Genomic DNA, 506082 nt, shown 5'->3' on the forward strand with positions numbered 1-506082 from the left:
ATTAATTTATCAATCATGGCCTGTTTTTGAAAGTCTAAATGATTTATGCAAATTTTGAACTTTTCTTCAAGTATGTCTTCATTGAAGTTTATTAAATTATCATATTTAATCTCTTTAGAGACTATATCTACTTTGTCTGTTTCCTTGGAAACTATTTCACTTCTTTTTATAGGTAATTTCTGCGTAATTTTTAAGTTTTCGTTTTGAACTAGGTAAAATTCTTTTATACAATCAAGACCCACTAAAAAATCATAATCGAAATTTTCCTTGTCTATTACGAAAACATTCATTTTTTTTTCCACATCAAAGATGGCTATATCAAGTGTTATTACTCCATTTGCCTTTTTAACGCCATTAATCGTTTTTAAATTAGTATTGTTGCAATGACTGGTTTCCTTATTTTTTATTTTTAACAATTTAGAATTTATTAACGAAACGTTAGACCCAGAGTCATAGATTCCAGACACTTCAACATTTTTATTCAGTACTAATTTCACTTTGATCAATGGCGGTACTATTAGTTTTTTGGATCTTCACACTGCAATTCACATTCCAATTCTGAATTATTAACGAGCTTTACTTGCTTTTTATCTTTTTCAGTATTTGAATTTGTTTTAAACCAGCAAGAATCTTCTGAATGATAGCGTACGCCTTTATTTAATTTTTCACAAATGCTACATTTTTTTTTGTCGTTTTATAAGATTTTTTCTTGTATTCTTTTTATTAGGACGACACAGTTAATGAAACACAATTGAGTTTCTCTGTAAAAAGAGATTTATATGTTTAATTTTACAATAAGAAAGAATAAAATAAAATTTTGTATTTACCTATATAATTATTAATTATTACATACATTCTTATAAATAAAACTATAGACACAAAACATACACATAGTATCTAAAAAATAAATATCGGTCTATACTATCTATAGAAAAACATGAATAATAAATAATATATGTCCTGAGAACTGCGGGCTTTCTGAGAATATGTGCTCACGTAGGCGAGTCTTAAAAGTAAATTAGAGGTAGCATTTCTAATATGTCCAGGTACTTTGTTCAATTAGCACACAGCTCGAACATATAATGTAGTGGTTTTCCTTCGCGAATGTCTCGCCGCGTCCGAAATCGGTCAGAACGTCATCATCATGATTATAAATATATTATATCAACAAGTCAACAAATATATTAGATATCAAAAGATTAAAATCCGTTTATCTATTAAGATCGTATGTACTTGTAATTGATTTGTGTAGAGATGCCCGCAAATTATCAATGTTCGTACTCACGTGCCTAATATTTAGAGGAAATGGCGTTTGATAATTTGCAACTATTTACAATTGAAAAGCTAAGTTGTTTTGAAAATTTCCAAATATCGATCATGGTTTTGGTTAATATATTTTTTTATTTTATTAACTTGTTTTTAAAATGTAAGTCAAAAAACATAACGGATTATTAGAAAATTCGGCATTTTTTTAATGTTATGGGTTAAGATCTTAGGTCTTGCTTACTTTAGTCCAGATTGAAAGTTATAATAATTATAATTAATGTAATAAAACTATTACTATCGAAAAAAAAAACATTTATTTTTAAGTTTATCTTAAGGCAAGTATTTAATTTTATCAATATAATTAACACATAATTACGATATAAATGACGTATATCAGATAGATAAATATGTAGCGAGGTTACTTTAAAAGCAGTAATATTTATAATTTTAATAATAACAATATAATTTCAATATATTCGTCTAAATTTCATACAACTTTACAGGAATTTAAGTTAAATTGCAATTTCCTAACAGGAAATAATTTAATTATTCAATGTAGCAACACAAGAATGCGTCAGGACGCCTCGCGAAATGTTCGGTTCATTCTTTAACAGTTTGTGAAAATCATACTGTAATAAAATACATAAATACATATGTACCAAAATACATAATCTAATATTCAATTTTGAGAAAATATTATAATTATTTTTTTAAATTGTATGTCATTGAAACTATGTTGACAATAACCCTTACACAGATTAAATAAGCAACAAAGATAACATCAAACATAAACCATTATATACATTTTATTTAATTTGAAAATATATTTAGTATTTAAGTTTAAAAACAAACTGTAGTCCTTATTAATGATTTTATATTACAATAATAAATTTTACAATTGCAACACACAATTGTTAATGTATTCTTACACATATCAATGGCAACATTTTTTTTATAGTTTATATGTAGGCAAATAAATTACCAACTAAGAAATGTGACGTCATAGCACTATTTAAAAATAATGCGTTTGCTGTATGCTGTATGGCTGTAATTTTATACATTGGCTCAATCAAGTTCAGCCATGATACCGGTTTAGAGGTCAAGGCAATTATAAGTATCGCTTTATGGTGGTAGAATAACTCATTACACCACATTGATTTGATTTTTGAGTACTTATTGCATTTTAATTTGTGTCTGAAGTAAAACTTCTTAGGGGGCGATTTGATAATCGTAGGGTAGATGAGAAATGAGATTTATTTTTTTGGATGCATCACGCTTAGACGCTTCAGTGCATAGAAGACGAGAAGACAGACAATGACGATTCGGTGTGAAAGCGAGCTATATAATTAAAAAGTTTCACTTCTCTCACGCGCACGCGCAATTTGTTTACCATATTAATGAATTTTAAATTTCGAACGGCTACGTAAACAGACATAAATAGTTTCAACATTAATTACAAAAAAGTAATTAAAATCACTTTAATTGAATCGTCTAAAATAGTGGATTTTTCAATGAATTAATAAACAGAATTTCTACCATTCTAAGGGCTAAATATCTATCTTTGGACACTACTGACTATACTTACAACAACATAAGTGTATTTACATATATATTATATACCTATAAGATATTAGGTGACCTCAAAGGGATCTGTGAACCCGTGGTATGGGTAGATACCCCCGAGGATGTACTTGTAGTTCCCGTAGTGGTGCAGCCTGTACGTGCCCGGGGGAGTCCCCGCGGGGATTTCCCATTCGATGTCAGCGTAACTGGTACCAAGGATCTTCGAATTTCGGCGCCAGGTGAACCTAAATGATATATTTATCATTGAATCAAATTAAATTACAGACTCTTTTAATGACGATTTAGGAATCTGTCAGGACATGATTTCGTCGAAATAACTACCGTTACCCGTAGCCTCGGTAGTTAATTTTTTTTTTATTTATATAGAATATATTTATATAGTATTTATCAGTGAACTGAATAAATTATTTTAATTATTTAATTAGCATGGGGCGATAACTCATTGACATTGTTGAAAAGTGCACGTCCTAAGCCAGGGTGCAGGCGGTGCAAAGAGGTGGCGCACCTGGTGTCCCAGTCGGCGTCGCTGGCCACGACCTGCCAGGCGTCGTCGTGGGCCGCCAGCTGGCGCTCCACGGCCGCGAACCAGCGCCCGTGCCGCGCGCTGTTGCGCGGGTGCCCCGACACCTGCGGGCCGGCCGTGTTACGTCTGCGAGAGTTCTACTCACATAGAACTCATCTTATAATGGCGAGTATCGAAAATTGTAGATCTAAGGTATAAATGTAGCAATGCAAAGTCTGGTCTTCCTTTCAACTTAGAACTCCATCATTTATCAACAGATTTGATTGTTTTATAAATCCCGTTTTATTTTATATTAATGTAAATATACGTACGATATTCCTTAGTAAGTTCAATTTAGTACGCTGGTTACAATACACACAAAATATTGACCATAAAACAAAGTCGTCTTACAAAAGAAGCTGTGACGACGTCATTATAGCTGTAGTACTTCTGCGGCTGCTTGACGCAGTCCCCGAACTCGTGTCCCCACGGGGCGGAATCCCACAGCACGGGTGGCACCAGAGTTATGAGCTGATCGCTGAAATCCGGTGGCGAAGGACCAGGTTCTAATGTCGTCCCCTATGAGTTATTAAATACAAAATCACAATCATACCTCCATTACTGTCTAATAGATAAACAATATTTTAAACTTGTAATTGATGAAAAGAAAAACCGAATACTTTTTTTTTAATAAGAACAATATATAATACAAAAAATGTTGCCATATTTTATAAGTACTTCGAGCGTAGCATACACTTGTATTAAATCTATTTTTTTTTCTCAAACCCCTTTTTGTTTATTTAACATTTACTAATACATTCAATTCAAACTAGAAACAAGGTTATATTAAAAAGGTAATAATGTCAGGTCAAAGACCATCATAAAACCCAATCTAATACAATACATTATGAACCTTAGCACCACAACATACGTTACATTTTCTAATTTCGTAAAACGAATTAAATGTGGGTTTACACGCTTTCACTTTGAGAAGAAAACTGGATCCTATGCAAATTGTACATTGTTTCTCAGTACAATATACGAGCGAGGGAAAGAGACAACAGATAATTGTTATACATACAAGGTTGTAAGTTGTTCTGACTACATATCATTAACGAATTCAACATTTAACAACACATAGAGAAGGGACCAAACATTTCTATACAAAATTCTTCATAATTTCAAATAAATTAACTTTGAATAATGACTATAATGACTCGCACGTGTCCGCGACAGTCCAAACGCGATAGCGCTTTTGCAGATAGACGGGTATCTCCTCTTAAATCAATCTATCTATTAAAAAAACCGCATCGAAATCTGTTATGCAACTTTAAAGATCAAAGCACACACAGGGACAGACGGCGGTTAGCGACTTTGTTTTATACTATGTAATGATTAGAATTTATTACGTTTGCGTAAAGATCATTTTCACATAAGAAATTAATAATCATTGATGGTTTTGAAGACGCACTTAATTCCGATGTGATCGATTTTACGAACTTTGGCGAAGCTACGTGAAAGTTTAAAAGAAGAAACATTAGTAATTAAAATAATTGTTACTAACTATATGAAATGGCCCGAAATAAATGATTATTATTATTAATTTTAAATGTTCTAGGCTAAGTAAATAAAAATATATTGTTTTTTTAATCAAAATACACTTTTTTTTAATTGTAAAAGCTAAATACATAACGAAAGTTGTGAAAATTTAATTAATATGCACGATAAAATGTATACTTTTAAAAGATAAGTCATATTACAGTTAAAATTAAACTATTTTTTTAAACCAAACTTTCAAAAATTCATCATAATTGTCCGTTTGCCAAATAAATAAATAAATTAGGAGTTTATTTAAGGACTATATGCGCGTGTATTACATCAAAGTTGCCATAGTTGCGTGCTGTCGGTCTATCTTGATGTATGTTTTCAATGAAATAAAGAGCACTCTTTGTGTTCGCAACCGATGTCAACTTTTAAAAACATGGTGACTATATTTAGTTTCTACTGACCCAAACCGAATAACAAATCGTTAAACGAACGTACGTAAATGCGTTTCTCGGTATTCGTTTCATGTTTAGCATTTATAACGGAAGTCTAAATAAACAGAAACGTGATGATTAACTTTGGTTAAAAATTTTTAAAGACAACAAATTATGTATAAAAACGTTTAAAATTGACTTGACCACAATTTGTATATTCATAATATAAAGATAGGGTCACCTGCACGAGCGCATCGGCGAGCTCGGCGTACTTGTGCAGGTAGATGTCCAGCGTGTGCGGCCCGAAGATGGTGGACGCCGCCTCGTAGCGCTGCGCCTGCGCATACTTCATACTTAGTGACTAATCGGACATAAGGGAAAATATGCCATCCTAGCTACATCTTCCACGAAATTTTTATCAAAAAAATGAGACATTGCCATATACACGACCAGAAAAAGTTAAAAGTAAAGTAACAAGATTAAAATGTCCCACTACTGGACAAAAGATTTCAGATTGAAGATTTACGTTTGCAAGTTACATCACCTCTGCTCCAATGCGAGTAGGATACAAATTTGGCTGAATTTCATCCGACACGCGTATAATTCCCTCCGATTTATAATTTCATGAAAATATCCCCCAAATGAAAACTTAATGAGTCGTGCCCAACTTGTATCCACAATTTTCGGTCGAACTCACTCGTTCTAGCCTCACAGTAATCGACTCTCTAAAACTTTACAGCATTTCCGAACCTCGTTTTGTTTGGGTACTGTCTACTGTACCTGGTATTCCTCGGGTGTAGCGATGTAGTCGGCGTAGACGTTTGATAGTCCCGCCAGCACCACTCTCTTGGCTCCCGAGGCCTTCGCCACGACCTGCCTGAGCCGTCTACCGGACATGGTCGTGAACTCCCCGGGAACGGCTGCCACGAAGAGTCCTCCTAGACGCACTACCGAACACGAGACTATTTGTGGTTGCCATTCATATGGGAATTTCGCCTGCAATCGGAAAACGAAATGTTTCAGATACTTCCGGGTAAAAATATCATTAGTCACGTGCATTAAATTAAAATAGAAGGCGAGTAATGACTCGGAATGTAAATTCTTCAGAACAGGGCCGACCGGCGAGTCGGCAGGACCGGAACACTCACGCGGCCCGTGGCCAGCAGGATGGGCTTGGGGCGGTGGCAGCGCACGTCGAGCGCGGAGGGCGCGGCGATGAAGTCCCGCACGGCGTTCCACAGCGGGTTGGACGACGTGGTGCCCTGCGAGAAGTCGAAGGCGCCCGGCCCGTCCGTCGTGCCGGCCGCGAAGCTGTAGCCCATGGCCGGCACGCAGCCGCCCACGCGAGCGCTCTGCGGACGGATCGCTCGATATTCTTTCCGTGCAATAGAACATTTGTTGTAAAAACTAATCAATCGATTACAACGCTGATCACTTACATCGTTAAAAGTTTGCGTGACTGGGTCGTACGGAGGCACTTCCTGCTTCGGCATTTCGACGAACTGATGGATGATCCCGAGAGGACCCGTCAGATCTTCGCCCTTCTGATTGAGGACTTTCTGAAAAAATGAAGTTCGGAATTACCAGACGATGTTGAAATCCTAGTGCGGTCCAAAAATTTTTTCGTCCAGACATTCTCCATAGCAGTTCCATGTCTGGAACTTGGTTACGTTTAAATCACCAATTTCTAGAATGCTCTTCAAACTTGATCCTGAACCTGAACATCAACAATAAAAGAATAGGGCCTTTGCAAACAAAAAAATCTTCAGCTGATTAGAATGATACCGGCCGATATCGGTAAGGATCGTTTGTTTTGACACAATTATCTTTCATAACTTATTAATTTCTGCAACCAATAAATAACACGCTTTATGATTTTATCAAGTCTTAAGTCTTACCACCGCTGTGTCGAACATCTTAGTGGCAATAATCTTAGTGCTCTCGAACATGTCCCTTCCAGGGCCTGAAGCGAAGCACCTTTCTTTGGGCAAATCACATAGTAGCGACTCCTGGTCGCAGACTTTTCCGGAAAACTCACAGCGAGGACCTCTTGTATTGGGGGATACATCGCCAAGGTTTGTAGATGCAAAGGCACATACGATTCGACCCTGGAAATTTCAAATGTTGAATAGATGCTTCGATCAAGAAATTCTAGTAATCTTTTTTTGTAACTTAACAATAATTAAAAGAAAGTTATAACATACATATGGACGTTACGTGAAAAAAATAGTCTAACTTTGTAAAATAATGAACGTCTTCTACCAATATGACAAAAATAAATTCGAAGATAATTCTTACCTTTCCTGGCAAAGTATTGTTTCCGTTCAACGCTTTCTCCATAAGTATGGACGCGTAACCAACATTATCTGATGAGATGAGCCGGTTGGTGTTGTTCATACTGGTAGGATGGACAGCGAACCAGTTAATCACCCCTATAACCTTCTTCGAAGGGGTGACGAATCGTACTTGAGCTAGGGTTTTGTCGACATCGTATTTGTATCTGAAATTATTTTTTGTCGGTTTGAATTTTGGGGGTCAATGTATCCAATAAACTTCCTTTTTGTGTATGTACACTGCTGTGCAGACATCTTATTATTATGATATAGCGTGTCTTTTTTTAATATATTTTTCTAGAACAGTATTTATCACAAATAATTAACAGTTATTTCAATTTCAATGATAATATACAAACTTCGCTCTTTCTTCAGCTGGGTTCCGTAGATAGGACGTTGGCGACCTGTTGATGTTCGCGTCCAATAATTCCGCTTCGCCATATTCCATGCGGGCTGGTGTAAGAGTGTTGTGAGCTATTATTATACTCTGGAACAAAATAAATATTATTTTTAACCGAAAAACTTATAACCAATAGTTACAGTCAAACAAATAGGTCAATACAAAAATCTTTAGCATACTTGATTGCTGTCACCAGTAACATAGTGCTCACAAATTTAACCTAGACGATTATTTTGGAACCCTGTTTAAAATTCTGCTGCAAGATTGGATCCAAACATACTAACAGGTAGAGGACGATACAAGATATAAAATTACAAATCTACATTTCTTATCAAAGCGGAACGGAACTTTGGAACCTACGATTTCATTAACTCATTGACAATTTCATGCTTGCTGTTAAAAAAAATATATTAATTACTTGAATTAAATTAATTTTTGTACAAAAAACTAAGACAAAAGTGAAAAAGTTATTTTAACATTTTTCTTCTGCTAAGGATTTAAAATTCTGCACAATGACCACTTACTTTAATTATACCTGTTATGTAGGCAACATATGTCTCCTTGACGAAGCCTAGTATAGGCAAGTCGAAGAGGAAGTCGAGAAGGAAGCCGCCAGGAGTGGAGTGCGTGTGAGTCCCGCTCAGTATCACGTTACCTTCATTGTAAAGATCTCCGTAACGTTTTTGTAAACGTTTCAGTACCTGAAATATATTTTAATTAATATATACGATGTTATTGAAGAGAAACTTCTTTGGATAAAATGAGCTAAAATTAAAAGTCAAATTTTACATTTATATATTATGATTAGTTTCTTCTCACAATTTTCCCCATTGCGGGTCTGTAGAGGATGTATACCACATTTTAATGTCTGTTCGTACTGCTGCTAATCCTACTTCAGAACTAGCCAAAACTTATGTATAATATAGGTAAACATAACATAAATAAGCGAAACTAGATAACATAGAACAAATAATCTAAATATAAGAATACTTGTGTAATCTACCAGAGCGACATAATCACCCAAGTGACTCAACTCTTAAAATGAAAATTGAAAAACCAAAAGTAAGTTTTTCTTATTTCTTCACGTATTCACATAATGTGCTTAAGATTAGATACATAGTTTGACACAAACAGACGTTTACTTTCTTTATGGTACTGATACTTCTATCTAGAAATTCCACATTATCCAACTAAAACTAACTTACTTAAATTTTATATTTTTGCAAGTTGAATATAAAAGTTAGATAGCATGATTAACAACATTTTGGTTACCCTCCCAATTTATACGAACAAGTGACCAATTGTACGAATGAGTTCTTGATATTTAAAAAGAAAATGTTGTACAAAAAACCGCGTAATCATACTATTAACAACCATTATACATTTGCGGCCTTTACTTCATTTTGTGATGAAATTTCATTTGTTAAATTACCTCTTTTCTAACAGCATGTCCCATCATAGCAGCATCCACGGACACGAACACGAGGCGAGTCGAGTTATTGTCATCTGCGAGGACGAACGCCCGAGAGAACTGTCTCAAGTGTATGCCATGGCCTGATTGCTCCAAGTTGGCGTAACCCATCTGGAAATAGAATGCCGATATTTATGATCGTTCATTGACATTTTTTTTGAGCCGAGATGGCCCAGTGGTTGGAACGCGTGCATCTTAACCGATGATTTCGGGTTCAAACCCAGGCAGGCACCACTGAATTTTCATGTGCTTAATTTGTGTTTATAATTCATCTCGTGTTCGGCGGTGAAGGAAAACAGCGTGAGGAAACCTGCATGTGTCTAATTTCAATGAAATTCTGCCACACGTGGATTCCACCAACCCGCATTGGAGCAGCGTAGTGGAATAGGCTCCAAATCTTCTCCTCAAAGGGAGAGGAGGCTTCAGCCCAGCAGTGGGAACTTTACAGGCTGCTAATGTATTGACATTTTGGGTAAGCGTTGAATACTTTTTTTTCAAATTATATCTTGGTGCCGTTTTCATTTGAAGCACTTAGACTTTGAACTATTGTAACATCATTTGCACAACATATAACAGCCCGTCCTAATGCATCCACTGGTGACAGAGGAAAAATCAAATTTTCGATTTAAATGGAAGATACTGATAGCCATCTTCATGCGGTCAAGATTTTTTTATTTTTTTTTTTATTTTAGGTTTATATCAAATTATTTAAAATGATTAAATTATCCTTATGTACATAAATGTTGGCAAATTTTTAATCCAGCTTTCGATGCTGCAATATGTAAATTAAATACTGTAAACGGTGGTTTTACTAGCGTTTAGATTGCTTTTGCCATTCACTTACGGAACCCTAATAGCCGGTCTTTCCTTGCACAACTTAGCCAGTGAGATTTAAAATATTTCTCAAGGTATTTTGATGTTTAGATTAAATATTATACACAAATGGGTATGATGATAATTTTATTGCCAAATAGATACAAAGTAGGCGGCAATAGCATTGTGTTAAGCCTTTAGTGCGGTTTTTTTATTAGTGAAACAGGGTATAATGCATTGGATATTCTTATTCGAAGACAATTAAAATGGCGTTTTAATTGCGTTAAAAATGTCGAGATGTATTTGTATTTTTCCATTATGACGTGTCTGTCGTTAACGATTTTAGGAAACGATATCACGCGATATATATTCATTTATATATCGTTAGATATAATGAAAAAAGGCCTTTTGCGACTCTAATGAAGTAAATATCAAGCGATTTTGAGTTTAAAATGTATAGAATTTCGATTAAAATATGTTGAGAATTTTTAAGAGCTGGCAGGTTTGTGTTCAGACGTTTTCCTGTAAATAAAATAAATGTACACAATCATGTGTTTATTTTATAAAAAAAAAAAAATATTAATTTAACGTAGAGTCGCCTTCGTGAGTGAATAGATCTTAGTGAAATTGGACGTATGCCAGATTTTCCTAGATATAAATAAATATGTACATACATTGACACTAAATGATAATTTAACAAGAAATATTTGTAGGTTTACTAGGTATAATAACTCGGTCGACATCGAGCGTTACTGTAAACACATTCGTCCTTGACACTTAAACACTACACTGTTGTAATGTTTACAGAACTAAATTGAACCGAACATCGACGTCCATAAACAATCCAATCAACTCTAAACCTTATAGTAAGAACTGTATTTTTTATTTATTTAAAATAGGCTAGCAAATGGACCACATAATGATAAGCGGTCCATACCGAACATAGTACCTAGTTCTTAGATAAAATGGTCATTGATTTTAGCCTCGGCTTAACCTTTATGTATCCTGTGTCGAAGCACGTAATATAATTACGTTTCGCATCACTTCACTCAGTGTAACTAACCAAGATTTAACCACTTTATTACTGTCGTATCGATTTGAAAGTCTGCAAGTGTTGATGATGATGTCCTTTTGACGCTGATTCTATATCTCAGAAGACGAGCCTCAGAAGACGCAGAACATATTGGACGTGCTTTCATAATCCGATAGCATAGGAAAACCGACACGACGGGAAGACATACAGACGCAGGACGGGAGTATAAATACAGCCTTCCAGACTCCAGGCTGAAAATTTCTGACAGGAATCTAACTCTTTATAACTTGCCCAGAACAGCCCAAACCGGGGCTTGAACGTAGGACTTCGGGTTCTACAGCTTTATCAGCTAGCCTAGCCTAATCTAGCTATATTACATCACAATCGGATTATTACCAATCCTTGGTAAGGTAGTAGAAAAACTTATTGTGGGCAGGCTTACTCCCCACTTTGCACCCGAGCCAGTACGGATTTATGCCCCAGCGAGGAACCGAACACGACCTAATCGACTATATTCAGGAAGAAGTAAGATCAAAGAAATTAGTACTTCTGGTATCACTCGATATAGAGAGCCCTTTTGACAATGCATGGTGGCCAGCCTTTAAGAATCAGATGGTACGCAAACATTGCCCACACAACTTGTATGCCTTGGAGGCATCCTCAGCCTGGATTCGCTATTACAAAAAATGGCAACAATGGGGATTCGCAGACGATGTTGTCCTTGTTTTCTCCAATCACCATACCAGCGGGTTGCAGACTATAGTTGAATCCACCTTAGCGGCCGTACAGGAGTGGGGCGACGAAAACAAACTGAGTTTCGCAGCGCACAAAACCAACGCGATGCTTATCACCAAGAAGCTCAAATTCGACGCTCCAGTGATCCATATGTCCGGTACCCAGCTGAGTCTAGTAACCGAGATCAAGCTGCTGGGTCTCATAATAGACTCCAAACTCACCTTTAACGCACATGTGGCCGCTACCTGTAAAAAAGCGGCAGAAATTTACAAGCAACTAGCACGTGCAGCAAAGGTGACATGGGGTCTCAATGGAGAAATCGTCGGAACCATCTACGTGGCGGTTATAGAGCCTATCGCCCTGTACGCGGCTAGCGTATGGTCTGCCGCAGCAGAGAAGTTGACGCTAAGGAATAATTTAAACTCGCTGCAAAGAGGTTTCGCCCTAAAGATTTGCAAGGCGTTCAGGACAGTATCTCTCACATCGGCACTAGCCCTAGCAGGACTACTCCCCCTTGACCTCCGCGTCCGAGAGGCTGCCACCCTATTCAAGATAAAAAAAGACTACAGCGTGGATGTCCTACCACATGGACGTGAACTAGAGCGCAGGGTGGGTCCTCTGCAAAACCCCCACCCATCGTTACTCGAAACAACTGAGTATGTGCGCCTAGAGAGCCTGGATTCACAAGCCCTTGAAGAACACCATATAGTCGGCCCCCTTATATTCACCGACGGCAGCAAGATAGAAGGGAAAGTCGATGCTGCCCTAACATGGTGGGTTCAAGGAAGAGAATCCAGATACTCCACGTTCCGTCTGGAACCGCACAACACAATCTTCCAATCGGAAATGTATGCACTCTTCAGAGCAATCAAAATGGTCAAGAAATCGAAGCAACGCTCTACTAACATCTTGAGCGACTCAAGATCCTCGTTTGACCTACTAAGGTGTCTATTGATAACTCATCCTTTGGCCCTTGAGATGAAGGAATACATACGAGAAATCCAAGAGGAGGGAAGAACTGTGCGGTTTTTCTAGTTACGGGCCCACGTAGGAACGCCGGGCGGAACGCAGAGCGGACGAGCTAGCCAAAAAAGCAGCTCTCACAAAAAAGACGGCTCCTGACTACGACAAAGTCCCAATATCGTATGTTAGGGGGCAGATACGAGAGGAAACTGTCAAAAGGTGGCAGTTACGCTACGACTCCTCACAAACCGGGTCAGTCACTAAATTATTCTTACCAGACATAAAGAAAGCCAAAAAACTGGTAAGAACATCGGTACTAACACCAACCGACACTCAAATTCTGACCGGCCATGGGGGGTTCCCAGGCCCAAGCCCCAAAGTGCTGTCGAGACAGACGGCCGAGCCCTGGACCTGCAGTGACGGCGGTGACGTGTTTAATCCGCGATCTGGTATCTCCGAAGAACAAGACGTCGCACTCACCCCAATCAGACCCCGGCCCGTCGGTTTCATCGAACCGACAGGCGCAGTCAATAAGGGAATTCCTGATGGTCAACGACCCGGGAAAGTTCAAAACAACACGCGCCCATCTAACAAGGGTCGATAAGGGTCAAGTAATACCACCAAAGCTGAGACCAGCGTCAAACCCTCGAGACCATGCAGTGAATGCTTTCCTAGAGTTCCGGGTTATTGTGACGGCCACCCGTGAGGTCCACTTAGCCACCTGCAAAAAGATCATGCAGACCTACCGACGCGATAACGAAAAGCTGCTGGAGGTGGAGCTTGAAGAAGCCGAGACGGCCATATACAACAACGACACATCCCAAGTTATCAAAGGGAAAATGTCGGGGCGGTACATGCCTGCTTAAAGCGCTGCAGAAGGATTCGTGGGCCTGGTTGAAGATGAGGGGCGAAAAGACGCATTACCTAGGTTCTTCACACCAACAGGAGACCCAGTGGTAGTAGTGGCCAGATGCACGAGAGTAATGCTAGACGACAGGATACTCGCGATGGCAAAGTCCATCTCAGAAGGTCCGGTGGTCGACGCACCTCTCGTGGGTTGGGAACTGCCACAGATATCGTGGATAAACGAGGTACCAGGATGCAGAAAGACGACTCACATTGTCAGGATTTTCGATGAGGACAAAGAAGTGGTAGTCACCTCCACAATCGAAACCGCCAAAGATCTGAAAGAACAACTTACACACCGATTTGGCGAACAAGCTAAATCAAGGGTACGAACTATGGCATCCGTGCTAGTGACCGGGTTCAACGAGAGCATAAAATGTAACCGTCTTACGGTCGACGAAGCCCTCATGAACCACTTCGGAGCCATAGTAATGGCGGCACAGATGTCCGGAGCTAGCGAGGTGGTCCTCATCGGGGATATCAACCAGTTGCCTTATATCGACAGAGAAAATCTGTTCGAAATGAGGTACTGCCGACCAAGCCTGACAACAAACATCGCCCGTGAGTTATCCTGTAGTTATCCTGTTAATATTAGTTATTAAATTTATATTGTAACATGAGGTCTTAATTTGTGAGGAGAAATAAATACTTTGTTCTCGCTTACAAATGAAAGTTAACGATCAATCCAGGAGCACGTAGTAAGACTGACCTTCGCAACCATTCAAACGTGAACGATAAATTACATAAACGAAGAACAATCCATAAATACCGAAAATAATTTATTAGTTTCTAATCATTTAACTATCAAGTTTTATTTAGTCTGTATTTCCTGCTTCTAATTTTAAGTTTCTTTTTTATAACATCTAAAGGCGGAAGTTAAAATGTGCAAATCCGTTTGAGTAGGTACCACCCACTCATCAGATATTCTACTGCCAAAGATAATATGCGATAGACAGCAATAATTAGTATTGTTGTGTTCCTGTTTGAATGGTGAGTCAGTGTAACTACAGGCACAAGGAACATAACATCTTAGTTCTCAAAGTTTTTTAGCGCATTGGCGATGTAAAGAATGATTGATATTTCTTACGGCGAAGTGTCCCGTTTTCCTAGAGTTACGTCCCAATTTTGCATGCCAATGCTATTTACGCCCCCATAGTCCCCATCCGACAGAGATATTGAGACTGATGACGTGCCTGGTATTCATTAACAGAAGCGTGGTCAACTTGCGGTAGGTTTTCACAGTAGCCGATAAAAGGTCGTATGGACATATAAGTACTTAAGGATCATGATATGTAATACCAAAGTAACTTGCTAGACTAGATCAAGTTGTAAGAGAAACCATTCAAACTGGTTTAATCTTTGTTTAATTAACCTTGAGCTTGAAAAATTTAATAAGGTATTTTTTTTTTTGTTAAATATGATAGAAATAATAAATAATATTATCAATAGAATAAATTGCTGTTGTGAACTGACGTGATTTATTAGAATATTTTGTATGAATTTGGCAAAGACAATATCGGTACGAAAAAACTACAAGTATTTACGACAAATCATAGAAATAGTTAGCTTGTATATGTAAATATAAGTACTTAAACAACAGTACTCAACATTATTGTGTTCCTGTTTGGATGGTGACTGAGCCAGTGTAACTACAGGCACAAGGGACATAACATCTTAATTCCCAAGGTTGGTGGCGCATTGGCAATGTAAGAAATGGTTAATATTTCTTACAGCGCCATTGTCTATGGGCGCTGGTGACTGGTGACACTGATGGTATCAGGTAGCCCATATGCTCGTCCGCCAATCTATGCCATAAAAAAAGAACTTATTTTCCATCGATAGTTCACTTATCTCCAAAACAATTGTGGGATGTTCTGTTTAAATGTTCACTTTATTACCAAGTTTCAAAATATTTTAGATTGATATTAAGACCAAAGTTTCGAGGGACATTCTAATGTAGGGAAATCAATTAGTGTGTGTGTAAGCCGAGGCACACTCTCAAACTTCTAACGTCCACCGCGCTGTTACTAAGAATAGTTTGATGGAAAAGCCAAGAATTTCTTATAGATCTGACCTGAAAATTGTACCCAGAACTTTAGAATCTGCAGCCATATATCGAGGCACTACACCACCATATTAGTTGATGAGATAATATAATACAAGCGCAAGTTTTTTTATTACACGCATAGTCCAATATGAAGGCAATCTGACAAGACCAAAAATATGTGACATTGGACCAACGATTTTATTTACTGCCCAAAGCATCGAAATGAAACACTTAATAACTTCAAGACACTGAGAATTAAACTACATCTATATGCAAGTAGCTACACTATACATGAAAATATTTATTTATATTCTATATAATATATAATTTACATCCTAACAGGTACTTTAAAGAACTATAATTATTAAACTATTCCACTATATAACCATCTCTATAATCGTTATACAAGTATAACCGTGGTCCGTGACAAAAATAAGTAAGCGGGAACTAATTCTATTATTTTTATGAGTACAGTACAATTTCGACCGAACCGCAACTGGATCGTTGTGTTAGTACAGTAAAACGGGAAACGATAACGTGTCGATTCGATTACGATAAAGTGACATTTTTTTAGTAGAATTGACCTCCAGGCTTATTATTCGAATAATACGTAGTTTTATATATTTCCTTGTTAACTATTACTTTAATAAATTACGCAATACGCAATTTACTTTCAATGTCAAATTGTGAAGTATAAGTGTTGCCAGGCATCGTTATGTGTACGATGCCTGGCTATGTATATATATCGTAATATTATGTATAAAAAAATCCCCTAGTAGTTGCTCTGGAAGCTAGATATAAGGCCACAGATCCTGAGATTCTGAGGTTCAAACCCCAGATAGGGCCGATAAAAAATTATTAGGTTTTTCCGAAGAAAATTCTTGAGAGTGTACAAAATTCTTGAGACTTTCCAAACATGTCGAATTTGCCATCGGATTGTGAGAGTGAGGAAATAGAATGTGCACCTGTATTTGCACACACACTGGTCTCTACAATGAGTCCTGCGTTGGCTGGTTTCGAAATCGGTCAGGACGCCGTCATAATATAAAACTGGATGTTGATACATCTGTTTGAGATTAAAACACTTCCGGTACCAATTGACTAATCACCTTAAAATTATCTACTATGTAGAATAGGTATTTTTTTTTCATGGAGATTTTATACCCACTTTGCTGCAACTCGCCGCTAGATGGCGCTACACGTAAACTTCTATATCGCCCAACCGGTCGCCATGACGATTGGTATAGACACAGGTGGAAGAAAGTCTACCGGATTTTTCTAGTATGTAATTAAACGCTACTAAGTCATATGTACGGATTGTCTACTGTCTGAGTGTCCCAACATAATAAAAGTTTACTTTTTTAAGTCTGGCCTTAGAATAGAATAATTAAATTAAATACTATAATCATAATAATCTATTTACTATTATTGTACCGTGTGACTTATGTTCCGAATAGTGTATATTACATCATATGCTAATAGATGGCGCTGAACGTTTTTATATCGGAACAAAACTATTTTTATAAAAATCGTTACGTTAAGATTCTGCTCACACAGTTAAATATTATTTTCTTTAAACGCTGATATCTAACTGAATGGTATGTGGTCTAAGTGAGTTGTACTCGACTGTGATAACAGTGTATAAATACTAAAACTTGTGACGTCAAAACTATAGACAACGTATTATATACCTAAGTTAAGATTACTTAGATCAATACGTAGTAGGTTATACGCTGTATAGAAAAAAAACATGTAATGTTTACTCTAAGACGCATTGAGAGTAACTAAATATACCCGTTCTAGGATACCTGTTCTATACCATTTCATTTAAAATTTCAATAGCTTCGTATACGAAATCATTTTTAATATAAATCCGATCCGATTGTTATAAGAGAATAGTGAGTTGTTCTGCTTAAAACCGGAAAGTTTCCAGCTCCAAAAAAACTGTATTAATATCACTATTGAGTTCTAAGCCTTGTTTAGTTACTATTTAAACTATGTACTGTTTATTACTGCATAGTCACCCGCCATATATCCTGATTAATATTACATATATAAATATACATAAGACAATAAGATATAGACAAAAAAAAATTGAAATTTTTAGTTACATGATATTATATTTCCAACAAAAACCAAGATTTTATGTTGACGATTATTCTATCCGTGCGAAGCCGGGTCGTGTAGCTAGTGAACATAAGTAAACGTAAGACTTCATACAAGCATAATTCCCTCTTACTGGGTAATATTAGCGAGGTCGATGTGTTTTAAGTTTTCATGGCGATCGGTATATCGTATTGCAATTTACTATTATTAGTATGCAATTGTAATTCCTTAATAGAATTTAAGGGCGTTTATGCCGGATTAGTCATTTTCACGAGGCTTTTTAAAGGGATTCTAAGCCAATTGTTTAACAGTTATGTACTTAAAATATATTAAATACTCTACTAAAGTTTAAAAAACTAAAGTTTAGTCTCTTTTTAATAGAATCTATTGAAAAATAAATAATCATTGGAGGTATTTGACAAGTTATTATTTGTTAAAAATGTTTTCAAAAATGACCACATTTCTGTGTAAATTGAAGGCTGTTTTACCCATAAAAATGAGTTGTAAGTTATTTCTGTTAACATTACATAAACGAGCCGATTGCCTTCTTTAGAGTGTATTGATAAAAAAAATGGATTCCTTTATTAATATAGAGTATTTAGTAACTACAAGTTAAACAAGACAAAAATTTGTTAGCGATTTATTTGTCGTCATCATGATAACCTGGATTATGACATTTAATCCCCCTGAACGAATAATGTTTGTAAGAATCACTGGCGCTTAACAATAGCACATTCAGACCATAATGGCTTTGTGTACAATGTTTGTTATTATTCGTTTGGACACCATCCTCGTTACCTCCTGTAAATCGTCGTGAACCTTGATACCTGCAATTAATTTTGCGAATAAATTTGTCACGCAATGCCACGAAGTATTTCTTGGTGGTTGGCTTTGGTCAAGCACGTCTAGGTATACTCTATTACAACCATTACAAGAAAAAAGCCAAAAAAAACATTTGGCAGCAAATTGACGCGATATCATTGGCCGAGAGTTTGATTAATCTACGATATTCACTATGGATTTGCGTTTTGAACGTCGACGTAACTGTAATCGGAAATTTGGAAGTAAAGTTAAAGTGTATATAAGTAGTTGAGTGTAATGGTGTTGTATTATAAATAAATATATATTAATCATAAACTCTTAGTAATTCACAACATAGCTGTTGTTAGCAAATCGCATGAAGTATTTAAATCTAAGGTTTGTTTATCTTTTTTCCTACTTCCATTGGAATAGGCTATACGTACTACCCATCATATATTGCCAAACAGCAGTACTATATATAAGTACTACCTATTACCCGCGGCTTTGCCCGCGTAGAATAAGAATATATTTACAAATTAACTTAAAATATTACGTTAATGTAATACCTCTTTGTATACCACATTGGGGTGTATTTCAGCCCTTAGGGTTGAATATCCAGAAACGCTTAAATGCGAATCAACTCATTTTTAATCGGTAACCCAAAAATAAAATTTCGGGCTTCTAACTACTATATGACGGACTTCCAGACTAACCTGTATACGAAATGTCAACACCTATTTTTCCTTTTAGGCCTAAAATATCAAGAAACGCTTAAATACGTATCTACTCATTTTTAATCAGTAGCTCAAAAATAAAGTTTCATGCTTCTAACTTCAAAAATGACGGTCTTCCAAACTATCCTATATACGAAATGTCAAACTCTATTTCTCCCCTTAGGCGTAAAATATCAAGAAGCGCTTAAATACGTATCACCTCATTTTAATCAGTAGCCCATAAATAAAGTTTTATGCTTCTTACTTCAAAAATGACGGACTTCCAGACTAACCAACATAAAAAATGTCCTACTCCTACGAAACCCCTTAGATGTAGAATATCTAGAAACACTTAAATACGTATTTAATCATTTTTAATCAGTAATGTCATGATATGTTAGTTCATAAGTGTACAGCCTAAAATATAAGTTTTATGCTTCCAGTTCTAAAAATTTCCAAATAAAAAGTAGCCTATGTCCTTTCTCAAGCTCTAGACTATTTGTGTACCAAATTTCATTTAAATCGGTCCAGTAGTTTCGGCGTGAAAGCGAGACAGACAGACAGAGTTACTTTCGCATTTATAATATTAATATGGATTAGTAAATTAGTAATGTATCAGTATGGTTGTGTTTCGGTTTGAACGCTGAGTGAGCTATAGTAACTACAAGCGCGAGGAACATAACATCTTAGTTTCCAAGGTTGGTGGCGCATGAAATGAATAATTAATATTCCATACAGCGTTTATGATGAGAGTTGGTGATCACTTATCATCGGGTGACCGATTTGCTAGTCCGCCTAACTATTCTATTAAATAAAAAAAGAAGTAATCTCTATCCTCAGAGATTTACAACAATCAAAGTGTACCTTCAAAGCAGTTGGTTTACCAGTAGAATATAACTTATGATTCAGTGATTGGAACCCAGGGTTTGCATAGACACAAATTGTACCATCCGTAAATATTGTTTTTAATATTTATTCAACGTAATAAACACACAGAGGTACAAATTATACATATTTTGATCATTTAGTTTATTCCATAACGTACCATTGTAAAATCAATAAAAAAAAAACATTCCATGACTATTAATACTACAGAATTGAATAAGAACTAATAATATATTCATTTGTAAAAGCGGGACAGTTCAAGGTTCGATTACTTACCCATAATTATATATTAATTGTCGATAATTGCAATATTCCTTGTATTTACTTATTTCCCCGCGAAAACATCGTTCAATGATTATATTATTTACTTCATTCGACAAGACTTTTCTATCTACTATAAACAAGTAAAATAATTTCTTGTTAATGAGAAATACAGGATAGGGGTATGTAGGGCAAATTATTTAAGTTTTTTTTTATTGAGAAACTAGCAACCGTACCGGCTTCGCACGGGTACAAAAAGGTTGTATATACACAACTTTAACATTGAAAGACAAACATAAAAGAACAATTCTAGTTTTTTCTCTTCTATAATATCCATGTTTAATACATATAAAATTTACTCTTGAATCACACTGTTTATTGATGACATTTGCATTAAAATCCGTTTTGTAGTTTAAAAGATCTATGCGTAAAAACTGGAAGCGACTGTTTTAAACTATTTAGATATTATCTAAAATATTAAGTGTCTTGATAACAAATCAAAGAGGGTTCTGTATAAGTTTTGTTGAGTTAGGAAATCCATAGACAATTATCTGTTTTCCACTCCATGCACATGAAACCATTGGACCTGAATCTGGTGTATTTATAGGTCATATCGATCTTTGAAAGTGAAGTTCTAAAGAATGGAGAGTTCACAGTGGCGGATTCAAGAGAGGGCTAAGTTGGTGAAGCCGCAAGATCTTAATAATTATTATTCTAAGCATTCCACTAACTAAAGCCAAAACTTGCGTGCATTTTAGTGTTTTATTTGCAAAACTAAACCCTGAAGGTGGTCAAGACCCGAGACAATCCTGAATCCCCACTCGGTGTACACCTGTGTTAGCGTAAATACTTAAGCGCTATAAGTACTTATATTATCTCATGCGCAATTGACTAATAAATAACCGCTATGAACGTAATCGAGCCGTAATCGTTCAGCAGGATATTATCATATCGTCAGTGCAAATTGGTACTTTTGGAAAATGAGATTTAAAATTAAGTTAATAAAAACACTAATTCAAAAACTACCATTTTGGCGCTTCAGTGTTTCTCCCCTTTCACTGCTGATATGCAAATATATACTTTATAATTAATAAATACTGGCACTCAGACTGAATACATACTTTTCAAAAAGAATTATTTTTAGAGAATTAAATGCTATTATGACGTACTTTGTTCACAAGGCGATATTTTTTAACTTTGAACGTCTATTCCCTCACGTAAAATAGTGTTCTATTAATATGTCTAATTAGATTATATACTATAGAATATGTTCCATGATTGACAGATAGTTATTTCAAATAAGCTGATTAGGATTTGTTTAATAAATAATATACTACAAATTTTCGAAATCATTTTATGAATCTAAGGTTTTTAAAATCAATTGATTCAACCAATATAACGTTTCGTACAGTATCTATTTTTAATTTTGATTTGAATATACCTACTTAATAAGTTCCCCGTGACTAAACGAAATATTGTTTACATAACGACAAACATTTTTTTTTTAATTTATTGTTATTAATGCTATACTATATATTACTGTATTATATATGTGTATGTACATATATATTATTGTTATTGTTTAGTTTTAGTTAAAGTAAAGGATGTGCAGATGAGATATCGTCCGAGGAACTGTTTAAACGTGCCATGTTGTAACTGCTATTTGGTACCCGCAGGACTATCTGTATGCAGGTAGATACTTTATGTCATGAAATATATTTTTTGTTATAAATAACAAAGATATGACGTCACCATAAAATATAGCGAACTCGATTCAAAACATATTGAAATATGTTTCGTAAGATCGATTCACTGTTTTGCTTTATATGACATTTGCGTAATTCGTAGTTACTATAAATATAAGTAAGCATAAAACAATACTGTAGTGAAACGACAATCTGTGTCGATTTCATGTAAGGTTTAAATATTCTGTCGTTCAATTGATGATCTTTTAATGTCATTTAGCTGAACTTACAAAACCAATTTCAGCGGGTGGTCCAGTAACGTCAGCGATGCCTACACCCACACGAAGAGCGCCGACTGCGCATACGCAGCCGAGAATGCACCACAGCGATCCGCGCCACAATAACCTTGACATCTGCAAATCAATGACACAATTTATTAGCCTAGTTGACAAATAAGAAACATCTTATTGTAAAAAACAACACATAGATTTTGCATCAAAATTTTAATAATTATGCAATTTGGCTATAATTAATGCGAAAATGTATACATATATTAAATAAACATAAAATAAATCATATCGATTTTATTATTGTTTATTAAAAAAATAATACTATTTATAAGTAGATGATATGGCCCACTTCGTGTATAACGTCCTAAACGAAGATCGCGCTTTCTAATCCGAGATAGACCCACTTTTCACTTGCTTAAATCCTAATTAATCTCGTACCTGACGGTGAAGAAAACTACATAATGTCATTCTGACATTTATACCTGCAGTGTGAACTTACCTTTAGTTAATCTGGTAAAGGTCTCATTATATAAGGTATATTAAAAAGGACACCCGACTTCAGTAGCTGATTGATCCAGCGGAAATATATAATCAATTTATTTATATTAAATACAGACAATGTAATTAGCCTTCTATAGAACACGTTTATTCTATGATGAGTAATAGATAACGTCAGTAGTAAATTTACTTTACTTTTAATTTACTTAAAGCAAAAATGAACTATTCACGTATAATATTGCAACAGTTAAAGATTTTATCAAATTACATTGCAGTTTATTATTCTTCATGGTCATCAGAGTTACTTGCCATTCGACAGATATGATGAAATTTATCCAAACTTTACTAGAATTCCTTCGCTTATACGTTATTGCTTAATCTTATTTTTAAGGTTATTAGTTAATTAATTCGATATTTTATTATTCTGTATAGAGAACGCTTTGTAGCGTGTAATTTAATTAACAATTCATTCGCACTCCTACAAGCGGAAGGATATCAGTACTAGTGTACTAATTATATTAAAGTACTTTTGTTAAAAGTACTTTATGTAATGGTATATGGTATAAAATATATTTTTAAGCGTTAGTCACGAATTGACAAAGAAAAGACGCTGTGTTTTTTTTTCGCCGGTGCTTCTCAAGTCAAGGTATTTTCTTCTCCGTACCGGTGGCATGTGTGGCAGTGTTTAATTTGACAATCAATAAGTATAATTCTTCTATATTTAATAAAGGAATTTGATCTGATTAGCCTAATTTTGAGGCTTAAGTTGTTTAACTTTATTTCACATATTTTACTTAAAACGTTTCTCTCCGTTTACTATTTAATATAAATCTATTTAAATACATTAAAATAGTTAGGCATCACTCAACCAACATTATTTGAACGGCCTGTTATCAACAAGTTTAAAAGATATGGTGAAAAAATATATATGACGCAGCTGTGTCCACACATATGCGAACACATCTTGGGCAAGTAAATCAGTTCTAACATTTTTCGCAAGCAGAAATAATCATTGGGTAGCCCGATGTCATTAAGTCGACAAAAAAAATCCGATTAATATCGAAATAATTAATAAAAAGAACTCAACAGCACTTGACGGGATGATATTTTTTCAACAATAGTTTCTTTCCACGAACATTTTCGATCCTTTTATATTGATTAAAGATTTAATTTAAAACGTACTAACCAGTTTTATAATATCGAATTAATCGTCTGCGTTAACATATTTGGCAATACTTTAATTAGCTGACAATATTTGAGATATAACAATCAATAATCCATTTTTTTTTAAATCAAGTAGGTACGCGACAAGACGAAGCGTGTGATTGGTGACAAGATATATCGATACAAAAAGAGGGAGCAATAACCTCCATCGACTCGCCAATCAAGAATAAATAATCAATTACTTTCCATTTGTCTATTGTTTTCATAATTATTTTTACGTGATATCTGTGCTAAATGCAAAAGCAACTGTCTGTCTGTTGCTCTTCCACGGACAAACCACTGTACCGAATTTGATGAAATTTCATAAGAAGCAACCTTGAACCTTTTTATGCCTAACACCTAACGCCAGTGAAGTCCCGCGGGCGACAATTAATAATATTATATATGAGTCGATAATTCGTACAGTTAAAGGAGCGGCGCATTTAATGGCAGTGACGATGACGCATCGGTACGTCGATTCATGATTCAGCCTGCGCTCTGGCCACTGACATTGAAAATCGACCTCTTCCTACAACGTGATCTGTTTGACACAGAATATTGTAGGAAAGTAGAGTTGTTAGGCACGTTCAATGATTATGCGGAAGACTAATGTTTGATTCCGATACGAATTTTTATATCGATTAAAATATATCGAGTCAAAAAATTATTAAAATTACAATTTAAAAATAATCGTTCATCGAGTAGGCGTTAATAAGTAATTTTACACGCATAGTAACAATAATGTATATGGTGGGGTATCTCTTCCATCCATTATTATATATCTTAACGTAAAATAGTAATATACAGACATATATTCTTGGTGGTAGGGCTTTGTGCAAGCCCGCCTGGGTAGGTACCACCCACTCATCAGATATTCTACCGCCAAATAACAGTACACTGTATTGTTGTGTTCCGGTTAGAAGGGTGAGTGAGCAAGTGTAATCACAGGCACAAGAGACATAACATCTTAGTTCCCAAGGTTGGTGGCGCAAAGGAATGGTTAATATTTCTTACAGCGCCTTTGTCTATGGGCGGTGGTGACCACTTACCATCAGGTGGCCCATAGGCTCGTCCGCCAACCAATGCCATAAAAAAAAAATATATATATTATTGTTCTAGTTTGAGTTTGAATGACAGTGTACAAGCGCAGACTAGAACATAATAGAATTTTAAATTGATTGAAAAAAAATAGCTCATAACTTCTCAGTCAGTCAGTCCCGAACATAGATTATATCAAGAAAAGAACTTAATAAAATTTCAAGTATCCTTTCTAAAAATCAACATACGCTCCCCGTATCGGTCGTAAAATCTTATACAAAATAATAAGCCAAATCAACAAATCATATGAACTTCTTGATAAAAGAATTATTTACAAATAGTACTGATGTTTTTAAAACGAACATTTCACAATGGAATCAGTCAAAGGCACACTTTAGACCTCTCCTTATAAGAAAGTTTTAGGACTCTAGTCGAAAGACAATACACCCGATACAAGTAGGTATCCCAATTATGTATTAAAGTCATGAAAACGCAACGGTGCTAACTCGCGACCTTCGCCTTCAACATACTCAAACTACTGAACCAAGTCGGCTTATACAATGAAACTAAATTTTTATCATTTTAAATAATGATGAGTATTTATTGTAACCAATAAGGCGATTTAATGCTTTAAACTGCAACATCATTGCAATTAAATTTTATCTTGAAAGTGAAGATATCCAAGCGAAGGACATTATAGTATATAGTTTAGGCACACGGTTTAATGTGCTTATTGTATCGTTAAATGTGGGGTGTGTAGACACTGATAATCAGATATCGGACTGCACCCGAGAATTACCCGTCAGTAATCGCAAAAACTTTTCAATTAAACCAGGCATTGAACCCCGAGCCTCGTTAAACCTCGTTAAACTAGAAGCCAATGAGGCAGTCGCTCTAAATCACGCGCAGAAAGCGTCATAAAAATAAAATTTACGACCTAGACATCATTACATGTAAATTGATCGTAAGTGCCTGTCTTAACTTAAATTGTTGTATTTAACTAATGTTATGTACTTATTCAAAAAATAGTATTCCCGCTATATTAATACAATTAAAATGAATAACCCCATTAGTGATATCAATAGATGATGATTGTTTACAAAAAACAATTAAGAAACAATTAAATAACGATAGGCTCCGGCTCAAATGTATTTAATTATTTACTGCGGAATTGTACATATGTATATATATGTGTGTGTCTATTTATAGTAATATTTATATAAAAAACAACTTTATACTTTTTTATTCCAAAAAAAACCGTCATTGAGATTATGCAAATGAAATGCCCACACTTAACATATTAAACCATAAATATTCATAAACAAATAAAGGTTATGATCGAACATATATGCATATATACGTAAATGAATTGAGAACATCCTCCTATTTAAAACTCAGTTAAAAATATTTACACTAATATTATTTATGTAAACATAACTGTGTTTGTCTGTCTGTTGCTCTTTCATCGTCAAATCACTGAACCGAATTTGATGGGTGTCAAGCTTGAACTCCGAGGGAGAACATAGGCTACATTTTTATACCTAACACCTGACGAATCCCTAAAACTCGAGCAAAGCCGCGGGCGCCAAATAAGCGCTTAATATTTTAAATTCAGAACATAGGATTATGTCTAGCAACCTGAAACTAACAATTCTTGTACGAATCACATGTTATATATAGTCCATCGAACGTCACTAAACTTAGTCTTAATCGGACTGAGAGCAGGACTGCAAGAAACCCCAACATAGATTGTTTAAACATCTGACAACCGCGGTACCAAAGTTGACATTGTCCATGGTGCATTGACTTGCACTTCACACGCAAAAACATTCTCATATTTTATTGATTGTTCACCGGAAGAATAGGTAACGTACTCATAGCCATGTAATCATTTTATTGAATGAACATCGTACAAGTACTAATCTGGTAATAGACGACTTAAAAAAGGAGGCGTTTAATTCGGCGTTTTTTTATTTGTATTTTATTGGATATCTTTACGAATTGCTAACCACCAAATACCCAAATAAGCACTAAGCTGTGCTATTTCACTTGAAGAGCACTAAGAAGAGCTTAAAACCTTTAAACCTTTATTCAAAACACTGAATTTTAAATAATTATTTACAAAAAAAAAAGCAATCAAATCAGAGGCTACGAAAATTTACCAAAAGTACCCAAAATAAAATATCTTTGTTTTATCCTATCTTAGAACTTACTAAACAATAAATTTGTATGTATAACTACGATGTATTTTATAGCTAGGATATTTATCATAATAACATTAACCTTATTTTAATATGTTTCGTTTAAAAACTACTTAATCGATGCTCAAGGAAAACCATGAAGGAACTCGAAGGTCAATGAACTTCAGGTCATTGTCGGAACAATATTTTCATTGAGCTAATTGTTGCAATTCCCCGCGCAACTTACAGACGACGAAATTACATGTAGTAAAATGTCTAATTTTTTTTATCTGCAATTAAAGGCTATAAAATTTAAATCAGATTTTTTTGAAAGAATATTTTGACAATATACAATGTGCCCTACATAAATTCTTTTTAGTTATATTTCTTTAATAATCCACAAATAAAATGAGGACAAGGTCAAAAAAACAATTTTACACTTTAAAATATTCAGCACTTCTTACTTTATGATTATGACTGTATATACTTTGTATGTAAATACTTTGTATGTAATTTTATATTTCATGTATTGTACACCTACCACATACACGTTTTAGGTATTGCTAATTTCATCTTCTAACGCCTTAAAGCGCTCCAACAAATATTTATGTACAAACAAAATATCTAGAAAATATCCTTCATTTGCGTGAATTTCCCGCCAAATTTAAAATCTATCAATCAATGAAAGCGCTTAATGATTCAGAAAATAAATCGTAACGCAGATAAAATATATTAGTTTCTCTCGCCTGCATGTTATTGACGGCCTTCGAATGTTAATGGATGAATTTAAAAAAATAATATTCGTTCAAACTTTTTTATACGAAATGTCATCAAAATCGATTAATCGTTAAGCCGTGAAAACGTAACAGACAGATAGATAGATAGACAGACAGAGTTACTTTCGCATTTATAATATTAGCATAGATATTAATATGTACCTACTTGTAATAAATGCAACGAGTTTCACAAGCAGCTTGTACTTTCATTATGGCGTAAAGGCTGCATCATTTTACATTCGACGACAAACCGTATCTTGAGTGTCGACATTTTTATCTCCAGACAACAAAACATTTCAATTTTGCACTCGATAATAATTATTTATACCGATGATCGATAAAATACTCATCCATCATCAACCAACATATCCCAGTTTTATAACACGTGAATATCAACCGAAGATTGTTGTTTCAAACCCGGACCTGCACCACTGATATCCATGTAGTAACATCAGTAAGCTACTGTTTATACGTGGTGGTACTACAGACGTCTGGGTAGATACCAATCACGCAATACTTAGTATCGTTGCGTTCCAGTTTGAAGGCTAAATGAGCCAGTTTAACTACAGTTACAAGCGACACAATATCTCAGTTCCGAGGGTTGGTGGAGCATTGGTGATATAAGGAATTATTAAACATCCCTTTGAGAAGGTTTGAAACTTATTCTGCCAAGCCGTTCCAATACGAGTTATCACAAGATGAATGAACACAAATTAACCACTTGAAAATTCAATGTTGCTTGCTTTTGTTTGAATCCGTAATCATTACTTAAAATGAAATCGTGAATAAGTTCGTATTATAAAATAAAATAAATTGACATAAAAAGAAAAAAAGTTTTAAATAATATATCGACTAAATAATTATTGAATGCAATCGATATCAGTGAAATCACATCACTATTTCAACTGAAGTAAAACCACAGTACTAACTGGTTTCTAGTAGTCAAGTAATAAAATATACAAACTCGTATTAGTGTTTTGTGTATGTTCAGTAATATTACCGGAAAGGTATTTCGAAAGTTTAGTATCAGATAATTATTTATATTTTCAAGATACTTTACCATATTTTCTATCATATTATATGTGTCTAGAAAAGACATGTTTATCTATTCAAGATTTAGCGATGTTTCATTCATATAACACAATTTTAATAATAATCACTGGTACCTAATATTGCAACTCAGTTTCTTTGTATTATACCTATTTGGTAATTATGTAGTTGTGGTATTTTTAGATTTTTTTCGCATTGATTGCTCATATTCACTACTCACCCACCAATAGTAACATTACGTCGGAAGAGGCTTTTAATTAATGGGAAATGTGACCCCCCTAATAAAAAAAACGTGACATAACAATACATTTCCCAATTGACCGGTTTTATCCAGTATTCCTGGAAACTTTGAAACCCCATAATCTATGCATTTAATGGAAAATGTTAGCGTACCCCAATGGAATATAATTAATGTCGACCAAGCGAGCCATACTATAAATATAAATAGTTTCCTTCGCTTTTCGGATAAGTACTCAAACTGCATATTAAACCGTTCAAAACCGTTCCCTACCTAGGTATAGGTGCGTAGGCATAGTTATTTTTACCTTTGCTAATAATTATTAATCAATTTTAGCGAACTGAAAAAAAAACGTTAATAAATAACATTATTTCTAAGTTTTTTATAATATTGTACTTAACATATATCTATTCTATATTTTAAATTATTGTTCCATACGGCAAAAAATAAAGAGATAAAGACTGGACAGAGGATGTTTACAAAATTAAACAATTTAATTGGAATACCGTAATCATCTAAATTATATATCTATACCTATAAAATCAGGCAAAATTATAATTTGCATTTCATTATTACCTAAAAAATATATGTAGTCAGTAATATATGTATAAGCTATTTTTTTTTTCGTATCGGGGTCAAGAGTAAGGCCTTGACTTTTATTTCTTATGTCAGATAAAAGCTAAATATCTCGTTGTAACACACATAATATCGTGAATAATAACGAAAATACTTCACATTAAAATTCATAGACTTGAGATTAATTTGATAAAAAGAAATTAAAAAATAACATGTAATGGTGCCTTCAATTCTGATGTTATTTATACTTTCTAACTTGACAAAGCTCGAATTTAACCCTTATGAAAAGTAAAAGATCACTATGATATATCAAATACAGATAAAGAAAATTCCAAAAATTTTAAGTATGGCTGCCATTATTATTAAATAGTGCTACAAAGTATTAGATGTCAGTGAAGTTATACTCTTCAATCCCTTCTTTATGGCTTACGACACTATTTTCAATATCAATAAGCTGTCTACAAAAGTACAAACTGAATATATATTATCAATTATGTAAGCGATATTTTTTTTGTTATACCTAATTGATATTAGTGCTAATTCTGATCTAGATATCTACATAAAGTTTAAGACGTCTCGTTTAAATATGTGGCGTTCAAAACGATAGCATGAGAAATTCGTTGTATATTATGTTGTATGCAATAACGAGCAATTCAAAACGTTTCAGAATGTTTAGCGAAGATGATTAAACGGCAACTGCACGACGGTGTGTTCTAACGTATGTTGATACTTTTATCAATCAAACAAAATTAATATTTTACTTTACATTTAAGATGTACTTATTTTACTCATTTACGATATGTATTGTCGATACGACTGAAAAAAAAAACGCAATTTTTCTGAAATAAAATTATATACAATTAAATTAATTTACATGCATGGAAATCAACGGATACTAACTGCACTGTTATTAAAAATCTTGCATGTTATTTTTTTTTACTATAGTAAAAAAAGGTTTAATATAAATAGCCAAAACTAGGTTAAAGATAGAATTAATATCATATTATTAAAAACTGTTTTTATATTTTATTAACTGGTAATACAAATTATGAGAATTTGACCATGTAAATCGATTTCGTTTTTTTTTTTAAATACCTTCACAACTAAATAAACATTTAAATTTAGTTAACCACACAATTTATCCATGGTCCAGACTATTAAAATACTTATTATAATAAATATACAATATTTTTTTATGTTATGTTAGTTGAACTATTATAACGAACAATTTATTTATTGTTGAAGTATTACATTCTCGCATATTTAGCTTATCTTCATTTCAAAAATAACAACTATTCCTTTGTGTCGAAAATCGTAAATTGTATAGTAGTAGTTACACTAAACTGAATAGCATTTAACCTTTGTCTCGTGTTATGTGACTTCAGTGAAAAAGTTAAAATTCAAATTTTACAGACTTACAGTATCTACAATGAAGTTTTGAGCGTAACTTTTTAAAGCTCTGTAGAGATCTAATAATTAGAATAAAACCTTGGAAAAATATTGTGTTAAAAATGTATAAATAGAGATTACTGTGTAGTTTTTAACAACGATAAACTAATTCACGTAAGTATGCAATTAAATGTAAAATATATTATTAAATCAAATTCATCCACTGTATATCGTTATGAACTATATTTTTTCACAACCGCTTTCAATTATTTTTTAAAAATGAAATAATATGTATATATATATATATATACGATAGACATACTATCACAATACTGATACTTCTTATTTTCAAAATACTTTAACTCTTACTTTCGCTTTATTAGTTAATAATAAAAAATATAGCCTGTCGTACCTATACAGATCTAATAAAGTCAGAAAACTAAATTTGCATTGTTTATGTTTACCTTGTATTCGCGATCGCTGTTTCAATAACATTAAATTGTTATCGTGACTCCAGTTCAGGTTATTTCATATTTTATCATCCACTACAACCACTGAATACTTATTGTAACTAAAATATACTAAAAATAATACTGATTAGACTAATGAAACTCGCGGTAAAACTACGCGTGTCGCACGACGATGTTCAGAAACAAAGCGGATATTTACGTCCTCTTCTTTAAACGTCTTGTTTCCAACTGGTGTTTTTTTTTCGATCAGCACTATGTATCTGTGTTTGCCTGCCGTTCGGCGGCATTCTGCCGTCTGCGTCAACCATTCATCCCGGTCGTTTTATTGCGTTGGTCAGCGTAGAGTAAGGATCGTTAAGGAAACTAAGCATTTATTGCCTTATAATCAGTACACTTAATAACTGTCCCGTTAGTAATCAGTGTACAGTTATGACATTGTCATATCAATTTGATTCATAGTAAAGGAGATAATCTAGCCTAGTAAATATGCAAGTTCGGTATGAAATCAATGTCTCCAATTGAAACAATTATATTTAAAAAAAAACATTATTAATAAGAGTGTAATATTCAAAAAATAACAAAAAGGATACACACCTGATTCCTGCTTATAGAACTGCGATGACTCAGATATATTATGAATAATTTAATTGCGAATCGCAATTTAAAACTCGCGCCATTTTTTAATAGAAATCGATAGCGTATAGCATGGGTAAAACAGTAAAGGTTAGTAGTGACATCTGCCTATGGGAAAATATTAAATAGAAATGTCACTTAGTTACAATAGATGTCGCTACTTTATAGTATATATCTTGTTTTTCTGTGAAATGATTGAAAGAATGGAATGAATGCTACTTTTCAAACAAGCTTCAAGACAAGAAACTAGTACGCGTAAAAATATTTTTCTCTATACAAGTTAGCATTGAATATTACTTTAAGTAGTATGTAAGCAAACTGTTTGTTTCATCTGTGCATATATTTTGATTCAATTGCGGCAAAAAGTTAGTGTTGAACTTTTATTATTGTGCATTTTAATCAATAGTCGTTTGTTTATTATGTTTGTAAATAAATAAAAGACAGACTTAGTGCTTACAGAATTAGCGCAATGAATTATTTCAAATAAAATTGGAACAGAGCATTGAACTTTATAATTTTGAAGATATATCGCATTATCTTTTATATCTTATCCAATGGTAATGTCCCTTATCAATAGAAAGACAAGACTACACAAATGGCGCAATTTATTATTACACCATCTTTAAAAGTATCAAACTAACAGATTTAGCGTTGCAAAGTTACACAAACGCATTAATAACCGCGTAGGGACAAATAAATAGGCTGAGGAAACAAAATAACGTTTTACTTAAAATCGGTTGTATTTACATTTCGTCCATCGTAGAAAATCAATAGTGTTCAACATCACAAATAAATAAAAATCGTACTAAGGTATTCACATTAGTCGTACATCGTACACATGCGACAGCTCATTCTTACCATAAACGAAAGGAGACACGATATAATTAATATGATTAAATTTTATTTCATTCCAATGTCAATTCTAATCAAAATAAGGTCAAGTATTCGTATCGATTTGAATTTTGCTAAATGTATAATATTATAATCACTCGTCCATCTCACAAGATCGCCGGGTGAAGTAAAAAAATATAGTCATTCACGATTTGTATTTATTGAATCGTCCGGCGCCCGGTATGGGCCGGTGCGAGCTCGAAAGGTGGATAGACGGTGTGATCGGCGTCTCGGTGGATGCACTCTAATCATACATCGCCGCTCCGGCTCTAGTGGGACGGAAGGCGATGTATCGCGTGTATAGAGTGTTTTTCCACGCACACGACGCGTTGCCGTGGCTTGGTGCGGGCCAGGCGCGTCAGACGCGCGGCGGGGTGGAGGGCGCGGGGACCCAAGCCGGCGCGCGGCAAATCGAACGAGGCCACGCGCTCGCGGGAGGGGGACCGACGCCGCTCGCCCTCCCTACCGGCCTCGCTGCGAACTCCCGTCGCGTCCCTTCGTCTAATATAACGTACCAACCTACATACTAATTCTCTTTAACCTAGAAATCTCTTATTCCACACTTCAAACGATGGAATACCGAACTGCGGGGGCTATCCTAATTAACAATATGGACAAAATTACAGGCAGGTTTTAGATGTTAGCGTCGCTATCGCGACGCGACGGCCGTCTCGCTCTCTTTATCAGTCGTTAGGGGAGCGGGCGGCGGGCGCGCGATATGCTCGAGATAATGGCAAAATTGTGATGTTTTTCTAATATTTGCAACGAATATATGTCTTTAGTTTGCGATTGCAGAGTTCAGTGATACACTTCAACGTCGGCCGCCAAACTCCTCAAGTTCTGAATGTTTATGAAAGGGGTGAAAATATTTTTACTATGCGGTAGGAGTGTAAAGAGTCGACGAAGCAGTGGAGATATAGGAAAGGCAAACTGCAATTTATTGAAAATAACAGGAGCATCTGAATGAATGCAATAACCACACTATTTAACATTACTGAGCATAAAACTCTCAGGCTTCCCTTACACTAAATATGTACACACAAACTCTCATCAACAACAGGAAAATGAAGAATTGAGCTTTGTGACTTAATTGCTTATTCTATATTAATAATTAATACAGCCGGGCCGGGTTATTTCTATATTTCAATACAATGTGAATAATTATGCTACTGTAAATAGAAAAATATCACAACTTCACCATTTGGGCTTACAGGTTAACCTAAATACAGATTGGGTTTTCACTTAGAAATAAAGTTTACTTCCGAAAACACATTTGTACATTTCATGACAAAATTCAACAGTATTCTACTAAGTCTTAACTAATTAATTGTTGCAGTGAACTTTAAAAAATTGATACAGCTTCAGTACCGAACTTAAACGATATTTTTTTTATTCTGCATTGAATTAGACTTAATTACGTGTTTTGTCATTCAAATAGAAGTGCACCCGTTTTAGGTGGGAGTGATGTCGGCCACGCGTGTTCCCAACTGCCGCCTGTTGTGTGTTGGGGCTGTCGCTTGCGAGTCAGTTGGGGCGAAGCGCGGCCGCGCCAGTCCGGGGCGTCACATACACTATATTACTTCACTGTGACATTGTCCTTAAAAAGAGGCACGAGACGTATTACGCGTCATCCTCTTCCTCTTCACCTAATAACTCCTCTTCTACTTCTTCATCTGCAACAAATATCTTAGTTTTACTTGAGAGTACCCCATTTAGATATGTATTTAAAAAAAAATCAAATGAATCTTAGATAAAATATTTTATAAATGCCATCATATATTTTTATCTAACTATGTGCCGTAGTTGTAAGGTTTCTCCGCCCTGTTATACACTGAATATAACAATGACAGTAAAAACGTGCCGACTCCGGTTACCGCGACCGTCTTGTCTAGATTTAGAGAAAGGGAAAGCAGTAAGCTGATTATTTATTAGCAGTTGTATTAGTTAACATGTACTTGCTATTTATTATAGAAAAATAAATAAAAGGTGCTATCAGAGAAGCACTGTTTACAATTACTCCTCTATATTTAAAACCTAGTATAATTTAAAAAGTAATAACTGATAATAACCTATTTATGTAAAATAAACGAATTTAGTGCAGTTTTAATTTTCGCGCCAAAATTTGTAGCATAAATTCCTACGGCAGTCGATTTTAAATTTCCCGATAATTATAGTCAAAATTCTTGTGATCGAGTTATGTTCAAAATATGAGTTCACCTTCGAGATCGTCGTCCTCTCCATCCCCTAATTCTTCCTCATCCTCATCGCCTTCTTCACCCTCAACTTCTTCGTCATCGTCCTCTTCACCGTCGCCCTCTTCAAATCCTAATCCTTCCAAATCATCTTCGTCACTGTGAGCTTCGTCTTCCCCACCGCCTCCGTTTTCCTCCTTTCGCGCTTTTTTCGCGTCCGTTGTTTTTTCCTAAACAAAATGTTATATTTAATAGAATCTTATTTCGAAAGCTGAGCAACGTATTTCTATAAATTCCAGTAAATTTAAATGCAGTCAACGTTTTATACAATATTCTGATATATGCTACCTGGCCGTAAGACTTCTGAATCAATTTTCAATTATAGTATAGTACCTCAACACATGAATAATCTAATTTACCATATCTGGCTAATAGCCAGATAATAATTTTCAAAACTACCAAGAACAGAATTGTTAGCGTGTAACAATTTATAAATGCGGTGAACACAGCTTACGTGCAAGATAATGAAACGCAGGTGACAGGGATTCGTAACAATAAAGAAGCGTGGGTTATTAGTATGAGGGAAAGAGACGCTGAATGTGGGGCCGGCGCCATACGGCCTATATTGCTGTGGCACCATTGAGCGGATGGCGGTCAGTGCGCATAACAAGAACGATGACGTAGAACCTTTAAACCGCCAAAACGACAACGAAGCAATACTTGCAATTACTATAAATAATCACGTGGTTGGAATAAAATGTTGACGAACGCATTGAAAGATATTTGTAATCTACTCGGTGAGGTTATGTTTGATACGCGCCCGTTGGCGTAAATTTAGGTTACGCTGAGCGACAGAGACAGTAGATAGACCTTTTCAGATTCTTAATTCCGTCCAAACTATGTAAATATATAAACTACAGTTACCAATATACACTTATTGTAAAAGTATATTATTACCTTATATCTAACCAATGTGGTTAAACAAAGGAAGTATAAATTACATAGAAAACACCTACATGCAAATAAAGCCGGGTCATTGACTACTTCTCTATGTAGAGAAAGGGTAATGAGAATTATTACATCGTAGATATTACATATTAATTACTAAATTTTTACATTATATAAATGTAATGAAAATAGTTTAGAATAAAAATGCTTTGTCTAGGATAATTGTTTGACGTTACAGTATCTAAAGTGACATTCACACGCCGGCCATGTTACTCTACGGTAGCGTCACGCTACTATGAATGTAAACTGGGTAAGATAGGAGGTTAAAAATAGCTAATGCTACGCAATAAAATCAATAATAAATATGCCCCTTAAAGCATTTTTACGAATGTATGTCTATTTCATTTGATTATAGTCTTATAAAACAGACAGCGTAGGTTCTCGCGCCATGTTTTTTTTTCTGCCAAGGTCATGCCTCTGTATCGAAAACGAGTAAACAAAACTTAGAACCGCCAAAGGTAACTGTTTGTCTACATTAAAAACTTATGATATTATAATACGACAGTCATAATGAAACACCAATGCTCTGACTCATCGATTGCCTCACACGCTGCGATGTTAGAACTAGAGTCCAAAAATACGCCGGTTTGAGTGTTTCCTACTTTAGCGGCAAACCAGATATCATGTCAAACACGTGGTTGCATTTGAAACTTAGCGAAGACACATATGTGGCCCATATAATAACGTTCAATAAAATGGCGAGCGTCTAAAACGAATACATACAATTTGACATGTGCACTCACCTCTGCTGCCCTTTTGGCTCCTTTCAGGTCACTTTTAGCGTCCCCAGTCTTCTCATCGCCTACCTTGTCTACTGCCACTTCACTGTTATTTTCATTGGAGCTCATGATTGTTCTGATTTTTGTATTAATTACTAGAAATACTCAAGTAAGGTATACGGCTGCCCTAAACCGACGCGCGACTGACTGATCGAGTGAGCGGGCGGGCGAGATGGAGATGAGTTTGAAAACGAAGATGGCGCGGGCTTCTACACGCCTCGCATTTCATTGGTCGAAAGCAGCGGCCATTTAACAAATAACAGGAAACATGTGGTCAAAAACTTTTAAAATAATAAATTATGTCAGAAATTTAAAATATAGATATTACAAACATTATGTATTTGAAAAACAACTAAAGCATCGTTTTGGAAGATATGAAATATTAGTCAGATTCATATTTAAAGTACAATAAAGTGAACTTGTATTGACTTCCGGTGTATCGAAAGTCTCAGTTAATATTTTTTAACACGACGTGAAGTAATCTGATAATTGGTAACAAAAAGAGCGGGAAAATAAAAACTTGTAACAACTTATTATTTTCTATAGCTATTGTTATTAAAAACAACGGTAAAATTTGAAATATTGTTTGTGTATTAAAGACAACTTTTTTAAAACTATATTATATCTTGTTGTACAAAATTTACTTTATTAAGTGTTGTTCTAAAATATTAAAATATTAACTATTTTTGGTAAATAAAACGAGTATAGAATTTAACATCATTTTACTATTTTTATTAATATTTTACAAATTGCTTCACAATGTTAAAGAACAATGCCTATATTTAGTTAATAAGCTACATTAAAAAAATAGCCTTCTTAGACTCCTGTAACAATGATTGTTCAAATAAAACAATAACTATTGTAATATGCAAGTTTAATTATAGGAAAATTAAATAATCATCTAACATTATTGAAACTAGCCTAAAAACTAAATGATGCACAGTGAACATACAAAAAGGCTTAATTTATCTACACATTCATTTTCACAAATTAAAAACATATCACAGGCATAAGATTTTCCACGTTCATATTCCATGAGTGAATAAAGTTACAATATTTAAAATATAACTCTCATTTTTATAACTTAACGACAATATGAGTATATAACTCAATTTTAATAAAAAGATTTGACCAAGCTTTGTGATTTCGATCACATTAACCATAGATCACTTTATCATAAAGCATGTGATACACTAGCTACAAATATATTACTAATACGGCATGAATTATATATAAGTAACATGCAGATGCATTGGTATATTTTGCTAAGAAATATGCGGGAACTTTGTTAATGACGTGGACTTTATAAATTGTAATTTTGTATCTCTTAGATACATATTTGACATATGAAGCCCCTGAATGATAACTCGCTGTATTAACTAAAATAAACAACCATACTAACGAAAAACCAACTAATGCAGCGTATCATAAACGCAAATAAAATTAACTAAGAAAACTGAAAGATATATAGTTAGCCATTTTAATCAAGTTTTGGATGTTTAACATCCATTTAAGCGGCGCGATGTCCATGTAGAACTAAAACTAGATGATATTTTGAATAGTGTTATTTGGCATCTGTATTAAATGTAGACAGATTTAGAAAATTAAGATATAGACATCAGAATAATGATGAATTCATGAAACAAATTGGTTGTTCCCATGTTAGTAAGACGTAAAGCCGAATGAATATACGGAAGAGAGCAGTCAAAGTAATTATTATAAATATATTTTTAGCTGATTATTGATAAGTTTATTCCTTTTACAATTTATGATTGACTCCTCGAAATCCTAATATGACCTGAAATAACATATCAAAAAGTATTTTGTTTCAATCCTGTCCACCTTCCTGAAATATGAAATGCCTAATCTTTAAATATTAAACATGTTAATATAAACATTAGGCTGCGTCTTGTTTTTGTTTAATGGTTAACTTTTGAATATATGTTGAGACAGAACCGTGCTGTGGTTTAGTGTGTATAGGTTTGGAGACCTCTCTATGGGAAAATAATTGTGATAAATTTTAAGTTTAAATAGATATCAATGATTATTATTTATTGAACGTTATTTTAAAATTATATTCGATAAGTTTTTATGGTTCTGTGTGATATTTACAAATATAAAATGGTAATGTAAATCAATAATGAGAATATAATTATTCTTGTAGCTTTTATGTAAACATCAAATAATTATTTAAATAAAAAAACACAACTGCACATTATTAACAATTAGACTTTCATTGTCTTAACCATAAAACCTCCTGCCAATCAATTATCATCACTTTTATCTATCTATATTAAAACAATGTATTTAAACTTTATGTAATAATTAAATTTAAGTTGGCGCTTATGTCACGCTCATGGTCTGAAACTAAGGTTTAAAAAAAAGAAAAAAAGGTGACTATTTGATCTAAATTCCCAACTATTTAATTCCCAACGACACCAATTTGTTTAGTTTTAATTTAATATGTAGATATAAATTAATTAAACATTTCAAAACATATAGAATATATAAGATACTAATAAATAAATGAAAAAACATGGTTTTCGTCTAAAAAGACAAAATTCTATACTAATATGTATAGACTAGCCGAATATCCGTTTTACTTTTTTTTTTAAACATATCTTAAGAACTAAATTTTGGGTCTAATGGAATCTGGATTATTTCCTTTATGAGAGTGTTTTATTATTTTATTAATCATAATAAATATATAAGTAATTAATTGTGCAGGAGGTTTTTACAAGGCCTAAAAGGCGGTGCAGACATTTCCATCAAATTCAATGTTCCCGCCGTAGTTAGCCGCCGAGTCGTCTTCCGACATGAGCCCGAACTGTCGCCCGCCGTGCCACGTACTATAGAGTGTAGGTAAAAAATCATTGAACAAAGGACTCGGCTCGCTGTTGTCACGTACCACCTGAAATTAATATTATTTTTCATCATCATAATTTTCGACTTGTTTAGACTTGACCCGTCGCAGAATTAACATGTAATTGTTAAGTTGAGAACAATTTTCTTATAAAGTTTTAACTAAGGATGTACATTGTTTCATACCACATCTAAATACATAACATATAATATATTATATAATAAATGCGAAAATAACTCTATGTGTTTGGAACTAATTAACAAAGCTGCTCCAACGCGAGTTTTCAAATTTAGTTGAAATTAGACACATGCAAGTTTCCTCACGACGTTTTTCTTCGCCACCGAGCAGGTGATGAATTATAAACAGAAATTGAGCACAGAGGCAAGCGGTCTAGCCACTGGGTCATGTCGGCACCTGACTTGTCACGAATTACAAGTATAGTATTAAGTACCCGTGAAATTTCGCATAGTATTTTTCAGCTTTAATAGGCCTTATAAAAACCTTATTTATCGTTTTTTATATATTACAAGCGACCCGTCTCGACTTCGTACGTATAAAATAATACAAACAATAAGAACACCATTCCCTTTATTTTATAACGTGAGTTCGTCACGTTATAAAATACATTGTGTTTCAAATTTCAACTTTCTCAGACTCAAGGGGTTTAGCTGTGGCTGACTGACTGGCTATCCTAGTCAGGATGTTTCTCCTTTATTTTGTAAGTATACATAGTAAATTTATATAAATTAACCTTTTCCATTCCCTCGTACGTTGGGTCGGCTTCTCGCTTGGGTATCCATATTTTGACATCTTTATCTAGTCCGCTCGTCGCCATGACGGGGAAGCGGGGATGAGTTTCTATACAATTTACCTGAAAATCATTTATTTAAATGTAGCATAAAACGTTAATATATTTTATTAAAGTATTTAAAGCTTTACAATTAATTCAATACTGTATAAGTAATAAGTAACATGACGATTCAAAAGTGCTTTTATGAGCCTACTTGAATCAAGAATATTTTGATCAGAAATAAATATTTACTGATACGAGAGTGGGTATATATATTTTTATTACGTATCTCTTATTATTACTTTTATGTTATTTATATGTATATGTAAAAGTTTTCAAGGATGTACTTGTAAAGTATTTGAGATCTCACTGTCAATGAAGCAAATGCAGAAATATTAAATATTTTGAAGATAAATGTGCCTTAAGCTTGCAGACTGCCCAAACTTTTCTCCTTAAAAATATATATTTTAATAATATAAACAAATAACTCACTACTCCTTTTTTGTCTCCCTCCATCCATTGCACGATTGCCTCAGACTTCTTCTCCCACATATAAATGTACGAACAGTCTGAACCGGATACGATGTATTCACTCTTGGGTCCAAAGAATGCGACTCCCTTGTACACCGAAAAAAATAATAACAAATTCTATTAGATTTTTATATTCTTTATTTATTTTATAAACGAAAATAAAGTTATTTCATTGCTTTATTTAATATAGTTTCTACTACATAATATAAATCAATGGAAGACATGATATGCGAATGAACTAGCGGAACTCTTAAACAATTATAATTTGAAATTATCCACGGAAAATAATTATTGATGAAAGCTTGACTTAACTTAGCTAAAGTACTAATATTATAAATACACTGCTGAACCAATTTAGATGAAATAAGGAGGGGGGGACTCTCGGGTAAGGATATACGCTACTTTTATTATTTACCCCTCGATAGGGTAAAATGGGGGTTTGTGCACTAAAAACTTTTATAAACTCCAGGAGAGGAATGCCGCAGATTTAGCTTGTTATTAAAGTAAGTAATTTATTGGGCAGTGTCCTGTTGTTCGCAATGACAATCTTGGAACAAATATTGATAAAAAAATCAATTCTAATTATTATTTTTATTATATTATTTATTGTACAGTCTGAATCAAATTTAAAAAAGATTAAATATCAACAAGTTTTTACACTTATATTTTATTCTGTAAAATAATTTGAAAGTATACTTTATTAAAAGATTTTTTTTTTTTAAGCAATATACCATTTTTAATAACAAGAGCAAGAGAGTATACTTTAAAATTGTATTTTAAAATTTGTGTTACCTGTCAAAAAAATATTTAATTTGAATTATAATGGCATAATATTTCAGACTACCTAAGTCTAAATCTGGTCTAGTTTACAAAAAGGTCTAACAATCTGTTTAAACTGATATTTTATTTTAATAAGTGTAAAATATCAACATACACAACAATACAGTTAGTCATTTGGTCTTACGTAAAACAAAAAATGACTATTGGACTGCAAAATACAATCTGAAGTAATTTTAATTTGTGTTCACATAAAAAATAACAAACCTTGAAAGTAGCGCTGTTACAGTGGCCGCTGTATCGATGCGTGTATCCAACTTTATCGTCATTTCCGGAGTGACTGAAATTGAAACGCTATGGTTAATAAAAATAATAACTGCCGCTATTACAGAATTCAAGTACCGGGTCGGAAATTCTCAATAGGTTTAATGGGGCATTTAGTGTGAATTTTTCTAGTTATATTTGATTTTGTTGTATATATGAACGAAACACAAACGCAAAACATGTTTCCTTGAGAGTCCTCCTGTAAGCGTTGAGTGTCCGGTCCCGAGCGTACGTGTGTGTTTGTATTGTGCCTTCGAATCTACGTTTGTGTGGGTGCAGATTTGGTGTGCATGTGTTTATGGGCGTATGTGGATTGTGTGTACATGCGTGACTATGTGTGCGATATTGTTATCAATACTTACTCTTCATACAGATCTTCCTTGGCATCAAACAAATATATATCCTCGTCATTGTAAGAACCTAATATTTCCGTTCCGTCATGGTTGTAAATGGCGCAGGTTAGATGCATCGTAGACCTAAGTTTGCGGGCTGCATCTTTATTCTGAAAATAGTAAATGATCGCATTTAACTAAAATTAAATTTTGAGGTCAGGTAATTGAAATCTCGTCAACGTTTCTCGGTCAAATAAGGGTCAGGTACAAAGCAATTACGGAATGGTAATTACCTGTCCTGTGTTTTGTTTTTATTTCAATATATTTTGCTGGATTCGATTGTTATAAGTTTTATCCTTACGAGATCACATTAATTTTTGTTAAAATTTAATTTAATAACTTTTTGATGTATCATCACAAAATAAATAATGTGTAATATTCGATACGTGAATTCGGTTAATGAGATCGAATATTAAGGCGAGACAGTAGGAGCTCACCGCCTTGTCCTGGAAGTGCCCGGGCCGGTAGCGCGCGAGCGGCAGCGCGGGCTGGCGCGTGTCGTACACGCGCACGAACTTGTCGCGGCCCGCCAGCAGCAGCTCGTGGCGCCGCAGCGGGTGGCCCGCCACGCTGTACAGCGGGATCGAGTTCGTCGACGCGTACTTCACGTGGATCAGTCTGGAATGAGGACGGTTCCCGTTTTAATATAATGTTGCCGCCGTCGATTCCAAGTGGGCCTTTTTCGATGATCGTCATATTTTGACGAATATACATAATGCACAGAGTGTGCTCATTTGTTTGTTCAGGGTGAAAAAGGACGCTCGTTAGATATCGCTGAAACCGGCATAGGACGACGAACTTCTTCACTCGTTCCGAGATTAGGCAAAGATTTAAGCAAATCAGGGGGGAACTAATCGATCAATTTCCTTTTCGAAGCCCAAGAAACTTTTCAGGATCTGACTGATTATGAACTATAGCGATTCGGCTAATTGAGTAGGTGTCCTGATCTGAAGGTGATTTTGGAGGAAAGTAGGTAACCAGTGACCAGTCGCCTGTCTACACTGTCACCTGACGCTGGCAATTCGTATTCGGATATCTGACACCAGTGTGGTGCTTCTGTATATAACTACATATACAGAATTCTGTATATTCTGTATATAATTATATAGGTACACAACTAAAGGGTAAGCCATAAGGAGCCCTCAGTGCCATGACCTTACGACGACCAAAGACAAATACCACTCACGTGGTGAATGCCATACTCGATAACGAGAAATATTGATCGTACTAAAGTATGGAGTTGATTATTCTTTGAGATGTTTGAAGAACAAATCCATCTGGAATCGGATATTAAAATGGATTTTATAAATGTATGTACATGGGCGGACAATCGTACATCAGTCAAAGATTCGGTTGACTGCTGAATGCGCAAACATGGGACTCGATCTTTTGTAGCTTATTTTGTCTTTGGGGAGAGATACAGAACAACAACGCCAGCCAGGGGTGTAAACATTTCGAGTATCCCGTGTCAGGAGACGTTCCGACAATGATGGACAAGTCTTGGAAAACAGATGAGGCACCCAAGAACTCTTAAAAAAAAGAGTGAGGGGAGTTGGTGAGAATTTGCCAGACGATTGCTAGCACTCCGGCGCTTGTTATGCTTAAGATTAGTTAGATTTGGTTTATAAATGGCACATAGGACATAATATCTACGGCTTCCCATGAGCGTATCGGGGCCATCCCAGACGAGGGGGGCACTCACTTGAGCGCCTTGTCGGCGCGCACGTCGGAGCACATGACGACGCCGTCCTCGCCGGCCGACACGACGAGGTGCGGGTCGCCGGGCCACACGTGCAGCTTGTGCGCCGCGCGCGCGTGCGCCGCCAGCCGCCGCGCCTCCCCCGCGCCGCCCGCCGCCGGCAGCGACAGCAGCCGCACCTGCGCGCGCGCGGGTTACTGGCCGAGTCGTTGGCGCGTTGGCGCGTTGGCGTTAATGTTTTTCACAGCGCCAATGTCTATGGGCGGTGGTGACCACCTCCCACCAGGTGGCCGATTAGCCGGCCCAAAAAAAATTCAAAACTATTTTCAATTTATTTCCGAACGTTGAAAAGTTTAAATGAATGACCACCGACCAAAATTAATACAATTAAACCGTTTCAAGCGCAAAAAACAATTTGATTTTAACGAACCTGGCCGTCTCGAGCACAAGTCGCGATATTGAGTTGACTCTGAGCATTGAGATACAAGAATTTGCTCTGGAAAACGTTCGACTTGTGCCCAGTTTTGGTTATCTGCAGTGGAATCTTTTTCGCCCAGTCCCATACCACGACGTTTGTGTCATCAGAACCAGAAGCTAACAGACGTCCTGAAAAAAAAAAACATTTTTTTTTTTGTGTTTCATATAAACTGTTCTTAAAGATATAGTACCAACTTAGACACAAACAATTGGCAAGGCTGAATTTCAAGTACAAACACACTCCTATTTTCACATGGGCTAAACATTGATACATAATCATAATAACATAATCAGCCTGTAAATTTCCCACTGCTGGGCTAAGGCCTCCTCTCCCGTTGAGGAGAAGGTATGGAGCATATTCCACCACGCTGCTCCAATGCGGGTTGGTGGAATACACATGTGGCAGAATTTCGTTGAAATTAGACACATGCAGGTTTCCTCACGATGTTTTCCTTCACCGCCGAGCACGAGATGAATTATAAACACAAATTAAGCACATGAAAATTCAGTGGTGCCTGCCTGGGTTTGAACCCGAAATCATCGGTTAAGATGCACGCGTTCTAACCACTGGGCCATCTCGGCTCATTGATACTGCAATCCAAACAACATTTAAATATATTGGCTGCGGTTGCAAATACTTAACATATAGGCAAGTCCATAAAAAAAAAATGCTGTAAGGGGTTAAAATAACTGTAATATTAACAGTGCAATACAAGAATGCCTATGTTCCATGTACTAGCTATGCATCCCGGATTCGCCCTGGATCGCCCATACAGTACCTTACATTAAATGGTTATACTGTACTATAAATTACTCTATTGGTTTATGTGGTGTACCGGTAAATGTCCCAGTGACCAAGTGTCTATCTGACATTCAATTAACATAAAACCCTAATGAGTTATACACTTCAACCTTCCCCATGAATCACTTCTACCATTGGAGAAAACCAAATGAAAATCCATTTGGTAGTTTTTGAGTTTATCACATTCAGACCACACATTGGGGCGAGTTTGTTTTAAAGTATATAATAAAAATAATTTGTTATAACATAGGACATATATGTATGTATTTAGCTCAAGGGGTAACTATCATTGTATACAACTGCATAATAGTACATTATTCCACAAATTCCACACAACATATTTATAAAAGTATCACTAGTAAATTTATTCATGCATTCATTATTATTAAATTGAATTACCTTCTGGGTGAAAATTTATTGAATTTACACATCCTCTATGTTTCAAAAGGCTATGTAACTTTTCTAGTCTATAAACTGCATGAAGTGATCCATAGAACTTCTGTTCAAACATTACGTCATTCTGTATCGTTTTGCCGCAAGGAAATGTCAGACCGAGCTCACGATTTATAATTTCTGTAAAATAAATCACATTTCATTTACATACATTACTTATGGTATTCATAAGTAATATGAAATACACAACAAGGTGAAGCAGGTTTTCTTTAAACACTGATTTGATCATTTCTCTCTTTGTCATCATTCGACATTAGTAATTAGAAGACACGGCATCATTAAACTAATCATCACAGATATAAGTGCCTTATATCATTATATAATAATTATTAACACTCGTTATAGAGATAAATATCTATCAGGTAATTAAATATAACACCATATTTCACAACATTATAAAAAAAATCACACCATTTTTCTTAACTTTTAATAAACCAAAATTAAATAAACAATTTCTAATAAAGAATTTTGATAGTGAAAAGCACAATCAATCATCGATATAATAAGATTTAATGAAATATAGAACAGTTATATATGTTTGCTAAGGTTATAAATTAATATATTAACAAACTAGCTACACATCTCGTAGTTCAGCTCAGCCTCACAGAGTTACAATAAGGGTTTATATGCAGCTTTTAGATAGAAGAACAAACTTGAAAAAAAAATCTCATTTATTTTATACTATGTAGTATTATGGTGTGTACCAAATCAATTGTATCAAGATTTTTTGAACATTGCATTATTAATACACAAACTAGTATCTTTATTTATAATATACAATTATGTTTATTACCTCTTAAAATCAAGTATGTATGTTTTGGTCGAGTCTTAAAAAGTACAGCTGGTGGTTCACCCTTATTTTCATTATTACGATTATTCCAGAGCCATGAATCATCATCACTGTCTGTATCTAAGTTAGGTGGCGCACCCTCTCCTTCATCGCCTTCAATTTCTAAGCTCTCATTACTTTCTGATGAACTATCAGAACTGCTTCTATATCAATAATAAAGATTTGTTAAATTATATTCTATTGAATATTATTATAAAAGAACTTTATCAAGGAATGTGAGTGTTCTGCATATTTGTTTTACATATAAACGCAAATTAATGTATATTAACTTACACACTGGGTGAACTATTAGTACAATCTGTTGCCGATTCTCCATCTGTTGTTTCTGCTCTACTGGATTCTGGTACTTCTTCAGCTGATAAGTCATCTGAATCTCTAGAAGAGTTATCACTGCCCGAATCTCTGTCAGGAGTTCTTCGTTTTCTGTAGTTCCTCGATCGCCTCGAACGTCTTATGTCAAGAAGAATAGCACCAACATTGCTGCCAGAAGGGGCTGCGTTCACGACTTCGTTAGCCGGTCCCTCTACGGCGGCTACAGCACGATCGTCGCTACTCGTGCTTTCAGATTTGTCAGCTGACACCCCACTATCAACATTCTCGTCTTGTTCATCTTTACTCCCGGAGGCTAGTAAAATACAAAAGGTTTTAATTTATACGTCACAATTACTAATGCAACCAGAAGACCATATTTACCGATTTCTTTGAGACTATCATGCGAACTCCCATCGTTTAATTTAAGCTTTTTACCCCCGAATTTAGGACTCACAGAAGAATCCTTCATTTCGTCATCGTTTGAAAAATTATCTTCCATTTCAACTTACGTTAATATCTTATATTAAGTTATTGATAACGTATTTATATTTCACCTTTACTCCATTAAAAACTAGAACTAGAAATCATAATTAGTTATTAAAATAGTTACTAAGTTTGACAGTGGAATTTTTTTTATATTTTCACGACCTAATGTGTAAATTTATTTAGTTATATATTTTGGCAGGAGCTTTAATTAAGCAGATTGACAGAGACCGAGACAGAAATAATATTTATGTTTCAAAATATTCATCAAGTCATATGTTTCTCAACCCGTAACTGTAAACACTAACAACCAAAAAGAGCGGATGCGTATATAATGTTAGTGATTATCTAAATATTTTTTGACTGATTTTTTACATTTTAATAAAAAGAGTGGTAATAAATATATGTATATTTTTATATATATTATTATTTATATCACAACATTTTGTAATAACCAAACGCAAATAAACAAAATAGTACGTTATGAAGACATTTTATTTTCACTTTAATAACACATGGAATAATTAAACATATATAATGTATGTCTGTGGACAATTCACACACGGTAGAAGTAAAACTTAATATATATAATTTGTATGTTAAATCTTTCCTCTTGCTTTCCTATAATCTATGGGAGTGATTTCGTGAATAAGGACGGAATTGTGTAACAGTAAGCGCGCACTATTTAATTTGACCAATAAGCGCGCACGGTGCTAGAGTTGGCCGTCAGATGGTACCAATCCATTTTCCGAGAGGATAAATATAATGTTGTTAATTACCAGGTGGCAGGTATCATGTCAGATGTTACTCATCTAATGCTAATACTGTAGAGGTATATTTTTAATGGCTATTTATCGTATCACATTTACGTTTCACACAGTTTCGAATCACGACGATTTAAAAAATATATATATTTCAATCTTTTTTTAACAACACATTAAATAATAAATAAAGCAAATAGCTAAATAAAATATTATTTCCTTAAAAGATTTGTGTCTATTTTTAATTGTGCAATAGTTATATAAATATATATATCCAGTCCAATATTAAGATAATTTTTCCTTCATATTTTAAATTTATTTTTCTTTTTTTTTATAATATCAGTTGGCGGATGACCCATTTGCTTGTCTCGATGGTAAGTGATCATCGTCGCCCACAGACAATGGCACTGTAAGAAATATTAACCACTTCTTACATTCCTAATGCGCTACCAACCTTGGGAACTAAGATGTTATGTCCCTTGTGCCTGTAGTTTAGTTACGCTGGCAAACTCACCCTTCACACCGGAATGCAACAATACTGAGTACTGCTGTTTGCCGGTAGAAGCCTGATTAGTGGGTAGCACCTACCCAGACGGGCTTGCACAAAGCCCTACCACCAAGTGAATGTTTAAATTAATACATTAGTACATCAAAAAAATCAAAATATACTATATTCAAGTAGGCTTTTACAACCACTTTAGAATCTATTTTAGAAAACGATATTAAGTGACGCTACCACCACCGATTCGTAATGTAGATTCTATAGAGTAGAGCCGACAAGAAACTCCGTAGTTATTTTTTACCTAAAAAACAAAGTTATCTTCTATGTATCTCTTCCCGGAAGGCCATAGGAAGGAAGCTTCGAAAGAAGCGCTTTGTGCCATACTCGATCGAAGGTCTTCGCTATGTTCGAACTGCCTGCTAATGCCTCAGGCGGAAGCAGTTGAGTCCATGGGGTCAACTGCTTCCATATTAGCTTTGTGTGAATACGGCACACATGCTACATTAATTTCCACTAGGTTTCCTTCTTTTATATACGTTGTGCTCAAGTTTATCAAATACACCTGTAGGTATTCAAAATATAAAAGATTAGTGGTTAAATTAAATAATATATTTCGTACCTTGATATGATTTAAGAATGACCTTGATGCACGTATATTAGAGGAATGCAAAGTATTCATGCGATAACGGAAATGTCACCCTATGTCAAATTGGAGTGAACCCCTTTGTAGAGACGGTATAAAACACACAAAGAGTTTGTCTTTTCTGAAGCTTACTAATGATCTAAATCGTTTGTTATATTACTGGGTCTTTAATACTTCGAATAGCTCGACGTTGGACGGCGGTAAGAACTGAAGTACTCGTATTTAAGGGTACCAGTCTAAAGATGAGGCCAGTAATCCATATTGGGGACGAATCTAGGCTTTTAAAGAAAAAATTATGTTCCGGTGTGAAGTAGCATCCCAAGCATTAGTGAAAAACTAATAGGGATTCTTTTATCTTAAATTCATAAAGTCAAGTTTGTTTACTTATCGAAAGGTAAAAATATAATCCAAAACCTTGTAACAAAACCACTTCTTTATAAAATTATATTACAGTTTTCGAAAAATGTAAAATTCATTCAATATTGACAGGACTGTGGATATTGCAAAATTATTTTTGACATTATGGTCACACTGCTTGTTGATTTGACACTTGACAGTAACTCCCACTCAGGTCTGAAACTTCTGAAAGTATTGATTATTAGATTCAGTTCAGTTTGATTCTGAAATCTGAATTCTGATTGCACAATTGATATCTCTTAAGACAAAGTTCACAGTTTATTTTATCAAATAAATTATATTTATACTTTTTTCTGTTGTTCGGTTATAAAACTGCATTATTTATCGTTTAACGATCGTATGAAACTCTATAGAGTATTCGTTTAATTTTTTTTTCAATATATAATTTAACTTCATAATGAAACCGGCTACAGAAATATTATCCTTTATGGATTTACTTGATTTAGATGAAGACATAATAGATGATAGAGCGAAAAATATAATGGATCGAAATACATTTACGAATGAACATCTATCGAATTTCATTAATTTGCTGCAGTATAAGCAGTTAATCAATACACGTGAAAAAAGTGAGTGTAATAATGATGAGGAATATAATTTTGTCGCAAAACTTATACTCAATGCGAACGAAGATAACGTCGAAATCATTTGTAAAATTATAGAAATGGTATTAATGTTACACCCTAGTAGTATTATAAATAAATCAGAACATCTGTTACATCAAATAGTGGCAGATGTGTATCTACCATCTCCAAAAGTAACATTGACAACTGACAATGAAAATGAAAATCTCCAAACTACACTGGTACAATTAAAAATTTGCGTAAGCATTTTAGATGCAGTCATACTCAGCAATAGCAAGCTTATGTTGCCGTTTCTTGATATTCCTTTAGAAAACATCATTTTTAGTAAAAATGATAAGTTACGAGTATATTTCCTCACACATGCTGTGCCGCAATTTTTTGAGGGCATCACAGGGTACAACATTCTTGACAGAATATGGAACTCTCTGAGACAATTTAAAAAAAATTTAAGTGAGATCGCATTGCAAGTGCTATGTTGCCTATCCAATTATTATCTACCAGTTGCAGATAAATCAAACAAAAACATTATTGAATCTGATGTAATTACACATAGCGAATTTTGGGATTTTGTTATCTCAGGACTATTAAATAAAGATGTAGATAATACACACAGGAAAAAATCAATATATTTAGCTAAAAGAGCAATTGATTGTGCGTTTATTAGCGAAAAAAATATCACCATAAGATCTACAACTACATTTATTTGGGATAGAAAAAATAAAATTACCCTAAAGAATATCTGGGATAATTATTTTATATTAATAGACAGCTTAGAAGAGAAACAGAGCAATATTGTTTTGCCATCTTTGAAATTATTTGATACTGTTAAAGGTATTGGTACTTGTTGGTTGAACTGTGCATTTTACATTGGCTTGCGTCATGATAATGCCCAGGTGCGTTATCAATGTTTACAGTATCGCATGCGATTGAAAATTGCTAGCGAATTGGAAGCTGTGTCGATATTTGATGCTATTAATGATATAAATTTATTTGAAAATTACTCTGATTATGAGACTCTTGAAATGGAATTAAAAAATACTTTAAATGACACTGATTCATTGATAAGTGTACTTAAAGGTGCTCCATTAATAAAATGGTCCCCTGTACCTTTATATAATTTGACGACTACCCTATCTGAAGTCTGTTATGAAGGATTATTAGATATTGATTGTTCAAATCTAATGGAAATGATAATCAATATATTAAAGATACCTTGCAATAATATAGTAATAAGAAAAGCCATTCAAGTAAATATGTCATATTTTATTGGAAATAATTGTTGTCAGTTCACATGGAAGGAGTATATGAATATATATCCACACTTATATTTGGACTTTGCAACAAATAATCCATTAGCCGAGTTCATTAAAAATAAACTTATTATACCTGATATGAAACAGTTTTTGCAACTGCTACCATTTTCACACATGAATATAGATTTTGCTGTGACATACTTCGAAGGTCACGATAATACTGATTTCGTTAAATTGATAAATGGTATAATTAAAAACATAAAGGATATAAACTACAGACAATATTCTAACAAAAATGAATGCTTAAATGATGTAATTTTCATAGTGCAACTTTATCAGAAAGCTATAAAATATAAGTGTGCACTTTATGAAAAATTGGATGACTCTGCACCGGCAACATTAGAAATATTATTACAGTATGTTGCAACTTTACTCATAAACGATATCACATTTGATATTGAAAAGATTACGCTGCTCTTTGAAGGCTTGGATTGTATGAGTTTACATATTAATACCACTAATGAAAATGATTATTTAATTAAATTGTATAAATCTACAATACTGATTCTAAATAGCAACATTTCTGATTTAACCAAGAAATCTTTAAGTATATTTATTCTTAATACATGCTTGAAGGCACGTTTTTTGGTAGAAAATTACGAACAGGAAGTACTGGATGTAGATACATTCATAAACATGGTAAAAGATGTGAAATTCAATGAAAGCATACACAAAGAGAATAGTGGCCGATTACGAAATCTATTTTATGAGAAATCCTGTGAAATAGTCCACTTTCTATTGAGCGACACATACTATAAGATCAATAGTGACGTTTTAGATTATATTTACAATGTATTAGACAGCGGAGGCTATGGATGCCTAAAATGGATACTTAAGATAGTAAACAAAATACTTCCGTCAATAATAAATAACAAAGATATTAAATTCAATGTAACGGAATTTTTGAACACGGTATGGAAAGAAATCGAAGAATTAAAATCTAATGGTCAATATATGAAATGCATTCAAGAATTTGTCATCATAATTACACAGGATGCTTTACTAGTGCGACCAGAATACAACAATGTTGTTATTTTGTATTCTAACAAAATATTGGAGTATGCTGCTATTAAGAATACACCGTTGTATTGCTTAGTAAAGCAAATGAATGAAATTAACGTGTCTGCATATAGTCAAATGATCTATGTGCTGTGTGAAATTCTGGTCTATGGTTTTGTACCAAAGAAAGATCACAGGTGAGTCATTAATATTTTTACTTTTATACATAGATAATCCACGTATACAGGGTTATTGGTAATTTCCGTTAGGAGGGAAGTCACTTCGAGCAAGAATTTTAATTAGGCTAAATTACAAAATGTGTTAATTCTAACTTAGCTACTGAACTGTTTCTGTTTCTAAATTTTATTTTAGTTTTATTTACATTGTGTATTGTTTCTAATAAATTTTATAGGAATTTGAAAGAGCGACTTTTAGTCCGAATTCATTAATGTTCGAATACGAATTTCCACCATTGTCCTTTCTGGTCATTATGTTTCAGTTGCTTTGAAATAAATTCCTATTATATATATATTTTTTGGAAAAATAAGAAAACGATAATGTTTTTAAAATAATCTGCAGAACAGGTTTCATAACGTTTTTTTTTTGTTTTTTAGCATTTCTGTGGAAAAAAAAATCGAAAAATATTGAACTAATATCGTTTTCGGTCTCGCATTTTTAAATTTGGACCGATAATTATTGTTTTAATATTGATAAATACTAGTTATTTATTATATTATGTTTAATCGTTTTTATAAATCTGAATAAAAAAATGATTTAAATTAATACTTTTTTTTAAATAAATTTTTAAGTTGCATTTTGAGTTATTTTGAAAAAAGCTAAAAAATTTATAACTCAGAAATGGTTCACTTTTGCATTGTGCATTGGGGGTTAAAATTATCGCAAATAATTAATTTATTACCAATAACCCTGTATGTTTTTAATAATTTAGTACAAAATATATTAGTAAATGATTATATAGCAAATAAAAAAAAATCTAAAACATAATAGTTTTTAAAGACAACTGCATAAAATTATTAATTATACGTATTATAGAGAAGTTGTTATTTAAAAAAAAAAGTTAGCATTACAATTGCATTATTACAATAAAATAATATTAATTCAATTAAACAAAACAGATCACATAATTTTTCCTAATTGATAATCGTTCAGTGACGTCATAGCCGCGCTAGAACAACGGCCGTCACTAGCTTTAGAGAGCTTTTTCATTTACTAGTCAGAGATAAAAACTTTAATCTATATGAGATGAATTGTACACGAATGTATGCGAGTTTTATTGATTTGCTAAAATATATATAAACGAACAAACTTGAATGGACCAATTTTTTTACTTTTAGCCTAACCCTTTTTTTTAAATCGTCTTTTCAATCGTTATATCTCAGAAACTTTTTGTCCTAAGGGTCACCCACTTTTTATAGATAATCGCATGATCTACAAATTTAGATAAAACTTACCGTTTGAAAAACGCCAATAAAAACCGTATTTGCGAAATTTTACCTTGAATAATACTTTTCACATTTCATTCATAATGGTGTTCCGAACTATCGTAGGGCTATAGATTGCTATAGCCCTATTCGAATTTGCTCTTGAATGTCTATTATGAGCACCTGCAAAAGCAATCCTAAGGCATGGCCTAAGGTGGTCGGTATTAAAAGACTTTCAAATGTTTTTTGTGATGTTAAATATATTGCACCAGTAAATTACGGTTGCATTATTGGGTAGGGTAGTTAGTAAGGGTAGGGCTTTGTGTAAACCTGTCTGGGTAGTTACTGCTTACTCATTACATATTCTTTCGACAAGCAGCAATACTTAGCAATATTGAGTCAGGTACAAGGGACGAAACATCATAGTACCCAAATTTGGTGGCGATGTAGGGGATGGTTGATATCTCTTACAATCACGTCCAGGTATATTTACCAGCCTACCTACCTATTTTTAATAAAAATAAACAAAAGAGCGAATACTGGCGAGTAAGGCAATTTAGTAATTAAATTTATTGTGTAATTAAAAACATTATTATAATATTTCAGAATTGCTGAGAGTGTATCTGTTGAAATATTACAAGACAAAAAATATGGTGTGAATAAAGAGTAAGTACGTTTCTTTTACTTGTGAGAAGATCACAACCAGTTATAATGTGTGTGTGTCTATCTAGTAGTCCGCCTAAATTATGAGAAAACCTAATAAAGAATTATATTTCTAGATATTTGTGAATTTAATTGATTCAATGTTCGTTTTCAGAGGACTCATTTTTAACTCTCATATAAAAGTGCTGGCAGTATCAATACTAAGTAAAATTGACAATCCAGAGATTCTTAACACAGTAACGTGTTTTATTATAAAAAAAGTAGAGGATTTGTTCAAAAATAAGCAACGTTACTACGGCAACTCTCTTCACGATCGATCATTACAAGCAGCCGTACAAAGCTTGATTTTCATCTTTTTTAAATCTAGAAAAGTTAATTTGGATTGTGTTTTGACGTGGGCGCTTAATTTCTTGGGGAAAATACCTCACCAACCACTTGTGAAAACATACTTTGAGTGGTACATTGCTTTGGTTTATTATTATAAGGTAAGGGTATGAATTTTTTTAGATGTGTTTCTGTAAACATTTAATGGCTTGATAAGAATATTCTTTAACTATTTAAGTAATAATGAAGGTAAATAAAAATTTTAGGATATCATCATAAATGGAAATATACTTAACGAATTAAAAGAAAATAACGTGCCCATTCAATCGCAATTTATTATATTGTATTGGGTTTTAACGCACAAATTCAAACTTCGTTGTTGTCGAGACGAGGAATTTGAATGCGTTATGGATTTCTTCCTAGCGAATATAATGGGCCCTATTTATAGTACACGATTGTACGCTCAGTATTTGTCAACCAGACTTTATGAAACGGCTAGTTTGTCGAGTACTACTTTAGATTGCGACAAATATGCATACAGTGTAGATGTTATAACCAAAACTCTACAAGAGGCCGAAAAGGCAAAGGACAAAAGTTATACGAAACTCATTAATGATTATTTCGTTCATATTTTTGATATAGTCGAAGATTTAACGCCATTCGCTATATATTGGGGTGTGCCGCAAATGTACGATGGTTTCAATGATATTATTGAGACCGAGTTCTTGGCAAATTATCTTGGAGACATAAGTGAATGTATAACTGGGGATCCAGATGATAAATTATTCAAAGAATGGAAAGAGAAACATAAGTATAATTGGTTTAAAAAACGATCAAATCGAACTCAAGAACAGAATAGGTTGTATGATAATTTGGAAGAAGCTCAAACGATTCAAAAGAAATATGTGCCATGGAAGAACATGATCGATATAGACGTTTATACTAGTAAGAAAAAAGTAAGTGAGAATGTTTAACTAGTGATTAAAATATTGTGTTTAAATTTAAAAAAAGTAATACCTCACAGGCTCTTCCCATTACTCAAACGAGTAGGTTGGGACCAGTGCATATTTCCAGAACATCCTGTCTTACACAGTGGCTTTTAAATACGCCATAAGTTTTAACTTCTTAAGTTAAGCTTCTAACTAAACGGGTTCTTGACAATGTAAGTCTTCTAATTCTTGTAGTTCTCAATCCATTTTCCGCCATTAAATTACTTTAAAAACATTTGGGTCATGTTAATAACTCATTGCACCTTAGAAATATTGTAGCTATTCTGATGGATATTTCGCTGTTGCGCACTATTTTAATTTTTGGGGGTAATAATTCACTAATTCAGTGAAATCAGCGAAATCTCCTTTGAGGACAGAGTTGGCCGAGTTTAGACACGGTAATTAGAAAATGCATGGCTAGTATACGACGAAGCTGATTATATACACGCTTTTATAAGATTTGCCTATTTGCAAACGGGTGATACGGTTTGTAATTTATAAACACAATATTACTCTAAAGTAGACACGATTTTTAGCTTTTTTATAACCAATTCTAAACTGCTAATTCTAGTGATATCGTAGACTTGTAAGAGTTTTTCTTTAAATAGTTTTGACCTTGCTTTAATGTTCCTGCCATGTATTATAACTATCAGTAAGTTAATTCGATTTTTAGAAAAATAAAAGCGATCTTATTGTGGTGGCTTCGCTTATCGATAAACTACCAAATCTTGGAGGAATGGCTAGAACCAGTGAGGTGTTTGGTGTCCAGACTTATGTAGTGGACAACAAGAGGCATTTGCAAGACAAACAGTTCCAAGGATTGAGGTTAGTATAAAATCTACGAACTTGCGTCTATGAGCTCTGCAGTTTTTCTTTACAAACGATCACGTCAATCTTCGCATTAATTATACACTTTCTCTGCAAGGACGACTGAAATTTCATGTGCCTATTTTGTGTGTGTAATTTTTTTCGATCTCTGTATAGAATAAGTACTAATTTCCATAGGGCGCAAACTGTGGTGTGTGATTTCGTCGTTTTTCTAGTTTTTCTCTGATGGCAGTCAGTGACTTTTATTATCTCGGTTCTTTCGTTCATATGAATTCAGCTTTAGTAGAAGTGGAAAAGAGTAATAATGTGAGGAATTGGGGATAAATCGCAGAAGTTTGTGAACCAATTTCTATGGTATGCGGAGTGATGTCATATTACAAGAAGAGTGTTTGGTGTTAGAAGCTCTAAGGCGGTGTAGAGAAAAGTCTGAACTTGACATGACATCTATAAAACGGAAGTATAACAGGATATAAGGCTTGAATTTATGTGGCAATTAAATTATAGTAACACTTTACGCTTTATTCGTTATTATTATAATCAAGAAATATAAAACTAAATAAGTCAGAAAATGGAAATTGTGAACTGAAGATATCTTTACGAATTTACAATATAGACAAGCTCAAGAATACGCAAGATTAATAAAATGTTTGCTTTAATTACTGGTAGAGAAATAAACAGCGGTGTGAAGATGAACAAATGTAATCGTCATCTCATTCGATACGCCCTTGAATTAAATTATTATTATATAGGTCGAAGAATCTATTCACCTAAAATTCTACCAGCTAAGATCAGGCTGTGACAACACCGATTCCCGCCAAAAACGCAAGCTCACGCAGACACAATGAGTCAAGCTTGGATGCGACCGTTGGAGCGGGCGGCCGGCGAGCAATTGACAAAGAGAGCTCGCACCGAGTGAAGTGTTCGGTTTGGACTTGTTTTTGAATCATCGAATCTTTGTATTGATACTGGCGATACTTTTGTTTTACCTACATGGTTCGTGTTTTTATTGCTCGAGGCTACCCATTCATCGGAACCTCGCGAGGACTTATGCCCACTTCGTCCTACAAATCGGCCTTCTGCGAAATTATGTTTAATGTTACGTATAATTTCTATATTCTGATGTATACTTTGAGTAATTTTGTATACAAATATATGTGATTCGCAGTAATCTCTTAAAGTAAACTAGATAAGAGCAAGCGAATGAAATTATTTTAATTTAAAGAATGCTTTGCCTATAAATGTTGTTTAGGGGGGGATTAGTTTCATAATGCTATGTTATTGTTCTATTGTTTGTGTTTTTGTGTTCTGGTTGAAGTAATTGAACCGTGTAAATACAGACATGAGGGACATAACATTTTAATTCCCAAGGTTGGTGGTGGATTAGTGTTTCTTACTTTACAAATGTCTATGGGCAGTGGTTTCGATTTGCGAGTTCGCCTACTTATGACAAACAAAGTCATATCAATGATAACAGAAAGAGGATTTTCAACGTTTGATAAGGAAGGCCGTCAGATGTTTTATTAACGAATGTTTCAGTGTATCGGCAGAACGATGGATTAACGTTGAAGAAGTGCGTCCCGGGCAGGCTTTGAAGGAATACCTGATGAAGAAGAAGGCTGAAGGCTATTCTATCGTGGCAGCTGAACAGACTTCCAGCAGCACACCATTACAAAACTTTAAATTCCCAAAGAAAACTCTTCTCTTACTTGGGTATGTAGATTTTACTGCCATTTTTTAGCTTGTTTATTCAAAACCTTCCAATGAACAGCGTGGTCGTAACATACTGATGATGACCGATCACGGCGTCCAATCACAGCTTGCTATGCAAACTTGCTGTTACTTTTGCCAAAACTATTTGAACAATTCAGTCGCTGGACTGGCAATAGGGAACTGCCCTAACTATACTCTACTTTACAAATTCAACTTTACATTTCTGACCCTTGAACAAACAACTTTTTTTGTATAAAATAAATAAAATTGTATTAATTTTTTACAGACATGAAAAAGAAGGCATACCATGTGACTTGCTGCCCTTAATGGAGCATTGTGTGGAAATACCGCAGCAAGGAGTGATTCGATCTCTGAATGTGCATGTTACCGCTGCTATATTCGTTTGGGAGTATGCTCGGCAGAATATGTTATAAATTCATATACGAATATCTCTTCGATTCCTTATAAGAATATTATTACCCCTGTATACACCCGTATACCCCTGTATACCCCTGTATAAGTGTCTACAAGGGTTGGTCCAAAAGTGATAATTGGCCAGTGCGAAACTTTGGAATAAGGAGTACTAGAATCTGCTACTGTTTTTACCAAGTCAACATCATCTGCAGCAGTTATTTTTTCGAACACAGATATTTTCAGCCACACTTAAGGGTTTTTAAATCGTTTCATTTCACGGTTGATTGCAATGCCGTCCTTTAACTTTTTAGTTATTGCTTTAATATTTATGTTTAATGGAAAAAAGGCCGCAAATGTTATATTTTATTTAAATAATTATAGCTGTTCAGGTTTATCATTGCATTTAAAGTATCAGTAAAAATAAACTTTTAAATTACTATATAAAAGTTATATCAACTCTTTGTTCAAGAAACGGTTTACCGTAAATGGACCTTTCTTTTTATCTCGCTGGAAAAACGTGTTACGTGTTTTACCCACGTGGAAGTAGTGAAATCCATATACCCCTGTATGTGGGACTCACCGGTGCCCTGGACGCCGAGTGCGCCCCGGTACACCGGAATACCCACTAAAAAACCAGCGGCATCCTCTTCGTCTCTACGGCGGGCGCCAGGGGTCTCTTTTGCGTGGTACCGTGAGGCCCAGACGGTCGGCCCGCCTATGCCTCCAGACTCAGGGGGAATTCCCGGGGTAGCGAAAATGGACCTGGGTGAGCCCAGATAACGTGAAAGTATAGATACAGGTTTGGTAAAACTGAGTCTAAGGTCTTGAAGTCCAGCTGTACGCTAAGCTTCTGGACTAAAAGGATTTTGCATCGATGTCAAGGGCGAGAACATCACTAACCTACGATTTGTTAATAGCATAGTAGTCATGGCTGATATCTTGTAGGATTTCTGTACAATACTCGATGACCTCAGCAGTCTTCCTGCATGTGGGTTTAAAAAACATGGACAAGATGAAAATCATGTCCATGATTTAATGCTAATTAGTTGAATACTCAAAAAACTCTGATTGCGGCAGCTAGTGTCTTTCGTTTCATAATTCCGCCAACTAATATACAAATGAAATATTCCAGAAATTATCACCTATTTAGTAAAAATGATGAATAATTTCTAGCAGTGTCAGTACATCATTCATCAATAACATTACTTTTGGATCACCCCTCTTATTACTCAAATGTCAATGTTAGTGCATGTTTAAATACATAATATACTTAACCATTTAAATGATTAAATGTTATCCGTCATAATGGTTTGTTTTATTTAACTCGCTTGCTTTTTTAAACCCAGTAAACTTAAACCATAGAGTTTTATGACACAATTAATAAGTAAAACTATCGGATAACCTAAAGCTTAAAACATCCTTTTTAGACTGCAAAGTAAACCCTTTCTGAATTCCGTATATATTTTTAATTTTCCCACATAATAATTTAAATCTTTGTTAAAAAAATAAGGGATATCATAGGAGTTTATAATAACTTGATTTTCACGCCGATATTTAAATACGTAGAAAAAAGCAACTTCCGAGTGTCTTGTGGGTTCGAATATATAGAACCTACATTTGGAACTGGTGGGCTTTAGGTTTTAAAAGTTAACAACAGTGCTTTAATATAACGTAGAAAACTGCGATAATTTGTATTACTGTGGCACTGGTGCGAATAAACGTAAAGTACTTAGATACTTCAAAGTATCTAAAGTACTTTATTTCTTTATCGAAATGTAAATAATAACCGTAAATATATATTTAACATTTTATTCAGGTTTACAGAAAAATTTAACCATTTTTGGTAATAAAGTGATTTTGACAGGCTTCACGTCAAATTCTTCTTGATCAATAGCAATGACAACATCGGATTTATTTTCAAGCGGTCGTAATTCGATAGTTCTAGCTTTAATTACCTCTGGTGTGTCACTTTCGCCGTTCAAACGTCGCCAACCTTCAGAAACGAATTCCGTATAAGTGTATTTATTCTTTCCTAATCCTACGCTCAAAGCGGACAAACCGTCGTTAACTTGAGGCTGGATCCTAAAATCAGTTGATTTAAAGCACAATTCATTAATCACAGCACATTCTGGGTTTGTAATACTTTTTGGCTCTAGTTGTGGTGCCGCTTGAGTATTAGGAATGAAAAATGCCCATTTTCTTTTAATCTCTGGTTTTTTCGTGACGCAATTTTCGCATCCATGACAGGGAGGTGAATATTTCAGTGATCCACTGCATTCCCAGCATAAGGAATTTTTGTATCCATTGAATATATAAGAAACATATCCTCGCAGCGGTCCATATATCCAGTATTTATCTTTCTTCGAAAGTGTATCCCGAAAAGCTCCCCATTCTATCGATGTCAAAGCATAGACGGGTTTATTTGGGGTTTCATCTCCAGTATCTATTGGTTCAATCTTCATTACGTCTTTCCATGTCGTATTATTTTCTATTATTGCCATACAAGCTTGTATAAGCTGTTTTACCTTCTCCACACCTTCTCCGCCAGGAAATAGAATGTTACCAAGACTATTGGTACGACCAAGTGGTAAAACACCTAACGGGAATCTATTAGCCTCATCGTTTCTCCGTAGTAAACCTAAAACGATTATTTGAATCAATACTATTGATTTTCTTTAACACAAAAACAAACAAGCAAATTAATAACAATGATGATAAAAATAAAATCAATGGAACTTCACATATAAATGAGGATTTGTCTGATTGTGAATAAATAATCCCGAATAAATAATACGAGTTATTGGTCCCCAGACCAAAAATGTCTCAAGTACCTCCTGCAAAATTCGGTTTCATGAATCCGAATATACTGGGTAGGACCAAACGCATTCTTTATTAGATATTCTAGAACTTGTTATAGAATTAGGAAATCCTTATAGAATTTTTTATTACATAATTGTAAAAATTACCTGTTACTGTCTCAGATAGAGTTCCATCTCCTCCTGCAACTATAATAGCTTCTGTTCCACGCAGGGTCTCAACTACTTCTTTGGCATTACCTTCTGATGTTGTCTGTATAACGTCAACCTGTAATCCAGCTAATAGTAACAAAGGCTCACAGTATTTTTCATAATCTTTTTTAGCCTTACGTTTATTCGCTACAGGATTGAGTATAACAGTGACCAACGTTGGATTTCTGTCTATTGGGATTAAGGCATCACCATATTTAGCAGCTTCTTTGCATGCTGCTCGCATTAAGATATTTATTCTGTAAATAATAAATGAGGTTGTATTTTTTTTTATTTTATATATAATATATTAGGTATTCAAAGATTTAGGATAATACTAGAGTGTTACAATTATGTAGAGATTATGAGCTACAAAAGCCTGTTCCATTTTTAATATACTTTTTGGTTAAATATTTTTTAATACATTGTTACGTATATGACATGATACTGTATAACATTATTGTTTCAAATATGGTGATATTATTGTTTTGATCTTACAATTTCCTATATAGATTTTACATAATCAGTAAAAATACTGTGGAAACAAGTAGTAGTATAAGATTTTATTTAACTATAACCCTAACTAACTGCGGGCCCTATGATATTTCATACACTTTATATTAATGTATTTTGAAAAACTTTTTTTTTTCTTATAAGTTTTAAGTAGTTTAAATTCTATTACTTACTGATATCTTTCTTTAAGTGTTGAGGCGCCATAATAAACCACGAAAGCGCCAAATACTGATTTTTTCCAATTGTTTCTTAACGTTTTTCCAATTTTGATGATTCTCTCCATTATAAGGCTATTGCAACATCAAAAACTCTTAAATATGATACTTATTCACTATTAATGTTTTGTTTTAGGTTATAAATCAGCTGTTTTAAATTTGACAGCAAAGTCCCTTTTTTTTTAATTATTTAGCTGCTCTGGATACAAGTACCACACAGTGATTAAAAAGTTTCGCTTTAGCGAGGTTGTATATTAATATGAAATTATCTAACCATGTTTTCAGCATTTTTTAAAATTATGATTTTAATAAATATATAAAGGGGTGGAACTTCTTTTTATACTGAGTATTTGAAATTAGCCCGTTTTTTTAACCAGTGATGAAAATAGTAAATACCCTTACTCGGAAGTCATAAGTACTTGTTCAGAATGCTTACCAAACTAAAGTGAGAATATTCTCTTTGGTACTTACATAAAAGTTTAACTTCCAAACAATGTTGATGTTGATTGTTGAAGAAGCAACAAAATATGTTTTTGTGCCAGATCAGATAAATGTCATATGTCAGTTGTAAAGTATTTATTTTTAATTGAAACAAGTTTTTTGTTGTGAAGTACTAGTGTTGTTGTTGCTTACATTTTAGAAAATTGACTCGTGAATATGGTTTAAATTCTTCAAAATACAGCTATAGGATTAGTGCTAAATTGTAATAATCAAGATGTCTTGCAGTTCAGTGGAAGATATTCCTGAACAATGTAAAGTGAGTATCGAACTTTACTGATTTAATTTTTATCCTTATTTTGATTTTTATGCACATTGGTTGTTAATACGTTTTTACATATACGAAAGATGTATTTAATGATTCCGGCCTTGATAGTATCAAGTTGTTTATAATTGCGTCATATTACAATGTTTCAAAGACAATGAGATTTACGCTACATCGCAGCTTAGAAAAGTGAGCTGTTTTAGAATATTTATCGAAAAGTAATCAGTTTTTATCGGTTACGATACTTAGTAAAGATTACTCATATTCAACTTTAGAATTCCTATTGGAAATAACTAATGATATAATGTAGTCCTTTCTTTGTTTTATTTCCAAGGCAGTTTAAATTTGTCTCTGACAACAAAATTCCTATATTTATTTTAAAAACATACAATGACAAATGTAAATTAAAATGTAATTTTATTAGAATGAATACATAATTAAAAATGTATTTTTCTCTTAAGTGTAAATATAAAAGACCTTGAAATTTGGCTAATTTATTAAAAACAATGTTTTTTTTTAAATTAATTAATGTCTTTTCATCAAGTAGTCTTTATGCTCACTCCCACAAAAACAAAAGCTTTTGTTTTAATCTAAACTATTAAAATTGTATATACTATCAGGACCTGTTCACTCAAGATGGGGTTCTACTCAAGGCGAGCATTGGTCGTTCAATCAGCGATCTTAATTCAATTGGCATGCTCTGTATTGTTCAAAATAGTGATGGCACAAAATGCATTGAATGGCGTCCGAATGATCTTATAACTATCGACTCTGACACACAAGACCAGGAATGGGCAGTTGTTAACACTATTGGTAATTATTAACAATATTATTTTACTTTTTCGTAAAAAGAATACATAACTGATTATATTATTTAAAATAAATTATTATCCCTAGGTTTAAGTCAACACAGATACTATGTACCTATTAAAAAAGTGCAAAGAAAGAATTGGCAAACTATTAACACAAAACTTTATCATCTGTACCCCCCCCCCCCACTCATCACATATTCTGCTACAAAACAGCACTTTGCATTGTTACTGGTTTGGTAAATAAGGGTGAGTAAGCCAGTGTAAATATAGCCATGAGGATCATAACATCTAATTTAATATTTCTTACAATGCTATTGTTTATGATTGGTAGTGACCACTCACCAAGAGGTGGCCCATTTGCAAATTTATCTACCAATTCTATATAAAAAAAATAACATAAATAATATTGTTTTACATTACCAAAGATAATGTTTTGAGCATAAATAATAATGTTATTTGTGTTTATATTAAAAATTATAATAAAACTACTAGTTGAAACTAGATAGATAAGATAAACATGGTATAGCTTACAGATAAAACCCACTATTTCTTTTTATTCCCTATTTTTAATTGTAGGGTTTTACCTGAAATCGTATTGATTTGCTACATATACACAATCGAAAGTTAACTCTGTGTTGCTAGTATATTATTAAAAAAAAACAATAATTAATTCAGGTCGGCGTCAAAGAACTCTGAGCGGGAACATGACATCAGATTATGCAGCTGCCCGAGCAAGAATCATCCGAATACCACTCGACGAGCTAAAAACATTCAAATGTTCAAGAAACAACCAGCAGATGCAATTTTCAACAAAACAGGGCGTTTGGCAGAACACATTTTACTTTCAACACGGAAACGCTGAAATATTCGTCGCTTATCTAAAAAATCATGTGAAAACGGCTAAAACAAGACACGACAGGAACACGTATGTCGTTGTCGAGCCAAATATCGAGTCTCAGGTATTGAACCGCTCGTTTGCTGAACTCGATATATTCACGGAGAACACAACAGACGTCGTTTGGAACTTGGTTTCGAATTTTAAACAGAGGCCGTATGAAACGACTTTAGAAGCATTCTCTAAACTTACTGATATTGGTAATTTTTCTTTTTTCGTTTTGCGTCGGGAAACGCTTTAAGTTCCTTGACAATTCTTTTGTCAAGAGTAGGACCAAAGGTCTGATTAGTATTAAGTGAGCTTTATCTGTAATTTAATTGCTATGAAAAATGCCAACTATATTTTTAATTAGAAAACTAATAAAATAATTTTTCATCACAAGTTTATTACGGCAACGAAGGTATGAACGGCAAGAGGGACGTATCTGAAGAAGTGGCAGAGCTCCTGACGAAGAGCATGAGCGCGTTGGAGGACACCACCACCGTGACCAGAACTGATGAATACGAAGTCATCAACGTTAAACCAACTTTACCACCGAGGCCTTGTATACCCAGGTATAATTTTATTAGATAACTTTTTTATACTGGGTTTTCGTTCGTAGTTTTTTGAATCCTATTTTACAAATTGATAGATCCAATAATTCACAAATTGAAAATTTTGGCTAATTCTAACACTTTTTCTAAGAGGGTCTATAACACTTTTGTGTCATTGCTTGTAAATGGGGGTATACCCTTTTTGTGCCAATCCATGGACTCCTGCTTTGATTTAGTTACTCAGACTCAAAAATAAGCCATGCTCCTCACCACCCATAATTCGCTCTATAATTGGTGTAGGGTTGGTATTTTTACTTTTGGTATGTCTGACACTGCCTCTTCAGCAACCAGGCGAAGCGATTTTCATGAATTCTCGACCTTGTTTAAATCATATTCTCACTCTCACACCCGCTCTTCTCGACTGAGCTGTCTTCGGGAAGAATGATCTCTCGCATTCATCGTTAATGTACCAACGAACATCCTAAAGGAACTAAAAAATGAAGTGTCGGACATAAAATAATAATTAAATATATAAATTTTGTTCCAGAGGAACTCCTTTGTCGACAGAAAAATGGGAGGGCTTGCAGGACCCAGAAGGTCGAGTGACAGAAATAGATGGTGTCAGACAACTTATTTTTAGAGGCGTAAGTTATTTTTAATTACATTAAAATTAGGTTTTTCTTCAATTGAAATAATCACAAAGTATTTTTTTTGTTTTAAAACCAAAATCACGACTTAAATAGTCGTAACGGAAACTTTTGTGAAATAATTTCTTACCATAAATAATTATTCACAGGGTGTTGCTCATTCGATAAGGAATTCAGTTTGGAAATACCTTCTAGACTACCATCCCTGGAGGATGACTGACGCGGAAATCAAAATTCTCCAGAAGAGAAAAACAGAGGAATATTTCTCCATGAAGCTCCAATGGAGGTCAATGACAGATGGTCAAGAATCGAGGTTTTCGGAATACAGGGACAGAAAGAGTTTGGTCGAGAAGGACGTCAATAGGACGGATAGGACACACCCGTTCTTCGCCGGAGATAATAATCCGAATTTGATGGTTTTGCAAGATATATTAATGACTTATGTCATGTACAACTTCGATTTGGGCTACGTGCAAGGAATGAGCGATATATTGGCGCCATTGTTGTTGTTGTTGGGGAATGAAGTGGATACGTTCTGGTGCTTCGTTGGATTCATGGAGAAAATTGTAAGTTTATTGTTCGTATCGGCTACTAAATTCGTTCTAAAGTAAGCCTAGTCACATGCGTATAAAGTCTTCTTCGTGCGTTGTAGTGTGTAAGTGTGTGCACAAACACAGGTGCGCTGTTTTTCCCCTTGGGCTGCGTATGTAGTAGAGATAGCAGAGTAGCTAGACAGTACGAGGGTAATTCACCAATAGGATCACTTCATTTTCCTAGCATCGCTGAGCGCAACTTGCGGAAAAGGCTAACGGATTTGTACATACAAAAAGCGAAGTATATTTTAGCGTGGAACGTGTGTGAGGATTGGACTACAAGTCAGTCGATATACTAGACGCGTAGTGTACGTGTACCGTTTACTCGCACAGCTGAATACAGTTTATCATGCATTGTCGCACCATAACTTTGTTACGTGTTTTAGTATCGCCTATCTGCTTCGCTCAAGTCAGGTGGCGAAATTCAGACGCATGACCAATAGTTTTGCGACCATCGAAATGAAATAATGTTCTAGAATTGAACGCTTTAGTGCACCTCGGTCTATGCCAGCAGACAACGATAACAATGGTCTGACAATTATGACGAATAATCACATATTATTCATTTCAGATGTGTGCTAGGTGTGTTAGGTATGTCAGGCGTGTGTGTGTGTGTGTAAAGGTATATTTGTCACCAGGCATCAAACTTCGACATGGATCAAGCTGGCATGAAACAGCAGCTAGTTAACTTACAACAGCTACTGACGTTCGCGAGTCCCGAGCTAGCGAAACATCTGGCTTCGAAGGACTCTGGGAATATGTACTTCTGCTTCAGGTGGCTATTGGTTTGGTTCAAGCGGGAGTTTTCACATCGGGATATTATGAGGTGAGGATTATGACTTCGTGATTAAAAAAGACGTTAGATAATATCAGAAGATAGCTGGATAATATGGTCGAGCACCAAGTTGAAATTGGTTATAACTGGCCTGTATGGGAAAATATCGTCCAGTAAATCTTTCTATATTAGATAAAATTCTTCAACAAATTTCACCAACCAATGTGTGCAGACCTACGTACTATTTTGTCAGTTTTTTTTTTAATATCGACTTTCGTTCATTTGCAAACTTGGCATATTCATGGAAAATAATGTTATTTGAATGTCACTTTATTACATGTATTGTTGTGAAATAAACTATCAGAAATAGGTTGATTATGAGTAATCATTTCAGGCTATGGGAGGTGCTATGGACGGGTTTGCCATGTGCGAACTTCCACTTGTTCATCTGTGTTGCCATACTCGACTCCGAGAAAGATGTGTTAATCAGCAAAGACTATGGGTTTACTGAAATATTGAAGGTAATTTACTACTGTTCATTTAGATCAATTAAGAAATCTGTCAGTGTTTTATTTTTTTAGAGAAATATTAATACCATTTATTTAATAATTAATAAATTCAAAATTTATAAATATTATCATTTACGAGAAAATATAGATGATGAACAAAAATGGGCCAAGTTTGAGTAGAACTGAAGTGAGGCACCTCTCCACAAGGTTAAGTTTTCCTGGCCTATATTTTATGAGTATTTATATACTTGTGTAATGTAAACAATGAACAAGGTATTTTTAAACTCAAACTCGAATTCCTTTATTCAATATAAAAGCATTACACTTACTTATTGATAGTCAAATTAAACACTACCACATTTTTTTAAATTAGTAAATAGTGATTTCAGGAGCTTAGGAGATTTATTTAGAGGTCAATTTTAATGATTTTTTTTTTTTAAAATACTCACTTATAGAAAATTTATATTTGCAAGATTCATCTTTGAACTTTTTGGTTTTTATTTTGTTGAAAGTGTGTGATGTAATAAAAAATTTAACATATATAAATCAAAATTAAATTAAATCAATTATATATATAAGCACTTTTGAATTATTATTCACAGTACCATAAATATTGTAAACATGACAAAACAAATATGTTCTAATAATGTGATGTCTCTTAGATATGTTAACCTTTAAGTACCGACGTGCGGTCTCAGAGGCCCCGATAGCTAGTCGACTTGCTAGTTTTGTCCTTTTTCTTCACAATACCGATCCCAGCTTTTCAGTAGCTGCATGGTTAGTGCCCACATTGATGTCGGAAACGGCAATGTTGTCGCCGCGGATGTATTCGGTGTGTAATTACCCTTTGAAATTCCGATGCGGCCTCACAGGTCTCACGTCGGTACTAACGTTACAAAAAATGCACGTCGGTACTTAAAGGTTAACAATATATATTACAGTGTAAATAAATTTAATAATAAAATAAAATAAAATTGTATTTCAGCATGTCAATGACCTCTCAATGTGCTTAGACGTTGACCGGATACTGAGCACAGCGGAGGGTATCTACCACCAGATCATATCGGCACCACACCTCTCGGACCAGATCAGAATTATCCTGGGCATCCCGACAGTTGGTTCTAGACCAGAACCAGAACCTGAGCCAGAACCGCAGACCAGTCAGACCAATGGTAATGTAGAGACAGACCCAGGACAAACGGATATGGAGGAAGTTATGTATCAAATAGGCTTAGATATGAATTTCTAAGGCACGTTATTTCACTACGGTAGATAATTAGAATAGAATATGCTTGTGCCCGATTAGTCAATAATATATTCATTGTTTGTATACCTTTGAGTTTCATATTAATATTTAATATATAACAAATTTGGATATTATTTCATCGTTGCTGTCTGTGTGTGAGTTTCGCTTGTTGTTTATAATATTATCTTTTATAATGTACTTCATAAAGGTAAGTAGGTAGGTAGGTAAGTTAAAAATTTTGTAATTGATCTTGGTTTCAATTTATATGATTTTTGGGTTATTTTCTGGGTAAATTGAAGCTCTAGGGCAGCGTTTCGTTTCCCAAATGATGGATCCGACCAGTATGTGAAATTTAAATGCCAGAGATATTTTTTATCCATCAATCATTGTTTAATTAACTAAAATATTGTTGGTTTTATAAAGGATATCCATCATAAGCAGAGATTATTTATCTATATTATATATGTCACCGTAAGATTACAAACATCGTTAGATTACAATCTATCTCGTCATATTGTAAACTGTCGAAATATTGTGAACTGTGAAATATGATTGCAATTTAACGCATTATTTTTCGCTATATTGTAATCTATCGATGGGAAGCGGGCAAATTGTGAACTGGCGTAGAACGGACTGCATCTCGCGCGTTGATTGGTTGAACGTTATGTGCCCCCCGCCTCCCCGGCATCCGCCATATTATTTCACCATAAAATTGCAAATACCGTTAGATATAATCTATTTTGCGCAATTGTAATAGATTGTGAACGTTTATTCAATTTGCAATAAAACATAAATAATTTCGATAGATCATATCATTTCGGTTAGGTTAGGTTAGAGTTTTTATAATTTAACTGAAATTTTCTTCGATAGATTGTAAGCTATCGAATAATAACAGTGACGTATGATTGGTCGCTCTTACAATAAGGCCAATCAGGGGACAGATTGTAATCTAGCAGTTTGACTTCGACAACAGTTTGATTTCTGACGATTTTTGTAATCTTACGGTGACATATATATATTTTTAATATCCTCTAAGCCATGAAATAACTTCCTTGTGACAGTATTGTTTTGTATGGGGCAGTGAAAGCAAAACAATCTTGTAAATCATTACATTATATTTAAATCAACACTTTAATGATTTGTTTCTGTGTTTCTTTTACTTAAAATGGGTCCATCTGATGGTAAGTGGTCAGCACCGCTCATAGTCATTGGCTCTGTAAGAAATAATACCCATACCTTACATAGTGAATGTGCCATCAACCTCGATGTTATGTTCCTTGGACTGTTTGTGGCAGTTGAATATATGATGAGAGATGCAGAGGGGTTAAAAAAACTTTTCGTAGAAGCAAAAAAAAAAAAAGAAACAGAGTCAAAACGTTTGGGAAACGCTACCTTAGAGCTTGGGTTTTGTATATTTCTTTGTCGGTATATAATAAAATAAAAATTTAATTTTGGTCATAAATATGTTTTATAATCAGAAGTTTTATTATACAGAGAAATTTAAAGTATACCAATGAGTTACGGATTAAAAAGTTTAAAGAGCTAGTGTTTTTGTATTGTAGTAATGTTGCCATAGCAGATACAGGTTAACAGTCTTAGATATCATAAGGTTCATTTTATGCCAACAATTTTGGCAAATTGAATACTTTGTTCAAGTGTATTTGAAAATTAATAACAACAGTTTTTTCTACACATTACTGTACCCCGATAAAACCTTTTGATCTACGTTTGACAGCAATATTGTATGATATTATATGTATCTTTTTATTGTATTTCAACTTCTATCAATTTTTTCCCTCTTATTCAATTAAAAATGTAATAAAATATAACTGATTGATGCTGTTAAAGTAAATTATAATAATGAACAATTCCCTTTAACGCATAAAATAGTATAAGAATATTGTTAGCATAAAAAAGACCTTATTATACATATTGTACAAATTTAAATTTAAGTTTATCTACTCACACTAGCTTGTGTGGATGAAAAATGTTTACATATTTTTTATCGTAGTAAACTTAACCGTTATTGCCATACTTTGCCAAGTTCACCACTTTTTTTTAATAATTAAAAATATAGATGAAATTTAGAATAAAAAATAAGGAAATTAGTACAAAAAAGTTAATTATTAATATTAAAAAAAAAACAATCCATTAATAATTAAATAATGTCTATATAGTTACTTTATGAATTAAACCCTACACTTGAATACTATGATGTAAGTATTATAGATTATCTGCTTATTTTTTTTATATACGGAGCAATTTATATATTATTGTACTTTAATATTAAATTTATTACACACGAAATTCTGCAAGCTTATTCGATGTTTTAATTAATGAACGATTAAATATTGATGTTGAAATCGATATTCGCTATTGTTTTTTTTATATCTAAAATATAGTCATAATCACTATAAAAAATTTAAAGGCAAAATTGTTGTAATAAATCCATGATATTGTTTGTAATAATGACACTTTTAGTTAAACAAAATACGGCAAAGCCATCATTTATATGAAATGTAATATTTTTGAATAACAGTAAATTACAATTGTATATTATTTGAAAAAAAATAACATTGTTAAGTAGTGATGCAAATTTTATAGAATGTTTATTAGTTATGAAACTTCGTTAGAAGTTCTAAGTAGTTTTTGTATAAAATATTTACTTTTCTATATTATTCCTGAATGGGTTGAATATAATAGTTAAATAAAACTGTACAAAATGAATTTCAATAGAATTTTCACTCACATAAACTATACAATTTAAATAGTATTACGTTAATCACTATAGCTGTTTCTACATCTCATCATATTAAAAAAAAAAATATTTTTATTTAAAAACGCCCAAAGCGTTTACAAATGATATCAATATAGGGTCTACTATCTTAAAGCAAAAAAAACTTTTTTGTGTCAAAAAAGTTCGAACTTAAAATACTTCTTTCGTTTAAATTCAAAAAAACAGTTCCTTCACAATATATAATTAAAAAAAATGTTTTATGAAAATTTATTAGTAGGTATCGAATCGGCAATTATTTTTTTACTGACCTTCGTATGGATATGTACATTCTGAAATGTAATGTGTTAATGTTAAAAGTTCATATGGTATATAATTTTACAATTATCCGTTTCATTTTAGACTCAAAATTAGTGATTTAATTTCTAACATGTTTATTGAAACATAATTAAAAATGATTACAGCTTTTCTTAATGTAAATTAAAATTGTAAAAATTCTATTGAAATATACTCACCGTATTTTTTTGCATGTTTGCGTCCTTGCGTTGTTTTTTAAAATGTTACGTTACCAAACTTTCATGAGTTAAAATTAACAGATTGTAAAAATTTGGTTATAATATATATACAGCTTAGAACTTATTGATATTAGAATATTTCAATATTCATTACATAATACAGTGAAGTAAAAAAAGAAAGAAAGTAATATTAAAAAAAAAGTGATGTATAGAAAATTTAAGGTTATTTTTTTATTGCAGGTTACACTCGAATATAATGGACTACAAATTTCTATTGTGACGAAAACTGTTTGGGCGCTTCTAGCGTAGTATTATAAATAAATATATCTATGTATAATAGAGACTGCATGACGAGTGATAATTTTATATTTTTATATAAATAACGCACTAATAATTCAATTTATAAAGATAAATCTATTAAATATCATCTCGGATGAGGATGCATTTGGAAGGCATTTTAATTCTAAATCCTGTATCCTCCATTGTTTTTAAAAAGTTGAAATATTTTCTGCCCAATACAAGGTCTGAATCCGAATAAAAAGCGTTTAATATCGAATCAGTTTTATTTCAATATTAGTATTTATTGATTTTTTTTTTATTTAGATTTTTTTGCAATACAAGGTTCAAAATAAAAGAGTATTTTCTAGCACAGTTAAATGTGCCTAATCAATAATGATGTTTTTATTTGATACAATAGCTTCCTTATGTGTACAAAAAATGTTAATCTTTTGTTTCATTTAACTTTGATAAATTACATTTAATGTTGTTATATTTTCTTTGTTTCATTGTATAAAACAATAAGTTTGTTCTTCTTGTATTTTACTCAATTCGTTATGTAAATTGTTGAAAGGGAACGTCAATTGTTCATAAATCTTCTTTTCTATTTATATTTTCACTGTTAATAAATATTAAAAAATAATTTCTCGTTTTATTTTTAATGTTGTACTCTTTCTCCTCCCAATTGTTATGGCTCATACAGTGTCGTTTCTAATTTAAAAAAAAAACGTACACACTACTTTTACTAAACTAATAGAATTGAATTTCCTAGATTTTAAAGTTAAGTACAAATATTTTATCATAAATTCTAGGGATAGCTTACTTATATATTCCGAAATGGAACACAGTGTTAGTGCATTATTTTTTTGTTTTGTTTTGGCTTTTATTTGTGCCAAGAGGGCACAGATTATTTCGCCAATGTCACGTGCGATATTATTTTTTTTGTTTTAGAAAATGCACTTAGTATAGTGACAGAATTCCCTTCACTATTGAAAATGTTAAACTAAGCATTTGTAATAACAAGCCGGATATTGTATCTCATATTTGCATTGCCAGTATATAAGCAACTTAACAAGAAGTCTAGTGATGTTTTTAATAGTATTTGTAAATTCTTTATTGAAGGAAATGAGAGATATAATATTTAATCTCATTTTATAAAAAGTAACTGTCTGTTGCTCTTTCACCGCCACTGAACCATATTTGATGAAATTTGATATGAAACAAGCTCAAATTCGAAGAAAGAACTTTTAATGCTAAACCCCTTCTAATCAACGATTAAAATGGAGTTATTTTGTTAGGTGTTTCAACTTCAACTTTCTACTTATTCTTTCTCTCAATTTGAAAAGTCACTTTAGTTTTATTAATTCTATCTTGATCACAACTAATAATTCATTAAATAATAAAGATTTGGTTTTATTTGTAGAATAAGAGTTTATTTTTAAATGAAATTGTGATTATGAACACCTAATTCATCTTTATTACAATATTGGTAGTTCAGAAAAAAAGTATAAATAAATTATGATACTAATAAAAGGAAATACTCATTAGATCAATCTTAAAACTAAAATATATGAGATCATTTTAAAAAGTTTTTTTGTACTTTTATTTGTAGGTCAGTCTATTTTTTATAAATGTATTAAACATTTAGAGACATTTGTGTATGAGATTTTAAATGTACATTTAAACCATATCTAGTTTGATATGATTTATTACACATATGGCAGTGGAAATTCTTGACTCCGGTGTGCGTCAAGGAATGTCTCTGTAATTCAGATTTTGAGAAGAATCTTTTTCCACAGTTCTCGCAACCATATTTTTTCTCCTTCAAGTGATTTTTACGAATGTGTGAACTACGTGAACTTGACGATATGAAAGTGGCATTGCAAACTTCGCACTTGTGATTTCGGGTCCTTTTATGATTCCATAATATATGTGAATGTAAACTACCAGGTACTTTAAATTTTTTTGGGCAGAACTTGCAGCTGTAGGCTCTGTCGTTACTATGTGTTAGCATGTGTATTCGGATGTAACCGGGTGGATAAGACTTTCCACATTGATCACACTGCCGTAAAATTCTCTCTGATTTATTTTTATCCTTGTTATCAATATTTGGTTGACAAGAATGACGGTTCAAATCTTCAGTGCTATAGAAACCTTCCCAGCAATTTTCACATATAAATGGTTTTAAATGTAACTTCCTGTGAAGAACTAGGGAGCGGAAGTCTTCGAATTTTTCATTGCAATAGTCACAGTCCCGTCCTACAATAGATTTTACTGGATGATTGTTCACACAATGTTCATTCAGTGATTTTATTGAATGAAATTCTGCCTTACATTCCACACAAAACAATAATTTATTCTCTGTTTCGACTTTCGTCTCTCTTTGGATTCTATTGATGAATCGCCGCCTATCACACGGTTTACGGAATATTTTAATCGGTTTGTGGTCGTCGGAATCAAAGCTAGCGTCATAGTTATCACTGGTAGAATCGACGAGGTTCAAATTTTCAGAAAGGGTTTTCGCGCTTGACTCAATCAGCGTTTTAAAAGAATATGTTACTGTTAATTGATGAATACAATTTATACAAAGATTTTCGGGAAGCGAATCATCTTCTGTGATCTGAAATTGAGCAAGTTTACGTCAGACACAGCAAATATAACAAAATATTTCAATAAAGGTGTATTTTTATTTGTGCTTTTTACCGTGTAGTTATAAAAATTCTGTAATATGTCAGACAAGCGGACATCATCCCCGGCTATCGATAAAACTGTATGAAAATGTCGCATTTCTTTTTCACTGCCTAAGCAAGTTCTACAACGCTCTTTGTAACTCATATTATAAGTCTAAGCAAACTATCTAAAACGACGCTTTGTTCTTATCTAACACCTAATTACTACCGTAACTTAAAGTAAAAAATATTTTCAAAATAGAATATTAATTGTTGTTATGTTTAAATCAAAATGTATGTCAATTTTAAAATGTCATTAGTGATAAGACATACATTCAGGTGGAAGTTTGATAACATCACTAAAAAAATTACGTACATATATGAAAATATTTTGAAATAAGAAACGTTTATTAGTTGTTAATATATTATCAACTAGTTTTTAAATTAAAAATGTGAATGTCCAAATTTAATTTAGAAAGTATAAAAACAGAATAAACTTTCTAAAAAATGTAAATTATATATTGCAAATATAAAATATATTAAATAAAATTTGTTAAATATTTTTTAATACACATTTTTTTATTATGGTGGCCTTGTTACCTGTTACGTTACAAATAATCCACAAAAACATTTTTGGACTTAAAGTTATAGTTAAGTCCAAATTCAAAGCGTACATAATTGCGTGAGCGTTGAATTAGTGAATTTCTGTCTTTAAATTGTCTTATGAAAACTTTTTATAAGTATAAATTGTTTGAAATTATTTACTACCATTAATATAATGAAAGTTTAATTTGTATAATACGTTCTATCTTTATATTAAATTGAGAAGAATTAAACTAATATTAAGAATTTACAATAAAGCTGTTATTTCCTTTTATATAGGTATAAATGTACAGCGCAAACTATTAATATTTAAATATTTGTTGCAGCAATATATCGTTACAGTTTATTTTCTGTTTGACAGATGAGAATAGAATTTGGCATTTAGTAGTCTTGTAGTGTTTCACTGTGACATTTTGACAAAATAGACAACATTTTAAAACAATGTTTTGTCCACCGCCCGAAGAAGAATCACAAATTGTACAAATCGTTGCTCCTAAGAAAAGATCACGAAAAGTCAAAAAGAAAAATAAGAAACATAACAATAAAAAGGAAGCAAAGAAAAGGCATACGAAATTTGCTAACACAATGTCTGCCTGGGCAGAAAATTACGCTGTTGCTGCGACCTGGCAATTGAAACACCAGGTAGCGTATTGGAAAGCGCGGGCAAAAGCGTTAGAATATGAAAACAAAGTCTTACATGATGTCATTCGTAGGAATAAATTTACAGTTCGCTCCACTGCTAACACGGAAAGTGAAACCAGAACAGAAACAGAATTAGATGAATCTGATACAGAAAGTGAATCTGATGAAAATATAGAAGACGATAATGGTTTAGAAGTAAGTGAAGAATTTATTCAATTTTTAACTGCAAATGCAAAGTTCAAAGAAGAAGCGAAACGTGAGCGAGAACGTTTAAAAGCAAAAACCGAGGAAGAAAATGAGATAGATATGCAAGAAGCGCCGCCTGAAACAGTTGAAGAGGCTAGAGAACGAATGAAGGAATTGTATGGCAATAAATGGCAGCGAATATCAGCTTTAGAGATGTCTTTGTTATCTAGTTTTGTACACGAGTCTGATAAGAATAAACCAATGTATTGGCCTAACATACCATTCAATTTTAATAACAGCTGAAAGTTACTGAAACTTTAGAGATTGTTTTTACTACTTTTAGATAGGATGTTGTGTACATAAAAGTAAAGTTTTTGTAAAGAATTTTAGTATGTAATGCTCATGCCTAGAGTGTGTAAAAAAATTTTTTGGTAATCTCAACTTGTTAAACAGACATTATTTGAAATATACAATATACAAGTACTTTTTATTGTTATTTTGCATTTTCATTGTTATATTCTCTCATAAATGTACTCGGAGATGAAGATAGAGTTAACTTTGTGTACGCTTTTATGTATTCTTTTTTACAATCTCCATCAGTGTACATAATATAAAACAGTTCTGATTGATGTCGAAAACAATGGCTGGTATTAAGTCACATAAAATATTTTACTTTTAATTTCTAACATATACATGAAACAGGAACTTAGAACTATACTTAATAACATGTTTGAGAAGAGTGTTGCAACAATGTTGTTATTATTCTAGTTTTATGTAAAAAATGGTTTAAATTTCATACAAGACCAATATCTATCGGCAGTGATGACCACTCAAATATGTCAATTACGATCCACCATAAAAAAAGTGTAGATTACAAGATTCAAGATTTTGTTGTAATAAGCATAATATTATTTTGATACAAGATACTGTTGTTTTTGTCCTGACTGAATTTAGTTAGGGGTTATTATCTGTCATAAAGATATTGTTGCTTTTGTTACTAATGCAATACTAGTATAAAGTTTAGACTATTTTCAAAAGTATTTTTAAGTAGCATGGCAATGAATAGATAGGTATTTGTTCATGTTTAATACTATTTGTACTTACAGACAAGGTATTGTTAAATGTATTTTTAATCTAATTAGTAATTTCATAAGTTTGTACATTTCTATTTGATAAATAAATTCGATCAAATGTTGATTTTTTTTTTATCATGTCTTATTAGTTATAAAAATTTCGTAGTAGTTATTTTGGACTTATTGAGATAGTACCAATCAAAGTTTTTTTTTTTTTAAATAAGTAGGCAGATAGGCAATGGCTCACTTGATTTTTTGCTACCACCACCCATAGATAACTTCGTAACAAATTTTAACTATCCGTTTTACTATGGCATATGTGGTGACTGGATTGGGGACTGGAAGGGTGTAATCGTATTCACTACTGGAGGAGTTTTGGGGCCACGAAGACACACATATTTTTGAAGTATGAACATATCAATTGCAAATAGGTAAATTATTTAATTTAGTGGTAAATAAATGGTATAGCTTGGTAAGCACTTTTACGTTCAAATGAGTACGTACGTGCTGTTCAAATGAGACACGCCGTTTAGAGAAAAATAATTTTCCACCCATAACATTAGTGGTTCTTCTTAAAGGGACTCCTCAAATGATATATTATATTATCTATTTAAGAAAATAGAAATAATAAAACCGTTTTATAATTACCAAAGTTACCGAGGAACATACGAAAAAATTACATACAAAAACTTTTTTGTTTTTGAAGACGACTATAAATACTTTCAAAACAATAAGTTCAAGAATTTGAATGTAAGACGAAACGAAAATTAGTTAACTGCTTAAGTGTATGCTTCTTCAAACCTACATGTAACACAACTCTCCTTTAATTTTGACAAACGATACATGTGTAACATAAATACTAATGCTGAAATTATACAAAAATAATTTTACATAAATTAATAACGAATAAAATAAAACACTAGCATTTGTAACACCCCTAGTTTGAGAGTCTGGGACGATATTATAACCTCTTTTAATGCCGTGATCGGCTAAATACTTAACTAGGAGGATCATAAGTGCAGTCATTATTTACAAGGCTCATTTACTTTATCACGTACATGGTTGAATAACTCAAACATGAGGTCGTTGGTGTGATAATTAGCCTTAATAACGTAAATAGCCGGATTTGAAAACACCACTTCGTATCTATTTAATGGACTTCGAAAAATGGATTCTATGACCCAATTTCTTCGATATAAATGTTTTAGCTGGTATATTCAAGCACGAATATACTTAAAAGATTAAAAATTATACGGTGTAGCAAAATAGAACTAAGAAAATAACATTAATATTTATAAATGCCTGAGAATATTGGACGAAATGTTTTTTTAAGTGTATTATAATTCAATTTCAGTGCTAAAGCAAATATCGGATACTACTGACATACTAATGAAAAAGATGAAGTATGACTTCGCCCGGAATTCCAAAATAAATATTAATATTATAATTGCGAAATAACTTCGTTTGTCTGTCTATCTGTTGCTGTCACGGACAAAGCACTGAGCTGAATTTCATGAAATAAGGTTTGAGGCAAGTTTGAACCCAAAGGGTTAATTTTTTGCACCGGGCGATCAAAACTTACAAAGAGACGAAGCCGCGGGGACAACTAGTTTCATATAAAAGTAATTAAGTGGTCTTTTATAAAAGATAGATAAATTATCGTCACAAGAGACAACAGAAGCCTGTGAATCTATATAAGTATGTATATGTAAAATTACAATGATAGTGTATGACAAATAGGTATGTATTCTCGGGCGGATCTTTTTTATGATGTTGACTATAAGCTAAATCTCAATATATACAATTATAAGAGCCGGATTTAGGGATGGAAACCCAAGGCCACAGCGCCGGGGACACCACAATAAATATTTCTAAAAAAAACAACTCCGACGTTTGCCCAACAACGATTCGGACGAGTATATGGTAAGTAACATATATTTCTTAAAATTGACTATATCTCATAATATGTTCGTTCATTTGTCCGTGGTAAATTAAGACACATAATCACAACTCAGAAAAACTGTATAATTTAGGACCTGGGATTTCCACTCTTTTGTAGCCCTAGTGCCTCCAGACCTGACATAACAATGAAATTATTGATAGTCAAATGTTTATTTTTAGTAAGAATGTGGATAAAAAAAATCTAACCAAATCCGGATACCGTTTTAAGATCATTTATAATATATGTATATATTACTTACTATGAATAGTTTTTATACCGTTCACTCGTATTTTCTTTGTTAGATCAATATAAATTTAAAGCCAATACCTAATACCTAATAAAATAAGTCGAAACGAAAACTAAATCAATATCAAATTATAAATAGGTACCTAACAAAATACATTAAACTAGTTAAAAGACTCGGTTCTGTTGTAACATTTCGCTATAATCGTGATGTTAGTATTAAATTCCATTTTGCCTAAAACATGAATATTTGTGTTCGGTGAGAAGGGACTGTATTTATTTCTTACGATTATGATGAAACGATTAAAATACTTGTTTTTTTATTTAAATATTATTTGAGTAAAAAATATAATAATATAATTATCAACTCGTTTTTTCAAAGTATCCTCCGTCCGAAGAAAAAACGGAAATCTTTACTTAATGTATAAATCGAGTATTCGTTTTTCTTTAAAAACAAATTGGCTTAGGTCTATAACCTAACCAACTAAAACTCTTTATTATATCTGAAATCCAATGAAACACCCAAACGAACATTACAATTTCAACGAGGAAGATGTACCCTACAAGAAGTGACGTTGCGCCTAGGACAGATATATTTTACAGTCTACATAACAAATGTATTAAAATTAAAGGAACATAAATGTAACGTATCGAATGATACGCTTATTTATACAAAATAGAAATCGAAGTGGTTAAATCTATAGTCATAAATAATATTATGTGATAATCGTAAACACAGCTTATATAGTACTATTTATTATAATTGACACAGGAATTATAAAATCCTCTGTACCGCGTAGGGCAAACGACAATTAAGTGTTACTATGTATTAATTGTATTACATTTACATTGAGTGTTAGCAAAGCTGACTTGCTTTATTTCTTTAAATCAACCCGCAATTGATAACGAATCTATAAATTATTGCTCAAAATTCAAAAAGGTAAAGTCGTATCTTTTTTTTATTACATAGGTAGTAGGGCGGGAAAATAGCTGAATCATAAGTGGTCACCACTGCCCATAGTCATTGGCGCCGTGAGCTATTTTAACCATCGCCAGGACCACTAACCTTGAGAACTAAGACGTTAATTCTCCTGTGCCTGTAGTTACAGTGGCTCATTTTCCTTTCAAGAAACTCTGCTCAAGTACTGCTGCTTGACAGTAGAATATATGTATGTGAGTGGTATCTACCCTGATGGAAAAGCAAAAAACTCTACTAAAATGTATTCAATGTATCTTTATATTATATGTATTTGTTTTAATATACTCGTATATGCGAGGAATAGTGTCGGAGTTTACGAATTATGCTGATAAACTATAATAAGTAAGCCCTTTACCCATTACATATGCTTACGTCAAAATTATAGCCGAAATGGCCGAGTGGTTGGAACGCGTGTATCGTCAGCCAAACGCCATTGAATTTCCAAGTGCTTAATTTTTGTTTATACTTTATTTCATGCTCGGCGGTGAAGGAAAATATTGTGAGGATATCAACCACCCCGCACTGAGGTGGCTTTTATTAGCTCCAAAACTTTTCACATCAAAAGGAGAGGAGGCCCAAGCTTAGCAGTGGAACATTTACAATCTGTTACTTTATACGTGACAAAAGAGAGAGAACTCTTATTTTTTTAACAGTACAACAGTTTTATATTAATATTATTCTGCAGATTGCAAAAGAGCATGGCGCTTGTACTCTTTGAATAAACTTAATTGCAATTTTATTTTAAATGTTGCTCTAGGAATCCACAGTCCGAACCAGTGTAGCATCAAGTTTAACTAAATTTTAAAATTACAATTGAAAAGCGTTTAAAACTCTACTGTCTTCTGAATAATGTAAACATTTCTATTAGATTTTTACTTTATTTACGATTAAAAGTTTACTCAAAGCAACGCTCATACGCCTCTTTGATTATATTAAGTTTTCCATTATTTAAGATTATAAAATGATGCTTTGGATAAACTAATGTGTTTTATTTTGACTGCCACGGTGGTCTAAGGCCATAGATTTTGATGTACTAGTTTTAAATCCCAGGTATGGCCGATTTAAAGTAATCGATTTTTTCAGTCGTAAAATTATCTGAAACAGCACGGAGTTTGAAAGTTGGTACACTCCCATGTTTCGGAAAGTACTTAAAGTCGTTGATGCACCTGAACTCTTTCCGGTCAGATTAGCCGTCCCATTGGGTTATGAAAGAGAGGGAATATAAAGTGTTAGTATAAAACATATTATTATTGCACAAGTGTGTGCACAACACACTTGTGCAATAATAATATGTTCTACGTATTTGGATGGTCTCCCTCGATTGGTCGCCGTGACCAAAATTGGGAAGGACAACATTATCATCGTGTGTATTATTTTAAATAATTTTTGAGCTCCAGCCGAGAAAGGTCTCGTATTTTGCTAAATTCGCCTGACTTATTGACAAAGATGCCGTGCTTGGTAGGTTTTCTCGAGGATCAATTTAGCGATTTTTTTTTGTTGGACATAATAATAACTCATTTAAGATTCTGGTATTTTGACTACCTCATTGTTTAGTGTCTCACTTGTAAAGCTGCAAGTTCCGAGGTCTTGGCTATTAAGTTAACAAATAAAAGCGTATAATGATATCTAACCGAGATTGTCCAGTGGTTAGAACACGTGCATCTTAACCTATTATTGCAGTTCAAACCCAAGCATGCACTACTGAATTTTCATGCGCTTATTTTGTGTTTATAATTGATTTTGTGTTCGGCGGTGAAGGAATACTTTGTGAGGAAACCTGCACGTGTCTAATTTCAACGAAATTCTGTCATATTTGTATCCACTAACACGCATTGGAGCAGCGTGGTGGAATATGCTCTAAACCTTCTCCTCAAAGGGAGATGAGGCCTTAGCCCAGCAGTGGGAAATATACAGGCTGTTATTGTAATGATATCGAACACGTAATCATACAAATCTTACCATACATAGCGGCAGAAGAAATAATAAGGTTTGATTTGTGTAAATTATAATACATTATTTTGCATGTAATAATATTTGCTTAACAGACAGTCCTTTTGACATGAATTGACATTTTTGTTTCAACTATAAAACTTACATTGTCATTAGCTCACTAATAATTATTATTATTATCGTTAATAGTGCAATGATTCACGGTCCTTTTAGCAATATAAGAGTTGCAGGTTTGATCTAAGCCCTTGGGCTCTTCTGCTTACTTTAAGCGCAAACAATTCACTTTATTGGGGAGGTTAATTAATATTATTCAATTGAAAACATATATTGTTATTATATATATGTTTGTGTAGGTGTGTACTTTTTTCCAAATTTGAAAAAAATAATGGCCGATTTTTGACTATGGCGGTAAGTCTCAGAGAGTAGCTAATTCTATAGAAGTTATTATATTACACGTGTGCGCCTACACAGGTAAAAATAGAGGGGCGGAAATAGGGGTTGAAAGTTGGTCTGTTTGACTTTGCTCTTTTAAAAATAAAACTATGAAAGTATCTTCGATTTTTGTTAATAATGATACTTGTAATAGAATAAATCTTTTTTTTTTACAATATGTGTAATTAAAATATATATGTATATATATATATATTTCGCGTATTTATAAACACTAATTATAACATTTCCCGTAAACAGCAATCGATTTTTAATGATTTTTTATTTCCTTTATTAGAAACTGTATTTTGTCACGAGATCTTATGCATATTTGATCCAAACTGGTTCAGGGGACAGTTGACCTTGAGTTCGTGTCGGGAGCCTTTTGAATTTTTAATTCACCCTTTTTTGCTAATATCTCAGATACTAAACTTTTATCGTTACATTCTGACTTCATAACGTTAAATAATATTTTTTATCGTCTATACTCAATTATATTTTTATGAAAAACAAATATACCTTTTTCCTACACATATGTATGTTTGAAAAATTATAAAATAAACGAAATTTTTCAAATTTGAAAAAAAAGCAACACACATATACATATGTATATAATGCGTAGCGTAAACTATATAATTGTTAGCCGAGAAGCCATTTGAAAGATAGATAGATAGAAAGATAGATAGAAGAAGCAAAGATTGCTTGCTAACCGATACAAGATGACACTGAAACAAAAAGATTAAAAGTATTTATTTATTGATAATTTTAGTAACTTTTAGTAACCTTTTAGTAACAAATATTTTGAATTTAATTTGTTAAATTTCATTATATGTTAGTACACAGGATCACTAACCCCCTCTCAGATTTAACTGTTTGGCGATAGGACATATAATGAGATAATATTTAAGGCAGGCCTCCATAAAGCCCTATCACAAATTACGTAATTATAATATATATAAAATTATAAACATATATAATTTATCATTATATAATGTTTATATCTCTGTAATTAAATATGAACGAACTTTTTAAAAACAGTTTGATACTGTTTTAGTTCTTGGTTTATAACATTCAAAATGAGACAATTTATTTTTTTATTTAAAGTGAAATTATTGTTTTAAATAACATTATCAATAACCAAAAGTCGTTTTGAAATTGAATTTGAAAATGAAACTAAAATTTTTTGGAGTCACTATTGAGTTTCTTGCCATTTCGTCTCGGTAGAGTCGACATTCCGAAGCGGTGGAAGTCCTTGTTTGAGAAGGCTACGTACTATTTGTAAAAGTATAATTATATAAAAAACTTTTTTTTTTAAATTAATAAACAGTATGTTATCTTGAGAAAATAAAAGACTACGAATATTAATAGTTTTCATGCTAAGTCATGGTAAGTTAATAATGGAATTATAGTATATCTTTTTTAAATCGATAAAATATCAATGATATTCCATAAACTAAATGCTTAAATTATGTTTTTTGTTTATATGTAGCGGTGTTCAACACAGGAATCCATTTAGTAGTTATTGCACCGGTAAAACGAAAATATCACTCGTTGAAGTCTTTTATATGACCAATTATTTTTATCGCAAAATACTGATTTTATTTAGCTCATAATACATTTTGTTTTATTGTTATAACACTTCATTCTTGCATTTAATTGTTAAATACCGAAATTATCAAATTATAGTCACTCATAAAAAAGAGGAATTCGAATTTTGAATTAAAAAAAAAAACGAACAATACGCCACAGAATATAAATAATTGTGTAGGCTTTATCTTTTATCATTACCTTATCCACGGATCAAGTCGAAACGTCGGCGTCCCTATCCAGGGAGCCTCGAAATTGGCGCTCAAAACGGTATGCGAGCGCAACCTGTTATGAGGGGGGCTCCTAGCCCCTGCGGCCCCCTGCGGCCCCTGCCACAGCGTCAGTGCCTTCCGAAGCCTGGCAACGACCGGCTGCACGCGTTCGCCGTAAAAAAACACGTTTCAGTGAAAACTATTACACTCAAACCTCTTTAGTTGTATTTTGTATATTATATTCTAAAGTGTTCCGGATTGCAGTGCTGTGTCTGTGTTAAGTGTTAGATAGTATTTAAAAAAAAAATAACGAATTGATTATGGTGAATGAAGTTGTGTTGTGTTAAGGATTCTGGAGGTGGGTTTCTGTGTATTTCTTTGGAATTGGTGCGCTTGTTTAGAAGCTCTTAAATGTTATTTACCTTCACGTCATACTATTGCTATTTAGCAGTTACAACCTTTGCAAATAAAACAACGTAGATTAGAGTTACTAACGAAGTCAATAGAGTAGATAGTGAAGTATTTAGGTAGAGTTTTAATGTTAGTAGAAGTAGAGACTTATTAAGTTAGTGGGTACCTTCATACTTTATATATGATTCTTATATCAAAAGCTATCTATATGCCTGTATACATTTGTAAATATATAAATATCAGTTAATATAAAATAATATGTTCTTAAAAATATTTTTATTTAAATTAAAGGGATCATTAGTTTGTATATCAAAGTTGATTTTATTTTGTATATTTCGTGAATCTTTAAATGATAAAAGAATTTTGTTAAGAGTATAAATATACTTTAATGATGTACTTAATTAGGTAAAGGAATAGAAACGTAGATACTAAACTTGAAATAAATGAATTCAGGATAAATAAGTACACCGTTAACGTCGAATTAAAGCTTAGAAAACTAAAGGATGAAATTAAATAATCACTAAACCTTTTTTTTGTAATAAGTCGAATGAAAGCAAACTAAAAGAGTTTCAATTTAATATACTTTAATGTCTTGAACATGTAGTTCTAAATTAATAGCGATTTGAAAATAGATTATTCTGAGAACAACCGGTACGAAACACAATTACTCTGTTAAAATAATCCAAAATACAAAAATTGCCATAAGTAACTTAAAAAATAAGCCTTTTATCTTATTAAATATTTGATTACCTCAAACACATTTTGCATAGGAATATATTTAGGTACGAACTTTTAGCGTGTTCATAAATATTTAAATGTTATTTAAAATAATGTAACGGCTCAGTCTTAGATAGCAGCTTAGGTAACAGCAATCGACAGCATAACTGTATTTAACATTTTTAATTACCCAGCTCACACAGTGGGTCTGGTTTTTCAACACACAGCTGTGTTGATCAATTCTTCAACCATCCAGTCCTAGGGTCCATTAGCTAGGTACATAATTTAGAAGTTTGAAACTTACAATCGAAATTCAATAACAAAGCGAAGGAGGAAATATCTTATAATTACAAACGCATTCAAAGTGTTAATAGCATATGTTTAAATATAATAAATAGTGACGCTTAATTATATTTATTAATCTCTAACTTATAATAAGAATTCCTTCACCTATGTATGAAATTAAATATATTCTTCGAATAACTAAGAATAAAATAAATACAGAGTTTTGTCGGTACCATTGAAGCTCATTAAAAAGATAATTAGATTAGATTTAAGAAGATTTTATGAAATAAATTGTAATATATATTATGAAATTCAATCTAATTCATAGTTGACTTAATTACTGAGCCTAAGTAAAAAATATGAATAACCTTTGCTATTAATAATTTACTTATTAAATAATTAAATTACATTTTTCTTCTTAAAATATTAGTATTTTTTTGTCAAAATTAAATTGTATCAGTAATTGTATTCTGCTTCTTGATAGAGTAATACTTAGAGATTTTTCCACCACACTGCTAAATTGCTTATATGTGGATATAATTGTGACTTCATTTAATACGCAATGTACTATTCTCCGACGATGAAATAAAATTTACCCTGAGAGCTGCTGCTTAAATTCGAACCCGCAATCATCGATTTAGATCCACATATTCTGTCATATCGTAAAATGATACTTAGCGCGTAAAAAAAGTATATCGTAAAAAATCCAGCGATCTCTAGATAGTGGTAACATAAAATCCATATTAAATTAAATCATAGTTTACTGGCAAGAAAAATATATACATAATTTTATTACTTGGATATTTTTGTGTATAATCGTAATTAAATTCACTTGATTATCTATTTGCGAAATTCTAGACAGATTAATGGGACGATACGTTATAGATGCGATTAAAATGCTTCGATAAATATTATTTTTCGTTATTAATTAGACAGATTTTTATTAATTAGTGTGAACGTTTTAACGTTCGATAAATTAAAAAAAAAAAATTTGTATTATTGTACCTTTATTACTAGTGAAGTGTTGTAAATCTATCAATTCGTGTTTATTGATATTGAACGTCTGTAAGTCTAACGTTGTTTATTAAAAATGTGTTACTTTCAACGAGGATAATTTAACTCTGAAATATCGTTTTGAACATTTTTGAAATATCAAATAAATTATAATTCAAGTTTTCGTTCTCTCTCTTTCCATATATCTGTTAATGTCTACTCGTGTTAATAAATATCATTTAACATTGAAACCGTTACTAGAAAGAAGTAGAGATAAATTAAAATTGATTTGTCGTGTTACAATTTTTTACCTGTAACTATCATTAATGTGATTTCCTTCAATCTAGGATTCATCGTCAATTAGTAATATAAAATATTTTTAATGAATACGTAGAAACTAATCAAACATCTTATGAATATAAGGTAGTTAATGTAGCAAAAAAAATTATGACTACCTATTACATTTTAGCGCAAAAAGCTTCAAATCTGTTTTATGCATTACCCTTTTTATGTGTCACAGTCGGTTATTAAATCTTTGATGTTTAAATTTAATATTGAATTTAATTGCATTAGAGGTCGATAAAACAAGAATTTTAGCTAATGGCACGAGGTAGAGACGAAAACCTGTTCGTTGTCAAAAATTTGCAACTTGCAAGACAAGTATAATGTGACTATTTATTTGAACAACTTGTGATCGTCGTTCATTTGGAATTAGGATTCGGGTATTAGTTTCCCTAGCCTTTAAGTATTCTATATATTATCCTACCGAGTTCGTATAAGTTAAAATCTACATTGTAAATATTTAGGAAGTCTTATAACTTCGATTGCCGTCTTTTATAAGAAGCTATTAGCTAAATGAATTTTGAAGTCTGATTTGTTTAAAGCGCCATCATTGATCAAAGAGAAGACTTCCAAAATCTAGGAATTCTAACGTCGGAACGATGTCTAATGATAAGTTTTAACATATTAAAATCAATTATTGTTATTATATTCTATAGTGTTTTGTCTAATAAACTTTTAATGAAGCAATGTATTAAGACAAAGAATTATAGCGTTATTATGGAATAATATTAAAGATTACGTGTTATTTGATTATCTAAGCAAAGCTTTGCTTTGGTGATAATATTGTACTCTATTTAAAAACTATAACAGAATAGTTACAAAAGGAAATATAACAAGAAACAGTTCATAAAAACCTTCATGTTTTATGAAAGTTATTTTGGAAACATTTCCACGGTGAAATATATAAAAGTAAAGTATAAACCTGTAAATGTTTTAGTTTGGATTCGATCACGCTACTCCAATACGGGTTGGCGGATACACATGCGGTATAATTTCGTTGAAATTAGACACATGCAGATTTCCTTACGATGTGTTCCTTCGCCGCTGAGCGCGAGATGAATTATAAACACAAATTAAGCAAATGAAAATTCAACGGTGCTTGTCTCAAGTTTGATCCTGCAATCATTAGTTAAGGTACACTCGTTCCTAGCGCTGGGCTCTCTCGGCTCAATTTAATTTATTTATATGATCAGGTTAAATAAAACACTTTTTTTATCATCTCATATAACATATTACATTAACCATAAATTTTATTTAAGACGTAACAAGCGTGTTTAATTTTAAACATTAAATTTCTTGAACACCTACGTCCTCATGTGGACAAGAGTATTACCATTTTTAGGTTTTTAATATGTTCTTTTTATTGGAGTTATCTTCGTTGATTGCATAAATTTTTTACTATACAATTTTTGTATTTTTATAATATATAATACTACAGTTGTTTTTTTATGTAATAAGTAGGCTAGCAAATGGAACACTTGATGGTAAGTGGTCACCACCCATAGACATTGGCGCTGTAAGAACTAATGGCCATTCCTTATATTACGCCAATGCGCCTCCAACCTAGGGAGCTAAGAGATTTCCTGAGTTTCTATCATTATTTACAAATAAAGACTTTATTGACGTTATTAAAAAATAATTTTAACATCTCAATGCAATATAGAGTTCAAATTCGCAATTTAAAAATTTAGTCTATGGCGTTCCAAGTTTCCATAAAATTACGCAAAATATAACACGTTAATGCACAGTTATATGTAATTTCTATTTGAGAAACCATATATAGAGAACGATTCAGACTTATTCCATTTTAAACTATTCTATGCTTCTTTCTTCTTGTGTTTCTTTATGATCGGATAATGTGTGTAAACTGTATTTAAAATTATTAATGAATACACTTGAAACATTTTCAAACCAAAGACAATTTCAAACTAAACTCAAAGTAATTTCATGACGATATATATAACATATATAAACAATGTTTGAATAGCTTTTCTATGTTGTGTGCCATTTTAACAGCATTTGCTTCAATTCAGCTGGAATAATTATCTAGTTAAAATATATTATAAGCACACCAGTTGTTTCTATATTTTTACATATTCAAACATAATATATACAACATTGCATACGTGTTATTAAATATGAATATGATCTCAATCAATGAACAAAAGTCTAGACAAATAGTCATAGATACAATTTATGTATGGACTTTTTATGCCTTTGTTGCGACGGTTAGTCTTTACTTACGGAGTTCAACAGGCGTCTTGATATGTGCTAAGGCTTTGCATCGATAACAATCATATTCAATGCAAAGTGACTTTATAAATGTATAAGTAAAGTGGGGTTTTACTTGAGTGACTATTGTGCTTAAAGTATATGCGTTTTGTTATGTATGTATGTACATTGTCTATCTAAATTTATATTAAAGATCGCAGTATTTTTTTAACGCTTATCACGCAAAAACCGCATTTATCTAAACATTGTTATTCTTATTATCTGTACAATATTATTCAACGTATAACGAATTTTAACAATAAAAATACTTATTAATTTTGTAATTGAAACTAAAAACGTTTTAAATGGATAGAAGTTTTAAATATTCACAGTGTTATTATCATTTAAATATTTGTTTTCAATTGCCTTATTTATCAAGAAATATTAAGAAATTTTATGGATTATTTTTCTATAAATAATGACTGTAAATTCGTTATGTTTAATTATATTTAAATTTAAGTAATATTGAATACAATTGAGTGTTATAATTTTAAGAATGTATAGATTAACATGACATTTACAATATTTTAAATGTCTCGATAGTTCTCAATCTTTTTACCTATTTATTATATCTAAATTGATATGTACATCCTTTTTTTTTTTAATTAATAAATATTGAATGATAAACCATATATTTCAGATGTATCAAGAAATTAAAACAATTTCTACTCAGATAGTTCTTTGAAAGCACTTCCTAAATCAACAATATAATATCAAATAATGTAACTTATTAAACGTAATAATAGATATAGGTTCGGTTAATTTTTCAAAAGAATAATATCTATTCAATGCGTATAAAATTCTTATCTAATTATATTAATTATTAAAATATATTTTTTTTAGTTCATATCGTGATTGCGTGAATCGTAGCAAAAATGCTTGCAGTTTTCCCTCTTAGGACACATGCAGTTTATGCAATATAGAAATTATTTATTGCGTTATCTTGATGTAATAGAATTAGAAATATTCTAGTATGATGATACATTTATAAAATAACATACATACTTGAATATTTTTATGATTTTAAAATAAACTTTTATTGATTTTTTTTTGGTTTCGAGATTAACAAACTGTGCGTTATTATATAGGTTTTAAAGTTTACATGTATATGCGCAATCGCTCTAGTTCTTAGCTCTCATAATACGACGAAACGTTAAATCTGATGTGCAGAATAACAGGAGTGTAGGCACACAACATCGTAACATATTCGTCGCAGACTTGCAATAGTCAAACAAACAATTATGATAACTTTAAAACAGTTGAAATAAAACCAAAGTTAACCTATCAAGAATGATAACCGTTCAGCCGTCGGCAAAATCCATTTAAAAAAGAACGTCGCAGCTCGTAAGGTTCGCACAATAAGTCATGCGCGCGCGCATAGTTCTCTGCGAAATTCTGAATCGTTAACGTTCACCGCCCGGCGCGCGCGGCATTTTTGACACTAATTCGTCTGGAAGCCGCGACTTTCTGGCGTTTTCCGACACTTTGATCATTTTTATATTTACTGACCCACATTTTGTGAAATTTCAACGATTTTTGAAGTAAATATTTCAATAATGTAATTTGGTTAAGTTTTAACAACAAATTAACTTGAATATTTTTTGAACATTTATATTTTGAGTCTCATAAAACGTACCTAGTTGCATATTATATAAACATTGTACTGTTTGTTCTATTTCAAATATATCTTAATAATAATATCAATATACAAAACTTGAGATGATAACAATAAGTTACACTACAAACCGTCCAATTTAAAAAGGACACAAATTAATTTCATTTTATTATATTCACTTTTATGATATGACAGAATGGAAAACCTCATATATTTAATACATTATTGACAACGTTTTCAATTTAAAACATATATAAAAGGTTAATCTCGTTATGTTTTGTCTGTTCTAAAATTTTTTAAAAACAGCAAGTTAAGTTAACGCTTATAAAATAGTATATAAAGGCGATGTGATATATTTATTTATTAAGGGAAAAAAATATAATAAAACATACATCAGTTAAGTTAGCACTGATAATTTAATAATTACACAATCATTAATCCTATCTAAATTCCTATAGGCAAAAATACTATACAATCAAATCAAAGTTGCACGTAAAGGTAAGTTCATACAATGAAAAGTAAAATAAAAAATAAAAAAACATAAATAGGCTACATTGACAAATTTATAATATGTGATACGATGTGTTGTATTGTATGTAGTTGAGATATACTTAATGCTTATCATGACTTAGTTCAGATAAATTTGTTGGCTCAGGCGCTGTACTGACGTACGTAAAACGTTAAAATAAAATAATATATATATATATAAATATCTACTAATGTTAAAATAAAATAAGGAAATTTATAGTTCTAGCAGACATTAATACAAAGTAAGTTTAAGTCAGAGTTACCATATACAAAAAAATTAAATAAAATATATTATTATTATATTTAAAATCTTTTTCAAAATAAATAACTGATAAGTGATTTTAAACAGTTATCGTTAATAAACTTGCAGATAAATTTTATTATTTAGTCCATTCGTTTCAGAAATATTTTTAAGAACGTTTAAAAATTAGCGTGGGACGTTTGATAAGATATATTACTGGTTAGTCTGGCTGGTAACAGCCAAAGAGATCAATTGATCCCGTACTATTAATCCCAAGTATATCTAAATATCTAACTCGTGCGGCTGTTAAGTAGGGCGAGAAGCATTTTAATATTTTTTAAATAAACATTAAGAGATAAGTATAATAAACGTAAAACATAAGTTTAAGTGTTTCTGATATAAAAATTAAACATAAGTTCAATTTTTGATCTTCATTTTTAAATGCATTAATACAATCTCATTTTGTCCGTTTAATGTTCTCCGTCTGGTTCAATAAAAATACATTTTTATTACGACGAAAAACGCGCACCGTCTTACACGGAAACCTGTATGTATATAACATACCGAGTTACGTATTTCTTATCAACTTGTATCTTTAAAAAAAAAGTATAAAATAATTAAAACTCTAATTATAAATAATTCAGTCAGGTAATTTTAGTTTCGACCAAAGGTTTTGAACATATTTTTATAAGATGTTTTAAAATTACTATTTATTATTTTACATATATATATATATATATATATATATATATATTTAATTTACATGTATACATAGTTTACATTTGTAAGTCATTTTATTAAGCAAACGTTTATTTTTAATTTTAATTCTCAATGTATTTAAATATTTAAAAAAGGGTGATTGAGCTTGTAGCCGGTTATCGAGATAATCAACGTAGCATTACATTTAATTTAATCATTTAAAATATCGATTCAAATACTCGATAGAGCTTACTCGAATAAAGTATATTTTTTATATTTGTGTTACCTGTAATAATATTCAATACTTATTTCACACGAATTGTTAAGTGAATATAAGGTTTTTATATATATTATAGTCTTCCACGAAATATTAATTAAAAATGATAAAAATAAATATTGATAATTTTAATGTATTCATACTAATTTCCTTAAAGCTTAAGATTTAGCAGGAGGTGTAATCTGAATAAGTTTTAAAATCGGAATCGAGTGCGTTTTTTTTATATGCACAACGGCTTCAGAGTTCAGATTAAATTAAGAGGTCAACTTAATCAACAGATAGTTAAGATTGTAAGATATATTTAGTATCGTTTTAGAATAACTCCGGTGTAATGGTTTTTCTTTAAATAATTCTAAATGAATATTAAGATCTTTAAGGCGATACTAACGAGACCTGTTGTTTAATTATAAAATATCGATTGTTGGATTTTTTGCTCAGGTTTTCTTTTCGTTGGATTTGAATGACCGACACGCATACTCTGAATTCACTGCGAGAATTAGTGGTTCGGAGCACGCGTTTATACTCACAATAATTTGAGATGAAAGTCTTTATGTCATTAATGAGCCTTTCACTGAGATACTTCTCACATATTATAATATGGTCTGTTTATTATTTAACTTTATATAAAACTTTCCTTTTTATAATTCATAATTAATTTCTTTTATATGTAATTAAAGTCGTTTCTTTTTTTATTTCAGGTGTGAGTGACAATGCGTGAACGGTGAGAAACATTGACGCGCGATGTTGCGCGCCATCATCTGCTTGCTCGTCGCTTCGGCGGCGGCCGAGCACGTCAGAGAATTTACCGTCCGAGAAAATGCTCGTGCCGGCACCCTTGTTGGTCACCTCGGCGACGAGTTGCCTGATGCCGCACCACCATACACCATCGTCCCAGCTCCGGGTAGTGCGGTGAATGACGACCTCAAAATCGATCCCCACACAGGAGAAATAAGGACTCGAGTGCCTTTAGATAGAGAAAATAGAGACCATTACGCTCTAGTCGCTATACCCGCGAGCGGTGATAATGTTCGAGTAGTAGTCCGCGTATCGGATGAAAACGATAACGCGCCAACCTTCCCCGCCGCACTCATGAACGTTGAGTTTTCGGAAAATACTCCTAGAGACGTTAAAAGAAAACTAAATCCAGCCAAAGATGAGGATTTAGGGGTATTCAATACACAGAGATACAATATTGTATCTGGAAATACAGATAATGCATTTAGGTTGTCCTCGCACAGAGAGCGTGACGGCGTGCTTTATCTGGACCTTCAAATCAATGGTTTCCTTGATAGGGAAACTACTGATCATTATGAGTTGGTCATAGAAGCGCTAGATGGTGGTACACCACCATTAAGAGGGACGATGACTGTAAATATTACCATATTAGATGTTAACGATAATCCACCGGTATTTGCGGAAAGTGCATATTCAGCCATGATACCAGAAAACGCTACAGTTGGAACAGCTGTGCTGAAAGTGTTCGCCATAGATTCTGATGCTGGTGAAAATGGCTTGATTGAATACTCGATAAATAGACGACAGAGTGATAAAGAGAACATGTTTAAAATAGATCCTAATACTGGTGAAGTAACTGTGAATAAGGCTTTAGATTTTGAGACCAAAGAATTGCATGAGTTGGTTGTCGTTGCCAGAGACAAAGGCGCTCAGCCATTAGAGACGACGGCATTTGTGTCTATTCGCGTTACTGATGTTAACGATAATCAACCAACAATTGATGTGATTTTTCTAAGTGATGACGCTACTCCCAAAATATCCGAATCAGCACAGTTAGACGAATTCGTAGCGAGAATATCAGTACATGATCCCGATTCCAAAACTGAATATGCAAACGTAAATGTTACATTAAGTGGCGGTGACGGACATTTCGATTTACGGACGCACGATAATATTATATATTTAGTAGTAGTAGCTTTACCTTTGGACAGAGAGTCCCAGTCCTCGTACACTCTGAATGTTGTTGCAACAGATAAGGGTTCTCCTCCATTACACGCATCTCGCATCATCAGTCTTCGTGTGACTGATGTTAATGATAACCCACCGGTTTTTCTAGAGAGTGTTTATAAAACTAGTGTCCCGGAAGCGGCAGCTCCAGGCACGCCTGTCCTCCAGGTATCTGCAAGTGATGTAGATGAAGGAGAAAATTCTGATATTAGGTATTCTTTACTGCCTACACCACAATCTGATTGGTTTTCGATCGATGAGCGTTCTGGTTTAGTTACAACGCGTGCTCGTGTTGATTGTGAAACGAATCCCATGCCGAGGTTAACAGTGGTAGCTAGTGATCGTGGTAATCCACCATTGTCGTCGACCGCGACGTTATTGGTGACAGTTTTAGATGTGAATGATAACGAGCCAATCTTCGACCAATCCTTCTACAACGTGACCGTAGCAGAGAATGAAGCCGTCGGCAGCTGTATTTTAAAGGTGAGTTAGTTATTTTTAATACTTCTAGTGCATATCACATTAACTATAATAAATAGAAGTTTATTAAGCAGCATACGTAGTCTGTACTTTATATAAAATTATTTAATTAGATCACCAAAAACGCACGCAATTATCCGAATTGTAATTTAAAAAAGTAAATATTTCGGAAAGTACAGACACAAATTGTGCCTTAAGGTAGTATATTTATAGGAACGAAATAAGATTTGGCTTATAATAACAAGTTAAATGACACTTATTAAATATTGAAAATATTAAATTAGTTTTCCGAAATAATATATATAAGTTAAGTTAAGTTCATATAAAAATATGAACTTAACTTTATTACGATTAATGTATTTATAATAGACTACAGGGAAGTCTTTCTATTGCAACTAACCTTATTACCTCAATTAAACTTTGAAATCGATATAATAATAAATAAAATGCGTCAATCTCTTCATTGCAAATCGGTACCGATTACCTATGTTTATTGGAAAAGTAAGGATATGGCGTGACTACTGATAATTTGCTATTTTTGATTAAATTACTGTTGCTGAAAATGTCAGCTGAGTGAAATGTCAGAGTTGATTGCGCCACGAACGATATTGTTAGTGTTGACGACTTCATGCATTTATAAATGTTTCGTGAAACGATTCGAAAGTTACAAAGTCATATTTAGGACGAAGAATATTTCCTCGTGTTCCATACAAATTCCAAGTATTTATTTTGCTTAAGAACGTAATGAGACTACAAAAAATTACCCATAAACACATTGTTCGAGCGTGTTCAATTACGATAAAACAAGCCTACTTCATCGGGCGAGCGGACAATTAGTCATTGAGACAGATCAATCCCTTTTATCTCTTAGCCCGCCTCCCCGCGAATTTGTTAAAAAAAGTCGCAATTTTCATTAAAGCTTATCTGTAGAATCCGGCGCGGGCTCATAACTTACGTGAGTTAATTCGTTTTAATATATTCCGTGTGGGTACATAGTCATATGTGCGTATAAATCTATCCGTGAGTGAGCCAAGTTTGGGCGCTCGGTGCTCTCATCGCAAATTGCGATCTAAATTGAAAATTAAACAGTGAACGCTTGCAAGGCAAGTGTTGTGCGCCCGCGGCGGCGCGACCAATGAAATGATGTTTCACAATATGCGTATTCTAGAAGGAGGTCTGTGCTTAAAACATTTTTAGATAACGAAAACTATAAATTACCGCCTACAATTATTAATTTTAGATTGAAGATTAAAACATTATATTCCGTTTCTAATTAAACTTAAATGTGATTCTTAATTTGAATATTTATCATTTGTAAATGTATTTTCCGTAAATGCAAACCGAGGTGCATTCATATTTGTTACGTCCGGAGTATGGCTTATTAATTCAAGGATATTTATTATGATTTAAATTTAGAACTACATTTAAAAACTTTTTTATTTTTAGTACATTTAAAATTTCACTCGGATGTTTAGATTGATTATCCACACTTTGAAAATAACATAATAAAAATATTTCAATTCACAGAACAGTCCCAACTTCAGGACTCTTTAGTGCGACTATTAAATGATCTTTCAGTAGGTTTGTGTGCATTCGTGCATATAAACCTATATATATAAGTATATATAATCTACTCTTTCTGATTCTATTGTATTGTAATACTAAAAATAATTTATAAACACTTGCTTAAAATAAAATATTTTCAAAATTATTCTATCAATTATACCTTATTTCTTTGAGTTATATTGGACTTAGTAGTTAATGATTATTTATTATGAATAATTCAAATTATACTTGATTCAAAGGCACAAATCTACCGCCGGTACTGAATATAGATTCTACCGCGAAGAACTGGCAAAGGAGTTGCTCTTTTCTCAAATGTAATGCACGGTCAACTATATAAAATTACATTTATTATCTTCTTGTATTTTGTAATAAGCCTCATCTATTTATGTTTTTTAAGATAAGATTTAAATTTATTTAAAGGTAAATTTAAAAATGAATTTCAAGTAAACGTTATAGAGATTATTTTTTTTGTTGAGATTTGCATTAACAGTTCTTAATACAGATTAAGGCTCCAGTGGTGATTTGATGGATCAACAAAAAATCCCTTGCCGACATACGACTCCCACGTTTAAAAAAAATGATTTCGTAAATTAAATCTCCATCAAAACTATTTCTAAACACATGCAAAGTTTACGATGAAATTATACACACACACACATATATATAACGTTAAGCCGGATTAAACCGGCATTAATAGAAGTATCTACCGACCTCGCAATGACAGTAATAGTCCATTAAACTTTTACATTGTAAATTATAAGGATTACAATGTGGATAAGATAGGATCTAGCGATGTAGATAGGCTGGGACGTGCTCCTATTACGGATAGCCATTCGGTTTTAAGTTCGATTGTAACATTTTGGTAAACTCTATGAATGTTGACGGGAGTTTCGTTTAGGAATTGCGTTCTGATTGCTTTAGGTTTATACGGAATAAGGCATGGCATGAGGATTTACGACGATAGAAAGACATATTTAGAAGACGAAGCCTTATGACAATTGTTTTTTTTTTTAATTCTTAAGATAAGTTACGATGTTACGTTTTTTCTAAAATTTATGATGTATTTTTTCATCTGGTAATGTTGCAAGTTTTTATAAGTCAATGATACAAAGTATAAATAATTAAAAACAATGATATAAGTTCACTATGTTATTTAAAAAAAAAATCTTTAATTTTATTACTGTTATAGCGACATTAAAAAAATTAATAAGAGAATCGCAAGGATTAAAACGAGTTAATCTTTATGGGTTCGCTTATTTAATAATTCCGTACAATGACAGCTAAAAGTTTCATAGCCGATTCAATGTTTCAACTAAACCTAGGCTTATGTTGCCCCATAGAAAGCTGGGCTTCGAATTGTCCCCCCGATACGGTAGAGGTTGATTCTTAATAGCGTTCATTTTAAAGCGAACGAATAGCTCCTGCATATAGTACCGAGATTTATTGTGGTATTTTAGATCAAGATAAGTGCACAATAAATAATGTATTAAAATCAACAATACTTTAAACAGATGTAGTTTTATTTCTATCTCTATTAAAGGGAGACAAAATACATGAATTCTTTTTTCAAAATGCGAATTGGTTTCCTATTTTTTTTTAATGATTGACTGTTTTAATTATTTGTCTAGATAGACTTTAGAAAAAAATCGTGGCCAGCGGTTGGTCACTAAGCAGATACTAGTAATGTAATATGACGTTTAGCGAGTGTCAAGCGTAGCTGTCGTGCACACTAAGATAACAAAGTTGGCTCGTTGGTTTTAGTTCTCTTGTGGCAATGTATATAAATGTATAATTAATAAAATAATTTTTGATATCTTACTAACGCTTATGATATAAAACCTTATGTGTTACAGGTCACTAACTGACCTTTGCACAATACATATGTAATGTATTCAATAATTTAATTATTATAAATGATCGGTTTAGTTATTTATACTCCGTGTGATATACTCAACGTGGATTCACAAATACTTACATATGTTTTAAATATTTTCAAAGCAATGCGAAATACGAATATAAGGTTTGTGGGTAAATTTCGCAAGTATCGAATTAGCATGATATATAATTTTCCCACAGCGCCCACTTCAGCACAAACTACATCAGTAGCGGTACTAACGGCAATCTCCAATAACCTGATAAGACAGCGGCCATTTTGGATTCCATGTTGTCATAGGAACCGCTTGATCGCGTACGTCTTATTTAAAGAGTTGAGTAAATTTGCGCGGTTTTTGTTTTGAGAATGGAATGTTTTTTTTTTTAAATAGTTTATACGTAATCTTTTAGTGTTACCATTGATATAAAGTTTGATTAAATTACTACTGATACTACGTTCTACTTTTTTATATTTTCCTATATAGGTATATTTCAATTAATAAAATCTTGTAGAATGACAAAAAGAATATTTCTATAAGTCTATAGCATAATATGAGCATATTAAACCTAACTTATATTAATTCTGGTTGCTAATGAAAATTATAAAACTGTTTTTCATCTGTGATTTTTTCCACATATATTTGAATATATGTACTATGTTTGTTTTAAATATTAAACAAGTCATGGTAAATATAGAATAATAACAGGTTCAGAAATACTTCCAAATTGTTGATAATTGACAAAAAAAAAACTTTAGCAACTCATCAGTACTAACAAGTACTGACCTTTACTAACAAACCTTTTATTTTGTAATTCAGTTTAGAAATATATTTGCAATTATTTAAACTATGAGTACCAGTTCTGTCACGAAACAAAGTCCTCGACTAATGAATCTAAAGGTGATTGGTCTTCAATAAATTGGCCTAGGATGGCTTAAATAGTCGTAAACACCCAGGACAAGCTCTCTTATGGTGTACAGTCACGCGATGTTAATGATGTAACTCAATGGATTTATGAGACGCGGTCAATCCATGCCTTAAACATTGTTCAAAAATCAATGGTAGCATAAAGTTTGCCCATAAGTCACTTTTGAATTTAGAATTAATTCTACGATTAATTTGTGCCTTTTTTGTTAAAAAAGTAAAATTATTTATTTTAAATTAATATTGTATTTATCATTAGATTTTAATTTATTAATATTTTGAATATTTATTTAATATAATGTCTTTTGCTATGGTGCCTAAGCGCATTGTTATTATAAAAATTTAAACGAAACAAAAAATGCATTTCAATATTGGCGCGAAATCTTAACATCTGTGTGTCAGCTGATAATCGTATATTTTAAGTTAATTACAATCTTAACAATATCCAACATTAAATGATATTCATGTTTGGTTAATTATGTAAATTCAATAGCGTTGTTTACCTCGTGGCATTTCGCTTTCATTTTACCTTTTAAGATGGCCCGCCATTAAATTATGTTCAATGAAAACGATCGCATGAGAATGCAACCATTATAGAAGATTAATTAACGTCAATAACTTGATGCTGTATAAATTATACTGTTGTTAGAATTATGAATATATTTTTTTTTTTATTGTTTTCACAGATGATTTGCGTCATCTTCGTGTGTAATGAGACTTCTTTCTGTCACATATATCGTGCGTAGAACTTAGGTAGATATCAGTGAGTGGATATTATGTTGATGGTGCATTCATATTTATCATATAAAATATTATTCAAATGTCTGTGACATGGTATTTATTTTACAAATTTGTCACAAAAAAAAAAATTGTCATAGTAAAATTATTAATTAAAAAGTTATATATTTTGTTACACGTTTAAGTTTTTGATTACATTCGAAAGTCTTAATTTTAGCCTTGACGCTGTAGGTTTTACTGCAAAATTAATTAAAAATTATTAATCTGTAATATTGAAGTAGTTCTATGAGACAAAAATGTATGACGGCTTATATTTTTTAATCTGCAAGACCGCGGTGTGTGGTCTTCGGATACGGTATATAAGAGCATATTGTAAAATAACCGATAATGAACCTTTATTGCTGTATAGAGTGGGATAATTAAATATCGTTTTCATTGAGACCATTTGGCTTCGATTGAAGCTCAAGTGAGCGCTAAGCGATCGCGATTTCATTATGATTTTAATGCCTCTGTATAAATTATAAAGCTGGAATTTTAGTATAAAATATCAGTTAGTTAAATTAAATATTATATTTGATTAATATTACAATGATATATATAATTATTTTATATTAAAACTCTACGCTCCTTTTACAGATGCACATACGAACGCAGGTCATAAAACCAGATATTAAAAACATTCCGACGTTTCTCTTCTATCTTAATGAAAACACATTCGATATAAAATTACGAGGAAAAATTACATTTAAGATAATATTAACTCTTTAACGGATGCAGAATATGTCACTACTTAGTCGTGTGCGGAATTCATTATATATAAAGTGAGGATGTTTATTTATTAGAAATCATTTATAAAAGAGTTAGATTAAATCGATGTCACTATTTGCACAGATTAAAAATCTAAAATGTAAACCGTTTTATAAAACACACACGTATATATGTCTATAAAGATAAGTCTTTAAAATGTTCTCTTTTTTATCATAAAAACTAACGTTTAAAATTTCTTTGTTTCTGGATCATTCAAATTTCAACTATCTTTTAAACCGCTTTTAGTTTATTTATTTACAGTCTATTTTTTTATAAAAGTAAAGACCATCTTGTCATTAGTTAAAAATTAAATATGATATTGTCAAGACTTATAATAATGATACGTGTCAAAGGCAGCTGTTGACTAATGTCGCCATATTTGGTTGACAGACTATATGCCCATTGTATTAAAATAAAAAAATAAAAAATAACCTGAGTTTAGTAAATAAAAAAAGCGAAGAATTTATTCCTGTAGAAGGTATGTTTATATGTTTAATATATGAGAGATGAAAAACCTAATTGCCCTTACACAATGTACTAAAGAAGATCAATTATCGCGTTTATGGATCCAGCATTCTGCTCATGCTATTCTTTATAAAGTGTTTAACGTTTTTATTACTTACATATTATAGATAAAATTGCCTTCTTTTGTTTAATTAACGTCGAATAACATTACTTGAAACTTTTTTTTATATTTACTGTCACAAGTAAAATAAAGACATAAAAATATACATCCAAAATTATCTATGACATTTTTGTTTATAATATGTCTTGATTTTTTTAGTAATGACAGATAATCAATTATTGTATCAATATCCTTTAATTGTTTTTCAGAAAATGTATACATCAAATTAACTCTATAAATCAAGACTAGTTTATTTATAAATCTATAATATTAAAAAACCGGATCCGTCAAATATTGTATGTAACACGACCGAAATACAACATAATAAATAAAATTTAAAATCAGAATCAGATAATGATAAAAATAAAAAAAATTGAAATATTGTAATAAAATCTCATCTATTTAAACGAACATGTCGTAAAGATAATGGCAATTTTTTTACCGCCCGGCCTCAAAGTATGTAGCAATTAAACAAAATGTCGTCTGTCATGAATATTCGTCCTTATAAAACTCAATAAAAGGATTATTTTAAAAATAAAACAAAGCTCAAGATAGCAGTGTGCTTGATCGATTATACTTTAAACGTTTATTTGTTTTATAAACTAGTTATTAAACGCGACTTGCCTTATTAGTGTGAATTAATATATTATTAAGTATTTTAAAGCGATAAAAATGTTTTTAATCTTAATATATAGTGGTTTCTCCCCTGCATTCATTTCACTTCTCTTGCTCTTCTGGAATACAGAAATACAAAGTACTGCTGTTTAGCAGTAGAATAATTGACTGAGTGGGTGGTACCCAGACCACTTAAATAATGAATATTTTCAAACTTTATCCATACCAGCAATTTAAGGACAACTATACATCGTAAAACTTATATTATGTAGCATATTTATTTTAATATACATATCAAGTCAATCATAATTGTTTTCTAGTGACACGGGAATCGAACCAGATATCAGATCGTTTCATACAACTACAAAACTAAAGGGCAACATTTTTTTTTATTTGTGCATGTGGAGATAAAAAGATTATAGTTGGTAATTTTAAATACGTCTGATGCTTTAATACGTCGTATGTTTTTTTTTTTATTATTTCATTATGGTTGATTTTTAATCCCTTCGAGTTTATATTTCTACAAAGTGCTCTGACGTGGATTAATAAGAGCAAAATAGCAACGGTATGAAATATAAAGCCTTACTACTTCTTTGCTATTTTTTTATCTTTCAACAATAATTTGACGAATAAAATTATACAAGCATTGGCTAAATTTAATTAATCTTAATCGATTAACGCAAACTATAAAATGAATGTAATTTATGTAATAAAATAGCATTTATTAGTAGTTACTAGTGGCATTAAATGTTGATGAAACTGCTGAAGAGGTCGTAAAGGAAAACATAATTTGAAAGATGAATAATGTAGTGACGTTTGTCGCTTTGCAAGAAAAATAAAAAAAACACTTTTTTTAAATTTATATATTCTGTATACTCTATGTAAATCTAGTTGAAACATATTTCGAAAGCGTGGAAATGATCCTTAGCTGGCGATCGCTTCTCTGTATTCGAAATAAAAAGAAATATATAAAATCGTTTTAAATTTCGAACCTATTCCAGTGATCACGAAGTTGGTGGCTTGTTCTTTTTAGTCCTATTCGATACACCCATCTTACGGGGTGGTGTTGTCCAAGTTATTTCTGCGCATGTCCGGTACATTTAAACGTAGACGGCTAATGTGGCTGGCAAAAAGATTGCATTACTCGATGCATTCCCACAGCGTACATTCGCTTTTTGCTAAGCTAGGGCTGACTGTAGATAAACCCTTAATTGGATTTTTATTGCTTGAACGACTACGTTTATACTGTATATTTTAATTACATTTCATTTTAATTGGTCTCTTATAATAAAAATTGACGTTTATATTTTATGGGTCTTGATAGTTTAGTTTATATAGTGTACTATTACAGAAGGGCTCAAGTATTCTATATTTTAAATATGTAATAAACGAATATTTAAATTTCCGTAATACTTTTTATTTCCGAAATAACAATTTCATATAGAATGCTTTGATTGAAATTAAAAACAAGAATAGCAACTTTTTTGTAGCATCCCTATAAACCTAAGTCCAGACATGTCATTTACTCAACTTCGCACGTGGCAATCCATGTCCAACGTTGTCAGCGTCAGTGGCGGGAAAGTCGGCGGCCATCTTGAAAAAGTTGTTCTTCTAGTCTAGTTCAATGGTCGTATGTAGAACCTTCCTTTTTTGTCATCTAATTTTTTTAATTAATCGCCTAAAGCAACTTTTACTTTCTATTTCTTATTCGTTTTTTTACTATATTGTTCTTAATTTAAATTTATTCGTAAAGTTGAATGGGCATATAAATAAAATTAATAATGGTATAAAATACTGGTGTTAAAAACTTTTAACTGTTACGTAATGTATTTATATCGCGTACCTATAAATGGTACTTGGTGGTTGAGATTTGTCTGAACCCGATTGGGTAGGTACCACCCGCTCATCACATATTCTACCGCCAAGCAGAAATACCTAGTAGGTATAGTTGTGTTCCGCTTGGAAGGGCGAGTGAGCTACTTACTAAAGACACACGGGAGTTACCATCTCAGTTTCCAAGGTTGGTGGCTCATTGATTACGTAAATAGTTAAAATTTCATACACAGCTCTGATCTATATATAGCAATGGTGACCATTTACCATCAGGTGGCCCGATACCATAAAACTGAAACATATTATATAATTTATTTTTATTTAGTGGATTTTAAAGTGTTGGTAAAAATACTTTCTCAAAAATAAGAGCGTTCTAATTAAAAGTCCTTAATGTACAACCGCCTTAAATATATTTTTAAAATAATTACCTTGTTTTAATATAAAAAGTATTAATACAAACTTACAGCCTGTAAATGTTGACGAGAAGAAGAAGGTTTAATATGTGGAAATTTCAAAATGTGAAATAACATAAATATTATAATCATATCAAGGAAATTTGTTGGCATATAAGAACGCAACCTTATTTGATATCGCTATTAGTTGACAACTTTTATTTTATTTTTTTTCTTAATCGGTGATTGACATGTGAGCTTGTAACCTTTTGTACTAACAATATAGGTACGTTCGTTGCATTTTTCTAAGTAATCGTTTATTTATTTCCACCTAAATATCAACAAAAGTTAATATTCTTATATAAATTATATTAATTTACAAAAAAAAAAAAATAAGTAAACATTCTGGAGGTGAATTTCTGAACGGTCGTTTAATAATTTTGTGTTTATTTATTGAAGTATACATTGAAGTATATTGATTTAAAAAACGAGGGGTGTCATGGTTCACTTGGTTCGTACGAAGTTGCTCCATATATATCATTTACTAAATAACACACAGAGAAATAAATTGACAACGTATGATAATAACTAAATTACAACAAATAAAATTATTATTAAAAATTCCGTGTGAATAACAATAAGTTTAAATAATTTTATTTAAAACCACATATATTAGAAAGAGATAGAAATAAAGAGAAAGAGACGGTAAGATCGCTTGGAAGGGGGGGGGCACAGATTTCTGCCAGTTCGCTCTAAACCGCGTAAAAGAACTTCGCACCAAAATTTACTAAAATTATTTTAACTTATTTTTTCTTCATGACGCACACGATAATATCACAAATGTAACACATAAACAAAAAACTATTTATACTTTTTGCCTTACATAATAGATACCTATCTTTAACTTTTATCGAAATGCGATTGGGCGTTAAAAACAAATTCACCTTCTTAAACACGTGTCAATGCGAACTGAACTCTATGCAATATAATTAAAGTCGATAATAGTTTATACATAAAAGTAAAGGTATTTTTGTAGTAAGCTAGGCTTTATTCATTCAGACGGGGTACGGTGGAAAGGTCATTGGCTGAATTCCTTAAGTATGGAGCTATATCTTAACAATTTAGTTGACAGCCGTGCTCAATCGGGTTTGAATTTTTAATATTCCTTTAATTTATTTAAAACGATACAGACCCATAACAACTATCTCAGACTTATTCTCTAGCTACGCTCTTTAAAAATCGCTTAAGTAAATTGATTGGATTTCTTCGCTTTAATGTCTAGATCGAAATAAAAAAAAAAAAAAAATTCAATTCAGTATACAATTTTTTCCTACCATAATGGCAGTTTTAATGGTAACATCAATTTTAATAGTGAGGTAGATCTATTTTTGAGCAATTTATATCGATATTTCCTAACCGGTATTGGCTTATCCTATAGTTAGGTACCGCTGCGCGTTTTCTGAACGAGTTAAGTGTGAAATTAACACCTGTTCAATTACGATACTGAACTATCATGTATCGAATTGGTATCGATAGGAATAGCAATCGATTATTCTAACTCTCGATGCAATACGACTAGAATTACGTAATCGATAACATGTAATATTAATAGCTAAATTATACTTTGCGATTTGAATTAAATTATGTCGCTCATACGTAACAAGTGAAATCGTGAACAATACAATATACAAAGACTGTTTTTTTTTTAAATAGACTTAAAAATATAATAAAAAATATTAAAAAAAAAAATTAGTAAAGCAGAGAACATTATTATAGCACCACATGTACACTATTCTTTACATTAAACACGTTATCATCTGTACCTCAATTATTTTACGTCACGAGATACGAAAAAATGTACTTAATTCCATCCAAACAGTACTAACATTATATGCGATGAACAGAAGTTTTTCGATGAAACTCATTTCGTACTTTCGTCTTCTTTTAATGTAGGAAATGTTGCTGGTGTGAAAGGGATAGCGTATCGCTGCGGGGAAGAAAATTATAGGGCTGTCCACATTGAGCCGGTCGTAATGATGGATGCGAGCGGGTTGCCGCTTGCCGCTTAATGAGAATGTGGTAGCCCTGTAAGTGCTCTTACTCTATCATGAGATTTGTTTTACATTTTGTTACCGTAATAGGTTCTATTTTTAAAAAATGAAGAATATATTAGATTATTATTAGCAAATTTATTCAAAATAACACCTTTATTCTAAAATTGAATATCACATTTTGAGGACAGGATCGTTTTTTTTTTAAATTTTCAAATTATAAAAAATGCAACAGTCACTTAAAATACTTATAGTTAGCCTTTATTTGGTCGTTTAAATATTATGCATTTCTCAATCCTATTTCTGTATCCGATTTATTGTTGACAAAGTTTGACAAACATTCGCATATTTACAACTTTAGCGTCATAAACTACGCTTTCGTGTGCCAAAAAAATTAACATTCTAAATCTTTTTCTTGTTTATTTCACTCGTATTTATTACAGAGATACTTTTAACCGACACCCTTACAATCATATCGAGTAGTAAATTTATCGACTAGGGAGGTGCATTATTCACTCGATATTTGGTATCGACTCGATATAGTTTGTTTGGTTTATCATCGAAATAGAACCTGGGTTGTTAGTTATGTGCAAAGGCTATCGTATTACGATAATGGCGGCCATGTTTGCTCCGCGATGTAATGTGTGTGGATTTTTATTTATCGATCATTGGAATGTGTCGGTCACAAGGGCACAGATATACAAATATTGCCTGGAATTAAATTTTATAGAATAGCAATTTTTTAATTGTCAGATTTATCGAGTTAGAATATATTTTGTATAAAGGAATAATAATTGTAATGTTTTGTATGCACTTGCATAAATATTTCAGAAGGAATTTCTTAAGATCGTAATAGTTATTTCAAATTGAAATAATTATTGTCATCATCATGATTTGTTTATTTCAGTATTTATATTATGTTTATTTGATATATGTTTTGAGACACAATATCTTTATTCCGTTTTGAGGAAAATGTCTAACCTTTAGGTTAATATTTATTAATATTTTTGTTAATTTGTTTATTTATTACAATCAAGTCTGGAACATCGTAACAATCAAGAATATATTTATTACATTTATGTCTTCAGTGATATTAGAATGGTGTACTTTGGTCTCTATAAAGATATCTTTACTTGAAGGAAGTAGCCGTTTATGTTAAACATATGTTATCAAAATAAACTATCTAGGATCAGTTTAATTTCGAACTTCGGCCCTAAATCTTCATTACAGTATAAATTTATGTTTTAAGCATCGTAAAGAAACCTGCATTTCTGGGTTGATATTCTACAACATGTATATAACTTCCTTAAGTGGAAAAGAGGCCTCTGCCCAGCGGTCATTTACGGTCTGTTTTTTCATATAATAAAATAAACGAGACCTAATACGATTCTTCCTCATACAAAAAGGATAGAACTCGCTAAGTACATCGGTGTCATTGATCTGATTTCGTAACTATAAATATAATCTGTAATTCAATAATCTTGTGAGTATGCCTACATGCTCGACTAGCGCAATGAAATCGAGCTTCCAAACTGCGCAAGCGACTGTCGGAGTGACCAAGTTCAGTTCATCGATCCCGACGAAAAACTTAAACAGCAATTAAATCATAAATTTCGCAATGATTCGACGCAACCAACAATCACAAACAGATAATAAAACGAATCGATGAAAAAAGAATACACGAGTACTCGGCATAAATGTTGCATGCAATCGATTTCTTAGTCGGGAAATTAGCAGACGGGTCGATTCTTTCTTTTTCAATCCATTACGTATAAACACATCTCATGCAGTAATATAACACATCGAAAACCATAAATCTCGCTTTATGCGAATCACTAAACGACTTCGAATCGATTATGGCTTTCTGCGTAAAGATCGCATAATTAAAGAATTCCGTTAATTAATTTGAATACTATTATAAATCTGGCAATTAAAGTTGTGAAATAAAAAAATAAAAAAAAAACAATCAATTGAGTGTTTTCCGTGTGCGCATCAGTGTTTCTTCATTCCGTAAATTTCTTATGGTACTTTGATCGAAATCTATCAGGTCGATATCCTTTAGCATTTCATCGGCAAATATTTCACTAAATCTCGCCCTACCCCCTAAGATCGTAGTCTTGATAATATGCAAATAAGCGAGCCGACGAAACACAAATAAAAAGGATTAAATCGGGATCGTTGTCCTCTTAAGTGACCCAAATAAGATAACTCTAAACGACACATTGGGGCTCGAAGCTGTCAATAAGAATTAGGGATTATGTTGCTAGCTTTAAAATTCATTAATCTTCGCAATTGGTTATTTTTGTCTACTTGTCAGCTCTGTTTAGATTCGCTAAACGAATCTGGTTATTAATATTTACATTTGCAACTTATAGATTAAATGGAGTAAGTTTTAAATGAATTAATAATTTATTAAATCAAATTAACTCATTTATGTTAAATTGTTATTCAGGTTTAAGGAATATAAAATTAAAATGTACTTCAAGTTCCTTTATCGAGACGCGCATCGAAATCGTTTAAGGTAATATTGTGACATTAAAAATCGAATATTAATGGAATATTATTTTAAATGTTTTTATCTTTTTATCTTCAGATCTAAAATTAAATTACAATTTAAAAAAAAATGAAAGAAGACGTACCTACTTATGCACGAATTAGATACAAAACATATAATGTATATAGCCTGCTAAGTTACATTTAAAAAACGTATATTTATTAAGGAAACGAATATACATGTTTTTATATGTATGTAATTCTTGTAAGTTTTGAACAATATATCCTTCTACTGTGAAATCATAAACGATTAGTCAATTATTTTCTAGCGTCGAAAGAAAACCATAATCGCACATCGAGTTTTTTATTCGCAATAAAAACCACATTTGAAATCAATAAAAAAAAATCGATATCTTTGCGAGCAGATGATCGTTGTTAATAGACGTGAACTCTTAGCAGGCATTAATATACATCATATATCTTTAAATGGACGAGAAAAAGTATTTGAAGCGAGACGTCACTACGGGAGACGTTCGACTCGAATACGACTAGTTTTTCGATACTGTTCTGTCTCTGTGTTACTCGTTTAAGCTACCTTACCTTGACTTTGATAGAAAAACATTGTACTTCATTTTCGATATTAAATCCGACAAGTTTAAATTGAGAATTAGAGTTGTTTATAAATAATACATTTTGAATCTCTGTTACATTCCTAATACGCATGTACCATGAACGTTAATAATACATGACATCTTTAAAAATAAATTGAGTTAAAATTATTTAATAATGTAACTAATAAGTATTGCTTTTATGAATTGAATTAATTACAAATTGAAAAATGTTAAAGACGTAATATGTACAATTGTACATACATAGTAACATGTTTTTTTCTTTAATTTAAAACTTTATGCCATTAATATTATTAATGCTATCGAGTTTTTAGTAGCTCACTAAGATTATGAGCGGTAACCGCTCGGCTGGTTTTGATGAGACCGACCTAATGGGATGGAATTAACATGCAAAGTGATTAAAGCTAGCTGCTCTTTCGAACCAGATTCAATCCAAGACTATTCGCCATATTTTTACAATGACGTCACAACCTCCAATCAGATGTTATTGTTTCAACTGGCTTGACATAAAAGCGCCATAGTATGTTTATTATGAAGCAATAAAATGTCTGTTAGAAGTACTTTAAAGTCGATATAAAAACTAATCGTGTTATTATAAAAAAAAAAAAATATCCATCGACTGATGTATGATCTCACCATTTTATAGGCCTTATAAAATATTTCTAATAAAATATAACATTCTTATTGCTAATTCTGTAAAGAGGTCAATAAACTTCATCGAATCTCCTTCGTAAAATTCGGCTACTTTATATTTCGCATAATTTACGGCTCTGTCACGTATTGATTTAAAACGTATTTAATTAATGCAAATCCATAGAGAACAACATTCGTTTTACCGTCGACGAATGAGATGCTGCGAATGTTTTGATGTGACTTTAGACGTTCCTATTTGTAAACTTATCTTTGTCACGTCAGGTGACAAAATTACATTTATCGTTTTTAATTGCCATGTATTTTTAATTCTATGAACATTAAAACATAATTTGTACAACTAGACTATTACAAACAGTATTGCATTGTCGTTTTATAATATTAAATTTAATTTAAATTTATAACAATAAACTCTTTTCCAATTGAATTATTTGTTAAGCATTTTACACTGATTTGTCCCTTTCTATTATCATTGATTTGACTTTGGACAGAAAGAGATAGCATTAAATCTGAGCATCCCTAAATAAAACGTCATATGTATGAGTAAAGAAAATTAATAATTATATTTTAAAGCGCAAGGTTTACGTAAAAAATTTGAAGGTTAATTAAATACCGAATTTCGTTAAACATTTCGGTTTAAATTTTGGACGAATTCTTCAAGAACGTTTGCTCGTTAGCTAAAAGAGATCAAAATGAGTATTGCCGACGATTTCCTGCCTTAAATTATTCGTAGCTCGTTTTCGTCAATCTAACAGTATTTTTCACGCTAGTTACAAGTTTTAAGATAAGAGTTTTGTCGAAAGCAGACTCTTAAGATAAAATTCTAGTTATATTACTATTAAAATATGATACGTAATATGTTCAAGCGATATCAATAAAACTGAGAAATTATAAATTTATTTTTATAAATATATATTTTATGCGTGCCACTTTAAAATTTTAACAAGAACATTAAAACCTGAACATTAATAATTATTATAGAGCTTAGCGGGTGGCGGAAACCATCGTGAGGTAACCTACATTTGTCGGATGAAATTCTGCCGTATGTAGGCAGGTATATCCGCCAGTATTTTGTTTAAATACAAAATCGTATAGGAAATCAACTCTGATAAAGTGGAATACTTGTAACCGTTTCAAATAGCAAAAAATTCTTGTCGCGACTCGCGCCATCTATCCAAGATCAGAGCAATTTAATAAAACATGGATATGTTGACAATCATACAACAATCTATATATTATTCTTTTATAAGAGCAAGCATTGTACAGTCGAGGAAAAAAGTATAATATAAACGGTCTTGTGCGCGGTTTTTTACGTGCGATTTTTTGTTTCAAAAGAATTAATATACCGGACCGTAGGATCGTTCTGTACTAGGATGAAAAGTCTTTATTGAGACTTGAAGAGCTCTGGCATAAATAAAACCATTGGTTATACGTGTATGTCATATGTTTTTTGCAACTAATATAACTAATATATACGATTGTGTCAATTAACATCGAATATTACAACAACCTAAATAATTATTGATAATTGGGTCACAATGTTTACGCTGTGTTTATATTTTTAATCTATGATAAATTCATGCAAATGTACTTTTTATATCGCTGTAAAAGATCTGTCGGTATTTCTCAAATGATAACATAATCAAACTTTCATCAAAACACGAAACCTTAAAAATATTTTCGAAATAACTTGTAATTCAACCAATGTATACGAGTTGAATGTCATTTGACGCGCACCAGAATATAAATTAGTGCGCTTCATTGCTCCCGACCGCTCCAGTGCCTAAATAGCGTCGTGTGAACGCGCACTAACAATGCCCGAACTATCGTAACATTACGACCGAGGTGCTAACGTATTATCGATGCTGACTCTACTATATTACAAATTTCAAATTTAGTATCGTCTCACGCGTGTTCCACATTCCATCACTGGCCCTATCGTGTTTTTTAGAAAGCTTAATATGATCTCGGCTCGTGTAGATAATTTTGAACTTTGTCGTATAATAATAAAGTTTATTTTTATATGACAGGTTGTATACTGGTTCGTAATTAAGGTCCGTGTACGGCCGGTCGACATGATATTGTTTTTTATGGTTGAATAGTGGATCCCATAGATTAAAGTATTTGAAGTTGTGTCCGTATTCAGGTTTAGCCTCACCAGACCAGAGAGCTATTGAAAGCGATTAACTAATAATTACTTCACCCGGCTTCGCACGTCTTTGATTTATCTACGACCGTATATAATGTGAACACATAGGTGTTAGATATCTCGGATGTAAATATATATATTTTTTATATTAAATATAATCAAAACATTATTATTAAAATAATTTGATTATTAATTTATTAATCTAGTAATGATATAAATAATTCGCCACAGTCGTTAAATAAAATTGGTCTGAATTTTTTTTTAATATATTGAAGGGATATATTATACTCAGATAGTGGGTTGACCATTCAATAATTATTCTACGCTATACCGTGTTTTCCGGTTTGAATGGTGGGTGAGCGAGTGGAATAACAGGTATGAGGGACATACAAGGGTCCAATGGTTGGCACCGAATTGTCGATGTATGCAATGGTTAAATCTTTAAGTATCAATGTATATGAGCAAGTTGCTCTACAATCTTAATTTGCCAATAATAATAATCTAGTTAAAATTTTATTTTGTTTGTTCATAATGAACATGGTTTAGATCTTAATCATACATTTGTATTTCAATACATAGCCGATATATACTTACCTAATATAAGTATATACTTCCATGTATATTCATGAACTTTCGGCAACTTTCATATTCATGAAAATTTAATAATTATGGGCGTTTATTTTTTGAAGTATATTTGCACTAATTTTTTTTAGCCAATTTCGTTTGTTACAAACACGAAAGATACTTTAATTAACACGAGTTGTCAACATTAACTTAAAATGGAATATATTTTAAAATCGGAAGCTTACAGGTGGCAATCCCGTTGGGAATTAATTTTATAGGACGAGATAAGACGCCACCCGCGGCAAGATTGTTATCAAGTGACCCGCGGGTCAATAATTCTGAACCGAGGACGTCAGGGGTTCGTAACATTTTGTTTATGTTGTGAAATAGATTTTAGATTAAAGTGTTCGGTTGATGGATTGATTAGAATAAAAAAAATGATTTAAGAATGACTGATGTTATTAAATATGATTCTAAAATTTTATATTTAATTGATTATTTTACTTAAGTCACGCATACGCTAACAAAATTTATGAAGTTGTCAGTGAAAATTAGTCAAAAATCTTAGTGTTATCATCACGTCATCCTCGTCCCGAAAAAATGAAAATAGTTACTGTATAAACATCTTGACCGCGTGGAATCGTGGCAACAATGCTAGCAGCATTTATGACAAATTAATATTAATAATTATAATTGAATATATATATTTCAAATATTAATAAAAATAAACTATGCAATTATTGTTATCCTCATTGATAATAAATACAATTTACGACAAGTTATTCAACTTCTGGTACAATGTGGGGCATTGATAGTGAGATTCGCTATCTAAGATCTAAGTTTTGAGCCTCAAGGCTGCTCCGTGACCGATGCGATTAGTTGTAGTCTACGCGATATTAAGCAATACAATACTTTAACATTAAGTGGTTCCGTTAGTTAATAATACAATATAATAATAAGAATAATAATGTTTTAATTGATTAATACGTCACATACATCAAGGAGGTCCTATACGCCGTATCTTTTGAGCCAGTTCTCCGATCAATGCTTACATTTATCAGAATTATTACTAGCTATATATATGTTTAGTTAAAAAAAAAAACAAAAACAAATTAATTTCTTCATTGCAATAATTTTATGAATATGAAAATGCGGTTACGTCAGAGGTCTTAACTTTGTATGTAATGTTTTGTAAATTGTTAATTATGTTATTTATCTGTGTGTCACGGATATATTGCTCAATGTAAACGCTAGATTTTACCGGATTTTATCTTGAAATAGGCTTCTAGTAATATCATGTAACCTTATAATATATTTCATTGGCATTAATTATGCTTAATGCTTTAATATTTTTCAATTGACATTTTTATTATAATCATTGTATTTTGTATAAGTTTATTTATGCCGAGTTGGTCCAGTGGTTAGAACACGCAAATCTCAACCGATTATCGTAAATTCAAATCTGGATAAGCATTATTGATTTTTGACGTGCTTTATTAATGTTTTTAAATCATCTTGTATTTAACGGTGAAGGAAAACATCGTGGGTAATCTTGCATGTGTCGCCTAATCATATTATGGCACACTTGCATTCAGCATTACTGCATATACTGGAGTAGCGTGGTGGAAACAGATCCATAGAGGACCTATTTTCCCACCCTTTTGTCTAGTGGAGATAGTTCTTAACTTTATTTTATTCAAGTTATATGTTTGGAGTCTTTTATTAAAACAAAGAACGTATTTGGTTGAAATTCGACCAATTTTAGGCATGACTTCCGAATGATATAAACTAAACTCTCCTCCTTTTATATTTAATACTAAATGTGCGTAAATTTTTCATAATCACCTATTAACATATAAATATAAAAAAGTAGACATTAAAGATTCATATAATATACAAATATTATTAAGCAATTGTATCGATATAACTGAATCCTTAAACTCGACAAACACTTGATAAGTTGACTTGGTAATATATAATATAATAAAATCTACTTTAAAATTATCAAGCAAATCTTAAACATTGTTATACAAATAAAGCAACTTTGCACGTACCTGCGTAGGCGCAAGTGGGTCATAGACTACTTCTCCCTACGCATTATCGTGGCTGTGCGGATCCATTAGCTCGCTGATAAGACCAGGTTCGATTCCCTGCTCACGTGCTCCGTAACATTGCTACCCACGATTTGATAGTAATCGAATATTTTGTATGCAATAAAATTTAAACGTTTGATTTATGTTATTAATATTAAAAAAAAGTAGTAATGGTTTTTTTAACAATATTTATTTCCTTTATTAAATAAATATCTATACAAGCATTACACACACGTTTTAAATTTAAATTTTATACAGATTTCCAATAATATATGAACATATTAAATTAACTTTAAAACACAAAATAGTATTCTCATAACAAAAAAAAAACATTATTTTGATTCTATTTGATGAATATCAGATGACAGTTTATATAACGGACACGCGCATGCGCCATTCAGTCTGCCGCGGCGAGGTCAAGTGAAACTGTCAAATCCGTCCACTAATAGACATTAATGTTTAGGCACGTTAATAGAATTTAATTAATTGTAAATTGATCTTCTTTAATAAATGCTTATTATATCGGATTTATGTATTATTTACGTATTATTTAAAGAGTCGTTATTTTACATGAAATAGTTTGTTAACTATTAATGGTATTATTTATCTGTGCAACTGACTTTGTTACAGAAAGAGATAGCATTAAATCTGAGCATCCATTCATAAAACGTCCTATATGTGTAAATCTGCAGTTACTTCCATGTTATGTTAATAAAGAAAATTAATATTTATACTTTATTATTTATCTGTGCAACACGGATTGTTTAATGAAAGTGACGTATCATTACCGAGTTTTGTCTTGAGACATAGACTTCTAGGGATGTAATGTTATCGTATTATATTGTTATTATCTTTAATTGTGCCAAATGGATGTACCATTTCCCCTAAAAATTAAAATATCACAAATCGGAGCTATAGCATTAAAAAATGAAAAAAAAGTAACACTTTCCATCGCTTTGTTTATTAATTTATTGAACCGCTTACTAAATAGTGCGCTAACAAATTTCATTTATGAATGGAAGCCATTAAACGCTACTTGATTATTGTTCTATTCCCTCCCGTCACTCCGAAGTTAGAGTTAGTATATTTACTACGAACAGTAATTATCATGTCCGTAATTAAACTGGCTTAACTATAATATTACCGATTTCATAAACTTGTCCTATGACGTAATACAATATTGCGATACAATGTTTGCACTGGCAACACTTGGTAATATTTAAGCTAAAAGATGGCGTACTCTGCATAAGTTTATGCGAGTGAAATTATTTAAATTAATATAATTTCATACATTAAACAGTAGAAGTTCTTCTAGAAAGCGAAGTCAATATGAAACAAAATAACTTATATTTTGCAGAATTTGCACTGTCATTCATTTATCTTGCAATTATTTATTTTTGCACTTAAATACGTTTCTTCCTATTTATAACAAAATAAGTTTTCATGCTGTTACGAAAAGAGGTGTATACAGGTTGGTTCCAATTCATAACAATAAAATATAGCAATTATTTTTATGAAATTATCTAAAGCAGGGTTCATACTAGATAGTATTGTTAAACGATATAATAAACGAGAAATCGTTTATGAATGTCTTTAGATATCTCAATCAGTTAATTTAATCTGGATAATAAAAATAGCAGGTCTCGCTTCCTGGAGCATTAAATCGCGTAAAAGCGGTCTGAACTCAGCATCAATTCTGAAGGTCCCATTAAAGGGTGATTAGAGCCTAGATGGAAATTCAATGGTCCATTCGGCATCATTAGCTTGAGGAATTGAGACATAATCGTCAATACACCGTTGCCTACGCATCGGATTTGCTTAAGTTAAGTTTAATACACACAAACACACACATATATAAATCGCGATTTTTTAAAGATTGTTTTTAACGTTGTTCCTGTACATAAAAGTCACTTGTATCGCTATGCTTCCGTGGTCTTGGATTAGAATACCGGCTACATAAAAAAAAAACTATTGTTGTTATTAAATAAGTATAGTAGCAGTTCTAAAGTAAGTGCTTCATTTGTAATATCTGTAAACAAAAACACACTAGAGCAATTCTTGTTGCGCGGATTGTTGGTATTTATAATTGACCGAAATTCGGTCAAATGTTGTTAACGGGGCAGTCGGGAGTTCAGTGATATTAGTAGTAAAAATATTCGAATTCGAATTTTAAATTTCGAATAATTGCAATCGGAATAAAAAAACAAAAAAGCATCACAATCATTTTTATTAAAAGACAACCATATATAACTAACAGATAACATAACACATGTTATCTAACATCATTTATACGAAGTCATGATAAAAAAAAAAATGTGTCAGACACAATACATTGCGGTTTCAGTATTTTGTTTTCGCAGCGGATGAATAAATAAAATGCTATGGAATACATTTCAAAGATTTATAGAGACCCGTTCCGGTGCTATGACTAGAAACGAACAAACAAAACGTTCACTTTTATATTGTTAGACGGGATCCAATAGTAACGTATGCCAGTCATAAGGCTGAAGCTTCAATTGTAATAACAAAATATATAATATGCGATGATATATTCTTGTTAATTGAGTTCTAGGCGTTTAATATTAACAAGTAAGTGTAATATTTAATAAATAATTTTGTATGTAAATTGTTTTAAATTTATCTATCTAATATAAATTAGAACTCTATAATGAATTCATTCAAATACGCTCTGACGAAAATATTGATTACATTAAAAAAAAAGTAAGGATTTTACTATGTAAGTTTACTTTCGTTCAAAAATCAATTAATTTAAACACATTATACAAAAACTACCTTTTTGCTATGCCCATCCCACGACTAATAATAATTCTTAATGAAAGCAAGGGTTATGCAAAAGAGAAATGTATTATTTTTAAATAATTTAATGAATACTGTATACATATAACATTTATTCATAAGTAAACGTTAGCGTTTACTCTAGATCGTCATAAATGAGTTTATAATTAATTATAACTATACTGAATAAACTATAAGGATAACAACTGCCTGTGTATGCGCTTGGCATCGCGTACACTCTGACCGCGGCCTAGCTAAGGCCAAGCCTACGTTGTCTATGCTAATCTAAGCCTTGCACCGCTCGCAGACGGAGAAGGCATTTGTTTATGCAAATACACGTCGTGAAATGGAGAGTTATGCTGATTTTTCACTGATGCAAACAGAGTTTGCATTTTCATTTCTTTAGATAACATTTGACCTGAGCTGACGTTTTTGAATACGGTGGCAATAAAATTTTATTACGCTTATCTGATTCGATTTTTTATAAATCATTATAAATTTTTGTTTTTGATATATTATTATATATATATTTATTTGTAAACTTAACGTATAATGCAACTTTATTTCAGTAAAAGATATGCAGATTTTATTTATCCATGTAAACAGCGTTCGAAGTTGGTCGCGTCCATTTTTCTCTCCGCGGCGTTTGAACAGCGATGACGGCGTGCGATAGTGTGAAATCATAAATATAGCTTTTACTGTCTGCCAGTTTTGTCTTTCGACTTTTTGTTGTACGCTCACTGCCCCTAAGGATATGCGAATGAAATATCATTTCTGTTTGTAGGTAGATTTTCTGCTAGCCTGTTCATTTCGGACGTGAGAATGTTTGCACATACTAGACGTTTGTGCATATCGTCTTGTGATCATTTCGTAAATCGATTAAAAATAATTTGATATCAATTTAAGGATTTTTGATTTACACCTTTGACTCCGTAACAGATTTAGATAAAAAAAAAACAATTTTTATTTAAAGTTTAATGTAAAATCAATTATTATTTATAATTCACTATTTACATTATAAAACAGCTAAATTCTAAATATGAACCAATATATTTTTGACAAGATAAAAAAAATCATCTTTTTTAATAATCATAAAGATTCATAACAGATTATATAAGGAATATGTACTTTTGTCTGCCTCACATTTATTCCAGCAGAATATTAATTTCTTACTCACAATATATTATTACTTAAGACATTTATGTTTTGACATGTTTGATTAAAGTCCTAACATACATTGTATGCCGTTTGTTATTGTTTACTAAATAGACAAACCACATTTCAACCTACGTAGTGAATTATTAAATAAATAAATCAGAAAGGCTCCTCTTTCTTAGAAATGTAATCTAAGGTCCTAGTTCCATCCTCGTTAAGTTAGATCCATCTTTTTCCATCCCCTCAATCATGCGCCCACGTCGAATTGTTTTTAATTAAAATAAATTACACACGCACAGACAACGTTCCGTTCGATGTTTATAGATGTTTCGATTGGAGGATAAGTAGAATGTGCAGTTAGTGTGATACGACTACACACAGTTCATGACTTCCCTTGTCACGTTTATTCAACTAGAATATAATACCAACTAAAAACCTTTTTGGAAAGAAACTTTTTGGAAACAAATTATTAGTTTATTTTATTAAAGCTCAATTTAAGCAAATGTTGTACAACTGTACTTTCTGATGCATTGTAGTGTTAAATTCCAGACTGCTTCTGAGAATTTCTTGGCAGAAAAATGTAATATCTTTTCACTGGATCGACGTGTGATTTAAATCGAGGACTTCAGGATCTGTACCATATAAACTAGACACCAGATCAACGAGGCAATTACATGGTATATTATCTCGCTAAGATTGCGAATAGTTACTTTCTTAATTGCCATAATAATAAGTTATAAACGTAAGCTATCATACTATAGTTAAGTAATTTCGTCTCGGCGATGATACCGCATCATGTTCTTTAATATAACTGAAAGGTAAAAGTAATCCCTCGTTCGTATGATTTTTTTCTCAACTCATTTATTACAACGATTTCATAATAGTCGTTAAAAAAACTCACTCTCGAATTACTTCACGCACGACTATTGACATAATAATCTAAATTATTGTACAAGTTGTTTTATCATATCTTATCTGTTTGATCTTGTGGACTTTATCCCTATTGGAATAAGGGTCAGTCTTCAAGAGATAACTGCTATTTACATTTGAAGGCAAAGTTCTGCAAGTGTTTAGGCGGCTGGGAAGACAATGTTATAAGTAGTAGTATTTCAGGATTTTTTTTTTGGTAGTACAATAATGGTTTTTTTTTATATATAGACTGGGCATATAAGCCACCTGACCGTATGTGCTGACTACCGGCCATAGATATTGGATGAAATATTAACCAATCCTTACATCGCCAATGCACCACCCACCTTGGCTAAGATGTTATGTCCCTGGTAGTTGTTGTTATACTGCTTTACTCATCCTTCAAACAGGAACACGATAATACTAAGTTTTTTTTTTTGACTTGTATCTTTATAGACATGTTATCCGTGTCGTGTAATCTTTAATTTGTAATAATAATTTTTAATTTTTTGTGTCTAATACTAAATAGTAGCAATTCTTAAGTATTGACAGATTGTTTTGCACAAAAAATTGGAAACACTCAAAGCACTAATTCGCTAGTTCTGTTTCAATATTCACCGACTAGTAATAAAATGTACCGCATTTCATAAAACCCTGGTTAGTCTATTCGAAGCCAGTAGCTGTGGGCGTAGAAGTAAATCCACAGTGAATTAAGATAAAACAGCTTAAACAAGCAGTTTCAAGGAAAGGGAAGTTTTTATGTAAGATCTGACTTCGTTCATAATGTAAATGTCACTTAAAAAAAAATAAAATGAATGACACACCTTAACGGTGAATGACTGAACTAATAGCTGAGCGATATGTTCTTTTAATTCCATGTTCTTTGTCATACAGTACTAGCAAATAGATATTTAATAATTAGTCAGACAGAGAGACAGTTAGTCATTTCTACAAAAAGGTAATGAACGAAGTTTAGTTGTATATGTAACATTTAATAACAAAAAGACGATTTTATTGAAATAAATTAGAAAGATCCGTTGTAGAATTTACGTAAATGTGTCAAGTTAATTTCATACATATAAAACTGACGTTCCTACTTTATACAATTGACATAAGAAAAAAATATACAGAATCGAACTTAAAACAAATCAGCCAAAGTTAAATAACTAAGTCAGTCCAGCAGTTTAAGAGGAGTTTAGTTACACACAAACGCACAGAATACTTATATATATATATATATATAAAGGTGTATAACTTTATGTGCGTCGTGAGATCTTCTATGCTTATGTTGAAATTATCAAATGCGATTATGTCGAGATAAATTTTAATGCTAAACAACATATAATTTGTAATTATTGGAAATGTAAATTTAAATGAAGCTGTATTCAATTTTATTATATATAATATGTTTATTTTTCCTTGGTCTTAATTTTTTTTTTTTTATAAATAATAACAATATTTTTTTTTTAGTAAAAAATATCGAATTACTACTTCTTGGGGGATAATTTTATTGTCTATTACTAAAATACAGTGTCGATGCGTATAAAAACTATTTTTTATAACTTTTCATTGAACTATTTTTGAAAATAGAACGTGCACGAAATTCCCTTCTATACGAATGTATAAAGGGAGCATACCTTTCCTTAATACCTGTTATATTTGTTTAAGATAACACAGGAAGCTTACGCTAAGTATAAAGGAAGTTTGCTTTAAGGATCATTTAATTTTGATTGTGGTCCTTGTTTTCTAGATAACGATGGGAAACGTTCATCTATTTAAAAGGCAATTTACTACTTGCTTCTTATTACTAGTTATAAAAACGACAAACGGCAATATTGCTTCATTTCGATATTAAGGAGCGAGGTGAGATGAGTATGCCAGTTATATGTCAGTCAAATTACAGGCAATAAAATAACATTCATCACAGTTCAACGAAACCTATGCACTTTAGAACGTAATGTCTTTCTTGGTTATGTTAACGGTGGTTTTAATAATGATTAAAAAAAAATGATAATGTTTATAGATTGTTTTTTTTTTTTTTTGTGGTATACGCACAACGGTCGTAACTAATTTGATATTATAATCAGTTTGACAGTGTAAATAATTGTTTGCACTTCTTGTGGGTCAACGACCCACACTTAAATGTATATTCGCGTATGTGATTTTTATATTAATTATGTATTATCGGATAATTGATTTAATATACATTCATCGGAGAATAATATATGCCGAATGTCAAAACAGTTGATAATTTTACATGAGAATTGACCTCAGATATTCTGCTCGAAGTTCTCGTCTTATTTGAATATTAAAATATATACATAAAATATTCTTACTCTGTATTGGACAACTCGGGTTGTAATCAATGAATTGGAAACAGTAAGTTAAAATTTATCCCTACTAATATTATAAATGCGAAAGTAACTCTGTCTGTTATCTCATAACGCTGAAACCGCTGAACCGATTTAGATGAAATTTCGTATCGAGATAGTTTGAATCCCTGAGAAGTATATAGGATAGATTCTCACAAAAATCATAATTTAAAGGTGCGAAATGGGGGCTAAAAATTTGTATTTGAACTCAATCAATGTCTGTTTGCGATTAAATGAGGGTAAAGGATTATGTGCTGTAAAGTTTTATAAATTGAAGTCGCGGGTTTCAACTAGTTAAAATAAATTAATGTCTTCTCTTGATAATTAAAAAACATGTTAATTTTAAATGTCATCACGTGAGGAATTATAGGTTTACTTTCAGAAGTCGTTATTCAATTTAAAAGCTATGCAAAGCAACACAGACGGACAAGATACATCTAAATGAATGCAACATATTCTTCACAATATCAAAAAAACAAACCATTAGCTACTCGACAGTGTTTCTAAAACTTCGTTTTATTTTGTCCACAAGCTTGCAATTGCATCCATTAATCTGTCTATTAGCTACCAAGTTGCACACAAACCAGTATTTTAACATAAATGCCGTGTTAACAGGGGCATAGAATAATTTAAAAAAATGTAGAAATACTATCAATCTTTGGTTAAGCTAATTTAAAAAAAAAGTATGTGTATTTTAGTCGCGAGTGAGAAGTTCTACTTCTTCGATGTTATTAAAATTGTTTTCAATTACATGAAGATAATTAATAACAATAAAATAATTAATATGATAAATATAATATTTTCTTTTTTCGCCACTATTTTACACCCGCTCACGAATTCATTCATTCAAAATTTGTAATTTAATATAAATATTCTGAAGTTGTCTATTTCGATCGACTTGACACTTAGTTGGCGACATTTAGATACGCCATAAGAATATAACTTCAATAATCGTATTCTGAAGTAAAACTTTCAGCAATTTGATTTCTAATCTAGCGATAAATGTAAAAAGGATAATTTTTTATTTAAAAAACTCATTGCTTTAAATCAAAAATTGTGTTTAAGATATGAAAAAAAATCTTGAAAATTAACGAGAAACTGTAAATTAAAGTATCCTTTTAAGAATGTGCTTACGCCTCTTCCACGTGTGGTTTCGTTCTGTGTCAGTTGTGTATCAATATAGTTGTAGAATGCCTGTCTGATTGACGGACGGCCGAGGTCACGATATTGTTTAAGGGTAAGGCTTTAACAACAGCGCTCGATCCGACTTCATCTTACGAGAATATAAATGAATAATTAAAAATATAATACACGATCTGTTTAAGGAATTTTATGTAAATTTATATAGTTTAAATTAAATTAAATTTATCTGTATAAAGTTCTTAATTTAAAATGCATTTTTGTTATTGTATGTAATACGTACAGCGATAATAGTTTAAAATTCGAAATAGTTCGAATCCGTTTTCATTTTATATTTACATCTTCATAATATGTTGCCAGTAAATATATTTATAATATTTTATCACACCAGTATTTAATAATATTAATAATTTTGAAATTTTATCCTCTGCGTCCAAAGAACCCTTCAATAAATACGCAAGTTTAAGATGTGGCTTACCGTTTATATTTACTAAATAATTAAAATACAATTTATTGTAGAAGTATTCATTACGTTACATACTTATTGGTAGTCAAATTAGAAACTAACAATTCGGAAAAGGAACCAATCAAAAAAGGGTATTTTATTCTAGTGTTGCAAGTGTTTACAAATTTAAAACATAATAAGTAATTAGTATTATTATTTTATAAACAACGTCGAACTAATTCATAATAACACTATTTAAAAAAAATACTTGATACATGATAGAATATTTTAAATGCCTTTTAGACAGGTTTCATTTTATAGATAAGATTATTCCATTCCATAAAACATTAACTTTATAGTCTGTGAGAAGTAATTTCGATGGCGATTCATTTTGTGGACGTTTTGCATAATTGTAATATATTCGACTTAAATGAGACCAATATTGACGTGATCTATTTATTTATTTTAAATTGGGTAGACTGACTGGCAAATTTACACTTGTCTATAATAGTTCGTCACCCACATTGGCACTGAAAGAAATATTAATATTTACATTTGCCAATACGCCCTCATCCTTGGCAAGTCAGGTACACGGACACTTTAACTAACCTAACTTAACCTAACCAGAACATAACAATTGCATTGCTTTCAGAACCATAATTTTAATGACCATCCAGAACTCCAAAATAATAATATCTAGTTTAGCTGGAAACATTTATGTCCCGGCTGTCAATTTCAAAGATTAGCCAACTGCGTAAGAGATGTGATAGAAAACACCTGTATGCTCTCTCCTCCTAATTCGCATTTTCCGATGGGACAATCCGACAAGACAGGAGAGATCAGACTCATGACCAACAGCTTTGCGTGGTAACAAAAATATAAAACCACCCGTTGGTTGGTCAAATTTGCCCGGCAGTTGTCAGGCCCCCAATTATTTTCCAAATAAATTAAATAATTATTTCAATCAACAATTGCTCATATATAATAATTTAAGTTGTATTTTAATCTACATTAATATTATATTTAAGTTGTTTATTTGTCGAAATTGTAAGATTTTTAAAAGTCTGTATTGTGAGGCCCCTCTCTTGTGGAGGCCTCGACGCTATAGCCTCGGACTCCCCTAAATCCGGCTCTGTTCACATGAAACAAAATATGCTAATAGTTATATAATCGTTCGGTCGTATCGTATGTATTAAACAAGACTCAATATCAAATGTTATACGTACGTCAATTATAAATGAATTGTGTAATTGGCAGGTACGAATCGCCTTGCTTTGTGTAACCTTGGTACGAAAGATAACATATACATTAATATCCTTATCACTTTAGAAATAAGGCCTATTTTGTAATAAATATGATACAGGCTTAAATACACCCATGCCCAGATCTATAGATCGTGTATTGAACGCGGACAGGTGTACTGCAAATAATATACAATAATTTTATGTGGTATTTCTAAAGTAGTTATACACGGATTTTTTGTAGGAGGGATGTTTTTTTTTCTCTCGTTGTTAAGAAAAAAGTGCGAAAGAAGTTAATAATTGCATTATAATATTTAACATATCTCAAAACAAATGTATAAACAGCACACATGATTTATAAGACTTAAGAAGTAGAATTTACTATTGGCACGATGGATTAAATTGTGGTAGGATTTTGTGCAAGACTAGGTACCACCCACTCATCATATACTCTACCGACAAGCAGTGATAATGAAAGAATTTAAAATAACATGTTTAATTTTATTACTACAAGTATTTAAAACGTAGTCTCGTGAACAAGACATTCGTAGATAATGTCGAAATATCGAGCTCCACCAAATAAAAATAAAAAACATGGTAAGTAACCCGTTTTAAATATTTGTAGTAATAATAATGAATATTGTTGTGTTTCGGTTTGGATGATGAGTTAGCCAGTGTAACTATAGGCATAAGGGACATAACGTCTTAGATCCCGATATTTGTGGTGCATTGGTTATGTAAGAAATGGTGCATATAACGCTAATATCTATGGGCAGTGACCACTTCAGGAAACATTTCCTCACCCGCCTAAGACCATAAAAAAGGATCCTAAAATTAAAATTTTTAAGTTATTCTTTTCCGACAGTTAAATTACATGCCAATTCCGCACTTTTTATTATTTAAATAATCTTTTATCGCCTTATTATAACATGATATTCGAATTTATCAATTGGAAATATTGTATTTAATTTAGGATTATTTTATAAATATTGTATTGTTGTTTTTACGTTTATAATAATAGCATGCACTATCTGTTATTTCCGATGTTCTTTATTTAAATGTATTTTTTATAATATTTGTTTTTTTTTTTAATTATTTATTATGACAAACGATTCAATCTATTATAGAAATACTCGACATATTCGTAATTTAAATATACCTTTTAAAATGAGGCATTATTTTGTTGTCATAATATATATAAAAATGTGTGTTTCATTAGTGTTATGTTTAAATAAAGTGAGATATTAGTAATATAGTAAATTATATAATTAAACTCATTATAGTCGAGATGGCTCAGAAGATCACATGTGGATCCTCTGAGTTTCAAATGCTTAACTGTTTATAATTCAGCATGTGCTTGGTGAATGCGTGAAACTGCATAAAATCTAACGTCGTCACGGTAGCATGCGATACTGAGAGGTTACCGCGGGTATTTTAGTATATATTCCGTTGTACTAGGGCTAGTCGTCTTGGGTACCGAGTGTTAACAGCCTCAAATTTTGATAAACGCTATCATTGTCTAACATAATCTTATGTTTCACGTTAGATTCTTTTTCAAGTTATAACCAATTAAAATAAAAAAAAATTTAAATCAAAATATTCTTTATTCAAAGGCTCATAAGAGCACTTTTGAATCGTCATGTTAAAGTATTTGTACTCAATTGTACAGAAGCGTAGCTTCAGGTTTGAAAATGTTTCAATATTTTATTTGTTCATTAAGTAATTATAAAACATTCAACTTACAAGAATAATAAAAACGTCGTTAGTTCAAAACAGGCGTTATCTTAACATAATTAGAGTCGACAATCGGTTGATAAATTTAACGGTCGCTAATGGAATTTTAATATCAAAAGGAATTTCAACTTCAAACAAATACACCGTTTATGGCTAAGCGAAAAATAATTCCGAGTTATGTTAGCATTGAATTGTATTTCATTATTAATAGTTTGATACGAGCTCTAGACTTTTTAGCTCTATATAGAAACTCGCTATCCGCCCACGTTAATTATTTGTTTTGGCAATGTCATTATAAGAAACGTAAAATTATTAATAATAAACTTACAAACCAATCGCCTTGTCATTAGAATATGTGCACTTTGATCCAAGACTATGAGTCCAAATCCGGAAGAGCACTGAATTTTCTGGGAAAGAAACTTAGTAAAATAAAAAACTCTTTTCAAGTATTTTAGTTACAAATTATGGCATTTATTTTTATTTTTTATGGCGTTGGTTGGCGGACGAGCATATGGGCCACCTGATGGTAAGTGGCCACCACCGCCCATAGACAAAGGCGCTGTAAGAAATATTAACCATTCCTTACATCACCCATGCGCCACCAAGCTTGGGAACTAAGATGTTATGTCCCTTGTGCCTGTGATTACACTGGCTCACTCACCCTTCTAACCGGAACACAATAATACAGTGTAAATATATAAATAATATGTAAAGTACAAATTTAATAATTATGTCTAAAAATCAATAAATATTAAGTCCACGCTTTTTTATCGTTATTGTAATCTTGTATCGAGTAATATGCCTTATTTATAGTTTTTTTTTTTATAAGACCTTTAATTTTTAATAGGCAAAGGGTACCAAACATTCCGCATTAGAGCAATAATTTACAGACTCACTTTAACTTTTTAAATAAGATTTTATAATAGATAAACATAGAAACTGCTTTTGTGTTCCACTGCATAATATTTTTCTCTTCCTAATCAGATCATTAAAGATATTTCATTATTCAAATCAATATGACATTATTTTTTCTTTCAGTGTCGAACACGAGATGATTTTCAACAAATCCCATGAAAACTAAGTTCACTTTATTTTCACTAGACAAATAATTTTATTTTAAATATTTTAAAAATAATGCATCATGGTAATAATTAAGCATATACCCCTCTAGGCAATGCGAGTCTCGGTACATCTTTCCCTTGACTAACTTCCTGAAACATAAGTATTTAAATCATTATTGTTGTTGTTGTTTATTGTTTTTTAAATACATAAAGCCGTCATGATATGCAATTAGGAGAACTATTTATCCTGAAAAAATAATTAGGAACTAATATTAAAACCTTATTCCTCAATTTTTGGTCGGCCTAGGAGCCCCTAGACATTTCTCAGATTGCCTATTGGATAATTCAGTCCTTCATCGATGTATCAAATATAATGTAATTTAAGTTGAATTTATGAATAGATTTACATTTATTATGAAGATATATAATATTATATGTGAATTATTTCATCTTACAATATATAATTTAACAATTATTTCTATTCCTCTTGTCCACAGGTAAGTTCCAGTCTCCTATTATTAAAGCGTTAAGTTTCAAGATGATCTATGTGTGACGTGTCACGCATAGGCAACACTAACGAGTGCAGACTACAAGCGAATAGGTGCCTTAATTAAAGGTATGAAGGTCAAAAATTGAATACATTTTGAAATATTGTTGTTTTTACATTTATAATAATAGCATGCACTATCTAATATTTCCGATGTTCTTTATTTAAATGTATTTTTTTTTTATGATATTTGTTTTTTTTTTTAATTATTTGTCATGACAAAGAATTCTATCGATTATAGAAGTACTTGACGTTTACGTAATTTAAATATACGTTTTAAAATAAGGCATTATTTTGTTGTCATAATATATATATAAACAAATATATTTATCATAAATGTTATGTTTATTTAAAGTGAGATATTAGTAATATAGCAAATTATATAATTAAACTTATTAAAGTCGAGATGGCACAGTAGATCACACGTGGATCCTCTGAGTTTCATAAGCTGAACTGTTTATAATTCAGCATGTGCTTGGTGAATGCGTGAAACTGCATAAAATCATTTCATATATATCTGCCAACTACCAGCTTAGAGCTACAAACATTTTTTCTTAATAGTCGAGGAACCATTGGTTCAATATATTTGTTTTATTGTTTATTATGGTTAAATTCACATAATATAATCTAGTTTTGAATGTATTTACTCTGGAAATAAGGTTATTGGTAATAAATATATATATATACTTTTTTCTAACTTGAACAAAAGTGGGGACTAGATCACAAAGGTTTGGGAACAATGACCACGTTCATACCTGCCGGCTTGGACGGTAATAACGGCAATTATTTCGGGTACCAAATACACAGGTAAGGACAGAGCTTGTAAAACTTTCGAGATGTCGTAAAATGTAACCCTCAACAGATCGATGGTAAATTGACCGTTGAACAAATCGCTTGAGTCTTGATGAATTAGATAACCATTGTATACTTCGGCAATTTATTACAAAGTCTTGCAGAATTTGAATTTTTAATTGAATCGTTAAATAGGAAAGTTCGTACATTGATAAGGACACTGTTGTAACCATGAAAAAAATAATGTTAGCAAATATCAGTCTTATCTCTATGACTATGATTATTTCATTTCTAAGTTATATAATTGAGCAATTAAATCATAGTTGTTACACAAGATTACGATTACAGTATAATTTCAATGAATGTAATGGTCGTGTGACTTCTTAATGATGACAAGAACCCGTTGAGTTTGGGAACCGCTGTGTCAGGTACGATCGTGGCGCCAGACGCCCTTATTTTTTTCTCGAAATGTTCCTATCATTTGACAGTACTTCCATCAAAATAATAACACGGTTTCGTATAGAAACGAATGCTATGTATATCGTAAAGGAAACCGTCGGATACTTTTAGGGCATTTAAAGAAAAAAATGTTTTTTTTTTTTGGGCAATAAATGTCTATACGCTCTGTATACGAAATCAAATTGTTCACATCTCTCTTCTCTTTCGTTCGAGAAAATCTCTTTCGTTGCAAACAATCTCTTTCGTTTCAATAACTTGAATAATGAATGACTTAACCATCTAAATATAGAATTTTTTGGTTTTATACAGCCTAGAATATAATTTCTTAGTTTAAGAAGATAAGATTCATCATTAACAGATGAAAATAACTTCAAAATAAAAACTAAAACCATATAAATTATTTTACGAACATTCTAATTTCGTAGCTGTTACACGATTTAAACTGCGTTTTTATTTAAGAGATGATTTTATTACAAACAATTAAATAATTACCCTAAGTTTTAAACCCCGATATAATAGATAATGATAGTGTATTAAAAAAGTGTCATAATTTGAGCGTTGAATGTTTAAGAAATATCTCCACACATCGCCGATGGGACCAACCTTGGGAACAAATATGCTATATCCTTTGCACTTGTAATTATCCTGGCTCACTCCTCCTTTAAACCGGAACACAGCAATACAAGGTATTGCTGTTTACCGGTAGAATACGTGGGTGGATTAACCCATCCAGACGGCCTTGCACACAGCCTTACCATCAAATAAACTATAATTAAATTCGAATAATATTTATATAACATCTATCTACTAAATTTAAAAATAAATAGCTTCAACGGTGCGACCTTTGCAATCCGCACATAAAAAAATACCGATAGCTGAAAGAACGATAGACTCTAGACAATAAACCTAACTTTAACTACACAATGTAAATAGTTTTATTAATGTTAATGAGCGTAGGCGATGCGAAGAAACCGCGTATTACGTATAATAAAGTTATAAAATGGACCGTCCGATGATACTCACGCAAAAAGTTCGCTTTTCAACCGACGTATTGTTGTTTATTTTTCGTCATTTTTCACCGAAATCGATAAAACGTAGATGTTATTTGTCTACTCTATTTAAAGAGATCGTTAAAGTTAGTTAAGCACGTGTTAGTGGTATTTTTAGTTTCTTAATTTAATACCTTATAAGTGGGCAGAGGCCTCTACTTGGAATTTTTTCTTCGTGATTATGAAAAATTGTATTTCTTCATAGACTACATGCTTCTTTTTTATGATATTATAAATTCAAAAATCGAACGTCACGTTGAATAATTTAAAACACTAAATATCTCTCAAGTAATATATTGTGTTTTTTTTAGTTACAACTTCCGTGTTTATTTTTATTTAAATTTATGTATTATAAATATTTAAACTAAATATAAAATGGCTATCTTTTATATTATACGAACAAACGTGATGTGCTTTAAAAAAACCGGAAAAAAAGTCGATTAAAAAATCTTACCCAGAGACGCATCCCTACTTTGCTATTAAATCCACCGACCTATAAAACTAATTAACTCGGACTCCAGATAATTGATGAAGCCTACATATTACCTTTGTCTTCTAGTAATTATTACGACCTAAAACAGACCTTATGCGTTACAAAATAGAGTTTATTATCGTGTAAGAATTGACAAAGTCATAATAAAAGTATGGTTGGGGGCGGGCCGAGGTATAGTAGAGGATTTTTTGTGTAGCTATTATTATAAAATCGTCAAGCTATTCCATTTTCTTAGGACGTGTGTGACGGATAGTGTTTTGACCGGGAGTAATAATAATAATATTTCGTGTGGTCTTTTTGTATTGAAGCTTCAAGCTTAGCTTACAGTTTTTATGAAATATTACAAGTCATTTAATTTTTAAACAGTGTGTGTTAGATGTTACGTAATTACCGAAACGAATATTGTTAACATAATCAGCGATCGTATCAAAATATTTTATATGACATTAACAAACAGTTGAATTTTTAAGTATTGAACTTAGGATTAGAATACAGATTCTATCGAATGGAACCGGCAAGTCGCTCAATTCTTGTTGCTGTTTGAACCTAGTTAAATGTTACTTGAGATCCAACGAATATGTCTATATCAAATAATACTAAGTAAAATAATAATGAGTTAATTAAATGACGTTTGATTTATTTTATTAGGTATTAATATTTATATTTTAAAATTGCCTGTAAAAAATATTATAATAATAAAGAAACAAATATTTAAAGTGGAAATTGTTCGTCATTAAATTTCATTTTTGTACAATTTCGCATAGATTGAACGGAAAAAAATACGTTTTGAAGCGTTCGTTACGGTCATACAGAACTTTTGTTTGGATACCTGCTTAGGTGTTTTTTTCGAATTACTTCGTCCAACCCGCAATCCTGCCCGGGGGTACGGGTAGGAATGTAATTTCGTGCACGAAAAGCTATAAAAAAGGTCCTTATAAGTTATATTTCTATCTTACTTGACGCAATATCTATAGTTTTGAGAAATATTTAAAATACTCACCGATCTATATTCTGTCAGCCATCGTCTGTAAATGTTTATTGATCGGTGATTAATCCAAAAGATTAATCAAAATAGTTTTATTCATTTTATTATGTACTGAAGTCAATTTTCTTAACTAAATGCTAATAAATATAACTTAATTCATTATTGAAACAAATTATTTAAAATAAATATTTATTTATGTAATATTTGAAAATGACATCGAGGTATCAAAACTTTAATAGCTCTTTGAATTTTTTTTTATTTACTGTTCAAAGTAAACCGTACAAAGGAGCCACCCAATGGCAAGTGGTCTCGGCCTGTGAACACTGACAATAGAAGTATTAAAAATAATTTCTTTCGATGCCTAAGCATAAGAAAAACTATGATATGAGATTGGAGTTAAAATGAGAGACGCGACTTGCACTTGTCTCCGCTAACGAAACTAGACACTGTCATGTACTTGGTTGGTAAGGTGAAGACAGATTTTTAGACAATAAAAAAAAAGGTTGAAAAAGGTTTAGATTCGAAACAAAAAACGTTTAAAGCCATCCTCAACACTTGTAGGCCCCATTGTATCTAACCCATAACCGAATGTGTTAATACGCGGCCCTTTAGACAAAGGGGTATTTTTTCCCCATAGGGTTGAAGATAACACTTTTTATGGTTTTATGATTGTATAACAGACAGATCCCATTAGCGCGCTAAAATCTTGAATATCTGACGTGTAATATCAGTAGCAGGTACTAAATGTTATTTAGCTATGTAATTTTTTGTATGCGTGTTGTTTTTAAACGTCCAAGAATTTAAGTTTGATTTAAAATAGCTATTTCAATAGTCCCTTCTGGGCAAAATCCTTCTTTCCCTTTTGAAGCTTGATCTTACTTCACGACGCTGATTCTATGCTGGTTGGTAGCTATGCGTGGCAGATTCTCATTCACCATGTGCAGGATTACCCGCGATGATTTTCTTCATCGCCAAACACGAAATTAATAATACAAATACACATAAATTCAGTGGTGCTTGCCTAGGGTTTGAATTCAGAATTCTATTAAGATTAAGATTCCACTGAACCATTACGGCTCATTGCCCAGATATTTTTAATATTATAAAAAAGTAACTCTATATACTTTTACGGTTTCACGAAGTTAGTTATCCACAAGTAGAGTATAAAGTGTTTATTTTATATTTAAACATATATTATGTTTTTAAATGTAAAATAAACACTAAAACACAAAACGACAAATAATGAACGAAGGCATTGTTTACAAAAAATATATTTAATTTATTGAAAATGTTTTTTGTTACATTAACAATCAGTCAATTGTATTTTATATTATTATGTGATTGATATAAAATACTTTACATAAATATAAGGGCTTGATACATTGTGTGCCCACATAATTAAATTAATTATTTCATTGATCAAAACAACGTTATCGTTATGTAAATATTTGATACAAGAAATAAGATTTTAATATTCATACTGCAAATTATATCTTTACTTAAGCTTAACAGTTTCGCGATTCCGGTCGTAATTAATTCTGATTTTAATAATCTGTGGTGGAATACGATCGATAATTCAGATACTCTTACTTAACTACAGTAATAAAGATTGTAATGCGTTTAACTTATTTGCGTAGTACTTACACACATTTGTTAGATCACAAGCTTATACGTATGTTAAATGTTTATCAAACTGATCAGAATATTATATATTATTAAGTAACTCTGTCTGTTCTCATGATCGAATTAAATATCACCAACCAGCACCACCTAGATGTCCGAAAATCCACAACAGCGCGATTTTTAAGACATTTTCTGCCTCGCACAACCACTCTGTGGAACTAGCTTTCGCCGGCGGTTTTTTCGAACCGATGCGACTTGGGAATCTTCAAGAAAAGAGCGTACTCCTTCCTTAAAGGCCGGCAACGCATCTGCAAGTCCCCCGGTGTTGCAGATGTTCATGAGCGGTGGTAGTCACTTTCCATCAGGTGAGCCTCCTGCTCGTTTGCCACCTATAACATAAAATATATATATATATATATCATACTATCTGAGTTCGGCCATGGAACCCAATTTCAAAGGAGACCAGCCAACAAGGTAGGCTATATTAAACTGCGCAAACACGGGTGCACTCTGTATTCCCGCACTCTCATAACCCAATGATGGCAAATCCGACAAGACCGGAAGGAATTTACGTGCAGAAATAATAGATACCTTCCGAGACATGGGAGAGTACGTACTAAATTTATAACAAATTGTATCAACCTTGTTTGAATCTAGAATTGAAATTCTAGACATAAATTTAGCTACTAGACCAACGTGTCAACTACTAAATTTTACAATGACATTTGACATAAAGTTGGGATAAAAACATAGTCATATGAATTACCAAGTATGACGAACTAAAGTAAAGTCATTTTGTAAATTATTATTATTAAAAATATTATTTATATTCTAGTATTGTCAACGGAAATCACATATAGACATAAGCGTTCATATATTTTGGAATAATTATTACGAGTATATAAACATTACAATAAATCATTTTTGAATTGTCAATATTTCAAATCTACTACCGTTTCGGCAAGCAGCCTCTACCGAGAAGAAACGGCAAGAAACTAAAATAGTCGCCCTTTCCAAATAACCAGATTTACAGTATATTACAATAAGGATATTATTCAGAATTATTGTTGAATCAGTGCTGAGCGGGAATCTAACCTATGATCCATTGTGTAGTTCGCAGCTGTTTCGACTACTGTCCTCTTAATAACATTACATGTACATTTTTTTCACACAAAAGTACTTCATAATATTTTTTATGTCCATAATTAACTTAAATGTAAGTGAAGACCATGAATATACTAAATTTATGTCCCCGTGGATACGGCAACTTTATGTTTTCCTTACTGCCTCAATTTATTGACTTTTCGCTCGACTAACATATTGATATCTTGTTGTACAGTCAGCCTCAAAATGAGATATACTGAAAATCTAACTATTTTGAACATTATATTAAATTAATTCAATAAATCGATCAGCTTAACAGAGTAGTTAGTTGTAAATATGCAACTACGAGTGTATTTTTATAACTATATTTTATAATATATATTATAAAATATAGTTATAAAGAAAATATAATATATTTGCCACATCTGATATGTTATGAATCTTTCAAGAAGCTCTCCGAGCTATTCGCAATCACGGCGGTTATTAAATTTCACCACAATTAAACTCAACGTGCTCCGTTAGAAAGCTGCGGAATTTTTCCCTTCCTTATTTCTATCGGAATAGCGATCAAATTGCCTCGTTACAAATGAGTAGTTGTAATTAATTGTAGATTATTTTGTAATATATTTAGTTATATATTCTACTGACTTGGTTTCAATTCGTATGTTATGTTATTATGTATTTCACCTCAATAGTCATCAAAGTAATAAAAAAAGTAAACTACAATTCGTGTAATTCGCTCTTTAAATAAGTGGACTTTGGGAAAATATAACACTTAACCTAATCTCTTGTTAATAAATAAATAAATTGAAATAGTTTATTCTACAGTTCTAACAAGATTTTTAAAGTTTAGGAACGTCCTCTTAAGTATATAAAATTATGCCAAGAACTTTCTTCTAAAATTTATTTTTATACTTTTTTCATTGAAGGGGAGGGAGGAGAGAGTTAAATGGGCTTCCCGATGGTAAGTGGTCACCACCGCCAATAGATATTGGCGATGTAAGAAATATTAACATTCCTTACATCGCCAATGCGCTGTACATCTTGGGAGCTAAGATGTTATATACCCTGTGTCTATAGTTACACTGACTCACCATTCAAACTATAATACAACAATACTAAATATTACTGTAACCAAGTAAGTTACAGAATTTGCCAGACATAATAGTATATTATATAGTCGTATGTTACATATATAATGGTAAAATTCGCGCGTTACCTATTGTGCCTCAGAAGTACCACATCAGAAACCTTCATGTAACAAGTAAAAACAACTACATAAAATGCCAATCGAACAATTCGATGAGAGACATCGAAACACAGGTCACAGTTTCTTCACAGATCCGTCAAAACACTACTTGTGAATTTTTGAATTTGGAATTACAATTCTGTCTCTAGCTGATCTATAGAAAGGCATTTCACATAAACATCACGTAGAACATTACAGTTTTGTGTGACAATAACTTGTTTAAACGCACATTTGAATTTGAATACGAAGTTTGAGTCGCTTGTAATGATTAATCTAGTATTGTTAGTGCTGTAAGACAATAAACATAATTCGTTCATAAAAAAAAACTCATTTGCGGCGCCTTTGGCGTTCTTTCTTATTTAAAATGCGCACACTAAATTAAGTCATATTTTGAAAGCGTTAAAGACTGTTATTGTTTGTGATATATATGTAAATTTCGAATAACATTGTAAAGATGAATAAGAATATTAAAATTTTTTAGTACAATTGTTTTGGCATAACTAGTAACTGTGAACATGATAATGAAATAATATTATGCAATTCACATACAATATTTGATATAATCTATGTTTTAATATACAGCAATATTATTGTTAGTATTATAAAAAGCCTTTAAGCCTCTTAAAGTATACGGTTATATAACCTTTTCGAACCGAGGAAGGAATAAAGATAAACAAACCTTAGATTTACGTATCACATGCGACTTGCTAATAGCTTAGCTATGTTGTGCACTAAAACAGTTCTTGATTAATATATCTTTCAACGTATTACAACATTATTCCACACAACTACTTATGTGTTCCCAGTTTCCAAGTTAAAATAACAGCTTCGTCAACATTCAAAAGGCGATTTTTTTGCAAAACTATAATGAATATCATAGATTATATTTAAGCTCTCGAGCAATGATACGGCGTCAATTCGACGTCGGATGTTCTTATTTTGTGTTTTGTCCTGTTGCGGTTAGCATACACTATTAGCAGCCTGTAAATTTCTCACTGCTGGGCTAAGGCCTGCTCTCCCTTTGAGGAGAAGGTTTGGAGCGTATTCCACTACTCTGCTCCAATGCGGGTTGGTGGAATACATATGTGGCAAAATTTTGTTGAAATTAGATGCAGGTTTCCTCACGATGTTTTCTGAATTATAAACACAAATTAAGCACATGAAAATTCAGTGGTGCCTGCCTGGCTTGGAACCCGAAATCATCGGTTAAGATGAACGCGTTCTAACCACTGGGCTATCTCGGCTCTCTCATAGACTATTATTTGATGCTTTTTATTTATTCTGAACGTTTCATACTTTGCTATTTATTGGCCATTTTTCAAAAACATAAGGTGGAATCGTAAAGATAAAATATCACTAATAAATTGTCCGTGAATTGATGACAATTGTAATTTTTTATTTTTTTTTATTTTGATCGTAATAAATTTTCTTTGACATTAATTCTTATGAAATACTGTCGAACAGTGAGATGGTACGTTTACTTTGAGAATATAGTATTTTCCTTTCATCTTTTGGATCATTTTATTATTACAAGCTATGGAAGTCTGTTATTTTTCTATTATTTTGATTGAGTTCACTATTTTCAATTCCTCGTATGTTTCTAGAAATTACAGGATTATAATTTTAATCGCCTTCCCTCGTTTTGAATTGCATATTAAATTCCACTTGAATGAACTAAAATATTAATAGACGTAACCATTTCGATCCATATCTTAAATTAAACGAATTTCAAATCCGCACTTCTATATAATAATTCTCAGGCGGCGGCTTTACAATTATGAATTGAATGGCCAATTATTACGTTCACATTCTGTATCATTGTGGGAAATTAAGTGAAAAAGAAATTCAATATACTATATTATGTGAAATTTCTTGGAAACAAAAACGTAAATCATTTTAAGAATACCGCAGTGCTCACTTAGTATCTCAATCGTGAAATTTTGAAACCGACTTATGTTTATACTTTACTTCGACGTTAAACTTATTATGGTCGATGTCATGACATTCTGATATTCCACGTTCTCTTCTGTGAGTATCGAGTTGGTTCTTACAGAATAATTCTACTGATACATTTTAACATTGCGATTAGATCTTGTAACAAGTTCGTCTGTTGATGCATTAACTATCTATTTGTTTAACTAGTGCTAAGAACTCATACGATTCAATGACAAACGCGTATTCATCATATTAATAGAACTCATGTTTTAAATCATTCAATCCTCAAACAGATGCCTGATGGTACGAGGTAGAAGTTTTAATAATTTGTTTTGTAGGTCGATCCTTTTTGTATTTCCAATGCTTCCGCTGATCATTTAAAAGGGTCAGAATTTCATTAATATTTAGGATGAGGGCTGCGGATGGAGGCGTGTTCGTATCAAAGACAAACTACAGCTTTACATTCGCGGAATGTATGGATTGAATTGATATCCGAATAAAGGACTCAAGTCCAAAGTACTGAAACAATCATACGACGTTCGTCTCACAGTGACTTGTGAAGCGCACAATACTATATCATAGTTTAATTTTTTTAATTTTTTTTTATGATATCGGTAGGCGGACCAGCGAATAGGTCACCTGATGGACAATATCACTGTAAGAAATATTAACCATTCCTTACATCACCAATGCGCCACCAACCTCGGAACTAAGATGTTATGTCCCTTGTGCCTGTAGTTGCACTGGCTCACTCACCCTTCAAACCGGAACACAACAATACTGAGAACTGCTGTTTGGCGGTAGAATATCTGATGAGTGGGTGGTGCCTACCCAGACGGGCTTGCACAAAGCCGTACCACCGAGTAAATATGTCGCCAGAACCATTTGAATAGAAATAAAATAAATGACTGACGAAAACAAATAGTGTGGAGTTAATATTGGACTTTAACAAATGATTCATAATATTTAATTGTGCGGATCAGTTGATCGATTGTTTCAGGGTTAAAACTTGAGTTTTATTCTCACATAAATTAAATAGAAAATATTAATAAACGAATAAGTAAAGAATAATGCTGTTTTAAAAAACTCTTTGTTATTCAAAACTGGTTTAGATTCTTTTAAATTTCTCAAACTCGTTCAACAAAAGAAGAGCTTAAGAAACTCAGAAGAAAGGTTTACTTAGGTCTTTTTCGTGTTGTGTTTTTATTTTTTGGCACTAAGCCTACGTATTGTAATTAATATGATTCGAGTACATCCATATATGTTGTATTTGTTAACGAGTTGACTTCAGCGTCATATATCCAGGCTTAGTTGTGACTCTATAAAAAATATGTGTATATTGTACATATGACCTTCATCGATCAAATTATCAGAAGTTATTTGGTGCAAGTTCGTCTGGGTAGGTATCGACCTCGGATATTATACCGATAGCAATGCTTGTATTGCTGGGTTCCGGTTTAAGGGTTTGAGCCAGTCTATCTACAGGCACAAGTGACATAACATTTTAGTTCTCAATATTTCTTACAGCGGATGTACATGGTTCGTGGTGATTACTTACAATGATCTGTATCTATGATATAAAAAAAATTACACGATAATAAATATCCACACTAATAAAATTAAGCGTCAAATAGCGCAATGATCGATCTTGACACCTTGGGCTATAGTCGTCCCCACTCCTAACACAAATGATAAGCTTAAAGGGAGGGGTAAATAGGAATATTAGTAATTCCTTCATTAATTTGATACATTGCTAGTATTCTTAAAAAAAAAAACAATTAATATTTAAATATCATTTGGCAATTTATAACGAGATAGTTCTATAAAATCAAATACACAAATCAAGTACTAAAGACGACTAGAAGCAACTCGTAAAATAAATTTCATTGTCATCGATATAATTTGTCATAACGATAAAGGAACTTCCTCCGATCAAATCAGAAGTTAATAAAGCATAAACCAGTCCAATCGAGATGTTAGATAAAATCTACGCCTGAGTATAAAACAGACGTAACCTCTTAAATTTATCAGATGCCTATATAAACATATCGTAACTCGACCGCATCATACGATCGCAAAAGTCTCTCCGCTCTACGCTATCGCATCTCATTTACCTGGTTTAATCGTCCCCGAGGGATAATAATCTTTTTCATAGAGCAGCCTTAATAAGGACGTAATTCAGTGTTCGATTAAGTTATCTTTGCCGTTAGTATGTCTACATATCACATAATCCGTTAACAGTATATGAGATGATTCTTTAACAGGAATGCGAATTGCTTAGCGAAATTTGTTGTTTAAATTTTTATGTATATTTTATATTATGATGACGTAATATATGCTGAGTACCGTTTTGAATAATAATTTTAATATCTCAGAACACAATGGCCTCTGTCTGAAACCAATCTTTATAAATTAGTTTTTTTCGATCAACATTCTCTATCATTCGTTCTATTTAAGTTCACAAAATCAAATTATATTCTTATTTGTGATTGAGTCATAATTTATACTGTAAACAATCTTAGAGATTTAATTATGTTCCGATCTGAACATGCTTCGTTTAGTACAATTATACCAAAGAGTTTTTTTAATAAACTATACGTAGTATGTATAGTTTCATTCATATCAAGAATCAAAATAAGATTTAGGTATTTACCATAAAATTTTGATCAATTTGTAATGTAAATACATTTTTATTGAGATACAATTTAATGTACAATTTGCAAAAGTAGGTAGGTTCACTTCATCGTACATGGAATTAATATCGATATATGTTGTATGTATATGTTCAAAACTTCTCTCGTAATGGTCGTCCGAAGAGATTTCTGTAATCAATAAGGACGCGTTTACCCTATATACCCAAAATTTTTAACTGAGATTTGTTCTTTATACAAGCTTTTAATTAGATCGCAACGTTTGTTTGTTTGGGACAATTCTTGCAAGCTGAATTAGAAAGCTTGCAAGCTGAATTATCCTACGGAGTTGAAATTTTGCTCATTGGTTTTGTACCGATTATAATGTATATTTGTTTTAAGTATGACTTTATGCCTAGATTAGCTCCAGGCGAAGGTTTTCTTCAACGATCAAAGTCAGTGACACGAAAATTTTAAAATGCATTTTTACTATAAATTTATTTCACAAACGTGTTCTCTGTCCCTCTCAATTTATATGCATTAAAGTATTCTATTCCATTTATTTTCTGTGATTAGTTTTCTGGTGGCGTAATCTATCGTGATCATCATGACTCCGGACAGTAACATCTTCCCATATTGCGTACGTATTTTATGGATACCGTCTGTCTTGCAACTCAATCATAAAATCAAGATTTATTATATATATTCTATAGAAACTGGGTTTTACAGCCAATCTCGGTCTCTGAAGCTTCGTTTGTTCGAATGGATTCACTCGTATCATTAGATTCAAAATGGCAAAGGTGCCTTGATCAGGACGTAATTCAAAACGAGACATTTAACTCAATATTATCCACGCGTTTATGATAAATATTAACATAAATATCCAGTTTAAAATGAAAGTAGAATTTCGTAAGGAACTAAGACCTTTTCCCGCCGCGGTAAATAACAGTTGCTTGTCAACTGCGAGCCATCGAACGGTCTTACATGCGAAATTATAAACGCGATCCAGAGAGAGTAATAGATAGAATAACTTTCTAGATTAAAGTTAATTGCTTAGCTAAAGTTAATTTAAGCAAATAAATGTATTCGTTTCTATGATAACATTCCGCATACATTTTGATAATTAACAAATTTAAACATCATGTAAAGAAAACATAGTTACACATTACTCATAATAATTTGATGGCTCAATGGCTAGAACTAGTGATTCTTAACCGAATATTGCGGGTTCAAACCCGGGCAAACACCATTAAGTTTTCATCCGTGATGAAAAAAATAATGGATAAACTCGTAATAAATACAAGAAACATTTTGTCCGAGTGTTTATAATCTGAATTACAACCAAATTATACTACGAGTATTACAATGAAATTAATTTTTGCTATAAATTGTACCTTTCAAAACATAGCACCTTAACAAACATTTAGATACAATCTATGATCAAGTCTATTATTTACGCGTAAATGCAATCTCTTAGAATAATCACGGTCTAGATTTTAGCTTGACGCTTTTATCTCGATCAAGAAATTCTAGGTTAAACTAAAGATTTAACCCAAATTAATGTTTCTGAGGGAATTTGACAGATAAAACTTATTAATCTCTTAATGTTTATGCTTCTTGATTTGAATTTTATTGTATTATCAATAAACCCGGATAGCATTTTTAAATTGTGTGTGTGAGTGTGTGTCCGTGTATGCGTAACGACGATCACAGATGTTCTATTTTTAAATTCGTTATATATACAATATTTAATGGTGATTGATTTAAAACTATTTTTTGATGGAATTAATATATTTATGTGATTTGATTTCCAAAAAATGATCATCGATCTAGATGTTTTAATTACATATATTTAAAACATTAATGTCTCATTATTATTAATCGTCTATTATGACTTTGACGAGTACCATTTTTATAGTCAAAATTTTTTAAATCACGTGGTTTTTAATGGAACTGAAATAACTTTTCACATCGTTTAATGTATATAATAAAAGTCACATTTTCCACAATAAAACACCAACGACCAAATAAGTTTTCAATAATTTTGATTTAGCACTATTTATTTACAAAAATAAAATACAATTTCAAACCAAATCACATTAAGAATTTTGCCATTATTACAGATTCAAGCCGTACACACATACAGATATAAACACATACAATCAAATCAAACACGAATTCACGCATTTCACACACACATAGGTATGAAATGAAGAATGTCTTTATGATCTTTCTTGCTAACTTTTGTTTATCTTCGCGGATGACCGGGTAACCAGTAAATCACTCTATTTCACAGTGATATAATTGTTATCAAAACATTTTTCATTTTCAAACCTTCGTTAGACTTTCAATGCGAGTAATAAATATAATTAATAAAATCGCTCTTTAATAAGCTTAGCTCCGTGTGAAACAGTCGTTAGTGTAAATTTGAGCGAGATTGCCATCGCAAGTATGCGCTAGGCCAGGCTATGCATTCAATATGTGGGCCTGATTTAATAGTGTGTTGTCGATAAGCGATTTACAGCTAAAAAGAAGATCTTCCGGCGCCTGTAATGAGATAGCGATGGGCTGATCTTTGACCACCGGGTATCAAATAACGGGGTATTTGTTTAAATTATCCTGCGGCATCGAGACGCTCCGACGAAATAAAAGAAATAATGGAATTTACAGCTCTTACTCGATAAACAATTATTCACTTAACGTTTTGGATTTATATACTTTTAATTAGAAACAAATACTGCCACGTGTGAATTCAACCAACCCGCATTGGAGCAGCGTGGTGGAATATGCTCCAAACCTTCTTCAAAGGGAGAGGAGGCCTTAGCCCAGCAGTGGGAAATTTACAGGCTGTTATTGTAAAAACAAATAATAAACAAGAGTAACTAGGAATGTTATCATGTAGATTGAACTTTTCACACATTTGGTGTTAGCAACAGAACGATCTATACATTTTTTTTTAAGTGCATTAAAAGTTTGGTTTCACAATGTACTTTGTAATTGAATGTTGTTAGTTTAAATTTCGGGTTATATATTTTCATTTGGGACGAAGTTTTTGATACCCAGCTTACGAATTTAGGTTTTGTAAAGTTCGTTAATCTTTAGTGTGATTTAAAATCTAATATTAGACAATATACTTATATATGTATCTTGATATATATAATTTTGTATTTAAATCATTTTTAAATAGAATATGAAATTCTACAGTAATATTACGCGGTTTCACTTGAGCTGAGTTTGGATACTACAGACCTATGTCATACATCATACTATTTAATGTCTATGGCTAAAGCTCCACACTTTAAGGCCATAAGCCTTCAGTTATATAGCCTTTAACGTTTCTCAATCAATGGGCAATTAAATATATAAGATAACCGTCTCCGTAGGCTTCAATATTAGGGTTCCGTAACTAAAAATAAAAAAAAATTAAATTTAAGAGTCTTTATAATGGATAAAAGTCTTATTGTAATAATAAGCTTATAAAGGATGCCCTGGTTAAGGTGTTGTCCCTTGTGCCAACTAACACTGGCTCATTTACTCTTCCAACCAGAAAACAAGAATACTCAGTATTGCTATTTGGCGGCAGATTATATGATTAGTGGATGTAACCTACCTAGACGGTATTGTACCAAGCCCTACCACCAAGTGGTAGGTCCTAGGTGCTGACCTAGGTCTATTACCACTTGGTGGTAACACAGTTGTTTAAGTATTAAGCTAATTAACATTTCAATGTCGAGGTCTAAGTTATCAAGTCCAGGAAGCACGCGCTAACTGTTTCTATCTAAATATGTATATAGCAAAGCGGTCAGGATTTTATCCATTGAGGGACCTCTACGCGCACTACCGTTGTCACGATCAGCGAGACTTCGCGTGCGACCTATCTCTTGTATACGATCGCAGTTTATTAGGTTCTTATGTATAGAATCAACGTACGTGGAATTCGGTTAAGGGTTCGGGTTATTAGCTGTTAGTTTGTATGTATTTATTACGTATTATATCATTAAAATAATGTTATAATATCATTTTATTCAATATATATCGTTATTACGACAATAGTGTGTTTAGGGGTTAGAACGCGTGTATCTTAACCGATAATAACAGGCAAGCTACACTGAAATGTGTCTCTAATTCTTACCGCGGTCGGCGGTGAAAGATAACATCGTGAGGTATTATGTATGTGTCTGATTCCAATTAAATAACTAACATATGTTAAAATTCACTAACATTCACTGACCCGCATCGGAGCAACGTGGTGGAATTAGCTCCAAACCGTCTCCAAAGGTAGCGGAGGCCTTAGCACGGTAGTGGGAAATTGACAGGATGTTACTTTATGACTACGTAAGGAAATAAGAATTATGTATTCATTATATAATACATACAACGTCTCCTATATTTTTTTTTATGGCATTGGTTGGCGGACGAGTATATGGGCCACCTTATGGTAAGTGGTCACCACTGCCCATAGACAAAGGCGCTGTAAGAAATATTAATCATTCCTTACATCAGCTATACGCCACCAACCTTGGGAACTAAGATGTTATGTCCCTTGTGCCTGCAGTTACACTGGCTTACTCACCCTTCCAAACGAAACACAACAATACTGAGAACTGCTGTTTGGCGGTAGAATATCTGATGAGTGGGTGGTACCTACCCAGACGGGCTTGCACAAAGCCCTACCACCAAGTATACAGAATATAAATACTTATACAGATTGCACTTATTTCGGAACATTCTGTTAGTCTTTAATAATGATGCTAGTCTCGTATAAGGGGACATTATATTAGCCTAATTGGTCAGCATTGAATCTGAGACATTCGAAAAGGCTATACCAATATACCGTTAAGCTATCAAGGCTTTACAAGTAATCAAATCAATTAATCGTCCCACGACGTAAGAACACTATCATTAATAGTCTTACTTTCCCATTTTCATTCCTTAACAAATTCCCTTACCCACTGGGGCATAGCTAACATCTTACATACATCCTGTCTATGGATACCGTAATAAAGATGTCACACTAACTGCAGTGCGTGTTAGCCTTCACGCAACGTCTGTATATAATCGTACTGTTAGGAACATATAAGTATGAACGCGGCAATTTGTATCGGATCTAGAACCAGTTCAAAGCAGTTTTTCATTTACCTTGTTTTATCTTTTTTTAAGAAATATTGCACCGAAGATAGTGCAATTGTTGATACTAGTTGTAACACGATCGATTTGTTTCACGTCATTGAAAGTATTTTGCTTACAAAGTTAGTGGATCTTAAATGTTATAGTCCTTGGATCTTATTACACTGACTCACTCATCCTTCAACCTGAACACCGCAATACAAATATTGATGTTAACTGATAGAATAATTGAAGAGTATTAAGCCTTACGCACAGACAGAAAACGTTTACACAAAATAATATACCATTTAATTCAATTGATTGTCCAGTTTATTTTAATACGTTTAACCAGTCGTACATTTCATATATTCAATTATTAATATATTTTTTAATTCACTTGCAAGTAGCAAGATTTGTTTAATTAACTTTACAAATAACTTGGAATGGTAACAGGAATGCTAGCAACATTTTCCTGTTGGATCGCATTTCAGATTCTCCTGAGTGAAAAATGAATGCCTCCCTTCACCGGTGGAAGCAATTATTGTAAATACTATTCCGTATAAATATACTCGATTACATTGTAGAAAATAATTTTGCTAATCAAATTGAATGAAAATTATATATAGGTATATTTAAACGTTTCTGTTATTTTAATGGTAAGTAACATCCTATAGATGTCCCATTAGGGAGTCATCACTTTGGTGATATATATATATGTATGTTGTTAGACAGTCACAAGGACTACCTTTTAAAATATATATAATATAACAGTATGACTTTACACTAAGTTAATCCACCAATCCACGTTGTAACAGCGTGGCTAAAGCTCTAAGCCTACTCTTCAAGACAGAACCTTCATTTAGACGTGTGACATTTAAAGTTTGTTATCGGCATAAAATAAAATACAACCGAATGTTTGGAAAAGAGGTGTAGCTATCGCAAGCCACACACGCGTTTATGTCTTTAATATGATATTCATTTTCAAATACGACTCATAAAGTTTAGCATTTATGATCCGAAATGTTTTAGCCGATTTGTTTATATCTTAAAAACGACTCAAAACAAGATCGTTATGGATTGAATTTTTTAAATCTTCCCATAACTATATAGATAGCTTTGTTTTTGATATGCAGTTATGCAAGTATTAGAGGTTGAGAATTAATCTTTTGATATTTTATTGTTTTTAAAATTGAACGTAGCCGATTGCCTTTTAAATACGACATACAAAAATCAGGCACAAAACTTACCTACAAATAATATAGTGAATACAATGCCTTAATGTTCCATAATTATATTTTAGGTAAAGGAGATTACAAAGCCACAACGCATCATCATCCTCCTGCCCTTATCCCAATTTTACTTGGGGTCGGCGCAGCATGTCTTCTTCTTCCATACTTCTCTGTCGGATTAATAATCATCTCACAAGTAACATTCTTTCTAACCATATCGTCTTTCACACAGAGTCACCACGCATCTCACTGTTAATTAATTTCTACGCATATCTGAAATATTTTTCCTACCTCACTTTATTTTTATTTATTGATCAAAAGCATGCGCCACTTGGTCACCATCTCAAATAGACCGCTGAAAATATACTAATCTTTTCTTACACCGTCCATTCGCAATCAACAATAGAATATTAAAAGTAACACAAAATATTGTAGAACCTGAATAAGTTTATGTAGACACCATATACATATAAAATATGAGAAATTATATTTGATCATATTTATTATAATTATTAGTGAACACGGATCTTTACGGACAAGCATTTCGTAATAACAAATACAATATAACGCGCTTATCTAGCTTTATTTAAACTATAAAATAATTTCTCGTATTTATAGACCATTAACAACGATTTAATAATCTGAATATAGATGACATCGAATCGTAATAACGGTAAGAATTGTAAATTATATAAATGTTATGACGCCTAACAATAAGGATTGCGTGCCAACCAGGAACGCTCAGTGTAACCGACGGCACATGCCGTCTTAACTTATAAATTACCTCTGGAAGCAATCCTGTGGCATAAAATTCAAGATACTACTTTATCGTTTAAATGAGTCCGTCTCGATGTATTTTACTATGGGCTTTATGGTAATAAATTGTGTTCGTTTAACTCTCATTGCTTTGAGGTGCTAAAACTATTGAATAAAATTAATGACGACAAGAAATGGGTTTCCAATAAATTAGTAAATGTCGGCGAAACTTATGGCTTTTAAATTAACACGTTATTGTTTATTTAGTCATCGTATTTTTAAACATTTGACAGTGTAAATCAATTCTAAATCGTTTTGAAACGTATTTAAGTGTCGCTTAACACATATACAGCTACAAAAGTAGCTTAAGTATTGATATTATAAGCCATTGTGTGACCTGAAATCTAAGAACTAATACAGGAACACGGGGAGGTGACCTGCTGCGATGAAATGGTGAAAAGTGAAGTAAGACTGTAACGATTCTCGCAATCGAAATCTAGATACAAAACGTTGGTCGTCGTAGAAGCAAAATAAGCAGTTGTTATAGCAAAAGTCGTGGATCTAACCTGGTTAAGGCTCGCGGCAACCGTTAAAATTGATTTAAGTAAGAGGCCTATACCCAGCTATGGGACGAGTCAGGCTGGATGGCGATGATAAGAACCGGTGTAATGATAAGTATAAGCTAGGAAAGCCGAAAGAGATAAAAAAGAAAATTTGCTAGATTAATTTATATTTTTTGACAAAATATATATATCTTAGTCACTGTATAAAAACAATATAAAAATAAAAAAAAACTGAAATTTAAAAAAAGAACGCATTTTGCCTCAATCACTGCGAATAAATTTATACCCCTTTAATTGATTGCTTTTATAATTCACACGTACTTTACGAAATCCCATTACCGACACAGGCTTGTCGACCTTTAAACGTTTACTTAAATATAAATTTATAACAAATATTCAAATTTTACAATGAGATTATGCATGCAATTTACCCACGCAAAGTTTTCTAGGATAACTTAGCACTAACTTTAAGTTACTGACAATTGTATCGAAGTATTTGTTATTGAATGCAGTTTCCGCTTTCAAGTGACAACGGTTTATTTATACGCCATAGAAAACTGTCCCCATATAACGGGTACCACAGATAAAGTATTAAAATAAGCCATAGTATGTATTCAAATACATTTTCAGTGTCTCGAAGGCGATAACGCTGGCAGTGATGGTGGGTCACTTTACCACCTAATAAGTATATTGGGATCCTGCGAAGACCCGTTCGGCGAGGGCCTTGTAAGGAGACAATAGTGTTTGTGCGTTTATACAGGAATTTGAATGTTCTATTACGTTGAATTTTCAGTAATTGTTGCTTTTTTAAAATGGCTCGTTCATTTAGTGGCTAGCTTATAATATTACAGATTATTACGGTCTGGGTTCAAAATCCTGTATTCCAATAAAAAATATCGGTTATTCATTCAAGAAATTATCAGATGGTTGCATACCGTCGTCATTATGGTTTACTCACGTTATTTAGGTGCTCGAGATGAGTGCCTTCGAAGGAGTTTGCCTGGGTTTAAAACCACAATATTCAATTAAGACCCGCGAGTTTTAACATTTAAGCTAGGTGGTTTTTCTTTATACAGTAATATCTAAGAATATGTACGTTAAGGTAATAATCAATGAATTACTATAATACGTTTTTTTTTTTGTATTTTTATTCTGAATATATTACATTCAAGCTAAATGAGATTTTATAATAAAGTTTTTAAATTTTGTTGTAAGAATTCAAACATTCAGCGTCCTAACGATGTAACAAAACCAAATGTCGGCGGAAAGTCGAGAAAGGGCCACGTCATTTGATACACAACAAAAAAATTATACCAAAAAATTGCCCAAAAGCCTGCCCACAGAAACCCCACCGATAGTCGAATCATTCACCTGTAAATTCTCATAACAACGCGTCCGATAAATTAATATGGATCGAACCGTTTATTTGAAAATATTGTATTACGAATAAGATTAAGAACATAATACATTTGAAACGTTGACTTAGAAACAAAAGTGTCATGTTCGTTTTACGCTATTTCTGGAACATTCTTAAGATATTTTAATGAAATTTTAAAAGCCAAATAAACAACATTAGACAGCAAATTGACGCGTATCATTGGTCGAGAGCTTGATTAATCTATGATATTCACTGTCGAATAAATGGCGTTTTGAACATCGACGAAACTGTTATCGGAATTTCGAAGTAAAATTAAAATAGATATAAGTTTTTAAGTGTAATAGTGTTGTATTATAAAATCATAAACTCTTAAATTAATTCTCTTTTAGTATTGCGTAATATGGCTGAATTAATAGCAAATCGCATGAAATACGTAAATCAAAGGTTTGTTTATCTTTATTCCTACTTCGATTGGAAAAGGCTATATGAACGGTAGTGACCTGCCAGGGTACACACTAATTGTAAGAAAAAAACGTTTAATTAGTAAAAGAACAAAACGAAACGACAGGCTCGGTGTGTTATGTCAATTTCCATCGAATTAATTATGTTTCTGTCTGTTATCTGTCGAGCGAAGATAACGCAAGTAACAAATTATATGACTGCATTCGAGAGGTCGAAAAACATAAGAATTACATTAATACTTTTTATCTTTTGTTCGAATGGCCGTCCTAAATCATTTTAATAATGACTACTTCTCCGTTTGTTATCGACATTCGCGTCGTTAAATTGAAACGTTATGATGACCTTGGATAAGGACATATCAAGAATATTTCTCTAAAATTAATGGCGATAATCGCATATTTCGATAAAAAAAGTCAGACTGTTAATGGCATGTTGCCAAAGTTTAATCCTTATGAGGTCCTTTTCCTCAAGCGGAAAGGAGGCGTTAGCTCAGGAGTGGGACGTTTACAAGTTCTTACTGTACTTTATGATGTTTGGAGCCTAATAGGGGATAGCTGTTGTATCCATATTATTAAACATACAATAATATAATAAAAAATATTTTACAAAATTTAACTAAAAGTAAATCTACCACCGTTATGGAATGTAGATTCTATCGAGAAGAACCGGCAAGAAGATCAGTAATTTCATTGGAGATAGAAACTTTTGTCTGTCAAATACAATTAAATCTATATAACCTCCTGCTTAAAATTGACGTTTAATAACGTACGTCGATAATTGTTAAATATATTAAGATTATACCATTAAAAGAACATTAAAAGCTTTAAATATAGCAAATATAGTAAAGTATAGTATATATTTATTAACAAACAAAATCACATAACTCCATCGCGCTAGGAAATGCAGGGTTCATAAACTCGAGTTTTTGTGAACGCTTAGCAAAAACTTAGTCTATAAGTTACGTCGCTTTATTGCTTGATATCAAGAACATTCACATCAATAAATAGAAGACAAGGAGACTCTAATGTTTAATGCAAGTAAGCTACATCTTAGGCAATAAGGCCCGGTACACATATTAATTTAAGCTGTCGCAAAACGCGTTTTGCAATATATTAAGGTGAATTTTATTTAGTTTTTGAATTGACCTTCGAAAGTTTTACATGTCCTACACGAAAGGTTCGCTTTAATGAATAGAAGATCAAAGTCAAAAAAAATATATGAAGACTTTAAAAAGAGGATTTCCGAGTCTTACGCCATCTCTCGTATTAGTAAACTGAAAATGAAATATATATAATCGTTGAATAAGTGACTTTATTTTTCCATAATTTTTTTGTTCATTTCAGTTCATTCAATTTAAACCTTCTTTTTTTATCTATGGAAAGAAAATGTAGATTATACAGACTTTATACATTAACGTTTAGGCTCATCTAAATAAATTAAAATACCACAGCAGGGAGTCTCTTCAAATAGAGTTTTCTTGCGTGTCGCACTGTTGTCTTACCTTGTGTGACCAGCCTTAGCGTTTTAGCTAAGTGGAGTTCAGATTGATGTTGCTTTCTTGTTCTGATAGGGTTATTTTACTGCTCCTACTGACTTATGGTATCAAAATTGCGTGAGGATGTATTCGTGTCAATAAATAAGAGGTATTAATGAGTACCTTTAGTCGTGTGTGTAATTCAGTAAAACTTCACATACGTGTAGTTTATCTGTGTGCACGCAATGAAAAATGTTAAGTTTGCTTTTACGTATTGAAATATTTCTAAGGAATTCATACTTCGAATGTTTGATAATCACCGTTGTGACGTTTTGTTTTACGTTTGGAAATGAAATCTAATGAATCATTTTAAATATTTTTAATAATAACATTCATATAATAAATGGCACTTGGAAATACTTAGCTAAATGTAAGTGATAAGAAATTCTTGAAGTGTCTATAATATAACTGTTTTAGTTAAAGAAAAAAGCGAAACTAAATAGCTTAGACCGTTCGTTTTCTACAATAAAATTAGCAAGTAAAAGCCGATACTTCTTCAAGGCTTATGAGAAAATAGACCGCTGTGGTATAAGTTTTTACAAGAATACATTAAACCTTATTAAAGTAAGCTTTATTGGAGATAGGTTAACGGTTTCCTAGATTAACTTTATATGAAGTATTCTTCGCATATTTACTTAAATATTTTATTTCTTCTTAAATTAATAGAATGATATTTTATAAAGTGTTTAGCGGTGGTTAATGAAACATCGTATTGTAGTGTTACTAAAATCCCTTGTAAATTTATTTTGTTAACACATTGTAACCTAAAGCTGAATACTTTATCAGCCTATCTTGCAATCGTTAATTAAAATTAAAATCAATATTCTTAACGATAAACAATACAGAGAACGGCATGCATTTCTCTTAAAGCAATTCGTTATGTCCTTTAGATTGTCTTAAGACAGATATACTTCGCTTCTCATGTAACTGTAGGCATTATTCAAATATCTTCAAGTCTCGGTATCAGTTATACAGTTCCTATATCAGTAAGCTTGCCTATTAACCCACTAACGCCCGAGTTGAGTTACTCAAAGGTGTTGAACCGGAGAATAACGAAACCACAGTATTCGATAACGCTGCTAGCGGACGTCTAGTATCGATTTCTCGAAAAGTCGTGGAAAGTCTAGAACATGAATTTACTGACGATTCTTTAAACAGTTAGAAATGTTCCCCTTGAATTTATGAATACAGCAGTTGTCTACGGGATTGTCTCTGTATCTATGAAAGAACTATATTTTCGAAATTATTCATATAGGACGTATATGCGAGTAGAATCTATAAATTTTCTGATATTATTAAAAATATTATTCAAACATAATCAAGACTAGAGTTGTTTTAATTAATAATAAAACGTAATAATATTTTCTATTTATAATTATTATTTTACTATATTTAATAATTATGTTCGAATTTTGAAACAAATAAAATTATAACATGATTTGTAATAAAGATACTGTTAGCGTGATTTAAGTGACATGCTACGCCATCTGTCCATCTAAAATAAAAGCTTCAGCTAAATTTGTTCTTAGTATAGGTAGGTAAAGTTTGAAGTTTAGCGAAAATTCCTAATGATTAATTACAAGAAAAATGTTTTCATAATTTTCGTTGTCTGCAAGTTGTATTGGAATGAATTCTAAATTACACTCTGCTTTCACATAACTTATAGTCTAGCTAAGTTGATGTATGACAGATCATTTGTCGGTCTCCACGGGGTTGATTTATTATCTTGCGTTAACCTGAGGATCGTTTTCACCCCGCTACTGTTCTCTCCTAATGCAATTTCTTGTAATACTTTTTATATACATTCTAAATATACATTTAATATAATCAATAATTATTATATTTTTTTTTTTTTCGAGTAAGTTCTTAAAGGTACTTTTAAATGGTCATTTTATCGAAAATAACTAGCAAGATTTGTAGAAATGAATAAATTCTTTCATCAATCAAATACAATATAAAATTCCTAAACAAATAATTCATGACTATTTTTTTGCGAATACTATTTCTTTGCTTATGCATATATTGTTGCTATTATCCTATGAATAATTTTATTGTTAATGTTAAATTAGACGGTATAGTTCTTTAATTGTGCAAAATAAAATAGATATGGCTGTCTAGACATATATTTACGCAATTCAATCAAGCATTTTAATATATCAAGGTCAAATCTGCATCGTCCAAACTCCAAAGGCGCAGTTTCCGGCTAATACTAAACCTAACTGAAGTATCTTCTTCCAGAGGGCGCAGGCGAGCGGTGGAACCTGCCTCTGCAACCTTTTATCTTTTTTTCAACCCCTACAAAATCATGAACCTTAATACAATAGAAATATGACTTAAATTCAAACAAATTCCACTCATACGACGAACAACCGCACTCACTCTTATTTAAATAAGGTAGTCGGTGTGCGAAAGGGATAGATTGTGACAGTGATGTAAGAGAAAGAGCGGGAGAGAGGTTGGCGATGTTGCCGCGCTTTGATTTAGGGCCTCGCGTAACAAATATCGATATATTTATTCAGATAATTAAAATAATCGTCTGAGTGAGCAATTAGCGATTTATTATTGCCTTTATTGTGTACCGTGTTAAATCATTTCGAATAATGCAACTGTTACATCATTTATTTCACGGAATATTATAATACGTTCGTATTGTGTTGCAAATAAAACTTTACTAACAATTTTAATTTATTTGGTTATCTTTAAGAATTATAGAATCCGTATTTCTTGGAAACTAACGAGATATTAATGTTGCTAAAACATGAACAATCTCAATAAAAAAAAAACGATATTTAGGTATGTATTTTTTTTAGAATTTAATAACAATAAAATACGATATTATTATTAATTAATACATGTATTTTAATCTCGATTTGAATTACTCGAAATCTTTAATCCTATAAGTCAATAATCGATATAAAATTCTCAAGACTTCACTAAGTACCAGATGGCGTCGACAGGCGCTGCGAGCCGCCAAGTCGATTTGGACCCGTTCGGAATTTTTGGCGTCGCCTCCACATCGTGTGACGCATGCCCGGCGCGGATGTTTCGGGGGCTTTGGAAATTAGAGAGACGAGCTTAGTTTTTGCACCAGTATATGTTTAAGAACTTGATTTCTAGGACTCCGTATTCGCATTTTGCCAAAGTATAATTAAGAAATTATTATCTACGAATGAAAATCACATTTAAAATTGGCTTTGGTGAACATTTTTCCTTGTTTTGATTTCCTTATTTAAATTTTTATTATTGAATTAATTGATTGTGAATATGAATCGATATTATATAAGAATCTAGGTTACATTAATTTTGATAAATCTCTTAGTATCTAATCATAACAAATTATAGAAGGAAGCCCATTATGACCTTTATAAAATTAACGATTATTATCTGGTGTTATTGATAAGACTGGGACCAACGAGTTCCGTGCTCGGAGGGTGAGAAACATAAATATGGAAATTGCATCCAAGCCGTAGCAAATATACGTTTTGCCGCTACGATTTTATCTCGGAGTTCGGGAATTCCGTTAGAGTTCGGAGTTCTTACATTCGTGCTGTGCATTCGGAATGAAGATCGGGTAAAAATTTTAAATGTTTGATAATTAAGTGGAATATTATATTATGTAGACTTTTTTTGGCACTAATTATGCAAAGGTCGCTAGATATAATGCCAAACGGCAGTTCTTTCAGTTAAGCCTAAACTGAACAAAGGATAAATATATATTAAACAGAACAACAACAATGACCAGACATACGCACACAATAAAAAACTTAAGTTATTCAAAAGTGACGTAAATGTAACTATAATAGTTTACTTTAAATGCCCTTTTTGAATTCCATTCCAGGAGCATCCATGCATATATACCTGTATCACGTCATGAAGTTTGTTGTCACTCCTTTATACAGAGATTATTACTATGAATACATTTTAAATTATCAAGTTTCATAATAATATTTTTAATATTCATAACTTGCTCTTAAACGATAGACATAAGAATACGGGCATCAAATAGCCGATGCAGACCGGTCTTAGACCAGTCATTATTTTCTCATCACGGTGGACAAAAACTTATTTTCTTAGTAATTACGATTTTATTTATTATTCTTTGACTCTCATATATTAATTATTAGCTGTGTAGCCTAAAGTCCTAAAGTCCACGAAGTACCTATTAGATTCAATTGGCGGTTGGCGGACGAGCATATGGGCCACCCGATGGTAAGTAGTCACCACCGCCCATAGATAATGGCGTTGTAAGAAATATTAACCATTCCTTACATGCGCCACCAACCTTGGGAACTAAGATGTTATATCCCCTGTGCCAATAGATACACTAACCCTTTAAACGGGAACACAACAATACTGAGTACTGTTGTTTGGCGGTAGAATATCTGACGAGTGGGCTGACCTATCCAGGCGGACTTGCACAAAGCCCTACCACCAAGAGAACATTTATGTTAAAATACGGGTTGTATATTTTATTTGTAATTATTAACATAAGTAAAGTACATCCTTGTTATATAATTAAAATAAAGTTACTTGTTGTGTGTTGTGTATTTGTGTGTGTGTTAAGTGCTATTTTTTATTATGTTGTTTTGAATATTATGATCTTAAAGTTATAATTATTATCAATATTATGTTGACAACGTAAGTTATAAGTCATTATTTATTTTACCGTTTATGGAATTCGCTTCGAAGTTCAGGGCGTTATCAAACATCATTTTTAATTGAAACATATTTAGACGTATTGATTTATAAGACGTTCGGGCCATTTAAGAAAATTAAATTCATAAATGTAATAGTTTAATTTTAGATTAATCGATTATAATAATTAAAAAATATTAAAATTCTGATTAAAATTCTCGGTTTTATTACTTTTAATATAAAAGCTGTATTGAATTTTTATATTATAAAGCGCGTTGGAGTTTGTCGTGTATCGTGTTTTGTGTATTTAAAGATTGTTTAGTTTGTTAAAATGAAAATATCGGTGAGTTAGGTTAATCTATGGTCACGGTTAGAGGCTCTTGGATAATTGTTCGGTTTAGGTGTTGAGTGGGTCTTGTCTTATCTCTTTCTGTGTTTTAATTGAAATTTATTGTTTTCGTTTTATTTATTTTTTAATCTGTTGAAATTTTGGATATATTTCTATGCCTATTTGTTAACTATGTTTAGATAATAATGTATAAATCGATACTATGAACTAATCAACAAATATTATTGTCGTGAAAATATTCGATTAATATTTCGTTTTAAAAAAAAAAAAGATATCTACTATCTATATTTTGTATTCAAGTATGCTTTTTCAAGCTCTTTTGAATACTTATTTTACAGAATTGAAATTAAACGCCAAGCTATAATCGTATAGGAGAGTAGATTCTAACGAGAAGAACTGCCAAGAGACTTAGTACTGTTACTCAGTTACTGAGTTTCTTGTCGGTTTTGCTGGATTTTGGCGGTTCTTCCCGGACGCGGTGCTCAGCTTTACGTTAAATTTGTAACATGATGATCAAAAGTACTTATAAGTACAATCGAATAAATAATGTTTAGAGTTCATTTAAATATGTAAGTAAATGAAATAAAATCGAAAGAGAAATGGACAGAAGGAAAGAAAAAAAAGATAGATAGATCTATGGAAAGACCTAAATCTTTCATTCAAATGAATAAAGTTATTTCCTTTTTTATTCAATTATCTATATTTTAAATAATAGGCAAATAAATTTCTATGAATTTATAACAATACAGTTTACATTTATAAATAAGTATTGCAAAGTTCAACGTCTCCGGCGCAATTTTTCACATCCACGTGAAAAATACGAAAAAGGCATGCTATTCTTAACTCAGTCGACATAAACGATGTGATCGAACTTTCACAATACGAACTGACATTGCACGGCTAAACCGACCGGTAGCTGTGTTTGTTCGCCCATTCGCACCTCCAGGCTCTAATACGTACTACTGGCTACCAAGGTTTCGATACTTTCGTTGCATATATTGTTTACAACGTGGAACGATTGTTCCTTTTTTGAATTCGTGTGTAATTTTTGAAAGGTGTGTATTATTTAATTTACTCTGTAATAGTAAATGTCACGAATATTTGATGACGATAAATTGTCGCTCGCTTATAAAATACGATATTATTATTTATTCGATAATAGACTATTTATAAAAATTAAAAGCATAATTATTGTATTTAAAGATAAATAAATAGTTCTCTTGTTTGGAATATAAAAAGGTATAAAATATTTATTATAAATACATGTTATATTATTAACAAAACTTATCGTGACGACTGTACATCATAAAATTGAGAGTAGTCACACGGGATTGAACGTATATGTGGTAAATATATTGTACTTTATTTGGGGTTACTCCTAAACCTTCTAATTAACAAAAGAATGTTTATAATTGCCTTTTAGGCTGCATTACTGAATAATATATCTATTCTGTAGAACAAGATACTTTAATAGTTTTGTAGATTTGATTAATGGTCACAGAGAGTGCGAGCCAGTATAAGTAACCATTCATCAGCTATTTTACCACCAAACAGCAATTATAACGGGAACATATAGGAACTACTTGGTGAGCGAATGGATTGTATTTCATAAACTTTATTAGTCTAACTACTTATTTTATATTTAAAAAAATGCTAGACTCATTACGAAGTCGCTTGGCACACAGTGAATGGTTTCAATCTGTTATGTATAAGAAATATATAGCTTGTACCTTTAGGTGGTCGATGGCCCTTCAAAACAGTTTTATAATACACAAATGTACCACCAGTTTGTAGGTCGGTAGGGTGATAAACAGTTTTTGAGGAATCAAAGCGTCATCCCACGTGTGTAGAGACGTAACGCGTACAAAATATACGAATACAACACAAAAAAGGCATCAGGATGTCGTGTCGTCGCAGTAAAATGTTTTTATTATGAAAAACAATGCCAGTTTATGGTATAAGTCAAGGGCTTACGTGGAACTAATAAGTTTGCTATAGAAAATTAATAAAAAATAATAATGATAGAACCTACGCTAAATTTAATTCAATTTATACTAATTTAGTTTAATATATAAAGACTATGTTAAACGTTTTTTTTATATAATGTTTGAATTTAATTTGACTTCATCTGAACGTAGGTATGTGTGAGTCAAATATAAATGTTATATATTAATTTACACTTCTGAAATTTTGCAAATATTTTTGATGCTGAATTAAATGCCACTTTATTAAACAAACAATGCGCCACCTATGAATATTTAATATACCTTGTGGATATAATAACTGGCTAACTCTTATACCAGAAAACAGAGGTACATAACCATTTGTCAAATGAAATATTTGTGTGTGTAAGCTATCCATGTCTGTGTAAATACTAAAATACTAACCGTATCGCAATGTGTTCCTTATAGCAAATCTATCAGGAATAGCTGAAGTCAGGTTAGGACTAATAACATTACTTAATATAAAACATGTATAAGACAAAATCAAAATAATAATAATAAATATTGGACAACATCACATACATTACTCAGATCCCAATGTAAGTAGCTAAAGCACTTGTGTTATGGAAAATCAGTAGTAATGACGGTACCACATACACCCAGACCCAAGACAACATAGAAAACTAATGAACTTTTTCTACATCGACTCGGCCGGGAATCGAACCCGGGATCTCGGAGTGGCGTACATATAAAAACCGGTGTACACACTACTTGACCACGGAGGTCGTCATCAAAGAATTTTTGAATCGTCACGTAGCACTGTTGAATTAAATGTAAAACTACCGGTTCCGAAAGTAGATACTGATACTGGGACACTCAAAGTTACCTTTTTAAACATTCCATGGAAATCAACAAATACTAAGTCCTAATTATAAAAAAATGGCTTTGTAATATCTATGTGAGATTAATAGACAACACATGACCAATCAAAGTTAACGTTGGCACGTGTATTCTTATAGGAAAGGGGTTTTTATTTGTACTGTTTATTGTATCTCATCGATAGATGGCGCGCACCAAATCAACTTCTATAATTTTTAACCAATCACAGACAACGTCTCACCAATGTTCTAGTACTTAACAATCCCGCTTTCGCTTGTGACTTACACCGCCGAGATAAAGCAGTTCCCAGTAAAGTCTATCTTTTGAATTTATCATACACGTTCATCTTGCTTCGTGTTTACGCTCTCTTTGTCTCGTTCTGGGAGGAATTTGATGATGACTAGATGACTTGCCGACTTTTCACAAACAATTGTTGATTAATTTAAATTAAGAATATATATATTAACTCTTTTCACGATGATGGTTCATCGATATCTACTAGTTCGAAATATAAATTAATGTATAAATATACTTAAAAAATTTAGTGTAACTTAAAATATTCATGTCTTGTAGTTTTTATCAGTTATTATTAAATACTTTATACAGTCAGACTTTTATTCTTGCCGACCCGGAGATGTAATTATTCAACTTCAGTAGCGTCGAGGGAATTAAAACGTATGCATTTTTATGAAATCAAATTAACTTTTTTTATAAATAAGTATAATTGTTATTATTTATTTAAATTAGTTGAATTGCGTTTTATATTGTTTTATTAAAATAATTTAAAATGTCTACATATAATATATTTGTATTTTATTTTAATTTATTTACATAATAATTATTTACATGTAGGTCTTTATATGTATATACTGCATAAAATACATAGCTTTTGTTTAAGTTTTTCAACATATGTAGTTATTAAGTTTCAGTTGAAACTCGAATAAATCAATGTTACAAAATGATTGCTCTAAGATACATTGCTCATAGATATACAGATCCTTCTAGAAGAATCTGTTATGAGTTTTATAGCTAACTTAAAAAAAGGGTACAATATTTTTAATATGATTTCTTGTCATTTGCAGGTAAGCGCGATATGATCAGTAATACAATAAAGGCAGCAGGGGGTGAGTGGTTATATAAAATTCTGCGCACGTTGTCCGTCACACTGGGTTAACAAGGATTGTTTGTTAGGATCACAAATCACACGAAACTTCACTTAAGCATCTTGAAACTTAAAATAAACCTTGACATGTTTATATTTGGGAATTATTCTTAGATGTTTGTGATAACATTGTTAAAAGGTCGCAATGTGTTTTCTTAAAAAAATCGATATTCTATTAAAATATTTCTTTTTATTTTAGCTCTCCGTGAGTAATACTTTTGATTACGGCAATACTATCGATAGTATCTTTAGCTCTCTGTAAGCAATACTATTGGTAGCAGCGATACTATTATCGATATCGATAATTTTGTAAAATAAATTTAAGTATCGATAGTTTTGGACTATCGATAGTTTTGGTTAAAAGTAATGGTTTTTGCAATACTATCGATAGTATTGCTCATGGGGAGCTATCGATAATATCGATACTAACTACGCTAACACCTTAACCATCGATAGTCTAGTGAACGCTTCATAGTCGTCTAGAAAGACCTGGAGTTTGAGCTCATTTAGATCATTTCTAAATGTCATGTCATATATATTGCTCCAGAAAAGATTATTTAGACTTTTAAAACAACTTATAGATACTATAACTTGTATATTTATTATGTTATTATAAGCAAATCCGGTAGACGTTGTCTGTTATGTATGATATACTAAAACCTTAGTGCACTGCATCTTTTGCAAAAAAAACACAAAAACCATTTATAGACAGATTTGCTTTTTATTGTGACATATATGTTATATCTAAAACGAGAATATATTATGACAATTTCCTGAGATTAATATGTAATTATTAATTATTTGTTTTATTATTAAAGTATATCACAAAATAAAAATAAAAAAGTTATATATTGAATAAAAAGATGTTTCGTATAAAATATACTAATATATAAAATAAAAAATAAACATATCGAAATAAAATTACAATGAATGTCTTGTTATCAATTTATAATAAACTAAAGTTACCGGTTTCAAGAAGTTTATGCAAAATTATATAACATTTGAAACCGAATTTGAGACAAGGAATTATTTACCGTCACAATAATGTCGTTGTTATTATCAATTTAAACTATAATGATTTACATTTAATGTCTTTTATATTTCTTATTTAATAATAGCTTCTGTAGCAGATTTACAAACGAAATCCATTAAAGCATTGTTTGATAAAGGTATATATTCGATTAATTAGTGGACACGGTGAAATGTTCTCTAGACTCATTGATTTAAGAGCTGAAATGGGATAAAATTCAAATTTAAATTATAATATTTTATTTAAAATCGATGACCGATATATTATTGGTATAAAATAAATCTGCTACCGATTTCAACAATACATTGAATGAAAATTAATACATAATTAACGTAAAACAAAAAAAAAGTCGATGACAATTTTATACAACATTCAAGAACTACACAATAATGAAATATAATTAAACTTGTAAGGCAAAGTTAAAACGACGTATGTCAAGTTTAATTCAAATCAATATAACATTAATTTAAATATATATAATATATTTAATATATATTCTTATAAATAATTTTGGATCACCTTCGAGTATCATCAGTTCGGGTTGTTATACTGGAAAAACCAAAAAAATTAGTAACTACTCTTCTTCAGTAGTTGAAAAACATAAAAATTAATAAAATACAATGAAATCTATTAAAATCTTACCGGACAATTAAAAAACTCGTCCATGCTTTTTTTAATCTATATAAATTTGTATTTAGTAATTTAATTTTTTTAACATAGCATTGAAATTTATCAATTGGAAAAATTAAAAACATAATTAATGTTCTACTTTATATACGCACAGATAGAAGAAAATCAACTAAACCTCGATATTATTCTGTCACTGTTGATAAATATTTAAAAAAAAAATCACGTACCTAAACTATTATGCCTTATAATGTATATACATGGATAGCATATATTTAATATTTACGTATCTTAAAGTAGACATTAGTTCCTATCGTTAAAACAATATACCGTATCATTGTTATAAAATAAACGATTTTGACATTTAGAATTAAACATTAATGTCATTTAAGATACACTACACACCCAGAGGTCTTGATCCTTGAAACGAGTTATATACAAGAATTTACCTATTACTTTGTCTATTTTAACTTTACTAAGAGTCTAAGTGTATTAAGACACAAAGACTTAATCATTCCCATTTATGAGTAAGTAATTCACAGTATGTTTTTCTGAAACTTACTCAAATGAGTAAGTTCAAAATACGTCTACACCATATGCGTTAAATTTGTTTATATAATTCAATAATAACTAATATTTTGTAAGTTACAATTAATTTTATCAACGAAAACGTTTGTGTTTATTAATGTATCGATATTAATAACTGTTTTGTTCGCTTGAACACACGGACAGTCATTTATTCTATATATTATTTCAAAGTATTAAATTTATTATCGATAAATTGCAACAAATGTTTTGACTAATAACTTGAGACTGTCGCTACTGACTTGCTTGTATCTAGTCAATATATTTGAACATTAATTGATTAACGTCTTGGTGTATTTATTACTAGCTAGCTGAACCTTCGGCTTTACCTGCACGAAATTTGAAAAAGTAGCCTGTGTTCTTTCTCGGGGCTATCTTCATACTAAACTTTATATGAATCGGGTCAGTGGATAAAGCGTGATGAGGTAACAGAGTTACTTTCGCATTTATAATATTTGTATAAAAAAGCGTTGTTTTCTGAGTATTTCGGACGATTTTTATAAACGGCCCATTACCGTTTGAATGTTAACTAAATTTACATTTAAATTTAATTGCAACCCGAAGAAGCAAAACGAAAACTATTACAGTTTTATAATAACCGTTCATAGCGAAAAACGACACCAGGTCTTACCCCAAAAATTTAATAAAATATTGTACTTATCTAATTCCAATAAGGTATGAAAATTTTAGATAAATTTTATGGTTTGCTAAATGTAATGAGGCTTTAGGTAAGATTTTGAAGACTGAGGAGGTGCGGCGCCCTTAAAACCAAACGTCACGAAAATATTCCTAGCGCGCCTCTACATCACAAACGAATATTGCAATCTTAACTTTAGTATTTCAGTATAATAGCTTACGCTGTGCGTTGGTAGTCAGTTAGTCAGGACATTAAGTTTTATATTTATAGTTTTAGCATTTAAATTGAAGCTCAACGTTCACATTTAAATATTAACTCAATAGTAATATAAAATTTAAATTTTGCTCAGTTGAGAGTAGCACAAATTATGACATGGTCTTACGCAATCGACTCAGTCCACGCCAAAGCACGCACAATAAAAAAACTTGCGCTCGCGTGCACTAATAGTGGCACGTACGCCCAACATACTCAATGTCAACCGTCAAACATTTCAGTGTACTGGACGAGAGTCAGTTTAATTACGGGTACAATCAGCATAGCATCTAGCCTCAATTGCTGGATATGCATTGATTTTTTAGGGAATAATACGTTTTTTTTTATAGTGTAGGAAGGTGGATGGGAAAATGTGCCATTTGATGGTAAGTTGTCACCACCGCCCGAAGACAATGGCGCTGTTATATCATATTATTTCTTACATAGCCAAGGCGTTAACAATTTTGGGAATTAATATGTTATATTCCTTGTGCCTGTAGTTACTCTTCTTCTTAGTCGTTTCCTCATTACTGAGGATCGTGACCACCATGCCTGTGACTCTCCTGTACATTGCGCACCACCTTCCTCCAGGCATTCCTATTCTGTGCTATTCTTAGGCAAGCCTGGGCACTGGATAGTAGTTACTCACTCACCCTTTAAATCGAAACACAATAATAATAAGTATTGCTGTTTGGCGGTAGAATATGTAATGATTTCTACCACCATTACCTTCCGATTCGCTTGTCTCTCACCTTATTATAAAAAGTGGCGTTGCAGTTAACATATTTAAATATATGAAGCTACAAATACAGATACCGATATAAATGAAGCCATCCATATAAACAACGAACTGAACTTTAGTATTGCAGTAAGTAATGAGTTAAAGGGTAGCAATCGGTATATGTTTATTTACCGCTAATTTACATTTACAATTTTATATAAAACATAATGTCTCTGTGTATGTCTTTACGATCATAGAATTTTGCAATGAAATATGACTGAGGTGTAGGATGTCACTTTTGAGATGTTACTTGATGGTAGGGCCTTGTGCAAGCCCGTCTGAGTGCCATCCACTCATCGCCAAGCAGCAGTACTTAGTATTATTGTGTTCTGGTTTTAATGTATATTGAGTGCAATTACAGGTACAAGAGACACCTCTGTTCCCAATGTTGGTGGCGTATTGGCGATGGAAGGATTTAAAAAAAAAATTATACTCACCATTTGCTCGTCCACAATATACCCAATCTTAAAAAAAAAAAGAATATCGGATATTAATTATTATTCCTCAAGTACTCCAGAATATATCGACTTGATCGCTGTGTCCAAATTTTATGAATTCTTATGCGTAACATTTTAAAACGTATTTGTAATAAAGGCTGTGTTTATTTTATGCCCTTTGTTCGTCTACAAAAGTCACTTGAACAAATAAAGTGCATTATTAGCCGTAACGTTTATCCGACCGAAATAAAAAGACGCCACAAGGAATGCGAGCTCAATACAAGACACTGCATACGAAATTCTTTCTCCTTATACGCCATAGCTCAAAGTGGCTGTATGCCTACAAAATGGCCGTTTAATCGACCGAAAAAAAAAACAAAAAACGTGTCATTGTTTTGTGAGCCGCGATGTGCATAGTAATGTAAAACCTGTTTGTTTGTTTGTCTAGCTGTCGAGGTGTTAAATAGGAGTCTTTGCACGTTAAAGATATGAATTATTGAATAGACGGGTAACACATCGCCTACAGAAACAACTTGAGATGAAATGTTTTCTGTACGGGCGGTGCGAGAACTAACTGCGAACGTAACGCGAACGAGTTAATAAATTTTCTCTACAATTGAATCTGCGTTTTGCTGCAATCGTTTTTTTTTTAATTGCTTAGGCTAAGATATTATAAACCACGAAAATATATCTCTAACGTTGCATTTATTTATTCGTCGCGGCCAGGTAGACGGACAAATGGACCACTCGATAGTAGATGGTCACCTTCTTACAGTGACCACTCTAAACTTTATTTTATCTTCGCTAAATTAAGTTTCATTTCATTTGAAATGTCATATACTCAGTAAATAATCGGAATTTAATTTATGAAAACTTTCGATGGATGTCGATAGTCACAGCCACACTATCGACTGTCGACATCGATGTCGAATGACAGAATGCGGACGCGTCTTGATTTATTAGTTCACAACTTGCCACTGTGACCCGCTTTTGTAATAGAGGTGTCAATTTGATTGCGTGTAAATAGATTTATTTTCAATTACACTGTTCTGAAGTAGAATTTATTAAATAATTATATATCAATAATGAAGTCATTAACACGATTTCCTTTTTGCAATATTTAACTCGTTGCTGAATTTTTGTAATGGTTCCGATACTTCATGTTAGATAGTCAAATACACCGTCAATTCATTTGAGGTATGAGGTATTACTTTTCGAAACGGTACCGGTACATTTGACAGTTAGTTTAACGTTTTAATATTTAATAAAAAAACAACTTTGATGTGATTGAATATTATTGCACACGATGCAATATAATTACCGATTGTAAACCGTTTAATTTTTTTATTTTAAATAATATGTCTAGAGTGCCGAGATGGCCCAGTGGTTAGAACGCGTGCATCTTAACCGATGATTTCGGGTTCAAACCCAGGCAGGCACCACTGAATTTTCATGTGCTTAATTTGTGTTTATAATTCATCTCGTGCTCGGCGGTGAAGGAAAACATCGTGAGGAAACCTGCATGTGTCTAATTTCAACGAAATTCTGCCACATGTGTATTCCACCAACCCGCAACCAACCCGCATTGGAGCAGCGTGGTGGAATATGCTCCAAACCTTCTCCTCAAAGGGAGAGGAGGCCTTTTCTAAGCAGTGGGAAATTTATAGGCTGCCAATGTTAATGCTAATGTAAAAAATATGTCTATGTATGTATACTGATTTTCAGTATTTTTAGACTAGAACTGTTATTCATAAACAGTTGCTATTTTAAGTCAGTGTTTGAGTTGTTCGAAGTCCAACATAGACTCTAAGATTTTATGTTATGTGTAATCACACTAACTCACACACACTTCAAAAATACAACAATACAATACATTACTGTTCCGCGTTAGTTAATTAGTTAGAGCCGACAGGTCTGCACTAATCTTACTAATAGCTGTAGAAACTAATAAGTTTCTTAGAAAATGAAGAACAAGTGTGCTATTTTAACATAGTTTTATTGTAATAATAAAAAAACAAAACGCGCAATGGAAGTTACTTTTTAATTTTCCCGCGTAAAGAAACGTCAAGCTTAGTACAATATATGGATGTGTGCGTGTTTATAAAATAACGTACGTATATGTGTGTATCGATGAAATTGTAACAGTATAATTTTGTTATTACTAATATACTCTAGTCTAAAATAAATTATTTTTAAGTTTAGTTGCGAGACGTTGGTGTAAAATAAAATATCGTGACTAAAACATACGATTAATTAATTAAACCATTTAAATAAACATCAGTGCATCGATCGGGACAGCTCTGACGTCATTTACTATATAAGTCCAATGGTAATTATCGACTAAGCGTTCATATAATTTACTCAGGATAGCGTTTATTTATCAACGTATATAGCAATTGCTGTAGGAAGTTTTATTTTTTTCGTCGATCTGTAACTTGACACTATAGGAGGCGACTTAAAAGGGAAACTTAGTAATGCCTTCACGGCGTCGACTTGTATTTATGTCATGACTGTTTTTATCGATATGGCGATTGGCGCAACACTAGTTCATTTTAATTGGCCGCGGAGCTGTTCGACAGACGACGGCGTGTAAACCTTTTAATGACTTTATTGTGTTAGTTTAAATGTAACGCTGTTTTGTTCGAATTGCATTTTATATATTGTAATAGGGTTGTCATTGTATCGATAAATTTAATAATTGTAATTTATTTTCATGGTTCAATCAAATTATTGAAAGGTTAATTTATACATCGTAAGGTTAATTGGGTTAAGATTGCCAATAAACTTGTTGTATGTAGTAAAATGTAATGTGTTTTTCAGCCGTAGACTGGTGCTAGAATGTACATAAAATAATAGCATATTAATTTACCAGGAATTTTTAATAAGCATTAACTAAAAGTTATATCTAGCGTTGTAAGCTTTATACTGTAAAATTATAAGAACGAAATCGATTTAAACTTTAGTGTTCCGTAGAGTTTTTTTTTTACTACCGACTTGGAACTATTGATGGATCTAATGTTTGAAACGAAAAAATAATATTCGTTTTTAAATAAAGGCAACATTGTTTAACGGGGAAACAATTTCGGAGACTATTTGCGGGTACACGGGCAATTGTACGGTATTATTTCGAATGGCGGTTGCGGTCTATCGGGTCTTTATACTGCAGTACCAACGGCTGCTTGCATGTTTGGTACAAGTTAACACTTAAACGCTCCGAAATTTTTGACATTGATTATAATCATTTTCACATAAATTGTCCATTCTTCATTCTTAAACGATCTGTTATAACCACTTGTAGTTTATTGATGTGAAATTCTTTTAATTTGCAGATATAAAGCAGAGTTAAAGTACATATAAAAATACATTGCTCAACTCTTCGCCGTTTTTTGCTTTGAATTAATGGCTCTGGAATAACAAGGGCATTATCAAGTCATCGAATAATTAGTTCTTAAATAATAAACGTTGCAGCGGTTTTATTCATGTTCTATCATCTTCTCTCCAATGCAGGATTACTAATGAGAAAAAGAGAAGGTGAACCTACTAACGCACGCTACGTCATCTTTAAGAATGATTGTTAAAGTTTAAGAGAAAATAAACAATTGCCTGTCGTGTATGATTGACCTTGTAAAGGTATCACTTATAATAAAAAATGAATAGGTAGATAGATCTTGATCTCAAAGGTCAAGTGAAATCGCTAACTTCCCATAACTTGGACCTCTCGATACACAACACTATTGCGGTATTAATTTTTCGTTTCAAGTTTAAATGCTGATTTATTTTTGCTTCTCAATGGTCCCGATGTCGGAATAAAAGAATTGCTAAAAGATTACTGCTTATGGAATGATTTTAGTTGATATTGAATGAATGGAATACGAAATGACTTAGTGAACGAACACCACGCGACTCAAGTGACAGTATAGTTGGAAGGATTATTATCGGGCAAGTGGAGGGTTAGACTGACATTATGAGAAAGAGACTGCCATTATGACAAGAGGACATATTCATTTAGTAAAGATTAATGGCGAATGTGAGATGAATTATTTAAGAGTAATGGATAATAGACTTTTACTTGGTGGTAGGGCTTTATGCAAGCCCGTCTGGGTAGGTACCACCCACTCATCAGATATTCTACTACCAAACAGCAATACTTGGTTCCAGAACACAACAATTTGTGTTCTGGTTTGAAGGGTGAGTGAGCTTGCTACAAGGGACATAACATCTTAGCTCCCAAGGTTGGTGGCGCGTTGGTGTAATGTAGGGAATGTTTATTATTTCTTACAGTATCAATGTGTATGGGCGGTGGTGACCACTCACCATCATTTGGCCCATTTGCCCGTCCGCCTACCTATTATATAAAAATAAAATAAAAGACGACATGCAGATACTACAAATTAAAACATAATAATTTATTATTATGTTTTAAATTGATTATTCAAAATTTTTAAAAAAGTAATAAAATAAAATAAAAATGTATCTCAAGTAATTCTAAATCATCATGTATACTAATAAGTAATATTAAATGTAATTAATGTAATGTTACCACCGGTTCCGAATGTAGATTGTATCGAATATTCGATTCAAAAGTGCTGGTAAGTATTGGATTTAATAGAATTCAGTTTTTTTTGCTGTATCTATTCATGTGATAAGCCGAATGATTTGGAAGATAATGGAATACCTAGGAAATGAAATAGGTGGTTTAAAGTCTAATTTATATTTTAGAAAATAGTTTTGTATGTAATTAAGTCGGGTTGTTGGACCACAGTCCGAGTATAACCCCGTGGCGAATCGGTTTTAAAATGAACGGGGTGGCCCAAGTGAGAAGTTTTAATTATTACTTTTTACCACAAATCTTCATCCATATAATTATCATCGGTTAAAATTATAGATGACAACGAATTAACTAAATATATTAAAATTAAAATATATTGAATATAATTTTGTACTATGCAGTAAGTACCTAATCAAATAGTTGTTGGAATGTATATGAATGCAAGTTCAAACTCTGGACAAGCACTCATGAGATTTTAAGCTTTATTTCTGAGATTAATTGCACAGATTTTTTCACGGGGAATGTTCCGAGGAATTGTTTGGATTAATCCCGGCTGCTGAATTTCACCTTCGGACATCTCACCAAACGAACCACCTTTCGCCGGCGGTTTTTCGAAACCGTTACGACTTGGGAACCTCCAAAAAAAGAACGTATTCCTTCCTTAAAGGCCGGCAACGCACCTGCAAGCCCCCTCGGTGTCGCAGATGAACATGGGCGATGGTAGTCACTTTCCATCAGATGAGCCATTGCCACCTAAAACATCAAAAAAAAAAAATAAGAATATCCATATCCAAATCTTGCTCAACAATAGCTAAGTAATTGGTACGGCGTATAGACGTTTGACATCTCAGAAATTGGTACGAAATCTCATTCTAAGACTTTTACTTCAATCAATAAATACAAGACAAAGTAAATGAAATAGTTGAATGGAATTCCAGTTAATTGAACGTCAGTTTCTTTTAATTTTATTACACTTATGTTGTCACCTTCTTACAGTCAATTTAAAACTCCTTACTAAGATATAAATAGTATTGCTCATTCAGAACTTATCCTGCGCGCGCGCATGTCACACGCACCAATTAGCAGAGTAGATACAGAGTAATAAATCCCATTGATCATTACAGCGTTATGAATGTTTTTTTTTCAATCACCTATGTATACCATATAATGTATCATCATTTTAGCGTATGTAATATACGATTAAATGTCCTATAGTTACGTAAAAGGGGGCGGCGGATACCAGCACTCATTTGAAGCGCGAGTGAGCCAGTGTAATTAATGACATAAAACAGGGGCAAAACATCTTAAATCCCAAGGTCGACGAAGTAAGAAGAACCTTCTTGCAGTGCCAAATTATAGTCAAGCTCAACCTCTTTTGTTGAAATACGTATTTAAAGAATAAATTCGTATATATTTATGTACATTTACACCAACACATGCAAGATTTGATTGTTTATATGTGTGCGTGTCTTTACATAGTATCTCTTAATACGTGTAATGTTGAGTTTTTTTACGAGGACGCGTTCAAATTAGTTCGTTATTATGTTTGAGCTTTATTAATGTCTTTTATTTTCCATAAAACCATGCACGATTCAAGTACATAAGTCGTAAATTGAAACTACGAAAACAATAAGCTGATACCGAGCATATTAATGGAAGCCAGTCGCAACAATACATTGTTGCGAATTGATTATTTACAAATAGTATCCTCGCTTGGGTTAGGGTTGGTGACACGGTATAGGCATGAGCGGGAGCGATTTATATTTCCTTTCTCATTTATTAGTCTTCCAAATGTATTATTAATGAGGACATGAGTATTCTCCTTAAAGGGGGGAAGGCCTAAACCCAGCAGCATTAACAGGCTGTTAAGTCTGTCTTAAGTATATTTCATAGTCATTCTTATTGAATATTTTTAATGATATTATAAAAAAATATTGTTTCCTCAACCAGCAAGTTAGTTTAGATAGATTTATAATATTATAACGTTTTGTGTATACTTTATATTTGTTAGGAATACGTGTTAAGTCATGGTATAAGCTATCTTTATTTGAAATATTATCCAAATCAATAATTAAATATTTCATATTCATATTATATTATGTAGGATAACTTAATAAATGTCTCGTATAAATTATTTATGTCACAAGAATAAATAAATTAATTTATTTATAATTATATATTAAATTTGTAATCGCTTCAGCGTTTCTGTGTCCCGACCCTTAAGGGCTGATTTAAACGCCATCGGCTCTTCAAATACCATAGCGTCAGAATCATCGCGCGCCAATTTTTATTGTTATTATTTTTTGTTTTTATTTTTATTTCGTCGATTAAATATTAATTTAATAGTAAACATAGCACTACGATTTTATAGATGCGGTATCTTGTAAGGTAATATTGTTGGGCTGGAAGGTTCTCCGTGGCTTTAAGAGCGATTAAAATATGATGACGCTACTGGTTATTTTAATCGTATTTTATAATTAATCTTAAGGCTATATCGTGCGTTTAGATTTATATTTTGTATGGCAGGTTGTAAAACGAAACTCCTTCGACTGGTACTCAAAAGGCTTGGAGATAAAGCAAAGTTTAAACCGAGGCGTAATAATGGAAGTTCAGCGCTATATTTAATAAATTATTGACAAAAAATATTTGATTTTATTTGTATTTCACGATACGATCAATAGGTCAGATATGTTTCCTCCTAAAATTACTTATCAATGTTGGAATATTAGTAAAGATTAATTTTAAATCGATATAATAACGAAGGCCTCTTTTACGTCTTCACAATGAATTGATGTCATTCAAATTTCTTTTTATTGACCATTACACTCAAATATTAATGCTTCATTTTCACTTCTGAAATAAGTTTTGTCCTGACGACTTATAAACGATAATAATAAATTAAGAACTGACCGTAAAAAAACGTAATAAAATAACGTCAACTTTTGACGATTCGTAAATCATCAAACGTATTAAGCGTGATTTTAATGACTTCAAAGTTGAATTATTTGCTTGTAATAAAATTTATATTTTATTGCTAAAAAACTCATTTAAATGTACATGTAAACAATACAGTACAAGTATGTAAATATTTAATTCTCTCGGGTGAAAGGAATTGAAGGTTGAATCCTAATTCAGTGCGGTGTGACGATCGAATTTTAAAAATCCCGATTCTTCATTTAAAAAACAATAAGGCCTTTCAACACTGCGGGTTTTTAATAATTTTATTTGTAGTTTAAAAAGGGCCATTAACACTGTAGTTTTTTTTAAATAGTTTATTTAAGATTGAATGACAGGCACTTTCAGGCAATGGAAAGGGAGTTGTCTATATACTTTATGTATCACAAATTGAAGAACAGTTATTACCATAAATGATTCGACGTATAGTGTTGTGTTTTGTGCGGTAACGTTCGTTCGTGAGGTCGTTACAAAGCCTAAACTTAATATTACATAAAGTTAATAAAATACTTAGATAAATTGATACTTAAAGCGGTCATGTTTAACTTAGTCACTATTAAAATACGAAATGTACTATTGGATACAAAATAAACATGGGATTGGATGTCGTTGAATTTCATGCAAGTACAAAATGTTTTTTTTTTTTTTTAATAATAGTTCTGTTAGATTGGCAATTAGGCTACCTGATAATAAGTAGTCATCACATCATAGACAATGTCTCTGTAAGATGTATATACCAACTATACTCAACTAATATTCTTAGAGATCTGAGATGCCATGACAACGAGTCAGCAAATGAGTTGCTCAACTGCCTTCTTTTTTTATCCTGATTTGCTTTTTTGTTGATAAAAACCAAACGATTTTTTTCATACAGTTGGATAGTTTGTCGAACGGATAATAACATATTTTTAATATAAAAATGCCCAATTGTGATGTTGGCGGTGAAAACATTTTCAAATATACATCATAAGTCACTTTAACATTTGTTCGTCTATGACAGTTAGTGTTTATTTTTATTATTTGTACGTACTTTAACGCGTCATTGTAATAACTAAATATTATTCTAGCATAGATAAAGATAGATTATGATGATGATGATGATCGTTATAACCAAAAATCAAAATATACTTTATTCAAGTAGGGTTTTACAAGCATTTTTGAATCGTCATTTAACAAAGTTTAATAAGTGAAGCTTCCACCGGTTCGGAATGTATATTATACCGAGAAGTACCGGCAAGAAAGTCAGTAGTTAAATACAATTATGTATGTATGTAATATATCCTGCCTGGAAGTCAACAAGTATGAACTCCACACTTTTTATTTCCGACACTGAAATCGATCACGGTGCTATCAAAAAGCTGACCAGCCAAGGACGCAGGACATATTCTAATGCACTTGTGTGTGCGAAATAACAAGTTCAATCTCTATTCGTTCACTCTGATAATTCGGAAAGAGTTCGGTGCAGGAGTACAGGACTACAGAACTTTCTGAGATACACACTTCCAATTACGAGGACTCCAGGTTGAGAATTCTTTGACAGAGCCCAACTTTTTATCGGTTGAAACCCGAATCTCAGAATCTGTGGCCTTATACCTAGTCACTAGACCGACGAGGCATTCAGATACATTATAGAAGGGACTGCGTCATATATTTAGCTCAAGATGTCCGGATGTGAGGTTATATTACGATGTATATTATCGCAGTACAGTTTGCGTGAAAAACGAATAATGCTCTCGAGAATGCATCGGCAGTAAAAGGTAATGAATGAGATAAAAATCCCGTTACGTTATATTTGTTTTTAAAATCACATAAAATATTTACGATTAATCAATCAGGAACTTAATTAAAACTGCTCTTAAACCGAGTTTCGGGCGATATAATATATACGGGAACACTTTGAAACTTTCGACGCAATATCGAGTAACAACTGAACTCAATTGATGTAAACACACGGGACAATATTCTATCTTGCGTAAGTTTTAAATATTTTTTTAATTTTACTTTTAATTTCAGATATTTTGTTATATGTTATAACATATAATAATATACTATGTATTGTGTATAATATAACAAGTTTTATAGTTCCAAAGTTTTTTTCTATGTTTTTAGAAGGAAGGCATTTGTCTTTGTTTATACTTTTGTGAGTGTGTGTTTTCAAACTTTACAATTTCGACGCGTAGTTGATAAACCTATTTGTCCAAACCCTGAGATTCAAACTATACTTGGAATATGTTACATCATAAGCTATTGGACAGATCTTGGTATTATAAAATATATATACTAATGTTGGTTATTTATCTTAGCACCCTTTAACTGTTTTCATTGTAATATTAAGAGACCCAACAAAATAAATTACAAGAATTCGCATATTTCCCGTAAACATTTAAGACTAAAGAGCGAACAAACACTTAAATACATGAGTTTATTTAAAACACTGTATTTCGTTGCTCGGCGTAATCTGCACTCGTATAATTCAAGATATCAGAGACCTCCCGTAATGGCGGAGTCGTTTTATGATCATTCTAATTGGCAATACCAAATAAATGTGAAAATATGAATACATAAAACTGCGCGAGCGAACGTTAGCTTGTAATGGAATCGGATTTTTTCACCAGTTTTATTGACGTATACATATTATAGATAATTTAAATAAAAAATGTTAACCATTCCTTACATCACCAATGCGAAACCGACCTTGGGAACTACGACGTTGTGTCCCTTGGGCCTGTAGTCACACTGGCTACGTCTTTGAACTCGAAAAAAAGGTATGTGTGTTCTTACATCAAGATTTTAGGTTAGCTGTAATATGTATACTAATATTATAAATTCGAAAGTAATTCTGTCTATCAGTCCGTTACGCTTGCGTGGCTGAACCACTGAACTTGGAGTTCTTGGCAAGAATATAAATCGATGTTATTAAGAAACCTAACAAAATGAAATTACAATAATTAGCATATTTCCCGTAAATATATAAGATAAAAAAACGAACGCTTAAATATGTCGGTTTATTAAAAACATTGCTATACATTGCTCGGCATAACCTACTCTCTTTAATAAATCTTGTAAAATGACGATTCGAAAGCGCAGTGTAATTTGAACAAAATATATTTTCGATTAAATACATATGGGAACTAGTATAGTGGTACCTGGTTAAGTTGTTGTGCTGCTAGTTACCTAAAATAAACTTAAAACGACTAAATCATACACAGAATACATTGTGTTAAGATGTTAATAATTAATTTGTGCACAGAATGTTATTAACAAAGACTTATGTTACAATACAAAATAAAACGAGATACAAATATTCAACATTCATCTGGTGTTTCATGGGGTCGTCAAAGATTTGATTATTGTCGTAGGCAGTTAAAATAACGATAAAATATTATTACCGACAGTTCAGGACAAGAAAGCCTTCACACTATAGACAAGAGACTTTGTATTTATTTTTAAAATGTCATGTAGACTCCTTAAATCCTATGTAATTTTAGGATTTAAGCATTTAATAAACATATATACAACATAAGTAAAATAAGTCATATCAGTGGTATAGATGACATAAAACATTTGTTTCAATATTCTCTTATAATAGTATCTTTACTTTTCTTTAGTATCTTTGATTTTTTTTCTGAGATATACTATGATATGAGATATACTATAAAAAATGATTTTCCAAAATTGTCAGGCAGAATTTTTCTCAATTTTTAATTGACTTCAAAAGATAAGGTTACAATTTCGATTTTTTGAAATATTTATTGTCTCGGCATTCCGTCATTTATGAACCGGTTTGGAAAAATCTTTTTTCGTTTGGGAAATACGAAGAAAAATGACAGTTTGTTTTGTAAAATTTTACCATGGTTTTTGGAATTAAATCAACGGTATAAGACGGCGTAATAACAAAGTCTTTGATGATATTTTGTTTGAGAAATAACTCTGTAAATACCTCCTTTCTCCAAACCTTGTTGCTCCTATAAGGAGTGGGATATACGTGTGCCATATTTTCATCCTACACGTGTACATTTCCTCACGAGATGAAATATAAAAAAAAATTAACCACGTGAAATACAGCGGAGCTTGCGCTGGTTTGCACACGCAATCTTTGGTTAAGATTTACATCTTCTAATTACTAGACCATCTCGATTCTCTCCATGTTAATATCATAAATATATATTAATACCGTTTGCGCTGAAACTATAGTCATATTGCTCGGAGTCTGCTTAGACATTCTGCGAAAACCTCCAAGGCAAGTCAATTACACATATCGGAGGTTGTTCAGAGGGATACAGCTTATTGTTAGTTTCGAACAACAATGGTCTAAGGCTCAACATCAACTGGATAATTTCGAATAATCGCTTCTTGTTTTCTCTGTATATTACTGATAGTAAAAATATTATGATTAAACTCACGATGTTTCTTTGACCGTACTTAAGTTAAAATCACTCAAACATTACCGCTTTTGACTTATTCGTCGCGAGTTTTTGTATTTTAATGTTATATTTAATAAAAATATTTATATTCGAAAAATATACATCTGTTCTAATGTTAAAAATGCGAAAGTAACTCTGTCTGTCTGTCATGATTTTACGATAAAACCGCTAAATCGTATTTGATGAATTTTGATATGAAGCAAGCTTGAGCCCAAGAAACGCTATTTTTAAATTTATGGGTAACCTACCCCTCTAAGGCGCGTCCCATTGAATTTTTAACATTTTTTATTTACCCAGTAAATTTTAAATAAAGTAGTTTATGTTATTGTTATTATTATGCTTTTATTATTGGATCATTTAATTCTATACGTCTAATTAGAATCTCAATTCAATCTGGTGCGTGTTATCGTCGAGTAGGTAAAAAATATCCTAACGGACGATACAGGGACGACCGGTAAGTATACCGTTTTTTCATCGGTTTCACGGAATCCTTAACGAAACGGGAAGGTCATTGTCGTTGTTTATATTATTCGAATATTAAAATGCCATTATACGTGAAATGTAACATACCGCCATTTATGATTACGTACTCGTCCACATATTTTAAAATATAATTTGTCTTAATGTTATGTTTTTCTTTAATAAAAACCGCTAATGTTTATTGGTAACAATATCGGCTTGAGCATTTTCAATTCTAATTAAAGATTTGAACGCATTATGTTCTTCGATTCGGATTTAAAGATACGCGGACGTTAAAAGGACGACGTACATTTGGACTGAGTATTATCTTAATTCATTGCGCTTTTTATATGCAAAATATTCTGAATTTATTTCATTTAGCATCATTAATTTGTTTACATTATTGAATTTTTCAATACAAAGTTATTTTATTCAGTTACATACTATATCAGTTAGGTTATTCTGTAACAAGGAACTCAAAATTCACCGCAGAATACAATTTTGACACGTCCGAAAGTGATACGTGACATTGATTAAAATAATTATTAACTTTATCAGGTAAACGTATCAAAATATATGGTAATGATAGATTTTTGACTATCAATAGGCAAGTGTAAACACTTCTATATTGAATAAAGATATTTGACTTTGAAAAAAAAAAATGGCGCATCACTATCAATCGGTTGTCAATATTTCACGAGTGAGATACGAAGTGATTTCTTAAAGAATTGCAGAGCAGGATTGGAATGTCGATTCTGCCGAGAAGGACGACCAAAAAAATGCAGTAGTATGTAAGCCTCGTTACTAATTTCCATAGATATGTAAATTGAGTACAATTAAATTATTAATTGTCTTGCATGAAAATCAATGAATATTAACAACAATCAAAATTAATTTTATGTTTGCGACCTATAATTATTGAGTATTAAGCCTAATGTACCAATGTTTAATAATTTAACTGAGCCGAGATGGCCCAGTGGTTAGAACGCGTGCATCTTAACCGATGATTTCGGGTCCCAGGCAGGCACCACTGAATTTTCATGTGCTTAATTTGTGTTTATAATTCATTCATTTCATTCATTCAAGTTAATTCATCTCGTGCTCGGCGATGAAGGAAAACATCTGAGGAAACCTGCATATGTCTAATTTCAAGGAAATTCTGCCACATGTGTATTCCACCAACCCGCATTGGAGCAGCGTGGTGGAATATGCTCCAAACCTTCTCCTCAAAGGGAGAGGAGGCCTTTAGTCCAGCAGTGGGAAATTTACAGGCTGCTAATGCTAACAATGTTTCTGTTGACATGGCGCTTAAATTGATTAATAGGCTAAGTTAACATTTGATAGTCGAAATAAAAAATGCCACACAAATGTTTTGGGAAAGTAATTGACCTATAAATAACCGGAAATAAAGGGTGTCCAGGTTTTTTGAAAAAAAAAAAAATTTAATTAAATTAAATTTTAGTATGATATTATATTGGTATTCGATAAATTGTATGGCATGCTACCTAGCTATGCGGACATTACCGCAGTAAAAATTAACTTTGACACCTTATTACTTTACACACATACCCTTTCATTTGTAATTACACTGGCTCACTCGCTCTTCACAATGGATCACTACAACGTAGTACTTTGTCGATTTATGACAGAATATATGGTGGGTACTTTTACGGACTTACATTGAAACGTTCCACCAGTTAAAATGTATTCTTTTTGTGTTTTGTTTCTTCTCTCATTGTGTTTTAAGTATACTCTGTGGTGATCTGTTATTTTGTTTGATCTGATAATAACTATTCTCTTTAGTCGGATTTTATTCAAGTATCCCATATATGTATGTTATACGAATTTTGAAAATTCCAAATATGAAAATTTAGTTCTAGATTCTGCGATGTTTTAACTGTGTGTGTGTGTGTTTGTTGGTATGTATGAATGTTTCTTTCACGTTCTATATCTTGAGGGTAAATTATGATATCAACTTAAATCAACGTGTGAAGGTCTGTTGTACGCCTCGCCTACGCCACGCCTCGCCTCGCAACGGATTTTCATTAATACGATTTTATGTTTTTTTTTTATAACAATAAAATTTCTTTTAGCAATAAAGTTTCCTAAATAAATCAGATTTTAAATGATGGCAATACCGATTTTTATATGTAAATTATTTATTTAAAACTTTAAAAAATAATGTGTAGCCACTATTGTATATAAATGACTATGACTAGAAAAAAACAGAAAAACAAATATATTCTAAAGATACAACAATAAACCAGACGTACTTGTAGCTACGAGAATATTTACGTCCTGAGTTGTAATGAACTCGCATTTGACAGGATAGGCGCGTCAAGGGACTCAGTAGTGGCTTGTTAGTTGCGCACGCGCATAACTCAAAAGCGGTAGAATGGCGACAGATTTATTTCGGCGGGGAAATGCGTAGCGTTGGCACCTTGTTACTTGCTGACTGAGATCTGTTGGACGCCATGTTGAAGTTATTGATAATACCAATGTTGATAATGTATAGTACAGTTAGTATAGGAGTCAATCAATTATATATTGAAATATATCATTTAAATATTTTAATTGGTCCTTCGAGCCGGATAAAAAATATGACGTCACGGGACGCTCGATCTTATTCTTGTATGAGTCATCACGCACACTAAGACATCTTATAAACACAAACGTCTCTAAAACTAATGCACACTGATGGAGGGGCGCGCCTTGTTGTGTGAATAAATATATATTGGATTGGTTTTTATTAGGGTAATTTAGTTTTATACGGTTTGAACTAAGTAATGAAGTAAATAAACGATATATCCGCGACTAGTGTTTATAATTTGCTGTGGATATCATTTCAATTGTTACTAGTTTTCAATTTGTAGGCATTCAATTTCATTTTTTTAATTTTTTTTTTAACCTTGATTATAATATTTTTAAGTCATGTAAGTAGTTTATTTGTGTGTGTGTATTTATGATTGCTTAGTTTTGCCTAGATATATTAGGCTTTAAAGCTGGCAGGCAAAGAACAGAGCAGCGTTAAACCATTTAAGCCAAAATATTTTTGTGCCGTCGACGGAGGTAATATAAAAAAAAAAGTGTTAAAACATTAAACCTTTTACAAAAAGCGTTAAAATATTTTCCACGGCCACGTATAAAAATAAACCACCGATCTAGAGATGCGAAAACACTCAGATCTCGTTGGATAGCGCGATATAGTTACAATGGTTGTCGTTTAAAGGACAAAATCTTGTTATTTGGTCGGCTACGGTCACATTTTACAACCACCTATTATAGCAACATAAGGTTAAATAAGTTATATATGTATTTAACAGATTAAGATATGGCCACTTAAAATTGCAATCCTTATCTTCTTCCTAGCATTGCACAAACATTTCTGTTTAAAATTTTATCTGTGTTTTTTTTTTTTAAATATAATACGGCTCTGTCAAAGTGGTCATATTGAATATATAAATTGTTTCGTTATTCGTTAATATATAAATTAATATATTTTTATACACTGTGACAATTCCTTATTGCTATAAGTGTATAGTGCTATAATTGAACTGTGTAACGATTTAATTTTAATTAAAATATTTAAAATTGCAAATAAATTGTACGTGTCGTTATGCAAGTTATAAATAAAAATTATGATGTTATATTAGTGTTGAAGTAAGTGAAATAAAATTTATTTTTGAGAAAAAAAAATCTTCAACCATACATACATACATACTTGGATAGTTATTTCTCTAATATTTGTTAATTAGCATTTCAATGCTAGTCTTATTTTAACGACAATTCAATTATATAATCAAATATTTAAATAGTCCAGTTACATATTTTTGTGTATGATATCGATAGCTGGACGGGCTAATAGGCCACCTGATGGTAAGTGTTCACCACTGTCCATAGACATTGGGGCTGTAAGAAATATTGACCGTTTCTTACATCGGCAATGCACCGCCAACCTTGGGAATTAAAATGTTATGTCCCTTGTACTTTTAGTTACACTGGTTAATAAAAATAAATTAATAATTTTATATATTAAAATAGGAAATACTGTATATAAATTTAAGTTTTTAATTTCGTTAATATAAAATTGGTATTATTTTCGATACATTCCAGGAAATGTCAATTTATAAAATGTATTTAGAAAAATAAACGAAATATTTTCGAAAATCGAATAGAGACTGAAATGAGTTCTCCAATCTTGTTTTGAATTAACGACATTAGTTCCACGAGAAATGGTAAGGCGGATCGCTAGTATTTATATAATTCCCGAGTCGCGTATGTTCGGAGGGTTAACATGGCGGCATTATTTCTCACTTTATCAGCTCAGGTCGATGCTGCAGCTCGCACACAAGCATAACTCAGCACGGTGTTGCCAGAGCGTTAAATGTTACTATCAGTAATAATGTTAGGATTCTTGGAATGTTTCCTTGTAAAGGATCTGTATTAAATTTGTTTGTACGGCTTACCTAATGGTAGAAATTTTAAAAGAAAATAAAATTCACTATACTAGTAAATGTGATTGTCTATGCAATTAATTTAGTCTTTGTGAGACGCTTTCAAAAATTAGAAACATTTGCAAAATATATTATTATTCATACTTAGATTTTTACAAGCATTCAATCAAGAGTCAAGCAAGCGTCGTTTAATTTATTTGATAATTTCATAACAAATGACGATCATATTAAATGTTTATTGTTTCCAAACAACGCGGTTCGGTAATTTATTAGGGATATACAAGTTAATACGCTTGCGTTGACTCGTAAAATTTTATTACATTTTCATTTCAATATTATATTCGCTTGCACCATCGAGACATATCGTTTGGTCTAAAACTGCAGGAAACAGCACACCTTCGTTTTCGAACAAGCTTATATTCGTATTATGAAATGTTGAATGTATTCAACTATCGGCTCTATTGCAAAGCGAGAAGGCTGCTAGTGTTTTCCTTTAAAACTGTGTTTAAGTTTGTATTCTCAGGATGGGACTCACTATGGCTTCCTTAGAACTTTGCACTGTTGCAAATGTTACCATGTACAATGTTGTATGTTTTGTATTGTTTTTTTTTTTTGCGAACACAAAGAGTATTTGTTGTCTTGTTTCTATAATGACGTATATTATTATTTATTGTTGTCAAATAACTACCTCACTGGGCGACCCTGAGGTTAAGGGTTCAATTTACATTTGTGCCCAGTAAAATGAAGTTACCCTTAGATTCTTCGGAAAGCGCACAAGCCTCTGGTTTTATTACTGATTTCGCTTCAGCCGTGACGAATTGTTGACACTCATTCTCATGTGACTTGTATTTTCACATATTTACGAACTATAATAACTTCTGTGCCGTTGCACAGTTGAAAATGTACGATTTCTGTGATTCTTGAGCGTTATTACACTATATTGATTTCGTCATGTAACAAACACATTTACCAATATAGAAAATTCCAATTAAATCATCCCGTTCGCTTTGAAAAAATTAATCAAAATTTACTGCTATTAGTTTCAACACGATACTTTTTTGGTATTTCTCATACATTTCCTGTTAATTTAAATCATGATATCAAAAACCGTGCCACAATTATAACCGGTTAATATAGACCCCTAGTTGTTTCCAGAAACGACTAGTTTGACTTTTGTATAAATAAGCAGAGAGCTCAATAAACATTTGTTAATTCGCTTGACTATTTAATAAAATTCCTCGCCGATAACAATCAGCGATACACTAATTACAATAATATTAATATTTAAAATCAAGAAATCTGTTCTACCTGTTCATATTTAGATAAAAAAATATCTTTTTTTTTATAAAACGTCTGTGTGTAATTTTGTTCGCTGTAATAATATCAAGTCTCGAATGTTCCTTGTTGTTATAAAATGTTGTAGGTTTTTCACGCAAACTAACTTAAGACAACACCAAGTTAAAAGTAGGGTTAGAAAAAAAAAAAATTACAAGTTTGTTTTTTACTTTGTTCTATGTATATAAAATCAAAACAAATGTATTTTATTTATGTAAACTTAACAATAATATTTTTAACATTTTGAATCGTTATTTCAACTCTACCACAGTTTCAAAGAGCTGCCTCTAACGAGAATAGACGGCAAGAAACTCGCATAGTTTAAATAACTTTATTTTTGTTTATAGATTTTATGTACTTACTTATTAAATACTTAAGAAGGTTTTCTACGATAAAACGATTAAACGAAACATTTTTATCGCTTTATCTGTAAATGAATAAAATTTAAAATTTTAATATATTTTATATTCAGATTCCGAAAATATTTAGTTTTTTATAGACTTCGCGGACTTGCCGGAGCCGTGGCTTGAAATGAAACCTGTTCACTGTGTAATAAGCACCCAAAATACTTATAACACGATTTTATTAACTTAACCTGTAAAGAAAAATAAAGTAATACAAACGCTGCAAACTGACGACAGTTTGTTAAGGCAGGTTTATAAAGATATCTCAAAACCTCAATAGCCAAGTGGATAGAATACATAGACCTGAATCGAACATCGCAGATTCAAATCCAAGCAAGTATAATTGAGTTTTTGTGCCTACTTTACGAATAGCCCAATCATTATATTTAGTTTACACTTTCAAAGCTTCCGTTTGATTTTTTTCCGACATCCTCAATAATCAAGGCCAAATTTCAACCAATTGACTCAAAATTTTAATTTGAACGTTGAGAGTAAAATTAAAGGAGGTATAAACCGTTAAATGGAATACTGTTGTGTTAATATCAAAGATTAGTAGTGCATAAAGCAGAGCTATTAGCAAAGCGCATGAAAGACTTTCTATCTAACTTTCATTTATTTCCACTCCTTCTTAGAGAAGTAAAAAAAACGGGAAGCTCGCAAATGTTTCTACTCCTGGGCAAACCCTCTTGTCGTGGTACGAAAGTATGATTTTCACTAGGGTTGTCCGACGAATGTGTCAGAATTTCATCCGACACAATCTCTCGCAATATTTCCTCAACCACCAACCATGAGATGAATTATAAACACAAATTAAGCACATGAAAAGTCGGTGGTGCAATTGAACTTAAACAGAATGAACCATATGCTTTTGTCTTGCCTAGATTTATACCACGTGAACCCTTCGTTGGTTAAATTTTTAATGTTGGTAACCCTAATCATTATTTAATCGATGTTTGTATTCGATCAGTAGCCGGTCATCGACATGTCTGCGATGTTGGTATTTTTGTTTTAACGATCAGGGAATCATCTGTGCTATGAGATAGCTATGAGATTAATTTAAAGATTATAATTAATATCATCCTCTTAGAGTTACTTTGACTCGAATTGAAATCGCATTGAATCGAATTGAAATTGAAATTTTTGACTGTTACGTTATTGCATTTGAATTTCGAATATTAATAATAATAATTCTTGGTGGTAGGGCTTTGTGCAAGCCCGTCTGGGTAGGTACTACCCACTCATCAGATATTCTACCGCCAAACAGCGTCCGTCTTGGATTGCACGTCCTTGAACATTCTTGTACTGATGGATTTAGATGAAATTATATTCGAGCGTCGGGAATTTTTTGATGTGAAACTCTGGTTCACTTGTGCTTTAGATCGACTCATATACCTTGACGGCAAACGGCATGACACTTATGTCGAGACCAAAATAAAAATCTAAATCAAAATATACTTTATTCAAGTCGGCTTTTACAAGCACTTTTGTATCGTAATTTAACAAACAATTTAAAGTAAAGCTAACACCGGTTCGGAATGTAGATTCTACCGAGAAAAACCGGCAAGAAACTCAGTAGTTACTCTTTTTCAACATCTAAAAATACAATCATGTTAGTTAAATATTTTAGACCGCTCTTTATTTCCTTACGTGCTTGGCGTATTACATACGTCATTATTGTATAATATTTATTAATTACCTTACATTCATTAAAAAATATTTCAATAACCATCAATACCGATATCTCACACTAGTCCCGTCGCGTCAACAATTATTTTTTAATTTACTTTCGCTTCAAAATTTTAAAATTCAAAATTGGAACTCGTTTATTTAAGTTGTGCCTCACATAACTCTGTATGAGTACGCAATTTCAACCACTTCTGTTCTCACCTGTGGATTTGGAGATAATAGTCCAAGACAAAACCGAAGAGTGTACATGTACATGTGACATTCACTGTGTGAAACCTAAAAAAGAATGATCAGTTATAATACGAATAAAATAAATAGTATATATAAAATATATCGCGACAGTTGAATACTTAATGTCATTATTAGCAGGCAGCCATGATCAAGCGGCCTATTTTATTCGTTCGTATTTTTTCTCTAAAACGAAATGAAAGGTTAATCGTCAAAAATCTTTCGTACGCGCGAAGCTAACACAACATTGTACATTTCGCGCGATTTGAAATAATTGAAAAACACTCGTTTCGAATGTGCGCCGCATTCTTACAAGGCTCTATTAAGTCCCTTTTATGATTTAATCTAATCTGATCCTTGTGGCTAAAGAAATAAAGCATATTTGCAAAAAAATTACACCGCTCTCAAATCACGTTCGCTGTTCTTTTTTCAGACACATGTTCAAAGAATTAAGATTGTTTACGCGTAACGACACGACTACGACACGACTCTATTATTAATGTTCGTTTGTAAATTTATCGTATTAATAATGTCGTATCAGTGTCGTGAGGTGTAATTGAATAGAATGAAGGCGATCGTATAGTATAAATTATATTGCTTGTAAAAACTTGGATGAGCTTCTACATTCTCGATATGTTTTAGATGGTATGTAATTTATATTACAATTTTTATTTACTATCGTGTCGACTTCACATCTAAGGCTTAAGGTCCATTTTAAAATAGTAGTATAATACTTATGCTGCGTTAGTGTGGAATGTGTATTTACACGACCGCGAATTTACTTTTGTGGTACGATTATGTCTGGATGAATGATACTTGGATGAAATTACAGCAGAGTAATGAACGAATGAAACAGATCGCAATAATCGTTCTGTAACTTACCCACATACCGACAGCCGAACCTTATTCCAGTAGATAGATAATTTAAGGAATGCTAATATATGACGTCATTAACTACGATTATTTTATACTTTTTTTTCCTAAATAAAGTAATAATATAATTACATAATTTCCCATCAATCTTGTCGCGTTGATCTCATTATATCGTATGATACGGCTGTTGATCCCGAGGTCCTGTATTTGAATCCCGGACCGGACAAAAAATGGTATTGGGTTTTTCTAATAAGAATTAAAGAGTCGAATCGTATCGGTTAGCTAGGCAACTAAATGAGAGTACAGTGCAGTGTTTGCGCAAACATTTATACACTATAAAATCTCGAGTGCATTTAGCTATAATTTGAGATTAGCTGCCATTATTGCAAATCAGTACAAAGCGTCTATTAAAACATATGTTCATAAAATTAATATATTTTTTATACCCAATACCTCTGGTCTCCGTTACTCTGTAGTAGATGCGAAACCAGTTGGACTATTACAGTTTGTTTATTGGCCAATCAGACTGGTTCCAGATAAACCTAAGGCTCGTCAGCCACATGCCTGGTGTTATTAATCGATGGGTGTGAGGACTATGTAGCCTTTGATGGAATTTGATTTATCTCGTGTTATACAATACGTATTAAAAATAATCATCATTCAAAGTGCATTATTGGAAAATGACTTTAGACAAATTGATATACAAGAAAAAGACGAGCTTAATGAGAATTTGTTTAGGTTCACTGATTGTTACAATACCTAACAATAATTTTGTTTGATGGTATCATTATGAAGACTTAAGTTTTTTTATTGTATAGCCGGACGTGTATATATGCTAAATATTGCTGTTTTGCGGTAGAATATCTGATGAGTGGGTGGTATCTACCCAGATGCACAAAGCCGTACTAGCAAGTATTAGCCTTATTTAAAACGAAATGATATATATGTGCTTATGTTTATATATCATTTAGGAGTAAATAGCTGGTGTGGCATCTTTAATGATTACCCCGTGGCCTTTTGCTGATGAACCTCTAATACGTTAACAGCCTTTGGGGTATCTGTTTATGCTCCCCTTGATTCCGCTCTATTGTAAGTTTGGGGGAACGGAGGTGGAAATCAGTTCCATAATTTGTAAGTACGAGGCAGAAAAGAATTGGAAGAAATTGTTTAATAAGCAAATTCATTTTGAAACGATTATAAAATAGGATCTCTCCGCTTAGTCCCGTATTACAGTACATTTTCTTTTAGATAAATAATGCTAATATATATGATATCAGTTCTATAATGACCTGTTTTAATATCAACAAAACTTAATAGAATCAATTAAATTTGATTATACAAATAAATGCATTAATAAAATTAATTTCGTGCTATTAATTTTTTTATAGTCTTAATAAATAAAAACCTTATGACATAATCGTTGTCGAAATCGAAAAAAAAAAAAGATATATTTTCAATTAAAATCCGAGCAACTCTTAAGCTTTATAACATACTACCTACCCGTCCCGGCTTCATATGGATACACTAAGGGTCTATACAGATTGAAGAACAAACACGAAGAGAGAAATTCTTGTTTTTTTCCCGTCGTGTATTATGCATATACATTCCTTCCTCTTGAATCACTCTGTTTATTGATGAAAATCGCATTTAAATCTGTAGCGTAATTTAAAAGATCTAAGCTTACAGACAGTGGGAAGCGACTATATATGTAGTTTAAAAAATACGCCAGTGGCGGCAAAGTCATTACTGTTGACATATGATTCGAACCTGAAGACATTTTTGGGATGCTGCGTAAAATGAAAAGAAAATACTCGGTGGTAGTGGTGGTAGGTGCTTTGCGTAAGCCCATTTGGGTAGTTAATCACTCATCATATAGTCTATCACAAAACTGAGCAATGCTGAGTATATTTGAATGTCGGTTTGAAGGGCGAGTGAGTCAGCTTCGTTCGTAACTTGGTGACTCATTGCCGATAGGATATATGGTTAATATCTCATAGTACCAATTTCTATGGGAAGTGGTGATCTACCATCAGGTGGCCCATTCGCCAGTCCGCTTAAATACGTGACAAAAAACAAAAGTTGATAGCTAAACAAAAAAAAATTAGAATGTAGATTCAACCGAAACGAACTGGCAAGAAGCTCAATAGTTATGTAGTCGTTATCAACTTCGTATCATGATAATTATCATTAATAATATCATTATCATTAGTAATAATATAGAGTTAATAATTAAAACAAAATACTATTATATAAAAAAAAAAATAGTATTTACTCAAAGGTACAGATATAGATTTGCTCATTCACGAGAACATAAGAATTTTTCTCTTCTGTTTGTTCGTCAATCTGTAAATAGAACGTAAGTGTGCTCGTGTGAAGCAGGGACGGGGAGCTAGTATGTTATAGCTGAAGGGTTGCTTGGATATGAATTGAAAAAAATAAAATTGCTTTTGATAGTTCGTGTATCGTGTATTTGGCTATATAACTAAGTTTAGGAGCGATGTAACGATAAAAGTCAAGCAATATGGCGAACCATACAAAACAGGAAGGTATAATCCAAATTGAACACAGGAGAAACAGCGGGACACAACTAGTTATATTGTACATTGTAGTGAATTTTAAATACGCTCTTTGCTCAAGTATAAAGTTTAACAGATATATCTCATAGAATTTTAATATTGGTTGGAATACATAACACATATTACCCTCCCAACACCTCAACTCAAGCAGCGGCTGGTAACTATTATAATATAGTATGACTAATAATTAATGTTTTCTTTTTTCAGGTAAATTGTCAAATGGAATTCTTCAATTTCTCTCGTCGATGGAGGTATTATATTAAAGTAATTTCTCATCTTATCAACATAAAATTTGACGTAACAGCATCTTTAAATTGAATAATTTCACTCTTCTCTCTAGCGGTCGACTGTCTCGTTCTAGCAAAGCATTATTAGCTACGTTAGAAAAAGACGGGGTTATCGTGGAATCCGCTCGCTTGACGAGTCGTAGGGCCGTGTTGAAATACACGAGATTTGGATTAAAAACTCGTGTGCTTGGTTTATGTACAGTTAACAAAAAAAAAAACAAATGTTTATTCTAACGAAATAATTCCACTCAATACTATGGATTTAAAGTTAAATTAACGTCGAAATAAAACAAAAATTACAATATAATTTGAAATCGACATTTAATATTGTCGTAATTAAATGCTAAACTTTAGTCTCCCGTGGCTTTAATTACCTTTAATTAATTATTAATGGCATTTACATTTTAGTTTTACACTTAATAAGGAAATATGGTAAATGGTTTTGAACATCTGAGAATCTACAATATTAGAAATAATGGAACAACAATCTCTATCACAGAAAATTCCTTAATATTACACGACTATTTCATGTTCTAGACAGAGAATAAAATTGATTCTCAACTTATTAGCTGGAACCGTTTTGATTGATTATATGATCTCATTCTCTGAGATTTGACAATGTATTTAATTTAGTTTAACAAAAAAATAATAAGTGGTTAACATAATTGAAAGGGAAAAAACATTTTTTATATTGTATAAAGATCAATTTCAAATCAAAATCACTGGATGGGCTGGCCCTCCCGGAAAAAGGAAAAGAAGTCGCCCCCTTGAAAGATGGGAAGACGAACTTTTTAAATTCTTAAACAAAGACTGGATGAGAATAGCTCAAGACAGAAAAAAATGGAGTGAGATGGAGGAGGCCTGTACTCGTCGAGAGGTCCTTAGTTAAAATTAGATATATAAAAAAAAAAGAAACTCTTATTACTATTATTATACTAAGGAATAAATGAGGCTTAAATAAATAAATAAATAAAGATCAATTTATTTTTCTTGCTAACCGTACTAAGCGTCCCGGGCCTAATGTCCTAAGTCGAAACTGTCACAATGGATACTATTTAACATCAGGTTATCGCCACACCATCAGATAACACCATTCCTGATAAGTATAATGATCGATGACGGCTCTTAAGACAATTATTTTTTTTAATAATAATCTCTAGGTATTGAACGTTGACCGTTTGGCTGGTAATACTTTTCTGCGTCACATTTGTAGGGCGGCTTTAAATATGTGGTGATTTATTTGTACATCCTGTGTAATCTTATAGTTGCTTCCTTATATAATATTATTAGGCTATTCTTTAATAAAACCAATGGGGTTATTTGAAATGATCCGTTCTTAAGAGTTCAAGAGTGTAAAAATATGCTAACTTGTACTAACGGACAGACAGATATTAAAATATTAGTGTATATGTAACGATCGCATATTGAATAAGAAATTGTCATAATCAATCAAATATCAATGCATACAAGATATTATTTAAAACAAAGATATATTTTCCTCAAATTTTTGAACTTGAAAAATCCAAAACGTCAATATTCTTTTATCGATCTGTCAGACGTAACACGACACGTCGTAACCGTACACCGGCCGAGGTGTTTAGGTAACGAGCGATCTAGATATGATTATGAATGTACCGAAAACCGGGACACCGACCTCCGATGCACCGAGCACAAAAGCGTCATACGAACTAACCTAAACAAGTACCCTTTCATAATTTTTTTTTTAACAAAACACCCTTATTCTGCGAGCGAGACCCGCTTCCTTCTGTTTTTATCGCGTTCACACTCGATAGAACAAAAGCGAAGAAAATAAAGCGACGCCGCTAGCGACACCTGACGAAGTGAGAATGAAACATGATACTCGACACATACCATTCAAGCGTTAATCGTATCTATGCGCTAAATAATAAAACTCACTATTCAATGGAACGATTCGCTTTTGTATGCATTTATTGTTATTATAATTTCAATTCTATTTATACTGGATTAAAGTTTAAAGTGCATTGCGGTTGGATTGGTAATAAGATTCAGGGCATGCGTGATACCGTCTGCCTTTCGCCAAGTAGTTTTGTATTGGAATAATTTTATAGTTATTACTTATTATTAGATCCCTTTGTATTGAGCGAGGTTCACGCCGTGGATACAATTTGATACATCGGGAATCAATATTCGACGCATTAGCATAGAGAAAGCGTTTTATTAACACTCGATATCAGAAACGTCAATCGTCCTACGGTACAGATTATATAACAATATATTATCTGTGGAAATGTTATATAAAATATAAATTAAAAAAAAAACCTTTCTAAAATAAAAAAATGTTATTCTAATTTAGCTGTCGCAATTTTTGATTGTATGTTAGTTCTTTTTACAAATACTTTATAATGTGTAATTTAAATTACTCCAACGTATAGTCATATACCTACACTCGCAGACAAAATAATGTATGCATTGTTACTAAAATTCGACAGAATATTTTAGTATCGAAAAATTTTTGAATCTAGTAAAATTGTTCCAGAATATTCTGTGTTGTATCTGTAAAAATATTCACATTGAACTGGTTTAAACCGGGTTTCGGCGTAGATTAGCGTCCAGGTGCATTGAGGTACGTTTCATCAAAACCCGTCCAGTAGTTTCTACGTTATAACAAGTAACTACGAGCCGCCAACAAAGATGTTATTATTATGCTAGCGTTTTTTAAGATAAAATTTGCAGTAACTCAGTCAACAGAATGGGCAATGCTAAATAGTATTTGGGTTAGAATATATTCCCCATGTGTATCATCTCTATGTGTTTTCAAATTTATATACTATGTCGTTTATGTATCTTTGTATGTGTGACAATGTTCGTTCATATATCTATAAAGAATATTAAGAAAAATATTCTTAAAATAAAGTCTGTTTTTATGATATAGGTATGCGGACGAATTGGGCTATCTGATCGAAAATGGTCGCTACCACCCATAGACACTGGCGCTGTAAGAAACATATAAATACTTATTGACTTCCAGGCAATGTATCGACACCAACAATTTATACTACGCTAACTCGAAAGTGTGCGCACACTCCGCTAATAATGGCTAGCGTAATATAAACCGATTGATTTAAAAAATTGCCTTCAGTTAGCGTTGTATAAATTTGTAACTCCGTTGATTTTGTATATTTGTTCACGATTTTATTAATACATATAAAATAATATATTTTAAGCAATTTGGCACAAAAAAACGATTTTCACTAAAATTCGAGTTAGCGTTGTATAAATTGTAGGCGTCGATATTACATACATATAACGTGACTGTATTTTTAAATGTTGAATAAGAAACTACTGAGTTTCTTGCCGGATCTTCTCAGTAGAATCTACATTCTGAATCGGCGGTAGCTTCACTTAATATAGTTTGTTAAATGACGATTCTAAAGTGCTTGTAAAAGCCAACTTGAATAAAGTATATTTTGAGTAACTTATCCGTAACTCACCAGGGCGCCACCAACCATACTTGTACAACTTAGATGTTATTACCCTTGTTCCTGTAGTTACACATTTACCCTTCAATAATTTTAAGTTTTTCTGATTGGCGGTAGAATATCTGACGATATCAAATATAAATAGATAATAAATAATAATAATAAATATTGGACAACATCACATACATTACTCTGACCGCAATGTAAGTAGCTAAAGCACTTGTGTTATGGAAAATCAGAAGTAACGACGATACCACATACACCCAGACCCAAGACAACATAGAAAACTAATGAACTTTTTCTACATCGACTCGGCCGGGAATCGAACCCGAGACCTCGGAGTGGCGTACCCATGAAAACCGGTGTACACACTACTCGACCACGGAGGTCGTCAAATAGATACAAAATATATTAGAATGCGGCATTTGTATTAAAATCGCAGAGTAAATATTACTGTGTAAATATCTTGGTATAATTTTATAGTGTCTCATTTCACCGTTGAAGTTTTGATAGTTGACTGGTCTGTGGGCGCTTGTAACACCTTCCTAGGAAGGCTTGAACGTCCACTTGTATACATGTAGATTCGTTTTTTTGATGGAGCGAAGTCTAACCGGCTCTAAAATGTACCAATTTTTTTGCTACACTACTTTTTTGATAACAACTTGTTAACTATGATAATCAGGAATTGTCGAATTCAATTGAACTCATTGCACTAATTGGTGAAACTGGAAACAGAGGGGGGGGGGACGTTACGATCTGTACTGCAAAGTTTATTGTTTTAGTACACCCTATCCATTTTTTCCTAAATTCCGTGAATGTAGGCGTGTCTTTTACTCCTATCAGTTACATGATATTTATTTCTATTTAAAAAATAATAATATATAGGTATTGAATTCCACCCGAACTTAAGTGTTTCTATTCACTCATCCGTTAAATGATCGAATAGTTGAAACACATTACAAACTAGTAACCTGAGGTGTACTAAAATCTTATCTATGTAGGTAACAAATATTCCAAAAATCGCATTTGTTTGTAAATGCATATAAAACTCGTCGAACGCCCAAATACAGGTCGTTGACTCTATACTAACATAATATAGTAAAGTTTTGCTTCACATGATCTTCATTACTGTTTTTCGAATATTAAAACGATTCGTGGCGCTTCTAAATTACGAAAACGAGATTTGTTTGAGACGTCCGCTTTTAGTCCAACGTCGATATTTATTGGATATAACATATGTATGTCTTCATTAAATTCGTTTCCAAGTTGATATATTTCCTTTGTTATAGTATTTCGTTCAATTAATAGTCAAACTGTTTTACTAATAGGTTTTAATTCGGATAAAGGTATTTTAAACTCGTGAGAAATCCATGTATATAAATAAACCCACTTTGGTATTACGTAGTAGAACAAACTCAAAAATGTTTTCCTAAAGAGGACCACAAGACCGACTACTTTTTCCGGTATTCTGTCGCTAAAAAACGATCAGTATTTTTCTGTTCCAGTTTGAAGGATGAGTAAGCCAGTGTAACTACAGGCACTATTATGTGAAGAATAGTTAATATTTCCAATGTCTATGGACGATGGTGACATCTTACCATCAAATGTCATATTTGATCGTCCGGCAAACTATTAAACAAAAAAAATGGACATTTACACTCTGTCCCCTGGCTCATGATGATGACCAGAGAGACTGCGTAATAGTCGTGGTACCAATGGTTTTCAAAGAAACAGGAGTATCAAACTCCCATTGCCGGGTTTCTATTCAAAGTTACATACGGATATAGCTGTAACACTGCATTACACTAACAAGTCCCTTCAAAGTATTATAATAAAAAGCTGTTACCTAAAGATGCTATCTGTTACCATAAATTCTCCACATTCTTGTCTGACTCCTTAATTTAGTATCGTATTATTTTCATAGGTTATTTTAAATATATTCTTTTATATCCGTGTATGTGTTTCAAATAAATTAATATATATAGGAGGTATCCGCTACTGTTGCATAAAATTAACAATTGTAGCTGATTAAGAATAGAACAGGTTTTCCTTTAAATCTAGATTGACTTGTAACGTTTGACAATACAAGCTAATGGCTGGGCTCTTTTTGTTGGTAAACTATTAGCCGATATGACTTGCGGTAAAATATCCTCCGTGCTCAAATGTGTAGCAATTGTCATGGTGATCGGTTGAACGGTCTAAAAGTAGATGTACCAAGCGATTTGCAATTGACTGTGTCAACTTTCGTGAACGTGATCCTTTAAACAGTATTAATTTCGAACACTTAAATATACGAACGTTCGTTATAATATTTGCATTTTGTTTCTGCTAAACTAATTTTTATTTAAGTATATTCCAAATTAAAAGTCCAAAGTTTTAGTTTTATTTAAGAAATACATTTTCAAATCACAATCGCCAACCAAGATTCCCGTTTCTTGAACAATTGTAAGGGAATACTTCGATCGTTTTCAAAATGGCGTCAATTAAATCGCACAATTAACTTAAAGAGAATGTCGCGTCGATTGTATCTCGTGACCCGCGGCTATCCGGGTTCGACTCCCGGGCTACTGTACCTACCGTTCGAGTGTCGTGATTTATCGGCGCCGGGTATCCAGGGTTAATTGAAGGGAAGCTTTGTTTTGACTTGTTATTCGGTTGAACGTGAACTCGCATCATTAACTCGAAACATGTTAGACAATGGGTACATCGATTTTACTTCGTATAAAATTACCTTAAACAGTTCGATAGGAATACAATTTGTACATTTTGTTCATTATTCATTAAAATAATCATTACGATTCTATTATCAAATGTTAACGAGGCGAAATATGAAAGATATAATTACAATTTAATCCAGTCACTTAACAATATCAAGACAAACTTTCATTTAAAAATTAAAAATGTATCCTATGTATAGGTTAGCAACATATAATATTAGCTATTAGCTTGCTAATTTTGATTAAAATTCAAAAAGTAATCTTCGTATAATTGATGTTCGAACTTACAGACAATGTATTGAAATTTAATAACTATGTTTCTTCATTTCAGTATCTAAATATGTACAATGACTGACTGAAGCATTAAATTATTATCAACTAGACAGACGTTTAAATCTATCATAAATACATCTTATAACGAAGTATATATAGCACGTTAAAACACATAAATAATATTAGTACCGACACTCATTGCACGTGACCAAGCCTTCAGTGGGCCAGTGATCACTAATAACCAATAAAATATTGGTCTAGCTACAATTAAAAACCTGCTCTGAACTCAAAACGAATAAATTATTAATTTATACGAGCGTATTCTTTGCGAAAAGGTAATAAATAGGCCCCTGGACAGACGAAAGTCGACGTACACAACATAAATACTGCCGACGTACGTGTCGAAATGACTTTGAATTTATTTTTTTCAACGAATTTTAAGCCTTGTATGTTTGTAGCAGAGTTCGAATTTTAATGGTGAGCTCGAGGCGTATAGTTCGACATTCGGGATGGGACAGTCGGAAAGACAATGCCGTTTCGTTTTTAAGGACAAGTGAAGGCGACAGTTGGTCACCGGTTTTCGGGATTTAATTCGCGAAATCTCGAGACGTTTTCGATACCACAATGGGATCGGAGGGCCCGCTCTGACGTTGAGTGATGAGCAGGTTTTATAGATAAGGCTCGGCATGGCAACAGTTTTGGGAATCGATGATATTGCGAACGATTTAAAATCGATTTTGTGTTGTGATTCTAATACGTTGAAAAATAAATATTTTTAACTTTGTTGCACATTGTTCCTTTTTTCGTACATATATCGTAAATTAAGTTCCACCACCATTCATGTTACGCCCACAAACAATACGAATGGCTTTACGAATAAAAAGTCCGTTGCTAATGATGCGATACATTTACTACAAGTTAAAAAAAATCGATTATATGAAAGAAATTTGCGATCTTCAGTTATTTGCTATGACGTATAATAATGATTATTAAATTATAATTAAAAATGAAAAATAAATAAAATGATATCTTAACTCATTATGCATTGATAATAAAGTAAATAATTCTAAATGTTTATAACCCTTAAATAATAATTGTGAGACTTTAAAACCTGTTCTTTTTTTAAATTAAATCTTTAAAACAATAATTAACGACATAATTGTAGCCAATGTGTTATTTATATATGTATGTATGTAAATACCTACATTTACTAAAATTCGATATAAACGAATAGCATATACGTCTAGTTTACACAGAGCACTACTATAGTACGCGCCGAAGATTGATAGTTTTATGATTACGAAATCAAATGAACACGGACAGGAAGGTAACAAATAGACCAACGAACAACAGCCAGCAAGTAAGCTGATAACGGAGTACGGAGGAGTACGGAGTAAGCAGAATTAAAATATTCACATAATTCTCAGCGGCTTATTTCGAAATGGACCCCCGATAACCTGCTCTTTACCAAGGCATTCTCATTGTACTTTCGTGAACATAAACATAGCAATCGATTCCGATCAATTTTAAATTTTACTCTATATAAATAATTATAGTAATATTTATGAAATTGCAAAAATTAAATACCTATTATTTAGTTTAAAAAAAAGTGTCGTTGAAATCTAATTCTTAACGTATTCAATTATTATGGAATTACTTTAAATAACATGATTTTTAATTTGTATATATTAAGATAACTTAAAATTAACGAAAGCTTAAATATAAAACTAAAGCTGAAAACGGAAATACTTAATATTTTAAATTAATAACATAAAGAATCTAAGACCTCTCACGTCATAGCGATTCAACGGAATACTTTCTAGTATTCTTGGTATCATAAATATATTATTTTAAATTTAGAATTCGATATTTAATTAACACTAAAATGTAATTATGTCTGTCAATCGATGTTACATTAAAACCTTATTACAATAAAAACAACTTGATAATACTAACAAAGAAGTTAAACGGAATATGTATCTTAATATTAAGAACGTTCACAAGTATATACAAATCAAAATTAAAAATAGCAACTGTGCAAATCATGACTGTGTGGAATGGTTGCTGTTTTTTGCAATTCACGGTCTCCAAATGAAAAAAAAATAATCAGCTGACCTAATGTATATTAACATATTTTTTATATTAAACTACAAAACTCAAAGACAACACGGTAATTGAATAAATCGTTAAAGATTAATTAATAATATCACTAGCGACTCGCCCCGGTTTCGCAAGTAAATTTATTAATTAAGAATATTATTATACGACATACATATAAAGTACACCCCATAACAAATTTTACCTCTTTATGTATTAGTATATATTGTTAATTACCAATTCAAGGGATGTTTGCACAACAGCTTTTCTGAAATAAACAAAAAAAAAATAGACTCTTAATCGATAAGTTGAATTCCTTGACCGAATCGTTTTTTTATGATATAAATCAAAATCAAAATATACTTTATTCAAGTAGACTTTTACAAGCTCTTTTGAATCTTCATTTAACAAACTATATCAAGCGAAGCTACCACCGGTTCGGAATGTAGATTCTGTTGAGAAGAACCGAGCTAAAGAACATTTAATTTTAGTTTATATCTAGGAGAACGGGCAAGTGCACCTGATGATAAATGATCACCATTAGACATTGGCGCTTTAGGAATTTTAACGTCTCCTTATATAACAAATGTGCCACCAATATTGGTGACTAAGATTTTATATCCTTTGTGCCTGTAGTTACACTTCTCACCCTTTAAACCGGATCACAATAACACTAAGAATTGCTGTTTGGCAGTAAAATATCTGATGAGTGTTTGGTACCCACCCAGACGGGTTTGCACAGAGCCTTACTACCAAGGATAAGTAATAATTTTGGTTTTAAATTAAAACACTTTAGCGTTCAAGCATACAGAGATATTCGGTGCGGATAATACAGTTTATCTGATGGGCCGTGCCAATATTCGGTTTGAATTATGCTATTGACTCGAGCTGTTCAATGTAAATATATACATTGTTTAAGTTTTAATGTTGTAATTACGAGCAATGCCCGGACGGAATTCGAGACTGTACAGTTTAGTATCGATTTTATATACCTATGTTACAGGGCCGGATTTAGAGATCTGGAGGCCCTGGGGAAGGAGTGGCGGCTCCTACAATTTGTGGAGCTCGGATTTTTCAATCATTTATTTAAAGACGACTTTTTTCTATTAAATTGCGTTAGTTAACTCGTCGGAATTGTGTTTTTGCTATCACTTTTTTTCTCTCTTGTGGAGGCCCCGGGTCAATTGCACCATCCGGTAGGCATCCGCCCTATGTACATGATCAATATACATAATATATATATATATATATTGATTTATAATATATAACACAGTTGCGTATCTAGTCACTGATATTGGTCATCAACGGAATATGGTCAGGAAAACTTTTTTTTACCCGATTCTTCGCTCGCCTCCTGATAAAAAAATAATCTTAGGGTATATTCACATAATAAAATAATTAAATGTTACAAGTGAATTTGAATATCACTTGAAAATTTGGAAATGCAATTGGAATTTCAGCGTGGAAATTATCATTCAATTTTTTATTTGGTTTTTATTTTTGATGTGTAATGGGACTCTTGTTTTAATGAAAAACTGAGGTATAGATACTTGGCTATTGAACAGAAATAAAACTATATATAAAACCGAATTATTTTTTTAAATCCACCCGATCATTCCCGTGTTATAATAATTGGATGCATTGTGCGCTCTTAATAACATATAAATAGCTTCATTCCCAGTTCAAATACGTACGAAATTTATAAAAATACCTCATCACACCCCCTTATGGAACGATAAATGGGGAGCGCATGCTAAATCACCAAAAAAATATTGACGTATCTTACATAACACATTCGCGTACTGTAAGCGAGAATAAGTAGCGAAAATTTATTGCGAATGCCGAGCGAGGCCGAAATTATCGCCTTACGAATCGAAAAAGGCCGAAACGCCAAAAAAAAAAAACGGTTTAAAGACGTAATGTCGGACAAGAAATTATGATACAACCAAATACGTGATGAAAAAGTTCGAATGTGTACATACTTGTTTATACCGAATACCGATCCAATTATAAGTCTCGGGACACTTGCATTTTACTGGGAATAATATCAATAGCACTTGTCTGCTCGAATTGCACTTTACGTGCAGACGAGAGAGGTATTTACTGAATTTAAGAAAATTTTGTTAGTTTTTGTACATTTTTAAAGCGTACTAATTATATAAATGACGTGTTGGTCTGTTTGACTGGATTTCGACTGGATTTCGACGGATGAACGTCGCCGCGAATTAATAATAAAAAATTGGGATACAGTTTGCTTTCGATGCAAACAGTTTGACAAGACGTATAGTATAAATTCAAAGACGCAAATCTAAGTATATTAAATATCCGATTTAAAGTTGAATTTAATTATAAAATAAAATAAAAAACTAAAACAGTTTTCGTTATTCGTATAATTTTATTATGAGAATCATTATGTATGTAACATAATTCATTAAAAATAACTCAAATCCAATCAAAATATACTTGATTCATGTAGGCTTTTACAAGCACTTTTGAATCGTCATTTAACAAACTATTTAAAGTAAAGCTACCACCGCTTCGGAATGTAGATTCTACCGAGAAGAACCGGCAAGAAAAGCAGTAGTTACTCTTCTTCAACATCTAAAAATACAGTCATGTTAGTTAAATGTAACATACAATATAATCACAAAATAAGTACTTACGTGCATAAATTAAATAAATCGATAAAATTCAATCACACGACAACTTAAACGGGAGTACAAAAATATCGGCCACCCTTCATTATTCTAATTAATGAGAAAAAAAAACTCTAAGTTAAAAAATAAAGACCATTCCGGGTAGTATGTATCTGATGTTGGTAAAAAGCACCTCGTAGCCATCTTGTAGGCTTTATTAGTCCTAATGTATGCAGATAGGCTAGCCGATTGGGACAAATGTCACTGCTTAGCTTAGACGACGGATTCTTTGATTGTTTAGTTTAGTTTACTTTACTTTACCGAAATGTGGTAAATTGTTTGAGTTTCGGTAAAGATTTTTGTTTCTACTATTACTAAATTCATATATAGATATATTTAAATGTTATTATTAAATTCGTTTAAATTGACAGATTTCGAAAAAAAAAAAATTGTTTTGCATGAATATAAGTTTATGAAACGAAGATCAGTTGTTCAATTCTGGCAAGCATCACTGAGTTTTTTTTTGTAATTATTTTGGTGGGTGGTCGAATAACTGAGTCACCTGATGGTAAGTGCCACCATACACATTAGCACCGTAAGTAATATTAACTATTCCTTACATCGCCAATGTGCCATCTTCCCAAGGTCCCTAGGATGTTCTATCCCTTGGGCCTGTAGTTACACTGGCTCACTCAGCGTTCCAACTGTAACACAAAGATATTAAGTACTGCTGTTTGACGGTTGGAGTTTTTATTTGCTTAAATTTTATTTGTAATTCATGTCGTGCACGGCGTTGTAAAACATCGTGAGAAAGTCTGCATTTCTCAGATCTGACTGCATGAAGTAGCATGGTGAAAATAGCTCCAAGCCTTTACAAGGAGAGACCGCCTATGCCCAGCGGTGGGATATTTACTTCACGTTACGTTTATTTCAATAATATTATTTTATTAAACATCTTATTATTCTTTTAAAAATATTCGGTATTTTAATTAACGTTTTATAATATTAGCTTGACCCGAGTGGCCAAGTGGTTAGAACGCGTGCATCTTAACCGATGATTTCGGGTTCAAACCTAGGCAGGCACCACTAAGTTTTCATGTGATTAATTTGTGTTTATAATTCATCTCGTGCTCGACGGTGAAGGAAAACATCGTGAAACCTGCATGTGTCTAATTTCAACGAAATTCTGCCACATGTGTATTCCATCAACCCGCATTGGAGCAGCGTAGTGGAATATGCTCCGAAAACCTTCTCCTCAAAAGGAGAGGAGGCCTTATCCCAGCAGTGGGAAATTTACAGGCTGCTAATGTTTATAATATTAATATCGAATTAATAAAAAAATCAAAATAAAATAGTTCATTGCGGGTTATTTCATATTTCTTACAGTTAACGTTTATTTCATCTTTTAAACATCGACTTTAATAAAGTTCATTTTGATTTCGTTTGTTAATACTATTATAAGTCAGCTGTTGTGATTGGTCGAATAAGAATTATAGGCGTATTCGAAGTTCGTGAGTATTCAGTAACTTGATAGCTATAAAATATTATTTTATGTGAAATATCGAGACTTCATTTACTGGGTGTCATATCGATGTTCAATCATAAACGGTTTAGTCGTAAACTCGTTTGAAAACATCGTAAATTAATAAATAAAATGGCTTATCTTTTTCTATAACTTTATGTTATCATAACATAATATATATTAAAAGGAGTAGGTTGGTATATACTTTTACCCGTAGAGTACATAGTAGCATAGCTTGTCTTTCTTTTAAGGTACGTATCGGATGCACTGACGATATTGTCATTCCACAGCGAGCACGAAATGCATTATAAACACAAATTTAACATTGGAAACACATTGGTCGAAGTTGATTCGACCCAACGTTGGTCAATTTCACACATGTAAATCAATCAATCAATCAATCACACATGTTATATATTTATCGTAGGTTTAAATAGTTTAGAGTAAGATTTCAACATTATGTTACCCATGATAAGTTAACCTGTAACAGATGGACAAACAATCATCATCATCCTCCTGCCCTTATCCCAATGTTACTTGGGGCCGGTGCAGCATGTCTTCTCCTTCCATACTTCTCTGTCGGACGTCATCTCACAAGTAACATTCTTTCTAACCATATCGTCTTTCACACAATCCATCTATCGTGTCTTTGGTCGTCTCCTACCTCTGTATCCATCCAAATTCATTCTTAAAACCTTTCTCACAACATGGTCCTCATTCCTCCGCATAACATAGATGGATAAACAATCACTTATATAATATTTATTATCCTTTCTAATAAATAAATAAAAAAAAAATAGGAAAGGAAACTCCTAGTAAATACTCTTTAATGAACAAATAAATTTTCTATTTGAAATGTGTAATCGAATACATTTCCCGTTGTATTGATGTATAGCAATCAGAATCTTTGTTGACATTAAAGCGAGTGACGTGTAATTATTGAGAAAATATCGCTGGCCGGATGTAAACGGTATCAATGAAGGCTGTAATCAAATTTCTAGTGAAAAAAATTGCCGTGCGTTCATTTTTAATTTCTTATAAGTAGTCACCCATAGACATTGTATATCAGGGAATGTGATGGTAAATATACACCAAATATAATATCATAAAATAGTTTTAATTTTGTAATTCAAACCATAAATAGAGTGTTGTATAAGAATACAGAATTTGTGCTTTTGTTTTTGTACCTTTCCTATTTTATAATCAGCCAGACTAATCTATCAGACCAGTCTAGTCTATCCCAGGTCTCACCGCAAATCTAAAACAGGCGTAAGTTTTTTCCTTCCAACCGCTGACAAATTACACTTCCCTGCGCAGACGCAACAACGTGATTGGTCAACAAAAACTCGAAGGATAGGAAATGATACCATTAGTCGCTCTTTGCCGCATCTACGATTATAGTCCGAGAGCTGACTTGCTTAATATTTATCGTTTGCTAAACTTTTACGGTCATTCATGAATATTAAGTTTTTCTACATTTATGTTTGTCTATCAAAAGATATAAATTAAAATTATAACAGTGCTCTGTACGGAGTATCGTGGGTAATCTTTATGTTGATACGCGATGAAAACTGTTGTAAAGTAATAAAAATACGACTCACATAACGTATGGTCGTCCTGATATTTTTCATTCGAGTTTATTACTTAATAATTTGCAATTTATACAGTTATTTAGCAATTACGTTGATGCGGCACTTTGAAGAAGTATTCATTACTGTATTAAGAAACATTTGTTAATCTTGCTCTGTCATTTCCGTAATAGATACTGGGGTTCTGCAATTACGTACAATGAACATATTTGTAATTAGATCTCAGAAGACACATTAATTGGATAATGGGCAATATTCGATGTAGCTTGAGTATGAGTGTTAAAATTTATTATGCGTAATATTATTTAAGTTGTAAATAATTTGGTTTTCAAGAAGAAAGGGACCCTGTAGACAGAACAGTTAATTTTAAAAGGCGATATTGGTTTTAATTCCAAGACCATTACTGAGTATTCATATGCTTAATTTGTGTAATGAATTATGAAAGGATACGTTTTATATAAAACATCGTGAAAAATCTGCACATTTTTGCCGGCCTGGCCTATAGCTTCCCACATATCAAGAAGATAATTTTTTTCAAGAACATCTGTTTTATCTCGAAATTTCGTTTTGTTATCGAAATACTTATGTGTACGTTTTACATATTTATTTGAAAGTATATTTAGATAATTGCTTGACTTGTATCGGGTAATATTATCATATGAGATATATCAAATGTACTTTTAAAAGATTAAAAAATTAAGATGATACTAATAACAAAAAGGAACTTTTTACTAATTAAATAAAATGTTATTTGATTTCATTAATAGCAGTTTATCGTTTTTCTACATAATAAATAAAGAACCGTCGTTAATGTTGCTAATTTAATTCATACAATTTCTGTCACTGAATTCGTTCCTTTTTTTTTTTCTTCGCTCGAGTCGTGCTAAGTCGAGGATTTCTTTTTATCGCCCTTTGCCATGTTATACTTTTTTCTTTATTCTCTGCGTGTCTTTATTTTAAGAACATTATTCTTCGGTTTAATCGCTCTAATGAGTAAGTATTAAGATTTCGGAGAAACTCAATAAATTTACATCACTGTAACTTTATGATTCTCACGTTATTAAATAAACGTTACGTATCCTTTATTAGGTCATCGACCCTAAAAAATTTGATAAGAGACGGATAACGATTAGTTTAAAGAGGGTCACGTAATAAAAGCAAAAGTCTAAATACATTTTATTTGCCAACATCGATGTGTTTATTGATCTTGATATGTCATTAAAGTGATTCGCGTGATCGATTTAAGATAAAATCATAAATGATGTGCATTTATATATAAGTATAAAACGCAACCGAACAATGACATGCAATTGCAATTGACTATATATATTTTTCTGCACTATAAAACATTGAATCCTATAATAAAACTGAAAACACAAGGAAATTAAACACGCGCAATACAAAGTAATTACCGTGACAAATAAAATGAAGTGAAAAGGCCCCTTTGAACCGACTCCCGGACTAGCTCCCGCGGCTCGCAGTAATAAATAATAAACACAATTTCTTACAATAGAAAAACATAAACTGAAAAATGTCAACAAAAGCTTTTGAGAGCACGTTCAGACACGAATACATTTGTATGCAATGACGCCTTTATTACTATTGAAATAAGAGTGATTGTCGCTCGTTACGAAGGTTAATTGAATGTGGGTATCGGAATGGCGTTCTTGAGAGGTGTACTGTTGCTCCTTTTAAATATTCTCTTGAATGTGATTTGTTTATTTAAAAACATATAAGTCAACCTTCTATTAATTTACAATATGCTTTAAATTGTAGAATCAATAAAAGGCCTTTTTATATGTATGTATTTTAAAGATAATTTCATATAATTATTTATAGTCTAAAGACACAAACAAAATAGTCTGACGGAATAAATTTATATTAATTCCTTAACAGTTACAAAGCGCCCCTAAATAGGGCCTTGGTACTGTTCTTGTCGTATTAGTGGTTCAGTATAAGCGCTTTGCATTCCCTTGAATTTCCAATTACTTGCCTTATTGGTCAGTAGCCATTGTACCTACGGTTAGTTAGAGGTAGGGCGCGCACACACGATGAGACTGCGTGGCCACTTTAAGCGATTTAACAGCTCTGGGAGCCAACTTCACGTAATTCGTACGTTTCTCTGAGTGAAGCCATAAATATTTCCCCTATTAAGGTAGCTGTTATTACAATTGCTACAATTATTCGCCTTACGAGGGAATATATATTACTATGGCACTTTCGGTTAGTTCGTTTTATTCGTTGGTGTAAAATTTACGAAAAGTTTTTTTCGATCTGACAATTTATTTTGCACATTTTATTTTCTCGGTGGACACGAATGCCTGATTTAACTCACAATAGAGAATTTTTCTAAAGAATAAATTTGGAACGTCGGAGCATTCCAAATTTAAATATAAAGTGACGTAAATTGTCACAGCGCAAGTATCCTTTCAACTGTTTATGGTCTGTAAATGAATATAATATTTTAAATCGAATCCATATTTGAATTTCGAACTTGCTCAGAATATTCTCCAATTGGAGGGGAAAAAATAGGTTGGCATTCAAACAATGTTATTTTGTACTCTTAACTAGCTGAGAATTTTCTCATGAGTATAAACGCCCTAATTTTGAACGCAACCTGTAGTACTTTGAATGATCAGCTAGGTTTTACTGAATTTAATTGGAGTTCAAGATTCAGTTTTATCTTAAAATGTACTTGATCAATTAACATGAATACACCACTGGACTAACGAGCTAATGACTGGCACCGAATGTTAGTGAAATCATATCTCATTTACATATCAAAGACAAAAATACTTGGTCCTCTTGAGCCAGATAATATTCCTGTATTGATATACATTACATATAATAAGTATTTATGTAGTGTGTGACGTGTAAATAGAAATATTAAATGGCATTTGTTATTACTGGTAGCTATTCTTGGTTATTCATATAAGCGCATTGTAGATGTGTCGTTGAATATGTTGGAAATGTTCTCTAGAGAAGAGAAATGATTTGTCTACCAGTGTGACATTTTCATATACTTTCCTTTCATATACATTTTATATTTTATAATTCTGGTAGATTCGAATAAAAGTTTCCGTATACCGTTATATACCATTTATATATAATACCGTTGGTGTAGTTAGAGAGTAACTACGGCTAACCCACCAAATAGTCGGAAAACTTCCAAATCCCTTGGTCATGCGGTCTACATAAGTTAATACATTCAAATAAATGGTCTTAGAGAATGGAGATGACTATTCTGATGATGATGGTGATGATGACGTTGCTTTAAATGAGGATATTGTAAAACGTATATTTAAATACAATTTTGTTTATAAGTACCTAATTAAAATTTGTAGCCGCTGTTCGTAATTTAATACTATCTCCCTCATAACTTTCATCCTGGGCTGTTTAAAAGGATTATTTCATGGTTTTCCGGTGTTTAAACAAGAAAGTATAGTTTTCGTGTAACATATAAATATTCATAAGGGAAGGTGTAGGTTAATAGTTAGGTTTTAAAGAGTACCATAATATCTATTTGCTATAACGTTAGTATATAGGTGATTAAAACGGAATTATTGAATTAGCGTTTATAATTTATCCCATTTGATATAATCAAGTTTTGGCGGAGAAGGAGAACATCGTAAAGAAATGTACATGGGTGATACAGAATTATTAATATTCTTCTATATTTACTTCTTTTTTTTTTTTATTCATTTCATCAACCGGAAATAAAACGGTTTAATGACAATGGCTTTAACATGAAGATACGCTCTTCTCAATAATATTCTGTAAGGTAATTAATTTATCACAAAACTGAAACCCTACGTGCATTAAAATCTTAGATTGCAAATTTCAAGTATTATATTCACAAAAGATCTACAGCGTGTTCATAAAAGCGCTAAAACATTGAATCGAAACACTATACTTCTCCGACCTAATCCCAACGCGTGACTCTTGCTCCCTTAGCCGCTCCATATTTGGCGGGGCGGCCATTTTGTGACAATTAAAGCTGGTGGCTCGCATCACGAGTGCTATTACCGTGCGTGTAAACGTGCTATATTCGATAGTAATTTTGTTAATACATAACACTGAGTGCGCGAATTTCGCGGTTCTACTTATAAGGATTTTAAAGGTTTATTTCTTAGATAGTTTCACTATAATGTCGATACATAGAACTTGCTTATAAGGTGATCTTTTAAATGTTTATTCAGTATCATCTATAAGCTTTTTGTTAAGTATTTATTATTACAATAACAATTACTTAAACACTTTTTTGTCTATTCTTTAACTTTAAGCTGACGATCTGAGGTCTCTAGCCGAATTCCAACATGACTCAAAAAAAAGTAGTTCTGTCAAAGTATAATCAGTAGTATATTAAAGTTTGTCATCTGTCAGTGTTGCTAGTTTCGCATTTACATTATTCGGGCTTAATCAAAGGAAATTAAAGTAAAAGAAAATTAAATATAAATCAAATTTAAGAATAGAAAACTAGTGCTCTTAAATAATGTTTAATAGTCATGAGAAATTTAATTATAAACTACTGCCTTACTATTGAAACGGCCAGTACAGAAACATGTAAATATTTTTTTTTATATCAAACCAAATCAAATCAAAATATACTTTAGTCATACATAACATATAATTATAAAAAATATAATTTTAATCGCAATGTAATATAGCTGCCGTACGTATCATTATTTATTATTAAATAAAAACAATCTTAATTAACCATAACTACTTCTAATATAGGATAAACAACAGATTTAAGTTATAAAACTAGATTATATATCCAACTTAAATTTTTTAAATTTTAGACTATACTACACTGAAATTAAGATCTTTATTCGTCTGATTGGAACGTGTATTGTACGTTCGGGAGCATTCGTTTTAGACCGACGTTTTATGATCATAATCATTGGGACTTTTTAATGTAGTTGTATAATTACAGTCTCGATTTTATATTCTATTGAGATTCGAGATGTAATATTGTTTGATTCCCAATAATTACCACTTTTACTACTTCTAAAGAATTGGCGATTAATATTAAAACTTAATACTAAACGTGGTAGATTCCTTGGTTGGTTATATTGATTGCGAGATTACTTAGTGGTTATAGGGGCATGTGAATACTCCTTTGTGTCTCCGTCGTCTACCTACCATCCAACGTGCAGTCAAACATTAATAGTTCATATCAATAACGACTAAAAATAGGATGAAGTTTATTCGTGATTTAACAGACAGATAGTAAATTATAATTAACAGAAGCCTATCAAATAATTGTTCCAAAAACAATTTACCACAATGAATGAAAAACATATCTAACGAAAAAAATACTATTAAAGAAAATTCTATTCAGCTTCCAAGGTGGGTTCCAAAAGCCACTGGTAGCCAAACAATGGGTACCATTCAAACGGTATCCTTTGTGACTGAGACTGGGACGAGCTGTGACAAGGCGTTGGTATAACCCAAGATTTCTGTGCTTCGGTTTAAAGAGCAAGTGAATCGGTCAGTAATTATAAAGACAAGAATATATCACATGTTAGATCCCAAGATCGCGAGACATTGATAAGGACTAGTTAATAATAATAACTAACTCACAGTGTAAATATCTATGGATGAGGACAATTTAATATTAGGAGGTTACCTTCCTGAATCACAACCGAGAGTGTTTTTTTGAGTAATAATGTTAATATTTGATGAGATAATGATAAAAGATTGTTGGTTTACTCTTTAAGTTAAAAAATAACAGCTCGTCAATGTCTCACAACTTGGTAATTCCTCCTCTATTTTAAGAAGATGTTTTGGAACTAATTTAACCACGCAGTTCTAACAACCGACCCGCATGGTTGAAACAACCTGGTGGACTCCTGAAAATATTTAATCAAAGTGACTTTACTTGAAGGATATTTAAAAAAAGATCATTTTCAAGAAGAAAAAAAACGTTAGTTTTAGAATAGAAACAAAGACGAAAATCAGTAAAACCGACAAAAGAACGGAACGAGAGCCTATAATTTTGAGACCTAACAGAAATTCCGAGATCTCCTTCGCTACTCTTCCAAGTTCTTTTTATTCAATTTCGGTATGGAATTTGTAGTAAGGGTATACCGACAATGACATGAGCTGACCTGTAATTACCCCGGCCTTCTACCCGCTGCCCAAATTACAGAACCATTAACTATCCCAGGATTATAAAAAGGCTCGAGAAAAAGTTACAACTCGTTTGAACCAATGGTAGATCGCCTCACATCGAAATATTAAATTCGACTCTAAATCATTCATCTAGGATACATTTTGCGATATATTTTTGATTTGATTTACGGTGATGACGCAACCGTTAGGAAATTAGATCTTCTTGATTGCGTTTTAACTACGTTTTTATATTTTGAATATATTATTATTATTTGTAAAGAATTCCTTGAAGCGACAGGTTTTGGTTAGTAACAGATGAAATATTTATCTCATATATCTGAGTAGTTTTATCATTCAATAGTTTCGTTATTTACTAGTTGAGATCGGATATTAACCATTTGGCGGAAAAGTTTCAGAAATTGAACTAATAATAATGGTTGTATGTGTTTTGAGTTTTGCCTTCAAGGAATAAGTCTCAATTGTGTGTTATTACAATATTAACAGCCTTCCTAGAATATCAAGGAAAAAGTGTGAGCGTTACATCGTATTAAGTCTTACGAATAGTTAACATTAAAAATAATAATTTAAAACCGAAACACTCCACGTGTGGACTGCCTCAATCATTCATTTTTTTCTCTATTTTTATAATAAACTTAGCTGAAATTATCAAACCTGTTATAGTTTTTAGACTAACTTCCCTCGCGTGTTTTTTACGCCCTTAGCTAAAGAATTTTAATGATGAAGTTTGACCAGATCGATGAATAAGGTTTATGAGACTGCAGACCATTTCCGTGATCCAAACCCGCGATGTTACAAACATATAAAGTATGTTATTGTAATTGGACGATTCTTTTATGTCATACTAGTAATAATTTTTTCATTTTTCAGAACTTATTATTCTATGAAGACATACTGGTAAATAGGAATTTAGTAAAGCGAAAAATTTTGATAATTAAAAATATATTGAAATCATTATTCAATATAGAAGCGTTAAACTTGCTCATCAATCAATAATCTGATAACTATCAGAATCTTCTACTAGTTCTCAGGTCCGAAGTATTTCACTTCGGACCTGAGAAGAGCCGACGAAAGTTATTAAAACAATACATTAAACAATACATTTATTAAGAAGACTGATAAGCGAATAGATTTAAAATTTCTAAAAGTATTAAGTAACAATAAGTATTATAAATATGTTTAAATTTTTAATCTATCATGGCATTGTTAAACTGTGACGTCATAACACTAAAGAAACTCATCTAGAATAATAATTGGGAACACCAAGGGAAAACAAAACAAACATCTGTCTGATTACACGTCGTATAATGACATCAAAATTTGTGACAAATAAAAAATAAACTCACGATCACGTATATCAAATTTCATCAGACATAATCTAACGTTTTCTCAAAAATGATACATGTGGCTAGGTATGTTAATAACACGAAACTGTGCCTTATAATTTACCTTCATATCATTACCGAAACAGGGGTCCGGTAATGACGGAAGAAAAAACGGTAATGACGAATGGCATAGATTAATTATTTACAGACTCTTCAGGGAAAATATTTTTGTGTACATTTATTTCAAGTTACTTGTGTTTTGTCTGTTTATAAGTATGTATGCTATAGTGCAGCAAAATTAATACTGTAAAGATTTTTTATTATTATATAATACAGTATTCAATAATCCTTCGTTCAAAATGAAAACTTATTATTTCAAGAGGATAGTAATGATTTGAATTTTTTCAAGGTCAAAATTTGTTTCCTCTGTACCGTAACTACTCTATGTATTTGTTAAGAAACCCTCAATTGTGTTTGTCTAGCGGTCACTCCGGTTATATGAATATTTGTTATATACTCTTATGTATTGATGAATATATAGTATTTAGAAAATCGAATATATACAAATCCAGTAATTTTCCTTTTGGATATATATTACTTGGTTTATAATTAATATTATAAAAAGTTAATAAGATGGTATGTATGTTACTACAACAATTCTAAACTGCTGGCAGATTAAACTATTATTTGATAAAAAAAATACAAAAGTTAAAAAAAATTATTATACTCATAATACTCATTGTTGGAAGACGAATCATACAAAACGATAACAAGTAGTCTGTAATTCTCTACATTTGCAAAAACAACGAAACAACCTTTGTCAAACTAATTTTATTCCCACAACCAACATTTTTTATACGTTTTTTTTTTTAAAGAACAATCAAAATGAAACCTTTGCCCGCACTAGGAACATAATAAAGCATAATCGTCTTGTAATTTCCGTCTAATGATAACTTTTGAAATAGGAACACCACAAATTCGGAACAAAAAGTTTTTATATATTTTTTAATAGTTTGAAAATATATTTTTAATCGTGTTTCTTCTTATACAACTGCTTAGCAATAAATGATTTATAAATGAAATTTAACTAACTGAGGGACTGAATGTGAGTATTGCCTCAGCAACCGCGCTAATATGTTAATTCTATTAGGTCTACGTAATATGTTGTTTTAATAAATACGAACAGAAATACTTAATCAAAGTTGGAGAGTTATATGAAGTGTCATGAATGATCATCGAACCCAGGTTAACACGCAAACGTAGCCAATTACAGACACTACTTTGCCCATTAATCGCAGTCCCAGAACAATGACTGAGCTCTTATTTTTTTATTGAACTGTATTATTATATATATTATCAGAAGGAAGTTCTCACTTGGAATTTATTGTTATTTATTTTTCAAGACGTAATATAACCAGATAAGTGTTATGATGATAACATAACCGGGCGATTAAAATTGTAGTCAACAAGTACTCTTACAATTTAATTTGTAAGCTGCAGATAAATACAAAAACAGGCATATAAAAAAATACAAAACAATATAATAGACACACTTAAAAGTATTGTGGAAATTTGATAATGTGAGGATTGAAATGTAATTAATTTTTCACTATTCCTCACTCTCTACCTCTTGGTGGTAGGTTTTTGAACAAGCCCATCCGGGTAGGTACCACCCACTCGTCAGATATTCTACCGCCAAACAGCATTACTCAGTATTGCTGTATTCCGGTTTGAAGGGTGAGTAAGCCGGTGTAACTACAGGCTCAAGGGACATAACATTTTAGTTCCCAAGGTTGGCGGCGCATTGGTGATGTAAAGAATGGTTAATATTTATTACAGCGCCATTGTCTATGGGGGTGGTGACCACTTACATCATCAGGTGGCCCATTTGCTCGTCCGCCAATATTTATCATAAAAAATACTCATTAGTAGTTTGTTTATGTGTATATATTATTAGATAAATTAAGCCCTACCCATTTCACGCTCACCTTGTTCTCTACTTAATACTTTAACCGGTAATCCTAGTAAACGTGACACGTACACACCGCCAACCGTTGTGAGGGACTCAGTCGTGACAAAGGTTTAAACGGATGGTTTTCTAAAAATATATTAACTTAAAACAAAACATTGACACCAATCGTAATATATGTTAAACGAACATTAACACTTTTCTCAAATCAAAATCAAAATATACTTTATTCAAATAGACTTTTACAAGCAATTTTGAATCGTCATTTAACAAACAATTTAAAGTAAAGCTACCACCGGTTCGTAATGTAGATTCTACCGAGAAGAACCGGCAAGAAACTCAGTAGTTAATATTTTTCAACATCTAAAAATACAGTCATGTTAGTTAAATACAATTATATATATATATATATATATATATATATATATATGTTATATCTCCTTCCTGATAATATAGATTTTGAACATGAAAAGAAATTTAAATATATGTACGGAGTTTCTTATTATATATGATAACGGCTATGACATACTGGTGATAGAATGTTGCGTACATCTAATGTCGTAAACTGTCATTTAATCTTTAGTTATGTCACAGTAAAACTTTAATCGTCATACTTTGACTAGCCTTCTTGTGTTGTTATGAAGGCTGAGAGAGCTAGTTACAGATATGTGGGACGTAACATCTTAGTACTCAAGGGAAGCAGTTCATTGACATACTTTGTAATTGGAATGGTGTAAAAGAGTAACTACTGAGGTTTTGTCGTATCTTCTCAACCGGCGGTAGCTTTGCATTTAATTCAAGACTGTACTACCTACTTGAATAAAGAATATTTTGATTTTGATATTGAGCAAAAGCCTTGTTCTAAATATATATATATATATGTGTACGGGTTGCTCTATAGTTATCCCAATAAGCCGTGTTAGTTACCATGTAAATACGTAAGTTATTATTGTTTTGTACAAGCAGACCGTTCTCGAGTTAACACCGAACATATAGTCAGACTGGCTCGGGCGTTTTTTTTATGTAGTGATTATTCTTCTGTACCCTACAATTTGATATGTATTACTTTAATTAAGAGATTGCGTGGCGAGATGTCGTGTTTATAATGGCGTCTCAGGACTGTTCCTTAATTAGAGACATTCGTTGTCGCCGGATTCGTCTAGAACGTTTCGCCTTTTATGTGATGTCGTTGACGAGTTCTCGTGAGTTATATTGATCGATTTCAGATGTATATGGGATAAAGAAATATGTTTGTTTATTTTGTAACTTGTATCCATGTCGCCGTTTGATTGACTTCGGGAAAATTTTATAGAAGGCTATCGATTTCGCAATGTGTGTTGTAATTTATTAAGTTTTATTTTTACTTTATTGAATGGCTAACGAGCAAACGGACTACCTTCTCCAGGAGCTAGTGTAATTACGGGCTCGAGTGACATAATATCTTGATTTCTTGGGTTCTGTAATTCAGGAGTAATTTATATTGCAGGGTCGAAGGTACCACTTACCATATACATTCTGGTCCATGGTGGGCCATTAGCTCGATAGATATTTAGTAGAATGAGATTTTATTAATTAAATAATCACATTCACAATTTCTACATTAACAAGTAAAAATGTAACAGTATTTAAAAAGCACCACACTACTTTACTACGGCTAATTGAATACACATAGATTGTTCAGGTTCAGGATTTTTTCCTTGACCGCCGAGCACAACACAAATTAAACACATGATTCAATGGTAACCGATCGGGTTTGAACCAGCAATTTTATGTTAAAATTTACGTGATCTAACCACTAGGCCAACACGGCTTCGAAGACGAATATAGTAGTTCTCCATTCAGTCAAATGTTCTTTCAATTTATTAAAGAGATTAAAAAATCTCTTATAAAATAATAACATTGATACACTTACGACCTTTTAAAGATGATTTTATAACAAATTAAATATTTAATAACGGCCTCCATTCTCAATTACACTTGATATAAAACAACAGGATTTCAATTATAAAAGGAATATATATATTTTATGAGACCTTTAAGCAAAGCCGTTTTATGTAATTGAAAAAGATAATTTGTCGGCATGCAATCGCAATTTGTTTTTATATTACTGTCGGTCAGATTTATTTTGCCGAAGTTGCCGAATTTACCGAAATTATATTCGAAGTATGTTTTTGTTTAATCACATCCTGAGAGCATAAAGGTATTTCAATCATTCTAGATTTCTTTGATATTTCACAGCGATGTATTTTTTTATTTAGCATTTTCTGTGAATTTATATTATAGTCCTCTATTGTATACGACATTGTTATAGATATATGTTGATTAAATTGAGAAGGCGTGTATTGTTAAACAATATTTGTAAGTTTGTTGTATTTACAATTACGTAGTAAATTTAATTTAAAATTTATTTAAAATCTTGCTCAGATTATGTCACGATGTAGGTATTTTTTATGAATTCATAAAAAAAAAAACAATCATCACTAAAGTTTTATTGACGCTAAGCGGGCTTGTAACGTCTATTCATAATATAAATATTTAAATTCGTAACGCTAATTACGATCCGGCAGTAATTCCAATAGTTAATTAAATATTCAAAAAAAAAAAACATACATATATATTTCTTAAATAACAACTATAATAGCTTATGAAATCTGTAATTGTGGATTGACAATACTTCGGATAATTAAACGCCAGTTAATAAATCGTGTGTGAACCAACAAACGAATTATAGTTTTCGTTCCGGTATTTTTATTTTTCTATGTTCAAATTGCATCTATGGGAAACGTAATCAAATTGCTCAGCAATGGTCTAACGGTAATTTGACCGATTGATTTTTTTTTTTGTAACAGTCGCTTTGATTTTAAACTTTTTTTTTTCTTATTCCCATAGATCTAAGACATAATGGAAGTGAATACGTGATATTCAGTTTCAAAGAATGTAATTAGAATATCAGACCTTCCATTGGTCGAATACGAGGGTGTAATATGCCTCGTTGATTTATTGGATAGCTTGTACTGCTTCAGATTCCAAGGTTTGAATTCGAATTGATTGGACTTTTCTGTCAAAATATCTCAGTAACCTGAACTAAGGGTGTTGGTAGTATGACATAGACCTCAGAAAGCACGCAGGGCGTCTGTTCTTTCTTCGGATTACATCATAGTAGGGAATACAAAGTATATCTGTGTTTGAGTACACCTCTGAGTACAACTTTGTGATTGCCTAACGTGGCTAGGATTTTGACACAAGAATTATCCGAATGTCAAACAAAAGTATATTATACAAATGTTGAATATAAGATTTAATAGATATAAACACCATATTCCATTACAATAAAGTTTGTTCTGAGGGCATTTCTAGATATTTCGTATCCTTTGTTCTATGGTTCTCGTAAAGCCTATACACGGCTCGGCTACACGCGCGGTGTAACTGATCGACTGATTGGTTTTTACAGATTAAAAATTTTAATGGCACAAGTAATTTTTTTTCTACATTCTTCTTTAATTGTAAAAATAACTGTTGTATGCTTTATTACCATAATTGGAATCCATGAAGTACGTTTAATTTAGTATTAAATATGTGTTAATTATAACGTATATTTTTATGTTAAATAATAATTAAGTTATTATTTGTTTTTTTTTTTTTTTAATATTAAAATCTAGCTTGTGTCGCGGTCGCTTATATTTCTAAAGACTAAAACATTTATGTCAAAGACTTATTAATCAATATTATTATCACGCTTTGAATATTACCATTTATATAGTTTTGGATTGTAAAATTTATAATTATAACTCAGAAAATATAAACCATAATACGAAATATAAGAGAATCTATTATACTCACCGGGGACTCAATTTGCGACCGTCAAATTAAAAACCAGTTGCAGTAATCACTTATCAAGTTAGTGGTCAGTTTTTAATCTGTTGTAAACAAAAATTATGTTCGATTTATTTTTCACAGACAAAGCAGCAACACTTCGACATATAAAAATAAAAAAAAAAAACATAAGTCACTATCAACTCGTGTGATTATATCCTACAGCGCCAGAAACGTTGTATTAAAATGATTTCTCAGTTATCATAAACTTCGTTCAAACAATTAGCGCTTTAAAGCGGTGGACCGGTAAAGCGGTCAGATCAAACCGTCATTATCAATTCGTTATCCAGCATCTTTTCAATGGTCAATCGTTTACTATTATTTAATTGCCACAAATTGCTCGAGCCAGTCCGCGTTGAACTTTGATGTATAGATTCGGTTTTGTGTCGAGTGTGTTTTGTAACATTGTAAATTATAAATAATTTAAATTCATAATTCTTTTGGTTGTATTTAAATTCGATTATGTCGATATTTAATATAAAATAAAGTCTACGACTGGTCCGCGATGGCAACCAAGCGGATTGAGAAGCGAAAAGTTGGGCGCAGGAACGCGTCTGCGCGTCTTCGCGGGACTTCCTTATTTATGGACGGACTGGATTGCGCGTTGTCGTGCAGCCGCGCGCTTTCTCGAGTGGACGTGCGAGGGATTGAAATTAAATACACTAAAAAATTTATATTCCATAAACATAACTACTGTTTTGACTCATAACAGTATTGCTAGTGTATGCAAACGTCTTCACAAATACTTTAAAAGTCTAAGTTTATTTTATTATTTAATTTATGTTTCTAGTATTATAAATATGTCTATCATGCTGTAAAGCATGTACTTAGTATAAGACCATATTTAAAAAAGTAATAAATATTTTCTAAGCCAACATTTCGTCATCGGTATCTTTAAATTGATAAAGAATGCATTATTTTTATACTTTACACTACGGCTAACCACAACATTAATGGCGTACAATAAATAAATTTAACCATAAAACCAGAGACAGCTAATCAAATATCTCAAAATTTCCCAGTTATCTGAAAACGTATACCACAGATTAACCAATGATCAGACGCAAACTAAAGTATATATTCATTTAATAATAGTAGAAATAATAAAGAATTTCTCTAGCGTTATTAAAAGCTTAGAAAGTTTAATACGTTTGTGTAAGATTTGAAACAAGGCGGTTTTTTATTTCTTACAAACGAAATCTGTCAAAGTCTGTATAGTTGGAACGATGTACTTTGATCAACATATGATGTTCAATGTCAATAAGCATACGCCTCACAATCGTGAGGTTGCATTGTAACGTATAAAAGGTTAACGGACTTGTAAATATCTATTCATACATCAATCTTTGAATTTGAACTTTCCGTAGATATATAACTTTGAAGTTTAATATAAAGTACAGCATTGCATATGGCAGAAAATGTGTGACGATAAGGTTTGATATTTCTGTGGTTAGAGCCTTCGATTGTTAAAAAAATATTTTTTTATAGTATTCCTATTTTTTTTTAAATAATTTTGTTTTATGCCATTAATGTGATAAGTTATATTAATGAACTCGTTAATAATAATATTAAATACTTTCTATTCGAAATGAAATTAAGTTAATTTCTAGTGTGTTAGTAACATACTGTGCGTATGTTCGTCATTTTTAGTCATATAAAGTCTAAATATGTTTTTATAATTACACGAGTAAATGTAGTGACTACTGATGGTCTTTAGTAAATAAATGAATAATTTAAAGAAAAAATTTATAATATGAATGTCCAGATAATTCCAAGTTTGTATTTCACATATAGTTTTGTAATATACAATTTTGTAGTAAAAAAAAAAGTTTTATCTGAGATTACGTTAAAAAACAATTCGAAACAGTTTCTTTTTTTAAGTTATATCAATTACTTAAATGTATACTCAAAACGGTTAGATATAGCACACGAGGACCTCAGAGAAAACTGCCGATTTTCTGGAAAGGAACTTCACGTCAACATAGATAGCGCTTGTTGTGCATGAGTCCTGATATTCGCAATAAAATCACGTTATGTATAGAGTCAGTGTTTACGTCGTAAATTTTAACTTTACCATACGTGATATATATATCAATCAGCGAGCGACGAATGTGTTCATCTAAATTGTCTGATTACAATACATTAACTCGAAAACATTAATTCATCGCTCTAATCGAATTTATACTCTATTTGAATGGAAGAAGGTTTCTTTTCGTAGTTCGATCGTCATTAAAATCGTTATACAAATCATAAACACGGAGGTCCGAAAATATGCTTTTTTTTGTGGCAAATGACGATGTACTTCGATTTCTCGTAGACTAATCATAGATCTTGTGAATTTGTTTTATGTTTTCATTAAAATGCTAAAATTTATTAATCGAAATCTTGAATGGACTTGAAGTTACATTAGTAAAACAGGTATTACTACACTATTTAACAGAATTACTACCAAATCTGAAATACTATACAAAATTGTATCCGATCTGTTGAAACAGAAAGTCGTTTTTTATTTGGAAATTAATTTAAACTCAAAGCAAATTGAATGCAAATAGTAAAGTAACAGCTTGTGAATGTCTCATGTTTTGGCGTATTTACTTTCCTCTCCTTTTGATGAGAAAGTTCCAGGCAGAATGTCATCCGACATCATACATATTCTAGAATAAAATATTTTAGTCTTAACTCTATACACGGTTACATTAAATCATAAAAATCAACCGAGATAATTATTCTATTCAAAATAAATTTTAATACCGTCGACGGTAAGTAACGGTAAGCTCTATTAATCTTACCACAATCGGCCACTTAGGGTCGATACTCCACGTCACTTATTGGTCTGTCAGTCAGATTGACGGGGTTGCTGGATTAATGAATTTTGCTATTCAATACAATGAGTCTCGTTTTCTAGACGATTTTTTTCGATTTTGCATTCTATGATTAGTTAATAAGGTCTAGATTTAAATGTATCCATATTGCAGTTTGTACTCGTCTAAATGGTTGGCGCATACTTAGAGCTTATCAGTTTCACGCGGGAAACATGTGGCTGTATGTAATATTACTATTACGAATACCTAATGAAGTTTCTTAAATAAATCATCTACGAATACGTTGCGAATTAAAAACTAATTTCAAAGTTACATTTCACACGAATATTTATTGTGTTGTGAATTTTATTGAAGGAATTGTATTTTTTTTTAACATTGAAATGTAATTGATCTCTATTCGAAATTATTAATAGTCGATTTTCATGTAAGATATATAAAATTCATTGTAATCAAGAATATACGTTAAATAGGCGCTTCAGAACTATGTAATCATTTTATAGTTGAATTTAATTATCATATATTCTATCATCAAGCAATAGTATTGATGATTGAGGTTGAAGGATGAGTAAGCCAGTGAACAAGAGATGGAACATCTTAGCTCCTGTAGTTGGTTAGTTAATGTTGGTGGTGCCTAACGTTGTAACATATGGTAACAGTACTTATGTCTATGAGCGACGGTGATCACTTACTATGAGGAGAGACATTTGCAAGTATGCCAACTCATTAAAAAAAAAAATGTATTCACCAGCATGGTGTAGCAACATTCTCTTGAAGAAAGAAGGGTTCAGCCCACCCGTGAGACATATATAGACCGTTCCTTATGGTTCATTTAACAGGAGGAATTTAGTCAAAAAAAAAAATACAGTTTTTATCAAACGTCGCTTTAAACATTTATTACGAATTCGCAATTACAGTAATCCAGATGATCTTACGTAAAGAAGATTTAGACGACGTCAAAAATAATTTGCCTCAGAGCCAATGAAACGAGACGATTATTCACGCTAATGAATAATACTAAGCATATCAATATATTACGAGGACTTTTGCCGCGGTACAGTATCGTCGAGATGTTAATACCTTTCGGGTTATTTAATTTGGAGTATACATTGTAACTTTAATATCGATTATTATATATCAAGTTTAATATATTACTTACTAGCTGAACCTGCGGTTTAACCCGCGCGAAATTTATAAAACACAAACTTCTAAGCCCCGTTTTATCCCTTTAGCTTTACCCCTTTAGGGGTGGAGTTTAGTAAATTCTTAGCTGATTTTTACACCATATAAGGAAACTAATATGGTGTTATAGTTTCTGAGATTTCGTGATTAATCAGTGAGTGGTATTTCGCTTTAGATGAATACTATAACGCAAAGTCAGTCCTATAACTTTGATTTGACTTCGAAATTTAGATAATGTATGCTTTTTAATTACGTATCATAGACAATTCTATCATCAGTAAGCAATGATAGTATTTAATGTATTAACTGGATGTAAGTGAGTTAAAAATAGGTAAATTATCGACGATATATACATACATTTAATATATACATTTTTCTAGATATATTTCATAAATTCTAACAATTTATAATTATAAAATAATCTTTACCAATGTTCCAAAGGCAATTTAAACATTGGTTCCAATATGAAAATCCAAGCGTGGGGTGATTCATAAATACCTTCAATCGAGAAACGTTTTATTGACAGCCTTAACAAAAGATATTATAAGTGCGCCTTTTTGTACAATGTATTACTTTTTGTGGGACGGACTTTTTTTTATACTTTTTATATAAAGATATGATCGCACTTGTAATTTTGCTTTTGTAATGTTTTAAGTATATTTTGTATGCCTTAATATTAGACCTCTAAAATTCTAGGTCAGTTACAAAGATAAAGGATACTTTATGTGTATAATATGTCATATGTTTTATATCATATTAGGAATGTTATATAAATAATATATTAGATATGGCAGAGTACATCCCTTAGAACATAAATGTCGTAAAAAAGGAAGGTTTTTAAGTCATCAAGTGCAATGCTAACATTGAATAAACGTAATGAATATTAATCGAACACGAACATGCGCAAGCCTGGTTTTAATTTGTAGAGTCAGAAAATCAGCTGTAAAATGGTCATCCTTTTTTCCCCCCAAAATTAGATTTATAATTCTATGAGTTAAATTGTTTTCAAGCACCAATAGATCGAAAGTTTGGTGAAATTAGAATATATTTTGTACAATTTTTTTAATCAAAATGTATAAAACCGACCACACATATGAAATTACTGTTTATAGCAATCTATGAAATTTAACGATCATTTACAAATTGGCGTGTTTCGAATATTTTAAATATGAAACGATTTATTTGTATAATATTGTATCACGTGTTTCGTGTTCCTGCAAAACTTAAATTTGTTATCAAAAAAAAATTTTTGACGAGTTTTAAACGTTTAAATCGTCGAAGTCATTAACTGTTTTCACAAGAATCTGACCTGTCATTGGTGATACAGGAAAAAATGATGCAATAGGCGACCAATAGGCGTTTAGTATTTACAGTCACTGTTTCTGTAAGTGGCTGTTAATGTCAATGAAATTCACTAGCATTACGCACACATATTTATGAATATGAAGAACACTAGTTATAATGACACGGTGGCTTAGAACTTCCTTTTTATATCATTCATTTCCTCTGTCAATAAATTTATAGTAATTAAATCAATTCATTAGCATTCGAATACAAATTAATTATAGCACACGTACGTAGACAAATATTTTACTCTATATCTGTTTACTCATAGACACAGTATGGCTGTATCCTTGGTCTAGTAGTTAGAAATAAGGCCGCAGATTCCAAGGTTCTAGCTTAAAACCGTTCCTTACCTCGGAAAGCACGTAAAGCTGTTGGTTGCTTGAACTGTTTCCGGTCGGTTTTGCGGCCCCATCGGATTTTGAGAGTGAGGAGTACAGAGTGCATCTTTGTTTGCCCACATGCTTGTGTACTTTAATATGTCCTGCGGCCTGCGATCAAATGCGAGTCAAATAAGCGTGTGAGTTTGGGAACAATTATCAGTATGAGGAAAAATAGGCTCAGAAGTTAGAAAGAGAAATAAGCATGATTGTCCTTGATTTATTTTTAATTTTCTTATTGGATCCTTAAAATAAGCTACCAAACCAAAATACTTTGTCCAAAACATTTATATAAAATATCCTGAGGTAGTCGGATAGACAGACACGAAAATTAATCTATTTAAGATTGTATTTTTTCATTTAACATCGAACCCTAAAATAAATATTCAAACTCGGGGAGTTCAAAATTGTGTAAACATTACACTCTCAGATATTCAGTAACACCGTTTACAATGTATAACTTTCAATTGAGAATCTTAGATCTTTATTGTCCAACTTCTTTCTCATTTATAATAATAAATGCACTTAAAACTTTTATTACTCTATTTTATACTAAATTAACACGATTTAATTAAACTGAACTCACTGAACCACTGTCACTCTTAATGGAAATCTTTGATGATAGTATTTTACGATCGATTTTGATTGTCGCTGTCATTGTTACCACCATTGCTGGCTTTGTATGAATACTTTAATTACTTGTGAATGTATTATGTTCAGTGTATGTGCTACATGTTGAGATTATCAACTTGTATGTGAGAGAGAGAGATGAGAACACTAATTATGTTTCTATGGAGCGCATGGGGTGTGGCATTCCGTTGGGACGATGAACTTAACATAGAACTATAAATACTGTAGAACTGTCTTGTCGTCTATATTTTAATAAATGTAGCACTAAGTTTTATCTACGTATTCATTCGATTAAGCTTTTACGCAGTTTTTGGTTAATTAATTGAAATAATATTTAATGAGTAACAAATTTTTAAAGTTAACTCAAATTAAATTATTACCTTATTAATAAAAAATATCTTTAAATGAATAAAAAGTGAATTATCCAAGTTAGCACGAGCTTAGTTTATAAGTAAATTAAGTGTTGTTTAGCAACTTTGTCGTGAACCCGTTACATCTAGACAAAATATATTAAGGAAATGTCTTTCTGGTTAGACATAATTCTATCCTACTGCGACAAAATATTTCACGAAACTTTATTCTTAAAATTTATAAAATCGCTAATCAATTAAATAAAATATTCAAATATCAACAACATAATAAAAACTATAAAATGAAATAAACAAGATATTTTAAATAAAAAAAAAAACACTATTTTGTTTATTAAGAATTAGTCATCTCATTTTAATTTTATTTCTATTTCCTTAATCATAAATACGTGACATTTCTCAAAACTAATAGTTTATTTATGCAAATACAAATATAGCGAAACAATGCCTGGCTAAATCTGATCCGAAGAAAATTCTATATTAGTTTAATATATTATTTTAAAATACAATAAAAAATGTATTTCATCTATTCTTAGGTTGACTTACATATTATTTCATATTAACATTTTTTTAAGCCAAATTTGTTCTCACAAATTTCCTTCAGCATATTTACATCTTGAAAAATTATTATACTATTTTTCCTCATGAAGACATTTCTGTTATGACTTTGTTCTAACACCTCTAATTGTTATTAACTCTGTGGTCAGAACTAGATGATGTGTAGAGGCGAACGCGTTATCTCGCTGAGAGACAATCAAGTACTCTCACAAGTAAGTCTCGGACAGAGCTATTTGTCAGTACTATTAATTTTTAACTTCGTATTTCCTTATTTTTAGAAACGATTCCTTATTTCGTAATATCTTACGAATCTAAAGTGCTTTTTTTCATTGTTTTCATTTCATTCTAATGTAATAGTAGCATCTCAAAGCTGGACAAAGGACTTAAGGTAATCCGAAGAAGAAGTCTTGGAGCTTTCATCACGTGATGTGGTTATAAATGTGGCAGAATTACATCCGACTCATGCTGGTTTCATTACGGTGTTTACTGTCCAACATGTGAAGAATTATAAACGTCGATTGAATTGTAAGCACGTCACTCGATGTTTCTTGTTTCAATTTGAACTCGTAATTTTTGGTTAAGTTCCACGTTTCCTATCCACTCGGATATTGATTTTAATATTACATTTTTTTTACAATGATTTGTTTTCATCGTATCTGGAAGCATAGACAAAATACTTGTTCTTAATTTAAATGAATACATATATTTTTTTATTGCCTTTACATGCCAACAAGTAGAATTCAACGCGTTCACGGCTGCTGTAAAAACAATAATATCAATATAATTGTTGTAAAAACTTAAGTCCATATTCAAAATTAATAGCACAAGGATTATTGTAGCAAAAACATCTCGACAGAAATGAGGTAGATTAATTGAATAATACAAGTGAAGTATTATCGCAAAATCCTTGCAAACATTCAATATATTTTTTTATATAACTAGCATTATATATAATATGAATTCTTTATTATTCGGTAATCGAGTCTATTCATTCGCGAATATATAGGTATGTCTCAAAGTAAAGTATATTTATTTTTACTTTAGGGTTAGAAACAGCTTTTTACTAGTAAATAACAAGATTTTAATCAGAAAACGCCCTGTAGACTTGATTCAATAAAGGACAAAATTGAATTGTTTTATATTATCATGGTAGAATTATATTATGAACATTTTTTTATGTCTTTTAAAGTCCTCGTAGAGCAAAATTGACAAAATATGGTAACACAATCAAGTTTCATATTTATTTTTTAAATTGGTAACACATCCGTATTCGAATTAAGAAATAAAATTTAAAAATAATTATATTATATCGATGTGTCAAAACAATTTATCAACTTTATTTTGTAGGAGATCTTGACATGTTCATCAATTTAGAATTTTTTTTCTCAACAATTTTTAATGTTTAATATTTAATATTAGAATTTAAAAAAATAAACTCAAATCCCGTTAAACAAGATATTACCAGATACTCAGTATTATATTTAAAGTGCGCTATCATTCACAGTATCTATCACGATATCCCTTGCACCAGTGTGGGGCGCAGGCGCATGGATGGGTATAAGGCTCTATGTCGTGTCTCCTTATTATCTAAGATATTTAAAAATTAAATAATCTTAAAAAGATTAAACCAATAACCGCTAAAGAATTTAATACATTGTTCTTGCATGTATTCATTTGGACCAGTAAGAAGTTTTAGTTAAAAACTTTTTTTTTAATTTCCCATTTAATCTTTAACGATCGGTTTAGGATTTAGGGTGTGACCTAATTTAGCCTTTATCCTAACAGCAATAAGGTTTAATGATATTGCATTTCTTACTGCGTTTGTTGTATACGGAATTTTGAGAGAAATCACTGCCAGTGTTTAAACGTTTCGTTTTTTGTGTGCCATTTAAGGCGGAACAGCGGATCGGAACCTTCACAATGCAGCATTAAGGTCAACCGTCTATCGGATAATTAGCCTCATGAAGCTCAGTATCGCTTAAAGTATTTATCCTGCCACGGTATTATCAATATTAACCTTCTGGACGAAATGTTATATAATAAATAAAGGCATAAATATTGAGATATTTTTTTTATAGCGCTACGTTGTTCCTGCAATGGACGACCGGCTTAAACTAAACCTGTCCGATCCTCTTCACATAAAGAATCCGCGTCTAGATGTATAATAAAGTCGTAAACAGACCGTCTGTACGTCGAAATATTTTTTAAGAAAAGCTATATCTCTTAATTGACGTGTGTAGAATTTGAAATACCTATACTTTTTTATTTTTTTTAATATAATAACTGTTTTCTTCGTTAAAAAGATCTTGTCATAAGTCGAAGGCATACAGATGCCTTCGTACAAAACGGCATTCTTTGTTCACTTCTTTCATAAAAAAATCAATGTCTTTTTTAATTTAAATTTGACTAACGTGTTATTTTAAAAAAACTGTCACTCTTTTTTGACAGCCTATTGTTTTTATATTTAATTAATAAAATATATTAAATTTTGTGTCCATGTATTTTGTTTTCTTTGTAAAATTAAACTTAAACATTGTTTATTTAAGATTTGTTTTTTTAATGCCGACTATTTTCATTTGGCAACATCGTTGATGTTTTTGCACGTTTTTTTTTCTTAGATGGTAAATAATTCAATCCGTGATCGATTTCGTGACCGCAGCTCCGTAGAGATTACTATCACGCGTTACTTACTGGAGATGTTACCTTACGAGGAATTTATAATGAATTGAGTTACCCACGAACACGTTCAGTGCAAATTACTTTAAACTATATTACTTAGATCTCGGGCTAAGTGGCACAAAGTTTACTATAGCAATACTACGCTTTGTTTCGTTCGAAGGATGATTGAAATTGAGTGAGATGTTTACGCCCGAAGTATTGTAGGGGTTAAAATATTGAATGAAAAAATCGTTCATATAGTTTTAATACATTTGATCAGTGTAGTTTTTTTTTTACTGTTGGCCACAATGGTCTTACAGCGTCACCGGGCGCGGGTTTTAATTTTAGCACAGATTATATTGGTAGTTGGTGTTCTATATTAATAAAAGAGATTTGCATTATAACAGGTTGGCGGACAGGAAAATTCGCGTCCTGATATTATTGGATTGGTCGCCACTGTTCATAAGAAATTTTCGCCAATCCTTACATCTCCAATGCGCCACCAATCTTGGCCACTATAAAATGAAATTAAATGAAATATATCCGATTGTTAGGCTGTTTATTCGATACACTTATCTAAGTAATCATATTTAAAAATATATAAATTATTTTGAGGGTGACCTGAAAAACCGAAGTCTATATTACATTCTTATTCATTTTACAGGCAGGATTATCTGCCTCATTATTTGTATAGAAAGAAGATTGTCACCATTTAGTAAACTTTTATTATCAAGAATAAGGATTCTGTAATTACGTTAAGCAAAAAAAATGAATACATTTTTGTTTAATTGTTCCTTAATTAATTGCAAATAGTTGCAACACTGGAATCGTCGACTATGTCAAGGGAATGGAGATGAATTAAACAAAGAAGGGTTGTTGCGTTTAAAGTGTATTTTGTTGAAATTATTAGAACTTAATTTAAAAAGATATGTTTTATTAATTCGAATGAATGAAATGAACAATAATAATAATAAATATTGGTCAACATCACATACATTACTCTGATCCCAATTTAAGTAGCTAAAGCACTCGTGTTATGGAAAATCAGAATTAACGACGGTACCACAAACACCCAGACGCAAGACAACATAGAAAACTAATGAACTTTTTCTACATCGACTCGGCCGGGAATCGAACCCGGGACCTCGGAGTGGCGTACCCATGAAAACCGGTGTACACACTACTCGACCACGGAGGTCGTCAATGCAAAAAGATATACATATATATTAAAAAAAGATGTGTGTAGTGGATGACGACCTCCGTGGTCGAGTAGTGTGTACACCGGTTTTCATGGGTACGCCACTCCGAGGTCCCGGGTTCGATTCCCGGCCGAGTCGGTGTAGAAAAAGTTCATTAGTTTTCTATGTTGTCTTGGGTCTGGGTGTTTGTGGTACCGTCGTTACTTCTGATTTCCATAACACGAGTGCTTTAGCTACTTAAATTGGGATCAGAGTAATGTATGTGATGTTGTCCAATATTTATTTATTTATTTATGTGTGAATTGGAACGAAGTTGCTTTCAATATACATTATGTATTCAATTATAGAAACAACAGTTATTAGCATTAGGTCTGTTATATAATGTAATGTACTCTAGGTTTATTTCATATTATTTAAACAACAGTGAATATTTGGAACGGATGAACAGTGTATTGAACTGTTTTCAATAACAAAATTTCGATTTTCATCGATCAACATCATCTGCATGCCTCATTCGCGGACTTCTTGTCGAACGAGTCATTCTTAACACACAATGATTTTTACTTTTCATCTTAAGGCTAAGAAATGTTTTATTTAATTAATATATTTTTTATTTTAAGTCTATTATTTTGATGAAATTCGATGGGAATTTTGAGATAAAATGTACACACGAGTATAATCACTGAGTGAGTATTTTTTTTATTTTTTCATTTTTTTAACTGGTATTTTCCTACATTATTCCTGAGTGCTAGATCGTATTAATTGTATGTAAATATCATTTTGTTTATTAATAAATTGCACCGGAGCGAAGCCGGCGTGGGTCGGCAGTATTTATATATAATATATTTATAGTTCTAAAATATAATATAATAAATTTATTTAACTATGCATTGAACACTGTCTTCGCCTTAAAGGCAGCTGGGCGTTGTAGTACTGTAATACAAATCAACGATCGTAGCGATAAAAACACCATTAAATTAATATTACCTTTTTTTTTAACGAACGAATTGCTCAAATCCTATCGAGTTGGAATTTCACAATATTGTTCGTGAAATTATATCTGTTTAAAGTTTTTTTTTCATGTGAATAATTTTATTTCAATTTCATCCTGGATTGATAGATTTATTGCAGATTCTTCAACAGTTTTTTTAATTTTATTATACGACAGTAGGTAAATGGGCCACTGCATGGTAGGTTCCAACAGTGGGCATTTACATACTGGCAAAATTTCAGCTCATTCGGTTGCCCAAACACAATTACTTAAATTAAATATACTTTAGTATGTTCACGGGAGCGAGTACAAATGAGTTCATCTAAAAATATATGCAAGGAACGAAAACAAAAAACGATCAAAAAAAAGGCCTCCGCATAACTTAATAGCTATGTGGTCCGAGTTAGGCGTAATGTGTAATAAAGGCGTAGGTATACTCTGCCCCTGCGTCAAACTTCTGTCTGTAATTTGCTTAATTCATATAATCACAGCTGTGTAATGCTGCCCTTAGAATAGAGGTCACTGGAAATAACATGAGCTGTGCTATAAATATAGTCCCCATTTCCATTTATCATGAATTCTTGTTGCTATTTTAGAATTGATTTTAAGCAACGTGAATTTATGTTAAGAATTTCAAAGTTACATACACAGTTAACGTTCATTTTGTAAACAGAAAAAAATATATTTAAACAAAATGTTCTTAATAAATTAATGTTTACAAGTATTTAACCGATTGTGACTTAATTTTAGTGAGGTGTTTTGCATACGCCATCGAACATAATTAGCATGTTTGTCCTTTGATGGAAAGGTTTTATGTAGATCCTTATTCGGCACATTCTAAGACGGGTACTTAGTTTTTAATAAAACAAAAGTTACGATTTTATACAAATCCTGCAATTTTGTGCATTTTCGTATGGTATTATAATACCTATGCATTTGTAATAAGTAATATTATTTTTACTTTTGAACCTATTTTTTCATCATTATCAAAACAAAAACAAAACACAACCGTCACCGTGCAGCTCCGTGTTTATCTCCGTGTTACGTTTTAGTACATTAACCCGACACAATGAGCTGTTGGAAAACTCGTAGCTCAAATAGGTAATGTAATTACAGAATTATTTATACATTTCACAGGCCTGTGTATTCCATTTGTATAACGAGTTCAGATAATTTAGTCTCTATACATCGTGTATAAATTTGCATATAAAGGATTGATAAATGTTTACTAAGAGTAAAAAAAAAAAAACTTACAAATATAATTATACGAAATTGTTCGAACCGCTTGGTGATGTGAGTCGAGTTTGCATCAATCAATATCGTTAAGAATAAAACAATAAACGCTCGTTTTCATAGTTATTATTATATCTGGATTTACTTTACGTATAAATAATACAATAATAATGTACCGTTAAATACATCTTTAGTTCTGTGTGGTTTTTCAAAATGTATTTTGCCTATTATCATTATTATATAAGAAACATTATGCGAAAAGTTATTCTCGAATTTGTAATTAATATTCGTATTTCGAACATATTTTTTTCTAACTTCATTTCCGTTCGTTTTCGTTGTTAAATTATATTAATATTATATGTGCGAAAGTAACTCTGTTTGTTATGCTTTCACGGATATATAATTGAACTGAATTTGACGTAATTTGGTAGGATCAAACTTAATCCCCAAGGACGAACATAGGCTGGTTTTTTATGCCTAAAACCTACGACCACATTCAATAATACGTTGGCGAAGCCACGGGCTAAAACGAGTACTAAATAACTACCAAACAACACTGAACTGTTTTATCTTTGACTATTTATATGTAAGAGATAATATAATGACGTTTAAATTATTATTATAAATCAAAATATATGATATAATTATCTATGTATTTCGCGTAAATCATATATGCGTTCCAGCATTAGCGGTATCATTAATATCCCGGTATTGCATTCCGGGATAATGGCAGCAGATCCCTGCCGTGTCGTTGTTGCTTTTGAAATTAATTAGATACGCTCTAGACTCTATGCTATGTACTATTAAATACAGAAGTGATGTTACGGGTTTTTTTTTTTTTTGTTGAGAAATTTCAAGCGACGTGACTTGTAAGCTTAATCATATCCTAGCGAACGGTAACAGAATGGCGCTGTCAAAATCATTTTATTATTTGTTTGTGTGCGTTTAGAAGCGGAGTGTGTATTTGTAAGTGCCCCGCCGTATGTAAACTGCCGGTCTTTAACGATAAATTCGTATAACAAATATTCAATACTTCTTAATGTGCTAATGCTTTTAGTATTAAGTTGACCTTTTTTACAATATATATTTTGTGTTATACAATCAAGTATTCAATAAATAATTGTGTATGGTACATTATCTACTGCCGTGCCGAAAACTAAAAACTATAACGTTTTTGATAAGTGAAGATTTTCCACGCGACTGTACCATGTAGAGTTATTATTATTAAAAGAATAGACGTACAGGCAATGCATGTAAGACAGAATTTTAGTAAAAAAGCTCTCGGTAATGACTGTAGGATTATCCATTTTTAATTAACTCGTTATGACGGTTAAGGTTCTCTATAATTAGAGCCTTATTAAGTTTCTTGCACTTTCAACGATTCGCTCTATGTTATTTATGCCAGTGGACTGGTTTGGAGTTGGCATCCGTCGTACGAATCGAAAGTACAATTAATTGAAAAAGTTTTTTTTTTTATTTTTTTGACAGAGTGTGGGAATTGTTTATGGATTTGCAATTAGCTGCCCCCTGCTGTTTCGATTGCGTTAAATAGCTTGCTTTTTCTACCTACGCATCGATGTACTGCATGCTGTAATACATTCACATAGCTTGATCTTGGACGATATATATCTTTTTGTAAATCAATTGTAATAGTTATTCAGTGAATTAATAACAGCAAACTCCACTCGAGGAAAATATTTAGATTTTATTCCACCACCCTCCGCCTCCTTCATCCATGAAATCGGTGAAGATTCTTCATTAGTACGCACACGAACGGGTTTGAACCCAAAATCTTCAGTTGAGATTCACGTTTCCAATGATCTATTGAGCTATCTTGATAACAATTCTAAGTATTAATGTGAAAATAGAAAGTATGCAAATACCTGATCTAATTTACTCTCAAGTACACAATACCAAGTACAAGTAATATGAATATAATTATTTCCTAAATACACTTTCGTAGTAAGAGAAAGCAAACTATTACACAATACGGGGAAATCTTGTAACAAAAAAACAACAGTCGAACAATGTAATTCCTAGTATCGTATAATAAAAACAAAATTCCGCCATTAATAACCTTCGTCTGTAGCTAGCTTTATTTATTAAATAATAAACTCGCTTTCAAATGTTCTGTATAAGAATGATATTTTAATAACATCATAAAGTTATATAAAACAAAAATAAATTAAATTCGTAAAGCATTAATGTACTTGAACATTTTTGGGATCAAATTTTTAATGGTATGCAAAAATGACTGCTATGTCAATAAGGAAAGGGTATATTTTGACACGACATAATTAAACATAAAAATCATGCAAGTAGTCTTTAAGACTTTAATTGGCGTTATCATTACGTTCATTGCGTGTCCGATATCAAAAAACCGAGTGATATTCCAAGAAACATACTATAAATTAATATTTAAAGGCGATCTGATACATTATCAGATGGCAAATGTTGATTCAATAAAAGAAATACGTTTAATAGCGTGTAGGGACGAAGTTATTTGCTTTGTACAGAAGTCGTGAACATTACCTATCTGATTCTGCGTGAACATCATCATTACCAATACTCAGTTCTAGGCACACGCTAAATGTTTCCTTCAATACAATTTTAATATTATATTTTTTTCACAATCATGATCACTTTTTATACGCTTCGTACTTCGGACTATTTTGTCACGGCTTCAATATTTTTTTCGTTTATATTAGTTTTTAATCGATGCTGTGAAGGAAATCTACTTGTATCAGACGATATTCTGCCATATGTAGAACCAACCCACGTTGAAGTAACGCGGTAAGGGAATTTCACAAACATTCGGGTTTTTTCTTATTTATTTTTTTTCGAGTATATAAGACATTGTTGGATTATAATATAGGATTATAAATTATGTTGCTTTCCTTGTTTCTCTTTTGTTTGTTGATATATATTTTTTTCTATATTAATGTATTTTATTTATTTGTTACAGGTAAGAGATTTGAGTTCATTTGTTCATGTAAGTAATGCAAACCTAGGTAGGTTCCACCCTCTCTTCAAATATTCTGCCACCAAGTATTGTTGGATTACTTAGTATTGTTGTGTTTCAGTTTGTAATGTGAGTGACCCAGTGTAACTTAAAGTACACGGATAACATCTTAGTTTCCATGGTTGGCGCATTGGCTATGTAAGAAAAATATTTAATAGTAGAGTAATGTTATTAGCGCCATAGTGTGGTCGATGGCAACCATTTCAGGCGCAAGTGTTCGCCTGCCTTCGTATAACATAACAAAATATTTTGAATTATTGTTCATTTTAATAGATTTATTTTGTTTTTTTTTTTTAATAACTCACACAATTTTAAAATGATATTATTTTTGACATCATCACCATCACCATTCTACCTTACCAGATGCATTATTGTGATTGATATCGGTATACCGTACACAAAATCTTGGTTCCCATAGTGGAACACATTAAAAACCACATGATCACGTGGTACTTTTGTCTCTTAGCCTTAATACATTAAATATTATTAAAAAAAACTCTATAGTTTGATTATATTTCTTATTCGTAGCTAATGTCACATCTAGTAGTGATTTACAATTAAGGATATTCGCTTTGAAATATAGCGTTATTCAAATATTTTAAACTTCCGAAGGCATTTAATTTAAATATCAATATTGAAAGTTTATAAATCATTTCCAAGAAATAGAAATATGGGCATTTCTAGGAACGTTGATAGCCTGATCTATTCAGTGCAGTCAGGGGTCACATTGCTTGGGAAATAATATCGCTTGAAAACGTAATGTGGAAAGGGACGAAATACACTTAGACGCATCGCGTTTGTTTAGTCTGATACATTTCAAACGAGCTCCGATACTTCACACGTAAAGTATATTTTTCAGTATTCATTGAGGCAATCTTTGTGACCATGAGGGATATGATAATGGTCACCTTTATCTAAAGCGAGTGATTTGTTAAACAATGCTGTGCACTTCTTCCGAACGTCAAATCAGTGATGATAGAAAGACAGTAATCATTGTTTAACTAAACACCTGTAATACTACATTTTGAATTAAGACAGGTAACTTTTACTTAAATTTATGAAACCTAAAACTATTATAAGTTATCGGCGTCTAAATGATATCTTCAATGGTCCGAATTCATGCGATCAGATGCGGATGAGTGTATATGAAGCTGAAATGACGGCTTCGGCTTCCTAGAATCTGAACCAATAAAGTGTTATATATGAGCGTCGAAAGCAGCAATCTATTATGAAAGATTAGCATTAAAAACCCAGCGTGTTCGCATACTGGCTTCATTTTCCAGTTATATGTGATAATATAGACGCGTTTTATGTAAACATTTTCCAAGTACTATATTTGATTTAATACATAAATATTGGATTTCGTTGAAAGTTTTATTTGTACAAATAGAATGGTTCATATATTTAATACGTATGAATTGAGAAGGAAGTTATGAATCAAATATAGCTGTGTGATGGATTACACATACTCAATTTACACAGATAATAGAACATGGATAATTTTAAATTTTAATTTTTTTGAATCCTATTATTTTTTTTGCAAGTTCTAATTGAATTTTTAATCTTAGTTTGTGTTTATAATTCATTTCGTACTTAGCAGTGAAGGAAAACATCGTAATCAAAACTATCATATATTTCAGTCTGCATTTTGGCAGCGCGGTGGAATAAGATCCAAGACTTTTCCTCAAAGAAAAAGTAACCCTTTGGCCAGCTGTCGACATTTACAAGACCATAATTCAATTTGGTTGACCGTTTTTCACGTTACTTTGAAAAATTATATTTTTGAGCTACCAAGTAAAAAGTCAAACGCACACAATTATAGTATTTATATTGTCTACTATATATTTATAATTTTTAATGTGTTTGTGTGTAACACTATTGTAAGTCAAAAGACAAACTCGCATGCAAATAGTCAGTTATCGTGCCCCCCGCGTGGTCCACTTTATGACGGACTCCGCATAAAGTTATGGATCAACGAACATTCTGAAAACCATCACCAATGTCAACCTTATACCCTTGACATACGGCGTACATATTTATACTTCGACACAAGTGAAGACAGCGGATTTACGACGCGTTCAGAGTACAAGGCAATGAGGCACCGATTCATCTGTGATCTTTATGATATTGTACTCTGTGGGCCGGTGATCTATGGGAATGACAAGTTTACTTTTTGGTTATTAAAAGTAATACTTTGCTCGCTGAAATGCGGTACTGTTTCATGGGGAGAGATATCTCAGCCTACGCGTACGGAACCGGTCCGATATAATTTTGTAGCTACTGTTCTTACGTCAAGGGAATTTATTACACTATTATAATAAGAAAAGCTGGTCGTCGTTCCAGACAATCGTAAATGAAGTTTTGCAAAAAGATCTCATCATTATTTGATATTATTTCAAATATCTACTTTAAGCAATGGTAATAAAATTTTTATTCCCGTTTAATCTTGAGATACATGTGTTTTTGTTAGATGAGTTCGCAAAGCCAATAATGCTCGGGTATTGTTACCCGGATAGAGTTCATAGGAATGGAGAAGTTATTATGCGTCACGATTTCCATCTTTTAATCAAATGTGTTTTTTATTCATAAGCTTATTTCTTTTCTGTTCCAATTTGTTATGCAAAGGGAAAGAGACAGCGCTACAGTAACATATATTGACTAAATATAGTTATTTTAAAAAATAGTATATATTTAATTAGCGTTTTAATACACTTTGTACATACATATCCATTATAAAATTAAAAAAATATATATTGAGGAGAGGCTGTCCCTAAAGCATATGTAACAACGATCTTCTTGGTACTATAAAAAGTCACATCCAACACTTTGCTTGGATGATGTTAAACTAGGGGTAAACTAGAGCTAAAGTATTCAAATCAAAGTTTCGCAAAATCAAAATTCGTATCAGTTTATATATTATAACAAAAGGTCTTCCAAAATGTTCCTGTCTTTATGTCTAGTATTTGAAGCAAGTAGAGCTTAAGTGATGTGCCTTCAAGTGATGATCAATTAAACCAAAAAAAATGTCCAACAGCTATTGTCCAATAATTATTAAGATCTCTTCTCTGGACAAGAAGGCTTGGAGTTTATTCCACCATGTCATTACACCAAATTTCCATGTACCAAAATCTCATTGAAATATCCCGTCCGCCATCTTCATTTTAAGTCTTCGTATAACTACTGGAACATTTCGACTCAGAGCATTTTACATATATCATATAAACGTTATCCTAATGACAAATACTGCGGTTTTATGCGATTATTAATGGTACGGTCTCACCATTAAGTCGTATGATGTTATGACAGGAGTGGCTGGATGTGTCGTTTCTTTACGATTTGTCTTACATGCGTTTCTATAATACTACGATTTCACGTAGAATAGTTTGTAGTTTGAATGCGATGATCGTGTACCTGCGAATATTATATACCTGGATTACTCAGTGAGTAACTTAAGACGAGTTCATAGTAAACTATATAGGTTATAATGTTAATAACTAATTTAAGATTGCCCAGTGGTTAGAACAAGTGCATCTTATCCGATGATCGCGGGTTCAAGTACAGACAAACACCACTATTTTTACAGGTAATAATTAATTTAATTTGTGTTTAATTCACCTCGTGCTCGGCAGTGAAGGAATCGTGAGGAAACCTGCATGTCTCTTATTTCAATGAAATTTGGCCACATATGTTTCCGCATTTGAGCAGCTTGGCAGTATTACTTCCAAATCTTCTCCTCAAAGGTAGCCCTTTAGCCCAACAGTGGATATTATTAAATACCACCTTGACATGCATTAAATCGTGGAACTGAATTTAAAACCGATTCGACCGAATCGATTTCGATGGTAAAAATTTCGCATCACTTTTGTTGAAAACAAACCCATTTAGTTAACATTTCAATGTGAACTAAATGGTCGATGTAAATAATTCATGAATTATCTAAATTTTTTATTAGGTGAGGCTCTTTAACAATGCGAACGCACTCTGGTACAAGTTATAAGGAGCTGAATCTCTGATCATTTACAGCGCAGTAATGTATACTAGTTTTGCTGGTAATGTTCCCGTGTGGTTAGAATTTATATTTCATAAAAAGATAAAAAAGTTATCTTCTAAAATATAAAGCTGAGATAATTTGTCATTTATTTAAACGCGCTAATCTCAGTACCTATAGACTGATCGTCTATACTAAATATAAAGCGGAAGAGTTTTTAGGAACTTGTTTTGATGGTAAGTGGTCACCACTGCCCATAGATAAAGACATATCTCGGGACCTATAAGCCTGATTTTCAATAATGCGTCCAATGTATTCTACTTCATCTCTTCATAGTATAAAACAAAGTCGCATCCCGGCGCTGTATGCTTAGATATTTTAAGCTACGCCTTTTAATGCAGTTTTCATTAATGAACGGAGGGATGCAAGATTTTTTTTAAAATGTATAATGCATGCATATTATAGTAGAGAGAAGCCTACAATTTCAACTTTCCTACCCGGAAAAAAAATATTATTAATTTTGTTTGTTTTAATCTTAAAACTAAAAGATTTATAAAGATATTGTACCCGTGTGAAACCGGGATGGGTAGCCAGCGTTTACATATGAAAACCTACAGTGTAGCCACGTGGAATTTGTTGCAAATCTTAACAGGAAGAACATTTGTTCAGCTTTGGGTTCAAAACTGATATTACTTTTATACTAATACTGTTAGTTTCATTTTACGATTTAAATTAAAGGTTCGTACCCTTTAAGACTAGCCATAGATTGTCATTAGGAACAGGTTCGTGCCAATCCTAGATGTACGAAGATGCGGATCCGATGCTATCTATATAATACTTCTTTAGCATTCTTAGTAACCTTATTAGGACGTAGATTAAATGCTGGGAACGTGTTTGACGTATTTTCTACTGACAATCTTTTTCATTTGTATGAATTGATTGCAAAATTTTCTCATGTAAGATGTTATCTATCTTTTTACAAGAACGTAAGGGTTTAATTGAAAAAAAAATTGACGTGCTAGACAAACGACTACGAACAAATGTAATAGACTCGGTGTTCAACTAAATTTGTATTGACGTTCCTTTTGTAACTACTTCGGTGTTTTTATTTCTATGTTGACCTAAGAAAAGTTAATATTTTTTTCATCATTGTCGACAGTGTTTAGCAAACATATATATCAGTCCGGAATATGAAGTAATTTTTAAAAGTAAAGATGCAATAGTAATTTTATTCGACATAAAATATATTAAACTAGTTGTCTACTGACTGTTAGGCACAAAAAAGGAGTTTAGGTCCTTTCTTGGTGTTCAAGCTCGCTTCATAGCAAATTTCGTCAAATTCGGATCAGTGTTTTGGCTGTGATTGCAACAGACGGACAGATAGACGGAGTTACTTTCGCATTTATAATATTCGTATAGATAAGATTTTGTATAAAATTTACATTTATTTGGTGGTAGGGCTTTCTGCAAGCCTGCTTGGTAGGTGTCATCCTCACATCATATATGATACCACCAGACAGCAATACTTAATAAAGTTGGGTTGGCACTTGGCAATCTTCATCTAGGTTTCATGTGATTTATACGACAATGTTTCAGGATGAATTATGAATGGTAAAATTCTAGGAAAAAATCTCTTCACACGAATTTTTTTTTTTTTTTGTTATTCTTGAACGCTTGACGCCTTGTAGTTATACACATTACCGCTGTCAATTCGGATTCCCATCAGCGGGGTAACTTCTCGATTTTAAAGCATAATACTATATCATTTTGTTACGGTAAAAAAATAACGTCATTCAATTTTCAACTGTAGTCCCTTGGTTTAAAGATCGTATTGTTTTTTAATCATATGATATTTTATTTTGCGAGAAAACCACTGAAACTCGATGCCTGATAGATGTGTGAGATCAGTGTGGTCCAATTTTAAAGATTAAAAGTGCAATCTAATTTGCACCTTAAATGATTGTAATAAGCTTGAATTATGATAAATAGATGTGTGTTACGGATGAAAGGGATAGTATGCAATACGTTTACGAATGTAAACCAATATGTTTGTATGACACTACGATATACGTCTTGTCATTGAGATGTGTATGTGTAAGTACACACAATAAACGTCATACACTTTTAGAGATTTATTTGACAAAATAAATGTAATAATTTAGACCTCAACTTAAAATTATTGATTTCATTTTTCGAATCGTAATCGAATTTAAATTTATATATAATGCTTAAAATGCCTTAATACACATTTGTACAAAACGTAACTTGATTTTCGAGAAAATTCGTTCACATACAAGACGCCATTACGCCATCGTCGTGCAAAAACCGTCTCCCGCGCATCCGGGCATGTCTTGCCCCTAATTGGGTGTCCCCGCCTCGCCTCCTGATTGGTCGAGGCGGTGTGTAATTATTTAATAACTCCACCCCCATTTAATTAAAGCACGTACACACTGGGAGTTTTTTTATCGTTCCACGTGGCTGAACTTGGCGGTTTTCAGGTTGAAAGCTCATAGTCTTTTTTCACATATCTTATTTCTTATCTATTTGTTGTGCTCGATCTGTTGCATCGTATTTATTTATCTTATCTATCTATCTAGATCTTAGGTATCCTATGTGGATATAAAAATTACTGGACCGAGTATCAATACAAAAAAGGCATTCCTATATAAAGTGCGTTCGTGTTTTAATACGGCTGTTTATTGCGACTTCGTGGAGTGGGCCGAAGTTATAGTAAGGTGGCAAAACAGTGTTCTAAGGCTTAAGCCAAATCATATAATAATGATAAGCTTTATTCTGTTAAAAAACTACGTTAATTATCACTATTTTTATATTCACTCATTAATATACAACATATAAATTGATTACTTTGAAATTAATTATATGTATTTCTAATTATTATTTATTTATTTATTTATTTATTATATATAATTTAGAAAGCTTGCAACACTGAATGTCATTTTTTTTTTAAATAAAGTATAGGCAGCACGCAGTGAACACAATCACCTGTAAATGAAATATTATTTCATATTCATATTAGATACATATTGAAATATTGTGTTCGCTGTTTAGAAATAAATTCGTAGTCTACGATTCAAGGTCTATCTTATTGGGAAAAACCATAATTGTATGACACATTTTATATTCAACGCTAGCGAATTCCTTCAAAATGCGTTCTGAATTTAAATTAATTATATGCTCATTCAATTACACCGTTAATGTGTAATAAAAACGTATAGAAACGTGAATTATTTTCTAATTTTGTTAACTGGTAACATTAAAAATGTTTGACAGTAACTGTCTAATGTTTATGTTAGTCAAATGAATACAACGACATAAATAAAAAGTGAAAATTTAAATATAGAACAGGGTATTCGTGAAGGAAAATATCGTGAGGAAAGTTGTCTGTGTCTCGAATAAACTTGTAATGTGCAGTTTATAATATTTGTATAACTTATGTCGTAAGAGGAAGGGATTACTCTGCCTTACCTTACCTTTTTGTTCGCAAGCAAGGTCGCTTATAACGGATTAATGCCTGGCTCAATTTAGATGAAATTTATGTAATAAAATAGTTTTCGTAACTTTCAATACTTGAACGAATTTAGTGATGTTTTAAAAATAGAATTCAACTTTTTTTTAGAGCACGAGGGTCGATTAAAGTATGTAAAAACTCGTTACTTAAAACTAACTCCTCGCCTTAAAATAATCTAACTCGATTCAACTCTTTGTCTAGTTGTAATTGAAAATGCGGACTTTACCACCGTCAATAAAAAACCACGAGATACAAAAGAATTCAAACGCATCATCGTACATCCAACAACAAAGGTTTCTCTATCCGCATAAAAAAAACGAGATCGTCTAATTCCAAATTTAAATGCGGCGTTATAAAATTCATTTTTCAATATTCAAACGTGGTAGTTTGAGATATTTCGGCATAACCGTAACCATAATGGGGAACACGTACCTTTCGGATTGGATGTTATCCGTCTCGCTTTAATTTGCGCAATACCAACGGGTGTGAGAGGGATGGATTTAATGATGGCTTAACCGCAACGCACTATCATTAGGCGGTATTCCAGCAAGAGGAACGAGCACACAGTGTAAGAAACGTCTGATATCAATGGGTATACTGAGAAAATGATGGAACACTGTGTTAAGCTCTGTGCCTTTACATGGAATTATTTGTGGCGGAAACTGAGGTGGGTACAGTAATCATCGCGACCGAGAAACGCAAGAAATAAATGAATTTATGTTTTTTTTTTTTTTGTTCTCGGGACGAGTTAAATCGGTTTTTATGTGTTTTCCGAAAGGCTTTGAGACAATTGCCTGCTGTTGTTATTAAGTGTAATTTAACGGGCGGCGGTTACCGATATGGCGATTGTCAATCGTGATATCATTATATTTATGGAATACTTGTAAATATTTAAAAAAAAATAACATTAATGATTTACTTCAATTTATCTTTTATTTGTTGCCGATAGCATCTAAGAATGTTGTCACTGAAAGCCTCTAATCACATAAATGTAAGAGAAAAACTGAACAAAACATCACGCCATCGTCTATTCTCTTAAAGACACTATTGTATCGTAATTTTAGAATATTCAATTTGACAAAGTAAAAGTTATCAATTCTGTAAGAATCAACGTATACGACGTTCGCACGAAACGGTGAAAACATATAACTGTGTATTATTTTAAATCTTATTATGATTAAAGTCAATGTATGCTACATACATTGACTTTAATCACCTTCCTGACGTTTCACGATCGTGTTCTGCGGTGAGCTTCGAGTTTTTTTTTATTACAGAATAGATCTACAGTATATATAGATTATACTGGTCTCATCCGAAAAAACCGCAATCACAAGACAAATTACATAATATGTAATTTTATTGGATGAATAATTAAGATTCTTCAACAATATGCATAATATTTTATTGGAGCTCTTCCAGTACTTTTCTTGGTTACGACTTCAGGGTGATTTTTTATGATGCGCGCGCACACATGATCAAGTTGCTCGCTATAGTACCAATTAATATTGTAAAATTACTCGAAATAGACAACTTCAAAACTTATCTTATATTATGTACAATGTCTATTTACATATTTAAAATAAGAACGTTTAATTTATCAAGTAAAAAAGAATAAATTACATTTATCGTAATAATCATAATTCTTATTCTATTATTAATAAGTAGATTATTGTTATTCGATTCCGTCGTACTGTAATGCAGTGTGTTGTTTGTAATGATATTATCTATTTGCCTAATAGGTAATATCATTAGTTAAAAATAAAACTAAAACGTAACGGCGACATTATCTAAAGTCAACAATCAGTGATTACGCACGATCGTAGCTCGTACGTGTTATTAAATTTGCTCATAATCTTAATTTGTTGGTTTATTCGTGTCTCTGAGTTCCCATCGTGAATTTAAATGTTTACCTTTTGTTATTAGTATGCTTATGAGAGAAATACACATTTCTTATAAACGAGTTCGTTGGTTAGTTGGGAATTTAACTTATACATACATTCAATTGTTATGTGAATCATTGATTGAAAATTTACATTAGTACTGAGGCACAAAATCTGTACTAATAACGATTTAAAACTATATAATAGAAAATACAGCGTGTTTCAAAGAAGGTTTTTGTATATAATATATATGTATGTAGCTGCGCTGGTCACCCGATTTAAATAAAGACGCGTTAAGCGTGAATTTCCAGTTGGAGTTCTTGTAGGAAGTATAGAATGACTAATTATTCTTTTCATATTAAGATTTACAATATTTATAAGACTATTGTCTTGACTTTAAATCGATGACCGTCAAATACTATAGTATCATCCTAGTACATCGTGTATTTTATAGATTGAACAGTGTTTTACACTGAAGTAAGGGGGGGAAGGGGTGGTTTAAGGTTCTATATATTAATCAAGATTGAAGCATTGTCATATATATTACGTTGTTCCAACCATGGCTATATACACTTAAACTAAAAACTAGTTACAATCCTGGGTGGTTTTCTGATGCTACCTATAAGTATTTTGTTTTGTAAACTTATACGTATAAATAAATAAATAAATAGTTAAAATTGATTAAATACGTTTTATTTCTCATTTCTTTAACTTCTATTTGTTGACTTTACCTAAATCCTTATTGCATGCGTTGTTTACCTATAATAAGCTTATCATTTTGTTTTAGTAGTGTATAAGTTGGAAACTCTCGTAGATTACTAATGGTGTAAGATTTTGGTAATCATAATTATCGAAAAAAGGATTACTTTTAAAATGTCCAAGATATTAAAAATAATTTAATTCAATATTGAGTAAATGCAAAAGAAATTAATCTACACCGTATTTTCATTATAATTTCGAAATACTATGATTCAATAAAAAAATATATAATTGTAAGAATTGTGTCGACCGCGCTATACATGGTGATGACAAAACAACGAGTTTTTATTTCAAGTCTTTGAGGTATAATTTAACATGGACACGAGATAGTATCAACGTTTCTACGAACGAACAGATAATTCACGATATATGAGTTTTAGCATTCGTAAGCAAAAACGTTCGTGATCGTGTACCATGCGCTTATAAAATATGGGAAAACATTTGGGATTTCATACTCTGCCTATTTTATATTATTAAAGTATTTGAATTTATTTATTCGATTCTATAAACTCGTATCTCATGAACTAAAGGATGACGATGAAAACTATCTAAAGTAAATTCTGCGCTTGGAGGGGCTTCGTGCAGGCCTGTCTGGGTGGGTACCACCCACTCAGTGTACTGGGTTAGAAGAGGTTTATACCTCTTACAGTGCTAATAATTATGGTCCATTTGGTAATTTGCCTACAATTTGACCAGAAGTAGACAGATTAACTTGTTCTCCAAGGCATGGCAAGGCAAGCTTTCAGTGTAAAATTATATTCTATCCTTACTCAAATAAGATTCAACCTTTTAGGAACAAAAAGGTCTTAAGAACAGAAAGCGGATTTTTCGATTGACCGTTGACATTTTCCCAGACAGAGTAACCAATACCAATCGCCATTTTAAAAACCAAACAAACCGGACAGCTAAACAATGCAAGTTGTTTACACTTCGGACAACTAAGTCGCCAAAGGTATGAGTTAGTAAGTTTGATATTTGAAGGCTCTAAATCATGACATGGTTTAAATATTCGATACGTGCCGCATTACACAGCTTCATAAATACGGCTAGCATGAGAACCGGCACATATCTTGAGAAATCGTGACCACTGATAGATGGTCATAACATATGATCAAAAATATTATAAACTAAATTCTAAGATAAATGCTATCTTCCTGTTTTATAAAATATAAGTTATCTACACGACTTCGGTTTGTTTCGACCATGGAAGTGAATTGAGTTCGATTTCGAATTGAATTCTTGAAGCTTCTAGTATACTTTCATTTTCTGATATTATAACGGCAGACAATGTTGCAAGAATGGATATGTTCACTCTACCATTTTCCTTTTTCTATATATTTGTAATAAAATAAATTGATTCACTAATACTGCCATACGCAAAATTAGTAACAGGATCAAATTAGACTTAAATTAAACCCCTATCTGCACATTGGGTTGGTTTCAACCCACTAAAGAAAATCACTTTCACAATTAAAAACTATCAAGATTAATCAATCCATGTGTAAAAATTGTAAAAATTTCGATCAAAGAAGTTTTGGGCATGTGGTATTTAAAGGCATAAAGCGAAATGGAATGAGTTCATCTTTTATATTATGTAACGTTCTGAAGAAGGAAAAACATTTCGAAACAAATAAAAAGAGACAAAAAATATTATATTTTAAGCACAATCAAACAGACCATTTTAAATCATCACAAAAAACAAATCTCGGGTTACAGTCGGGCATCATTAGACTGTCATTTGAAAGCGCGAAATTTTGACAGCAAAAAAATAAAACATCACCACACCGCGATTATTGTGTTCATTAAAAAAAATACATTACGACAGTTGCATTCATTGAAACTCGAAATGTTTGAATATCATTTTCTTCATTATAAAATTTTCCCAGATCATTATTTTTTGATTACATGGAAAGGAAATGAGAACGGGATTTTCGCGTTTTGCTTTCATTACAATCATTTAATATCACTTGATGGTAGGAATTTTTGCAGTCATGTCTGGGTAAGTAACACCCACTCATCGGACATTCTTCCGCCAAACAGCAATACAACCATGTTTATGTTCCGGTTTGAAGGGTAAGTGAGCTTGTGTAACTACAAGCGCGAGGGACACAACATCTTAGCATGGTTGCTGGCGCATTGGCGATGTAAGAAATGGTTTAAAACAAGGAAAAAAAAATGCATTTGTTCCAAGATATGTATTTATCAGAAATTGATTAAAGTTATAACACTCAGAACACAATCATATCAGTGCTTTTTGGCTGAATTTAATCCAGCGTTCTTCGGTGAAGGTCCACGTCCACTAGACTTAGTTCTTCTATCTAAAGTTTTTAAGTTATATATGGATTAGCTATTGTTAATGCCGAAAACGATAACAAGACAACTATTACACAAATTACTTCAAATTAATATATATGTATTTAAATTAGTTAACAGTTTATAAATAATATTTAATTACAACAAAAAAAAGTAACAGCCTGTAGGTACTAGTCTTATTGTTGGACTAACGCCTCCTCGCTTTGGAGGGTATAATTTTTTTTTAAATTTTTGGTACTAATAAAGGTACGATTATACTTACACGAGAATACTTTTACTTCAATAAATGCAACGCACACACAAAGCATTAATATCACATTCTATCAGACCTTTGCTTTTATGTTTAAAATAATCATTTTAAAAAATATAATGATTTCTATACATGTACATCACTAATTGGTCTATTTTATACAAAACTGTAACAGCTAAGCCATTCCACGAGCGATATCGAATAACAAAATGGCCGCTAGTTTCGGTTACAGGAAACGAGTATCTGTCAACGCGGCCGCATCGCAAGTGGCTATTGTATGATAATCGCTCGGCACCGACAAAGTTTAACACTGGCGCCATAAACCGAGCGGATTTAACTTCCGAACTAGTTTTGACGTTTGCGAATTTCTAAATTAATAGTTAATTTTTTTAATACAATATACTTTTTAACTATTTGAGTTGACTTGATTTATTCCAACGGGTACTTAAATATATTTAATTTTATAATATATCGTTAAATTTTTAATTATTATTATGCACAAAACCTAAGGTTCTTCAAACATCACTCAAATTAAATTCCTTACTAAAAGTTTTAAAAATTATTTGATAAATTTATCCGGATGAAAATCTTCGCTTATTTCAGGGCCTGATCCTAATTCCCTTTCGGGTTTGCATTATTCCTTATTTGCAAGGAAATATGGATATTATTGTTATTATAGGGTCGTGACGAGACCGATTATTATTGGTTCGTAACTCGTAACGAGTGTACACTGTACGTGATGCCCGACTCGTTACAGCAAAACTCGTAAACACGTATTGATTGGGACAACTACCAGTTCCACAGGCAACACTAACTATACGCTACGATCGTATTCAGATACAGTACTTGTAATTAGCCTTACGCCAGTATTTATATAAATTATTCGTTAGTGTGTCGATTGATGTTCACGTTAAAGGAATTAATTTATTGATTTTAGTCATTACAGCTGGTCTGGTTTTGATTAGATCTGTGCCTTTTAATTTAAAATTGGAATGCAGACCGACGAATAGCTCATTCCATTAAAACCGGTAAATATGAAGTAGACCTGTTTGGTAATACTTCGTATTTACCGGTTAAAATCAATAATCGTCCACTCATCACACCTCAGTTCACAGGCACACGGCTCGACTCCCCAGTTCATTATCGAGTTTTCGATGGAAGTCTTTAGAAAAATATTAATTAGATTTATTTTTTTGTTCATCTGACATTAAAACAGTATCGATTTTAATGAAAATCTTATAAATCTTATAAATCATAGCCGTATGGAGATATGTTGAAGTCGACAGCAACATTTGTTCTGAAGATATGAGACAAAAGAAACACAATATACTCCTCAAAGTACAGATTACACAAATATTGCTTTCTAATGGATTATATAGATTATCTAGCGTTTTATGTAAACATTTTTTAATTTTAATTTCGTCCGACAGATTTGAAGTAGGCCTAATAGCGCAAGGCGTCTCCTTAAGTACTTCTGAAGTAGGAGCCACATATTTTAAGTATCTATTTCAGTTCAAATTCAATAACATATCATACAATACTACTTATAATGTACGTAACCTTAACAAAAAATAAGCTTAATTTAAGAAATGGTGGAATTTATTACAAATATTAGTATTTCTTTTTTGTATCAAATGATGTCACTGTACTTTATTCTAACTTGCTTCTAGGTATTTTTGCAGCAAATTAACTTTAATTCCGATTAATTTTACTCATCGCCATAACAATTGGTTTTTATTTTTAATAATCAAAACACTTAAAATTAACAACTACTGTAATTAATCATACGAAGTTACATGTGTACACAACATTGACCTTCAAAAATGAACCAAACTAGTATTGGCAACACAGACAGGACAACGTCCGCCATATTGGTTTTTTTTTAAAGTATAACTTATTGATAGTCAAAGCAAAAACTACTACTATTGCACGCCAAGATTTTCTATTACTATATCATAAACACTCAATATTTCGCCTTAACAATACAATAAGCATTCTTATCACGATTAGAATGACTTGTATCGATTCTAAATGTACTATCAATGGAGTTAGGTTTTTGGTCATAATGGAAAGGAAAAGCAGAGGACACCGGACAGCCTGATCAAGAATCTGGAACAGGTCAAATTAGGACATGGAGACATAGACAAATCTAAAAGAATATCTTGACGACCTCCGTGGTCGAGTAGTGTGTACACCGGTTTTCATGGGTACGCCACTCCGAGGTCCCGGGCTTGATTCCAGGCCGAGTCGATGTAGAAAAAGTTCATTAGTTTTCTATGTCTTGGGTCTGGGTGTTTGTGGTACCGTCGTTACTTCTGATTTTCCATAACACAAGTGCTTTAGCTACTTACATTAGGATCAGAGTAATGTATGTGATGTTGTCCAATATTTATTTATTATTTATAGGGATAAAGCAAGGCTTAAGTATAATCAATGAAGGAACATTGTATCGAAGAAACAAATATAAGTAAAAACACAAAGCAAAAGTCGTAGCTCTTAGTGATATCCGGAGAACGTTGCCTGACCGTGTGCGTGGTCGTCAATTTGATTTGCAGATGACGATGTGTGGTCTAAATGAGAAACTTTAGCGTTTAACAACAAATATTACAATAAAATTAATAGTAATTATTTTAAATATTACAAAATATTCATTTAAGGTCTCGGCAAGCGAGAGCTTATAAAATATACAGTTAAAGAATCTTTTGACTACCTAACTTCTTCTCCTATTTATTAAAAATTTATGAACATCAAGAACTCAATCAACAAATCATTATTATTAGTTTAATTTTGGATGTGAAACCAAACCTCACAATGTTATTTGGGTGATTATGTCATTGTAACTACAGGCACTGGTCATAACATCTTGGTACTCAAGATTTGACGATGTAAGGAATGATTAATATTTCTTACAGTGCCAATGTCTATGGGCGGTGGTGATCATACGTATATCATAAAAATAATCTATTAACTATAGCTACCAATTTACAATGAAAGCGCTGAGTACATGAATATTTTTGCAATTAATATTGCACCATACACAAACTCTTAAATTTTCCTACGCACAATACAAAGGCATAATTTCAGAACACGCCTTCAACGAGATTAATTAGTTGCATACGATTGAAGTGCACAAGACCTTGTCTCGTACGTTTTAATACTAATTTTATTTAAATTGGAAGTTATTTTTGTTGCAGGTAAACTATAAAAATGCTGATATATGCAGATGGATAAGTATTCGTCATTGTAATATATTTGTAAATATAAATCACCTACATAACCCTTTTTATACATAACATTTATGGTCCTTACATAATGATAAATATATATTGACTACGTTTAGTGCGCGAAATATGTATTGTAATTATTTCTTTTTAATTTTTCAAGAATGCACTGCGCATGTTTTGTAGTAGAACTTGGCGGATGCGCTGTCGCGTATCCGAAGGATGGCTCAACGCATATCAATGATTGACCTCTGAATACAAAAATACCATTAAGTACAACGACTCGGTATATACTGAACAACATAAATGGACGAAACGTTCGGAACCATTCGCATACAAAACATTTACAAATAAGTATTTGGCATTATAATTTACTATAATTATATACGTTTCGTATTGTTTCCAGATCCAATATATATTCTGTATCTGTTCTTCGACACAATTCGTACGTTAATGGCTTTTAGTTGTACGACGAACGCACAGATTATTATCTTTTCTTTAAAAATTGACAGCCGGCTTTCGTTTGACAGCTGTCAAAATTAATCAATGACTTATGTCAACGTTACACCTGTCAAGAACAATAACTGTCACATACGGTATTCTCTGAATACTTTAACGATTGAAATTATATTAATTCGCAACTGGATCCAGGTGATGTTTGTTAGTTAAAATATCATAAATCGATTGTCTTTCGAACAATGGCCATCATTTTATAAAGGCATTGTGGCTCTGATCAAAATGCATTATGCATACAAAAATGACGTTACGGTCCTAAAACGAGCGATGAGGAAAAACGGCCCGTCTGTTTATTTACCTTGACGGCGATTTGAAAAAAAATGACAGAGATAAAAAAATGTACGATTGAAAATGTTTTCAAAACTGATAAGACAAACTTTTCAATTTTAATGAGTTGTATGGGGATATGTTATTAGAAGTAGAATGTATATGAGTTTTGCTTTTTAAATTTAGAATAAATTTTTAACAATGTTAAAGTAAAAAAGTTAAGAGACAGAGTAAACATTTAAGGCTCCTCTTGCCAGGTGGGCTTAGAGTTTATTCCATCAATCTACTCTATCCTACGGAAAACGACTTTCCTTCATCGCGGAGATGAATTGTAAACACAAATTAAGCAAATGAAAATTCATAGTTGCCCAGGTTTAAACTCGTAATATACGATTCAAATTCAAGTATTCTAACTATTAGGACATGTCGACTCTTAGACATTGGAAAATATGACATTTTAAGATATAGATAGTAAATATATTATATTTAATACGTGTGTATGACGTCTCTTAAGACTTCGTTTCGAAATTATTTGACATTCAAGAACAAAAGTTACCACATGGTCTATGATATTAACAATTCTTTGATATGTGCACTCGCATAATTCTCTGCAATAATTTCAGATTATTCAGACACGGCACTTGGGTTATAAATGTACTGTACTTCTGCGTTATTTGAAAGTTTATGAACTCTTGTGTAACGGTTACACTTAATCGATGAGCGAATTAAAGTATCTAATAAAATTATAATGATTGATCTTTTTTTAAAATAATTAAAAAATATATATATTTTGTTATTCCTTTAATTGCAGATGTCTCGAGATAAATTAGTTATGAGTCGAAGAAAGAAAGATTTCGGAATCTCAGCGAAAGTATCTTTGGTTAAAATCAAGGCTGTATTACGACGACGCATGAGTTTATATAAAATATTTAATACGATATATCATATTAACATATTATTCAAAAAGGAATGGACGACACTAAAGTATATAAATATATATATATAGAAACAAAATAGACAATGGCATTTCCGAAGTGCTGAGAACCATTGAAGTAATTTTTTTAGTCAAATCAATATTTGAATAAGATCGCGATCCAGCACGTAGAGATATATCTACGTGAATGCTAAGCACTATAGTAGAAAATACATATTCAGTAGTGTATAGTGCCGTGGAATTGCATAATTTGCCATTTTATTGGCAACAATAGCGCTATGAGACGGGCGAGCGCATACGCCGGTTTGCTAGCTGGCCCAAGTAACGGACGATAACCAAGATGCCTCTAAATATTTTTAATATTCAATAATTAGTTAAAATTAATACTCTATGTAATTAAAATACCTTATATATATAAATTACTGAAACGATAAAATTAGGTATAAATGAATATTATTTAAATGTAATTATTAAAAGTACAAACGTTTGAAATTATACGATCGTTACAAAGTCAACATAACAACAAGACAATAAAATGACCGTTAAAAGCAATGCTATTAGAACGGTAAATAATAGTACTCGAAGTAACTGTAGTAAAACTAGATATAATTTTAAAGCAAATTGTCATAACTGTGTCTAAATAGTTTGATATAATTGATATGTAAATAAGTCTTAGTGCTCCTTTGTTCTAGTGGCCAGCTTATTTTAAAATGTGAAGTTCTGGATTCTAGTGTTCCTTGAGAATAGGGGTATATTTATTTATATAAAACCTATATAAATACTATTTCAAAAATATTGTGTTGACCACATAAGAAAATAATATTTAATTGTACAAATAAACAAAATATCAACAAAAGAACGGTACGCGTTATTACATGAAACTTTTTATTAATTTATACTTATATATTATGATATATTTTTGTATTGTCCAACTGAAAATAAACTAAACATACAAAAAACTTTTAGCAGAACATGCGTCGCGTTCACATAAGGTTTTAATACGGAATATTATCAAAAAAATCGTTGGACTTTGCAGTTTCACCTGCTTTCTTAGACTTGATTAGTGTGAATTTCATGTTCCTGTAATTAAAATAACAAGCGCTTTTGTAATAGTTATATTTTGCTTTAATAAATTTATTTGTTTATCGAGTTTATTATAAAAAGCGCCTTAAATCGCTAAGTCTTTAAACTATACTTCAAACGCTTAGAATTGATTATCATAATGAAGCGTGCGGCGTTGAATAATATTTTAGGGCATATCTCAGATTTATTTGCGGTGTATAACTTTATTCCTTTAATTCATTTTGCATATAAATGGTTTTATTTTTAATAAATTACGTGTGAATGAGGTTTTATTAACTAAATGAATGTTTATAATAAAATTACTCAATACGAGATTATATAGATGATAAAAAGCGTGGAGTTAATATTTGTTGATTTTCATTGGTGATAAAAAATAAATAATTAAATATCTTATTTAAACCTAAACTCTACTTGAATACACCATGTATTTTAACTTTTTAAAATTGATAAGCATTCTTATTTACTCTTTTAGTCGATTTCATTGTCCAGATAATAATTCCTATACTTTAAATATATTTATATACAGGGCCTATGGAAACTATTTATTACCAAAATTTTGTATTTTTTATTTCACTAGTATCAAAACTTAAAATACGCCATGACGTCAAGTTAAACAAGATGGCTGCCAGCTAGAGTAGTACCTCCGGTAGGTCTGTAAATAAAATCTACTTTTAATCGGTCATAACTTTACTATTTCCTCTGCGATAGAATTAATTCGAATAGACGTAAGTTGTAAAAAATATTTTCTCTTTAATTACGAGTGCTACATACAATAATACCTTAATAAAAAAATCGTTAAACTTTAACGATAATTTCGAAGTCAACGGTAGGCTCGTCATTATTATTCAACGAATACAAGATAAAATACTATCGATATATTGTTAACACTAGTTTTACAAATCGAATCATTTGGAATCAATCGATGAATAAAATTAAATTGCTGTAATAAAATCTTAAAACTTCATTTTACGTTTTATCGACCAATCAGCGTGAACGACACAAGATGGCCGCGATATGAACTGTTGTAGAACAATATAAATCTAGTAAGGATTTGACGACATCCGTGGTCGTGTAGTGTGTACAACACTCCGAGGTCCCAGGTTCGATTCCCGGCCGAGTCGATGTAGAAAAAAAAAATCATTAGTTTTCTATGTTGTCTCGGGTCTGGGTGTTTGTGGTACCGTCGTTACTTCTGATTTTCCATAACACAAGTGCTTTAGCCACTTACATTGGGATCAGAGTAATGTTGTCCAATATTTATTATTTAAATTTATATTTTAAATCGTTTGTTGATAAACATGAGTTTTTTTTTATGAGTGTATTATTTTTTTGTGTATGAATAAAATTATTTTATTCACCGGCTATTATTTTTTTAAATGCGTTCCAGTAATTAAAAATTATCATTTTAACATTAATGATTATTTTGGAAATTAAACTGTTAAATCCTAAACAAAACTAGAGGTTCCACCCCATTAAAAGCTATTCTATTCGTGTTCCAAAAATAAAATATTTTCATCTTTTTAAAGCAGACAAAGACAAATTATGACGTTAACAGGAATTGTCATTGGTCGTTGAAAGGCGCTGACGTAATAGACGACCAATGAGCGTTCATCTTAAAGTCGCTTCAGTTAAACTGAATTTAACCAGCGTTTGAGAAACAGGAGGTAAGTGAAAGGTCCACATAATGAGTGTGCAACATGTAGGCAATAAATATACCACTCTCACTCTCTCTAAGCTTAAACCTCTAGTTTCTCTTGCAACAAGATGTTTCATTACGATGTTATATTTAATAAAAAAATACATTAAAATGATTACAAAATACTGATGATTACAAATAAGTCAAATACTAATTAAGACACCGTCAGAGCTCTCAATACGTTATCTATTTCTAAATGTCACATAAAATTTTTTGGAGGTGAACGGCGTTTAATGTCAATTTTTTGGATAAAATTCTGTTACTTTTATTCACTGCTTATCATGATGTTTATTACGTGGCGATGAGGTCGACATACATTAGCAGCCTGTAAATGTCCCACTGTTGGGTTAAGGCCTCATCTTCCTTTGAGGAGGTTTGGAGCGTTTGGCTATAATTATACTATAATGCTGTTCCGATCTTTGCAACTAGAACCTATCATCCGCCATAGTTAATTTCTCGTGAATCTTAATTGCACTCAAGTTTGTTTTACATTTTGGCTGCGCGGCCATGTTTTGTGATGTTGATCTTTTATATTTAGGACTTCATTGCCCCAGATGTTATAACAGTGTTCCTTAATGATATTGGTATTCCAATTTTATGACATAAATAAAATTAAAACAACCTAAAACTATCGTAAAGTCTTTGCATTCGAGTTATAATTTGTCGAAAGATATTGCGACTGGTATAAAATTTATAGCCTTTTAATTTTTGTTCTATTACAATTTATAGTAGTTGCGAAAACTGTCGAAAACACGGTAGTTAATGTATTACCGTCCTTGAACTATATTCGTGTATTAAATGAGTTAAATTCGTAAATAATTTATTAATGAGATAAATTCATATCGTAAACGGTTGAGATTGTTGGACCTGTTAGGAATAGTGAAAGCTGAGGTCACGCAGGAAGCGCGTGCGATATTGTGAATAGAGGACTATCTAATTTAGTACTTCGGCGATTATTGTAAATCATCTTGTGAAAGTGACTACACCTTGTATAGAAAACTCGTATAATGGAAGTGGTATCATGAATTTATGTCTACAATCGCCTCTTCTACGGCTTTAATTAATATACTCGCTAGATTTTACAGGATATCGTATTTCTAATAATCTGGAAAGCTCCAATCGATTACTAAAGCTTCATAAATTTAGCACTCAATAGATACCGTTGAAATTAACTATATTGTATTTGTAATGACGTCTTTTAAAAGGTATATTTGACTAAAAGTAACTGTTACAGCATCATAAATTGATAAGTGAATAAATGTGCTCCAAATCCACCATTTTGAATTTGATGTGACGTCATTTACTATGTTTTCTACGCCTCGTATTATCTTTCTGTTTGTCAGATTTGGTAAACATTGAATGAATGTAATTAACGAATTTTCATTTATGTTTAACTATTGAATGGTTTTGATAGTAATTGTAACTTAATTTCTTGAAATAGACGTATGATACTTCTAATATTCTCATGTCTGAGTTTTACACCTTCTTGACTTTAAGACTAAAGCTTACTTTACACGTCGGCTATTGATATATGGTTTGAACTGAGAGATTAATGTGTATTGCTTAATAACAGTTGTGTTATTATATTAAATGGGATTGTTAGTTTGTTTATATTGTCCATGTAACCGTATATACGGGTTAAGGGTGTATTTTTGATAACACGTTCTTATAAAATATTCTCAAAGGAAATGACAATGATGATACTTTAGAAACATAGTCAATATCAAATCATTAATATATTATATAATATATCATTAAAACATATTTAATATAGAGAAATACTATCATCCTTCCATAAATAACGTTAAATGAATTATAATTATATTTATATAAATTATAATTATATAGCACTCTAAAAAAACGTGACGTTTTCTTTATAGGTATATAACACTGGCTTAAAAAGTCTGACAATATCTGTCTATAAGCATTTAATATACTCAAATATTACCCTTTGGAAAAAACACTGGACAATTTAATAATGTTGACTAGAAAAAACAATATCGAATACGTTAAATGGTTCCATGTAATTCGAAAAATGTAACTTGCGGTTTTTCTCACTACGAAAGACGACTGATTGTAATCAGTAACACCGACTATACTTGATCAATTAAGCCTAACTGGTTCGCCCTTAGCGTAATACGACGCTAAAGCTACGTGTAAAAAGTTACCAGACCATTCTGCTTACATAGCCCACGTTCGGCTTCTAGGAATAATTGGGAAGATGTGTTGAAACTTTATATTCAAGTGTAGAAAGTTCTTGAGCATTTATTCTTTACATAGTATGTAATAATGATATTATTATATCAAAAAGAATTAGTTAGATTTTGTTGCATTTTAGAATATAATCGCGAATTATGACAAAGTTGACCTTAAATATACATTTTGGTGGAAAATTGTGTTTGTTAAATTGATACCATCTTAAAATAGACAATTTACGAAAACTTTTCATAAACGAAAATTAAGAATTTATTATTTTTTCGTATATTCGAAAAGTTTTTGTAAAGCCACCAAAATACTTTATCAAGATAACAGAAGATAACCAAAGATATCTCAAGTATAATCAAATGGCCGATTAGAATAAAATACCCCCCCCCCCCCAATCTTTAGGTGCGACTGCACTTGACGCATTTATTAGTTAATATTATACTGACTTGTTCGAGCTATATAAGCTTGGGTTTGATGTTTAATTATTAAACTAAACATTAAAGTTGAATGTATACTATGCTTAACTTATGAATACTTAAGTAAATGTTTAAGTATTTTCGAATATCGTAACATTCTAGCGGGTTATCTGTTATGCTTTATAAAGGTTAACGATGAAAGCGAATATTGATAAAGCGAATTTAAGCGAATTATTAACTGAACGTACACGCCTCTTAAATGGTATAATCGCTCGTTCGTACTTAAGCAGTGCCGTTGAAAATTGTAGACGCTATATAAACAATGACTTTAAATGAAACCGATAATGCTATGAAGTTGACTGATTTCGATAGAGCCTTGCAGCAAACTTTGTGGGTATTTAATACTACGGTAACTGTTATTATAAATTACAATAAATTAATTACTTAAAATTATTATAATTAATCAAAACCATATTATAATTATTATTATATAATTATAAAGGAATGTATCCTCAGTCTCATAGGCTTGGCTTTCAGGAATGTATTTATCAATGTATACTATGTATATTATATAAGTGAAATAGTTTTCGCCCGCGGCTACGCTTGTTAGTCGGCAATTGCTGGTCTTAAAAACGCCTATCTTCTTACTCAGAGTTCAAACTTGCTTCGTAACAAATTTCATAAAATTCGCTTAAGTGGTTTTGTCGTAAAAGAATAGACACACAAATACTTATTTTCGCATTTATAATATTAGTAAAGATATACATTTAGGTAAAGAATTAGTACTAATACGTTTTACAAACGTAAAAATAATACGCGTTCTTCAAACAATGCTTTTTGTTTTTCAATCAATTCTGTCTCGCTTACTCACATGAACATCAATAGATCCAGCCAGTGAGAAGCGTTACAGTCACGTTCTCTCGTTTGAAATTTTACGTGTTAAATCAGCATGTCATTAAAACTCTAATCAACGTGAAAAATATAATCAATTTTATTAATAATACGTCTCAATAAAATTGAAAAATCATATCGCAATAGATTTCGTGTTAATCAGAGCACTAATAAATATAATACTATACTTTACATTCTAATAAGTACGAACCCCAGTCACGTACATAACACAACGTATCATTTATCGAACGAGATAAATAAATCAGACCGATACAGAGGCACATTAAACACCCATTGAATAGACTGAAAAAAGAAACATGTCGGTACAAATGTTGTACATATCCGTAGTACCCATATCCTTATGGGGCGAATAGAAAAACGCATGTCAGCAATCAATGCATTGTGAAGACGGCTTCAGACGTCCAATTTATTGCCAACGCACAATTAGTGGTAGGGGCCTACGCGACTATGTAGAGCGTCAGCGATCGCGACGCGAAGGCGTCTGAATAGTTACTTGTCAACTCATAGACGCCTTGAACTTTGTTTAACTGTAATAATAGGCTATTTGACTTGTTTTTAAAATACAATTTATATTATTTAGTAGAGTTTAAGGAACCCAGTAATAGTTGTTTTTTTAATTCTAGTTCATATTTGCTGAAAAATATCAAATTAAAAAATCCATACTTAAATAGCGCGCGAAAACGCTACTTTGACAATATGGCGCTGCAATGGGGTCGGTGACGTCACTTGCCTGTTTTGTAATCTGTGGCTTAAATAATCCACATACAGTAGGTAAACGAGGTTAACAAGCAAGTGACGTCATCACAAGCCCGAACAGTCGGGAGCGTTTTGCGTCACGTGACAAACGTTTAAAAAATGCATTTTTATTTATGGATGTTTGAATAAATTAATTATTATTTTCAAATTTCGTTAATAAATAACCATTTTTAAACTCATAATATATATATATACTGATTACAATAATTGACACTTTATTTTTCGCATTGTCAAATAGACTATTATTGTAATGATTATCTATTTTCAATTTGGAAGATAAGAATTAATAAGTTTGGTCTTATTTATTAAGAAAATATATACCTATGTAGAAATTAATAACTCAATTTGCAATTTAGTTTAACACGTACAACGTAAATATGTACGAACAATTACCGGAATGCATCTTGACAAATGTTTTTTTTTAGTTTTACGATAGAGTATACTTATTGGGATAGATTAAGAAGTACATGTGGTTTTGTAACGATTATAGCATTCTTGTTATGGAAATTCAAGTAATTACGTTGTAAATGACCAAGATAGAAGGTGTTTTTTGTGTTAATCCATAATTATCAGTATAACATTTAAAATTGCTTCGCAGTCGCTTCGCTTCGTGCCACAGGTGCATTCAATGTTTTAGTTCACGATTCCTGTGAGCTGTAGGCAATTATCGTCTTTAAGCTATTAGTGGTAAATAGTATATTTGATCGCGTAAAATTACAAACAAAATCGTAACATTTTATGTAACTATTATGAAAATACACTAGACTAATGAAACGTAAACTAATAATAATTACCTTTTAATTTTTATTGAGTTATTATTTATATTAACGATTATATTTTTGTATGTTACTATTATTATCATATAATAGGTACCCAATCATCAGATATTCCCCCGCCAAACGGCATAATTTTGTATTTTTGTGTACCGGTTGAATAGTGAGTGAGCCAGTGTAACTCCAGGCACAAGGCACATAATATCTTAGTTCCTTAGGAATAGTCACTATTTCTTATACTGCCTATGGTCTTCGCCGTTTATGACCACTCACCATTCGGTGGCCCAACTGTGCGTCCGCCTACCACCAAAAAACAAATCGATAGATAGCGCTGTATGGAATTACATACATACCGTTGAAATATACCGCCAAAACAATCGATATATCTGTATACTCGTATAGAATCCTGTCAGGTTTTGCTAGTAGTTGAATAAATATAGTACTATTCAAAAAGGAAGTAAGTAACATTAGTTTGTTTGAACAAATGACTTACTATTGATAGTAATGAAAAAGCTACATGCCTTTTGAAGGATTTATATTATAATTTACTTGTAATACGTTTGAACTCTAAGCCATTCACAAATACCTAGGTAATTTGATGCTATCAGACTATTTACGAAAGGCGGTCAAGTCACAGCTGAATAACAGCCTTTTAACTTTCCATTCATCATATTAATTTGTATATGCAAAAAACGATAAAAATATATTTGTCAGATTTTTTATGAGTAAGCCTTTTTCAGCATTGGTTTATGTTTCTTGCAATTCAGGTGATTCTAGTGGATCATTAGTTCGTCTTGCCTTCCTAAAATAAATAAATTTTTCTTTTGTAAGATGTAATACGTATGTTATCGCATATCACCTAAACGAGTTACTCTTGGTGAAATGACTTTGTTTTTTAGGAGCGATGATATTATATTTTGGGACGTTCTACAACATATGCATTTGAGACACTTACACACATTAAAAATAAACGCAATACAATGCCTATATAAGCTAGGCCACATATGTGGCGCGGCTGTATACCTTGTTAGACTGTGGTAACTTTACCTATGAGAAGAGTTACTACATAACTTGATATTTGTGATAATTCACACGCAATTCGCAGAGATACGAACGCGTTTTGAATGAATTATAATTAAAAAAACTTTATCCAGGTCATAACGTATCGCAGATATTGAATTGTAATTAATCTATGCACCGTATTCAGTAATTATAAAAAAAAAATTCACAAAAACGAAAATCATAAATTATATTTACCGTTGTGCGTCTCAAATAGATGTCACACATCCATAAATATGTAGTTATCCTTTCATAATCATAGCAATTATTTTTAATTCAAGCGATCTCTAATATTAAATTAAGTTTTTAAGAGGGTCTATGCTACTTCTAAAGTAAAATAAACACATTTTGTTTTATTATAAGAACAACTTGGTTTACTCTTTCTTCTGTGGCTTTTAATTTACATAAACGAAAGAGGTCTTAGTTAAATTTCTACAGAGCCATTAAAATGTATTCCATGATAATTTAAATATAATTCCCCTAGTTACTTTTAATTGTACTCACGGAATGCGTATAAAAACCCTTTTTAATCGAGCTCTCATCTAGTTTGCAGAATTACGTCCAATTATAGTCATGTCATGTCTACTTACGTTCGTCTCGTCATTACGTCATTATTTTGAGATAACATCATCACATACCGCCATCGACACTAACTGAGGATGACAACGAGTTAATTAACATTAACTTGCCTACGAGTATTGAGCTGAAACGACAGACAGGTGCGAACGAAACTGCGAATGTTACCGACTAAGACGAAGCTTAATGCGTTTAGTCGCAAACGCTACGTCGTAGTAAACGTGTCACCTAAGATTACGTATTAAAAAAAAAGAAAAATATATTTTCGTATTTTTTTTTTAATTCTTAATTATTAACGAATAATTGTTCTAATTTTAAATCGTTTTTTTTTTTTTAAATAAGATTATCGTTTTTTTATTTAAATATATTATTTTACGGCATCTGATATCGATATTTTGTACGACTTCTCTTTGAGTAATGATTTGGAGCTCATTCATATATATATACTAAATAATATGTATCAGAATTTTGTAGGACATATAAACACATGCAGGTTTCCTCATAAAGTTTTCTTTCATCGCCAAATACGAAATAATTTATAAAAAAAATATTTAAATTTCGAATTTGAAACAATAATTTTCGTTTAATAATATTCAAATAAGATACACGTGTGATCCACTAATCTATTAATAACAATTAATGAAACTGAATTAAAATCTTCATTATAATGAAATGCAATCAAATGTTCCAAGTTAATCGGAATATAACCGATCGCTTAATACATGTAATTAATGTTTTTTTCGAAAAACCATTAAAAAATATATTAATAACTACTTCCTGATGAAGTACCGTTGTTACGAACTAGTTCGCTGTCTGTCCGTAAAATGATTGCTATCTTAAATACCTATCTAGGTATGCTGATGGTTCTAGATGCCGATACTAGCATTTAAAATATACTGATAAGATGTTCTACGATAACTCGAAGAGAGGAAGTGCTATATTATTGGTAATAAATTTTTATAAATCTTTGTGATTGGTTTTTGCTTTTATTCGTAATTAAATCGATTTTTTCAATAGGATGAATTGTTTTATAGTTTGTAATTAAAAGGCTAAAGTTATTTTAAATAATAATAATCACTTAAACCTGTTTTAAGCGTATGAATGATTTGTCTTCTCTTTCTGCCATCAGTAATTCATATTTGAAAGATGAAAAAAGCATTTGTCTATACCGTCGCTAAACGTTTATTACAAAAGACGACTATGTTGTTCTAGATATGATTACTTCTACTGTTGTCGTCTCAGTGGATAGAAAGTGTGGATCTTAAGATCGTGGGTTATAATATAAAACACATAATTTTGTCGTGTTTAATTTATGTGTATAATTTCAAATTTAGCGGAAACTCTTGTAAGGAAATATGTCCGAGTCGAACGACCATACCATAAAACTACTCTTTGAATCGATGATAGGCCTCAATGTAAACTCTGAAACCTACCTACCATTACTCCGAAATTATTATTAAACACATAATTATAATTTCAAAATACTAAGAGTTTTTTTTTTTCGATTTAAACAATTGTTATAATTGAAAAATAATATATAAATATATTTATTCTTATTAGGATGAATATAGTGTTGTAATATAAAAGTAACATTCTATAATTTAAATTAAAAAAAAAACATACATATGATATAATTATCTCTATTTGATATCACCAGTAATCGTGATTGGCTTACACTAGTTTTCTTGCAAATAAAACTTGTTCGTTTAAGTTATTTGAAACACTTGATAGGTCTAAGTGTAAATTATACCTGGTTTACAGTCTAATAAGGCATTGAAAGTAATGTATTCGAGTACTTGCAAGTAAATATATTGCTACCATAGAACATTAATCTTTTAGAAATGGCATGACAAAACGTGTCATGGTAACATCTCGCTTATTTGATTAAACAATTTGGACATATGACGTATTTCCTTACCAAAGATTATGAAAATTTACTTTAAAATTTAACCAATAAATTGTTAATTACTTTAAACAAATATCTTTGTATTTAAATTCAAACGCAAAGGCTTCTTCGTTTTTGGAGATGCATTGAAGCTTATTCCAATAAGCTGCATCAATGCGGGTTGATGGATAATTATTTACTAGATTTTCATCGTGACATCCTCACAATGATTTCCTTTGCTGTGAAGGACGAGATAAATTGTATACATTCAAGTAAATGAAAATTCATAGGTATCATATACACCCATGTTTTTAAACGAACATAAATGATAAAATTTAAGCATTATGTAGATATCGTTTCATGATCATTCTAACGCCTCGTACGCAACTACAATCCGTCATTCGATAATCGATAGCTATCAGCCTGAAGGAGCAATCAATTAAAATAAACGAGTCCGCATATCTATTAGTGATCCGAGTTTTGTTCAACCGATTATTTAACAGGTTTAACATCTGTCATCCATTCATCGAAGCCATATCTATAACATTTTCTAGTCTATGGTTTTAGCAAACGTCAATGCTTACGCAAAAACGGACGCCAAGTATCGGTTCAGTATCTAATTGGATATAAATTGTATTTCAATGAGTATTATATGTTTTGGTATGAGATAATGAGTATATCGATATAGCAATAAATTATTATTGAAAAGACCGAAACTATTTTTATGTACAAAGTTGCTGAACTGACTATGTGATTATTCGATTTGTGTGTCAATTATTTTGTTCCATTGTTATAAAGACGCCTTGTCTAATGGCTAACATAAAAGTCGTATTAAATTAGTTCCATCACATTGTGAGAATATTCCTTAGCTCTATATGTTATGCGTAGCTGGCTAGTTTCTCTTGAGAATGGCTACCGTTGCCGAATTGTTCACAAGGACATCATCGCCAATGTGTATCATCGCCGGTTAGAAAAACGTCTTAAGTGTTAAAATAGTACTTTTGGTAATAAGCTTTAAATTTAATTTAGTAAATCTCGTTTTCCAAAAGCACCATTTTGGCGCTTCAGCGGTTCTTCCTTTTCATAAACATATTTATTATTGTCCCAATATCACCGCCAGTTGGAAGAAGGTCTTAAGTGCTAAAGTAGTACTTCTGGTAATAAGCTTTAAATTTAATTTAGTAAATCTCAATTTCCTGAAGTACAATTTTGGCGCTTCAACGGTTCTTCCTTTCCATATATACAGATATATTATTTTCATTCAAGTTATATAAGAATTTAAGAAGAGCTCATATTAGAACATGAATGATTTTTATCTCATTCATCTCGTTCAAAACAAATTGTTTGAAGTTTGGAATTTAGAAATTCCGAAATACCGCCGTGAGAAGAGACTACGCGAGCTATGAATCATTTCGGTATATTAAATAACGCGAGCCGTGTCATTAATTCAACTAGTAGTCAAAGTTGTAATTTTGTAGTAATGTAAATTTATTGCAACTACATAAATTAATTATTTCAATCAATTAATTTGATGTATTTTAATAAATCTCATTAAAATTAAATACGATTATTTTTATCTTATTGTATACCTTTATTTTCTTTAAGAAATATTACTTTAAATATTCTTTGTACTTTCAGATATTTTATCCGAGAATTTGTTTATAAAATTAGTCAAAACGCTTTGTTAGTAGGTAGGGCTTTGTGCAAGCCCGTCTGGGTAGGTATCACACACTCAACAGATTTTCTACCGCCAAACAGCAGTACTTATTAGTGTTGTGTTCTGGTTTGAAGGGTGAGCGAAACAGTGCAACTACAGATAGAAGGGACATAACATCTTAGCTTCCATGGTTGGTGGCGCATTGGTGATGTGAGGAATGCTTAATATTTCTTACAGCGCTATTGTCTATGGGCGGTGGTGGTCTTACTTTCAGGTGGCCAATTTGCCCGACCGCCCTACATCATAAAAAAAATCTCCGCTTCATTGGTCCAAAAGAGAGTCTTCATTATTCCTTACATAATAATTGAAGGGATGAAAGACTCTTTTTCTCTTTCAAATCCCATTCATAAAAGTTGCGATTAAAAAATTACAATAAATTTAAGAGATGTTTGCGATTCGTTTAAAGAACGCCATCTTTAAATCACACGGAACAATTTTGTTTTTTTTTTTTATGTATTATAAAATAGTTTCTCATATATGTTACAATTAAAATATTATTCTAACACGCAATCAGTGAGTAGTTACAAAGCAATGATTGCATGGTTAATAAAGTAAATAACGGTTAAATGATTGGAATTAATCAATCAACACTAGATAATCATTCGTTGGGAATGGAAGACCGGATGTTGAACTAGGTCTGATTGATTGATAATGTTCAGTGGGTCAGACTCAATTATGGCTATAAATAGATCAAATGGTTCATCTATCGGTCCATATACAGGGTGTTGCTTTCATGTACGTGGTATATTCGCTTTCATAAAAAAAATTAGAATATGTAATAATTCGAGATTTGCTTTTAAATGTTTATAATGTGTATTTAAAAAAAGTACTGTTAAGAAAATTATTAAATTTATTTATTTTTATATTTTTATTCAGTATCGATAAAGTTTTAAGCTCATATAAGATTAGAGCGAGTATTTCGAAGTCAGCTTACAAGATTTAATTAAACTAAAAAACATTGCAAGTTAAGTAAGATCTTGCATAAATATTTTTTAGCTCATAGTGTCACGTTTACATTATAAATTTATTTCATTTCATTTCAATATTTGATTAAATAAACATTAATACCGTTACATAAGTTAAATGTGGCAATTATTAGATGTTTGCTAACCGAAAGGACTTGTTATACATTGCTAGTAAAATCTAAGCTGTAGGAAACGCTACATGGCTTGAATTGCATAAAAATTACATAAACTTTAATACCAGTGAGTTATATTAATCTTGGTACTGTACTATTTAGTGACAAAGTTATAATACTAGATGAAAACCCGGCTTCGAACGGGTAAATTAAAATAACACCAAATATATATAAATATAAATACCGTACCCCTGCACGAGATTATTATTTGGTACATAATTTCTGAACGCACCCGTAAACGTCAAACATGGCCGCCCGTTGAACTGTCATGTCATTGAATTTCATGGATTTAATGTCGAAATGTCTCGATTATAAGAATTATGCGGATACATGTTGTCGACTAAAAATTATTTTTTAACGAACTATCATTGTGGATAGGTTTCGATCGGGTCTATCGTAGACCATGTAAACCACGTGAGAACAGAAATATTTAACGTTTGTAAACTTCTTAACTTTATAATAACAAGATCACTGCATATATACGACCGTACTTAAAAAAACTATTGTTAAACTTGGAGTTATCTCTTTCCTTCATTAACGATTTTATATTCGAAAGAAAAAGAGACAATTGCTTAATTAACCAACCTTAACAATTTATAAGTAAATACGTTAATTACTATTTTCATGGACATAAACGGCTCATAAGAAATAAAATAGGTATTAACTGTGAAATTAGTTTTAAGTGATTTAAAAAAATGTTTCTTTACTTCTATGTATGAATGAAATAGCACTTGACGTGTACTTGAAGGCATTACGCTTAGAGGAAGATATAACTTAAAGCGATAAGCTTGAAATAAATCGAAACATACTAAGTTTAAGTCAGCTCTTAAAAGCACATTTGAATCGTCATTATTGACTTTTAATAAGAATAATTTTATCACCGGTTCATTATGTAAATTCTATTTAGAATAACCTGCAAAACATTTATTAAAAAAAAAAAATTATATCATTGATATGTTTTATGTATGTTCAATGTTTTATAATTCTAAGAAATAAAACATCGTGAGCAAACCTGGACGTGGCGCATGAGCTGCCTCGTATATCCACCAACCAGCATTGGAGTAGCGTGGTGTAGTAAGTTTTAAGCCTTCTCCTTGAAAGGCCTTTGACCAGTAGTGGGTTACTGTTGCACTGTTATTAAACAGGCCTTACTTATTTATTTAAGAAGAACTGAATCATCACTAAAAATCAATACCAAATAAACTTAAATTAAATTTATAATTCTTTGTATGTAATAAGTTATTTAATTTCATTATTCAATCGTAAAATGTAAATGGAGAAATAAAATAGTCACGTCACGGTCTTAATTGTAATATATGACGATGAAACGACAGACTAATTTATCTATTTTAAAGCCAATATATTTTTTTAATGTCAGATATTATAATTACTTTTTTTTTGTTCTGTGCACAAGGTCAAAGATTTTAGAGCCTATATTTATGCATATTAAATATCAAATACTTTTTTTTGTAATATAGTCCATACATGATACCTGATGGTTGCTAGGACCACATAAACATCGTGTGGGGGAAACGCGTAAAGGCGTTTCTCCAGGGAAAAAGAAAAAAATTCATACCTGATGGTAAATGGCAACTACTGCCCATAGACATCTTAGACTCTTAGTTGTTATGTCCTGTGCCCGTAACTGGCTCACTCACCCTTCAAGAAGGAATGCAATAATACTAATTAAAATAGGGGAATCTTCAGAAGACCACACGTTTAAACTCAGGTTAACCGTCACTGAATTTTCATGTGCTTATTTTGTGTTTATAATTCGTCTCGGGCACTGGTCGTGTCGGATGAAAATGTTCCACATGTGACCGACCCAAATTAGAGCAGCTTCGGACCTGCTTCATCAAAGGAGACGAGGCCTTATGCCAGAAATGGGACATTTACAGAGTGTTATTTCACGTTAAACTTCAGATATCAAACAAAATAATAAAATCTTGTTCTAGCCCCACTAACAAAGTAAGCTTACTTACAGCTTCAAAGTGCTTGAATACAACTAATTTCATTACTAACACTTGTTCAAGCATGGCATTAGCAAATTCACTGTTTCCCGTCGACACATAATTTGTGAATACTAATTCACTGCACTGCAGGGCTATTCTGTTAGGAAAAAGTCGAAACTCACCGCAGATCCCGATCATAATGCACGTAGCATTTCATATAAATTAACATGAAAAATAATGAAAAAAAATAAAATAAATGTATACTGTTCAGGGTAAGAGTATTTTTTTAATCTGGCAATACGGTAACTAATTTTAGGATTTATTGTTATGTTTGTTGATTAAAACGGACGAAGATTATTAAAGGAAAATAAAATGTAATTGTGACACCAATCAGTTCTAATTACATAATATAAAATTTAAACAACTTAAAAATCGAACATAAAATCTTCCAAACAAATATAAAAAAACAACCGAATTAATATCTTTGTTTGTTTTAAAAGTTGATTAACAATTTAATAGACGATATAGGGTTATTTCGAGGATTATTACGTGAGTTCATACAGAATAACCCTGCTGGTATCAATGATAATAAATCGAATTAGCCAATTGCATTTGTTTGCAATAATTGTATTAGCCCTTCATCTTATAAGGCAAGCAGATACAGCTAAAAGCGACTGTAATCTTGTACATAAACTATTTAAGATATTCAAATAAACTGGTAACTCGGATTGAAGTTCTAACACATTAATTTTTATTAAAGGTAAATTTTAAATTTCGAATTAATTTCATATTTCGAATTCGAATGGAATATTATATTTGTAATAAAAGATTTTTTTAAATATAGGTATTAGGACATTGGCAATGTGTTCACTATCTATGATCGTGAGTCAGTGAATGATTTAATATAAATGATAGCCATTAGGAATATTCTGGATAAACTTTCGGGAACTTATCCTCCAAGTAAGACTCTACAATTTAAATTGATTAACGTGACTTTCCCAATTAGAGTTAAATTAGAATTATGCTTCGTAGGAACCAATATGGCTCAATATAATATGTTTCCTTGGACTTGGTTAGTAAAGTCTTTTTGCAATCCTTTTTGGATAGGTATCACCTATATATCACTCATCTTATAATCTATCGCCAAACAGCAACAGTTGGTACTGTTGTTATCCGGTTTGAAGGGTGAGTGTACTAGTTTAGTGTTGTTTAGTTTTTAACAGGCACAAGGAAAATAACATCTTAGTTACCAAGGTTGGTGGCGCATTGGTGATACGAAGTATGATTAATATTTCTTGTAGTGCGATTATTTATGGGCAGTGGTGACTACTCACCATCAGTTGGCTAAATTACAAGTCCACCAATTATAAAAAAAGATATATCCAATAATCGCGTCCTTATTCTGACGTTCTCATGACTGAATTCATTTCTATTTACAATTTATTTGCTGCAGTGAATTCTATATTTTTAAACTAAATCATTAAATCAGTTTCAATTCGAAGTTAATTGCCTTTTGTATGTAATAGTCTAACAAGCAAACAAACTTTCATGTTTCTAATACAAATGAGGTAAAGCGAGCAATTAATCTGATTTTCAAGCTCTTACAATAGTCCATTAGTGCGAAATCTCTACGCATGCGCAATAAGTCGGTATGTAGGTCAGCCGTCAGGTGTTTGGGCAACGTACTCCATTGACTAGACCTCACGTTAAAGCATAATTATTTACTATTTAATTACACAAAAGTAGATTTAATTTAACCCGATATAATTAAACCTTATTTATTTGCAATAAGGTTGACAATGTATTTATAATTTTTTTACGTTTTTAAATAGGTAATATCAACATTGGTTCGGCATCTTAAATAATAATGACTCGAAAACTCTATGGTGTTTAATGTAACTCCGATGTGACTCTACTAATATTTTCATGTACTTTCGTGTTTTTAATAATTCTCACGGTTCAACGATAGACGAAGTGATTCATGAGGAAGATTTAAGTGTATAATTTATTAAGATTTCGTGAAATTTGCTGAAACATGACGATGTTTTTTGAAGACGAAAGAGAATACATGCCGATTGAGAATTTAACTGACGTGTGCTCCGTAAAGCGATAGAGTTTTGTTATGTACTATTTGTTATTATATATATATATGTATATATATATATGTTGTTTACATTGCTAATTAGAAGCTAATTATTTTTTGGTCTGGTTTTTATGATATTTTAATTATAAACTGGTTATTCGTATGATAAGTTATCGCCTTCGGGTTTACCTTTATTAGTAAGCTGCTTAGAAATTCTAGAATATGATTAATATAATACATTTACCAAAATAGAGTTAATTTTATTGACGTAAAAGTAGGTATATAAATTAAAAATCGGTAGGTAGACTGCCTAATGGTTCACCTGGTGACAAGTAATCACCACCGCTTGTAGACATTGGTGAAATATATATTGATTTCCCATACAACCTTGTGACCTAAGATGCTATGTCCCTTGAACCTTGTAGTTACATTGGCTCACTCCCGACTCTACCCGTAAAACTGGGACTCAAAAATACTAAATGTTGCCTTTTTGTGATAGAATATGTGATAACTGTGTAGTGACTATACAGACAGGTTTGTACAAAGCCCTACCACAAAGTACTTTTTTAAATATATGCTTAGAAAGCGTATCACAAATTAGATCAAGGCCGTATGTCCGGTTGTAACGTTGAAATAAATCGATAAATATTCATTAGTAAATTCGGTAGTTTTAATTATAGTTCGAATAGCAAGATAAGAATTATAATATCACAAATTATAATATATAAATAATATTTAAATTACAATCTCAGTATCATTTCTTATTCGATTTTTTTTTCATCGATCTAGGTACAGTAGAGCTGTTGTAAACAAGAAACTCGGCGTCAGCATGTGACATGTCTCGTTGACTATTATAATTATAAAATGTATAGAACTCACGTATCACAAAGGCGTATCGGTGTAAGTTAGTTATCAAAATTTCACGAGTGAATACTTACAGGATCGCACTGCATCGCTGTCAAAAGTATTTAGATTTTATCTGCATCTGTTCATCAGGCAGAACTTAAGTTTATATATGAAAAGCCATACACGTTATGCACTATAGTATTTGTACATGTGTTTCTGCAAACACAGGTGCACTTTCCATTCTCTCACTATCGTAGTCCGATGGGAACGCAATTCGACACGACAGACCGGATCAGGTTTATGACCTACGTCGTACGTTTTTCGAGCCATGAGTGCAACGAGTCCTGTTACAACTATTTCACCTGATTCGGGATTCTAGGCCAATACAATATAGTACAAATCATTATTATTGTACACGAATGAAACTTTAATATAGATTATAGACAAGGAAGACGTACAAGAGGTTACATCGCTAAGGCAACATTCTCTCCAGACAATCTTAAGAGGAATGAAAAAATAATGGTAGATGAGTAAAATAAAACATATGTATATATGATAAGGACAGGTCCATATTATGTATGATCGAGAACTATGAAGCAGTTTTTCACGTTACATGCTTAAATCGAATCGCGTGGATCATGATGTTTATATCGACTATAAATACTAAGAAAAATACCACTTCCAACTGTAGTTATATTTTGCAAGTTTGAAAAAAATAGAATTGCGTTCGTCGAAAAACGATAAAATTAACTTTAACTTTTTTGTGCAAATTATATGATCATTGGGTTCAATTAATTAATTATATTTTTTAACGTTAAAATGATATTATAATCAATGTATTTGCATCGTCCGATAAAACTGACCGGATATGTTAAATTCAAATAAACTCTAATGGCGTAATTAAAAATCCTATACTGATAATGATCACACGTAACCAAACGAGCTTTAAATTTAAAAACTTGAACCTGATTAGGAAAAAATAACAGTATACATTTAGCCTTACACTCGGCACTAAAGTGAAAAATGAACGCCATATTTATAAATTATGATGAGGCTGACCTTAATTTTTTTTTAGTGCAATGTCGTTGATGTGTAATATATAAATATTAAAACATTTCCATTAAGTGTGTACAGATATTCTATATTTAAATTGTATTAATGTAAACGAGAATAAAATCAAAAGATGTTTTGACAAAATTTAAATATTTTTTTTTTTCATTATTCGAAGTATATTTATAATATGGAGTAACTAATATGTATGATTACATAGTATATACTTATTATACATTTTATATAAATTTATCTATATAGATATATAATCAGTTTTCTTCATGAGATATATAATGTAGAGTCTTGTAGTTAATATTGCCCGATGACAAAAAAATATTTATCAGTGGAAATAATTCGAATCAAAATTAAGTACCGACAAAACTCAATAAATTTTACTGATTTTTATCGCAAGTAACATTTTTATTGCTTTAACCTATTCTGATAATTCAAAGGTAGCTAGAATGATTCGTTATACCGTCCTTAAAATGTTACTCATTAATATTACTAAATTATTATTTTTTAGAATATTGGCATCATATAAAAAGCATTAATGCTACTAGTTCTTTGTGAAAGGTTTTCTGTGTAACCATGTATTCTACCGTCAAATAGTAATAGTTAATATTATTGTGTTCCGGTTTGAAGGATGTGAGCCAGTGTAACTACAGGCACAAGAGACGTCATCATCATCTCGGTTCCCAAAGTTGTCTGCACTTTGGCGATGTAAGGAATGGTTCTATTTCATATTTTATTTCTTACGGCGTCAGTGTCTATGGGTTGCGGAGACTACTTACCATCAGGTGGTCCTTTTAATCGTCCGCCTATCAAAGCTGTAAAATTAAATATCAATAATATAATGTTGTAGTTGTGTTTATTCGTTGGCTTTGCGGTGTTTTGCTTTAATGAATATGATGTGTCTCTTGGCAAGAAATAGTCCACACAAGCTATCAATAAACGCTATTTAGTTCTCAGATCTTACAAAGTATTAATCTCAGGCCATCTTTATGATTTATTACCGATGCGTCTACTCTGGTATCTGTTTTTCTTAAGCCTCGCTAAGACTTTAGCAGAGAGAGATAAATGTATTGATATAAAAGAGAAAGCTATAATGGGTTTAAACTAGAAAATAGTACAAGAGTTACAACTGTGAAAGGGAATTGCAAGTGCAATGAATTTTGAGTTTTATATTCTGAAGTGTAGAGTTGAAAATTGTTTGTACGTCAATTATTCCCGTCTAGTTTTTGCAAAACGTATGGAACCCGTAACTTGGTCGTGCGATGTATCGATATTAATATCCGCATTTTTATTTCTGAACAAGATTGATAACAAGTCTACATCCAGAAATAAATAACATAAATGAACTAAATAATTTTTAAGATATTTAATTTAATGTTTCGTTTGATTCTAGGCAGCGAATTACTCGACATAAAACTTAATTCTTTGTTTTATTAGCGCCATTCTGAATTTGAATCTAAGACAATGAGGTATGTAACCTTAAATGCTAGTCACAACACGAACAGTTCATCATTATAGCTTAACTCAAATTATTCACCTCGATAGTTCGATGATATTTCTTATAGAGATAAGCTTGCTTTAGAAACGCAAGTATCTATATATATAGTATATCATATTACTGTAATATACAATATATCACAAGGTATATAAATATAATATCCCAAAAATAAATCCGGGGAGTAAAAAAGGCTGTATCAGAATTTCAAACGTCAACACAATCTCGTTCACAAGCACACTCTCGTTTCGTTCCAACATTAAATATATTCAAATATGAACCTTAAGTTAATATCCATAAAGTTTAAAATGCTTTAATATATCGTGTTATATATAAAGTACAATTTATTAAGAGCATACACTATCTGAACCGGGTTTATTCATAGATACGAAACTGAATGTTAAACGAATACTTTGTTTAAATGTTATCATCGTAACTGATAAACCGACGACAGTATTGAAAATAAAATTACATTTAAAAATTGCTTTTTTTTTCTTCTTCAAATAAGTAAAGATCTGGTTATGAATTCTATTTTAAAGTGGCATTCATTTAGTTTTTAGAAGCTCTGGAAACTTTAATTCATAAACTAAATATTTATTTAGAATTTTCACGTGTAAGCACGTGGTTCTGTCCGATTTTGACCACGGCTAATCTCAAGGAAGACCAGCGAACTACGCAGAACATTATAGTGCACAAGTGCACAAACACAGGTGCAATCGATTTCCTCACTCTCATGATAAGACGGAAAATCCGTCACAGCCGGAACTAGTACAGGCGGTGGTCGACGGCTTTATGCGCTTTCCGAAGCAAGGAGCGTACACACTTCGTACTTCGAGATTTTGTATTGTCACTGAGATTTTTTTAGAGATATAAACCTGATAAATTTTAGTCTGTGGCCTTATATCAATATGGCCACAGACTAAAAATTTATCGGGTCACTAGACCAACGTGGGTAGTTAAAGAAGCACGTATAAATATACGGAATATGTATTTAAAAATTTATTAAAATAAGTATCAAAATGCGTTCGTAAGTATTTATTACCATTATAATTAAATAAATAAATTAGTCTGTCTGGTAGTAATCTTTAACTTTTTTGTTGCGTTATCTTTGTCTGGAAATAATATTTCATATATGTATATTCATTTATAAAGACGTGCACCGTTTTTGTTCGCACATCCGTGAGATTTTATGTCTTAGCTTTGAGAATTGTTTTAGCAATCGAAATAAAATTATCTTATCCATTTGACCAAGCACAATAAGTCTTTGCACTACCTAAATTACCTATTATAAACATAAACTCGAAACTCACCGCTGATCACGATCGTGAAATCTCAAAAATGACATTCAATATTTACGATAAGAATTAGAACATTTAAAACAAACGCGCATCAAATAAGCGTATCATATCGTTTTTGAAAATTCACAAGTGACATCCTAAGTGAGTTACAGAATGATATACAAAATAAACTTTAAATCACTGTCAAGAATTTATGTAAAGTTCGTTTATTTAGTTCAGAATTTTGTAAATCGAAAACAGCCGATACGTTACCCCACACTAACTCACTATCTAAGTCGGAGTAAAAAACGGATACATCCATTAATACATCAGCTCCTATCCTCCCTCCTACTGGACGAGGAACATAAAACTTACGGGCAGGTGTTGCGTATCAGTATCGGTAACTCGTTATCGAGTAATGGAGAATCGATACGAATCTATGTCGAATCGAGTTTTATTCGCGCATTCGAGATACGCGGAATCGCGTAGATAACGCTAATGTTATCGGGTTCCGACAGCCGAAATGCTGGGTGTTCGTGAAGATTAGGGATTAGTAGTGATGTCCGAGTATCGATGTTTATTAGATAGTTTTTTTATTTAAATTTAAAACACAATTTAATAGTATATAATTAAATATAGGTTCGTACGTACTATATGCTATATAGCAATACATATTATTAGATTAAATAAAATCGAAATATACTTTATTCAAGTAGGCTTTTGAATCGTCATTTTACAAAAATATTTTTAGTGAGTCTCCCACTAGTCCGGGATGTAGATTCTACTGAGAAGAACCGGCAAGAACCTCAGTGATTACTCTTTTCATACATTTGAAACGCAAAGTTATGTTACTTAAATAAAACTATATATATACAGTATATCCTGCCTGGAGGTCACCAAGGATTATATATCTATCTTTATTACATACATGTATGTTAAGAACTACCTCCAGAATATGAAAGCATCTCGTAAATTAAATGCACGCCTTATTTATCGCAAATAATATTTATTGTATCGGTTATTTCTAAGTTTTAATCGCTATTAGAACAAAAAGGTCATTTACATGTTATTATAATACACTAAATATAACTGGTTCCATATTTAGTCAAATAACATTAAATATGAATCAATTTAATGCAATAGTTACAAATTATGGTTAAGCTTAAATACAAACAGCTGGTGCATACTCGGGATATGCTTAACTTAAGGGTACTTACACACGGGACATTCGACATTCATATATAGGGTGGTAGACTGGGGAATGAACCGCCTGGTAACCGTAGACATTGGCACTGTAGTATATGTTAACGATACCTTATAGTAACTGGTATCAGTCGTGATCACAATCTTGACTTGCGCAATATTGGCTGCACGTGATTGGTCCGTCAGTCGTTGCTTGTCGCCTATTGGACTCTCATTTGTCATTTGTTTGCAGTAATTTGGCGAAAGTGTACATGCGCAAATTTGCCCCCACTATTGTCCATGTGTTCAAAACTTTCGCTGACCATTATACATTGCCAATGTGCCAATAATCTTGGGACCAGAGATGGTATGTCTCTTGTATAGTTTCACTGGGTCACACTTCAAATCATACTATGCATGGTTTTTGGTGGTAGAATTTGACAGAAAAATATCATTCTAACATCTTATCGATATAAAATATTTTTATATTAATTTTGTTTCAATAGATAAACAAAGTAGATTTCAATCAAGTCTAATTTATTTTTTATTTGTCGCTTACTTTATCTGGTACAGATTATTCCAAATCAGTTAGAATGTTCTTTATTTAAAATATTTTATTTTATTCATTTCATTTTATTACTTATATTATTCATTTTTCATTTTTCATATTTATATATTTGTATGTATAAAACTGTTATATGTATGTATGGATTATCTCACATAGTAATAGCATTTGTATTAAAGTTTAAATAAATCAATAAATAATTATGTATTCGTCAGAATAATTAGTCTTAGATAATAAGTTGCATTCATACGTACATAAACTGTCTTGTCTGACGTGAGTATCCGGCCTTATATTGAAATTAAAGTGTCAGTTATAATACGGAACGGAGTAAACTCGGTTTAACTTAACGCATATCTTGTCTATCCACCTTATTATGTGGTCTGAAACGATCGAAATATTATTTCTCTACTCTGAATTATGTATGAATTGTAATTTATCGATTAAACTCGAAAGATACGTCACTATAATCACCAATTATGGTAAGTTTACCAATAAAGCTAGTAGTTTTTGAATGGTGGATGGTGAATGTTTTTATACTTTTTTTTATCTTCTTTATAGATAGATAGATAGATAAATAGATCGGTGAATATAATAGGTTGACTGTGCAACATATAATCTATTGTATATTCGTACCTGTATAATTATGAAACAAACTTAGTACTAATTTTTCGTCTAGCGTATGTTACAAAGAAATATTATCAAATATATATATATAAATTATATGATTCGTTTCCACGCTGTTTCTAATTATAGTTGCTTTTGTGTATGAAGTAAAAGAGGGAGACTTCATTTTAACAAATATGAAATTTCATTATATTTAGGTAAATGAATGAATCAACGTTCCGCCTTATCTTTAAATATATTTCACACATGTTCATAAATTTTATACTTTGCATGTTGAAACAAGGTTAATAATTATATTATAAAAATAAGATTTACGTAAGCACGTTAAGCTTCCCTTCGTATACCGTTTTTAATTAAAGCTTCGGATCGGTTGCGCAGGCGCATCGCGTCAGAACGCATTAAACTCTAGAGGCAGGCATATTGCGTATTCTCGTATCTTCTCGGAAACTTAAACAGAGTGTACCTTTAAATAATAATTTTAGATTCCATTCTTGATACGAGTAATGAAAGTTTCGTATTTAATATTATATAGTATATAAATTATTTTCAAAATTGGAATAGCTTATTGGTTATATTTACATGTTAACGATAAAACTATAAAATGTTTATACTTTATAGTTATTCCGTCATATTAAATATCAAATAATTCGATCACTTCACAGCTTAGGTTCAATGTTCAAACGATTAAGCCTAATGCTAGTTTTTAATTAACATTCGAGTATCTGTGTAATCCAATTGATGAAATCTGAATACTGAATAATTAGTTAATTCTTTTCAGTAGAATATATATTCTACTGAATATGTTCAGAATAAAGATTCTGAACCGGTTCTAAAACGCCAACTTTACATTAATATAATCTCGTAAAATGGCGATTCTAAAACGTGTCGTATTTCAAATTATAATTATTATTATCTTTGAATATTTGTCTGAAGTGTCAGTTACCAATTTAACTATAATTGTTTGAATAATTATAAAATATTAATTATAATTAAATGTAATTTAAATTTAATGTAATAGTAATAAATGGTTAATGTAGTGACGTACCGCAAATCGATATTCAAAAATCGATAAAAACAATCATTGTTTGTTTTATCGTTTACTGTTTATATTGGATTCAATTTTATAAACAATGAATTGATAATAAAACTCTTTCATTCAGAATTGCCTTTGGTGATGGGCTAAATGGCCCCCTCCTGCCGTCGACGTGCCGTATTAAAATGTAAAAGCGAAACAGACAGCCCAGTTACCTCTTGACATGCAATTTTCGGACGACCATTTATCAAAGCAGTGTTGTGACATAATAATTTATTCATGTCGATAATATGTCTTCAGCAATTAAGAAATTTGATCAAACAAAAATGAAATATTGCCCAACTAATTAATTATATACAGAGTGTAGAGATGTGTGCTATGTTCCGGTTTAAAAGATAAGATTAAGTTTCCTTCCATTATGGAAATAATTAATATTATATTCTACATAGATTTATTTTTTAGGACAACAAAAATAAATATGAACTCAAATAACAATTATAAAAAAAAATAGTAATTTCACAAGTGATGATAAATTTAATCGATTCATGTGCACATCACTGGGCGGTTAGTGTATTCTCAAACGGCTGTTGGGGTTCAAATAATTAATCTCTCGGTTACCAGATTCGGAGCCGACCTTTATAAGTGCTTTGTTAATCAATTTGCGAGCTATGGGTGCGTTTTGGTTTGAAAATAAAGCTGTCAAGTTATGCTCACTTTTATATTGGATTTGCTAATGTTCATTGTCAAACTTTTCTTCTTATTTTTTGGTAATGTTGAGACGAATTTCATTACGTTCTTTACTTTTGTTTATCATGTAAATATCTCGAGTTCAACATGTGAATATTAAACAAGAGGCATATTTTGTTGATGTGAGATTTGAGATTTAACATTACAAAACCGTGATTAATAGACATTTAACGGACTTGCTCTATCTGTCACTAATCTTCTGGTGGTAGAGCTCTGTACAAGCTAGATGAGTAACACCCACTTATCAATCATTCTTGCCAAACAATAATACTCTGTATTGCTGTTTCCGTGTGAAGGGGAAGTGAGTCAGTTTAATTACAAGCATACTTCGATAACATATTTCGATAATAGAGGATGTTGGCAAAATCCTTTGAACAACGACGATTATAAATATATACGACGAGAAAGTATAAAATGAGATTTTCGTCAGTAATCCCAATAAGTACCAGCGTTTAGTTTCATATTTAAGTGATATGACATCGGTCTCAGGCGCAGCATTTTAGAAAATAATATATATTTTTGATGTTCTTTACAGTAACAACTTTTGTTTACCTAATATTAAAAACGTATACATCCATATTTACGTTGATGATGTGTAGTTAAGACTTAAGGAATTCCCTCACTCAATTTTAAAGGAAAAAGTCAGTTTTACTATGTTATAGGCGTAATGCGTCTTCTCTAAAAGTGTATACAAGCCGTCACAGTTGTCCGTCACACGTCTCATTGTTTACCATTCTTTTGTAAATCTCAAATAGCAGGTGTCTCCATTCCACGACAGAGGTCGTTGGCTCGCTTGATTGACTCAAGTGCTAATCAAAGAAACTTACAACATTAATATTTGCCTCTCGCTTACGCACGGTCCGAATTTCGTTTTGCAACTTTTTCGTATCATCAAAACCGAGGGTAATGCGAACCGCCATCAATGTTTTTTTTATCTCCCGGCATCATTTTGAAAACAATTTTCTATCCCATATGATTATGGGCCATTTCGGTTGCGTATAAAACTATTATTAATGTATTACAACGCATAAGATCGCCGGTTATTATTTTTAGTTTAATACATTCAACGTTTCGTTTGACTGTTCGCGACGACTTTTATTTCGTTTTGCGTTATTATTTTAACATTTTCGTCGTCATCGCCGATCGTAATTAGAAGTTCGAGATTACGATTGTGTGAATGCGTTCCGTTTATTTCATGTTTTCTGTGTTGCGCGATCGCAACGTCACTAAAATGTCATTAGTGTTGGGAAAAAGTGTTTTTATTCATTTAAAAATTGTATCAAGATTTTTTTTGTTCGAATTTCGAAACAATATGCTAAAAAATCGATTACGTTTCGAGTTAATCTCGAATTCCATATCGATTTTCTGAATAGCAATGATAATTGAAAATTTCACAAGCTTGTAACGCTCTCGCCATTGGGGCGCCCTATTGTGATCGCTGAATGAACTTACTGGCATCACTAGTCCATCACCGCTCCCACATCTTTGTAACTGTAACCTGGTGGGGATTCGGAAATTTATTTTTAATAGACGAGCTACAATCAAAGGTCATCTGTTTTTATTCGTATACTATCAATTGTAATATTAATTCACTCGCTTTAATATCTTGTGTTCCCGTATGTCGATATTAATGATACATTCAGACTGCATTGGATATAATTTTATTAATAAAATCTTTTAATCATTTTATTATTTATAAATACAGTAAAAATCAAAATCAAAATATACTATATTCAATTATACATTTTATAATCAAAGTTCGCAGGATTATATTCAATGTAAATTTACCACATGCTCGTAATATAGATACTTACCGAAAGAACCGGAAAGAAACTCAGTAGCTAAATGTATAACTAAAAATATACCCGATGAGTTTCTTTCGAAATGTTATGTTTGAGGAATTTCCTTCTGAACCAGTGGTCATATTTTGACAGTTAGTAAAATGCGAATTAATGTTGGTATTTCCTTTACATAAACTATTATCTCAGATGAAGGAAGCTTGGCAGAATAATTTCTTCCTTGCTACTAAAGCACTTTTAAAATTTCTAATGTCATTAAAAGGTAAAAGGTAATTCTCTGTACGGTTTCACGTATATTTTTTGTTTTGTTTATTTGGCGCTATAGCTCTTCGAGGCAATCGTCGTTACATATTTTACGAGTGCATTTTAAGACCCAGAGTGGCTGGTTGGAGTTCTCAAATTTATACTGTAACTTCAGTAATTAAAATAATGCAAAGTAATAAGTATTTTAACTTTTGCACTCCGAAATCTTATAGCAATTATACTGTGTTTTTCTAACTGGGACGGCGCAAACTTCATGAAATAATCGTTTAATAAAAAAGTTTACGAATTCTCGTCGATTGGCGGTTTTTTTTTACTTTATAACATATCTTTACAAGCAACCCCGTTGCGTCGGTGTTCCGCCTCAATTTGTATATTACCGGACTATTCAATAAACTCTTGGATCATCGCAGATTATTATCGACAATTCATATCGAGTTGTTGCCATCCCTATAAAATTGAACCTTAATATAATTCATGTACGGACTTATCGTTAGCAAGTAATTCATCGGGCAACTAGTCGACCGATTAGTTTGATTAAATGCAGCTGATTGGAAAAAAGGAGTTAAAACGAATGCCACGGTTGTAATAAAATTATTTTGTATTGAAATATTATTTACGTTCTTCGTAATAATCTAGTTTGTCCTGTTGCGTCGAAGGTATTGGATTTTATTTTTGATTGTGGAACAGAGTCATTGTTTCTTTTTTAATTCAATTAATTTTACTTAAGCGTAGTTTTATCAATCGGTGATTTTTTTTAAATAATATCATTGTAAGAGAATAAGTAAATGCTTCGTGTTCACCATTTTCTAGTTGGCACTATAGTATATGTACTACATGTCAGTACGATGAAATAAAAAAAAACTTAATTTTTAATGTATTCTGAATTTGAATTCATTTTACGTCTAATATGTAATAATGTTGTAATTACATATGAAAAAGTACGAAGAAGAAAAATAAAATAAAATTTAACTTTTAATCTCGCAACAAACACGTTTACCAATTTCAAAACAGCATTCTTTTTTGTAAACATCGCGTTCCAAACAAGTAGTGATGTATGTTTCATCGAAAAAAATCCGGTATATCGAAAACGATTTTGAATGTATAATTTCGACTACATTTCTATTAGTTTTAAATATGTTAGTTATTTTTGAAGCAGATGGACTTTAATTAAGACTTGTCAATCGGTTATCGATGATCGAAAATAGCGTTCGATTTTTAAATTACAAATTCAAATGCAACGTTATAAGAGTAACAAATAGGAAGTGAGGCAAACATATGTTCGAAATTTATTTCTTATTGTCCTTAATTCAAAATAAAAATACCTCATTTTAGATGATTATTAAATGTCTTTTTTTTATTTTTTTTATTATATAGGTAGGTTGACGGCAAATTAGCCATATGATGGTATGTAGTCACCATCGCTTATAGACATTAGCGCTGTCAGAAATATAATCATTCCTTACATCAACAATGCACTAAGCTTTGGAGCTACGATGCCCCTTGTGCCTATAGTTACAACACAACGATACTAATTATTGGTGCTTGGCGGTAGAATATATTATGATGAGTGGGTGGTACATAGTTAGGTACCACCGTCCCTCTAGGCCCACCTAGCTAGACGGGCTTGCACAAAACTTTACCTCCAAGTAATGTTGGTCTGAAATTTAGAAAAAGGTTTCATTGAATCGAATTGATAACCTCAGCTCTTTTTTAAGTCGGTTAAAAGTTATGTATATGTAATAAAAATAAATTTATTTTTAGTTCTTGTGTTTATTATTACATTACATTAGCAGCCTGTAAATTTCCCACTGCTGGGCTAATGCCTCCTCTCCCTTCTAACTCACTAACTAACTCAACTCGTAAATTAATAAAATATATTATGAATCACAGTCATTTTGACGTCAAAAATGTAATATTAACTTAGAACAGATATCATTAAGATTTTATTATAACATTCATAACAGAAATTTGAAGAATTGGTAGATCGAAAATTAATATCTGAATCGAATTAACATGCAGGTTGTACATTACGGGACAATGACAAAGCCGTCCCTTCGCAGTAGACTAGCAACTTCGACTCAGCCGGACGCCCGCACATTCAGTAAAAGATGGCCATTCACGCACGATTAACAACTGCGTCGTTACCCCCTACCTCTGTGTAGGCTGGACAAGTACACGAATAATTGAAACAGCACAATGTTACGGACAGTGTATGGTATGATTTATTTTTTACAAATTTATGATTTATCCACTTATAGTTTAATTAATTTTAATATACTCGTCGACGGAACATGAATATGAACTCAATTCGTTTTATTTATATTTTGTATTAATAGTGAGATTGATATTGTGGGTATTATAGATCTTACAATTAATAGCCGGTTCAAATCCGATAAGCACCACTGGCGTATCAATCTTGTGCTTGGCGGAGAAGAACGTCATAAATATCCATTAATTTTCTTTGGAACAATGTTGTGGCTTTAAAAGAGGAGCATGACTTTATTCAGCTTTGGGATAGAGGTCAAATGACACTCTGTATATTCTAATCTTTATTGCATTTTTGATTGGGGTTTGGGATAAAAGATAAAATTAGAGTAGATGATCAGATAATTCACACATAGACACCAACATATACTCGCATACCTGTAAAATAACATACATACATTTAATATCACAGAAAAGTTTATTTTTAATAAAAATAGTTTGAGCTGTGTTATTACGGCTTTGTATCAATATCTTTCGTATTGTAGGCTTGTATGTGTGTAATCAATTCGTTTATTTATAGCTGATAATTATAAAACTAGACCGCTCTGTGTTTGGCGATCATATTACAAGCCATTTTAATAATAACATTTAATCAATAGGAGTGAAGAAAATAAAGTCCGCTAGAGATCTTTAATTACGAAAATGTCAAAACCCCAAAAAAAAACAATTGAAAAACGTATAAATATAATAGGATTAATGTCGAATCATAAGCGTTTAAATCTAAACGTATCTAAGGAACGAATAAAGTAATAATCAGAATTAACAATTTAAATAAACGTTTATTAATATCAGGTACAAGCTTTAATATAATTTGTGATTTAGCAATACGATGTTACAAATCGTATAATCAATGGCCGTCTTTAGTAACTCCGTGTGGGCCTAGCTTTACCGTTAAGGACGTAATCTCTAATCTTACAGCTGTTCTAACCGCGTACAATACTCCGATGAGTTATGTTCAGCACATTCGCAAATGTCATACTGCACTAGGAAATAAAGCTTTACCTTACCTGTTAAAGTAGTGCCCGCGATTTTGGAATAGCCAACGGACCTATGAATTATTAGCTTTCATCTGTTGAAACGAAAAGTTTGTTACATTTCGAATTACGGAATAAGTCGCGTTCGATTTATCTTATTCTAGTTCTTGGTGGTCGATCGGCCTAATGTCAGATGTTCTTGCTAATGTTTTTACTAGTGTGCTAGTCATCAATGTCTCTCTTTAGTAACAATTAACAATGGAGGCCGGCTACGCAGAAGTTGTAGTGACGAAGAATGCGTAAAGAGCTAATGCTATTGAATTTTTAATGCTCGGATTTGATGAGCAATCTGGCCGAAGATATATCAGCCACAGCCGCTTGGGATTATAATGTGTTATACAGTAAACTAATCAAGATAATTTATTTAATATAAAACTTAAATAAAGTTAACGACTCGAACCAAACTACGAATCAGGATACGAATCTCATGGTTTGTGACGAACCAACTACAATATCAAGTGGGGTATAATACTTGTGTAATACCATTCGATCGATAGTCTATGTTGCTCTAATGATCGCCTAACTTCATAAGAAAATAATAAATCAGAAAGAAAACCCGTTTGTCCGTTTCCCGGTTTCATATCACGCGTAATTCATAAAACACCTAAAACAATTCAGATAGAAAACCGAGTATCTTCACAAATTTCAATACCATCAAGTTCGGCCCTTTCCGTGTACACGATCATCGTAAATTCTCTTTATAGTATTTAACAATTAATTTTATACTATGCAATGTAATATATCTTAAATTTCATCTGACCTTAATTTCATACCCCCAAAGGTCGTAAGATTAAAGATTGTAAACATTGGGAGAGGTTTCATATACACAATTGATTACCAACTATGTAGTTTGAGTATGTTATATATGAATATATATGTTAATCAAGCTTACTCATGTAGCTTTACTGTGAATATCGTTCTGTAGAATGACGTTTCAAAAGACCTTGTAGCCTACTCCAATAAAGTATAGTTTGATTTTGGAATACACTTAGTATGAGCAACATGCCACAGTTATCCGAAGATTGAGGCTTCAAACCCGGGCAAGGGATCTCATCTCATCATTTTTATTTTTATAATTAATCTTCTCATTCAACGCGTATTGGAATTTGTTGGAATACTCCAAACTGTCTCCTTAAGATGATAGAAGAACTATAAAAGGTTTACCAGGTTTTTGGTCAATTAATTTACTTTTTTTATGGCGGCTTTCCATCAGGTGATCCATTTGAGCAGCCTTAGCCTTGGTAAATAAAAAAAAACTAAGCTATGAAATGATTGCATTTTATAGTTTAAATAGACACCGAAAACACCTAATTTGCTGCTAAATAAGATATTACATTGAAGATAAACGAACATATTAAAAAAATTCTTTGAAATAAAACCATTTTAAAATTCCAATCAAATAATATTGATGAAAGATGTGCTGACTCATTTTACGTCCAGAGAACTGGAATTTATGTTATTTGAGCGGCGAAATACCAGAATTCTTACAATCGTTCTTCGCGCTCATGACGAAACCATGTTTTGAACTTCTGGTTCTATTAAATTCATTCAGTAGTGACCAAAACTAACTAGGGCTTATTTCATTGGTATTACTCACTGCTATAAACATTGACAGCATTTTTTCTAACATAGTTACAATGCCTTACTTACTATTGAAACGGAAACACAAATAATAAATGTAGCTGTTTGGTGTTAGAATATGAGGTGAGTTGATGGTACCTACCCAGACAAAATAACCCTAAATTTCAAGTCACAAAGTTTCCGATTACAAGGGTGTCTTAGCCAGTGTAACAGGCACAAGGGACATAACATCTTAGCTCCCAATATTGGTGGCGTATTGGCTGTGTAGGGAATTGTTAATATTCTTTACCTTAAGAGTGACAATTTACTATTTACGTACGTTTGCTTAACTAACTAAAAAAAAAAAATCCAATGCGTGTTAATTCATATGGTAATACTATAGTGTGCGGATTTGCTTGATCAAATAAAGCAACTCATTTTTATCTTACTGCGAGTATAGCTAACCTCAATCGAATATTTTTTTTTAATTATAATTCTCATAGAACAGATTAAAAATTTTCAAATACATAGTGATTTCTAGTAACTATTACAAGCTTATAGAAACGCTTTAATATAAAATAAATTACAATTTCCATTTATAAGTTCGATAGTAATAATTATAGTAAACTTAAATGTTCGCACGTATTTCGATTTGATGTGATTCCGAATAGCCGGTCCGGGTGTAATTACGAAAGTACGGACAGCCGTAAATAATATTAACACATCGAGATTGGAATACGACGGCATTTGCGGAAAGCACGAACCCGATATTTCAGTATTTTAACACGAATGGTTTCAGTGTAAGCGAGTTTACACTTTTAATAAAAGCCGATTCGTTGCTTTACGTTTAACGATAATATCTTATTATTGGGTCAGGTTTACTCGTTCTAATTTTAAAAATGGAATTATATTTTTATTTAAAGTTTTAATTGAAAGTTTTATAATTATAAAAAGTTTTTTTTTTGTTTTATTAATTTAATACGTTTATTATGGGAAAACAAAAATCAATGACGACTATTTAAATAAAATTTTAATACTTTTTATAACTTCAGATCAATGTGATGGTATCAAACCACCAGGAGGAAAGACTAATTTGCCTTCTTAAATAAAACAGGTATGATATATTTGAAGCTCATGGGGATCAATCTCGAGGGACACCAGACATATTATTGTGTACAGTTTTGTGAGCAAACGCAGGTACACTTTCTATTCCCCCACTCATGTTATCCGATTGGGTGGCAAATCTGGCACGATGGCAGATGGTGCCAAACCTAAACTTTCCAACTTCTAGGGCCTAGAATCTAGGCTGTTACTGAAAATTCTTTAACAGAAAACCCATTAAAATTATTATCGGCACGACCTGTGATCTAAAGTCAAAACCTAAAAATCTTTGACCTTATTTTGAGCTACTAGACCAACGAGAAAATCAAAAATGTATATTATAACACTAGCTGTGCCCGCGACAATGTGCGCCTTTGAATTTAACAAATATTGTTCTAGTCTAAGTTACTCCTTATTACATCAGCTATGCCAGTAAAAGTTCCAGAGACATTCCAATTTTCTTATAAACTATACTATAGATAATATGTATATCAATGTTAAAAGGAACTGTACAAATCATGACCGCGTTGAATGGTAGCAGGAACGCTGGCAACATTTCCCGGTTGAATTGCTATTCGAATTCTCTATGCGATATATGACCCTTCTGTCACCAGTGGAGGCATTAAGGCGACTTCTTATTTGTTTGAGAAGTCCTTTTGCTGTAACACAATACGACGTAACATTTTCTTTATGATCAATTCGATGCTAACATTGTTTTTATACATTTTAATATTAATATATTATGTATATTTTTAATTCCTATAAATCGATCAAGATGTGAGTGATATACGTCCATTGATTACTATAATATAACCGTTCAACATCCTATGTCCCGAGTTATTGTATAATAAACAATTTATCAAATTAATTAAATTTATAATCGAATCAAGTTAAAGCATCTGAATATATTTTAAAATCGATTATATCGTTCGTGTTATTCGCAAAAACTCAAAACATTATCTGATGTTAAATTATTAAAAAGATCATTAATTTCCTTGTAAATCCTATAAGGATTATTGACATTATAATTATCAAGTGTTAGTTTAACAAAAATGATTTGCTAAAACATTGATAAAATCGATCGATCAGTGACACGACGATAATCCGATTATCGCTTCAAGCGATGCTCATATTTAAATTACTTATTTAAAGCCATAAAGTGTTGGAGGAAATTGAATTATTACAAACATCGTGTTAAAATATTTACTTAATATAAAATCGTTTTTGAATCGATTTAATTTTGTATTGCGCAATATTATTAAAATATTGACTAACATGTATTAGTTAGCCTTATTTTTTACATATAAATAGATAGAAAATAGGTTATAGATAGTTTAGAGCATTGATGATTGATCGTTATATATTATAGATAGATTTGCGGGATCTTTTATCGTTACTAGTAATAAAAAGAAAAAAATATATACTAGTCTGTTTTTTTGTGTTAAGAAGGTTCGCGTCCAAAAAGTTTATAGCTAATATAAAACTATTTATTGCAATTGGTTAATGTTCTATTTATGTTTCATTTAATCGCTCGCAGAGGAACCGCACACCGAAACACATTTATCTACTTGATTACTGAAGAAAGAGCTTGCCCTTTCAAAAGTTCTTCGCAACACTACTGTCTATTAGCCACATACGTAATAACTTCAGTAATATCGGGTTGGCTTCCTTAATTAATAATTTATTATATACTAGCAACCCGCCCTTGCTTCACACGGGTGCAATTTATACAGTACGAGTGTATAACACTCAGGAATTACGTAGATTTCCACTAGAGATTTTTTTTTTTAGAATTGGTTCATTTGTTCCTGCGTTTACCCCATACATAGAAACAAAATTTACCTTTTAATAATAATATATTATAAATAAATAACCACTATGAATTTTATAGCACAATAAATACTGCACAGTTTTATTATTTTATTTTTTATCTCCATGGATATGTTATCCTTGCTTGAGAGCGAGGAAAATGTAGTAAAATATCTCTACCAGCTAAAAGAGATTGCAGAAAAAAATGTTTTCATTGTAAAAAATATTAGAGAAATACTCTTACTGATATATATATCGTCAGTGGAAAGAAAGAAACGCTAAAATTTCAAATTGGTAATATTAAGAAATGAGATTTAATAACTTAACTTTAAAACTCATTTTCCAAAAGTACAATATTGGTGCTTCATCTCTTCTTCCTTTCAACTGACGGTATCATATAAAAGCCACCTTTAAATATATGAATTCAGAACGACCAGTGTTCCGTACCCAGAATGTACAATGTACAAGCTTAGTGTATAATAATGAAATGTATAATTGTATTATACATTACATAAGTTACTAAGGGCAGGTAACCTCACACGATTTTCGTTCACCGTCCACACATGATAAATTACAAATAACAGTTATGATAAATTTTGTATTTGAATGCGCAATGTGCAAAACGATTTTATCTCTCAGTACCGACTCAATAAATGCCATTTAAATGAATTATTATTTACTAAATTACTATTTGTAATTTTAAATTTAATTCTTTTACATAATAATATTTTTATTGATAGAAACTGGTTAACGGTGGTAAACTTACATTTAATTTAAGTTTAGTTTACTTTGAGATGGCCCAGTGGTTAGAACGCGTGCATCTTAACCGATGATTTCGGGTTCAAACCCAGGCAGGCACCACTGAATTTACATGCGCTTAATTTGTTTATAATTCGTCTCGTGCTCGGCGGTGAAGGAAAACATCGTGAGGAAACCAGCATGTGTCTAATTTCGGCGAAATTCTGCCACATGTGTATTCCACCAACCCGCATTGGAGCAGCGTGGTGGAATATGCTCCATACCTTCTCCTCAACGGGAGAGGAGGCCTTAGCCCAGCAGTGGGAAATTTACAGGCTGATTATTATTATGTTATGTAGTTTACTTTGATTTGAAAGAAAACTGTTTTGTTAAACTTTGTCCAAGTTTGTGGGTATAGGTTGGTACCCGTTACTTATTGTTCTGTCTTTGAGTAGTGAGTGGTCCAGTGTAATAACAGACCCGAGGGTTGAGTCATCTTAGCTAACATGGTAGCATTGTTGACTTAGGAGTTAACATTATCTATATTTCCTATTTTGAAAAAAATCTGCAAATCAAATCAAATCAAAATATACTTTATTCAAGCTGGCTTTTACAAGCACTTTTGAATCGTCATTTAACAAACTATTTAAAGTAAAACCACCACCGGTTCGGAATGTAGATTCTATCGAGAATAACTTATTATGTATATAAATCTGATAAAGATATAATATTATGTTTTTATAGTATGCATGTCATTGAAACTCGCTGCTCCATGGCGAATCAAATTCCGTTATTCAATATAAATGCCTCACAATTACTTATTGACTGGAAAATTAAACACTACCACCGGTTCGGAAAAGAAAATACTCTGAGAAGAACCGGCGCAAGAGACTCAGCGGATTTCTTTTGTCAATCTGTGTTTACATATATTCAATATCAAAAAAGAAATATCCCGCACGGAACTGGAACATGTCCACTTCTACCACTAACAAATCGCCAGGATAATAGCCATAATAGCCAGCGTTTGATGACGGAGAACATTCGAGAACTAGTTATTCAAAATAATAACTCACAGACAAATTAAAAGAGGCGTTGAAATCTAATAAATCAACACCTAAGTAAAATAATATTTATTCAAACAAAGGACATCCGAACCAGCAGTAGTGCAAAGACATAAGCCCATTACAACTGAGGTACGTCGTTGCCCTTACAAGCAATTCTCTAGATTATTTTAAAACAGTTATATAAATGTCAGCGCGAGTGGTGTACGAGTCAGGGGAAATAATTTAATCTGTCTAAAGTCATAAATATTAAACTCGTTCCGTTTGTACAACACCCTGTATTGTTAGGTTCATGGTACAAGCGTTAGCGGCTTAGTATTAGGACGTTTTATTGAGATAATTTTAAACTACATTAACACAGTGTCATTGCTTTTTAATTTATGTTAACTTTTTATTGATACCGATTCTTAAGAATAAAATATCAAATTTTAATTTTAATTCATATCGGATGACTTTACACTTGGATTGAATTTCACTTGAATGATTTGTCTACTTGGACCGAAATTCGACGAGGAAGATGATGTGAAGCAAGACAAAATTGGATCAATTTTATTATCTGTCCTCTTCTGACACACATTTTATAATTATGCAAAAATGAGACAAATAATTGTAAAAAGATAATCTTTGTCATATAATATGTTAATATAAAGAAAAACGCACATTAACACAAATCAAAACAGATTTGAATATGTGCTTCCAATAAAATCATTGTTCAATACCAATGAAATTCAGTGACACTAAATTCAATGCTCAAATATTCTTCAAAACCGGTTCATAAAAAAAAATGGTCATTTAAAACTCATGCATTTAAACACATTTTGTTTATCAACCGTTATTGAACTATGTAAAAATATATCCAAATGTACACTATGTATTGAAACAAGCAGACCCCACGCATCACTGTAGCTATATTGTCCGTTAAGATATATTGTATGACAAAATGTTTCGCTCAAAAATATAATGGTATAAATTTTATGTCAAATTAATCAGCGATCTTTGCGTGATGAAAAATTAAAAAAAAAACGAACTTTTTATAAACATTAAGAAAATAATTGGAAAACCGTTCTTTTTTTGAATATTACGGTTTGTCTTATAAGTTACCCCACACACATCCAGTATACTCTGAATCCTGCAGTACACGTGAGATGCGCAAATAATAATTGGGAACGCAGTACAGCCCCGTAAAGTTAGTCAGTGTTTTATGTTAAAAGATTTATTGAATCTTAAAAACCGCATAATATTTATGGATTGACTAATCATGTAAGATTCGAGGTTCTATGCAAAGTGGATCCCTATTTTATGATTTCAATAATAGAATCCAATGTTATTTGAAAGTTTATTCAAAGTCACAATTTCGATTACAGTTTTTATATCGAACGTTAAACTCGTGTAAGTATCGAGAGCATCGATTTATGTCGGAGAAAATTGAATTGTATGAATTAAGCTTATATATTTATAGCAAATGGGAGGGCAATGAAATCGCAATACTAAATCCGCTTTAAGACGATAACTTGTACATGTTATGATAATTTTATTGTATGCTATTTCTATTGCATTCAGCTTATAATAAAATGATGACCGCGATACTTGGTCGACTCTTCTTTACTATGAATATGTGTCTAAACGTCGTTCCTATTGGTTAAATTTTTAAATATCGATTTGTTTTTGCGACACGCTTGAAAATATTTGAATTAAGAAGAACTGAAATCAAACCAAAAAGCAGCTGCTTAAAAAACAGTAAAGCGCTTTAATATAGATAATAAAACATTTAAACGAATAGAACTAGTTCATACAAAAAATTATTTACTCACACACGCTCAATTGTTACTTACACACACATACTTTTATACATATATCCATAAACATTAACATTCAAAAATATTTTATGATAATACGTTAGAGTTACTACAAATTAAATATATTAATCTTCATTCAATATCTGTGAAGGCTTGCTATATAATTCTTTGTTTATCTAACGTTTTGATAATGGGATATTCAAGTATATTTAGCACTGTAGTTCTTCATTCGGACCGCATTCTTAAACGATACTACTACGTCAGAGTACAGTTCAAAGTTAGGGCTGGTAATCCATGACATACGCTATATAATACTATATTCTATGATGTCTGTATTTTTTGTAATAAAACCTACTTGTTATAAATGAGAATGAATATTATATTAGATAAGGAACAACAGTGAATATACAACAACTTTAGTTGGTGGCAAGCAAGGCCCTCTGGGTAGGTAGCGCCCACTCATTTTACACTCAACCGCTAAGTAGCAATACTTAGTACCTACTGTTGTTTCCCGATGTGAGCAGAAGCAGTATAACTATAGACATAAGGAACATAACAATTTAGCTCACGGCGCATTGGCGATTTAAGGAATTCTTAAAGCTCCAATGACCATGAGCGGTGGTGACCACATATAATCAGGTAGCCCATTGTTCCATCCAATTTTTATATATAAAAAAATATTAGAATAAAACAGCCCATAGGAACGCTATACGAAGCTATTATACCGTGGAACGCCAGCACATTATATCGGCTAGTCCACAGGTCAGGTTCTGTGAGTTGCGTGATTGATCGATCTGAGCTTGGGCTTAGTTGAGCCGTGTACTTATGTATATATACACTTATATACTATAGCAATTCAACTAGTGTTGTAACAGAGGATGAATAAATGATTTCTTACACGCACGTAATTGGCTCTCGTTTTCAAATTGACTTTTGATTTTAGAATGTTGATTATGAATAAATCACGTTCGAATGTTAAAATTAATGATTTAAAACAGTTGTCAATTTTCTTGCGTTTCTGTTGAGATGATAAATTATTTATTAATCAAATATAATTGTTAAATTACGTACCCAGTGCGTTTGTTGTCCAGTTTCATTGAAAATTAAATAACAATATATATGTAGATATTTAATATAATTAGAGTCCTTTTTTTGCTCGCTGGATAAACGCGTATGGTATGTGAGACACAGGACACCTAGTGCGATCTAGTACACCGGAATTTCCACTAAAAAAACCAGCAGTACCTCCTCCGTCTCTTTGCGGGTGTCACAGGATCGCTTTCGCATGCTACCATTTCAATAAGAGTGCCTACATCAACTGCCCCGTTGTTCTAGAGGCTATCTTACACTTCAGCCTGAGGTTTATACAACATATATTCAATGTTAGTTATAAAAATGTTGACATTTGGTTCCAAATTTAAAATACTCTATTTTTCCACACGAAATTATACCCAGAGTCGTGACTTGTTTTATCATGATGACGTCTCAAGTCACATGTAAGTTGCGGTCTTGAGAATTTCGTTATCTCAACAACAGTAATTCATGAACATAGAGATGTTAATCAAATCTTAACTTAACTAGAACAATCCGTTGTGCCGTAACTTTAACTTAAAAGTACTAACTTAATATTTGTCTAAGATGTATAGAGAAGTTAATGGCAAAGTGACGATTAGTGAATACTTATCAAAAGTCTCGTTACGAGGAATAAATTTGTGGCTTCGTACACCATGCGGCTCGAATTCGGATCGGTGGGTTTAAAATACGTTTGTAGTCATAATCTTAGGTTTCTTCATATGTTTTCGTTTGCAATGTACATCTTTATTGTCTGGTATCAATGCACGAATTGTTTTCAATGTTACATGTGAACTAATGTTTAATTTTTTCTTTGTTTCAGGTAAAATTTATTTGGTGTTTCGTACGTGGTGGTAAATAAAATAACATATATACAGTTATATTACTAAGCTTAAATATATGTATTTATCAATTTTGTCTCATCCATACATCTCTGATTATGTGGTTCAGTTAAAATGATCAAAGTAAAGTTAAACCACACTTTGTCCTTTGCGAAATTGGCGTAAGCTTAACATTACTGATACTAATATTTCGCAAACATAACATATATATATATATGTTACATAAAACAAACAACATATTTAATTCAAAACTTTTAATAGTAATTATACGTTCCCGATTCTATTTTGATCCAACTTCGACTGTTCCTCACAAAAATTAATGTCAGTTTAATCGTTACTGAGGATTCATTCTACGATACGATCCCGACCGATGACCGAACCACAACTGTTATCGTTGTGTTTGTAGAATAGGTATTTGGCGAGTTGGCGGTACGACAACGATTGCTTATCGATTCGATTGCGATACGATGTCAATCTGTTAGTAGAATTCGGGTCCTGTTTATTATTTCTATTCCGACTAACAAAGTTAGAGGTTATGGTTATTGGCTCTTTTAGAACTAGGCCAGAGAATTAGTTCTATGTGGCACAATTTTAAACACTCATCTAGGCTCCAATTAATTCAAGAAGGTAAAATAAAATTTATTTAAATCACTAAAAGTGATATATTATCATGTCGAGGAAATAATACTTGGATCCCACGTTAAATGTTCATAAAATTTCCTATCAATTAAGAACCCAGTTTATTGCCCTCGTTTTATTGAACTGGCAATAATAAATATAACAAAAATAAACAACACAATAAATGCTTTAACGGTTTCGATTTTTGCATAGTCAGTTAAAAATTAAAAAAGAAAAATTCAATTTTTCATCTCATTTCATAACGTTATCGCCGGTGGTGAGTGGTGACATATCTGCCGTTCGTACGGTCACCGTCGTTATACTTCAAAGGTGTTCGCGTTATTTTTTACACATTTCTCAATAATACCCGTCCTTATCCAATCTATTTCATATTTGACAGGCGAGATAAGGAGCCAGCGTTAATTCATATGCCTTTGACGTCTACACGATAAAGAAGCTTTCTATCCGCATACATTCGGCGAGACAAGTCGTTATGTTACAGTACAGCGACATCGATCCGGCTTTATCCGGATTAAACTAGATTTTTTTTACTATTATTTTAAATCTACAGATTTTCTTGTACATTTACGATTGATATATGCTGTTGATATGTTTAATATATATTTTATTTATTTTTTAGTAAAGCTCTATAAGCGTATGAGTCACGAAAAAGTCTATACACTTATGTTTTATTATAAATAGTTTTGTACTCAGCTGTACAAATAAATATATACGAGAGTCTAATTAAACTGAATTATTAATTTATTAACTTTTTTTGAGTGTCCTAATTTATTCGACTCGTGTAATTAAATCCATTTCGCTATGCAATCTAGAACAGATACGTATATCGAAATTATAATTACCATTTTTTTTTTAATTATTACATTCTAAAACGACCACGCCTTCTATTTTTTTAAATAAAACGTTTGTAAGATGTTTGCTTTTTTATGTAGGTTTATCATGTCTTAGGAATTAAATGTATTAACGTTATTATTATTAAAAATCGACTTTTTATCGGCACAAAAATGGACACAGACAAAATAAATTTATATTTCTTATAACTTTTTAAAACATATTGTGGAAATATATAATTCCTTTAATGAAAAAAAAATGTTATTTATTGTTTTTTTTATCGTATTTGGCAAAAAAGCTATAGTTCGTTCTAGAATGGTATATACCTACTAAATTAGGTAAGCATCGGATAATTGTACACGCATAGGAATTTTGTATACATACTTGATTACACGTATTATAATGTCGATTAGGAGTTGGTCTAGCGCGTTAAGCATTCACGTCACGAATTACTTTTTTAATTTTATCGTACGGCTATAAGGAGACCGCGTAAGAAATGTCTGTAATTCATACGTATATACACAAAATCCATCTTTGGCTGCATATTAACATAATTTATTCTACATTACATTAATGTTTTTCGCTTGGGGGTAATAAAAAAAAGATTTTCCTATTCAAAGGATTTAAACTCGGAAAGGACGTTTATAGTGTACGATTTTGTATTGTATTAGATGAAAGAAATTTCTTTTTTATTGTATATATTTCATTTTGAATTTAATTAAATTTTTAAATATCGAGCAGATAAATCGGGTGACTTAAATAGAAATATATTTAGATTTATTATTAACATGTTTTGCATAGGCTGTATATAGTTACACCTTAGATCATTAATATATCTAGATAGACTGTCGCACTACAAAAGAACTAAAACAAACTAACTTTAATGTCATGGTGTGCGTGACAGCTACGCTTGTCATTCGCAAAACGTCATAATACTTTACCAGTGTGCGTGTACTAGGCCAACAGTTGGTTGCTATTTTTTTCGACGCATTCTTAGCTTTGACATATATATAAATAATTTAAGAGTTACAACGTATGTACAGAATTGCGTGTTAGAACATTACCAGATCCTTTCAAAACTTGAGTTAAATATAATATGTATATCTCGTCGTTTATTGAAACATTCGCCCTTGTGTAAATCACATAGATAAATCTTTGTACCATAGCGGATAAATGTTAATTGAATAATTGTTTAAAGCTGTTTACTTTGAATCAAATACATTGTAAATTGTCTTAAGTTAGTAGGACTTATTAAATTAGCCTAACTGGTTCTGGAATACTAATTAGACACTTAATCCAGTTTTATATTATGGCTTGACAAAACATAGCGACGCCTACGTAATTTTACATATTTGTAACACGTTGCTTAAAAAATTCAAATCTTATACTAATTACTAACTAAATATAATATTGACTAAATACTGTGATATAAAAACCAGTTAAAAAAGCCTGTAATGATCCAGTGCTTAGTAAAGGTCTGCCTTTCTCATCTAAAAATGTTTTGGAGCCTAGGCCGCGCGGGTTTTGGTGTGAATTGATAGATACATATTTGGTTTTCTTTCACTGTTGGTCATAAGATGATCTTAAAACAGTATTAAGTATATAATTAGCTTACTTGGGATTTGAAGCCGCGATCTTCTGATAAGATTGACGTGTTCTATTCACTAGGCTCGAGGAGAGCTCTCTTGGAATAAGGCAATGCGTTAATTTATTTTTTGTTTCTTAAATATATGACAGGCGCCAATACATTCCAGTGTTATCAAGACAAATGTTTCAATGGTAAGATATATGTTACTATATCATTCACGATTGAATGAATGTGAATGAAAGGTGAATTTATTATTTATGTATTGGTTGAGCACTTACGAAGGATAATCAATCTGAATGATAAAATAAAATCAAACTCCCAGCGGTCTGGGTCTTTTAAGCGCTTTTTGTCTATGACGTTATTTTGTCAATATATTCCTTGAAGGTTTGTGGCGCATTGGTGATGTATGGAATGGTTAATATTACTTAAAGCGCCAATATTTAAGGGCAGTCACCATTTACCATTAGGTAGCTCATTTACCAGTCCACGTAGATATTATGCTATAAATAATAATATCTAATATAAAATCCTAAGTCGAAACGACATTGCACAGCCATAAACAACATTAACCTTAAAAAAAAAGAACTTTTCCATTACATCACATAAAACAAATTAAACAAAAAAATTGTATACAGGAAGATTTCAATTACTTACGAATACTTACCGGGAGGTATAAACGGGCTTTCTAACAGAAATGCTAATTGATCACTTTGTGCGACCCGCTCCCGAGGACAAAGTCACCATGCAAATGCTTTTTTGCATTCCGTAACCTGACGTGGTCTGAAGTCAGAATGCATTGCCTTACCCAGTCATTACAGAGATGAGGACCTTAATAGAATACTTAGAAGTCTAAACATATGAGACGGTAGACAAATTTGTACGTTTTAGGATTCGAGATCTGTTTCAGTATCGTTATAGCGAGAGGTGAAATGAAATTGAATCTTGTCTGTGTGTGTCGTATGTTTTGAGGATAGTAGTTTTTTTTTTTATGTAAGCAAACGTATTATAACTGTAATACCACACAGGGTTATCGTTATGAAATGTTACTAATATGTTTTTTAAGACAGGAAGAAAGGGATTTTCGTACACTACCAGACCACCAGCATTAAAGGGGGGTTTGGTATTGGGTACATTATATAATTCGTTAATCGTATATTCTGTGTTTTTAAAACAGTAACCAAAAGATTAGGTGCGCTATATATATATATCAGATATATTTCAAATTATATGGTCTTTAATGTTTTGAAATAGATTGTTCTAGAAAAAACAAGTACAGGAATCAATTCTACTAAAAAATTAACATATTACAGTAATCGAATCGAAACGTAATCATTGACACAAAGATACAGTTGCGGTTTGGTCAAAGTTAAGATATAAATCAGTTGGATTGACTGCCAGTTTCGTTTCAACTGAGGTTTATTTTTGCGAGTAATAAAATGGAGAACATCTAACCGTTTTAAGTAGAATTGATCATCTAGTTCTCTGACTTTCATTCGTCTATGTTTTGGACAAGACATGATTCCTTGTTATAGTTAAAGATCGAGGTGTTCTTGAGTCATTTGTATTGTATTAACTACACTTTTAGAGTAGATAAGATATAGAGAGAGCAAATTAGATATATTTCTCTATATTACTTGAAATATATTTAATAAACGATAACTACAATCTTAATACGTACATAAATTTATTTTAAATAGAAAGTAAAGTACGCGTTATAAGTGTACAAGAATATACAAAGCTTAGCTTTGCTGTTTGAATAGTTCTGTCGTCTTTATTCTGCAGAGGTCAGAGTAAATGAGAAATAACGACATCGAATACTTTAATATTTTCTGTTAATTATAATACTTATAACAAGTTAAAAATATTATGAGAATTTACTTAATTTTATTATGTTTAAAATATGTTTATTTAACATATTGTTTTGTGTTAAACTTAAGACTTACGTTTGTTCAGTGACATTCAGAATTTTTTTTTTAAAAAAGAGCTTTTTTGCTTGATTTGAAAGTGTATAATCTACCTACATTACTGTTATATTGTTTTTCTGCACACGTTTTTGTATCAGATTTAACAGAAGCCGTTTAAAAACATAAAGATTATATTTAATTTAAGTTTTATAAATGCAAGGTACTAAAACAATGATATTGCGGATCATTTTTAAACTGGTCATGAGTTTCAAAACTCAACTCATATTGAAACACACACAACTCGCACACAAAAAAATTCAAGTTCCCTCTGTAATGTGTTTTTGTCTGTTCCTAATGTACCTAATACATAAAAAAACTTAAAAATATTCATAAACGCTATCATAATCGCTTCCGCTCCGCTCATAACAAACTCCTGACTCTTGCAGTAGCTCAGCTAAGGCGCTCGTAAAAACATACATTTACAAGGTAAATACAGTTTTGCTGTCTTTTTTGAGCGTTTATAGCCATTCTCACAGGCTGAGTTATAGCATTTTAATGCTTGGTGTGTTCGTTCATCTTTCACACTGTTTTTTATAAATGCACATATTTCAATTAGATTCTGCGTCATTGAAACGTACGATGCAATTTAATTTATTGTTATTTTATGAACAGTTTGATTTATAATACGATATGATCTGTTGATATTTGTATAGTAAACAAATATTACGCTTATATCAGACAAGGTTATTTTATTAATGGTTGCATTTAATAGATGCTAATGATATCCTTCCATTTTCACAGGGACTAGCTTAATGCGTGGAACATAAAGGGCACAAGTGTCTAAGCGAACACATGTACACTCAGCTCCTATTCTTTCACTCCTATTTTTTTTTTATTACAAGTAGTCGGTCTGGCAAATTACCCACCCAAGTTAAACATCCCTTACACTAATCGGAACAGAACAACACTAAGTATTGCTGTGTGGTGGTAGAATATTCAATGAGTGATGTAATGAGTGGGTAAACACTAAATAAACCAAGATTTCTCTGGTATTCGAACCTTCTGGAATCTTCGTTTATAGTCCACCTTTCTATAGTGTACACATCAGTTTTCTGGTCTATAAAATATTACCACAGGATTATGCTAAAATATTTTCACTTCTCGAATCGTAAACCTGATCAAGAACAATGCCGTGTAACGTTACAATATTTTTATAACAGAACTCTTTATTACATTTAATATAATATTAAACAAAAGTGAAAATAACGTGCTATAAAAATATAAGGTTGTAATATATTTTTAATATAGTCTGTGGCTTAATGACATTCATCGCTAAACTGCGATATTTTTTTTTTAAATATGAATGATATTTCATGAGTAACAAAATGAACTCTTTCATTCACGTCAGCGAGAATTAATTAAGTATTTTTATTTACACTTGTGTTAATAAACCGTAGGTTTCATATATATTTTTTATTAAAAATATGAGAACAAGGATAATAAGAAATCCTTCATTAAAATGTCATGTACATCGCCCTTTTGCACTTGGCTAAACCTTTAAAATCTTGATAATATTGTGGGGACATCGAGGCGTAAACAGAAAAAGTAAAAAATTAAAAAAAAAACGAGGTGTCAGACGCACCATGTCGCGTTATCTCAGTTATGAGCGCCGATCAATCAACGTTGTTCGAAAATTAAAATTTTAAACAATGATCGTTGAAAACCGCCCGCGTTCTGCTCGTTGACTCTTTTTAGCCTTTTAAAAAATGTTATGCTAATGTTGGCAACATTTAATTCATTAAATTCACACGGTGAGCTCTTAATCAGTTTGTGAATTAAATATTTCCTACACTCGATTTACTACACCGTATAATACTTTTTATGAATATTTCAGAATGTTCAATTGAATTTTTTTTGAAATTTAAACGAATCCATAAAAAAAAGTTTTTTCAAATTCTAAAATTAAATTAATATAAATCAAATGATATACAATTTATCGTTAATTTTAATAAAAAACAACTATAGCAACGTTACATCTGTTTGTAAACAAATACTAAGAAAATCTCACAAATCACGTTTAAATTCCACACGTATTCTCAAAAATAAAAAACATATTACCGCACGATAAAAACAATGATTGCACTTGCATAGTTTTCATAAGAAAGCGTCGGGGTTTAATTAAGAATTACCCGCGCGACGCCATTATAAAAAATGGCTGCCCGAAAATTCGCGAGCGTCGACGTAGACGCGCGAGCGTGCAGCCATTATGTATAATTGCTCAATCACAACAATAAGTGTTCTTTATAAAGAAAATTTTCTTGCAATTAAATTGTTTGATAAATTAATTTAATAATATTATTAGACAAGTATTTGTATCAGTAATTCTCGCTCTGTATTTGACTACTTTTAAATAAATTTACCTTTGTCTACACTGATTAAAAAAAAAACCTAAAGATTTATATATAATGAGAATATATTTACTTAAAGGCTAATTGGATACATATTCGCATGAGATATAACCTATCAGTATCGATTAAAATCCTTCGAGTAGATCTCGAACGTTTTGCAGCGACAAATAATTGAAATTACCCGTATATCTAAAGAGCACTTATTATTATCAATCACAGCCTACAAGTCTGACTTAAGCTACACTTTATAAGGTTGAGAAAAATTGCTATGTGTAGTAAGACCGGCTTTCCAGTGAAGTATTAAACAGCGCTATTTAGTGAGCTATTTAAGAATTTCATAGGTGGTTTATTGTGGATATTATTTGTGAAAATAATAAATATGTTTTTTTTATTGCGTCATATGTTCTCTGCTTTTATTTGTGTAATTTTAAATCACAATTGAATCTGATTATTGTCTTCGATTTCATCATGACTTTCCGTCAAGTTGACGTTTGTTCAATAAATGTCAAGTCATAACAAGTTTTAATAAAGTAACCTTAGAGCGAATAGGCTAATAGTAATTTCTAGGTGGTTGGGCTTTGTGCAAGCTCGTCTGGATATGTACATCATATATTCTACCAGCTAGCTGCAAAATTTTTCTGTTCTGAATTGATGGGTGAGTGAGCCATACCTAATCAGATCATATTTTCTGCAACGCCTATGTATTTGGTGTTCGAAACCATTAGGTAGTCCGTTCGCCTAAGTTTATAAAAAAAAACATTATACTATATTAGACTGTCTTACTGGCAGACTGTAAAAGAGTACATTCTGTCACTAGTTTTGAGTTGAATGACTGTAGGTTTTAAAAATATACTCATAAAAATACAGACAGAATATTGTCTGGTACAATAGGCCTTACCTTCAGCCAAAGCTAGTCAAACAGATACAGACAAACAACGCAAATATTTTTAGGTGTTTTCCATTCAATGAATTACGTGTCTTATTTTGATATCGCTATGTGATGCTATTATACGATATTTAGTAGAGGAATGCCCTTAATAATGACACGGTAACTTGTATGTTTTACAACGCGTGTATAATTGATTTTGTTCCTCCGTAGTACATGCTTAGGCAATTTTACAGTCATAATCCTAATATAAATTCTAGTAACTATAGATTAGCAACTAAGAGTGATCTCCACTTTACTTGCAACTTGCTTTATTATGTAGATAATTCTATATGGAACCAGTTTTTATTTATCTTATTATATATAATTTATTTTATTCTCTAAGATGTTAGTTTTAAGGTTTAAGTGTTGAAAAATAATAATCTGTCCTAAATGGGTTTTCCTTTAATTAAAATTAAAGACAAATTCTAACTAATTTCATAAACGTGAAAATACTCCACTGATCGTCATGAAATTTCGCATTATCGAGGGTATATGAAAGGCCATACGGTACCTAAGACACCCCCTCCCTCAGACGCGGGAGAAACTATGGGCGGAAACTACAAATATTTTACGAAGGCACGAATTAATATGATTGTAGATTTTTATTCAGCAAACAACAGTGCAAATGTGAGTGCACACATATGTAAACGTTTTCCTTACTCAGATATTCCGACGTGATAAACGATACGACCCGAGTGTTATCATGCCCAGGACTAACGACTCCACATTCTGTCTGAGGCAATAACACCACTAACCAATTCTGGGATGCTATTAAGAAATTATTGAAAGAACAACCCAAATAATTTTTGGTGCCGCGACTCGAGTTTTGAGTCTAGGATTTTGGTAACCGCAGCTTGACAGGAAGTTACAGAGTCCCTATCATCACTAACATTAGTGGCTTGCCAACTATAAATTGTTACTAAGAATTCCATGAAACAAAAACTTAATTACTTTTGACTAATCTGATTTCTGAACCTCTGTTTTGGACCTATGTCTTCGGTATTGAGCGTTACAAGTTAAAAAAATAAAAAAAGACTTACCTTAAAATAAAATAGTAACAAAAAATCATTTGACTAATATCACTGTATAGGTGGGTGGTACCAGTTGATATCTACCAATATAACTTTCCAAATCAACTGAACATTTTGACCACACACAATTACAAACATAGGGTTACCTTATAAATCGAGTCGCAAACACTATTCCGGTCTAGATACAGATAATTTAGGTTTCTACACTGTTTACAAGTCTTAGGAATTTGTCAAGAACACTATGGAGGTGTTAAGCTAAAATATATTTGAATATATAACGATGTTTCATACATTATTGAGATTGTTTTTTTTTTAAATAATACAAAAAAAAACATGAGCATTTTTAATCTATATTAATGAGTATTAATTATTAAAGGCCTTTGCACTACTTAAAAAAAAAAGAGTATACCTAATTATGATTATATATGTATAGAAAAACTTATTGGTGCGATTGGAAAATGAGATTTACATAGTTAACTTTAAATATCCTTTCTCAAAAGTACAATTTTGGCGCTTCAGTCTTTCTTCCACTAAGGATACACATATTTTATTACGAAGAAGGTTTTTATACAATTCACATTGTTGTAACTTGCCCTTAGATGGCTCTACAGCACATCAATTTTTATTCTGTTCAAGCGATGGCCATACTATTTAGTAGGTATACACGTGTATGTGAGTCTGCTACGTATTGCTAGTATTATTAAAAAATTAATACGTTATACGAAGTGACATGGTGATTAAAATGCGTAGGAAATATGTGGGAGGGCATTTAAAAAGGAAAGAAAGATTGCGAAAATAACTCTGTCGGTTTATGTTTTGCTCTTACACGCCAAGCCACTGAACCGAATTTGACGAAATTTGAACGCCAAGGAAGGATCGATAAGCTACTACTTCATGCGGCCCAACCCCTAAAAAGCTAGCGAAGCCGCGGTCGACAATCAGTTTCAAATGTTTTTTCAATAAAAATAATTAAGGTAATTCAATAAAACTTAAATTTTATTCCTAGTATTCGTAAGGAAATCGAATTTTATTAACTATTTTTTGCGATATCAATTAACCAGTTTAATTATAATTCGTGCTACCAGTTTTAAGAAAAATAATTAAAAATATAACTTAATCATAATGAAATATCTTATCTGCTATTAATTAATTAAAATCAGTGTTAAATTTTTCTGCAATTATCGGAACTTCAACAGAAATTCGAAGGAAATACTTTTTAGTTGTTTTTTTTTTTTAAATCTTTTTAAAGCCAATTAACTATTTCCCACGTTATAGACGGTTGTTGTTACCACATATTATAAAACAAATTCCCTCCACTTCGACTTTTGTCTGAACTCACGAACAGATTCTCAAATGGTTTTCATCAATGGATGAATAATATTCATGAGAATGGTTTAGGTGTATAATAAGCGACCCGGCTTCGCACGGGTGCCATTAGTACTGATGTAGCAGGCACTCGGGTATAACGTAGCTTACTACGAATAACTTTTTTTTTAAATTTTTTTTTCTTTGTCGTTTAATTCCCGAGATTGCCAAATACGTACAAACAAACAAATTTTTAATCCCTTCATATATAGATCAGATAATATTTTGTACAATTTGATTCAAGATATCGGAAAAAATGCTTCAATAGCGTTGGCTGCCTACACTAGTAGAGTTATACGTATTACGTTTTATGTCGACCGTTATTCTAGTCGTGCGAAGCCGGGACGGTTAGCTAGTATAGAATAAACAAACGTCAGATTCGACGATCGTGTTGTTTATAATTTAGTATCTAAGTACTCCCTTACTGTGAGGTTTAAATTGAAACCAACCGCTTGTGGCTCATAACTCCGTTACCTTGCCGACTAGCTGTCGTCACTATTATTATTACTGTTGACTGTACCGAAGATATCTTCTACATTTCATTTTTAATACAATTTCAACCTTATTACAATAAAATTAAAGTTCAAAATAGTCTGTCATGTAACTTGATAAAGCGTGGAAAAAGTTTATGGAAAGATGTATAAGATATGGTTATCTAGACGGCGATACAATCAACAGGTGCAAATGAGGTTCATAATATCATTTCAATTGTAGAAAATTTTTAATTTACGAATACGAATCATAAATTTGACGGTTCGTTAAACTCTTTTTTTTTAAGTTGTCGGTCAATTTTAACATAACTTTAATTAGTTGTAATTATACGGTACGGAATAATCAAACGGGGCATGTCCGGGCAAAAAGTATCGCTGCGAATTAAAGAATTTAAATGAGCAATGTAATTGATTTAACAAAACTTTTTTGGAACGTTGTCGTCGTTGATTATTATAAAGGATTCGATTTTTGAAAATTTTAATAATACAAGATTCAGTCATAGAAAGTATTTGCTTTCCGGAATTTTTGAACGCTAATTTTAAAAATGTTATGCACATTATTATATCAGATTCGAATTTCAAAAATTTTAAAAATCAACTTCATTCATAGAGAAAGAGTGCGTACTTTTTAAAAATAGTCACGCACACTAATATACGTGTTCGATTGTTAAATATTTTAAAAATACAAGATTCAACCATAGGACAATATAGACATAATAATTATTATTTATGCAGTTTTTTTTGGATTATGCACACATTTAAAAAATAAACACGCAAACAAATACAAGTTATTCGATATAAAATATAAGATAAAACTATTATAGCATTATTTTGCTGATCGCTATACTGATAAATATCAAAGACGCCGGCGTGAGTGTTCGCAAGTATGCAAGCACTCCTGCTACGTATGAACGAAAGGAAATATGCAGTACTTGAATTAGTATTCAAAATGTGACTAGATTTATTAAACCATGTGATATTAATGCACGTAATCTACATTCGAAATTCAAAAATTATAATAAAAAGCGAATGATGTCGGACATACGTCGTTGTTATAAAAATCGTTAGTTCTATAGCAAGTACTAATAATTTCAAAAGACTTAATTGATTTTATTTCGTATATATTTTCGTTGAAACTACCAGTTCGTGTTGGTTTATGTATATCGTAAGATATAAACATAAATTGAATTTTAGAAAGGATACACCCTTTCACCATCAGAATTGCTATCTTGAGGTTAACACCGAAGTAGATAGTTAATCATGGAGATCGCTTAATTGAATTAACGGTGAAATTAGACGAACTCTGTCGTGCCTTGATATGAATGGAAAATATTCGTTGAATGAATAATTCACAATTTTTTTTCATATCTTTCTCTGGCATATGAATAAATTGTTCGTACTATTTCACAGAATATATAAAATATATATATTGAGAATATATTTCACAGATAAACATTTAAGACGTCTGCGTCAAGTAATTAGATAGGCTGAAATTTATGTTCAATAATAATTTACGTATTTGTTTTATCGGAATGACAGTTTTTACAGTTAAATGGAAGAAATCACGTTAGGAAGCGTTGTGCACCCTCAAGGTGACCTCACCCCCTTTTTTTTCTCTGTTTCATTCTATTATATTTCATATAGGGTGTAAAATATATTTTTGTTAAATTTATTTGAATTTTATTTGAGTTTTTTAATAACAAATGCGTTTTATGTCATTCAATTACTTTCAAACTATATTGATTTATTACAACGTCTGCTATTTAATACACAACAAATAGACATTCCTTCGTATAAATGTATTAAAAAATGTTCTTAGCTGTATCAATATACATTGAAAAACTAATTTAAATTATCGCCTTTTTTATTCGTCATTGATGACTAAATCTTCATCAAAGAACATCGATACCTGTCGAGTAAATATTATCAATGCTGGATATTTACGAAGCAGGTATTAACATAAAAAACCGACAAGGAAAACATAGAAGACAATAAAAATTATGTAGAACCGATATCTGTCCGAGCTGGAACCAAAACCACAGCTTTCCAATTCGCGGTCCGCCGCCACTGCGCTAAACATCAATCACACTACCCTAGCGGTATTTCTGTTTAATTAAATTTATCTACTTTCAGATTTATATGAAAATGTCGCAACGAGAAATATAAGCGTAGTAGCAGTTACCGAGTAATAAATTTTATTACGGATGCTTTTATGTAAATAATTTAAGACGTATGCGTTTCGTTGTAAACCTATCTTCAATTTCATTAACCGAGGTACTCACTAAAACGGGTCGGGTTAATCCGAGCCACGGATGTTAATTTGATTAAGTTTAATCGAATAACAGTAGTGTAACCACTATTCGCACTGCAGATAAACGTCCGATTTTTGTTACGACGTTTTATCTGAACATCTAACTGGATGATCTAAAGATTAATTTACTGTATGATCAAAAATAGCACAATATGTCGTTTAAAACTATTTTATTTTAAATGAAAAGGTATTTGATTTCACGTGTCATTTATGTAGCGAATATTTGTGACGTCATAAAGGTAACGTACCTATGATGATAACGAAAATGAACGATATCACACGAAACACAGTTGATTCGTTGAAAATGTAAAAACGGAACGTCACAAGTGATGAGAAACTGTGTGGTTAGTTTAAAAATAAATTTGATTCTATAATATTTATATTATATATCATAAACTGTCCATTTATAATGAAAACAAAATTAATATCTTTATAAAAGTTATCCGGTTTGAATCGATTGACGTTCTTAAATTAAAAAGTCTACATTAAATTTAATCGATTTTATTCGATAATCCCTTAATCGATTCCTGACTCGGCCATGTCGCATCGGAAAGTCGAACGTTTGTACATACGGCTTTAGTATAATAACTAATCAGTGTATAATTGTTAATTGAGATGGAATGAAAAAGCTCGCACATGAATGATACTTCTTTAAGTATAAACTTCTTTCAAACTGGTTCTTACCAGTTTTGGAATCTTAAACTTTTTACTTATTTACTTTTTAACCTTTATACATAACCCGACTATACGCATGCTATGATTAAGATTAAATCTACGTATGTTTTTAAAACTAGTCCAATGTTATAATGCTGGATAGTTATGTTTTATAAATCTATAATTTCAAACCGTACATATTATGAATAAAAAATATATTTAATTAAAATGTGATGTTTAATTCAAATTTTATATTCATAATGATTTTTTTTTTTTTTTTTTATTTTTTCGACAATTTTTTTTTTATCTAAAAACTTCGGAATATTTATAAATGCTGTTGCTATTTATCTTTTGCCTTGTATCATTACCCACGTTCTTGCATATAGTTCAGTGTTTACAGCATGTGAATCTTAACAAAAGTAAATAGGGATCAAATCATGGTACACAGTACCAAATTTTCAAAATTAAATGTTCTTCTAATTCGTTTAGTGGTCGATGAAAAACAAAAATTGAAACAGTGATACATTTACTTTAATTTCACTCTTGCACATATCAAATCTTGCTCTTAATCATATTCATACCTACCAATATTTTATTATAAAATAATGAGTAATTATAATATTAAATGAATAATTCATCCCCCAGATACGTCCACGACATGGTAACCGGTTCCCTCTCAGATTTTCTGTCACCGCTGCTACGTTCAAATTTCCTTCTACGTACTTATATGGTATATGATAAATTTATAAATAAAAAAAAAACATAAAATCGCTGGGAAATTGCAGGCTATGACCACATTTGGCAACGTTTATGGAATCTGATGACTTAAGGTGCTTCTCCATCGTCGATTGGGTGGATCGGGCGTGGCCAGTTGGCATGCTAATTTGGTGAAGGAAGTTGCATTTGATTTATACGTGTTTCGTGTCACTAGTACTCGCTCAGTGGACGAAATTCCATGATATTAATTATTGAAAATTTGAAACAATTTTTTTACTATTATTTCCAATATATTTCTATTGGTGATTCTAAAGCTTTTCAATAGCTACCAAATAAAAATAAATAGTTGACAAACAGAGAAGTATAATGCACTGAACTTGTCGATCTTTTTATATTTAGACTAAACGTTTACAAGGCCACCGACATATGGGATATCCCATCGAAAACATTGAAGTAACTTGAACTAAACGGTTTATAAAAATAAATTGTCTTTAACTCACTAATGGAAGCCTAAATACCAATCTCCATATTTCTGACACCAGAAATTTTGAAAAATCCTTTCATTGAGCTTACCTAAATGCATGTTGGATCCACGGGTTGAGGCTGTACGTTGTACGGCAGTCAGTAATTTTCAATCTTTATTAAATATATATCAAACTATAAGACAACAAGACCAGTGCCGATCAAGGCCGATCGACTAGTTGTACAGAACCTTTAGTTAATCTATCTTCCCTTAAGTTAACCCATCAATACAAACAAAATAGTCACATATAAATGGCTCATTTATGTAATAATTTAAAACACTCTCTTGATATAAAAGCACTTCGATAGATCTTTTAGCTGTACAGCTGTATTGATCGTTATCCATTATTTTGTAGTGTAGAAAGCGGGTCGGGAATGACGGTAGTTTCTGCCTTCACATTAACTCAGTAGGGGTTCAACGTTTTGAAATTAACGGATTAATTTTCAATATATTTATGGTCGTTAATTTCGGACATAATTTTTGACAGATATGTACGTTTTAAGGTCTATTTTGAATTACGTATTTCAGAAGATAGTTTTTTTGTATGTTCATTTGACACTTTAAAACTGCCTCGTTGGTCTAATAGCTAGCTTATTCATAAACGCATTTATGCGTTCAAATCTAAAAATTAAAGTTATTAGTTTTTGCTGATATAAATATATTAGACTTGCTTATGGATTGTCAAAAAACTGCCACGCATTTGGAAATAAATATCTCAGACCAGAAAAAAAACAACAATATCAGCAAATATACATAAACACGCAAATCCGTAATGAAGACTAAGGTTTAAGTTTAAAGGTGTATCATTACGATTAAGGAATGTCCTAGAATTGTTTTTATCGTGGTCACCCTATGTATATTGCTCGCACGTAAGCAAGATATGCTATCCACGTCTTTGTCCCTTTGTACAGATGTAATTGTTACCCTATAATGACCACCATTCATTTACTTACAGTCGACTTTGTGCAGTCATTATGATTTTGTACATTGATAGCACGGTGACCAGCAAGGTTACATCTGATATCGTTTACGCGAATATAGTGTCTATTGTAATTCGTTAAGTATCAAAATTGTATGGAAATCATTTGTTTTAATATCCTTTTGTATTTCTATTTATTTTTTTTATTTTGCTTTAATTTATTTAGTCGAAAATGATAATTAAATGAAATCCAATATATAATTTATTCGTTATTTCTCAAGATGAATTCAATGTAATACTACTGTTACCAGTTAGGAACTATGTAACGTGTAAGTTCTGCAAAAGCAAATTAAGTAGTTATTATACAGTAGACGTTATAGAAAATTATGACTTTGGGATGATTTACAATATTAAATGAAATGCTTATGATCTTAAGAGACGTCGGGTGTATATTTCAAGTATCAGTGTGTAAACGGTAAAATGGAAAACTAATATACATCGACTACTTACATAAAAAAAGTTATATTCAGGTTTATAAAGTTGTATCGAGTAGGTTTTATATATATTAATGCGCGATTCAGGAACGAATATATTAAGTACGGCGACATCTGTTATTTGTAAACGAAACATGTCGAAAACTCGATGGAACATTCTAGTAGCATCATATATAGTCCAGCTCTCTCCTTTTGTTTTATTTAATTTTGAACCACAAAAAATACAATGAGTCCTTTAATATTTGTGAGTTTGTTTAAAATACAATCATATACTATATAAATGATCGTAGTCGACAAGTTCCCTAACGAACCCGACCAAATTGAAGTCATTCGTTGTATCAACTTCCATTGAAAGTCATAAGATTAAATTGTGACGTATTTAAATCGTCAACGTATATGGAAACCATAGCAAGTCGGCCATTTGCCAAGTCACCTGATAAATCAAATCCTTTCTCATTTCATATCATTTTCTATGTCCCATGTCTCTTAACTGTATAACTTTGCGAACCAGTCGAATCGAGAAGCCTTCCAACTAAACCTTCAGACTAAACTGACGTGACTTTAGTTAGACATTGCAAAAAAGGCTACGTCGGATCATTAGTGGACCGAATCCAGTCGACGTGGACGTCTTATTCAGGGCTAACATAAATAAGATGCGCTGCCTAGTGAAATATTAGATGCAAACGAACAGACGGAAAAATGTCGTACGGCATTTACATATAAATATGGCGAGAGCCTCTGAAACAGATGTCGGTGTAGGAAATAAATTGTCTCGGCGGTTTGTTTAAGACTATAAGTGCGTGAATGGAATCTGTATCACGATTGTGATTTATTTATTAATAAACGTTTTTTTATAGATTTAAAATAAAATAATAAATACATTTTTCTTAAAACGTATTTAACTTATTATGAAAATGTAATTAATTTTGTAATACTTTCGAGCTGATCACAGATATATTTCAAAATGCGTTACGATCTTCTAACTGATAACTATCAGTGTATAATTATATTAATGAATACAGCATATTATCACTTAGAATATTAGTCCTTCGTTCTCCTTTTCGTTCTATCTTCATATAGGATATAAAATTTCGTTTATAAACTATTATAAAATGTATATGTTTGATGACAATGAGTAAATACTGAACGCCTTACCGGTTCTTCTCGGTACAATTATTGCGACCGGGCGATACATTGACGATTCCGAAATAACTATAATAGCTTACTAGAAATAAACAATATTTTGATTTCGAATCCGAAATCACAATAAGAATCAAGCAATAATTTAACAATTACACATGAAATCATATTCACTTAAATATATATGAATAATTATTCAATTTAACATGCGAATTATGGTCGTAAAGATTTACGATTCGATAGTTGGAAACGCTGTACCGATTATCGAATGTTACGACAATATTACTCCACAAACCGATTTTCTATGTATACGTACAATATAGTTTAATTGGCGAGGCAAATATTCATATTTAATTGGTCGGATCTAAATCAAACGTATTCAATTAAAGTTACGACTAGAGATGCATTAATCATTGTAGCTAATTTAATATTAAGGCCTAGTTTTAGTGTTACACCTACCGTACCTTCTGGTTACATATTTCGAAATTCAAATTGAAAAGACATTTTAATCGATTAATATTTATTGACCAATTCGACGCTTTCGATGCCTTTGATGTTTATATTTATTATCGAAGTAAACCTAAGTATTATATAAATATATCGAAATATATATAGTTAGTACTTTGATTCGGTTCGTATTTTGAAAGTAAACAAAGTAAGTTGGTTGTTTGGTAGGGCTTTGTGCAACATCAGATATTCTACCGTCAAACATCAGCAGGTACCTTACTCAGTATTGTTGTGTTTCGGTTAGAGGGGTAACCCAATATAACTACAGACACAAGGGTCATAGACATCTTAGTTCCCTAGATTGGTGGCGCATTGGCAATGTAAGGAATGATTAATATTTCTTAGAGCGCCATTATCATCGGGTGGCCAACTTGCTTGTCCTCCTTTTTATATAAAATAAAATGATTGGAGTTTTTTAATAAGATTATAATTTTATTTGTGTGAGACAGATGATCTTATTCCCTCCATTCACAGTTAGGACAAGCCGATTTTATCGAATATACATTAGGGTTAAAACCTGCTAAATTTTCTATCAGTTGCAGTGTTAAGATTTTTGTTTTTTTCTTTTGGCACGTTATAGAGAAATTGTGAGAGTGTCTTTATAATGCGAGGGCACGTTGACATGAATTCTACACGATGAAGTTGCTCGCTAAACTGCCAATTAAGTTTCAAGTCGCTCGAAATAGACAACTTCATACCTTGTGTTATTTCACAATTTATTTCAGTACACATTTAAATTGTGAATGTTCAAATTTGTATGTGAGTTGGTATGGAACTGAAAAAAAAACATTTATCGTAATAATTACAATTTTATTATTAATAAGTAATGTTCATTAATTTTATTGTAATCAATGAATTTCATGCAAGTTAAATGTATCGGATATTTAGTACATTGGAGAAGTAGAATTTCTAACCCGTAAGTATCTTTTTTTATTTTACCATAAAGAGTCACAACAGGAACCTCAGGATATATTTATAGTATACTATTAAATAACAATTTAATATACAGGACCATTTATTATCATCAGTTATATAATAACTACAGCAATAAAACACAAGGAATAATTAACACCAGCTGTTCCATTAAATTTATTTCTTAAGTAATGTATTCAATTCGTGCTAACTTAATAACTGAAATTTGAATGCTTTAATACATTTTGCCAATAATAATTAAATAAATTTTGATGCTGCAGAAGCTGTCGCCTTAGCTAATGACTAATTAAAAAAAAAAAGATTGTTTTGACAAGTAAAAATCGAATTGTGTTTAAAATTTATTTAGGTTTTTTTTGTAGCACAGACGGACGGACATCCAATAGTAAGTGGTCATTAGTCGACTATCCATAGACATTAGCGTCGTAAGAAATTTTAACCTTCATTACTTTATACACATATATTTTTGGGAACTGGGATGTTATGTCCCTTGTGCCTGTAGTTACACCAGCTCACTCACCCTCAAACCAGAACTTAATGATACGGTAGAATGTATGATGAGTGGGCCCTACCGTCCTAACCAAGTGGGTGAAGGGAAAACGTGAGGAACCTGAATATATCGGTTGAACTTCTGTCTTCTGATTCATCATTACTGTATAACATTCTGTATCTCCAAAACTTCTCAGCCCGGACTTTTTCTATAACTCAGAGTTTCTCTTATCAAAAATATTTTAATACAAGTTATCTAGACTCAAAGTCCTATCTCCACGGTCCAGTTACACTAATGCGATTCTATTAGATTTCTCCGCCTCGAAGACCCCATTTCCCACACCCAGAGGCGATAGGCTGTAGGACGAAAGGGCGGATTAAACTAGCGTATAATTTATTCAAATGATTTATTTCAAATAAATCTATTTATCTTCAAATGCTCGTATTTACGTTATTTATTGTAATTGAATCTAATGTATTTAATGATGGATGGACGTATGGATGAAAAGGATCTGAATGCGAAATTAAGGGCTCACCGGGATGAGAAGAAGATTTTTATTTACATCAATATTGGCAAACGGTTAATTTAGTCATCTTATGGTAATTGATCACCGCCGCCCATAGAATTTGGTATCTAATTTTAAACTTTATTCGTATCAACTGATTACGTCCTTAACGTAAAAAAAACTTATGTGAAAAATGCCTCTATATAATTCTTAATTTAAATTTTTTTTTTTTTGTATTCAATTATTTTATTATGCGAAGATATTATAAAATCGGTTTTAAAAATAAATTAGGACATTTGGGTTAAAATATGTTTCGTTCATTGTTTATCTTTTAAAGAATGTACTTTACTCAAACGATTCACTTCAAATTCCCGACTTAGTACCTCGTTTCTTGTCATATTAATAACAAGGAAGTCATAACAGAATTATATATTTGAACCAGGCCGATAAATCTAGGTATTGCAGATGTATTCGAAATATCTGTTAGTATTAACTGACCTAGATGTTAACGGTAGCTGTTCCACATTTAATATGTCTTACGCCTTGAGGCAAGTACTTAGCGTACGGTCAGCAGTAAAAAATAATGAATTAAATTTTATCCATATCTAAATCTATTAAAATTTCCTTGAATATTTATATGTAATGGTATTAAGATATATATCTCTAAAGGTAAAGAGACCAAGCATAGTGGTTGTTTTTTATACCTTTAATTATACTGCTTCACTGACCACTCATAGCAAAACAGACCGACATCAACTAGATATTAAGTAACGCTGGCGTTTGAAGTGCTCACATTCGCTGATAGATACTGGCACAGCAAGAAATAATGCACCCCCATCCCAAGCTTGAGACGCCCTCTGTAGTTACTTGTAATTAGTTACTCATCCTTCTAATCGGAACATGCATAAAACGTACTAATATTTTGTAGTACTCACCCAGACTGAAATTTAAAAAGCAAAACCAAACAGTCTACGTCCCAACTAATATTGCTATCTTAAAAAATGTACACAATTCAATCATAATGATTATATTAAATACAGTTATAACGTTATTTACCGGCCTGTTTTAAGTGTTGCGAAATGTTAGTCTGATTTATTAGCCGTAAACCTGTTCGCCAGTTTTCACCGGGTCATTAATCTGAGTTTAATTTCGCCCATCGTAGTCGACTATTTGATTTCACATCTGGAATACCTACGCAAAATTATTGCGGTCTCTGTTAGACTGCAAAAGTGTTTGCGCCGAGCTTGGGGTTTAATTTAATGTGTGTATTCGAGTTGAATATTTATTGAAGCTTCATTTTAATTTTGGTCTTCATTTGCGGCCTACAATTATGATATGAAACTAAATATTCGTTATCATGATATTAGCGTTGACTCTTGCTACGAAAAGCACTTGTTTCTTCAACACGTATATTCTTTAGTAGTATGCTCGCTCAAAGTGATAATGACGTCGGAGATATTTATTCCTATAGTTGTATTGTAAACTAAAAATAAACAAGTAACAGCTCAGACAACAGTAGCCTTAAATAAATCTTTAGAAATTGTGAGCAACATACACGTATTACTAGTCAGAACAACCAGTATATACTTATTTTAAAAAGAAAATATATTTGAATAAGGAATTGTTAATTCAAATAAAAAAAAAAAACATAATATTTCTTGCTGACTGTACATAAAGGTGTATTCTACTTAGCGCTGTTATTGGGTAATATAATTTATATATGCATCATTTAAATTATTTAACAATACACAATAGAATAATTTTACTTCTGTTACACAAGAAATGTTATTATGACTGACGAAATATTTGCGGAGATCAAAAAGTGCTCTTGATTTATCTTAAACTGATCAAGGGTGTCTGTAAAGTTCAGAATTATTTAACGTAATGAAAATTGTGAAGTATTTCTTATCCAATATTAATAATACTTTATGTAGGCAGTATGTGAGGGATTATTTAAGTAGAAAAAAAATTTTTTTTTTTTCGTTGTGCGTCAATCACGTGACGTACTGAACGTATTTGTATGAAACTGAAAAATCGACGCGGAATCTTCCGTAGGTGGTTATAGGCTGATTTTACGAATAACGTCATATCTTCCATATTTTTTCATTTAATGGCCAGTCGGTAACAGCTGGTGCACAATCGTTTCGTCACTAAAACTAAAACCAATGCGGTCTAACCAGCCGACTATGATGATATTCTTTAATGACATCAGCTCCACTGTTGGGCTCCACTTAGCACCTAACATAGGGAGTGTTAGCATCAGGCAGGCAGCTTGGCGCAATAGTTTGCCAAATAATTTTGACTCTGTATACATTGCGCTAATCCAAAATGTCATAAGGCCAAGCGAACGATAAATATGGTAAGGTAACTAAACATACAGCTATTGACGTTGTACAGTTGAATGCAGTAAAATATGACTTATGTTCGATAAAGTTTATTAACCGAATAAAGGGCTTGGCAAACAATATACCGTTTCCACGACGACAGTCTCAATGTAAAGCACACAACAGTTTTTCGCGCTCGCGGTGGCCATCTTTCATCTGGCGATGTAATGCATCATTGTATGCCGACGTCGCGGTACGAATTTTAGATGCGGCAATATATTTGAATAACTAGAGAAACTAGGATTGGATTCGTCGATAAACGACCGTTTGATGCAATTTTATTTAATACCGTTTACTTATGCTAATAACTAGATCGTGTCTTTTCGATATTTTGTGTTACCGGAATCCCGACTTAAGTGTTCCAAGCAGAGGCAGTTGAATATGTAACTTCTACTATATGTTAATACATATCTTGAAATCTTTTGTTGTAATTTTTATAGAATAATGACAATAAATATATAAGCCTAAAGTGTTTAACCGAAAATATCCATCGGATACATAAATATTATAGACCTCTATATGTTTTATTTGACATATTTTTGAATTATTTATAAAAAAAATAACATATATCATATACAATAACAACAACAACCGGCATCACATATAATAATACAAACAGTATTATTTTACCATCCTAGTTCGTATTTTAAGTACAAAAACGAAAAAAATAGGACAATTACCACATCCAAAATTTCCAGCTTCGATATCTCAGCAATGCGCGCGCGCAACCCAGCTCATTCTAATTAAGCAGCCAGCAAGAGATTTATAAGATATGGAAGCATTAGCGAGATTTATACCTAGTACTGAATAATGAGATAAGGCTAATGGGCCTCGTGTATACAGATTCTGAGTGCAATATTCACGTGAATCTAGAGGTTTTAATACACCGGTATGTTCAATTTATTTTTGTCGCTTTCTCATAGAATCGATCGGTCGTAATGTTATTATACACGTTACTGTGAATTCTTGAAATTGTAATTTTATTGCGTCAACCCGTAATTGTCTTATATTTAGAATGAACAGCGAAATATACAAAGCAACATAGCGATTGTCGATTTCGTTTATAGAATGGTCATGAATGTGGAAATGACATACCGAAATATGGAAATGATATATCCATTTGATTTGTCACGTGATCAATTCAGGTATTGTTTGAATAATTTAGATGATAGCGAAGTACAAAATTATATCTAAGGTAGTATAATAAATATATGTTTTTGTCACGTTAGAAGTAAATTAATATTATGTTATTATCCAAACACGTACAAATCGCAAAAGACCGTTACTGAATGACCGTTCGGAAATTGAATTACACTACAAAAAAATATTAGTGCTCAGAAATACACGTAAAACAGACATTGAGCCCATAAGAGAATTTAATAATGACCTGTATTATCAATCCGTTGCAAACATTGTTTCTTAGATTTTATATATTGTACCTGTAAAGCTCACTCTCACCCTGAATGACAGAAATAGGCAGTAGAATTATTGCAAGAACAACTGAGAAAATTTATAAAAAACTTACAGTCGTCGCCCGCGACTGCGTACGCGTTAGAAAAGTTGGTCGCATCGTGTTAGCCATAAATAAGCCACAAATTTCATCAAATTTAGTTCGGTGGTATATCGCGGTGACCACGAAAGAGTAACAGACAGACAGAGTTTTGCATTTATAATATTAGTATAGATGTCTGTCGCGCCATTACAATCAAACGATCTAAAAGAAACGGCAGAGATATTACCTTATCAAATAGGAAAGGAAGAGTATTCCTTTTAGTAATTAATAAAATCTACAATCCGAAATCGGACGGGTAGCATAGTCAATTAATCACATTAATTATATTCAAATTTATGTATACCCACGCCACATAACTTAGACGATATTCAATTCAAACGATCGTTCGAAAAAAAAAAAATATATATATATATAACGAATCCAAAATTTTCCTAAAAATAGATTTAAAAATATCGGTCTCGAACGGTAGGTAAGGTTTAACTTGTTTAAATGCATGGTCGATTAATATTTGGTGCAATTATTCAAATTCATGTTAACCAAAAACAAGCTCCGAACAAATGTGCTGTAATGAACATTCGTCTATTTTTTGCTTATCGTCCGAAAACACTGATAATACGTTCGAAATTTATCAAATCCGTCACGTCATCCGAATTTATTCCGCACTAATTAAACCAAACTAGTTCTTTATCTGTTATATGGAACGAAAATTGAGCAAAACAAATATCCGTGATGTATAATTTCTCGATAGTACCGATTTTTATTTAATAACGTTCCGTATACTTTTAAATGATCTTACAAATCTCAGCTTATAATATAAAATACAAAAGAGAGTTTGTTAGGCTTACTCAACCCGACTAACGTACAAAAAGAGACAAAGGGTACCTAACTCATGTCCGCTTCTTCTTCGGACGCGAATGATAGCTAGTATTAATTACGTGCGAAAATAATGCTCATATTAAAATGTCTCATGAATTTTGTGATGAATGAGAGAGACAGAATGATTTTCTTTTGTGGTTATGTTGAGAGGTGCGAAAGTGACGTCACGCTATTGGTTATGTCAGAAACATCTCTCTTATCTTTACATTTCACATTGACGATCAACTGTGAACATTAAAGATTAATTGATTAATAAATGTCTAATTATTTTCATCGATTAATATTAATGTTTGAAAAATACCTTTAATATTAATAAAACGGAATTCGTATAATACATAAATACTCGTTTTAAATATAAAACCAACACAAGCCGTTGACGAAGAAATGACTGCAGTTTTAAACCTCGGCAAGGATCACTGGGATTTCATGCGTGCATCGTGTCGGCCTTTACGTATCTGCTGTGTGCAATATGTGTATCACCCAAACATCATTGAAATAATAAACACACACTCCACCAAGCGTGGTATAATTATTATTTATTGTTAATGACATCACTTTAATCAACAGATCCCACGTAACAAAAGAAATTGCGTCAACTAAAAATTCGAAATTCAAAATAGCTATTCATTTTCGAAATAAATCAGTGTTAATTTCTCATGGTAATTTATAACCGGGAATCGAAGCGTGGACTTCTATCGGGGATTAAACAATAATCAGCTTCGCATTAGTGTCGTAGTTATCATTCCGGAGATTAGATTTACTCTTGACGTTGCACAACGCCATTTTGAAACGTTCGGATACTTGTACTGATTTATATTTAAAATTTAAATATATTGAAACTTTATTCATAACATGTTGTTGAGATATTTAAAATTTCCAAACTAAAAAAAATACTAATTTACTAATTGAACTAAAAAAATCGACTAATTTATAACTTAATAAACTTTAAATGTTAAACATATATATGTATATATAACAATTAAATCTGGTTATTTTTTAATAAAATAATATTAAAGTTAAATAATATACAACTTTCGATGCCAAAGCGATGGCAATCGATGAAAAACCTCTAGTCAAACTGGTTATGAAAATACGGTCCAGCGTGGGCAGCGATTTATCGACTTACAGAATAAGTTGGAAATTATTACTATAGGCGATTTTTGTTTTTTATTTTGATTTTTCTGTGCAGTTGATTGTTAGACCTTCATACGAACTATGGCTTTAAACGTTATATGACAATGACTCAACCGCCTTAATTAAAATGTATAAAATTTCTTATGCCAGAATCTATCGTAGAAGTTGAACTATTTCCATCGTTGGTTTTGTTAAGCGCGTTTGTAATGATTGGAGTACTTCGAAAGCTATATAATGAAAATTTATTTAATGTCGTATTCGGCGATGAAGAACACGCCGTCTTTGTGCCACGTCACATGTAGGTATCCTACATGCGTGTGTCAAGAATATGTCTGTTACATATAAGTTTCTTGATTCGCAGTAATGGATGTTATTTTGTTACTCTGGCTAACGTGTACTTGTATGAAACTTACGGGTTGTCACATCAAGACCTACTTACTCGTACTCGTAAAGGATGCCAAATTAAATACAATTATTTATAAAACTGGTCTAATAATCTTCGGATATTAAATTCAAAATTATTTTTTTTAATTCTTAATATAATTAATAATAGAAATCAAATTGATTTAGCAATAATATGAATAATAATTATTATTGTTAATGTTGAATGTATTTTTATTAACGGTACTCGACAAATGTTTTGTTTTAACTAAACTAAAGAGTAAAATACAAATTCCTCATTCTTCTTCATTCAAATCTTAATTCATAGCAAAAGTCACATGCATAAACTACTAGGTACGTAATAAATCACAATCGACTGCTTGAATATATGTATATATATGTATGTATAATATACATATATAAAATATTATATAATAGGTTGCGTTGCCTTCTTAATTACCACGAATTTATAATTAGTGTGGTTCATCGAACTAAGCATAAATTAATATATACGATAAAGTATTCTAGATCCTATTTATAAATTTTATTCACGAAAATAATTCATTTTATTAAAAATATATCGTCAACTGAAATTGTGAATATATTTTTTTAATAATAATTGCAACACTGGCAATATTTAATTTGGTGACTATGATTAATATCAGATTGTCGTTTAGAAGAATTTCACGTTTTAAACAGTTTGTTAACTTTGATAAATTTTAGACTCGAAAAAAAAAAAAAAGAGTATTATGGTGTTTAATCTATGAATTCGTTTTATAAATTATAACTAACTATAAAGCATAAAAGTAAATACAAATGTAAACTATATAAAATCAATAATTACTACGATTTTGAAATAATAATTGTTTGGAATAATAAAACTGACTATAGTATAATCGCGTTACTATAATCCAATTATTGAACAAACGAGGTGACAACCCTATGCATACGTCATATATTATGCGTATCAATGATGTAGCCTGTAGCGTGATGGTATCGTTTTGAGCGATCAACGTCACTTTAATTTCCTTCTTACACGTCAACGCCTTAAGTATAAAGAAACACGATCCGCGTAGGTTGAATCGACTCTGTTTACATATATTTACGTCTTCGGACCTCAAAAACGGTAATTAATCACTCGAAAATAAAGAATAATGATTTCGAAACGTTTTCGTTCGATAAAGGAAAGTTTAAGTCGGTCTTTGCAAACATTTACGTGAGTTATTTGGTTAACTCGAGTCTCGCGATACTAATGACTGGCTGAATTTATATTAATGGTTTCACTGACTTAATATTTTTATTTCATACTAGTTCGCAGATTTTACCGTAACTTATTAATCTTACTATAAATTTTATGTAGTTCTAAAATGAAAGTAGCCTAAGTTACTCTTTATTACATCATCTATCTGCCAGTGAAAGTCCCGTCAAAATCGGTCCAGCCGTTCCAGAGATTAGCCGGAACAAACAGACAGAGAGACAAAAATTGTAAAAAATGTTATTTTGGTATATGTACCGTGTATACATATGCATTTAGTAAAAAGCGGTTATTATAGTATTACAAACAGACACTCCAATTTTATTATATGTAGTAAGATCGGTAGGCAGACTCGTTGAATCGAGAATGAATCGTCACAACAGTCCATAGACAATGGCACTATAAGAAATATCAACAATCCCTTACAACGTCAATGCGCTGCCGACCTTGGGAACTTAGATGTTATACCCCTTGTGCCTATAAGGCTTCTACGCACAATTACGAATTTGGTAATCAAAATTTCCTTTAATCACTTACGAACTATTGATCTATTCTGTCAGAACCATTCTGCTAAAGTATATTAGGTTTCATTTTAACACTAGAAGTATGACGTTAACAGTGGCTGTGACAAAATTGATGTTACTTAAACGTTCATCAATGATCGTTTTAACGAAATTGTACCATAGGTCAGTTCCAATCAAAGCTCAAGGAGATTATACATCAACCAAGACCGCACGGGTATCGTGTATCCCTTCCGCAAATGAGTACGCAGAGCAGTTCAAATGTATATTCATTTTATTAATAAAATAATTAGTTTTTTTTAATAATAGTCTGTTATAATTAATACAAAATTAAATAAGAGAAACCTAGTCCATCGTCTATTCAAGATACTGATTTATAAAAAAGGAAATCATTTAAATCGATTAATAATTTCCAAAGAATCGAATAACATTATCACAAAAAAATCAGTCGAATTCAGAACTTCTTATGTGAAGTCCAATACGAATTGGTTGAAATAAATCACTCATTACTTAATGAATTAATACAAACATGATTTTTGCGTCACATTTATTGTGTAATTAATTTAATTAATTGTTTAAAACCAAGCTGAGTAATACGTATCAAAAAGGTTAATTTTGTTTTTAATTTTTTGTTGTAGTTTGACACAAACCTTATTACTACTTATAAAATTCAAAGCAAAAAAAATAATACATATATTTAAAAATTTAATTCTCATCTGAGGCATTAAAATTAATAAATGTAGAAAAAATATAATATGTTTTTTATTTTTCTGACCGTACATTTCACACTTCAAGACGTGCGCATGCGTCGCGATTTGTGTGGGTACGTTCCCGTATACATTACACGCTACAAGATAAATTAATCTCCACAAAAGACACGGTATAGGTAATTTTTGTTTTATTGGATGATATATTGCAGATTCTGTATCGCGACTTTGTTTTAAAAAGGTTTTATATGCACATTTTATTATTTATTTATCCTTTATTGCAAAAGTAAGCGAAGGCAAAGTGAGATAAAACAAAACCTCATTGTATAAATTTATTAATGTTTAACTATAACAATAAATGACACGTATAGGCACATCCCAATGAATTATCCAAATAGAATGGTGGAAAAATTTAACTACTGAGTTTCTTGCCGGTTCTTCTCAGTAGAATCTACATTCCGAACCGGTGGTAGGTTTACTTAATATAGTTCTGTAAAATGACGATTGATCAAAAGTGCTTTTTTAATAGAATTTCATGTGTTTTTTTACACAATGTTCGTTTTCTGTATCTTCTACATTATCTGTGTAAGACTTTCAAGATCATCCATTTAACCTACTTAGTAGACTTTTTGGGTTCAGCGTATGCAAAAACCGGTTAAGTACGAATCTGAAGCGCGTCGTGATGGTTCTGTACTATTCCGTCTATTTCATTCATTTATTGCAATTTCAAGTACGATTTAATTTAGATTGTATTAAAATAATCCGTTTTTTTTTTTAAGTTTTGTGTTCAGTATTTTAGACTCGCAGGGGATGTATGTATGTATATACAATATAGAGTACTATTGTTTATTTTCTTTAACCTCTTTTCAAATAGATATTTAAACTTCAAACAATTATAATTGTATTTCTCAAAGCACTTATCAGGTCTTGTGATAAAACTTTTTTTTTGTTTAGTAATTTTCTACCCAAAGTTGAAAATTGTTCATTTATGCAACGCGTTGGAAATTACGTAACAAAACTAACTGGATTGCTTATGACTTCCAACAGATTTTTTCATTGAATAGATCAGAACAGACGCAGAGAAGACAGACGCGATTTTTTTTTCATATCCAATATACGGAACCCTAAGACAAGTAGAAGTATAAAACAAGATACAAAAAACGGTTTATTTAAACGATATATGATCGAATAGCGAACATATCCACTGATTAAACCAAATAGAACAAATCGTTCGAGACAATGAAATTTAATATTGAAGGCAAAAGGGAGGCGAGCAAAGACCAATGAACACGTCTATTATTAAAAAGAAGCAAATTTTTATGCACGTACCGGGCTTAGTGTGTTGGGGCTTTTTTGCGGTTCATAAAGCTGATGAGACACTATTTATTTACGATTGATATATATATGTATAGTTAGTGTATTCGATGACATATTGTAAATCTGACAGACGTTTAAAAATAAATTATGATGATAAAATAATCTTGATACTTAACATTTTTATATATTATATTGATTTAATCAAATTGAATTGACTGTTTCGTTGGTCTATTGGCTAGATAATAAGCCGCAGATCCTGAGGTCCTGGGTTCAAATCTCATGTCGGGCCGATAAAAAGTGATTGGGTTTTCTAACGAAAGATTCTCAGTAACAGCCCGGGGCCTGGAATTTGAAATTGTGTACCCGTGCCTCGGAAAGCACGTAAAGCCGTTGTTCCAGGGGCTGAACTTTTTCCTTCCAGGTTGGATGCCGTCCCATCGAATTATGAGAGTGAGGGAATACAGAGTGCACCTGTGTTTACGCGCAAGCTTGTGCTCTATGATATGTCCTGCGTAGTCTCATTTAAGATCGGCCCTTGGAAATGTAACAAGATGACATAATCAACATTCAATCCAAATTATTTAAATTTGTTCTAATTTGTCTTAATTTATATAAATGTAGCACGTTCGTTACTCTTTGATCCTTGGTCGTTTATAGTTGAATGTTTTTATTAAAGGTTTTGCATTTTCTTGTATATTGTGACGTAAGCAAAAATCTCACGAACATTCTAGTCGCAATCTCGCAAGCCGTTAACGAACTGCTTAACGAAGTGATTTGTTACTTTTTGACAATTAAATTGCACTTGATAGTGTTATTAAGGCAAAATTGTGTATCGCTGTTCTTGTAAATTACACCTGATTGGCGAAAATATAAAAAAGTAACCACGCACACGACATGTCCAGCTAGGCAGGACGCCTTGACGACTCTGTCATTGTGGAACAGTTTTTGCTTAGAGCTCACTTAATATAAACGATATATCGTATATAATAAATTTATTTTAAATGTTATCAACGCGTGGATGTGTTTTCGTTATCTTTTTATATTTATTTATCATTTTCAAACTGAATACATATGAATACCTTTCCAAATATATATTAATATTATAAAGAGGGAAATATAGAAGGGGGGGGGGGTGTAATCTAATGATCCAATACTAAATTTTTTATACTTGGTTGAAAAAAATACATTATTCCGAGTGCTATATGGTATAAATTAAATTTATATATAAAATTTTCGAAGAGTTTTTATTACCAACTAGCGACGCTCCCCGGCTTCGTACGGGTGCAGTGTTTATACTAAATATATAATGTTTAAATATTAAAATCTATTAAAAAAACCGCATCAAAATCCGTTGCTTAGTTTTAAATATCTAAGCATACATAGGGACAGACAAAGGAAGCGACTTTGTTTTATAGTAGGTAGTGATTATGAGTATAGAGAAATAAAACTACTCGGTTCCCCTAAGGTTCTTTTTAGTGTCTAGATTCTAAACCTTTGTAACTTTATAAATTATGAATACCGTTAAAACATTATTCGAAAGTGCCTGTCAAAGCAAAATTCAAATTAAGTTTAATTCTAGTTCTATCTAAACGTACTTTAGAGCAAAACTAATTCGAATTTCAAATATTTAAACTTGAAATAAAATCGTAACGGATCGTATACAGTACGAAATTGTTGTACATACTTATATTATAGAACAGGATTCATAAATTTTGAAAATGAAACTTTTAATTTACATGAATTAACACAGCTCCGTGACAATCGTTCAAGTCGTCTCACGATATCGATGCAAGACACACGTTTAAATTGAGCTGCAAATCATCCGACATGTCGTAATCTCTAAAAGGCTTATATATAGTTCTTCAATTTAAGTGATTCGTTATATTTTTTTCTTAACATACCTATACCAGTATAGGCTAGATTGAAAAGGTGAAACCTGTTGAACATTTCTTCATCGTTCTGCCTACAATGCTGAGTTTTTATTAAATTAAATGAGATTAATGAACGCCTATGTCTTTATCCGATCCTATTAACGGTGATTTTGTATTCGGTCACATATGTGATGTCATTATTATTTCCTTGCAAGTGAATTATCTCTTTTATTTTTAAAAATAGAACGAACTTCAATTGTGAAATTCATTAAAAAGTTATATATTCTTTTTTAATTTGATGCGTATTTCAATACTTTAATTGATAAAGAACGATAATATCCCCTATTTGTAAACGAATCGTGTTATTAAATACACTTAAAATATGTATAAAATATTTTTTATATCTGTAAAATTGTTGACTTAGAAATAAGCAGAAATATTATCTCCGCCTAAAGTCTAAGCAATTATCGCTATTCACAAAATCTTTAAACTTAAGTGAATATTTTAGCATCGTAATATACGCAACATATTTGAGACAAATTTCCGAGACAATAGCAAAGGAATGAGTATCAAAATTTCGCTTCCATTAATTGCAATATACAAACGTCTTTGCTATAATCGTCTCTATATCAAACACAATTGGAATCACTTTCGCTCAGCTCAATATTGAATCAGCTACAACTAATGGCACTACAAATCCTTCTGAATCGGCCCCTGGTATTGTCCTTCTTGATTTTGTTTCAACCGTGCTATCTTTTTCCTTTTAACGTGGACAATTTTTAAATGGTTTATATTTGATTTCATTATTGTATGCCAATCAGGTTGAATTACAATGTCCTTTACGAAGGACCGAACTGGGTTTTGTACTTTTATTATTTTTGTTACAAATCATTTATTTTATACCTTTTTGTTGCTTAAACAAGGCAGATGTAGGTTTCATTCAGATGAGACGTTCCTGTAACTCGAATTTGACGTACACATGCACACGCGAGTATGTGTAGCAATTGTTTTTATAAATTATACATTCTGAAGCACCATTGCGTTGTCCGCTGCAAGCTGATCGTCTGTGATAGTTTTATTTGCTATAAATGGAATAGAGGTATTGTTTAAAAGTAAATAACTTGAGGAGGTTATTTTTAATCCCAATAAGGGTTCGGACACACTTGTTATTTATAATGGCATCGTTATTATATATTCACTTTTAAAATTACATTCTTATTGAGTTCGCTTTTTTTATATCTGTGCGTTATTTATAATGTTGCACATAGTCATTTGTAATTTATTTAGGCGATGCTTTGAAGACTGATTATCCGTAACACAGATCAATGAATTAGCCTAATTAGACAGTATCTGATCTTTAATTTGCTTAATGGTAATACACGCTAACTATAAATGTTGCTTATGCAGTTATTAGTTAGATAGTGTTGTGTCTTCTTTTGGATGTAAAATAAAAATGACAGAAAGTAATAGAAATCAGAGTTTACTTATTTGTTGGTAAGGTGTTGTGCAAGCTTGTCTGGGTAGGTACCACCTACCTATACATTATATATTCCACCTCCAAGCAGCAATATCCGGTTTAAAGGGTGTGAGCAAGTGTAACTACAGTCACAATTTATTAGCTCCCAAGGTTTGTGACGATTTGGTGATGTATGGAATAGTTAATATTTCTGACAATGCTAATGTCTATGGGGGGTGGTGACCACTTGCCATCAGTAGATTATACGTTATGTTTTATACCGTCTTAGATAAATCTCATCATATTTTGAAATTAATTTTGTGAAATTATCTATTTATTTTAATTTATTTAATATCGCAACGGTGAACGTCTTTTGTGTCGGCTAGGAAGGTTAAAATACCTACATTAAATTTATTTATGTTGGGCGTTGACTCATTATGTAATTTGATTTGCGATAATGAGTAAAGTACAGATTTACCTGTCAGTTCTCAGTGTAAGCTATATTCCGAATCGTAGGTAATTTAATTTTATCTTGTAAAATGGATTGGAAAGACTGGTTCATTACTACATCGAGTTTTATGAACAGGCAATTGTGTGACGTCATGATTTTGTGACCGTCTTTGTGACAGCGATGATGCGCGTTCACAGATTAAATAGACGAGATATTATATAAAGAAAAATGTTTTAAAATCCGAAGTTCGTGCGAAAGAGATAGGATGTATATATTATTTTTTTAAGTAGGCTATTATGAGTAATTTAGAATCATAATTCTAAAAGATTTATTCAATGTTACCCTATTTAGAATAACGTTCCGTTTCAGTTCAGTTAGATTTTAATTTTGTATCAAAGACAAAAAGACAAACCATTTAACATTGCCATTTGAAAATAAGACATTTTGGAATGGAAGAATCGTATTCAAAACAAGAATCGACAGTCAATAACTCACGTATAATCTATCGAAATGCTGCCTTGTTTTAAATTTAACGCACAGCACGCAAAACATCAAAGTGTTGTCAGCCGTTAAAATATTAGCCGTCCATTAAACTCCCTAATTGAGACGTGCGAAACAAAAGTAGTAACACTTTTATAAACACATATATATGTTTTAAAACATACCGTGTAAACGCGGGCGTGCAATAAATCTCATTGTGGTCGTTCTTATCTTCCACACCGAGGTAGTCGATAATAGCCGCTGTCAACTTGCTCGAAAATTTAAATATAAACAACTTAAGTAGTTTAGTATCAATTTAAAAGGCGACCGCTGTTTTATCTCGTACCGTCATATTTTGAGAGCTGATTGTATATGTTGTCCTTTTGTATTGCGATGTGTGAGACGTTTTTAAGAGATAGGATATTATTTACGTTACTGCATTTTCTATTCGTGTCTACTGTGGTTAGAACGCGTGCATCTTAACCGATGATTGCGGGTTCAAACCCAGGCAGGCACCACTGAATTTTCATGTGCTTAATTTGTGTTTATAATTCATCTCGTGCTCGGCGGTGAAGGAAAACATCATGAGGAAACCTGCATGTGTCTAATTTCAACGAAATTCTGCCACATGTGTAGTCCGCCAATTTGGTGCAGCGTGGTGGAATATGCTCCAAACCTTCTCCTCAAAGGGAGAGGAGGCCTTTAGCCCTGCAGTGGGAAATTTATAGGCTGCTAATGCTAATGCTACTGTGTTTTTTTTATATGAAGAAGTTAGTCTGATGTCGATCGTGTAAAGTCACAAACGCCCGTAGACATTGGCGGTGTGAGAAATATTAAATTGTCCATATATCGCCATTAAGATTGGAAATAAGATGTTTTGTATCTCAAAATCAAAATAAAAGTATACTTTCAAGTAGGCTTTTACAAACACTTTTCAACAACAAACTGTGAAGCTACCATTGGTTCGGAATGCAGATTGCAAGCAAGAAACTCGGTAGTTACTCTTTTTCAACATTTAAAAATACAAAGAAATATTAGTTAAATATAATTATATACCTACATATGTATATAATACATCCTGCCTAGAAGTCAACAAGTATTATCTCCACGCTTTTTTATCATCTATATAATCTTGTATCGAATAATATTTCTTCACCAATGTATTTTTTTTACAAATGATTTGAATTTATCGATCGGCAAAGTTAAAAAAATCTGCGGTATCTTATCTTGTTCCTGTAGTTACACTCCCTCACTCAAACCGAAACACGACAATGCTAAGTATTACTGTTTGGCAGTAGAATATTTGATAAGGGATTAATCAGATGGGTCCCGTCAGGGATTCTGTGACATCATTTATCTCTAAGAGGTTCTAATGGTTGACAGTATTAATATAATTGTATAATTTGAGCAAGTAATTCTAACAGCACTAATGACTATAGGCAGTGGTGACCACTTACCATCAGGTGGTCCATTTGCTAGACTACCTATGTGGCATAAATAAATATTTTAAAATTTCACAACCGTGTTCTGCGCTGAGATCTTTTGATCTGAGAGAGTTCGTTCTTACAGAATACGTTTTCTGTACTGTTTAAAACAAGAGTGAGATGTCAATTATTTTTGTAATTTCATTAAAAATGAGATGTCAATTATAATGAAAAAGTATCCTTGGCCGATGTCAAATTCTCACCACGGATAATTATAAATAATATAAATGGATAACCTTATTAAAATTATTTTAACAAAGATACAAATGGCGCGCCGTTTAATTTAAAAAGGAAGTGCAATGTATCACTGTATGTAATAAGATGAGGTCTTTATGAAGGGTCTAGGATACGATAATTGAGTTCGCATTAAAAAACATAAAATAACTCATACCAATGAAGACAAGAGGAAAACGTGTTAAATGACTAATATTACCAGCGACCTGAAAATATATCTGATTTGACTCTTATTCGCTAGTTATAAAAGACTTATTTCGCTTGACAAAATGCTCCTTCTCCAAGACCATCCATTTATCTTCTCCCTACACTCAGACGCAATTAATCAGGAGGCGTTGTCACATGCATACCACCGCACTGGTTTTACGGAGCTGTCAAATTTACAAATGAAATTATATCCTTTATTTCCACACGATACGAGCGAAAATCCTATGAAACTCTTTGACGTATATAAATTACTGAGTCGCCCACGGTGTACAGTGCGATAAAGAGAAAAAGATGATTTCAGGCTAATTATCGACAATGTAGCGAGATTATATTATTTTTTTACCACTTAACACCTCAAACGTCAAATTGTTTTATTTGCGATGCAATCGAAATACATTTAAAAGTCTGGATATTGTTATTAAAAAACCCGTAAACGCCGAAAGCGTTCTCGTTTCCACGAACCATTCGGGGTCTTGCCTAAATGTCTCTTACCATTCACGATTACGGCTTGAGTTTTCTTCCGGAAACCGTTACATTTAGTTTTCTGGTCTCAATTTTATGTGTAATACGTACGTATTTTATGTGTGGTCAATATGTGATGTAAAAATTCTACATATTTTTACCTCATGAAATGCTGTTTGTGTTAAATTAATTTATCGACTGCTGATTTCAGTTAGATGTTATGATCTTAAAAATATTAAGCTTATATTATTTAATACAAGTATTACTTCAGAGTTAATTTCTAAACTCCAGTTTCTGAAATTCTGATTAAACTTTAATGCATTCTGAATGTTCATTGGTCGATAGAAATCGATAACGTGATAGACGACCAATAAGCGTTCAGATTGAAGTTGAATTTGTTAATCGTTTCAGAAACTGAATGTTAAAAGCTAAGAAAGTTGAAGTCAACTTTACTAATAATAATTCACTAAGAAATACTAATTCGATTTTCGAAGCAGTTTCTTATTTTAAAAAATGACAAGAAAAAATGTTGCCAGCTGACAAAAGTATTTTTCAGCAGTTTGGCAGCATTGGAATATTGACAGGGTTACTTTATACCCAGACTAATACACCAACCAAGCTCCCCGTAATATCTACTTTTAACTTTAATCCCATGATTGCAATAAATACAGGAAGATAAAACGATTGCAGAGTTAAAACTACGTCAAAAAATTGCCACCTTAATAAAAATAAAGTACCTTAATGCCAACAATATCCAGTTACAAATATTATAAATGATTAAAATATGATATTTATCAAAGGATCAAACATTAAAGATCTCTCGAGGGGCATTATAGACCCCACAGAGGTACTGTCAATTTTCCAGAATTAAATATCTTTTATTAATTACGATACTTATCTTAAAGACGGGGCTTAGACAATTATTTGTGTATTCGCAAAGGAAAACCGAATATGATAGCCCGTACGTAACGACTGTCCCCATTGAACGATACGAAAGTGTACAGAAATTTGCATCTTAAAATTATTTAGCATAGAAAATAAAATGCCGTCCAACTATAATTTATTTTTATTTATTTATTAATGATGATATGCACACTGTAAAGTTAATATAATGATAGAATTATTATCATAATTCATTTATCGAACCGTGTGTTATAGCAAGTTACTGTTACAACGATTATATTTCTAATTTGAAATAGAATTACAGTCGTGAATGTTAATGAAACATGTATTCAAGTAATAAACTAATGACAACAGCCTTCATGTAGTCAAGGACTTTCATTTTTAAACGGGTTTGATATCGATAAAAATTTCGAACGAGTTTAGGCCTTGATTTTTAAGGCCTATGTTTTTATATTCAATGTGATATACATTATGTTAAAATATATATTTTAGGTTAATATTTCATAACACGAGACTACTGTGAAGTTTTATACGATTATTATAACCTTTTTTTTATTTTCAGATGTCGGCAATCGACCCGGACTGCGGTGTAAACGCCATCGTCAATTATACACTGGGCGACGGTCTCTCCCAGGCGTTCAGAGTGAGACCGGACACAGGAGAACTCTGTGTATCTGGTGCTTTGGATCACGAAACGAACAGTGACTTCGAGTTTCCCGTCATAGCAACCGATCGAGGTAATATTCTTTAATACTAACAAGTTCATTAATTTTATGAGGTCACCCAGCGGTTACTCCGGGAATATCATGCATAATATTAATCATACAAATTTATTAAATGGCTTTTAATGAAACTTCGTATTGTGATGAATATTAGTTTCCCAGAGAAACAAAACAATATTCCGGAGAGTCATAATTCAGTATTGACTCCATAAAGTCTATATGCTAAGCCGACGAGATCACCTAATGAATTCAAATATTGAAACGCTATAGAAAAATTAAAACGTATTCAAACACCACATATTTTGTATAATTTAAAACGAGCATACCCTTGCCTTTGAATAAATCGCATTACTCATAGTATTAAAGAACAATGAATGGCTATTGTAGATTTTTTGTGTCCTCCCATTCATTATGAATTGGAAGCAATAAGTTTACAGTGACAGAGGGTATAGCTATGCATATACGGGCTGAAATAAGGCACCGGCGAATTGGCGAGGGTATAAATTCCACAAGTGTCGGCGCTTGTCCCACCTCTGATTTATGGAGCGAGAAAGTAAAACTATTACTTTAAGTTTTTATCCGAGCGGCGACTTTGCGAGCCTCGGACGAGAATTTCGGTAGTAATTTCGTATTTCGATAGTGAAACTGACGATTTCTCTCAGTTTATTAACTTTTTGTCTGACGAAATTAAGATGTTTTCACGCGTTGGATATTTTGTTTGTCATGTAAAAAGTAAAGCGTTTCGTTTACTTAAGTCGATCCTTTTTTTTCGTATACGTATGTTTAATTTAATTAAATGATGATATAACTTTTGTTGTCCATATTTTTTTTCAAGCAGAAAAATTATCTGCAAATTTATCTGCTTATCGAGGTTTTTCATGAACAATAAATAACCTCGGCTATAGGACGACTTACCTGCTCATGAATAAAAGTAATTATTATCACATAGACAGATAGATAGAAAAAATTCTACGGATATTTTCAGGTTACTATATATAGGTTTATACAGCTTAAATGTTATTCAGAATCTTGCTCATCTAGAGCCGTTAATCAGCAAAACATTATATTTCCATCCCGTTCAAATACAATGTAAGACAATGTTTTGTTCGAAGTTATTTGCGCCACAATTAAAAAAAAAACAACCACATAGCATAGCGGACATCATTTTATTATCGCAAACATGTAACGAAAACGCGTTGACATCAGCATAAATCAAGCGCCTGTCAATTAAACATAGTATTACAACAATACACAGACAATCAAGAGACCAATTATTTATTTATTCGCAGGGGGCCTGTCGACGACCGCAATGGTGAAGATTCAACTTCTCGATATAAACGACAACGTTCCGGCCTTCACTGTGAAAGATTACGACGTTTCTCTGAAGGAGGGTAGGATATCAAGCAGCGAACCGATAGTAGCCGTGTCCGCTAGCGACGCTGATTCAGGGAGATTCGGAACTATAACGTACAGGATCGTGAATGGGAATGATAATGATGTGTTCCGTATAGATAGGAGCACGGGAGAAATATTCGTTACGAAGCCAGCTCTGATACAAGCTAATGGAAAGTTTGATTTGGATGTATCAGCGACTGATGGCGGTGGTCTGGCCGCGCCGCAAGGGGCTACGGTTCATGTGAACGTGATGCCTGCTGGGGTTGGTTCAGCATTGTTCGATAAACCAAGATATAATTTTCGTGTGCGAGAAGACGTGAGGAGCGGAACCATTGTTGGGAATCTGAAAGCTACGACTGGTGGTGAGTTGTTTATTTATATTACTTATTAATATTAAACAATATTAATTGTCAATTATATAATTAATTCGAATTAATAAATTATATTTGGTAAGCAATCGAATATCTTAGATTTCTAGGTACACAATGCTCTGTTAATGATGAAATAAGATATTGTGATGAGCGTTGAAATAAGATACAATTATTTCGTTGGAGATTTAGACACACAATGCATTTCGATAACATTCTTTGAATAGAAAGCACCATAAGCAAACACGACAGACGTTTGGGATTACATACAAAGAAAAACACTTAGAGGTTGAGTAAATATTAATGTTAGAATACTACTGGGGAATCGAGTTACCGTATAGCTTCATTTCGCTTTAACAAATTTATTGAATTCGTGACACTTTTAGCTCCATTTAAGGGAAAAGCTGTGGCGAAAAGATTAACGCTCCTAAGAGAACTACAATGAAGTTTAACGTTATAAGGAATAAGTAAATAACTCAATAGATGAGTCATTGAAATAATCACTGATCCGAGAATTATTTTAAATATATCGAGTTAAACGTATCAACAGGGAGAAATTAACATAAATTAGTTAGGAATTGTGATGGCTCAATTATGCAGTCGAAACTCTTTAATTCCAAATTTAAACATAAAATTTTAAATTGTTACCGTTCTAAATATCATGTTAATAAATTTACAAGGCGTGGACATTTGTAGGTATGATTTGTTCCAAAAAATAATAAAAAAACACGAACAAAAATATTGCTTAGATTTTTTATAAGAATTATGTAAAGATATTATTCTATTTCTATACCTATTTAGTTATCTACCTCTGAAATCTTATTTATAATTCAAATCGATATTATTTGACAAGAATTTTTAATGAATGCTGGCCAAAAATTACAAATTCAGCTAAACATAACATTTAGCTAATTTTCGTATATATCGTATCATAATTAGAACACCAATCAATGTGCCACGTATATCCCTTGACATATCCTCTTCATTGCACCATACCTCTAAAGAACAGATATCCAAACACAAAATACATAATCGGCCATTGTATGAAAGTAAGATCACGATCACGTGATGAGCAGCCGTCGTTATCCTGGCTTCTACCACTTTTATATGTCTCTTTATACTTTCTAATACCGGAATAACTTTGTATTGTAATCATTGACACTGGAAATAGATATAAATATATTGAAATTACGATATTTGTATGCTTGAAGCGATGTCTCGCATTTAATTTCGAGTTAGTGTCGATTTTATCTTATGATGAGGAATATTTTGTATCGAGTAAAGAATTTCATTGCGTTGCAAGTTATTTGGTCATGCGAGCGAGCGAGCCACTGATCGTTATGTATTTAGTACTCCCTGTTAAACTTTGGGATCCAAAATAATAAATTACAGTATATGATCAATTATTTAGCCAAACGTTTATCTATAATCATAATGAAATTACGGAATCGTGTGATCAAACCAGAAAAGCCTGAAGCGTTTATATTTTATGTTAAGATAAACGAACTTGAACTTGGTCGTACGTGTATATTGCATGATATCAATTAAAACTAGAAACTGAAAAATAATAATGAAGGTCCTAAGTAGAACTCTTAAGCAGACAATTCTACAAAAGAAATAATTGCTTTCATAAATGTAACGAAATAAGGAGCTGACGAGTTCTGTTTGGCATAATAATAATAAGACGTGCGCAGGCGCAGCCAGTACGAGTCGCTAGCGCGTCCAACAATGTTTCTGTTTTGTAACGTAATTGTCGAGGAGTATCTGTAATTTGATTGCAATTAATTCAAGGTATTACTGTTAATATGCATGGAATCCTAACGATCGGGTCCGATGTAACTCGAACGAATAAAAAATAAATGCAATAAATTTAATGGGCGTCACCATTTGAATCGCTTTCGAATTTATCAGCTTTATATTTACGTTTAAAGTAATTGTATACCTCGATTTTATTAATTTTGGAGTTATATATATCATAATTTTATTATAGCATTAACATCAGTCTGTTAGATGGGTGATAGTTTTTCTGTTGTTCGTCCGAATATTAAAATTCATTTGTACATCAATAGTAAATCAAAGAAGACATAAACTGAGCCCGCTGTATAACTCGGCAATGAATTGTGTTTCACTAATATTTATACAACTAGACTCCATAAAAGCATTTGTTACACCGTAACATAATCAAGTATTAAAAATATAATTCTTACTTTCAAATCATCATCCTTAAGAATTGTTGCCCAAACTATTGCATAAATGATTATTATGAGATTAAATATTTAATAAGTGGATATTTATTCTATATTTATAGATTAAAATATTAATATTTTGGATCGAAAAGTGAAATTATAAAGTCGAAATTAAATTTTTAGAAATATTTTAAAAGTTACATGACGGTGTAACAGAGATCTATTCTCTCCGAGGCCACGTTTATTCTGTTGCGAGCGGAGGGCCCGTAAATCACTGAATTGCGAACTCCACCGTTATAGTACGCGGAGCACTTGTCCATGGGAATTCCACGGCGAGACCATTGTTGTCTCAGAGGAGAGCATATATTAGATGTGGCATCGAGGAAATTTAGGACGGGAACTCTAGTCGACCTCACGTATAAATTTTAGAACAACGTCGACTTGTCATTCGCTTTTAATCTCTAAGACTTTGAATATCTGAAAATTTTAACTATATTTTTTTTTTATGATTTTCCATCGATCATGAACAGATTATGGATTTAGGTTTAAGCGATAGAAACTTGTATAGAATGAGTTAAAGTGTGGAAGCTCAGTACAGTCATTTTGATTATTGATATATTCAACCGCCAAGCAATACAGCGTTGTTGTGTTCTAGTTTGAAAGTTGAGTGAGCCAGTGTAACTACAGACACAAGGGTCATAATAACTTAGTTCCCAAGGTCGGTGGTGCATTGGAGATGTTAGGAATGACTAAAATTATTTACGGCGCCAATTTCTGTGAACGGTGGTGACTACATACCAGCAGGTGGACCAGGTTTCATAAAAAAAAGAATTATTTTTACCGCTTAACAAAATTGTTTTCGTTTAAATACGTATATTAAATAACTGTTTGTGTTTATGTTATTTACCTTACGTTATCATTTTATATACTGATATTAGGAGTAGATTGCAAAGCATGCCAGTTTACATGAATTATTCACATTTTCCGACTATTTCGTCACTTATGACTTCATCATGGTCACGTGGTCATTCCATGTCATATTATGGAAGTCGTGGTCACGTGCCACTTCTTCGGATGCTATTCTAAGTCCATTGCTGATAGCGGCGCTTAAGATTCATAGTTTAGCTTGCGTGTGTCGGTGTACGCCTTTCCTTTAAGCTATTTCACTTTATAAACGGACGGATCTTTCTATATGAGTTGATCATAAAACGCTAATATTTTTCTTATAAATTATATATTACTGATATACTATTTGAATATTAACATTTATTATATTTACCTGAAAAATAAACACGTAGATGTTGCCGCCGACAGATAGATAGATATTATAATTAAAAATGTACTTGTAAATATATACATATATATATATATATAATATAAAATATATATATATATATAAATCGCGAAGAAGCGCCCCTCCACCTAACGTTATTTGCGTTCATTAGTATCAGTGTGTAACGTGCTTACAAGACGTGTGACGTCATAGTGTTCGTTAGACGATTAAAAAAAAGTAAATATAGAGTAGATAACCTTTCTTTTTAAATTTTACGTGTACTTTACCATAGAGGGGCGAGGAGCTAGCCTTCGTGTGTAAATAGATTATACACTTGCGTCTAATTATATTTACAATATAACCTTTGTTAGTGGCAAATATCAAATTAACCAACAGCTAAATTTTATGAAATTTGTTACTTTTACTCATGCTGCATGGCTTGAAATAAACAAAAGTGTAACAACTGATAATCTTGCCTGTTCTACTCGGTACAATCTGTATTCTGAACCTGTGTTAGCTTTAAAAACCATTCAATCCTGAATATTTCAAAGGTGCTTCTAATGCTTTGTTTTTATAACGTTATTTAAATGTACAGTATACGCATTTTGTTATTTAGTCAAGTGTCTACCATTTAAAAGTTTTCATGTATAGGTGGAAACTGAAGAGTTTAGTTGCAACGTTAAGCTCGCAGCCTTGCTAATCGAAAGCTTTACCATCAACGGTAATAGAGATCGAACATGTCTTGGTGCACACACTTGTGCTCTGGTTGTGAAATAATATGGTAACATTGGTAATTATATGATCAATATCCGGTTTACTTAATATTTAATAAAAAAAAATGTATTCGAATTTTAAAGGTACTTTAGAATCGTCAACGATTAATTTATTCGCATGGTCGTATAAAAAATATTTAATTATTGTATATTATGTAAGGCAGTAATAAATCGAAATGTTGTTGAAATAACAAACATTTATAACAAATAATACAATTTACACACAAAACATCGTGATGAAGGCTGCATGTTTTTGAGGGACTCAGAAACGTGTACCCTCGCCACTCGTACATGTAATTTATACTCGTCGAGTGCTATTATAATGTTATTTGTCAAGTGAAAAGGAATCGGTGAATTCTTACAACACGTATATGTTTTTTTTTTTTATTTTATACAAGCAACTTGACGCAAATGGGTGGTATTTGAGAACCTAGAAAAAGTTATATAAAGATGTTATCAACTTCGTTGTTAATAAAGAATGGTCAAAATGTGTGATCAACAATTGAACAATTCATCAATAATGACAAATATTAATTATTTTTAAAACAACAATATAACTCCTATGAATATTTATATGTAGATAACTATTTTGATCAAACTTACCTTTCAAGTCTGAAAAAAATAATATTATAATTATAGTAAACTTTAAATTACCGCAGATTAAAATAAAATGGCCACAAATCTGAAAAAAAAATTTTTTCTGACTTATACCAACGACCATAAATTTCTCAATTAGATTATTATTAAACAAAAAATAAATATTCGAAAATATAACTTATCTGTGGCCAGCAATGATATTAATAAATTTTTAAGCAATTAAACTTCGATCGGTGGAAGCAATATTGCAAATCAAATCTTTAGATTGAGAAGATACCGGCTAAAAATAATAGCATTGTGTTGTGTGTGATTGGTGCAAACAAACGTGGAGTGCACTCGGAAACGAAATCATATTTACTTTTAGTATAAAAGGTCGGAACTAAACTTATACGAACTTCACAGAAGATAATTGATGATTAACATTTTTTTATCATTCAATATTTTCCATTTCTCTGTTTCCATGGCAACATGCATGCGATATATATTTTTTTATATTTAAAAAAAGAACAGTAATATTTGACTTTTAGGAATTTAAAATTGGAACTTATTCTTTGCAAAACACATCTTGCACTTATAGTCGTGCTGTGCGTGAACATTTAATTTCTATCTGATCCAATACAATATACCTACGAAACTTATGTTAATTTTTATAACTATTTTCATTGTTCAACCATTCCCATTTAATTTTTAAAGTAACTGTATTAACACAAAACACCGCTAACATATCCTGCATTTTAAATAAATAGACTGAGGCCTATAAGTAGTATTTTGTTCTGATTCATTTGAACAAATCACTTTATTAATTTCGAGTAATTTTTGACTTATTATTTTATGTTATTATTTGAATTTAAAAAAAAAAGTATTTATAAAAAATAATTTGAATAGCTTAAGTTTACAACTTAGACCACACAGACTGACGGACAGTTCAGCTCAGAGTTTAATTAGAAAGAGCACCATAATATTGAACACCATTGCCCAAACGCACGCCCCCATCAGATTTATAGCTAACTCGCCCGGAGATAAACGTCCATTAATTAAAAAAATATAATTTAATGAGTTCAGACAGGCGCGGGTTTCCAATGTTGTGATTGTGGCAACTGCTACAATTTGTATTAGCGTTTTATGAGTTAAGAAGTATAGTCCTAATATGAATAAATATGAAACGTGTCAGAATTAAAATAAAGGCGGTTGCATGGATTTATTTCGAATATATATTACAACTTAAACTGGTTGGTTAACATTTTGTGAATGAACACACTCTTAGTAAGAATTATAACAGAAAGCGTTCAAGTTAGAAAAATCATACTTTCTAACATAGAGTTTACACGTTCGCTGAGAAAAGTATCAATATTATTTAGTTGTGCTATAAACCTAAAGAAACGACAAAGAAACAGATTTAAAAAATTTGGATGTCGCCGTAACGGTGTACGAAAGATTGTTGGGGATTCAAGGTCGTCTTCTTTGTAGTAGTGGGGCTAAGTGACCTAATGTTTTTGAGGAACGGAACTATTTCTCAGACGGTAGTTTTTAAGCAAATAATTCACCTATTTGACATTCCACAGAGTACAAATCACTTTAAACCACATGGGTTTTAATATGTTATGTGTCTTGTGCCTAAAATTTCGGGCTTGTTTAGTCCTCAAGGCACACAATACTAAGGATGTATGGCGTTACAATAACCAATAGACGTTGAATAACTGTTCTACCATTTGATAAAATAATTAAGTATACTAAAATTCTGAGTTAAGAACGAAATCCAAACTTGCCGAAGGACACGATCGTGAAATGTCAGAAAGAGATACGCGACATTGATTAAAATAATTATGACATTTAAAGGACACAAGTATCAAAATGGCGTATCACAATAAATACTCAACATTTAGCGAATGTGGAAGCATAAAAAAATGTTATTTATACTATGTTACTACATTGTTAGTACTATAAAATTGGATATAGTAATGTATATATTTAAACCATCCTCACAAACTAATCTTAAAGTCTAGTACAACAATAGCCTTAGGAGTTACAACAGCCGCAAAACTTCCGCATCGCCAGTCTGAGCTATTAAGAACTTTTTATTAAAACCGGAATAGAATAACATAAAGTATCAACGCTTATACCCAAAACTAATTATGATTTATCTTGAAAATTTCACTAATAAAATTAAAGTTACACCAAACGATAATTTAATGAACACGCGTGTGGTCACGGCGGTATTTAATCGAAATTTGATTAGTAGCACTCTTATCTATACGAAAACAATTATTAATTGCTATTGCGTAATGATTGATAAGATTTATGCAATTGTTAACATTCCCTTTATAAAATTTGAGATTTAAATAATTATTAAGTTACATCCTGCAAATACTTAATCTCACTTGTGAGGTGACGTCAGATAGGGAAGTATGGAAGAAGAAGACATGCTGCGCCGACCCCAAGTAAATTGGAATAAGGGCAGGAGGATGATGATGATGATCTTACAAATATATAACTGCTGAACTATAACCTTAATTCTTTTGATAAGGTTGGGACCTTACTATTATTGATGGTAGGGCTTTGTGCAAGCACATCTAGGTACAACTCACCCATGATATATGTTTTACTGCTGTTTGGAGTTCCAAGGTTGGTTCCAATAGTTTGAATTTCTACGGCGCCAATGTCTGTCTGGCCGTTGTTGAACCCTTACCATCAAGCGACCTATTATAAATAAACTACCAAATTGTTCATTTGGCAGATTTTCATTGTCATGATGTTTTTATTTATCGCCGAGCATGAGATGAATTAAAACACAGTTTAAGCATAATTTTATTTAAAAAAAATAGTGCATACCCGACTTTGAACCCGCAATCTTAGGTTATGATTAAAGTTATATGAGAACTGACTGACCGGTTCTTTTAAAATGAGAATCCTTTATTAATAAATAAATAAATATTGGTCAACATCACATACATTACTCTGATCCTAATGTAAGTAGCTAAAGCACTTGTGTTATGGAAAATCAGAAGTAACGACGGTACCACAAACACCCAGACCCAAGACAACATAGAAAACTAATTAACTTTTTCTACATCGATTCGGCCGGGAATTGAACCCGGGACCTCGGAGTGGCGTACCCATGAAAACCGGTGTACACACAACTCGACCACGGAGGTCGTCGAATTATATAAAATAGTTGGTGTTCAAGTATGGCGAGCTTTCTCTAAGTATATACAAAGGGTTTAAACTTTAACCTGACGCGTTTATCTGCTCTGTGTGGCCGATAGTTCAAATTCTAGAGTCATGTTGTAGAACATAGCAAAAACAATGAATTCTACGATTCCTAAACATGATTCATAACTAGGAACTCAATATCAGAGTCTTGGTAAATGTTGTAAATGTTTGGTTCGACGACTTTCGTTAAATTCTAATTCGTTTGAGCCATTATATCTGATTAAAAGAATTCGTATGAATATAGGTATTTATGTTTGTTCGTTTGTATGTATATAGGTTACTAACTCGTACAGTTTGAGATGAAGATGTTTTTTCTCTTTTATAATATTAATATTCGAATGGCTAAATGGGCCACCTAATAGAAAATGATCACCACTGTCCAAATACATTGGTGTTCCAAGGAATATTAACAATTCCTTCCAATGTGCTACCAATTCTGGGAACTAAGATTTCATATTCCTTGTACCTGTAGTTATAATAGCTTACTCATAACTAATATCGGAACACAACAATAGTAAATATTGCTGTTAGGCGGTAGTGTCTGATGAGTGGGTTATAGATACCCAGACAAGCTTGCCAGACAAGGTTTTGAAGCCTGGGTCAGTTCTATAAAATTCAAAAATATTAAGTAAGCTAGTGGATATGTATATATCTCGAGGCACCCCAGCTCTTTCTTCGTTTATATATGATCTATCCTTGAACTATGAGATTGAAGGTACTGATATTGAAAAACTGTATTGCACACTGTTGCAAAAAAAAACAAGCAGTAAAGGAAATATAAAATAAAACTATATGCATAGACGGCCTTATCACTGTTAGCGGTCTCTTACAGGCAACCTCGAGTGTAGTGAGATTAGAGCTAGAGATGGTTACTGCAAATATACGTATACATATAATGTAGCCAGCTATATTACTATATCCTTTGAAGTTGGCAAGACTAGCGTGAATAACACCCGTGGACGAAATCGGTCAGGAGAACATTATGCACATACATATTTGTGATATTTTTTTTCACTTCAAACCAATTATAAAAAGAATATATAAAACATGGTGACAAGCAAATGCTAGATAAATACATAATTGATAAATAGACACACCGACATACATAATCTATCAAGGTCATTTAAGGTGAACCTGTGAACGTCAAGTTTTTTTACTTCTCAAAAAATCAAGATGTGGTTCACGCTTTCTTGCAAGACGACACGACTGAAAATTTGAAATTCAATCCCGAGAAATCCAAGGATACGGTCGGGCTGGAGTCGAAAGCGCTCGCGCAACCGAATAAATTCAACCTCCATTCGAGGTCAACAAACCGAACCCTCGACGACAGTTTTTGCCTGGAAATTTCTATACTTCTTTTTTGAACACCAGCTCAATTATTTTCAACTTTTTATCCAACGTTATTTGGGCGGACTGGAACTGAAATTGTTTACACGATTTATGTGTTAAAATGCTTAGTGTTTAAGTGTTTACTTGAGACATCCATGACGGTTGCAAATCGCAATCAAAATCCATGTTTGATGATAATGACTTAAAGTGGCAAAAAATATTTGGATTTCTCAAATTGATTGAGATAATCATTACAGTACATCTGTTAGTACATACTTCAATATATTTCCACAATATTGTTTTTATATAAATTATATGAAAATCCTGAAATAATGTTGGACAATTAAAATATACTAATATTCTATTTAACTGTTTTCAATGGTGCATTTAAAAAGGCCAGCTGATTACCGATAAGGGTCAGAAATGAGCCAAGCTTTCTCGATCCCAATGCCCTTTCGAGATAATCGAACTTTCAGATAATTAATTCATTAAACTCAAATCGAGAATCGAATAATTCGCATAGAAGATCTTTACAACTCTTAATTGAAGCCCAATGTAGTCTCGTGAGCGAGATAATCGCGGTGCCATTAGTGATTTCAATTTAGAAGGGCATTTGTGAATACATTTTGAAAGAGGACAAGTATACCACATTTGACTAATGAATTGATTTGGGTGTCAGACAAAAGGTTAAATACACCTGTCTGTCTGCTAACTTATGAATGTTAGTGTTGGAAAAACTTCGTAACGGCCTCATATCGTTTTAGTGTAAATTATTCTTTATTATAAAGTGACAGGTTTATTTTGATAAATTATTTTTAAAACATTCGGATTCCTTTTTTAAATTCTTTGCAGTATTTAAATTAGCGTCCATCTCAGATTTACCATTCACATAGTCTTAAGAATAACTTCGTATAAATACATATTTTTCAATTTTATACATTGAACTGTAAATCTATTGAAATCTCCACGAATGCCGAAAATTGACAATTCAAAAACAAACATAACATTGAAGTCGCGCCGTAAAATCTTCGAAAATAAGACAATCGCATCACAGACTGTATAAAGAGGAAGGGACAAAGGGAGGACGCGGGAGTGCCGCAGGGGAGGGGATTCGTGGACCAGTTACAGAAACAAAGACTGCCCGGCACGTCGACGAATAAGACCGTATATCAATCTCATTGCGTCAACTGTCCTGCCGAAAACGACCGACGAAAAAACGCTCCGGCAAAAAGAGGCTGGGCGAAAAAAAAATATACGACATTGAATCGCTTACACTGTGAGAAGTGCCAATTAAAATTTGATAGATATAAAGCGGTTTTCGGCTGTCGTTCAGTTTGGCTTCTGTAAATAGATTTGGGTGTATTTATTTCTTAAATTGTCACGTTTGATCATTAAGAAAGTTTATAGCATTACGTTGCAAATTGACGTATTTAAAGAAACGCAAAAAAAAGATTTACTATTTAAAGAGAAGCAATCTGGGTTAAATGAAGCCTAATTAAATTTTTTTTTTTAAAATATATCTTATATCTGAACTAATTTTATGATCGAAAAAAAAAACTTATAAGCGTAACAGCTGACTAGGTTTATTAAATACAACTCCCATAAATGACATTTCAATACCATATTCCTTTTATAGATAACTTCATATTGATTACAAGTTAAAAGTTTAGCGTCATAATTCGGAAGTGATTCAGAAAAACATTTGAATTCATAAATATTTACAATTCAATAAAAATCAGCATTCAAGTTCGATCAGTACAATCTGAAGAAATTCAATCTCAACTTTTCTTTCTTGAACAAATTGATTCAAATTCTTCAATTAATCCTTGATGCTTTTTCTTAAATAAGTATGTACAAATGTCTCATAAGCGAACGTAAATCGTCCATTGTTTTTAAGTTTAGCACCTAAGACCTAATTAACCGCATATTTCAAATATTCCGCGCCCCTTAATAAGTGAGGCAACAATGTTACTGCATATTTTTAGCTTGTTTAAAGCTTCCATTGATTTCTTATAACACAAGTGTGTCGTTAATAAAGTTGTTTATCAAAATGTTCAAATAGTTGTTTTCAACATCATATATCTAGTTTTTAGGTTATTAAAGAACAATTTTTTGGCGAAATTTAAACAAAGTACTTCTAACAAGACTAGCCTACTCTTAAAAAGGACGAGTTCCTCAATATTTGCATTAATTTATTAAACGTTCTCTAATGAAATGTATCTTGCTTCAACAATATTTTTTTTAATTTTTTTTAAATTTTAAGATTCAATTTTTGGTTATACTTTTCTGATTCCTCTTTAATTTACAATATTTTGTTCTAAAACGTAAATATTTTAACAGGTAAGCAGCTAGTTCGCTACAGCATCGTATCTGGTGATGTGGATAACCGCTTCACAATTGAACCTCACACTGGTGCCATCAGGACTTCAGGGCAGTTGGACAGAGAGACTACTTCTTCATACCTGCTTAATGTCAAAGCTGCTGTTGGCAATCCAGCGAGCTATGATCAGACTCAGGTACAATTATTGAGAGCTTGTAATCGTTTAGACTTGAATCTAAAGCGTTTTCAATGTAAAAAAAATATATCCAACACTTTTACGCGTTGGCTTTGAACTTGAAGATATATTATAGCGATTTTATTTCACCTAATAAACTATTACTACGTTGCGTATGTATCTATACTTTTGTTGTAACGGTATAATCTGTTTCTTCTTTGTTAATTGTATTAATTGTTAATATATAAATATAAATATTGGACAACGGTACCACAAACACGCAGAACCAAGACAACATAGAAAATTAACTTTTTCTACGTCGACTCGGCCGGGAATCGAACCCGGGACCTCGGAGTGGCGTACCCATGAAAACCGGTGTACACACTATTCGACCACGGAGGTCGTCGAGTAGTGTGCAATTATGTGATAAATCATTTTATTAATGCTTGAACGATGTGCAGGTCCAGATAACATTAGAAGACGTGAACGACAATGCTCCAGAATTTGGGACGTCATCAGTAAGAGTATCCGTCGCTGAATCAGCTGCCATCGGCTCCGTGGTGTATGCTGCAAGAGCAACTGATGAGGATGGAGGGAAAAATGGTCAAATAACATACAGTCTCGTCTCTGCTACTGGTCCGTCCAATACTTTTGCTGTGAACCCTCAACACGGATTAGTCACCTTGTTAAGGTAATACACGATTTTAATATTACATATTTTTATTTTTATATAAACTAAGCAATTCGTACTTGAAGTTTTTAATGTCAATACAATATATTTATTTATAAAAATAAGATTTTTTATAAATTGGACTAAGCATGATAATATAAAAATCTTTAGTATAGTCGTGATTTTGAAGTTACTTATCTTTATAACTAACCATAATTATCATCATAATTTTTAAAGAAACATAACATTAATTTTACAGATCATTAGACTATGAGAATCTCGTTCGTCATACCCTCATAATTTCTGCCAAAGATAATGGAAGCCCACAGTTAAGTGCTAATCTAACACTTGCTGTAGATGTTCAAGATGTTAATGATAATACTCCAATATTTGAACACGACACCTACAGCACCAATGTATTGGAGTCAGATGCTGTTAATTCAAAGGTAAGGAGAGGGGTGTGTATTAAATGATTCATAATGAACAAAAATTGTGCCATTTTGAAATATTAAATGTCTAAAATATAATCGAATTTATTATCATAGTAATTTTGTAAACGAGTCTTGCGTCTATTTTATTTTTTGTAAAAACGGTACAAAGGGTATCCTATAAAGTATAATTAATAAATTAATTTTAAGGACATACATCATTTGATAGATTCATCGAAATCATCTATAATTTATCTTTAATTAGGCATTTTTTTTTATTCTCACCGCAACGTCGATTGATAATAATCTGTGAAAACGCTCAAATGAAACAAGTTTTTCGGTATTAGTTTCATTTGCGTGACTATGTTTTTATGGTAAAAGTGTCAGATTGCCATTATTATTTTAAATGATATTTTCAAATATTTAATACTTTAAATAATATTGTATCATGAATACATTTTAACGATTTTACAAAGATTAAAGTTTTATTTAAAGAACAATTCTCTTTCAGATTTTAGAAATACAAGCCATAGACAAGGACACCGGTAACAATGCGCGCATAACCTATCGCGTCGTATCTGAGAATAATACAAACGAAGAGTATTTTAAAGTTCAACCGACTACAGGCTGGGTGTACCTCGCTAAACCTCTCGATAGAGAGACGATAGCTAAACACAAAATGACAATAATAGCTACAGACAATGGTATCCCGCCGCTGTCAGCGACTGCCAGCCTTATTGTCAACGTGGTAGATGCTAATGATAATGATCCAGTTTTCTCACAAACCGCCTATGAGTTTCGAGTTGAAGAGAATCAGAAAGCTGGTGCGTTCGTTGGAAAGATATCAGCGACTGATGCAGATTTAGAAGATAATGCTGCAATTAGATTTAGCTTGTTCCCCTCTAATACAAGCTTCGTCGTCAATCCCAATACAGGTAACAAATCAAGCAATAACATTATATAATTTATTTAAATTAATAATTTGTCAATTAGAACCAAAACAGCCCAAGTATAGCCAAGAACAAAAATCACAACAATATAGATAAAAATTTACAATCTATAATGGTGTCCATATGACATTTCACTTACTTAAAACAATGCAATTTACCGTAATTTCAACGAGCATCCTCAATACTATTTGATCAGTTCGAGAATTATCCCTGCAGTCAACCACTCTACTATGTTTAACTAGCCGGTGCCTTTGAAAGTTAAAACTCCAAGTGTATTTTGACTTAAGACTCGTCGACTAAATAAATATACTTAAATAAACAAAACTGCATTAATACCTGTACAATTTAAAGGATAGGGAGCAGTCTGAAGAATGTTTGTCGACCATCTCATGAATATCGTTTTCGATTATATATTCGTGGAATCTTTTCATTGTATTTAGGACTAATATTGGAAACACAAAAACAATATTGATTTGTTTAACTTGTAAATACATCTGCTAAATTGTGTTTTTCAATTATATAGTATATATTTTATAGTTAGAAATATGGACTTAAAAGCTTCGATTCGTGATATTAGTTAATAGGCTTTCGTTTCGTGACCATTTTTAATTCTGTTTGCATATCGATGGTGGGCTAATAAAGGAGGGGTTAGTCGTTATCGCCTTTAACTGACTGATCAATGGTGGGACGTTCCATCTCAATTTGGCTTATCAGCGATCGACACCCCGCGAGCTAGTTAGCGCATCTTTAGCGACCGAACCCCATGTGAATCGGTAAATCATTGTCCATGACAACTGTATGCGGTCGGTACCACTGATAGGGAATTCAGATTTCAACAGGTGCTTTTTCGGTGGGCAACACTCACCCTCTTATGTCCATAATCGTTCGTGACTTGTTTGTTTTATTCGTCGGCGTTTCAAAGACGGCGTTTGACGCCGAATTGCGGATACTTGAATCAATTCTTAATGCCAATTATTGACGATTTCAACCCGAACGGTACATGTTATTTATACATATGTATGAAGATCGGTTTCGATTCCCCATACATGACTGTCAAGTTTCGTCGATAGTAAAAATAAATAAAGTATTTTAACAAGGTCGTAAAAAGGTTTCGTAAAAAATTTAATATGTTATTAATTCAATTACATATTCAATATTAATATTAACCAATGTTTTAATTGCACAAGTAAATAAAACAAGAATCAATTTTTGCAAGTAATATCACGGATATAAAAAAATAAAACGATGTCAATATTGTTCTTTAGTTTTTAATATCTGTCACAAGTGGCAGCGACAATGAATGAATGTGCGTCAAGTGCAAGTTATAAACGTCGGCGCAAGCGCAATCGCCTTGACCCGCCATTAACTATTATTAAAATATTGCTTTGTAGACGCTTTACGTTACTCTTCCATGTTTTATTGCGAGCCTCGCCATACCAGATACTGTCGTCGAGTATTTAATGTTCATAAGTTACAAATGTACCTGTAGGACGTACACGTTCAATCCGCTTCGTTGACGGATACCTTTTTATTTTTACATGCACCGAAATGAATTACTATGAGGATTTGATTAAAAATACAATTAAAATCTTCTTAGTATTACAGTTGTGTTCACACTTAAAGATGAAATATATTTTACTTTAATACATTAGGCACATTAGGCAAAGGTTAATATTATTTTATTTACATCGACACCTTTAAATTATTTTCAGAATTGAATTAGTATTTAAAAATAACTGTAAACAATTATTATTATTAAACAATTATAACATAAATAAAACATAACTGAAGTCAAAAATGATGAAGCTATCTTCAACATTAGAACGTGTAAAATTTATTTGTAGGTTATAATATTATTAACTTATTTTTTAAATTAAGTCTCTACAAGTAATGATTTCAAAGTAATTGCTATAATTTGTTTTTAAATATGTATTTTTGTTTTAGGAATTATAACAACAAAAGAAATTTTAGACCGAGAGTTCAAAAATTCCTATTCGTTATTTGCTGAAGCAAGAGACCAAGGATCCCTTCCCAGGTCAAGAAGAGTTCCAATATCAATTAAAATAACGGACGTAAACGACAATTCACCAGAAATAATTGATCCCAGGGAAGATGTAGTTAGCGTAAGAGAAGAACAACAGCCTGGAGCAGAAGTGGCTAGAGTTAAAGCTATAGATAGAGACGATGGACTAAATGCCTCTGTTGTATATTCCATTTTAAATGAGAGAGATATGGATGGTTTTGGCGTTTTCGTAATTGATTCAAATACAGGCGTTATCAAAACGAGTACAGGTAATGATTATAAAATAATATGTTCTTCAAACCATAACGATGTGAGATATAAGATTCTAGACATTCTGAGATTGGTATTCATATATATTTTCTTTGTACAGTTCTGGATCATGAAGAGAGATCAATTTATCGTCTAACTGTCGCAGCTACAGATGGAGGACTGCCACCAAGACAAACTATACGACAATTGAAAGTAGAAGTACTAGATTTAAATGATAATAGACCAACATTCACAAGCTCTAGTTTATCATTCAAAGTGAGTATCAAAAATTGTGTTCATATGTAAAGCTATATTTTTTACATAAAAATTAACTATTAATGTTTTATTTTATTTATATATTAATTTTTTGTATAATAGGTTAAAGAAGATGCCAAAATTGGTCATATAGTCGGAATAGTAGCATGTTGCGATAGCGACTTACATGAAAATACGATAACTGACGACGAGGAGAGACAAATTTCATATTTACTAATGTCACTTACATCAGACTATTCTCCCGGCACATTTGAAATAGACAGAAGAAGTGGTTCTTTGGTTGTTGCAAGACAATTAGATAGAGAAATACAAGACGAGTACAGATTGGAAGTAAGAGCCTTGGATACATCAGCTACAAACAACCCGCAAAGCAGTGCTGTCACTGTTCGTATCGAAATTATCGATGTTAACGATAACGCACCTCAATGGGATCACGATCCTATTAACATAGAGGTGTCTGAAATAATTTCTGTTGGTACAACAATTTATAATTTCACTGCTCAAGATGAAGATTCAGGCCCTAACGGAGATTTGAATTACCATATAATATCATCTCTACCAGTTAGTAAAAATGTTTTCAATTTAGATCCCCTAACCGGTTCTCTGAGTCTCATTTCGCCTCTCGATTATGAATCATTAAAAGAATATTGGTTAGTTGTCGAAGCCGTTGATCTTGCAACTAATATATCTGAGAGATTGGTAACTTCAGCAACAGTTCACATTTCTGTTATTGATGCAAATGATAATACTCCCACTTTTGTTTCGGCAAATAAAGTATCAGTCACATCAAATACTCTTTCTGGTATTTTATACCAAGCTTTGGCAGTTGATACAGATTCAGGAGATAACGGAAGAATATCATATTTCATATCAGGAGGAAATGACCACGCTTATTTCTCAATAGAATATAATACTGGTAAGCTCACTTTGGCAAAGAAATTCTCTTCAGACCTTACAAGAGTGAGACCAGGGCAATATAAGCTGAATTTAACTGCTTCCGATCATGGTGTGCCGTTTCCTAGACAAAGCCATATGACATTACTATTAAGCTTACAAGAATCTACTAATGTACCACCAAGATTTACAGACTCCTATTATAGAGCCAATATTAGCGAAGATATTCGACCAGGCAGTTTCGTAACTAGACTTTCTGCTAAGTCATCTCGAGGAAATTCAGGTGTGTATAATATTATTTCTGTATAAATATTACAAATGGAATAAACATGAAATAATTTGTTCATATATAATAAATTATGTTACTTTTGTTCTAGGTAACTTGAGCTTTATGATACCATCTGGCGTTGCTGGTGATAAATTTACCATTGATGAACGTCTCGGCACAGTTACTGTTACCACTAAAATTGATAGAGAAGAAGCAGATCAGTATACTTTTCCTGTTTACGTTACTGATTCAAGTACTTTTCAGTCCACGACAAATTTCGATGTGGCTACTGTATCTATAAGTATTTTAGACGTTAATGACAACCCACCTTCATTTAAACAAGGATCCTGTTATACTTTAACGGTACCAGAGAATAATGAGCCTGAAGTTATACATACAGTTGCAGCAACAGACAAAGATATAGGAGCTAATGGTATAATTACATACAGCATTATATCTGGTAATAATGGAAACAAATTCTCGATTGATGCCACAACAGGCAAACTCACAGCAAAAACTTTAGACAGAGAAACTCAGTCGAGATATGATTTGACAATATCCGCGTACGATCACGGTTCACCAGTAGCATTACAAGGATCTTGTAATTTAACCATAATGGTTGAAGACCAGAACGACAATGACCCTGTATTTGATACAGGACATTACTCTGCTGCGATTCCTGAGGATGCATCCATTGACACGTCCATTATTAAAGTTAGAGCAACTGATGCGGATTTAGGCTATAATAAACGAATAGTATATTCATTAGCAAATGAAAGTCAAGGCCTATTCAGAATAGATAACAAGACTGGCGTTATATTTACAACTGGGTATGTAATAGTTGTACATTCATCTAAATATAAATTTTTAGGATATTATTATAACAGGTGTTTTGAATTTTGCAACGTTATACTTAAATCAATGTTTTACTTTTTCAGATACTTTGACCGTGAAAAAACTAGTAGCTATCGTTTTGATGCCGTTGCCACAGATCAAGGTCGATATGTAGCACGGTCGCAAAGAGTTTCCGTAGAAGTTACAATTAATGACGTAAACGACAATAAGCCTATATTTACCAAATATCCATTCAAAGAACAAATGGCCACATTAACTCCTCCTGGGCAAAGTCTAATACGTGTTTCGGCCAGTGACAATGACATAGGCACTAATGCTGAAATACTTTTTGAACTCTTAGATTCGTCAAATCACAAGTTTCGCATAAACCCAACTACGGGAGTTCTTACTGCTACTCAAAGCTTAGCTAGTGAAAACGGTAAATTAATACACCTTAAAGTAATAGCAAAAGACAAAGGAAATCCCCCGCAGAGCTCAATAGGTCTTATCGAATTACGTGTTGGAGATTTTTCTGACCAAACACCAACCCTTAATTTTCAAAATTCTACGTACAATGTAACAATTGATGAAAATTTACAATACGGAAAGGATGTTTTACAAGTAACAGCACTGAGAAGTGACGGACGTCGGCAAAGAATTATTTATGAATTTGGCAATGGAAATGACAAATATGCCTTTGAAATTGATTCTAATACCGGCGTCATAAGGGTAAACAACTCAGCAAATTTAGATTATGAATCATATCCGGGACCAAGAAGGGAACTAGTAGTTGTAGCCAGAACAGAAGGCGCTCCTATTTTGTATGGTTATTGCAATGTAATAGTTAATCTTTTGGACCAAAATGACCACGCTCCTAGGTTTACACAACAACAATATATAGCAAATGTTTTAGAAGGCAACACAAAAGGAGAGTTTGTTGTTCAATTAGCTGCTAAAGATGGAGATCGGGGAGCAAATGCGCGAATACTTTATCACATTGTTGATGGTAATCACGATAACGCATTTATTATTGAGCCTGCCTTTTCGGGCTCAGTAAAAACCAACATAGTTCTCGATAGAGAAATAAGAGAGGCTTATAAACTAACAGTAATAGCGACTGATGAAGGCAATCCTCAGATGACGGGGACGGCTACTCTCAGAATTAACGTTGTTGATGTCAATGACAATCAACCGACATTCCCACCGCCAAATGTCATCTCAGTAAGCGAAGGTATGTTTCAAGTTTAGCACCTGTTTACATATTCGTTTTTAAATTGCTGTAGGGCGCCCTATCGGCTTTGCGATATAAATTGGTAGAACAAAAAATGCTTTACAAAGAGGGAGGCATTTTACATAATTTGTATTCTCGACTCCGCGGCCGGCTTACATTGCGACTTTTCGATTCCAGCGCCGAGATTAAATAAAAGAGACTCCTTTAGAATCAATATTTATTGGATGTTATTGCATTTTTTTCGAGTGCATGTTTTACTGGTGCCTCCCCGACCAACGGTCCGCTCTCCTTTTTTATTTGTTTTTATATCATTGTACTGTGGGCGAGTTTTGTTTTAGAGAATTTTATTTTGCGAATCCTTAAAGTGGCAGTCAAACGAGAGTAGCGTCTGCGTGTATAGCAGTTTTTTTATTTATTTTATCCATTTACAGGAGCGGAAGTCGGCTCAGTACTTACATCTGTTACTGCAAATGATGTCGACACGTATCCAGCTCTGAAGTATGCGATTGTTCAAGGAGATAACACTTTTTCAATAGACAGATATAGTGGGAAGATTGTCTTGAACAGGCCACTTGATTATGAAAGCAAAAAATTTTATGAAGTGAATATAAGCGCATCTGATAGTGAACACGTTGCAAAGACAACTTTAACAATTAAAGTGACGGACATTAATGATAACACGCCTGTTTTTGACGACATTTCATATAATAGAGTCTTGCCTGGTAAGTATTTTCATCAGGTGTTCTATTTCATATATTAAGGACTTGTTATAATATAATGTTTAATACTTTACAATAAACATTATTTAATAGTTAAGTATATGTAGCTGTAATACGTCACGAGCTATATTACACATCTCCATTTAATTATTACGACTGAATTTTCAACTAACTGACCGCCTTCAATACAAAATTATCCAATATGATGTGTTTTTTTAATAAAATAGTATTTAAAAACAAATGTTTTTATTTTAATTTAATTTCAGAAGGCAGCGGCACTATTGAAATCGGTTCAGTCAACGCAAAAGATATTGACAACGAGAATAACGGGAAGATTTCGTACTCCATTGTACAGCCCAGTCCTGGATACTACATTGATGCTGACACCGGGGTTTTGTATGTGAACTACAGTGCTTTGCCCGCTCATCAGAGTGATATGCAATTGGCTGTGATTGCAACGGATCACGGTAAACCAAATAGAAGTGCCGTGGCATCAGTAAGGATCAACACTGGCGCGTCATCGGAAATAAAACCTTTTATCGGACAAGATACTTATAGGTACATTATTGTTTCATTTAAAATAAATTAGCGATTACCTATATTTTTATAATTCACCCAACATATGTTACACTCATAGCAAGATTTAAGAGTTCCCCTTAATAAAATTAAAATTAATTAAAATCATGCAAAATATAAACGATATTGTAAGCTAATGTGTATGTGTGTGTCGATATACAATAGCTTATATTTATTCGATACAATTTATAGGACCAAAAAAATTTAAACAGTTTCAATTAATAAAAAAAACATTATTAATTACAGAATCACAGTCAATGAAGACACAGAAAAGGGATCATCACTTCTTCAAATTGGTGGAATTAACGATGTTCTCAAAAGATACAACCTTGACTTTCACATAATATCCGGAAATGAGGGTGATGCTTTTGATGTCACGACAGAAGGAGCTTTGATACTTGTCAATAGATTAGACAGAGAGTTGCAAGATTCATACGTACTTGGCTTAGCTGCAGTAGAACAAGGCAAAGTTCTGTCTTACAATCAAAATAAAACATCAATTATGATATTTGTTACGGTAACGGATGCCAATGATAACGCTCCGATGTTTTCAGTAAATGATTTTGAACTCACCATCAGTGAAGACGTTAAAATTGGCCATACACTAACGCAATTAACAGTGACCGATGCTGATTTGTATGGTACACCAAACTCCGCGATTATTTTTAATATTACTTCAGGAGACGATGAAAAATCATTTTATGTGCATCCAACAACTGGTATTTTGACTGTTAATAAATCACTTGACTATGACACAGGAAAATCAAAACACAAACTTATAATAGTCGCATGTGATCAAGGCAGTCCATGCCTTTGTAACGTTGTGTACATAGATATCGAAATTCTCGACGAAAACGATAATATACCCACATTCCCTGTAAGTGAATATTTCGAAACAATAGGCGAGAATGAACGCGTCGGAACATCGGTATTCACAGCTAGAGCTACAGATCTTGACAGAGGCAAATATGGAAAACTAAATTACTCTATAGTACCATTGTCTACAAATTACAATAGAAACGATGACTCTTGGAAAATGTTTCAAATAGATTCCACAACAGGTCTTGTGAATACTAATTCAGTATTCGACTATGAACAAAAGAATAAATATGAGTTTTCCATAAAATCTTCTGATTTAGGCGGTAAAAGTTCCACGGTCAAAGTGAGAATTGACATAGAAAGTCGAGACGAGTTTTATCCCCAGTTCACTCAGAAAACCTACAATTTTGGAGTTCCGAAATCTGGATCATTACCAGCAGGCTACATTATAGGACAAGCGACGGCAACAGACAGAGATAAAGGTATCGATGGGCGCATTGTGTATCAGCTATCAACTTCACATTCATACTTTAAGATTAATAGAACAACAGGCGTTATTATTTTGAAGAAGAAAGTAGAATCAGTTAAAAACTTATTCGGTTCTGATAAATCTATAAGCTTAGTGGTTACAGCCAGTTCAGGCAGGCAAGGTTCTCTTACAAATAAAACTGCAGTTGAAATATTACTTGATCCTTTAGCAGTTGTCTCCGACCACACAAATCAGATCAACGACACGTCTATTGCACAAAGCAGTGGGCTTTCCGATTGGGCATTAGGATTATTAATTGCATTTATATTTATTATTATAATATTTGCAGCGGCATTCTTATTTTTACATATGAAAAATAAAAGGCATAAGAAAGTCAATAAGCCAGGACTCAGTTCTGAAGGAGTTGGAGCGTCAAATAGCTATGTAGATCCCAGTGCTTTTGATACAATCCCTATACGAAATACAGGTCCCGTAAATTCCGCCAATCAATTTGCTCCCCCAAAATATGACGAGATACCTCCATACGGGGCCCATACAGCGAGCTCTAATTCAGGAGCTGCAACAACTTCTGAATTGTCTGGTTCTGATCAATCTGGATCTAGTGGCCGTGGATCAGCAGAAGACGGTGAAGATGGCGAAGATGAAGAAATTAGAATGATAAACGAGGGTCCGTTGCAACGAGAAGGCCTGCATAGACAGGCTAGTGGAGTCGACGATGATAACCTCTCTGATGTTTCTGTTCATAACACTCAAGAATATTTAGCTCGATTAGGAATTGTGGATACTGGGACTGGGGGAGGAGCATCAACGTCATCTCGAAGATGTTCAGAAAATGTTGGTAATAAAGACACAATGTTGCATCACGGACCAATAGATTCAATGCATATATTTGACGAAGATGGCAGTCACGAAAACGATATAACAAATTTAATTTACGCTAAGCTTAATGAAGTTACCGGCAGCGAAAGAGCTAGTAGTGCTGATGAAGCTAGTGCTGCCGTTGATAGAGCGATGGCTTTAGGCGCTTTCCCAAGTGCACCAGGTGATAATACTGCTGTACCTACTGCTGGGCCATCTATGACGGGAAGTCTAAGCTCTATTGTTCATTCAGAAGAAGAGTTGACTGGAAGCTATAATTGGGATTATCTACTGGATTGGGGACCACAATATCAACCTTTAGCACACGTTTTCTCTGAAATCGCACGTTTAAAAGATGATGCGGTGTCATTACAAAGTGGTAACAGTGGTGCATCAAGTGCTAAGAGTAAAGGAACATCAATATCCGGTGGAAAGAGTGTCCCTCCACCTTTACTCACAACAGTTGCACCAAGAAGTTGTCCTGCTCCATCATTATCATGTAGGCAACCACAACACTTATTACCAAGGTCTCCTATTAGTCATGATGTTCCTGGTGGATTTTCCGCCGCTGCTGCTATGTCACCGTCCTTTTCGCCATCATTATCTCCATTAGCTACTCGATCACCATCTATGTCACCACTTGTAGGGCCAGGTCTTCCGCCTGCGCCAGGCAGTAGAAAACCTCCTCACTCAACAATGAGGATGTAAGTTAGACTATTTTTTGTATTAATAAATATTTTGTACATAATTTAGTACTTGACTGTTTGCCTTATAAGTATTGTTTTAATAGTATTTATTGATTACCGATGTAATCGGATTAGTTTTTTTTTGTAATTTAGCATCATTTTGTGCATGTTAATTGTATTTTACTTCCCTGGATATGCTCAAAGTGATTATAAGCGCTTATTACCGATTTTACGGTAGATGTAAATAATGTCTTCATTCGGGTATAACTTTAACTGTACATATTAGTTTGTATATTATAGTGCCTTGTAAAGAGAATGAAATGAAGACTGCCATGTTATTGTAACGTATAACACAAACGAATCAGCTTTACTGTAAGCTATAAGGTTACTCTTAGATACAGCAATTTATTGTAAGCTTTATTTTGTATTTGTAATATTGTATTTTTATAATTGAAAATAAAATCTTCGATGCAATAATTTGAACTTTTATCTTTAAGACAATAATCTGTGCCTCCATGATTGTAACTGATATATCTAGAAATATTTTATACTGTGATTTTCGTCTAAGTATCGAAAACGCCTTTAGGTGCTTGATTTGAAATAATTTGATATACATTTTTATATTATGTATATTGTATTTGCCTAATCACATCAAATTATTTCAGAATAAGTGATATTATTTGTATATAAATATATTATTAAGTTCCAAACGACTGTCCAAGATGTTAATAGAAAAATAAACAAAATTGTAAAATTGGTTATCAGTTTTATTTCTATGATAATAATCAGAGCTCCCATATGATATACTTATAGAGATTACAACTATATTTAATACTAACGTCCCGATATGAAGAGACAGTGAAAACGTATATATAATAATGAACCACATATCACAGTTGGATCTAATTCTACTTATAAATGAGTTACGTTAATACAATTAATATTAAACGGGGATTAATATGACAGCAAATGAGTCCAAAAATTTAGCACCAATTGTAAAATATTAAATTTTGAATGAAAATTGAAATTTTCATGAACATGATAAGTGAACGGTTACAATTTTGATGATATTAATGAAAGACTAATAAATGTATCAATGAAGTAAGTTTAAGTTAACTACGATGCCGATACAAATGTAAAACTATCTAAAATAAAATCTATTTACTTTAAATATAAACATAGACTTAATCTACAAATGCTATACATCAATAATACGTAATGAACGAAGTTCATTTAAAAAAATGAAAGGATAACAGCCATTGAAATACTAAAATAAAAAGGAACCTTCAATAATTTAATAGAAATGGAATTAATGAAAATAATATCGTCAATTAATGATCCAACTCTACTTTTATCAAATACAGCTATTGCTATAGAAAAATTGGTACCAACCGATCCCAATAAAGTTTCATCTAAATCTAATAAGGTATATTGATATTGATTATGGCACAGTCTAAATATACTCACTTTCGAGTGAATTTATACAGAGTGTAAACAAAAGACTTTCTACAAATATAATAACGTAGTACAAAATTGAGTGCTCTCTTAAAATTGTATTGCTTTCCAATAAATGTTATAATTAAAATGTTTAAGATACTTTTATTCTATAAAAGTTTTGTTGTTAATAATTTTAACGTTATTTGTTTACATTTTACATAAATTTCATTTGATCAGTGTAAAGTTTGAATCAATGAAAAGTTTTACAATACAGTTGGGTGATTATATTCTATTAGTGTTGTTATGTAAATGCATATCAACAATGACGTCATCAGAGGCTATTGACTTCTTGCCAGGCGTTATAATACCTATTTCCACTTCTGTGTTTGATGTCGGTAAGCCATTGGGAAGTGACGGCTCCTGAAATAAAAATAATCTTTTGAATTAATAATTCAGTAAAGGCAAAGATGAATCATAAGTGATGTTGCAAATCCGATCATCAAGGCAGACTTTTGAAGAAGAGAATAGTCTATCAATGTAACACTGCTAACTTTTTTTAAAAAAAATTTGGAGCAAATTTCACCGCACTTTTGTACTGCATTTCGGTAAAAACACATGTAACAGAATTATTGGAGATAATATGCAGGTTTTCCGTAACAGAAATAACCACTTAAAAATTCTGTGTTGCTTGTCCGAGTGTGAAATCGCAAGATTAATTGGGTTTGACTGCATGTATATGTTTAATATGTTTTAATAGGAAATATTTGATATCTCACCATTGAAGCAGCGTCACATGCCATCAGCTCATTCTTGGACATGTGTTCCACGACCGCCGCCGCGTAGCAGTCGCCCAACATATTGTTAGTTGTTCGTATACGATCGCTGAAATTTGCAAGAATTATTTTTGAAATTGTTTTGAAACATAATCACTTTTAAAACAAATATGAGTGATTAAATTTATATACTTAGAATAAAATTGTAGTGTCTATTTGTAATATTAAAATAACCGCTTTTTAATAGATACATAAGTAAGTATACACTGTACATATACCAAAAAAACGTTTTTTACAATTTTTGTCTGTCTGTCTATCTGGAACAAACAGGTTCCGGCTAATCTCTGTAACGGCTGAACCGATATTGACGGGGCTTTTATTGGCTGATAGCTGACGTAATAAGGAGTGACTTAGGCTGCTTTTATTTTATGCAGGGGGCAAGACCCCACTCCCCCGTAACGTCGGGTGTCTACCAACGACTTAATATCACAAAAGCTGCCTCATACAGAATTCATAAGTTATAGTAAAATTTACGAACGTAAAATTTTTGAACATTAACTTTTTTCTTAAATTCAAACGCGCGCGAATTCGTGGACACAGCTAGTTTGATTATATAACAATAAGGTTAGTTTTATCTGTTCTCAGTGATAAAAATAAAATGATTACTTAGTTATTTCAATATTCTCGTTTGCACAGATAAAAACTTTCGTATCGTATATTATATCATAATAATATGCACATATTTTCACTTTATGAATATGTCTTAGAAATTTATGGATTTAGAATTTGTGTTGGTATAGATATTTGAAATATTCGAGGCAAGCCCACAACATTTAAGACTCAGTAGCATAAGGAATGGGATTGCTAGGCAGATGGTCATATGACTTCAGTGATAACATATATCTTTATTTTGTTTCGGTTGCTCCAAATAGTTTTTAACAAAAATTATAAAAAAACCTTCCATAAACAGCAAATTCAATTTAACTACTACTATAATTTTAAGTTATCGTTTGATAGTTCCGTAATTTACACATCTAAATATTAGATTTGAACAAAAATTTAGGTAATATTTAATCGTGTTATAAGTACTAATATATTTTGTCAAAAATATTATTAATAGAGTTACTAAAAACAAGAAAAAAATAATTAATATAGAATTATGAAAAGCGCCTTACGAATTAAAAGAGCAATGTAAATGTAACTGTGTTTGCTATTATAAATTTTATATGAACGTGTGTTGAAAAATATAATAAAAGCAATTGTTATATTATCTAAAGCACTCAATATTTCGTGTTTATTTAGTGCACTCCGTTAGTTATAAATAATCAACGTGTTATAATAAAGTATGCACGAACATAAATTTAAAAAGACAATAAGACCTTGACAATTACATTTTCATATCTAATTTTGGAATATAATGCTCTGCCAACTGAGCTGGTTGTCGGAAACTTGGATCGATTATAACATTCATGTCCAAACAGAATGTTTTTATATAAATGTTTGTTTATGTCCAATAAAACAATGCGAAATTAATTCATCATCATCATCATCCTCCTGCCCTTATCCCAATTTTTCTTGGGGTCGGCGCAGCATGTCTTCTTCTTCCATACTTCTCTGTCGGACGTCATCTCACAAGTAACATTCTTTCTAACCATATCGTCTTTTACACAATGCGAAATTAATTATTAACCAAAAATCCGTTGAAATTATTGTTAAAAAAAAGCATCAAAATTTTTAATTCAACATTATACCACAGTGACAAAACAAAACACATTATATATGTATTTATGTAGTATTAATTATTGTTACTCACACAAGCCAATCCACTGCAAATAGTAGCGATACGTCATGTGTGGGAGCGTCAACAGCTGCGAGGACTACTAACAGTAAAACCATCGCTGCTGAAGGAACCGATGCTGATGACACTGATGCTGCTGTTGACGTCAAACTGGAAATGATAAAAAGCATGTTATTAATTTCAGTAAAAATTATAACAGATGCTTGAAAATTATACTGCGACAAAGTTTCAAATAGGTACTAAGTTTCTAATGACTCAGACATTTGTAATTTTTAGTTATTCTTTTTTTGAAAAATAAAATTTATAAATTTAATTAATATGCACCAACTAACAATATAGCAGTTAACTGCGCAAAACCGAGCCGCATGCTGTTCATCTGACAGACAAAGACGCTCGCGACGGACAGGAACAAGGCTGTGCCATCCATGTTGATGTTGCAGCCGATGGGCAGCACGAAACGAGTGATGCGAGGGTCGATGCGTAGGGGACCCTCCATGGCGCGGAAGGTCACAGGGAGAGCTGCAGCTCTGAAACAGATATAATCAATGGTATAAAGTAATATGATTTATTTAACCCTAAGAGGTAGTTGATTAAGCCACAGACAGTGATAAAATGAATTTTCAATAATCAAGATACTTATGAGAATTTTAAAGACTCGACAAAATTTCCATTTAACGCTGTTAACTTACGTTGAAGCCGTAGCGGATGCAGTCAACATGGCCTGTGATAATCCCCAGTAGAACTTGTATGGGTTTCGTCTTAGGAATAGGAAGTATATCAATTGCATCACTATTAGTTGGTAGAGAAATACTCCAACTGTAACTGTAGCAATGAACCATGCCAGCTGAGACATTACTTGTGCTGAAAGAAAATAGTAAAATTATTACGCAATTAAAAGTAAAAGAAAGCAACATATAAAATCTTCTACTATTGTGGTCAATTGTCACCAACACGAAGGTGTTTGCTTCATTAGATATAGGGTACAAAATATTTAGTTACAGAATGTATTGAACACGAAGAATGTAGTATTAGACCTAAAAGTATCCAATGTGCTATCTAAGATAATTTGAACTTCTAATAAATTGAAACTATTAAAAAAACAAAAACCGCTTTAATAAAATAATTCAAGTCTAAAATTTACACTAAAACGTAATTCCACAAGATAGTTAAACACACAAATCTTTAGCGATTACTCAAAAATTCAATCATTTGAACGTTGTGATTGTTAAATATTAAAAGCCAAAAATACAATAAATTAACACTTACACTTAACTTTACTACTGAGATATATTTGATTTATGATACAAATAATATATTGACCAAAGGTTTTATACACGCACCAACATTGTTAACTCCCAGAATCTTCCCAGCAATAACACTGCTAACTCCGATAGGAGTAAACCACATCACTCCTGTGACCATCTTCATAATCACTTCAAAGATCGCTTGGAAGAAATCAATCACAACTTTACCCTTAGGTCCCAAAGTACCCAACAAACTTCCAAAGACGAGGCAAAAGAACACCAGGCCCAAAGTATTAGTTCCTGCTCTGAAAATTATAAAATCAATTAATTTCAGAATAAACCTATGTTTTTGTATCGAGTAGATTTAAATTACCTGTATCTGATGTCTCTAACTAATATTCGGTAGTTGCCACTATCATTTGCACTTTTGGGAAAGATTGTTTTAGGTTCGGTATACACGGTATGCGCTTGTTGGAATGCAGCTTGAACAATGTTATCCGGAAATATGTTTCTGAAGTTAGAAAAAAGTCTGATATCAATAAGAGAAAAATATATGTGTTTGATTGCAGTAATTTATATTGAATTCAGGTAAACTTAACATAGCATAAATAATGAATCTCTCATCCATTATTCTATTAGAATGATTATTTTTTATGTTAAATATCAATTTTGTTAGTTTAGTATTCGTATTTAAACATATTGGGACTAAAATAGCAAAAACATACCTTCCAATATCTAAAAGACTGTCTAGAATACTATGATCCCTTTTATTTTCAAAAGCAGCAATAGAATCTTCTCTTAAATCAGGCTGTCCGGGATGGATCAGCATCGCCAGCAGAATTCCAAGGAATGCATTGAACATGGAAGTGAGTATAAAATACAGCAGAGTCCTCACCGCGATCTTTCCACTCATTCGAGCATTTAGACTTGCTGAGCCAGCAATAAGGCTAGCTATTATCAGAGGTAAAATCATAAGCTTCAACAGCCTCATAAATAATTCTCCTGGATAGGATATTATCATTAGTGCATCTGGACCTAGATGATAGGGACGAAGACCAAATCCTGCGAAAATTGAAAATATTCAGAATTATTTTTATTCATTTCCAATATTTTCGTATCAATTATATGTAGGTATACCAATTTTTTTCTAAAACCTTAGATTGATATATTTTGTCGGGCAAAGAGTATATTTTAACTGTAATTTAGTTATATTGCCAAAATAAATACGTGGATTCATTTAATTATAGGACTATTTGATTTAATCGGTCAATAATTCAAAACTATGCATACCAACTGAAATGCCAATCATCACGCCAGCCAAAGTGATCACTAGAAGAGTGTTGTCTATAAACCATTTTTTCACGCCGGTATGATCAACGGCAGCCGTCCGGTCTTCCGTAGTCTTCGGGCCCCTATCTCCTGGGCCCATCTTCACGAACAGATACTCTGAAAAGCGTTCACTTTTCTCCATTACAGGCACAGTTCAGCCCTGTAGTCCAGATGACTGGACCTTCTGTGTTTTCTTTTTCAATTTTATGCGACGTATTTAAGCTTGTTTTCTCTTACAAAATAAACGCGATCAGTTTTTAAGTTTTGATTTTAAACTTTATGTATCCATGACGCGTATTTTAATTTGTCGAATTCGTTTGTCCCGCGAATCGCTTACAGTTATTTCGTTCGCATTTCGCATTTGCTGTGTCCGAATCGATTTTACAGAAATGCATGTGTTGTTATTCGAGTACAATGCCTTCTCATGCAGTCACTGTCCTATATTATATTTCCGTATCTCGCTACATTTAAATATTTACGTCTGTATTCGCACTTTCCTTTCGTAAGCCTGATTTCCATTACTATTTTATTACTTGAGTTCCCGTATTCGCCAGATTCAGATCAGTAATGGAACAGAGGTAGACAAAATAGGTCTAGATTGCGTCGTCTCGTAGTAAAGTGAAGCCTTGTATCGCAATGCGCGCGCATACATCGATTACTTTCATTCACTTGTATATATTGAATTTGCATGTCCCTTATTAAATTAACGGTATTACGTTTTTTTTTTCTGTTACGGAATAGTTTTATTTATAACTTCTTATGTTAGACAACATATGTTGAGGCCAAGACGTTACTTCGATTGATTGTGACATGCGCAGTTGACTAATATTTTAGTCGTATAGGTAACACGCGATGTCACCAAACACGCAAAATGTAACCGCTTCAACGTCGAACTATTGAGTTTACCAATACATAGTAAAGAGATTATTATTAATTTAAATACAAATTCACAAGCAGATAGGCGTTCGAATATTGTCCTATATAAGGAAGTAAATTAGTATACTTTAATAAGAGGATACGTTTCGATGTTTTCTTAAGCTTCCGCCTTTCAGAATTAACTGTTCTTGCTCGTGTAAATATTATTAGTAGCCTTGTAACATTGGGTATTAGATAATTTGTCTCAATCACTACAAACGAACATGCCAACATTCCGATTTAATAATAGATTATGATTTGCATCATTGGCTAGATCTTTGTATTATTACTGTAAATTTAAATTAAAATTAAAAACCTGTTTTTATTTTAATCATATTTTCATACTAAAGAGGTTTTAATTATTTTATATTCGTATCAACTCCCAAAGTCTCAATCTACTGTTGTGACGGATATAGATATATATATTTTTTAAGTAGATATTTAGATACGCTAGCATAGGTACGTTCATTGAACACGCGATTGCGTTTATGTGTGAGTGCGTATATTTGCGCGTGTTTGTCTGTATGAGTGTGTTTCAACCCACTCACACACAATTATTGAAATACTCTCCCTTGATTGCAGTTTAGAGGATAGTTTTTATATACAATGTGACTATTTTGTCACAATGTTGAAAATGAGGCAATATCATAAATGTCATTAAAGTTTTTTTTTTTTTGTTTATTTTCTATTAACTTTCATACGAATAATACATCATGATTGCATATAATTCCTTTGTTTCTATAAATTTGACATATTTTTACAAGAACAATTGCAATGCTCTATTTTAGGGAGTTTTTAATATTCCTATTTACTCCTTAAATTAAGCTTAAAGCTTGTGCTACGAATAGGGACGACAATAGCCCAAAGGTTCAGGATCGTACCTGCGAGTTTTTACGTCGCTAGGCGGTCCGTAAAAGATAGATTTCCTGATAAAAACTCTGATTTCACACACCCAGTTACTATAAAACGACTAAAACAGTAAAAAATAAAACATGTAAATATTTTAAATAAAGAACTTGTTTCAAATTTAACTGATTTTCGATTAAGAACGGTGCTTAATAAAAAACAACTTTATCTAGTCATAAAAAACATCATTCATCATTCGTTGGTATTATAACGCTACCAGAAAAGCTATTAGACAACTTTAACGAACTGACTGACGTCAATCATCCTTGGGAACTTTAATTTGTAGATTCATTTCTACCATCATATAAACGAAAAACCGTCTCAAAAATTATCCGCTGTATTGATAAAGGCTCTCTTAGTTTACCGTGACTTAAGTCGACAAAGGTTCTATATGTTTCTATGGAAGGATACTATAATTACGATTATTAAGCAATATTAAAAATTCAACAAATACAAATTTGACAAACAGTCTCTTTGAATTCGAGGTCGTGTTGCTTTGATCATTATTGATATCAACAGCTGATTTCATTCTTAGCTTTAAATATAATAAGACAAACGATTTAATGAACCACATACATATATTAAGTAAATAATTGTTATGTAATTGTAAGAGCATTGACCTCGATCTCATTGTCATGGACTTTAAACACGAAATCAAAGTTCCTTACATTTAGAGGATTTTCAGTAACTTCGAATATTTGCAATATATATGTATAATAAATATGTATACTAAATAATAAAACAGGTCGGCTGTGTTTTGACGATTGTAAGACAGTTAAAACTTCTTACAGTCCTGATGTGTCTGTGTAATGTGTGTGTGTGTATTTGTCAGTCTGCCTTTCTATTATAAATGAAAATAAAGTGAAAACTGTCGTTACAATAGGTGCTAGTTTGTGAACATTTCGAGATTAATTTTTTTATGGTATATCTATTATAAATAACTTTTTCATGAAAACTAATTGCTTATATAATTTACGGAAATACATTTTATGCACAACGAAGGTTATCTTTATATAACCTCGGATTCAAATAAAAAAATAGTTTACGACGTCGATAATTGAAAATCTGTTCCCTGCTGGGGACAGTTTAGCTAAAGTATATGGCGATCCATCCATCGTGCTTAGGAAAGTATGTTTTTTATTTTTATTTTATTGCACGGCAAAGAGTGATGAGCTTTAAAGCCAACTTATCATAATTAGAAAAATATTATCTGTTGAAATAAAAATTATAAGAGTTTTAATTGTCATGATTATACTAATATTGGCGAACTTATATTACATAATGAAATGTTATATAATATAAAGAATATTAGCAAGTAATTTTTGTATGTCGCCCACTTGACAGTAAGTGGTCACCACTTTCCATTGTCATTGGTTTGTGAGTAATATTAATCATTCCTCAAATGCGATGAATGACTGCAGTTACACCAGCTCACTCACACGAAACCGGAACAGAATAAGTATTGCTGTTTGGCGGTAGAATATATGCTCAAAGCCCTACCACCAAGTGGAAATCGATCAGTGTCCGTTTCATTTTAATCCAATGAAAATTATGTAAGTATGTCTTGTGACTATGTACTCGATGTACCTTCTTAAATATGTCGTATAAGATTGTCGCACTTACCCTGTATTTGTTTAATTTTGAAAGTTTTTTCAACAACAGATGTAAAATAACGCAATATATTCCTTAAAAAACCATTAAATTCTATCACATACACATGAATTACGGTAATTGATTAGCGAATTTTCGCGCGTTTTGTCACAGCTTAAAAATATTATAACGATTTTTTTTTAAATAATTTATAATAAAATTAAATAAAAACAAACACTATAAATATATTTCAATGTTACGAGTATATCGTTTAAAATATATTTAATAATTCTTTTCGCGAATGGAGCACTTGAGATTTTAATTTTTTTTTTTTTTCATTTATATTTTTTTACTACGGAAGAGCGGCGACGCGACTACGTGTGCATTTGCCAAATGCACGTGACTGCATGAAGTACAAGGCTATTTTAATAAGATGCATTGACATTTATTATGGCCATCGGCAGGCAGTTATTGTATTTAATAGGCTTAAGACAAACAGCGCGTATCAGCGGCGACATTTTAATAAAAATCATTAATATATCAAAACAGTCGATTTATTTTTCGCATTTCATTTCTAGTAAATATTTTTTTTAAATATTTATTCAGTAGAGGCTTTATTCAATATGGAATCATCATATAATACAACTTTTGTTAATACCGACTTCTGTTTGCCATTAATTTTTATTTGAAACGGCTTGAAGGCGACCGCTTCATTTCCAAGCTCCAACTGTGCTAACATCTATGAAGCTGTGAGTTTTATAACAGCACAGCTTAACGTTCTTTGGTAATACTTTTTGGTATAGCGTAAACATTATCCCAAAAAAGAATTACTAATCCTGGGCCCAATTTCAACCGATTTCCTATTCTATAAACGCAACGATCCAGTTGCGGTTAGGTCTAAGTTGGATCGGAAAATAATCGGGATCGTATCGTAATCGATATTTATGATTAAATTCGATATTGGACCGGAATAGAATCGGGAACCGTTGTAAGTTACTAGAATTGGCCCCCTGTGTATTCAGATTTGTAAGCAATACAAAATATAAAACCGAATCTGTCCTGTAAACATAGAGGACATTTTATATACTTTTTAGCTTCAACATTTTTGATAATTATTAGTACAATGACGTCACATTAGGAAAAGGGTCTCCATAAAATAGCTACGTCCTTATTCGGTGTTGGATATTTTTATCAAGGGTCGTTCTACTACTTTACGTTAATTACGTTTATGACGCGTGGGAGACGTCACAACATATTATCTAAGTTTTAGTGACTTATCAAAAGCTTTCGATTGTGCAAGGTATGATATTCCTTTAGTATTACTTAAATTCAAAGGAATTTCATTAATTATTTCTTACTGTTTTAATGAAAAAACTTTAAAAGGTGTTGTTAACGGAGTTAAATCAAATGCAGCTGTAATACAAATAGGTGTACCATAGGGTTCAATTTTGGGACCCCTGATATACTTAATATATTTACCTTATTTTGTCATTGAGAATTGCGACATTGTGCTGTTTGCCGATGATATATATCTTACTTATAAACTTGACAGAAAGATAATCAATTATGACATAACTAATAAGTATTACTGAGCTTGTTTATTTAGTCTAGTGTATTTTAATAAATAAATTTAATAAAAAAATAAAAAATACTAAAGTATTTTTTATAGTCTAGTGTATTTTAATAAACAAGCTCAGTAATATAAATAGTCTAGGGTCATATGGAATTTTGTGTAGTGGAAATTTGAGTAATGTCGCAATTATTGATTGATTTATATTTCATTTGCAGAAGAGAGCCCTCCGAACTATTTGTAATCTTAGTTCTAGGAGATCATTAAATCATTTAAAGACATTGGTGTATTGACTGTTTCACAAGATATTTATGATAATATACTGTTTATATATATACATACTATCTAATGTTGGAATAGATTAACTACTTCTTGTCGGTTCTATTCGATGTAATCTAAATTCCGAACCGGTGGAAGCTTTACAACAGTAACAGCTTGTAAATTTCCCATTGCTGGACTAAGGCCTCCTCTCCCTTTGAGGTTTGGAACACATTCCACCACGCTGCTCCAATGCGGCTTGTTGGACATCGTTAGCTCTACGTTTAATACAATTAAGTAAAATTACGATTCAAACGTGCTAGTAAAAGCCTAAATAAACTATATTTTGATTTTGATTAATTTACATTACATTACATTAACAGCCTGTAAATTTCCCACTGCTGGGCTGAAGCCTCGTCTCCCTTCGAGGAGAAGGTATGGAGCATATTCCACCACGCTGCTCCAATGCGGGTTGGTGGAATACACATGTGGCAGAATTTCGTTGAAATTAGACACATGCAGGTTTCCTCACGATGTTTTCCTTCACCACCGAGCACGAGATGAATTATAAACACAAATTAAGCACATGAAAGTTCAGTGGAGCTTGCCTGGGTTTGAACCCGAAATCATCGGTTAAGATGCACGTGTTCTAACCACTGGGCCATATCGGCTCGATTTTATTAATACTAGTAATAAAATCAAACTTGTAACAACAATTTTCCGCTCAGATGCAGCGCAAATATCGTTTATGTGCAATGATATACCTATAAATAATAAAATACCAGAAAATATAAAAAAATATATTAACATACAAAAAATCTAATAAAATTACTTCGCTAATTACGTAATACTTCTTGGACAAAAATGATATAGGGCTATAATATATATATATATATATGTTGTATATTCAAGTCTTATTTTATGATATCACCTAAAAATAAATCATTACAATTTATTAATACGCTTTCTCCTTCCATAGAAGTATATTCTACTAATCAGCGCCATCTATGGAATTTTTGCAGAACTTCAAAGTGAAACTTCTTAGTCCTGTATACAATCCCAATACTATACGGTAAACTTGATTGTTAATTATACAAATTAAAGATGTCACTATAAGTTATGTATTTTAAGTGAAGTTTCTTGCTTGAAATTTACAGTTATGTTAAAAATGAAACAAACCGAATGAGTTCGTTTCGTCGGTTCTCAGGTCTGAGTATTTACTTATCTAGACCGTTGGTAGTTTTTAATTTGACTATCAATAAGTAAGAGTAATTCTTCAATATTTAATAAAGGATTTCGATTTGAAGTTGACCTTAGCCGTCACGACAAATTGGGTCCAAGAATAAATCCGAAAGGGCTGCAATATTTTCGGATTATAGATTGGACTTCAAATAAGATTACAAATTATACCAAGTACTTTACAATCAGTCCTAGTACTAAAGAAACCTTTATGATAACGACACGCGACATGTTCGCCTGTTAGGAGTTAGTAGTCAGGTTAGTAGTATAATAAATATAGCATAAAAAGTAGCCTATGTCCCTCCATGAAGTTCAAACTTGCTTCTTACTAAACTTCATTCAATTCCGTTCAGTAGTTTGGCCGTGAAAGAGCAACAGACAGACAGACAGATAGACATATAGACAAAGTTGCTTTCGCATTTATAATACTAGTAAAGATTAGTAGAATCTGTAACATAACTTATATACATCGAGTAGACGAGAAAAGAAAAACTCCTCAGTGTAAATTTAGGTTTTCTCATTTGTTTATCCGACAATAATGAAACTTTGATTAGTTTCTGCAAACGAACATGTTCCAGATTCAAAAATATACTAAGATTTTTTCTCCTCATTCTATCTGTGCGACGTCGGTAGGTTTATTGTGCTATAATCATTATTTTTTATACAAGTGCGACTGTGAAAGATTTGAAATGGCCAAGGAGATTTTCGCCTAGCTAAGGACCATCACGATTTAATCATACGAATTGAAGAAGGTCGTTTATGCGGTTGGACTCTACGATGACTTCTAAACTCATCGTTTTTATTACGGGACGATACAATTTTAAATAGGAATCTAAGTAAGTATTTGAATTCCAATTGCCTTCAAAAATTTGCTGTGCCATTCTTAATAAGTTAACATATATGTAAATTGGAATTAAAAAAAGTTGCCGCTTCAAATGATACCTAAGCCACAGTACCTAATTATTTTGTTTTAACTGAAGATGTCATTAAAGTTTTTGTCATCTTTTAAGATAGTATAAAATAAGACATAATGATGAGGATTAAAATCAAATATATATATATTTTTTTTTAATATATTTATTTTTGTATATATATATTTTTAATGTGACATTTCAAAGTTACTTATAAACGCCTACTTGAAAACATTTTTCTTTTTTAAACATTGAAATATTTACAACATTGAAACATTTGAATGGTTTGCTTTAGATTGCAATATCGGCTGGTAATTTCGCTTATTTTTGTGGATGGAAAGAAAAAAACGGCTGCTATTGAAATAAAATAGCTACGTCGAAACAATAGGTCCAAATCCCTATAAAAGCCTAGCATTCTGAAACCAAAATTTCCGGTTTCAAACAGAGACGCACAACATAACTATAATGGCTTTGTGACACACGGGTGTAAAGGTTCAAAGACAAAATATTTATTTAATAGTTTACATTAATGTCATTCGATGATGTATATTAATATTCTTATATTAATATACATTATCTAAGGATACTCTTGTATCCTTGTTTTTTGTTTGAAATACAAACTGCAATACTTAGTATTATGTTCCGGTTTGAAGTCTGAGTGAACCAGTGTAACATGTACAGGCACAACGGACATAACATCTTAGTTCCGAAGTTTTGTGGAACACTCACGACGTTAAGACATGGTTATATCAATGACTTTGGGCGATGGTGGCTTTATAGTAATTGATAATTATTACATTTACGACATTATAAATATTATCGATCGATCACGTTTGATTGATCAATCACCTTAAAATTCGTCAGTTACCTTTATGACAATTGACCTTTATGAAATTTTTTTACCTTATATCCGAGAAATTCGGAATTTAGATTCTAGTGTGACAAATGGACAAAAAACTCAGTCGTTACCGACTCTTTGTGACGATTTAATTAGACGGGTATTATCATATGATAAATTACAATTTCTCCAATCGATCAAAATATTCTTTACTCGAGTAGGGTCATAAAAGTACTTCATGAAAATCAACGAGTCGACGTTTTTTATCGTCTACATTATTATCTTTTATCGAGTTATGCCTACGCTTAATTATGTTTTGGAACGAAGTTCTTTGACAGGGCTTACAGTAGAGTGAACTGGTAGAAATTGTCACGTAAGGAAAAAAACTTTATGCCCTCCCTAGACGACCTCTCTATCTCTTTCTGATACGGTAACTATACGGTTTCATAAAATGTTATTTTTTCTAATTGTTTTAATTCTCAGGGAATTTTTGATAATAATTTTATTTAATGTGATATACAAAACAATGAGATTTGAAAGTCAACAAAAACTCTACGAATCATATCAATGACTTAGAATCGTACACGACACATTTATTTTATATATATTTATGCATCGTCAAAGACAAAACGGTTCAATAAATATTTTCTTCTTTTTGTCAAAAGATTTCCTTTTTTATTTGGTAATTATTGATGTGCTTTTATGTATCAATAAAAGAAAAATGTTTACAAATTCAGAACGTTTTGTTCAAATTTTCAAATTATTTATCATGGTCGAATTCCGGCAACTACACGAAAACTAGAAAATAAAAATATACTCACTGATAATATATCGGTAATGAAAATGGAAACTTTAAAATAACTAATCCAAGGAATTTCAACGATGAAAAGTATTCTTAACTAGGTGACAAGGAAACATCACTCTCTGGCTTGCCGAGGGCAAGTGAGATGGTTAAAAATATACATTATACACTACGCACCGGATATTAGACATAACAAATAGCATTTGAGATATGTCATAACTTCATTGTCAATGGACTACCTAGCGGCTGACATAAATAAATCCGTCTCCTTCCTGCTCTTATTGAGTAACGATTCATTTCTACTAATTGGTTTTTATTAATGATAATTTAATAGTAATCCTCTATTATATATCTATTTAAAATCAGTAAGGAAATTATCTGTCAATTTCTTTTAGTTTTGCGGGAGTCATGACGTTCATGACGACGTAAGAGACGGAGCCGTTTACTGTGCTGGTATACGAATCGGTCTTATCTCAAAGCGCGAATAGACTGATATTTGTGCAAATTTAGCACTTCCTTTGAGGAATTGCGAAATAATAATGATGTTAATCGATAGGTCTCCGTTGGGTAGGTTGTTTTCGTTTATGTATTTAATTTTTTTAATTGTTATCGTGACAAATATGCTAGCAGCATTTCCCCGTTGAATCTCAGTTCCGATCCTCTGGGCAGAAAACTAACCAGCCCTCCTGTCACCAGTGGAGACAATAAGATGAGGTGTTATAATTTTAATAAGGCTTTTTGCACTACTACTCCAAGGTCCAAGTGTTTCAACAGCAAATGGGACAAAAAAACATAATTTTGAAAGACTTAATTTTGGAATATATTCTTTATGTAATATATATTCGTTATGTAATTTGTATGTAAAACAAAAAACGAAACACAAAACGCTTCAGCTGTATGTATTAGAGTAGTCGGATATCCAGAGCTATTCAAGTTACGTTCACCTAGTGTTGCTTTTAAATTCTACTTTCTACTTGATACCAGGTTCTTTTTTTTTAAATTTAAAAATATAATATAGATAAACGGACGGGCAAACGGACCATCTTAAGTGGTCCCTACCGCCGCAGGAGACAGATGTAATCTTTTCCTTTACTTTCCAACTTTATATTTGTTATAAAAAGTTCCTTGACAGAAAAACCCGATACCTTTTTATGGGACTGACCCGAACTTGGCATTTCATTAGATTATACGAATTGCTTATTTTAGAATAAAATATAAGTAAAATACTTCGGGGCTACTATATATAAACATATACTATGTTACATAAATATGAGTCTTGTATAATAAAGTTCCAATAATAGCATTAATAGTAAATACCCATACCGCAGGAGACAGCAAACTAAGTACATATGTACATCGCTATAGTTTCAAAGCTTATCGACATTTTAAATATACGTTATGGCGCCACAAATATTAATAAACATCTATTCCGGTTATATCCAGTTAATTCCGGTTACACCAATTTATACACACCGGTTAACACCGGTTAAATTGTAATGTGATTATCAGAACATGCCAGTACGAGCACGAGCAGGTAGTAAAAGTTAAAACATACACTGGTATTGTTTAAAACCTTATTGATATTTTAAATACAAGCAAATTATAGCGCCACAAATATTTTTAAACATCCATCATATTCGGTTTTAACAGGTTAATTATACATGTTTAGAAGACTCGTGGAAGCAAAGACGTGGCTTCAATACGAGTGGTTACTAAATTGTAATAACATAACATAATCAGCCTGTAAATTTCCCACTGCTGGGCTAAGGCCTCCTCTCCCGTTGAGGAGAAGGTATGGAGCATATTCCACCACGCTGCTCCAATGCGGGTTGGTGGAATACACATGTGGCAGAATTTCGTTGAAATTAGACACATGCAGGTTTCCTCACGATGTTTTCCTTCACCGCCGAGCACGAGATGAATTATAAACAAATTAAGCACATGTAAATTCAGTGGTGCCTGCCTGGGTTTGAACCCGAAATCATCGGTTAAGATGTACGCGTTCTAACCACTGGGCCATCTCGGCTCTAAATTGTAGCTCTTCTATATTTTTTATGATATATGTAGGGTCACCTGATGATAAGTGGTCACGACCATAGACAATGGCGTTGTAAGAAATAATTCTTTACACCGCCAATGCGCCTCCAACCTGTAGTTACACTGGCTCCCTCACCCTTCAAACCGGCACACAACAATACTGAGTACTACTGGTTGGCGGTAGAATCTGATAAGGTACTTACCCAAATCGGCTCTCACAAAGTCCTACTACTAAGTAAATTCACTTATTTCTTTTTCATCAGTACAAATTGAACTTATTGAAAGGAATTCTAAGGTTGTTCTAACAATGAAGAAATATTGATCAAATTCTTGATGTAGGAGTGGAATTCAATTGAACCTAATTATTTTTATAACCGTTATAAACTTGAAGTTTCTTTGTTTTCTTGAAGTTTTTGTGTGTTCTTAACACATATATTCCTTCAACATTACATAAAATTTCTACTAAAATTAGTTTATTCTTCGTTTTACAAATTAATGTCAATAATAATAGTTATATAATTTAATCTAAGATATTTAATTTATTATTAGCGACCCCCCCCCCCCGCTTCGCACGGTGCAGTGCTGGTACTAAACATACTACAAAATGTCTTACTATACAACGTTCACAGTTTTTTTTGTCATTAGACAATACAATCCACTATGTCCTTGGATTTAAATCTGTTATATCATAGAAAATATTTATTTAAATTACATGCTGTAAAGAGCCATATTGATCTATATCAAAAGCACAATGTATTTAAGGATTAATGCTGTATTCCTTAAAATGCTTCGTAAATAAGCCATTATTCCTCGTAAAAAGTAAAGAATAAAAAACTATTATTGTGGGTTAACCCTAAGGGATAGACATATGCCATCGCGGACTTTTTTATATACCTACCTTGTTAATGTGTACAATTATTTTGATCTATATCGAAGGACTTAGCCGGCGTTTGCAATTTAAGTGCAATAAAATTGTGTTTATTTACGACATGTTTCTGTATGTGATGTCGTAAATAAACGTAAGTAAACAGAAAATTATCAGATCAGACAGACAGCGGGAAGCGACTTTGTTTTAAACTATGTAGTAATATTGAAATAATTAATTTAATAATATGATATTTAGCATGAAGTGTGCGTGGGTTACACACACACACACCGTGTGTGTTTTGCTGTTTTATTTCTACTCATTCAATTAAACTGGATCGTTTAATTAAATTGAAGTTTTTCCTTTCCAAAGTTAGTCATCAATAATCTATTCTAATCGAAGAAGAATTATAGATAATAAAATAGATCAGCAAATGATAGATTTTCATATACGATGCGATTTGCTAGTAGATCTGCTATATTTTGCACTTAACTACGTACTTATATCCGCTTTAATTTTACATCGAAACTCCGACAAAAACTTCGTCGCCATTCAAATCGCAATGTTATTGCGAATACGCAATGAATAACCTATTTATTTATTTTTGTGAGTAGTTTATTTTTCTTCACTCCTCATGCGGTTGGAATAGGTTTTATATGTTTTCAACAATTAACGTGACATTGGCTGAATATGTCACATCTGTTACATAGACAATTTTTTTTTTCTTTAAAATTTTTAACTATCATCTTATAACCTAATAATGCACAATTTACATGATTTACTTGTTTAAATAAACCAGTACATATTTAATTGAGTAACTCAATCTGCTAGGTTTAATTTTTTTTTAATTTCATTTTAATTAAATACTTATAGGGACTTACGCAAACTTTGAGTCAGATTTAAGGCAAATAATAAAAAGAAAAAAGGTTTTATAAAATTTGCTCTAATTTTAAAATCTGAAGACCAATCCCTAAAACGCGAGAAAATACCAAATACAATTATACTTACATGTTTCTAGCGCATAATACGTTGCTCTATCATTCCAACAGGCACCAATTTAAATTCCAAATCTTAGTTCGAATCTATATATAACACTACAGATTATTATTGAAAATAATTTTAATATTTTAACGATAATTAACAAATACAAGCTTGGTAAATATATCGTTGTCAGTTTCTTAAGCTTGGCCGTGAAACTGGTATCAACGAAGGGAGTCATACGAACCGAGTCTTCAAAACGTTAGTGGTGTATTCTGCAAAGTTTTAAAATTAAATTATATTTTTTTTGAATTTAGAATTCTTTTTTATTTAATTTTTTAAACTGATCGTAATATACCTGATATAAGATTTGGACCAATTACAAAGTCAACTTTTTTATAAAATTTTTGGTACATGGTGTATTTTTTTTTTAAATATCTTAACAGTCAATAAATATATAGCATTTGTTGTTAGTGAAAAAATTGCGCGTACGGCACGCTCTCTTACTCACTCTCTTCCTCTACGTAAATACTATATTTCTTCTCTCTCATGTGACGAAATGTGTCTTAACTACTAGGATACCCAATTCTCGTCAACCTATCGAATCATAGCCAAAAAAGTTTCACTTCAAAATCTAAACGCTTCAATCATCAAAAGATACTTTACTTACTATTTAAAATTTTTAAGAAACGTTTTTTTTATGGATAGCACTGTCCACGAGGCGTTCCTTTAATACAGTAACCGAACATCAGTCGTTAAGCTGGTTGGGAGGCTGTTTAATGCGAATAAACTACGTATATTTTAATTATCAAAAATTATAAACTTAAATATAAAACAGTGTGATTCTTTATCATTTATAATTTCTGTTTATATGTTTGTTTGTAAATGGAAATCTTTACGATACATCTAAATATAGTTGTCTTATATAAATAAATAATAGGCATAAAATTATTGGTATACCATTTTCAAAATTTTTTTTTTTTTTGTAAATATGTTTTAGACTGGACCATCACACCAGTCCCCTATGTCTCTAATTCACGTTGTTTCCTGTTAGTGATTAGATAGTAATAGCGGTTAGTGGGTAATTTAATACCTGTCACGAACGTCGTACGTCGTCAGAGACAGCGACTCTTCGATCTAGTTAAAGTAATTGTATCGTACTGTAATGTTTTTTTTTTTTTATAAATTTAATACTCTTTGAATGACACTCTATTGATCTATTTAATAAAATTTTAAAAATGGCTGACTGACATATCGCTTCTCACTTTAACCGGTTTGTCTAATAAGATATTTTAATTTATCTCTTAAGGGGGGTCCTATAGAAGAAATCCCATTTACTTGCCGGTAGGGTTTTGTACAATTCCGTCTGGGTAGTTACCATCCACTTGGTATTGTTGTGTTCCGGTTTGAAGGGTGAGTGAGCCAGTGTAACTACAGGCACAAGGGACATAACATCTCAGTTCCAATAGTCCAATAAGGCTGGTGGCTTATTGGCGAAGTAAGGGATGGTTAATATTTCTAAGATGGTGTATTTGTCAGTCCACCTAACTATTAAATAAAAAAATATATGAAAGAAACGGAAATTACTATATAAGTTTCTGTTGTGGAGTCAAAACCAGTTGCTAAAGTTTAGTTGGAAATTTATCCTTTAAGGGGCTCAAATTGGGTATGACTGTAAATTGAAATTCGTCATTTTGTCAAATCTGTTTTAGGGCGTCTCCTACGTAAAATAAGGGATGAACATGTATATACACTGAAAGTGTTTCGTGACCGAAGTTCGGCAATTTTCTGAATAATGTTTCTGATCGACTACACTGCAAGTAAAGCGTAGCACAGCTAGTTTTAGAATTATCTTTATCTCTCTCATTTTAAATTACACCGTTTTGATAAAGCACTGGTAGTGAAGCCAAATTGTAATTAATTGAGTTTTAATTTACAATAACAGCACGGATATATTGGATTTTTGGCATACTCAAGCCCCGGAAAACATGAAAAGCAGTAGTTCCTTACATCTGTGTATAATGTAAGATTACCATTTCACAGGATCGTGAAAGGGAATAAGGAGTCTGTTTGCCCGCTTACTAATGCCCTGTAATTATATCACCTGTGCAATTACGTAATGATAATGGTAATCTCCTATGAGAATGGCCGCTTTGACCCTTATCACTCAGAAGGACATTATTGAAGATTGAAATTAACGTTTTGTTTTGACCACAAAACATAATAGGACGGGGAAATAGGCCACCTTATTGTAAGTGGTCATCACCGTCCATAGACATTGGCACTGTAAGAATTATTAAGCATTCCTGATACCACACCAATGCGAATTGCGCAAACCGGGCTTGCACAAAACTTAACCACCAAGAAACGACATATCATTGATAATAATACAATAATTCATCAGATAAAATTTATCTAGGAATTAAAAAGTCTGTCATGAACCTTGTTAACGTATGTTAACTTAACTCGAAAGTGTTTGTATAACACTTCTAAGGACGTATTAAGCCTCGAGTAAAAGTATACTTTGTTTTGATATTTGAGATAATCCACAATCAGAGCCACTTCTCGCTGCTCCCATTACTATCCGAAATAAAAAGCGAGTCATTCATGTTGGACACAAAGGACGTGCGTCCTAATCGAGAACGTCACGTACAAAATATTAGTGGTGCACAAAGCCGTGGTTACGTCACAACGTAATGACTAAATGGACCAGCTGCATGAAAAAATATACGTGTATTTCTTTTAAAATATATCTAAAAGTATTTCGTCGTTTTTCCTAACAATGGTATATATTGTCGTAATATGTGAAAGTCGACTGAGTCTTATAAATAGTCCCATTTCTCTACTCTTCCATGTAAAAGCGGAGGAAGCGTACCCTTTCAAATATTTTTCCGACACAAATGGACCGTTCACAGTGATGTTGAAGATAAAACATTGCAGACATCAACGTATTTCTTCTAATATAGAAATTTACAACAATGTTGCTTCTTTGATTTGCGTTGCGCTCGTGACGTCATTTGATTGAGGACTGACTGGATAGTAATGAATTTATTTTGACTTTTGGTTATTTGGCAGTGCGGTGTTTGTCAAAATTCGTTTGTCATTTTCATTCATTTGTTTTATTGTAATTGAAACAAAAAACTTTTGTTACTTGAAGGGTAAGTGAGCCCGTGTAACTAAAGGCTCAACATTAGTTCCTTACATTCTACATACACATCCTTCAGTGCCAATATCCATAAGTGACCTCTTTGCCCGTTCAGGTACATACTTATTTTGAAAAAAAAAATAAAAATATCATGAAGCTGAGAGAAAAGATGTACCTACGTAATCTGTACTCTACACATTACGTAGGTACATTTTTTTAAATGAAAGTGCTATTAAACTCTTTGGTACCAATAGTATAATATTGATTTTTTTTTTTGCTAATGTGAATCAAAATATGAAATTCGACCATAATCATTATTAGAAATTTCAGGAAAACATATATGAATAACATTTTTCGAATATTTGTTTTTGTTTTTATTTGAATTTTTTTATTGTTAGCACCTTTGATTATTTAAATGTGTAGATAGTCTATCAAAGGGGAGAACGCGTTGAAAAAAATTATAACCAACATTTGGCCACTAAGTAAAGTACTAGTAACGACGTTTGGCGAGTGCCAAGCGTATCTGTCAGGCACACCAACATAATAAAGTTGGGTCGTGCATTTTAGTTCCTTTTTAGTGGTCACACTACTAGAAATATAAATGATCTAAAGTTAACACTAAAGATTTTCAGCTAAAGCCACCAAACAAACGAAAATCGTTGAATAAACAGAGGAGAAAAGATACTAAGATTTTTTGTCTTTGTCTATTTATATATAGTTTCATGTTCCGCCTTCACTTCCGTTATTTATCGAGAAATGCTTGTCACGTCGGCATAGCGTCAACAACAGATACTATCACATCTGACTCAGCGGATCACAAAGGTGCAACATAATTAGGCTAAATATTAAAAAATATATATATCGTATTAAAACCCGACTATACTAAAAATTTACCTTACATATTTTTGTATCAGCCGACTTGGGATTTGAACCAAGAACTTTAAAATCTGTGGTCTTATATGAATCCATTAGACCAACGAGGCATTCAACATATACTGTTACTGTCAGGAACTTTAATTACAGTCAAATGAGTCACAGTTCAACTGATAAAAATGCAGGATACAAAGAGCGATAAATTTCCATTCGCATTATATCTGCGTTGATCTTCCTGTCTGTTATCTGTAAATGAAATCTTTTATATAAATTCAAATTGAAAGTAAAATTGCTGCACCACTGAATTTTCATGTGCTTAATTTGTGTTTATAATTCATCTCGTGCTCGGCGCTGAAGGAAAATATTGTGAGGAAACCTGCATATGTATAAATTCAACTATATTCTGCCACACGTGTATCCAACATGCACTGGAGCAGCGTGGTCTAATATCCTCCGAACCTTCTCCTCAAAGAGAAAGGAGGCTTTAGCCCAGCAGTGGGAAATTTACAGACTGTTAATGTTGAAAGTAAAATTTGTTTTTTTTTTTTTTTTTAATGTGTTTCAATTTTAATTTTAAGCCTTAATAACAATAAACGTGACTTGAAAACTCCTTGGTTTTTGATTTCTATAGAATTGTATAAAATTGTGCTTAAAGGATTATTTCTTGGGTATTTGTTGATAACAATCTAGAAGATTATATAGATCAGTGGATGACACGTGATCTTAATAAAAGTTTAGATTCAGGTAGTTATTTCAGGGGCGAGGTAGTTGTCGGTGTGACCTGCCTCTGTGAAGGAGAGGGTAACACTGGTTTTAGTGTGTAGTCTGATACTTGCCTAGGAGTCTCATATAACACGACGGGGACGAAGCCTATAAGAAAGAAAAATATATAAAGATATTCACTTGGTGGTAGTTGCATATAGCCAGCCCGTCTGGCCGACCAACTTTGTATTGTCGTGTTCCGGTTTGAAGGATGTGAGCCAGTGAAACCACAGGCACAAGGGACATAACATCCTTAGCTTCAAAGGTTTGGCATATTGGTGATATACGCAATGGATATTTTGCCTATCCTACTTTATGAAAGTACTTACACATAGCCAAATGAATAAAATATACACGTAATATTATTTATTGATCTTTGAACTGTTACGGTCAACATACCGAATGAGCTGACTCGTTGAATATCAAAGTATAACTTTACTATGAGTCAATGTTACTATTTAATCGTTAATACAACGACAACAAATGATTATTCACAAAATTACTAGTAGACAATGTTATAAAGCAATATAAACAATGCACTCAGTACCGCAAGCGATTTTGAACTTTAAATCAACGATATAAGATACAAAATAGCATGCTTCCTTTTATATGATTAGAACTGACATAATATAAATTATAGGTATGTATATATTTTATATTTCATGCCATCGCCGTCAGTCTTATAAACTTGACAGTGTCAACTTTGTGACAATTCTGAACTATTGTTAGTGATTATTAGTGTATTGTTAGTGTATAATGTGTAAGTTAATAGTGTTTAGTGTTGTGATAGTGTATTATTCTTTATTATGTGATGGCAGTGGAATATTTAACGAAGAATCAAGAATAACGTTTAAACCAGATGATAATTTCTCACAATATTTTGGTTACTCGGTCCTATTTGATTCAGATAAGTAAGAATTGTTGTTGTTTTTTTTTATAATTAAACATAAATTTCTGATTTATTATAATTACTTATATATCATAATTTTATTATTATAAACGATTTTGTATACATATGTTTCATATAATTGTGTCCTTTGTATATTTTACAAGTATTTTATTCTGTATTTTATTTGACGAGAAATCGATATTTTAACTTTTGTTTGGCTGCCAAGAAAATTGTAATAACACTTTAAATAACTTGGTAGTAGGGCTTAGTGCAAGCCCGCTGGGTAGGTAATACGCACTCAACATATTTTTTCCTACCAAGTAGTAATATTAAGTTGTGGTGTCGCGGTCGGGAGGATCAATGAACGAGTATCTACAGGCACATCTCATCTCAGTTCCCAGTGACGGTGGCACATATGTTTTAGAAGAAATGGTTAAAATTTAAGACCCCATACCGTCAGTTGGCCCATATAGCCATCCGCCTACCGATATCATAGAAAAATACTAAAAGAAGCATAATAGATTCATTCAAATTAGTGTTTGAGTTTCATTTAAAGACCAAATTCTATAGTCAATATGATTAGCATAGGGCTTTTGCTTTTGTCTAAAATAAAAAATGTAAGTATATAGTTGATTTTTACATTATGTTCAGTCTTAAAGTTCAATATAGGAAGTGTTACACAGAGATCATTGACCTACCACTTATACTTTAATGTACTTATCGTTTAATATATATTCATTTTTCACATCTACATACATCTCTTTTAATATGTATATATTTTTTGCCGTCTATATAATTTGCGATTCATATTAGTAACTGACTGTTCAAACTGATGTTGTTAGTTATGTTCAAATAACTACTGAAACAAATTGGTCTTGTACGATGATATCAATATTTTAAAAGTAGTTATTTTTTACCGATACAAGATTGCCTGATGTTGCAATATTTATAGCGTTCGTAAATTTCAGAATTTTATCATCCCACTGCTGGCCTAAGGCCTCCTCCCTTATTGAGGAGAAGATTTGAAGCTAATCCACTACGTTGCTCCAATTACATGTGAATCTTGTCTGGATTTGAACCCGCCTTCATCGTTTACGACTTAAGTAAGATGTCAACATGGCCCAGTGGTATAACCATCTCTTATTAATATCATCAATAGGTAACATTATTCGGTGCGTTCAGTCGTAGTTTGGTGCTTTATATATAATATAATAATATGCTTTATTCATAAAAAAATATTTACAGATAAAAATGAGTTCCCTGGTTCTTGTGATAAGCAAAAGCCTGTGCCACAACGAACCAGTGTGCTCTTCCATTATTTACTTCTTAAAGCTAAATTATACACATGAGAACTAAAGCAAATTATACATAATGAAATAAAAACAAAGGATAAGGAGAATGAATGTGTGTTTGTGTGAGTGTGTGAGAGTGTGTTTGCATATAAATTGTACGAGACGTGCATGCTTATGGCTTTAGGAGCTCTTCAGTTTTTTGGTAGTCTAGGGAGGACAGCCACTTGAGAACTTAACTATAATCTTATAGGTGAAACGATCTCTGGCTATATATCCAAACTGGAGTTACCAGTGTCGGTCAAGAATAAAATACCTAATTAGGCATAGAGACACAACTAGAGCAATTGTTAATAAAAATGGTTTTTAAAATACATTTATGAATACTTATTATTATATACTTCAACTATGGGATCTAAAAAGTAAAGGGTTTTTTATAAATTATACATTATATATTTTATTTTATTTTTAAATAATTTTAATAAATTATATATAAATTCAATAAAATCTGAATTCAATTATAAAGCTGTTGATGTGTAGACAACCTATATTAAAACCCATGTATCACTACCCTACCTATTGCCCTATTTGGGTCAAATCTTGCAACTTAATTATAAAGCAGTCCCCAACTCAATAAGCCAATTTTGATTGAGTAACATATTTCAAATACCTTTAAAACAAATTGTTTAAATATTATATTATAGTATGTTACTGTATAAATTATTGGCGTGTCAACTTTACAGCCAATGCGTGACCAACACGGCCAAATCTCAGATATATTCGAGTATTCGAACTAATTTCCCTCGTGTACGATTTGTTTAATTGTCTTGGGCGTATTTTCTTCCTTGAGGGTAATTCAAATCTGTCACACACATGTTCCCTCGTATTAAGAGTTTTCTCTCGTAATGTATCTTGAAGAGATTCTTTATTCAATTTTCTTGAGAAATCACTTGATACTCTATCACTCCTTTAATGTTACGATTTGTTTCAGGTAATGTAAAGAAGTATAATTCTGCAATATAACTTTAATTTACCTCTACTTTGAAATTAAAATCAGTGTTCCACTTCTCCTTACTTGCCTCATATCCTTGTGGTCGGCTCACAAAATCAAAAACAGAATATTCTATATTCAAGTCGTTCAAGGCACAAAAATGAATTTTGAATCGCGTTACAGCATTGACTATGTAAAGCTACCACCGATTCGGAAAATAGATTCTACCGAGAAATACCCACAAAAATCTCAATAGTTAATCTTTCTCCACACTGTGTTTAGAATATTCTAGATATTTTCGAGTTGTCTGTGTGTTTAAGCTTTAATTATTCAATTGTCACAAGTCACTGTTCCGTCTTATTCTGTTCCTTGATTTGGTTTCAGCTCTCCTTGTTACTAAACATTGAGATATTTTATATTAGGTTGTCTTTCTCTGTCCCTTTACATAAGGTCGTTTGGCCTAATTTTGTTTCGCCCCAGTTTCCCCAGTTCCTATTATTAAGTAACAATAAGTCAATGTTCCTATTATAAATAAATTAAATAACTTTAAAACATCGGATATGACTCACGCGCCATTTATTGAGAATTAATTTTACTAACACAGAATCTTAATCTAAAATATTAATTAAATAATAAAAATAGATGATTTATAATATAATGAAATAAAATTATAATATTTAAAATGTCAGTTTATAATTTTAAGCATATTATTATTCAAGTTTAAATATTATATATAAATTCAGGAATCGTATATAAAATTACTCGAACTTTAGTAAATCTGGGACGGCTTACGTTATTTTGTAATTTTGTGCCCCTTGGGTTCAGCGATGGCTGACTTCAGTATATTGCTTGCAAATTTGATCCCAAACCTAATCTCGATTTGATTGATTCAAAGCGTAATCGGTCTAAAAGTCTGTGTCAGACTGAAAATTTAAACAAAAATGTTCAATATATTATACAGACATATATGTATTTTTAAAATAATTTTATGGTTTCAGGCTTATAGTTGGAGCTCCCAAAGCAAGAAATAGATACAATACCACGATCAATTCTGGACAAGTGTTTTCGTGCGCATTAGATAATCTAAACTTGAAAAAAGTCACGTGTCACCCTTTAGGAATCAACGAAAATGGTAAATATTTCTAAAAAACATGACATTTATAGGAAAATAAACTCATCTAGTATCAGACTTTTATATGATACGCTGCTATATAACAAACTGAGGTCTAGTGGCTAACTGGGGCGGATCCTAAGGTTCTAATCCAGGGCCTATAACCAAAAATTTTTAACTATAAATTTTCTGTAGCAGCATCGGAAAGCACTTGAAGGTGTTGACTTCGCGTCTGATGTGATAGGAGTCAGGGAATATAAAGATAATACAATATAATTATTTCATTTAAGTAGTTGGGTCTTGAGAATGTTGACTGTGATGTAAATAATAACAACAAAAACTAATATTCCCGTATATGTAAAGCTGTTTCTTTACGTATAAGAAATATTTTTAGATTTAGTATTGCGGTGGTGACGTAAACAATGGCGATTATTTATTGAATTTGTAGTAGAAGTATTAAACATTGATCAATGAGATACTGCACAAAGAACTAGAAACTTCTGATGATAAGTTATGTCTCTTTTCGCAACAGGATATTTCAAATTTTATATTATTAATTAGATAAATGTAATCTGTTTATAGTAAAATATTATATTCTTTGTGTGTATATTATTATTTATTATATATAGGAGCCGAGTTGGCCCAGTGGTTAGAACGCGTGCATCTTAACCGATGATTTCGGGTTCAAACCCAGGCAGGCACCACTGAATTTTCATGTGCTTAATTTGTGTTTATAATTCATCTCGTACTCGGCAGTGAAGGAAAACATCGTGAGGAAACCTGCACGTGTCTAATTTCAACGAAATTTTGCCACATGTGTACTCCACCAACCCGCATTGGAGCAGCGTGGTGGAATATGCTCCATACCTTCTCCTCAAAAGGGAGAGGAGGCCTTAGCCCAGCAGTGTGAAATTTACAGGCTGTTTATGTTATGTTATGTTATGTGTATATTTTTTATATTTTCAAAATGATTGGTTTTCAGTTGAAGATATAATTTATCGGAGATCCACTAAACACTCAGATTTTTTCGAAAATGATATGTGGTTTGGAGCGACGATAGCCTCAGTACCGAATGGAAAATTACTGGTAAAGCTTTAAATATAAATGTTATTTTGATGACGACGACCTCCGGGGTCCAGTAGTGTGTACACCGGTTTTCATGGGTACGCCACTCCGAGGTCCCGGCTTCGATACCCGGCCGAGTCGATGTAGAAAAAGTTCATTAGTTTTCTATATTGTCTTGGGTCTGGGTGTTTGTGGTACCGTCGTTACTTCTGATTTCCATAACACAAGTTTAGCTACTTACATTGGGATCAGAGTAATGTATGTGATGTTGTCCAATATTTATTTATTTATTATTTATATATTTATTTTACAAAACAATGTATTAATATATAAATGTATCTGAATGGTTACCAGGTATGAATAAGATTGAAATGGTTTAAGTCCCGCACTTGTGCAAGAAAAAATATCCAGATTTTGACCGAAAGTAAAGAATTAAAAGATGGATGACTAAACTGATCCCAAATATATGGCATGGCAGTATGATAATACTAAAAAGGCTGACCATTTCATTATGATTCATGCTGCAAGAGCCGACTAAGGTGACTACTAAGTCACCTTGGTAGGTTTTTGTGTAAACCCACCTGGGTGCAAGCATCATTTAGTATTGTTGTGTTCTGGTTTGAAGGATATGTGATCTAGTATAGCTATAGGCGCAAGGGACATAATATCTAAGTTCCCTAGGTTGGTGGAGTCATGATGTTCTTACTGTACCAATGTCTGCAATCAGTGGTAATCACTTATGATTTATTTGAATAAAGAAAGGAACAGGAGACCAACCCAACCGCAAAATCATTTGCGAACAGGTTGGCCACTGCGACAAGCGCATAAAGATAATTTGAGTGAATAATTTAATAAAATTACTTTTAATAATATAAACGTATACTTGCTAAATTAATATAATGTTCCTTTGAATTTTCGAAGAAGTAAATATGCTTTAATTTCTTGTTTCATCATGAATTATATAAAATGTAATTTTAGATGTGTGCTCCTCGTTGGACCACTCCATACAGAGACAAACACTTACTTGCGAATGGTGCCTGTTATATGATATCCAAAAGACGTGGTGCTGCGCTTTTTCCGTTAGCTGAAATGAGTAAGGAACTGAATATATATTTAAAATGCACATCTTACATAAATATCTTATCCATATAAAATATATAGAACTCTGTCACAATTCACTTGTCTTATGTATGAATCACACAACCATCTATACTAGTATAAACTATATTATAGCAGGTGCAAAATTTGGCACTAAAAATTTTATAATAAATGGTTGAAACTCTTTAAAACTCATATTAAATATTTAATTTTATATTTCTATGGTAAAATTCAAAAGCTATTTGTAAATGTGTTACAGGCCGCCAAGCATTCATGACCCATGGTGAAAGAATTGAGTATGGGGAATATGGTACCCATCTAAATCTCTACGCGTACGGTCAAGCAGGATTTTCAATTAAAGTTTCAAAGACGAGCATTATTATTGGTGCACCTGGACTGTTACAGTGGACAGGTACAAATGCGTTCAATTTAACAATTTATTTCTTTTAGAGCATTGATAACCTATGAGTTCCTGGTTTGATGTGATTACTTCTTATGGGAGGGTAAACCGCTTCGTTACGTAACGCGTTACGGCCCCAGTCTGTCTGGCTTTCCTTTCTCTTACTCATATGCCAGCGATTAGTTTAAATTATCACTTCTGTTTATTTAATGTTTCTCTTTTTCCTCAATTATTACAAATTGTATAGATGGCTTTGTTTTTAGCAGTTTTTCCTCCACTAATATGCACAGCTCCTCATTTTATATTTATAAATCTTGCAATACATAAGAATGACGGCACATCAAAACCTGCTAGCGTTGTGTGTATTCCTGTATGTTCCTTTTCGTGACATAAAAAATTTAGATGAGTTAAACTGTAATATCATGTATTGAATACAATAAACAGCTTTAGTTATTGTAAGCATTCGTAAAGATTGCTGTAACGTAACGTTTCTGTAACATTACGAAAACTGAAAACGATCTTGTACCGAAGAATATAGCAGTTGGCTATTGTTTAATTTGATTTCTTTTTGTATTTGAATCTTACTAATTATTTATTGGATGATTTTAATAATATAAATTCCTGTGTATGTTTAATTTTAAAAATTATAACAGTTCTAAATTAGACAATTTAGTGGGTTTAAATTTTCAGGTGGTATCGCAACGTATAAGTACTACAAGGAAAGCGAATACTTGAGTTTACAGCCTACAATTAATCCTTATTACACGTTAGACGTTGGACCAGATGACTACTTAGGTATTTGTAATTTTATGATTATTTTTATATGTGCATATATATCGCTTTTATGGGGTTAAAATCTCATAATTACCGTGTAACTATATGTATTTAACATTGCCGTGATTGACCGCGGTTTTTGTCTATTAAGTGAACGTGAAAATGACGGAATAAATAATGCGCTTGTGCTAGCGCGTACATTTCAATCTTGTACGTTTTAATGGGTTGCCCGAGCTAAAATGGCTAGGACGACATCATCAGTTTGCTTATCTGAACTGAGATCAGTGTTCTTATAAACTATGCACTATTTTAATAAATTACTAAAGTATTTGAAACGAGATATTTACCATGTTTTTTATTTTTATTTGGTGGAGCTCGATATTTCGACATTATCTACAAATGTCTTGTTCACGAAACTGAAGTTTGCGGGTAGATGTTGACAAGAGCTACACAAAATAAAAATAAAAAATGGTAAATATCCCGTTTCAAATACTTATAGTAATAAAAATGAACATGTTAATTTAAAATCCTATATTTTATTAAATGTTTGACACATTGATTTATTTTAGGATACAGTGTCGAGTCGGGTGTGTTTGAAAATAATGGTACAATTTTATATGTAGCAGGAGCACCTAGATCGAAGTCAGGATATGGACAGGCAAGTTTTACCTTTTTTTTTCTTAACATTTCTTCTTTTGCTTGATATTTTTCGATATTTGAATATTATATTCATTTTAAAATGCGACAAATATAAGAGAAATCAATCTACAAAACAGGTTCTTGTCTTCGAGCCGTCATTTCGAGAAACAGATCCCTTTAAAATTAAAGCAAAAGTATGTGGACCACAATTAGGAGCATACTTCGGTGCTAGTTTGTGCTGCACTGATGTCAATGGTGACGGTATCACTGATCTTCTCGTGGGAGCTCCGAACTTCGTCAGAAAAGATGGCGTTGGTTTACATTACGATCAAGGCGCAGTCTTTGTCTATCTTACTGAAATTAAGGTGTGCTGTTCTTATGAATATAAATTTTGATTTATATTTAAACATTATCAATTTCACTATAATAAAGCTAAATATTATAAACGAATATATTTATTGAAATGAAAATAAATTGAATACCAAAAGGTATTTAAACAGACGAAAGACCTGATGCTAACTCTAATTGAAGATGCCCTTTTATATGACAAGGTTTAATTTCGTAATCATTTCAGGAGACAGACTTCAATCTTATCGCAGCTGATTACGTTAGTGGTTCGGGAGAAAGTGGAGTTCGTTTTGGCAGTACAATAGCAAATTTAGGGGACATAGATGGCGACGGATTTAATGGTAAAAAAAAAAACATTAAAATCTATTTATATTTAAATGATTTGCTTTAGCGTTTTCATTCGTCTTTTTTGTGTTGAAGGTACTTACGGACAGAAATTTTACGGACAAGAATAATGTTAATATATCTAATGATAAATGTAAATACTTAACATTTTCTTACGATAAGAATTTTTCATTTTCTTTGTTAGTAAATTTCACCTGTGCAAAGCTGGGGGGCGGTTCGCTAGTGAAAAAAAAAATATACCTCTTGAAGCTAATATATTATATTAAATGTTAGACAGCATTTTTCAAAATAAATATTTACGGTTCATTTCAGATATTGCTATAGGAGCTCCATGGGAAGACGACGGAAAAGGAGCTGTTTTCATATTCAGAGGTGGCAAAGAAGGTCTGAGACCGAAATATGTACAGAAGATTGTGGTCAAAGAAGCACAAACGTTTGGTATTTCCATATCTGGGGGTTACGATATTAATAACGATAATTGTAACGGTAAGTTTAAGAGAACGAACGGTTAAATTTTACTAAAATTGTATTCAGCGAAGAAATAACTACTTACCGTTTGCTTTAGCCCTACTCTAAGTTATTAAGCACAGTGTAAGTTGAACTATATACATCTATATACATATCCAAAATTAACTCTCGGTATGTTTTTGGGTAACGCAGCCGCTATCCATACAATATTTGTGCAGCAGAAAAGGATTATTCGCGTAACCCTAGGAGCTAAAAAGTCATTGAGGTATACATTTAAAGAAATCAATGTATTAACTGTTGCTTCTCAATGTATGGATATAATGTTATGTCTGTACGTAAAAATATTAATTAATTTGTGAGAAAATGTGACACTCATAGCATTGGTATAAGGAAAAAAAAACAAACTTGTTACTCCTTTTACTCGACTGAATAGAGTCAGTAACTTTTTTTTAAGGCAATGTATATGGTTCTACAACCGGATCCTAGAGAGCGTTCAAAAGCCTCTGTTGTTTGTGAGTTCATGGTCGATAGCACTGCTTGAAAATTAAAAAGAATCCACTGAGTTTCTTTCGCCGGTACTTCTTAGGTCAGGATATTTTATTTTCTAAACCAGTGGTAGTGTTTCATTTGACAAAAAATAAGTAAGTGTAATTCTTCTATATGGAATAAAGGTTTTTTTTTTATTTGAATAATGTACAAGTGGTATTAATATTTCGATATAACGTCCTTAGCTCATATATGTAGATAGCTCACATAAAAATGAAGTAAAATTTAAATGGATTAGTAAACATATATCTATTTTCAGATTTAGCGATAGGCGCTCATAGTTCTGCTACAGCTTACGTTTTTAGATGCACACCAACAATGCATGTAGAAGTATATATAAAAGTACCAGATGCAGTTAATTTACAACAAGGTGCAACAAACTTTTCAGCATTATTCTGTGTTAAATCAGCTGAGAGTAAAACGTGGCCACGCGCAAAAATGGGTAAATATTTTGTGTATTATGTATCAAAACAATATCATGAAAAATGTTTTTAAATCACGAAGAGTTATTTATATGGTAATAAATATTGTTCAAACAGATTTTACTGCGAATATAGCTATTGATCCAATCGAAAACAGAGCAAGACTTAAGGGAGATACGGAATACGAAGTCTCTATTCAACCAGGCAACGAGAATTGTGACGAACAAGTTATCGAAGTAAAGGTATAAGAATGTTGATGTTTTGTATTCAATAGCTGGAGTTTGTTTTCATTCTGAATAATAAAAAAAAATGTCCTAATATTTTATTGTCTAGATTAAAATAAGTGAAATTTAACCCATTTCTTTTTCAGCCGACAGCCGATTTATCAAAACCAATCTCCATGAAATTCAATTTAGAAGTAAAAGATTCGGAAGGTATTTCCTAATTTCGTATTTAATTGTATTATAATCCTATTTTTAAGTACACACGTAACGTATATCTTTTTATGTGAAATGTATGTAATGATCAATTTTAGATGGTTCCGACGAATCCCACGAACAGTTTGCGAAAGTATCAGATGATTCAGTTCTAGACACACTTTTCCGCATTCAACTGATGCGAGATTGTGGTGATGACGAAGAACTTATTTGCAAGCCATTTCTTGTCATGAATTTAAATCCCTTAAGTAGGTAAGTCATAATAATATATCAAACATTTTTACAGGAATAAATTTACATAAAAATTTATATACATTTTTGATTTGCAGTCCGTACATTCCCGGGACAAAAGATAAGCTAGGCGTAAAGCTTTCCGTTGTTAATATGGAAGAACCATCATTTGGAGCCAAAGTCCATCTTACGTTACCTTCATCACCTAAAAGGTTACCCAGGGAATGTAGCTTAGAAGAATTCAACGTCACATGTGATATACCATCTCCTTTAAATCGGTTTGAGATTGTTGAATGGGAAATAGAATTGGAATATGCATACAAGGATACAACAGCAAAGGAATTAAAGATTGTAGCTAATCTTAATGATCCATTCAACAATGATACCGATATTGATAGAATTTCGAAAGAAATGGTTATTTTGATAACACCGAAAGCAAATTTCTCGATAAGCGGGTAAGGATTTAAATAAATAATACATTTATTTATAGGTGTGCACACTTACAAGATATTCTACTCATCAGATATTCTACTGCCAAATAGCAGTACTCAGTATTGTTGTGTTCCGGTTTGAAGGGTGAGTGAGCCAGTGTAACTACAGGCACAAGGGACGTAACATCTTAGTCCCCAAGGTTGGTGGCGCATTGGTGATGTAAGGAATGGTTAATATTTCTTACAACGCCATTGTCTATGGGCGATGGTGACCACTTACCATCAGGTGGCCCATTTACTCGTCCGCCTACCGATTGCATTAAAAAAAAAAAACTTACCATCAAATATTCGCATGGAACTACTTTTAGTTAAGCATTTTTTAGTTTAACATGATTTTCAATAATAATAGTAATATGTTTTCATTATCATTATCGACTAACAAAAAAATTGGGATCGTTTTTTAGTTTTGATTTAAATTTGTGAGGAATATACATAAAAAGGTTAATTTAAAAAATTATAATGTAATTAAATTCAAAATATACCTTATCCAAGTAGGCATTTACGCGTCATTTTATAGAACTATATTAAAAGTAAAGTTGTCACCGGTTCGGAATGTAGATTCTACTGAGAAGAACCGGCAAGCAGCTCATGAATTACAGTAAACAGGATGATAATTATTACCAGTAAGATGGAATGGAACGCTCATACAGAATGAATCAACTAATTATCTACAAATTCCATTCGCCTGATCTACACACAGAAATTTTACATACTTTGTCTATATATTTAGTTTAATATTCAAATGCGTTTGATCGAATTATTAATACTTAGTGATAAGGCTTTGGCTTCTATCGCCAAATAGTAATACGAAGTGTTGTGTGTTCCGGTTTTAAATGTGATCCAGTGTAACTACAGGCACAGGACATAACATGTTAGTTCCCAAGGTTAGCGGCACATTAGCGATGTAAACAATGGTTAACATCTCTTGCATTTGTAAACATAATGATAATGTCTAAAAAAATTACGGAGTAGGAATTTCAGGGACTAATGAAATGAGCAGGAGATATCATAGGACGCAAATTTGTGATCAAAACATACGTGCAACCTATAGCTCTCCTCCTCAAAATCAGGTCACAATCACTCCCAAGAGGAGAAAATTCAAAAGCAGAATGAAAGTTTTCACGTGCTTCCGATAATTTCTCGACAGACGAAGAAGATAACCCGGGAATTGATTCCAGGGTCTCAGTATCTGTATTGTTACATGTTACATATAAGCTAGCTATTAACAAAACACAAACAATTTGTGTAAAGTTATACAATTCTAACATGTTCAAAACTGAGTACCATATTTCCCCAACACGGAGTATTATTCACAATTAAATTAATGTTTGTAGTAAATGAATAATCAAAAGCGTAACATGCATAACAGTACAGTGAAAGGGAAACTTGGAGTGAATTTCGAAATTAAGACAACATTATCAAAGTTTTCCAAGTGCTTACAATTTCCAGGAAAGCGTTGCCGAACGCGACCATTGCAGTAACAAGAGACAAATTTAACGAGGCGGCCAATGTGACTTTCGTTCATTATTTTGAGGTAACTCTTTTAATTGTACTTCGTCAAGCTTAGTTTATTTTTCATCAGTTTCACTTTGCTGGATAACTTTTATTACTTCCTTTGCAACGTGTTTTATATTTAACTTGATACAGTTTATTATCTAACTGCAGAATTCTGAGAAAGAATACAGCGCGTTAATTGTTAGGCGATATTGACATTGAATAGTCGGATATTACGTTAACTGTGTTAAATTTTGATACTCATATTCTGTAATCGACAGATAAATTAAGAAAATAATGATGATAATTTTTATGAAATGAACATCCTTAATTATATCAAATTAATAAAATCTTTATGAAAGCCCCGAATTGTTATTAGATCCATTATGAAAAAAGTATTTCAGAGGTAAGCTTAAGGCTTATTACAGCTACAAAGTAAAGCTGGGGTAAAAATTTGTGAAAGGAAATTAATAACGAAGCACTAAATTGGTCTCATTTAAAATACGAATATTATTGTAATTTTAATATTTGCTTTTATTTATAAATTAATACATTCCTCGTTCGAGTAGCCTTTTTTAAGTAATTGCATTAAATCTCTACAGACAAAAACTTGCAAGAAACTCAGTACTTACTCTTTTACAAGATTTAAAAATATATATATGAAACAAATACAATTTAATTTATAAACACTGGTGTGTATCGATGCCTTTTTGTCGTCAATACAATCTTCTATTGAGTTAGAGTTCGTTTTTAATAAACAATTTTAATTTATAAATTCACATACACAAGGGTAAAAGGCCCTCTTTAAAAATAGAAAAAAAAAGTTAATAATATTTGCAGAATTTTTAGGAAGTATAGAAAACTACGAGGTAAGAAAATATGAAAAAAACGATTGAATCATACGTTAATTTTCATTTTTAGTAACAACTAGATACACAAATAAATAATTAATGCTATGACTGTTTTAGTATTAATTTATGATTGGCGTTGAGTACTTATGTCTAACTTAACATGAAGGTTATAAAAAACACTACGACATGTTTTTTTTAAATCGAAAATTAATTAGTTATGGTATTAATGGTTTTCATGGGTACGCCACACCGAGGTCCCGGGTCCGATTTCCGAGTCGATGTAGAAAAAGTTCATTAGTTTTCTATGTTGTCTTGGGTCTGGGTGTATGTGGTACCGTCGTTACTTCTGATTTTCCATAACACAAGTGCTTAACTACTTACATTGGGATCAGAGTAATGTATGATGTTGTCCAATATTTATTTATTTAATTAATTAATTTATCTATGATATAATCAATTTTGTGGTTAAGCAAATTAATAACTTTAGATTTTTAAGCTGTTCCCTCACCAGCATTCGTCTGCAATGTAAAAATCTAAAATTCCATTTTGAGCTTTCGCATGCAGCACGTTTAGTTGGTGGTAGGATTTGTGCAAGCCCGTCTAGGTAGATAGGTATCATGGTCTGGGTAGGTACTATCCACTCATCAGATATTCTACCGCCAAGCAGCAATACTTTGTATTGTTCTATTCCGGTTTGAAGGATGAGTGAGCTAGTGTAACTACAGTAAGAAGTAAGTAAGTTTAAGTAAGTTGAAGTATTAAGGTTTATCTTAGCGCACAATGATATGTTATTGTTCGTTAGTGAGCCAAATAAATGATTTTAGTTTAATCGTAAATCATTCGCAATTTAAAACTTACATTGTAAAACGAGGTTGCTTAACACGTTAGCTGCTTTTATTTGTTTTTTTACTTTATTTTCTGTTTTTTTAATGTTTCTATGTACATGTATTTACATAAGGATTATTGATTTATACACCAAATAATAATTAAATATAGTTACTGTATAAATCATGACCGCGTGGAATGGTGGCAAGAATGCTAGGCAATTGCCGAGTTGAATCGCAATTCCTGTCCTCTGGGCATAGATTATTCAAAATTAACCAGCCCTTCTGTCAAACAATAAATTTAATTGTCTGTTACGATTTAAATTCTAGATGTAACAGATTGAAATTGATGTTAGAAATATTTTAAATTGGGAACATTATCATTTAATAGGTATATACATACCTATTCTAGCCTATTCCAACGGTAGTAGGAAAAAAGATAAACAAACCTTAGATTTACGTATTTAATGCGATTTGCACTTAACTACTTATTTCCACTTTAATTGTACTTCCGAAATTCCGATAACAGTTTCGTCGACGTTTAAAACGCCAATTTTTCACAAAACCATAGTGAATATCATAGACTAATCAAGTTCTCGACCAATAATATCGCGTCTCGACCAATGATATATTTTATATATAAATAGTTAACATTAAGAGGAAGTTATTATCAATGTTAATGTTACCTCTTTTTACAGGTTACAAATTTCGGCCCATCGGATTGGTTTCGCTTGCCAGTCCAAATTACTTTGCCAGATAAAGTGAGAATAACATCATAATAATAATTTTAAACTTATTGCTGCAAAAAGAGCATGTTTTAAATATCTCATCACCCACTCATAATACTGTTATAACTTAAGGGAAACTGATGATAAGGTCATTTATCAATTCACTACACAATTGTTTTAATAGTAAATATGACAAAAAAAAATGTATTACACTACAAATATCTGTCTCAAAATATGTTCGCAATTTTTATTTATAAATATTTAGCTAAATCTTACTTAAATTTCTCTCGAACATCTCTTATTATTTGAAAAACTTTTGAGAAAGTTACGGAAATTTGATAAATTTTTCAGGTGAATCTGTCAAGTCGGATCAAGGGATGTGCTCAGGACGAATCTCATTGCGAATGGAATATACCAGCCAAAGTTTCGATGCCCGTCCTTCTCTCACTGAGATTCAACTTGGCGGATTATGGTATTTATCTTTTCGTTTAACGTGTAGGTTATACTTATTGTTCATGATATAGTAAATTATTTTATATAATATAAAGAATATATCGTAAAAAAACAAAGGATCAATTATTGTTTTTACTAAGATTGGTTAGACATATTTTTTATCAAATGATATTAATTCTTATAAGTTAAGTTGATATTACTTAGTAAAGAACCCGTGGTGTCTTTCCCGCCAAAAAAGCATAAATAAATTATAATTTCTTAGCTTATATTTATAAGTCATCGTGCTCGGCATAAAGGAAAACATCGTAAGGAAAATTGAATGTGTCGTATGAAATTCAGCCGGTGAAATAGCTCTGAAGTCTTGTGCGAGAACGATTTTGGTTACGTATTGTCAATTTTCAGATAATATTATATTAAACTATCTTAATTATGTTTTGAACAATTTAGTTTAAATAGACGAAGTTAAAAATATAACAGGATTTCATTGGTTTAGGATTGATGATAAAGGAAGCTTTTCGGGTTTGGAGTTTTATTGTTAACACTTCTCAAAATTGTATTATAGCTGCACATTTTCGAAATAATAATATTTTAACTGATTCGATGTTTTGATATTTTTACAGCAATATGGACCTAATTATAAGTTCAGGGTATGAAACCAAAAAAAAATCCTGATTTAATTGCATTTCATAATACAAATAAATAATTCTTTGTTTTAGGTGATTTCCTTGAGCAGCAAAAGAATTTTAACATAACCACGTTTATGATCATTCAACTTGAAGGTCAAAATAAGTAAGTACCTACATTAATTGTTTTAATTTTAATAGTTATAAGAAGCCAGGTTAGCCCACCATCCAACCATGTAGTAACAACTGGAAGACGCACTTTTAACAGAATTGGGTATAACACTAATAGGTTTCGTCACGATATTTTCCTTCATTGTCAAGTACGAGAAAGATCATAGTGGTGTTTTCCAGTTTAAACCCGCAATATTTTATCCATACTAACTGTCTGTCCCGCCTTCCTAAAGCTACCCCTCCAATTAACCCTCCTAGAAATTGAAATTTCCATTTCCAAGATCATTTCTTACTGAGCGTCGAGAAAGGAAAATTAGTAGATTTCAGATAAATCTGACCTACAAATTCAGATATATCGTGATAAATTATATTTCCTTCATATGTATATAGATTCTCGTTACTGGGTTAAGTGATATAATAATAATATTTAAAATGTTCACACCACAGGTCTTCCTCTATAACAACAACGTTAATCTTGGAACCAGCTCCACCTCTATGGCCGATTATTCTGGGCTGTTTTGCTGGACTATTGTTGCTATCTCTCATCGTGCTGGGGCTTTATAAAGTAGGTGCACGTTAATACACAGGGTATTAAGGTCTGATTTAGATGCCCTGTTAAGAAAAGGATGGCAAGCATGTCTCCTTGTGATTTTTTTCATTACACTTTTACTGTATATGCTTAATATATACAGATATTTCTTTTCCAATTATATGTGAATATATTTTCATATAAAATAATATAACACAGTGACTATCATGGCATACAATTATAATACAAGTTTCTATGTCAAAGTCTTCGTTTCTGTAATTAAATCTCGCAGATATATTTTACTTTGCCTTGTAAATTTAATACGGTATCATAGAAACATTAATATATGTAAGAAATTACACTCGATAAAATATTACATAAGAATTAAAATACGTGGAGTTCGTATTCCTTGATTTCCATATAGAACACACTTTTCACACAGGAAGGAAAAGAGTAACTACTGATGTTCTCCGTTTCCCAAAAAAATTTAGTGGAAGATTTAATTTTCATCTTGTAAAATAGCGCTTCTAACAGCTTACTTAAATAATTGAATATTTGAATTGTTCCAGTATGGATTCTTTTCAAGAAATCGATTAGAAGACTTCAAGAGGCTACAAGAACAGAAAACGACATTAGATGAAGGGAATACATCAACTAACGAGGGTTCGTCATCAACCCCTGAAGCTTCATCACAGGAACTAATATCAGACGATTCAGACTGAGCGCCTCGAAGAAATTATTTATTACTTATGTCTAGTCTTCCGAATTTATTTTAGTACTCGAAGTATAAATGATTATACGGATTTTTAATTTTTGCTCATTGATGTAATTATGGAATTAGTAATAAGTTAATTGTAATTTTAGCTATCAGCTGTTATTTATATTAAAACGATTTAAAAAAATATGATAACATAAGTTAAAGGGACGACAAAATGCCAAAGCGAGAGAGACGAAGCATTAGCCCCAATCAAGCGGAATCGTTTTGAAATTGAAAGCGATTTTGATTACCTTTTGCCGATTTTGAGGATCTTGAAACTTGTAATTTCTTTTGAACTCTCTTGAGTTTTCTTTTAAAGATTTTTTGCCAGTATCTATTTTGTTTGGTTAGATTTCTTTACTAAGTTTTTCGAACATTACGCAAACATATTTATCTTCTGTTTTGGCTTGGATTGCACTTTGATGATGATATAATGATGATGTCCAACTGACTTTCAAGCTTCACACGACTGTTAAAAATGTCCATCTCCTAGACAAATAACCGTTATATTGGTTTTATCCGCCAAATCCTGTGCATATATGTTTTTGCGTATGTGTGTGTGTGCGTATGCGTGTCTATATATAATAATAGCTTTAAGCCCACCTTCTTTGATTTTATTTGTCTACACTAAAGTATATATCAAAAGATTCATACTAAGCAAAACCAACAATTTTTTATTTGTGTCCACGTGTTTTTTATTTTTAAATTAAACATGCAGTGCCAGTATATATTTTTTATATATTCAAATAAATTTGAACCATTTTGTTTACACTATTTAATCTTACTAAACCTAAAACTCAAACTGTTTTTGAAATATAAATAATTCTTAATTTCCAAGAAATAATAATTAATGTAAAATCTAAAATGTTTTTATTTTTTTAAATATAAGATGTTATAGAAAAAATTATTATGTTATACGAAATAGTTTCACTTGACATTTAGTAAATAAATATTGTCAATACGATATCTATTGGTTTCGATAAATTAATGTTAAATAACCTTCTAAGCATAAAATTACACGTTGATTAAAACTTTTACCGTTCTTATATGATCGGCAATTTGATTAGCCTTTCAGTAACAGACCGAAAGCAAGCCTTGCCTTATATTACCTTCGCAGCGCCTGTAAATTTCGTATAGCAATTACGTGAAGGGATTAATTAACTCAATATAAACAATCAGTATATTTTTAATAACAATTTTTGAGTTTTTGAGTTTCAAAATCTCAATAATTCTTTACTTAACATATTGAGTTTTAAAACCTTATTGGACACTTAATGTTTTAAGTAGAATTTTTTCATTAGTGTCTAAAATGTATTAAGTTTTTAAAAATAAACTGTGTAAATAACATACTCAATAGTAAGGTTAACAACTGCGACGGATTCCAATATAAGACAAACTCGTATATTGTAATGTAATTATTTTATATATTACAAAAGGATTAGGTAATTGAAATATTTCAAAACAAAATTAAAGTCGACTTCGTAATTTAGTTTTTATGTTTGATTAATTATATTTTCCTTAATAAAGGTAATAATTTAGTGTCGTATTTGATGTTCTGTTGAATTATTAATAATAGTTAATTCACTTTTGTATGCGAATACATTTGTACAATAAAAGGATTTACATAATTACAGTCTCCTTTGAGAATTCTATTAACAAATCGTCGCATTATCGCAATCGAATCGAAACGTTATCGTCGCGAATCAGACTTTTTCCTTAATTCTAGTTGCAGTTAGCCCCAAGTTGGATCAAAATATACTCGGGATCATATTATAACCGATATAAACAAGTGGAGTTGGTTCTAAGTTACGATATTTTTTTTGTGAGGAATAGTTGAACTTGGAACGGAATAGAATCGAGAATGTGTCGATCGTCAATTGTTAGTAGAATGCAGTGGTAGTGTTTAAATATTGATTCAAAAACGCTTCATTATGTATCTACAAATTAAGTCGTATTTAGTTGTATTCATGACGAAATACGTTTGGTTTGATTTGATTTGAATTTACCTCCTGGTCAATATCGTTAAATTAAATAAAGTATCTATTTGGTTACATGTTGACCTTTAGTTATTTTTTAAAAGAATTTTTAACCAAAAAAAAAAGTTCAACGTACCGCTATCAGTAGCTGTAAAAAATAACTTCTAACCTGAGAGTTCATAAAACAACCTTCCAAAAAATTTAAGTTCGCACACAATAAAAAATAGTTCATAAATTAATATTTTACATTGAAACAAATAACGATAGGATACATTTTCTGGTCTTTATGCTGAGTAAATTACATTTAGGTTTAAATGGTAGTTAATAAATTAGTTTTCAATGGCATATCAATATTTTTCATCTATCGTGTAGCATGCTACGAAAATATTTAAAGATAAATCTCTTACAATCAGAACGACAGATCCTAATCTGTAATGAAAATATAATAAAACACTTGAAAATAAAAATTTATTGAAGATCAGTCACCTTCATCATAAGCGTTCAAGCTAAAGTTGCAATAGAAAAAGATCCAGGCAATTAAATAAATAAAATATAGAACCTTAAAATGCGAATAAATTTGATGTAACTTTCCAAATTCTTATTAAATTAATTTAATAATAATTAATTTATTCTTCTTTTTAAATTAAATTCACATATAATTATTTCATATAAATGATTATTTAATTGTATACATGATTAGATTACTAAGTCTTTTCAGTTAAGAAAACTAAGGTAGAATAATTGAGACTACGCATGCGAGTGCTCGGCGCATTGTCACAGCATTGAAATAAAGCCCATTGTATTTTTAGAACTGCGTATCATTGTTTCGTCTAACAATAACTGCGGTTACCAAGCACAAGTGAAAATTAAAAAAAAAAGATCCGCCTATGTTATTGATGACAGTTTGATGAAAAGTAAACAAACCTACCCAAAACATATAATTGCACTAGACAAGATTATTGATAACTCAGCGATCTATACTTTTCGCAATACAGTTCCCATCGACATTCCACATTTAAGAATTCTCATAATACCTCGAGCATTCTGTGGATCGCCTTGATTTTTTTTTTTATGATATCGTTAGGCGGACGAGCAAATGGGCCACCTAATGGTAAGTAGTCACCACCGCCCATAGACAATGGCGTTGTAAGAAATATTAACCATTACTTACATCACCAATGCGCCACCAACCTTGGGAACTAAGATGTTACCTTGTCTCTTGTGCCTGTAGTTACACTGGCTCAGTCACCCTTCAAACCGGAACACAACAATACTGGGTACTGCTGTTTGGCGGTAGAATATCTGATGAGTGGATGGTACCCACCCAGACGGGCTTACACAAAGCCCTACCACTAAGTAATGAGTGAGTTCAATGATTCTTCGTTACGCATAACGTGGGAATCGTATGAGTTGCAACATCAAGACCAAACATCGGGACCGAGGACGAAGCAGACTTTACTTCTGGCTCACGCTTCGAGTAGTAGACACTTGGCTAATTATTTGATAGGATAAATAGTTTAAGAAATAGAACGTTTATGTTATTTGCACCTCTGGGCCTCGCTCATTATAACTAACTTTGTGGTTTTGTTTTGTGTTTACATGTGAATTAAGCACGACGGCAGCGAAGATTCAAACAACAAAAATTACTTAATTTAATTTATTAAAACGAATTAGTTCTAAAATGTATGTGATAATTGGTCGACACGAGAACCAAAAGTGACAATTTAAATTACAATTTTAACTTAATTTAAATTCACACATAATTCCCGAAACTTGGTGTCATCAATTATACTATTAATCTCACTGAACAGATCACTTGAAACACGCCACTGCACATAACTTAATCAGCATTCAGCAGATCCCACGACGCTTTACGTCGTGTATTTGAGCATTTTTCAAAATCAAAATATACTACATGCAAATAGAACTTTTGAATCGAAATTTTACACAACTGTATCAAAAATTTATTTGAACGCAGCATTTACTCTTCTCTATTTAAAATACATCAGATCAAAATCCTTCTACAAATGTAAAACGATTCATATTTCTAGGTCTTGATTTATTTATTACTAGCTTAACCTGCGACTTTACCCGCGCGTAATTTATAAAACTTTACCTACAGCACACAAGCCGTTATACCCCTGAAGGGGTGAATCAAAAAAAAAAATAACTCAAACGGGACTCAGTTTATCTCTACGCCAAATTTCACCGATATCGATTCAGCAGTTTAACCATTAAGAGGTAACAGACAGAGTGACTTCCGCATTTATAATATAAGTAGATAAGACTATATTAAATATCTCTATCTCTCTCCCACTATCTTAAGCATTTTTTTTTGTCAGTCAGATATTATTTTTAATGAGCGAATTTAAATGACTTGCTAAAATTCATGCTCATTACCTTTGGTGTGCCCAAGGGTATTCATTAGCGTTTACTTTCCTGTGTTCTTATAAATGGAACGATTCAAAACATTGTTAAAGCTTATATGCGATATCAGACAAAGAATTTATATAATATAATGATTGAATTGATTATATCATAAAATATTAATATCTACGACATTGCATTTTGTTGAACATCGTCAATAACAAAACTGTGTTTTTTATTAATTTTACTTCATACTTATTTTTTTAGTTCAAATTAATTTCCATGTTTCACACTTGCTGTGTGTGTGTGGACGCGTGACGGTTACATTTTTTTCTAAAGCATTGTTCTGCCGATTGGAGTACTCTACGTGTTTCTCTTTCAGATAACTGCTATTATTTAAAATGTTTTAAGAATATAATGCTTACAAAAGTTCTTATTTAATTTTCTTTTTGTTTTAAGCGAAGCTGAAAATGCTGCATCTTAAAGATCACGTAGATTTAAAACGATTGATACAAATAAATAGTGAAAAGGTTTGACCTTTAAAGTTCCCAAACCAAAATGGATCCTAATCACCCTCTTTAGAGTTGTAAATCGTATACATTAATTGAAAGTGTGTTCTTAGCAACCAAACAAGCTTTTCATACTTCTTGTTAATGCACTAGCTGGTGCAAATGTGTTCCAATTTGAATGGTGTGTAAGCCAGCGCGAATATCTCTTTTCTGCAGTAGTAATATCGAATTTATAGCGCCTACATTACCCCAATGTATGTCGCTGCAAGACTGCCTACTAAACCAGCCGTATCAAATTCGGGTAATAGGCTTATTTTTTAACCGCAAAAGTATATGGGGGTTCGTTGTAATTTAACATTAACAGTAGAACAAGATATTCAGTTGATTCTACTGGATTAATTAATATTATATAGTATACATTCATCTTCATTAAATAGTATAAAACAAAGTCGCTTACCACTGTCTGTCCCTATGTATGTTTAGATATTTAAAATTACACAACGGATTTTGTTGCGGTTTTTTTTAAAAATAGATTGATTCAAGAGGAAGGTTTATATGTATAATACAGGCACAATATAGTAGAGAAACACTGATGATTTTAGAGGTTTCTTGTTTTCTCTTAAATAAACACATTTTTTGCGCTTACATTGCAAACGCTGGCTGAACCCTACGAGACAGATCAAATTAATGTACTACAGTATAATTGTACACCTTAAAAAAGTCTTTAAAAATACCGGTTGGGTTTCGGCGGTTTGTACTGTGAAAAATTGTGAACGTTGTAAGACATTCTGTAGTATATTAAGTATCAGCATTGCACCCGTGCGAAGCCGGGGCGGATCGCTAGTTTACGTATAAAAAGGCAAAGACATTTATAAGATCATTTATCTCATCTTTACTTGGTGGTAGTGCTTTGTGCCAACCTGTCCGGGTAGGCACCACCCACTCATTAGATATTCTGCCGCCAAGCAGCAATACTCTATTGTGTTCCGGTTTGAAAGGTGAATGAGGCAATGTTACTACAGGCACGAGGGACATAACATCTTATTTTCCAAAGTTGATGGCGCATTTGCGAAGTAAGGGATGGTTAATATTTGTATCAGCGTCAAGGAATTAGACATCAGAAAAGACACATATATTCCACGTGCTATTCCAGACTATAATATATCTCTGCGTCTATATTGAGGTGCATTCAGTCGTTATCAAAGATAATGCGACCTATTTTAATTGTTAGCCGTTACATATGGTGTTTTATACAATGAGACAACGTTATAAAATAGTCGGATAACGCTTGATTCTCATTTTGTTCACATTGCAACTTATCGATAAAAATCAGAAATTGGATACATCCCTAATACTGATTTATTGATTGCAACATATTTCAATCCTCAACAAATATTTGATAGCAACAGTTGTTATGAAAGAAACGTAGTACTGGATTGATTTCATTTATAGTTCATATAAATAAAATTACATCAAATATTTACGTAGTCTTAGCAATAAATAGTTTTGATGTAACGTGTACTATGAGTATGTCAGGGAAGCTATTATTAAAACTATATGTACCTACTAAAAATAACTTAATAATATTATTATTTGTAGTATATTTTTTAATGATTGTGTTCATAGACTAGTAATAAATATTACCCATTTCTAATATTACTAATAGACTACCAGCCTTGGGAAATAAGGTGTTATGAGCCTTATGCCCGAGTTACACTGACTCACCCGTCCTACCAGAAAGTATTGCTGTTTGGCATTCGAATATACGATAAACGGATGGTACCTTATCTAATGGGCTTGCCTAAAGTCCTACCACCAAGTCAATAATTAGGTTCAGAGCCACGTTTATAATACCCGTGTTACAATACACCACGAACTCCTCTATTATTTCAAAATCACATAAAATAATCGTAGTTTTTTATGACTTTGCTTATAATATATGATTTATTGTTCGTAGAAACTTGGTTGATTTATGCTTTTTTTTTCCTCGTTGCTTCTAATACTTTGAACGTTGTCAAATAGAATATTAACATTGTTATCCTAACATTAACATTGTATAATCTAATGAAATATTTAAGTGTTAAATCTTGATTGAATACTGAGTTGTATATTTTTAAGTGAATTTTATATCAATTAATTAAATATTTAGAAGGTCAGTATTGAAACTGTATAATGTCATCGGAAGTGACTAGAGCCTGAGCCGTAAGCTTGACTCAATTCATCCGTTTAATAAGTACGTTGCTAATTGTTATGTATTGATAAGTTAAACATTATTATTATTTAAATAAATTAAAATATGTTATTTTTTTATGAATTTGCGGTGTTTGGTTTTGGAACATTAAGTCAGTGGTCATTAGATTTTAAAAAAAATACTTATTTTTTTTTTATAAAATACCTTTCTAAGAAAAAGGTCCATACTTCGGGCTACCTTCAAGCTGGCGCTTACTTACCTCAAAGGTCCAGTGCCAGTGTTGGCTGGCTGTAATACCACAGGACAATCTTTTAGATGGAGTGTCTTTTTTTATTTATATCACGTCAACAAACTATACATAGAATTATTTTTTCCTCGGTCTCACAATAATTGTTGTACAAATGCTAAATGGATGTCATCTGTAAAGTAATAGTATCTGCATCTAAATCCTTACAGCGGCGTTGCGACCTTTAAGATACAGCCTTTAAGATAAGACCCTGTACTTAATATACAAAAACAGATAAGAATCCCTAAAATAACTTGGGTACGGCAGCGGAATAAAATAATAAAAAGATACCTTCGACACTACGATCTGTTATATTCAGAATTATTTCGCAGTTATTGCAAACGTATGCATTTCTGACTATTATAAAACTAATTTCAACCGCGTGACGCAGTCAGTCTACCGGTGCCATCGATTCAAAATTAATCTTTCCTGACGAGTTTGAGACAATTCTAAAATCATCTTTGATTTCTTTCTGATTAAAAGTGTAGTGTAGTATTTGTGAGTTTTTTTTTAAAAGACTGACAGTAGCCGCGTCCTAACAATTCGATAAAAAAAAAACCCGACATAATTTCGGACAGGTGGACTAAAGTGGCATAAATTCAAATTAGTGATGTTATTTATATATTTATAGGAATAGTTATCACTTATACACTTAAAATTTACATCTGATATAGGTAAAATTCAATGTGATACGTCTTTAAGGGTGTTTTGTAATACGAGTACATAAGTATATATAGATTGTGAGAAGTAGATCAAATTCCTCATCAGGTGTGTCTTAGGTATGATCGGTACGTGCTCATAGGAGTACTTATATTACTTCGCGATCGTCTGACGCGACGACAGTGCATCACCTTCCACTGGCATAATCTTCATAGCCCAAATCCCACTGCTGCTATTTCTTTCCATTTAAGAGAAAACATTACTTCAAGTAATAAATTAAGTTACGAAAGCAGATTAAATATACACTGTTTTATCTTAGCTACGGTTTCATCATCGGTTTAATCGACTTGCTAGAAATATATTCGTCAATCTCTAGTGTTATAAGGCCCTTAGTGGAGATTATGCGGGTACAGAAATAATAATTCTGTGATATTAAGACATCTGATCGAAGATCTCTGTTTGAGAGAAATTACTTCAACTCAACCGTACCGATCAATCTCTTTCGTGTCTTCTCCATCCGTGACATTGGCGAAATAATCTGTACCCTGTCGGCACAACTAAAAGCCATTAAACTAAGAATTGAATTGAATTGAATTACTTCAAAGAACCCTATTACGATTACTCTTACAATCGAATAGATACCATTAAATACCTGTCATGAAATTTCGTATTTGCGTGACAATATTGCGTTTGATTTTGTTCAAACTTGACATATTATACATATATTATTTTTTTAGTAATAATTTAATACAATTTAAGTAATATTAAGACTTACAAACTTATTACTCAATTATATTTATATCACAAAAAAAAATAGTTATTGTACAAATAATGTCCGCGTGGAGTTTTGGCAAGAATGCGAGCAGCATTTTTAAAATCCCATATTTATTAAAACAAATAACAAGTATATTTTTTATTTATCTTATGCAAAGACGTTTATATTAAAAAAAGACAGAGACAAAAAGAGAAAAAAGAAAGACAGAGAGATAGAGGGTATAATGCTTTTTTCTTCCGTGGCGATTTCTGCTAGTCCACTTTACTGTGAGCTGTGTAAAAGAGCTTCCTTCCAAAATATATTTACAAAATGTTAATATGAGACGGCCCATTAAGACTCGGTTAAGTCTGACCCGCAGAGCGATTCTGTCTTGAAGAATGCCTTTTATATCTCACCAGTGAAATGTTACAACCGACTTACGTTGTTATGCTTTTGTCTATACATATATATATTTTTTTTTCTTTCCGCTAAAATAAGTGAATCTAACGAAGAAATCCGATACCTTTCGAAGTTTTAGTAAGTACAGAATAGCGTAAAATGATCCGCACTTCATCCGAAACGGTCCGCGAAAAAAATTATGATATTTATGGACGCACTATTAGTAAGAGTGGCTCAAAATTAATTCAAGCTAAAGATGAAGCTTGCTCTGATCGATCTGTTGTAGATAAAATTGATGCTATTTTTTAAAAAAATGTAGCAAAATTGGTATATTAATCGTTACGACATAATTAAAGAGTTAGGAGTTGACCACAAAACAGTTTTGACCCAATAGAAAAAATCTGGATATACAAAAAAGCTCCGCATTTGGATGTCACACGAGCTCACTGAAAGAAACCCAATGAATCGTACTCGTTTAAGATTATCTATTAAAACAAAATGAAACCGAATCGTTTTTGAAAAAATTGAACTCTGATAATATTTTATTGCTGTTTGTATTATGGGATTGGAAGGGCATCTTTTATCATGAGCTTCAATCGCCGAGCATAACCATCGATTCGGATCACTACTACCAACAGTTGATAAGACTCAAGCAAGAAATACAGAAAATACATCCGGAATTAATAAACAGAAAGGGTTTGGTTTTTCATCATGATAATGCCAACCCTTTCGTCATGATAACATCATTGCCAATTAGCAAATATTTAGAGTTCGGTTGGGAAGTATTAATGCATCCACCATAAAGCCCTGATCGTGAACCCTCAGATTTTCACCTGTTTTGGTTTTATTAGAATTCTATTGGCAAAACTACTCGTCGCAGTGTTTTGATCGTAAGTCCCAAGATTTCTAAAGAAAATAGATTGCAACTTGATTATGTCATGCACAAATGACAACAGCCAGTAATTGAACAAAATGACACTCATATTTTATAATCAAATGAAAATAAACAAGGATCTTGTATTTAAATATAAAATACGAAAAGACTTATTGGTTCGGGAACCAAAAGTCAGATTAAATTGTAAGGTTGATGACTTTCCCTATTATTTATGTGTGACCAACCTTCGCCCGTTGTGAACGGATTCTGATTATTCTTATTTATTCGATCGAATTTTGTCCCGATATTATTTTAAACAAATCATTATTTTACACCAGTAAAGGAAAACGAATCGTTTCTTCGTATTTAGGAATCGGGCATATATTCACAGGATGTTAGATTAATGGTAGGAAACTAATATTTGTCACATATTCTGTGTAAATTACTGCACATATGTACTAATATCATAAACAGGTAATATTGGTTTGATTGTATTTAATTGCTAATCTCAAACGAATTAATAAAGTGAAGCAACAAAACCGAATACAAAAGCAACAACATTTGCCAAGTTCCAGTATTTTTTTTATGGAATCGATAGGCTACGTTTGAATATTCCACCTGATGGTAAGTGGTCACTACAGCCCATAGACATAGCACCATATGAAATTTAACTATTTCTTACATAACCAATATGCCACCAACCTTTTTTTTTTTTGGTTAACGAGGAGGAAATTCACTTGCGCATGCCGCCCGGTCGGGGGACCGGTACGGGTATGTGGGACTCAACCGGGGACTAATGCCCCGTGTCAGGGCACGCTAATGCTAATGCCCTGTCCTATTCACTAAAACCATCCTCGGGTTTCCACCATGCCGCCGAGTGGTGAGGCCACGGGATCGCCAAGGGCATGCAACCGCGACCCCACCAGCGGCAGCCACCGTAAGGCGGCTGAATGTTCATGCCCTCCCACTCCCTCCTAGCCAACGAGGCCACTCACATAGTCCGCCCTGACGCCGATCAGGGACGTACCAGGAGCGGCCCCGCGGCATCCCTCCCGCCAGTCTTACCCGTGGCCGACGAGCAAGCTCAAGCCGGCCCCGTTGCCCAGGGTACACCACGAGGAGGTGACTGACATGTACCCCAATATGCCACCAACCTTTTTTTTTTTTTTTTTTTTTTTTTTTTTTCTCGCTGGAAAAACGCGTTACGCGCTTCCCCCACGTGATGGAAGGTGGGGGGGTGTGTGGGACTCCCCGGAGCCCTGGACGCCGAGTGCGCCCAGGTACGCCGGGTTTACCCACTAAAAAACCAGCGGTACCCTCTCCGTCTTTCGGCGGGCGCCACGGGATCGCTTGCGCATGCTACCGTGACGCCCTGACGGTCGGCCCGCCTATGCGGGCCTCCAACACCTAGAGGGGGTTCTCGGGGTACTGAGACCCCCCCTAGTCCCTGCGACGCCTATTGAGGCGGGGGGAGAAGGTGCGCGTAGCGCTTCTTCCTCCTCCCCGGTCGTCTTCGGCGGAGCGGGTCTGCAGCGGCATCCTCTTCCCGCTCCCGCTCCGCGGCTTCCTTCTGCGACATCACGTTTTCGCAGAAGGAGCGCATCTCCGACCAACACGTCTCGCTACCGAGCATTTCGTTGACGATGCTCGGCAGCGAGAGGTCTCCGCCCATAGTCGCCGCAAGGGTGTGCCTCTGGGGCCCCCACGCAGCACACTCACTCAGGGTGTGGAGCGCCGTGTCGACTGGCGCACCACACTCGTGGCAGGAGGGTGACACCTCCCGCCGCGCTATCCCGTGCAGGTACTTACCGAAGCATCCGTGCCCGGTAAGTACCTGCGTCATCCTGAAGGTGAGTGTGCCCTTCTTTCTCTCGACCCAGCGACTCAAGTGGGGGCGGATCGCCTCCACTGTCGCCAGGCCCGCCGTGGGTGACCCCAGGTCCTCCTGCCATCGGGCGATCAGGGCTCGCTGGGCTAGAGCCCTGATCCGCCCGACCTCCGCCGACCCTGGACGGTCGCCGCGGTTCCTCGCCTCGACCCGGAACCGGTACACTTCCGCGAGCACCTCCGCCTGGAGCTCCCAGGGCGGATCGCCCGCGAGAAGTGTCGCCGCAGCCCACGACACCGTACGGTACCCTCTGACGCCTCTCACCGCTATGACCCTCTGCGGCTTTCGCAGCAGGGCCCGGTTGTCAGCGGTGAGAGCGTCGACCCAGATCGGGGCACCGTACAGCGCCATCGACCTCACTACGCCGGAGTAGAGACGCCGGCATAGCGATCCCGGCCCCCCCACATTCGGAAGGAGGCGGCCGAGAGCGGCGGCGGCGTTGATGAGCCTCGGGCCGAGATGTTCAAAGTGCTGCCCGAAGCTCCATCGTCCGTCCAGGATCAGGCCCAGATACTTCATCTGGGCCTGCACCTTGATCACCGTCCCCTGGACGGTGATACTCGCCCCTCGTGGGGGTCCTTTCCGTGGACCGTGGAAGAGGAGGGCCTCCGTTTTGGATATGGAGACCCTCAAGCCCAGCATTCCCATACGGTCCACGGTGAGAGCCGTTCCGACCTCGGCGAGGCGAGCCGCCTCCCGAAAGTCCCGCCCCGTCGCCGTGACGAGGGTGTCGTCAGCGTAGCACAACACCCCCATCCCGGGAAGGACGGGAGCTCGCAGGAGCCAGTCGAAACCGACGTTCCACAGAATTGGGCCGAGAACCGACCCCTGTGGAACGCCGCAGCCTACCCGACGCCGGACCAGCCTCCCATCGACCCCCGCCCAGAGGACCTCCCTGTCCTGGAGGTACGCCTCCAGCAGCCTCCTGAGATAGGTCGGCACCCCATGGTATCGGAGTGCCTCCCGTATCGTCTCGAAAGGGAGACTGTTGAAGGCGTTCGCCACGTCGAGCGACACCGCCAGGACGACTTGCCCCCGGGCCACCGCTTCCGTCGTCCGAGTCTTCAGGGCGTCCAAGGCGTCGACCGTCGACCGGCCCGCCCTGAACCCGTACTGAGCCTCCGAGAGACCCGGACCGACCTCCTCGAGGTGCTGAACGAGACGGGCTGCGAGGACCTTCTCGAAGAGTTTGCCTGTCTCGTTCAGCAGCACTATTGGCCTGTATGCCGAAGGGGAATCCATCGGCCGACCTTCCTTCGGCAACAGGACCAATTTCCCCTCTTTCCAAGGCTTCGGAAACTGCCCGCTGCACAGACACTCGTCGAACAGCTCCCGAAGCCTTGCACCCAGGAATTCCAGGGCGTCGCACAGAACACGCCCTGGAACCCCGTCCGGACCCGGCGCCGTGTTCTTGGCCCTCAAGCGGCCGAGGGCCATCTCCATCTCCCGCTCCGTGATCAGTGGTGGAGCCACTGCGTCTTCGATCACGGAGCGGGGGGCCATCTGCGGAGGGACATGCTCGCCTGGATGGGGAAAGAGTTCCCCGACCAGGCGCAGGAGGAGTTCCGGCGGCAGCGTCTCAGTGACGGGGGCGCCTTGGGTGCGGAACTTCCCGCGTACGCCGCGGTACGGGCGCCCCCACGGGTCTCGATTGAGACCCGCCAGAAGCTCCTCCCTGGCCTTCTCCTTGGCCTTGCTTATCGCCAGCTGCAGATCAATATGCCACCAACCTAATTCAACCTTAAAATATTAATTTAATTTTGTATTTGCCTTCTTGCTGCACATTCAAGTTCCTTGCGCTCCAAATATCTCATGTTTATAATCATGCATTCGATTTGATGTCAAAATATTTTATTATTTTAATAAAAGGTTCAAGATTACTTCCTCCCCTTTTCAACGTCCAATTTCATTAAACCCGCGAAATAAAAGTAAAATAGGGCTAAGCGGCGCTAAAATTATGCTCCAACGAGCGAGGCGTGAAAATGATGCTTACGTTAAAAGGATAGAATTGCTGAGAACTTGGCTGATATACACATTATCGTAATATTACAAGGATCTTAAAGATATAAAGACGATTTCAGGAGTAATTGAAGACGATTTAATTATACCAATAACGCTTGCGGTCTAAATTCAAAATGTTTTGTTTATCGAATATTAATACAATAGATACTAGAGGATTTTGTGCCCTACCCGGGTAGCACTCATCGATCATATATATACTCTATCCCAAAGTACCAATGCTTAGTATTGTTATATTACGGTTGGAAAATTGAGTGAGCCAGTGTAACAACAAGGGTTATAACTATATCTTTACATGGTTAGGGGTACATTGATGTAATAAATTGTTAATATTTCTACAGCGCCTATGTTTGCGGTTGTATTTAACATCAGGTGGACCATTTGCCAGTCTGCCTACCTACCTGATTCTAAATCCTAAAAATATTTATTTCACTCTCCATTTATACTCAAAAGTCAAATAATTTGCGAATAAAATTCACTTTCCATTGTTTTGATGGTTGTTATTCTCAAAATAATAAACTAAATGACAGTAACTAAATCCAAAAATTAACTAAATGACAGTAACAATAAAAGCAGCTAGAAAATAATTATTTACAGGTAGGAGGAGCTTTTGTGCGGGATATTCCGTCTGGTTATGTGCCACCCACCCACTCAGCAGTCCTTTGTTGCTGTGTTCCGGTTGGTAAGGTGAAGTTTTCATTTTGACTTTGATTTAAAAAAAGTGTCTGTACTCGTTCCTCGAAGCGGTTACGCTTTTAAGGCCATTAAGGCGAACATAATTTCGTAAGTCGCTGAGAGCTGCTGCCCTTAATACATGCAACACAAAAACAAACAGTACAGTTAACAAAAAAAAACATTATAATAACAGTTTTAAATATTTATTTTTTATGATATAGGTAGGCGAACGAACAAATTGACCACCTGATGGTAAGTAGTCACTGCCCATGTGCCTGTCACTCACCCTTCAAACCGGAACACAATACAGAGTGAGTACTCTGTACGGGAGTCTGTTTGGCGGTAGAATATCTGATGAGTGGGTGCCACCTACCCAGACGGGCTTGCACAAATGTCAAATAAAATAATTGAACACCAGTATTAATTTAAAATTGTGAATCTTTATGACTATGTACAATAGCAACAATACGTGAATCTTATCAACAGATGTTTATTTGGTATATTGAATATTTGTAAACAAACACACAATCAACACTAAACATGTTGAGTTTCTTTCGTCAGTTCTTTTCAGATCAGGATATTTTCTTTACCTAAACGATGGTAGTGTTTCATTTCACAATGAAATTCGTTTTGATTTTATTTGTAAAATGATTCCGGATTTGAACCCAGACAAGCACCAAATGTTTATGTACTAAATTTTGTGTTCATTTATGTTAATTTACATGTAATCTGCGTTGAAGTAAAATGTAGTAGGGAAATATTCGTTTGGATTGAAAATTTACCACATGTGTATGGTTTTTAACATTAAGTACGTTATAGTTAAAAAGGGTCCCCAGAATTACCTGCTGCTCCATATTATACGGGACCCTAGGATCCATAATCCAGCTCGCACTTGAATACATTATAATACATTTCAGATATACACGTCTATTATATAATTTATGAAAAAGGATTCTTAAAGTGACTAATATATACATTAAGTTTACAACTTAACTCGTTCCGAATTACATCAAACCAGTCAACTGCAAGAGTTGGGGAAGTGAGAACGTGCCTGATTTCGATCTTCATAAGAATTAGGATTTTTTATCATCCATAGACTTAGTAAGTACAGAAATATACACTATTTGAGTATCTACTGACTTTCTTGTGTGTTCTCGCTCGAATCTACATTCGAAACTGTAGTGCGATTCTGTAAAAAAGGTTCAAATATGAACTCACTTCGACACGACTCTGAATTCGAAAAAAAAAAATTATCCCGTAACAATATGTCCTATCGTGTGAAGTGAAAACTGTGAAGTGAGGTGATAGTACAACCGCTCTTGTTGCCGTTTTTTATTTTATTTTAATTTAATTCTGTATTTTATGAGAAGCCTTTTGACAGTAAGAATTCGAGTCATGAAAATATTTTGATTATTTATTTTGTGGCAAATTAAATCTTGATTCGCCTTCCACCGTAAGTGTCATGTACTATGTACCCCGGAAACCTCTCTAGCATGGAGGCCCACATAGATGGGCAACCGTCGGGGCATCACGGTAGCTAGCGATCCCGCGATGCCAATCGAAGAGACGGAGCGGGTACCGCTGGTTTTTTAAGCAGGCATGAGTTCCATATAAGCCTTATTTCATGTCAAGAAAAAACCCTTCTAGGTAGGTAGCCACCCATTCACCAAATATCCTACTGGCAAACAGCAATACTGGTATTGTATTGTTAAGTTTCGGTTTGATGGCAGTATTAGTCAGTGTAAATACAAGTAAAAAAAATGAAAAAACTACAAGTAAAACATAATATCTTAGTTCTCAAGGTCGGTGGCGCATTGATTATACGAGGAATGACTAATAGCTCTGACAGTGCCAATGTCTGTTTGCAATGGTAACAGCTTACTTTCAGGTGATTCATTCTGCCTCCGCTATCTGATCTATCCGATCTGCCTATCTAAAAACTAAAAGGAACTTTTTGAATATACATAGTTATTTTATCGTCATAGTTATTCTCTTTATTACACAAGGTCGTGTCTTTGAAAATCTATTTGCTTTTAAATTAGTATGTTTTGTCGATAAATACATTGGATTAATAAATTAATTAAATATAATTACCGAAAAAATAATATACCCAATGTAATTCAATTTTTGGAAAAGAATATTCAATCTCAATTAAATCTCTTTGAATAGTTCTATATATATATGTATAATTCGACAGTACACTAGAAGACTATGTTAGAGTGGGGTCTATGTCGGACAGCCCCAACGCCCGGGGCTTGAAAGATAAGTCGTCGCCCTGGGGTCGAGGACGCGGCCCAATCTTGTAAAATGTCAATACAAAGTATCTAATTAACATCTCGCGCTCGCTCTCTGTAAATCGTAACAAAGTATCAACGATACACGCTTACTTAGTGTGGATGCCACAGGAAATACATTGATGATGTCGTTTCAACAAACAGCCCAGCTATTGTATCGAGTGTGATTTATACTTTGCTGTAGATTAAAAATATATATCCATTGAAAATGTATATTTTTCCAACCAATCTGATTTAAGATTATTTTGGAATTGAGAGCTAGATACCAAGTTTAGACTTGACCGTTGGTGAGTAGAATTTAGTTACCCCTATCGTAACCTTAATCTTATCTTACACCTGCTACCTGAGCTTCTCTGAACCCCTGTATGCAAAAATTCACGATGATCGGTTGAGTGGTTAAGACTTTAAAGCGTAACAAACAAAGAGACAACCAATATTCAGTGTCGTACATAAAATTAGTTAGGATCATGTTGTTTCATATTTCACAAATACGCATTGAGTTTTTGTAAAATTATTTGTAATTTCAGTAGTTTTATAATAATTCTCCAACCAATCTATTTTTTCAATAATTTTCAATCATCTCATCATCTATTACTTGTGACAGATCAATCTTTTAAAAAAAAAAAGAAATATGTATATGTATTTATGCCAGTGTTAAATAGTGTGCAAAATAAAATAGTATTAATTAAAGTTTAACAAATTATTAAACAACTAATTACAACAATAATTTTATAAGTAAATAGTTTCGATTACAATAATTGTATATAATAATGTGACATAATTAATTATGACATCCTATGACGTAACGCCGTATTGGAGGCTAGGGTTACTCGCTAACATATTTTTATATAAAATGCTTAGGTTATTTGTATGTCTAATTAGAGTACCGCACTATAAAATAACTGAAATAAACGGACCAACTTCGGTATTCAAATGTGCGTGAAAGCTATACTTCTATAATACAAGTGTGCGTGCACTTGGTGGTCAAGAGTTTACCACATTTTTTTTCGACGCGTCACTAAATTATCTAAGATAAATTGTTCGTGTATTGACCGTTGTGTTTATTGCCTCAACATTCAGAATCAACAGTTTTTGCGAATTCAGTTGAGACAATATTTATTTAATTCCTAGCGTCTGCTGATTCAGATTTTAAAAACTTAATTGCAATTCGCAATTGTTTTCGTCTTTGCTTTAGTATTTATGTTTAATGAAAGAACGGTTCCGGATTATTTTTTTATTGTGGCGTATTCCTGGATTAGGCGCAAATTATTCTGCCAATTTCACGTAAGAGGTTTGATATAATTAGAAATAACAAAACAGAATAAATATCTAAATGAACATGTAAACAATGTTGTTATTTAATATAATTTAACTATTTCAACTTAATGCCGGAATAATAATTTTTCAATAATAGTTTATTCAACAGGATTTTTTACGAATTTCGAAACCGAAACCAATTTCATTTTAAGCTGCCAGTCGCTCTGGCGCAATCTACATTTGGCGCCAAAACTATGAAATCTTTTTTGAATTAAATTTTTAATGTCGAGTAGTATATTTGTTTACTTAGAATATGAGTTTGTCGATAACAATGTACTTTATTGTTACAACACTTACAACACAACACAACAAAGAACAACATAGTAGATTCGCACGTTTTTCCTTTGTTTTTTTTTATACGTTCTCTAACCGGCCAACAGCTTTTTTCCACTCTCTAAAATTAAGTAATTGTTAAATCGTACCAATTTAATAAATTGCAATCAAAAATCCTCTTAATTTTTCTGCACATCTACGGCTGAAGCTCTTCAAATCGAGACCATAACCTATTTTTTATGTGCTATCTTCCCATAATCACCGGGACAAAAATCCGCTTACGCTATTAATATATAATATTAAATGAATTTCACAATGAATAACATGAGATTTTCGGTTATAGACCAATTTCCATATTTGGAATTTCGAAAATTAATAACTTCCATACAAAATAGAATACCCTATTTAGCCCCTATGGGTTGGGATTTCAAAAGCATCGCATCGTCTACCTTTAACGCATAAAGAGATGCCTTAAGAGCGATTTCCAAAATCAAATTCAAAAAAGGCAAATTTTTATACATGAAGTATCTCATCAGGTACATCAACTATTTTACCATCTTACGTAAAATATTTAAAAAATATATACATATAACCGCTATCTTCTACACGAGCCTAAACAGTGATTTTCATAATACCAACATTTAAAAAATTACAAAATTTTCATCCTAAGTTTCATCTTAGGTGACGTAGATTAAAAAAAAACCTTGAATATTTCACTTTAACTCATTCACATAAGCCTAAATAGTCGGTATTTAGGGTTATGTGAATGAGTTAAATTCATATTTCATAACAGAAACGACGAATTACCTTACGAAATTTCATCCCCCAATTAACCCCCTTAGGATAATCACTTTGGAAAATCCTTTTATGCTTCGTCTCCTGCCACCAGTGTAGGCCGTGCTTTGTATGTCAGCCATTTTAATATTATTTAAGAAAAAAAAATCACAGACATATTATTTTCATGGTTACGTTTATTTTAAAGGTTTGTCTTTTCTCGATTTCCTTATTGTTTATTATCGTATGTATCATTTATTTAATATTCGTATTGTTTCAATGAATCTCTGATTTGATAATTTGTTCAATATAAATTATCTTTGTATTTATATCGCAAGACTAAGTAGCCTTCTCTACGCGAGTCATTCAGAAATTATTTATAAATCTTCACTTCGAAATGACTTCTTTGGGTAACACTCAAAGTAACTTCATCGCCCGCGCATGCGCCTGATACTCGACGTACAGTATTTTCTTCCGTTTCTATCGTAATACAACGCATATCGTTAACAGAAAATCCAATCTGAAAACAAATTATTAATTAGTTTTATTATCCATAATAGGCTCCGATCGCGGCTTCACAGACATTTGAGTTGACGGGGGCGCCCCCTTAAACGCTTTGGGTAAACTTTGTGACACCTGTTCTCTGTATTCAAAATTTCATTGTAATGGATGGACAAAGCCACTTTATAATGTTAGTTAGGATGCCGTGTGATTTCTCTAGAGTTTTTTATAAGTAATACGTAGGCCATCTGGTGTTAAGTGATCGATTGCACCTATAGAAATTAGCGCTGTCAGTGATATTAACCATTCCTTACATCGCCAATGTGACACCGCCCTTGGGAACTCAAATGTTATGTCCCTTGTATCTATAGTAACACTGGCTTGGTTACCCTTCAAACCGGAACACAAAGATACTAAGTATTTATGTTTGGCGGCAGAATACCTGATGAGTAGATGTTACCTACCCAAATAGGCTTGCATAAAGCCCTACCACCAATTGAATAGAGTGACTAGTACTATTCTATCTCAATCTGTGTTTCGCTATAACCAACGAAAAGAATATTTTTGGATCGTCTTTGTCAATTGAACACGTAAGCGACACATCCGCCTCTAAAGTGGCAGAAAACTGATTTGTCAGCAAAAGCATTCCCGCTAACGAACGACGTCATAAAGGTTTTTTGTAAAATTCTGCCAAATTCGTTTTTCACTTCACAACTGTGACGATAACGAGTACATTTCAAAACGGAGATAGGGGCAGATTAATGAAAATACTTACTTCTTACTTCACAATATTAATATTAGCTAGAAAATAATACATTAAAAAAGGAATAACTTTTTTGATTTGGAATATATTCACATAACTTATGCGCAATGGAACTATACTCTATTCCAATGGGAATAGGAGAAAAGATAAATAAACAACTTTGACCTTGAATTGACATGACATTTTAGTTACACTAGTGAGGAGAAAATTATTGAGTGAATGGGTAAAGAATGCCAAGGAACGATATATTTTATTGGTTTTACGTAATTTTTTAAATAAATTGCAAGAAAGGTACATATTAAAATTTTTAGATAGCAGCATTTTTAGGCTTAAATAAAAATTAGGTCGTTAGTTTTGGATTTGGATCGTGGTATTTCGCAAATAGCTTATAAGTAGTTATTTTCAGTGATGTCATAGAAACACACTCACAATTTAATTTATATGAATAGATTTTTATTTCATCATTAATAAAAAGAAACATTGTATGTTTTAATAATGAAGTGGCATTTTCAAGACATATGACGTATTATATAAAACTAAGGTTTTAAATAAATAAAATTTTATATATCTTTCAAAGAAACTCCTATTTTATCTTACATCTAAAACGACTTTGACCTTGAAATACATTTCTTAGCGTTACATTTTTTGAAAAAAAAAATACAAAATGTAATTAAAAATAACATCTTATCTCAATCTTCAAACCGAAAAAGTAATGTTCTATCAGTGTAGGCCGTGTTGATGACAAATCAAGTCAGTAGGCAAAAGCAAAAGGTCGTAAATACTAAATCGGTTACAATTACAGTTCGCTTAAACAAAGCCAGGTCGTAAGAAAAAAACTTTTGATAATTCCGATTAATATCTTACATTTGTATTATTTTCAAAACTATAAATTAAGTGTAAAAGGATCTAAGTTTATTTCTCCAATTAAAGTCAAAAATTAAATTAAATTATGTGACTATGGCCAGTTATAACTTATGAATTTGAAATAGTGTATATATTACATAGTATTAAATAAATACATCATAATATAATATCTTGGCTAATTAACCTTACAAGTGTTGCTTTGCATAAAACTGATCTATATTTTAAGATTTTTTATTTCTATAAAATGAATTAATTCTTTTAATTTTTTTGTCTAAACCTTACTACATATATAAAATAACAACATTTTTATCGAACAATATGTAACTTTCTATATTATATATTATATTTCTATATTATATTATAATCCATATTATAACCAATTAAATAATTATATATTTAAAAAAAAATCTAAACTGTATGTTAAAACTAAAATAATATATTTTTTATCTATATAAATTTATTCATTCTCCATTCGTTTAGCGAACATCCTTAGTGAAGCCTCCATTTTAATTGTTCGTTCATCGAAAAATGGCGTTTTGAATGTCGGCGAAAATGTTTTCGTTACTTTGGAAGTCAAATTAAAGTGGATTTACGTAGTTAAGTGAAATATTGTTGTACTAAAAATTAAGATATATTAATCAAGAACTGTTTGTAGTAAATCATAAAGCGGACTTCTCAACAAAACTCTCGTGATATTGAAAAGTACGGTTTGTTTTGGTTCTTTCCTATTCCCATTGGAACAGAGTATACAATGTTCGTAATTCCTTATTTTGATTCAAGAACGACATACGAGAACTTATACATATAACCTGTACAAGTTAGCTTGTCAAAAATGACACACGTAAATTTTCATCGACATAACTTCGCAATGAAGAACATATTATTTTCTTAATTTAATGATTTTAAAAATTGTAAAAAATATTTAAAAAAATACATATAATACAAAAGTTCCTAAAGATTCAAGCGGTATCCGAAAATTTTAAAACTTTTTCTATTATATATTATTGCTTCAAGGTAAAATTTAAATAGAAACACTGAAAATAAAAGACGCTTGTACAATGTTACATCGGTCGGACGGTACGGACGCAAATAACAGGCAGTAACTGCTACAAATATCGATTACAAAAACCCTTATCCTTATATTAAGATCAAGCTAACTTGAACAGGGTATAGGTGACTTTAAAGCCTACCATTGTGTTCGATAAAGTTAAATTAAATGATTAAATAATGATTAAATTTTCATACCTGTAATTCTAATCCAAAATTTTCACTATAATTCGTGTCCAAGTCTAAATTGTCGCTGAATAACAGCTTAGATTCGTCTATATCTGTACAATTGCCGCATTCCCATACGCCATTTGATAATTGGGGCTGTTCCTCTGAAATATAATATCCATAACCTATCATTTTGGACTACATTTAGTACTAGCAATTTTGTGCGCGGTTGTCTAGAATAGATTACTGCGCCAATGATAGTTTGAATGTTTTTGTTTTTTTTATTTATATTTACAGTATTTAAGTTTTCCTGTGTTAAATTTGTTCCTGATTAATGTTGTTCCTGAATTAAATTATTATTATTTTACAATCAGTAGTCAGGAAGTGTAGTGAATATTCAACTGAGCTATTGAGCTATCAGCTTGTGGAAAGTTTGGATACGCAACTGGTAGAATTTCAACGGGTACGCGCAGGTTTCAACTATTAATTTATAATAAATATACAAGTTTGTATTGCAACGGCATTGTATAGCATTCATAATAATTTTTACGACAAAAATATGACAATGACAATATATTTAATGCTGTTTTCCCAGAAGATGTTTTCTTTATCCGCCGATCACGGAATGATGAAATTGTAAACCCAAAATAAGAACATGAAAATTCAGTGGTTACAAAAAAAAAAAAATTAAGTACGTCGTTTTGGAATCCAACTTGGAAGCTGAATGGTTCACCTAATTAGGGCACGATTACTCTCATTGCTTACTAAATCTCCTTTTTTTTATATTTTCTTTCCTTTTTTGTTGTGTTCTTTTTTTGTAGATTGAGTAGTATGATCATTTTTTTTTTTTTAATACTTTTTATAATTGTACCTTGTCCTAAATAAACATTTCGTTCATTCTTTTATAACCACTGGGACATATTATTATAAATCAAATTTATATTACCTTGAACTTCATTTTTAATTTGATATTTTTCATCATATTCAATATTCGTATCGTAATCACCGTTAAGTAAATCATCAAAAATTTTATCTATTTCAACATCACGATCATCAAATAATAAATTTTCACCACAGATATTTACAACCACAGTACTTAGCAGAACGAATATTAAATTCATCACTTCACACAAATTATGACCACTTGGCCCTAATACATTAGAACAGCTACAGCTCGCACAGATTATATCATTCAAAACAATAACATTATTTATGCTGGGTTATCAAGTTCAAAGACGGCAATACGGAAACCATAAAAATTATTGCGCGAATATCTTAATTTTTATTAGTATTCAATACTATTTCTCGAATGGAACGGTTATATAATGAGTCGTCTTGTATGTTAACTATCGTGACTGACCTCTTAGCGTTGATAATAGTTTATGCATATTATATTAATAATATATATTGTATATGTATATACACGACTTTTATCAAATGATCAAAATGTATACGAAAGCAGGACCGTATTTGCCCTAAATCGTGATGGACCTGTTTTATATTATTGTACTTTACAAGGTATTTTATTAAAATGTCCAAAACTGGTGTTACCATATCTTGGATAGTTTTACTACCTGGGAGTGGTTTTACTCTTATTTTTGTAAATTGAAAGGCTATTATATTAGGTTGCCTATTTGATTAATATTATATCGCACAAGACTCGAAATTTACCAAAAATATAAAATGGAAATTATACGAAAGGAAAAATAAGTAAACAATAATAAAAATAAACAAATGAACTCAAATCAACTTTTTACATTATATTTATCTAAATTATATTTTGTACATTTTGAAGAACTAAATATATATACGAATATTATAAATGCAAAAGTAACTCTGTCTGTTTGTATGTTACGCTTTCTGGTCAAACTTCTAATTTTTTAATTGCCGAATTCGATGAAATTTGTCATGAAATCAAAATTAAAATATACTTTATTCAAGTAGGGTTTTACAAGCACTTTTGAATCGTCATTTAACAAACTATATTAAGTGAAGCTACCACCGGTTCGGAATGCAGATTCTACCGAGAAGAACCGGTAACTCAGTAGTTACTCTTTTTCAACATTTAAAAATACAAAGAAATATTAGTTATATATAATTATATACCTACATATGTATATAATATATCCTGCCTGGAAGTCAACAAGTATTAGCTCCACGCTTTTTTATCATCTATATAATCTTGTATCGAATAATATACCTACTTTACCAATGTATTTTTTACAAATGATTTGAATTTATGAATCGGTATAGTTAAAATATCTGCGTATTTTTTTATAGAAATGCGTACCTTACCCCAAGAAGGATTTATTGACTTTGCGGAGTCGGAAACTTGGCGTTATAAGCATATCTTTCCGTCTCGTGCACATTGAATGTCACTGATTCTATCAAAGTGATCAATGTTACTGTGAATATACATAATATTGTTGTAAATATAAAGTGACGCAACAGTGGGTACACCTACTCTGTTAAAAACATCCCAAAGGGAGCTAAGCAAGAACCACAAGGAAAGACAAAAGCTATTTTTATAGATCAACCCCTAAAATACGAGGTATGCCGCGGGCAATAGCTAGTTACAAATAAATTAGAAGCACTTGCAAATTAGTATTTGTCCAATATAAAATAAATTCACAAAATATTCACCTCTATCAAAACCAAACAATCAAAACCACAGACCGCACCAAATGTAAATTCATTTAACGCCGTCGTAACCACGATGTTTGTTGCAGATAGTCACTCTGTTTGTCTGTATTAATTTTTTAAATAATAATGTCTTTGTATGGAACATCCAATTATGTTTACTCCGCAAAATACCGCGCCTGATCTTTTTTAAATATTTTAATTACACATAATTGCTATTTAAAATAGTAAGGAGATTTTGTTTTTATTTATTAATATAATTTATTTTTTTAAGTTCACTAACAATTGTGTACAAAATATATGGAAATAAATTTTGCATACACTAGTATGACTTAAAAAAAGGTCGGTGAGTGTGAGACATTCTTATTATGCGTAATTAAAAATAGTTTTTAATTGCATGCAAATAATAAATAACAATAAAATAATAATTATTATAATAATAAATATAATTTCTTTCACAACTATTTGTAATACTCACATATTTAAACATTCGCGTTTTGAATTTGTACAAACTTGGTAAATTAAGATATTGTGTGATTTGATCAAATGGTGGTCAAGCCATTGGCCTACGACCTGATCCTATTTCGTTGAATCAAAATTGCCGTCCCATCGCATTTTGATTATAAGAGCGCGGTAATAAATACAAAGTGCACAGTGTAAAAAAGAGTATTTGTGCACACACAACTGTATAAATTATCAGGTACAGTTGTTTAGGCCATGAATATATTTACCGTAGTGGGAAGCGGTCAGTTCAAAGTATTATTTCCATATTTTAATGACATTTTATTAACAATTATCAAAAAATATATATTTAATCAAATAAGTGGAATTGTTATCCTGCGAAATATTCTCCTAATGAATATTCTTAGAAAATATTGTTATCAGTGAAATCTCATCATAATGTATCTTTAGATAGATAATGATGAACACAAGTGATACAATTGAAATAAAAATATGTAGATTTTACCGAGAAGAAATCCGTCAAAAATCCCATTAGTTTTGTTATCAATCATAAACAGGTAATAATCACTTTAGATCAGATTTATGTATCTTGGATGAAAATCAATAAATATTAACCTTTTTATCATCTATATCAATCCTGCGAAGAATATTTTTTGATATTGGTAGGCCAACTGACAAATTGGCCACTTCAATTGGTCACCAACAACCAAAGGCATTGGCACCGAAAATATTAACCATCCTTCGAAATCACAATGCTTCTATATTGGGACCTAAGCGATTATGTATGTATGTACACATAAATGTATATGTATGTGTGTGCCTGTATTAACACTATTAAAACAATGTTCATTTTTATAAAAAACTGATGTATTAAACCGGGCTAATACACGAGGTGATTTATGTAATGTTCTTTCAGAGTATACGTAGTTATAGTGCGAAGATTTATTGAATTTCCTTTACAAACTTTTACGGGATTTAACGTGAGAAACGTTGAATTTAATTAAACTTAAACAAAGAATAGGTTAGGTTATTTTATGATCAATTCGTGATGAGACCATGAGTTCATTCCATTCTATCCAATTTTTTTTTTATAGCAGAGGTAGGCGGACTGGTTAATGGACTACCTGATGGTAAGTGGTTACCAATGGCCCTAGATATTGGCGCCGTAAGAAATTTTAATCATTCCTTATATAACCATTGCACCACCAACCTTGGAAACTTATGTCGCTCAGATATTACGATCTATACGAATCTATAAGACCAAAAATCAACTATTAGTTAAGATTACTCGTCAATAATTTAAAAAATATGAATGATTTAAAGCGAAAAATGATTTTAAGCAGGGCCAATGTATAAAGCCGTATTGGCCCAGCAATTAGAAGATGTGAATCGTAACCGGTGATTCCAAGGTCAGGCAAGCGTCAGTGAATTTTCATGTGGTTTCGTTTGAGGCGCGAGGATTCGCGTCAGGCGAGGGCTCCATGGCAACATGTGGTGCTCAGTTCTCTTGTTTGAACTTTATTTATTTGGTAATTATTTATTTAACAAGCTAATTGTTTTAAGTGCGGAATTCTCGCTCTACTTTGATCAAGTGTTGCCGGCGTCCATCAAGTCAAAAACTAGCGTCTCGACTAATTACAGAAGCTCAATAATAAATGAAATCTCGATACACTCTGTAGAATATAAAATCAAGGCACTTAACCCGAAACAAAGTCCTGGTGAAAGTAAAATGAGATATTGTATTTTTAGCATATAAGGTAAAGTTTTATTTTAATTATAATATTAATTAATAATTACTCGCTCGCTCTTGATCATGTTGTGAGAAAGGTTTTGAGAATGGATGTGGATGGATATAGAGGTAGGGGACGACCCAGGAAACGATGGATGGATTGTGTGAAAGACGATATGGTTAGAAAGAATGTTACTTGTGAGATGACGTCCGACAGAGGAGTATGGAAGAAGAAGACATGCTGCGCGACCCCAAGTAAAATTGGGATAAGGGCAGGAGGATGACTGAGGATGAGGAACTCGCTCATTCTTATCCTCCATATAAGTGAAGCACTATCTCTAGTTATTTTTTCAGTAACTTCCCGCTTGGACTTATAACCGCTGAATTTAATGCTATATCTACGATTCGAAATTTAAAACTTAATTTGGTTTAAAATTTCGATGATGTTGAATAATAACATCATTTCATAGATTTAATATCCCACTTCTGAAGCTGAAGACCCAGCTTCAAGTAAACAGAATAAAGTAATATTCTGCGTATAATTCGTTTACACATTATAACTATAAAATTATGTCAAGTTTAATATAAATATAAATTTAGAAACAAATAAATTTCATGTTTCGTCAATCATATTTCTCTAAAACGTTTCTTTAATGTTAAGTCTTCCTAGTAACATTCGCATTTCTTTAATTTTATATCAATAACTTATTTGCCCGCTCAAGAGGGCGTGCATGTGATTTGTATATTTTTTGAGATAAAAACATACCAATGTGCTATACTGTAAACTATCTCTATGCCAAATTCCAATTAGATCCGGTAAACCGTTTTGCGTGATTGAGTAACATTCTCTCAAACGCTCGGCGCGGCCGCTCTCAACTGATAATAGTCAACGTCATGTGATGATAAGACGAGACTTCTGGATAGGACTTTCCTATCAGTTTATAGTAACTTACAAACTATGGGTTGTTTGAGAATTTATAAACAGTATTATTTAAGTTCAATTTATATTTGAGATGTTTGTGGATAATAGAAAAACACGTTCAATTGCATGTTAGTTTATTGCTAAGAATGATGTTGCCCATAGCAACCCGAGTAACAATAAATACCCCTGATTATGTTTTATTTTATAGCTATTATACCAACGATACAGTAAAACAATGTAACATCAAGAGCCGAGATGGTCTAGTGGTTAGAACACGTACATGTTAACCGATGATTGCGGGGTCAAACCCAGGCAAGCACCACTGAATTTTCACGTGCTTTATTTGTGTTTATAATTCATCTCGCGTTCGGCGGTGAAGGAAAACATCGTGAAGAAACCTGCATGTGTCTAATTTCAAAGAAATTATGCCACATGTGAATCCACCAACCCCCATTGGAGCAGAATAGTGGAATATGCTGCTTATAATAAAACAATAAATGACAAGATAAATATATGTAAACATGACAAACAAAATGAAAGGAAGTATGACACAAGAGGAACTAATAAGGAAAAAGAAATATGGTACAAAAATAGTAAAAATAACTGACTAGTCACAAAGGAAACAGGAAAGACAATTGTCATAAACAAACGACGCAGTTAGGTTTAAGGAGGACTATGAAACGAACACAAATCAATAATTACGGTTATACATAAATTCAATCGTAAAAGAATCATGACGTCACAATAGAGCCCCTATATTATATAAAACAATACATATATAATGAATAGAATACTTCTACCGGTGATAGCCATGAGTGGTCCGACCACTGCCTATTCGGTAGCTGGGTTTCATGCAAGCCATAGAGTAAGTAAACGTAAGTATTAATGTATTATTTATTTTAGCTCCAAACAGCAATATATAGTATTGCCATGTTTCAGCTTGAAAGTTTGAGTGCACCATGTTTAATTAGCCTTATCCTTATCTATTATCCCTCGTAATCAAAATTTTCCGACAAAATTTTCTCGAATTGTGACCGATGTTTTTACTCTATGGTACTGATCTCTTGAAAGTTATGTTTCTTATATCGTTCATTGTTCACGTATATAATATGTAAATTATTTTTTCTGGTTCTAGAACAAATTAATATAGCCATTCAAACATTTATATTCACTAAAAAAGCGCGCTTTTCCACGTAAATTAAATTATGTGCGTATTAATCATATATATTTAAGAAATATAATTTATCATTTTTTTGCTGTCTGTACTCTTAGTCTAAGATATTTTATAAGCACGAGTGTCAGTAATTTATTTACGCCATAATAATTTAATATCCAAGGACGCGTCATCGTGATTTAACAGATCTACACTCTATTCCAACCATAAAAGGAGAAAAGCTAAATAAACAACATTTGACAGCAAATTGACGCGATATCCTTGATCGAGAGCTTGATTGATGATATTCACTACGGATTAGCGACTAAATGACGTTTTGAAAATCGACGAAACTTGGTGGAAAAATGGTTATGAGTTGTTAAGTGTATTAGTATTGTATTATAAATAAAGATAAATTAGTTATAAGCTCTTACTAGTTCATAATATAGCCGAGTTATTAGCAAATCGCATGAAATACGTAAAATGTTTGTTTATCTTTATTCCTACTTTGATTGGAATAGTTTATATAAAGATTACTACGTTCGATAAAATTACAGACACCAAAATTGACAGTTATCAATGACGTCGTAACTATCGTACAATGAACTACAACAAACATGACATTTTACTACCAATCGTAAATATTTCCTTAACAAATTTTATAGCAGCATTCATTAAAATGCAAATTTCTTAACGAACATTATCGAGATAAATTATTCTGTCAATAAATCCTTAATTTGGTATCAACGGATTCCGATCTCCATTTTTAATTGTGACTGTGTGGGTTTAAAATATCTGTGGGTTTAAGTAATGGGGCTAGTACAGTAAAAGTTCTAGATCATTATCACTATAATTCCGGAAATTAGACTATTAAATTTATTTAATATATATTTATAATAATATTTTTATGTTTTTAACATTTTTTTTTTGTAAGGACCTTGTGTATCTTCGTTTATGATTCCTTCTAGAACAGAAGTTAGTTCCTACAGAATAGCTAGCTTGTTAAGGTTTCTGGGATAATTTAATAAGTATTCAATAGAAAGAGTAAAGGAAAAATATTTCAGTAGAACCTATTCATAAATAACTTAAAGAAAAATATAAACAATTACTTCAATAAACTATCAAAATTACACTTTAACAAAAATTACTAACTCAACGACGATGATGACCCCTGACCGATTTCGACAACGGAAGTTACACAGAACATTATATAGTGCATAAATGTTTGAGCAAACATAGGCACATAGTATTCTCTAGTTCTCATAATCCGATGGGATACGACCGAGAAGAATCCAGACATAAGACCATCAGCTTTGGCTGTTTTCTGACACATGGGAGTGTACGTTTCACATACATTACATTAGCAGCCTGTAAATTTCCCACTACTGGGCCTCCTCTCCCTTTGAGGAGAAGGTTTGGAGCATATTCGACCACGCTACTCCAGAGCGGGTTGGTGGAATACACATGTGGCAGAATTTCGTTGAAATTAGACACATGCAGGTTTCCTCGCGATGTTTTCCTTCACCGCCGAGCTCGAGATGAATTATAAACACCAATTAAGCACATGAAAATTCAGCCTGGGTTTGAACCCGAAATCATCGGTTAAGATGTCGTCGTTCTAACCACTGGGCCATCTCGGTTCTCCTGGGCCATCTCGGCTCTCTACGTGTACGTTTCAACTTGTAAAATTTTGCAATTTAAAATCTGGGGTTAGAACCCAGGACCTCGCATGTACGGTATGATATCTAACCACTAGACGATCAGGGCAATCAATTAATTAAATTAATTTATAACACTATCATAAAAAATAATCACAAAACATCCTTTATCGGATTATATGTTTTATCACTGCATATTCCAAATAATCTTAACTTATGTCTCTAATGTTTTTTTTTAAATATCGCCCCGTTAGGTTTAACTTCACTCCGTGTCAAACCGTAAGAGGCTCTGCACCTAAATAACTAACGGGTGAGAAACATTTTTCCTTTACATAAAACATAATACACTTCAACCAAATCAGCTTATCGATTCAATAAGTTTTATTCATAAATAATTATAATTATTTCAAGCCGGTATATAATTAATAATTATATTAATTATAATCTTAATTTTATTTGTTTGTATACATCATTTGTTATACGTGTGAATGAAAAAAATGATCACAGATGAACTTATAGATTCAGTGCTGAATTCCATTAATTATATTCGTGAAAAAATGGCCTCCGTTTTAAATGTTATCCGTATTTGAGTGTGAAATTAAAGTGGACATAAGTAATGAAGTGGAATAGTGTTGTATATAAATAATATATATTTATCAGCATGGCAGGGAAGATATTTATATGTCGGAGGAGCAGGATGCCGAACAGTTGGGTTCGGGGATTGATCCGACATTTGGAAGACTATGTAAGCGTGCAATGGAGATATGCACAAAATAAAACGTATTTAATAACGTCTAATCACTGTATTGATTCAATAATCGTACACCATAATAATATCAAATGATTACAATAATTCATCTCGATTAAGAGCAAATGGATTTGCAAGCAACCATCGCATTCGAGTAGCTTGTCAAAACTTAACTCGCGTTGCCATGACACTTAGAACTCTATTCGGGGTGATCCGCTCTTAAAAGTAAATCAGCCATCAAACATTATTGCCAACTACACGATTCATTAATTATCCATATCAACAACCAAAGTAACCGTGTCCCGTTATATATATATGTGTAAATCTATGGTTTGCTTATTTTTTCTCCTTTGATTGGAACAGATTTTAGTGTTTTGTTACCTTATCTGCCTTGTTGGTCTAGTGCTTAGCTTTTGAGGCTGCAGGGCTCAAGATAATTGGTTCACATTCCAGGTTGAGATTATTTTTTATATTTTTCTGTTAAGACATTTTCAATACTAGGTCGTAATTGAATATTTAGTAATGTTTCATCCCCGTTAATATGTCGTGAATCAAGAAACAGAAACATGTTTAAAGTACCCGTCACATGTGACATACATCTTTCGCGTAAAGGAAATTTTGGAAACGCCAAAAGATTTTTGATAAAAGATTCACAGCAACACGATAGTATATATAAATTTATATAAATGAATTATATATAAAAATTAAAGATCATTAATGATTTTTTTGGAGATTCTTTTACATTTCTAATCAATTGCAAACCTTGAAATTATTTATTTTATTTATTTATTTATTGGAAAAGTTACACCATCAACATATCACTAAGCAATTAATATCTGTTGGGTAACATACAAAATGATACGTCTTTAAAGGTGTTAATTTATATTTATAATGATGTTAATAATACGGTTTAAGTAAGTCGATTTTTATACGTTGACTTCGAACCTTTTTCTAAATATCGTGTACAAAACTGAAAAATCATTGAACTGTTATCAAAGACGCGGCAACATTTTACTCAAAGGGGGTTGAAAAAAAAAACAATGACAACATGATGATCTCATTAAATCATGGAGAATCAAATGTTACTTTGGTATCATTTGGATTATAGCTATATTATCAGAATGAATACCGATATCAAAATCAATTTGCATTGCAATTGTGATTTACGAAAATAATTGTGATTATGGCAATTATGATAATACTGCAAGCGTGTCAGATAGCTGCTTTCACGTGGACGACGTCCTTATTCCAAAATCAACATCAATCGTAGAAGAGTTTTATTTTCAATTAAATATTAGATTAATTTTAGCACAGTTCACGATAACTATTATTATCCTGAGCCGAGATGGCCCAGTGGTTAGAACGCGCGCATCCTAACCGATAATTTCGGGTTCAAACCCACTGAATTTTCATGTGCATGTGCAACATCGTGAGGAAACCTGCATGTGTCTAATTTCAACGAAATTTTGTCACATGTGTATTCCACCAAACCGCATTGGAGCGGCGTAGTGGAATATGCTCCAAACCTTCTCCTCAAAGGGAGTAGAGGCCCAGTAGTGGGAAATTTACAGACTGCTAATGTAATAAATGTAATTATTATCTTAACATACAAAAATAAATACCTTTTCTATACTTTTTCATACCATATATAACGAGTATGTTGTACGAAAAAGGGCCAGCGTCCGACAGCAGTGTGATTTTTGACAGGTATTAAGTTTTTGTATAAACATACTGTTATATGGTACCGAGTGCCATTTATTTGGTACTTCGTGCTATTAGATAGAACGTATATTTGTTTTATTACGCTATTTCATGGCATATCGAGTTTCGATCCTACCAAATAATTTTTATTTAAAATTGATTCGAGACGTGCATAAGACCAATTGAAATAGATAGAATCGTGGTGTCGGGACTTATTTCTTAAACATTTAAAATACCGTTATAGCTTGTATATGACAGTAAAATTTAAATTATTATTGAATTGGTTGGTTAACTAGACAAAAATATTCGTAAGTAAATTAAAATAATATTCAGGTAAGAAGTTTTCACGAGAAATCAAAAATAAAAAGTACTCATTATGATATACAAGAGAATATCCTCTAGAATATACTGAGACGATAAACTTAATCTTATCTTATTAAATAATGCAATTATTTACGTCAATGGATGTATACGTATATCAAGTTGACTCTTTATAATTAATTTTAATCGTCAAGCAACCACTATTACAGAATATTAATTCTACCGAGAAGAACCTCAAAGAAACTCAATAGTTAACTTCTCTTTTTAACATATATATATATATATCTTACTAAAAATAACGAACAAACACCTTCGATGAATGATCAAAATTTTAAATTTAATCTATTAATAATACGACTAGTGACGCGCCCAAGCTTGGCACGTAATTAAAACACATATTTTTGGTGACACAAAAAATAGATCTTGTGATATCTTCTAGAGATATTCTGTTTTAAGAGTTTTATTTCGACTCGTCAGCTAAAAATTTTGTTAGCTCTAATTAATATGCGTGACGTAAATATAATTCATACCCCAAAGCACTCAGGAATAACGTAGGTTACTACCAGCGAAATTATTAGAATTTTTGCCATTGGATCATTAGTTAAGGAGACCCCCGAAATTCAAACAAACAAATTGAACCTCTATATAAAATTTGTATAGATATTAATAATCTAAATTGTCTTTAATCTGTCGTTCTCACCAAAAAAGATGTCAGGTCGATATAGTTCCTCTTTGCAACACAAAATATGTAATTTCAAATGTAATCGTGAGAAAGTCATGCAACATATTTACCAACTGTGTATCTAATCATAAATGTATTATAAATATGTTAAGTTCTGATCATTGTGGACAGTTGGCTTCATTTAATTCGCAAATAAAAAATAATGTTAATGATTTAAAACAGACGTTTGTTCCAATCAATTTGTATCGAAATGAGAAGTTCAGAAGTAATATCAAGGCAAAGCTCTCATATTTACAATTAAATGATAATTCTAATGAGCTTTATAACAATTTTTTTAAATTAATTAAAACAGAATTTAATGCCATATTTACTTCGAAGACAGTCAATTCTAGGAATTTTCTTAGATTTAATGATTGGGCGACTGTCGGAATTCACAAGAGTAGGCAGAGGTTGTATGAACTTTATAGTGAAAGATCATACAACCGGTCTTTTTCATTTATCAGTTATGTTAGTGCCTACTCTAAACTATTCAAACTTGTATGTCATACAGCTAAATCATTGCATATAAAAAAAATTATTATATATTCAAAAAAAAAATATCCCGCTGAGTTTGTTTCGCCGGTTCTTCTCAGGTCCGAGGTGTTAAATTCCGAACCGGTGGTAGATTTTTGACTATCAATAAGCAAGTGTAAACACTTCTATATTGAATAAAGATTTTTGACTTTGACTTTGAACCACTTGGCTTCGTAGAAAGCCCCAGCTTTCTTGACATATTAGTTCCCAAGGTTGGTGGCGCGTTGGCAATTTGAGAAACTTACAATGTTTCTTACAGTACTAATGTCTATGGGCCATGGTCGAGTCCACCTACCGATATGACATAAAAACAAGATATTTTACAGTTTCAATAATATGAAAATAAATAATGAGCGAAATGACCTCGTGACATAAATCTTTCCACAATGACAAATCGGACAAGTTTGTCATAAATGATTACATTATATGACACATGTATCTATTAACGTGATAAGAGTAAATAACGGTCACTAGTTCTGTCAGACTAAATTCTTCTCTTCGGAGAGATTTCTTATCTTCTTTGGGGAGAACAAGAAGGAAGAAAGATTTGGAACGTTTTAAGATGTTCCTCTACTAGTGACTTGATATAAATGTAATTAGATATAATATATGTACAGGACATAGGTATATATATTATATCTTATTGCAATGCAACACCTTCTATCTTTATAATGTATATTTAGTCCAAGCTAATAATAATACGAAAAAAAATAAAATTATCGTCACAAGTGACGTTAATCTTTTAATGTGATCGTTTCGTAAGAAATTTCTAATCAAAGATAATTTCAAGGCTGTCTTCTCTATATGACTTTTTTTTCAAACGTTACGAACGTTAAACAACTCTCTGAATTACAGATAATTTTTTTTTGGAACGAATTTCTTTTACGTTTGAGTAAGCTGAGAGAAATCGTCACGTAAGGGAAATTATGTGTTATACGTAAGCGTTAAGCGTTATCCAGCCCCGGTTTTTCTATCTTTTTCTTTCTTTTTATCTGTTTATATTATATACAGTGTAATATAATATTATTGAAGTAAGAAAAATATTTCTTGTCATTAAATTATTCAATTTCAAGTCTCAGTTGTAGATAATTTATTTCATAGTGTCTGTATATATAACTTAATACGTTATATATGGCGGAAGTAACTTAATTCCAACTGGGTCTCCCATGATTAATTTATGTTTAAGGTGAAGGTTTGTAACAACAATACGTATAAAGTATTACAATATACCATAACGGTCGATCCTTAAGTCAACGCGGCCTACGACCAAGGCTGTCATCTTAACATCACAGTAATAAATTATATACATTTGTATGTTCTTCTAATCTATATATATATATATATATATATATATACTTATATACTATATATAAATCTGTAGAGTATATCTGTATAGTCAATTTTTTTGTCGAAGTTCGGCATATTTGTTTTATGACTCACTGACATCAGTTTTACCATTTTTGTAATTTTTGTCTGTGTATCTGTATGTCCCGCTATAACTAAAGAACGGTTGAACCAATCTTTATAAAAATTGGTATACAGTAAGAACATGAGATTGCGCAAATGATAGACTATATATAATGCCGGTAAGCCTCATGGCAGCTATAACAAAAATTTTAATCATTAATATTGTACTTTTTCTTAAAAAAATTAAGAAGCAGTATTCAACTGTTTTAGGTAGATGTGTGCGTGTGTGTGTGTGTATGTGTGTGTAAGTGCGTTTTGCGATTCAATAGGTTATGTATAAATGTCATTTTATCTATTGTTATTTGTTTAAAAATAAAATGTAGTAATATAAAAAGGTAAAAGAGATTATAGGGCTTCCGACTTCGAAAATATTGAACGAGTTGAGGCGGAGTCAGAGGCCGATTAAGTTTGCCGCGAAAATTCAATTTATTTTTTTAATTCGGTGTTCCTGTAATTAATTTTATTATTTTCACTATTAATTATTATTTTATTATATTATATGTTCAATAAATATATTCAAAATATAAAAAGTATGGCTTCCGTTAATAATAATAATAAATAATAATTCTTTTCTTTTTTTCTTTATTATGCATGAGTGTAAATAAATAAAGAAAAATAATAATTATAAATAAATTTTAAAACGCCCAGCGACGCAGGCGGCTAAAAGCTAGTCAGATGATAAATATAGAATAGGTAGTACTTTGTAGATTCAACTGTCGGATAAGAAAATTATAACGTTAATTTTTTCCAAATTGAACTTGAAGGTCAGTGTTAAATAAAAGTGTGCATAACAGTGTTAAAAGTGTGCATATATTTGTGTTACTGTGTTAAAATATAATCTAGAATTAATTTAATTCTAGATTGTATTTTTTAATCAGGTCATCAATGCTATGCATATCAACTAATTGTAGCAATAATATAGGAAAAACATTTTTTTAATTCTTACCTCCATTATTTTTCGATATTCCTGCTATTAACTATTTTTTGTTAAATGATGTTTGAGCTGTAGTAATAAAAAAAAAAAAAAAATTTAAGAAGATATTTAAAAAGAACTCAGCTTGTAATTTTTTGGATACGCATGAACTAGGATACTCATTGAATGCGTAGTTTTTGAGGTTGAAGAAGATTATTTATTACAAAAAAAAGTAATACGACCAGAACCTTTCAAATGCTTAGTTAGATTTCATAGTTTCACGGTATACGATAGAAACACAAAAATTTGACGTTTTTAAAATTTTTCAAATTTAGTACTGTAGGTCGGTTTTGATACGATATTTTTCATAAACATAAACGATTAATCAAGTTCTATTTTCAGACGCCGAAGGCATCTTAACGAGTCTTCAAAATGTACAAAACGGTCGCAGAATGCTACGAAGGGCAATCTGTTTTTCTGACTGGAGGCACCGGTTTTCTAGGAAAGGTAACTGTTATTCTCAACTTTTATTTCATAATAATTACTTTATCATCATGTAGTTTTACAATACAATACAAAATGTACATCAAATAGGAAGAAACAGCAATGCAATCAGAAAAGGATGATGCGAATGGAATTCTTACTCAAACATCAATCACTTCCGACCAACGTATTCGTATATAAGACAGACAGTTTACTTAAATGTAAGCGGCTATGAACTGTACCCTATACATTAAAAAGGCTTAGTAGAAAAACCCTTACGTCGATAAAACAGATAAAAAAATACTTAAGTCTTATAGTTTCTACCCAAACTGTATTAAGTCCCTGTTTGTGAATAAACTGTGTTAGTGAAAGATAAGTCAGTAATACTAAAGAAGAAACGAAAAAAATATTTTAAATTCTTTGATACAGAACTGTTTACGAATTCTTCTCTATATTCTGAAACATATATGTGTAAATATTTATCAGAATAAAATATTTAAATTAATCGAATGATGTAAAACTTAAAAACTCGAAGCATCTATTACTGATGTTATAAGGAATAATTGCTATTAGTTAATTCGGTCAATGTAAGTGGTTCTATTTTTTTAGACTATAAATATAAAAATTCTAGAAATTTGCGACATTTTAACCACTATGCCTATACATAGATAGTTACGTATTTTTGGCGAAAACTTTTTTGTTTATTTGTGTATTTTTATGTTTATTATTGTATTGTATTAAATAGTGGAGCTGAGATGGCCCAGTGGTTAGAACGCGTGCATCTTAACCGATGATTTCGGGTTCAACCCAGGCAGGCACCACTGAATTTTCATGTGCTTAATTTGTGTTTATAATTCATCTCGTGCTCGGTGGTGAAGGAAAACATCGCGAGGAAACCTGCATGTGTCTAATTTCAACGAAATTCTGCCACATGTGTATTCCACCAACCCGCTTTGGAGTAGCGTGGTCGAATATACTCCAAACCTTCAAACTCAAAGGGAGAGGAGGCCTTGGCCCAGCAGTGGGAAATTAACAGGCTGGTAATGTATTAAATAGTGTTCCAAAATTAGACCATCTCAATTTAACTAATATTGGACATTGTTAGTTGCAATTGATTTATTTCAGACAAATTTTGATGTCGATGTTTTTTTAACATGTCACATATATTAAAAACGATAATTCAATAAAATATTTATATGTATTGATTGCATGTTTTAGGTGATCTTAGAAAAATTACTATACAGTTGTCCTGGATTAGACAAAGTTTACGTAATGGTCCGAGACAAGAAAAACACGGTTGCGCAGCAAAGAATCCAGAAGATTCTGGAACAGCCGGTACGTTGATAATATTTTTTTGGTTTCTATTAATATTATTTAAATCATTATTTGGCGCGAACTTAAAAAAAAAATCCTTAAAATTGTATTTTAATATTCAATGTGCGTCCGAACCTGTGCCAATATTCTTGCAGTTCAAAGCCGGCTTTTCATTAAATAATATGATACATTATTTAATCAAAGGCGGGCTCGTCGTATTCCACGAACAGGGGTGAAATTTCAAAACATCTACTTTTCAGGAGTTCTTTACATGAAAACATTTTTTTATAAGTAACAATATCTTTATACGTAAACGTTACTTACATTTAGACAAAAAATGACTCATTATTATTTCAAACCGTATTTTTTAATAAAATACTAGAATATAAAAAAAAATACAAATTGGTAAAATACATATTGATCCGGCGTCGATGATCTTAGATTGATGCAATAAAAAAAACATTTGGAATTTTAAAACATCTTCTCAGGAAGGTCATTACTGTTGTGACGGAAATATTTGAACAATTAAGACTTAATAATTATTTTTATACACATATTATTAACTAAAAATAAATAATATGTTGTCCTCTCATCAATTGCCGTCAAACCGGCGAAGACTGATTAACTCCTTATTTCCCCTCTCAAGACGCTCTCTTAAAGAGAGTTGAAGACTCAGAATTCTGGCTTTGGTCGGCGTTATCTTCTAGGAATAAAGCCTCGTCGACTCATTTCTGTAATAGTATATACTATATTGTCCCTTAGTAAATGGCTGGATTTATTAATACTCTAAATAAGTTAGCTTAAATATCTGTATTTTTTTTAAATTGTTTCTTCAATTTCAGATTTTCTCGAGATTAAGAGATGAAAATCCCAAAGCCTTTGACAAAATTGTTCCAATCGTGGGCGACATCTCCGAACTTAAACTCGGACTCAACGCTCAGGATGAAGAACTTCTAACTAGTAAGGTATGTAATGAAAATAATATATTTTCAAAAACAAGACAGAATCGCTGCGATTGGCATACAATAATGCCTATTAAATTTACTTTTATATCTAAGTTTTAGTACCAGCAATGCTGTATTCTAAGACCTGCGAATTTTTATCTCAATTGTATAATCGTGTGATTATAAGGATAACTTTGAGAAATATTATTCATTTAAAATACTCTTATATTAAAGGCCTTAAACTCACAATACTAAGCAATTTGTATCGTTATACATGCTGAGTTGTTTATAATATTTGTAAAAATATAAGTATGCATTGTGGGGTCAACTATTTTGAGGTCATTCAACGAAGAACATTCAAAGTGATCTGGGGAACTTAAATTTTACGGTTTTAGGTTTCGATAGTATACCACGTTGCTGCAACAATCAAGTTCAACGAACCATTAGAAGTTGCTATGAACATTAACGTGGCCGGTACCAAAAGGGTAATCGAACTCAGTCATCGCATGAAGAATATTAAGGTTAGTTTAAAATAATATGAAAACAGTTCATTCGATTCTCTATTTTCTAAGACGTATACTGGTTCGCCAAAATTATTTATATTTGATTTTATTGTAACTTTAGTTTTCACAAATTTTTGTTTAACTTCATCGGTTATTGTGTCTGAATCTAGTCTTGCGATTGATTTTTTTTAAATAGTTTGTATTACTAATGAAGATTGGAACATTTTGCTCATACTTTAAATATTTTAATTTTAAAATAATGTTTTACTATATATTTTTTTCTAACGAAATTTATTTTGAACATTGTATTTTCAATTTTTTATTTCAATTTAATAGTTCTCAGTATCAACTAATTTTAATCATTAGTAAATTAAGGAGTATATACTCTTTTTCTTTTTTAATTTTTCTTTCAATTAGGATGTTTAATTTTAAATCTTATTTCAGTCCAATTAACATAATATTTAGATATATATTTACAAAAATATCTTAAGTCTTCAATATTTATTTATTGTGTAAAATTTGGAATATTTTTACGATTATAAAAATCTTGTGTCTTTTTAGGCCTTTGTTTACGTTTCAACTGCTTATTCGAATTCAGACAGAGATGTTATAGAGGAAGTCATATATCCAGCGCCAGCTTCTTTGAACGAACTGAAAAAGTTACTAGAGATTGGACTAACTGAAGAACAAGTAAAGAATCTTATAGGTGAAATATTACTTAAACTATATCTTAAACATATAAATAACCGGGTAACGTCAATGGTTGTTTGTCATAAAATTAAATCTACGCACACATAGATATGACACGGTTCGAAATATTATATATATAGCCACATATTCACACTGAAACACACACAAACACACACGCAAGGTTTTAAATAATCCTTGTATAAGAATGAAGTAAATTCTGACACATAATTCACACCCGTTCAAAAGTCAGAGTTGCATTACTAAGATATATAAAAATGAGGTTAACGATAAAGTTTTTATACACGATTACGAAATTATTAATATTACTGTAACTATTATCCCCATAGGTAACAGACCCAATACGTATACATTCACAAAAGCGATTGCGGAGAACCTGATAGCTGACAATAGTGACCGCATACCATCTGTGATAATCCGACCATCTGTAGGTGAGTGTAATATCATTATATAGATATAATTCTTCTGTACGTGAGTATTTCATTAAACTTCTTCTAACAGCTAGTCGGTATGATAATTCTTTTAAAAGTGTAATTCATCTTCGTCATGGAGATTTCTCTCGGTACTAAGATTTTAAAAAACATATTTAAAAAGTTTAATATTTCGAAGGGAAGTAGTTAATTTAATTCAAATGTATATTCTGTTTTGATGTCGATTAATTATAACAGATTTTGAATGGACAGGTCAGAAAAAGTCACACAAAAATTAGTTCCTAAAGTGTTTACTGTAATTATTTTATCTTTGTGTTATCATGTATTGTTATTATTTACCGAGCGATTATAATTATTAATATTGTTGACGTTAAAATGCGTCTATGTTTACTCGTACGATTAACGGCTAGTTTATTTTTACCATATAACTAAAAAGATAAAATTATTACCGCTTACGAAATATCGTTGTAATTTTCGTTAATTAATTTCAATTGTGTAATTTGGTGTCGATACAACAATTGCTTAATTAGACCAAGGCTTAGGACCTAGACCGCATTAGATATATCACGTTGCTAAATATATTATTAAAAGAACAAATAATTTTATTTAATTCGAAGACAAAGTTTAAGTATTGTTTTACTTCAAGAGTTTTATCAGTATCATTAAAATGTAGCCACATGTTATTTGCGTTGGATAAATCGTTGAATTAGGTGTGAAGACTTGCGTATCTTTTTTTTTTTTATTTTTTTGATTTTCTTTTCAACTCTGAATGTTGCAGTATCTTCCAGCAAAACGGAGCCTCTTGTTGGATGGATTGACAACTGGTTTGGAGCGTCCGCCCTCATTACTACAATCTCTAAGGGCTTGAACCGTGTTATCCTCGCTCATCCTTCAAATTGTCTTGATCTCATACCAGTTGATTATGTTTCAAATTTAATAATTGTTGCTGCTACGAAATGTAAAAGGTACTTCAGTGATTTGTCATTCATTTTTCAACTTCTGGGTATGTCAACATCAGATATAAACAGGCCTCAATTATGGTGACATGGTTCAAAGTGTACACGATCAAACATAGTTAGAAACCGTAACTATTGAATGTTACCCAGCGAGTGGGCTTGATCAAACTAGTACAAATTTTAAAATTGTGTTCTTTAATTGCATCTATTTGTAAATATCCTGTCGATATTATAACATATTTGCATATAATGAGTGTAATGTATTTATTATATAGAGCTGACGCAACCTTCAAATCATAGGATTTGTTTTGATTTGACGTCATAGCACACATGAAAATTCAGACAGTGTTTGTGTCTTATTATTCAGTGAACACGATTAAATAATTTAAATTTATTCGTTTGTTATAATCACAGTATGTTTTCTTTATTTTTTGAGGATTTAAATGTATTCTTTGCAGGTCAAAAGATGTCGCAGTATACAATTGCAGTTCGAGTGCAGAAAATCCAATAAAAGTGAAACGTTTGAGTGAACTTATCATTGAAGATGCTTACAAGAATAAATGTTGTAAGTAATTAATTATTACCTTTATTTTGTAGTTTAAATAAGTATTATCTATTCATCCTTTCATCAAATTGGTATTGAAAAGTTAACGTAGATACACAATATATATTCATAGGTATATGTTGAGTTTAAAGTGAGTAGGTACTTATCTTCTTGCGTGGTAAACACATAGATCGTACCTACATATTGGTGAGTAGATAAAGTAAGTTGATAATTAAGTTCTAGAAGAATTACGCAATTATTATTTTTTACTTTTTGTGCATATTAATTTATTTCGTACAGGTCTTTTCTCTTTATTTTAATTAGACAAATATTCGATACAATAATTGTATAAAGAAGAATGAATAACCACAGTATTGGCTGTGGTCAACTCTCCACGAGGCGATCCATTAACCAGATTGATATTTTTAACTGTTTTAGATGATGTACCATTGCCATTCGTGTACTTCACGCAGAATAAAATGCTGGTATTCCTTATAACGCTGATACTGCAAACGATACCGGCCTATATAGGAGACATAATTTTATTGTTAATAGGAAAAAAAGCCAGGTAATAAAAATAAACAAATATTAATTCTACACAACAATTAAATTTAATTATAGCCTTACAAAGCCATACTAACAAATGAGCTCACATGAGGATATCCTCGTGAGGATATCACCATATGGTGATTTCAAACTGAGGCAAGCACCACAGAATTTTCATATGCTTAAATTAATTATATGAATCTCGTACTCGGTGGCGAAGGGAAACTTCGTTAGAAACCTGCATGTCTTGGATAAATACATTTGTAACGATGCTTATTGTGTCAACCCCCGTGAGAGTGGCGTGGAGGTATAGGCTACAAGTCTTCTCTTTAATTTTTTCATTCACAGACAATTCCTTTTTACCAATAATTAAATATTCAATATTCACTGTAGGACCATCCTTTGTAACATATTTTGTTGAACGTCTAAACTAAAATATTTTACTAAGTAAGCATACAAAATTTAGATATGGAATAATTACGAACAACTTAGCCACAAAAACTACTCGTTATTTCGGTTTAAAGCTATCGATATGTTCTATATATTTTCCTGTAATATATATATATATTTTTTTTATTTTATTCATAGATTCATAAAAATCCAAGCCAAAGTATCGTTGGTCCGAAATACATTGGAATATTTCTCATCAAATAATTGGATCATAAAGGCGTCAAAGACGAGAGCTTTAGCGCAGTCTCTCTCACCAATCGACAAAGAAACATTCCCTTGCGACCCGGCAGATATTGTGTGGGACGAATACATTCCAACTTACTGTGCGGGTATAAGAAAATTTTTATTACCAAAGACGTAATAAAATTATGATTCGTTTAATTCTCCGACTAATAAAAATATTTATAAGTATTTAACATAATAGAGCAAAAGTGGTATACAAAAAGAACAATTTGCTTTTCTATTTATTATATTTAGAAAGATAAATAAATAATAAATGAGCTATTTAATGTCGATTGTCTTATGGAAGAACCCCACTTACCTATGTACTAGCAATATATAATTACAACGCAATGACTTGCGAGAGGATTAGCGGAAAAGAAAATGAATACTCCAGAAAAAAAATGGAAAGGCAAAGAAATGACGAGCACACATACACACTTAAGTAAATAACTAAATGTATATTTATGCTAAAAAAAAATCAAATCACAGTGACAAAAATTAGGTCCATGCAAACTTTATATATGACACGTCAACTACTTTCATTAGCCTTTCAGTTAACAGCCTAGCCATTTTATTAACGTCCTATACACCAGCCTGATTGAAATTCAGCCAATACATCTTCCGTTCACAGAATAGAATATGTAATGCTAGTAAATAATAATTTAGTTATATACAATATCATAAATTAAACTTTTGGCATATTTTGTTATGTGGAAATTGAGTTTATGTCAGGCAAATTTAACGGTATAATTTATTAAAAAGGCTAGGCTGGTAATTGAATGGCTAATTAATCTGCGAGATGTATATAATTGTTCTATACCTATGACGATGAATAATTTTGTCTATGCTTGAGGGTGCTTGAGGGACCCCCTGAATGGTTTAAGTTGGACCCAGCAGGTAGCGCTGCCATCGGGTCCAGGGTGTTTTTTTAAAAAAATGAAGTCGGGACGGGCCTCTATTTATTTAAGAAACTTAATTTAGTTATATATGTATATGATGATGTTGTATATATAAATGTTAAATTGTCATCATAATTAATTTAAACTTATTTTATTTTATTTATTTAAGTTTCTCGGTTTAAGTGTATTTATTCCTTTTATTGTGATATACAATTTAAAGTGGAGTTATTTTGGATAATTTAATAAATTACTATAATCTATTTTTATTTATTTTTATTTATATACCTACACTTACCATAAACCTCCCATAAATAATAACATGTTTCTATGTATCGAATATGAAAGATGATTTAGTATAGACTTAAAGTCAATAATCCAAATGATCCCAAAGAAGATAGAAAAGAAAAACTACCTGTAAATATATACTAATATTTATATTTTAAGCTTTTCTGTAATATTTCTCAGTACTTGACATTTAGAAGTGCATACTTAAAGAAAAAGTGTTATTGTTTTGCGCAATATTAATTTCGCTCATAACTTTACCGTTTTATTTTAAGCTTACATTAGTACTTATGAAAATTACCTAAAAATAACTTATAAGACAGAAATTGAAACAATAAAAGCGCCGCACCTTAAGTATCCCTAATCCCATCCAGTGATTACTGAAATAATAATAGCTTAATTGAATAATAACAACTTATAATTTTTTCCTTCTCTGATTTGGAAGATATAGCTTAGCCTTAACTTAGCTTAGTACAAAAGGGGAAGTGTTTTTCTATACAATTAGTCTCAGTGTTTTTGTTATATATTACAATTAAAAGCGCTATAAATTATTCTATTTTATTTAACAAGTCATAATAAAAGCCCTTGAGAAGTAATTTAAGAAAATTTATGTTTTATTTTTACAAAACTTTTTAATACAATACGACATCTGAATTTTGAATACTCAGTTTATTTACATATATACGAAGTCATGCTATACTAAAAATGGACCTTTTCTATCTTTGGTATATATAAAAGACTAAAAAATATTTGTGATATTATATTGAAAACTGATGATGAACAAATCCTAATCCTATATTGCTGATTACGTATCAGTTATTAAAATAATTTGCAAGAAATTATATATTTTCATATTCCCAAACACGAAATGCATAGTATTTACTTTACCTAATATTATTTCAGTGATATTAATGTAAATTGGAAAAAAATATCTTAAAATATTACTTTAGTATTAAAACTTCAACGGAATCTTCTTGTATCGGTAAGAGAATGAGGCGGATCCGTGCATGTACTATATGAAAAGTTACACAATTTACGATTTTTTATTAAGTTCAATTTGTTTTTTTTTATATATATATTTTGTGTTAATCAATGCGTTCGCCTATTGGAAATTGATTCTCAATCTAATCATTCTGTAAATATGTAATTACGTTTTGTAAGCAATTTAAAGTCATCTTGTAAAATTGAACGTAGGACTTCGTAACAAACGTAGGAAACCACAGTTTCGGAATGTAAATTGTAAAAACACAATTTGAGATTTTAAAAACTCTAATTCCTCGCTTTCTTTTAGTATTGATATATTTTTTTCTATTATATTATTAAAATAATAAAATTGTATAAAAATATAATATTAAGAATTCAGAGGTGGTTAATAAATTGGTATGACTTAGTGAACCTCTTTTAATTTGCGATTTATAACTTTATGGTTTATATTGTATAAAGAAATGCTTAAAATTGGGATCATATCAAATGTAAAATAGGGTAAGAGTTATGATTCATTTGTTCATAAATATCGTATCTCAACTATTGAGACTAAAAAGGTTTGTAACATACTAATTATTGAACCTCATAATATATATGTCGAGGAACGAGCAACGCCATTTGCTAATACGATCAAGAACTATGCCTCGGTGTTGCTAGTTAACAAATTCTCGATATCAAAATGTCAAGTGGACAATTTGTTGGAATCGATTTTGCGAAACGGCAACACTGCATTTTAGATGGAGCTGTCATTCATTCATTTGTTATTACCGATTTGATTCCGTAAATAAGATATTGAGAAGTCCGTTAACGGGTTTATTTGAGCACCGAGTAATGGAGGAAGAGCGATCTGAGCCCGAACGTGCGGAGGATGCGACATATAAATTATAAAAAATAAGTAGAAAAGGGGAAAAAAAACATTATTGGTATATAATAGCACTATTATTTAAATTTATTTATTTTTGTTCAATACAAAACACTTTAAATCTAAAAGGCATTTACATATGTGTACATTTAACTAGTTCTTTCACGCGGTTTTCCATCGATATCGATACTTGCAAGGTCAAAGCCATACATACATACCATTTTTACAATAAGACTTATAATAATTAATATTTTCACATTAACATTATTGCTTATAAGGTATGTGACACACCAAATGTACAAATATTCTCGTAAATAAAGTTATTTTTTATAAAAAAAGAAAATATTTTTCAAATCGGACTAGTAAGTCCTGAGATTAGCATTCAAACAGACGCACTCTTCAGACATATAATAATGAAGAACTATTAAGTTAAAATATTTACACTTAAAGACTATTTAATACTAAAATTTTTTACTTTAAACATTTATACTAACTAGACTTTAAACTAAACTAAGTTTTAACTACTACGATTAATTAGGTATTTGTTGACGCCATTGAAGTACGTTGCCATATATTCTTCCCAGTTGATATCACGTGGGTTGCAAGGGAATTTCTTCTTATCTTGCTCATTTAAAGTTCCTATCAATTCCTGCGCCCGCGACGCTTTCATTGCCCAGCAACGAGATGAGAAGTATTTGAGCGTAGCAACACATAGCTCTAGTTTCTTAAGCATTTTTATGTACCTGTTTAATAGAAATTATAAGTTTTTATAACTGTGCATGTAGCTTTTTAGAATTAATCATTAATTTCGTGGAATTCAGTTATATCTAAATTTGTCTATATCTGTTTTAGTTATTATATTATGTAGAATGATAAGGGCTCTTGCGGGCTAAGGGATAAGCTTTCATTTGTTTATGTTTCATCTCAAGAGTGGTAAACGAAAATTTCGTGAGGAAATCTAAATTCGAATGCAATTCTGCCAATTCTACCGCATTGATGAAATAACGTCCGAGACCCTCGTAAACAATTATGATATAAAACAAAACCAAATTGAAACAAAAAAAATACCTGATAGGTTTTCCACTGAGGTATAAAAGTAAGTCCCCTAAATAGGCTGGTATAGTTTGAAAAATGAATGCTAATAGAAACAGCAGCCAATTGGATGTTGTGAATATCAGTCCCGGGAAGGGTAATTCATCTAAAAAAAAAAAACAATATTTTAAACATCGAACGCCAACGGGCATGTGAAACATTTTAAATAATTTAAGGCATTCTATTTTTAATCTTTACATAGCTAAATAGTGCCAATATTTTTTCACAGAGATAGTTCGATGTACTTACTGAAGTTGTGTTTTGAACTTTCTTTCAAATAATTGATCTTAGCATCGAGCACTGTGAGAGGATTATCGGCAGTTGAACATGAATGGTATATCGACAGCACCTTTGACCTGAATCAACGGAAAAAAAAAAATTATACGGAACTCTAACAATATTATGGAGAGTATTTTCAAAGTTTTTCTAAATACAAGATAGACATCGCACAAATACTGGCAAGATATAAGGCACGATAGAAACAAATCACAAATACTTATTATAGATATGAAATCAAAACATTTCTTATTCAAGTTGACTCATAAAAATACTTTTGAATCGTCATGTTTCAATGCTGAATTAAATATAAATCTACCACCGGTTCGGAAAGTAGATTCTACCAATATAATCTTGTATTGAGTAATAAGCCTTATTTATCTATTTTTTGACATGAGCTTCAAATTTTTAAAGGGCAAAGTTAAAAAAAACTTTTGTATAGTATTATTATTATATATGCCACGCATACACCAGAGATTAGATAACGACGGTGAAGAGGGACAGTAACGACATAATTCACAACAAAACTCTTTGATAATATTAAATTTTTATTTTAAGTACCTGTTCTGTCTAGCAGCGGCTATTATTGTCATGTTGACGACATAATCCACGGGAATGATCTCGAAGGTAAATTCATTTTCGCCGTACAATCCTCTGACCCAACCTTTAGCCAATAAAGTTAAGATTGGCGTGGGACCCATCCAGTTTGCTATCCATCCCTTTGCGGGCTCATCTTTAATTGGTGTTACTGTAATAAATACATATCTTTAGTTGATACTAGACCCTATTATTCTTTGCAATTATAAGAAGAGTTGGTGTTACTTAAAACAACTACTTACCTACGGATGGACGTATCATGACGGTGGGTAGAGATCCACGTTTTTCAGCAACGATGTTCTCCGCTAATGCTTTTGTGAAAGTATATGTATTTGGACGGCCACCTATAAAAACGATATTTTGAAATAACTCATATTAAAAGATTTAACACTTTAGTATACCAGATGTAAAACAGATGCAAAAAGTATAAAACAAATCCCAAAAATTGACTGATAATATATTTCAAAGCTAGACTCTTACAAAAGTAATCGATAATGACATTTTTAGTTCCCTCCTAATTTTAATTTTGGGTAGCAAATGGTTGACCTCATATCTAGGTTTATACTTGTCTTCGTAAGTTATGTTTGATAGGTTCATTAATTAATAATTTCTGCGAAATAATCTCCTAAAGTTTCAGGTAACAAAAATTGTTGGAAGTGATTTTTTTAGTAAACCAAGGTTATTGTTACAATTTTTGGAAACATACTAACATTTTTGTCGCAATAATTATTGTATTTAATCAATTGCTATATATTAATGTGATATTTAATCGTAAAACGTATCAAAAACGTCTTCTCTCCCTAAGAGAAATTGAAAACTTTTCTGTAGACAAACTTTCGTGACAAGTTTCTGTGATGAGCTCGAATTGTCGACAAAATCTAATACGTAAATAGTTAGGTAATGGTTCATGACTTTTTTAAGAAACTAAAAAGTCATATCCAAATATTTTTCCAACTTAGTAAACTAAGTAAATAAATATATATAATTACATAAAACTTCGGGGCTAAATGTCTCCTTCGGATCATTTTCCTCAATCATCCTGTAGACTTCGTCCATATGCTTCGGACTAGGGTATAACTTTTCAACGATTGTCTTCCTCTCGTGATCGGTATTTGAAAATATTGTTGACATGTAGACGAAGACCTGGAATTCATGGCCAATTAGCTTTCTACTTCCGCGTAGGTTTTATGAGCATTTCGTAAAGTAAACAACCGCTTAACGTCACATTGCTCGAGTAAGACCCCCCTTAAGCGCGTGACAATTCACCTTAGGTGAATTCATTATAAATTAGTTCCAAACCTTCTACTCAAAAGAGGGAGGCAGCGTTAGCCCAGAAATGCGACATTATTTATTTTTTACAGACTAAGATATTGTGTCTCTTGTCTATATAACTACACTGGTTCACTATTCAAACTAAAATACGTAATTTATTGTATACATGTAGTAGAAAGAGTAAATATAGAGAATAATTTAAGTACGTACTTCTATATTTTTCATATTTTGACAAAGTTTAATGACTTCTTCAGTGCCTCCGACGTTAATTTTCACAGCCACCGATAGCGGTTCGTTGAACTTTATAGTGGCTGCTAGATGAAACACCACTGATACCTAAAAAATATTTAAAAATAGAACAAATTTGACATTAATATTAAAGTTCAAAAAACCACACAGGCGCATTTTAATGCCCACGCTACATACTTACAAACATGACCTATTAAATAGTATGCAACTTATAAACAAAAAAGAATCTGATAATAAAAAAAAAATACGTACCTCATCGTACAATATTTGCAGATCTTGCGTACTAATACCCAGGTTCAACTCGGTTAAATCTCCAATAACTGGTATTATTTTCTTTAAATTTTCTGGTTTATCAGTTTTAAGCCTTTCGAAAATCTACAAAAAAAAAAAAACAAAAACGTTTGAAACAAAACATTTGTCAATTTGTTACCAATCAATGATTTTATCGATAGATCGTTTTTAAAATCGATTCGAAAATTTTATAAATGGAATACGTTCGAATCGAAAGGAAAAAATAGATTATTAATTAAATTAAAAATAGAATAGTATGATATTTTCATATATAAAGACTAATATGACACTAGTTGTCGGTCGCAGCTTCGCTGATCGCTGTTCGCTGGAATTCCGTCGATTCAGATCAGTCAAAGTTACTTTCACATTTATACTAGTATAGGTAATACTTACAGGGCTATTGACAAGGTTCTTAACTCTCTCTGCGGGAGACACGCCTTTCTTTTCTCGTACGAGAATGTAAAGGTTGCCGATATCTGGACATCCATATAATAACTTCTCTATTAGAACCTTAAAAATTAAAACAAAAATAATAAATAACTTTAGCAATGATAAAATTTTGAAAATTGAATTTTATTTTAAATACATTTTATTGAAAATTATGATTGACTAATTCTGTACCGTTTCATATTAATATTATATAGAAAAAAAAATATTGTTAATATTAAACATACAATTCCGAGGAATCCAGTGCCTCCAGTTATGAAGATAGATCTTCCGGCGTAAAAATCGGAAATTGGTACGTATTTATCTGTTTTCATGATCATTGCGATGGCTTTTCTAAAACAATGATATAAACATTATTATTGAAATTATTTTATTATTGTTATTATTAATACGTATACATTCAAAGCTATTGTTTATATTCTTTTAATATAAAGAAGGGAAATAGACTCACACATAGATGTGAACAAAATAAAATTGACAGAATTTAATCCATTTTTGAACTTATTGCAAAATAAACACAATGTATTACATTTGTAATTTTTTATATATATTATAGAGTACACATATTCTATATACTAGTAGTTTGATTAATAGTTTGTTAATAAAAAAACAATCAGTACCTACTTAATAAAAGCAAATAATAATGATAAATAATTTCAGAGAATCAGTATTAATCCCGAAAGTCGCGTGAAATACTCTTAACACTTTTATAGTTTGCATCTATATGAAATACAGTTGGATCTTGAAATAAAAGTGCGAAAATATTGACCCCAAATTATCAAAATAATGTCTAATTAATTTTAGCAGAGAATGAATGAATATGCCGTAGGTAACAAATGTAGCAAAAATTCGTCGCATATTTCAAATTATAACTTTCCGTTTGCAGTCGTAAACACTCGTATATTAAATTATTAATGCAAAAAATATTTATGGACACTATTAATAATGTACTGTTATTTAACAGAGACCGGCTTTCGAATCTACGAGATCATAGAAAAAGTAATCTTGCATCCGTTTCCATTTGCGTTCGAATTTTTAATTGTCTACGTAAATTATTCTGATATATTATTAAAAAAAAAATCTTCGCCCTTCTAGGGTAATTAGCTTACGTAATTATCACATCGATTAACGATTGCATTATGTCATTTCAATATTTATCGTCTCCAACCGCTGTATATAGACCGATTATTCCGATAAAGAATATACGATTACAAAATTCTGAACAATATATATTTTTGTTACATCATATTTCAATGTTATATGTCAATGAAATTGTTAATATTTTAAATTAATTAAAAGTTGAGGTTGAGCGTCTAATTCCGAAAAACCTTTCGATAGGTAAATTTCCTTCCCTGCACGGTATGAAAACATATGTACAAATGTATTAAGTACATAACTAATAAAGTTCTAAGCCTGCGTGACATATTAACAGTTCCACCGTTAAGATCTTTGTGTCAATTGGATTGACGTATATCTGACAATAATTGCTTCACTAATTAAATTAAATTTTCTAGCGTTGGATTAATACAAATCGATCAAGATAAAAATCAACTGACACACAAGTTTTCCCGCTAACATCAGAACTATCAATATAGCTACAGATAAAGTCAATATCACGTGTCAATCTAATAATAAGACAATAAGACTAATTAAGTCCAATGTGTCCAATAATATTTTGATTTACACTGTAACAATTAACACACACATATATTTAAAAAATATTTAATTTAAATATTATGATGGATACTCGATATACGACAAAATTGACATCACTCATAATTATTAGCCTCTAATAATTAATATATATTTTTACTAATTGTGATTTAATTTAAAAAACTTGCAACTCGCCATCTTATATTTGTTTGCGTATAATATGTTTACAAATAAAAATAATTAAATGTCTAAGCTTTCGTGACGTGTATTGGCTACTTGGCTACTTATGAACACGACTAACGCAACTCTGTCGAAATAAAAAATAAATAAATATGCTTATTAAATTAAAAAAAAAAAACACAATGTTATTTAGACGTCTTTGGTCTTATTGCAAAGTATATTTTTTATAACAATAGGGTTATAATATATTGGTATATTATAATATTGTCTTCGATTTTCAACTTTCAACCGAATATTATAACTTAGTTTAAGCTAAGCTTGTTGCATATTTTAACAACAAGTTAGAGACACTTATCAAGTGATGCATCTAATAGATTTGTTTGTTGTATGATTTGTTCAATACAGCGTCAAATATATTCTAACAAAAGGTAGATGAGCCAGATATACTGATTATAAATAGAACTATAATCTATCTGTAATTCCTTGTATGAGTTTTATTTTCAATAGAAAGTTTAAAGACTAAATTTCTCACGACTCTAAATGCCTTTACACTTTATAAATTAGTATTTGTCGAAGAAATAATATGTAAAACTTTCATGAACGTAGGAACGAATTTGACTTTATATGTTAAATTAAAAAATCTTAGATAATTAAAGTATGTTAGAAATGTAAAAAAAAATTTTTTTTTTTTTTTACATTTCACAGAATATTATTAAACTTATAAACATTTCACAAATATATATTACCTAGATGTTATTAAAATGAATGTTTAAGCTTTCGTGCGGTACTTGCGGTACGGTGCGGTATTGGTTGGCTACTTATGAACACGACTGACGCAACTCTGTCGAAACGAAATTAAATAAAAATAGGCTTGAGAAAAACAAAAAGAATACGCTGGAAGTTATATAATATTATGAATTGTCAATATTTGAACTTCCAAAAATAGACATAATAACGTCGACTTTCTAATAAAAGTCAAAAAACTAAAACAATTATCGAAATATTTAAATTAAATAAAATCCTTACCAAATATATAATTAAAACCAAGAGCACTGTTTCCCTTTACACGGTTAAATATTTGAAACTGTATCACCACGATAATACAACGATTAACGACAATTTTGTTCTAGCGTCCTATTTATTATAGAGCGAATTTCTTTGATAAACTATTATCTTCTACATGAAACTTATCTTTGTCAATCATCTTTTAAATTTAGATGATGTTTTTGATTACAGTGTAGTGAACTATACAACGTCCGTCATATCCACGTCTTGTTTTGTTTACAAAGTACATATTACAGGTGCCATCAGAAACAAAAGTGTCTGAATATACTATTTCTAGTCAGCCTATCGGCATACTGCTGGTCATAGACTTTTCACAAGTTACGCAAAAGGTCCTGGTTCTCAACCTTTGAGTTCATCGGTCCTCCTGCTTCAATCCGCATTTTTACTCTTAGAATCTGCTCCAACATTCATTGGTCCAATGGCATAGGAGAATCCACTGCCATTTCAGTTAATTATATTTGTTAGCTATGCGAGTATCTTCAGTGTTTTCTTCATAATCATTTTTTATTTATTCTTCAAAGAGTATGAGTGATTTTTTTACGTTTCGATACTGTTTGCCATGAAAGGTATGACAAAGGTAGGAATCTTATAGATTCTGTGATTATGACGAGAACTCCGACTAATCGAAGGTTATATTGTTTCGTATGTTCCAAGGTGAAGGTGAAGGTGATGTAGTCAAATAACCTATCTGCATAATTGAATAGCGTTCATGTTGAATTTGAACAGTTATTGATGGCCTTATGCAAAGTGGTTGATTGTACGTTTTGCCCATTTTTATATGTGCAAAACAGTACATTGGAATTTGTAGTACAGTACTAATCAAAACCTAAACATACTTATTTAAGGCTCATAAAAGCACTTTTGAAACTTCAATTGAATGTTAAGCTACCACTAGTTCGAAATGTAGATTCTATTGAGATGAACAGGCACAATTAAATTTATATGTCCAGCCTAGAAATCAACATATACAAAGTCCACGCTTTTTTATAATTACTATAATCTTGTATTAAATAATATGCCTTATTTATCAATGTATTTTTTTTGACATGAGCTTACATTTTTTTGATAGCTCAAGTTAATAATAACTATGGAATCTTATTAAAGAAACAGATACCTTGCCCAGGAAGGATGTATTAAATTTATAAAAATCTAGGTGTTACTATTTTATCAATCCTCGTGTCTATACAAACCTGATCCTTTTTGTCAAAAATAACTAAATTATTATCTATATAAATCATATTGTTGTAAACATAGCTTGAAGTAACTGCGAATATAACGACTTTTTGCGGGATAAAAATGGTTTCAATACCTGTAGCATTACCCAAAGCAAAATGCCGTAAGACATAATACTTTTAAGGTAACCAAAGTATTCATCAGTTGTCTAACTTTTCTAACCGCAGATGCTGCGGAGCTGCATCTCCGTGTCAGGGATGAAAAATGAAGATTCCACTGAACTTATGAATCTAAAGTGATTCTTAGAAATAATGTACTGACAATGTACATTTAGAACACAATTGTTCAATGTTAGCTGATCATTCTTATCTATAATTTTGCTTTCTTATATCAGGTAAGGCTAACAATACGCAACTTGTCTTTTCGAAATTTTGAAACCAACTTTGCATTAGCGATTGCATTATTTACGTCCTCATAATTAGCTTATTCTAGTATAAATAGGAATGAGGTATCATTAGCCAGTAATACAGTATAAAAAATACCTTGAACGTAAAAAGGAGGACCATTTTTATATAACAAAAATAAAAAAGGACCCAAACTTGATCCTTGTGGAATACCCATTTTTATAACAGATCAAAAAGACTTTATTCCATTGATAGACATCAGTTCAATTATACAAGTATAAAGCAATGAGATCATGAGCTTTACCATAATACTTTATTTTTTTACCTTGTATAAAAGCGTTTCGTCCTCGACACAATCAAATTCTTTAGATAAATCACAAAAAAACGCTAATGGCGTTTTAGACAATACCTCGCTTAATTCGCATCCAGATTCGCATTCGTGAATATCCAGAAGCTTCTCCAACTAGTGTCAGATCTAAATGATGCGGTAGAATAAATTATAAGTGGGTGATACCCACCCATCTAGTCTAGGTGGGTGGGTTCCACCCACTTATGTTGCGAAAAGTTCTACCACCTTTAGTATATAAGGCTAAGTCGATTTTAAAAAAAATTGGGTTCCAGTAGGAAAATGTGTTGTATATCAAATCAGATTGGTGATCACAATCGGAATTAATTATTGATAGTGATATCCGGAGGTATGATTATTGAAAAATGATAAGCTAATAAATCAATTTTATGGAAGCATATAACAATATGTAAATTAAATGATACTTCCACTTACTCTTTTTATTTAATAAATTTATTTGAAATCTTTTAATTTATAACCAACTAGAAAATTTAAAATAATATGCATGTCAATAGATTTAAAAAAAAATGTTTGTGAACAATACGAATAAAATAGATAAACAATTATACCTGAACCAGGCTAAGCTAAAAAAGAAAAGGATCCAAAATTGTATATGCCTCGAGCCTGTAATTACATTGGTTCATTCATCATGCAAGCATTAACTAATATTCTATACTAATCATATAATCTTAGCCGGAAGAGGTCCATTGCTTCTTGCTTGATCCATTGGCTTCCAAAGATCCTCACAAGATCACAGTTCACCCTGTACGGGTGTACTTACACTGTGTCTTCCGATTCGTAGTCAATCAAAAACTTTTTTGCCCCAGCACCGTCGGTTCCACGAGCTAAGTACCCTGCCTACTAGGTCTTCAGTTCTACAATTGGCCTAAGTGGGTTATTTTACTTCGTCAGCGGATTTCATATTTTCTGTCTCAAACTCGCAGTGAAACTTCGAGCAAAACTCACTCCACTATTTACCCCAAACGTTAATACAGGGTATGAAAAATGAATGTAAAGCTAAGTCACGTCGATTCTAAGGAATGGAGTAGCTCGTCGAATATCAATTAAGTATCTTCAGTTCCTATATTAAATGTGCTACCGTTATTTAACATATGATCACTTCTAACATTCTTGCATTAGCTTGTAATTAACATTTTATTTCCGCGAATGCACTTTTTAACTCGCCAATGTCACGTACGATGGAGAAGACACTATTGAGATTGAACGTGCTGTTCAATCGAGGTTACAGGTAATTTAATTTTGAAGGAATAATAATAATAGATTATATGTAAATCCATAACTTACGGAGAATCACAAAACTGTCAACTCATCGTCCTGCTGCCCTTATCCCAATTTTATTTGGGGTCGGCGCAGAATATATTCCTCTTCTATACTTCTCTGTCTGACGTGATCTCACAAGTAACATTCTTTCAAGCCATATCGTCATTTCACACAATCAAAAACCGGGGAGAAGACGTCAGCACTATGCGTACCTTCTACCCCTGCTGTAAGTGTCACCGGGATTTTCAAGGGCACAAAGAATCCCGTTAGGTTCTCTGTATCCCGGAAACTCCTCTAGTTTGAAAACCCACAAAGGTGGGCCAACTGTCGGGCTGTCACGATATAAGCACAAGCAAGTCCCTGAAGGGGCGTAGGGGGTATCGCTGGATTTTTAGTGGGTATGCCGGTGAGCTGGGGCGCACGGTCAGGCGTTCTCAGCATCGCCGAATCTCACATAAAACAACTCATTTATGATTTATTAATATTCATATTATCTAACATATACTCTTTGTCATCATCAAAAAACAGATGAGATTATATGTATGTATATTTCTTATACTGTATCTCGTACTGTTCGCACGCAAAAAATATTATTAGTTTTTAATAATACTGATTGATATTAATTTCCGGTGATAATACTTTTTTGAAATACGAGACTGATATGTCATTATCTCACATTATATTTTAAATGTCATCAATACATACGATCCCATTTCAGAGTGATTATAATATTTTTTTATATTTCTTGAATGATTTTAGCAATCTGATAGCAATTTGATTATTTTATATATATTTTAAATTGACTAAGACAACCGAGGCCCCACCTCACGCATCCACGGACCCAGACTTGTGTATGCCCTACAATTTTAAGTCCCAGTGGTGGTGGCTGTGGAAGATGATACCTTCGTCGTCTCCGCTGAACAGAATCAGCCCTTTTGCTTTCCGCATTGCCGTCTCATTCTAGACCATGTCTGTCTCGATAACACGGCTACGACGCTCCACTAATTCTACATGGAACAGCTAAAATGAATCCTCGCAGGAAGAGGTCTCGTCCGTTCTTACGAACCAGGATCTGCCTCTACACTGCAAGGTGACGCGGTCCGTGCCACGGTGGTGACACATCGTCTCTGCTTCCCATCTGATAATACACAGGTATTCTCCAAAAAAACCATGACCTGTCATTACCTGTGTAAGATGTAAAATGCCACATCAAGCAGCCGTATCCTTGTTTGCTAGATTTATATTCTCACTTACAACTAATACAAGTAAACAAGAGAAACAGTTTTCTTATGTGTGTGTCTTATTTATGAATATTACACACACATATATTATATTATCATCTTCAACATTTCCATTTTCCACTTCCTCAACGATTTAATGATTTCCGAGATCGGTGTCGCACCGTGACGGAGGGAACTACACTATTCAAATTCGGTGCCAGATCCATCAAGCGCTTCCATCACGGTCTAATGGTACTGTTCAATCTATTTGATGTGTTGTATTTTAGGCCGATAACATCTTATTGCATTTATAATTTGATTTAAACAAAGAAATAAGGAAAAATTTGCTATCAACAAATAATTTCACTTTGTTTTCATCGCAGTCAATACAAAATGTGTAGTCGTTATAACATAATCATAAAACATAAACATAATCAGCCTGTAAATTTCCCACTGCTGGGCTAAGGCCTCCTCTCCCGTTGAGGAGAAGGTATGGAGCATATTCCACCACGCTGCTCCAATGCGGGTTGGTGGAATACACATGTGGCAGAATTTCGTTGAAATTAGACACATGCAGGTTTCCTCACGAGGTTTTCCTACACCGCCGAGCATGAAATGAATTATAAATACAAATTAAGCACATGAAAATTCAGTGATGCTTGCCTGAGTTTGAACTCGCAATCATCGGTTAGGAAGCACGCGTTCTAACCACAGCGCTAATAAATATGTAATTGGAATATGAATTTTTAAAAAAAAAAGTCTGACTAAAGTACTATAATAATTCTAAAAAAATAAAAAAAAAAACAACAATCAATCCAGTTCTCAATTATTAAAAAAAAATAATTTATCATAAAAATGTATCACGCTTTAAAAGAGTGATTTTGATTTTACACTCGCGACTATTTAATCCTAGATAATACGAGATAAGTGTCCAAACATTAATGAATGAAAATTATCGAGCGATATGATGTCATCTAATGGTCAAAACGTTCGATAAATTTGTTTTGTTTTGAGATAAACATCTTCTAGGTTATTTACTTACGACATAGCTTGATTTTTATAACTGTGTAAGTAAAAAATTGATTTCAAATGAAGCTGCAATATCAGCTCAGAGCTACAATTTTTATATAAATATTATTAAAGTTTCTTATATCTCCTCAACAAATAGAAAAGTGCTGTTGATCTTCAAACAGGTAAACATTTTCTTTTACGAGTACAGCAAAATAATTTGATTTATATCAAGCTATTTATAAGTGAACTCATAATCAGCCCACTTTAATGAACTGCAGGACATAGACTCTCTTACGTGTTTATTCTCAGGGTCCTGTGTTAAGCTCAATCTCCTCCTCCTCAAACCTCAATGGAAATTGAGCACCTGTCATTCGTCTAAAATCATCTGACTATCAGATGGATGGTCTGCCTACTTGACCTCCTTGCTTAAATGAATTAGAACTCATAAATTCAGGATTGAAACATATTCTTCATTCAGCATGAAAATAATTTATTAAAACTTTCAGTTAATTTAACGAATGTGTCGAAAGTACAGTTCTAACCACCATAATTTAACTACACTGGATCAGAAACAATCAGATTAACCGCCTTCTTCGTCTAGAGTGTCTTATACAATTGCGAAAATAGCATCAGAGGTCAGGTCAATAAAAAAAGAAATTTTCGCAATAAAAACCTAATAGGATCCCGTAATTACAACCAATACATGTTAATATAAAACTTTATGGCTATAAATAAAAAACTTTTTATATAAAGAAAAACATTTATTAAAAACACAAGTGAACAGTGCTACATAAAAATATAATCATTACTATATGAACTTTGGAATAGTACATAAAACATTTAAAATAATCTCAATAGTTAGTGTTAAGTGCAATTTAGTAAACAATCTGAGTGTTTTCATTTAAAAAGTAGTTGTAATTGAATATTTTTTACAATGACAAATAAATGCAATCTGTGTGGTAATTTCATAGCAACGGTAGATAGTGCTAAATGTTCTCGTTGTACAAGCACGTACCATCGAGCCTGCGTTAACATAAGCCCGAAAGGTTTGGCGCCGACAAAATGGCAATGTCGTGACTGCAAGGGGAAGACTAAACCTCTTAATAACTCCCCAGACCCCCCCGTGCCAGAAATGAGTGAGGATACTTTTGTTGACGCTAGCATGACGACGGCGGCTCACAGACTCTCGTCAAGGAAATTAGATTGCTGCGAACTGAACTTTCAACGTTTGGGCGATAGATGGCGCAATTTAGGCAAGAGCTTACGCACATCAATACCGCAATAAATGACTTCAACACACGGGTTGATAAGATAGAGGAGAGACTTTCAACGTTAGAATTACGTATTGCCGATTGTCCGAATGCCTCTGTGGTTTCCGCGGACCAAGATATAATAACGCAACTACGACAAGAACTAAACGAAAAAGAGCAAGAAAATCTTTTAAATGACGTTGTTATACAGGGCCTAGCAGAAAAGCCAGCGGAAAATACAGTTCAGATTATCAGCTTGGTGGCGTCCAAAATCGGTATTACGCTGGATGACAGGGATATAGTCTCAGCTGAGCGTGCGGGACCCGCCGCGGTCTCAATGAAGGCGAGGGGCGACCGCACCCCCGGCCGCTCATTGTGCGCCTCACTAGACGTGCGGTGCGCGATCAGCTACTACGGGCGGCACGAGTACGTCGTACTGTGGACTCGACGGGCATTATTGAAGGACAGCCGCGACGTTTTTATATTAATGAACGTCTGACAAGAACGAACGCCAAGCTATTCTTTAAGGCTCGCGAAGAAGGTCGACGCAAGGCGTGGAAGTTCATCTGGTCAAACGCAGGTCGTATCTTTGTTCGAAAAGATGCCAACTCCATGTCTCATCGCATACGTTCTGAAAATGATATTATGAAATTTTTTGGAGTCGATTAAATTGGAAACTCATGTATACTGGCACTCATAATGTATTCTTAATTTTAATTTTTACATTAGCTAAATGTTATACTTCATATTTCGTCTTTCTTAGCAAGTATGTACAACTTAGTCAACATCTTGCAAAAATCTGTAGAAACGTTATAATAATATTTGTTATTATTTTTGAAAATTATATTATATTCTTTTGTTATTTTTATATTTCAATACTGTGTCGAATAGGAGTGTGCAACTATGGTATAATGATAAGGTATTGTTTTGTTGCTATATATTTGTTTTTAACTCATATATTTTTAATAACTTATACAACTACAATTTATAAATATACATATATAAATAAATACTTATTATATAAAAAATATTACTATTCTATTAAAACTTACAATTTTACTAATGTTTATAAGTATAGTATACTTTTATTTTAGAACATGCAAATTATATGACATCTACCCTATCTTTACAATATATATAAAAACTAAAAAGTATAATTGGTTGTATATTAAAATATTTAAAAAATCTCTTAAATGTTGCAATGTTGAATAATAAGAAATTAAAAATTGGCTTCCTAAAAAAGGGTTCATTAAGAACTAGGCAGGAGGAGTTTATCGTAGCTGTACAAAAACATGAAGTTGACATAATGGCAGTCAATGAGACTTGGTTGAGACCAGACGAAGAGGGCTGCGCCCCGGTTGTGCCTGGCTATAGCTTGCATCATATACCACGACCTGCATCCACTAAGCGCGAACGTGGAGGAGGAGTCGGGTTTTACATTAAGCGTGGTATCTCAGCACACCTTCTCAATCACCCGGCTACTATAAATGTGGAGCAAATGTGGCTTAGTGTAAAAATTAACAGTAAGGTCATCATAATAGGCACAGCGTATAGACCCCAGTGGCTAAACCCGCAAACTTTTATTGACGCCTTAACCGAAACGTTTGGCTCACTTAAATATTATGATAGTATTATATTGATTGGTGATTTTAATATAGATTATCTCAACAAAAATTCAATAGGGTTTACAGCGTTGCTTAATTTTCTTTCGTTTACTGGTCTAACTCAACATATAACCGAACCTACTCATTCTACGACGGGCGCAAATAACTTGCTCGACTTATTTTGTACTGACTCACTTAACATTCAGACTAATGTAGACCACATATCCGACCTTAGTCACCATGCATTCATAACTGGTATTCTTAACATTAAAGTAGAAAAATCTCGACCACTTAAAATAACTACTAGGAGCTTAAAAAACATCAATAGAGAATTACTTAGTGCATACCTAGAAAATATAGATTGGGATTTTCTAGCTGGGCTGGAAAACGTCAATGACTTAGTTACTGAGTTTACAGGTGTTATTATTGAAGTCTTTGATCTAATAGCTCCCATAAAGATGAAGAACGTAAATGAGCAACATTATCCTTGGATTACAGATAATATAAATTTAATGATGAATTTACGTAACGAAGCTCATACACAGGCTAAGCTCTCGAATAATGAGGTTCATAGGGAATATTATAAAATGTTAAAAAAATTAGTCGAGGAAACGATACAAAATGAAAAGAAAGTTTACATAAAAATATTTATTAACAATTACGCGAAAAATTCCCCCATCATGTGGAAAAATTTGAAAAAACATGTTAGAATTAAAAGTAAAAAAACTTTGCAATTGCCGGAAAAATTTAATGATCCGGAGTCAATTAATTCGTTCTTTCTGAATATTCCCGGGTCACAAAATGCACCATTATCTGCCATTTCATATTTTGATTTACATTCATTTAATGATGACTTGAATTTTAAATTAAAGCTAGTAAGCGAAGAAATGGTCTTGAAGGAGCTGCATAGTTTAAAGTCAAATGCTATAGGGAGGGACGGCATATCTCTGGATATGATATTATTGTCTCTTCCCTATACACTCAGAATTATAACGTGCATAATAAATAAATCCATAATGACTCATATATTTCCTGACATGTGGAAAGAGTCAGTAATTCGACCTATCCCCAAAAATAATAACCCTGTTAGCTTAAAAGATCTTCGACCTATAAACATTCTACCATGTCTCTCTAAGGTTCTCGAAAAAGTAGTATGTCGTCAATTAACAGAATATCTAGAATTAAATCGAAAACTATTTCCAGTTACCTTAATGATAGAAAACAGAGAGTTGAATTGAAGTGTGAAGATGGGAGGCCTTTAATCTCAGGCTGTTCCTCAGTTAAAAGAGGAGTGCCACAAGGCTCAATTCTAGGCCCACTGCTTTTTATATTATACAGCTCGGACATTACGAAGTGTATTAAACATTGCAATTATCACATATATGCCGATGATGTTCAGCTGTATATTTCCTTTAAACTTTCAGAGATAGATAACGCGCTAGAAAAGCTTAATGAAGATCTTAGTAATATCTCAAACTGGTCTGAGTCCAATACATTAGTGCTGAATCCAAGTAAAACTAAATATATGTTACTGGGTACCCCTAATCAAATTAAAAAAAAATCTGTTAAAACCCTCAACATACAAATGAAGGGTGAAAATATTCAGAGAGTTTCTGAAGCAAAAAATTTGGGTGTCTTAATGGACGAGAATCTACGCTTTGAAAACTACTATTCTGAAATTGTCCGCAATTGCTATTACCGTTTAAAGATTCTGTATCGTATCCGTGACTCACTGAGTACTGATTTGCGTATTACATTGTGTGAGAGTTTGGTTTTGTCTAAGCTGAATTATGCTGATGCACTTACTGGACCAAGACTACTTGCAAGAACTAAAAACGTAACACAACGTGTCCAAAATGCTTGCGCTCGATATTGTTTTCACATACCCCCACGCACTCACGTCACGTCATTTTTGAATAATTCTGGTTGTTTAAAGATGGAAAGTCGTAGAAAATTACATTTAGCAACACTTTTATTTGGCATTATAAAAAATAAGGAACCCTTGTACCTTTACAAACAACTGCGATGGGCGAGAGACGAAAATACCTCGTATGGTACCAGGGCGACCACATACATGCTCAAACAGCATAAGCACAGCTCCGCTAGTTTTCGAGGCAGTTTCCGGTACTCCGCGAGCAAAATCTGGAACAACTTGCCACCGCCTATCCGTAGCCTGCAAAACATTAATAATTTTAAAATAAAATTCAAGACCCATCTGCTAAATTTACAAAAGCAGACATAGATCTTGTCTATACAATATAATTTGATAAACTACTTGCCTATCGGTTATGGCCATCTTGCATTATGGAAGTTGCTCCTTAGGTACTTGAACACGGATGCCGGATTGCCTCGACTCGCCTATGATATTTCACTCCCTGAAAATACATACAAAAATACGATTACATTAATAATATGCATATTTCAAAGTAAATAATATATAACACAAACAGATTAAATTTTATATATAATTAACAGATATACTAAATAAAATAATACCTTACATACCTTACAGTAGCACAGGACATTTGCATTATCTGTTGCTGAATATCGTTTAGTGCATAAAAATGAAAAATGATCTCAATTAATCTATGGTAGTTCTTTTGTGTTGCTTTTACTATGTTTGTTGTTCACTTTGTATTGTTTTTACAATTCATGTAAGCAAATAAAATCACTTTAAGGTAGTAATAACACGTCACAGAATAAGTAACATATTAGGTTTGTAATGACGCAACGTGACGCAATCCACATGGGCGTGCGGTGACGATTACACTGACGTCGGTCGTCGACGGTGTTCCGTTATGTCCACATCCACGTTGCGACCGCGCACCCCCCGCCCCGCGCGAAACCTGTTTTTTTTTTTCATAAACACTCCCGAGACTAGCGGTGGTGTGATCGGTCGCAACCTGCGTCTTGCGTCCCGTGCCCCTCAAATGTTTATGTTTAAGTTGATACTGTCATTGCGTGGCTACAAGGGAGACAGCTGAAAATCAGCAGAGGGATAAAAATCCCTCATAGCCTGAGCTGTCTCCTTTTGACTGCACACAAGTTCATATTCATTATATTTATTTATTTATTTTTTTTTTTTTTTTTTCTTTATTTATTTACACTCATGCATAATAGATTTTTAAATATAAAATACAAAATATATAAAATATATTAAAAAATATAAAATACAGAGGCCAACCAGTGGCGGGAACAAGGTCCAAGCCACCAGTGGTCAGGGCCCCAGAGAGAGGAACTTCCTCACAATACGCGCCGTGCCGAGGAGTACTGCCTTCTGCATCAGGCCCTTGACCCAGCTGCCTAACGAGAGCCTCTTAAGTTGTTGGTCGAGGCTCTTGGCCATTAGGCCATTCGCTGAAACGACTATCGGCACAATAACTGCTGTATCCACATCCCACATGTCGACAACCTCGTGAGCTAAGTCAAGGTATTTTATTTGCTTATCCTTCTCAGCCTTCACGAGATTCTCGTCATGAGGGATGGTGACGTCAACAATTATCGTGCGGCGCTCTGACCGATCTATCACCACTATATCAGGCTTGTTGGCGACAACAGTCCTGTCAGTGATTATAGATCGGTCCCAGTACAGTGTGATACAACCATTCTCGAGAACTGGGTCGGGCACATACCTGTAGTAGGGTTTATTTTTTTTCTTTATTATTATATCTTTCTTTGTTTCTGTTGTTTTTATATCCATTTTTGTATATTTTTTTTCTTTATATGTGTTTATGTCAATAAATGTTTTTTTCTTTCTTTCTTTTCTAATTAGGAAACAAAAAGTGTGTATTCCAATTATTTGGAAAGCAAGTAAAGTTTTTGGTTCAGCGTTTTATATAGCTCTGATAGTGTCAGATTGCCATCCGATTTGCCTAGAAAGATATTGTGCCGCATTTTACAGACATTGTATTTTACATCACAAATGGCTTCGCTAAATAGATCTTAGTTTACTATATTTATATATATACAACTAGCTGTGCCCGCAACTTCGTTCGCCTAGTTGTCGGAAACACTATCATGATTATCGTTTGATTGCTCACGTTGGTTTTTGTTATTATAATCGTCAATAAGATTTAATAATATGTTTTACAGTACTTCAGCGTAGATTATATTTTTAGTTTTATTTTCTTGTGGTAGAAGAACATACTGATTTTGCCCGCAACCCGATCTTGACAACGCGACATATAGTTGGCCGTGTGAAAAGCAGTCTTGACGTAAATCGATTCCTACGTGTTTAAATGTTTGGCCCTGTGATTTATTAATGGTTACGGCAAAAGATAACTTAATGGGAAATTGAATTCTTTTAAAATTAAAAGGTAAATCATTTGAAATCATAGAGATGCGAGGTATAAGCACTGTTTGACCAACTGCCGGACCAGTCAAAACTGTTGCAACGATCACGTTATTGCGAAGGAATTTTACTTGAAGGCGGGTCCCGTTACATAAATTTGGTGGTTTAAGATTTCTGAGTAAAATTATCGCAGCACCTATTTTTAACTTCAGGGAATGTGGTGGAAGGCCGCTCGGGTTTAAAGAATTGAGAAACTCTTGTGGGTAATGGACAGCATCTTCTTGATCCATTACATTATCAATAGATGTGTAGGTAGTTATATCGCCTGGAAGTTTGGTTAAAATGAGTGCTGCCTTGAGTGATTTAAGAAATGCTTTGAGGATGGATTTGAGCCTGATATCAGTTCTTTAAAAACTGACGTTGGTTCTGGAATTTTAGGTATATTCACTTTAACACTACTACAACACAGTCCAGGACTTTCTGCCGTCCATTTTTTTGCTTGGCAACAGTCGCATATTTTAACCATTCCTCCAATATCAATATCATTTAACGCAACGTAGTCAAGAGAACGATCATAAGCAAACGCAGAATTCAAAAAATTATGTTGCCTGCGAGTTCGACTTATTAATGATCTTGCATTTTGCTGTGCTAGTCGATGGGAACGTTCAACGCTTGATTCCCGATCGCGGTTTGCTGAAGTTCGGGAATTTTGTGCGGCCAAACGTTGAGAACGTTCAGCGCTTGATTCTCGTTCGCGGTTTGCCACAGTTCGAGAATTCTGTGCGATCAAACGTTGAGAAAGTTCAGTACTTGATTCCCGTTGTCGATTCACCGAAGTTCGGAAATTTTGTAAGGCTAACCTCTGTGAACATTCAACGCTCGATTCCCTAGCACGATGTTGTTCACTGACCGTTCTTTGATTAGCCAACCTCTGCGTATTGTCTTCAGCCGTTTCATTGCTACGCAAAAGCCGAAGACGCTTTGCATTAGCAGTCTGCCGAGAAAGGTTAGTTCTTTTTCTAGGCATTATAGTGACAAAAAAGATAAAAAAATGTAGGTATTAAATTTAAACCAAAACGTATCTTGTAATCAATAAAAACAAACATAAGGTAAATAATTAAGTACCCGATAATATAATGAAATCTGTATTGAAAAAAAAGTATTATAAAGGTTATTTAATTATTTCGATATTTTAACGTAATAATAAAACCATATATGTTTTAATAAACAAAAACCTAACCAAATCAGAATAATTATGCAGATGACAACCATTTCTAATAAACAAAAATTTTGACAAAAAAAAAACCGACTTCAAAAGACAAAAAAAATAATATGCTCTAAAAAGTAAAAAATAATTGCTTATTATTCTACAACTTAATAATCAAGAAACTTATTCTACTTACCAATATGTAGGTACGTTCTGTGTTTCCACGCAGGGAGATAAGTATGTACCTACCTACTTTAAATCTAACTTAACACAAACCTATGAATAACAAACAATGATCACAATTAAATTAAAAATATTTAGACTATTTAAAAGTTAGCAAAGTTATTACGATAATATATTATAGTTAAAATTATTGTTATTTTTGGAGTCGGTGTCAGCCAAGATAACGCAACAATACGCTACGTATTAACACAATCACGTTAAACACAAGTAAACCGTGAAACAAAAATTTAGCCGATATTTAACTCGAAAAATGACAATGAGGATGGTGTGGATATAGAATTACAAAAGTTTGAAACAGTTCGTAGTCAAGTGACTCGTAACGCTTCTTTCTCTTGCCTGGTTACGGGCGTGCCCGACACGTCCTTTTAAGAGCTCTCCCTCCCAAACAAATAGATAATATATATTCACTATCATAAAAAGTAATTGTTCTTTGTCATCAGTGTAAATCTTAAAGGTCGCCATAAAATTTAATAATTACCAACATCTGTGTTTTTATTGCTTATTGTTATACGACTTACGTACACACACATCAAGAGGACTGATGATGCAGCGATTCTTTCATCGTGAGAACCAAACTAAGTGCAACATTGCAAATGTGATTTTATAATTTAATTATTATTCATGCATTCTAATTACTTACATCGAGTAGGTTAGACATGCTAATTAGGAAATAAGTTTTATTGTAATTTCGTTTAATTAAATAAGTTTAAATTAGTTTTTGTTTTTTTTTCGACCTTTCGACTGTAGCTAACGTAACTGGCGCAGTCGGTAGGATACTAGATAGGGGCAGTTAGGTCATCACTAGTATCCAGAATCTACGGACCAGCTGCAGAACCGGAAGGCGAATCCAGACTTCGATTCACGAAGAGAAACCAGAAATGAAGTATATGTGAGTACATTTGAACTTTTCTCGTATTGCTCTTATCCTAGTTGTATTTCCAATCCAAAATGTATCACCCTAGAGTTCATAGATATCGGGAATCTGCATCGCAGCAGGCCCGACGTCATAGTTTAGATTGTAACAGAAATTTAAATTTAGAACTTAATTCTAAGTTAATAGGTTTAGATAATACAAATCCTAATATGTCTCAAGATCCGGACACCATTTATAAAATCCTTAGGATTGTGCCCGACTTTGACGGAAACCCTAATGTACTTACGAGATTTATTAATATTTGCGACCAAATTGTAACGCAATATTTAAACACCGCGCCTGGTAGCGAATTATCTAACTTGTGTCTATTAAACGGGATACTAAATAAAATTACGGGTACTGCCGCCGCTACTATTAATTCTAATGGCATACCAGATAGTTGGCTTGGTATCAGAACTTCACTAATTAATAATTTTTCTGACCAACGGGACGAAACAGCTTTATACAACGACCTCTCGTTAGCCGTACAAGGAAATAAGACTCCTCAGGAATTTTATAGCCATTGCCAAACGCTATTCAGTACGATAATGACTTACGTTACACTTCACGAGACTTTACCGACTACGATCGACGCCAAACGCGATCTTTACAGAAAAGTTACTATGCAGGCATTTGTTCGCGGCTTAAAAGAACCTTTGGGTCCACGAATTCGGTGTATGCGACCCGAAACCATAGAAAAAGCTCTTGAATATGTTCAGGGGGAATTAAATGTTACATATTTACAACAATGTACAGACGGACTAAAACAGCAGTCGACCCCTAGAATGCAACCCATTCCATTCCCACAATCTCGTCCTCAAAACTTTCAACCACCGATATTTAATTGGCAGTCCCTGTAGGACAACGTCCTATACAACAACCACAGCCTTTTAAATTTAATTTTAATCGAAGTCAACCTCCGTATAATATGCATACAAAAACGCAACAGATGTTTAGTGCACCACCGCCTAAATATAATCCACACAGTAACGTTTTTCGTTTGTCACCTAGGAATAATTCCCCTCAAAATTCAATGCCAAAGCCTATGAGTGGAATCCAAAGTTTTAATCCCAGACCTTTACCTCATACCCTAATGACTGGACATGACTGGCGTAAATCGGGTAACCCACCACCTACAAATTATCTAAAATCTCGCGAAATGAATATGAACGAATGTTTGCCGTATGATAATATATATTACAATTACCCGGATTACTATTATGAACAGAAATATAATTACTACAATGAACCTGAAGACTACTACAATACTAATTACAGACCCGACTATTACGATAATTCTATTGCTTATTACGATACGAATAATGACAGTTTACTAAATGAAGCCGAACCACAGTCAGAAGCTATTTGTACCGATCAGGATTTTCACTCAGACCAGAAATCACCCAAACCAAAATAGAATTAAACTTACAGACTCAAAGACAATTACCGTATATTCAAATTAAAAACCCTCCGCTTAAACTTTTAATAGGTACCGGTGCAAATCAATCTTTCATTAGCCCTCACGCTGTAGAAAAGTATTTTTCAAATTTTCCATTAAACTACGATCCATTTGAAGTGACTAATGTGTATACGACAAGTAGGAATGAGTATTCTATTACATTACCGTGCTTTGACGAATTTAGGGATCCTCAAGACATTAAATTATTCATTTATAAATTCCATGACTATTTCGACGGACTGATAGGACTAGACTTGTTAACGAAATGGGAGGCCAAAATTTACTTAATTACTCGCACTTCTTCAAATCCAATTAGTATGTATAACTCTCGCAATGTTAATCTATACGAGGACATTATCCCAGCCGGAACTTCAAAACTAATTCGCATTCCTATTAACTCACCGGATGGAGAAGTTTTTGTTAAAGAGCAATTAATTTGCAATTGTATTATCCATGAATGTCTTACCACAGTAATAATAACAGTAAATAAACTATCACGCTTGAGAACGGATCATTTAAATTACGAAGAAAAAAGTAATCTAATAGCTCTTTGTTCTAAATATGCGGACGTTTTTTACATCGAAGGCGAACCGTTAACATTTACTGACAAAATTAAACACAGAATTAGAACCACTGACGAAATACCCGTGCATGCGAAAAACTACCGCTATCAATTTATACATAGGCAGGAAGTTAAGGACCAAATAATCAAAATGTTAGAGCAAGGAATAATTAGACCATCTGACTCTGCTTGGAGCTCACCAATCTGGGTGGTACCGAAAAAGAGTGACTGTTCTGGTAAACAAAAATGGCGACTCGTAATAGATTATCGTAAATTAAATGAAAAAACTAAAGACAAGTACCCTATTCCAAATATCAATGACGTCCTTGACAAATTAGGTAAATGTAATTATTTCACTACTCTTGACTTAGCAAATGGGTTTTATCAGGTAGAGATGGACCCTCAGGACATTTCGAAAACATATATAGATGATATCATAATCTTTAGCACGTCATTACAGGAACATATGAATAATTTGGAAAAAGTATTTCAAAGACTCAGGGAATCGAATTTTAAAATTCAAATGAATAAATCAGAGTTCCTCAAACTCGAAACAGCTTACCTTGGACATATCATAAGTAAGGATGGTATAAAGCCTAATCCCGATAAAATCGCAGCTATTAAGAAATATCCCATTCCAAAAACAGCTAAAGAAATAAAACAGTTTTTAGGACTCTTAGGTTACTACCGGAAATTTATCCCCGACTTTGCCCGAATTACTAAACCCCTAACACAATGTTTGAAAAAAGGTAAAAAGATTACTTTTGACCCTGAATATATTAATAGCTTTGAAAAATGTAAAACTTTGTTAACAAACGACCCTATTTTACAATACCCTTATTTTACCAAAGAGTTTAATTTGACGACTGAAGCTTCTAATTTAGCCATTGGAGCCATACTATCCCAAGGACCAGTAGGAGCTGACAGACCTGTATTCTATGCATCCCGAACATTGAATGACAGTGAAATTAATTATAGCACTATCGAGAAGGATCTTCTCGCTATAGTTTGGGCGACCAAATACTTCAGACCATATTTATTCGGACGAAAATTCAAAATACTGACAGACCACAAACCTCTACAGTGGATGATGAATTTGAAAGAAACAAATTCTCGTCTCACACGATGGCGACTAAAACTAAGTGAATATGACTTTACAGTGATATATAAAAAAGGAAAAATGAATAGTAACGCTGACGCACTCTCACGAATTGAAATACATACTGGAGAAACCAAGACTTTAATAGACGAAATTGATGAACTGAATTCCTTACTAGGTAACCCCTCCGATTTTATATCCTCTGCTGTGAGAGATTCCCCTGACAATGTACCTCCAGAACAAAATCCATCTGAAAATGCATCTCTAATAGTAAATCCTTCTGAAATAATACAAAATTTCCCTGAACATGCATCACCACCTTCAAACTCCTCGACCGATACTGTACATTCTGATAAAGAAAATCCTATATTAAATATACCCATTACAGACGACCCTCTTAACAGATTTAGTAGGCAAATATATTTTACAATAGTTAATGACGTTAAACGAAAACCAACAGTGACGAAACCATTCGATAACCACACGCGAACCTCCATACAATTATTAGAATCCAACTTAGAAGAAGAAGTAGTTAACGGCATAAAAGAATTCGTTAATCCTAAAATCAAAACAGGTATACTTATAAATCCGCCTCTCGGAATGTATTCTATAATTCCTATAATCCAAGAAATGTTTAAAAGTTCATCGATGAACTTCGTTTTGACGAAATTTGAAATTGAAAATATAAAAGAATATTTACGACAACAGGAAGTAATTTCTCATTATCATAATGGAAAGACAAACCATCGCGGAGTAAATGAATGCTACCTTGCCCTATCTCGAAAATACTATTGGCCGAATATGAAGGAACATATCTCAAAATTCATAAATGAATGCACAATATGCGGACAAGCTAAGTATGATAGGAATCCAATCAGACCTCAATTCAACGTAGTACCCCCAGCTAGTAAACCTTTTGAAATTATGCACATAGACTTATTCACTGTACATAATGAAAAATATATAACCTTCGTAGACGTTTTTACCAAATATGGTCAAGCGTACCATTTACGTGATGGAATAGCCATAAGCATTTTACAAGCTTTATTAAATTTTTGTACCCATCATGGTGTACCTATAACCATAGTTACCGATAACGGAACAGAATTTACTAATCAATTATTTTCAGAATTTACACGATTACACAAAATCAACCATCATAAAATTTTAGCTCACTCTCCTAACGATAATGGTAACATTGAACGGTTTCACTAGACAATATTAGAACACCTTCGTATCCTGAGGTTAAAACATAAAGATGAGCCCATAATCAACCTCATGCCATATGCCATTATTGCTTATAATAGTTCCATACATAGCTTTACTAGATGTAGACCCTTTGACTTACTAAACGGACATTTTGACCCGAGAGACTGCGTTGACATAGATTTCACTCAACACTTATTGCAACAATACTCATTAAATCATAAAGAAAGAATGAAAGAAGTGTATAACATTATAAACAGTACTTCTCTTGAAAACCGTAGAGCCTTAATTGAAAATAGAAATAGGACTCGAGAGCCAGAAGTTGAGTATGCACCCCAACAAGAAGTGTATTTATCGATAGACCAGATTTACAAATTTGGAGTATATCATATATTTACAAACCTACCTTGGCTGACACCGCCTCCAAAAATAACAATAATTTTAACTATAATATATTATCGTAATAACTTTGCTGACTTTTAAATAGTCTAAATATTTTTAATTTCATTTTACATAGTATAAATCTAAAAATTGTGATCATTGTTTGTTATTCATAGGTTTGTGTTAAGTTAGATTTAAAGTGGGTAGGTACATACTTATCTCCTTGCGTGGAAACACAGAACGTACCTACATATTGGTAAGTAGAATAAGTTACTTGATTATTAAGTTGTAGAATAATAAGCAATTATTTTTTACTTTTTAGAGCATTTTTTTTTTTCTCTTTTGAAGTCGTTTTTTTTTTGTCAAAATTTTTGTTTCTAAAAGATTCGGCCGAGTATCGCTAACGTGCTCCTTAGAATTGTTCCGTTCCCTTCCGTACCGTTACTTTGTCATGGATCCTATGCTCAGAACCTTACCAAACTTTCACCATAGTACCCTTGAAGTATATCCTTTATAATAAAAAAAGAATCATTAAAATTGATTGGCACAATTTTTAGTTATTCACCTATTTATCGCGCACATACATAATGCACATTTAAGACTTATATCGTTTTCATAGGGATACCATCATCGTAACAGGATAAAATTAAAATGGGGCCCCACGGGAAGCACTACCTTTCAAACAAAAAAAAAATATCAAAATCCAGTGAAAAGTTATGAGGTAACAAACATATAAAAAAAAAAAATACAGACGAATTGATAACCTCCTCCTTTTTGAAGTCAGTTGAAAACAAACAATATTAACTTAAACGTAATAAGATAAACAAACCGAACAATAAGAAGTTTAGATTGTTTCTCCTTTGGTGTTATTATTTCATAAGGTGATTATAATACAACCGTGTTGAATATGCTTGAACGTAATAGAAATTACTTGAAATATTGAACTACTAATTTATTTGTGTAGTCATTTAAACGATATTCACCTATTTGCTTATTTGCATAATTTCTTTTCTCAGTGATGATTAATCTGCATTGGTGAAAGTATCGCTCGCCATTTTGAACTTTTTTACGCGTGTAATGTAATTTTTATACCTTATTTATACCGTAAACCATTTGAATTGTTTACTTGCAAAGTACGAAGGAATGTTCATTGAAATTTTATCTTATATCATAAGTTAAAACTACAGCAGATTATGATTTAAATGTAATCGATTTTAAACGATAAAAAATAATGAGCAAATAAGCTGATAACAAAACCTAATTTTGATAAATAATTTAACTATTAAGAATGTTAATTTTTTTAAGTCGTTATGTGCATTGCTACTTCGCAGAACTACACCCGCGGGTGAGAGTGGCGAGCGCGGCGGCGGGGCTGACCCGCCTCCCCCTCAGCCGCCGCCGCGCCCCGCCTGCTAGCACACTCTTAACAAATAGACATATAGTGTCACGGACTTTTTTTTTATTATTAAAAGAGGAATATATCTTTCATACACATTTTTTGAGTAACTTAAAACGTTTATGCTGCGCACGCATCAAAAGTCCATAAACGTGAATAATTTTCCCCGTTTTTGCAACATTTCTCACTGTCGCTGCGCTCCTATTGGTCGCAGCGTAATGTTATATAGCCTAAAGCCTTCCTCTATAAATGGACTATTCAACAAAAAAAGAATTTTTCAAATCGGACCAGTAGTTCCTGAGATTAGCGCGTTTAAACGAACAAACAAACAAACTAACTCTTCCGCTTTATATATTAGTATAGAAGTATAGATGTGCATATATGCTAAGATAACTTTGTTACATCCCTTGTGTGTCTCTATGCGGAGCATCGTTGTTTGCGGTTGCATTGTGTAACTTGTTACCTACAGCATCTACTAATTGTAGCGTTGATTTAATTTAATAAGACATTACGCATCAACATAAGGCTACATTCACACAGACATCCGTTTTACAGGTTCGTTTTATAGTATACTTTTTGTTATAGTATATACATTTGTACCGCCGACTACAAACACAACAGTATTGTGGGGTCCGGCTACATTTATTGTTTTAATAAATATAAAAAATATAAATGTATAAAAAATATATATATATATCATTTTTATAATTGCATAAAATTAATTCAACAAACAACAACCGTGCGACGATAATCTTTGATCTTAGTTAGATACGTAAGCGATCGTACGATCGCGCGCCTCGCTCATTCGCCGCCGCTGACCTACCCCGGCAGCCAGCGGTCAACGGCAACGCCGCGCGGAGACTCAGTGGGATCTCGATCTCGATCTCGATGCGCACTGCTTTGCTCCATTTTACGCTTTGCACTCACTTAAGCCTTAGTTACGTTCGTTGCTTGTTTTTTTTGTTTGTTTGCTCGTGCTGTTACGCTATTGACTATATCTTCTGTGTATGTAGACTTATTGTGCTGTGCTATGTTTATAAGTGTGAACAATAAACTGTTGACTGTTCATTGTCTTTTTTTGATATACTCAAGACTACTAACCACGCACCTGCAACTACAGTATCTCAGATAAAGTAAAAAATAGCGATCCGACATCAAATACACCGGCTTAACAAGTCCGTCAGTCAGGCTTAATACGGTTCTGCAAATACGGTGTAAACATAACCTCCAGTAGTTAGGGATCCGATAAAAACAATCCTCGGTACGGACTTTCTGTGCGAATGTGCCTTAAGTAATGAAGAAAGGGAACTCTCTCGCTTGGAATGGACAGAATATTTATTAGAAAATAATATAACCATAAATATTTTTTAATACAAGAACATATTTGTTTTTTAGTTGTAACAATCTACATCCCTAAAAAAATCCATTAATAACCATTTCAATTCATTCAAATCACAAAAAAATCGATGTCAATTGTGGTGATAATAATTGTGGTAAAACCACAGTGGTTCCGAGATTACTTGAAGGAGAAGGCGTACCCTCAACGTTGTAGAAGTGATGACAGATGATAACAGCGGATCGCGCCGGTAGTCGTAAGCGTTTAATTAATTATTTGGTCAACATGATTGGTCATTAATATCACCATGCAAGATACACGGCAATCGTTAGTGGATCATGATGTAAAGTAAAGGAACAGCCTATAATTTTCCCACTGCTGGACTAAGGCCTCCTTTCCCTTTGAGGAAGAAGGTTTGGAGCTCATTTTAACATGCTGCCCCAATGCCGGTTGGTGGATACATATGTGGCAGAATTTAGTTGAAATTTAGCACATGAAAATTCAGTGGTGCTTGTCTGGGTATGAACACGCAAACATCGATTACGATGCACTGAGCCATATCGGCACGGAATTTAGTAATTTGATATATTTATTTTGATAGAAAATAGTTCCGAAGTGTGTTCATAATAACAGAGTCGCTTTTAATGACAAATTATATAAATACTATATTGTTGTTTCATGTGTGATATAATTGTCTTTCTTTCTTAACAGACTACTGATCCTATTAAGTCTTAGAAGTTTGTAGCTGCTTTAACTGGATTACAGCCTTAAATTATTCTACGATCAATAATGCAGGCCCTACTACCAGCAGGGGTCACCATCTAATAGGCGCCGTAGGGACTGGGAGGGTTCTCAGTACCCTGGGAATCCCCCTAGGATTGGAGCCAGGAAAAAATTAGGGGTCACCATCGTGTTCGTGTTAGGTATGGTTGTTATTAATTTCTTGGCTGTTTAGAACAAGATCTTATTGACGTGGAACACGAGAGAATATAATTGGATAATAATATTCCTTTATTTATTATTGTCGAATTTTGTATTCGCTTTTGTTACTACCCTTAAATGTTCTCTGCACTCCATTTATCTTTTTATTATATTTCATTTTTATTGCAATGAGATAAAAATAATTCAAGTGAATTGATCATATTAACAAAATAAAGAATTATATATAACAACACTCATATAAGGCATATTAAGTTATAAGGAATTGTATAAACCTATATATTTTGATTAATATATAATTGCACGAATTAAAATACATTTTAGAAACATACAATGACTGAATTAAACTGCAACAAAGACTGTTTGAAATAAAATACTTAGCTTGAAGCTTATATAAGTAATTTCCTCTTTGAATTCCTACGGGAAAAAAAAACGTAAAGTAAAAACACGTACAAAATATAATATTTAATTTCACTGAGAAATTACGAGCGCAATTGGTCTAGTAGGTAGTGAAATTGCTTTATACCATGAAAAAGGAACGATCTTCCATTAAATCTTATTTACCATTTGTGTATTGTTTTTAATTTTATTACATATGTTGGCGGATGAGCAAATGGGCCACCTGATGATGTGAAGTGGTTACCATCGCCCATAGACAATGGCGCTGTAAGAAATATTAACCATTCCTTTCATCACCAATGCGCCCAACCTTGGGATCTAAGGTGTTATGTCCCTTCTGCCTGTAGTTACACTGACTCACTCACCCTTCAAACCAGAACACAACAATACTGAGTATTGCTGTTTAGCGGTAGAATATCTGATGAGTGCGTGGTACCTACCCAGACCCAGCCCTACCACCTAAGTGAAATCTAACAATTCGTTTTTTTTTTAATAGTCCGTTAATCTGTTAGTACAATTTTGTTAACGTCCCACTGTTAGGCTAAGGTCTCTTCTTTTGAAGAGAAAGTTCAGAGGTATTCTACCTTTCGTTACCTAAATGACGTTACCTAAGTGACGTTACCTAAATGACGTAACGTTACCTAAATGTTTTCATTTTAAAAGCCAAATTTTTATTCGACCCGTATGTTCTTCATTACGTGAGATGTATTATTATAATCCTAAATTGAACCCACGAAAATTCCGTGGTGCTCGAATCATCGGTTAAGTATAACGTTATCTAACCACTGAACCATATCGTCTTTAACTGGATTTTAAGCTCGTACCATTCAACCGATTTACCTGAAATTTTGCACTTTTGGTGCTAGCAAAAATAAAACCTAGTACAGTTTTAGAACAAGGAATAAATATGACATGAAAATACTTTGAACTTTGGAAAAGGACTTTGGATGTTCTTTTTTTAAAAACGCCCGTCGATTGCAAGTCTACGTGCTCACTTTTTCTTCTTCGTCTATTGCGATAGAAAATAATAATCATTGTGCATGAATGATAATATGAATTGTTGAAAAAAATTTTAATTGAAAAGAGGTTGAATTTGTTTGTTTTCGGCGTGATCTCTGGAACTAATGATCCAATTCTAAAAAAAAAAACGCTGATATAAAACTATATTGTTCTTAAGAGCATTTATATTTTGATAATTGGCAGTAACCGTAAAATTTTCACATATATTACGGAGTAGCTTGTCCCGGCTTGTTTTTAAAAACATGACGTCAGCATTGCTGACATCACGAATGTCAGGGGTTTGAATTTCTATCCATCCTCGAAGGTATGAAATTAAACTCAGGAAATATTCTTCTCTGATTTATTCCAAACTGAGGAGGTCCGATCGCTCCGACGGCTAGAACTAGCCTCTGATACCGGCGGGCGTTCGGCCTTTTATAACAAAAATGGTTGGAGGCACTATTCACTCAATATAACACCTATTTATGGACGGTGAAATATTTTTAACTGATTTAACATCTCAAAATTCACTATATATTATTAATTTAATAATCAAACAGTTTTCAATTATTAAAAATAATTAAAACAATAATTTCCGGGCGCGTGTTTTTCTTAAATACGTGAATTTCCGCCGACATATATTATTTAATAAATTGCACACTGCAAAGCCGGTGCGGGTCTATTAGAAGTTAAATAATATATGATCTATGATAGTCAGAGCGACAAGAGTATGATATCTATATCTGTATCTACGAGTTAAGTTTTTGTCGAATGCACGATACCAAACATCACCAACCAATTAATGTAGGATTGTATGATAGATTTCCTGTTCATTTCAATTAAACAAAACGTTTGTATACCGTTAACGTTGTTACCTTTTTTTCCATTTCAAATAGATCAGCAGACGAACAAATGTACCACCAGATGGCAAGTGATCGCTACTCCCTATAGAAATAAATGTTATATTAGAGTTTCACAATGAGAAAATGATATTACAATGCTATTAGAATCGCCAATGCGTAACAAGCCTTGAGAACTAAGATGTTATGTCCCTTGTGTCTTTACTGAAGTTAAGGTGATTCAATTTTATGTTTTATAACTTAATTATGAGATATAAATATTTTGTTTTGACTAACGCTTTGTCAGGTCGCGGTGGCAATTTATCTTCTGTGGAATTATGTTTTTTTTTGTAATGTATGTCTCTTCGACGAAATACAATGATTTTAGTTTAGAATGAGGTAGGTACGAAATTTGTTTTTTAAAGATAACTTCTTTTTATGAGGTTCTCATTATATTTTGTTATGAATAAGAAAATATACTCACACTGACAATAAGATTAGAAAAAAATTAAATAAATCTTTCAAACATTTTCAATTTTTATTAAGGTCGAATTACGAACATTTCGTACGTTAATTTATAAAATTTAGAATTGTTTTCGATTACACAATTTTCGTATTAAAGTATTATACGTATCTTTGGTTTAAGCCACCGACAACTTTATCAACAATGTAATAAAAATCCATGCAACGATTTTTTATTATCGAATCAATCGAAATACATATTCCTAGTAGTCTTGGCCCAGTTTTAACAGCAATTATTATCAGGAGATTTCGTTAATCAAGAAACCTTGTCGTGTTAAGTAGTTGAATGACCGACAGCGGTTTACTTAGATCATAATTAATGAGTCGTGTTTTAGGGACAGTGCATATCTGACCAAGCGCAGTACAGAGCATGCTCGAGCAGATTTTCCAAGCAGCAGCTAATAGGCGCAAACATTTCCTTAACTTGACGGTAAGGGTAGAAACTTACTGTAAATGTGTAGGCTCAGATTATAAAACAAAAGGCATATGGAGTGCATGGAATTTTATCGTGAAGCAACAAAAGCGAATACAAAAACAAAAGTGAGCTAGTATTACTAAAGCTATAAGGGTCATATGTATTTATTCCATTGTCGGTGACTGAATGGGCGATTAAATAGCATATTTAATCGCCCATTCAGTCACTGACGATTAAATAGACTGGACTTACGATTATATAGCATATTTGATAAAATAAAAAATACACGTTCAACACCAAGAACATCGGATCTTTAAAGCGCGTTATAGTGCAATACTGTGCTTTGATTTAACAATGCTGCCGCTGCGCAAAGTGTCGCACGTACTTGCGCATACGAATTTTTGCTCGCATTTTGCTGCTTTGATACTCTAGATTCTCAAAGTGGTCCAGGTGGACCCCCAGGGGTCCACGGGAGTCTTGCTGAGGGTCAACGTAGGCGTGAATAAAAATGGGGGTCCATAAGATGTTAATGGGAGTCCAAGAAAATTTATCTGCTTTTGATAGTAAAGAGAAAAAATGTATGTATGTTTTTATAAGGGCCTACTTACATTGTTTTAAGTACCTAAGTAAGCAGATAATATTTTAATAAGACAAGCGACTGTTACTTGTCCAAACCTGCGTATTAAATATTACGAAATACTCGTAGGGTTACTAAGGATAGAATTAAAAGCACCAATATTGAACAAATTTAAATTTAGTTCATATTTTAGTGTTTCTCTCCAACTGGGGTTACGGACACAAGCCAATAGGTGGTCCACGAGAAAAATAAGTTTGGGAACTACTGCTCTAGATGATCAGCTTATTTTTTTAATATATGCAATGGTTTTAGTTAATTAATAGTATACGCTACGCTTCGCCAGGTGTGCGTCGAGTGATAATATGATGATATTCCACTGTTATCTATCAGTTATGTCTACGTCATACAAAACAGACGAGCAGATAATGTTCTTTTTACTAGCAATAACGTCCTATTATTTCGAGCGTATTTGCGGCACGGGTTTTCCCCGTATTTTCGTAATAGATATGAAATAAATATTTACTTGAAATTTAAGTCATTTTAACTTTTGATGGATTCATTTGATTTTAATGTGATTTTATTATAAGTTTCGTAACTTATATGTTTTAAAGTTTGGGACAAATAGATAGAAAGGCAGCAGGCAAGAATAATGTTTGTTTTGTTTTTGATAACCTACAAATAACTTACCTACAAAGCATTAATAACTTTAAAAAGTTATTTTGATTAATTTCAAGTAGATACTAATATTATTCAATGTACAACAAGACACCATATTTCTTTAAAGTAAGATCAGTAAGTCCTGTTATTTGATACCCATATTGTAGGAGTACATTAAAAATAATTGATCCGCCATCTTGTGTATGCCGCCATGTTGGATTTTAACAGAAAATTTACTTTAAAGATTTGATTACGTTAAAATTGTAATTTTAAATTGTAATGAAACTTAAAGTTCACGAAAATTATTGTCATCCACTATTTTAAAGAAATGTATAAGAAACAATAAAATGAATTCTGTCTGTTATTTCAAATTCACTGTACAAATAACCTAATTTTATTTGTTACCTACGAATACCACTGCAACTTTATAAATCAAATATCTTAGTACTTTCGGCACAACTTGTACTACACGCTGGTGAAGCTGCGGTTATTCTAGGTTAAAGATGTCATTTTTTTTTTAAGTGAAGATTCTAATAAATTATTATCGAAAATGTTTTTTAGGGCAAAACAAGCGTAATACTTCGACTGTCAATACCATTTTGCTACAGCATGTGTTTGTTAGAATCGCAGATATAATTATGCGTTCTATTATAATTACCACAACTAATCATGACTAAGATTGAATGCACTGATAAATATTTTAATAGGAATGATTAAAATATTTAACTGTCCCAATGTCTATGGCATGGATATATATATGGATGAGCCGAGATGGCTCAGTGGTTAGAACGCGTGCATCTTAACCGATGATTTCGGGTTCAAAACCAGGCAGGCACCACTGAATTTTCATGTGCTTAATTTGTGTTTATAATTCATCTCGTGCTCGGCGGTGAAGGAAAACATCGTGAGGAAACCTGCATGTGTCTAATTTCAACGAAATTCTGCCACATGTGTATTCCACCAACCCGCATTGGAGCAGCATGGTCGAATATGCTCCATATCTTTTCCTCAAAAGGGAGTGGAGGCCTTAGTCTAGCAATGGGAAATTTACAGCCGTTAATGTAAAAAAAAAAAATGTAAAATAAATTCGAAAGTAACTCTGTCTGTTTGTGCTCTTTCACGGCCAAACCACAAAATCGAATTTAATGAAATTTGGTTTAAATCATGCTTAAACGCCAATGAAGGAGATAGGCTACTTTCATATGTCCCTTGTGACTATAGTTACGTACACTTGCTCACTCACCCTTCCAACCGGAACACAACAATACTAAGTATTACAGTGTGACGGCAGAATATCTAAATGATGTTTAAACTGAAATGCTCAATCACATAAGTTCTTAAATAGAAGTATTGTAACGGCCCTGATAATTCGCGGGATTAGTCCCGTTATCTGCTATTGAAGAACACTCTAGCTTCTTCCACAAGGCACCGTCAATGTATTTCTGGAAACACATGTAGTCCAACACACACATGCAAGCTCAGTTGAACCTGTAGTCATCGATCAAGATTCAACTGCTCTAACCAATGAACGATCTCGGATCTCAAAATCATCAGTTGCTCATAAAACATGTCATGCAATATTTAATATTAAATATTTCAAATGCATACTGTTATCAAATCGAATCTTATCAAAAACATAATAAATTATAATTTAGGTATGACAACTGATATAATTTAAATAGATAAAGATAAATTTAAGATAGATTCTAGATAGAAATTAATTATCTTATTTATCTTTGTGCAACTTATTGGGTTCATTTGAATTATAATTGTTACTTAAAAACCAATGATTTCTTGTGATTTTGTTGAACAGTAAAGTTGACGAAACTAAATAATTTATTTAACTTAAATTTTAAATAATATATTTACAAGTAGACGTAACACTTAATTGGTTTTTTTTTATTATTTCGTTTTAAATATAAACAACAGATCCATCCCATACTTACTGTTAATCTAAAAAGTATTATAATTCAACGACGAAGTTTTGTTTATTCGTATTATTGGAAAGAAGTTCTTATCGCACATAGAACTTCCGACACTTGGCGAATGACAGCTAGGCTGAAATAAGTGTACCTTAGACTATCACGACACTTTTGTTGCAATATGTGTGTTTGTGTGATTCAATAATATAATAATGTGTTGAATGTCCTGGTAATACTTATGTAATAATAATAAAATGTTTATTTTCATAAATTCTATTAAATAATAGAAATAGCGAAAGGGTCTTCGTTAGAGAAGGTGTGAACACCTTTCGATGTTTTTAAATAACTAAAATAATTTCGTTTAATTTGTTCTAGAACAAACGATTGGCTGAAGTGGGTGTGCCTGTCGCATCTACTAAAGGAACCGAATAGAAGATAGGGTTAGGCGTGATCAAAAACCACGATCCCAAATCAGGTAATGGAAATGATGGATCACAACTCGGGGCTTAGCCAGCTCGACGAGCACCATGATTCAGTTTCAGTTAGTCCTACTGCTACTGTGCTGTGTGTAGCTACTGTGACGAAATAAATAAAAAGATCTCGTATGTTGGAACATAAGAATCAAAAATCTGACTCAGTGGTTTGCTTTAGGAGATACCTGTGTACAGCTGTGGAAAATACGAACTAATCGTGATATTAAAAATATACTCTTAAACTATTTTCAATTCATTTCAACTACATACTTGAGATTTGCGCACGACGGCTGGCAGGAGCTGGATGCGAGTAGCCGAAGATAGATCACAGTGGCGTGCAATTGGAGAGGCCTATGTCCAGCAGTGGACAAGTATGGGCTGCTGATGATGATGATGATGATGACATACTTTAGATACTATTAAATCTATTTTTATGCTGTTAAAATATGTACTGGATATGTATTTTCCAAAAAAAAAGCTAGTTAAATTTAAAACGTATATTTCTTGAATTTGAGACCTAATCTTATTTTTTCACCGGAACACGAAACGATAAAATCCGTACGATACATAATTATCGTAATCCGACGAAATATTTCAATTAATTAAACATCCCTTCGCTTGTTATCAGAGAATGTGACGTCATTAAACGCAGTATGTTGCGGAATTGATATTATCTGATAATCCTACTTTCTACACGTCAACAATGAACAGGTGTCGAAGATTTCCTTAACTATTCCTAGATACAGAGATAATACGCCTCCGTCACGGACGAATGGGAATACGATTAATAATGACCGCGGCTGACCAACTATGACTGACCCATGGGTATAGTTATTACTAGCTTATTAGTGATTCCGATCTTGACATCAGGGAAGGAAAGATCACGTCAGACCTCAGGAAGTAGTTGAGAATTATTAGGAGCAACCCAAAGTTGAAAGTAGGCAATGTACGGAATGACCATAAAGACTGTCCAGCACCTGGAGTTTTACTAGTTATTTCGGCCTTACCGGCATCGTTAGAGTTTATCCCAATATGATTCTAAGATTAATAGTATGAACTTGTAGATATTTGTGAATGATTTGACCTGCGCAGATGGCTAATCTCTCTTAAAAATGCCTTCCAGTATCAATTACCGGTGGTAATATTAAATCTTCCATATAATTATGTCTACTAGCACAGACAAGCTGTCTGACTGATTTTATCATTCACTCACTAGTTATTGTACAACCAAAAACTTATATTTTGTATTTCTGTATTCTAATTCGAATGGTAAGCGAGTCGGTATAAAAGCGAAACCTTTGACGATTTTGTGCTCATGAAATAGAACACAAGGAGGCGATACTTACAATTGAAAGATTAAGAAAGAAAGTTTACTTTTTTGAATTAGATAATTGTTTCGTTTTAGATAACCCAGGTGAGATAGATTTCGAGAGAGAGACTCGATAAAAAGCAGCAGTAACTACAACCGTCAACGAATATGACAAACTGTTTGATAGAAGCATAATTATAGTCACACAAGAAGGTTGGTTCACATCAAGGCAAGCAGCATTGAATTAGTTAAATAAAGCATTAGGACACCAGCCAATCTGTATTAGAGCAACATGGTAGAATAAGATCTGGTCTAGTGACAGGACCAGACCATCAGTGGGTTATTTATAAATTCTCACTGACATTTTAGGGGCGTAAATTTAAATAAAGTCCAAGAAATATAAATCTTCAGCAAATGAGGTGAACGAGTATAGTAGAATATGGTGTAAATAAAGATAGCCATTTAAATTTTCTTTAAAAATACCTTAACTTGAACTTTGCTTAATAACCGATGTGCCGTTCTATATCAGTTAGAGATAAAAAACAAATCAGGCGTCCGATAACACTGCACACGCAAGACTCGTGTTCATATTAATAAAAAAAACTAATTATTTCTAATCTTTAACAGCAGGCCTGGTACGATTTAATTCAATTAATCCGTCAATTACAATTTAAAAATAATATTCGTTATCTCTTGATTACAATTCAATTGATAGTTTTGAATACTATGAGGATATTATTGAACTTTGCTCCAGTGACGTGCCTGACGTCATTATCTTGATTTTGAAATTAATGTTGTTTCATTTTAAAAAATGTTCTCAGTCGAAAGCTTTCAATTAAATGAGCAATATCTAAGAGAAATATTCGACTAAATAAGTTAATATGATTTTGGGTCTAAGCAAATGACCACGGGTTCAAACCCAGGTAAGCAGCTGCTGCTAGTGCTTATTGTGTTTATAATTCTCTCGTACTTGACGATGAGGGAAATCATCGTGAAGAAACACGGCTGGAATCTCAAAACCGAATCCGCATTGGAGCAGCAAAGTGGAATAAGCTCGAAACCTTCTCCTCAAAAGAAAAGGGGACCTTAGTTCAGGATATTTATATAATGAAAAGTAAAACGATTGTAAGCTGGTTATATGTAAAGAATGATCAATCACTGGAGCAGACGAGTCCTAGAGTGAAGGTCTCGTATCAACAAATACCGAAACTCGAGGAACGTGGCATGAATCTAGACCTTTGACGCACTTCACATATCTATTCCTGTAATAGACTACGATTGGTTCAATAACTAATTACATCATGAGTTCCGTTTACATAGAAGTATAATCTATATCAAGTAAACTTTAGTACCGATAAATCAGTTTGTGTCATCAACGATTGTCACATAAATCAACAAAATGAAACGCACACGTTACAAGCACGTGTCGAAACACAAGCGAACATATTGTGTTATCAGGTTACCATCAAACAAATTTTAGCATATTTGATTGTATTGTTATCAAAATGAAAATTGTGTGTCTTTCGACTCAACTAGTTAGAACCGTTTTGACTAACAAGCAAAGTTAAACAAATGCTTTGTAATTAAACCAGCTTTAATTATAAACACCAACGTCACTGTCTAACAGCAAATACACGTAAACATATTGACAAATATTAACGTCGTCGTATCATTGTCGTTGAGGATAGAATGCCTATATTTATTAGCAGATAAAACAAGTGAAATTTAGCTGCAAATTTTGTATACAGATTCAGGCAAGCACCAGTTTTAAGTGCTTAATGTGTCTTTAAGTTATCACGTCCTTTGGGTTGATGCGAAGCGTCAATAACGTAATGATTTAAATATGTTTGTCGAATGAAAATATAAGGCGATTAATTTATACAGAATTTAGAATTTAACAGCATTGCAAAAACAATTAAAAATTCCTTATTCATATTTATGGAAATAAAACTGTTAGTTTATTTTGTTGTTAATAGATGGCGTTAATAGTTCTTCAAATCGCGTTATAATTGTCTTAAATGATTAAGTATTTTAAGTATATCGTCATTTCATATAACAATTCAGTTCTTGGATCAATAGTTAGTTTCTTACGGCGTCTACGCGTATTTATAAATTGGTTATCTTTAAATATTAATTAATTCAATAACGATTAATTTTGATGTTACACAATTGCCGTCACTATAAGGGCACTATTTTGTAGTTAGTGACGTAATAACATCGTTAGTATTTTGGGAATGACTATTAGTATACGACTAACAATATATTATTGTTCGGACCTCAAATTAACTATATAGTGAATTATGATTAACGAAAAATCTTTATAATTCGTCTATAAATCTATCAGGATAACGTTTGAACGAAAATATCACTGAACAGAATTGCATTAAAATATTTTTAATAACATTAATTTCTTCTTTCTTCTAATTTTTAAGCTAAAAGCCGGCCAGTATTTATATTGTAACATTAAATTAAACATATAATTCCCCGTCTTATTGCCTCCGCTGGCAATAAAATCTAGTTCATTTTTCGCCCAGAGATCGTAATTGCAATTCCTACTACCATTCCCCGCATTTGTAGAGCAGCTATTTTTAATTTTGATTTGTAAACGCTTATTTAATCTGTTATTTTATTTGGTGGACGGGTTTTTTGCCAGCTCGTCTGGGTAGGTAACAGCATATCAGATAATCTACCGCCAAAAACAGCAGTACTCAGTGTTGTGGTGTTCCGGTTTGAAGGATGAGTAAGCCAGTCTAACTAAATTTGCAAAGGACATAACATCTTAATTCCCAAAGTTGGTTGCGCATTGGCAATGTAAGGAATCATTAATATTTCTTACAGCGCCATTGTTTATGAGCAATGGGAACCACTTACCATCAGGTGGCCCAATTGCTCGTCCGCCAATCTATACCATAAAAAAATGTATATAAATTAAATAATTTATTAACTCTAGAATTATATAGTATTTTATCAAATAAATAAATAAAGAAAAATAATATTAATCTATATTTCAAATGTTATAATCTGTCAAAGATTAATTAGTTTGAGTTCGACAAATAGTTCATTAACAATTCCTGGATATGTTAATTTTACAAGGATTAATATACTCTCAGGTGTTTACTCTGGATCTCCCACATTTACTCAAAGCAGCGATCGTATGTATACTATAGACGTATAAACAGATAGAATATTTGGTCAGAAGTGGATTAAAACCTACGTCATCGGAAGACATCGTGTAAAATGAGAGAATGTTTCGACGAAATCACTGTTTTTTTTTAAATAGTCACAAATCACAAAGCACTGTTCGCGTTCAACGTCTTCTAACTGAACTGAAAGCATGCCAACCACTCGCAACGGAGGCTGTTCACTACCAGGTGGCACATAATTATGTTTCGCTTCAAAATAATTAAAACACAATTAAATTAAATAATATATAGGACACATTACAATGTCCGTATTAATGACAAGAACGGAAAACTTTATTATTATATTTTTTTATCCGCTCATTAAAAAAAATATCGCTTAGTAACTTTATCAATGAATACATTTAAAGCTGGTGTTTAAAAGTATATTACATAAGGCAAATTTAACTTTACAAGCTATTCGCCCGCATCTTCGCCCTCATTTTGAGAGGACCTATTTCACAAATTTACAACTTTAAATTTTAAAAAATTGAAATAATAAACCGTTCAGCCACAAATACTCCGCTGAAAAGGCGAATTAAGACAAAAAGCCTATGTAGCCTATGCCTTCCTACAGATTTAAAATTTGTTTCTTACCAAATTTGATAAAACTGGTTCCAACCTTGAGGTTGATGGCACATTGCGTACAAGAGATGGTTAATATTGGATAGTAATCTGATTATATTTTGAAAGATGATTGATTCTCACAGTGCCAATGACTAAACATCAGGACCCCTATTCGCCAGACTATCAACCAAACTTCACCACTTTTAATACATAACAAAATAATCCCAATAGGACGTGTAGTTTGCAGCAACAGCTAAGGTCTCCTCTCCCTTTGAGAAGAAGGTTTGGAGCATTTCCACGTTGGTGGATACACATATGGCAGAATTTCGTTGAAATTAAACACATGCAGATTTCCTCTGTTGTTCGATGTTTTCCTTCACCACCGAGCACATAAAAATTCAGTAGCTTGCCTGGGTTTGAACCCGCAATCAACGGTTAAGATGCACCCGTTCTAACCGCTGGGCCATCTCGGCTCTTTATAGTGTAGTTAATTATGCCAAAATAGTAGCATATCGTCGCATAATTATGATATTGACCCAAATGTTTTCGAACTATTTAGAATATCATGAATTTTCATGCTTTCTAAAACTATATAAGTTTTAATATTGACACCAAGCTTCGAATTTCGACGGAAATAAATTTAACTAAAATTACTTGGTTTGGAATATTTATATAAAATGAGGCGAATATTTTACTTTTATTCAATATTTAATATCATTAAATGATACTATCATTTGATTGTACAATTATAAAATCACAAATGTTTCGCCTAATATATGTCACCTATAGTTGAAATAATTTAAAGAAAGTATTTTACTGACACACCGTCTAGGTAGCAACCAAACACGCCGCCAAACGCCAATATTGTTTTGTTTCGGTGAGCCAGAAACTACAGGTAGACGTAACATCTTAGTTTCCAAGGTGCGTGACGATCTAAGTAAAACTTAATATTTTTACAGCACCATTGTCTATGGGCGGTGGTGACCACTTACCACTACATATCTCATTTGCGCGTCCGCATATCTATATCATAAAAATAAAAATCACTTGAATTTTAAATCACAATTTTTTTTGGCATAGGTTGGCGGACGAGCATATGGGCCACCTGATGATAAGTGGTCACCACCGCCCATAGACGATGGTGCTGTAAGAAATATTAACCATTCCTTACATCGCCAGTGCGCCACCAACCTTGGGAACTAAGATATTAGGTTCCTTGTGCTTGTAGTTACACTGGCTTACTCACCCTTCAAATCGAAACACAACAATACTGAGTACTGTTATTTAGCGGTAGAATATCTGATGAGTGGGTGGTACCTACCTGGGTGGGCTACCTCGGTGGGCTTGCACATAGCCCTACCACCAAGTAAAATATCACCAATTAATGCTCTTTCTAATATCATCAACCTTCACTTGTAAATAAAAATATTTAAATAATCTGTATTATGCTAAACATTTCACTGGATATCTAGTTAATAGTTGAATATCTATTTCTTTATATTTAAGGAAGAGCGAGGCCTCTTGCTGCAAGTATTTTTTAACATACTAGACTGGTAACTATACTGGTTCTCAACCTTATTATTATTATATAATAAGGATCGAAATGGCTTCCGAAAAGGAGGGATATACTGTACTTATTCACTAGCATAAAAACTCTACTGTAAAAATAATAAATATAAAAAAGTTTTTAGTTTTTACTAAGTACATTGTATGCGCAGTGGATAAGCTCCACACCTTTTCCTTAAGAGGGTGGGGGGGGGGTTGCCCAGTAGTGGATGCATAAAGTTGTAACTTTTTAACTCTGTAAATATACCTATAGGCATTTAATGTAGGTATACGTATACAGTGTATTTGGATATGGAGCTGGAAGTAAAATGTCGAGCAGAACAAATAGAATAATCGCCTGCCATTGAACATGACTAGAAATATTGTCTTCACTCGGCAAGTGTCGTAACCCCCTATAATTTGGCATTCGTGATTTTCGTCTCACACTGTCGATATATAAATATACATAGTACAATATATTCGCTGTGCGGCCTAGCTTTGTGCCGGAAATCCGCTCAAAATGATATCCATTCGTTTAGACAACATTATTAAATAATTAATTTTATAGCATGTGACTATTATTATTAATACAAGCAACATATTCAGACTGACAATTAATATTATAATATTCTAATAAGAATTCCAGCGAATGGCCTAATGGCCAAGAGCCTCGACCAACACCTTAAGAGGCTCTCGTTAGGCAGCTGGGTCAAGGGCCTGATGCATAAGGCAGTACTCCTCGGCACGGCGCGTATTGTGAGGAAGTTCCTCTCTCTGGGGCCCTGACCACCGGTGGCTTGGACCCTGTTCCCGCCACTGGTTGGCCTCTGTATTTTATATTTTTAAATATATTTTATATATTTTGTATTTTATATTTAAAAAATGTATTATACATGAGTGAGAATAAATCTTATTAGAATATTATTATATTAAAAAGGTATAATAATACCTTACATTGCACCGCTTAATGTAAAAGCTTGTATGTCTTATTTCTTAACCTTTTATTTAGCACTTCACTCATTTTGAGGAAATCGTTCGAGTAACCAAAAAAAAAAAGTACCTTCTAGGACAAGATTAATTATAAATATAAATTAAGTACACGAAAATTCAGTCTTGTATGCCCGGATTTGAAACCGCACTATTTGGTTCTGAATCTCATGTTATTATTACGAAAAATCCCAGTACATACCAAGATGTACCTTTTGAAATCCAACACTATCTAATGTTTAATTCAAATCAGACGAGAACGTATCTTTAACTTAACCTCCTATTTTTACTCAAGTAATGTTTCATTCTAAAATTTTACACAACAATCAATACAGCTCTAAGCGAGCCTTTGGTGTAACCAAACTCTTCAAAAAGTCTCCCCAAAAATCAAGTCAAAAAGTTTTCTCCGAGTAACAAGGACAACAATACAATACGTCAGAGAGAAAGAGAACAAATCTGTCAAAGAAGTTTCACTTCCTCTTTTAAACGAAGTTGTAGTAGTCTTTTAAACGTGACATTAATTTCCTTCCTAATTGCCCCCCCGAAAAGTAGAAGTGACTCGCAATATATAATAAAGTGTCTAATTACTTTTAACATCAATTACCTTTACGTGTTCTAATTGCCTATTAAATGCAAGCGACAATGTTAATAAAATAAAATTTATTTTATTTTATGTCACGAAAACAACGAATACGAGCCTGCAATTTCATTTCCGTGGTTTTTTATTTAGCCTTATTTTCGATGTGAAAATTTATTTGGGTGTTTTGAGGGATTTTTTTAAGTGAACATCTTTTGATTTTGGTTCAGCGACATTGTCATGTCTACAGTTAACCTGCAGCTACGTCTTGTATTTGACCAGCACTGAGACGTAAGTAGAGTACTGGTACAATTTATACAAAGTTACTCTTCCCATTTTCAGCCTTAATGTTAAAATTTCCAAAAATGTTTCTTAACTAAACCTTATGTTATAAAATAATGCTATGATTTAAATTTCAGCTTCTTAGACTTAGTAGATATGGCGGTGTGTTAACGAACAGTAAGATTTACGTGGAATACCATGATAAATAAACTATATAAAATGTATATATAGTATGTTATATAACATTTTTTTTACATTAGCAGCCTGTAAATTTCTCCCTGCTGGGCTAAGGCCTCCTCTCCCTTGAAGAGAAGGTTTGGATCATATTCCACCACGCTGCTCCAATGCAGGTTGGTGGAATACACATGTGGCAGAATTTCGTTGAAATTGCAAATGCAGGTTTCCTCACGATATTTTCCTTCACCGCCGAGCACGAAATGAATTATAAATATAAATTAAGCACATGAAAATTCAGTGGTGCCTGCCTGGGTTTGAACCCGAAATCATCGATTAAGATGCACGCGTTCTAACCACTGGGCCATCTCGGCTCCAATGTCTATGGGCAATGATGACCACTTACCATCATTGGCCCATTTGCCGCTCCGTCAAAAAACAAAATAATAATAATGCAATGCTATGATATGAGAAGATCTTTGTTATTGAAATCTTCCAGGTTCCTGCATGATCCGCAAATATCCCACGGTAAAGCACTCGCAGCTCCGCAAATGCCGGGATTTAAATTTTATTGCGAAAATGCATTTTCAAAGCAAATCCCTACGCTTAAGATATTAGGTTTGTGTTTTCAATCTGTATTAATAAAATAGTTTACAACGGTTAATATTCACATAGTATCGTGTTTTTGTTGATGCATATAGTTTAGATACGAAGTTGTCACTTTGTGTGGAATAATCTTTAATAATGTAGCCGCATTATTGATGAAATGTTTATAATTGAGGAATCCATACAGTTATTATAAAATAAATAATTAAATCACAACAAGAACATGGGCATTGATCAGTATAGGGCATATATTCTATATATTATTTATTTATTTACTTAATTCACGAGTCTCCAACAAAAGATACAATCTAAATACATATTCTTAAAAATTAGACAATTTAAGGGTCACATCTGTGTGCTCCTTCAATTATAGGAGACAACAGCATACACTAAGCTTAAGCAAAAAAAAAATTAAATACAATTAAGATAAAAATTTAAAAAAAAAAACATAGCAGTAAAAAATAAACATAAATTAGTAACTTAAAATTAAGAATAGCTTATTCTTTAAAAAAATTGTTTGTGTTAGGTTAAAAGTTTAGCTAGACACTCTTCTAATAAATTTATTCTGTACATTTTCGATATCCGTAAAATACTTTGAGTATATTATGCCCGTCAAATATAGTAAAGTAAAATTCAGGAACTCTCCTAGGTCCTAGGAACCTCTGTGACACTCTTAATTGAATGATTGGAAATTGTGTAATCAAACAAAATCGGATTTTTTTCCTAGAAAATGATATTATATAGCATTTATCAAAATTAAGATATATTCTGTTAGAAGAGCAATGTTGACCTAAAATATCTAAATCATTTTGCAATTAAGAGCAGTCATCACTTTAATTATGATTTTAAATAGTTTTGTATGGTTATATAGAAGCATGTTAGGATTTTGAAAATTTTTCAGTCTGTCATTAATAAAATTATTAAATTGCAGGGGACCGAGGTGAGAGCCTTGAGGAACCCCAGATGTTACGGGGATGAAACTAGATATATTCAACACTGCAATATGATGACTCAAAAGTACTATTATGACCCTACTCGAATAAAGAATATTTTACTTTTGATTGATTTTCTATTTTACAAATACCTGACTTGTAAAGCTACCGATCTCAAGGTCCTAAATTAAAACTTCAGGTTGGGCCAATAAAAAAATATTGGGTTTTCTTGACGAATAATTCTCAGTAACAGCCCGGTGTCTGGAATTGGAGATATATACACTCCCATGTCTCGGAATACACGTAAAGCCATTGATCCTGCGCCCAAACTCTTTCCGAGTCGGAATTGACGTCCCATCGGACGTATGTCTATATATGCACACTTGTGCACCTTTGGCTAGACTCCCGTAATATTGGTCACCGAGACCTTTCGGTCAGGAGGACATCATCATAAGGCTGTAAATCTAAATTTCTATCAAAGAACTCTTAGGAGAAGTCGAAAGTGAAGAAATTGAAATGCTAGTTAAACTTCCGTACTGCGGAAAGCACGTAAATCCATCGGAGCTGCGCGTGATTTCTGGTTAAGTGAATTCCCGACTCATCAAACTTTGAATAGTTCGCCTATATTTGTGTCCACAGTTAGACGCCATAATATTTTCTGTATGAATAGCTTGTGTCTAAGATTTACTGTTTTGGATATTATTCGAACAGTCTTCCTACTTTCCAACTTTACAAAATATGTCATTGTAACATTTGTTGATTTGCGGGCAAAAGAGATCAAGTCTCAAGATCAGCCGAAAAATATAAATTAATAATACAATATATGTTAAAAATTCTGTATTCTGAAGCAAGTTATTATTATTTTATAAACACATTAGACGAGAAATCATATCGTAAACGCCGTTTCACTGTTATCATCAGCCGAGCGTTCAGCAATGCCTTCTTCGAAACTAGGTCAAATTTTCCTTAACTTAAAACGGTTTTATTCAATCATAAAAATCAAGTTGAAATATCAAATAATGATCTGTAAATTACAGGAATATGGATTTTTAAAGCGTTGTAATATCTAAAAATTGTAGATATACGTTTCACGTTTTCGATCGTAAATCTTCTCATAAAACAAAGTCTGTCAAAGAGAAGCAAGTGTAATGCTTCTAAATTGAACAAACATTTTTAAAATTGAATATTTAACAAAAAACTAGGCTGTCATCAAGTATATTTTACTTGGTTATATATTGCTATGTTTCGGTTTGAACGGTGAGTGGACCTATGCAAGTTCAGGCACAAGGGACATAATTTTATAATTCAAATGGTTTTTGGAATATTGGCGTTACTAGGCGTATACCTAAACAACAGAACAATAGTGATACGGGTAATATTATTGAGGTGAATTGGTCACGTGATTTCAACTCGTCTTTCCGAAATATGTCAATCGTTTCTCCATAAATAACGTTAGTAAATATCTACTTGAATTTTAAAATAACTGACTGACATGAAACGCACAGACATTGGATTTTTTTATTGAACGTAGTTGAGCACTAAGAGATTTTTCATAATTCTCTTAGGGGGGTTAAACGGAGCATGAAAGATAATATAGAAATTCTTGATAATATTATTTAGGCTTATTTTATTAAATTGAAGAAAGTAACTAAATATTTTTGAAAATTCATTACTTATTTTGAAACTTGGGATGATAGTATACAAGTACATCATTTTTTAAAAGTTGTGAACATGGAAATGGCTATTTAAAGTTCTGTTCGTAATTAAAAGCCGTTGCAGTGTTTTTATTGGATAACCCATCGGATACATGGCTGGTGGATTAATAATAATATTCTAAACATTTAAGATCAATTTAGTACTCAAATAACAAGCTAATATCTATTTTAATATTATTAATGTGAAACAATGTCTGTTACCTCTTCACGCTGAAACCGATGAACTGATTCAAATAATATTTAGTTTGGGGATAGTTTGAGTTCCAGTAGAGGACATGGGCTACTTTTTCTAATTTACCCCTTCAGGTAAAATGGGTGGAGACAGATTGAGTATTATAGGTATTTTTTCATAAATTTCGCACGGCTAAAGCTGCAGGTTCACCTAGTTTGTCATAAGTAAAAATATATATACTATATCAGTTACGGGAGTGCATGCTGACACCAGTTATAATTAACATTGCGCTAATTAATCTTCTAATTACTAATTAATTTAAATAAACAAAGTAATTAATATTAAGGTGTTTAATTTTAGTTACTTATATAGGTAGTTCTTGTAAATAAAATACTCTTAACTGACGTATAAACCCACAGCAAGCGATAGTAATAAAAGTTATTTTCTCATTTAGTTCTTCGCTTGAAGTTATAGAAATTACATTCGACTTTAGAGAAAGCAGAGTTGGCTTGTAGCAAAATGAGTTTCTAATTAATTTTAGTGTTGCAGCTTTCCAACAACACGTTGATCCAATATTTGAGCCGCTTAGGTAATGATTGACCTTAAAAACAGTTACACGTTCTTGTGTTTTTTTTTATAAAACCGATAGGCTAACAAGAATATTGCCAATTTATGATATCACCAATGCACCACCAACGTTTGGATCTAAGGTGTTAAGTCTATTGTGCCAGTAGTTACACTGATTCATTCAATCTTTAAGCCAGAACACAAAAATACTAGGTATTGGTATTTGACGGCAGAAATTGTGGGTGGTACTTAATCACATGTTCTTGCAAAAATACCTCGCAAAGTCAACGTTATGTTGAAGAAATCCTTCATAATAATTTCTCGTTACAGATCTGTTCTCTCACGAGGGGATGCGTTAAATTATCACGATAAATTATAAGCGTGCGTAGGAGTGTCACTTGTGCTTAGAATGTCTTAGTGTGCTTGAGATGACTAATGTAAGAAAGAAGACAGCAAAAATAATAACGGGAGCGCCTTCGTGAGGGCACAGATGTATATTTTAACATTACTTAAGCACACAATCCAAAAAATAATTACTAATTTTTTTTTTTATTGCCTTGGAAGGACGACGGCCGTATGAATCACTTGATGGAAAGAAGTCATCATATCATATAAAAATATTAAACATTCATTGCATCGCCAATACATGGTGAATACGTTCATTAAATTGAAGCTTGGAAGCTAAGATGTAAGCTAAGTAGTAGTTACACTACCTTACTCAACCTTCAAATCTGAACAATATTAAGCATTGCTGTTTGGTGGTAGAATATCTGATGAGTGGATGGTACATACCCAGATGGGCCTACAAAAAGCCTACCACTAATCAAATAATAATTAGTTTATTTGTCCATAGTTAACCTTAGGTAAGCTAACTATGGACAAAGAAATTGGATGTTCTATACGGGATCCCACTAGAGCCACTGTTCATATCATATCAATATTATATGTCATCAAAGTTTGGTGTTAATGTCATCCTGGCCGATTTCGGTGACGGCGACCAATTTCAAGGGAGACAAGCTAACAGCGGAAGGCTAACACAGGTGCACTATCTGTTCCCTCACTATCAGATGGAACAGCAAATTTGACACGACCGGAATGAGTTCAGGCGCAGGACGAACAGCTCTACGTGCTTTCCGAGGAACGAGAGCGTTCAGTTGCTAGGATGTTGCAGAGAAATTTTCGACAAAAAAAAACAAATAACTTTTATTTGGTCCGATCTTGGGTATGAACCCAGGACCTCGGGATATGTGACCTTATATTTATAGCCACAAGAGCAGCGAGGCAACTATAATCTGTACACTAAGAATATATTTATGGCAACTAAACACAAAGAACATCAACAACAGTTACTTTTTCCTTCACCACCGAGCACGAATTTATTAAAAACACAATTTAAACAGTTGAAAATCCAGTGGTGATTGTCCGGGCTTGAAGCCGTAATCTCGGGCTCATCAGGTGTTCAAACCACAGAGCCATCTCGGCTCTTTGAGATAGCAATAATGAGAATTTCCGTCAGTAATACATAAACGACTAATTTCATCCAATCAGTCGACGTGTGTCATAAAAGGCTTTGTTTACATGAATTTAATTTTAATAACAATTGAATCTTAATTACTTGAAGTTAAGCCGAAGGTTAATTGAGCCGTAATTGTATTCTAAACATAGATAATGCCTCGGAGATCACATCCTATAAAAACGAGTCAGCTACGTCAATGAAATCTAGATTTAAACTATTATTTTTACTTAGAAATTTACTTGTATTTGTTTCTAAGCGATAAGAGGCACGCGAGACCTTAACGAGACAAGCATGTAAACCTGGTACCACACTTGCTTGTATGAGAACACAAACTTTTATACAAGAAAAATGTTACGTTTGTTATTAATATTGCATAAATATTGAAGGTTATTCTTTGAAAGTTTATAAAAATAATCCCAACCCGATGTAGTATTGGTAGATTAAACATTTTATTCTTTTTTGTTAAAAAAAACCCTGGGCTCAATCTAAACCAGTGATTCCCAAAGTGGTCCAGGTGGACCCACAGGGGTCCACGGGAGACTTGCTGGGGTTCTACGTAGGCGTGAATAAAAAATGGGGGTCCATAAGATGTTATTGGGGGTCCACGAAAATTTATCTGCTTTTGATAGTAAAGAGCAAAAATGTAAGCATAGTTTTTATAACGGCCTACCTACATTGTTTTAAGTACCTAACTAAGCAGATAATATTTTAATAAGGCAAGCGACTGTTACTTGTCCAAACTTGCGTATTCGATATTACGTACAATTTCGTGTACAGACTTGCAAAGCGCTATCCGCCCGACAATGCTTAATGCTTGTTCAGACATGAACTTGATCACACTATAAATACTTGATGCCAAAGGTTACCATTCTTTTTCTTTTTTTTCGCCATCAGTTTGAGAGATTCACTAACAAATTCATAGATTTTAATTGCTGAAATACTCGTAGGGTTACTAAGGATACAATTAAAAGCACCAATATTAAACAAATTTAAATTTAGTTCATATTTTAGTGTTTCTCTCAAACTGTGGTTACGGACACATGCCAATAGGTGGTCCACGAGAAAAATAAGTTTGGGAACTACCGATCTAAACCATCCAAACTTAAACATAACAAAATATATCCAAATCGGTCCAGTCGTTTAGAAGTAGTTGGTTCGGTGAAATACATTATTAAACAACTTTTACCGGAAAAATATATGTGAATTTTCGAGAGGAACAAAAAGAATGATGACTCCTATTACCCCAGAGCAATTCTTTGGTGGGGAAATTTATACGGCGTAACAATAAGATTCCAGAAAACGTCCAATCTAACTCTGTTACTAAGAATTGTATTTATCGTATCGTGTGTACAAAAGTTATGTATGCAATTAGTTCATTAATTGATAGCACACCTTGGATATAAAATGATGGCATTCTAGCTATATCTTCGTAATATTAAAAATTGAAAATAATCTTTAAAAAAAAACTTTTGTTATTGAACTGGTGGCAGTTTCTACTTTGACTAAAAGTAAATTTTATTACAATAGATATAATTTATTTTTGCTCCCCAATTAGAGAACCTTCAAAACTACTAATAGGATTAACGATTTGTAAATACAAATAAAGTAAATAAATATTTTAATTTAATACAACATAAAAAAGAAATATCATTAATTTCAGCTCTTTGACAGCCCTATATTTCACAGGCACGCTTTTGTTCCTTTGTTCAAAGCTGAATGTTCGGGTATTTTTCTGTTAACTGGACTACATAATTAATATCTAATTGAAAGTTCATAGTTGAACAGTTACGACCTTTGCTATCAAAGTAATATTTTTCGTCGGTTTATTTTAACTGAATATCATGTTTGTATGGCTTTAAACTAAGGATTTGAATAACGTAGCCCTTATTTGTTTTAGAATCGATTTTTTTAATCCTCAAATAAATAGTTAGATACTACTTATTTGACAGATAATAGAATATTGAATCTTTTAATCGTAAGATAGGCTCTATTTTCTCAATGGCACCGATAAGTAAGGAATAAACGTATCTGCCTCTTTGAAGGCAGAAACGTCTATTCGATAAATATTATATTCAATGGATCTTCTATTGACGTTTACTTGAAGTTATTTCTTCTTTTACTAAAGTAATAACAACCCTATACTAACATTATAAATGTGAAAATAACTTTGTCTGTCTATTGCTCTTTTGCGGCCAAACCACTTAACCCAATCTGATAAAATTAGGTATAAAGCAACTTTGAACTAGGTATATAGGCATACTTTTTATACCAAACACCTGACGAACAACCCATACAATGCGTGGAACGCCGGAAGAGAAAACTAGTCATAAATATTTTCCTTAATATTGACATATAATAATTCAGGTCTCTGATATAAGAGCAAAGCTTTCTTCTTTTTCATTTCAAATTCATTATGATTTTGGTCGCTTAACCGTCAACTGCCGTCGCCGGCGCTCACAAGTCAAAATCCTTCACTGACGCTGACTGTTCTGTCTTAACCTCATTAGAATATTCAATTTTTGAACCATGACACAACTTGGGATATACCTCCACCAAGGTTGACTTGGAAAGCTTAGGTTAAAGCGCACTACCTTATCATTATTATTATTATTATTAATAAATAGTTCATTAATATCTTATTGTAATTAATTACTCGCATGCAATTCAATACTGTTTTAATCACGCCGAAGAAGCAGGCCGTCTCAATCATTAGAACATACGCCTATTTTTAATTCATGTGATTTATTTCTCCATCAAATATTCAGTTCAAATATTACATATAGTTTCCTTAAATATATATACATATACGTCTATGTGCCGCATTAAAATAGAAATTATGATAAATAAACATATATAAAACATCTCAATTAATTCACACACCAAGAGTGTCATTCTACCGCCAAATAACAGTACACTGTATTGTTGTGTTCCGGTTAGAAGGGTGAGTGAGCCAGTGTAATCACAGGCACAAGGGACATAACATCTTAGTTCCCAAGGTTGGTGGCGCATAGGTGATGTAAGGAATGGTTAATATTTCTTACAGCGCCTTTGTCTATGGGCGGTGGTGACCACTTACCATCAGGTGGCCCATATGCGCGTCCGCCAACCAATGCCATAAAAAAAAAGAGTGTCTCGGTATTGTAAGTTTAAAAAATATGTTTTTCGTCAATTTCATAAGAATTAAATCCAACAGAATACGCATAAAAAAAAGAAAAACCCAAATTGTAAATATTTATCATAAACGGTATCGAACCCTACATATGTAGATTAACCGATTACTAACGAATTACAATATAATCTGATTAATAAAATATTACTCGTTTTTATTTATAGACATCAATCGAAATTTGATCGAGCTGGCGGTTAATTTAGATTATGTAAAAATTAATTCCTGTTCACAGAGATAAATTATAATAATTTTATATGTATATTCATAAGATTTATGTATTGATATGTCGTCTAGAATTATAAGCGTCTTCAAGAACATTTTGTGTGATATGTTCTCGTACATGCTACTTATTTTACTGTTATGAAACCGCTGAATCGTTTTTCAATCGGCAATCGAATCTGTGTCATAATAATGTCAGGTTATCATAGTAAGGATTAGTAAATTTAAATTTATTATTTAAAATTCATAGCTTTAGAGAGCTATTATAAGAGATTTTTGTTTCGAATATCTGCTATCTATCTGCTCGATGACCGTTTTTTTATTGAAATCCATAAGCCAATTATAAAGTGTGTAATTTTTTTACATAGGAAACCCTATATATTGTTTTAACAAGAAAATATGTTAAAGGAATTTTTATATATAATAACGGTCCCTATTGTTATGTACCAGACTTCATGGTTTTATTTGGTAGAATCTACATTTCGAATCGGTGGCAGTTTTACATCCAACTTAATAAAGGTAAAATATTTACTTATATTTATTTATACTTTCAATAAACATATAATAAAAATTAACTCACATAATATATACATATATCTAAACGAAATAAATATAATTATATATTGCAATTACTCAGTTCTCAGAAATTCCCAGTAGTCATCTATTAACAATTACAGAACAAGTTGGGACGAAACTAGATTCATCGTCGACTAGGACTTCTTGTATAGTATACTGCAACGGGCTTTCAAATTGTCTTCCTCTTCGTGTTAATTCCAAATTCAATATTTGAAGCCATATATGTTATTTATTTAAAATCATATAATAAAATAAATAAAGAGAGAAAAACGTATTTTTTTGCAAAATAGATTTTTATCAACAAATACAAATAAACTTATTATAGTCGAAGTATACAAAGGCGGTCTTATTGCTTTAAACAATATTTTACAGACAACCTATATTTTGAGATAAATATAAATTAAAAACAAAAAAATTTTGAAAAAAAGTAATGACTTTAAACTTATTTAAATTATGAAAATTATGATGACGTTACACTTTGACAATAAATAAAAATATATATTCAAAAAACATACGTTTAAAATATATAATTAATAATAAACAACCTGTACGCGCGAGAGATAAATGAACTGTATTAAGATGAATAAAAAGTTGATTTGTTACATCGAAATCCGGGCTCTTACTCTCGAAGACACTTTCTTCTTGCGCTCCCTTGGTCTTCACACACTTGAAGAACACGAGCCAATGTATGGGTGATATTATTTATAGGTTAGAAG

The 506082-nt window shown here is 32.3% G+C and overlaps 13 protein-coding genes and 1 long non-coding RNA gene across 24 annotated transcripts; 5 read left to right on the forward strand and 9 right to left on the reverse strand.

Annotated features, from left to right (window-relative positions):
- Positions 1-1568: 1568 nt before the first annotated feature.
- On the reverse strand, positions 1569-32493 carry LOC113395931 (neutral ceramidase). Its single transcript, XM_026633676.2, has 14 exons — positions 32186-32493; positions 22774-22896; positions 9497-9646; positions 8589-8765; positions 8024-8151; positions 7630-7831; positions 7230-7439; positions 6771-6890; positions 6480-6683; positions 6112-6327; positions 5573-5668; positions 3764-3931; positions 3356-3477; positions 1569-3074 (listed from the first exon to the last, which is right to left on the reverse strand). The coding sequence occupies exons 2-14, from the start codon at positions 22894-22896 to the stop codon at positions 2897-2899; spliced, it is 2094 nt and encodes a 697-aa protein (XP_026489461.2). The 5' UTR covers positions 32186-32493; the 3' UTR covers positions 1569-2896.
- A 1052-nt stretch (positions 32494-33545) lies between these two features.
- On the reverse strand, positions 33546-37896 carry LOC113395924 (acidic leucine-rich nuclear phosphoprotein 32 family member B-like). The gene is made up of 3 exons (XM_026633659.2): positions 37659-37896; positions 35933-36137; positions 33546-35388 (listed from the first exon to the last, which is right to left on the reverse strand). The coding sequence occupies exons 1-3, from the start codon at positions 37761-37763 to the stop codon at positions 35336-35338; spliced, it is 363 nt and encodes a 120-aa protein (XP_026489444.1). The 5' UTR covers positions 37764-37896; the 3' UTR covers positions 33546-35335.
- A 505-nt stretch (positions 37897-38401) lies between these two features.
- LOC113395979 (DDB1- and CUL4-associated factor 8) lies at positions 38402-48693 on the reverse strand. The gene is made up of 12 exons (XM_026633738.2): positions 48346-48693; positions 47926-48277; positions 47596-47795; positions 46749-46922; positions 45501-45676; positions 45074-45249; positions 43809-43989; positions 43342-43481; positions 42923-42995; positions 41840-41965; positions 41309-41428; positions 38402-40605 (listed from the first exon to the last, which is right to left on the reverse strand). Exons 1-12 carry the CDS (start codon positions 48461-48463, stop codon positions 40438-40440), a joined length of 2004 nt encoding a protein of 667 aa, XP_026489523.1. The 5' UTR covers positions 48464-48693; the 3' UTR covers positions 38402-40437.
- A 2222-nt stretch (positions 48694-50915) lies between these two features.
- On the forward strand, positions 50916-60328 carry LOC113395977 (uncharacterized). Of its 4 annotated transcripts, XM_026633734.2 has the most exons (8): positions 50921-53863; positions 55715-55774; positions 55926-56256; positions 56362-57051; positions 57758-57909; positions 59449-59622; positions 59909-60099; positions 60143-60328. In XM_026633734.2, exons 1-7 carry the CDS (start codon positions 51168-51170, stop codon positions 60054-60056), a joined length of 4251 nt encoding a protein of 1416 aa, XP_026489519.2. In that variant the 5' UTR covers positions 50921-51167; the 3' UTR covers positions 60057-60099; positions 60143-60328. The 4 variants fall into 4 exon arrangements, 2 of the variants coding, with proteins under 2 accessions (XP_026489519.2, XP_064072034.1); XR_010309242.1 differs by lacking the exons at positions 59909-60099; positions 60143-60328 and adding an exon at positions 57146-57257 and having other exon boundaries at positions 50916-53863; positions 59449-59627; XM_064215964.1 differs by having other exon boundaries at positions 59909-60328.
- A 1503-nt stretch (positions 60329-61831) lies between these two features.
- On the reverse strand, positions 61832-63952 carry LOC113395920 (acylglycerol kinase, mitochondrial). Its single transcript, XM_026633655.2, has 3 exons — positions 63728-63952; positions 63003-63301; positions 61832-62674 (listed from the first exon to the last, which is right to left on the reverse strand). Exons 1-3 carry the CDS (start codon positions 63835-63837, stop codon positions 61845-61847), a joined length of 1239 nt encoding a protein of 412 aa, XP_026489440.1. The 5' UTR covers positions 63838-63952; the 3' UTR covers positions 61832-61844.
- Positions 63953-64222: 270 nt separating this feature from the next.
- LOC113395919 (TBC1 domain family member 15) lies at positions 64223-74710 on the forward strand. Of its 5 annotated transcripts, none has more exons than XM_026633649.2 (10): positions 64223-64526; positions 65153-65345; positions 66020-66439; positions 66622-66793; positions 67320-67416; positions 67569-67985; positions 68651-68838; positions 69182-69308; positions 70282-70509; positions 74032-74710. In XM_026633649.2, the coding sequence occupies exons 1-10, from the start codon at positions 64485-64487 to the stop codon at positions 74098-74100; spliced, it is 1953 nt and encodes a 650-aa protein (XP_026489434.2). In that variant the 5' UTR covers positions 64223-64484; the 3' UTR covers positions 74101-74710. The 5 variants fall into 5 exon arrangements, with proteins under 5 accessions (XP_026489434.2, XP_026489436.2, XP_026489438.2 ...); XM_026633651.2 differs by having other exon boundaries at positions 64224-64526; positions 70282-70546; XM_026633653.2 differs by having other exon boundaries at positions 64224-64526; positions 70282-70468.
- Positions 74711-75582: 872 nt separating this feature from the next.
- LOC113395922 (PR domain zinc finger protein 5-like) lies at positions 75583-77029 on the reverse strand. Its single transcript, XM_026633657.2, has 2 exons — positions 76771-77029; positions 75583-76687 (listed from the first exon to the last, which is right to left on the reverse strand). The coding sequence occupies exons 1-2, from the start codon at positions 76900-76902 to the stop codon at positions 75704-75706; spliced, it is 1116 nt and encodes a 371-aa protein (XP_026489442.2). The 5' UTR covers positions 76903-77029; the 3' UTR covers positions 75583-75703.
- Positions 77030-86726: 9697 nt separating this feature from the next.
- On the forward strand, positions 86727-360819 carry Ds (dachsous). The gene is made up of 16 exons (XM_026633661.2): positions 86727-86940; positions 95660-97406; positions 334332-334506; positions 335781-336248; positions 347963-348138; positions 348579-348808; positions 349047-349233; positions 349727-350150; positions 352110-352457; positions 352559-352713; positions 352816-353890; positions 353985-354705; positions 354814-355940; positions 356372-356662; positions 356926-357217; positions 357482-360819. Exons 2-16 carry the CDS (start codon positions 95703-95705, stop codon positions 360108-360110), a joined length of 10002 nt encoding a protein of 3333 aa, XP_026489446.2. The 5' UTR covers positions 86727-86940; positions 95660-95702; the 3' UTR covers positions 360111-360819.
- A 15-nt stretch (positions 360820-360834) lies between these two features.
- LOC113395927 (excitatory amino acid transporter) lies at positions 360835-370263 on the reverse strand. Of its 3 annotated transcripts, none has more exons than XM_026633665.2 (10): positions 370114-370263; positions 366631-366786; positions 366066-366402; positions 365714-365851; positions 365437-365645; positions 364786-364957; positions 364429-364623; positions 364112-364246; positions 362302-362407; positions 360835-361945 (listed from the first exon to the last, which is right to left on the reverse strand). In XM_026633665.2, the coding sequence occupies exons 2-10, from the start codon at positions 366767-366769 to the stop codon at positions 361808-361810; spliced, it is 1569 nt and encodes a 522-aa protein (XP_026489450.1). In that variant the 5' UTR covers positions 366770-366786; positions 370114-370263; the 3' UTR covers positions 360835-361807. The 3 variants fall into 3 exon arrangements, with proteins under 3 accessions (XP_026489450.1, XP_064072112.1, XP_026489449.1); XM_064216042.1 differs by lacking the exon at positions 370114-370263 and adding an exon at positions 367104-367315; XM_026633664.2 differs by lacking the exon at positions 370114-370263 and having other exon boundaries at positions 366631-367315.
- Positions 370264-385051: 14788 nt separating this feature from the next.
- On the forward strand, positions 385052-403017 carry LOC113395926 (integrin alpha-V-like). Its single transcript, XM_026633663.2, has 21 exons — positions 385052-385269; positions 388526-388659; positions 389621-389724; positions 390682-390796; positions 391061-391213; positions 391892-391996; positions 392545-392633; positions 392752-392979; positions 393189-393303; positions 393620-393793; positions 394581-394763; positions 394861-394985; positions 395114-395177; positions 395279-395432; positions 395510-395866; positions 397352-397436; positions 399770-399832; positions 400151-400271; positions 400969-401041; positions 401494-401611; positions 402145-403017. Exons 1-21 carry the CDS (start codon positions 385115-385117, stop codon positions 402295-402297), a joined length of 2868 nt encoding a protein of 955 aa, XP_026489448.2. The 5' UTR covers positions 385052-385114; the 3' UTR covers positions 402298-403017.
- Positions 403018-421789: 18772 nt separating this feature from the next.
- Positions 421790-426239, reverse strand: LOC113395954 (uncharacterized). The gene is made up of 3 exons (XM_026633702.2): positions 425878-426239; positions 424962-425095; positions 421790-422108 (listed from the first exon to the last, which is right to left on the reverse strand). Exons 1-3 carry the CDS (start codon positions 426050-426052, stop codon positions 421962-421964), a joined length of 456 nt encoding a protein of 151 aa, XP_026489487.2. The 5' UTR covers positions 426053-426239; the 3' UTR covers positions 421790-421961.
- Positions 426240-433736: 7497 nt separating this feature from the next.
- Positions 433737-447383, forward strand: LOC113395961 (putative fatty acyl-CoA reductase CG5065). The gene is made up of 11 exons (XM_026633710.2): positions 433737-433805; positions 440303-440407; positions 441602-441718; positions 442540-442662; positions 443037-443162; positions 443706-443850; positions 444182-444283; positions 445062-445248; positions 445698-445804; positions 446222-446351; positions 446918-447383. The coding sequence occupies exons 2-11, from the start codon at positions 440333-440335 to the stop codon at positions 447138-447140; spliced, it is 1335 nt and encodes a 444-aa protein (XP_026489495.2). The 5' UTR covers positions 433737-433805; positions 440303-440332; the 3' UTR covers positions 447141-447383.
- A 3064-nt stretch (positions 447384-450447) lies between these two features.
- LOC113395960 (putative fatty acyl-CoA reductase CG5065) lies at positions 450448-457203 on the reverse strand. The gene is made up of 11 exons (XM_026633708.2): positions 457112-457203; positions 454480-454585; positions 454199-454315; positions 453767-453889; positions 453476-453601; positions 452983-453136; positions 452236-452337; positions 451958-452144; positions 451370-451476; positions 451097-451226; positions 450448-450771 (listed from the first exon to the last, which is right to left on the reverse strand). The coding sequence occupies exons 2-11, from the start codon at positions 454570-454572 to the stop codon at positions 450546-450548; spliced, it is 1365 nt and encodes a 454-aa protein (XP_026489493.2). The 5' UTR covers positions 454573-454585; positions 457112-457203; the 3' UTR covers positions 450448-450545.
- Positions 457204-463322: 6119 nt separating this feature from the next.
- LOC135193468 (uncharacterized) lies at positions 463323-468236 on the reverse strand. 2 transcript variants are annotated; one of them, XR_010309252.1, is made up of 4 exons: positions 467945-468236; positions 467719-467814; positions 467448-467612; positions 463323-464466 (listed from the first exon to the last, which is right to left on the reverse strand). It is a non-coding gene; the product is annotated as an uncharacterized LOC135193468 (long non-coding RNA). The 2 variants fall into 2 exon arrangements; XR_010309253.1 differs by having other exon boundaries at positions 463324-464466; positions 467486-467612.
- Between the last annotated feature and the right edge of the window lie 37846 nt (positions 468237-506082).

The sequence above is a fragment of the Vanessa tameamea genome, chromosome 10 (genome assembly GCF_037043105.1).
Source record: "Vanessa tameamea isolate UH-Manoa-2023 chromosome 10, ilVanTame1 primary haplotype, whole genome shotgun sequence".
NCBI classification, from domain to species: domain Eukaryota; kingdom Metazoa; phylum Arthropoda; class Insecta; order Lepidoptera; family Nymphalidae; genus Vanessa; species Vanessa tameamea.

Coding starts and splice junctions, on each gene's coding strand:
- LOC113395931 (XM_026633676.2), bottom strand. CDS start 22,896: ATGTCAAGGTTATTGTGGCGCGGATCGCTGTGGTGCATTCTCGGCTGC. Junction 8,766..9,496: donor GACATGCTGTTAGAAAAGAG/GTAATTTAACAA, acceptor AATATATTTCAG/GTACTGAAACGTTTACAAAA. Junction 6,891..7,229: donor AGATGTTCGACACAGCGGTG/GTAAGACTTAAG, acceptor TCATTTTTTCAG/AAAGTCCTCAATCAGAAGGG.
- LOC113395924 (XM_026633659.2), bottom strand. CDS start 37,763: ATGAGCTCCAATGAAAATAACAGTGAAGTGGCAGTAGACAAGGTAGGC. Junction 36,138..37,658: donor GAGCCAAAAGGGCAGCAGAG/GTGAGTGCACAT, acceptor CATTTTGTTTAG/GAAAAAACAACGGACGCGAA. Junction 35,389..35,932: donor AGAGGACGACGATCTCGAAG/GTGAACTCATAT, acceptor TATTTGTTGCAG/ATGAAGAAGTAGAAGAGGAG.
- LOC113395979 (XM_026633738.2), bottom strand. CDS start 48,463: ATGGAAGATAATTTTTCAAACGATGACGAAATGAAGGATTCTTCTGTG. Junction 41,429..41,839: donor AGGGAGACAAAAAAGGAGTA/GTGAGTTATTTG, acceptor AATGATTTTCAG/GTAAATTGTATAGAAACTCA. Junction 40,606..41,308: donor CGTACGAGGGAATGGAAAAG/GTTAATTTATAT, acceptor TATTAATTTCAG/GTGGTACGTGACAACAGCGA.
- LOC113395977 (XM_064215964.1), top strand. CDS start 51,168: ATGAAACCGGCTACAGAAATATTATCCTTTATGGATTTACTTGATTTA. Junction 56,257..56,361: donor CTTTGGTTTATTATTATAAG/GTAAGGGTATGA, acceptor TAAAAATTTTAG/GATATCATCATAAATGGAAA. Junction 57,052..57,757: donor TTTATACTAGTAAGAAAAAA/GTAAGTGAGAAT, acceptor TTCGATTTTTAG/AAAAATAAAAGCGATCTTAT.
- LOC113395920 (XM_026633655.2), bottom strand. CDS start 63,837: ATGGAGAGAATCATCAAAATTGGAAAAACGTTAAGAAACAATTGGAAA. Junction 63,302..63,727: donor ACACTTAAAGAAAGATATCA/GTAAGTAATAGA, acceptor TATTATTTACAG/AATAAATATCTTAATGCGAG. Junction 62,675..63,002: donor TCTATCTGAGACAGTAACAG/GTAATTTTTACA, acceptor TAATCGTTTTAG/GTTTACTACGGAGAAACGAT.
- LOC113395919 (XM_026633649.2), top strand. CDS start 64,485: ATGTCTTGCAGTTCAGTGGAAGATATTCCTGAACAATGTAAA. Junction 64,527..65,152: donor ATATTCCTGAACAATGTAAA/GTGAGTATCGAA, acceptor ATATACTATCAG/GACCTGTTCACTCAAGATGG. Junction 68,839..69,181: donor TCACATCGGGATATTATGAG/GTGAGGATTATG, acceptor TAATCATTTCAG/GCTATGGGAGGTGCTATGGA.
- LOC113395922 (XM_026633657.2), bottom strand. CDS start 76,902: ATGAGTTACAAAGAGCGTTGTAGAACTTGCTTAGGCAGTGAAAAAGAA. Junction 76,688..76,770: donor AGAATTTTTATAACTACACG/GTAAAAAGCACA, acceptor GCTCAATTTCAG/ATCACAGAAGATGATTCGCT.
- Ds (XM_026633661.2), top strand. CDS start 95,703: ATGTTGCGCGCCATCATCTGCTTGCTCGTCGCTTCGGCGGCGGCCGAG. Junction 348,809..349,046: donor GGATTAGTCACCTTGTTAAG/GTAATACACGAT, acceptor TTAATTTTACAG/ATCATTAGACTATGAGAATC. Junction 353,891..353,984: donor GTCATCTCGAGGAAATTCAG/GTGTGTATAATA, acceptor CTTTTGTTCTAG/GTAACTTGAGCTTTATGATA.
- LOC113395927 (XM_026633664.2), bottom strand. CDS start 366,811: ATGGAGAAAAGTGAACGCTTTTCAGAGTATCTGTTCGTGAAGATGGGC. Junction 365,852..366,065: donor AGTCTTTTAGATATTGGAAG/GTATGTTTTTGC, acceptor TTCTAACTTCAG/AAACATATTTCCGGATAACA. Junction 364,958..365,436: donor TCTGGGAGTTAACAATGTTG/GTGCGTGTATAA, acceptor ATTTTCTTTCAG/CACAAGTAATGTCTCAGCTG.
- LOC113395926 (XM_026633663.2), top strand. CDS start 385,115: ATGTGTAAGTTAATAGTGTTTAGTGTTGTGATAGTGTATTATTCTTTA. Junction 388,660..389,620: donor TTTAGGAATCAACGAAAATG/GTAAATATTTCT, acceptor ATTGGTTTTCAG/TTGAAGATATAATTTATCGG. Junction 400,272..400,968: donor ATTCAACTTGGCGGATTATG/GTATTTATCTTT, acceptor TCTTTGTTTTAG/GTGATTTCCTTGAGCAGCAA.
- LOC113395954 (XM_026633702.2), bottom strand. CDS start 426,052: ATGAATTTAATATTCGTTCTGCTAAGTACTGTGGTTGTAAATATCTGT. Junction 425,096..425,877: donor AATTAAAAATGAAGTTCAAG/GTAATATAAATT, acceptor ATTATATTTCAG/AGGAACAGCCCCAATTATCA. Junction 422,109..424,961: donor ATTTTGGATTAGAATTACAG/GTATGAAAATTT, acceptor ATTTGTTTTCAG/ATTGGATTTTCTGTTAACGA.
- LOC113395961 (XM_026633710.2), top strand. CDS start 440,333: ATGTACAAAACGGTCGCAGAATGCTACGAAGGGCAATCTGTTTTTCTG. Junction 443,851..444,181: donor ACAAGTAAAGAATCTTATAG/GTGAAATATTAC, acceptor TTATCCCCATAG/GTAACAGACCCAATACGTAT. Junction 446,352..446,917: donor TTAATAGGAAAAAAAGCCAG/GTAATAAAAATA, acceptor TTTTATTCATAG/ATTCATAAAAATCCAAGCCA.
- LOC113395960 (XM_026633708.2), bottom strand. CDS start 454,572: ATGATCATGAAAACAGATAAATACGTACCAATTTCCGATTTTTACGCC. Junction 453,890..454,198: donor AGAACCTTGTCAATAGCCCT/GTAAGTATTACC, acceptor TTTTTTTTGTAG/ATTTTCGAAAGGCTTAAAAC. Junction 450,772..451,096: donor CTCAGTGGAAAACCTATCAG/GTATTTTTTTTG, acceptor TCTATTAAACAG/GTACATAAAAATGCTTAAGA.